Source organism: Microcaecilia unicolor, chromosome 13, assembly GCF_901765095.1.
Source record: "Microcaecilia unicolor chromosome 13, aMicUni1.1, whole genome shotgun sequence".
Lineage (NCBI taxonomy): Eukaryota > Metazoa > Chordata > Amphibia > Gymnophiona > Siphonopidae > Microcaecilia > Microcaecilia unicolor.
Window position 1 is genome coordinate 30,344,380 of NC_044043.1, and position 502,442 is coordinate 30,846,821.

Genomic DNA, 502,442 nt, shown 5'->3' on the forward strand with positions numbered 1-502,442 from the left:
GGGAGTCAACAAAAGCACATCCCTGCTCCAAATGCTTTCCCTATCTGTTCTTCTTTACCACTCTTTCTGGTTTTCTAGCCTCAGACGTTTTAGCAGCTGTTACGGGAGTAATCACAACTTATTCATTCTTTGCTATTCTGACAGGCTCATGATCCCAGAGTTTCTCTGGTACTGCAGTGTAACAGTGGCTTACACATTTACATAAGTATATAAGTACATAAGTATTGCCATACTGGGACACAGCAAAGGTCCATCAAGCCCAGCATCCTGCTTCCAACAGTGGCCAATCTAGGTTACAAGTACCTGGCAAGATCCCAAAAAACTACAATACATTTTATGCTGCTTGTCCTAGCAATATGCAATGCATTTTCCCCAAGTCCACTTTAATAATGGTCTATGGACTTTTCCTTTAGGAAATCATCCAAACCTTTTTTTAAACCCCACTAAGCTAACTGCTTTTACTACATTCTGTGGCAACGAATTCCAGGAATTGGAGAAGGTGCAGAGAAGGGCGACAAAAATGATAAAAGGGATGGGACGACTACCTTATGAGGAGAGGTTAAGAAGGCTAGGACTCTTTAGCCTCGAGAAAAGGCGGCTGAGGGGTGATATGATAGAGGTCTGCAAACTTTTGAATGGGGTAGAGCGGACAGATGTGAATTGTTTGTTTACGCTTTCTAACAATAATAGAACTAGGGGACACATGATGAAATTAGAATGTGGTAGATTTAAAACAAATTGGAGAAAGTTTTTCTTTACTCAGCGCGTGGTTAGACTCTGGAACTCATTGCCAGAGAAGGTAGTGACGTCAGCTGGCCTTGCTGAGTTTAAAGGGGGTCTGGACAGATTCCTGAAGGAAAAGTCCATTGATTGTTATTAAATTTTGGGATTTTGCCAGGTTCTTGGGGCCTGGATTGGCCGCTGTCAGAGACAGAGTGCTGGGCTTGATGGACCTTTGGTCCTTTCCCAGCGTGGCAGTGCTTATGTGCTTATGTACTTATGAACTTAAGTAAAGAAATATTTTCTCTGATTCATTTTAAATTTACTACTTTGCAGCTTCATTGCGTGCCCCCTAGCACTAGTATTTTTCGAAAGAGTAAACAGTCGATTCAAGTCTACCCATTCCACTCCACTTATTATTTTATAGACCTCTATCGTGTCTCCCCTCAGCCGTCTTTTCTCCAAGCTGAAGAGCCCTAGCCACTACAGCCTTTCCTCATAGGGAAGTTGTTCCATCCCCTTTATCATTTTTGTCGCCCTTCTCTGTACCTTTTCTAATTCCACTATATCTTTCTTGAGATGCAGAGACCAGAATTGAACACAATATTCAAGGTGCGGTTGCACCATGGAGCAATCAATACAAGGGCATTATAACGTCCTCAATCTTGCTATAAATGGGACACTGACATTTGAGGGTATAAGGGAGGTGGGGTGGGGTAGTGTTTATATTGTCATATTGTTTGAATTTTATGAGGAAAAGGATGTGGTATATTGATTAAGGGAAGGTGTGGTAGCGGGTCATGGGAGGGGTGAGGTTTAGTAAGAGGGGTCATGTTTATTGATAAGATATTCTGGTTCCATATTTCTGTACTGTTCATCGGTGGTTTTTGTCTGATATATTCATAGAATCCCTCTTAAATGAATCTTCAGAGTTTAAAAAACCATGTGCTACACACTAATACTATGAAACTCTGATTTTCTTTCAATTATTCTCACTTCAAACACTCAATAATTATTTTATTTCCTTTTTCTTATAGGGGGGAAAGACCTCAGTAGCTCCAATGGCCATAATTTAAGCACATTAAAAAGCCTCATAAAAGACCACCATCATAGTTCAATAAACCCTCCCCCCCCCTTTTTTTTTCTATTCATTACATTTTCCAGTGGATGAGCCATCCTTCCTTTTGTATCATTCTGCATATAAACTCTTTGATGAAGAGGCATTTTGTACCTGAATTTGAATTCTATTGTAAGCTGCTGCTATTATTAGTTAGTGTCTATGCTCACCAGCTGACAGCAACAGAAACCCCCATAATGAATATTATCATGAGGATATATATTCAATCTAGGTAATTATGCTAAATCAGGGGCCCTTTTACTAAGCCGCGTAGGCGCCTATATGCGCCCAATGCATGTCAATTTGGAGTTACCGCCTGGCTACCGCGAGGCCCGGGTGGTAATTTTGTTTTTTTACACGCGTTTGCTACGAGCACCGGAAAATAATTTTTATTTTCCCGTGCACGGCAGAAACTGAGCGGTCGTTGTCATTCTATGCGCATAGACGATTACCACACGGTTACCGTGTGAGACCTTGCCACTAAGTCAATGACTGGCGGTAAGGTCTCAGACCCAAAATAGACGCGTGCCAATTTTTATTTTGCCGTACATTCATTTTCGGCCAAAAGTTAAAAAAAGCGCCTTTTTTACAGCACGCAGAAAAATGGATCTGTGCATGCCCAAAATGCGCGCCTACCACTAGCGCAGCCCATTTTTCGGTGCACCTTAGTAAAAAGACCCCTCAATTTCATTAAAAAATATTTTGGTGCGGATCCAAGATGGCCGCGTATATGTTAACTGCTTAGGACGTACCTTGAGCTTCCCCTTAAACCAAGGCTGTGAGGTTCTCCACGGGCCCTTTGAAAATGGGGAAGTGGAGAGGTAAAGTGCGGGAAGTTCCCTCAGCCACCACCGGACCTAATCCTCAACAACAGCCGACATTGGAGCAATTCAGGTTAACGTCCACCCCCAGGCAGACTTCTTCTCTATGTATCAGAGCTGACGCGGTGGCGTTAGACAGCAGTGTTAATGGGGTTTCTTTAAGCCCCATGCAGAGCGCGGCCCCCCCCCCCCCCCCCCCCCCGCAGCCAGGAGGAAGTAGAGCGGAGAATGGCCCTGTAGCACGGAGCCCATTGGGCATTGCAGAGAACACACGAAAGGAAGCCAGCCCGCTCTGCTGGAAACGCTCGGAACGGTTACAATGGGAGATCAATTACCTTTGCAAACTTTGCCACCACAAACTGTAAGTACATTGAACCAAATTCTCAGTGCTCTGCCCCCTGTCTTTACTATGGGTGTTATGGAGAAACCGGCGGTGGTGACGATGGAGTCACTCTGGGACTTTACTTACTCACTTCATTCCTCTCTTTCAAAAATGATTGAAAAAAATGTGCTTGAAATAAAAGTTATTTCACAGACTCAGACTACCACCCATCAAGCTTCCCAATTAAATCAAATGGGGGCAAAGTTACAATCTTTAGAAACATTGGGTCAGGCCTCAATAAAAGATTGGAACTATATGTTCCGTCATTTGGAATATTTGGAAAATCAAGTAAGAAAATTAAATCTGAGACTAACCAATTTTGCACATTCCCCATTAATATCTTCGATTGAAATGGTGAAGAAATATCTAGGGGAAATTCTGGGAATGCCAAGTGAATCTCTTCCTCCTATTGTGCGAGCACAATATTTACGGTTTAATAAAAAGAGAGATGGAGAAGTTTTGCCAACACAAACAGGAGAGGGTATGAACCTGACAGCGTTCTTAGAATCATCGTTGGAAATAATTACTCAAAAAACCACTGTGGTGGTAACCTTTGCCTTTGAAATGGACAGGAAAGCCGTTCTAAAACTTTCCTTTAGATATTTGGACTCCTTATTTTTTTGGTTCTAAAATTAGTTTATCCTGATCTTTCTAAGGAAACTCAGAAGAGACGCAGGGGCATTCCTGGCTCTTGGAGCTAATTTTGTTTTGAAATTTCCCTGTATCTGTTGCATATTATATCAATCTAAGCAATTTCAGTTTTTTTAACCAAAACAATTAGAGGAATTTTTGTCAGAGAGAAAGTAGTGGTAATAGTTGATTCACAGACGCAGACTGCATAAGATAGGCTTGAGAAGAAGTACTGAGGAGCAGTATACAGTTTTAGTTTTTTTTTTTCCTTTTTCTATTTTCTTTGATTGTTAAATACTTTTTCTCTTTCTTGGATCGTATTACAAAAAATGTTTTTTTTGTAGTTGAAGTAATTTAATATTTTTCCTTTTGAATGTCTAATTAAGACATTAGTTTATCTCAGTGTAAAAACTTTTGCTATATGTATTCATTATCTCTGTTTGAGCTGTAACAATGTAAATGCAATAAAAAAAACATAAAAAAAAAAATAATTTGGTGCTTAGAGAACAAATCTTGGTCCCTCGGCCAAACGGTAGGCTGTATTATAGAAAATCTTTAACATCATGTCTATGTTAGTTGAATGTTCTAATGCATGCCTATTAGGTGTATCATTAGTATTATGCTAACATTGTATTATATCTCTGGTGTTTGAATTCCAGTGCTGCTAAATGTATATAGTGTTTCACGGTAGTTCTATTATTAGGTTTCAATTTATTGTTTTCAAGTTTACCTCATTTAGGGCTTCTTTTACAATGCTGTGCTAGCGATTCCTGCATGGCAAATGAGGGGAAGCCCAAAATTAGCACACACTAACAACTGTGTAGATACCCATAGAAATATTGTATTTATTTATTTATTGCATTTGTACCCCACATTTTCCCACTTCTTTGCAGGCTCAATGTGGCTCACATAGTACCGTCAGGTGTTAGCCACCTCCGATGATGAAACGAATACAGAGTGATGTTGTTACAGAACATTAGAGAATCAAGAGAAGAAGAGTGATATATATTGTTCATTGCAGGTTATGGCTTCGTTGTGTTGCTGAGTTCAGTTACTTAAGTTGGATCAGTAGTGATGCCTTTTCGAACAGATCGGTCTTTAGTGATTTCCGGAAATTGAGGTGATCCTGCGTTGTCTTTATGGCTTTTGGGTAATGCGTTCCATAGTTGCGTGCTTATATAGGAGAAGCTGGATCCGTAAATTGATTTGTACTTGACAGTGGAGTACCAAGAGGGGGAGTGGTGGGGGCGGTCCACCCCGGGTGCACGCCGCTGGGGGGGTGCCGCAGCGCGCGCCTGTCTGCTCCCAGTTCACTACACTCGCTAAATTCTCTCATTCGCTGCAGCTCCCTCCTTCTGCCCCGGAACAGGTTACTTCCTGTTCCGGGGCAGAGGGAGGGAGCTGCAACAAACGAGAGAATTTAGCGAGTGTAGCGAACTGGGAGCAGACAGGCGCGCGCTGCGGCACCCCCCCCCCAGTGGCGTGCATCCGGGGGGGTGTCATTTCGCAGGGGGGGGCATGCTGCACCTGGGGGGCATATCGGTGATCCGCCCCGGGTGCCGTCGAGGCTAGGAACGCCACTGGTACTTGAATCCCTTGCAGCTAGGGTAGTGAAGATTTAGGTATGTTCGTGATGTTCTAATTGTGTTTCTGGTTGGTAGGTCTATGAGATCAGCCATATAACTCGGGGCATCGCCATAGATAATCTTGTGGACCAGGGTGCAGATTTTGAAAGTAATACATTCTTTGATAGGGAGCCAATGCAGTTTTTCTCGTAGGGGTTTGGTGCTGTCGAATCGGGATTTACCAAATATAAGTCTGGCTGCTGTGTTTTGAGCAGTCTGTAGTTTCTTGTGCGTTCATTTTTAGCGCACGTTAAAAACGCGTGTCTTTCTAAACAGGGCCCTTATTTTATTTATGTTTATTCATGGTAATTTTACTATTGTTTTGCTGTTAACAAAATTGTAAGTTTTATGTTAAAACTGGACCTGCTGTACACTGCCGTGGGTGAATTTCTTCATAAAGGTGGTTAATAAATCCCAATAAATAAAATAAATCGGTGCCCATAACAATTTTATCAATTACTTGGCTCCCTTATTTCTATCATTGCACAAAAGGCTGTAAGTGGCACAAGTCTAGTACTCTTCAGCTTAGAGGAGATCTCTAAAATACTGCTTGGAATGGAATGAGTACACATGAATCACTTGTTTACTCTTTCCAAAAATACAAGGACTAGGGGGCATGCAATGAAGCTACTAAGTGGTAAATTTAAAACAAATTGGAGAAAATATTTCTTCACTCAACATGTAACTAAACTCAGCATTCATTGCCAGAGAATGTGGTAATAGCAATTAGCTGAGCAGGGTTTAAAAGAAAAGTCCATAAGCCATTATTAAGATGGATTTGGGAAAATCCACTGCTTATTTCTAGGATGATGTCATCGGAAGCCTCCTTATTTCTAGGATAAGCAGCATAAAATCTGTTTTACTGTTCTGAGATCTTGCCATTTACATGTGACCTGGACTGGCCATTGTTGGAAACATGATACTAGGGTTGATGGGCCTTCAGTCTGTCCCAGTATTTACTTAATACATTTATACCCCACATTTTCCCGCCAGTTGCAGGCTCATTGTGGCTTACACAAATCTATAGGAAGGCTACAGTACAGAAAAGCACAATTAAACGGTGTAAAAGTAAGATAGTAAACATCATTTAAACAACAATATGAAGAAGATAATAAAGATAATTAGTGTCCATGAATCTTGTTAAACTAGGAGTTAATCAAAATTATGTTGAACCTGGAGAATAAGCCTTCTTGAACAGGACGGACTTCAATAATTTTCTGAAATTTAAGTAGTTCTGGGTAGATTTTACTGATTTGGGTAAAGCATTCCACAGTTGTGTGCCTATGAATGTGAAGTTGGGGGCATACGTAGATTTGTACTTAAGGCCACCACAATCTGGGTAGTGTAAATTTAAGTAGGATCGTGAGAGACTGGATCTATTTCTGGGTGGTAAGTCAACCAATTCAAGCATGTATTCTGGAACTTCCCCATAAATGATTCTGCGAATTAAGGTGCAGACCTTAAAGGCAACTCATTCTCTAATGGGAAGCCAGTGCAGTTTTTCGCGAAGAGGCTTGGCAGATTCGAATTTAGATTTTCCAAAGATCGGTCTTGCCGCAGTGTTCTGAGCAGTTTGAAGTTTCTTGAGTAGATGTTCTTTGCAACCTGCATAGATACCGTTACAGTAGTCCATCCGGCTTAATACCATAGATTGTATCAAATTGCGGAAAACATCACGGCGAAAATAAAGTTTTATTCGTTTGAGTCTCCACATTGAATAAAACATTTTCTTTGTGGTGTGATTTATTTGGGTTTCCGGTGTTAAGTGCCGATCAATTGTGAGCCCTAGAAGTTTTAACTGTCTGAAATAGGTAAAGAAAGGTTAGGAGTATTTAAAGTAGTAGGATTATATTTGTTACGATGAGACGATAAGATGAGGCAGTGAATCTTTTCAGTATTCAGTTTCAGGTGGAATGAGTTAGCCCATTCGTCTATTTTATTCAGACCTAGCTTAATAAGATTAGTAATTAGTATGGCAACGCTTGTACTTATAAGAACATAAGAATAGCCATACTGGGTCACACCATTGGTCCATCTAGTCTAGCACCCCCTTTTGATTTGGACATAACGAACTGCATAGAAAAATGTCTTAAAATGGGTTTAAAAAATAGGAATTTGGACGTTTTGGCAAATAAAATGTCCAAATGCTGCTGTGTGTTGCTTTTTGGGCTTTTTTTCTGTTTATTTTATTTTTGTTACACTTGTACCCCGCGCTTTCCCACTCATGGCAGGCTCAATGCGGCTTACATGGGGCAATGGAGGGTTAAGTGACTTGCCCAGAGTCACAAGGAGCTGCCTGTGCCTGAAGTGGGAATCAAACTCAGTTCCCCAGGACCAAAGTCCACCACCCTAACCACTAGGCAACTTCTCCAAATGAGCCCCATAATTACTTAGCTAGAATATATATCCTTGAGATTCTTTGGGTATCTGGATTGCAAGTAAAAGATACAAAATTATGATAGATTTTTTACTTTTTTTTTTCTTTTGATATTTGAATGTTATCATAACCTCTTACTCTGTTAATGGTGATGCCATTGCAATATAATGTAAGCCACATTGAGCCTGCAAATAGGTGGGAAAATGTGGGATATAAATGCAGCAAAATAAATAAATAACCAAATATAAATTTTTATACTAAAGAAGAACCCCAGGCAGCTTGAAATGTTCACACATTTCCTTATTTGGTTTGAATTAATTTTATTGATTATTCTTGTTTCAATGTGTTATTGAATGTTATCTCCTGACACATCTGAACCTTTCTCTTTTAACAGACTGGTTTACTTAGTAAGGTTTTGGGGGTGTTTTGAAAGTGTTTTATGTACATGGTCAATAAAGAAATCAGGTGTTTTGTCTGTAAGGGATATTTGTTATTGTCACGTATACTCCGCAGGTAACTGGGTTTGTGAGCCCTTGGGCCACCGCCGAGGAGCTGCAGCAGCAGGAGAATCACCCAGACACAGGACAAGGCAGACCAGAACTGGAACACAGTGGATCAGGGCAAGGCTTCACCTACACTTAGCCACCCTTCACTCAGAGTTAAGCTCCAGGCTGCAGGCGGCCGGCAGGACTTACCGGACAGGACAGGAAGGCCGGACTGCAGGACACAGCAGCAGGCAGACAGACAGCAGTAAACACTAGAAACACGCTGGGTTCCAGCGAAACAGCAGGCAAACAAATAGCCCAGAAACAAGCCGGGTCAGGCAGGTGGTAAGCAGAAGAATAGTCCAGTAACAATCCGGGTCTAGGCAGGCGGCAGGCAGAAGAATAGTCCAGTAACAATCCGGGTCTAGGCAGGCGGCAGGCAGAAGAAAAGTCCAGTAGCCAAGCAGAGTCAAAGTCACAAAAGAGTAAAAGCACAAAGGCAGTGCAACAACTCACACCAAAGGAACACCTCTGAAGAACACTGTTGCAAGGCAACTAGGAACCTTCCCAGGTGGTTAATAAAGGCAGCCCACGAGGGAGTTCACCAGGTACGGGTACTGCTTAGTTCCAAAAAACTCCCAAAACAATCTGGCGGGCTGGAAGATCCGGACCGGACCAGCATATCTTCTGGCACATGGGAAACGGTAAACCATCAATTCACCGCATTCCCCAGGTCTAACCATCGGGGACCGCGGTGACTGTGAGCCAGGAACCTGGGCACAACCGTGACAGTTATGGAGAAATACTTAAACTTTATTTTGTCTTCTACACAGAAATGCCTAAGGCACAAAAAGGTGCCCTAAACTGACCAGATGGCCACTGGAGGGGGAATCGGGCATTACCCCGTTTTACTCCCCCAGTGATCACTGACCCCCCTCCCACCCCCTCAAAGAAGTGAATAAAAATAGTACTTACCAGTCTCTATGACAGCTTCAGATGTTATAGCCAGTATTATTAGAGCAGGAAGCAGGTCTCTGGAGTAACGGGTGCAGTTCACTGTAGAGAAGGGGACCCAGGCCCATATCTCACTCTACCTGTCACACTTGTGGTGGGAAGTGTGAACCCTACAAAACTCACCAAACAACCTATTGTACCCACATATAGATGACCCCCTTCACCCATAAGGGCTATTGTACCTGTGAACAATTGGGTACAGTAGGTTTTTGGTGTGTTTTGGGCTCAGCAGATAAGAGGGTAACAGTGAGATTTGTACCTGGGATCTTTTATATAAAGTCCACAGCAGTGCCTCCTAGGGTGCCCCATTGCTTTCCTGGGATGTCTGTGTGGCCAGTCTACTAACTCCTCCTACATCCCAATGGCTTGATTTTGTGCGTTTTGCACTTGGACATTTTTTTTTTTAATGGACCAAAAAGATAAACATATAGAGCACAAAACCATCTAGACATTTTGCTGTTTCGAAAATGGCTATATTCCCTCTTCGGATTTGGGGCGTTTAGTGCAAAACGTCCCTCCGTATTATTCAGCACACAAGACGGAGGTTAGATTGAATACTGTGTTAGCTTGGTCAGGGAAACCTCGTTTGCCTACGGCTTTATTTTACTTGCAGTCTGTGTTCTTTTATTTCCTTGCAAATGCTCTGCCAGCAAGGCTTTTAGTTAGGAAGGACGATACTCCTTGTGGGAAATCACAGCTACGTACACTCTCTCACTTTTCATAGCAGAAGTCAAAATATATTTCCATAGCTTGACCTGCTAATTTCATGGATCTTCACAGAGGGATAACGCAGAGCTCCTAAATCTCGCACTTTGCCGCTGTCACTTCCTGAATCTGTCCTGCAGATCCCTTATATTTTTCAAGACAACAAAGTTATGATGCGAAGTTACTCGATTTGATATGGAACAGATGTGTTCGAGCAGCACACTAGAGCAATGGTAGATTTATACTTCTTACGTTTTGTATCTAGTAAGCTTTGAACACTGCCCCCATTTATTCATTGCTGGTTTGTTGCATGTTCCACAGAAAATACTGGGAAACGCTGGTCATGGGACCTGGCTTTGGTTCAATCCCGGCAGACTCACCATGTAGGGTTCTATAGAGTGTAGATACTGTGAATCTGTGCAATGTATGTTTTACTGATTAATACAAGGATTGTTTAGATTTGACAAGTCACTCGGTCCAAATATGTATGTATGTATAACAAAAAAAGGGAGAATAAATGTACCTTGAATAGGGTTCCACTCCATAAAGTGCAGGATCTTTTTCCCATTGCTGTTCTTTCCTATCCAAGGGAAGTTGGAAAGAATTATACAAAAGTAGTCAAGAATGTCTGCTTGTCTGTCTGTCTGGGGGCAAAATAAGTCTCCAAAAATTTAATAGAATGGGATAAAACTTGCCACGAGGGAAAAACTGGTGAAAAAGACCAGTTTGAAAATGGGCCCAATCAGACTGGAGGCTTCAGAGATATAAGCCCCCTCCCCCCAAATGATGCATTTGTTTGGGAGAAGGAACAATAGTTTCTGTAACAAAGAAAAGTTAATGGAATGGGATAAAATTTGGCAAGTGGAGGAAAAAAAAAGTAAAGAGACACACTGAGTTCAAAAATGGGCCACATTGGCACAAGGGATTCCAGAGAAATGAGACCCTGAAATATGGCCCAATGCATTTCTGTGGGAAAAGGCGTTCCAGCTTCTGTAGCAAAGACAAACAGAGTGAAATGTATCAGTTAGAGAACAGGGCAAAATGCAGAGCAGGAAGTAGGGAATGACAGAAAGACTTCCAGTGGGCTGTTCGATGTCAGCACAATCTTGATTAAACAAGCACCAATGTAATAATAATAACAATATTAGAGCATAAAAAGGGGGGGGGGGGGAAGGGGAGGGAGTTACGGGGAAGGGAGGGGCGAGAAAAAGTTACCAAAGTTGTCAGTTGATAGTAATTGCAGTAATTGGATTGTTGTAGCATGGACTGTTTGTGAAGTTTGATCCATGCAAGTATGTAATGCTATAACATGTGAAAAAATTAATAAAAACCGTTTAAATATAAAAAACAAGCACCAATGTAGGACCCGACACAGGACGGTGTTTCGGCGGATAAGACCACCTGCTTCAGGGGTCAAGAGCACTGTAGGATGCAAACACCATATAAGTGGTGCAAGTCACTGAACTAACTGTAGCACATCCAGCTGTACTGTGCAGAGTCTAAAATCAACAGAGCAAATCATTGAAAAAACAGTAACTCCCAGCATGCAGTTGAGAACAAATAGAAACTGCTGCCTGCTCGCTGAGAATTACTGTTACATAGTAACATAGTAGATGATGGCAGAAAAAGACCTGCACGGTCCATCCAGTCTGCCCAACTAGACAAACATATGTGTATACCTTACTGTTTTTTTCAATGATTTGTACCGTTGATTTTAGATTTTTGCACCACACAGCTGGATGTGCTATGGTTAGTTCAGTGTCTTGCACCATTTATATAGTGTTTGCATTCTACCGTGCTCTTGACCCCTGAGGCAGGCGGACTTATCTGGCGAAATACGGTCCCGTTTCAGGTCCTTCATTGATGCTTGTTTAATAAAGATTGTATTGACATCAAAATGCCCTCTTGAAGTCATTTAGGGGCCCTTTTACTAAGCCGGATAAGGCTCTATGCGTGGCCGATGTGCGCCAAAATGGGGTTACTGTTTGGCTACTGCGTGGTTCTTGTAATTTCATTTTTGGCGCACATCTGATATGAGCAGCTGAAAAATAATTTTTATTTTCGGCTGTGCGTAACAGACCTGCGCCAAGTGGCATTTGGTGCGCATAGGTCATTACCACCCGGTTACCGCATGAGACTTTACCGCTAGGTCAATGGCTGGTGGTAATTTTGATTTAGCCGCACGTCCATATTTGAAAAAACAAGTTTCAGGTCAAAGTGGCTTATAGTTAACAGTTAGGAGAAGTTATAGTGTTGTTTTACAATATAGTTACAGGTACACTAGTAAAAAAAAGGCCCGTTTCTGACACAAATGAAACGGGCGCTAGCAAGGTTTTCTTCGGCTCCCCTGCAGCCACCCATGTCCAGCGACCCTCCTCTCCCCGTGCAGCCACCCATGTCCAGTGAACCTCCTCTCTCCCCTGCCCCCCTCCTGCCACCCATGTCCAGTGACCCTCCTCTCTCCCCTGCCCCCCTGCAGCCACCCATGTCCAGCAACCCTCCTCTCTCCCCTGTCCCCCCTGCAGCCACCCATGTCCAGCAACCCTCCTCTCTCCCCTGTCCCCCCTGCAGCCACCCATGTCCAGCGGCCCTCCTCTGGACATGGATCAGCTGTGAGGCATGGTTTCCCCCCCCCCCCCCCCCCCGGGTTCTGAAGTTGACATCATAATGGTATGGTGATGTCAGCCTGATCTACGGAGCCTAGCAGACCAATTCGGAAGGAGCCACGGTCCCAGGCAGCAAGACAGAACGTTGGAGGTGAGAATTATTATATAGGATTTGTGTCATATGGTTAGCCTTTATTGAAAAGATAATTTTTTAGTTTTTTTGAACTGAAGATAGTTTGTATTGCTTCTTGTGGCCTTGGGAATTGAGTTCCACCATTTAGAACCCAGATAACTGAAACCAGCCGTGTAGATGGATTTGTAGGTTATGTTTCTATATTTGGGTAAATGGAATAGTAAGTAACCTCTTGTTTCTGGTCTTGAATTCTTGGTGATAGTTCTATCAAGTCTACCATGTAATCAGGAGACATACCAAACTGTATTTTGAAAATAAGAGTAGCAGTTTTAAAGAACAATCTGACCATGATTACCTATTACCTTTAGCTGTTATCATAGGATGAACTTTCCTCTTGTAACCTAACCTAATCTGTCCCTTTGCCCCAACTATGTATTTCTCCTATCCGGAACTGGTAGATCACCACTTGCGGAATTATGTAAGCCACATTGAGCCTGCAAATAGGTGGGAAAATGTGGGATACAAATGTTATAAATAAATAAATAAATAAATGATTTGGAGCCAGTGTAACAGTGCAAACAGTGGGGTTGCGCTTTCATATTTTGACTTTTTGAATATCAGTTGTGCTGCTGTGTTTTGCACGGTCTGCAATGATGTTAATATGTTTTCTTTGCATCCTACATATGCTGCATTACAATAGTCCAGTTGGGACAATATAATCGATTGCACTATTAGACAAAAAGTTTGTCTAGGGAAGACGTCTCTAATCCTTCTCAGTTTCCATAGAGTTCTGAAACTCTTTGATGTGACTGCTGAAACTTGGGTTTTGAGGGTTAGTTATTTGCGAAAAATTATTCCAAGTATTTTTAGTTGTGATTTGATTGGGTATGTTTTTCGCTCGATTGTGAATTTTTGGTCAGAAATGGGATTGTGCGTGCTAGATAAAACTAGGAATTTGCTTTTGTCTCTGTTTAGTTCAAGTTTGAAAATTGTGGACCAATTTTCCATGAGGTCCAGTCCTTTTTTAACCTTGTCTGCTATCTCTGTGATACTGTTTTTGAACGGTATATAGATAGTGACATCATCCGTATATATAAATGGATTAAAGCCCATTTTTTTCCAGTTTTTTGCCGAGTGGGATCATCATAATATTAAATAATATTGGTGATCCTTGTGGTACCCCACATTCTGGGGTCCAGGAGGCTGAAAACTGGTTGGACATCTTTACTAAGTTTGATCTAGTTCTTTAAAAAAACATTAAACCAAGCTGCCACTGCACCACTAATTCCCATGTTGTCAGTAGGGTCATTATTTATTTATTTATTAGTGTTGTGTGGTCTACTACATCGAAGGCACTCGACATATCAAATTGTAGTAGTAGAATTTTCTGACCTTGGTTAATCAATCTTCTGAATTTTGTTATCAGATTAGTTATGACTGTTTCAGTGCTGTGTAGTGGTCTGAAACCTGATTGAGAATTATGAAGGATTGAGAAGTGCGTCAGATATTCCATTACATATAAGTACATAAGTATCGCCATGCTGGGACAGACCAATGGTCCATCGAGCCCAGCACCCTGTCACCGACAGCGGCCAAAAGAACAAGCAATTTGTCCCGCCCATCCTAGAAATACTGTATTATTCCCTCGTCCGTTCAATAACATTCTATGGCTTTTTCCTCCAGGAAGCCGTCCAACCCTTTTATTTATTTTTGTTACATTTGTACCCCGCGCTTTCCCACTCATGGCAGGCTCAATGCGGCTTACATGGGGCAATGGAGGGTTAAGTGACTTGCCCAGAGTCACAAGGAGCTGCCTGTGCCTGAAGTGGGAATCGAACTCAGTTCCCCAGGACCAGAGTCCACCACCCTAACCACTAGGCCACTCCTCCATTCTGCTAAGTTAACCGCCTTAACCAGGGGTGTGCTGGTAAATTTTTAACAACAGGCTGTTTCTCCGGACATAGCCAACTCTGCAGTTGGAAGGGCCAGGGATGGCCGGGTGGGGGTGGGGTGGGGGGGAGCAACACTTGCCTCTCTCTCCTCCCTCCCTTCGTGCGGGCATGCTAGACATACCTTTGCTGGCAACCAATAAATGGATTGCCACCACTCCCAAAGTCTTGCTCTGAGCAGCATGCTGAAACTTCTCACACATGCTGGAGAAGTCCCAGCCTGCTGCCCAGAGCTGGAAACAAGGAGCGGGAAGCAGCAGTAGTCTATTTACTTGGCTGGCAGGGCTCAGAATCCCCACCAGCAAAGTAAAAGAGAATTCAGAAGGGGTCCCAAGCCCACATTTTGGGAGCCAGTTGTTAAAGTAGCCATGGAGGGCCCTACTTTAACAACCGGCTCCCAAAATTCTTAAAAACTTAACAACCGGCTCTTGCGAGCCTGTGAGAGCCTGCTCCAGCACACCACTGGCCTTAACCACCTTTTCCGGCAGCGAATTCCAGAGTTTAACTATGCGTTGAGTGAAGAAAAAGTTCCTCCGATTCGTTTTAAATTTACCACACTGCAGCTTCCTCGCATGCCCCCTTGTCCTACTATTTTTGGAAAGCGTAAACAGATGCTCCACATCAACCCGTTCCATTCCACTCATTATCTTATAGACCTCTATCATATCTCCCCTAGGCTACTAAGCTCTCCATCGTTTTGGTCAGTAATGGTATTGAGGCCACTGGTCTGTAGTTTGTGAGTTTGCTGATCTTGTTTGTGGTGTTTTGGGGGGGGGGGGGGGTTTAGAGCGAGTATGATATTGCCCTTGTCAGTTGGGAAGTTACCGTGCAAAAACATGTATTCTGTGTGTTCAGTGATGCATTCAATGAACCAATCTGGTGGATTTTTCATCATGTAATTTGGGCATCTGTCTAGTAGGCAGTTAGCATGTGCATATTTTGTTAACAGTTCTTTGACTGAGCTGGTTGTAGGTATTTTAAATGAGGACCAGGTTCTGCCTCCCTTGATGTGCTCATCGTTGGTATCGCACTCGTGTAGAAAATCTGTGAGGGATGTTTGTGTTATAGCAAGATTTGATCGTATGTTTGTTATCTTTTGCTCAAAGTATTTTGCGAGCTCATTCGCTGTTGGTGGTGTTTATTTGATGTTAGTAAGTCTTTGGTGTTTAGTAAACTATTCATGAGTTCATATACTTTTTTTTGTATTTATTTGTTCTGGGCTCGCATATGCTCTGCAGTATTCTGCTTTGGCTCTCTTTATCTTATGTTTATATGTTCTTAAAGCTTTTCTCCATGTAATTTTGTTCAAGTCTGCTTTGTTTTTAGACCAGTTTCTTTCTAATTTCCTGCATAATTTTTTCATCTCTAGCAGCCCTTCATTACACCAGGAACGTGGTTGTTTTTTTTACATGTTGTTTTCATTTTGGGTGGTGCTATTTTGTTCAGTGTGTTTTTGCTTAATTCATCCCACTTTCTCATGAAGTGGATGATATTTGGTGATAAGTCTGTTTGTTTAGTGCTGATAACAAAAGTTGTGATTGTTCACTTTTCCTCATTGTGTCATTCCCTACTTCTTGCTCTGCATTTTGGACACACCGTAGAGATCATTTTCCTGCATTTGGTGTTACATTTAAGAGAACAGGGCAGGGCAGTTTAAAAGGTGAAATTCCCTGTTCTTCCAAACTTCTGAACTGCTCCACCCCCTGAAATCTTACTCCTCCTCCTGCCCAACTGCTCTACTCTCAAACTACCTCCCTATCCCATCTGCCACACCGTCCTGCACAACTGCTGTGGAGGAGTGGCTTAATGGTTAGTGCAGTGGATTGCAGACCAGGGGAACCAGGTTCAATTCCCTCTGTAGCTCTATGTGACCCTGGGCAAGTCAGCCCACCATCGCCCCAATCTACAATAGATTATGAGCCCATTAGGGATAGTGCTAAGTACCCGTAATAGAAATTGTAAACCACATAGATGGGCATAATCGAACGGGGCCGGCCATCTATAAGGCCGGCCCCGTAAAGCGGCATACTTGACCATATTATGAAGACAAGATGGCCGGCCATCTTTCGTTTCGATAATACGGTCGGGGCCGGTCAAATCTCAACATTTAGGCCAGCCTTAGAGATTGCATTAGAGATGGCCGCCATTGGTTTTTGCCGATAATGGAAACTAATGGCGGCCATCTTAAACCCAGCCAAATCCAAGCCATTTGGTCGTGGGAGAAGCCAGCATTTATAGTGCAGTGGTCCCCCTCACATGCCAGGACACCAACCGGGCACCCTAGGGAGCATTGCAGTGAACTTCGCAAATTGATCCTAGGTGCATAGCTCCCTTACCTTGTGTGCTGAGCCCCCCAAAACCACTACCCACAACTGTACAACACTACCATAGCCCTTAAAGGGTAACGGGGGCACCTACATGTGGGTACAGTGGGTTTCGGAGGGCTCCCATTTACCACCACAAGTGTAACAGGTAGGGGGGGATGGGCTCCCAAAATTCTTAAAAACTTAACAACCGGCTCTTGCGAGCCTGTGAGAGCCTGCTCCAGCACACCACTGGCCTTAACCACCTTTTCCGGCAGCGAATTCCAGAGTTTAACTATGCCGCCTGCCTGAAGTGCACTGCAGTACCCACTAACAACTGCTCCAGGGACCTGCATAGTGCTGTGATACATCTGAGCGTGACATTTGAGGCTGGCACAATTTGTTTTTTGGGGTGGGAGGGGGTTGGTGACCACTGTGGGATTAAGGGGAGGTGATCCCCGATTCTCTCCGGTGGTCATCTGGTCAGCTGGGGCACTTTTTTGAGGCTTGGTCCTAAAAATAAATGGACCAAGTAAAGCCGGCCAAGTGCTCGTCAAAGCCAGCCTTCTTGTTTCCATTATCAGCCGAAGCCAGCCATCTCTTAACCATGCCCCCGTCACGCCTTCGGTACCCTGCCGACACGCCCCCTTGAACTTTGGCCGGCCCTGCGATGTAAAGCAGTTGAAGCAGGCCAAAATCGGCTTTCGATTATACCGATTTGGCCGGGTTTGTGTCGGAAGATGGCCGGCCTTCTCCTTCGAAAATAAGCAGGATACCCACCTTAGGCATGGAACGCAGCAAGTTAATCATATGCAAATTTTAAACTGGAAATCAAAAGAAATCCTCTCTTCAAAACTTCCACTGCCAGCTCCAAGCTTGCATTATTTTTCCAGCGGTAAGAGCAGGTTTGTTTATTCGCTGTTCTTTGAGCATTGGGAAGGCATAGCAAACGACATCATTAGCATATGTATGACTACATTTAAATACAATTTGCAGCCATCTCTGCCACGTATGTTGTTTCCTGCGCTAAAGCTCTCTGAGCATTCCACGTGGATTTATATGAACGCTATTCTTGCACTAACTGGTCTTACCGCCAGCGGTAGGTTTTGAGAATTGGCTTGCAGGAGAGGTGAAATTGGGGCACTGGTGAGATAATGGAGGGGGGATGGTAGAAGTGGTTCACAAACATATTTGCCTAGAGCCCATCATAGTCTTAATCCAGCCCTGACCCTTGGCAAACCTTGGACATACTTTTTGTCCACATGTTTAAGGGGGGCTCTGTAAGATCAAGAGATTAGGACGGTTAACTGTCTGGCTTTTTTTTAGAAGTCAGCAGAATTGTATATCAGTGTCCAGAAGGTAGAAGAATGAGTAATACGTTTGGACATTTTCCTGAGTTAAAACCTTTATCTTCAGTTCTCCCTGCCTCTCTACCCACCTCAGTGTGAGTGATCCTGCTGTGCCTGGATTCTATAGGTTTTTAAAAAAAATTTTACTTGTATTTATCAATGCAGCAGCTGTAGAGAAAAACAAATATCTCAAGAAAATACAAACTTGCCAAAGAAAAAAAACCTAACATGTGAATACTAATAGCAAAACAAAGAACAGCATGTGAGCCTTCAAGTGGGACTCTTATGCAGAAGGTCAATCAAACAAGTCATTCTCCCCCCCCCCCCCCAAAGAGTCTATTGTAACTAGCAGCAGAGACTGAGTAGTAAAATCAGTGGGGGGGGGGGGGGGGGGGGGGGAGGGGGGGAGAGCAGTGTACTAGGATCCAACCAATGGGAAGGCAGTGAGGGGTGGCGCACTGGAAGGTGGCTAAGGGAGGAGGTGATCTGGAGCAGATTTCTGTTTTGTAGAAGTGAAGGAAGTTTCTGCATCTGGTGGACAACAGAGAAGAAAGAAGGAACCCCATCCAAAAACGCCACCCAACACATTTCTAACAGAGAAGCAATAGCTGCAGTATACATACGCTGATTCACTATAACATTGTGATTAAAAAAATTGCATTTTTCAAATTGCCTTCCCCTCTCATCTCCTCTCCTAATCACAGATACACAGAAAGCACACATACATACACCCCTCCCCCTACATGCATTTATATGCTGAAGAGCTGGAAAGAATACCATGAGCCATGCTATGTATGCTTTGCCCACTTGTCTTTCTTGGAAGAACTCTTCATTCCTTTGAATCCTGCTACTGACAGTTTTGGCAACTGACTGCTAAAAGGTACAGTACAGTATTCATCTCTCATATTGTTGCAGAAAGCCCCAGGGTGCTGTGGAACTGGCAGGAAGCAGTCACCGTCTGTTCAATTGATTCCTGATGGCTCCTAAACTGTCAGGTGCCAGTGCTGGCAGGTTTCCGTTCATCTGTGTTGGAGAAGATCCTTTATGAGCTGTGCAAACCTCTTCCATATGCCTTACGCTAAAGGCATGTGAGAATCAGTCTGGTCAAGATTACTGCGAGTTCAAAAGCATGACAAATCCTTTCCCGGATAGCTTGTTTCGTGTGTAAACTGTACATCCGCTTGCCAGTTTAGGATCTATATTCTATCCACATCCTGGGCTTGCTGCACGCATAACTGAGGTTTAGAAAAATAATCCTGGTAACCTGGGTTCAATTCCCACTGCAGCTCCTTGTGACCTCAGGCAATTAGTTAACCCTCCATTGCCCCAGGTACAAAAAAAACAATTTAGATTGTGAGCCCTCTAGGGCAGTGGCATAGCTGTAGGTGGGCCTGGGTGGGATGTGGCCCATCCAAAATTGTGTCTCTCTCTTGCTGTGGCTGGTGGGAATCCTCAAACCCCACCATCTAAAGATTTCCTCCTCGTCAGGCAGTCAGTGCTTTTCCAAACGGTAGCTGGCACTGCACACCGGCCCCTCTGCACATTCTGAGCTTTCACCAGGCGGAAGCACTGAGCATGTACGCACTACTGCCCGCTGCCAGCGCTGACTCTCCCCCGCTGCCGGTTTGCACTTCAAAATGGCCACCGAGACTTCAGCAGAAGTCTCGCAAGGCCGCCTCTGGAAGTTTTGGTGGCCATTTTTAAAGCGCGAATTGGCAGTGGGGGAGAGTCAGCTGGCAGCGGGCAGGCAAGACTGCCTGCCCCGAAGAATTAGAAAGACAAGGAGTCGGTGAGGGACCGGATCCGGAGGGAGGGAGGAGAGCCAGAGCCGGCTCACAATTTTTAACAACCGGCTTGCAAGTCGATAGAAAGTTTAACAACCGGCTCTTGCGAGTTGGTGCGAGCCGGCTCCATCACACCACTGGCTAGGGTCCACCTTGGCGGTCAGTAACCAAGAAAAAGATCTAGGTGTCATTGCACATAATATGCTGAAATCTTCTGCTCAGTGTGCAGCAGTGGCAAAAAAATCAAACAGGATGCTAGGAATTATTAGGAAAGGGATGGTAAATAAGAATTTTTAAGTGTGTACTAGTTGTGATCTACAATAGACAAATGTGTGGTGAAACTATAGGGCTCATTTTCAAAACAAAAAAAAAAAAATCCAAAAAAGATAAGGTGTCAGAAGTACATTTTTCTCTCAAAATGTCCGAGTAGCAATTTTTGACACCCTGATCTTAGATGTTTTGCTCCACAGTTCAGGTTTCAAGGCGGCATGTTGGGTTTCATGTTTTGGGTGAGACATGAGCAGCACCAAAAGATAGATATTTTTCTGCAATAATGGAACAAAATGAAGACGTCTAGGTCCAAAATTAAGATATTTTTGGCTAGACCTGTTTCTATCATAACTTAAGTGACCAAAAGGTACTCTAAATGACCACTGGATGGATTAAGGCATAATCCCCTGTACTCCTCCAGTGGTCAGTAAACCCCTCCTACCCCCCAAATATATGAAAGGAACAATACATACCAGCCTCTATGAAAGCTTGAGGTTATGGCCAGTCCTATTAGAATAGCAAGTAGGTCCCTGGAGTAGCCTAGTGGTCGGTGCAGTGCACTGTAGAGAAAGGGACCCAGGGACTTGTGGTGAAAAGTGTGAGCCCTCCAAAACCCATCAAACACCTACTGTACTTACATATAGGTGATACTTGCAGGCATAAGGGAAATTATTGTAGTGTAGAGTTGGGTACAGTAGGTGTTTGGTGGATTTTTTAGGGTTCACCATACCATATAAAGGGGTAATGGTGAGATGTGGACCTGGAATCTTTTATGTGAAGTCCACTGCAGTGCCTTCTAGGGTGCCCCACTGCTCTGCTGTGATGTTCGTGTGGCCAGTCTACTAAGAATGCTGCCCCCCCCCCCCCATACATTCCAATGGCTTGTTTGTGTGCATTTTTCCTTTGGGTGTTTTTTTCTTTTCCCCAAAAATAGTCCTAAAAGATAGATGCACTGAGCACAAAAACATCTAACAAATGGCCGATTTCGAAACAAAAAGTTGGCCGTTTTCCTGGCTTGAAAATGGCCATGTTCGCTACTGGATTTTTGCAAAACATTCAAAATTGGATTTAGGCGTCACATCAAAAATGCCCCTCTATATAACATAAGTACCTGTAAATAAATACATACTACTCATATCAGTACTTGGATTTGTTTTCTATTACTTTTGTGTAAACAGCAACTGACACTATTATTATAATCACAGATCTGCTCTAGGTTTGAAAGTGGCGAAAGAATAGATATCCATTGCATTATTTATAACCTACATAAAAGACTCTAGCTTTTTATAGTGTTGAAATCTGTATTCTCATGGCGTCTCCAGCAGGTTCAGAAACTCATATATTCATCTGAGCATCAAACAAAGCCTGCATATCTTTGGAAACTTCCAGTAGGTTCCCAGATTTCAGCAGTGGGCTGGCCATCACAGTATGGGCAGTGAGACACACAGTGTGAGGCCACCACAATTTAACTGAAAGCAAAGAGCCTGATATTTAAAATAAGTTGAGCTCCTAAATTAGGTTTCTAAGGGCCAGTGACGATCCTAGGTCAGCTACCACCCGGGGTGGATCGCCAATGCACCCCCCCCCCCGGGTACAGCACGACCCCCCCCCCCCCCCCCCAGCGCATCAACCCCCTCCCCCCCGGGTGCATCTTTAGCTGTGGGGAGCAGCCACGTGGCTCTCGGCTCCGCTGGCTCCCTCTGCCCCGGAACAGGAAGTAACCTGTTCCGAGGCAGAGGGAGCAGGGAACCAGCGGAGCCGACAGGCACGCGGCACCTCCCCCAGTAGCGTGCACCCGGGGCGGACCGCCCGCCCTTGGTACGCCGCTGCTAAGGGCTTCTTTTACAAAGTCACGCTAGCGATTCCTGTGCCACAAATGAGAGGAAGCCCATGGGAATTGGATGGGCTTCCTCTCATTTGCTGTGCCAGGAATTGCTACTGTGGCTTTATTTCTTTATTTAGATTTTGCTCACACCTTTTTCAGTAGTAGCTCAAGGTGAGTTACAGTCAGGTACTCTGGATATTTCTCTGTCCCAGGAGGGCTCACAATCTAAGTTTGTGCCTGAGGCAATGGAGGGTTAAGTGACTTGCCCAAGATCACAAGGAGCAGCAGTGGGATTTGAACCAGCCACCTCTGGATTGCAAGACCATTGTTACTCTAACCACTAGGCCACTCCTCCACTCCACTTTGTAATAGAAGCCCTAAATTAGCTGCTAATGTTAGCGCTCTATTTTCAGTCAAACAGGTTCCTTTCTGCTGAAAATTCTACTAAATTTAGGTCTGCCATCATAGAAGCCAGCTCTGTGGGTGACCACCCCAATATTGAGCAAGCTCCTTCATTGTATCCAGGAAGGGGTAATTTAATTTGTGTGGCACCCCCAATCATAATTTAGGTGTGCAATGCTGAAAATCAATGCTAAGCTCCTTGACTTGTTGCTACCCCCTTTTAGAATACTACATTCAGGAGTTTTAGGGACTTTTACTAAAGGATTAGGGCGCAGCAACAGGCTTGCCGTGTGTTGGTCTGGAACTACTGCAGGAGCCTGGCAGTATCTCCCACCTCCAGCATGCACCATTTCCAGTGCAACAAATAATTTTCTATTTTTGTAGCATCGGTGCTTACCCGGCTGTAATCAGGCAGTGCCATGCGCTGCCCAGTTACCACCAGGTTAGCACAGGAGCTCATACTGCCATGTCAATGGGTGGCAGTAAGTAGTCCCCCTCCCCCCCCCCAAAATGGCCGCATAGCAAGAGGTTCATTTACCGCACGGCCATTTCTTTTTCAGAAAAAAGACAGCCTTTTACCCACTGAGGTGAAAGGGGGCCTCAGCGTGTATATACTATGTAAGTTAGGATCCCTTTTACAAAGTGGCGGCAAGCACTAACACGTGTTTACTACATGCTAAAAAGGTACTACCATGGGATGTACTGAGGCATCCCACGGTAGTTCTGGAATCAGCACCGGGCAGTGCCTGAGGGGCCAGGACTCTAGGGGGCCTAAAGGCTCTCTCACCTGCTGCTGCACACTACATTCCCCTGTGCCTCAGTGGGCCCTCCATGGTCCCACCTTGAAGGGCCCTGATGGTCCACTGGCCTCTATGGTGGCAGGAAAGAACAACACTCTTTCCTGCCCGCTGCTGCTATTCTGCCCGGCGCCTCCATGTTTTAAAAATGGCTGCCGAGACTGTTGAGAATCATGAGACTACAGTGGGAAGTCTCGGCACCCATTTTGAAAACATGGCGCCACCGGGCAGAATAACAATAGTGGGCGGGAAAGAGTGAGGTCCTTTCCTGCCCCTGAAGAAGCCACATTACCACCAGGGCCTTTCAAGGTAGGACTGGGAAGGGCCCACTGAGGCTAAGGGGACTGTAGTGTCCAGGAGGGAGGCAGGAGTTGCAGTGGTAGGTGGGGGCTGTAGTGTGTGGGAGGGGGCAGTGGTGGCAGTGCGGCAGACAACAGCCAAGGGGGCCCAAAGACCTTTACTGCCCAGGGTCCCAAGTCATTGTCAGTCTGCCCCTGGTCACAAAGAGTGGCAGTACGATTGGAACCCTGGTTACCATGTTCTCAGCCCATTGCTCCTCTAACCAGTAGGTTAGAAATTGTTCAGAAATCATCCCCTGCTAATAATATTTCAACTGCGTTACAAGTTGTAACTTAAAATGCTCTTAACTACAGGTTTGAACTAATCAACTAAAACAACTTTGTATCTTAACATTTATTTTATTTATTAGGATTTATTTGCTGCCTTTTTGAAGGAATTCACTCAAGGTGAATAGAATAGATCAAACATGAGCAATAGGCAATTACAGCAGTAAAAAATATTCAAATGATAATACAAAGTATGGCATAGTATATTACTTACAATGTCAACATAATATGTAATAGAACATTATAACTGACAGTGAAGTGTAAAGCAAAGATGTAACATATGGTTAGGTAAGAAAGTAGGAAGAGTTAGAGAGTAAGGTGACTGATTTAAAGAAAGTTACACATGAGGTCTCAGCTAGGGTAGGAGTGGATAACATAACATAACATCTGAATTCAAACAGGAAGGAATAGGGGGGTTCCTCAATCAATAATATAACTTAGTCAGGGACAGCAGTCTGCCATACCGAAAGCACTTTGGTTTTATGAAAATTAAGAGCCAATTTATTTAGAGATATCCATAGCTTAACATCAGCTGTACATTGTGATAAAATACCATCTGATAAGTCGCTAACTGGAACAAGAAGATATTACATAAGTACATAAGTATTGCCATACTGGGAAAGACCAAAGGTCCATCGAGCCCAGCATCCTGTTTCCAACAGTGGCCAATCCAGGTCACAAACACCTGGCAAGATCCCAAAAAAGTACAAAACATTTTATACTGCTTATCCCAGAAATAGTGGATTTTCCCCAAGTCCATTTAATAATGGTCTATAGACTTTTCCTTTAGGAAGCCATCCAACCCTTTTTTAAACTCCGCTAAGCTAACCGCCTTTACCACATTCCCTGGCAACGAATTCCAGAGTTTAATTACACATTGAGTGAAGAAAAATCTTCTCCGTTTCGTTTTAAATTTACTACATGGTAGCTTCACCGTATGCCCCCTAGTTCTAGTATTTTTGGAAAGCGTAAACAGACACTTCACATCTACCCGTTCAATTCCACTCATTATTTTATAGACCTCTATCATATCTCCCCTCAGCCGCCTTTTCTCCAAGCTGAAGAGCCCTAGCCGCTTTAGCCTTTCCTCATAGGGAAGTCGTCCCATCCCCTTTATCATTTTCGTCACCCTTCTCTGCACCTTTTCTAATTCCACTATATCTTTTTTGAGATGCGGCAATTTTCATTTTGCCGCACGTCCATTTTTGCCAAAAATGTTAAAAAGGCATTTTTTGTAGGTGAGCTGAAAAATAATTCTGCGTGTGGCCAAAACACGTGCCTACACTACCGCAGGCCATTTTTCAACACACCTTAGTAAAAGGACCCCTTAACTCTCCAATACCCCAGGTACAAAAAATTAGATTGTCAGCCCTCTAGGGACAGAGAAAGTACCTGCATATAATGTGTACAGCACTGTGTATGTCTAGTAGCGCTATTGAAATGATTAGTACTAGTTTGTTGTGTACTCAATCTTTTCTCCATACTACATATTCAATATTATTTTTACAAGCCCACCAGTCTTCAAAATAATTTCTAATTAATGCTGAAGAAGTTCACTTATTACATTTTTGTAAATAACATCAACCATTTTCACTACAGTTTGTATACTGTGATTCACATTTATTTTTTGTGGGAAGGAATTCATATCTATTTGTTATATAACCAGGGAAACGTATGCCATGAAGGGGAAGCAAGTGAATACATAAATATGGAAACAAATGAGAAACAGATTCGGGGCTAGATCCAGACAGAAATTCCACTTAATTGGATGAGTTATACGAGTAGAAATGCCAACCCAGACAGTGGAAATGACTGATTTGGCATTTCAGCACATGTAAAAAGGGCTGCTGTTGGAGGGGGGGGGATGCAAACAGGGCAACTGCCCTGAGCCCCCATGCCACAGGGGGCCCCAAGCCTGCTCAGAGCTGAAGAAGGTACAGTCTTGCTGACAGTCTTTGGGACCCCCTTCCAAATTCCTGTCATGGGCCCCCGGCATGTCTAACATCGGCCCTATATGTAAAGCACTGCAAAACAGCTTGTGACCTGATTTTTGTATGGTTGGCAGAGTCAGAAAACAGAGCCTGTCTTGCTTCTAGTGTACCACACCTCATGCTGTTTGCCTCAGAGCTGTGGCTTCAGAAGTACTGCATGCATGGTCCTCTTAAGATTACAGTGACAAAACACAGATGCAAAAAGCAACAGCAACCTCAGTGCACCAGTTTGAATTAAATTAACGTTTTCTCGATGGTGAACTTTACAACTAAATTGAACGGATGAGTTTGACAGCAAATTAACTAAAATGTGCTACTACCTGATTAAGCTAAAAAAGAGAGTGAAATAATTAAGATGTGTTATTTGACTGTTAAGCTTAGTTATTAGTAACCAGGGGGTCTTTTTACTAGGGGCGTAGCCAGACTTCGGCGGGAGGGGGGTCCAGAGCCCGAGGTGAGGGGCACATTTTAGCTCCCCTCCCCTGGTGCCACCGACCCTCCCACCCCTGCCATATGTGCAGGACGTCAGAAACAAAAGGAAGCCTTTTGCGAGAAGAAGAGGACCTCGGCTGGCGGGGGTTGGGGTCCCCCGCCAGCAAAGGTAGGCAACGGCGGGTTGGCGGCGGGAGGGAGGTCGAGAGGGTCGGCGGCGGGGGGGGGGGGGGGCAAAGTTGGCAGTGGCGGGGTCGGCAATGGCGGGGGTGGGGGGTCGGCGGCACTAGGGGAGGGGGGCTAAAATGTGATGTCATAATGCCTCATTCCACCAATGCCTAAGAGTCATCCTCATCACTGATGTCACACAGTTCTCTAGGGTTCCACTTTTGGAGGAGGGGTTAGGATGGGACCAGGGGTGTAGCTACGTGGGGCCACGGGGGCATGGGCCCCCACAGATTACACCCTGGCCCCCTCTACATTTGACCCCCCTGCCGTCGCCCGCCCCCGCATCAGGTACCTTGTTTGCTGGCGGGGGTCCCCAAACCCCGCCAACCGAAGAGTCTTCTTCAGCGCCGGTTGACTCCCGCGCCTTTGTTGTGGGATCATCTGTTTCTGACGCCTTACGTCCTGCACGGAGCTACATGCACGGTGCAGGACATAAGGCGTCAGAAACAGATGATCCCACAACAAAGGCGCCGGAGTCGACCGGCGCTGAAGACGACTCTTCAGCTGGTGGGGTTTGGGGACCCCCGCCAGCAAACAAGGTACCTGATGCGGCGGTGGTGGGGCGGGGAGCAGGCGGGTGGCGGCGGGGGGGGGGGGGGGTTGCAGTTGCGGCAGCGGGTCCAAAGTGGCGGGGGGGTCTGTGGTGGGGGGAGGCAGCTAAACAGTGCCCCCCCCCCCACCTTGGGCTCTGGCCCCCCCTCCCGCTGAGGTCTGGCTACGCCCCTGGATGGGACAGTGGGGGTTGTGGGAGTATGGGGAAACGTATGGGGCAGTATAATACAGGGTGGACTTGGGGGGGGGGGAAGCCATAAGTGTTCCAAGCCTCCATCCCCTTCTGTGGGTGGGCATTTTTTTGTTACATCCGACATAAATTGCAGATAATCAAGGATGCTGTTTCATTCTGTGATGATGATGTTTGCTGTATATTTGCTGTTGTTCATATTATCGATTGTTTGGATTGAATATTGTATCCTCGCCATTTTGTATCAATTTCTCTAATAAAATATATTTACAATGACTTGATTGCCTTATACTTGAGTCACTTTTATTACATATAGCAGTGATTTTGATTTCTAGAGACATTTTTTCTTATTTTATTTTATTAAGAGAGGGAAGTTATCAACATGGGCTACCATTAAGACGTGTTACTTTACTGTTAAGCCTAGTTATTAGCAACTAGGTCTCATTGCATAAAATGATAAAAGAGCATAAGTTATTGGTAAAATAATACGTTAACAGTAACCCATGTTCATAACCATGATTCTTAATACACAAATGGCAGGAAAAACTTTATACAGATAAGTTAGCCATATAAAGTTATGCCAACATTCACATAAAAATCCACATAAAGCTATAAAAATAAATTATCTAAATAACTTTATATTTTGGCTAGCTGAATATTTACCTCCTAATGCCAAGAAGTGAAGCACTTTCTGTTTGTAGATGCTGGTGCTCTGGAGCTGAACCTGAGTGCTGAAGTGCATCAGGAGATGGTTGTGGGTTTCAATCAGTCTTTATGTTGTTTGTCAGTATTATGAGCTGGTTCTTTATATCTATTTTATTGCGAAACTCTTCAGACAGCAGACGGGCTGCTGCTCAGAGATGCCACATAAAATGTTAGGCATAAATAAAATGAAAGGTAAATCAGTGGTTTTCAAACCATCCCTAATGAATACACATTAGTTTGGGGTGATCTATAAAGGATTGATTATGAATTGCGTGCCGAGACCTGTTGAAAGTTTGTTGATGCGATTCTACCAAAAAGCCTTGGATTGATATATCTTTTGGGGATGGTATCACTTTGCAGTTGCAATCGGCATGCAGAGCACTGATTCGTGAAGTTAAAAAAAAATGTTTGGTGATGAACTTATTAGTGAGTCAGCACCTGATTTCACTGCTAAGAGGATATAACATACGGCAGGGATGTAGCCAGACAGCCAATTTTGGGTGGGCCTGAGTCCAAGGTGGGTGGTAGCCCCCGTCTGCTCTGATTTGCTCCGCTCTCTGCTCTTTTTCCCTCCCTCCACCTGCAAGCCCAAAATATTAAATACCTGAGCAAGAAGGGATCTAAAAAAAACCCCGCCAGCTGAAGATGTCCTCCTGCTCAGGCAGTCAGCGCTTTTCCTAACAGCAGCCAGCAGCACTTTCCTTGAGCTGATGCCACGGCCAGCAGGCTGTGCATGCATGAAAACTAAGCATGTGCAAAGGAGCTGATGTTGGTGTCAGTTCGAGGCAAGTTCTGCCAGTTGTGGTTGAAAGAGCACCGGCTGCCTGAAGAGGAAGAAATCTTCAGCTGGTGGGGTTTGAGGATCTCTGCCAACCATAGGAAGGGTGCCAAAATTTTGGGTGGGCCTGAGTCCAAATAGGGTGGGCCCTGGCCCACCCAGGCCCACCCATGGCTACGCCACTGATACGGAGTGCTGAGTTGTGAAATTAAAGACTGTTCTGAATGAACTAATCAGTGGATCAAGTATTCATTGGTTGAACAGGATATGGACTACTAATATTAATGGGCTTGGGTTGGAAGATAGCTATTGATTGTATTAGTTAGTGATCTCTATGTGGGAAATAGTATGAATGTGAATGAATGAGGATGAATGTAGGTATTTTATTATCAGATGTGGAAATGTGATTGATATAAAGTATACAATAAATAAAGAGTATTGCATATAACTGTGTGTAACTTATATATTTATAATGAATACATATAACATAGTAACATAGTAGATGACGGCAGAAAAAGACCTGCACGGTCCATCCAGTCTGCCCAACAAGATAAACTCATATGTGTTACTTCTTGTGTATACCTTACCTTGATTTGTATCTGCCATTTTCAGGACACAGACCGTATAAGTCTGCCCAGCACTATCCCTGCCTCCCAACCACCGGCTCTGGCACTGACCGTATAAGTCTGCCCAGCACTATCCTCGCCTGCCAACCACCAGCCCCGCCTCCCACCACTGGCTCTGCCACCCAATCTCAGCTAAGCTTCTGAGGATCCATTCCCTCGGATATATTTGCATGCATTGCCTCCAATGTATGCAAATATGTCATGCATATTCATTAAGGATATCCTGAAGATCAGACTGGCTGGAGGGGGCTGCAGATGAACATGACAGCACTGATACATACCATAGTTTAATAGCAAAGAAAATGATTGTTAAGTGAGAGAATTCCATCAGCAAAACAATGCCTGTGGGATAGCATTCTTTTGACCATTAGCACTGTAATAATTTGAAAAGCTATGGAGTAATGCATGCAATTTCTACCCAGCCAGGTACTTTTTGTTTTATGGAACAAAAAGACATACCACAGATGTTGTTTACTGCACTGAACACAAAATCTGAGTGCTTTTTTTCCTTGAAAGAGCAGAAAGTCATTGTCGTGTCACAAAAAAAATAAAAAAGCGCCTGTAAAACAAATCTTACAAATAAAGGTTTTAAAACACTCAAAATGTATTTGCTGTAGGAAGAAAAAAAGATAGGGGATATAATAGAAACATTCTAATGTTTGACAGGCTTAAAAAACAGCAGGAAGGTGAAATGTCCCATTGGAAAATTAATTCCAGGGACAAGAGGTCATGATATGAAGTTTAAGGGAGAAGGGCTCAGAGAAAATACTTCTTTACTGAGACAGTATCAAGTTTATGTGATATACCGCTCATCAAAACAGGTTGGCTTACTGGTTAACAGCATAAGATAAGATAAATTAAAACATACAATCCATTCAGAAAACATCCTTCCATATAAATAGAATTGTTGCTCTGGGGGGTGTCCTTTGAGGGGGGAGAGGGGTAAGTTCTGAGGGAGAGGGATGGTTTAAAAACACCATCCTGGAGGTTCAGGACAAATATATTCCACGTATTAGAAAAAAGGGAAAAAAGACTAAACGTCAGCCGGCGTGGCTAAACAGTAAGATAAAGGAAATCATTAGAGCCAAAAAACAATCCTTCAGAAAGTGGAGAAGAGAACCAACTGAAAGTAACAGGATAGATCATAAGGAATGCCAAGCCAAATGCAAAGCGGAGATAAGGAGGGCAAAAAAGGACTTTGAGAAGAAATTAGCGTTGGAAGCAAAAATACATAGTAAAAATTTTTTTAGATACATTAAAAGCAGGAAACCGGCCAAAGAGTCGGTTGGGCCGCTGGACGAAAATGGTGTTAAAGGGGCGATCAAGGAGGACAAAGCCGTAGCGGAGAAATTAAATGAATTCTTTGCTTCGGTCTTCACCGAGGAGGATTTGGGGGGGACACCGGTGCCGGAAAGAATATTTGAAGCGGGGGAGTCGGAGAAACTAAACAAATTCTCTGTAACCTTGGAGGAAGTAATGGGTCAGTTCAGCAAGCTGAAGAGTAGTAAATCACCGGGACCTGATGGTATTCATCCCAGAGTATTAATAGAACTAAAAAATGAACTTGCGGAGCTACTGTTAGAAATATGCAATCTGTCCCTAAAATCGAGTGTAGTACCGGAAGACTGGAGGGTAGCCAATGTTACTCCGATTTTTAAGAAGGGTTCCAGAGGAGATCCGGGAAATTATAGACCGGTGAGTCTGACGTCGGTGCCGGGCAAGATGGTGGAGGCTATTATTAAGAATAAAATTGCAGAGCATATACAAAAACATGGACTGATGAGACAAAGTCAGCACGGATTTAGTGAAGGGAAGTCTTGCCTCACCAATCTAATGCATTTTTTTGAGGGGGTAAGCAAACATGTGGACAATGGGGAGCCGGTTGATATTGTATATCTGGATTTTCAGAAGGCGTTTGACAAAGTGCCGCACGAAAGACTCCTGAAGAAATTGCAGAGTCATGGAATCGGAGGTAGGGTATATTATGGATTAAGAACTGGTTGAAAGATAGGAAGCAGAGAGTAGGATTGCGTGGCCAGTATTCTCAGTGGAGGAGGGTAGTTAGTGGGGTCCCGCAGGGGTCTGTGCTGGGTCCGTTGCTTTTTAATGTATTTATAAATGACCTAGAGATGGGAATAACTAGTGAGGTAATTAAATTCGCCGATGACACAAAATTATTCAGGGTCGTCAAGTCGCAGGAGGAATGTGAACGATTACAGGAGGACCTTGCGAGACTGGGAGAATGGGCGTGCAAGTGGCAGATGAAGTTCAATGTTGACAAGTGCAAAGTGATGCATGTGGGTAAGAGGAACCCGAATTATAGCTACGTCTTGCAAGGTTCCGCGTTAGGAGTTACGGATCAAGAAAGGGATCTGGGTGTCGTCGTCGATGATACGCTGAAACCTTCTGCTCAGTGTGCTGCTGCGGCTAGGAAAGCGAATAGAATGTTGGGTGTTATTAGGAAGGGTATGGAGTCCAGGTGTGCGGATGTTATAATGCTGTTGTATCGCTCCATGGTGCGACCGCACCTGGAGTATTGTGTTCAGTACTGGTCTCCGTATCTCAAAAAAGATATAGTAGAATTGGAAAAGGTACAGCGAAGGGCGACAAAAATGATAGTGGGGATGGGACGACTTTCCTACGAAGAGAGGCTGAGAAGGCTAGGGCTTTTCAGCTTGGAGAAGAGACGGCTGAGGGGAGATATGATAGAAGTGTATAAAATAATGAGTGGAATGGATCGGGTGGATGTGAAGCGACTGTTCACGCTATCCAAAAATACTAGGACTAGAGGGCATGAGTTGAAGCTACAGTGTGGTAAATTTAAAACGAATCGGAGAAAATTTTTCTTCACCCAACGTGTAATTAGACTCTGGAATTCGTTGCCGGAGAACGTGGTACGGGCGGTTAGCTTGACGGAGTTTAAAAAGGGGTTAGATAGATTCCTAAAGGACAAGTCCATAGACCGCTATTAAATGGACTTGGAAAAATTCCGCATTTTTAGGTATAACTTGTCTGGAATGTTTTTACGTTTGGGGAGCGTGCCAGGTGCCCTTGACCTGGATTGGCCACTGTCGGTGACAGGATGCTGGGCTAGATGGACCTTTGGTCTTTCCCAGTATGGCACTACTTATGTACTTATGTACTTATGTACTTATGGTTGAGGAATGTTTTTAAGGGGACTGCACCACTGTGGAGTTTTGACTGCCAGTAGGCCATCACACTTAAGGACCTTTTTAGTGCAGGATACACCGGGCAGAAGCCGGGCGCTGCCATTTTGGAAGAGGGCAGCCCAAGACAGGAGGCAGTCCTCCTACTTTATACATCAAGATAGGAGGAAAAGACTTGGGGGGGGGGGGGGGGGGAGAAGGGAATCCTGCTAGACCACCAAGGAGCAGAGGAGTAGCAGAGGAGTAGCCTAGTGGTTAGTGCAGCAGACTTTGATCCTGGGGAACTGGGTTCAATTCCCACTGCAGCTCCTTGTGACTGTGGGCAAGTCACTTAACCCTCCATTGCCCCTGGTACAAAATAAGTAGTTGCAAAATACCACAGAAAGGCAGTATATCAAGTCCCATTTCCCTTTCCCTATTAGTGGCCACCAGGGGGTTTGGTCCAGGACCCACCAGGTTAGGGGGGGATGTCCTTATGAGGCATGGTCGGGGGGTTTGGAGGGGGTCCACTGGACCACCAGGGATTTTCTAGAAGGGGAGGGAGTCCACTGGACCACCATGGAGTTTTTTGAGTTGCATGGAGGGGGTTCGAAAGGGGGTCCACTGGACTCCAGTAGACCCCCTCTCGAGCACTCCTCCCCAAACATAACTCAAAAAACTCCATGGTGGTTGCATTTCATAGCTTACCGGTCATATACAGCGACTGATGCACAAAGGGGACAGCATGCATGGAAATGTAACAGCGACCTTTGTGCAACTCCCATTAAATTCCCATGCATCTCATTTGCATGCCATCCCCTTTGTGCATCAGTTGCTGTTTGTGACTTAAGCTCACCAATGGCTGCTGTACTTAATGGCGACCTCTGTGCGTCAGGTCCTGAATCTATTCTTTGGAATCCTACCAGGTACTGGATTGGTCACTGTCAGAAAAACATGCTAGGCTTGATGGCACTTTGGTTTGACCAAATATGACAGCTCTTCTGCTCTACAAAAAATCATTCTATGGCTCATCTATGCACTTCCCTATATACCTTTCCTCTTAAACCTCACTCACCATGCAAGCTGCTGTTTAGAAAACTTAGTTAGACATTTTCTTCTCACAGGCCTTTTCTTAAAATTCAGCCTCTTAATGTATATCATATTTGGTCCTTGGGACTTTACTTTGGATTTAGCAGGATTCAAAAGGTACTAAGATTCCGTTCTGCTTACCTTATCCCAAGGGATAAACAATGTCCCCCCCAACACACATCAGGTTAATCATAATTTATGAACTTATCCTCCAGGAACTTGTCCAGACCTTTTCTAAATTCAGTTAAATCCAAACTTTAGTTCCAAGAACCAAATATAACATACAATAAGAGACAGGATTAAGAAAAAAAAATGCCTGGCAAAAGAAAAATGTCTTTAGTTTTCTAAAGCTCAAATGGGCCTCAGGAGCAAGCTATTCCAGATATGAGAAGCATCACAATAAAACGTGTATTTCCTAGTGCAATTTAACTGCATCTTTTTATGATGAGGCTCCTGTAAGGGGGCCTCTAAAGGATATTTAGAGATATAAGGTATAAGTCAATTTAGGGTCTTTTTACTAAGGTGCAGTAAAAAGTGGTCTTAGTGCACCCTTGCGCAGGATTTTCCTGTGTGCTAAGGCCATTTTTACCAGTCTTTTTCTATTTTTGTATGTCAATGGTCATGCGCTAATCTTGCCATTAGCGTATGGCCATTAAAAAAAATTAGCAGAAAGAGTGGTGAATTCGTGGAATGCCCTTCCAGTGGAAGTAGTGGAGATGAAAACTGCATCTGAATTTAAGAAAGCTTGGGACAAGTACATAGGATCTCTAGGAGAGTGATAGAGAAGGTAGATGGCATGGATGGTGTGACAAAATGCCTAGAGCCCATCTGGTGGGTTAACCCTGTGGCCACCTAAAGGGTCTATCTCAGCACTGCTCAGGTCCGCCACCACCTGTGCACGTGCTCTACACTGAGATACCCTTCCACCCACCTGCTGGGTACCACTTGCCTCTGGGCGAGTCTCCCACTCTCAGGTCATTCCCCAGTGATTTCTAGGTTACTGGGGCCACACTCTCAGGGGTCCCACAGTTCCCAGAAAGCACCCACAGTTCCCAGAAAGCACCCACAGACCAAAACACAAACCACCAGGATTCTTAGTTCATGTCAGAGTAGAACAGTGAACCATATAAACAGGTGGAAAAGAACAAGTAATAACAGATAACTGAATATGGATCAAATACAGGGCTTTTTTTGTGGGGGGACTAAGTACCAACACCTTTTCCATTGTCTGCTAAAATTGACCCATGGTCCCCAAGTTTTAATGAAAAAGTCAGGCTCTACACATCAATTCTGCCTTGCCATAGATTCTGTGACTGGTTGCAGGGGGCCTGGCTATTGTGGGGTGGGGCACTCAGTGATCACCCCACCCCTGAAGGGTGGCTTGGCATTTGAGTACCGGCACCTTTTTTACTACAAAAAACACACTGATCAAATATAAAACTATCTGAACATTTATCTACTACCTGAATAGTACCTGGGGAGCTCAGGAACAAGATATAGCTGCTCACAGGTTGTGAAGTCTAACTGTTCACAGGGTCTCAGGAAAAGAGAATCTTCTCTTTCAACTCGCTTATCTGAAACTAAAAAAAAAATTACTTCACAGCTTAAGTTAACAGTTTTTTGGCAGGAAGAAGAAACTGAGGGGCCTTTTTACTAAGATGCATAGGTGTCTATGCGCATACAATGCGCATTAAATTAGAACTACCGCCAGGCTACCGTGTGCCCCGGGCAGTAATTCTAATTTTGACGCACGTCCAAAATACACGGCAGAAAATCATTTCTAATTCTTACTGCGTGGTGCTAACCGGGCAGTAATCAGCAGTGTGCGCACACTGACGATTACTGCCTGGTTAATGCTTGAGACCTTACCGCTTAGTCAATGGGTGGCGGTAGGGTCTCAGGCCCAAAATGGACGCATGCTGATTTTTATTTTGCCGCAAGTCCATTTTCAGCAAAAAAAAAAAAAAAAAAAGGCCTTTTTTGCAGGTGCGCTGAAAAATGGCCCTGCGCGCATCCAATAAAATGCCTACACCAGCACAGGCCATTTTTCGGTACACTTTAGTAAAAGGGCCCCTGACAGTTCTGTAACAACTTTACAAACAATAGACAGTCACCACCTGCTGGCCAAGCAAAGGAAATGCACATCATAAACAACAGCTTAAATAATATACAAGCAGGAAAATTCCGTTTCGCCACAGATGGGCAGACTGGATAGACCATATGGTCTTTACCTACCTACCTTTTTCTTTGTGCACTTACCATCACCCATTTTGAAAGTGGTAAGGACTCACACGCTATTCCTGTGCTAACCAGTTAGCACACAATAATATAGCTGAACTAACACGGGAACACCTGCTCTTTGCGCCCAGAACGTCCAATCAAAAAAAGAAATTAAAAATACTTTTGTCACCACAGGATACTCGAGCACATCCTGTGGTACACCATTTTTAGTTGTATTAGGCCCCTACATTAAATATGTGGCACCAAAGCTATATAAGGTTCTAGAAGTCAGGCAATTTTAAACTTTACCAGTAAAGTACAGGCAACTGATGTAGGTTTACAAGGACCAGGGACATGGTCTCCCTGTAGCTACAAGTTGATGATAATGCTGTCACTGTGGCCATTTAAGTGGACTATGTGATCATTCATAAGCAGTTGGAATAAGTATTGTTAAAATGACCGTAACCCAGATGTTCCAAATTATATTAAGCTATACCAGGAAGGATACAGGGACTCTGGGGACCATCTGCTTGGGATTCTTCAAAGACATTTTGAGGATCTGATTTTATTTAACTCTTAGTTTTTAACTTCTGTGTTGTAATATAAAAGAACTTCACAGGTCTTATATTTCACTTGAGAAGCTTCCTATCATGTTGCATTCTGGATGTTTTAGAGGCCGGAGTATTTGAAAAGAAATATCACTGATCTTTTTAATTTTAAAGACTCTCTTTCTATTGTCACTGACTTAGAGAAAGCTTTTGGGAAACAGGAGCCAACCATTCCCCTTTAGCTACAAGTTTATGTTAAAAGGGTTTTTGTCAAAAAGAACAAAAAAAAAAAACTCCCAAAAGGAATTCATGTTTTGGTTTGCAGTCAGTAAGTAGTTGTTTTATAAAACATAGATGAACCTAGGTAATTGATATAATTGTACGCCTCTGTCTGTGAGACATCAGAGGTTATTATTAGTTGGTGTCACCTGCTTCAGTTAGGTTAAAATGCAGTCAACACCCTTTGAAAGTGGTACACACTGTTCAAATAAGGCACCAAGTAGAGGAGTCACAGCTGTGTCCTCCTTTTTCATTTGTGTGGAAACCAAAATAGGATCAATATTTCATCAACTACAAGAAAGCTTTCAGAGGTAAGAGGGCATCTAAGCCAGCAGCTCATCAAGGAGAAACCAGATCTATCTTATTGTAAAATGTTCTGGATTGACCCCTGTGGTGGTTCCTCAACATCTATTACCTGAGGGTAAATCCGGGAGATGGACTCTATCTACATAAGCAATGAACGACGCTCCAGAAGAAAAACTTGTTCATTAAGGATGATAAAGACTCATCACAGCTGTGTTTCGGCTGACTAGGCCTGCATCAGGAGTCTCTTGTGTTCACTAAGATCATCCACTTAGAATATTTGTCATCGTTGGTATGATAAAGCAACAAGTCAGTGCTCTCTGTGCGACAAAGTTGAGTAAGAGCTATTGCGAACAGTGACTTCATGAGTAAGCCCGCAATTGAAGGCTGTGTCGAGTCTTTATCATCCTTAATGAACAAATTTTTCTTCTGGAGCATTGTCCATTGCTTTTGAGTCATCTTCACTGTTTTTGGTCTACTCTATCTACATAATAAATAATGGCAGATAAAGACCACCTAGTCTGCACAGCAAAGCGGCTACAGTTGAACCTGCCACTTCATGCAGGTTACATTGTTCTATGCTTTTGTTTAAAATGTGAAGGTCATTTACATTTTGCTTTCATTCCATCCTCTTGCTATATAGGGATCTTCTGTGTTTATCTTATATATTTTTGCATTCTGTCACTGGTTTTGCTTCCACCAAAAGGGCATTCCAAGTATCCACCATCCTTTCTGTGAAAAAAAAGTATTTCCTGACACTACTCTTGATTATCTGTTTGCAACTTCAATTCATGTCTTCTAGTTCTACTGCTTACCTGTCTCTGAAAAAGACTAGTTGGCATATTAATATCTTTCAAACATTTAAACATCTTTATCTTATCTCACCTGTCACTACTTTCCTCTAGGGAATACATTTTTAGGTCTTGAAATCTACATCTTTTGGCACAAACCCTATACTATTTTTGTCACCTTCCTATAAACAGCTTCAGGATTTTTTTAATGTCCTTGGTGAGTTACGGCCTCCAAAACTGAACATAATACTCGAAGTGGGGCCACACCAATGACTTGTACAGGGGCATTAATACCTCCTCTCTTCTGCTGGTTATGGCTCTCTCTAGCAAGTCAAACACAGCGCGGGTGATAAATGATTGAACAGCAGATGATGTCCAAAATATTGTAGCGTTATTACAACATCTGAGACTCAACACGAGTCGTGTTTTGGCCACAAGAGGCCTTTTTCAGGAGTCTTCTATTGGATGTATAGGATGTTTAGCTAGCCTCTATAAAATATATGTGATGTCTAATACCTTGTTGCTCGCGATTTCCCCATTAGAAACAAGGTATACATCCAATAGCAAGCTCCTGAGAAAAGCCTCTTGTGGCCAAAACAAAACTCGTGTTGCGTCTCAGATGTTGTAATAAAGCTATAATATTTTGGACATCGTCTGCTGTCCAATCATTTGTCACCCTTGCTGTGTTTGACTTGCTTGTGTGACTGCAAGGGTTGCTATTCTTCTGTTCTTTGACATATGTCTCTCTCTATGCAGCCAGCATCCTTCTAGCTTTGGTCACCACCTTCCCAAGGTCGTTCTCCTAGTCCATGCATATCAGTGTCTTGTCCCCTATTGGATATACACTGTAGCTTCTTTGGATTTTCTTTGCATCACTCTGCACTTCTTCACATTAAACTTAACTGCCAAACATCAGACCATTCTTCTAATTTTTGTACAGCACTTTTCATGTTATCTACTCACTCTGGAATATCTATTCTGTTGCAAATCCTTCATGCCATCTGCCAAAAGGCAACCCTTTACTTCTAACCCCTCAGCAATGTTGCTAACAAAAATATTGAATAGAATTGGCCCCAAACTGATCCCTGAGGCATTCCAGAACTCACCTTTCTTTTCTCCGAGTGAATTGCATTTACCACCACTCTCTGTCATCTATCAGTCAAACCATTTCTAATCCAGTTCACCACCTTGGGTCCTATCTTCAGTTTGCTCAGTTTATTGATAAGCCCTCTAAGAGAACCTGTATCAAAAGCTTTGCTGAAATCTAAGTAGACTACATCCAGTGTGTGTCCTTGATCCAATTCTCTGATCACCCAGTCAAAGAAATCGATCAAATTTGTTTGGTACAATTTCCTTTTGGTAAAACCATGTTGCCTTGGACTTTGCAACCCATTGGATTCTAGAACGTTCACAATCCTTTCCTTGAGCAGTGCCTCCATTACTTTTCCAGGCTACCTGACCTGTAGTCTCCCGCTTCTTCCGTGTCATCATTTTTGTAAAAAGAGACCACCTCTCCCATCTCCAAGTATCTATTAACCAAATCTTTATGAAGACTCATCAGAACCTCTCTGAGCTCTTGCAATACTCTGGGATGTATCTCATCCAATCCCATGGCTTTGTCCACTTTCAGTTTTTTAATCTTTCTTCCATGAACAGTGCAATATCTACTCCATTCCAATATGTACCTTTGCCAGCTGTGGTCCTTCTCCAAGATCATCTTCCATGAACACAGAAACATTTGTTTAGCATATCTGCTTTTTTTTCTCATTATTCTCCACATAGCAATTCTCAGAATCTTTCAGTCTTAGAATTCCATTTTTAGCTTTCCTCCTTTCTCCAACATACCTCAAAAATATCTTGTCACCTAGCCAGTTTTTTTATGCCTGTGCTTTTGCCAACCATATTTTTTCTTTGAGTTGTACCTGGCATTCTTTTACTCTCCTCTTCTTGTTTTCTGTATTTCATGAATACTACCTTTTTTATTTTTATTTTTTTGTCAGCAGCTTATTTGGAAAACCATATTGGTTTCCTTTTCCTCTTGCTTTTATTTGCTTTTCTTACTAAATACCTGTTGCCATTTTTATAGCTCATTTCAGCTATAAAAATGGCAACAAGTTGTTGGTCCACTGTCTTTCTACTTCTCTTCTGTCCTCCCATTCTGTTAGTTCTTTCCTCAGGTAATGTCCCAAAGTATAATTCAAAAACTGTAAATAGCAATTAAAGGTTTCTTTGGAAAAAAAAACACCACCATTTATCTCAAAGTTGCAAAAATCCAAAAGGATATTGTCAAGTAGATACTCTGCACTATTGACTGTTACAAGACATAAATTTCTGTAACTTTGAGATGTCATGTTTTACTAAACAAAACTTTCAGTTGTAATGTATTAGTTTCTGAATTATACTGTGGAACATTATAAACTGAATTATATTTACATTTTGATATATAAAAAATTGCCAAGAGGTTTGGACTGATGATGAGACTGAGACTGAAGCTATGTATGAGCTGATGTTTACAGAGCTTTTGAGCTTCAGAAATTTGATGGTCCATATTTTTCATGTTTATGTTGTGTTTGACAATATCCAAAAAGCAAACTTAAAATTTTAAAAAGATAAAAATTAAAAATAACTAAAAAAAAATTAAAAATACAGAAAAAAGTTTCCCCAACACTTCTGTGCAAGACAGAGGAATTCTGTGACTGGACACATGCATATTCCAGAAAAGCAGCACTTACATATGTAAGTGCACTACTTGTTATTTTATAAGGGCACATGTAACTGCTATAGCACATAAACTTGGGTGACGCAAGTGCTCCCAGCACAGTATTGGGGTACCTAACAATAGGTGCCGAGTTATAAAATTGCCCCACAGTGCCAAATTAAAAGTGCTACTTAAATTATCCAATCATCTGTACTCAAGAATACAATGGGAAAACCTTTCATATGATCATATACAGCAACCCTTAATGAAGGGGTTCTTAAGAGACCTGCATTCTCTGGCACATGGAAAATTTGGCTCTGCTGGTTTGTTTCCATCCATAACTTGTACTGTAAAGAATGGCTAATTGGGGAGTAGCCTAGTGGTTAGTGCAGCAGATTTTGATCCTGGGGAACTGGGTTCAATTCCCACTGCAGCTCCTTGTGACTCTGGGCAAGTCACTTAACCCTCCCCATTGCCCCAGGTACAAATCAGTACCTGTACATACTATTTAAACCGCTTTGAATGTAATTACAGAAAGGCAGTATATCAAGTCCCATTTCCCTTCCCTAATTCTATTCAAGCTGCCATCAATGCAGTAAAAGGCAGGAGGCTGATGCCTCACTGCAGCCAAGAGATGTTTACCCTTGCATTCCACCGCTGCTGGAGACTGTATTGTTTTCCCATGTTAAATGTTCTAAACTTCTCATCATTCAGTTTTCTGTTATATCTGATTTCCTGTATGGCAGAAATGGCAACACTGCAGCCAAAATACCGGGTAGAAGGCTGTTTTCTAAATATAACATAACATTCCTTTCCTCTGGCCATAAACTACTGTCCCCTCAAGGCCACAGGCCTTATCTCAGATAAAGCATCAGCTGCCAATTCTGCCAGGGATTACTACTCCGGAACTACACACGCATGGGACCTATTGCTAGGTGTACCATCTTTCTTTGATTTCCATTTTATAAACAATGGAATTACTGTCATCAACCTCAAAAAATCAGAGCCTTCTGCCAGCTGCTCAGCAGAATTCCAATACCATGAGCCAAGAGAATGTGAAAGAGAGAGCCAACTTGGACCAAAGCTTTGGTCTTGTGATAATACTATTATTTAATAACCATTATAATAAACGTTTGGTAAATATTTTAAAACTATTATTTTACATCGATCAGAATCAATGTTTCCGTGTGTAAAAAAAAAAAAAAGCATCGAAGACCTGTGATTTGAGCACCCAAAGGAATAGAGAGAGAAAACAGGAAAACCCATCAGATGAAAGGATTAATTCTGACTGCTTATTACTGTTGCAATTGTAACTCATAAGCAATATGAATACCCCACCCCTTACAAATAAACAGTGAAAATAAAATTCTCTGAGGATAAGAAGGTCTTTGCATTCTCACAGCTGGGTGTCATCCAACAGAGCCCAGTGCAGACAATGACTAGCAATATTAAGAGAACTTTTTAGCAGTACCCCACCACGCATGCGCTGGTGCCATCCCACCTGACACACGAGCACGGGTCCCTCAGTCTTTGCTTTTTCCGCGGAACAGGGAGAACACAGCTTTGTGCTCTCAAGTGCATATTTTTTGTCTTATGCCTTCCCTTATGGGTTTTCAGTCCTCTCTGATCATTTTTTCCCTTAATTTACCCTTTCTTCAGTTACCCTTTTAATTTCTTTTAGTTTTTTGGCCCTTACTTTTTCATGTTGCTAGGCCCTTTAAGGCTGAAGCCCCAACTTTGATTTTAAACACTGCTCCTTTTTTCCAGTTCAAAACTGAGGGGTTTAATTTGGCCAAAAACCTTTTTTCGATGTCCAAGAAGACCCACCCAGTGGCTTCAAAAGGTGTGTCCACTGTAATCAGGCAATTTTGATGACGAGCCCACACAACTGATGCTTCGGGTGCCTTGGACTATTATGAGCCTAATTCTTGTTCTGTTTGCAAATGTAGCTGGGATACAGAGGGCGCAGCAGGTTCAACAGAAGCAGCTTTTTGGCTCCTCGAAGGCTGACATTAGCACCGGAAGCATCGACCTCAAAGGCTGCCAAGACTTCAGAATCCAATGGGAGTCCTCTGGCACTGAGGAAGTCTCCACCTTGCTGGACATTGGGCACTGAGAGGAAGCCCTGAAACCAGTCAGCACTGAACCACACATCGAGGGCATGTATAGGTTTGACATCATCCTCATCAGCACTGAAGGACCACGATGCTTTGTATCGGGGGAAGACCAAGAAGCATAAGCACTGGTCCTCTTCGATGCACGACACTGGGATCCCCATGCCATCAACATCACTAGTCTTGCAAGTGATGGAGGAATGCCATATGGTTTAGATTATTTAGAAGTTTAACGTTTGGGTTAGAAAGGTCAGTGAGAAATTAAACACTCTTTGTCCCTTTTTTTGAGTTAAATGTTAGGTCATAGGTATTAGTTTACCACATATGTATACCATTATGAACAAGGCATGTTGCAGATATACTGTAGTTTTAAAAGGATTAGTTTAAAATGCTAGTTAGAAGGAAACAGGTTAGATATAGATATTCTAGATATTCTAGATACCATGATAAATATTTAGAATATGTCTTATAAGGAATTTGATTTCTGCTTATTTTAGAATGTGTTTTATTCTGTGTAATTAATAAGTTTTGTTTCTATGTAGAATATCTGTTCAACTCAGTGTTACTTTATAAGTAAGACTGCAGTTGAAAAGGTCATCATCTGGTTTGAATTATCCACAGTCCTAGCTAGTTCAATGTATGAAGCTAATAGGTGAAAGAGGTCAGGGAAAGTCTTGATTAATTATAGGTAAATGTAGGAATGGTCCTGAAAGTAATAACAAATCATATATGTATGCCATTAAGCAAGACTGGCCCTTGACCCCTTAATGAATGCCAGAGTCCAGTTAGCAGTTTAAGCTATGACTGGGATTATGTGAATAATAATAAAATGCAAGAGTTCTGGTGCCATATTGTCTAGTGTGAGGGGCCCCAGGTCATAGGTCAGTTTAGGAAATATCAAACCTATGTAACTGATATTTTGGAAATATATGTATAGAGATGATTGGTTCAGACAGGGTAATTAATCTATTCTTTACCATCTGGAAAGTAAGGGGGGCTAGGAGGGGGTTAGAACTGTATATAACTGGGAGCAGAGGCAGCTTACGTGGGTACAGACAGAAGAAGGAGAGAGAGGACAGACAAGAGATGCAGGATCCAGAGAGAGCTGAAGAAGAGACTTAGTGCTGATGTCCTACTTTGTTTGCTGGCAAATAAAGAAGATTTCTCTCTCATTCTGGTGTGTGCTGTTTGACTTCTGAAGTACCAGAGATTCTGCTAACAATAGTGGTAATTCCTGCAACAATTCTTGGTGGCAGCGGTGGGATCCTGAACCCTGCATCAATTTCTGGCACCCAACTGCCTGAGGAACATTAGCCGGGTATGTATTCTGTATTGTAATCCTAGCTAGGAAACTGTAAACCAGCCCCTCAAAAATTGAGGGAAGGGGAGTCTGATCAACTCTCAGCGAAGGCCTTAGTAGCTTCTAGTCTAGTGGGGACTAGCAGCAAAACCGTCAGCGCTTATCTGTATTTGAGAAATCTGAAATTGTTGGGTGGGATTTTCTGTACTGAATGTGTGAGATGCATGAATGATTAAATGAGTGTGGACTTCTTATAGCTGCGTTTCCAGTTAACGCGAGTTCAATTGGCCAGCGACGGAAGGAAGCGATTGTTGTCTGTTTACCTTGTGTCTCGGGAGTGTGGACCCCTTACCACACTTTCAAACATTCCTTCCCTTTTTGTGTGTTGTAACTGTAAGCATTATGGGAGGGACATCGTCTAGAAAAATTGATACTCCCCTAGATTGTATGCTTAAGAATTTCAAGAAAGGATTTTTAATTAATGATTATGGACAGACTTTAAGCTTAAGTACTCTAAGAACCTTGTGTGAAGTTGAGTGGCCATCTATGGGAGTGGGGTGGCCCCCTAGTGGCAGCTTAGATATTGAAGTAATCCGGAAGGTCTACAGCATAGTTGTAGGAGAACCAGAATATTCTGAACAACTCCCCTATATAGATTCCTGGGACAGCCTTGTGACTGACCCTCCCTCTTGGTTGAAAACTTATATGGGATCCCCAGTAAAATTCATGTTGGGCCACGTTCAAAGAAAGATTAGAAAATCTAAACTGGAAGAGGGAAAGAGCCCCAGGAAGCCTACCACCCAATCAGTGGCTTCCGCCCCTACCCTGTCCGAGAAACCCATACTCTCTGATGACCCCTCAGATTTTGAGCCACCACCTTATGGTCCATTGTTGGGGTTCCGTGCCACCCCCAGAGATCCACGCCGTCCAGCCCAAGCCTCTCCAGCACAGGCTTCTCCGGATAGTTCCTCCCCTTCTGTGCAAACCCCGCCACATCCTAGGTTGGACTTTTCATCCAGCCTCTACCCTCCTGTGCCACATTCTCCCGTTAACCTCCAAAGACCCGCTTTGGGCTGCACTCCCTGACTGCTCAACTCCCGACAGCCCAGCCTCTCCCTCTAGTACCCCTCCCCACTCATCAGGGGCCCAGCATCCCTTTCAATGGACTGAATCACCTGTGATCACCTCTCAGTCTATGAGTACCCCTCCTCATCCCTCAGGGGTTCAACACACCTCCCCTGAATGGGTTAGACCCGTTGCAATCACTTTTGAGCATGATAGGGGGGTAGCTCCTAGCTCTACCTCAGGTTCCATTCCCACCTCCTCGAGAGCTCTGCCCCTCCGCCAGGTAACCACCACTCGACCGGATCCTAATAATCAGGGTAAGGTTATACAGGCACAGGCCTACCAGTATGTACCCTTCACAACCACCGATCTCCTGAATTGGAAGACGCATTACCCCTCTTATACTGAAAAGCCTCAGGCAGTGGTGGACCTAGTGGCTAGCATTATGGCCACCCATAACCCAACCTGGACTGATTGTCAACAACTTCTCCTGACCCTCTTCACAACTGAGGAGAGGCGGAAGATTTTACAAAATGCTGAGGCTATCACGCGAGCGCGTGTTCCCGAGGGGATACAGGACCCAGAGGAATGGGTTAGAACTCGGTTCCCTCGCGCAGCTCCAGCTTGGGATCCAAATAACGTGCAGCACTATGAACTGTTGTCTGGCTATTGCCGGGACTTGCTGGAAGGTATGAGGAAAGGCATAAAGAGGCCCATTAATCTGGCAAAGGTCTCTGAAATTCTCCAAGGGGCAACTGAATCCCCTGGGGCCTTTTTAGAGCGACTAATTGAAGCCTACAGAACATACACCCCATTTGACCCTGAGGCACTAGAAAACCAGAGAATGGTGAATAGTGCATTGGTGGCCCAGAGTATGCCAGATATCCGGAAGAAGCTGCAGCGTCAGGAGGGATTCGCAGGGATGAATACCACTCAGTTAATTGAGATCGCAACAAAGGTTTTCGTTAATAGAGATCAGGAGATGCGCCGAGAGGCTGACCGGAAGATGCAGAAGAAGGCCGACCTTTTGGCGGCAGCCATTACTAACTCCACCCTTAACCGAGGTCGACCTCTAGCTAATGGGAAGCCAAAGTGGGACCCCGGACCGCCAGCCAGGCCTCGAGATTCCTTCAATCAATCCCGGCCACGAGGGGAGAATCCCAGACCAAGATTGGAGAAGGATCAGTGCGCCTACTGTAAGGAAAGAGGGCACTGGAAAGATGAATGCCCCCAGAGGCGCCAGGGACTGAGAAGGGGACCAGGAGATCGAGGAAGCCGAGGCCGAGTTCGAGAGGGAAGGTATGAGCCTCCTGAATCTGACATCATTGGGATAGCCGAGATGGCAGAATGGGATGAATAGGACAGACCGGGTTCCTACAAACTGGGCTCCCAGGAACCCATGGTCAAGTTAACTATAGGGAGCCGCTCAATTCCATTCATGATTGATACAGGAGCTGAACATTCTGTTGTGACGGAGCGATTAGCGCCTGTGTCTGGAAAAACTGTCCGAGTGGTGGGAGCCACGGGGGTGCAGAACCGGAGGCCCTTCCTGACGACCCGTAGATGCCAATTAGGCTCACACACAGTCACTCATGAATTTCTGTATATGCCAGACTGTCCAATCCCTTTGTTAGGCCGGGACCTGCTGTCCAAGCTTAGGGCCCAAATTTCCTTTGATTCTGATGGCCAGACTTCAGTCTCCTTTCGGCCCCCGACATCCAGCCCTAAGGGTATATTGAGTTTCTGCTGCCCCCTAGAAGAAGAATGGCGGCTGCATCAGTCGCATGGCCAAGTTGACCTACCCCTGGCCGACAGTTTTCAGGTCAGTGGGGTATGGGCAGAAGATAATCCCCCAGGGTTGGCCCGAAATATTCCTCCTGTCCATGTAGACTTACTTCCGGGTGCCCGGCCAATCCATCTTCGCCAATACCCAATTCCCCGAAAGGCTCTGGAAGGGATTCAAGCGCATCTGAATCGTCTGTTATCCCATGGAATTATTCGTCCTTGCCAGTCTCCATGGAATACGCCACTGTTGCCAGTCCAGAAGCCAGGGACTGAGGACTACCGGCCAGTCCAAGACTTACGAGTGGTCAACAAATCCACTATTTCATTACACCCTGTAGTGCCTAATCCATATGTCCTACTGGGATTGATACCTTCTGGAGCTACCCATTTCACAACACTGGACCTAAAAGATGCCTTCTTTTGTATTCGGGTGGCCCCCGCCAGTCAACTGCTTTTTGCCTTTCAATGGGAAAACCCAGTAACAGGACGGAAGCTTCAGTATACATGGACCCGCCTGCCACAGGGGTTCAAGAATTCCCCCACCATTTTTGGGACTGCCCTAGGACAAGACCTTAAGATTTTTAAATCTGAGCCTTCCAGGCGAGTCTTACTCCAGAATGTAGATGACCTCCTGATTGCAGCAGTGACCCAGGAAGAGTGTTTCGAGGCTACCAGAGAATTGCTGGAGTTACTCTTGGATGCAGGTTATAAGGTCTCACGCTCAAAGGCCCAACTTTGTCAGTCAGAAGTGAAGTATCTGGGCTTCTGCATTTCCCAGGGAAGTCGGAGACTGGATGTCAGTAGGAAGCAAGCAGTTGCTGCAATTCTCCAACCCAAGTCCAGAAGGGAAGTTAGGGAATTTCTGGGAGCAGCCGGATTCTGCAGAATTTGGATTCCAAATTTTGCATTGATGGCGAAACCCCTTTACCAGGCCACAAAGGGGGGTGAAAAGGAACCATTTGAATGGGGACCTACTGCTCAACAATCCTTCATTGCCATAAAGAAAGCCCTACTCCAAGCCCCTGCGTTAGGCCTTCCTGATGTGGAGAAACCTTTCTCACTGTATGTCCACGAGCGACAGGGGGTTGCTCTGGGTGTGCTGACCCAGATGATGGGATCCTGGCAGAGGCCTGTTGCATACCTGTCTAAACAGCTGGATGGAGTGGCTAAAGGATGGCCAGCCTGCATGAGGGCCATTGCAGCAACAGCCTTACTGGTCCAGGAAGCTGATAAGTTGACCTTGGGGCAAGAACTGGTTGTTAAAGTCCCCCATGCAGTTCTCACCCTCATGGAGTACAAGGGCAACCACTGGTTTACAAATAGCCGCATGGTTAAGTACCAAGCCAGTTTATGTGAGAATCCACGGATACACCTGGAAACAGTGGCTACATTCAATCCCGCCACTCTTTTGCCAGCATCTGAGGGACCACCGGATCATGACTGTATCCAAACCATGGATGAAGTGTACTCCAGTCGACCAGATCTTAAAGATGTTCCTTGGAGGGATCCAGATGTAATTTATTTCACAGATGGAAGCAGTTACGTGGAGAACTCCAAGCGATTGGCAGGCTATGCTGTGGTGACAGAGGACAAGGTGATAGAAGCAAGAGCCCTGCCCCAAGGAACTTCAGCCCAGAAAGCAGAACTTGTGGCCCTCATACGAGCTCTGGAGCTAGCAGCAGGACTGGTGACCAACATTTATACTGATTCCAAGTATGCCTTCACAACCCTACATGCTCATGGAGCTTTGTATAAGGAAAAGGGACTCATAAATGCCGCAGGCCAACCTGTTAAGTATGGACCTGAAATACTGCAGTTGCTAGAGGCTGTTTGGGCCCCTAAGAAGGTAGCTGTCATTCACTGCCGGGGACACCAAAGGATAGATACTCCAGTGGCCCGAGGGAATCGCCATGCTGATCGGGTGGCCAAGGAAGCTGCTCGAGGACCCCCAGCAAGTACTGTGACCCCCCTGTTCCAAATTCGACTGCAAGAATGGACGCCTATGTACACCCAAATGGAAGAGAAATGGGCTCAAGAGGAAGGTGCAGTAAGGAGACCTGATGGCTGGTTACATCTCCCTGATACCAGAGTTCTGGTGCCACGCCACCTAGCTTGGCCTGTAGTGTCTCAAGCTCATGACCTGTCACACTTAGGGAAAACAGCACTAGCCCGCCTACTCAGTCGAGTAGTGGTCTTGGAAGGATTGGATAGTCTGGTTGCCACTGCCTCTGCCTGATGTACTCTCTGTGCCCAGAATAATGCTCGTCAGGGACCCCGTATTCCACCAGGAGTTCAGTCCAGAGGACTAACACCCTTTGAGTCCCTAGTCATAGACTTCACAGAAATGCCCAGGAGCGGTAGGCTCCGATACCTCTTGGTCATGGTCTGCACTTTCTCTGGGTGGGTGGAAGCATACCCTACAGTCACTGAGAAAGCCACAGAAGTAGCTCGAGCCCTCCTTAGGGATGTCATCCCCAGGTATGGACTGCCCCTTGCTATAGGCTCAGATAATGGTCCTGCCTTTGTTGAAGCCACACTTCAGGCCCTGTCCCGCGCATTGCGCATTACCTGGAAATTGCATTGTGCCTACCGTCCCCAGAGTTCAGGGCAGGTTGAGCGGGCAAACAGAACCTTGAAAAATAGCCTAGCAAAGATTTGTCAGGAAAACCAACTGAAATGGCCACAGGCACTGCCACTAGCCCTCTTCCGCCTCCGATGCACCCCAACTAAAGGAACAGCCCTCTCTCCCTTTGAAATTGTGTATGGGAAGCCCCCAGCCATTTTGCAGGGAATTAAGGGAGACATAGGGACTTTAGGGTCTGCCCAGGTGCAGGAGCAGGTAGCCCTCTTGGGCAGGATAATTTCTGAGCTTCAGTCGTATGTGAGAGAAATAAACCCTGTCCCCTTCCAGGCTCAGGTACATTCCTTCCTGCCAGGGGATAGAGTTTGGGTGAAAGACTGGAGGCTCCAGCCTCTGGGGCCCCGATGGAAAGGACCTTTTACTGTTTTGCTTTCTACCCCTACAGCTGTGAAGGTCGCAGGGATAACTCCATGGGTCCATTGGTCTCGAATCAAGTCTGCTGACCAGACTGAGCCCAGCACGGATCAGACGGAGCCTAAACAGTGGAGAGCAGAAAGTGATCCAGCGGAGCCATTGAAGTTGCGCTTGACCCGAACCAAAGAATCTACTAGCTGAAAAGAAGGGTCAACTGCATACTGCAGGAGCTGCTGAACTTCGGCTTCATACTGAGACTCTTTCTTGCCTGATTCTGGCTTTCTTGGAATTTGAGAGCTTGATCCTTGTCAGTTGAGGGTCTATCCCAACTGGTATAAGAACTCAAAGACTGAGAACATTATATTAGAGTAATCTGTGACTAGCACAGACTGTTGGAATATTATTGCTTAATTAGTTTGCTGTATTTGTTTTAGATTAGGAAGAAAGAAAATGTTAGTAGTTTGGGTGCTTTTGTTGTTTTCTACTCCTTGCCTCCTTGTTCCTAATACCCCAACTCGCTCCAACCTTTGGCTACATTCTGTCCAGGAACTAATTAGCCAGGCAAAGATTACTTCCCCTTGTATTGTGTGTTCCCGATTTTCTCCTTATACTACAGATGTCCCAGCTGTTCCTGTCCCTGTGCCGCTTACAGCTCTTATACCTCCCTACTTTTCGAGTTCAGGCCCTTGGAGCCAGGATTATACTTGGTGGTCCTTTTATAATGCTACTTCCCCCTCTGAATCTTCTCTAAGGCCAGTCTTTACGTCTCCCTATCCAGCTTCTGGAGTGTTTTGTTTAACAAGAAACATCTCAACTGTTCTTCCCATTCCCTGTAACTATACTAATGTTCTCCCAGAGAAGGGGGAATCTGTGTGGGTAGTCTCTCCAGGTACTCCTATGTGCCCTACTACCGTACCTGTAGATTATGACCCAGGTGATTATCTGGCTCCTAACCGTACTACTGAGAAGACTATAGTGTCCCGGCTTATTTTCTACTTTCATAAGTCCACGGGGTATGAAAGGTTTATAACAATTGAGCAGCTTGTCACAATTGGGGATTGGCACCTATGGTGTGCAAAGTCTCCATTTCATCTTCGTTCCCCCTGGGATAGGGGCTCGCATTATGGGCATCCTAAGCACCTTGTCCATCCTGTGCCAACATTTATTGGGAACTTTCCTCACCCTCTCCTTGGTCATTACTGGCTCTGTGATAATGTCCTCCACATGATTCTTCCCCCCACGTATGAGTTTTGTGTATTGGTAACCTTGAATTATTTTCCTAAAGTTATTCCTCTTCTCAGGCCATCATCCCCGCACCGCTCTAAGCGAGAGGCCTTGTCCTTACCCTCTTCCGTTGCCACAGAGGATGAGGCGATTGAATTAGCCCTCCAGTATATCAACTCTACTTATCCTCTGACTAAAAAGAGACTTGTGGCCCTTTCTGCTACGGCCTGGATTCCAATTGGGGACCCGGTAGCGGGTATCACTGAACTAGGCATGGCTACCCGGAGACTTCAGTCCCTACTCCATGTTTTAGCTCATGAGCTGAACGTGGTAGTCAATGCATTGCCGGATCAAATTAATGAATTAAGTATAGTTTCTCGGTATAACCGTATGGGCCTTGACTACCTCTTTGCAGCCCAGGGTGGCCTCTGCACAGTGCTAAATTCTTCAGAGTGCTGTACTATTGTCATAAATAGGACGCATGTAGTTAGGCATGCCATGGATAAAGTCCTACAGTTGGCTAGCCTTAATGTGGAGGATTACCGAGGAGGATTAGACCTTACCTCCTGGTGGTGGTCATTGACCTCATGGATACGTCCCTTGTTCATTTCCCTAATAGTCTTAGTTTTAGCAGGGTTGTTGTTTTGTTTCCTGGCCTCATGTGCTTCGGCAGTATGCCGTCGGACCTTAACGAGTAGGGTAATGGTGATTCACAAGTCTATTCCTAGAAGTTATGCCCCAGGAGGAGGTATGGAGTTGGGACCACTATAGTTTCCAGAGTTTGAGTTGTGAGACTTATCTCTGCATAAGCTGATTTTAGTCTCAAAGGGGGGAATGAGACAGCATGGGCAGAGAAATAATTTGGTATTTTAGTCTTGCAAGTGATGGAGGAATGCCATATGGTTTAGATTATTTAGAAGTTTAACGTTTGGGTTAGAAAGGTCAGTGAGAAATTAAACACTCTTTGTCCCTTTTTTTGAGTTAAATGTTAGGTCATAGGTATTAGTTTACCACATATGTATACCATTATGAACAAGGCATGTTGCAGATATACTGTAGTTTTAAAAGGATTAGTTTAAAATGCTAGTTAGAAGGAAACAGGTTAGATATAGATATTCTAGATATTCTAGATACCATTATAAATATTTAGAATATGTCTTATAAGGAATTTGATTTCTGCTTATTTTAGAATGTGTTTTATTCTGTGTAATTAATAAGTTTTGTTTCTATGTAGAATATCTGTTCAACTCAGTGTTACTTTATAAGTAAGACTGCAGTTGAAAAGGTCATCATCTGGTTTGAATTATCCACAGTCCTAGCTAGTTCAATGTATGAAGCTAATAGGTGAAAGAGGTCAGGGAAAGTCTTGATTAATTATAGGTAAATGTAGGAATGGTCCTGAAAGTAATAACAAATCATATATGTATGCCATTAAGCAAGACTGGCCCTTGACCCCTTAATGAATGCCAGAGTCCAGTTAGCAGTTTAAGCTATGACTGGGATTATGTGAATAATAATAAAATGCAAGAGTTCTGGTGCCATATTGTCTAATGTGAGGGGCCCCAGGTCATAGGTCAGTTTAGGAAATATCAAACCTATGTAACTGATATTTTGGAAATATATGTATAGAGATGATTGGTTCAGACAGGGTAATTAATCTATTCTTTACCATCTGGAAAGTAAGGGGGGCTAGGAGGGGGTTAGAACTGTATATAACTGGGAGCAGAGGCAGCTTACGTGGGTACAGACAGAAGAAGGAGAGAGAGGACAGACAAGAGATGCAGGATCCAGAGAGAGCTGAAGAAGAGACTTAGTGCTGATGTCCTACTTTGTTTGCTGGCAAATAAAGAAGATTTCTCTCTCATTCTGGTGTGTGCTGTTTGACTTCTGAAGTACCACAGATTCTGCTAACAATAGTGGTAATTCCTGCAACACCTCGACACCTGCACCTCACAGGGTGTTGACCTTGATGCATACAGTACCGTTCTCAATGTTGGGGGATGAAGCTTCTCCTGAGTCAGAGAGTAGGGCTGTACCTCAATGCTTTTGGGGGCATGGACATAGATCCACTTAGTTGAGGGAGGCTCAGACTCATTCAGTACAACCTGAATATGGTGGAGTTTGCATGGGACCACTCATGGGATTCAGAGGAGGACCCACATAACTTCATGGAGGAATTATGTTATGGGATATCTTCTGATCCCTCATCACTTGAAGACAGATGCACTTAAATCTTTCCTAAAAAGAGAAAACAAGGGTTTTAAACTGCTCTGCAAATATTGTGATTTGACTGTGTGTGACCCGATTGTTTTCAAACTGCTTTATTGATATCTACAAATCTGGATAACTAGATTTCAGATTTCAAAACTGCCAGATAGTATTAAAACTCTCTTTCCTTGACTATAATTGTACTGAACTCTCTCCCATCCCCCATCCTCATCCCACCTGGCTTTCTGCAGACAATCTAAAACGATTAGGAGGGGCTAGTTTCTGTTCAGAGCTGGGCAGCTTCAAGGGCCTCACTTGTCTCCTGCCTCAAGGAAACTCACTCAGATAAGACTTTTGTGCTGGCTTTCTTCCTGGAATTTCCTACTCTAAAACTGTGCTTTTGGACATTTCTGGTGCATTTTGTAACCTTGTCTTCCCCTTATCCTAACCAGCTGTGTAGATAAGTGGCTTAATACAATTCTAGAAATAGGTTTTACAACGAACACATTCCACACGTTTTAGATAGAACCTCAGTCCACGTGGGTGTTGTCTACAGACCCCCGACACAACTGGAGGAACTAGATAGGGATCTGATCGCGGATATTCAAAAGTTAGGAAAGAAGAGGGAGGTGCTGTTGCTGGGAGATTTCAATCTGCTGGATGTAGATTGGAAGGTTCCGTCGGCGGAATCGGAGAGAAGTAGACAGATCGTGGATGCTTTCCAAAGTGTTTTGCTCAGACAAATGGTGACGGAACCCACGAGGGAGGAGCGACGCTGGATCTGGTGCTCACAAATGGGGATAGCGTGTCAAATGTCCAAGTGGGTGCCCACCTGGGCGGCAGTGACCATCAAACGGTTTGGTTTGATATGACTGCTGTAGTGGAGGGCAGCCACTCAAAACTCAAAGTCCTGGATTTCAAGCGTGCTGACTTTACTAAAATGGGGGAATACCTGAGGAAGGAGCTGATGGGCTGGGAGGAAGTACAAGAAGTGGAAGGACAGTGGTCCAGGCTGAAAGAAGCTATAAATAGGGCCACGAACCTTTATGTAAGGAAAGTAAATAAAAGCAAGAGAAAAAGGAAACCGATATGGTTCTCCAAACAAGTGGCTGAGAAAATAAAGGCTAAAGAGTTGGCGTTCCAGAAATACACAAAAACTCAAGAACAGGAACACGGGAAGGAATACCGGAGGAAACTGAAAGAAGCCAAGAGAGAGATATGTCTGGCGAAAGCGCAAGCATAAGGACTAATGGCTAGAAATGTAAGGACGGGTGACAAAAATTTCTTCAGGTATATTAGTGAAAGGAGAATGACTAAAAAGGGAATTGTGAGACTAAAAGATACTGCGAACCGCTATGTAGATAGTGATGAAGAAAAAGCAAATTTGCTAAATAGATACTTTTGTTCTGTTTTCACAGAAGAAAATCCTGGAGCAGGACCGCGATGGACTGGAAAAAGTACAAATGAAAATGGAGTGGATACAGCATCATTTACAGAAGAGAGTGTGTATGAACAACTTGTAAAGCTAAAGGTGGACAAAGCCATGGGACCGGACGGGATCCACCCCAGGATATTAGGGGAGCTCAGAGAGGTTCTGGCGGGTCCTCTTAAAGATTTGTTTAATAAATCCTTGGAGATGGGAGATGTTCCGAGGGATTGGAGAATGGTGGAGGTGGTCCCTCTTCACAAAAGTGGTGATAGGGAAGTAGCTGGAAACTACAGGCCGGTAAGCCTCCCTTCGGTTATTGGAAAAGTAATGGAAGCGATGCTGAAGGAAAGGATAGTGAATTTCCTGGAAGACAATAAGTTGCAAGATCCGAGACAACATGGTTTTACCAAAGGGAAATCGTGCCAAACAAATCTCATTGAGTTTTTTGATTGGGTGACAGGAGAATTGAATCAGGGACGAGCTATGGACGTAATCTACTTAGATTTCAGCAAAGCTTTTGACACAGTTCCCCACAGGAGGCTTTTAAATAAACTGGATGGGCTGAAGATAGGACCTAAAGTGGTGAACTGGATTAGGAACTGGTTGACGGACAGACGCCAGAGGGTGGTGGTGAATGGAGTTAGCTCGGAGGAGGGAAAGGTGAGTAGTGGAGTGCCTCAAGGATCGGTGCTGGGGCCGATTCTGTTCAATATATTTGTGAGTGACCTTGCCGAAGGGTTAGAAGGTAAAGCTTGCCTATTTGCAGATGATACTAAGATCTGTAACAGAGTGGACACCCCGGAGGGAGTGGAAAACATGAGAAAAGATCTGAAGAAACTAGAACAATGGTCTAAGGTTTGGCAATTAAAATTCAATGCGAAGAAATGCAAAGTGATGCACTTAGGGAATAGAAATCCACGGGAGACGTATGTGTTAGGTGGCGAGAGTCTGATAGGTTCGGACGGGGAGAGGGACCTTGGGGTGATAATATCTGAGGATTTGAAGGCGACGAAACAGTGTGACAAGGCGGTGGCTGTATCTAGAAGGTTGTTGGGCTGTATAGAGAGAGGTGTGACCAGCAGAAGGGAGTGTTGATGCCCCTGTATAAGTCGTTGGTGAGGCCCCATCTAGAGTATTGTGTTCAGTTTTGGAGGCCGTATCTTGCTAAGGATGTAAAAAGAATTGAAGCGGTGCAAAGAAAAGCTACGAGAATGGTATGGGATTTGCGTAACAAGACGTATGAGGAGAGACTTGCTGACCTGAACATGTATACCCTGGAGGAAAGGAGAAACAGGGGTGATATGATACAGACGTTCAAATATTTGAAAGGTATTAATCCGCAAACGAACCTTTTCCGGAGATACGAAGGCGGTAGAACGAGAGGACATGAAATGAGATTGAAGGGGGGCAGACTCAAGAAAAATGTCAGGAAGTATTTCTTCACGGAGAGAGTGGTGGATGCTTGGAATGCCCTCCCGCGGGAGGTGGTGGAGAGGAAAACGGTAACGGAATTCAAACATGTGTGGGATAAACATAAAGGAATCCTGTTCAGAAGGAAAGGATCCTCAGGAGCTTAACCGAGATTGGATAGCAGAGCCGGTAGTGGGAGGCGGGGCTGGAGGTTGGGAGGTGGGGATAGTGCGGGGCAGACTTATACGGTCTGTGCCAGAGCCAGTGGTGGGAGGCGGGACTGGAGGTTGGGAGGCAGGGATAGCGCTGGGCACACTTATACGGTCTGTGCCAGAGCCGGTGGTGGGAGGCAGGGATAGTGCTGGGCAGACTTATACGGTCTGTGCCCTGAAAAGCACAGGTACAAATCAAAGTAGGGTATACACATGAGTTGTCTTGTTGGGCAGAATGGATGGACCGGGCAGGTATTTTTCTGCCATCATCTACTATGTTACTATGTTATATCTCCACCTGAGGGTCTCTCTTTCACTGGTTTTATCAGGGAGATGGTTTCTGCCATCCTATTTAAGTTGGAAATGGAGGAAGAACCCAGAGTGGAGATGTTGACTGTCCTGGGACTACGAGTCTCCTCCTAAGGAAGGGGTCACTGTACCATTGCACCCTATCCTTAAAGATGCACCAATGAAGAACTGGGAATCTTCCCTCTCAGTGCAGGTTGTAGCTAAGAGGGTGGATTACACAGTAGCGTATGCAATAGGCTTCCGGATTCAAGAGGGCTCAACTGCCCCATCATTCTCTGGCGGTCGAATCCGTTCTCAAATGAGCTAGGAGTTCCAGGACTCATGCCTTGGAACCCCTAGGTAGGAAAGCTAGAACACTAGGCTTGTTTGGGAGGAAATCTTTTTCCACATCCAGTTTTACCAGCTCTACACGAGCCTCTACTTGCAATCTTTAATCCGCAGTACACTAAGTCTTGCGGATATTCTCCCACAGGAGAAGGCCGCAGAGTTTTGCCAGTTGTCCAATAAGCAGCTGGAGTGCAGAAAATATCTGGCTGTGGCGCCTATGACTCTTGACATAGCGTTGACGTCTGCCATTGGTGTGGGAATGTGCAGACTCTCATGGCTGCATGTCTCAGACCTGGAACCAGAGGCGCAGGAGAGATTGGTGGATGTTCCCTGCTGAGGTGACAACTTGTTTGGAGATAAGGTGGAAGAGGTCACCAACCTCCATAAAGAAACATATGGACACCATCCAAACTCTGTCTCAGCACCAGGCTTTGTTGGATGACATCACCCAGCTGTGAGTATACTTGGCATGCTGTCCTTGGAGAACACCTGCTACAGGTGAGTAACTTTGCTTTCTCATGTAATACACTTGTGTACTTTTTTAAATTTGAAATATTTATTAAACATTTTCAAACAAATACATTAATCGACAGAGAAACATCTGATACAGTTGCTTCAATAATTAACTTCCCTCCCTACTCCCTCTCTCCCAGAGAACATTTGTGTATTTTAGAGGCAGTAACTGGACATTTTTGTTGGGGGTAAACATGTTACATATGGAAAATCATGGTCCAAATATTGCCCTTCCCCTCCCTCCCCCCCCCTCCTTTCCAGATAAAAACAGGGTAACTGCTCAGAGCACTTGTAAGTTCACGCCTTCTTCAGTGTACCTGTAATGAACCTGTGTTGTACACATCAGAAGGATTTTCAAGAGAAGAAAAGCATCCATGGGACTGTAAGCCCTGCTGCCAGATTCAAAATGGCCTCCCTTATGCAGAATGATGCTCTCTCTCTCTTCACCCCCCAACACAGCTATTTCTGACTTTTTATTTTGATTAGTTATTTTTCGACCAAGTAGCACTTCTTCTCTTCTGCCTCTGTGGTTCAGTGATCAGCAGTTGGAACTTTAGGGAGCTTCGCAGTATAACCATTGATCCCATAACATCAGATTGGCCAGAGTTTGACATTGTTTCCAAAGCTAGTCTTAAGTCTCAGAAAAATGAAGACACGTATACAGTGATTCCTGCATGCCTCTTTTAATAGAGACTCTCACAGAGCTTTTTCTTTCTATAATCTTTACTTGAATAAAGTCACTAGGTTCTCATGTACTTTTAAGGATACCACTGTATCACATCTGAAATGTGCTGCACTTTACCAGAATCAGGGTATAAAGTAAAAGTCCTTGCAGAGCTTTTAGCCACCTCTAGCTAAATTAACATCAAGTATTAAAGCATCCACAAGTTTATTCTTTGTCCTAAATTTGGACTTAAAACACAGTAAATCATACAGTATCACAGTACTATTCAATCTTCTTTTCCATTCTCTATAATATCCAAATGCATTCCAGACTTTTTTCTTTACCTTGAACTTCTGACTGAATATAACCAGACGTAAACAAACTCGATCCACAGCAAAAGTTTGTGCAAGTTGATCAAAAAGTCCATTCTGAACAGCTTGGCTTATATGAAGCTTGAAAACATATAATGACAGTAACACCCACTTCTCTACCTGGATATAAAACATAAACACACACACACAATGTCACTGAAAATACTAGTTGCCAACTTCTGGAATCTGGGGAGAGATGGCACATGCAATTTTTAATGCAGTGTACTACTGGTTCCCTTCTTCTTCGACAGCCATGTCAGCTGCCTCCTGCTGCTCTTCCTCTGGGTCTCCTGGCAGAGTGCTTGTGATGGTCTCGATCAGTTCTTCAATCTGCTCTTCTGTTAGTCTTTCTTCGCTCTCTTCTACAATCTGTGAAGGATAAGGAAATGGTCATGACAGTAAAAACACCCTGCGGAAGCCCTGGACTGTACCAAGGAAAGGAATGGCTCTTACTACAGCACTCAGCACTTTTATTTCCATAAACCTTTACTCAGTATCTCTGCAGAGGTTACATTACTAGAAGCAGTAGGCAGAAATGGATCATAAAGCTTTAGCATGGTACAGAAGTTACAGTGTGAGTTTAATTCCCAAGATTTCCACTTGGAAGAAGGAGAGGGAGATAAGGCAACGGAAGCTTCATGGAATATGGCATCAATGTGGCACTTTCTAAAGATGGCTAGTTTGTGAATTTGTGCCTCACTGTATTCTCTAGACATTAAATAATACTTATATGGTCTTGAAAATCTATATACAGTGAGGTGAGTATTTAGTTAATGGATATATTCAAAAAGGTAACTGGTGAAGTCTGGCTGTTTGAAAATCTCTAATTTTGGGACACACTTTTTTGATCAACTAATTGAACATTACAAATACCAATTACAATTTATATTCTGCTACAAATTGAATTTGGCTCAGTGCAGATAACAGTATAAGTAGCCATGTTCTAGTAACATACAAATTTAAAAACTAAACCAAATTATAAACAAATCATATTAAACATTTCTGAAATAAAAAAAGCTATTACTAATTTTCTTAAAGGGAGAGCATTCCAGCATTTTGCTGCTTGGTATGCAAAACCAGCAGTATGAATTGTTTTAAATTTTACTTGCTGAATATCAGCGCTAGCTAGAAAATGTTACCCACCCCCGACACACCTCTCATGAGATGTCCAGCTAAAATTTAACCTATGAGATCCATGGGAAATTCAAACAGGATGATTTGTCCTGTTAATGCTTGAAGTTAACCCAATAAATCATCTGCATATTGATCCCAGCAAACATTAGTTCTTATGACTTGTGCTTTTAAATGTAAACAAATTGTAAATTTGGTTGTTTATTTTCCAGCTTTTTCGGGATTCCTGGAGTATACTACAAATTGTTGCTTATCAGAATTTTAATGAAGGGATGCTAGTACGGGGACTTCTATGGTCTGTATCCCATATATGGCAAGATGGATCAAGATAGGCTGGAGTGGACTGTGACGGCAACTCCAGTAGTTGGGACACAAGGACAATGCCAAGTGGACTTCTACGGTCTGTGTCCCAAAAATGGCAAAGAAAGCTCAGGATCAAGTATACGCATTTTATACTACATTCATTGTTGAAATTATGAGTGTGACTGCTGAGCAGGCTGGATGGACCTTTTCCAGTCCATTCTAACACAGGCCTGTCCAAGTTCAGCCCTCAAGGGCTGCAAGCAAACCACGTTTTCAAGGTATCCCTAATGAAGATGCATGAGAGAGATCTACATACAAATGCATGTAGTGGGCATGTAAATCTTTCTCATGCATATTCGTTAAGGATATCTTGAAAACTTGATCTGCTTGCAGTCCTCGAGATTGAATTTGGCTTGTTAGATTGTGAAACATGCCGTGTAGAATGCAATTTAATATGTTCTAAAATAAACATGTTTAGCTATTGCTCTGACCCAAAAAGATTTTTTGAAAATAGGCACGTGATAACTTTTGATTTGTGAAATTTGGCACAGAAAGGAACAAGCTGAGAAAATACTGAGTAATTTCAGTTTTTTTTCTCCACCAGGGCCATTTTCTGGGTGTATTACAAATTAAAACCTAAGAACAGAAGCCCTATATTATTGTTGAGGCTGGGCTGAAAAAAGGCATCACAATCTGCTAGGATTCTAGATAAAAACAGGAAAGTAAGAAAGTGCTGAGGGGTAGTACCAGAGGATAAACAGAAACTAACATTGTGTTCAGTATGTGGGCAGAGACATGACTAAATCAGACAGGAGGGAAAGTTTAAGGTTACAAAGCAAAGCTTAGCAATATCTGCAACTCACACTGAGCCAATTAGTGCAGGCAAATAAAGACCCAGAGAACAAAGGAACTTGCATTTCAACATTTCAAAACCACATGAAGCCAGTTATAATGTTTTGCTTCATAAAACACAGTCATTCCTGGTTTCAGAATCTTTTGTTGTGAAGGTCTCTATCAATATATACAGACTGCATGGGTTGGGGTGGGAGAGAGAGAAGAAAGACGTTAACACAAAGTTGTTGATTTTTTAAAATTATTTTTATTGCTTTGTTTAAATTCTTGAAAACAGCTCATTGTTTTCACTAGAATTATGAAGCACAAAACTAAAATCAGTGGGTGGCATTTCACTTCTGTGAATAAAACATACCCCCCCCCCCCCATCATCCATTCACTTTGAATGGGCTGTGTTCATGTTGCCACACGGCTTAGTAAACAGGGAGGACAGTCTTCCAATAGGGAATTTGTGCAGCTGGATTCCTAGTTCCCCTATCTTTTCTTTCTCCCAGTAATTATTATTTCCTATGCCTCTGCATATGTTGGAAATCAAAAGGACTGTACTATTTTTAAGACTGAAATCCACCCCCATCCTGCGACTGTCACTGAAATGCTTTGATGTTTCACTTATATATACTGCCATCTACCAACATTTGCTTATTTCCAATCTGACGAAGAAGGGCAACCTTCGAAAGCTAATCAAGAAATGTATTAAGCTATGTCCAATAAAAAAGGTATCATCTTATTTTCTTATCCATGTTTCATTTCTATTGATTACCGAAAAAAAAACCTCACTCCCCAATCCCATTTTTCTACAGTACGTTCTGCAATGTTTTTCTGGACTAGCAGCCCCCTCCTTCTCTCTCTGAATTTCCAGCTGAACTGGAACCAGCCTCTCTTGGGCCACAGCACCATGAACCTTCACGTGAAACTACCTGCAGCATTTATCCCTTTTATTTTATTTTTTTAATTCTCCTTCCAGCTCAGCCCTATCATTGTAGTGACAGTCTTCAAGCTGTTGAGTCCCTCCAAAATGCAGTAGCATGCAGCCTGAGTCTAGCCCTGGGTATCAGCTACAAATGCTTCCTCCACAGCAGCCCTTGATAGCATGAGAAACAAAGCCCTGCTTGAGGAATCATGGCAAGATCCCTCTGCATGGCATGGCACTGCAAAGCACTGCTGAGCCACTGGGGCAGCCCTGTAATAGACTTTTTTAGCATATGCAATCAGCTCAGCTGAGCTATGCAAAAGCAACATCAGGTTCAATACTCAGTGCTGCCACCTAGCTTTAAAACTTGCTCAGTGACAGTCCTTGGACAGGCAGATTATTATTTGAATTAATCCAGAGCTGCAAAAAATGTTATTTTTACTATCCCCATTTGTATAGCACTCGCAGATATATGCAATGCTGTACAGACACAACACAATATTCAGGCCTGCTCTTACAAGCCGATTAAGACAGACTGATAAGTCATACAAGAAAAACAAATGAGACTCACAAGTTAATATATGTCACTGGTACCATCTGATTCCCATTAAATTTAAAACGAATCAAATAAAATTTTCTTCACTCAATGTGTAATTAAACTTTGGAATTTGTTGCCAGAGAATGTGGTAAAGGCAGTTAGCTTAGCGCTCCTGTTTCATAACATCTTCATCTGGAGCTAAACCTTTATAGTGCCCTGCAATTTAAACGACTTACATCAGTTTCTGGCTGTGTTTATTTCTTTTTATCCTATGTATATCATCTCATGTACTCACAATTACCTTATTCCTCCGCTAGAACCGTTCTGTCTCCCAGCAAGAGAATATCTCAAAAAATGGCGCCGATCAGCTGATTTTATTATGTCAGACGCAGGGGCGTAGCCAGACACCCAAGTTTGGGTGGGCCAGGACCCAAAGTGGGTGGGCAGAACTCCACCTTGTCCTACAAGTGATTTGGTTTCTCCCTCTCTCGCCTGCATGCCATATGGTCTTTCAAACATCCCCTCTCCCCCGTATACCTTTTAAATAGCAGATTTTCACCGGCAGCAAACAGTTGTTGGGAATTTTTGGTTGGTGGGGCTTGGGGTCCCTGCCAGCCACATTATAGGTGTGCTGCCACTTGGTGGGCCTGAACCTAAAGTGGGTGGGCCTGGGCCCACCCCAGCCCACCCTTGGCTACGCCACTGGTCAGACGCCCTGCTAGCTCTTCGTTGTCTTAACCAATCAAATTGCTGTAACCTCCCCCTCTCCACTCTCACTTATACCTTGTTCTACCAGTATTATAAAAATACTTTCCACTCTATTTTATTATTTAGTCCTATTGGGTTTAAAGCTTCTAATCTATATATCCAACGTTGTTCTTTCTGCAACAGTCACCTCCCGAATGGAATTGGGGACATGTTACGAAACAGGAGCGCACTGTAGAGCAAACCAGTGAGAAAGCCCAGAAGAAAAGATAAGTGCTAAACCAAATGACATTATAAAGGTGGAATATGTATAAAAAATGTAAAAAGAATTACTAACCTAGACTAATGAGGATTCCCGCTGTTATAATAGTGGTAAAATCCAACGGTACAGTGGAGAGGTGAAGTCTATTTAGCAAGCAAACAATAGGCACACCGGAGATCTGAAGTCAAGGTTCAAGTATCTATATATATAAAACTCACCCTCAACGTTCTATTTGCACTGACGTCACTGAAGCCAGGTTCGTAAGTTCGAAGCTCTGAAGCCACACAAAATCACAGTCTGTGGGGCCCTGCCCTCGCGTCAAACGTTATGACGTTGAGGGCAGAGCACATTCTCAGCTCCAACATTGTACTGCACTGTAGCTCTCGCACGGAGGCTGCAGGGGGGCCGGCGACACACGGAGACACAAAGGGACGGAGGGGAGCCTTGTTAGCGCCCGTTTCATTGCGATTTGAAACGGGCCTTCGTTACTAGTATATTAAGAAGACTGTGTTGAAACAATTAATGTGCCACAGAAATAAGGAAAATCATGAGAAATTCTCTCTTCTAAACCCCCTCAATGCGACCTCAGAGCTGGCGGTAAGTTTCCAGCAATAGGGCAGGGTTTTTGTGCGCCGTTTCTCTCAGCATTGGGAAAGAATAACTCATAACTTCATTTACATCTGTTTGGCTATATTTAAATGCAATTTGCACCAATCTTCGGTGTGCACATTGTTTCTTGCGATACAGCCTTCTGAGCATGCTGCACACACTAACGCTGGCGCTAGTCTGGGGCTAATCACCTCTAGCGCCATTGTTAGGTTTTGAGCATTGGCGCATTTGTTACACTTAATTCAGTGTATGTATACTAAAACTGTCAGAACTGCTTCTCTCGTAGAAATTTACTGGGGCATATTTTAGAGAAGGTTGGTTTTTCTGCATTCCACCATATGCACAAACCTCTACAGTAGAGAAACTTCCTCCAAATTACCTCCTCCCTTCCTGTGACTAGCGCAGCCGTCCAGTGCTCCACCCCCACTGCCTTCATCCTACCCACAGTCTCTGCTGCTGATTACAAGGGTCACAGGTAGAGAATGACATGGGGATGGAGACCGGCAATAACAGGAAATTGTGAAAACAGGAAACTGCATCAGAAGGCGGGTCAGGCAGAAGGAAGGCGCCAGAGCAGGCTGTGAGGATGCTGTTGATGCGCCATATGATAGTGGAAGAGCAGTGAGGAGGGAAGGAGATAAAGTGCTGGACCACGGAGGGGGGAGGGGAAGGGAGAGAGGTATATAAAATATGTCCACAATAAACAACAAAGAAAATGAAAAAAGGACTAAGAATATTTACATTCCCTGTGTGGGGTCTATAAGTGTTTGTGTGTGTTATATCTGTTCTGTGATTTATTTGTTGCATTTGTATCCCATATTTTCCCACCTATTTGCAGGCTCAATGTGGCTTACATAGCACCGTGATGGCGATCGCCATATCCGGTGTGAGAAATACAGAGTGGTATTGTGTTAGAGTTCATGAGTGACAGAGTAAATTAGGAACACAGGGAGGAAGAGTTAAGTTTTGTCCAGTTCTGGTATAGGTTTCGTTGTGTTGCAGGGTTCAGGCGTTTTAAGTTGGATCGTTATGGTATGCCTTTTTGAACAAGTTGGTTTTTCGTGATTTCCGGACGTTTGTTAGGTCATGCATTGTTTTCATGACGTTTGGTAGTGCATTCCATAGTTGTGTGCTTATGTAGGCGAAGCTGGATGCATAGGTTGATTTATATTTTAGACCTTCACAGCTTGGGTAGTGGAGATTTAGGTATGTGCGTGATGACCTTTTCGTGTTTTTGGTTGGTAAGTCTATGAGGTCTGTCATGTATACCGGGGCCTCACCGGTATACATGATTTGTGTCTTTTGGAGATGTTGCTGGGGGATGGGGGGGAGGGATATTTGCAAGGTGACCAGTTTTAGTGTATGGGGCAGTTTGGAGCATGTAAGGTTAGTTTTGGGGGGCTGGTTTTGGTGGTGGTGGAGGCATTTTATGGGATGGGCAATTTGGAGGTGGGGGCAGTTGCAGGGGATCTTTTAAGGTGCAGGGACAATATGCAGGGTTGGGGTGGTAGTTTTTGGAGATGAGGCAGTTTGGAGATGTGGTAGTTCTGGGCTGTAGGTGTGGAGTTGGGAACAGTTTGGGAATTTGAAAGAGCAGAGAATTCCACCTTTTAAACTGTTTTGTCCTGGCCTCTAACTGCTACATTTCACTCTAAGCTTCCATGCTACAGAAGCTGGAAACTCCTTTTCCCACAGAAATGTATTGGGTGATTTATTTCTCTGGAAACCCTAGTCTGATTTGGCTCATTTTCTAACTCAGTGTATCTTTTTTCCTGTTTTTTTTCCTCGTGCCATTTTTCATCCCATTTTATTAATGTTTCTGTGCTACAGAAGCTGGAACTTCTCCCACAGAAATGCACTTGGTCTACTGGGGGGGGGGGGGGGGGGGGGGAGCTTATTTCTCTGGAACTTCCAGTCCAATTTGGCCCATTTTCAAACTTGTGTCTTTTTAGTGTTTTTTTTTCTTTGATGCCCTCTATCAGTAATAAGAATGGCTTCCCCAATCACAGAAGCGACTGGTAGAAATCCCGATTAAGGTGGTTTCTTAAAAGAGGAGGGAAATATTATTCCAACACCTATTCCTAAAAACCCTACCCTTCTGTCACGTCTGTGGCCGTGATCCCTCTCAGACTCACCTTATTTCCGGCGGTCAGCTTCTGAGCTGGCTCCTGTCTGTTCTTCCTGAGTTAATTCTGTCTCTGTGTGCTGGCTGCACTGGATTGTCTGTGTGCTGTTTCCTGTTCCAGACTTCAGCCCAGTCCAGTCTGGATCTTCTGGCCTGCCAGACTTGCTTGGCTTGTATGAGCCTGCACAGCACCCGTAGTTGCCTTGTGATTGCTGCAGCTGAATCTCAGCTGCTGCTGGGCTTATTAGCCATTGGAAACTCTCTGCTTTGCCTTTGCATCGCCTAAGGCCCTGGTTTGTTGGTGCTTGTTGCACTTCTGCCTAGTCCAGTTTATAGTATGTATTCTTGCCTGATTCTAGTTTAGTCTTTGTGTAGCTTGGTGTTCTGTACTGCTTGTTTCCCAGTATTGTTTCTTGTTTGTATGTCTTTGTCTAGTTCTAGGTTGTCTGTGTTTCTTGTTCAGTGGCTGCCTGGCAGCTTTCAGTTCTGTCTCTTATCTACCAGTGTTTGTTCCCTGTTTCAGTGGCTGCTTGCAGCTTTCAGTTCTGCCTCTTGTCTGTCTGAGAGTCCTAGTCTAGTATTCTGCCTAGCCTCCCTGTGTGTTCTAGTCCCTGTGTGTATCCTGCTGGTATCCAGTTCTGGCCCTGTCCGGTAAGCCCTGCCGGCCACCTGCACTCAGGAGCTCAACTCCTGAGGAATGGTGGTCAAGTGCAGGTGAAGTCTACCTGGCCCTGTCAGAGTTCTGCCTTATCCCTGTGTGGGGTGGTTTTGCCTGCCACTGCTGCTCCTCGGCAGTGGCCCAAGGGCTCACAAACCTAGTTCCTGCTTTTGGAAAACGTGACACCTTCCCAGCTCAGATGTAACAAATTACAGCCCAATCGTTTCTATATCGATACTAACCAAAGTAACAGAGGGAATAGTGACTGCTCAACTAGTCAAGTTTCTAGACCAGCATGATATTCTCCATTACTCTCAGTCTGGATTCAGGAGCGGATATATTATCAAAACTGTCTTGACATCACTGATATCCAATATCAGAAGACAGGTTAGTCTGGGTAGACAACTCCTGATGCTCCAGTTTGATATGTCGAATGCCTTTGATTTGGTGGACCATGATATCTTCTTAAATTTAATGTGTGGGCTTGGCATAGCTGGAACAGTATTCAATTGGTTTAGAGGTTTTATTATCAATAGGGAAATAGCAGGTAAAAATGAAGGGTGAGATCTCATGGGAATGGTCACCATAGTGCCCCGCAGGGCTCTTCACCGTCTCCAACCTTATTTAACATTCTGATGGCCCCTTTTGGAGCATAGGTTGGAGGCTTTGGTGTTACATCCGTTCATTTATGCAGATGATATAACTACTTTCATCCCTTTAGCTGGAGAAATTTCACGCATAACCAAGATCAAAGAGGTGCTGGATTGTTTGCAATCTTGGGCAAAGTCTACCAAATTGAAAATGAATACAGAAAAGACCAAGCTTTTGCTTATTACTCATCCTAGAAACCCGAATCTAACTGATAACTTTGTAATTGACGGAACTACCTATAAGTTAGAGTCACAATTGAAAATACCGGGGGTAATCTTAGTATTCTCTCCTTTGAATCTCATTCATGTTCATATGTTATCGATCAAGGCATTTCGGCTCCTTTGGAAGCTAAGACGTATACGGCCATATTTTAATTTGATGTATTTCATCTGTTAGTACAGATCAATTAGTTGTAATGTCATTTATATGGGATGCTCTGCAGCCAACTGCAGGTGATTTCAAGTAGTGCAAAAATACAGCAGCTCGTATGATCTTTAAGGCTTCTAGATTTGAAAGTGCCAGACTGCTCCTAGTAAATCTTCACTGGCTACCTATCGAGGCCTGCTCAATCTTTTAGCTATGCTGTCTGGGTTTTCTTTTTTTTTTTTTAACTTTAAAGTTTTTATTGAGAGTTTAACAAGTATTACACCTCAAAATACTGAACACGTTACAGTCCTAATATGACAATTTTACATTCCTAATATGACAATTAGCCTTCAACTTTAGACAATTACATATATCAGTACATAATTCACTTTCCTGTCTGCCCACTCTCCATTTTTGTCCCCCCCCCCAACCTTCCCTCCCCCTATCTTGAATCCAATGATCCCCCCTTCCCCCTCCCTCTCAATCCAACTCCCTTCCCCTCCCTTAAACTTATTAACTCAACCTTTATATTATACCTGGTATGTTGCCCAAATGTATCCACTCCTCAGCATCCAATTTTAAACGCCCCAATCTGCGATCTGTTAATTTCTCCATCTCAGCCACAATTTTAATTTTTGCTGCTCACTGCTGTCTGGTCGGCCCCATTTTTGATTTCCAATGAAAAGCTATGAGTAGCTTCGCTGCCGCCAGACTTATGCGTTTGTCTGGGTTTTCTTATCTTGTATGGTTTAGCTCCATCCTATATGTTACCACTGATTCTGTTATTAGGCAAAAATTCTATATCTAGTCAAGACGTTATTTGTGTTTACAATTTCCTTCGCCCCAAGTAAAGTATAAATCTGAATTAGAGGCGTCTATCACCTATCAAGCAGCCAAATGGTGAAACAAACTACCAAAATATATGTTATCAACATGACTATGTGCTCTTTTGGAAAGTTCTGAAAACTTGGTTGTTTCAGAAACTGGTATCGTTTGGACAATAGTATATGATGTTTTATATTAATGATCAAAGCTTAATTGGTTTGCTATATTATCTTAGGGTTTTATTGAATGTATAGTGATTTTAATTGGCCTTTTAATAATGTACTTTCTTGTAATATAAGCCGCATTGATTCATTTATGGTTACTCGTGGCATAGGAATATTGAATGTAATGTAATGTCAAATTTCATCTCATTCTGTTAAAAGTTCAGAGAGCTATTTTGCTCCTAGACAGATGAACATTCTTTACTCTCTTTGTATAATTCATTCCAACTTCCACTGGGTTGGAAAGAATAAAAGCATTCAGCACAAAAGAGAGATTCTTAGGTCAATATTCAAAGGGTTTAACCAGGCAGGAGAGGCTTCTACCCAGTTAAACCCCCGCTGAGCTGGCCAGCCACTGATATTCAGGCACAAATGCTACTGAATATATGCTCTTGGTCAATGGGAAACCAGCTAGGTTAGGGCTGGGCCGGCGGGAGCGCTACTTAGCTGGCTGGCAGCAATTTTTGGTCCACTATCCGGCTAAGTAAGCAGACTAAGTAAGCAGATAAATTTAGGACACCAAAAAGGGTGTTCTAACTTTATCTATTGAGTTAACCGGGCACCAGTTTGAATATCAGCCCATGCTCAGTTAACATCTGGGTTTATTTATTTATTTAGATTTGCTCACACCTTTTTCAGTAGTAGCTCAAGGTGAGTTACATTCAGGTACACTGAATATTTCTCTGTCCCAGGAGGGCTCACAATCTAAGTTTGTACCTGAGGCAATGGAGGGTTAAGTGACTTGCCCAAGATCACAAGGAGCAACAGCGGGATTTGAACCAGCCACCTCTGGATTGCAAGACCAATGCTCTAACCACTAGGCCACTCCTCCACTAGCAACATTCCATGTAGAAGCCTGCCCTTGCAGATCAGCAATGAGGCCTTGCAGGCTTCTGTTTCTGTGAGTCTGACGTCCTGTGAGCCCTCCTGGGACAGAGAAATATTCAGGCCACTCCTCCAGTAATCTGGATATTAAATGCCGAGGCCAGACATGCCCTGGCACTGAACATCCAGGGTTAACTTGGCCCGCAGCCACTTACTGCCAAGGGCTGAATATTGAGCCCTCTGAAACAGTATTGTGCCCCTCTCTCCCCCCTTTTTAAGAAACAAAGAGGCAATAATGACTTCCCTAAGGCAAACCATATAATGACCTTCCCATGATAGATCAAAGAATATAAACCTAAGTGGGTAACATGGATTTTAGTTCTCATCCTAACACACAGAGTAAATTAAGACCTCAAACCCCTGGCAAAAGCCCCAGAAACTTCAGTCCATCCAGCAATTTGACTGACTGCCTTTTGACATGGCATCACTGCCAGAGAAACCACTTAAAAACTGAGCCCACTGGCACCAATACTGTGATAAGCTTATGTCCCCATCGCATGGAATAATAATTCTAAGCAGCTGAAATCTAGTCTCTGCAAAAATAATACACAGTACTTCCAGTGTCCTTGATGGTAATGGGTATATTAAATGTGCTACTCTAACAGAAACCCTGTGTTTCTTCAGCCTTAGAAGCAGATGGATTCCATCAAAATTTGACATACACCATTAAGCCACTCAATATCTTGCAGGCTGTATGAGGAATCTGTCCAACATCTCAACTGAGTTGTGTATTTGGAACAGCTATGATGCCTTATTATTTTGTTTAGACTGAGCTTTTTAAGACGTAGGCAAGATTTAGCATGACCTCCTGTGAGTGGCGTTGCCAGGCCTTTGCTAAAGCAAAGAAACAGAATCTGTTTGTCAAAACCATTGTAGTGCTGCTTCTATTGCGACTCTTCCAGCGGTACCCCATAACTGTTATCTAAAGATAAATACTATGGAAGCAGGCAGAAAATAACCAACAAAGGGCTTGCTATCATAGTTCAGTGTTTCCCAAGTCAGTCCTGGAGTACCCCCCATGACTGTTAGGTTTTCAGGATATCCACAATGAATATGCATACACTGTCTCCATTATATGCAAATATCTTTCATGCAAATTCATTGTGGATATCCTGAAAACCTGACTGGCAAGGGGGTACTCCAGGACCAACTTGGGAAACACTGTCATAGACCATGGGCATTCAACAGCTTTACATAAGAACATAAGAATAGCCATACTGGGTTAGACCAATGGTCCATCTAGCCAAGTATCCTGTTTCCAACAGTGGCCAATCCAGGTCACAAGTACATGGTACAAACCCAAATAGTAGCAACTTTCCATGCTACCAATCCTAGGGCAAGCAGTGGCTTCTCACATGTCCATCTCAATAGCAGACTATGGACTTTTCCTCCAGGAACTTGTCCAACCCTTTTTTAAACCCAGATATGCTAACTGCTGTTACTACATCCTCCGGCAAAGAGTTCCAGAGCTTAACTATTCATTGAGTGAAAAAATATTTCCTCCTGTTTGTTTTAGAAGTATCTCCATGCAACTTCATTAAGTGTCCCCTAGACTTAGTACTTTTTGAAAGAGGAAATAAAATCGATTCACTTCTACTCATTCTACACCACTCAGAATTCTGTAGACCCGAATCACATCTCCTCTCAACCGTCTCTTTTCCAAGCTGAAGAGCCCTAACCTCTTTAGCCTTTCCTCGTAAGAGAGGTATTCCATCCCCTTTATAATTTTGGTTACTCTTCATTGAACCTTTTCTTATTCTACTATATCATTTTTGAGATACGGTGACCAGAACTGAACGCAATACTCAAGGTGAGGTCACACCATGGAGCGATACAGAGGAATTATAGTATTCTCAATCTCATTTACCATCCCTTTCCTAGTATCCTGTTTGCTTTTTTTGGCTGCCGCCACATACTGGCCAGAAGATTTTCAGCATATTGTCTACACCACCACCTAGATCTTTTTCTTGGGTGCTGACCACCAAGGTAGACCCTAGCATCAGGTAACTATTTCGGATTATTCTTTCCAATGTGCATCACTTTGCATTTGTCCACATTAAATTTCATCTGACACTTGGATACCTAGTCTTCCAATTTCTTAAGGTCTTCCTGTAATTTTTCACAGTCAGCATGTGTTTTAACAACCTTGAATAGCTTTGTGTTCAATGCAAATTTAATCACCTCACTAGTCATTCCGATTTCCAGATCATTTATAAATGTTAAATAGCAACAGTCCCAGTACAGAACCCTGTGGCACACTACTTTTCAACCTCCTCCATTGAGAGAAATGGCCATTTAACCGTACCCCTCTGCTTTCTATTCAATAACCAGTTCCCAATCCACAACAGAACGTTGTCTTCTCTCCTATGACTCTAATTTTCTCAGGAGTCTCTCATGAGGAACTTTGTCAAAAACTTTCTGAAAATCTAAACACACTACTTCAACTGGCTCACTTTTATTACTCAAGCATTCAAAGAAATGAAGCAAATTGGTGAGACAAGACTTCCCTTGGCTGAAACGATGCTGACTCTGTCCCATTAAACCATGTTTATTTATGTGTTCTGTAATTTTATTCTTTATAATAGTTTCTACTATTTTACCCAGCACCAATGTCAGGCTTACCGGTCTGTAATTTCCTGGATTACCCCTGGAACCTTTTTTAAAAAATCAGCGTCACACTGGCCACCCTCCAATCTTTAGGTACTATGGATGACTTTAATGACAGGTTACAGATTACTAACAGCAGATCAGCAATTTCATGGTTGAGTTCTTTCAGTAACTTTGGATGAATGCCATCCAGTGAGGGTGATTTACTACTCTCTAATTTGTCTATTTGCCTCTGTATGTCTTCCTGACTCACCGAGATTTCTATCAGTTCCTCCGCATCAACACCCTTGAAAACCATTTCTGGTACAAGTAGATCTCTTACATCTTCTTCTGTAAAGACTGAAACAAAGAATTCATTCAGTTTCTCCCCTAAGCCTTATCCTCTCCAAGTGCCCCTTTTGCTCCTTCGTGATCTAATGGTCCCATGGATTCCCTCACAGGCTTTCTGCTTCTGGTGTACCTAAAAATGTTGTTACTGTGAGTTTCTACTTCTGCGGCAAGTTTCTCGTCATATTCTCTTTTAGCTTTTGCATCTAGCTTGACAGTGCTTACGTTGCTTCTTATTTTCTTCATTTGGGTTCTTTCTCCATTGTTTCAAGGACATACATTTGACTCTAATAGCCTCTTTCACTTCACCTTTTAACTATGCTGGCTGTCATTTTCTCTTCTTTCCACCTTTGTAAATACATGGAATGCATCTGGTCTGGGCTTCCAAGATGGTATTTTTAAACAACATCTATATCAGATTTAATATCCTACCTTTTGCAGCTGATCCTTTTAGCTTCTTTTTAACCATTTTCCTCATTTTATCATAGCCACCCTTTTGAAAATTAAATACTGCTACAGTAGATGTCCTTTGTGGCTTCATTACAGCTAGTAGCTCAAACTTGATCATGTTATGATCACTGTTTCCCAGTGGACCCAACACCGTTACCTCTGGTACTATGCTCTGCACTCCACCAAGGACTTGATCTAAAATGGCTGCTCCTCTTGTTGGTTCCTGGACCAGTTGCTCAAAGAAGTTCAGATCCAGCTCACATCAACAGTGGTCAAAACGGGTCATCTTCATGTGCATGCCACGATGATACACAATGAGAGTCTATTCTATAATGCCATCTATGTGCTCAGATTCTATTATAAAATACTAGGTAAAAGAGACCTGTTTCGAACAGAAAGGAAACGGGTGCTAGCAAGGGTCCAGGGCCCCCTCCTTCCGTCCTACCCCTGTCCAGGCGCCGTCATTGGGGAACAAGACGCCTGGGCTGCTGTAGCCACACGGCACGCACCTCCCGCACACGCAGGCTGGGCTGTTTTGCTATTTTCTTTGGCGCTCCGCGTCACAGCTGGCCTCACACTGGCTCAGCCCCGACTCATCTGGATTCGCCGCTCCTATCATCGCGGCTCCTCCCCTCTTCCCTCTGCTAGCCAATCTGGTGTCTCCTTTCCCTCGTCTCCTCCCTCTGGCCCTGATGCATCCGAATTCGCCACTCCTGTCTTCACAGCTCCTCTCCTCTCCCCTCTGCTGGCCAATCTGGTGTCTCTTTTCCTTTATAGCCTCCCCATGTCCTGCATCAGTGTGTGTGTGTGTTTCCCTGGCAACTTGTATAGTTGCCTCGAGTTCCCTCGAGGGCGGGGCGATTACGAACCCTACGAACACTACACGGCTTCACTGCCAGCTGCCACAGAGTCAGCTTCAGAACATTGGAGGTGCGAATTATTATATTAGACTAGCATAAACCAGTATCAACTACTGCCTTACCATGTATGCACCTGCACTAGCCATAGACCCCGTGTAACTATAGGTGCCCTACATGCATGATACAATATATAACAGGGGTACTGTTGTCCAGAAAAAACAGGAGGAGAACATATGTCAATAACATTCAAAAAATGTTTCAGTTGTATATGATACTGTCCGTGGTAACAAGAGGAAGCTAACACTCAGGTATGAAACCAAGATATTAATGGTTATAAGGGGAATTCTCAGAGTTGTAACTCACCCATGCAGGGATATCCACAATGTAAGATATTACCCTAGAGAGAGGGTAAGTGTCTCAATCACTGAATATCCCCTGAAAATATATTTTAAATTTCAAGCACACCTTAGTGCCCATATAATAACTATACCTCGTGAATACAGCAAAATACATATACTAAATTCAATCTTTCACATTCACTTGCAACTGACATATTCACCACCCAGTTTTCAAAAAGCAGATTTCTATACTATATATTTTCATGCCATGTATGTGCTATGTACTACATACTTTCCTAAACATCTTCTAATAAAATAGCAGCACTTATCTCAGGGCTGTCAAGGAACACACACAACTTACAATATACTGTAAGTCGCATACACGTGGGGGCCCCGCCCATGCTCCACCCACGTGCAAGCTCCCCTTGCATTTACATGTTATGCCACTCAAGAATACAGAATAGCCCTTAAGTGCCCTGCTAGCACTTTTGCAGGTTACTGTACACTTCTGTAAATTCATGTACACAAGGGGCACGCAAACGCAGGCGCCAGTTAAACAGCTGACCTTCATGAGTTCTTTGATGACTTCTGTAAAAAACATTAAAGGCTTCTGTTCAGCTCCCAGTAGAAAAAGCTACAATTATATTGATGGGTACCCCCCAGATGAGAAGTTAGGATTCAAGGATAATGGAGATGTATTCTCTGTACTAGCAATGACTGCCACAGGACAAGGTTGAGCCACAATAGAATGTTGAAGCTCGAGGAATACAAAAGGGAATTTTTTTTGTTTTAATTTCAAAAGAGCTATGAAGGAAGATACAACATACAAGCTGACAGTATAGCTATGAAATATGAACCCTTCATTAGGCATAAAATGTCAACGCCGGTCTATTACAAATGTCAGTGCTATAGACAACCTCCTTCTATTTAAGTATTTTGGTAATAATACAAAGAAAAGAAAAAGAAAATGAAGACAACCCCCCCCCCCAAACTAAAACAAATTGGAGGTAGATTGTCCTTATCTGAACATGGTCATTTTTACATCTGGAATATGATTGTACTTGAAAGAAAGAGGACTAACATGAGGGAATATTGTCTCTGGCACTGTCCATCTGTAAAACAATCTGCAACATTATGAAGAACAAGACCATATGAAAACATAATGAAGAAAATGGTGAACGCAGGTATTAAATAATACCCTGAATCCAGCTGCAGGGAAGGAAGCCTAAACGGCCATGCACTGGCTAGATTCAGTGTCCATGTGTTCCAGGTCCTGGAGGGCAATCATTTAGTGCTCAATCACACTGCCATGGGTGATCGCTTTATAAAGGCGGCTAATAAATAAATAGGTAGGGCGGTTTGCACCTACTGTACACCGCCCGTGGGTGAATCTCTTCATAACGGCGGTTAATAAATCCCAATAAAATAAATAAACATTCAATGGCTGAGCCAAATTAGGAGGGAGAACACAAGAAAAGTCATGCTGAGTATGATTGAAATCCATTGAGCCCTGCATCCTGTCTCTGAAACCAGCTTATTCAGATTGGCTGTCAGGGATGCTTAAATACTAGGGTAAACATTGTGGGTAGGTACAAATGCTGTTATTTCCACATTAAGTGGTCTGAAGTCCAAAAGAACATCAAGAAACTGCCAGACCAAAAAATAGTGCTCAAACAGCTTTATGAACACTGTCGCACTTGCTTCCTGTTCACCCAGTGTTTCCATGGAACATACAGGACTACAAATCCCAGACTGGTTTGGGGACATCACAAGAAAGACTAATGTTCGTGCTATGAAAACAATAACGCAGAAATCTGGTGGTCATATTGGTCCAGCAGAAAACACCAGACTAGTGCACACTGTAATGCCTGCTTTGGTCCATGAGCTGATGGCTGTATACAGATACAAATCAAACATGATTTGCCTCCCCTTATGAATCTGTGTTACAGCATCAGTCGGGCTTATTCTCTCAACATGAATAAGCAACAGGGGGCTCAATCATTCATTTCTGCACAAGTGCACCGAAAATGACAAGTGAATTCTTCCACTGAAACCTAATGAGCCATCCAAATTTAAGAAATAAAACATCAAGCCATACTGTTCTAGTGAGAGGCAAAAGCAGCTCTGCCTTCAAATTCTAATACAAAATGGGAATAACAAAAGATATGGACAAAGGGGTAGGCAGGTGATTGGTGGTGTCTTCTTGTTTTCCACAGGGCATCAGCAATCCTTGACTAAGTGGGGGGGGGGGGGGCACAGAGGAACTTGAAGACTGGGCTGCCTTCCTTTTGCTAAAATTCAGGTGGATACAAGAAGCTCATTCAGTGCCCTTTTTGAGGATTTCATAGTCATCTTTTTAAACCTGAAGCCCCAATGATAGAAGCAATTACACATGAACATTATTCTGAACTAAAGGACCAGCTCCCTTAAGTTGAGGGCATGAAAATATAGCGGACTGGAAATATTTAGTTACATGGGCTCCATTCAGCCCAAAGGCGGTAGTGTAGGGACTCCTGCCTTACTTATTTTACCCTGTCTGCTTATTTTTCCTGCTCTTATTATTCTTCCCTGATTCTTTCCCATTTGGACTATCGTAATTCAGGGGTACTGCTTTATTCTTCAAAGTCTCCAGTTGGTTCAAAATACAGCTGCTAGACAAATCTGCAATGTCTGTAGACATGATACAGCTTCACTGGCTTCCAATCTCATATAGGATATAGTTTACGGTGTTGGTACTTGCACAGAACCCCTCCCCCCCCCTCCCCCGGCTTCTATTGGACTCATTTTTGAAAGAGAAGGGCGCCCATCTTTCGACACAAATCGGGAGATAGGTGTCCTTCTCCCAGGGTCGCCCAAATCAGTATAATCGAAAGCCGATTTTGGGCACCCTCAACTGCTTTCCGTCGCGGGGACGACCAAAGTTCCCAGGGGCATGTCGGAAACATAGCGAAGGCGGGACTGGGGCATGCTTAACGCATGGACGTCCTCGGCTGATAATGGAAAAAAGAAGGGCGTCCCTGATGAACACTTGGCCAACTTTACTTGGTTCTTTTTTTCTTTACGACCAAGCCACAAAAATGTGCCCTAAATGACCAGATAACCACCAGAGGGAATTGGGGATGACCTCCCCCTACTCCCGCAGTGGTCACCAACCTCCCACCACCCTTAAAAAAATGTTTTAATATTTTTCCAGCCTCTATGCCAGCCTCAAATATCATACCCAGCTCCATGACAGCAGTATGCAGGTTTCTGGAGCAGTTTTAGTGGGTACTGCAGTGCACTTCAGGAGGTGGACCCAGGCCCCATCCCCCCTACCTGTTAAACTTGTGGTGGTAAATGTGAGCCCTTCAAAACCCACTGTACCCACATGTAGGTGCCCCCCTTCATCCCTAAGGGCTATGGTAGTGGTGTACAGTTGTGGGGAGTGGGTTTTGGGGGACTCAGTACACAAGGTAAGGGAGCTATGAACCTGGGAGCTTTTTCTGAAGTCCACTGCAGTGCCCCCTAGGGTGCCCGGTTGGTGTCCTGGCATGTCAGAGGGACCAGTGCACTACGAATGCTGGCTCCTCCCACGACCAAAGGGCTTGGATTTAGTTGTTTCTGGGATGGGCATCCTCGGTTTCCATTATCGCCGAAAATCGGGGACGACCATCTCTAGGGACGACCTAAATGTGGAGATTTGGCCATCCCCGACCGTATTATCGAAACAAAAGATGGCTGCCCATCTTGTTTCCATAATACAGGTTTCCCCGCCCCTTCGCGGGGACGTCCTGCGAGGACGCCCTCAGGCAAACTTGGGCGCCCCGTTCAATTATGCCCCTCCACATATGCCACCCAAAATTGGGCGCCGATCCAAGATGTGTGCCCAACTAAATTGGCCGAGCCAATCAATACCAATAATTGGGTGCTAATTGGCACCTATTTGGATTTGTGTACAAATCTTGCTATGCGCTACAACACTGTGCACCCAAATTCCATAGTGTGCAACTCAAAAGGGGGTGTGGCCATGGGCAGTACACGGGTGGGTCAGAAGTGTTCCTAAAACTTGTGCAGTGTTATAGAATACTGGTGACGTGGCCCAAATTGAGTGCTGGGAATTACACCTGGTTTCAGTAGGCTACGTCCTGGTGCCCAAATCTGGATGCTGAAATTGGCACTCAGTTCTTTTCTATAATGGATGCTCATCTTTGAGTGCCCATTATAGAATAGCATTGAGCAACAATTTCTGAGCATCATTTACTGAATCTAGCCCAAAGCATACTATCTTGGCTTACCATTTTACCTCTCGTCTTTGACTGCCCCATATCAACCTAGATCACTCTGTTCTGCTCATGCAGGTCACCTTCTAGTGCCATCGTTTTCTACACTTCATTAAAACACATCTCGATCCATTGGCTTTCAGTGGTTTAGCCCTGACCTTGTGGAATCTACTCCCATCGAGTATTCAATTAGAATCATCTTTGAAGAGATTTAAAGCAGTCCTTAAAACCTGGCTTTTTCTGACTCTCTTTTACTACCTTTCCTCTAATTGTTCTGGCTGTTGCCTTGAACTGATAGTTCTTTCCCTCTTTTGTTATGGTTATGTATTGTTGATCTATGCATACCTTCACCCACGTCTTGTGCTCAAATGGCTATGCATGTGTTTGTTTGTTATTTGTTTTATTAATTTTTATACTTATTGTACCCCATCCTTGATGGTTTCCCAAATGCATGGGCTATAAATCTAGCAAATAAAATAAATATATAAAGTAGCAAGCGTATTTTATGTTGCTAATATAAGTCATGTTATTAAGGAGGAAAAGACTTCAGGTGTTCGGCTCTTTCTTGTGAATTTTTTTTCACAGAACTGCCGCGAGAACGCCTTCACCGGTCTTAAAAACCTGCAATTGTAAATTTGTACTGTTTTGTTTCTTTATACGATATATTGCGCTGTAAACAATTTTGTTACTATATGTCTTCTTCAATTGTAAGTGATATGCTAGAAATTACTTTTTTTTTGTATAAACTTTTCAACTGAAAGGACATTAAATGTTATGCAGGAGAAGGTATCTAGGCACTTATCTTAACTGGAAAGATTTCTCAGCGGTTATTCACAAGAAAGAGCTGAACACCTGAGGTCTTTTCCTCCTTAATTTATTTATTTCGATTTTGCTCACACCTTTTTCAGTAGTAGCTCAAGGTGAGTTACATTCAGGTACTCTGGATATTTCTCTGTCCCAGGAGGGCTCACAATCTAAGCTTGTACCTAAGGTAATGGAGGGCTAAGTGACTTGCCCAAGATCACAAGGAGCAGCAGTGGGATTTGAACCAGCCACCTCTGGATTGCAAGACCGGTGCTCTAACCACTATTAGCAACATAAAACATGTGTGCTACTTTATATATTTAGAATAGTCTACTCAGCAAGGTACCTGCCACAATGTAAATAAATTAAATAAAAATAAAACAGAAGCACTTCATGTTCTGTTCAATATCAGCATCTACTTCTGACACTAAAATATCCCACAGTCTATTCCCCACCATCTGAGGATCTCAGGATCTGAACTTACAATCTGCAGCCTCCACACCAGGAGTCTCTGCTACAAAAGCAGCTCCCTTCAGCTGAATTTTTAAGAGGTTTCCTAATTTAATCAGGTTATTCATTTCTCTATCCTGTCAAAGGATCAGAAGCAAATGCACTTCCCAAGAAGATACCAGAACATATTTTAATTATTATTTAAATAAAACAAACACACACTGAATGTATGTGTATGCACGGAGGGGGGTGTCTATAAAATCCCGAGTGGAGTGTACGGGTAAATGCAAATTGATTATTTTTTCAACAAGTACAAAGCCTAGATGGCACGCCATGAAGGTACTAAGTAGTACATTTAAAACAAATTGGAGAAAAAAAATGAAGTTACTCACTTGTAGCAGATGTTCTCTGAGGACAGCAGGACACATATTCTCACATGTGGAATGATGTAATCCATGGAGCCCCAGTATGGACACTGCCTAGAATTCTGTTTATTCCAGAAGCTTTTGGCAGGCCCAACCAAGTATGCATGCATGCTGTCTCGCCTGCCCAACTCACTCACGCAGGACCTGTAGTTGGATAAAAGCATACAGAATGCAACTTCTAGGGGAGGTGGGAGGATTTGTGAGAATATATGTCCTGCTGTCTTTGGAGAACACCTGCTACAGGTGAATAACTTCACTTTCTCTGAGGACAAGCAAGGCATTATCTTCTCATATATAGGAATCCCTAGCTACCAGGCTTACTGAAAACAACAAACAGTCAATAGGGATTTGCAATGGCAAGGCCAACCAGAACAAAGAAAAATAACAGTTCAGGTGGTTATGGTGCAGCCTGGAACAGAATAAACATGGGCCTAGGATTCTAGATTTCAAACAAATTCTGTAGAACTGTCTGACCAAACCAGCTGTTGCATCAGGAGTTCTGCTCGAGGCAATAGTGAAAAGTGAATGAGTGGACTGAAGACCACATTGCAGCCCTTCAAATCTCCACAGTAGAGGCTCATTTCAAGTAGGCTACTGATGCCGCCATGGCGCTGACATTGTGAGCCATGACATAACCCTCCAGAATCAGCCCAGCCTGGGTATAAGTGAAGGAGATGCAATCTGCTAGCCAACTAGATAACATGTGTGTTTACCAATAGCTGCCCCCCCCCCCCCATCCTTTTGAATCGAAAGAAACCAAAAGCTGGGTGGACTGTCTATGGGCTTTGGTCTGCTCCAGACAGAAGGTGAAGGCTTGCTTGCAGTTCAAGGTGTGCAGTGCACTTTCACCAGGATGGGCATGAAGTTTTGAGAAAGGACAATTGACTGATTAAGATGAAGCTCCGACACCACTTTAGGAAGGAACTTAGGATGTGTGCAGAGAACTACTCTGTCACGATGAAACTTTGTGTAAGGTGGATTGGCAACTAGGGTCTGAAGATCACTGATCCTGCAAGCTGAGGTGACCACTACCAAAAATAAGACCTTTCAGGTCAGGTACTTCAGATGGCAAGAGTCAAGGGGATCAAAAGGAGCTTTCATCAGCTGGGTAAGGACCACGTTGAGGACCCCATGACACAGTGGGAGGTTTGATGGGGGGTTTTATCAGAAGCAAACCTTGCATAAAGTGAACTAGAGGCTTTACAGAGATGGGCTTACCCTCTATATGGTGATGGTAAGCGCTAATAGCACTAAGGTGAGCCCTTATGGAGTCGGTCTTTAAACTTCATAAAGCAGGTTTTGGGTAGGACGAGAGAAAGGATATAGAGCCTTGTCCTCACACCAAATGGCAAACTTCTTCCATTTGAAAGTGTAACACTTCTTAGTGGAATCTTTCCTGAAAGCCAGCAGGACCCTGGAAATACCCTCAGGTAGTTGAAGGGATGCAAATTCTAAGCTCTCAACATTCAAGCCATGAGAGCCAAGGATAGGAGGTTGGGATGCAGAAGAGACCTGAGTGATGAGGATCGTAAAAATACAATCTTCAAGGTTCTATGGTGGATAACTCCAGAAGAAGGAGGAATTATATCTGTCTCTGTCAGTAAGGCGCAATGAGAATCCATGGGGCCCTGGTCCTGACTGAGTTTCAGCAGACTTTCTGACCACAGATGAAGGATACGCATATGGAAGGCCCTTCCCCCAATCCAGGAGAAAGGCATCTGACACTTGCTTGCCGTGTGACCTGAGTCTGGAAAAGAACTGAGGGACCTTGTTGTTTAGATATGGCAAAGAGAGGGGAACGGGGCGAAGAGGGATATGAAGGCAGGCCAAGGGATCCCTCTTCTGAGGGCTCCTATGGCTCTACTTTAAGACCCCCAGGAGCAGTCCGTATCAGACTCAGCAAGTGGTCTTCATTCAACCCCTGAAACTGCACCTGCCTCGGACCTCTGAGCACATGGTCAGGCTCTGGTTCAGAGCACCGAGGTACGGGTCCTCTCCTGTACTCCAGGATCGCTTCCTCCCTCGATGGGCTGGAGAGGACCACTGGATCAGTTGATTCCAGCTCCGATGCCCAAAAGGCACCAGCACTGACGAATGCCTAACAGGCAGGGTATAGGTCTCCAAGATGAGCTGGGACAGCACTGTGGCTGACACCAATGCCTCAACATCACGTCAAGCCAAAATACAATCCAGTTCTTCTTGTAACATGATTTGGATCCGCTCCTCGGGAACAGGCATCGGTGAAAGCATGGACAGTGCCGGTACTGAGACAGCCTGAGAAGATGTTGAAGCCAAATCTGAGGGGGAGGCTGGCGCATCTGCACCACTTCCACGAAGGGGGACTGCCCTCTCGGCGTTGATGCTTTTCGGGTACTGGGGATGTCGGTGTCTTGGAGCTCCTAGCATTGTGCAAGGAGGACCAATATTGGTGCTTCTTCACCTCTGCTTGATACACATCATCAGGATCCCTGCAGAATTCTCGCAGGTCCTTGGTGTCAGGTTCAAAAATGCTCATCTGGAGCAGGTACTACTGATGCCCAACATCAAGGCAGGGGGAGACCTCCTCGATGTCAATGCTTCCCCAGTGTCTGGTGCAGCTCCTGATGTCACCGATGCCGATGAACTGGATTTCAGCGCGACAAAAATGTTCTTGTAACATAGTAGATGACGGCAGAAAAAGACCTGCACGGTCCATCCAGTCTGCCCAACAAGATGAACTCACATGTGCTACTTTTTGTGTATACCTTACCTTGATTTGTACCTGCCCTTTTCCGGGCACAGACCGTATACGTCTGCCCAGCACTATCCCCGCCTCCCAACCACCAGCCCCGCCTCCCACCACCGGTTCTGGCACAGACCGTATAAGTCTGCCCAGCACCATCTCCGCCTCCCGCCACCGGCTCTGCCACCCAATCTCGGCTAAGCTACTTAGGATCCATTCCTTCTGAACAGGATTCCTTTATGTTTATCCCACACATGTTTGAATTCCGTTACCGTTTCGTTTCCACCACCTCCCGCGGGAGGGCATTCCAAGCATCCACTACTCTCTCCGTGAAAAAATACTTCCCGACATTTTTCTTGAGTCTGCCCCCCTTCAATTTCATTTCATGTCCTCTCATTCTACTGCCTTCGCATCTCCGGAAAAGGTTCATTTGCAGATTAATACCTTTCAAATATTTGAACGTCTGTATCATATCGCCCCTGTTTCTCCTTTCCTCCAGAGTATACATGTTCAGGTCCGCAAGTCTCTCCTCATACGTCTTGTAACGCAAATCCCATACCATTCTCGTAGCTTTTCTTTGCACCGCTTCAATTCTTTTTACATCCTTAACAAGATACGGCCTCCAAAACTGAACACAATACTCCAGGTGGGGCCTCACCAATGACTTATCCTCTTTCTTCTGCTGGTCACACCTCTCTCTATACAGCCTAACAACCTTCTAGCTACGGCCACTGCCTTGTCACACTGTTTCGTCGCCTTCAAATCCTCAGATACTATCACCCCAAGATCCCTCTCCCCATCCGTGCCTATCAGACTTTCCCCGCCTAACACATACGTCTCCCGTGGATTTCTACTCCCTAAGTGCATCACTTTGCATTTCTTTGCATTGAATTTTAATTGCCAAACCTTAGACCATTCTTCTAGCTTCCGTAGGTCCTTCTACTCTTCTGTGTTCTTTTCTGCATTTGGGAACAGAGTTTACAGTGAGAGAACTTATGGTCAGGGCCAAGGCACAGTAAGCACAGCCAAAGCGAAATCAAATTGCTCAATTTTTTAGAAGGGGTTATTCTTTCTATTTAATTAATTAATTTTTTAATTTTTAAAAAGACCTAAGTAGGCTGTGAGCCACTGAAAAAGAAATAAAATTTTAACAGTGTCAAAAATACTAAAAATGAAAGGGGGAAGAAGTGAAAACAATAAAATCAAAATTGGTACCAGGCTACTTACAGGAAAAGGGGCAAGGCGGCTAAGCAAAAAAATCTGAAGAAAAACGCGCAACAGTACAATATGTCTTCTTTGCTCTGCAGATGAAAAGAAACTGTGGGTCCCATGTGAATCAGGCAGACAGGAAGGCACATGTGTACGTGCGGTCAGACATGCCAAAAGCTTTTGAAATAAACAAATGCTGGGCAGCCTCAGATGACATCACCCCTCATGTCAGAAGATAATGTCCTGCTTTGTCCTTGGATAATATTTTTTTTCACTCCGTGGAACTTGTTACCAGAGGATGTGGTAAAGTAATTAGCATAGCTGGATTTCAAAACAATTTATACAAATTCATTGAAGTATCCATAAACCATTAAGGTAGAACTGGGAAAGCCTGGGGTCAGTAGAATGGAATCTTGCTATTGTTTGGGATCCTGACAAGTACTGGTAACTTGAATTGGCCACTGCTGGAAATATGTCGGGCTAAATACTCCTTTGGTCTGACCCAGTATAGCAATTCTTTTGTTCTTAACTTACACTTTCAATACTTGCACAGCTTATTTTAAGAACATAAGCACTGCCATACTGGGACAGACCGAAGGTTCATCAAGCCCAGTATCGTTTCCAACAGTGGCCAATGAAGGTCAGAAGCCTTACTTCTGGCTGTTTTAGCCAATCATCTCCCCCCCCCCCCCCCCCTTATTCCTTTATTGAGAATTTTCTCCCTGTACACTTGTTGATCTCTAAGGGTGGGGGGTGAGATGGGATGCAGGAGATCTTTTTCTTATTTTCTGATTGCTTTTGGAGCGTGGATGTTTTGCTGTATCGATCTTTTTCACTGTTCATTGTCTACTTTTGATAAATAAAGAAATTTTAAATAAAAACAAACAAAAACTGAAGATGCAGAACACTACCCCTCTCCCATGATATTCAAAGCTATTTAACTGTCCAGACGTGGCCGCTGACTGGTTAAATGGCATATTGACGCCTAACCGCGGATATTCAGCGGGAGATAACCGGTTATTTCCTAGAAAATATGTGTGATTAACCAGCTATATTGTGCGACATAGCCGATTAGGTGTGGATATTCAGCACTTGACCGGCTATGTTCAGCGGTTAAAATAGGCTGCATAAACAGCAGGCCTATCTTTAACCACTAAAACGTTAACCCACTAGGGCTGAATATTGGCTTAAAACCAGTTACCTTTTTAACGGTTAATAAAACCCAGACATTCAATGCTGGTCACTGGAAATGGCCCAGCATTGAATATCTAGGTTTAACAACAGTGGCAGACAACAAAAGCGCTGCCCGCCACCAGCTGAATATCGGGCCCTAGTTATTATTTTATATAATGCACTCTGAAAGTGCCCACTGTGGGCAAGTAGCATCCCGTAATTTTTTCCTTAAATTACAAGAGCCAGAGTTCTTTTCTGGAAAAAAAAAAAATGTCTACTTTAGCATTTTTTGTTTAATTTCCACCCCTTTATCGATATTGGTGTAATGCATATTGTCCTACCAGCCTCAATTGTTGCAATAACCATTCATATTTTAACTTACCAACTGTATTTCCACTGCAGTCTTCGGCCTGTGATTTAGCAGCTGAAGCTTTTCTGCTCTGTTAAAAAGATAAATAAATAAAATAAAAAGTTGGGGTCCTCACCATATTAAGAGAGGTGTGGTAATGCCTGGTTCAAAGTCACCACACAGAATGACTGTCAAAGTGATGTTACGTGTCTCTTTTAATGCTATCACATCATGTATGACACACCTCCACAGAAACCAGCGCTCTGCTGGTGATGTCATCCAACACAGCAAGGAAAACTTCCCTGGAAGCCTTACAGGGCAGACCAGATGTTTACTTTTAATTCCTCGCAAAGACAAGATAGTTGAGGTTAGAAAGCTTAATGTGCCACACATCTTGTTCCCATCATATATCTGCTCTTGATCCCTCAGCTATATGGTAAGATGTATTGTAAAAAATCTTTAGCATCACATCTATGTTAGTTGAATGTTCTAATGCTTATTAGGTGCATCATTAGTATTATGCTAGCATTGTATTGTATCTCAGGTATTTGAATTTCAGTGCTGTTAAATGTGTATATTTTTGATACTGTTTCATGACAGTTCTATTATTAGGTTTCAATTTACTGTTTTCACGTTTATCTCATTTATTGTATTTGTTTATTCTTGGTTATTTTACTATTGTTACTGTTAACAAACTTGTACACCGCCTTGTGTGAATCTCTTCATAAAGGTGGTTAACAAATCCCAATAAATAAATAATATACACTACCCGTAGTCTCCAGCTAGTTCAAAGCACAGCAGCGAAACTGATTTATGGTGATAAACAGTTAGACCACGTCACACATCTCTTGCATGCCCAACACTGGCTCCTTGTTACTTACCACACCCATTATAAAATCCTTCTTTTGGCCTACATAGCTTACCATACTGGTCTGCCGCCTTATCTTTCTTAACTGCTAGTTCCTTATGTACCAGATTGCGCCCTACATTCATCCAATGCCAGCCTAATGATTGTTTTTCTCTCATGTACCACTTTACGTTTAGCCTTTTTTCAATTCTCTGGCTTGCTGCTGCTCTGCTCCTTGTCTATGGAATCAGCTTTTCCCTGCTCGTCTTGAAGAACTTTTAAGGTGGCACTAAAAGCATGGGTTTTTACCAGGGCCTTCACTTGATGTGTTGGTCTACTCTGTTTACTCTGCTTTGCCCTCCTTATAGTTGGGCCGGGTTTTCCCCTCTTGGCCTGATGTGTCCCATCACTTCACCAGTCTACTGGATATTGTTTCCTACTCATCCCCCTCCCTCTCGTATTCTGTGCATCTGTTTCCCTAAGTACATAAGTATTACCATACTGGGAAAGACCAAAGGTCCATCAAGTCCAGCATCCTGTTTCCAACAGTGGCCAATCCAGATCACAAATACCTGGCAAGATTCCAAAAAAGTACTAAACATTTTATATTGCTTATCCCAGAAATAGTGGATTTTCCCCAAGTCCATTTAATAACGGTCTATGGACTTTTCCTTTAGGAAGCTGTCCAAACCTTTTTTAAACTCCGCTAAGCTGACCGCCTTTACCACATTCTCTGGTAACGAATTCCAGAGTTTAATTACACGTTGAGTGAAGAACATTTTCTCCGATTCGTTTTAAATTTACTACATTGTAGCTTCATCGCATGCCCCCTAGTCCTAGTATTTTTGGAAAGCATAAACAGAGGCTTCACATCTACCCGTTCAACTCCACTCATTATTGTATAGACCTCTATCATATCTCCCCTCAGCTGCCTTTTCTCCAAGCTGAAAAGCCCTAGCCACTTTAGCTTCTCCTCATAGGGAAGTTGTCCAAGTTGCACCTGTTGCAAGAACATTGCTAGGTTTGTTCATTGCTTTGATGCTCGTGCCATATGCAATATACCAAGGGGCTCATTTTCAAAACAAAGTCCAAAAAAACATCATAAATTGGCAGGAGGACATTTTTCTCTCTAAAATGTCCAAGTTGCAATTTTCAACACCCTGATTTTAGACATTTTACTCCACCGTTCATCCGAATTTCAAGGAGCGGCCCCAAAAGATAGAGGTTTTTCTGAAATAATGAAACAAAATGAAAACGTCTAGCACCAAAATTGACCTTTTTGACTAGACTTGTTTCAATCATGAGTAAGTGGCCTAAATGACCAAATGATCACTGGAGGGATTAAGGCATAACCCCCCTCCCTTACTCCCCAAGTGGTCAAGCCCCTTAAGCTGTGACAGTACATACCAAGCTGTATGACAGCTTCACATATGAAGACCATTCTTATTAAAGCAGCAAGCAGGTCCCAGGAGTAGCCTAGTGATCAGTGCAGTGAACTTTAGAGAAGGGGACCCAGGCCCATAGCTCACTCAAAATGGTACACTTGTGGTGGAACATGTGAGCCTTCCAAAAAGCACTAAATATTTACCATACCTACATATAGGTGACACCTGCAAGCTTGAAAACTATTGCAGTGGTATGCAGTCAGGTACAGCTGGTATTTTTTTCTGCTCCTGGAGGGCTCACCATACACTATAAGGGGTTATGGTGAGATGTGTACCTGGGACCTTTTATGTGAAGTCCATTGCTGTGCCCCCTAGGCTGCCCCACTGTCTGTTTGGCCATTCTACTAAGAATGACGGCCTTCTCAATGGCTAGTTTTTGGGCGTTTTTCTCTTGGATGTTTTATTTTCCAAAATGGAGTGGAGGAGTGGCCTAGTGGTTAGGCTGGTGGACTCTGGTCCTGGGGACTACAATACAATCAAATCGTTCTGTAAAAGAACATACAGAAAACATATCTTTAACTTAGCCCACATTGAGGGAACCAAGAAAGTAAATGCACTGAAGACAGATATAAATGATAAGAAAACAGTTGAAAAGACAGAAAAGGGAGTAAGAAACCCCTCTCCTATAATTAACAGACCAAAATTGGCCCTAACAAGCTGGGGCATCAAGGAAGAGTAACACCTTTTCCTTTAAGAACAAATCTTAACTGAATTGAATCATAGAAAATATACCGAACATTTTGATATACCACCAAACATTTAAAAGGAAATCTAAGTTGAAAGGAAGCTCCTATAGAGGTAACAGGAAATTTTATCGAAAATGCCCCTCCAAATGTCTTAAATCCTACTATATAAATGAAGACTGACCGACGTGCCGCACATTATTATTTATGGCATTTGTATCCCACATTATCCCACCTCTTTGCAGGCTCAATGAGCATGCGCAAAACGTCACAAATCACTTCCGTTCCGAGTTCCGACGTTGGCCGGCGAGCACCGGGCGGGCGGGGATCGTCCGACAGCAGCTCCGAGCCGCACTCCGTCTCCGACAGGTACAATGAGCTGCTGCCGCCTCCGCCGCCGCTGTGACCCGGGCGCTTTCCTCTGCCACCGTCCCCGGGGCGGCTTTCCTGGGTGGGGGCTCGGCTGCACCCGGCGTTGCTCCGACCGCTTTCTTGCCCGTTTTAATGGGCTCAATGGCTTGTAAACAAATAAATAAATAAATAAAAAGCCTGGCCTGATAGTTCATTCGCTAGTGCTGCCTTGCAGAAGATCTGAGTTCAAGTCCCAGGTCAGCTGGGAATGCTGCATCCGCTTCCCCAAGGCAGAAGTGAATCACAGTCATTGTGCAACAGCTTCTAGTGACTGCGTTTAGGATGGAGGAGTGGCCTAGTGGTTAGGGTGGTGGACTTTGGTCCTAGGGAACTGAGGAACTGAGTTTGATTCCCACTGCATGCAAAGGCAGCTCCTTGTGACTCTGGGCAAGTCACTTAACCCTCCATTGCCCCATGTAAGCCGCATTGAGCCTGCCATGAGTGGGAAAGCGCGGGGTACAAATGTAACAAAAATAAAATCTGTGGTTGCAGTGTTCAGGAAGCAGCCTCGGTGCATGATGACTGCCTGAGGACTTTCCATGCACAGGAGATAAGCAAGTTTAGAGGCAATATGAAACTACAGAAAAAACACTCATGGTGTGTTCTGATTGAGATGAAAGCTAAAAAACAAAAAGGTCAGGAGAAAACTGCAAAGCCAAAAAAGAAAAAAAAAAAAAGTTCAGCACAATATCACCTCTTCTCAAGTTTTATAGTACCACAGAGTCTCATGTATATTCATTGGGGGATTTCCTGAAAATCTGACTGGCTAGTTGTGTCCCGAGGACTGGGTTGAGAACCCCTTCTCTAGATGGTGGTTGTTTACAATTTAAATTTGCTATATCAGACAGACATTCTCTCAGCAAGATAAGACTTTATTTTCATTTTTTTTTTGGCCCAGCAGTATCCTACAACTCTTTTGGGTTTTCAATTCAACTCGAACAAGCTTGTATCGAGCTATGTTTATGTTTATTAAGGTACTTAATATAATACTGTCTAACGGGTTAGCGCACAAGGAGGTTTACATACTAAATAAAAGTAGTATCCCATACATTTTTCCTTAAATTACACAGAATCAGAGCTTTGAAGAAAGGAACACCAATAAGGACAGGATAGAACGAGGTATAAGTAGGCAAAAGAACAAGGAACAGATTCAGAGCCCCTCAAAGAGCAGCTGATCCTGTAAGTAGCAAGACCAAAAGTTTTTTTGGAAGAGGTGAGTCTTTAGATTTGCTCCGAGTTTTAAATGAGATGGTTCTGAACTATGATGTACATTTGTGATATGCATAGTGAGCTGTTTTTCATATTTCAAAATTCAATAAAAACTTATTGTAAAAAAAAATGGTTCTGAACATAATGGTATTGGAAGGACAGGGCTATGGCACAACACACTTTCATTTATAATTAGCTTTTGCCATAATTGCTCACCTAGCCCAGATGTTACGTGACAGTCCTTGGACAGAGGACGCAGTTTCCAGCTCCATCCCTCAGGGGTTAAGAACACTACCTCCACAGCATTCCCCAGCCCTGAAGGAAACAGAAGCCAGGCCCAGGGACTACAATCTGGGTTTTCTACTTCAAAGTGTTGAATAATTCATTAATGCCAAAGACGCATGCTAGCAGAGTCTACCCCAGCCAAAAAACAGTTCTATGCCTTTATGGAAAGCTTGTTTAAAACTGAGGGATGCTAAACAGGCAATCTTTAGAACACAGAACAAAACTTGTATCCCAAAAAACTGCTTTTATTATGGCTTAGGGTTGAAGACCTCCTACAGTAACAAGCATTAAGTCACTCCAAATATCCTCTGGTGACTTTGGATGCTTCATGAAGGAAGAAGAAATACCACACTCTCTTTCAGAATTCACTAGGCCATAATCACGTGCTTAAAGTCGCTATGCCCACATTAGCCCTCTCCTTAAGTCACTTCACTGGCTCCCTATCCGTTTCCGTATTCAATTCAAACTTCTCCTATTGACCTTATAAGTGCATTCACTCTGCCGCTCCCCAATACCTCTCCACCCTTGTCTCCCCCTATGACCCCCTCGAGTGCTCCATTCTGTTGATAAATCTCTCTTGTCCGTCCCTTTCTCCTCTACTGCTAATTCAAGACTCCGTTCCTTTTATCTCGCTGCACCTCACGCCTGGAATAGACTTCCCGAGCCTTTACGTCTAGCCCCATCTTTGGCCATTTTCAAGTCCAAACTCAAAACCCACCTCTTTACCACTGCTTTTGACTCCTAACTTACTTGCCCTGTCCTTTATCCTCACCTCTTTATTCCCTTACCCTTAATTGTTCTGTACTCTAGATTGAAAGCTCTTTGAGCAGGGATTCTCTTTGTGTATGGTGTACAGTGCTGCGTATGCCTTGTAGCGCTATAGAAATGATAAATAGTAGATCTGGACATAAGTCACAGGCCTTTTTTCGCCAGATGCCATTCCAGACACTGACTGCTTCTTAAATCTGTTGGCTAAGCAGTCTCTAATGTCCGAAGAGAAGTCAACTCTCTTCACCCTTTGATAGAGACTAAGATCAAAGTTTTAGACCTTCTCATAGTACTGAAACTGTTCTCACCATCCTCCTAGCTAAATTTCGATGAGAACTTAGCTTTGGTAATAAAATATTAATACTCTAATTTGATATGTCCAGTGCTTTTGACACTGTTGATCATAATATCCTTCTAAACACCCTTGACCATTACGTAATCAGTGGAGCTGTGTTAAAATGGTTCTCAGGCTTCGTAAGGTCTAGATCTTACCAAGTGAAACAATCAGGTACAATTTCATCAGCATGGTCCCCTATTTGTGGAGTGCCCCAGGGCTCCCCATTGTCCCCCATCCTATTTAACATCATGTTGATTCTATTAAGCAATTTACTGGAGAAAAATAGTCTCCCAACATTCATTTATGCAGACGATGTTACCATCTATATTCCATTCACTAAAGAAATAAATTAAATTACTCATATCATCAGATTAGGTATCTCTCTAATGGAATATTGGGCATCCAATTTCAAATTAAAACTCAACAACAGTAAAACTAAACTCTTAATAGTTACCAACCCTCATCACACTATAAATCTTTGTGCATGTTAAACATTAGAGATGCCCATAGAAATATATGGGCATCTCTAGCGTGTGCCTATTTTTAGCGTGACCTAAAAACGCTAGCGCGCCTTTGCAAAAGGACTCCATAGTTACTTATAGGAACCAGTAGATCTCCAAGTCAGAGGAAAGGAAATTTGGGATTTTTGTTTTGTTGTAAAATATAGGATGGATTCAGAAAGAGACACACATAGGGAAGAGAGCAAATTAGAACTTGTGAAACAATCCAAAACAGAAATTTGAAAATATATACAATCAATATATCTTAGCTTCAGGCTTGCACTGTTTTACAGGATTTCTACCTCTCCAGGAAGCAGCCCCTCCCTTAAAGGCAGACTCTTACTCAACATATTTTTTCATGGAATTCCAATAGAGACAGAAACAGTAACCAAATTAAATTAAGACTGGGAGAAGCACAGAGATTTGAAGGGAAAACCAGAAAGAGTCAACTGAGGTGTACAGCTTTTATACCAGGAATGAAACTGGGCAGACCAGGTAAAAGCCTGGCTGTTCTTCCAAGCCTTTAATACACATGGCAACTGACTATCCAGCATCTGGATTAACTTCCCACACACCTTGTAAGAAGACCAGTTCCACATACCTTATAGTGAACTGTACATATAATTTCCCTTCAATTTAGCCATCCATCTGTTCATCTCAACAACGTTGACCTACCCAGCTTTCAATGTGCCTATGGGGCTCATTTTCAAAGCACTTAGCCTTACAAAGTTCCATAGATTACAATGTAAATTTGTAAGCCTAAGTGCTTTGAAAATATGCCTCTATATGTCTCAACTGCAGTTGCCTCTTCGGCTGCCTATTAAGATATTTCATTCTGACACTGGAAGCATCATAGTCACAATGCGTTTATTCAGTGCATCATTTGTACAGTGCTGACATTGTATTTATATCTGTGTTATTCAAATGCTCCTCTATACTGCCTATTATTTGTACCCTGACATCATATTTCTATTCTCTGATTGTTCAACTGTGCAGTTTTAATGCATATATTTCTTACAATTTATCATGTTGTTCCTATTACTAGGATTCAATTTGTCTGTCTCCAAAGTTTAACTTGTTTATTGTAATTATGTTTTATATTAGGTTATTATATTACTATTGTTATACTATTATCAAAACTGTAAGTTTATGTCAAGTTATACCTGCTGGGTGAATCTGATCATAAAGGAGGTTAATAAATCCTGATCCTAACTGTTATATTCCTTATCTATCCTCACATTTTTGTCTTACGTCTTTTTCAGTCACCAACAGCATGATATCATTCTAACTGTACTGCTTCTTGCATTCCCTTTAGTCTGCTTGATGACTTAAAAGAGAAACATGAAATTTCTTTTGCCCTTCAGTATAATGAACTGAATATTAAAGCTTACTCTATGACTTTGGGATGATTTTCATTTAAGAGCAGTAGCCAAGCACTTAGCGGGAGATGCAGTACAACTGTGTATTTGGTAGATTTAAGCTGCTGATCTCTGCCACGTAACGATACATCTTCCCTACTCCCCCCCCCCCCCTTTCAATTTTCTAAATGGCTAAAGGCCTTGGATAGTGCTTAGACAGATGTTTTGAATTACAATAAACATCCAAGATGCATCTGTAATTAAATCACTTAATTTAGGAGTAAGACAAGAGAACATTTCAAAGGCAATATGGCCAGCTGAAAGCTCTTGTGTTTTGGCTTTTACCACATACATCAACTGCATTCTGATTTTTAATTCCAAGAGTAATTTCCTGCTCCCCACCAAGTGCGCTCTCTCTGTCTTTCTGCTGAAGGGAAATAATGTTTAAAGTAGAATTGATATGGAGAGCGTATAGAAGGGAGCATTAACTTCTCTGCTCTCAGGGTTTCTGAAGTAGACAGAGCATCTCTTGATTCATGGGGTGGGGGGGGGGGGGGGTGTGCAGGGCTCTTCAATCCAGTGCATCACTACAGTGTCCCCTCTGCCAGCAATGTGATTTATTAGACTGGTGCTGCCTCTTCTGTGAAGAACTGTCTGTCTTCATTTCCTGCCTTTGCTGGGCTTAGTTCAGGGATATTGAGGTGTCAAAACTTTCTATTCAGTCCGTTTCAGATCCTGCATGTGAACAGCAGCAGACAAGAAAGGGGTGTCTGTGTATGAGTAGGAGTGGGGTACAGTACTTATTTCTATCATATGACTTTGGTTTTCAGAGATATTTGACACGACTGTGATTGTTTTGGAAACTAAGCAAAGTTTCAGGCTCTCTTTAAATGTCACAGGAGAGCCCAATTTGACGTCTGACCCCCTCCACTCCTAATTAAAACCAGTAAGAGAAGCATGTAGAGGAATCAGGGCAAGAGGAAACTAGCAAAGATTGGTGGAAGAGATCAGCCATAGGCAATGCCACTAAACTGCATGCCAATAATACAAAACAATAAAGATATGTGAACAAGCTGTAAAGTACATGTTAAAAGTATGACGGGCATGTGGACTTCTGGTGGAGCCATGAGCCTGGGTGGACACTGCTTAGCGCTGCTCCTCTTCCTCCCTTCTTAAAGTCTGCTTACATCTCTGCAATTTTGGTGTTTTGATGACAGTATTGGTTCACTATTTCCCACTTACCCTTTTGGCACTTTTTAAGAGCCCCCCCCCCTTGCCCGTGAAAGCGCTGCAGAAAGATCGTACTTTGGGCTGACCCTCAGAGACCAAGATGGTGACAAATTCTGATCTACCTAGTCCCTCCGTGAGCTCCGAGTGAACAGTGGAGATCATCTCCGAGGTCAAGGCAGCTGCAAACAAAATGTTGGATAGCCTGGGCCCGAAAGGTGGATGATAAGCAGAGGCAGACTAGTGAGGTGGAGGACAAACTACATAGTGCCAAGACTAAACAATGAGCCCTGGAAAAGCAGGTGCTCACTTTATTTAAGAAAAATGGAAGATCCGGAAATAGGTCTCAGCGCAACAATTTGCGCTTGCTTGGAGTTCCGGAGTGTATAGCAGAAGGAGAACTACAATTCCTGGAAAGTTGGATATCGCGTACGTAGCAGACTGGGACACAACAAGGCCCGTTTAGACTCTGAGTGGCCTCACCACGTGGGTACTAGAGGTCCGGAGAGATCGAGGCCTCAAGTAGTGATCATGAAGGTCCTTAATTTTGCTCATAAGGTGGAGGTCTTGCAAGCGCTGAGGGTGGGCAAATCCCTGCTTTTGGGTAACGTTCGGATTCTTTGTTTTCAGGACTATTCAGTTGTGGTGGTGGTACACCGCAGAGAATTTAGCCCAGTCTCCTCACCTTTGTTTAAACCTCAGATTAAATTTGCCCTGCTTTATCCAGCCCGCCTATGGGTGGTCCATGAGGGTCGCACTATATTCTACAACTCTCTGAAGGAGGCTCAGTCTTTTTTGGACACTGTGGTCAATAGGGATTTGGACCAGCCGAACCCTGAGGATGCGGATTGTTTACAAGAGACCCATCTCACTGATCTTGAACATCAAAAAATTAAAGCGAGGTTGAGTGGGGGAGGTGGTGCACTCATCAGGAACTTCCCCTAGTGCTGGGGTAGCTATATTGATTAGTAAACTTGTCTCTACCCAAACCCTTAGAGATGCAGACGGAAGATTTGTGTTGCTCCATATGACCATCCAGAATAACACAGTAACATAGTAGGTGACGGCAGAAAAAGACCTGTACTGTCCATCCAGTCTGCTCAAGATAAAATCATATGCGCTACTTTATATGTATACCTGACCTTGATTTGTAACCACCTTTTTCAGGGCACAGACTGTAGAAGTCTGCCCAGCACTAGCCCCGCCTCACAACCACCGGTGCTGCCACCCAATCTCTGCTATATAGCTTTGATGCGTCCAAAATATTTGGCAGCATTCCCAGATCTCCCATTAAGGTGCATTCTGTTTTGAATGAAATCTACTAAAAATAATGTAAGTTGGAAACCCATGTCTTAGGGCTTTAAAAAAAAAAAAGAAAAAGAAAAGGGGGGGGGGGGGGGGGGTTGGTTAAATCTATTACTGGCAAACCTCCTAAAGATGTCGCAAGTCAGAAGACATAGGACCAATAAGGTTTAATGACAGGAGATGCATGACATCAAAAAAGCCAAAGCAGCTCCCATCTTAGTACTACATACACATCATCAAATCATGGCACATATTTTTCCTCTAATTGGAGTGTACTGACACGGTTATATACAGTGGGGGAAATAAGTATTTGATCCCTTGCTGATTTTGTAAGTTTGCCCACTGACAAAGACATGAGCAGCCCATAATTGAAGGGTAGGTTATTGGTAACAGTGAGAGATAGCACATCACAAATTAAATCCGGAAAATCACATTGTGGAAAGTATATGAATTTATTTGCATTCTGCAGAGGGAAATAAGTATTTGATCCCTCTGGCAAACAAGACCTAATACTTGGTGGCAAAACCCTTGTTGGCAAGCACAGCGGTCAGACGTCTTCTGTAGTTGATGATGAGGTTTGCACACATGTCAGGAGGAATTTTGGTCCACTCCTCTTTGCAGATCATCTCTAAATCATTAAGAGTTCTGGGCTGTCGCTTGGCAACTCGCAGCTTCAGCTCCCTCCATAAGTTTTCAATGGGATTAAGGTCTGGTGACTGGCTAGGCCACTCCATGACCCTAATGTGCTTCTTCCTGAGCCACTCCTTTGTTGCCTTGGCTTATATTTTGGGTCATTGTCGTGCTGGAAGACCCAGCCACGACCCATTTTTAAGGCCCTGGCGGAGGGAAGGAGGTTGTCACTCAGAATTGTACGGTACATGGCCCCATCCATTCTCCCATTGATGCGGTGAAGTAGTCCTGTGCCCTTAGCAGAGAAACACCCCCAAAACATAACATTTCCGCCTCCATGCTTGACAGTGGGGACGGTGTTCTTTGGGTCATAGGCAGCATTTCTCTTCCTCCAAACACGGCGAGTTGAGTTCATGCCAAAGAGCTCAATTTTTGTCTCATCTGACCACAGCACCTTCTCCCAATCACTCTCGGCATCATCCAGGTGTTCACTGGCAAACTTCAGACGGGCCGTCACATGTGCCTTCCGGAGCAGGGGGACCTTGCGGGCACTGCAGGATTGCAATCCGTTATGTCGTAATGTGTTACCAATGGTTTTCGTGGTGACAGTGGTCCCAGCTGCCTTGAGATCATTGACAAGTTCCCCCCTTGTAGTTGTAGGCTGATTTCTAACCTTCCTCATGATCAAGGATACCCCACGAGGTGAGATTTTGCGTGGAGCCCCAGATCTTTGTCGATTGACAGTCATTTTGTACTTCTTCCATTTTCTTACTATGGCACCAACAGTTGTCTCCTTCTCGCCCAGCGTCTTACTGATGGTTTTGTAGCCCATTCCAGCCTTGTGCAGGTGTATGATCTTGTCCCTGACATCCTTAGACAGCTCCTTGCTCTTGGCCATTTTGTAGAGGTTAGAGTCTGACTGATTCACTGAGTCTGTGGACAGGTGTCTTTCATACAGGTGACCATTGCCGACAGCTGTCTGTCATGCAGGTAACGAGTTGATTTGGAGCATCTACCTGGTCTGTAGGGGCCAGATCTCTTACTGGTTGGTGGGGGATCAAATACTTATTTCCCTCTGCAGAATGCAAATAAATTCATATACTTTCCACAATGTGATTTTCCGGATTTAATTTGTGATGTGCTATCTCTCACTGTTACCAATAACCTACCCTTCAATTATGGGCTGCTCATGTCTTTGTCAGTGGGCAAACTTACAAAATCAGCAAGGGATCAAATACTTATTTCCCCCACTGTATGTGAAACCATTCCAGTGTAATGTTTTAAAAATCAGCACAAAGGTCTTAAATGAAACTCAAGCTGATGTCAGAAGCCAATGGAGACCTTAAAAAGGTAGAATGGATAGGATGAAAAGGCGCAAGAGCAGAAATGACGTGCCACATAATTTTGACAACACTGTGCACAATGCATAGATTTCAGTGGAAACCCCAGGAAAAGCCAATAATTTAGCCTAAAGAAAACCAGTGCTTGGGTCACCTCAAGAGAGACAACCATCTGATGGAGATATTGAAAAAAGGAATTAAATACTTGTACTCATATTTGACTACATTTATGCTGTGTCAGCAGGACCTTGCACAAATTTGGCAGACTCACACACAGGTTGCAGGTAAAAGTCAAACATACTTTATATACACCAAAAAGGCTGTAGTCAACTCTGTTACTTCACAGACTTAGTCCTTTTAAGTAGAGTCTCTCTTTTTCTCTCACTAGAGTCCCGGTCAATACTCTTCATAAGGGCTGGCTCCTAACCAGGCCCAAACTCTCTGAAAACTAAGAAGGCCACCTCAGTTCCCTTCTGGACATCAAATTTATACACTTTAGGAATACTCTGCAAAGTTCTTGCCTATCTTTGACAGTCTGTTGTCCATGTACCATTAACTCCTGGAGGCTGATTTGACTGCTTATAGTTTCTCACCCCAGAGAAACACTTGGCTCTGGCTACTTCTCTTCCTTGGCATTCCCCTCAGGTACTGTAGCCTCAGTTGCCACTCCCTTAGAGACCTCGACTTGGGGCCTCTCTGATCTGCTCTATCTCAGGAGCTTGTTCTCTTCAATGTGTATGCCCCCAAAGTCTTTAGTCTGGATTTTTACCAGCAACATATAAAGCTTGGTAGCCCTTATTTGCATCTCCCGTTCATGGTGGTGGGTGATTTTAATGCTTTGTTAGACCCCTCTCTGGATAAGTCAGGGGAGACTACTTTAAGTACATAAGTACATAAGTAATGCCCTACTGGGAAAAGACCAAGGGTCCATCGAGCCCAGCATCCTGTCCACGACAGCGGCCAATCCAGGCCAAGGGCACCTGGCAAGCTTCCCAAACGTACAAACATTCTATACATGTTATTCCTGGAATTTTGGAGTTTTCCAAGTCCGTTTAGTAGCGGTTTATGGACTTGTCCTTTAGGAAACCATCCAACTCCTTTTTAAACTCTGCTAAGCTAACCGCCTTCACCACTTTCTCCGGCAACGAATTCCAGAGTTTAATTACACGTTGGGTGAAGAAAAATTTTCTCCGATTTGTTTTAAATTTACTACACTGTAGTTTCATCGCATGCCCCCTAGTCCTAGTATTTTTGGAAAGCGTGAACAGACGCTTCACATCCACCTGTTCCACTCCACTCATTATTTTATATACCTCTATCATGTCTCCCCTCAGCCGTCTCTTCTCCAAGCTGTATAGCCCTAGCCTCCTTAGTCTTTCTTCATAGGGAAGTCGTCCCATCCCCGCTATCATTTTAGTCGCCCTTCGCTGCACCTTTTCCAATTCTACTATATCTTTCTTGAGATGCGGCGACCAGAATTGAACACAATACTCAAGGTGCGGTCGCACCATGGAGCGATACAACGGCATTATAACATCCTCACACCTGTTTTCCATACCTTTCCTGATAATACCCAACATTCTATTCGCTTTCTTAGCCGCAGCAGCACATTGAGCAGAAGGTTTCATTGTGTTATCGACGACGACACCCAGATCCCTTTCTTGGTCCGTAACTCCTAACGTGGAACCTTGCATGACGTAGCTATAATTGATTTATGGGCGATTAGGGGACTTAAAGAGTTTGTACTGTGTTGGATTTAGTTAATCCATAGTGCATTTTGTATCCCTTGGATAAGGATTTCACCAATGTAGCCCATGCACATCCGGTCACGTCATGTTTGTAACCTCTACTACCTTCTCTTCTATTCAGGAGGCGACTATTGGTCTTCCAACTTTATTAGATCATGCTACGATATAGCTGGATGTGCGTGGGAGCATGGGTGACCGGGGGGGGGGGGGGGGGGGATTCTTGGCGGTTTCCAACTTATCTTTATGGTCATTTTCAATATAAGCGTTTTATAGTTCAGAAATGGAAACAATATGTGGAGGATAATGCCCAGCATATCTTGGATTCCATATTAATTTTGAGAAGCCGCGAAAACAGTGCTAAGGGGGGGAAACAATTGCATATGTAGTTGCCAAACGTTAAGTGCTATGCCAGGGAACTGTTGTATTTGGAGAAGCAGGTGGATAGATGTAAGAGGCTTTGAATTTCTTTTCCTACTCCTGTTAATAGAGATAACTTGCAGGCGGTTTGGGTGGCTTTGGTACATAAGACAATGGTGAAATTACAATTATATTATCAAAACAGGTTGAATAGATATGGAAATCATACTGGAAGGCTTTTAGAGCACTTGGTACATTCCTGGATGGGGTCTAGGTTTTCTAGAGGCATCATCCATGGGGTCACACTGTAACTGATAGCGCTCAACTGGACTCTATATTTGCTACGTATTTTGAAAGGTTTTTATCAGCAACAGAGTGTAGATTCTGAAGCTCTACATGCATATTTTTCTTCCTTGGTCCTTCCCCAGGTTCAGTATCCAGCCCTGGAGTTGTTGCATGCACTTACCTCAGCGCAGGAGATTCTTTTGGCTATTAAACAGGTCCCATTGGCAAAGGCATCTGGCCCTGATGGCATAAGTGCCTTATTTTATAAACTGCTGCAGAACATGTCCCCTTGCCTTTAGATGCCTATTATGATGAGATTTGTCAAAATCATTCCTTTCTAGTACATGCCAATTGTTCTGTTATAATGGTACTGCTCAAACCTGGCTGGGATCCTTTACAGTTGAATTCATACCGTCCAATATCGTTACTTAATTTTGAATTGAAGCTTGTGGCCAAGATTTTGGGAACCAGATTGGCTGGCTTGTTGCCAGACTTGATTCATGGAAATCAGGTGGGTTTTGTGCGCAACAGGCAGGCTGTTTGGCGGTGGCCTTGGGTCATTGTGCCACTAGAAAATAAAAATTCCTGCATTACTGATCAGTTTGTACGCCCAAAACGTCTTTGACTGTGTCAACTGGGATTGTTTGTTTTTTTTAGTATTGGAAAAATATGGGATTGGGGGGGGGGGGGGGGGACACTTTGCAGATGATAACAATTTTATACACTAGTCCACTGTCAGCAGTTTTTCTAAACAACACTTTATCTAATTTCTTTCTATTGGCTAGGAGTATGCAGCAGGGGTGCCCTCTATCCTGTTTGTCCTTGCCTTGGAGCTCCTGTTAATAGCGATCCGGGCAGATTTGGAGGTTCAGGGTTTGCAGGTGGGTCAGGAATGTATAAAACGTATGATGATATGCTTTTTGTTCTGACTCAGCCAAGGTAGTCGTTGCTCCACCCTCCATTTAGGGAAATCTCACAGGTGGGTTTCTGGGTTGGTGCTCAATTTGAATAAATCTGAAACACTGCCATTGGGAGGTTATTCCTATGATGATTGGTCTTCAACATTTGCTCTTAAGCAGATAGATAACAAAATAAAATATTTGGGGGTATATATTACTAAGAATGTTGGCGATGTGTATACTGAAAATGGTGGAGGGGCATAATCGAATGCGAACGCCCATCTCCATGGGCGTCTATCTCCGAGAACGGGTACGTGAAGGGGCGGGACAGATCGTATTTTCGGAAAAAAATGGGCGTCCATCTTTTGTTTCGATAATACGGTTTGTGCCGGGCAAATGCATCAGATTTGTGCGGACTTGAGCTGGGTGGTTTCGTTTTTCAGCGATAATGGAAACTGAAGGCGCCCAGCTCAAAAACGAACAAATCCAAGGCATTGGGTCTTGGGAGGGGCCAGGATTCGTAGTGCACTGGTCCCCCTCACATGCCAGGACACCAACCGGGCACCCTAGGGGGCACTTGTAACAATTAAAAAAAAAAGTAAAATACCTCCCAAGTCCATAGCTCCCTTCCCTTGGGTGCTGAGCCCCCCAAATCCCCCTAAAACCCACTGCCCACAACTCTACACCATTACCATAGCCCTTATGGCTGAAGGGGGGCAGTTTGGAGCGCTCCCATTTACCACCACAAGTGTAACAGGTAGGAGGGGATGAGCCTGGGTCCACCTGGCCGACATCCACTGCACCCACTAACAACTGCTCCAGGACTTGCATACTGCTGTGATGGAGCTGGGTATGACATTTGAGGCTGGCATACAGGCTGGAAAAAAAGTTTTTAAAGTTTGGGGGGGGGGGGGGGTTGGTGGGAGGGGGTTAGTAACCACTGGGGGAGTCAGGGGTGGTCATCCCCGATTCCCTCCGGTGGTCATCTGGTCATTTAGGGCACTTTTTTGGGACTTGTTCGTGAAAAAAAAGGGTAAAAAAAAAGTGACCCAAATTCGCGCTAAAAATGCCTTTCTTTTTTCGACTATTGACCGAGGGCGCCCATCTCTCTTCGGCCGATAAACACACCCCAGTCCCACCTTCACCACGACTCCGACACGCCCCCGTCAACTCTACCCATTTCTGCGACAGATTGCAGTTGAAAACGCCCAAAATCGGCTTTCGATTATACCGATTTGGGCGCCCACGGGAGAAAGACGCCCATCTCCCGATTTGGGTCGAAATATGGGCGTCTTTCTCTTTCGAAAATAAGGTTGATAGTGTGCTACTCAAGAAATCATTTGATGTTTTACAATTTTAATCATCATTACCTTTGACTTTACAGGGTCAGACTGCACTCTATAAAATGGTCCTTTTTCTACGATGGCTATGTTTTATAAACTTTTCCTATGTATTTGACAAATAGAAACATAGAAACATGACAGCAGATAAAGGCCATATGACCCACCCAGTCTGCCCATCCTCTGTAACCCTCAATTCTTCCTGTTCCTAAGCAATCCCACATGCTTATCCCATGCCTTTTTAAATTCTGGAACAGTCCTAGACTCCACCACCTCCACCACCCTTTCTGTGAAATAATACTTCCTTAGGTTACTCCTAAGCCTATTCCCTCTTAGCTTTGTCATATGCCCCCTCATTCCAGAGCTCTCCTTCATTTGAAAAAGGCTCTCTTCCTGTACATAAATGCCCTTGAGATATTTAAACGTTTCTATCATGTCTCCTCTCTCCCTCCTCTCTTCCATCATATACATGTTGAGGTTCATAAGCCTGTCCCTATAGTTTTTGCATTCAAGACCGCTTACTAATTTCGTAGCCACCCTCTGGACCGACTCCATCCTGTTTATATCTTTCCATAGGTGCGGTCTCCAGAACTGCACGCAGTACTCCAAATGAGGCCTCACCAGAGACTTATACAACGGCACTATCACCTCCTTTTTCCTGCTGGTCTTGCCTCTCTTTATGCACCCAAGCATCCTTCTGGCTTTGGCCGTCGCTTTTTCTACCTGTTTGAAAGCTTTAAGGTTATCAGACACAATCACCCCCAAGTCCCGCTCTTCCTTCACACACTGAAGCACTACACCCCCTATACTGTACCGTTCCCTTGTATTTTTGCGACCCAAGTGCATGACCCTGCATTTTTTGGGATTAAACAGAAGTACCAGTGCACTACAAATGCTGGCCCCTCCCATGGCCAAGTGCCTTGGATTTGAGATGGCCGGTTCCAGTTTCCATTATCGCTGAAAAACAAAGTCGGTCATCTCAAACCCAGCAATCTATGGCATTTGGCCGGCCCCAACCGTATTATCGAAACAAAAGATGGCCAGCCATCTTTTTCGATAATACAGTTCCGGACAGCTCTTTGCGGCGCCGCCAAAATACATGGCTGGCCATCTATTTGGCTGGCGCCGTTCGATTATGCCCCTCCACGTTTCATGGCTTTTGGTGATGTCATTAAGTTTCTGGTATAAGTTTCCTTTTGCTGGGGCAAACACATAGGATTCTGGAAATCCAGAGAAAGTCGGGGAGAAACCCAACAAAAAAACCTTCAACTTTGGGGCTCCAGTTGTTTCAGAGCACCTTAGCTCAACTGAATATACCCCAATTCTGCACTGAGAGATGGGGAAGCTGAGACTCTTCCTTGAACTTGGGTTCTGTCCAGTCACATCTGACTTTTGAAATTCCTTTTGGAGAAGTAGGCAGCAAGTGTTAGAGTTACCCTAAAATAAGGCACTCACTCTTGGACATGCCTGGCTTCAAACGATGTGCATATATGAAGGTATATAGCTCAACAGACATCACCAAATTCCTGTTTTCTTGCAGCTCAGCAATCATTTCTGATCAATAGTGGGAACTCTTCAAAGCCCGACAATAAATTTATATTGGGTTCTTCTCTAATTTTCAAAGGTTCACTGCAGGATGTTTTTTTGGCATACCCACACCTTCTGGGTAATGATACACTTCACATCCATAAACAATCATCTTCTTTAAACAGCTGCAGCAGATGTGAACGAGTGGTAAAACATCTATGCAGACAGACATTCTAAAAGCAACATCTGTTTATAAACTGTGTGCAACTGGAAGACAAGGACATAAGAATATAAGAATCGCTATACTGGGTCAGAACAAAGGTTCATCTAACCCAGTATCCTGGGTTGTTGTTTTTTTTAAATAGTGGCTACTCTAGGTCACAAGTATTTGGCAAAATCCCCAAAAGTAGCAAAATTTCATGCTACTTACACCCAGAGATAATCAGTTCTTTCCTCTGGTCTACCTTAACAGATTTACAGTCTTCACATCCAGGAATTTGTTCCAGAGCTTAATTATACTACTACTACTACTTAACATTTCTAGAGCGCTACTAGGGTTACGCAGCGCTGTACAATTTAACAAAGAGAGACAGTCCCTGCTCAAAGAGCTTACAATCTAATAGACAAGTGAACGGTCGGTCCGATAGGGGCAGTCAAATTGGGGCAGTCTGGATTCACTGAACGGTAAGGGTTAGGTGCCGAACGCAGCATTGAAGAGGTGGGCTTTAAGCAAAGGGAGGGGGCTTGGCGTAAGGGCTCAGGAAGGTTGTTCCAAGCATAGGGTGAGGCGAGGCAGAATGAGCGGAGCCTGGAGTTGGCGGTGGTGGAGAAGGGTACTGAGATTTGTTCTCCTATGCTGATATCACCTTATCATTTGCAGTGGCACAAAATATCCAAGAAACTATAGAATTGATGTCTAGAGTGTTCAATAGAATTTCTCAGTAGATGCTTATGAATGACTTGAAAATTAACCCTAGTAAAACGAATACCTTATGAGTGGCAAGAAAGGATACAGTGATACCATGTTCTTCAATAAGGTTAGCATCTGCTGAGATTCCTTTTCAAACTAGTATTAAAATTCTAGGAGTAATTTTAGACTCTACTCTGAGTATGGAGACACATATAAATGAAATAGTTCAGAAAGCTTTTTTTTTTTAAACTTGAGCAGTTTGGAAAGCTTTAAAAATGACTTGTAATCATTTCCTGCACCACAGTTTTATTTTTGTTACATTTGTACCCTGCGCTTTCCCACTCATGGCAGGCTCAATGCGGCTTACATGGGGCAATGGAGGGTTAAGTGACTTGCCCAGAGTCACAAGGAGCTGCCTGTGCCTGAAGTGGGAATCAAACTCAGTTCCCCAGGACCAAAGTCCACCACCCTAACCACTAGGCCACTCCTCCACTGTTGCTACTATTTGAGATTCTACATGGAATGTTGCTATTCCATGTAGAAGTCGGCCCTTGCAGATCACCAATGTGGCCGCGCAGGCTTCTGCTTCTGAGTCTGACGTCCTGCACGTATGTGCAGGACGTCAGACTCACAGAAACAGAAGCCTGCGCAGCCTTCTACATGGAATGTTGCTAGTGGAATAGCAACATTCCATCTAGAATCTCCAATAGTAGCAACATTCCATGTAGAATCTCCAATAGTAGCAACATTCCATGTAGAATCTCCAATAGTAGCAACATTCCATGTAGAATCTCCAATAGTATCTATTTTATTTTTGTTACATTTGTACCCTGCGCTTTCCCACTCATGGCAGGCTCAATGCGGCTTACATGGGGCAATGGAGGGTTAAGTGACTTGCCCAGAGTCACAAGGAGCTGCCTGTGCCTGAAGTGGGAATCGAACTCAGTTCCTCAGGACCAAAGTCCACCACCCTAACCACTAGGCCACTCCTCCACTCAAATGAGAAATATCCAAAAATGGTTTTATTCTACGAAGTAGCTTAAGCTTTTAAAAACCATTTCTGGATATTTCTCATTTGAGAACTGTGGTGCAGGAAATGATTACAAGCCATTTAAATTGTTGTAACTTTGTTCTATTGGGCCTGACTCTCGAATTCGACATTTACAGCATGTGCAAAACGCGGTGGCTAAACTTATTTTGGGGGGGGGGGGGGGGGGAGTGCAGATGAACATGCCACCCCACGTTTGATTAAAATTACACTGGCTGCTGGTCCAGGAGAAAATTCAATTTAGGTATTAATGTTTGTTTTCAAATTTTTGTATGGATTAACTCCCGACTACCTCCATAATATGGTCTCTCTTTACTCAGCAACTAGAACAATTCGTTCAATTCAGGAAGTGAGGTTGAATATACCCCCAGTTTCAGTGTGTCGAAAGGCTGTTACTAGGCATAGATCTTTAGTATGAAGAGGTCCGGAGCTATGGAACAAATTACCAAAAGATATCCCACATATTACCTGTTATTCTGTATTTAGGAGGGCAATTAAGGCTTGTTTGTCCAATATTTGAAGAACCCTTGCGTATGGCACAAGGAGTATTTGTGTTATATGTAAGTTAATGTAACACAATGGAATGTGTACTATTTTTATTTTTATTGTTTTCCGTGCCTACAGCCTATTTAGGTAAAGCGGAATACATTAGATTAAATATACTACTATGTAACTTCATGGAGTATCCCCTAGTCTTTGTACTTTTTGAAGAAGTAAACAATTCACATTTTCTCATTCCACTCCACAAGATTTTGTAAACATCTATCATATCTCCACTCAGCCACCTTTTCCAAGCTGAAAAGCCCTAATCTCTTTAGCCTTTCCACTCTGTTAATTATTTTAGTCACCTTTCTCTCTACTTTTTGTAATCCCCCTGCGTGAGATGTAGCGACCAGAAATGTACACAACACTCCAGGTACAGTTGCATCATAGGAACATGACAGTAGATAAGGGCCAAATGGCCCATCCAGTCTGCCCATCCTCGGTAACCACTAACTCTTCCTTTCCCTAAGAGATCCCACGCGCCCGTCCCATGCTTCTTAACGTCATACACAGTCCATAACATAACGTAACACAGGCACTTATATACTGCTATAACCATAAAGTTACATTACCAAAGAGGCCTGGACAATAAAAATACCAAAGTAAGAATATGCAATAATAATTAATTCCTTACAACACACTTCTTAAATAACTAGGTCTTAAGATTCCTATGGAAAACCTGGTAAGAATAAGCATTATGATATTCTCTGTTTCATTCTCTATTCCCTTCCTAATAATTACTATCACTCTGTTTGCCTTTTGTTTTTTTGCCACAACACACTGCGCAGAAGATGTCAACGTATTGTCCAATATGATACCTAGATCTTTTCCCTGGGCAGTAACTCTTAATGTGGAAACTAGCATCATGTAGCTATAATCCAGGCTATTCTTCCCACTTATACTTGAAAAGAAAAGAAGGCAAAAAGCAGAGATGGTCAAGGGGATAAGGATGTCACTGGGGCCTACTTAGGTTAATAGTTTATTGATGACTTGACACGGCTGTGTTTCGGCATCTGTCTGCGTCAGAGGTTCCAGCATAAAAATATTAACACATTAAATAAATACATTTAAATCAATAATTCGAAATGGATACATATAAATTATTGCAAAGAGCAAAAAAACATAATCCGTCCGAAAACAAATCGGCGAAATCCGAAACCGACGAAAATCGAGGCAATTATTTCCATATGAATCAATGTAAATCCAATTAATTTGTTCTAGACACTCCAAAATACCAAAAACACATTTTATAGAGAACATAGTGTTTAATACTAAAAATAAGAAATTAATATAAAATGAATGTAAAAGACTAATGTAAAGAATAAATGAACATTTAACATGGAATTGTTTGGCTAGACGCGCGGAGTGATGCTCACACGAGCAGGAGACTGCGTGGGTCACCCTTTGTTCTCGCAAAATTAGCAGCGAAGTCACGTGGGCGCGCCGACGAAATCAGAGGCAACCGACAAAATCCCAGACAAATTTTTCGTGGAAAAAAATCAATGAAAACCGAAACCGAAGATAACCGAAGTCAATGAAAACCGAGGTATTACTGTATATATATATATATATATATATATTTACATACACACACAAGCATAATCTTCAGTATTTAATGCTCCCATCCTGCCCTTGAGCAAGATCTAACCATGAGATGTTCCCCAATTCTAAGAGTGCCACTCTGGGAATGACATCCTGACTGAATAATAAGTATAATTCCTTATCCCTGGGTTCAGCTCATGCCAGACATCCACCACACCCAAACAATCCATGAATCTTTGCAGTTTAGCTGTTTCTTCTCCTCTCTCGCAGTGCCCCCCCCCCCCGAATTATCAAACTCCAAGAACATTGTAATGTTAAAGTCCCCTCCAATTATCAAATCACCCCTTCCCCAACTGTCGAATTTGCTCCTCTAGCTCTCCAAAATATCCTTCCTGTGGGCTGTTTGGGACATACACAGAAGTAATTTGATTGAAGTTCTGGGTCTGATAATCTTTGATCCGTATACATCTTAGTTATTGAAGATTTGTAGTTGACAGTATATTGTGTTTATTATATGTTTTTATGCAGATGCTTTAGCTATCTTTTTTCAATCTAGAGTTCAGAAAATAAGGCAGAATTTTTATATGGGACCAGAGTCATATTTAAATTTCAGTCCAGGTGTTTATAACATGCTAGCTACTTGACTAATTTTTTTCAATACTTGGGAGTACAAATTTGAAATAATATTCAGTACCAAGTTCGGTCTATTCAATTTTATTTATTGTTTAGAAAACAACTGAAAGCTCTTCCATTCTTCGATACTCATCTTGTTTGATATTATATAATGTTTTGTAATTCCATCTAAATGAAATGTTTCTTATCTTGTAAACCGCAATGAATCCTATTGGAGATATGGCAGAAAATATACCATGAATAGAATAGAATATATATTCTGTTAACTGCTGAGAACTTTTTGGATTAAGCTGTATAGAAATTTTTAAATAAATAAATACTTCCATTCCCCAAACCACCTGAGCCATGATGTCATCTGCCCCTCCCTCCTAGGGCCCTCACTACCATCCTCACTCCCAGATGTAAGTCCCCACTGATAACCAATCTCACTCCCCCCCACCTTCTTTTGCCTTTCTCAATTAGCTGCAAGGTAAATGTGAGGACATTTCTAATGTCATAGCAAGCGTTCATGTCTCCTACAAAAAAACACTACCCCTGTATTAAGAGGGTAGGGTTAAATGGCCATTTTTCTCAGTGTAGGAAGGAGAATAATGGCGTGCCACAGGGATCTGTACTGGGACTGGTTCTATTTAATCTAATATAATAAAACGCACCGTGAACGTTCTGAAGACAACGTTCTGTGAAGCCGGAAGCTTGAAGCCCTGAAGCCTGAAGCCTTGAAGCCATCTGACGTCACTCCCAGGCTGAGGCTGAAGGGTTCGTGGATTCGTGGTGTGAAGCCTTCAAGCCAGCCAGCCGTCTCTGCCCCGCCCTCGCGACAAAACAAACAAATCCGGAAGCGAAACGTCAGGGAAGGAGGCGGCGCTCCCGACGTCTAGCCTTCCCTTCGCTGTGTTCCGCCTTCTTTTTAAGGCGGAACACAGCGAAGGGAAGGCTAGACGTCGGGAGCGCCGCCTCCTTCCCTGACGCTTCGTTGCCGGAACCACGGAGGTAAATTGAAAAAGAAGAAAAAAAAAAACAAAACGATGCATGGATGCGAAGGGGGGGGGGGGAGAAGAGGGCGGGCCAGGCTGGGACATGGGAGAGAGAGTAGCATGGATGCGATGGGGGGGGGGGGCATGGAAGGGCGAGAGGGGACTTGCTGGAAAAGGATGAATGGAGGCGGCAGGGGACAGAGGAGCATGGATGGGTATGGATTGGGAGGGCAGGGCACAGGGAGAGAGGGGAATTACTGGAAATGGATGAAGGGAGGGGGCAGGGGACAGAGGAGCATGGATGGGCATGGATTGGGAGGGCAGGACTCAGGGAGAGAGGGAAATTGCTGGATAGGGAAAAATGGAGGGGCCAGGTGACAGATGAGCATGGATGGGCATGGATTGGAAGGGCAGGACTCAGGGAGAGGGGAATTGCTGGATAGGGATGAATGGAGGGGACAGATGGGCATGGATGGATATGGATTGCAGAGCAGGCCTCAGGCAGAGAGGGGAAATGCTGGATAGGGAAAAATGGAGGGGCCAGGTGACAGAGGAGCATGGATGGGCATGGATTGGAAGGGCAGGACTCAGGGAGAGGGGAATTGCTGGATAGGGATGAATGGAGGGGACAGATGGGCATGGATGGATATGGATTGCAGAGCAGGCCTCAGGCAGAGAGGGGAAATGCTGGATAGGGAAAAATGGAGGGGCCAGGTGACAGAGGAGCATGGATTGGAAGGGCAGGACTCAGGGAGAGGGGAATTGCTGGATAGGGATGAATGGAGGGGACAGATGGGCATGGATGGATATGCATTGCAGAGCAGGCCTCAGGCAGAGAGGGGAAATGCTGGATAGGGAAAAATGGAGGGGCCAGGTGACAGAGGAGCATGGATGGGCATGGATTGGAAGGGCAGGACTCAGGGAGAGGGGAATTGCTGGATAGGGATGAATGGAGGGGACAGATGGGCATGGATGGATATGGATTGCAGAGCAGGCCTCAGGCAGAGAGGGGAAATGCTGGATAGGGAAAAATGGAGGGGCCAGGTGACAGAGGAGCATGGATGGGCATGGATTGGAAGGGCAGGACTCAGGGAGAGGGGAATTGCTGGATAGGGATGAATGGAGGGGACAGATGGGCATGGATGGATATGGATTGCAGAGCAGGCCTCAGGCAGAGAGGGGAAATGCTGGATAGGGAAAAATGGAGGGGCCAGGTGACAGAGGAGCGTGGATGGGCATGGATTGGGAGGGCAGGGCTCAGGGACAGAGGGGAATTGCTGGAAAAGGATGAATGGAGGGGGCAGGGGACAGATGGCCACTTTCACTCTGACTCTCAAACACTCACTCTCACATACACTCTCCCAAACATACACACTCAGAGGAAAACCTTGCTAGCGCCCGTTTCATTTGTGTCAGAAACGGGCCTTTTTTACTAGTATATTTATAAATGATCTGGAAATTGGAATGACAAATGAGGTGATTAAATCTGCAGATGACACAAAACTATTCAAAGTTGTTAAAACATGTGGACTGTGAAAAACTACAGGAAGACCTTAGGAAATTGGAAGAGTGGGCATCCAAATGGCAGATGAAATTTAATATGGACAAATGCAAAATGATACACATTGGGAAGAATAATCCAAATCATAGTTACTTGATGCTAGGATTCACCTTAGGAGTTAGCGCCCAAGAAAAAGATTTAAGTGTCATCATAGACAATACTCTGAAATCTTCTGACCAGTATGCAGCAGTCACCAAAAAAAGCAAAGAGGAAGCTAGGAATTATTAGGCAAGGTATTTATTTATTTGTGACATTTATATCCCACATTATCCCAAACAAGTTTGAGTTCAATGTGGCTTACAATAAACAGTATAGTATACATAACAAAGAATAAGAAAGTAATTTGTTGTAAGAATCCAATTTTACAATACAGTATCTTAAACACACTGGGATAGCTATGGATGTTTAACATTTAGATAAATCTATTATGAATGAGAAATTGTACATGAAGAAAAGAGAAAGTTAATGGTAAATAGAGTGAACCAATTCAGGTAATAATTGTTTGAGATATGGTTGTTCTTTGTGAGGGTTTGTTTGAATAGGAACAATTTGAGGATTTTGCAGAATCTAGTATATTTCTGGATATTTCTAATTTTGGGTGGTAAGGAGTTCCACCATTTGGTTCCTAGGTAAGTGAAGTCTGCAAAGTGGACAGTTTTGTAGTTCACTTTTTTGCAATTTGGGAGGTGTAGTCTGAGATAGTTTCTTGTCTCATATTTAGTGTTTCTTTGAGGTAAGTTTATTAATGGTACCATATAGTCTGGAGCTGTGCCATTTAGAATTTGAAAGATAAAAGGTTCATAATTAGAAGGTAATTCTCGCTTTGATGGGAAGCCAGTGTAATTTGATTAATAAAGGGGAGATATATAAAATCTCTCGTTTTGAAAGTATGAACCTGGCTGTAGTGTTTTAAGCTGTTTGGAGTTTTTTCAACAGGTACTCCTTACAGCCAGCATATATGGCATTACAATCGAACTGGGATCATGTCTGAATGTTTCTGATGAGAAATAGGGTCTGATCCTTTTTAGTTTCCAAAGAGACCTAAAAGATTTTGTGATTACTGAGGAAACTTGAGTATTAAATGTTAAATGTTTGTCTATAATTATACCTAGAATTTTCAGATTATTGTCAATGGGGAATGAAGTGTTGTCAATTGAGAAACTGTTGTAGTCGTTTTGGTCAAATATTTATTTAGCTTTAGTTTGGATTCTGAGGCCCAGGTTTTCATCAGATTTAAGCCAAGTTTTGCCTTTTGTAAGATGTCTAACGTTCTTTTTGAAGGTTTTATATATGATAACATATATGAATGTTTTGAATTCTGCTATTCCTATTCTGTTGCCTAGTGGGATGGAAAATAAGATAAAGAATATTATAATGCCTCTGTATCACTCCGTGGTGCAACCTCACTTTGAGTACTGCATTCAATTCTGGTCTCTGTATCTCAAAGAGATATAGCAGAATTAGAAACGTTTCAAAGAAGGGCAACCAAAACGATATGGCCTTCACCAACATTAATCTCATTGTGATCACTTCTATTTGAAAATACAGATCACTTACTTGGTGAGCTTATGGGCTTTCATCGCAGTTAAAAAATCTCTCAGTACCTCTGGATTCTGGTGCTGGCATGGCGTTTTTGACAAATATTTTAAGGTCTGCAAATAAGGAATAAAACAATTTATTACACTTTCAAGAGGACAAAGTCAAAGAAACAAACAAGACAAACTAGCCGGGAAATTTTTATGTCAAGATTGCGAATGTCAGTTTTCAGCTCTGCTACCTCCCTAGTTTGGAAGATTAAAAAAGCAAAAGGTCAATTTTTTTAGTCTCATGTATTAATCCAATGGTCTCTAATGTTTCTCAAACCTCACACTAACACTATTTGCTTTTGTCTCTCCTACAATGTAAACGCACTGAACACTGGAAAGGGGATATTAGCGGTACACAAGAATTGATTTGAATTGAATTGAATCCCAATTACTCTGAAAACATGCTGGAGAAAAGGACAAAACATGTGGATAAAGGTGAGCCGGTTGATATTGTGTATCTGGATTTTCAAAAGGCATTTGACAAAGTACCTCATGAAAGACTCCTGTGGAATCAGTGAGTCATGGGTCAAGACGTAGTGTCCTATTGTGGATTAAAAACTAGTTAAAAGAAAGAAAACAGAGAGTTGGGTTAAATGGTCAATATTCTCAATGGAGAAGGGTAGTGGGATTCATAGCTGGGATCACTTATGAACCTCAATATATATACACTGGAAGAGAGGCTGCAGAGAGGGGATATGATAGACATGTTTAAATAACTTGGTGGCTTTAATGTACAGGAGGTAAGCCTTTTCCAAATGAAGGAAAACTGTGGAATGAGAGGGCATAGGATAAAATTAAGAAGAAACAGGCTTTGGAAAAATCTAAGAAAATACTCTTTCATAGAAAAGGTGGTGGATGCATGGAATGGCCTCCCAGTGGAGGTCGTGAAGACGAGGACTGTGTCACAATTTAAGAAAGTGTGGGACAGGCATGTTGGATCCCTTATGAAAAGGAGGTGTTAGTGGTTACTGTGGATGGGCAGACTGGATGGGCCATTTGGCCTTTATCTGCCGTCATGTTTCTGTTTCAAGGAGGACATATACCCATTTGTAGGGCATGGTCTGGAGGAGCCGACTAAGGAATGCATGTTTGTTTTCATGTTGTTTCCTGTTTCACTCTGTTTACTGTACCAAGTTTGTTTCTTTGGTTATATAATGAAAATTGCATATATATATACACACACACATATATACATATATATATATATATATATACAGTGAACTCCATTTAAGTGCACATCGGATAAGAGCATGCTCTGTTTAACTGCATGCCGTACTTCGGTCCTGTTTTTGGCGCCATCAATTTCTATGGGGGCAAACTTCGGTTTAGCGCACCACTGATAAGTGCAAGATTCGCTTATATGCATGGTTTAAGACCGCTGCTCTGCAGGAAAGACTCTGCATAAGCGCACGCATGGAATATGGAAGTCGATTGGCACGTAACAAAGGGGCGGTAAATTTGAAATCTCGTTGGTTAACTGCCACAGGCAGAATAAGCGAAAGAAAGTTGTTAGAGTGTACACTGGAGTCGTCATTGTGACCGCACAACTGTAAGACTTTAACACTGGCTGAATGAATAGAAGTTCTTAAAAAATTAGAAAACAAAGTCAAACATCTATTGTTAAAGAATATGGTGTCAATCCCAGTCAAATTTCACGTATCTTGAAGCAGAAAGATCAGCTTCTGGAAGACTGGAAAAACAATACAAATCCACAAAGGAAATGAAAACGGGCGGGAAAAGCTGAGGAGGTAGAAGATACTCTTCTTCGGTGGTTTTCTCAAGTCAGGAGCAGACAGTTTCCTGTCAGTGGTCCACTGCTTATGGAGAAAGCTAATTAGCTAGCTGAAAGTCTTGGACTAACTGTATTCAAAGCCACTGTTGGATGGTTGGAAAGATGGAAGGAGAGGAACAACATAAAATTCAAGAAACAGCATGGTGAAAAACAAGACGCTGATGACTTTGGTGCTGAAAATTGGGTTGTTTCAGTTCTTCTTACCATCGTGAACGAGTTTGCACCTCGTGACGTTTTCAATGCTGATGAAAACGGACTCTACTGGTGAGCGATTCCTGATGGAACACTTGCATTCAAACAAGCCGAAACTACAGGAAGTAAAACGTCGAAGGACCGACTGACAATCCTCCTTTGCTGCAATATGGATGGGAGTGAGAAGTTGGAACCACTCGTCACTGGAAAGAGCAAACAGCCCCATTGCTTCAAGAATGTTAAGCGACTTCCTGTGTCATACGAGGCCAACGCAAATTTATGGATGACTGGGGAAATTTGGAAGCAGTGGCTAAAGAAGTTAGACACTAGAATGCGGGCACAAAAGCGTCAGATTTTGTTGCTTTGTGATAATTGTGCTGCACACAGTGATGATGTCAGGCTGTCTAACGTCAAGGTGCAAATCATGAACTCATGGGCGGATGCATTTCAACTAAAACTCAACGCAGAAAAAAAACACACTGCCTCATCCTATCATCCCAATACAACACGAACAAACCCCAAAAATAATTTTTTATTTTTGGACACGCGCCAAGTGGCATTTGACGCGCAATAGGTCATTACTGCTCGGTTACCATGTGAGACTTTACCACTAGGTCAATGGCTGGCTGTAAGGTCGCAGACCGAAAAAAGGACGCGCGGCAATTTTGATTTTGCCGCACATCCATTTTTGACAAAAATTTAAAAAGGCCTTTTTTTACAGGCACACTGAAAAATGGATCGGTGTGCGCCCAAAACCTGCGCCTACACCACTGCATTAGTAAAAGGACCCCAAAGTTTTGTGGGGTGGTTCAGAACTTTTGGCAGGTAGTCTAGGGATTCCTCTCGAAGCGGGTCCCAGACCTGCCTCTGATGAGACCTAAATTGTGTTTATTGGAATGGGGGATTTTGAAACAATGCAAAAGGGACAAAGGTACTTTGTGTTGAATATGTTGTTAGCCACTAGACTATTACAATTCAGTACTGTTCTATAAGTGGTCTCCAGGTGGGAAGATGGGACCAGACTTGGGGGGATATGATAAAGTATAATACGTTAACTTGGATGTTGAGGGGTAGGATTGCAAAATTTGAGGAAATATGGCAGTGGCTGATAGAAGCGGATCTTCCCCACCCATATGGAAACCCTTGTATATGATCTACCAGTGTTCTCACTATATAGGGTTATATATTGCCGGGGTCTTTAAGGATTTTTTTGTTTAGACCTTTTTATTCCTGTGCTTTGTACCCGAACCACCAGAGGGTCAAATATTTATCAGGTAGTAATATTCTATAACTATTGGGAAGGGAGGGAGGGGAGGGGATGCGGTGGGGGAATGGATGTTTTCTGTTTTTGCTTTTTGTATTTTATGTGGTTATTGAGGTTGACTACATGGGATTTATGGTCTGTTCAACAGAGGTTTGAGACTGCTACACCAATTTTTGATTTGTTTTAAGTACTTTCCAATAGTTGTTATAAATGGGGGTTAAATGGCTTATAACAGGCACATGAAGTGTTTTCTTCCCTCACCTTTTTATTTTATTATACTTTGAGACACCCTTAGTTTTTGGTGATAATGAAGGGGAAATGTAATGGTATTGACTGTTAACTTTGATTTGAGGAATGTTTTGTGTTTTTTTATTTATTACATTGTTATAGCTGAAGACGTAACGAGTAGATATACTACAACTCATAGTGGGTTTTCCAGGCCTACACTTGTCTAACTTTTTGCTAGGTCTATTTTTGTTTCTGTTGTAAAATTTGTTTTTTCATATGCACAATAAAAATTGAACGTTAAACCCCCCCATCCCCCCCCCCCCATTTCTGTTGTTGTATTGCATATGAAATACCAGAGGTGCTCACTAGTTCTTGCGTGTAGTCATAAAGCCATCACTTTCCTCTTTAGAGTAAGGGTAAAAATTTAAAAACTGGAAAAACAACAAAAAGCTCCCCAGATGTTTCCAAAACATAATTTGAAAGGCTCTTGGCTCAACAAGCTGCTCTGTACCATATCCTCCCACACATTGCAGTTCATATAAATGGATCAGTGAATCTATGCCATCTACTGCCATCTTCTGGGAATTGTAAAAACTACAATTAGCTATAAAGGCGTAACTTGAACTAGAGAAAATCTCACTATTCTAAATATGCAAGTAATAAAGGGCCCCTTTCACCAAGTGGCGGCAAAAAGGGGCCGGTGTTGGCATTGGTGCGTTCACACGCGTGCTGAGGCCCCCCTTTTTTCCACAGTTGAGAAAAGGGAAGTCTTGCTTTCCTACAGGAGATGGCCGGGCAGCAAGTAAAGCACTTGCCATGCAGCCATTTCGGGGGGGGGGAGCCCTTACCGCCACCCATCAACTGGCTCACCTTTATCATGTTGATTTACCACTTCAAAGAAATTAAGCAAATTGGTAATTTATTTATTTGTAGCATTTATACCCCGCTCTATCCCGCTCGATAGCAGGTTCAGTGCGGCTTACATGGTATGGTACAAAGTAACACAGAGTTAATACAAAGTATGGAACAAAGTATCAGAGATGACAAGACTTCCCTGACTCTGACCCATTAAATCATGTTTGTCTACGTGTTCCATAATTTTATTCTTTATAATAGTTTCCACTCATAGGCGCCCCCGTATAAGAGGCTTGGGGAGGCTAAGCCTCCCCAGCCCAATCGTCGACTTCCGCTTGTGGTGCAGCCCACCCTCCCGCCCCGCGTATTTTCATCTTTTATTTCCGTGGCAGCGACGTCAATGAAGAAAAAGACTACAGGCTCGCCGCCAGCTTCTCCCTTCTCTCTGCTCTCGCGGAAACAGGAAATGCATCACGGGACACTGTGTGCAGAGAGAAGGGAGAAGCTGGCAGCGAGCCTGTAGTCTTTTTCTTCATTGACGTCGCTGCCACGGAGCGTATGGAGGTAAGCTCCGCCCCTTTAGCCTCCCCAAACAGTTGGGCTACCGACCGTCTATGTTTCCACTATTTCTTGACACTGAAGTCAGGTTTACCGGTCTGTAATTTCCCAGATCACCCCTACAATCCTTTTAAAAATCTGCATTACATTGGCCATCCTCCAATCTTTTAATGGCAGGTTACAGATCACTAACAGTTCAGCAATGTCATGTTTGAGTTCTTTCAGTACCCCGGGGTGTATGCCATCCGGAACAGTGATTAACTGGGAAGGTAATATTTTTATGGGAGGAGTTTAAGAAATGATTATCTAGGATATATAGGTCACTTTGGGGATTAGGAGACAGGTGGGTGTCCCATATGAAGAGGCATGGAATTCTTGGCTCTCAAGTCCTTAGATATTGAAGAGTGAAAGGCAGTATATAAATATATGCAAAACTGCTCTTTTCAATAGCCTGTAGACAAACACAATATATAATCATTTGAGGAATGCAAGTTAATCCACTGTAGGTTGTTAAAATGAACAATGATGACGTTGCAGGTGGGAATGTCAGAGGATAATATTATGGTGGGAGGTGCTGCAGTAAATAAGGGACATTGTAGCAGTGGAATTCTCTATGTCCCCCGAGGGTGTGTTTGCTGATGCAGGCAGAAAGGGAAGAGGAGAGATCAGTGGGCTGGATGTTATCAGCAGACAGAATGGTGGTGGCAAAGGCATGGAAGAAGGACGGAGATCTGGGCTTGGCAGAATGATAACTGGAAGTGGTATGTCTGGATAAATGGATTTAGAAAACATGATGGCAGATCAAGGTCAAATGGCCTGTCCAGTCAGCCATCTCCTCCTCTCCCTAAGCGATCCCATATGCCTATCCCATGCTTTCTTGAATTTAGATACAGTCTAACTCCATCACCTCCACCAGGAGGCCGTTCCATGCATCAGCCACCCTTTCCGAAAAAAAGTATTTCTTTAGATTACTCCTGAGCCTATAACCTCTTTAACTTCATCGTATGCCCTCTCATTCCAGAGTTTTCCTCCATTTGAAAAAGGCGCCCATCTTAAGTACATAAGTAATGCCACACTGGGAAAAGACCAAGGGCATCGAGCCCAGCATCCTGTCCACGACAGCGGCCAATCCAGGCCAAGGGCACCTGGCAAGCTTCCCAAACATACAAACATTCTATACATGTTATTCCTGGAATTGTGGATTTTTCCCCAGTCCATTTAGTAGCGGTTTATGGATTTGTCCTTTAGGAAACCGTCCAACCCCTTTTTAAACTCTGCTAAGCTAACCGCCTTCACCACTTTCTCCGGCAACGAATTCCAGAGTTTAATTATACATTGGGTGAAGAAAAATTTTCTACGATTTGTTTTAAATTTACTACGCTGTAGTTTCATCGCATGCCCCTTAGTCCTAGTATTTTTGGAAAGCGTGAACAGACGCTTCACATCCACCTGTTCCACTCCACTTATTATTTTATATACCTCTATCATGTCTCCCCTCAGCCGTCTCTTCTCCAAGCTGAATAGCCCTAGCCTCCTTAATCTTTCTTCATAGGGAAGTCGTCCCATCCCCGCTATCATTTTAGTCGCCCTTCACTGCACCTTTTGTTTAAATATCTGTGGCATTAATGTACATCTCTATCATATCCCTATCTCCTGCCTTTCTTCCAGAGTATACACATTGAGGTCTATAAGTCTGTCCCCATAAGCTTTGAGAGATCACTGACCAATTTTGTAGCTGCCTTCTGGACCGAGTTATTGTTAAAGATATCGGGCCCTTCAATCACTACATTAGTTCCTGAGGACCCATACAGTCGTCTACTAGGAGGAGCTGAAGTTTCCTCATACAAAATGATGAATGTCACACTAGTGCATCCAAATTGCTGTTGATACTATGATTACTTTAAAGTTGTAGCTGGACATACGGGTTATGGTGGGGTCAGGTCTAGAGTAACAGTTTGATGACCAGGGGACTTAATGTAAAGGTGATGATACTTCATATTTAGGAGTCAATGGGAAACGTCAAGAGATGGGATGTTTCTGAAACTGTTAATACTGAGATAATGTGAATGCTTGTACTAATATTCACGTCATGGAAAAGTTAATCTACTATAATAAAACGCAGCCTCAACGTTCTGAGGACACTGACGTCACTGAAGTCACTCACACACCGGTTCGTGGTTTCATGGTGGTGAAGCATCTTCATGCCCCGCCCTCGTGTCACACGTGATGACGTCGAGGGCGGAACATGAAAACAAATTAACGCACGGGGAGCAGTGTTTCCCTACTCCTCCCCTTCCAACAAATCCCAGCCGCCGCTGACGTGCACATGAACCCGCCCCTTTCGCCACATAGCCCCGCCCACGGTACCACACGCTTAACCTCACCAACCTCCCTCCCTCCCTGTCACCTCCCCTCCCCTTACGAGTGTCTCCCTGGTGGTCTAGAGGTACCTGTTCCGTCGGCCCAGGAAAGAAAAAGCCCCCTCTTTCCTCCCGTAGCGGTGGCTTCCTTGCTGCATGGTGTGGGAGTCCGGCTCTCGGCGTTTCAAAATGGCTGCCGAGAGTTCAAGCTGCCTCGCGAGACTTCAACTCTCGGCGGCCATTTTGAAACGCCGAGAGCCGGACTCCCACACCATGCAGCAAGGAAGCCACCGCTACAGGAGGAAAGAGGGGACTCTTTCTTTCCTGGGCCGACGGAACAGGTACCGTAAGGGGAGGGGAAGGGAGTCCCGTGCCCACTAGCGCCCGTTTCATCGGTGCCAGAAACGGGCCATTTTTACTAGTATTAAATAAAGATGAAAACAAAAAGAATAATAAAATAAATGTCATTGTTAATAAAGCAGTTCTTACTCACCTCATACATGATGGTGTTCAGATTCTGCTGCCCGGTGCTGTGCTTGCTTTTCCCGCTGTCCTTACGTTGCTCTTTGAGGTCCATGAGCAGCTGGTACACCTATAAGAGCCCACAGTTACCCGGCAAATTCATTTTCTACCCTCCCTCCCATTTTAGTGAGGGGGAAAAAAGGACCAAAGCAGAGGCTGAAGAGCCCAAGACCATATAAGGTTCACTGACAGACAGGAGACTATGTTCATATTACTGACCACACACTTGGGACATTTTAAACCACTTTATTTCCCAGTTCCTATTGGGCAGGCCAACTTTCAGGTTACAGCACTGGTCTTGAAATCCAGAAGTGGCTGGTTCAAATCCCACTGCTGCTCCTTGTGATCTTGGGCAAGTCACTTAACCCTCCAAATGCCTCAGGCACAAACTTAGATTGTGAGCCCTCCAGGGACAGGGAAGTACCCCAGTGTACCTGATTGTAACTCACCTTGAGCTACTACTACTGAAAAGGTGTGAGTAAAATCTAAATCTAGAAAAATGAGATACATTTGCATACAATGGTGGTAGTGCATGCAAATTAAAAAAAACCTGAGTGGCACTGGGGTGCCCACTTATAGAATTGCTCCCATTATATAACCTGGTGCCTAAAGTCAGGCACCAATTATGCACCTAAATTATAAAATACCTGCGCTTAAGTGCACGCACAAACCGCTTAGGGAGAAATTCTATATATGGCGCCTTAAAAATTGGTGCCGTAAACCCATACGGTTAGCAAGATTCTATAAACTACGCCTAAAGTTAGGCATAGTTTATAAAAAACGCTCACACAACATTCTTGTGACTAAAATTTAGGTGCAGTCATTTAAGCCACCTAAAACCAGGCCTAAATACCTGCGCCTAACTTAGGCGCAGATCGGGTGTATTCTATAATAGTGTTTATAGCTTTTCTTTTTTAAACACCCACAACCCGCCCGTTCCATGCCCATGGCCACATCCCTTTGTGCGCAATAGAATTTACGTGCACCGCGTTATAGAATACGCCTCAAAAGTTATACGCATAAATTCTAATTAAAGCCAATTAGTGGCCAAGTCAACACACACAACTTAAAGCGCCATATACAGAATTTGGAGGTTAGTGAATAAATGTGAGGGGCATACATATGGGCAGGTCTCCCAGTCATGTGCGTCACTTGGTGAACTTAGACCTCCTACTCATTATGTTTGAGCGTAACCTAGGATCAACCTACTACAGTACGATCTCACTGAGAAATCCTAGTCAAAAGAATCTTACAAATTTGTGTCTACGTACTGTTTTGCGAGGGAAAAAGCCTCAACAGACTCCTTAAACAAGCTCCCTGGCTCTTAATTACCCGGAGTTCTTGCTGTCATCATTGGCAAAAAAAACCCCTCTCTGTGCAGACTCATTCACTAATTGTTTTATTCTACTAGAGTATTGCACAGAGAGGGGTTTTTTTTTGCCATTGATGACAGCAAGAACTCTGGGTAATTAAGAGCCAGGGAGCTTGTTTAAGGAGTCTGTTGAGGCTTTTTCCCTCGCAAAACAGTACGTAGACACAAATTTGTAAGATTCTTTTGACTAGGATTTCTCAGTGAGATCGAACTTAGACCCCCAACAGTTACGCTTGCCATAGACACTACGTTACTGTTGGCACCTACATTTAGGCTCACTAATGCCGAATCGCACTAGTTTTCTACACCAGGTACCGGTATAGAATTGACGCTCAGCACTGGGGCACCTAAAACAACCTGCCAATTTACAGAATGACCCCCTATAGTATTTAACTGGAAGTCGGTTTCTATCTACATCTTCTGCACACCACTCTAGGGAACAGTCTACAAATCATACCACAAATGATATGACCGCGATCCCACTTCACAACACAGTCCCACACAAATTTTTAAAAAGGACTGGATAGAAAAGAAAGAGTAACCCAGAAAAGCGGGCACACTGTGTCAGGATTTACCTCATAATTGCTGAGCATAATGGTGCTGGAATCATTCCTGAAAAAACAAACAAACAAAAAAAGCAAAAATTAGAGATAATGCAAAGCAGTAATTAAGCAGTGTAAATTTTCTGCAGAGAGAGGAAATTACATCAGAGGAGGGCGGGACACTGAGAGGAAAGGGAAGGCTGGAGGCGAGCCGAGCCTGCCGCTTTCACTGCCACCGCTGCAACTTCAGGTAAAAGTTTTAAAGGCAGGGCAGCAGGAAGGAAAGGAGGACTGCTGTGGGAGAAGAGGGCGGGCAGGTGGGGGCTGGGGCGAGTCACTGGACATGGATGGGAGGGGAGGGCAGAGGAGAATCACTGGACATAGATGGGTTGAGATGGAAGGGGAGGGCAAGGGGGAAGAGGAGCAATCGCTAGACATGGATGGAAGGGGAGGGCAGAGGAGAATAGCTGGACATGAATGGGAAGGGAGGGAAGAAAGGAGAAATTGCTGGACATGGAGGGCAAGGGAGAGAGGAGAATTGCTGGATATGGATGGAGGAGAAGGCAGGGAAGTGAGAGTTGCTGGACATGGATGGATGGAGGAGAGGGCAGGGGAGAGAGGAGAGTTGCTGAACATGGATCAATGGAGGGGAGGGCAGGAGAAATGCAGGACATGGATGGAGGAGAGGGAAGACACGAAGGAGATGCACATGAAGAGCTGAAGCACAAAGAAACAATCGTGCAGCTATGAGCGAAGACCAAAAGGCCTGTGAAAGGGAACAAGCCACTGCAAGGAAAAGGTCCCGGGTGGCCAATATGACCGATGAGCAAAGAGGAAACAATAGAAAAAGAAACGCCAACTTGAAAAGGCAGAGAATTGAAAACATAATGGCGACTAGACGATAGCCTTGCTAGGGCCAGGTTCATTTTTTGCAAAATGGGCTTTTTTGCTTGTTAAAAATAAAGGACGACCTATGTGTGGTCCATTCTGTAAAATGTCTAAACCTGTTCCACTTGGATAGGCAGTGCCTTAAAAGGTGGAGGACAAAAGGGTTGGGTTTTTTTTATTACTTATTTAATTTATTTAAAAGCTTCTCATATGTAGATATTCAATTTTTATTTCATATTTATATCACTGAAGCACCTTAAAAATTATTGTAAATGGTGTAAACTCTGTATTTTGTGCTCATTTTTCTACACTGTTCTCTACAATACAGATGGCCAAATTTTAGTGAGGATATCCTGTTTCTTGATGGGTTCATCTTAACTGTTGTAATCTGTCTTGCCAAGCCTGGTGTTACAAAGATGGAATATATTGAAATTAAATGGAAGTAAAATTAAATTCTCCTTTCATTGGAGTACATGGAATCACATCTTCATCTGTTGAGTAGAAGTTTACATTTTAGATACACAAATGGCTTATTCTGCTTTTTTAACATATTTCAGGGACAAATGGTTTTATAAGTCAAAATAAATATTTTGTTGATGCAGATCTTTTTGTTTAAACATAACTGGGCTATAAACTCCTAATGCGGTCCACTGGGTTTCTCATATTTTGTTCTTGTGATGACTTATACTGTGTCAAAACTGAAAACTTATCTGTATCTGGTTGATAATACAAAGGAGCTCATTGTGAACACTATCCACCCTAAAATGTTGTTTTGTGGCTGTACATGAGATATACTGAATAAATAAGTATATGTTTTTGTTCCTAGTCATGAAGCCAAAGGTTATATAATTCTTTCAAGAAATCCCGTTAATCCTTTAACTTATTAGTGAAACATAACCACAGAGGCTTGGTTTGGTGGCATTTTCAATATGGTAATACTAGAGCCCAGCTAAGGCATAGGTTATTTTGAGTTAGTCTTCACTGGACTAAACTTGCTTTCCTTGTGCCATCACAATCCAGCTGGATAGGCAATGTCTTAAAAGATGGAGGATAAAGGATTATTTTTAAAAATATTTATATCACACATTATCCAAACTTGGGTTCAATGTGGCCTACATTTGAAAATACAATGAGACAGAATAATAGAATTCAGTTATATCATAGGAGCAAGTAGATGGCTATGTGGGAAACAATTAACAAAGTTGAGATTAGCAAATATAACCAACTGGGCAGTTAAAAGTCTAATAATGCTGCATGTTAAGAAACCATAACTAAGTATAGACACATTATTCAAATATTATCACATGCATACACCAGAACAGGTATCCATACACACAATGCAAAAGCAAACAACTTCTTATACAAAGTACATCCAAAACTTAAGTTTTATTTTCTCATTTCCATCTTGCAAAATTCCACACAACAGATATACAGATCAGCAGGACCCAAAGCAGTCCAAAACAAGGCAGAAACAACACAGTCTATACCTAATTATTCAACCACCCTTAGGATTCACCTTTGGGTTTAAAAAGCAAAACTATGTGCATGTAAGGACTGGATACATTAATTAAAACAAAGTTTAAGCAAACGCCCTTAATATGTAATAGTTGGTAGCAATAATGAAACATTGATGGAATATTCAGTAGCAAGTAGCCTGCGCCAACACATTAACATTCCACTGAACATAATTAACTTTCTATGAACTTGGCAGCTATTCGTGTGCTGAACTGGACAATATTGACACATTTAGAATGACTCTGGACAGATCTTGTGCATAAAGGAAGCCCTCATTATTCAAGCAACCAGGTAAATGAATGGAGGTGGGGCAGGGGGGCCCAGTTTACTTATGTGCCTAGGGCCCACCGAAAGATTAATCCAGCCCTGACAGGACCCCTAACCTAGAGGGGATGGCAGAGTTAAATCCCGCATTGCAGTGTTTTCCAACTTGATTAGACGTGAACGCAGAGTTTTAAATAAGGGTTCAGAAAGAATACAGAGTTAACTCATTCTCCTGCAGTCAGCCTGAGTGTTGCTGTAAGCAAGTAGTGTGAACGTGAAGGGTACAGATTGGACCCTGCACAACAAATGATTGCAACCGGCAACAACATACTCCTCCTACAATTTGACATGTCTAGTGCCTTCGACATGGTAGACCATGGAATCCTATTACACATACTTGAATACTTTGGCATAGGAGGAAATGTCCTAAACTGGTTCAAGGGGTTCCTAACCCAACGTTCATACCAAGTCACATCAAATTCAGCCACGTCTGCCGCATGGACACCTGAATGTGGGGTACCACAAGGATCACCTCTCTTACCAACCATCTTCAACCTAATGATGACCCCTTTGGCAAAACTCCTATCAAACCATAACCTCAACCCATATATCTATGCCGATGATGTAACAATATACATCCCTTTCAAACAAGACATCAAAGAAATATTCAATGAAATCAACCAAAGTCTACGCATCATCAACACCTGGGCAGATGCATTTCGTTTGAAACTAAATGCAGAAAAAAACCCAATGCCTGATACTTACCTCCCAATACAACACGAACGAATTCACTGCAATAAATACACCTAACCTAAGCCTTCCAATCTCAGAAACGTTAAAAACCCTTGGAGTTACTATCGACCGACACCTAACACTCGAAACCCATGCAAACAACACAACCAAAAAGATGTTCTACTGCATGTGGAAACTGAAAAGAATAAGACCATTCTTCCCAAGATCCGTCTTCCGCAGCCTAGTACAATCCCTCGTACTCAGCCACCTGGATTACTGCAACTCACTGTACGCCGGATGCAAAGAGCAAATCTTGAGGAAACTTCAAACAGCCCAGAATACAGCAGCCAGACTCATCTTTGGAATACCAAAATATGAAAGTGCAAAACCCTTACGAGAGAAGTTACACTGGCTTCCACTCAAGGAACGAATCACGTTCAAAGTATGCACATTAGTCCACAAAATTATTCACGGCGAAGCCCCAGCCTACATGTCTGAGTTAATCGACTTACCACCCAGAAACGCTAAGAGATCATCCCGAACCTTCCTCAACCTCCACTTCCCTAACTGCAAGGGCCTGAAATACAAGACCCTGCACGCATCAACCTTTACCTACATGAGCACGCAGTACTGGAATGAACTACCGCGGAACCTGAAAACGATCTACGAACAAACCAACTTCCGTAAATCACTAAAGACACATCTTTTTGATAAAATCTACGGAAAAAACCACAACACATAAAGCTCACACTCACTGTTCAGTTATACATCAATACATCTACTTATGAATTCTTAACCCTAATCTCACTACACCCAAACATTTACTCACAGAAAAATGTATACCATTTGCTTCATATAACGCCCCTTAATTTCCTGTTGTCTCCTTCCAATGCCTCAATGTTCTTTCAATTGATTTACTCCTTAACGAATTTGATTTTGACTCGTTTAACTCTTCACAATGTAATCCATAACATGAATTGTAACAAATTGTATTTCCATTATTCATAATGTATTGTAAGCCACACTGAACCCGCAAAAAGGTGGGAAAATGTGGGATACAAATGCAATAAATAAATAATAAATAAATAAATCCAACTCTCCTCTTTAAGCTCCTCCTCCCCCAAAGCTCTCTCCTACGTCCACCACCACACTGCCTGCTGCTTCACGGAAATTGGTGACCCCGTGTTTATAAAGGTTAGGAACACTTCGCTGCTGAAATAACAGAAACATTTAATGAATGTGCCATCTCATACTATGTAGCTGGTACCGATTTTGTAACCGACCGGTTTTGATGCATTTGTAATTTATATGTCTATTTCTGCTGTCCAACCCAATTGGTGCAACGTTTTATATTAATTACCCCGCTTTAAGTAGGGCCATCGTTAACGCTGAACACCCGGGGCGCCTGTCGCCATGCGCTCTACAGGAGTATTGCGGTAGATAGAAGGACGAAGAAAAAAAAAAACAAGAAAAGCAACACGAGACGAGAGACCGGTTAGTTTCTTCCGCAGGCGGCGCACATCCGCCTGTGTAACTCGCGAGAGAATGGGGAGAATGAAATCCGTAGGACCGTAAGCAAGGTAGATTGAAACGGGAGACGGCATGACGTCAAACCGTTGAAGCCGGCTCAACCCCTCCTCCTCCGCGCAGCCGTCATCCTCGTACACCGAAAACAAAGTAAACAAACTAGTATTTTCTTTTATTATTTGATCTGTCATATTTTCAAACATACCGGCTTGTGCAGCATACGGATGTACACAGAGGAAGTATCGGTTTCATCGCTTAGAGTACGAATTTATTTCGAAATCGTAATCAATGTGTCATTTGGAGGGGCTGGTTATAGGGACTTCCTGAATTCGTGCAGAGATTTTTTTTTCACCTGTTAAAGGGCCACCAAAACAGACATTGTGTTATGAGAATCAGGTGCACAACATTGAATTTCTATTGATATGTGCAAAGGTTTTTGGTTTTTTTTTACACTTTATTAGGTTGAAACCTGGGAGTATTTAACATCTTTTTCTTTTCCTTGTACGTACATCAAAAGAAGAAGATGGTATGTGGAAACTTTGCTCCTTTTGTTTTGTGGAATGCAGTAGTATGGTACATTATAATGCACTTAATTTTTTTTATTACTACTATTTCATAGATAGGTATTGGAGGGACGAGCTTACTTCACACAGAAGTTGTGTTCAAAGTCATATATGCGCCACAATTGTCTAGTTCTGTTGTATATATTTATTTCTTCTTTAAGTCTGTGTGGTTGTAGAAGGCTTTGTTTAAAATCTTTGGCTCCTGGCTGTGTGTTTGTATATAAATGAGTGTGATTTTTTTTATTATGAAGGCAAATAATACACCACCAAAATACAGTAGCCAGGAGGAGCACACTATTAGCTACCAAGTTCATACAAAATTAATTATGTTCAGTGGAAAATCTGTTGGCTGTCTGTTATGTGAATATTCCATCACGGTTTCATTATTGTTACCAAGTATTACATATTTTGGGCATTTGCTTTTAAACTTTGTTTTAATTTGTTTATCCAGACTTTATATGCATATGATATTGTTTGTTAAACCCAAAGGTGGTTAATTTGGAGTAAACTTTTATGCTGTAGAAGTTGTTGTTTTACTTTTGCAGTGTGTGTGCATGTGATAATGTTTGAATAACTGTCTATACTTATGGCTATGGTTTCTGAACATGCAGTATCATTGAAGGACAGACTTTTGAATGCTCAGTTGGATATATATGCTAATCTGATCTTTATTCAATGTTTAAGATGTATCTATCGACTTGTTCCCATGATGCTACTGAATTCAATTATTCTGTCTTGAACCCAGTTTGCTTGGGATAACATGGGATATAAATGTAAAAAAAAAAATCCTTTTATTTTCCTCCTGTTAAGGCACTGCTCATCTAACTGGATGGTGATGACACAAGGAAAGCAAGTTTGGTCCAGTGAAGATTCAAAATAACCTGTTCCTTAGCTGGGCTCTAGTATTACCATATTGAAAAATAAGTTAAACAATTAACTGGCTTTCTTTAAAAGGATTATATAACATTTGGATGCATGACTGATTAGGAACAAAAACACACACTTTTATACATGCAATATCACAATTCCTCATGTACAACCACAAGACAACCTTTTAGGGTAGATAGTGTTCACAATGAGCTCCTTTTATTATTGACCAGATAGAAGAGATTAGAGTTTTCAGTTTTGGCACTGTATAAGTCTGCGCATGTACCGGCGTTTCCCAGCCGGTTAAGAGCAGGCGAGGCTGATTCATCACAGTCCATTGGTTCCCCTGAGGACGCTTAGGGCGAAACGTGTATACATGTCGGGACCTGCCGATATGCCATCATAACATCAAGGACTATGAATACCTCAGAAAACTAGAAATACACGTTAAAGAGGTTCACGAATTTGGGGGTTACCCAGCAGGAGCGAAGTCATCAATTCAAGCAGTGAGTTAAGTATCCCGCGATGTGGCATAATTGTTATAACCAGTGATTGAGTGGAAGGTGTTTTAACAGAATTGAACAGTAGAAAAACACCATGGAAGGCGGTAGGGTGCTATGATGTTAAAAAGGGTAAAACCCTAATATCTAGATGACCAGCCGATGCAAGAGGGTATACCCTAACACTGAGCACATTTAGCATAAAAAAAATAAAAAATTGACTATATACACTTGCACAATTTATATTTGAATTTTCTGAATGTTTGAATAGACGTTTGGGGGTTTAAACTGAGCATTTAAAATACCGAAAACCTGACCAATATAGACACCCCAGTGGAGAACGTACTATACAGTATAAGTCTGCACAGCAAAATATAAGAAAACCAATGGACTGCATTAGGGGCTTATAGCCCATTTAGGGGCCCTTTTACTAAGCGGTGGTAAACCCAACGTGGGCTTACTGCTTGCCATTCTAGAACTACCGCCAGCCCAATGCAGGTGCCAGCAGTAGTTCCACCCAGCATGTGGCATTTCTGGCGCCAGCTGAAATATTTGAAAAATATTTTCACGGGGGGGGGGGGGGGGGGGTTAGTGTGGGAGCCCTTACTGCCACCTCAGTTCAATGTTACCACATGACCATGACATTTTTCAGCCTTTTTACCCACTTTGGTAAAAAGGGCCTCAGCGCACGGCAGAAACAGCCCCCGACACTAGCATAGGGCCCTTTTTACTGCAGCTTAGTAGAAGTGCTCCTTAGTAGTGTTTCAAGTTCAAATAAGAGATCTGCATGAAACCAAATCTTTTTATTATTTTGACACATAAAACTGTCCCTGAAACATGCTCAAAACAAAGTAATCCATTTATGTATCTAAAATGTAAACTTCTACAGAAGAGATGAGGTGAAGATGTGATTCCATGTGCCCCAATGAAAGGAGAGTTTAATTTTAATTCCATTTAATTTCAATATATTCTATCTTTATAACACTAGGCTTCACGACAGATTACAACAACAGTTAACATGAACCCATCAGGAAACAGGATATCCTCACTGCGAGTTGGCCGTGTATTACTGTATTATATAGAACAGTGTAGAAAAATCAGCACAAAATACAGAGTTTATTACTACTGTTTCTACAAGCTACAATCATTTTAATGTGGTTTTAGTGATATTCAATTTTATTTAATGATATTTATATCTAGATATGGGGAGCTGTCAAAATAAAAAGCTGAAATAAAAAAATACATAAACTCCCTTATCCTCCACTTTTTAAGGCACTGCCTATCCAACTTCAACATCTTTAGACGTTTTACAGACGGACCACGCATAAGCAGTCTGTTATTTTTTAATAAGCTTTTGTTATTGTTTTCAATAGCGTTTGCCATTGTTTTGGGTGAACTAAAACAGTAGCATGCTCTGCCTTACCTGCTTTGGCCCTCATAATGGGCTAGATAGGCTCTTGCCATCTCCTGTTCTCAATCTAACCTTCTTGGTGTATTTGTGCGAGCAGGTAACATGCTCCGATGCAGGGTGGGTAGTGATACTGCGAGGTAGTTGGGAGGGAGAGCTGAGTTTAAAGCCTCCCTGGCTATTTATGCTAGTTGAGGGAGGGGGACGGTGTTCTTATATTAAGCAAATGGGAGGTGAGTGGTTTAGAAGGAAAAAGCAAGAAGCAGGTACAGTGATATTAAATACCCTAAGTCTTCACTCTGTTTGCCAACAGGTCAGATTTCCAGGATACCCTTAATGAATATGTATGAAAGAGATCTGCATGCCTACTACCATTGAATGCAAATATCTCATGCATGTAAATTAGACATTTCTCAGAAAACGTACCTGTTGGCAACCAAGGTCAAGACCCTAGGGAAATCTTTAAACTTGGCTCAGGCCCTGCTCCCTCCTGAGGCTCTTACCTAACCCTTCCCCTGTCTGTTAAGCCCCTGCAATTGGCATCGAGAAGAGTGCTTAATACCAGGCCAGCCTCACAATATGAGCCACAAGGTTATCGGATCTTGCAGTTCATACTGAGATTGACCCTGAAGAGAAATCCATGCTGTTAAGTGTCCTCCTTCCTGCTGGCCATGGATAAACATGAGAGAGGAAGGGGCCTTTTGGAGAATGGGAACTGGAGGGAGGGAATGTAAAATACCTGCCTGCTGCCATTTGTGGACCCTAGAATCGTAACTCTCTAGGGGACTCTTTTAAAGACCCCCAAGGTGTCTTCCTAGTTTGCCATAATGGAGGTGCTTGCCCAAATATTAGGCAAGACTAGGCAGTCACCTAGGACAGCAGTTTCCTGGGGGCAGCAAGTTTGGTCATTACACTTTAATACTAATTATGCATTTTTATTGGATTGTTGTGAGATGATCATGCTTGTCAAATTTAATTATCAAACTCTTGGAAGGGGAAAAGGCCAGAAATTTAACTGAAGGGAGTTCAAGGCTGAAAGTTCACATACGGTCCTTGATATTTTTGCCTAATGGCTGGCCCAGTCCCGGAGGGTATGGGGTTCATTAGTGGAGGGAGGAGGGACAGTGAGTGTGGAGTAGGAAGGAAGATCAAGTAGTAGGTGAGGTAGAAGGGTTCAAAGGTCAGATGGTGTGGTATACTGACAGACTCAAACATTCCCCCCTCCAGTCCACCGAACACTCGCACACATCCCCTATGCCTCGCTGCCTTGTTTCTACTTATACAGCCATCCATCCAATGAGGATCTGCAAGATATACACATGAAGTTGTAAATTGCTCTTGAAGTTGCCACAGAAATTTTAACAAAGAATTCTTTGTTGTGTATGTTTCCATTTGTGTAATGTAAAGAATTTTGATTATGTTGATTCTAATTTAAATTTTCTCCTAATGAAGGATATGCTACTCTTGTGCTGTGCATCAGAGCTGCATGCACCCCTGAACTTGCTATGGTTTTTTTTTTTTTTTGGGGGGGGGGGCACTTCTGGTACTGCCACCAACACCATAAATGTAGCCCGCCCCCCACACCTTAAATATTGTTGCTGCTGCTATTGAATTTGTTGTCCTCCTGAACTGATCTGTCAACTGAAGAGCTGTTGACTCCCAGACAGGGAATGGGAATTGAATGGACTTCTTTGCATTTAGAGCTGCTTTAAGGAGACCAAAGAGAGAGATATGCCAAGAGCTACAGGAAGTAGAAAAAGGGACAAAGGGTATTTTTTTGTCCTTCTTGAGGTGGAAAGTGTTATGTTTGGGCTGCCAAGTCTCTGTTATTTGTGTATGTGGTGTGGTGAGGGCTGGGGGGGAGGGGAGAAGGCCCTTATGATAAGGCAGCTGGCTCCCCATTGTCATCCTTGTTGGGATGAGGTGTTATGTTGGGGGCATGAGCTCCCTGGTTGTCTTTGTGGGGTGATGGGAGGCTTCTACCTTTTAGGTGGGTACCAGAAATCAGCCTGTAGCTTATTTCTTGATCTTTGGATTATTGTGATTTTTTGAAGTATGCTATTGGAACAGTGGTTGCTAACTCAGTCCTTGGGACACATCTACCTAGTCAGGTTTTCAGGATACCCACAATTGATATGCATGAGAAAGATCTGCATACAATGGAGGTAGTACATGTAAATTTATCACATGCATGTTCATTGTGGATATCCTGAAAATCTGATTGGCTACATGTGTCCTGAGGAATGAGGTGAGAATTCCTGGACTAGAAGGATGATGGGGAGGGGCTTCTAGTAATGGCTGTTCTGCTGGGAGGGGCTAGATTACAGAATTAAAATTAAAAGTGGAGGGATCCATAAGATTCCAATTTATGTTGTTTTCCCAGTAGGTGGTGTATCTATGGTGTGTTTGTAGCATCTGTTGTATGTTTGCAGTGTTTACTTTTCATTTATTTATTTATTTGTTGCATTTGTATCCCACATTTTCCCACCTATTTGCAGACTCAATGTGGCTTACATAGTACCGTGAAGGCATTCGCCAGCTCCAGTATAGAAACAAATACAGGTTGATGTTATAGTCTTAATAAGGTTTATAGATCTAGACAACAGTTAGGAATAGTAGGGAGAGCTGTATAGTATACATTATAAGGTTTGTTTAAGTTGTGCTACAGAGATTTAAGCCCTTAAGTTGGGTCCGTAGGGTATGCCTTTTCGAACAGGTGGGTCTTTAATGCTTTCCGGAAATTGAGGTGGTCATACGTTGTTTTCATAGCTTTTGGTAGTGCGTTCCACAATTGTGTACTTATGAAGGAGAAGCTGGATGCATAAAGTGATTTATATTTGAGTCCTTTGCAACTTGGGTAATGGAGGTTTAAGTAAGTTCTTGTAGGTCTGACTGCATTTCTGGTTGGGAGATCTATGAGGTCAGTCATGTATCCTGGGGCTTCGCCGTAGATAATTTTATGGACCAGGGTTGCAGATTTTGAAAGCTATGCGCTCTCTGATTGGGAGCCAGTGCAGCTTTTTCTGGAGGGGTTTGGTGCTTTTGAATCGCATTTTACCAAATATTAAGTCTGGCTGCGTGTTTTGAGCGGTCTGAAGTTTCTTTAAGAGTTGCTCTTTGCATCCCGCATAAATTCTGTTACAATAGTCTACATGGCTTAGTACCATTGATTGTGTCAGGTTGCAGAAAGTTTCCCTCGGGGAAAAATGGTTTCAAGCGTTTGTTTCCACATTGAGTGGAACATTTTCTTGGTTGTACAGTTCACTTGGCTCTCGAGTGTCAGGTTACGGTCTATTATGACCCCACTAGCAAAATCCTTAGCCACCCAAGGCCCCGAGAATTTTCAGGCTGTCAGCGATAGGGAGTGTGTACTCTGGGGTGTTTGTTTGTGGGTTTGTACGTGTTGTGTTGGGATGAGAGGATGAGGCAGTGTGTTTTTTCTGTGTTGAGTTTTAGTTGGAATGCATTTGCCCATGAGTTCACAGTATTCAACCTAAGCATGATTTCTTTGGTGATTTCTGTCAGGTCATTTTTTGAAAGGGATGTATATAGTGACGTCGTCTGCATAGATGAATGGGTTGAGGCCTTGGGTGGCTAAGGATTTTGCTAGTGGGGTCATCATAAGGTTGAAGAGGATTGGCGATAGTGGTGATCTTTGTGGTACTCTGCAGTCTGCTTTCCATGGAGGTGATATGTTTGAGTTTGATTTCACTTGGTATGTTCTGGTGGTTAGGAAGCCTTCGATCCAGCTGCGCATGTTTCCAGTGATCCCAAAGTAGTCTAGGAATCTTAATAATGTATTATGGCTTACCATGTCGAATTCGCTAGACATGTCGAATTGGAGGAAAAGTATGCTTTTACCTGTTACTATTTCCTGCTTGAATTTGGCTAGGAGGGTGGTAAGTGCTGTTTCGGTGCTATGGAGGGGGCGAAATCCAGATTGTGATTCATGCAATATTGAGAATTGGTTTATGTAGTCTGTGAGTTGAATGGTTACCATACTTTCCATCAGTTTGACTGCTAGTGGAATGGATGCTACTGGTCGGTAGTTGGTGAGTTCTTTTATATTTTTCTTGGTATCCTTTGGTATAGGGGTGAGTAGGATGTTACCATTTTCTTTAGGGAAGAGACCTTGTTGTAGCATGACGTTTAGATGGGATGTGAGGTCTGTTATGAAGCGGTTAGGGGCGGATTTTAATAGGTAGCTGGGACAGGTGTCCAGTTTGCAGTGAATCTTGGAGAACCTGCGGATCACATGGGTAATTGTTTCAACTGAAAGGGGGGTGAAGTTGGACCATGTTCAGTCTGCTGGATGTTCTCCTGGGGTTGGGTCCAAGCCATTGATGAAGTGTTCGATATCAGTGGTGTTTTGGGGGAGTGAGGTGCGTAATTTTACGATTTTTTAAATTTAAGTATTTGGCAAGTTTATCTGCAGTTGGGATGTCTGCATTGGTTGTAGTGACTGAGGTAGTGTCTAGCAGTTTGTGTACGAGTCGGTATAGTTTTTTTGAGTCTTTGTAATCTGGTCCTATTTTAGTTTTAAAAAATGACCTTTTGGTCTGCCTTACTGCGTATTTGTATTTTCTTTGCATTTGTTTCCATGCGTTGAGTGTGTGATCGTGTATTTTTGTCCATGCTCGTTCGAGCTTCCTGGTTTGTGTTTTTAGCTTTTTCAGTTCATCGTTGAACCATGGTATTGAGGTATGTCTTCGTGCTATTCTAGTTTGTAGGGGTACTATCTCGTCTAGTATGCTTCTGCATCTTTTGTCCCATTCAGAGAGGTAATATGTGGAGTCTGTCTGTGCTGTCCATTGGTTGTTGATCTGTTGCCAGAATGTTTTCGAGTCTATTTGGCCTCTTGTGTGGTAGGTAGTTTGTTCTTGTATGCGGTTTGAGACCTTTTTCCGCCATTTTAGAGAGAGGTTTAGTTTGTAGTGTATATTCTTCTTAGGGCCAATATAATAGTGCATATAGGGTTTCTAGAACATTTTTCTTGTAGTGACATTATAGGCAACTATGATTATTTTCCTTTGCTTTTTCAAACTACTCTATATATGCATTATTTTAGAAAACACTCATATGGTCATGTTTTGTTTGACTATTAACATGAGTGTTTTCTAAAATAATGCATATATAGAGTAGTTTGAAAAAGCAAAGGATACAAGATTACAAAATACAGAAATGAAAAATAATGGCAGAGTTCTAGTAACATTTTTTTTCGTCCCCACCTGCTGTCCTTGATGGCTGGTGTTTGTACTGTTCATGCTTCCTGATTGCAGCAGAGCTGGTTTGCTTTCTGAGCACCTTGTTCGGATTTTTAAACTTGCCTTTGGAGTACGTTGCCTATGGTCAGGATGTACTTGACTTTTTGTCATTTATGAGGACTATTTTATGTTCTTCCTTTATTTACAGACTTTATTGCGCACTCAACCACATGAGCCAGCTTTTCTGAATGATAGGGGGTGCTAAACGCAATAACAATTGCCCATCCCTGGACAGTGGACACAGTCAGGGAGTTTGCTCAATATCGGGGGTGCTCAAGCACCCACACATTTGATGCACATTGGGAAGACTAAATAGTTACCTGATGCTAGGGACCACCCAAGAGTCAGCACTCAAGAAAAAGATTTAGGTGTCATCGTGGACAATACGCTGAAATCTTCTGCCCAGTGTGTGGTGGCGGCGGCCAAAAAAGGCAACAGGATGCTAGGAATTATTAGGAAAGGGATGGTGACTAAGACCAAGAATATATATAATTCCTCTTTATTGCTCTATGGTGTGACCTCACCTTGTATATTGCATTCGGTTCTGGTTGCCATATCTCAAATAAAAGATATAGCAGAAATAGAAAAGGTTCAAAGAAGAGTGACCAAAATGATAAAAGGGGATGGAACTCCTCTCATATGAGGAAAGGCTAAAGAGGTTAGGGCTCTCCAGCTAGGAAAAGAGATGGCTGAGGGGGGATATGATTGAGGTCTATAAAATCCTCCTGGGTAGGTGAATCAATTTTTTACTCTTTCAAAAAGTACAAAGCCTAGGGGACATTCAATGAAATTACATGGAAATACTTTTAAAACAAATAGGAGAAAATATTTTTTCATGCAAAAATTAGTTAAGCTCTGGAACTCGCTGCTGGAGGATGTGGTAATGGCGGTTGACATATCTGGGTTTAAAAAAGGTTTGGACAGGTTCCTGAAAGAAAAGTCCATAGTCCACTATTGAGATAGACATGGGGGAAGCCATTGCTTGCCCTGGGTTTGGTAGCATGGAATGTTGCTGCTATTTGGGTTTCTCCAGGTATTTATAATCTGGATTGGACACTGTTGAAGGCAGGATACTGTTCGTGATGGACCGTTGGTCTGATACAGTATGGCTATTCTTATGTTCTTATGCTCACCCACCCCTATGCTCTTTCTCTGCTGATGCTTTTCCTTTGTGGATTTGTTCCTTGGAATTGCTCTGTGTTGGCACAGCAGACTTATTCAAAAATTCACAGCTAATGCTTTCTGTATGCTGTATTGTGTTTTATATTTATGGGTGTTTTGGCTGGAAATAGCACAGAATGGCTTCGTAGCAATTTTGCTAGGTATTCATGGAATACACCAGCCCTGAGGAGGGGTCACTTGCACTTTTTGAAGAAGCTGGTTATGTGCAGGCACTGAGCAGTGGCAATTTGAATTCCAAAATCTCTTCCTCTGCTCCTATCCAGTGCCACTAACAGGTGCCTTGTGGCATACTCTTGACAGGAAGAATGCAGGGCACATGGGTTTGCGGAGATCAGTCAATTATTTGCGTATTCAGACCCTTTAATATGGAAGTTGGTCTTTATAGAGCAACGCAAGAAAAAAACCCAAAGAATAGTCAAGTTTTTTTACAAAGAAGGCAAACAGATTAGAAAAGATACCAAGCTGCAATTGTCTTTACAGAACATACAAGGCCAGGCTGCCATGCTATGCCTTTCTCCATAGACTGAAAAAGATATGAGCCCACAGATTTTTATAACAGGAAAATTGTATATGCTGGAGACTATATGCAATCTTGCAGTCTTACAACATGCATGGAAATGGGCAACTGGAAGCAGCGAGTTCCCTGTGCTGCAGACATTGACTCTGGACCTTGATTTCCCCAGATGTTGCAATGGGAGAGGAAAAGGCACTGACCCTGAAATTAAACACCGGGAGCCTCCATGATTGGCCAGTGGGAAGGAGGCAGGGCTGAAGGGACAGGGCTGGCTGGCTTCAAAAGCCCTATCTGGGGAGTGCTGGGGCAGACAGAGGGAAGGCAGCTGTGTCAGGTGGGTAATTTATTTATTTTTTTTCTTTTAAAGAAAAAATAAAATAGATACTAGGTGGAGGCTGCTGATGGTCTGCACCTTCATTCCTGCTTGGAGGGGGAACAGGCGACATGTTCAAAAAGATTGCAGGTTGCAAACCTGATATTACCTGCAAAAAAAAAAAAAACATTCCACTCTGTATGGTAGAAAAGAGTGAGGTTCTTTTTTGTTCAAGAACTTTCCTACGTACAGGTTATTTTGGCAGGTTATTTGTCTTCCATGTGAAGGCTGGGCTACTGAAGAGATTTGACGAGATCTGGTTGAAAGGAAGAAAAGATTGGCCCAAAATGATTCTGGTAGCAAATTTAGTTGTTTTAGACCTGGAGGGCATGATAGAGGACGAGGAAAGCAGGGAGTAGCCTGGAGCAGTGATAGAAAATGATTTGATATTTGGTGATGTGAGCAAATTTAGAAAGAAAAACTGAATACAAAGAATCGTTTCACTACCCTTGCTCCTGTTTGTATGGCATGGAGGAGTAGCTTAATGGTTAGAGCAGTGGACTGAGAACCCGGGGAGCCCAGTACAAACTCGGATTGTAACTTTCCAGGTACAGAAAAATACCTACGGTATCTGAATATGTACACCGGCGTTTCCAAAGTCGATCCTGGAGGACTCCCTTGCCAGTTAGGTTTTCAGGATATCCACAATAAATATGCACGAGATTGATTTGCATCCACTGCCTCCATTTATATATAAATCTTTTTCATGCATATTCATTGTGGATATCCTGAAAATGTGACTACCAAAGGAGTACGCCAGGATCGACTTTGGAAACACTGGTATACACCACTTTTTGAAAGCTTTTTATTTTTTTAAATTTTTTGTTACATTTGTACCCCGCGCTTTCCCACTCATGGCAGGCTCTATGCGGTGGGCAATGGAGGGTTAAGTGACTTCCCAGAGTCACAAGGAGCTGCCTGTGCCGGGAATCGAACTCAGTTCCTCAGTTCCCCAGGACCAAAGTCCACCACCCTAACCACTAGGCCACGCCTCCAATTTTGAATTTGCATGTGATTTATATAAGGGGCCCTTTTATTAAAGGGTTGATGGGAGGCAACAGTCTTGCCACTCACCAATCTGGCACTACCGCCGGGCTACTGCAGGAGCCTGGAAGTAGTTCCCACCTCCAGCGCGTGCCATTTCCAGCGCTACAAAAAAGTTCCTATTTTTGTAGCACTGATGCTTAACCTGGTGGTAATCCTGCCTGGTCACTGCCAGATTACCATGGGAGCCCATACTGCCACCTCAGTGGGTGGTGGTAAGTGCTCCTCCCCTCTGCTCAGTGTGCGGTGGCGGCTAAGAAAGCAAATAGAATATTAGGTATTATAAGGAAAGGAATAGAAAACATAAGGATGTTATAATGCCTGCACCTCGAATATTGTGAGCAATTCTGGATACCACATCTCAAAAAAGATATAAAGGGGATGGGACGATTTCTCTATGAGGAAAGGCCAAAGCGGCTTGGAGAAAAGAGAGCTGAAGGGAGATACTATAAAGATCTATAAAATAATGAGTGGAGTGGAACGGGTAGACGTGAATTGCTTGTTTACTGTTTCCAAAAATACTAGGACTAGGGGGCATGCAATGAAGCTACAAAGTAGTAAATTTAAAACGAACCAGAGAAAATATTTCTTTACTGGAATTCTTTGCCAGAGAATATAGTAAAAGCAGTTGGCTTAGCGGGGTTTTAAAACGTTTTGGATAGCTTCTTAAAAGAAAAATCCATAAGCCATTATTAAAATGGACTTGGGGAAAATCCGATGCTTATTTCTAGGGTAAGCAGCATAAAATGTACTGTTTTGGGATCTTGACAGGTACTTGTATACGGATTGGCCACTGTTGGAAACGGGATGCTGGGCTTGATGGAGTCTGTCCCAGTATGGCAATACTTATGTTCTTATAAATGGCCACACGGCAAGTGTTTCACTTACTGAACGGCCATTTTGTTTTCCTGAAAAAAGACAGCCTTTTACCTGCTGCGGTAAAAAGGGGCCTGAGCGTGTAACAAAAACACACGCTGACGCTAGCGCAGGCCCCCTCTTACTACAGCTTAGTAAAAGGAACCCAACTAAGGGACACTTTTACTAACGTTTGGTGTGCTAATTTTCACTTATGTGAGCTAAATGCCGTGTGTCCTATTTTATACCTATATGCCATGTGGTACTTGGTACATGCTATGCTTTAGTAAAAGGGCCCCTAAATATTTAAGTTTCCAAGATGGCAAGTAATGAAGTTTTAGAAAAGAAGGGTTCTTTATTTATTTATTTATTATTACATTTGTACCCAGCGCTTTCCCACTTAAAACAGTTTCAATGCGGCTTACATAATAATATGGATTACAGAGTATTGATAGAGAAAATATAAGTTAATTATATCAGAGTAAATAAGAGAGATAGGTAGGTAGAGATGGGGAAGGGTGAAAGGAGTAGGAGAGGTATGAGTATTGGAGAAGGGGTTGAGGAGGCGGGAGGGGATGGGACACGGGAAAATTTGGTGGGAGATGTAGTCTGAGTCATTGTCTTCTGGATATGTGTTGGGTAGATGGGTACATGGGATTAGATTGGGTCATTTGGGTAGGCTTGCTTGAACAGATGGGTTTTTTAGTGATTTCTGGAAGGGTAGATAGTCGTTGATTGACTATGAAAATTTTGGTATCATCCGCAAGAAGGCAAACTGAAAAACCTGAATATGTGCAACCTAGGGGGAGAGGCGGGACAGGGGAAATATGATACAGACATTTAAATACTTGAAAGGTATTAATATAGAAACACATATTTTCCAGTGAAGGGAAATTGCTAAAACTAGAGGACATGAATTGAGGTTGCGGGATGGTAGACTTAGGAGTAATGTCAGAAAATTCTTTTTCACGGAGAGGGTGGGTGATGCCTGGAATACCCTCCCGAGGCAGGTGGTGGAGGAAAAAACGGTGACGGAATTCAACAAGGCATGGGATGAACACAGAGGCTCTCTAATTAGAAAATGAATGGTATAAAAAAACAAAACTTAAAAGGTTGCATATGTGTTTGCATATCAAATGGTTCTTAGATGGCGATTCTGGCTGTATCAACTAAGGCCAGTGCTGTGCTGGCTTGTAGGGTCTGAGTTCCGCATATAGTAATCTGGTGTTAGGATGGACTGGAGAGAGCTTCGACAGAGACTCCAGTATTCAAATTGTTGATGTTGGTTCACCATGCTTTGTTTCATGACACTACTGTGTATTTGAAGAATGTTATTCAGTGTTACGTTCCACAGAGACAGTTGTGGTCAATGAATGCTGGAAATGTAATTGTACGTGCTATGAATCAGTTTTGTTAGGAAAAGTTCTCTTTTTCGATTGCTGGGCCTTCTGAATGGAATCGATTGCCAGCTGGACTGAAGCATGAGACTCATTTGGGTAAATTGAAGGCACACTTGGGGGATTGTTTACTAAAGATTAGCTCGAGTTATCTGCAGCAGGACCCATTGAAATAAAATGGGCTCTGCTGCAGATAACTTGAGCTAATCTTTAGTAAACAGGGGAGTTGATGTGTTAGCTTTTTCTGTTTGTGCTGGTCAAGTATAAGGCCGATACTCTGGACATTTTGACTGCCTGCTTATGAGGTTAGTTTTTTTTAACTTTTTTGGTTTTTATGCTTTATGTATTTTTATGTGTGTACTGTATATTGTACTTGGAACGTGAGGACAATGCCTGGCAGACTTTTACAGATTGTGTCCCACATGACAGATTTAGATAGGCTGGAGTGGGCGTTGACATCAACTCCAGCAGGTAGAACATAAGGACAGATCCAGGCGGACTTCTACGGTCTATGTCCCAAAAAACACCAAAGAAAGACCATGATCAAATCGTTCATGGTTTGATTTTTAATCTTGAATTGATAATGAATGTGACTGTTGAGCAGACTGGATGGGGACCATTCAGGTCTTTATCTGCCGTGACTTACTATGTTTCTATGTAAGGGTTTATCAAATATGCCTTCAATACCAAAGGGATTTTCTTACTAAGTTGCAGTAAAATTAGGCCTTAGCATACCTTGCACAAGTCTTTTACATATACTAAGGTCACTTTTACCACAGCCATGAAAACCCCAATTTTCAGTTCTTTCCATTAATGGCCATGTGCTTATGTTCCCATTGGTGAACAGCCATTGTAAAAAAATTACTGCAGAGCTTTGTAGTTGGTAAGGGCTCATGTGTTATCTGTGCACTAATCAGTTAGCACATGGTAACGTAGATGCCCAAATTGGTTAGCACAGGAATGCCCACTTTCTGTCCCTGACATGCTTCCTAAAAAAAAAAAATCCGGGGTCCTTTTACTAAGATGTGCCAATGATTAGTGCTTGTTAAATGATAAAGACGCCCATAGGAATATAATGGGCATCTGTTCTGACCTGGTTTTACAGCCTGCTTTACTAACAGACTACTCAGTAATTACTGTGGATTCTTTTGGATTCGTATTAGGTAAATGAGACTTTTATTAGAGGTTCTAAACTACACAATGATTAAGATATATAGACACACTGATTAAACTATTTAACTGAAAAGAAATAATAATACATATAATCATTACATCACTGGTCCCTACATCCAAGTAATGCTAGGAGTTTCTTGACCAGGAAAAGAAGCATTATACATGCATCATATCTATACCTACATCACTGGTCCTTACATCATCCAGTCTCATCAGCTGGGGGGGGGCCCTGTTCACAGCGAAATGTGACCAGGAAATGTGGTTCTCTGTGCAGTATGTACATTACTCACAGACAAGCTCCCAATTTCACTGACAGAAACTCCCTTTTTTATTAGGCTTAGAACTCAATGTTTAGAGCTAAGGAAAATTACAGAATGCTTGAGAATTTCTCTGTTTAGGTAAACAAGCCATACTGTTGGAATGTGGTCACATACAGTATTTCTCAGTCCAGGTTCCCAGTCTGAACTCGAAACACACTCCACCTCCCTCTTCACATACCAAATTAATTAGAGCTGTGTCTTAACTTCTTTACACAAACAGAATTCAAAAATACAGACCCCGAGTGCACTTGTCGGTCAAGGTGGAGTTGAAAAACAATCTTTAAAATTCACTTCTATTACAGTATCTTATCATTTAGCACATGCTAATCATTAGCACGTGCTAAATCCGTTAGCACACCTTAGTAAAAGGACCACTTGGTGTGTGGTTAGTGCATGCAAGTTCAAAGCCTTCTGCATGACACTGTAGTGCATCTCACGGTAATCCATTTTTTTGCTGCATTAGGGCCCCTTTTACCAAGCTGTGGCAAAAGGGGGCCTGTGCTGGCATTGGCGTGTTTTTTTTTTTAATTCGCACCGAGGCCCCCTTTTTACCACAGCAGGTAAAAGGTAGGTCTTTCTTTCTTTCTTTCTTTCTTTCTTTCTTTTTTTTAAAGAAATGGTCATGTGGCAAGTGAAGCACTTGCCACGCAGTTATTTTGGGGGAGGGGTACTTCCTTTTTAGTGAGCGGTAAGCCTGTGGTGGGCTTACTGCCGCTTTCCAAAAGGCCCTAGGTGTGCAGTATCACCTTACACAACTTAGGACCCTGTTTACAAAGGCACGCTAGCATTATTAGCATGTGCTAACTCTGTAGACGCCCATAGGAATATGGGTATCTACACGGTTAGCGTGCGCTAAAAATGATAGTGTACCTTTGTAAACAGGGCCTTAGTAAAAGGGCCCAAAATTATAGTGTTGTGCAAAACGTAGTGTTGGGTTTCATGTAGCTAAAATTGAAACTTTTTTGTTTTGTTTCTAGGTGACAAAGGCTGAGCCTTAATTAAAGGCTGACCCAAAAATGGCATCTGAGGTTTGTACCATTCATTTTACTAATCCTGCTTTGAAAATGATATACTGAAATCTAACAGTATAACCTGACATGTGGCATTGTAATATGCACATAATTGTGCCAAGGGTTGAATTTCAATTAGTGAAAATTGTTTTGTTGAGGATTGGATTGTACAAATCCTTTTTTTTTTTTTTTTCTTTCATAATGTGAAGCATTATTTTTGCAGCCTAAGGAGGCACTGGAGGAAAAAAAAATACCTTTCCTCAATGACCAGGGCCATTTTCTTCAGCTCTACTTCCAGCCATTCCTTAGTGAAAAAATGCATTTCCTCAAAGACCAGTCTAGATGTACTGCCAAAATGTAAATTAGACAAAAAAAAGAACGACCAGGGCTGGCTCAACCATTAAGTGACCTCCTTTTTCTTTTTTTAACGTGTCTCCACTTTTCAGCCCCCTCTGACGAGGTTCCACACTGGTCCCAAATCTTCCACAAGCCACCCCTGATAAAGACATCTGTAGGGCCTGAATTACTAAGACTTTACCTGTGAGAAAAGAAAAGCTTAGTAAACCAAGCCCTTAGAAGCAGAAACATGGTAGGAAAACTGCAGAAGAAATGAGGTGCCGCTATTTTTCCCCCTCCCAATTGAAACATAAGGCTTTTATCTATATTTTCTACACACTGAAAGGCCAATGCAGAAAAGTATTACAAGAGTAATTGTATAGTTGCTGTGGATTGTTTGCCCACATTATGTTCTGAGCAATGCAGAGAAGAGTTGAACATGGGTCTTAATTCATTCAAAAGACATAGCTGCATAGTCTGTAAATGCATGTTAATGAGACCATTAAGTGCTCCACTGCAATGCATGGAAAGTAGCAGTAAGTTTTGATGCAAGCGCCGCTACAGTATCCACCATTAGCCAATCAAAATTTGCCACAATGGAATGTGCAGATTAAGAATATATCATTTTAATACAGAGATTTGATTGAATTATCTTTATTTTTTTTTTTGTTCACAACTCTGAATCTGGAGTACATTGCTACAGAAAATTGCTTTGAAGGCATCAACATCTATGGTTTGGAAAGTTTCTTTCTGGCATCTTTGTTATATCCAGTAAAACGTGTCACAGCCCTACTGTGATTTCCGGGTCGGTATGGTCCGCAAGTGCCAGGCACTGGTAGGTGTGTTCTGTACAATGCTCCCAGAAGTGCTGTGGAGTCCGCACAGGCACACTTCCAATGTCTTCCCAACCTCGGCAGTCACGTCATATACAGGGATTGACATCTCAGTGGGGCATTTAATCGCCCCGAACTGGGGCTTCAGGGCCTTTGCATCGTTGGCTGCCTGTGTTCCTTAGACGTTGCATTGCTAAGGAAGTTCCTTATTCACTGTCTTGCCCATTGTGGGTTCCTGAGACACTGCCAGCTTCTGTGTACCAGCCTTGTCCCTGAGATGTTGAGGCACTGCCTTGTTGCTGTCAGGCTTCCATCCAGCTTGTTCATGAGATGCTGAGGCACTGCCTTGTTCCTGCCAAGCCTATCCAGCCTTTCTCCAGAGATGCTATGGCCTTGTCTTGCTCTTGCCAAGTTCCCCTGCCCTACCGGAGATTCGTCTACTGTAGTTCCATTACTATGGATGAAGGATTCACCATCTGGACCGAACCCTCTCTTCAAGTCACTTCATGGTCTCCCTATCTGTTTCCGCATACAGTTCAAACTCCTCTTATTGTCTTACAAGTGCATTCACTCTGCAGCTCCTCAGTTCCTCTCCACTCTTCTCCCTCCCTACACTTCTCTTCAGGAATGCTGTTCATCGAGTGAATCAATTATCTGTACCTTTCTTCGCCACTGCCAACTCCAGACTTCGTTCCTTTTATCTCACTGCTCCATATGCTTGAAACAGACGTCCTGAGTCAGTAAGTCAACTCCATCTCTGGCTATATTCAAATCTAGGCTAAAAGCGCACCTTTTTCAGGCTGCCTTTTAACTCCTAACTCCTAGTCACCTGTTCGGTGCCGGGGGGAGAGGGGGAATAGAAAAAGATGGGGCAATGCTGGATGGGAGAAAAGAGAGAGAGAGACATGGGCAATGCAGAATGGTGAAGAGGAAAAAGAGAGAAAGAGGGGGAAATGCTGGATGGCGGGGTAGGTGGAGAGAGACTAGGGAGGAGATGCAGGGAGGGAGAGAGAAACACGAGAAGAAATGCTGAACGGGGAGCGAGACACAAATAGAGGAGCTGCTGGATGGTGATGGTGGGAGACACACAGAGGAGCTGCTGGTCAAGAGAGAGAGAAGGTGGATGGCAGCAGGGTGGGGGAGAGGAAAGATATTAGTGAAAGACTGGGGAATAAGAGGAAGGTGAATGGGAAGGCCAGGGTAAAGGGGAGAGATGAAAAACTGTAGGTAGTTGCAGTAACAAGAGGGAGATACTGGATAGTATGAATGAATAAAATCTAAAGGCAGGCAGTGTGAGACCAATGTGGGACAAATGCTTCAGCTGGTGGGGTTTGGGGACCCCCACCAGCCAAGGTATGATGATGCAGTGAGGGGGAGGTGGTCCTCCCACTTTGGGCTTAGCCCACCACCACCACCAGCGCCGTCGAGGTCTGGCTACACCACTGGTCTACACATCTCAGGAATGCGCCCATAATTTGGCATGTGAATCTAGTCATCATATATAGAATCTGGGGTTAAGTGCCTTTTTTGGCACCCAGTTAACCCAGAAACATTTACTGCCTCCTAAATAGGATTCGTTATGTGCATCTGCATTACCTCCAGAGTACTGCTTACTAATGGAATTTTTAACATGGGACCTATATGGAGAAATCTTGGGAATGCCCCCAATGGTTGCTGCATTAAAAGTTCCCTTGGCCTGCTGGTAAAATCCTGCATTAAGTGCAGGAACAGTTCTTTTAAATATAGCATATGTAAAAAGGATGTACCTATGTTAAATTTAAAATCTCTTGACATATTTGTAAACAGATATAACTTCCCTTCCTGACCATCCCAAAGTCTTACCCTATTACTTCACGCTTTACATGTTAATGCTATATACATATGAAGATGCCTGTGAGGCATATTTTCAAAGCACTTACTTACAAAGTTATAGTAATCTATGTAACTTTTTGTAAGTCTCTGGGCTTTGAAAATGAGCCCTCTTGTCACCTGTGATCTCTTAAGTAACTGTTGTTGCTCTTATTGCTTTTATCGAGGATACAGTTTGGCTTGAGGGAGGAGGTTCTTTTTCAATCTTAATTTTTTCCTGACCATTTCCATTAGACATACCTTTTTTAAAACAAGAAATTCCATACAGAGGAAATAGCGCCTTCGCTGTGTCATACACATATGAATGTACATATGGATAGAAAAAAATCCTCCCTTTGTCCCTTACCCTCTGTTCATTGGGATCCTCTCAGACTCCTGATGGGTCTTGAAACTTTTGGTGTAGAAAGGACACTGAACCCACAAATTTTGGAGGGACATACACAAAGTGTGTTTTTAGGCCCCTTGTACCCCTTCCAAATTAGCATGTACTAGCCATCAACAATTTGGGGGGATAAAAGAAACCAGGGCTACATGCATATGAGAAAGTCAATTCTTTTTATTTACTTACCAAGGTACAGATATAATTAATAGTTTCTGAATGGGAGAACGGGCTCTGCTATACAGAGGTATTATCCGAACCCGTCTCTCCAAAGTAATGGTCTGGTTCAGCTGCTTATATATTTTTATATTAAACAATGCTTCACATTACTTTAGCACTTATCTTCCTCAGAGATCATTCTGTTCTCTGTTCTCACCATCTATTCCCTTAAATTGCTAATCCACATTCTCCTGTTGTTTGTTTATACTAGTTTCTTACCCTTACAGGCAAGCAGGCTTGGGAATCATAATAGATCAAAAATTCCAGAGTCATGCAGGCTCATCAATCTCTGGCCTTTTGACCCATTCCATGGCATGACTGTGCTCATAATTCTACAAGTGATCTCATAATGTTTCAGAAAGAGCAGACTAATAATGGCAGTACTGAAACCTACAACACGGCTTAAATCCTGTAAAATGCCGAGGCATTGAGAGTAAAATCTGAAGCTTAATTCCTGTTGTTGACCTGGATCTCTCTGAGGCTGAGGAGAGGGTGGTTTTGCAATGGCATACCTCATTATGTAAACTTAGGGGAAGAGCCACCTGACTTGTTTACCTAGATTTCCCATGACATGTGAACAAATAACTCGTGCTGGCGACAGGGGGGATGAGGGATTGATGTAACCTTAATTGGAAATTGGTTGGCTAAGCAAGTTCAGAATCACTTAACCTTTTGCAAACAACTGTTTGCATAAAAGGATGGAAAATTTTGAAACTGTTTTAAGAGGGATCAGTGCTAGCACAAGTGCATGTAGCAGTTAACTATTAAAAAGAAAAAAAAGATGGTGAAAGTGACAGCATGATCTTGGAATAAAGGGCAGAGAAGGGTTGGGGTGATCAGTGGGCATGCTTTAATTAATTACTAGTGTACATTATTGCGAACAATGGGGGCATCAGAGATGGGATAGTTTCCTTCATGTCAAGTGAAAGTCTCCGTTTGAAACCACAATGTGTGACTGGGAGATGGGCATCTAAATGGCAGATGACTTTTAACGTGAGCAAGTGCAAAGTGATGCATGTGGGAAAGAGGAACCTGAACTATAGCTACATAATGCAAGGTTCCACATTAGGAATCACCAATCAGGAAAGGAATCTAGGTGTCATCGTTGGTGATACGTTGAAACCTTCTGCTCAGTGTGTGGCAGCAGCTAAGAAAGCAAATAGAATGTTAGGTATTATTAGGAAAGAAATGGAAAATAAAAATGAGAGTGTTTTAATGCCTTTGTATCACTCCATGGTGCGTCTGCACCTCGAATAGTGTGTGCAATTCTGGTCACCAAATGTCAAAAAAGATATAGTGGAATTAGAAAAGGTACAGAGCAGGGCAATAAAAATGATAACGGGGATGGGACAGCTTCCCTATGAGGAAAGGCTAAAGCAGCCAGGGCTCTTCAGCTTGGAGAAAAGATAGCTGAGGTCTGATATGGCAAGAGGTCTATAAAATAATGAGTGGAGTGGAACGGGTAGATGTGAATTGTTGTACCCCTCGCGCTCCGCTTGTAGAAACTTGATCAGATCTCCCAGAACAATGCCCACCCGACAGATACTGCCTATACCGAATGCTGTTAAAATACATGCCTATTGCCCTTGACAAAGCAAACAATAGCGAAACAGGCTCCTGTCGGGTGGGCATTGTTCTGGGAGATCTGATCAAGTTTCTACAAGCGGAGCGCGAGGGGTACAACAATTGTTGGAATGAAAGCAACACAGTAACCCGCAGCTTCTATGAGACAATTGAGATAAGTCAACTATATACTTGTCCTTCCCATATTGCTTTGTTTGACTACAACGGGATAACAAGTTTTTTTTTAAGGAAAAGACACAAAACCCTGTGAGTGCACTTGAGAGCAAAAATCATATTAAATAAGAGTGATAGTCACAACAAGATAGTAAAGCACATACACTTAGAGTCAAGTATAAGGAATTTCACAGAAAGCAACTCTCATGCACCATAGGTGGTAGGGGGCAGTCTATGATTACATTTTGTCACAAAACATATAGGCTCTACAAAAGCCAGACACATACAAGTGTCCATGTGACTGTATGAGACGCTTCCTGTATGCACTTACATTTATACACTCTTGATATATCCCTGTTGCGTCAATAAGCTCTCCTTTTCTATATTTGTGTATGCTACAACCATATTGAGGTAGAGCTCAGCCATTTTCTTTTTCTTTTTTTGTATTTCTAGGATAAGCAGCATAAAATGTATTGTACTGTTTTGGAATCTTGCCAGGTACTTGTAACATGGATTGATCACTGTTGGAAACAAGATGCTGGGCTTGATGGACCTTCGGTCTGTCCCAGTATGTCAATACTTATGTTCTTATGAATCATGCTCCTTGCATCACAGATCACGCATTGGTGGCTAAAACATTGTCATAATAGATTAATAGTTTAAAAGACTTGATGTACCACCTTTCAACAATTATCAGTGATTTACAATAACAATATAAAATAGATGGAAAAGAACGCCAATTAAAATAGGAAATAACTCATTCAAACAAGACCAAACACTTCACATATAACCAGCCTGTACAGAGTGCAGAACAATCCTGAGCATATTACAATTCTAATGCAAAGGCTTTTGGAAGAAATAGGTCTTCAATCTCCCCTTAAATCATGAAAATGATTTCTTCCCCCCCCCCCCTTCTCTCCCATTGCCTGGAATAAGTTCAGCTTTGGTGAAATAACATAAAATCTAGTAAGTGCAAAGCTCTGATCATGCTGATGTGCTTATATCGGTGTTTCTGAACTTTTCAAGCCCAAGACATGCCTACCTTAACACAGTGGCGTAGCTACGTGGGGCCACGGGGGCCTGGGCCCCCATAGATTTGGTCCTGGATCCCCCTGCCGACAACCCTCTTGACACCCCCCCTCCCGCTGCCAACCCACCGTTGCCTACCTTTGCTGGCGGGGGACCCCAACCCCCGCCAGCCGAGGTCCTCTTCTTCCGGCACAAGGCTTCGTATTGTTTCTGAGTCTGACGTCAATTATATCTCCCCTTATCCATCTCTTTTCCAGGCTGAAGAGCCCTAAACTCTTTAGGTTTCCCTCGTATGAGAGGAACTCCATCCCCTTTATCATTTTGATTGCTCTTCTTTGAACCTTTTCTAATGCCACTATATCTTTTTTTTTTTTTTGAGATACGGCGAGGTAAGGGAGTCATGGATTTGACATGTACCGCCTTTCTGTGGTACAGCCAAAGTTTACATTGAGGCATTTCTTGATGTTTGAAAATAAAAAAAAATTAAGTTAAATTGAAGACATAATGCTGATAATCTGTAACTTATCATGAAAATCCAGCACTGTATCCGAAGACTGATGGGTAGCAGGTGTGATTCAGGAAACTAGAAATCATAGAGCCTGACATCTGCGCCAGACAAAACGGTAAAAGCTTTGCTTAGAGCAAAAGCAGTAAATATACGAATAGGGATGCTTTAATAGGGACGAGCCAACATGGATTGCAAAAGAGGTTGTGCCTGATCAATATTAGGCATTTGGCAAGTTTTTAGGCACACACTTACCTCTCTACTCTGAATTATATAAATGACACCCTTTGTAGAACAGCGCTGAGCGCCAAATTTTTTTTCCCTGGCGCTGTTTACTGATTATGGCCCTCAGTACATACATGGGCTCATGTTTTAGGTTGTCTTTATTTAGATGCTTGTAATTCTGTTACTTTATATTATTATGTTTACATTGCTGTTTGAAATTGTTTGTTTCTATGTACTTCACCTTGACGGTTAGTAAGCAGGTGAGTGATATACAGAAGTTTTGAACGTGCAAATAAATTTGGGAGTAAAGGTGAACCAGTCACTATAGTACTTTTGGATTTTCAGAAGCTATTTGACAAAGGGGGCCTTTTACTAAGTGGCGTTAAGCACGTAACACACAGTTTACCACATGATAACTGCTAGTACAGAACCGCATTAAGGGGCTTTGCAGAGTGTTTTTGCAGTTAACAGAACGGTAAACTGCGTGTAAGTTCTGTCATGGGTGGAGAATGGGTATGGAAAGTTTTTTTTGTTTGTTTGTTTGTTTTTGTGGTTACTGCACTGCAAATTCCACACACTAAGGAGGGACTTCTATAAGTAGCCCTCAAAAAAAAAAAAAAAAAGCGCTATTCCATAGAGGATGTGTGATACCTTTATAGAATAGTGCATAGGGCCAGATTCTATATATGGTGCCTAAAATAAATAAATAAAATAAATTCGCATGGAACTAAGCGTATTCTATAAAATGTAGGCGCGGTATATAGAATATGCTTCACAATGTAGCACATAAATCTACGCGCATTCATTTATGCTAATAAAAATCTGGTGTAAAACTGTGCATGTAGATTTAGGCGCACTGACCCATACTCTGTGTAATTGCGTGTGAACATTTTGGAACACCCACGAAACGCCCATAAACATTCCCCTTTTACTTTGAACTATGTGCTTTGCAATTTAGGCGCAGTTCTTTATAGAATACGCATTTCTGCGCATAAATTGTAATTAATTAGTACTCATTATCACTTGCTAAGTGCTGTTAAAAACGCTGATTACCTTGCTCTGTCAATTAAGATACACGCGTATCTCCGCGCAGAATCTAGGAGCCATATATAGAATCCGGGGGATAGCGCTGATATCTGCGACTAATTTTGGACGCCAGACTTACCTGGTGTAAATGCTGGTGCCCAGGTTAGGCGTGCTTACCCGGTATTCTATAACTACAGGTGTAACTTTACGGAATGCTCCGCTTATGCCCAAATTTGGGCATTTATATATAGGATCCAGTGGCATCCAACTAATGCAAGACCATTTACTGCCACCTAAACAGGAGATGCTAAATGCTTCTACACTAATGAAGTTTTAAAATGGGACTTGGAAAGAAAAATGCTGAGAACACCATTAATGGTTGCTGCATTATATTTGCAGCTACTACGTGCTAAAGTCTCTTGTTAAGCCACGGTGCAGTTTAGTAAAAAGGCTCAAAAGTCTTTATGAGAGACTGTCAAGGAAACTAAAAACTGTGCACTGAAAACTAACTACAAGCTAGGAGACAGACAGCAAAATTCAATGGCCAGTTTTCTAAATACAGGGAGGTAAACAGTGGAATGCCTCCGTGTTCTGTGCTGAGTCCAATGTTTAACATTTCGTTAATCATCTAAAGAAAGTAGCAAAGAGTGGGGGGATCGGATTTGCAAGACACAAAATTAGTCAAAGCGACCAAGGCACAAGATTATGAAAAAGACCTTGTGAAATTGGGGAAACTGGGGCTTCTCAATTTCGGATGAAGTTTAATGTAGATAGGTACGCCTGGGGGGGGGGGGGGGGGGAGGAGGGGTCATCTTTTAAATTCTGCATTGGACTTGTTAGATATTTGGTAAGTGCTGCATTCCATGGAGCTCGCTTATACCCATGTGTCTCATCTCGTTCTCTTTGAGTGACTAGATTATATCTCAAACATTTGGGAGGGTAGATCAAGCGGACAAACACTGTGGCATTTCTGATCATGCCATGGTGATGATGAATTACTATATAGCTAGACATGATAGGTCCCATTATGGCGTGTGCCATGAGGTCTTATAGATGATGTAGACTTTCATAAATTTCTTTTTTTTTTTTTTTTCTTTTCATTTTTTATTTATAACCATTTAAATTTTTACAACAGATAAAACAACTTGCTGGAAATACAGAGAAAGTAATGTGTAGGAATAATTTCAGTCAGGTAATTCTATTCTCTTCTTTAGACCACTAAATAGGGAGAGTGAAACAAGATAAGGAGATCAATTAAACAGTAAACAGAAAAAAAAAACCGTGGTATTAACCTGATTATCCCCAGATATTACTCATCTAATTCATTATTCCACATTGATCATCTGGTTGGCTTCTTCAAGGCCAATACTGTGTATAGTCAAATCATTTCATTGTAAAACATACTTATTGTCCAATATTAGTTAGAAATAATAGATCTGATTCTTTCTCTTTTAAAAACCAGAAGTTATTTAACAATACATATACTTAAGTCTCTAATTCAGATCCCACTGATTAAAGTAATCCCAGTTTTCACAGGCGTCACTCCTTTTAAAGTACTAATTTGAAGAAATATTTCTGAGGAAAACTTTAGGAGTCATACCCGGAAATCTGGGGGAAAACAATAATCTCGATATTAATCATCTATAATAATATTCATTTTATTATTCAAAATTTCTGGTCTATTATCATAACCACTTCTTGCTCATGTACAATCATTTGTTATATCAATTTTTTACTCTCAAAGGATTCAGTTAAATTGTCCATGTAGCTCTCTAATAAAATTATATCTGAAACAAAATTATTTACTGCCACCGTTATGTCCCAAAGCACCTTCCAGATGGTATTCAATGTGACCTCCACGGGAGCCAAAAACTCCAAGTTGATTTCTCATAGGTGTTTAGGAGTGGTTCTGCCAATTCGGGTTCTGCTGTAAACGTCCTCCTAACTCACTCCTCCACTCCTTTGGACATGGTGGTTGAATAATTTGGGAGCAATGGAGTTGTTTTTTCCAGGTCCAAGAGCGTCGACGCTCCTTCGCCGGCGCTAATCAAAGGACTCGCCAACCCTTTTATCTGTGGGCAGTTCGTTGCGCAGTGGTCCCGCACTTGCTGCTCAGAGGATAAAACGCTGGCCATCAACGGCTGACCACCGGTTGTCCCCTCCTCTCAGTTAAGGTAACTGCAATTGCAGAGAGGAAATTTATGTAAAGAAGACGAGTTGTTTGATTTCTATTGTAAAGAAGATGAAACTTCAGAGGGCAGCTGGGTCGTTGGGCATACGAACTTCAGGGCACCATCTTACTATTCTCCCAGTTTGGGACACTCTTTGTCTGGTTATCTCCTCAGAGGCCTGTCTGATATGGGTAACCCTTCAGCATAGCCCTCTAAGTCATTGAAACACACAAGCCCCTCCGGGACTTTTCTGGGGAACTGGAAAAGTGGTTCTCCCAGGGGAAATTATTTCCTACCTGAAGTATTGCCAGATTCTATTATTGCAAGCTCAATTGCAACAGGTGCAGAAGAATTTAGCAAAAATTTAACTAAAGAGAATAAGACTCGGTATTTTGCTCTGCAACGCACTTTAAATGAACTGTTGCATCAATGTACTGTTACAGAGGAACTGTCATAGATTTTTTTCAGAATGGTAATAAGATGGGTACTTGCTTGGCTAGATTGGTGTATATGATGAGTGGTCCCCGATTTTATTCCTGTTTTGAAAGGTGCTTGAGGAAATTTACTTAAGGGTAATTTCACAAAACACTTTATACGGCGTCTTCAACAGGGCCTCAGTTTTTTTTACACCTTTTTTTGATCATTTGCGCACACCAACTTTCTCCTCCTAGAAGGAGGACCTGGACTTCTTAAACACTCCCTTGAATCTGTGAGAGATTCAATATGCGATAAGCATAAGATCCCAGGGTCTGATGGCCTCCCCTTGGAACTTTACAAAATGTTGGGACATCGGGTGGTGCCTATCCTACTAGCTGTATATGATGAAACCTTCGCGTGAGATGTCTTCCCGCCTACAATGCAAATGGATACAGTTCTCCCAATCTTGAAACTGACTAAGGACCCCTTGTATACTAGTTCTTACCGACCAGTTTCTTTATTGAATACTGATGTTAAATTATATGTTAAAGTATTGGTAAATCATTTGTCTACAATCGTATCTAATTTGGCACCAAGTCTGTTTTGTTAAGGGCCTTAATGCAGTTGCCAATGTGCGTAGAGTGCTGCTTGCTACAGAGTTGGCAAAATTACAGGATCTCGAGGCAGTGTTGGTGAGTTTCGATATAGAGAGAGCCTTTGACACTGTCTTGTGGAATTATTTGTAGGAAGTATTGACACGCTTTGGCTTTCTGGGCAATATTTATAACAGAATTCAATTGCATTATCAGCAGCCAGTGGCCCAGGTCCTTGTTAATGGTATTTTATCCCCCTCCTGTCCAGTGGAGCATGGCACCAGACAGGGGTGCCCCCTTTCTCCGACATTATTTATTCTTTGTATGGAACCATTGGCTTTAAAAATGCTACAAGAAGAGGGTATAAGAGGTATACTGGTGGGAGCCCAAGACATGAAATTAGCTCTCTTTGCTGATGATTTATTGGCGATGATTACAAGCTCGCTAAGATCCTTGCCATTGACTCTCACCTTGTTGGACCAACTTGGGTATCTTTCGGGTCTCTGGTTCAGTGCTGAGAAGTCAGAAGTATGAGTTTGGGGGAGGGACTGGAGGGTAGGTGTTTGGGGATCTTTCCATTATGATGGGTGGGCCCCAAATTTCATTAGGGGCTCCAGATCCCAAGAGACCTATCCCTTCTCTGTCTTAATATAACCCCATTATTTCAGGTGACAACGGATCTGTGTCAAAAGTGGATCAATTTGCCTATATCCTTATGAGGTAGGGTTCAGCTAGTAAAGATGATTCTCCTGCCTAAGTTGCTATATCTTTTTCAACATCTTCCATTACTGTTAGAATACAAGAATGTTAATACCTGAATTAGACATGTTAGTCGATTTTTGTGGTGTGGGTGGAAATCGAGGATAGCTTTTAAATATTTACAGTTAGGGAGGGGAGACAGTGGTCTTGGACTCTCAGATTTGCGAGCCTCTGCCTTTGCTAGTCAACTACTCTTCATTCATGACTGGCTATATGAATTTGTGCTTTGGGAGTCGCTTGGAACCTTCTTACCTGATTCATGCAGGGGTGCACAAGCTTTCCTCAAAGCTTGGCAATTGTGTTCTCCTCCATCCAATTCGACTAGCATGGAGTGCTTTTAGAAAGTGTTATGGGCTTCATCCCCATTGCTCTCGATACCTTCCTGTTGTGGATAATGGGGATTTTGAGCCTGGAATCACTGACAGGATCTATGAAAGGTGGGCACTTAAGAGTATTAACTAAAGTTTTTGATATTCTGGAAAATGATGAACCCACCTTGTTGTCTGATGAAGAGCTGCAAGAAACCTATGATATTAGCTCTGTTCTTTGATATCAATATGTGCAGTTGTGCCTTTATGTACATAGTCTGGTAATTGTTAATAGGAAGGATTTCGAGGAAAACCCCTTTGATGAATGTTGGCCCTTGCCTGCGGTGACAAAGGGTCTTGTGGGTTGTTACTCTAGGAGTTTTTTAAAAGGTTTTGGGGACCAATTCATATGAGGAGATAGTGAACAGATGGTCCTGCGATTTTGGAGATTATTCCCTTGATCAGCTTTTATTGAGTTTGAAGCTCCACCCCCGTTGGATAGAAAGTGCTAAATTTAGGGAATGCCATTATAAGTTTTTACTATGTATGTATAGCCATCCTCATAGAGCAAAAAAAAAGTGTTATCCAATCACTAGGGCTTCTTTGAAATGTTCTGCTCCAAATGCATCTTATAACAATTGTGTATGGGAATGTCCTCAAATACAGACTCTCTGGCTGGCTCTCTGGGCCCACTTGAGTACTGTGTGTGGCGGTAGCTGGCCAGCGCTCCCCCATATATCTCTCCTGGATTTGCTCGGAGCTGGCATTACGGTTTGCAGACCATTGAAGAGAAATGGTGAGGCAGCATGCATTTGGATGCTAGCAGGCACCCATTCCCACCAACACAGCAGCCCCCCACAGGAACCCCGACCCCCACTGCAACAGGGGGCTGGAGGTCCAGCGGACCTCCGATCTCCACAACCCACCCTCCGAAACAGGTGGCTGGAGATCCAGTGGGTCTCCAGCCCCTCCCTAACCCCCCCCAGCATCCCTCCGATGTCCCTGGTGGGCCACGGGTCAATCCCCCCCCACCTGGTGGTCTAGCGGCCCTTCCCCACTCCCCTTTCCGTTGGAGGAAGGAGGTGACATCCCTCCTTCCATCAGCACTGCCTGGAAAATGGCGACGCCCTGCCCAGTGCATCTTGGGATGTGCTGGGCGGGGCTTCACACCATATAAAGGAGAAACTCTGTACCAGCTGCTCCATAAAGCAGTCCTTGATTTCGTCAAGGAATTTTACCTCCCTGGCATACCCTGATGTTACATTTACCCAGTCAATATTGAGGTAATTGAAAGCACCCGTTATTATTGTGTTCCCCAGTTTGTTAGCCTCACTAATTTCTGATACATTTCTATATCTGTCCATCTTGGCCAGGTGGACGGTAGTACACTCCTATCACTATCCTTTTCCCCTTTACACGTGGAATTTCAATCCATAGGGATTCCAAGATGCGTTTTGTTTCCTGCAGAATTTTTAATCTATTTGATTCAAGGCCCTCCTTAACATACCTCTTTACCAATTCAGTCCACCCTGTCACTACGATATAATTTATACTCTGGTATGACAGTGTCCCACTTGTTATCCTCCTTTCACCAGGTCTCAGAAATGCCTGTTGTATCTAATTTTTCATTTAGCTCAATAAAGTCTAACTCGCCCATCTTTTTTCTTAGGCTTCTGGCATTTGCATATAGACATTTCAAACCATGTTTGTTGTTCCTATTTACATCTTGCTCAGAAGTTGATAGTGATAATTTGCAGTCTTTTGTCTGCTTTTTATTTAAAGACACCTGGTCTACTATGGTCTCTATTGCAACCTCGCTATCAGGATATCCTATTCCCTGTTTTGGTGATCTTTGAAAGATACTTTGTTCTGAACCATGCGCTTTTGAACAACTGTCGGCCTTCCCCAGTTTCTAGTTTAAAAGCTACTCTATATATCTCCTTTTTAAATGCCGATGCCAGCAGCCTGGTCCCATCCTGGTTAAAGTGAAGCCCATCATTCTGGAATAGGCTCCCCCTTCCCCAGAATGTTGCCCGGTTCCTTTCAAATCTAAAACCCTCCTCCCTGCACCATCGCCTCATCCACGCATTGAGACTCTAACTGAATCATGTGAACTAGGTGTAACAGTGGCAGGAAGCCCAAGATGTAATGTATTGTAATCCAGTCCTCCGAATACGAAGGCTTGCAACACAGTTTTAAAGGAGATGGAGATCTCTTATTTCAACCATCTCAAAAGTTTGAAGCTTATAGAAGGAGGTTTTAGCCACCTGCTTAACCTGTTCTTTACCACTCAAGACCAAATGCAGTCTAAATCCCAGATTATGCACAAGAGTTATGTGTCACAAAAAGAAGTTCATACTCGACAGGAATTATCAGATCCCAGGTCACACACAATAGAGCTAACCTGGATCAAAAACCTATCATTCCTCTTCCAGCGAGAGGAATATCTCGTGCAAAGAAGCTGATACTCAACAGGTTATCAGAATCTGCACATTGTTAGAGATGAAAAGAAAATCCCTGCTCTGTTAAATAATCAGCTAACAGGCACAAATAGATGTAAAGTAACTTAGCAGACAGGGAGGAATCCTGTAGCACCCCTGAAGTAAGGGTTTGCTCCATAATTCTTCAGACTCACAAACCACCTTTAGGAGATGCCCAAAGAATTAAACCACTTCAAAACAGTTCCAGACATATCCATCTCGAACAACCACTGCACCAGTAGTACATTTAACTCCTGTCATCTCGGGGTCCTGTGGCCCCAACTTGTGCATTCACAAGTTAGCGGCACCTTTCCTATGACTGATTTTGTTAATTTTTTTGTGATAATGTTTATCTTGTTGTAGTTTAATAGTACAAACAATATTGCACAAATATTATTTACGAAGTGAAAAAATATTTCCTCCTATTTGTTTTAAAAGTATTACATGGGAATATTTTTAAAACAAATAAGAGGAAATATCTTTTCACTCAACGAATAGTTAAGCTCCGAAACTCTTTGTTGGAGGATGTGGTAACAGCGGTTAGCGTATCTGGGTTTAAAAAAGGTTTGGACAAATTCCTGGAGGAAAAGTCCATTGTCTGCTATTGAGATAGACATGGGAAGCGACTGCTTGCCTTGAGATTTGTGGTATGGAGTGTTGTCACAATTTGGGTTTCTGCCAGGGACTTGTGATCTGGCTTGGCCCCTGTTTGGAAAACAGGATACTGGGCTAGATGGACCATTAGTCTGACCCAGTATTTGGCTACTCTTTTATGTTCTAAGCACGGTGAGGGGAACTTTTATTACTGACTATCTTGGGGTCCGATGGACCCAGGCATTTAAACTTGAGCTTGAACAGCTTGCAGACCTCACCCCTAACACAGTAAATACTTCACATGCTTACGATGACTTATCAGTAACAATGGCAGGTGGCTCATGGAATAAGTACTGACTCAACATATTGAACGAAGCATTCGACCAAATGCTGGCCCATAGTGCTGCCCTACAACATCGACTTTTCTGCTGTCAATGTGCTGATCATTTGGCTCAACATCAACAGAGAATGGGAAGTCGAAAGCTGCATCAGTGTCAACGTTTTCTTCTTACTCTGAGAAAACAGTTTATTCTGTCAGCTTTATCAGCACAACCAACAAGAAACCTGTCATTACCACTGCAGTAGCACAACTCAGAGGTAACTTGACTGCTCAGAACAAACTCTGAGTATAAACAAAGAACAATGTCACATATGTCTGAGAAGTGACTGGAAGACAAGAACTCTATGCAACCACTTAAATGAATAAAACCTTTCTTCCCGAGAGATATTTTTCGAAACCTAATACAATCAATGGTCCTAAGCCATGCCAATTACTGCAACGGAATCTACACGGAATGCAAAGAACAACTTGCAAAAAAACTCCAGACCGCCCAAAACACAGCAGCCAGGCTGATATTTGGTAAAACACGATTCGAAAGTGTTAAACCCCTCCTAGAAAAGCTGCACTGGCTCCCAATCAAAGAAAAAAAATCATCTTCAAAATCTGCACTTTGATCCACAAAATTATCTACGGCATAGTCCCAGGATATATAACAGACCTCATAGATCTACCAACAAGAAATGGAACAGAATCATCATGATCATACCTAAACCTATATTACCCAAATTGCAAAGGACTTAAATACAAAACAACTTACACATCCTGCTTCTCCTACATAAGCGCACAAGTATGGAATGGACTCCCAAAAGCTGTGAAAACAATCCATGACCATCTAAACTTCAGGAAATCACTAAAAACCAACCTCTTCAAAAAGGCTTACCCCACCCATCCACCGTAAATCACCACACCCAGCAACACAGCATAACCAAGGATCATACTGGACAATATACAATCTACATTCCCTTCAACCCTCATGGTACCTAATACACACCTACCTCATTAGACCACAATATAAGCTTCTATTTGTTATCTACCGACTTGGCGAATGCCATTACGGTACTATGTAAGCTATATTGAGCCTGCAAATAGGTGGGAAAATGTGGGCTACAAATGCAACAAATAAAGTAATCTATCTGCACTTTCTCTCAGTGATTGTCTGTCTGCAAAAGCTTCATTTCGGACTAATGAACAGTTTCACATATAGAACTGAATACACTTTTATAGTCCATGCTATTGAAATATATTTGATCACACTTTAACTCTGATTGTGTACACTAAAATATAATATTAGTTTTCAATTTTTTTTGGTATTCGTGTGTTTTTATTTCATTCATTTAGAGTTACATTAGCTGTCTCGGTAAAGCTGCAACTTTGATTGGGGTTCAGTGGACCCCAGCACACTCAGTCTGTGCAAGATTTTAAGACGATAAGAGGGTTAAGAGTTGCAGCACAAAAAACTGATTGGAGAATACAGTACAGGCCAGGGAAGGGGCGAGAGAGTACTAGGGAAAGTAATGGTTTTCCAGTAATTCAGTTCGTTTTGTTTTTTTGGTTTTGTCTTTTTTGTATCAGGTGTGATTTATTGGTATTAGTTAAAATCTAAAATCAGAAGCCCTAATTATAATGCCCCATATTGATCCATGATGCAGCTCTACATGGAGTATTGTGTGTAGGTATGGTTGTCAAATCTGAAAAAAGATATAAACAAAAATTCTTTTTCTCAATAAAAACAAGTTTTAAAAAATCTGAAAAAAAGATATCGCAGAACTATAAAAGGGGAAATTTAGCTCCTTGCCACTTCCAAATTGATTACATATTCTTTCAATGAGACATGAGACCACCAAGCTTGTGGGTGGATCATGGAAGCTAATCCATGGTACAGGCTGTTGTATTACTCTGGTAGTGATGAGCTCTGTTTATCATGGTGTTGCCATTTTCCTGTTAACAGATTTTTCTCTTGCTTTCTTCTCTTCCTGTTGCTTAGGGAAACAAACTGTGGGGCGGAAGGTTTGTAGGTGATATAGACCCCATCATGGACAAGTTCAACTCCTCCATTGTGACAGATCAGCACATGTGGGCAGCTGACATTGAAGGAAGCAGAGCCTACGCCAAGGCTCTTGAAAAGGCCGGCCTGATCACCAGAGCTGAAATGGAGCAGATAGTCACAGGACTAGGCAAGGTATTGCTGTTCTGTTCCCTGATACAAAGCATTCAGGAAGACATGAGCTTGAGGGTGAAATAGACGAAACAGCAAAGTCGAGTAATACAAATAGCCGTCCAAATAAGGCCCAAATAAGACTCCGAGGATGGAAACGGAAGTCAATCTTTATTGAAGCTTCAGACTAAATCAGGACTCGACACGGAGCCGTGTTTCGGCATGAAATGCCTGCTTCAGAAGTCTGAAGAACCTTTCACTTACTCCTCTGTATATTGCTTCTAATAAAACACTGATGATGTCAAAGAATTGCATATGAACAAAACATTCAAAGGGCTAATCATCAAAAAGACCTATTCTTGAAACGTGTGGAACCACCAACTCCCAGGATCTGGCTTTCTTTCCACAGAACAATTTTCTCTGACAGCTTGTTCTCTAGGGAGCAAGCTGTCCAAGAAAATTGTTCTGTGCAAAGAAAGCTGGTTCTTTGACACCTTCAGTGCTTTATTAGGAGTGATACATAGAGGAGTAAGTGAAAAATTCCTGAGACTCCGGAAGAAGGCATTTCATGCTGAAATATGGCTCGGTGTCGAGTCCTGATTTAGTTTGATGCTTCAATAAATATTGACCTCTGTTTCCATCCTTGGAGTCTTTTGGGACCTTATTTGGAAGGCTATTCATATTACCCTACTTTGCTGTTTCATCTGTTGGACTCATGTAGGGGTGCATCCTCTTTTGTTGGAATTTGAAGGTGAAATTGCATGCATGTGCTTCAGAATTTGCGATGATAGCCAGATTCATGGATTAGGGCACCATGTTGTGAGCTAAGCACAGTAGCTTGAAGTATGGGTTTCCTATCGGGTAGGGCTGGGGGGGGGAATGTTTTGGACCTAGGGAGAACTCATCATAACATACAGGTTAAGACCCCCCCTTTTTTGCTGGTATAAAGGCAGCTCTGAAAGGGTGCCCCCCCCCCTCAATTTCCCTGTCAAAATTAGAGAAAGGAGAATGTGAAGCCTGATAAGTGTTGCTAGGGAATAGATAAAGTACAAAAGTTGCAATTTTTTTATTTTTGTTCCTTTTAATATGGTTTTCTGTTTCTAATGGGTGAATGGTGCCCCAGTGAAACCAGGACCTGGAAATGCTTTTGTAGCATGTACAATGTTAGCTATTCCACAGATGCTATTCAAGAGAGTCCTGGATCTGTGTATAAAGATGCCTTAGACAACTTGCAGCTAAGAATATTAGAAATATGACAGCAGATAGAGGCCAAATGGCCCCTCGAGTCTGCCCATCCACACCATCCACTATCTCCTCTCCTTAAGAGATCCCAACGTTCTTGTCCCATGCTGTCTTCAATTCAGATAGTCTTTGTCTCCACCACCTCAACTGGGAAGCCGTTCCATGTGTCCACCACCCTTTCTATAAAGTATTTCCTTTTTACTCCTGAGCTTAAAACCTTTTCACATTCCAGAGGTTTTTCTTTTTTCTCAGTTGAAAGAGACTTGCCTCCTGTGCATTAATGCCATGGAAATATTTAAACATTTCTTTCATATCTCCCCTCTCTCCTGCCTTTCTTCCAGAGTATACACGTTGAGATCTTAAGTCTGTTCCCATATGCTTTATGATGGAGACCACTGACCAATTTCATAGCCACCCTCTGGACTGACTCTATCCTGTTTTATATCTTTTTGAAGGTGTGGTCTCCAGAATTGCACTCAGTATTCTAAATGGGGCCTCACCAGGGACTTAGGGCACTATCATCTCTTATTATATTCTGTCTTAGAGCTGCTGCCTGTGGTCTGTATGCCATAAATGCCGTTTGGTTCTAGACAGCTGAGCTGTGTCCTTTATTCCTACAGATCTCAGAGGAATGGTCCAAAGGAAGCTTTGTGATTGCTAAAGGTGATGAGGATATTCACACAGCCAATGAACGCAGGCTGAAGGTATGGAGCCCATTCTAAACCTTTCAGATGGGAATTATTTGTAACCGTGTTAGGTGAAGTGTGAAATACATGGTTTTTTGTGACATGCTTTTAGTCTGATGCATAGAAGTGGAGTGGAGGAATAGCCTAATGGTTAGAGCAGAGGGCTGAGAACCAGTTAAGCCTGGTTCAAGTCCCATCAGCTCCTTGGGACCTTGTGCAAGTCACTTAACCTTCCATTGCTTCAGGTCAAAACTCAAGAGTATTTTATTTATTTATTTGTAGCATTTGTATCTCACATTTTCCCACCAGTTTGCAGGCTCAATGTGGCTTACATTTGCCGTAATGGCGGTTGCTATTTCCGGGTAACAGAATTACAAATGGTTTTACGTTAAGGTGCATACATACATGGTAACATACATGGAACATAGCATATATGGAACAGATCATGGTATATATATGTATACCATGTGCATACATATATGGTAAAAGAGAATACATTTTGGTAATGCATGAAGGTTCCTGAGTAGTAAATTGGATTGTAACATATATTAGGTTATCGACTGTAGAGAGACCCTATTCGATATAAGGTTTAAGGTGGTAGTGTTTGATCATTGATAGCAAAGAGGTTAATCAGTCATGTGATAAGATTTCGGGTATGTATAGATCGTGTATGGTGGTTATTTGGACTTTAAGATGGTTGTTTATGGTATGCCTTCTTGAAAAGATCTGTTTTCAGTAGCCTTTGGAAGATGGTTAGGTCTTGCGTTGTTTTTATGGCCTTCGGTAGTGCGTTCCACATCTGCGTGCAGATGTATGAGAAACTGGTCGCGTATGTGGATTTATATTTTAGTCCTTTACAGTTAGGGTAGTGAAGATTGAGGAATGTGCGTGATGATCTTTTTGCGTTCCTAGTAGGCAGGTCTATGAGGTCTGACATATAGGTCGGGGCTTCCCCGTATATGATTTTGTGGACCAGGGTGCAAACTTTGAATGCAATTTGTTCTTTTAATAGGAGCCAGTGTAGGTTTTCTCTTAGGGGTTTGGCGTTTTCGTATTTCGCTTTCCGAAATATGAGTCTGGCTGCTGTGTTTTGAGCGGTTTGAAGCTTCTTAATGATTTGTTCTTTGCATCCGGCATAGATGGCATTGCAGTAGTCTAGATGACTTAGCACCATTGATTGTACTAGGCTGTGGAATACATCCCTTGGGAAGAAAGGTTTGATTCTTTAAGTTTCCACATTGAGTAGAACATTTTCTTTACTGTATTTTTCGCATGGTCTTCGAGTGTGAGATTTCGGTCAATTGTGACTCCCAGAATTTGCAGGCTGTCTGAGACCGGAAGGGTGTAGTCTGGGGTGTTTATGGTATTGGGTTTGTGCATGTTGTTTTGTGAGGATAGGATGAGACATTGTGTTTTTTCTGCGTTTAGCGTTAGTTGGAATGCGTCTGCCCATGAGTTCATTATCTGTAGGCTGTGTGTGATTTCATTTATGTCTTGTTTGAACGGGATGTATATCGTGACATCATCTGCATAGATGTACGGATTGAGTCCTTGGTTGGATAGCGATTTGGCTAAAGGTGCCATCATTAAGTTAAAAAGGGTTGGTGAGAGTGGGGATCCTTGTGGTACTCCGCATTCAGGTTTCCATGGTGTTGACGCTTTTGAGTTAGAAATCACTTGATACGATCTTGCTGTTAGGAAGCCTTTAAACCATCTTAGTACGTTTCCTCCAATCCCAAAGTAGTCTAGGATGTTCGTGAGTATTTGGTGGCTGACCATGTCGAACACGCTGGACATATCGAATTGTAGGAGTAGCACATTGTTTCCAGTTGCAATTAGTTGTTTGAATTTGGTTATGAGCGTGATTAGCACTGTTTCAGTGCTATGGTTGGATCGAAATCCTGACTGTGATTTGTGTAGTATTGAGAATTTGTTTAGGTAGTTGGTGAGTTGTTTGGTTACCATACTTTCCATTAGTTTTACTATCAGGGGAATGGATGCTACTGGTCAATAGTTGGATGTGTCATTTAGTTTTTTTCTTTAAGTCTTTGGTAAATTTTAAGTCTTTAAGTATGAGTCCTCCAGGATCAGAAAAATACCTACTGTACCTGACCATACAATGTTTCAATAGCTTTTGGGCTTGCAGATGGTATATAAGGAAAAAAAAATTTTTTTTAATTTTTTTTGTAGCAACGTTTTGGAGCCAACTCAAACATTATACACCCTATGCTCTTAAACATTGGTATTTCAAATGTCTTTATTGACAAAGAAAAAACTAGATATGTAATTGTTCCTTTTATACTTCAATTTATAGATTGAAAACAGAGATATGATTTTCCATGTAAAGACAGCACTCCCTAAGGCAGGCTGAGTATGTGGGATAGAGTTGTTTTGTAGCTGGAAAATGGAGGCCCAAATGAGCAGAGTTTCATTTGTCATATTTGATGCATGCACAATTTTAAGCATTTGTCATGCAAAGACTTTCACACATATCACAGAAGCCAGACAAAGGGATATGTGGTCTTATAAGTACGCTTAGGCTCAGACTCAGTTGAACTCAAATCCAGAAGTTCTTGAAATGTAGAATGTCTACTGCTGCACTGTAAGTAAGTCACTTTGATTAACTACAATTAAATATTTCTTTAGCAAAGGTAGCAACCATTTTTATTTTTTCTGTCTTTTTTTTTTTTTTGTCTCCGCAAATATGGTAACCCTAAATTCACTAACTATTAAGACTTGATTTAACACTTTTTGGGTAAACAGGAAAGGGGATGATATAGGATGTAATGTAAAACATTATGATAAATGATATTTCAGTAGAGAGGGAGGGATGGGGGAAGCTTGTCGAGCAATTATCAAGTTCATTAGTATGTTCCACTTGTCAGAAAATGAAAGAGAATGTACTGCATGTATGCATGTATTGCACCTTGATAACAAAATGGAACAGAAGGTTGAGTTAACTTTTAATTAATTAATTAACATAAAGACAACTCTCCAAGTCAGCCTCCACCCCCTACAACCAATCCCAGTCCATTTAGGTATAGTAGAGCACCCGAAACAAGAATACTACCTTTCAACAATCACGTCAACCTAATTGTATATTAGTAACATATCACTAACTCTTTCCTTTTACACACCCCCACCTAAAATATCCCCATAAAACTTAGCATGTTAAATGGGCATTTACAATAAGCACAATTCCTTCCATATGCTCTCTTTCTCTAGGCCTAGGTTGAGTGGTTCTTTTGCTGCTTCAAAGGTGCATTGACACTATCAACTGGAAGGTTGTTGTGGTTTTATTTTGCTATTGAAATGTGTCCACTAATTCAGGAAAAAGTTAGTTAGCTTAGAAAGTCTTACTTCAAGATGAAGCAGCTTCGTCTTTTTGCGCTCCTATTGTTTGAGGGATCATTTCAGAATTAATGTACAACTTTCGATCTTAATGTTGCTGGATTACAGCAATTCTCTTTATTTAGGTATAATTGTTAAATTGTCCTATAAGATTCAGTTGATCCAAAATTCAGCTGCCAGACTTATTTTTAGTAAGTCCCATGTGACTCCCTTATTAGGTGAGCTGCGTTGGTTACCAGTACAGGCCAGGATTCACTTCAAGGTGTTATGTCTAGTTTTTAAAATTCTGGAAGGAAATTATGATGGGGGTCTGTCTCACTCATTGAACATTTTACGCTCTATTGCGATTACTAGGAGTAGGAATCAATTGCTTGTAGCTGTTCTACGATTAGGTCTATTAGATTCAAGGCTCTATTTTCTCATTCTTTTTTTATTTTTGGCAGTTATTCTTTTCAAAAAGCCTTGAAAACTTTTGTGTTTAAATTTAGTTTAATTTTAGACTTTTTATGACCTATATATATTTGTTATAGATATATGTATATACTGGTGATAAAGATCTACTTGGGCTCAGCTGTATGTACATACACAAATATTAGGAGGCGGAACATCGTATGTGCAATGATGGTTCCACTGTGACACCACCACATATTCCTCTTGGGGATATAATGGGTGTAAACGGTATGGTCTGAGCACATTTAAAACACTTTATAATATTTTATAACACTTTAAAGTGCATATATAAAAAAGATAAATTATTTTGAACCCAAGTTTATTATAGTGAGTTTATGGTTTAACTTGGTTTTGTTGGATTTGTTCTTCTTGATTTTTTGTAAGATACAAATCAAGGTCAGGTATACATATAAAGTATCACATATGAGTTTATCTTGTTGGGCAGACTGGATGGACTGTACAGGTCTTTTTCTGCCGTCATCTACTATGTATATGTATGACTCTAAATGAGGTCTCGGCAGTGATCCATACAGAGGTACTACTGCCTCCTTTTTTCCTACTGGCCATTCCTCTCTTAGCTGCAAAATTCTAGACCATTCTTCAAGTTTTGCTTGATCCCTCCTCAAGTTATCCCTACATCCAGGGTGTCTACCCTACTGCAGATTTTGGTATTGTCCACAAAAAGGAAAACCCTACTAGATGGCCCTTCTGTAATGTTATATCACTATCATGTATTCCATTACCATGCAACCCAAAATCCTTCTGTAACACCAAATGTCTGTTCTCTTCTCATTTCCACTATCCATGATGTATTGTAAGCCACATTGAGCCTGCAAAGAGGTGGGGAAATGTGGGATACAAATGCAGTAAATAAAATAATAAAATATTACATGCAAAAATGTCAAAAAGAGCCAGATTAAGAACTGATCCCTGCAGCATACCAATAGTAATGTTCTTTTCCTCAGAGTTCATTTACCACCAGCGGGTAGCCAGGAATTTTCGATGGGGTGTGTTTGCATTTCTCTCCATTCTCCCTTCCGCCAAATTTCTCTACTTCCTGGCCTGGCCCTGCAAAGATCTGGCAATTCCCTTCTTCCCTTCCCCCCCCCCCCCCCCCCCCCCCACTCCTTCCCACCCACCATACCTTAACATTACTTCCAGTCTTTGCTTGGGCAGCGGCAGAGGTGTTCATAGGCTGCCTGCTGCCTGCACCGTGGCTTTCTCTGAACTATCCTGCCTTGCAGAAAACAAGAAGTTGTGTCAGAAGGGGCAGGACAGGATGGTTGTGAAAGAAAGCCCTGGAATAGTTCTCCCTCTAGAGGATCCAGGAGCTCCCTACTTCTAGACACACCATAACAGAGAGGATCCAATCAACATCCAACATATTGCAATCGTCTGTTAGTAGTACTTCCCCTTTCATAGCTATATCATGAATGTCTTCAATTAAATCTTATCCATTTCTTCTGCCTTTTGAAGGAGGTCTGATTATCCTGGGAAAGAAAGGATTATGAAGAAAAAGTATGTTGATTTGAAACCCCTAATTCTGCTATTTGCTTCACTACTACCACCACCACCACGTCCCTTCTCGAAAGCCACTTCTTCCTCCAGATGTGATCTTTTCTAGGCTGGAGCTCGTCTGGTTTCGCACTCTACTGCTGTGTAGAATTCCATCATGTACTGTTTTGTAATCTTCATTATTTTTCAAATAGTTTTATCTTTCTGCTGTTAGGCACACATGTACTGCATGAATAAATATTGACTCTTTATCTTTTTTTTTCCCCCCTTTATCTTCAGGAGTTGATTGGTGAGGCAGCTGGGAAGCTACACACGGGCCGAAGCAGGAATGACCAAGTATGTTGACTGCTATTGTATATGGAGTCTATCGTATCCTTCCTCTGTCTGTGTGCGCTACATTTTGGTTCTGTAGTTATTCCTGATCGTGAGCCATTCTCTTGCTCTTTTTAATACCTAGTGGGTGATTGATCTCAAAGCAGGACCCGTTCTGGAAGTACTGTGGTAGAATGCCGTAGGGGGGCTGAAACTTTCAAATGGAAATAGTCTGGCTAATTTTTTGTTGTTTTCTTTCCTGCTACTGTCACACTGCTGAGTATTTCTAAAGTGCCCAAGAATTTGCCAAAAGCATTCGCTCATAGTAGATGACAACAGATAAGAACCAATTGGCCCGCTTGGTTTGCCCAGTTGTTCCTACCTACATTGCTGCAGCGAAGGATATAGTCCAACTATTGGGCGTGTAATCTTGACTGCCTGTAGCATATCTCTCCCTGCCCAGGTCGCTTAGGGTTATTGCCACTTACCAGAGTGTTCTACTATTCTGGGTAGTTGCATAAACCAGATTCCATACTTAGGACCCATAGGAATATAATGGGTGTCTCTAACGTTAGCACGCCTACAGTGTGGCTTAGTAAACAGGGCCCTTAATCAGAAGGGTAATTGTGCAGAAGAATAAAACCAAAACTCATATGCAAAAAAATATCCTTGCGCAGTCCTGGATATACAGCACTGGAACATTTGGTGTATATAATGCTTTTGAGAATTTTTATTTATTGAATGTACTACCCAAGGATTTATTTTGCATATGTTTTTTGATTTTACTCTGGGGGGGGGGGTAATATTCAGCCTATGGCGGTCAGCATTTTTTAAAACTGACAGCTGCAGGCACCAGCACTGAATATCTGGGGCTAATTTTAACAGGGGAGGCCGCTGTGGATCTTGGCTGATATTCAACCGGGGCCCGCATAAGGCAGTTATGAGGACCCCACCTGAATATTGGCCGGGATCCACATAACTATTTAAAAAGATCCATGGAGCCCTGAGATCCCCCTGCCCTGCTTCATTTCCCCAAACCCCTCTCAATCTTGATAGCCCCCCCCCCCCCCGGTTGCCTACCTTATCACCCTGGTAGTCCAGTTGGGGAAATGGGGGCAAGAGTGAAGCCCACTTGCTGCTCCCTGTAGAAAGTGGCTGCTTCAATCTTCCACCTCTCTTTTTTTTTTTTATTGGTTTGCTCATAGGGAAACTGTATTTCCTTTAATTATTTTCTTCTATACTTAATCCAACATTTAGGTCCCCTTCCTATATCTTTTATTCAAACTTGCAACTCACTTCTTACCACTGTCTTTGAGATTTATCCCACATGTACTTAGCTTATATTTACCTACCGTATTTTTCAGACTATAAGACGCACTTTTTTCCCCCCAAATTTGGGAGGAAAATGGGGGGTGCGTCTTATAGTCCGAAGGTAGAGATTTGGCTGGCCGGCTGGCAGGCCGCCCGCCCGCCCTCCCTCCGAGTTCGGGATCGCCCTCCCCCCGGCCCTGTCACCACTTCTCCCTACTCACGCGAACTTCCCTGGTGGTCTAGTGATGTCGGGGTAGGAAAGAGCTCCCTCTTTCCTGCCCAGTGCGCTGCTCTCCATCCTCCTGTATGCAGCCTGACGGTCTCGGCGAGATTCAAAATGGCCGCCGAGAATTGAAGTCTCGGCAGCCATTTTGAATCTTGCCGAGACCGTCAGGCTGCATACAGGAGGATGGAGAGCAGCGCGCTGGGCAGGAAAGAGGGAGCTCTTTCCTGCCCCGACGTCACTAGACCACCAGGGAAGATCGCGTGAGTAGGGAGAAGTGGTGACAGGGCCGGGGGGAGGGCGATCCTGAACTCGGAGGGAGGGATTCGGACAAGACGCACCGGAGCACCTAGGTTTTAGAGGAGGGAAAAAGCAAATTTTTTTCCTATTTCCCTCCTCTAAAACCTAGGTGCGTCTTATGGTCCGAAAAATAAGGTATATCTTTCCCCCTTTTTTTTTGTTTTACTTTATCTTATCTTTGTTTTTTTGTTTACTTCCTTTTCTTTCTCTTGTAAAACAGAGTGTCACTTTAGGGGTAGTTTTTATAAACTTTTTTTTTTTTTTTTTTGCACGTAAACCTGTTTTACCTGTGGAAAAGAGCTTTTATAAACTAACCCTGGCAATAGGTGCAGAGAATGTTCACACCAACTTTGGGGGAGGAGTTTGAGCCGAGCATAGGCGGAGTCCTAAAGTACGTGTCTAGATTTACCCATGATTGTTTTCGGTTTTTTAGAAACGCACAGACCACTGTGTTCTTATTGGTAATCCCAATGTAGGTGCCTGCTTGAACTCCCTACCTGGGCAACCTGTTATAAAATTACTCTCCATATGTCCCTGAGATCTGGTTTCATAGGTCTGTTGTGTCATTGGTTCTGGGGAGTTTGCACCTTCCTGTGGGCTGAAGGGTTCCTTTTAATTTGCTGACTGAAACTTTGCTTTAGGTTGTAACAGATATGAGGCTCTGGCTGCGAGATTCCTGCTCTACTCTGGCCACTCACCTCCTGGAGTTGATCAGAACGATGGTAAACCGGGCAGCAGTGTAAGTGCTTTCTTGATGGTAGTCGGTCTTTTTCCATATGGTGACAGGTGTTGTGTATTGATTTGCATGTTTAAGGCATCTTTACCCCCCCCCCCCCCCCCATTTTAATAACTAAGGGGCTGATACTCAGGAGAGATAATTGGGTTGGGGACAATCCTACCCAGTTATCTCCTGCTGACTGACTGGGTGATCCCCAGATTTTCAGCAGCACATAACTGGATAGTGCTACTGAAAATCTAGAGAGACCACTGCATCACTATCCGATTAGTGCAAGAGTGGTCCGGGGCAGACCCAGAAGTTACCTGGGCACCCTCTGAATTTAGTAGCACAGCCCGAATAACTACCTAACTAATTTAAGACAGCAAAAAGGCTGGAGCACCATTTATAAGAACTTAAGAGTAGCCATACTGGGTCAGAACAATGGTCCATCTAGCCCAGTATCATGTTTTCCAAACAGTGGCCAAGCCAGATCACAAGTACCTGGCAGAAACCCAAATCATGGCAACATTCCATGTAGAACCCCCAAAGAATAACAAGATTCTGGAATTCTAGAGTGACAAGATTCCATGTAGAAACTCAAGAGTAGTAACATTCCATACTACCAATCCCAGGGCAAGCAGTTGCTTCCAATGTCTGTCTCAATAGCAGACTGTGGACTTTTCCTCCAGGAATTTGTCCAAACCTTTTTTTAAACCCTCCATGCTGATTTTTTTTTCTGGTGCCAAACTCTCGGCACCATTTATAGAACGCCTTCCTTTTATGTTTTTTTTGTTTCGTAATGGTTTGTACTGATGAAACATCCTATTGCCAAATTTCCTGCCAGTGATCTTTTTTTCATCTGATCAGCTTTATCTTCCATTAGAAACAGGTCCCATTTCCTGTACACCTTTGTTCCCATTTTCAAAGAAAAAGCACATGCTGGCGCTTACTATGAAACTTTTCATGGGTATAACGTACTCGTGGATATCTTCAACTTCAGAAAGTGTATGGCATAGACTTGAAAATATAATGTACACGTATTATTTTCTAGTCCCAACCTGCCCAAAGGAACACTGGAAGGAGATCCTCCACTGCTAATTCCAGGCTTCGTTCCTTTTCCCTCGCGGCACCTAATGCCTGGAATGGACTTCCTGAGCCTGTACGCCTAGCTCCATCTCTACCTGTTTTCAAATCTATGCTGAAAACCCACCTTTTCACCACTGCTTTTGGCTCCTAACCACTACTCAATTCCCCTATCCTTCTCACCCAGTACTTTCCTCGCCCTCAATTGTCTTGTCTGTCTGTATTTTTAGATTGTAAGCTCTATGGAGCAGGGACTGTCTCTCTGTGTCAGGTGTTCAGCGCTGCGTGCGTCTGGTAGCGCTATACAAATGTTGTTAATAATAATAATAATTACTACTAGCGCTACTAGACATCCACATGTTATATGCAGGTACTTTCTATGCCCCTAGTGGGCTGACAATCTGAGGGCGTCTTTTACTAAGGCGCGCTAAAATTGTGGGCACGCTAAACATTAGAGATGCCCATAGGAATGCATTGGTGTCTCTAACATTTAGCGTGCCCACAATTTAGCACGCTCTAAAAACGTGAGCGTGCCTTAGTAAAAGACCCTCTTGAAGTTTTTGTACCTGAGGCAATGGAGAGTTAAGTGACTTGCCCAAGGTCACAAGGAACTGCAGTGGGAATCAAACCCAGGTTGCCAGACTCAAAGTCCGCTGCACTAACCATTAGGCTACTCCTCCATTCCAAAAATGTACACTACCAACCCTCCTTTACTTGCTGTTAGGGGAAACCGTGTAACAGCAATCCCCTACCTTCTCTCCACCCTTTCAACCAATTTAACAAGAGACAAACAAAGCTCTGCTGGTTCCACTAAGTACATAAATGTTGCCATACTGGGACAGACTGAAGGTTCCATCAAGGCCATCATCCTGTTTCCAATAGTGGCCAATCTAGGTTACAAGTACCTGGCAAGATCCCAAAACAGTACAATACATCCTAGAAATAAGCAGTGGATTTTCTCCAAGTCCATCTTAATAATGGCTTATGGACTTTTCTTTCAGGAAGCTAGTCAAACGTTTTAAAAACCCTGCTAAGCTAACTGCTTTTACCATATTCTCTGGTAACGAGTTCCAGAGTTCAATTGCATGTAGAGTGAAGAAATATTTTCTCCGATTTGTTTTAAATTTACTACTTTGTAGCTTCATTGTGTGCCCCCTTGTCCTAGTATTTTTGGAAAGAGTAAACAAGCAATTCACATCAACCCGTTCCACTCCACTCATTATTTTATAGACCTCTATCATATCTCAGAGCTGAGTATCCTACACTACAGCATATGTTGTTACAGCCAAGCAGTGGGGCCAGCTTGGGATGCCATGCTTCAGAGAGATTTCAGGCACTCATTGCAGCTGTTTCTTGTAACAGAGTTGCAGAAAAGAACACAGCACCACTGAGGAAATAAAATGAATTCTTTGCCCTTGGCTTTAGAGACTGATTCATTGTTTATGATATCTGTTTTTAGTTGAATCTAATTTCCTTGCCTGTTGTGGATGTCTCTTGTAATAAGGCCTGGCGTGGAGGCTTCTTGATTTTTATTTTGCATCTATCCCAGCAACTGAGTAATGAGCGGGAAGCTGAAATGTAATTAGGAAGATCACAATTACTTTTTGTTCAATGTCATTTCAGCTCTTTAATTCATTTTTTTTTTATTTTATTTTGAAGGTATTCATAAAGAACATCATCAGAATAGAACATCAACAGTCACCATCCAACCCACCCCCCCCCCCCCCCCAATAATACTGTTTAATTAATTATATGTTGAAACAATTTTTTTTTTACCTGATGGTTTCTTCCTTCTCCTTTTATAGTTTGTAAACCCCCATGGGTTCTCTCGTATGCAGGGAGCCCTCTAGTGGCTCCTGTCTAGCCTCACACACCCTCAGTTGGGACTCACTAACACTAGGTGTCTGTGAAAGGTTCAGAGACCAGTCTCCTCTAACTGCTTATATACTCGGTCTCAATGTTTGGGGCTCCTTCTTCACTCAGGGTGACTTCCCTATTTATCACCATCATTGGAGACCCCTCCCCTGTTATAGCCTCTGGTACCTGGGCACCCTTCTGGGTCTCTGGTGGTGCCCCTTGATCCCTTCCTTGAGACTATCACCTGGGTTCTCCAGCTTCTGCAAGTATGCAAATTAGACACAGCCTGTAGATGCAAATTCACTTCATTAGCACTCTGCTGTAGTTTTGTGGGAACAACTTCTTTCCAGTTATTATTCACTTGCAAGTTCATTCACTGAGCCCATTTACTCAGCCTCCTCCCATGGACAGGATGTTCTTCACTCTCTTTAACTACACAGTCCTGTCCTCCACCCCAATGGCTGTTAGTTACTTTCCAACAATACACAGTTGCATCAATAACTTGTCCATAGCCTGATAAGTACCTTCATGGCTTTTAGAGTCTCCAATCTCCCAGGGAATCTCCTCCATTAGGCTTCAGGCTTCCAAGTCCCCATGTCGTCTTCCCTACCTCTTCTGGGAGGAAGCTATTTATGGGGTGGCCAGCAAACCTCCCCACCTCTTTAGACCTTGCCCCCCTGGTTCCAGAAAGATCTGAGTCTAGAACTCTCTCTCAATACCTTTCCCTCCCCTGCTCTGACAGCTACCCCCCCCCCCCCCCCCCGGTGGCTACTTTGGGGAAAAACCCGATCCTATGACCTGAGCACCCTCTAGCTGTCTCTTCGGGGAATTACCCTGATTTCACCTTGGAGCTCCCTCTACTGGCACCTTCAGGTCATTACCCAGCTATCTCCTTGGAGCTCCCTCTAGGGACCATATCATGCCTTTTCCTGATTTCCTGTAGGAGAGCACCCTCTGATGGCCACCTCAGGGTAGGGCCATCACTGTGTTTATCACAAGTTCTTTAGCTCAACTGGAACCAGAGCTGGGTTCTGGCACCAAAGGTTTTCATTTACATAGTAACATAGTAAATGACAGCACTAACACTAGGTGTCTGTGAAAGGTTCAGAGACCAGTCTCCTCTAACTGCTTATATACTCGGTCTCAATGTTTGGGGCTCCTTCTTCACTCAGGGTGACTTCCCTATTTATCACCATCATTGGAGACCCCTGTACGGTCCATCCAGTCTGCCCAACAAGATAAACTCATTTTACATGATATGTGTTACTTTATATGTATACCAGAGTTTGATTCTCAGGGCACAGACCGTAGAAGTCTGCCCAGCACTGTTCCTGTACTAAAAATTCTAAAGCTAACATTGAAGCCCCTTAAAATTTACACTCCAGCCCATCCCTATCTATTCAGTCACGATCAGGGCATAGACTGTAGAAGTCTAGGGATTCTTTTATATCAGGGGTGTAGCCAGACCTTGAGGTGGGAGGGGCCTAGAGCCAGTGCTGTAGTGAGGGCAGCTGACACTCGGGGCGGGTCGCCGCTGCGCACCCCCCCCCCCCCCCCAGAGCGTGTACTTACATGGGAAAGCAGCGAGGGACGGGCAGGAGGACCGAACCGCCCCGCGTGAATGTCGCTGGGAGCTGCGTCTGCTCCGCTGGGTCACTGCCCCGTCACTCCCCCCCCCCCTCCCCTCTGCTGCCTTGCTGCCCCCTTTTCTCTAAACCATGAGTGTATCAATTCGATTTACCTGGCAACCTATATCTACTCAGCTAAACCTTTTACACCTAGGCATGCTCGTCAGGGACGTCCTTCTTTTGTTTGGTCATTTTTTGAGTGAAGGACATCCTTGGCATGCGCAGAGCAGCCAGCATAACGCTTGGCTGCTCTGCGCATGCTCAGCTGGCCAACTGGCTTGGAAGAAAATCGCATGCAAATGAGCTGGCAGCGACTAGCTCATTTTCATGCGATTTCCTTGATGCATGCCCGTTTCTTACCGATTCGCTAAGGAATTGGTAAGGGAAGGGCTCTTCCGTGGAGTTTAGTGCATCTAGCCCTGAGGCCTTTCTTTTCTATCTCCACAGAGAATTAAAGACACTAGAAATCACCACAGAAACCCGAGGTTCAAATAATTAGGTGTTGGTCGATAGTTATTCCCAAGATTTTCATGGTGGTAGAAAGGATAGGACACAGACAAGCTCATTTTCAAAGCACTTAGCCTCCCAAAGTTCCATAGAAACCTATGGAACTTAGCCTCCCAAAGTGTTTTGAAAATATGCCTCATTATCATGTTTTGTGTTAAACATGTGCAAAACATACCCCACTTTACTAAAATGGCCCCTACCTGTATTTTTTTCCTAATATGCATTTAAAACAAATTGCTCATAGAAGTGTCATCTTTAGGCACTACAGTGATGGTAAGTTACTGCTTTTTAATAATAAAATATATGAGTGGAGGAGTGGCCTAGTGATTAGAGTGGTGGACTTTGGTCCTGGGGAACTGGGTTCGATTCCCACTGCAGGCACAGGCAGCTCCTTGTGACTCTGGGCAAGTCACTTAACCCTCCATTGCCCCAGGTACAAATAAGTACCTGTATACAATATGTAAGCCGCATTGAGCCTGCCATGAGTGGGAAAGCGCGGGGTACAAATGTAACAACATGGAATGTTGCTACTATTTGAGATTCTACATGGAATGTTAATGTTGCTATTCCACTAGCAACATTCCATGTAGAAGCCTGCCCTAGCAGCCGCGCAGGCTTCTGTTTCTGTGAGTCTGACGTCCTGCACGTGGGACAGGCTTCTACATGGAATGTTGCTAGTGGAGGAGTGGCCTAGTGGTTAGAGTGGTGGACTTTGGTCCTGGGGAACTGGGTTCAATTCCCACTGCAGGCACAGGCAGCTCCTTGTGACTCTGGGCAAGTCACTTAACCCTCCGTTGCCCCAGGTACAAATAAGTACCTAAGCCGCATTGAGCCTGCCATGAGTGGGAAAGCGCGGGGTACAAATTAAAAAAAAAAATTATATCTTATTCCTATGGAATATTATTGTTAGATGATACTATTAATGGTTTGAATCGAAAGTTTCTTATTTAAAAAATTCCAAGTAAAAGTATATACATTGCTCTGTTACTGGCCACCTTTGTATCTCTTTTTTTTTTTTTCCCCCTTCTTTGGTTATATCAGTTTTCACTTATCCTCTTTATGTTAGTGTTTGCTTAAGGTATATCTTTAATACCATCACTACTAATCTCCCCCCCCCCCCCCCCCCCATTTACAAAGTCACGCTAGCGGCTGCTGACACAGCCCATTCACTTTGAGGGTTTGGCTTTTTTTAATTGTGATTCTTTTTTTGCAAAAACTGCTTTTGCAACAGATAATTGAAGCTGGTTTAGAATTGGAAATCCAAAATAAAGGTTATATGCCTTCTATTTCCAACCCGTTTTCTTGTCCGGCTTCCCTTGTCTCCTGTAGGGAAATTGATGTTATTTTTCCTGGATACACACATCTACAGAGAGCTCAGCCCATCAGATGGAGTCACTGGATTCTCAGGTAATAATCCACCTGTAGAAAGAAGGAAGGTCTATTTCAAGGATGAGTAAAGCATTTAGTATAGGGACAGAAAGGTTCATTTGATTATGTATATATAAAACTTGTCAGTGGAAGGCTTTAGAACTTCAGAGATACAGATGTGGAATCGTAGAAATATTGTAGAAATTTGATTACTTGATGCATTCTGTAGGTATTGTCTTTTTTTGTGTCTTGTATTTTTACCAATGAAACATTTGAAACAAGTGGGAAAAGCATGTAGAACATGTCTCATGAAATTCTTTCAAACCCTCTACTTTGTGTGTGTGTGTACACGTTCACATGTGTATGTTTGTTTCTGCATTGCCTGTGTGTGTCTTCTTTCTGTATGTTGTCTGCAGGGGATAGTTTTGTGGATGTGTTCAGTTTGTGGGATAGTGAGGCAGTTATGGGAGGAGGGAGGTTTAGGTGGTGGGGCAATTCTAGAGATAGTTTTGGGGGTGGGACAGTTGCAGGAAGTAGTTTTTGGAGCTGAGAGAGGCAGTTTGCCAGGTGATGGGGCAGCTACAGAAGATTAGTTTTTTTGGGTAGGGATAGTTTGTGGGTGTAGATTTTGTGGGTGGGACAGTTTACAGGGTAATAGGGAGCTGTTGCGAAGGAATAGTGGAGCAGTTCTTGGGGGTGGGGGCTGTTTTGGGGTTGGGAGAGTAGAGAACAGGGAGAGACTATTTAAAAGAAGGAATTTCTTAATTGCTGTGTTTCACTGTATGCAAGCATCTATGTTACAGAAGCTGAAACTCTCCTGTAGTAATGCATTGGGCCAGTTTGGGGGGGGGGGGGGGTTGGAGGAAAGAGTAGAATAATTTTTCCCACATGCCACATTTCATCTTATTCCATTAATTTTCCATGAGTTATTTTGCCACCAGAGATGCGGACAGATTTTCAACTGCTTTTGTGTAATTCTTTCCAACTTCTGTTGGGTTGGAAAGACTAAAAAGAGGCAGAGAAACTTAAAATAAAAAATATCTCCCCAAAAAGTTACTCTGAATATTGGCAGTGTATTATACTCAGTTCATATAATTAATGTTCTGTCATGTAATAAACAGTGGGGTGATGTCGGGTGCCACCCTCATGTGATTTTGGATTATAAACATGGAGCTAGCTCCTCACTTAAATTTTTTTTATACGTAAGCTAATAAAACAGCAATCAAACTGTCAGAGTAATAAATGTGCTTATCAAAAATGGTCTATCCCTGAAAATACAGGGTCTCATCTGTTTAAGGATAAGATGCAATTTGCTTTGTGTTTCAAGAAGGTGTCAGCTACAGGGAGATAATATATTTGAACGTACCAGTAGCGTTTTCCCTATGTCCAACTGCTTCTACAAATGATGCACAGCACTTTAAAAATATCCACCAGGTATGCTAGCAACCATCAAGTATGTTTTTCATTTCCCATGTGAATAAACTCAAATGAATTGCTCCTATTATCCACTCACCAGAGTAATGTATGATCCTTAAATCAACTGTATCATTCAGTTTCGTGGTTTGTACTAGAGAGCTCAACCGACTGGAGAGTAAAAATCTAAAATTGTTCTTGAAAATGTTAGCAGGGCATTCCAGTTACTCCCTCTCCATACCTGCTGCACATATTCTAGAACAGAGATCTATAAACAAGTGTGTCAATGCATACAGTGGTCTAGACTGCTCCAACTTGACATTTCGCCCATTAGATTGTAAGCTCATTTCGAGCAGGGACTGTCCTTTTTGTTAAACTGTACAGCGCTGCGTAACCCTAGTAGCGCTCTAGAAATGTTAAGTAGTAGTAGTAGTCTATCAATGCTAGTTCCTTGGTATTTGAGTTAACAGAGTATCAGTGTAATTTAATCTTAACTGAATTCTTGGGTACTTATTATAAGAACATAAGAGTAGCCATATACTAGGTCAGACCAATGGTCCGTCTAGCCCAGTATCCTGTTTTCCAAACAGTGGCCAAGCCAGGTCACAAGTACCTGGCAGAAACCCAAATCATGGCAACACTCCATACCACAAATCCCAGGGCAAGCAGTTGCTTCCCATGTCTATCTCAATAGCAGACTATGGACTTTTCCTCTAGGAATTTGTCCAAACCTTTTTTTTTTAGCCCAGATACGCTATCCGCTGTCACCACATCCTCTAGCAAAGAGTTCCAGAGCTTAACTATTCATTGAGTGAAAAAAATATTTCCATGTAACTTCCTCAAGTGTCCTCTAGTCTTTGTACTTTTGGAACGAGTAAAAAATTATAGAAGCACCATTCATGTTTTGGAAGTCGAAAAAAAATTATTTTTGTGGTCATAATGTCCAGATTGACAGGGCTACTGAGGAAACAGTTTCTTGGCTTAAAATCATGTGTGCTAGCCTTAGGAACATCTTTCTTTCTCCAATTTCCCTGTTGCTGCTTGATTTCATACCAAGGTAAAATAAAATATGTTTTTTTATGATCCTCCTCAATTGGAGACTTTTGTCCTAGATAGAGAAGTTGCAGCTGGTGAGAAAATTTTGGTTTATAGTTTTGGATCTGGTTGTGTGGTGACTTTATCCTGTTTGCCTTAAATAATTGTTTCCTTAGGTAATGTTTCTTTGATCGCCCCATTGATGTGAACTGGTTTCTATTTCTTGTTTGTATTGATGCAAACGAAAATGAGACTTTTGAAAAAAAAAAAGCACTTAGTGGTGGGGGGGGGGGGGGAGTTATTGACATGAGCTACTGTTAAGAGGGGTTATTTTACTGTTAACCCTAGTTATTAGTAACTAGGTCTCATTGCATAAAATGGGAACCGTGCTAAATTTGTATGTTAATAGTAAAATAACACGTTTTAATGGTAGTCCACATTGATAACTTCTCCCTAAGTTCTGATTTTACAAAGTTGGGAACGTCCAAATGCAAGGGGGTGTGATCTGGGCATGTTCTGAGTGGGACTAACTGTGGCCAGAAAAATAGACATTTTATTCCCCATTTCAGAAAGTAAATTAACATCTCTGTAGAAAAAGATGGATGTCGGAAGTTAGACCTGCCACCCAGGAGGGCCAGTTTTCAGAAGAGTGGTACTATTGAGTAACCCTGTGCTGGAGGGATCATCCCTAATGGTTGGTGCCCCCCCCCCCCCCAAAAAAAAAAGTGAAACTGGAAAGGGATATTTGCCATCCAGTTGATATTTTAGATCTCTAATTTTCTAAAATGGATATTTATGCTGCATGTCACCGGGACATGAACATTCATTTCACAGTGTATTTTAAGACAGGCTCTATTTTAAAGATTGTGCTAAAATACCAGTGGAACTTCAGATGTCTAAATTCCGATTTGAACGTCCTTTCCAAAATGCTGCTGTTAGTTTATCCAACATAGCCCTTGGATGAGGGCATACAATGACATAATCTGGGCCTGATAGGGCTGCTCTTTTGCTATCCACCACCTGCCTTAAACTTGGGTATTCAATGCCGGGCTGTTTCCAGGCTATTTATGTAGCCTATTTTAACCGCTGAACATAGCCAGTTAAGCGCTGAATATCTGTGCCTAACAGGCCGTGTCTCACGGGTGATAACCAGTTATCTCCTTCTGAATATCCGCGATTAGGAGCCAATTATGATATTTACCCGGTCAGCGGCCGTGTCTGGCTGGTTAAATAGCTTTGTCTGTGTTCCCTCTTCACAGGTCAAAAAAATATCTGCTATTTTAACTCGGCACTTTCAGTTATGGACCATTTTTGATAAGTACATTTTTTTATTCCTTTTGATTGTTTGATTGCTGTTTTGTTTGCCTATGTATATAAAATAAATTAGAAAAATCACATAAACACCCTATTGTTTTATTATTATGACTAGCCGTTAAGCCCGTTAAAACGGGCGACATTTGTGTTTTGCAAAATGTAATAATTCTCACCTCCATCCATCCATGTGCAGCAAACCTCCTCTGTCCCCTGCCCTCCCCCCATGTCCAGCTACCCTCCTTGCCGCCGCTCCCTCCCCCTCCTTATTAGGCCCCCTGCACTGACAGCGCCTCTCACCTCCGTGTGAAAGCGCTGCAGGTAGCAGCAGATCGCTCTGCTGCTGCCTGCAGCGCTTTCACACGGAGGTGAGAGGCGCTGTCAGGTCAGTGCAGGGGGCCCGGCACAGAGGGGGCGGGAGCGGCGGCGGGGATGGGGGGGTAGGGTGGAGATTGGTGCGTGCAATGTTCGTTTCCAGGCTTCAGCGGCAGTGTCCGACAGTCCGATTCTGTTTCCCTCTCTGTTCCGCCCTCTGATGTCATCACGTCTTGACGCGAGGGCGGGACAGAGAGGGAAGTCTCTGCTGCACATTTGCAGGTGAGTCGGTCACTTGCCATTTATATGTTTGATGATAGGCTTTGAATCGAGAGCAGTACATTGCCAAAGTTTTTTTTGTTTGTTTTTAAGCCAGCTAGCTGCACTAGCCATTAAAACTCTTTACAATCTCTTAATCATCCATGTGTTTTCCAGCCATGCTGTTGCACTATGTAGAGACTTTGAGAGGTTGGGAGAAAATCGGAAAAGGACCAATGTCTTGCCATTGGGAAGGTAAAATATGTTGCAGAATATTTTGTCTACACTTTATTTTTTTTTTTCTAATACTTGGAGAAAAGTGCAAACATTTAGGGGTGTAATTATGAGCATGGGCTACCGTTAAGATATTTTATCACTAACATGATATTTTAGCACAAGTCCCATTTTATACAATGAGACCTAGTTGTTAATAATCCAAGTAAACAGTTAAATAACACATCTTAACCATTGATAACCACATTGATAACTTCCTCTCCCCGTAGCTAGCTAGGGGGTCCTTTTTACTAAGGTGCGATGAAAAATGGCCTGCAATAGTGTAGGCACGTGTTTTGGGCATGCACAGATCCATTTTTCAGCGCGTCTGTAAAAAAAAAAAAAAAAAGGCCTTTAAAAAAAATGTTTGCCAAAAATGGACGTGCAGCAAAATCAAAATTGGCACATGTCCATTTTGGGTCTGAGACCTTACCGCCACCCATTCACTTAGCGGTAAGGTCTCACGTGTTAACTAGGCGGTAATCGTCAACGTGCGTATAATGATGATTACCTCCCATTTCTGCTGCACGCCGGAAAAAAATTATTTTCCGGTGCACGCAGCAGACGCACGTAAAAAATGAAATTACTGCCCAGGCCACGTGGTAGCTGGGCGGTAACTCCAAATTGACGCGCATTGGGTTTGCGTAGGCGCCTACACGGCTTAGTAAAAGGGCCCTCAGATTTTCCTCTTAGAAAATGTTCAACCTCGGAACGTGCAGGCTGCCAGAGCATACATATTTCCAGCTCAACTTGAAAGGAATGGTCCACAAGGCCTTGTTGACGTTGGGTGCTATAAAACAGTATGCATGCATCTTGATTTTCATATGTTCCACTGCTATTCCCCTGCCTGCAGAAATAGCTGGTACAAAGCACATAGCCACTTTTCGTATTCTTGAAACAAGTTTTTACCTACCAAACTGGTTTTCACTTTGAAAATTTGCTACAAGGTGCACGCATACTTTGCAACAGTCTGGGCTATGTGACGTTGCCCTCTAGATAAATTGTTGGTTACTAGTCTACCCGTAGACTGAAGTGCCCCACACATCTGTCTTCAAAATGTTTTTATATACATCCAATCCAAATACAATTTATCTCAACGGTGTACAATTACAATTCCATTTTATGGAATTCACGCCCAGAAGAGCAAAAACAATTCCAACTTCAACAGAGCCTACAAAAGTCACCCTCAATGAAACAAATCATTCCTTAAACTACCCAAGTACACCTAAAACACCTAAAACACCTCTCACCTAACACCTTTCCATCTGAATTCCTCTTTCACCTCAGCTTATGATTGACTGACTGTTTTTTTCAAATCATGTAACGACGTAAGCCACATTGAGCCTGCAAAGAGGTGGGAAAATGTGGGGTACAAATACAATAAATAGGAAATGGGGCTGGGTAGACCTTTTGTAGGATGGGTGAAAGGGCTATATGAACACCCAGTGGCAAGAATAAAGGTGAATGGGGGATGGTCTGGTATATTTAACATTCAAAGAGGAACAAGACAGGGGTGTCCCCTATCCCCGTTATTGTTTGCCATCTCTATTGAGCCTTTAGCTCAACGAATCCGGGGGCTTCAAGACGTAAAAGGGGTTCGGATGGGGGGGGCAGGAACACAAATTAGCCTTATTTGCAGATGATCTATTATTTTATATAGCTTCCCCAGGGAATACCCTGCCGGTGCTTATTACAGAGTTAAATATGTTTGGAAGAATGTCCGGGTTTAAAGTGAATTTTGATAAATCGGAACTTGTGGGGATAACAGTAACAGAGCAGGAGGTGGAACAAATGAAGAGATCCATGTTCCGTTGGACCGACAGAAGTTTCCGTTACCTAGGTATACATATCCCACATGATCTTACTACACTATACCAGTTGAATTATGTACCGCTTATAGCGGCAATCAGGAGAGATCTAATCCAATGGAAGAAGGGATGGTTATCGTGGTGGGGCCGCATAGCGGCTGTAAAAATGAATATACTACCAAGGTTACTCTTCCTCTTTCAGACTCTCCCAATTGCTGTCCCTAAGGGGGAGTTACAGAAAATACAAACAGAGCTGGGGGAATTTGTATGGGGAGGTCACCCAGCTCGATTATCAAAGAAAATAATGTGGAAGAGGGAGACGGGGGGCGGAGACAAGATGGCGGCCTAAGCGTTTGAGGACTAGCCACGGTGAATTTGCTGAGAGCCTTGTTTTTTCTTCTTACCTATCTTCTCACTGAATAATGCCTCATACTAAAAGGAAGGGGATAGTAAAGAGCCAGACGCCAACGGCTCGAACTTCCTCCCCACTTCAGCAAACACTGGACCGGTTCACAACGCCCCTCCCTGCTAAGGCGAGCGACGCCGATCTGGGGGCCGTTGGAGGAGCTCCGGCCCCCTCGAATTTAGAAATATCACTTTCGCCGCCAGATAATCGACCTCTGCATCCAGCGATTACGGGGCAGGGAGAGGAGGAAGAGTCTGCTACGGAAGTCGTTTCAGACCAAACCTCGATTGGCGCTAACCCTCCCCTGTACGTCGAGGCAACAACTTTGGAGGGGAATCCTCCAGCGGAGATAAGCCTACAGGCGATATGGAGAATGCTGCAGGCTTTAAACCAGACACTTAAAATCTGCCCGAGATACTTCTCAACTAGTAAGTAAAATTGACTCTTTGACCAACTCTTTAGAAAAAACTAAACAAGAAGCGACGTTACAAACTGAGGTATTCCAGCAGGAAGTAAAATCATTAAAAGCAGTGACTGAATCCCTAGTAACGGACAAAATGGTGATACATAGAAAAATTGAACAATTCGAAAATTTCAATAGAAGACTCAATCTTAGAATATTAAATTTTCCTTGGACTCAGGAATTGAGTCCTACTGAGCTCTTTAAGAAGTATTTAAAAGAAATTCTACTGTACCCGGACTCAGCTATTCCTCCCTTAAATAGAGCATACTATTTACCAAGTCCTCTACCAGCTGAGCCGGGAGATAGTGGTAAGAAAAATAATTTGGATAAACCTTTGGATCTTCAGGCACAGTTGGATATCTCATTAATTTTGGAGACATCTATATCTGACATTGAGCAACGTAGAACTCTTTTAATATCGTTTGTCTTTGAACAGGACTTGAACGCTGTACTGAAGTTATACTTTAAAAATGCCTTGAAAATGTTTTGTGGTCAGAGAGTGTGGATATACCCGGATGTCTGTAAAACAACTCAAGACAGGAGAAAGAAATTTTTATTGTATAGAGAAGAGACCCGAGCTCTGGGGGCAACATACTTATTGGCTTACCCATGTAAGTGTCTGATTAAATACTTAGGCGTAAAATATACCTTTTTTGAACCGGAACATCTTAAAGCATTCTTGGAGATGAAAAAACTAGTTAATAAACCTGTAGAGTAATCGATATCATTCAAGTATTAAACTAAGGGGGATAGAAGGCCAGGCCATATATGCATTTTCCTTTTTTTTTCCTGTTTAAGATCTCCTATTATCTAAATCACTTCCCCCTCAAGGCAGAATTGTGGTCTAATTAATTGTATAGCTTGCTCTTCTCCTTATTGTAAGTAATGCTGTAATTACCTTTGTTTTTGACCAAGTTGTACAGTGTATTACATATTGCATGTTCCACATGTAAAAAATTTAAATGATAAATAAAAAAAAAAAAGAAAATAATGTGGAAGACGATAGAGCAGGGAGGAAGAGGCATGCCAAATATTACCTGGTACTATTGGGCGGCGCAACTCAGGCAAATTGGGGTCTGGAGTAGTGTGGATCTATCTCTCGTAACGAGATTTGAACAGATTTTTGTCCAGGAGGGAAATCTAGATGCTTTGTTGTGGGGGTCTGCCCCAGACAACATGTATAGATCCCTGACCCTGAACCCCTTTATTTCCCACTTACTTACAATATGAGGGAAACTTAAGAAGAACTTGAGGAGGTCACAGACCCATTCCACCTATGCCTGGTTAACTCAAGAACCGGGATTCCCTGGTGGGCGGGAGAATAACACATTCACAACATGGTTTGATAAAGGGCTGATAAGATTTTGTGAACTCATAGTGGAGGGGAATCTTAAGAGCTTTGAAATGCTACAACAAGAATATAATCTTCCACAGACCGACTTATATGCGTACCTACAAGTAAAGAATTACATGAGCAAAGAAAAGTGGTTCAAAGATAGAGAGTTGGAGAGTGAGAAGTTCGAAAATTTATGGGGAGCAATAGGAGAGGGTGGGAAAGGAATCTCTAATCTATATGAACACATTAGGGGCTCTGGGATGGTAAAGCTTTCTTATATGAGGGCTTGGGAACAAGATCTTAAAACGGAATTTAATGAGGGGCAATTGAGGAAAATTTGCAAAGAGGTTAAAAAGGCATCAGTGTGTGTCCTAATTAAAGAAAATGCCTATAAGGTCCTGAGTCGCTGGTACTATACTCCAGACCGAATAAAGGCTATGTAACCTAATGCCTCGGATACCTGTTGGAGGTGTGAGGAGGGGAAAGGAACATATTTTCATATATGGTGGGAATGCCCGAAGATACAGGAATTTTGGGAGGTAGTTACAGGTTACATATCACTAGCGGTGGGAATCCAGTTTTCTTGTGAACCCAAATGGTGTTTACTAGGTTATGGAAATAAGGGTGGGAAGAAATGGCAAAGTAGAATTATACGAATGGGCCTGGCGGCAGCAAAAACAGTTATAGCATTGAAATGGAAGCAGAAGTTGGGCCCAACAGGGCAAGATTGGAAGGGTAAACTTCAGCTATTGATGGGACTGGAAAAATTAACGGACAGACGCAGGGGTCATTATAATCCGAATGCTGAAGAGTGGCTACACTTAGCAGAGGTTTGGAGAGATGATTAAGGGAAAAATAAACCTGGGATATAAGATGCAGATGAGGAGGGGTGGAGGTGGGGGGAGGAAGGGGACGGGGGGGAGGGGGTGGAAGGGAAGCTGGCGGGAGGGAGATTGAGAGTTCATGGAGGGAGGGAGGGGGGGGGGGGAAATTTTGGATGTGATATTGCTTGAATGTTGATGTTTTGAACTTTTCAAGGAGTATTTGTCTCCAGATGCTGTTGTTCCGATTTGTTAATAAAAAATTTACAAATTAAAAAAAAAAATACAATAAATAATAAATAAATAAACTTTGTTGACTTTTCATAAGAGCCTTAAGTCCTGTTTGTTTTTACAAGCTTTTGATGGATAATGTTTTGCAGTGTTAGCTTGTTGATTTTAATGTTCTGTTTTGTTATTTTTTTTATGTTATGATGTTCTGTGATGATGTTTTATTGTAACCCACATATACTGTGATATCCAAAACCTCTTTAAATTTTGTGAATAAATAACCAACAGACTTACACACACAAAGGGCTTCTTTTAGAAAACAGTGATTCCAATTAGTGGTGCGCTGAATGCAAAGAAGCCCATTCAATTCTCAAAAACTTTTTTGCATTCAGCGCATGCTAATCGGTAGTGCCCACCTTGCGAAAGGAGCCCATAATCTGGTGGAAGAATGTACTTCCATGGTCTCCCACTGTAAATTATTAAATTCTGGACAGAGCAGCTGATATTCTGTAACTATTTTTCCTCCCTCTTTGTCATTGTGCAATTAATTTTTTTTTCTTTTTTTTTCACATTTCCTTTTCACTGGCAGTGGTGCTCTAGCTGGTAACCCGCTAGGTGTGGACCGAGACTTTCTGTGCAAAGGTAAAGATATGGCCAGTTGCGTTTATCTGAGTTACCCAAAGCAGTAGAAACGGAGGGGCCCTTTTACTAAGCCACGTAGGTGCCTATGCGCTTCCAACGTGCACCTGTTTGGAACTACCGCGTGCGTGGCCCAGGCAGTAATTCCATTTGTTACACGCATCCAATGCGCACGCTGGAAAATTTATTTTTTATTTTCTGGTGCGCGGCGCTAACTGGGTGGTAATCGGCAGTGTATACGTGCTGATCATTATCGCCCAGTTAACGCACGAGACCTTACTGCTAAGTCAATGGGTGGCTGTAAGGTCCCGGACCCAAAACGGGCGCGCACCAATTTTTATTTTGCCGCACGTCCATTTTCGGCCGGAAAAAAAAAGGCCTTTTTTTTACAGGCCCGCTGAAAATGGATCTGTGTGTATCCAATACACGCACCTACACTAGCACAGGCCATCTTTCAGCGCACCTTAGTAAAAGGACCCCTGAATAAGCTGCAGTTACCCTGGCAGAAATGACCAAGTCCGGCAGCACTTAGATACTATTTATTTATTTGTCCACTTGTATCCCACATTTTCTCAGTTTATGCGGCTCAATGTGGCTAACAAAGTTACAATAAAATACAAAATACAACAGCAAAAAAAAAAAAATGAGATCCAGTAAAAGAGTTTGCAAATTAAGTACAGAGTAGCAAAGATAAGAGAAGCTGACAGAGGGGAAAGAGCGAATAAGCTAACAAAGCGGGAAAAGAATAAGGGGGTTAAACTGCATTGTTGACTTCGGGGTAGGCTTTGTTAAACAAATAAGTTTTTAGCAGTTTTTTTTAAAGTTTGATGATCCGACGACTCTTTCAGGGGTCTCGGCAAAGCATTCCAGGTTCGCGGGCTGATGAACAAGAAGGAAGAAGCGTAGATTGTCTTATATTTTAGATGCCTGCATGAAGGATAGTGCAGATGAAGAAAAGTTTGAGATGACACCAAGGAATTTCTCGACGGCAGATTGATCAAATCACACATGTACAAAGGTGCTTCACCATAAATGACCTTATGAGTTAAGGCACAGATCTTGAAATCAATACAGTCCTTAATGGGAAGACAGTGAAGTTTCACACGAAGAGGCTGCGCACTGTCAAAGCGAGACTTACCAAAAAAACAGTCTGGCTGTGGTATTTTGAACCGTCTGGAGCTTCCTCAGAATAGAGTGTGCACAACCAGCAAAAATGTGACTTAGGACCAAAGAATGAATCAGGGTTCGAAAAATATCCTTAGGCAGGAGCTGTTTGACGCGTTTAAGCTTCCACAAAGAGAAGAACATTTTCTTCGTAATTTGCTTAACGTGACAATCAAGCGACTATTGCAATTCAAAGTACTGTTGGCCCTTATCTATGTGCAGGGTGGGAGGGTGGGGCGATCAGGGTCACGGGGAGGGAGGGAGCAGCAGGAAAACAAGTGCCGCAACCGAGACGCAAACTGGGCACTGGCCAATATTCAGACTGCTGCCTGGTTAGCCTTATGGATAACGTTAGGAGAACCTTTTTACTTACTGAGGGGCTTTAGTTGCTTACCCAGAGGCCCTTTTACTAAGCCACGTAAGCGTCTACGCACGCCCAACGCGCACCAAAATGGAGTTACTGCCCGGCTACCGTGTGGCTCTTGCGGTAATTTCATTTTTGGCATGCGTCCAATATGCGCATCCAAAAAATAATTTTTATTTTCTGGCGTGCATCTGCTACGTGCGCTAAGTGGCATTTCACACGCGTAGGTCATTTCCGCCCGGTTACCACGTGAGACTTTACCGCTAGGTCAATGGCTGGACCCAACATGGACGCACGCCAATTTTGATTTTGCCGCACGTCCTTTTTTGGCAAAAATGTTAAATGTTTTTGCGGGTGCGCTGAAAAATAGATCTGCGTGGCCAAAACACGTACCTAAGCTACCGCAGGCCATTTTTCAGCGTACCTTAGTAAAAGGACCTCCTAACCAGTAGCGATCTGAATATGGTCACTAACCAGTTAGGTCCCAGTTCTGGCCACAGACCACCCCAGCACTAACTGGACAGTGCAGGGGTGGCCTGTGGTGATATTCAGCAGGACGGCCTGGTTGCATCGCATTGATTATTGGGCAAACGTTCTTTAGTTAATCTATTTAGCCTCGCTTCTTTGGACCAGAGCCTCTTCACTTACAGAAAATTCTTTCTGAACAAAACTGCTATGTGCTGGGACATGAGGGCATAACTGGCAAAGAGCAGCAGAAGTGTTTGGCAGAAAGGGACAATGAAGACTTAAAATGCAAACAGACACAAGCCTAAGCATAACTGGAGGATGAAGAAATTGGCATTATGAGGGTAAATTTTATAAAGCATTTTCTGCATGCGAAGCCTGTTTTACCTATAGAAAATAGTTATTATAAACCTATATGGTTGTATGTATTAGTGGCTTAGCTACGGGGAGGGGGGGGCAAGGGGGCCTGGGCCCACCAAATTGGTTCTGGGGCCCCGGTTTGGCTGGTGGGGGTTCCCAACCCCCGTCAGCTAAAGCATTTCTCCCGTGCTCTCTCACATTGCCTGGCGCCCTGTTCTATTTTCGCTTGCTGTGCACGCTCGTTTTAATGAAACTGCTCCGTATATGTTCTGGAGTCATGTGTATTTCTAAGAATACAAAAAATGTGGCACTGAGTTATGGAGTAATGCCTCTTGCAGAATGGAGTGAGCGTCAATATGGACGCTGTTACTTTTCCCTACGAGTGTGTCTTGATCTGTGGTCTGAACACATAAAATGCATATGAAAGGAAACCCATCACATATACTGTTAGCAGTGTTTCTCAGTGTGACATTTTGGTACTATATCCCTTTGCTACAAATAATGCAAATACAGTAATTTATTTATTTTATGGCATTTGTATCCCACATTATCCCACCTCTTTGCAGGCTCAATGTGACTTACAATTCGTCATGGATACTGGAAATAGCAGTGAATATACATTTGGTTTACAGAGGGTTTTGTGTTACATGGTGGTGAAATACATGAAGGTGTTAAAGCAGAAAGACATTATAAGACAGTCTGGAAGTTTTAAAGATTATACAGTTACACATGTTGATCTTTGTGATATATCTTGTCGAAGAGAGAGGTTTTCAAAAGTTTGCGGAAATTGGTCAATTCAAACGATGGTTTGTTGCGAGTTCCAATTTCTAAGCATCGTTTCATACACATAGGCCATGAGGATCTCCCGAATAAATCTCCTCTTCAAATTCAGGTTCTCTTTTCCTCACTCTTCACCCATATTTTCTTTTATATTCCCAATCCAGAGCTTAATTTTGACGCCATCAGCCTGAACAGTTTGGACGCAACAAGTGAGCGGGACTTTGTGGGTATGTACAAGTGTTCTTATTTCCAGCCCTGTATGATTTTAGTAGTAATGTTCTTAGGAAAGATCGTGAGGAATGTTTGATATGCAGTGCTTTGAAGATCCAAGAAAGTGCAAGGTTTATGCAAAGAGATGTTTACATCTTTTGGTATCAGGTCTGGATCCTCAGCACTTACAATGTGGCGTAAGTTCACCTTACATCACAAAATCAGAGTAAGAGCTGTGCCCTGCAGAGGCATTTCGCATTTGTACTGGTAGCACTCTGACTGTCATCACTCTGGGATGTGGCGTGAGCAGGTTATTTTTCTCCTCCCGGACACAGAGTTTTCTGAGAATTTTTATGTATCTTTTAAGCTCAGCAGTGTTAGGCCTTTCTTTCTGTACCAATATATCCTAGTGCACAGTCACCAAAAACTATCGGGTCAATATTCAGCTGGTGACGGTGAGCATTTTGTAAATGCTGTCTGCGGCTGGCAGATTTAGGTCCCGGTATTCAATGCTAGGCCATGTCCAACCACCGGCATTGAATATTCGGGCTGACCAGACTGCGTCTTACCACTGGGACTTAAGCAGGTCCCAGCCAATGTTTAGTAAGGAACTACATAACACATTCATGCAGATCCTGGCTGAATATCAGTCCAGGACCGGCATAAGGAGATGTATTATGGCCTGCCCCCCTTCTTCCTTCCCTCCCCATCCAGCTCTGTTGGCCTACCATTCCAGTTCCTGATGGTCAAGTGGTCTTTGGGGCAGAGTGATACCCAGTCACTATTATCCATGCTAGCTCCATGGTCAAAATGACTACCATGACCTCTAGTGGCAGTCTTGCAGTATTATTGTACTACTGTGAAACTGTTTCTAGAAGCTGCGGCAGCCATTTTGATCATGGAGCTGATCATGGATCATTGCTGCTGCTCAAAACCCTTTTGACTACCAGGGACTAGAATGGCAGGCTTGGGGGGGAGGGGAGACTACAAGCAGCTTCAAGCCAGTGCCTGGAATTAAAGTGGCTTCTAATCAATAATACGTGCTGGTTAGCTACGCGGGTACCGGCACCAAATATTGGTTGGCACCTGCATAACTCCTGGCTCCACCTTAACTTATTTCCCTCCACTACCACCACCGGTAATGCCCTCCTGCCCACTTTCAACATTGCCAGTTAGTTCCAATATTCAGAAGCACTGCCCGGTTAAGCACCACTGAATATCTGCAGACAGTTGGCCTCAGGGGCGTAGGCACGGGTGGGCCTGCGTGGGCCCAGGCCCACCCACTTAAGCCCAAGGCCCACCCAGGAATGGTGCACCCGAGTCGATCTAAGAGGCCCCGCGCGGCATTCCTCCTTCCCTCCCTCGCCCGACCGTCAGCCCTCCTCTGCTCCTCCTCCGTTCCGTTCCCCCCCCCCCCACGCAAATGTTTAACCTGGCCTTTTTGTTTCAGTAGCAGCGAGCGACGTGAAGGCACTGCAACGCTCGCCAGCTTCAAGTTCTCCCTTTCCTCTTCACGCAGTGTCCGTCCCGCCTTTACGATGACGTATTTCCTGTTTCCGCGAAGGCGGGACAAATACTGTGTGAACAGGAAAGGGAGAACTTGAAGCTGGCGAGCGTTGCAGTGCCTTCACGTCGCTCGCTGCTACTGAAAGAAAAAGGACAGGTTCAACACACTCGTGTGCGCGGGAGGCGGGGGGACAGAGAGGACTTGGAGGGCTTTTGGGGAGCTGAGGGAGGGCAGGGAGACTCGCTGGCCATGGGTGGGAGGGGAGGGGGGAACAGAGAGGACTCGGAGGGCTTTTGGAGAGCTGAGGGAGGGCAGGGAGACTCGCTGGCCATGGGTGGGAGGGGAGGGGGGAACGGAGAGGACTCGGAGGGCTTTTGGGGAGCTGAGGGAGGGCAGGGAGACTCGCTGGACATGGAGAGGAGGGCGGGGGGGAGAGAACAGATCGCTGTAGGGAAGGGGACAGAGGAAATTGCTGGACATCAGGACATGGATGGATGGATGGAGGGGAGAGAGGATATTGCTGGACATAGATGAGGAGAGGGGAGGGCAGGGGGAGAAAACATAAGGACACAGGAGGATGGTGGACATGGTGAGTGAAAAAATATCAAATAGAAAGAAGACACTGCATAAAACAGAAGACACTGGGACCAACGCAAATAGAAAAACTAAATGATCAGACAGCAAAGGTAGAAAACATTTTTTAATTCAGAATTTATTAATTGGAATATGTCAGCTTTTGGAAATATGCATCTGTGATATTTTGCATGTAAGTTTCAGTTTTTCTAGTCTTGCTGCATGCTGAGTCTGACTTCTTGAGGTAACTTTCCAGTTCAGAAATTTGCCTTCATATCTGTTGTGTCATGTGTTTTTCATGTGTGATCAAGGTGCAGTATTCTGCTAGCGTGTAGTATTTGCAGCCTTTTTTGTTTTGTTTTGTTTTTGTTTCACTGGGTTGTGTACTGGTGTTTTAGAGCCTGGTGTAATTATAGTGCTGCCTTTCCACGCATAAGGTTGTAGCTCGTCCTGCCCTTGGAATTAGTGCTGTTATGGTTTGGTAAGGTTATAAGTGTGTTTTTGCACAAGTTTGTGTATAGTGTTTTGCAGTGGAGAATTTGTGTATTGGCCTTACTGAGGTGGCACCAAAACATCAGAAAGGGTGTAGAGCCTAAATCATGACACACTACCTCTTGAAGGATCTATATATGGTCGTTAATAAAAGGAGCTCATTGTGAACACTATCTACCCTAAAAAGGTGTTTTGTGGCTCTACATGAGAATTGTGATATCCCTTGTTTCATATTGTTGACGGTCTGCATTTTCCGTATCGGTATATTGTTGTATTAGGGTCAGCCCAGTGTAATATTTATGGTACAGTAAGGTTCTGAGTGTGTTTTTGCACAAATTTGTGCATAGTGTTTTGCAGTTGAGCGATTGTCGCTTTGATTGATGCTTTGAGCAACCACTTTATTCTTTGACATATGATACATATCTAATATCTAAATTTAATTAAAGGTATTAATTGTCAATGGGGTGGAGCTAGGGAGAGGTGCCAGACTGGAGGCGGGGAAGGGAGAAAAGTGCTGGACCGATTGGTATTAATTGCCTTTGGAGAAAGTCTTCAGCTAACAGAGCTTGAGGATCCTCATTAGCTAAAGTATTTATATTTTGAGGTGGAGGTATGGCGGAGCAGAGATAATTTTGTGCCCACCCACTTTAGGCTCAGGCCCACCCAAAATTGGGTGTCTGGCTACGCCACTGGTTGGCCTAGTGTGATTTAAGCGGGCAGTAGCCTCTCCTGCCCACTTAAGTTGTTTTGATTTATCAGGCCTTGTATTTTTTGGTGTTGGTCACCACTTTTGTGGAACACTGTCTCCCAGTAGAGATTCATAGTGAAGCTCAATACCTTTGTCTTAAAAAATTGATGAAAGTTTGGTTTCTTCATAATAGCTTTTGATTAATGAAATATTTTATTTGGTAACTGTGTGATAAGATGTACTTTTAATTATAATCTGCTTTGGGGCTTGTAAGCTATAGGTAGACTTTTTTATGTTTTAGTAAATAACAAATTCCATATACCAAGATCTGGAAGGGTTCACCTATGTTTTTTGCAGGGAAATTTAAGTGGGTAACCCAATTTTAAAAAGGCAGGAAGGAAGAAGAGAGAGAGGAAAAGGCACTAGATACCAAAACTCTTTCATCTGGATTAATGGTAATGGAAGGATCTCAGACAGCAGAAACGGAGCATCTCTTTGGATGGAAGCCTGCTAATATTTAGTGTGAAAACTGAGATGTGTTTCATGGCTATTTTTAATCTTTTTCCTTCTTGTCATTAAAGCGGAGTTCCTTTTCTGGGCTTCCCTGTGCTTGATTCATCTAAGCAAAATGTCTGAAGACCTGATTATCTACAGCACAAAAGAGTTTAGCTTTGTAACGCTCTCTGATGCCTACAGGTAACCCCGGTTCTTCATACTACTACTATCATTTCTATAGCGCTACCTGGCGTATGCAGCACTGTATACTAAACACGTATGAGATGGTCCTTGCTCGTCAGAGCTTACAATATAATCAAGACAGACAGGATAAATAAGGGGGCTAGAGAATATACTTATGATGAGACATGGGTACTGAACAGGTGACTAGGCAGGGGCATAGCTATGGGTGGGCCTGAGTGGGCCCAGGCCCACCCAATCTGAGCTCAGGCCCACCCAATCAGCCGGCAGCGTAAAAATTTTTTAGTTGGGACCGGGTCCCCTGATCCGGAAGTTGTTGTAGGTAGGTCATTGTAGCGGTTGTGCTGCAGCTGCATGCTGGTGCCGCAACTCCAGTCTGTCACTCACTCCGTTGCTACCCATTCAGTTTTTTGCTGCTTTGCCTTGCTCTCCGCCTCCCCCCAGTACGCACCATGGCACCGCAGTTGAGCTGCATGGGGAAATCTGCTGTGCCTTCTGCCGTCAGTGTCGCTGTCACGGTTCCTCCATTCTGTGCCCTGCAATGCAGCACTCCTCCATGGCCCCACAAACAGCACACACACGACACGGAGCACATAGCACAGTGAGAGAGACGGAGAGCTACTAAACTGCAGTAAAAATGTGCTATTTCACCACAGTTTAGTGACTAGCGATGTCAGTTTTGCTCCATTTTACTGCAGCTTAGTCATTATTGTGCCATGCATGTAGATTAGTAATCAGTACTACAAATTAGTGACTGGCAAGATCAATTTAATTTTGCATTGTTGCAAGCAGATGTATTGCAGAGTCTTGGATGCAGCAACAAAAGATAGTGGACCTTGTCGAGCTCATTGTCTTTTAAAAGGCTGGTGCAAATTAAAACCCCCAACTCGACAGATGGGAACGGGATTTGGGTCAACCATTCCATGCTGAGTGCAATTCAGATGCCCTTTGGCTGATTCCTAGACTGGTCCAAAGCAGGTGCGTAGCCAGACTTCGGCGGGAGGGGGGTCCAGAGCCCGAGGTGAGGGGGCACATTTTAGCCCCCCCACCACCCCCATTGCCGACTTTGCCCCCTCCCGCCGCTGACCCTCTCGACCATCCCCCCCTCCCGCCGCCAACCCGTCGTCGCCTACCTTTGCTGGCGGGGGACCCCAACCCCCGCCAGCCAAGGTCCTCTTCTCGCAAAAGGCTTCCTTCTGTTTCTGCAGGACGTCAGAAACAGAAGGAAGCCTTTTGCGAGAAGAAGAGGACCTTGGCTGGCGGGGGTTGGGGTCCCCCGCCAGCAAAGGCAGGTGACGGCGGGAGGGGGGGTCGGGCAGATCGTCGGCAGGGGGTTCAGGGCCAAATCTACGGGGGCCCAGGCCCCCCAAGCCCCACGTAGCTACGCCCCTGGTCCATAGTGCAGAATTGCAGGAATGTCATTTTTGAACAGTATATAGAGTTCTCAAAAACAAGCATATCATGTGGGAAGTGTGGACACCCCCGCTGTCTAAAATGTGCAAGGGATGACAACTCATTCCTTCATGGCCTGTGGAAATGCAGACAAATTAAATCTTTTTGGGAAGCTTTGTTCGCTTTTTCTCAAGTCAGTCCTTGGATGCCGCATTGAAGGAGCCTTATTAAGGGGCCCTTTTACTAAACCGCATAAGTGTCTATGCACTCCCAATGCGCGCCAAAATAGAGTTTCATTTTTGGCGCGTTTCTGAAAAATAACATTTTCGGACGCACGTATCAGACGCACATCAAGTGGTACTTGATGCATGTAGGTCATTACTGCCTGGTTACCATGTGGGTCTTTACTGCTAGGTCAATGGCTGGTGGTAAGGTCTCAGACCCAAAATGGACGCGCAGCAATTTTCGGCAAAAATTTTTAAAAGGCCTTTTTTTACAAGCGTGCTGAAAAAATGGACTGGTGGTCACCCAAAACCTGCGCATACACTACCTCAAGCCATTTTTCAGCACACCTTAGTAAAAGGGACCCCTTAGTTCAGTCACAACATTGAGAGGGAGACCACTAGATGCAAAATTATTCTTGGGGAAGTCATCTATCCTAGGGAAGAAATGCATTCTCAGTCGTTGGTTGTTGCCACGCCACCTCCCTCCCCCCGTCTATATGGTATTGGAGGAATAAGCTTCGTGAATTAATGTTATGGGAATCTCAAGTGGCTCTTATGTCTTCAAAAGGTCAAAAGCGATTTCTGGAGGTTTGGGGAGCATATTTACAGAAGATATCTCCTAAAGCTCGTAGTCAAGTTTTTGAATAAATTTTCAGTTTTGAATAAATTTTCACTGGCAAGCTAGGGCATTTTTTTTTTAATAATCTGTAGGTTCTCAGGTGGGGTGAGGGGTTTTGTAGGGTGAGATGGAGTCTTTGACTTGGGTGTAGTCAGGGATCATAAGAGTCAAGGCCCCAAACAAATGTTTTGTTACTTTTAAGATGTTCTTTATCAGAATTTTGTATTGTACAGAAGTTCGGAGGGAGGGGGTGGATATGGACACTGTTTTCTTATATTATGTTTTAATTTCAATAAAAAGATGTAAAAATAAAATGAAACCCCTGACTCCCTGGCACCTACTAGGGATCTCCCTGGTGGCAAGTGTGTGTGGGGGAAGGGGGAACAGGAACGATTTCTGGTTGCTTCTGCCCTCTCAGCACCTGTGTTCAAAATGGTGGCTAAAGCCCCCTATTGGTAGTTGGGATCAAACTGCCAAATAGTAATAATAAGTGAATAAGGTATAGTGGTAGAGGGCTGCAGATAAGGGGGTTTAAACTAGAGAGCTGCATGAGGATTGTGGGATTCCCGCAGGGATGGAAGAAGTTGCCACGGGATTCTCACGAGGATGGAAGACATTACCTCTCATGGGAGTGTAGCCAAAATCTCTGGTGACTCTAGAATGAGGCTTGGAATACACCAAGAGAGGCAATTGGCGTACCAGAATGAAGCTTGGAATGTATGGACAGAGGCAACTAGAACATCAGATTGAGGCTTGGAACATTCATTGGCTGAATAGTGAACACCATCCAAAAAATCCACAGGAAGCTATTGGGGTTGGGAGGAAACAGGGGGCTGCAAGCAAGTAAATAATAGTATTGACTCCTGCAGGTACGAGTGGGAATGGAGGAGATTAATTGTGGGGATGGAATGGTTCTTAGAAGTCACAGCTGGCTATGGGTTAGATTCCATTGGGGATGGGTGAAATTTCTATCCCCTTGCAACTCTCCAGTTTAAACTGGAAAATTATGAAAGACGGAGAAAAGTATGTACAGTAGGGATGGCATGAGAGTATGTGAATCGGTGCTGTTAAAGTTGGTCTTGGGAAGTAACACAATTGTACATTTGATGTTGTTTGGTCTTGCATATTTAATAAAGGAAATGAAGTTGTGAGGAAGCAAACAGATCTCGTAGGTGCTCAGCTAAGAAGCTGCCCCTTGGCCTGGAGATTACAGGTCTAAATCCTAAAATGCCAAGGAATATATTAGTTTACAGATTGCAGAATGCGATTATTGTGGTCATATTCTTTCTGAGGATTCCTTTTTCTGTATTTCTCTTTAGCACCGGTAGCAGCTTAATGCCACAGAAGAAGAATCCAGACAGCTTGGAGCTAATTCGCAGCAAGGCTGGTCATGTTTTTGGCAGGGTATGTGACGGTAAACCTCCACAGAAAAGAATAGGATGCCATCTGCAATACCAGAGACCCCGGGGAGTGCCAACCTGGGACAGAATACTCACGGTGGCTGGGGAGTGGGGGAATGTGATACTCCTACTTGTGTTTAAATTAGAAGTGTGTACATTTAAAAGCAAATTAGAGAGGGGTGGCGTAATTTGAGTAATTTACTCCGTCCACATTTTTGTAACTGGGGTTTAAATGAAGCGGAGTAGAGAGATGAAGAAACTGCATTCTGTAACAGGCTGGCTAATTTGTGTAGGTATATGCATGAGGTGCACCAGCTGTCTGAGGGACATCTTTTCCCTTTTGAAAATTACCCCATTAAAAGTCCTTCTACAAAAATATGCCTGTTCTTCATAAGTACATAAGTATTGCCATAGTGGGAAAGACCAAAGGTCCATCGAGCCCAGCATCCTGTTTCCAACAGTGGCCAATCCAGGTCACAAATACCTGGCAAGATCCCAAAAATGTACAAAACATTTTATACTGCTTATCCCAGAAATAGTGGATTTTCCCCAAGTCCATTTAATAACAGTCTATGGACTTTTCCTTTAGGAAGCTGTCCAAACCTTTTTTTAAACTCTGCTAAGCTAACCGCCTTTACCACATTCTCTGGCAATGAATTCCAGAGTTTAATTACACGTTGAGTGAAGAAAATGTTTCTCCGATTCGTTTTAAATTTACTACATTGTAGCTTCATCGCATGCCCCCTAGTCCTAGTATTTTTGGAAAGCATGAACAGACGCTTCACGTCGCATGCGCAAATTTCATAGGGGTCCTTTTACTAAGCTGTGACAAAAGGGGGCCTGCACTGGCGTTAGCGAGTGTTTTTGATGCGCACTGAGGCCCCCTTTCACTGCAGCGGGTAAAAGGCTTTTTTCTGTTTTTTAAAGAAATGGCCGTGTGGCAAGTGAAGCACTTGCCGTGCGGCCATGGGGGGGGGGGGGGAGCACTTACCGCCACCCATTGAGATGACGATAAGGGCTTGTGTGCTAACCGGGCAACACGCGGCACTGCTTGATTACTGCCAGGTAAACACCTGCACGTGTTGGGGGTGGGAATTACTGCCAGGCTGCTGTGGTAGCCTGGCAGTTCTTCCTTTTTAGCGAGTGGTAAGCCCACATTGGGCTTACCGGCGCTTACTAAAAGACCCACAGAGTTTTATAAATGTATGTGTAAGTCAAAATTCTGCCCAAACCCCGGGAACTCCCCCACTTAATGTTATAAAACAGATCTGTTCATAAAACGTTTTTTAACCTATGGAAGTGCTTTTTAAAATTTATTCTCTCTGTGGGCTATAATCTGTCTGTTTATAGAGCAAAGGCAGCATCGACACAGAATAAGCTTTCGAGACAGCAAGAAATTCTAATTAGATGTTGGTTCAAAAAAATTTGTGAAAACGTATGCAAGGGCGGGAAGTGTGTAGGCTTTGAAAACCCCTGTACATCATCCTCTTTGGATAATTCTTACTTTGGGCCAGTAAAAACTGTAACAGCCCATAGAGAAACCAGTTTCTCCAGAGCAAAAAAAACTAGTAGATCTCAACAGTACGTACCTCGGGAACTGAGAATTCACCATATGGTTGGGGTGGGGGACCCCCTTCAGGCAGGGGCTTACCTGCAGCTGCGTTCTCTAAATGTCTGATCGAAAAAAAAAGAAAAATTTATTGTGATGAAGGGAGAGGATCTGATCATCCAGGTTAAAGTAGATGGGAGTCTTCTACTGCTTCGCCAATGGTAGAGTGTTTGATTTGGTGCCAAAAGTCTGAAGGTTCAGATCTAGGTCTGTAGGTTGAAAGCACTATATGGTGCTTTGGAGTCCACAGCAGGTGGCAACAATTTCAGAATCCCCTTTAGCGGAAAAGGAGACCGTTTCCTTGCCAAAGCCCAGAAGTCAAGGTATTTCTAGGGAGATGAAGCAAAGCAGGAAAGTTCCCCCGGTGGCACTCCATGACTGTGTAGATCAAAACACCAACAGGAAATGATAGTGAACTGGAAGAGGAGGGCTACAGAGCCACACGTGACCCACATTGATGACAAAGTAAGGTCGGCTACAGCTAAAGGAGATAGAATCCCAGCATGCAGTGCAGAGTGGTTGATGACTGCATGGAAAAGGGTCACTAGCTTTTCTGTTGGGGGTGAGGGAATTTAGATGCCTCTTTTTCTCAGGGTCATGCTACTGAGTGTCTGCTTTCTTCAATATTTCCTTTTGTCACTCTCCATCACCTGCTTTCTTCTTCAGTGCTCAGGACTTCTTATGACCTTAAAGGGACTTCCAAGTACTTACAACAAGGACTTGCAGGTAAATTAATCGTTTAAATTTACATTTCTCTTGTAGCATCTATTAGAGACTTCATAAGCTATGTAGATCTTAACCATGCAGAAGACTAGTTTGAGCTCTCTCCCTTCCCTGCATAGCTTGAAAACCCAAGGGCCCAATACTCAAAAGAGTTTAACTTGGCAGGACAGGCTCCCACCTAGTTAAACTCCACTGATGGAGCTGGCAGCAAATATCCAGTGGAACTTAACCGGTTAGTGCCGCTGAAATGTCCACTAACTGGCCATGCCGTAGCCAGATAAGTTATGGGTGTCCTGGGGACAGTTAGGGCACAATATTAACTTAGGTGGTTAGCAGTGATTTTCAGTCCACTAACTGGCTAAGTAACTGCATAAGGTTAGGACAGTAAAACAGGTGTCCTAATTTTGGGGCCCTTTTTACAAAGGTGCATAAGGACCTACGCGCATCCAACATGCACCAAATCGGCGTGGCGCTTACCTGGCGGTAAAAGGCAGTGGGTATACGATACATGCCTACCGCCCAAGTGGCGCATGAGACCTTACCACTAAGTCGATGTTTTGCCAGTGCGAGGGTCGGAGAGGGAGGAGAGGAGAGCGAGCAACAGGGCAGCTCATGGTTCCTCCAGGCCGCCACAGTACAGTCTGGGCGCTTGTGCCCTTACCCCTGCCCAGGAAGGGGCAGTAGGAAATTAATTTTGTTTTGCCCTGGGGGGGGGGGTAGATTATTCCAGATGTATTTTCTGAAACTGCATACGAGTGAATCAATAGTATATCTTGGATATTTCAAGCTCCTGTTTTTTGTGCAGAATTAAATATGTACACGTTCATCTCTGGACACCTGAGGCAGGTGCCAAAACTCAACTGCTGTGTTGAGTCTTTTTGAAGAATCTTCAATCAACATCACTTATTTGGACTGATACGTTTCCCCTGTGGATATTGGGAAGTGCCAATTTTTCACCCAAATCCATTAGTGCACCCAGGGCCGTGCCTAGGGTCTCTGGTGCCCCCCTGCAGCCTATCAGTTGGCGGCGGCGGCACCCCCCCCCCCCCCCCCGTGAAAATGATCGCTCACCACTTGCCACACTGACAGGAATTGTCAGCAATATTCTTAAAAAGAAATTGCTATACATTGCAAAATAAGATAGCAGATGTAAATTCTCAAAGTGGACATATTCCAAACACTAAAATGAAAATAAAATGATTTTTTTTCTACCTTTGTTGTCTGGTGACTTTCTTTTTCTGATCATGCTGGCCCAGTATCTGATTCTGCTGCTATCTGTCCTCTTAACTCCGTTTCCAGGGCTTCCTTTCCATTTATTTCTTTCCTTTCCTCCTTTCTTCTTCATTTCTGGTCCTCAGCTTCTGCCTATTTTCTTCATCCATGTGCAGTTTTTCTCCTCTCTTCCTTTTCCCTCATTTCATCTCCTTCATCTCTCTTCCCTCCCCTCTATGTCCAGCAATTTCTCCTCTCTCCCTGAGCCCTGCCCTCCCAATCCATGCCCATCCATGCTCCTCTGTCCCCTACCCCCTCCATTCATCCCTTTCCAGCAATTCCCCTCTCTCCCTGAGCCCTGCCCCCTCCATTCATCCTTTTCCAGCAATTCCCCTCTCTCCCTTCCATGACCCCCCCTTGCATCCATGCTCCTCTCTCTCCCATGTCCCAGCCTGGCCCGCCCTCTTCTCCCCCCCCCCTTTGCATCCATGCCCCCCCCTTCGCATCCATGCTGTCGTTTCTCCCCTGCCCTCCCGCTCCCATTGTTCAACTGCCCACCATCTTCTCTCCCCCCAACATCCCTTTTCTTTTTTTTTTCTTTTTAAATTTACCTCCGTGGCGGTTCCGGCAGTGCAGTGTCAGGGAAGGAGGCGGCGCTCCCGACGTCTAGCCTTCCCTTCGCTGTGTTCTGCCTTCTTCTGATGTCATCCTTGACGTCAGAAGAAGGCGGAACACAACAAAGGGAAGGCTAGAGACGTCTGGAGCGCTGCCTCCTTCCCTGACGCTGCGCTGCCGGAACCGCCACCATGGAGGTAAATTTAAAAAGAAAAAAAAAGAAAAGGGATGTTGGGGGAGGGCGAGCGAGGTGAGCATGGTGCGGCGGCGCCCCCCAGAGGGAAGCGCCCCCTGCCATGCTTACCTCGCTTACCGGGTTAGCACGGCCCTGAGTGCACCTTAGTAAAAGGACCCTATAGTCACTAAGGGGGTCTATTAACAAAGGCGTGGTAGTGTTTTTTGCGTGCGCTAATCGCTAGAGATGTCCTTAGGTATTTATGGGCATCTCTATTGTTTAGTGCACACTTATTTTTTGCGAGTGCTTAAAAACGCTAGTATGCCTTTGTAAAAGGCCCACTAAGGGAAGAATTCTATAACAAGGCGCACAAATTTGATGTCTAGATGCAGCTAACCCCCCCCCCCTAGATTGTGTATTTGGCGCCGATTTGAAGATGTGCACCCAACTAAATTGGCTCACAATTCAATTAGTGCCGATAATTAGGTGCTAATCGGCACTAATTTGGAATGGGAGCACATCTTGCTGTGTGCTATTCTATAACCATTTGCGCATAACTTAACGGGGGCGTGGCCATGAGAGGAACGTGGGCGTGTCAGGGGCATTCCTAAAATTTGCACGCAATGTTGTAGAATACCAGGGATGTGGACCTAAATTATGCTGATATTGATTGTATTGTACTGTTTGTTTCTTGTTAGTCTTATTGAATCCGAACTTGGTATAATGTGGGATATAAATGGCTCAAATAAATAAATAAAATACATGGATGAACAAATGATAGATATTTCCGCTTATCAATGTACTCATTTCTTTACATAAAATCTAATTTTTAAGGCTTTCAAACAATTCATTTCTCTCTAGGAAGATAAGGAGGCCATGTTTGATGTCTATGATACTGTATGTGCTGTGCTGCAGGTGGCTAGTGGAGTTATTTCTACTTTAAAGGTGAGACTAGTTTTATTATCTGACTATACAAAATGAAGACCAGGCCTTCAGGTTGTAGAAATCGCCAGCCCTGGTGAGTGTGCTGCTCTCGTTCCACTTAAAATTGAAAGCAGGGTTTTCACAGATGGCTTTCACGGCGGTCAGCTCAATAAATAAACCCAAAACTTTTACTACAAGATGGATGGGTCTGATTTTTCTTTTTTTTTTTTTTTGTATACAGCTGTCAGGTCAGACAACATTGTACAAAATGATTCATTTGATTACAAGGTTTTTGACTTAACCCCTCAGCTCAAGTTGTAATCTCTATACGTAACTTGCTCAAAGCTATGTGGTACATGAAGAGAACGGGAATCAGACCAGGGTTAAAGCTCTGACCTCTGCATTACTCTCTGCTTGTCAAGATCAGCGCCAAACAGTAGCTTTCCCTATAGGCATAGTTTGGTGGGGGGGGGGGGTGAGGGGGGCATTACCCCCTTCCCCCCCCCCCCCCCCCCAAATGAGCTTCCCTATCTGGGTAGGGATAAGGGCACAGGCCTCTGACACTGACTTCCTCCTGGGCTGCTACTGCAGCAGCCTAGAGGAACCATGAGTTGCCCTGTCTTGCTAATGCTTGCTCACTCTACTCTGAGTCTGACCCTCACGCTCACGGCGGCAAAACAAAAAGGAAACCATGCACGAGGCTATAGCTCTGCGCATGCCATTGACCACTTCGTTCCTCCTCCCTTCAAAGTTACATCATGAAGGGAGGGAGGAAGAAGGAAGCCGGTAGCAGCACGTGCAGGGCTATGGCCCCGTGCGCGGTTTCATTTCATTTTTTTTGTTTTCCTGCCATGAGAGCGAGGGTCGGAGAGGGAGGAGAGGAGAGTGAACAACAAGGCAGCTCATGTTTCCTCCAGGCCACCGTAGTAGCGGCCCGAGAGGAAGTAATGTCTGGGCGCCTGTGCCTTTACCCCTGCCCAGGAAGGGACAGTAGGAAATTCATTTTGTTTTACCACGGGGGGGGGGGGGGGGGGGGCTGTAAGGGAAAGGGAGTGAGCAAGGCAGGGAAGCTCGCCTCCAGGCAGTTGCGGAAGGCTTTAATTACTCAGGAGTGGGCAGAAAGAGAAGGGGAGAGAGGTGGGACAATGATGGAGTGAGTGAAGCAGAGATGGAGTACTATGCTGCATGATGGGGGAAGGCAAAAAGACAATAGTATTAGGGAGAGACGGGCCATGCTGAATGAAGGGAGGGTAGTAATGCTTGGTGCTGGGGGATGATAGACAGAAGGTTGTTGGTGGGGGACAGGAGAAACAGAGGGGTGATGTTGGATGGTGGGGGCATAAGAGGGAGAGACAGAGGAGATCCTGGATGCCAGGGCAAGGCGGGTTGGGAGGGAGGGAGCATGATAGGACATTCTGGATGGCAAACAGGGAAGGGGGAGGGAGAGGAGATTCTGGATGGAATGTTGAGACACTGAATGAAGGGGGAAAGGATAGTGAATAGAAGAAGAGAGAAAGGGGGAGACAGTGTATGGAAAGGGGAGATGCTGGATGGAAGGAGGAAAGGAGAAGTACTAAATGGAAGCGGAGGGAGGGGAGACTGGAAGAGAGAGAGGGGAGATGCTGGATGGAAGGAGGAAAGGAGAGGTACTGAATGGAAGCGGAGGGAGGGGAGACTGGAAGAGAGAGAGGGGAGATGCTGGAGGAAAGGAGCGGTACTAAATGGAAGCGGAGGGAGGGGAGATGCTGGTTAGAATAGGGGGAGAGAGAGGGGAAGGAAGGAGACATGGGATGGAATAGGATGGTAGGAGGAGGGGACAGAGTTAGTGTAAGTCTGGGGAATGAGAGAGCCAGGTTGAGGGAAAGAGATGTGAACCTGTAGATGCAGTAAAAAGAGGGACATTGAAGACTGGCTAGTAATAATGAAACCTGGACAGATAGGCAGAAAAATAAATGGAAGAAACTGAAAGGAAAGATCAATGCTGGGTTTAATGATGGAAGTAAAAAAAGACAGGAGGAGAGAGGAAAATGACAAATGGAAAAGGAAACCCTGGATTGTCACCATGATGACTGAATTTATAGACAGAGGGGATGAAGGAGTATAAATGGAGCGGAGTTAAAAATAAATAAAAATCTTTGGTAGCGGCACAGGAAGGATGATGGTGGTGTTGCCCCAGCTGTTAAGTTTCTGATTTGAGGTGAAAGCCCAAATATACTGGAAGTAAGTTCCAGACACTAAATGTTTAAATATTATTCCAAATGTTATAATCTTTCTGACTTAAAATCCTTATTTCTACAGATTAATAAGGATGCAATGGAAAGCGCCTTAAGCCCTGACATGCTTGCTACGGATATAGCCTACTACTTGGTTAGAAAAGGAGTAAGTATTAGAATAGCTTTAATTTAATTAATTTATTTATTTATAACATCTATAACCCACACCATCCTCAGCTCTGGGTGGGAAACAACAAAAATAATAACAAAGGAGTGGGAAATAGACCAGGCCAACCAGAGACAAATGAGGAGACTTCAGTAGATTGTAGATAGTTTATCGGTGAAGACTCGACACAGTACCATGTTTCGGCTGGTAGCCTGCATCAGGAGTAGCAACGTCGAATGGTCAATAAACATAGACGCAAGAGGATGGGACAATGTGGTCTTTAAAAAGACCTTTTGAATGGAAAATACATGGGTTCTAAAATGAGCTGAGCTGAGCCATGTCATTTATTTTAGAACCCATGTATTTTCCACTCAAAGGTCTTTTTAAAGACCACATTGTCCCATCCTCTTGCATCTGTTTATTGACCATTCAATGTTGCTACTCCTAATGCAGGGTACCAGCCAAAACATGGTACTGTGTCGAGTCTTCACCGATAAACTATCTACTGAAGTCTCCTCATTTGTCTCTGGTTATCCTGGTCTATTTCCCATGCCTTTGTTATTGCTGTTGTTTCATTGTGGGATCTCGACGTTCTTCTGCCTCGGCAGACTCTCACCGAATCTTGGGAAACAACAAATCCATAAGGAATAAAAACATACAAAAACTATTATGATACATTAAAACACTAAAATCCAACATTAAGTTAAACATCAAAGGGTAAATAATTCAACCGGCAGCGGTGTTATGGCTGGATATTCAATGCCATCCATGTCTGATCACTATCGGCCAGCTATCCCTAATCAAAAGTGCAGTATTCAGCACTTGACTACCTAAGTGAAATTGGACAAAGACAGGACTGAGTTCTATGCGGTCTGACTTTTTTTGTCCAGTTAACTTAGATGGCTAAGTGCCGAATATCGGCATTTAACTACATAAGTGCCGACTCCACCCCCGGACCACCCACAAAATCCCTATTAACACAGTAACAAGATGACGGCAGCTAAAGACCTGCACGTTCATCCATTCTGCCCTACAGGACGCTTATTCCACGCATTCTTGAATTCTGTTACCGTTTCTGTCTCCGCACAGCTGCGGCTTTAGTGGTTCTGATATTCAGTGGCACTAACTGGTTAAGTACCAGCAAATATCAGCGAATAAACCTCTCCTGGCTAGTTAAATCGCTTTGTCTCGATCCCCAAGGTTTTTGTATGTTTTGTTTTGGGGTTTTTTTTTTTGTCAAGTTACTCCTGAATCCAGTTCAAAGATGAACAGTTTTATTTCTGATGTAGCAGGGACTGTCTCTTCCTGTTCAAATGTACAGTGCTGCGTACGTCTTGTAGCACTATAGAAATAAGTAGTAGTAGCAGCACTGAAAGCAGGTAATTGCATGGGCTGGACAAGAAGGGTGACTGACCCAGCCCCAAGTCAGGAAGAATGGGGTGTCATGTCCCCCCTTTTCAGTCGCTGAATCTGTGAGCTTGTGAGCCCAGAAAGGAGGTGCTGAAAGCAACCCTTACAGTGTTCCATGTTTTTAGAAGAATTTTAGATACATTTTTGGTTTGAACATCAGCTGTGAGAAGTTTAATTTCTCTACTTTTCTACCTTTTTGAAAGCAACCCTTACCCAGGATGTGCTTTTTTTTTTTTTTTATCCAGCCACTGTCTTGACCAAAAGGACAGTGTCTGATTTTTAGGAGAGGAGAATGAGGCACAAGGTAAGGCCAGATTAAGAACTGACCAAATGGAGTAGATGCTTCATTGCACTGAAGTAAGATTTTATTTCTATAAGATGACTTTTTTTTTTTTTATACAATTTCTTTTGGGGGGAGGGAGGAGAGGAAAGAGTCCATTTCTCACTTCTCAGAATTGCTCCAGGGCCTCCTTCCGCTTTTAATCTGGCCTTGGCACAGTCGCAGATAAAACACATTGTGACAGCAGAAGTAGATAATGCCAGCTTGCAAGTTCTGAACCTGTTCACTGTGTGGCACGATGGGCCAGTATAATCGACAACAGCAGGGCAGGCTCCATTGCAGCAGGAGATGGACTCCCACCCAATGCATGTCTGTGCCCTATTTTACTTCCTCTTTCTTAATCAGCTGTTAAATCCATTGGAAACTGCATTGGGAGCTGGGAGTGTCTAAGCATCTGATGATCTCCAACTAAGCTGCCCAGATCTCGAGGAATTCTTTGTTTTACAGTTGACTGCAGGTCCCCTTTTCTGTAGCAAAACCTGGGGACCTGAGAGACTGATGATCAGAAGCCCCATGCTCTTCTAAGCAGCACTCTAAAAATAGTACTGGAACACCCCTATGATCAAAGCTAATAGCATACAAATTTATGCACGCTATTAGCTCTGATCATAAGGGTACTTCTGTGGGAGGATTGTGCCTGGACATGTTCCCAAGGCACAATCCTCCCGCAGAAGTTGTTTGACAGGTCTGGGATTTTCTCCCAGACCTGTCAAACCTAATCCTGCCTCCCTACCCCCCCCCCCCCCCCCCAAACACTATAGAACCCTGGTGGTCCAGTGAGACAGCTACTCCCCCCTCCAACATTAAAAAATGGCCTAGCCCTCCCTCCCTTCCTTCGTCCCTCCTGGCATCCCCCCCCCCCAGCAGCCTACCTTGTCCATAGCTGAAGGAGGGAGGGACTAGCAGTTCCTCCCTCCTCTTTGGGCACTTCCTCAAAATGTCAGTGCCCTGCTGTGCCCAGTTCATCCTAGGATGCGCTGGGCTGAGCTTAACCCTCATAGGGAAGTTCCACTTGGGTTAATGTGGGATAGAAATGCCATAATATATAAATAAGATAGTGTTTGCTGTGGATGAACACTAACTATTCTACCTTGGTCCCACTTCCATCATTCAGTTATGTTTGCAAAGAAAACTTTGCTCTCTGCTATCAGTAAAATCAGTGTGGCTGGGGCCTACTTAAATGCTTAAGCCTAGGAGATATTTTTATTGAGGAAGTTGCCTCTGCGCTGTAAAGAGGGCGGGTGGGCCCGATTTGTTTAGCAGTGACCAAATACTTGGTGGCATGACGTTGGTGACAAGAAGCCCTGCCTGCTGTATCAGCAGTACTTTGGGGAATGGAAGCAGTGTATCGAATAAATGAGCTTACAGCCTATAACAAACATGAAGCGGACAGATTTCATAAAAGATGGTACATTTATAGACATTGGAAAGAGCTTTTTCTCCAGGTGACTAGCAAAGTTGTAAGCAAGGGAAAGTTGGAAGGGAGTTACTGGCATAGGTGGCAAGGAGACTGAAGAAACCAGTCTATCTTGTAACTGAACTGTGAGGAAGTTGAGTAACATGAAGGGGGGCGGAGGAGGGATTTATTTGTAAAATTAAGAACTTCATACTATTAGAGGGTTTCTACAGTTCTCTATTCTGAGAATGCTGTTTTAATGAGAACGCAGCTGAGTGGACTCAACACCTTCAAAGAGTTATGTGGTCAACACTTGATATCATCCGCATAAGTATTTTTTTATTATTGTTTTTATATTCATTCATTCATTCATTCTTACATGTATGTAGACCGGTGGGCAGTAAAATTCAGATACTTGGCGTAGGAGTGGCAGAACAGTTGTCACTTTATACATATGTTCAACAGCAGCATTTAAACAGCTGGTGCCACTGAATGTACAAGGCACCACCTGTGGCCCCTGAAAATCGGGCCCTATATATATATACTAGTAAAAAAGCCCCGTTTCTGATGCAAATGAAACAGGGGCTAGCAATGTTTTCTTCTGTGTGCATGTGGGAGTGTGTGTGTCCCTGCCCTCTGCCCTCTCTCCCCTCCCCCCTCTGAGTCCTTCAGTAAAAAAGCCCCGTTTCTGATGCAAATGAAACGGGGCTAGCAATGTTTTCTTCTGTGTGCATGTGGGAGTGTGTGTGTCCCTGCCCTCTGCCCTCTCTCCCCTCCCCCCTCTGAGTCCTTCAGTAAAAAAGCCCCGTTTCTGATGCAAATGAAACGGGGCTAGCAATGTTTTCTTCTGTGTGCATGTGGGAGTGTGTGTGTCCCTGCCCTCTCTCCCCTCCCCCCTCTGAGTCCTTCACTGTTACAGAGCCAGCGATTTGATTTCCTGCTCTGCTGTTTTCCTTCACTGACTGTGTTACAGAGAGGGCGGGACAGACACTCATAGGGAAACCGGATATCTCACCCCCTTCACACTTCCGGCTGGAGGCTTCATAGAACGTTGGTTTTGCCTTTTATATATATATATATGTTTCACAGGAAATAAATGTGAATTAAATTTAATTGCAGCAACAAGAGGAATTGATCCTTGACACCATGCTGTAGGGATATAAGGGCAGAGCACTGGCATAAAGCCTATAGCCTGTATTCCCACCACTCTGGGGATTGCTTCTGCTGATCTTGTCCCCTGTTCTCTTCCCTTCAGATGCCTTTCAGACAAGCTCATGGAATTTCAGGGAAGGTTGTGCACCTGGCAGAAACCAAGGGTGTGTCAGTAAACCTGCTCTCACTGAATGACCTGAAGAGCGTTAGGTGTGTATTTACAGGTTGTGGTCTCGATTTCACATGAAGCCAATAGCAACATTCATTAGTTAAAATCAAGGGTGTGCTGGTAAATTGTTAACAGTGGGCTCTCTCTCACCAGCAAAGTAAAAGAGAATTCAGGAGGGACCCAAGCCCACATTTTGGGATCCATTTGTTAAAGTAGCCATGGAGAACCGGCTCCCAAAATTCTTAAAAACTTAACAAACGGCTCTTGAGAGCCTGTGAGAGCCTGCTCCAGCACACTACTGGTTAAAATTGTCATTTTATTGTTTATTGAGACTTGATGTATCGCCAAATCAGTACAGGTCAAGGCAGGTTACACTAAAAGAACGTAAAACAAAAAGGAACAACAAAACTTAGCATAACATAGAAGATGACAGCCCCCCCCCCCCCCCCCCATAGGACAAACAGACATCTTCATCTGCCAGGTATCCCATTACTCTCACAGGTTACTTGTATACCACCAGTTTCATATAGTCACATTTTGGGTACGGCTGGTACTCGCCACTAGACACAGAAACCATAAGTTTACAATTCATGGCTCCTAAAAGAAAGCTGGGGCATAAAAGTCAGATGAGAAAAACAAGTCTCATTTTTGGCACTGGTGGAGCAGTGAAAGAGAGTGAAGGGAGATATAGAAAGATTTCTTTACGCAAAAGGTAGTGGATGCATGGAACAGCCTGCCAGTGGCAATAAGGACAGAGTATCTGAATTCAAGAAAAGCACGAGACAAGTACAGAGGATATTTGAGAGGGAGGAAGGAATTGTAGAGCTCAGGGGCGTAGCCAGACTTTGGCTGGGGGGGGGGGTTCCAGAGCCCAAGGTGGGGGGCACATTTTACCCCCCCCCCTGCTGCCGCCACCACCACCAACTTTGACAACCCCTGCCGCTGTCCCTCTCGACCCCCACCCCTCCCGCCGACGACCTTCCCCTTCCGCGAAGCCTCAGCTGGCGGGGATTGGGGTCCCCTGCCAGCAAAGGTAGCCCACGACGACGGCGGCAGGGGAAGGTCGGCGGCGGGAGGGGGGGTCAAGAGGGTCATCGGCAGGGGGGTCCTGGGCCAAATCTACGGGGCCCCAGGCAGCTATGCCACTGGTAGAGCTTAGTAGTTGATGTCGATGGGAAGACTGGATAGACCACTACTTTCTATATTTTGACGGTGATATGTAGAAAATGTATATACAAGTACAATGAATCCCTTCTATGAAGAGCTTATATTCAGACTGGGGACCGGTGGCAGCAGGAGCTAAAATGACTTGTAGGTAGAAGTGGGCTCTTGTTGGCTATGTTCTTTTTGTATCACCTAATGTTGTGTTTGCTGGTCTTTCCTAGCTCCCTGTTTACCAGTGACGTATTGCAGGTGTGGAATTACTTGAACAGCGTGGAGCAGTACACTGCCGCTGGTGGCACAGCTCGAAGCAGCGTGATGGCACAGATTGACCAGCTGAGATCCTGGATGGAGAAGCAGAAGGCATGAGAGCCAGGAACAGTCTCTCTCTGGGATTGGGTTTTCTCAAATAGTCCCTCCGCAATGAAATTCATCATTTTTCTTTTGAGAGAGAAAGAGAGCCTCCAAAGGGTTAGAAAAATTTGGCACTGAAAGCAAACAATGTGAAATTTTGTTTCACAAAAACACCCCTTTCACATGAAACTCCCAAAGCCACAGCAGACAATGCCCATTGGACTTCGCAAAATTATTCTGAACTCCTTACAGATTTGTCACTGGGGAAACTGGGTTAGGTAAGAAGAGAATTTGACTAGGACTTTGATGTGGGAATGGGGAAGGGGTTTCACATCATATACCTGAAAAAAAGGTGTGTGGAACTTCATACTGGTTTATAGAGAGTGTGTACGTCCACCTGCTTTCTAAGCACCATGACATAAGAAGATATCAGCCATCTTAAAAGAGCATCATCAGTCCTGGCTAGCAGCAGGTTATGCAAACTGGATAGTAGTCCAGAAGAGGTAATTCCTGTAGTAACCACCCTCTCATTTTTATCTGTAAGTACACTGACGTTTAAAATAAATTGAACTACTGTGTGCTATATAATGCCCTGCATGTCGTATATTACTGATACCTGTGCTCATTTTGGCCCAGATGCTCAAAACTGTACAGTGCCGGAAAATACCGCCATTACAGCGCGGCAAAAGAACTTCCAAATGCTCAGCGCTAATGGCATGCAAATTTTATGTGCACTGTTAGCGCTGAGCAATGAAGTAAGGAAGGGGGGGGGGGGGGGTTGTGCCCAGCACATACGCATTGGCCTCCCTCCCCTCCCCCCCCTCATGAATTTCATATGCAGAACTAGTTCGAGCCTGGAAACGTGACTGATGGCCAAAAGAAGAGTCATATGAGCAAGAGGTTCCCAGGGTTTTTCAAGGGCCTGGCATCAGTCTTTAGACCTGGACAACTGGTCCAATGACACATTTCCAAGGTGAAACAGAGGTTCCCGAGGCATTGTGCAGGCAAACCACATTTCCATGCAAGGAATCAATCAAAGAAAAACAGCATAAGTTTTGACCTTCCAAAATATTGGCAGGCCTGTGTTCGAATTCTAGCAAATGGCCTAGACACCCTCAGCTCTGTGCTGGCATAGGGTTTTCGGTGGCAAGAACGGCCTTGTTTGGTGCTCTTACTGCTGAGCATTGCCAAGGAATAAAGGATTAGCCCATGCATGCTTGTTACACTATCCCTTGGTGTGCTCACTGTTCCCCATGGTGGGGGCTTTTAAACATGATATGCCAGCAAACGCAGGTGCTATTCCGGTGCTAATGGTCTCTAGTACCCGTGTTTTGCTTCTGGGCATCAGGGCCATAGTAACTAGCTTTACTTTCAAATTCTTTAAACTGTGCACCTAAAGGCTGAAGCACTGGCAGACATTACTGCTCGTCTCCAACAACGGGGCTTGACGATTGGACCTATCTTTAAGAACCTACACAGAAGTGTGAATGGAATATACCTTCCCTTGCTGTAAGCCCAGCTTTCTAACTCTTACTGCCTTAACTGTCAAAGCTGTGAGCCAATGTGGCTTTTGAAGACCTTCAGTCACATGGGTTGATCAACAGAAACGGTATAACCTAGCCAAGTTCTTCACAGCAGTTTCGCACCAGTTACAGTGTTAAGTGGCTTTCTGGTGTCAAAAGGAAAAGATCACTGATGGAAAGAGCTCCAAATTCTGCTTCGGGAAATTGAGTTCATTCAGAAAAACATGGGCATCCAACATACAGTTCATAGATCAACTGTAGCCCACCTCTGACCTTTTAGTAAAAGCAAATATTTCATTAGCATGCACTCAACTTGTAATTTGAATTTGTAACTGTAATGTGAGAATAACTGGACAAAGTAATTATAGATTTGTAATTAAACGTTTGGAAGAGTGTATCATTTTAATTAAATCACACTGACACTGAAAAGAGATTTCTGCCTAAATCTATGAAAAGATAAAAACAGTATTCATGGTATAGATGAAGTGAATAATGATAACAATCTTAGATGAAGGTGACATAATTCAGATTGTTCAATTATACACCATAAACAGAGCAAAACTGTCAGTCGACTTTCCAACAGTTTCCAGTCATTCTCCCCAAAGTAATGTTAAAAGGAAAAAGATCTCAGGATATCTTAGGGCCCTCTTACTAAAGGGTTGCTGTGTGGCAACCCGGAACTGCTGTCAGCCCAACGCAGGTGCCAGCAGTAGTACAACCCCCATCACTGGCGCTAAACTATTGAGAAAACATTTCCATAGGGGGTTACCATACTGGGTCAGACCAATGGTCCATCAAGCCAGTATCCTGTTTTCCAAACAGTGGCCAAGCCAGGTCACAAGTACCTGGCAGAAACCCAAATCGTGGTAACACTCCATACTACAAATCCTAGGGCAAGCAGTTGCATCCCATGTCTGTCTCAATAGCAGACTATGGGCTTTTCTTCCAGGAATTTGTCCAAACCTTTTATTAAACCCAGATATACTAACTGCTGTTACCACATCCTCCGGCAAAAAGTGCCAGAACTTAACTAGTTGTTGAGTGAAAAAATATTTCCTCCTATTCGTTTTAAACATATTTCCATGTAACTTCCTCTAAAACTGTCCCCTAAAAGGGACTCTGATGGGACTTGAACCCACAACCTTTGAATCTCTTCAACCAACTAGAAGGCCAACACGCTATCCATTGCACCACAGAGCCAGATTAGTTCAGGAGCCCTTACCACCACCTCAGTGGGTGGTGGTAAGTGCTCCATCCAAAATGGCCGTGCACTGCCATTTCCTTTTTTTACTTTATTTATGATTTTGAAAATACATTACAAGTCAACACTTGTTAAAGCAATACAGATATAGTATTCAAAGAAGAAACCTAAGTAAACAATTTGGTAACTGTTTAACTCTTCCTGAGGGCCCAATAAGAAGGGGGGAGTAAATTGAATTTACAAGGAGAGCATAAGAAGAAAAGTTATTAATAAAGAAAAGGCCCTAAAGTAAATAATCTGCAGCCATTTGTATGATCCAATCTCACTGGAGACCTTCTTAGTATCTAGGACGGTACGCAAGTGTTGAAGATCCAAAAATAACATATTTCACTCCTAAAAAATAGTGTATAATACATTTACATGGATAAGCGAATAAGAACAAGGCTCTTAAAGAGTGTACGTCAGCTCTCATAGCCAGAAACAGTTTTCTCCTAGCCTGTGTAGTTTTTAGAAACATCAGGACAGAACCACACCTTTTGGCCACAAAATAAACTTTGTGAATTTGTAAAAAAAAAAAAAAACCAGCCACATCACTGAATTCAAGTCTTGCTTGAATACAGAAGAAACTAGGAGTGTCGTTCGATCCATTACGTCAGACAAAGAATCTTCCAGAACAGCTGCCAAGTTTTGCAAATCTTCCGTTCTGAGTTGAGTCTGACCTTCTACAGTTGGCTTTTCCCCGTATATATATATATTTTTTTTTTTGAGATACCGGCAGATTGTACACTTTGTTTAAAGGAGGACTAGCTATGGCCGTTTCATTTTTGGTTATTTTCACCCAGTGTGGTCAGAGGGGCTCTGGCAGACGGCAAAAATGGCTGCCACCGCAAGTACAAGGCTCCTTTGACTACCACAGCTTAGTAAAAGGGCCCCTTAGACAGATACACATTTCTTTTACTATATTTTCCATAAACAGTCTAAAAAAACTTCCTTGCAACTATATTTTACACAAGACATGACTACATCTCCTGCCACATTTTCCCCTGCCTATCCCTTGCTCTATCCCCTTTCGCCTCACCGACCCCTCCCCTAATGTTCACCTACTCTTGTTCTCACCTCTCCTACTCCCTTCACTCTTGCCCATCCCTTTCCGCCTCATCTACCCCTCCAATTGCTCACTTACCCTTGCTCATCCTTCTACTACTCCCTTCATCCTTGCATCTCTACATTCTTATCTCTTTTATTACTCCGATAACACCCAACTTATTTCTCTTCATCAATACTTTGTAATCCCAATTACTATGTAAGCCGCATTGAACCTGCTTTGAGTGGGAAAGCCCGGGCTACAAATGTAATAAATAAATAAATGCCAATATTTTAAGACATGTTTTAATTCAATCATTTTAAAAGTAATCAGTGGCGTACCAAGTGGGGGCGGTCCGCCCCGGGTGCACGCCGCTGGGGGGGTGCCACGCGCCGGTCAGCGTCGTTGGTTTCCATGCTCCCTCTGCCCCGGAACAGGAACCTGTTCCGGGGCAGAGGGAGCATGGAAACCAATGACGCTGACCGGCGCACGCCCCCCCCCCCTGCAGCGTGCACCCGGGGGGTTCTTTCGCCGGGGGGGTGGGTCACGCTGCACGGAGGGGGGCGCTGCACCCGGGGGGGGGCAACGCCACTGAAAGTAATCTAGAGTGTGCATAGAAATATGAACTGACAGTGGCATCGAGTTATTCAGCAATAAACTGTTACTTAAAATTTTTTTTCTAAAGCTGTTTTTGCTCATATAACTTTACTTTTGAGAGCACTGGAAAATTGTTGAAGTTTACGGTGGAAGAGCTCTTGACATGTAATCCAGATTGCCACACTTAGCAGTGCTTGAATCTTGGAAAGACAAAAAAAAAAAAGTCATTTTCAGTCGTAGAAATATTAAAAAAAAAAATTAACAGTCACCGCTTATATTCAACATCAGCCTTTGAACAAGCACTGCCACTGAAGCAATTAACAGTAAAAGAGGCCTGAAGCCAGGAAAACTGAAAGGCCAAACCTGAGCAGCGAGAAAGAGACCAGACAAAAGCAACAAGATTGAAGCGGACAAAACACAGTAGGTCAGAAATGAGAGGGGTAAGCTAGGGGGCTAAAAGGATAAACATACAAGAAACTCAGGCGTCCTTTTACAAACGTGGCCTGTGGTGGTGTGGGCGCGTGTTTTGGACACACACTAGACCATTATTCCACCATGTCTGGGGGAAAAAGGGGATTATTTTAATGGGCTGGAAAATGGACGTGCAGCAAAATGAAAACCAGCGTGCATCCATTTTCAGCCTGAGACCCATGGGCGTAGTTTGACTGTTTCATTTGGGGGGGGGGGGGGGGCAAAGGATGGGGCGGAGCATATTAGCATATTCATTTGCATATGTACATATTCAAATGAATATGCTAAAATGGAGGACGGAAGGGAAAAAACCTGGCTTTTTATTCTGTAAGAAACAAGGACCCCATTTTAGTAGTAGGGCTGCATACAGTTTCATTCTTTCATGCACATCAGGTCTATAATAAGTAGCATGAAGACAACATATAGAGACCAATGTGTAAACAGCAAACATATTAGCAAAAAAATAAAAGTGTAAAGGTCCAGCAACTCTCCATTCTCCAGCAAATTTCCTCTCTCCCCTGTCCCCTCCATCAATCCCAGTTGTCCAACAATTCTCCTCTTTCCCCTGCCCATCCTGTTTCTTTCCATCCCATTCTATCCAGCGTCTCCCTCCCACCTCTCTCCCCCTTCGCAGCATCTACCAAGAATGACAACATGGATGCAGCAGCTCACAGGTTTGCTTGCTGTGTTTTGAGTGAACGGCGACAGCTGCGCGGGGGAGTGGAAATCGAAATTAACCAAATGGCTCCTTACTTACAGTGGACGATAGGCTGGCTCACTCCACTCTCGAAGTTGCAGTGGCGAAAGGGTGGGCGTAAAAGCAGCAGTAAGCAGCCATGCTCAACTCTGTCCTTCGCTTCCTGCCCTCTCTGCATCCCGCCTTCCTCTGATGTCATTTCCTTTCGGGCAGGCGCGATGCTGAGAGAGGGCAGGAAGCGAAGGACGGAGTCGAGCGTGGCTGCTTGCTGCTTCCTTTACGCCCGCCCGTTCGCCGCTGCGGGCGATTAAGTCGTCATTTGGGGGGGCATTGTCCCCCCGGCCCCCCCAGTCTACGCCCATGCTGAGACCTTACCGCCAGCCATTGACTTACGAGGTAAGGTCTCATTCGCTACCCAGGTGGTAAGCATGCAGTGCATACCAACTGCTGTTTACCAACCGGGTAGATGCCCCATGGTAGAAAATAGAAAATATTTTCTACCGCATGTTTTCAGCACGCGCCAAATTCGGAATTACCACCTGGGGCATGTGGTAGCCGGATGGTAATTCTGATTTGGAGCGCGCTGGATCCGAGTAGGTCCTTACGCTCCTTTGTAAAAGGGCAGACTTGTCCCAGTGGCCAGTTCCAGGACTGAGAAAATGTGATTGATATGCTTTGCGACCAATCCTTGGAAAGACTAGGCGATTGCCTGGATCAGCTGCAGACAAAACAATTGATCTTGACAACCACACAATTTAAAGAACTATCAATGTGTTCTTTTACCTGCAGGAAGGGTGGGCCTTCTGCGGTAGGAGTGGCCTAGTGGTTAGGCTGGTGGACTTTGGTCCTGGGGAACTAAGGAACTGAGTTCAATTCCCACTTCAGGCACAGGCAGCTCCTTGTGACTCTGGGCAAGTCACTTAACCCTCCATTGCCCCAGGTACAAATAAAGTACCTGTATACAATATGTAAGCCGCATTGAGCCTGCCATGAGTGGGAAAGCGCGGGGTAGAAGTGTAACAAAAATAATAAAAAAATCTCAAGTCCAAATAAATAAATAAATACCTTGGTAAATGACTTTTAGAAATTTGCCTTCATTATTTGAGCATGTCTAATATATACAATCAAACAAATACACACAAAATTGGTATTCAGAAGCATGATGGGGGGGGGGGGGGGGGGGGGGATAAGGCTGAAGATTCACCTAGAGTACCAAAACGCCTGCTTCAGGAGTCTCATGAAGTTCATTGTTCACAGATAGGCAAATTTTCTGTGATCACATACAACTTTAAATGAATACAGTAGATCCAAAGGCCATGGGACTGCATAAAACTTCTGTCAGCTAAATGTGGACTTTGGATCTACTTTATTCATTTAGGGGTCCTTTTACTAAGGTGCACTGAAAAATGGCCTGCGGTAGTGTAGGCGGGGGTTTTGGGTGCGCGCAGAATCATTTTTCAGCACGCCTGTAATAAAGGCCTTTTGAAACTTTTGCCGAAAATGGATGTGTGGCAAAATCAAAATGGTCACGCATCCATTTTGGGTCTGAGACCTTACCACCAGCCATTGACCTAACGGTAAAGACTCACGCAGTAACCTGGCAGTAATGACCTATGCACACCAAATGTCACTTGGCACACAGCCAATACATGCGGCCGAAAATAATTATTTTTTGGACACGCATATCGGACGTGCACCAAAAATGAAATTACCACAAGAGCCACGCAGTAGCCATGCAGTACTCCAGACGCTTATGCGGCTTAGTAAAAGGGCCCCTTAAAAGTTTTATGTGATCACAGAAAATTTGCCTATCTCTGAACAATGAACTCAGCGAGAATCCTGAAGCAGGCGTTTTGACGCCAAAACACTGCAGCTGTGTCAAGTCTTTTCAGTTGTTCCAATAAAAATCACCTTTTTGAACTATCGTCTCTCTCGGTTTATTGGAAGAGCCAATCTACCCTACGCCTTGGTTTCTCTCTTGCTGATGTACGTAGGGATTGATCGTTCCTCCACTTTGTGTGGAAGCGAAGCAAAGAAGGGACCTGATCGTGTCTTTTAGCATTGCATAAGAAACAGCAGCATTCTGTAAAGTGTGTAACCGTTTCAACTGGCGATTAGTCATACCTGCATAGACTGAATTGCATTAATCCAGATGGGAAATTAAAGATGCCTGAATGAGAGTGTGCATAGCAGAGAAACGTAAAAACTGTGAAGAGAGTGGAGATGATGAAGTGTCAAGAATCCTAGTTGTATCATGCGGGAGATTTGCGGTTCGAAAGTGAGATGCGAATCAAATAGTATCCTTAAATAATGAAAGGATTGAACAGGTTTGATATCTGTACCAAACAAATGTGGGACCAGAGATGGTTGTGGATGGCATCCAGCAAGTAATTGTCTTTTCTGGGTTTAGCACCAGTTTGTGTGAATGTAACCACAAACGAGGGGCGTAGCCAGACTTCGGCGGGAGGGGGGTCCAGAGCCCTAGGTGAGAGGGAACATTTTAGCCCCCCTGCCACTGCTGACCTCCCCTGGAGCTGCCACCCCTCCCCTGTCCCTTTCGACCCCCCCTCCCACCGCCATCACCAATCCTCCCCCGCCACCGCCAGGTACCTTTGCTGGTGGGGGTCCCCAATCCCCGCCAGCCAAAGTCCCCTTCAGCGCCGGTCTCTTGAGTCCGGCACGTTTGCTGATCTGGATTCTGTTTCTGTCCTGCTCATAGAAACGGTGACCAGTGCTGAAGAGGACTTCAGCTGGCGGGGGTTGGGGACCCCTGCCAGCAAAGGTACCTGACGGTGGTGGGAGGGGGGTTCAAATGTTGTGGGGGAGGGGGATGAAAGCAGGGGATCCAGGGCTTATTCTGCAGGGGCCCATGTCCCATAGCCCCACCTAGCTACACCCCTGCCACAACCTAATGAATGTCCTAATATTGGACCACACAATCTGGTGATCACCCACTATAACATTAGAAACACTTGATCCATTCATAAGTACCAAGTGCAGAATAAACCTCTCCCATGTGGGGCCCGTTACTGTTTGCTTGAACAGTTCTCCCTACAGAGAATCCAGGGTCTTCCTACTTCTAGATGACACAACAAAGATGTCCAAATCAACATCCAACATATAGAAATCGCCCATTAGTAGGTATTTTCCCTTTCATAGCTATATTGTGAATGTCTGTAATTAAATCTTTGGCCACTTCTGCAGGTGAAGGAGGTTTGTATTAGAGAATGACATGGAGACAAAGTTTGTGTCCGCCCCATCCCCACGAGCACTGTGCCCATCCCTGTGAGCGCTGTCGGATCCCATCTGCACAAACCTCAAACAGTTATGATTTTATATTTTATTTATTTTATTACATTTGTACCCCATGCTTTCCCACTCATGGCAGGCTCAATGCGGCTTACATATTATATACAGGTACTTATTTGTACCTGGGGCAATGGAGGGTTAAGTAACAAAGAGGCATATTTTCAAAGCACTTAGCCTTCCAAAGTTCCATAGGTTTCTATGGAACTTTGGAAGGCTAACAAGCTCATTTTCAAAGCACTTAGCCTCCCAAAGTTCCATAGAAACCTATGGAACTTAGCCTCCCAAAGTGCTTTGAAAATATGCCTCTAAGTGCTTTGAAAATATGCCTCATAGTAACATAGTAGATGACGGCAGAAGAAGACCTGCACAGTCCATCCAGTCTGCCCAACAAGACAAACTCATATGTGCTACTTTCTGTGTATATCTTACCTTGATTTGTAACTGTCATTTTCAGGGCACAGACCGTATAAGTCTGTCCAGCACTATCCCTGCCTCCCCCCAACCACCAGCCCTGCCTCCCATGACCAGCTCGTGACTTGTCCAGAGTCACAAGGAGCTGCCTGTGCCTGCAGTGGGAATCGAACCCAGTTCCCCAGGACCAAAGTCCACCACACTAACCACTAGGCCACTCCTCCACTAGCAACATTCCATGTAGAAGTCGGCCCTTGCAGATCACCAATGTGGCCGCGCAGGCTTCTGCTTCTGTGAGTCTGACGTCTTGCACATACGTGCAGGATGTCAGACTCACAGAAACAGAAGCCTGCGCAGCCTTCTACATGGAATGTTGCTAGTTGAATAGCAACATTCCATGTAGAATCTCCAATAGTAGCAACATTCCGTGTAGAATCTCCAATAGTATCTATTTTATTTTTGTTACATTTGTACCCTGAGCTTTCCCACTCATGGCAGGCTCAATGCGGCTTACATGGGGCAATGGAGGGTTAAGTGACTTGCCCAGAGTCAGAAGGAGCTGCCTGTGCCTGAAGTGGGAATCGAACCCAGTTCCCCAGGACCAAAGTCCACCACACTAACCACTAGGCCACTCCTCCATATTTGTCATTTTATTAAAGTATAAAATTAAACAATATTCCTTACAACTGTCATTTTATAAAGCACAAACAATACAGAGCAAGGATCAACCAAACCTCCCATCTCCCCACACAAATATCCCCTCCACTATCGGGAAAACTGAACAAGACAAATTACTACAGAATGCTATATAGAAAATTCATGCTAACGGAATACCTCTCACACACATAGAACACAAATGTCAAATACATAATAGCTGACCAAAAATGATAAACATATTTTAAACCAAAACCCCAATAAGCCACACCAAAGAAATAGAAAGAGATGCATTTCCTCCTATACTGTGCAAAATATAAAGATCACACATGCCAGGGATGATGTTAGGGGAGTGCAACTTGGGCAACTGCCTTCTGGCCAGAGAGAGCCCTAAGCCTGCTGGAAGCTGAAGAAGGCATGGCCTGGTAGTGGGCTTTGGGGTCCCCTCCCAAATTTCTGGCCTGGGCCCTAGCCACGTCTAACACCAGCTCTGGCAGGATACACATTTCAAATCTAACATATTCAAATCACAAAATAGAAAATATTTTTTTCTTTTGTTGTCTGGTCATTTTATTTTTTTCAAATCATATTGGTCCCAGGCACTGGATTCTGTTTCCTTCTGTCTTCTCAACTTACTTGCCAGTATTTCCTGCCTATTTGACATGTCTTCTTTCTCCATGCTCACCATCCATCTTCCATCTCTGTGTACCTATCTTTCCCTATATTCAACATCTACATTCTCTGTATCCTCTATACTTCCCTGTCCTTCATCTTCCTGATGTCCATCTCCTGGAATTCATAATCACCACTCTATACCCCTGTTTCCAGCATCACTCCTCTGTGTCCTTATGCCTCCCAAGTCCAGTATCTCTCTTCTGTGTTCCTATTCTCCCCCATGTCTAGCATCTTCCCTTTATGTCCATATACTATCTGGATGTAACATCTCACTTTTCTGTCCCTGTCCCTATGCTCCCCTTCATGCCCATCATCTCCCTTCTGTTTCTGTATGCCTCCCTGTGTTCAGCTTCTCCCTTCTCTTTCTCCCCCATACCAATTTGTCTCTCTCCCTCCTTCCCTCTGCTGTGTTTTCAGTATTTCACTCCCTCTTCCTTCATCCCCTTGGATCGGTATTTCTCTTTCCCGTTCTCTTTTCTGTCACCCCCCCCCCCCCCCGCAGGTCCAGCACCTTTCTCCGTTCTCTCCAGCAGTCCCTCCATGGGTCCAGCACTTCGCTCCCTTCCATTCCTCACTCTAGAACTTCTCTCCCATCTCTTCAGCACCCCCCATGGGACTCCAGCACCTCTCTCCCTTCCTTCCCTCTAGCCCCCCCATGGGACTCCAGCACCTCTCTCCCTCCCTCCCTCCTTTCCTTCCCTCCAGCCCCCCCCCCCCCCCTATGGGACTCCAGCATTTCTCTCTCTTCCCTTCAACTCCAGCCTCCCACAGGTTCAGCACCTCTGTCCCCTTCAGCTCCAGCCCCCTCCCTCCTGTGGGTCAAGTACCTCTGTCACCTTTAGATCCAGCCCTTTCTTCCCTTCAGTGCTGCCTCTAAAGCTCCATCCCTCCCTTCCTCCAGCAATGCCCCCCATGGGTCCAGCACCTCTGTCCCCTTCAACTCTATCTCTCCAGTGCTGCTGCTGCCTCCTTCCTCCCCCCCCCCCCCCCCCCCCACCAACGGTCCAGCATTTTGTTTTTATTGTAAAGAAGATCCCCCACAGGCCTGCTCCAGGGCCTTCCCTCCTGTGCCAGCTTCTGCTCTCTGAAGTAATCCAGCTGAGAAGGGGAGGCCCCGGAGCAGGCCAGTGGGGGATCTTCTTCGTAGTTCCATCGATAGAGAGACATGTGGGAAGGGAGGAAGTTAGGAAGAGACGCTGGACCCACAAGGCAGTAAAATGTTTTGTTCCTGCAGTCATTCTTTTTTTGTTACCACGGATTTACCAAAGGTCCCCATCCCCATCTCATTCTCTAGTCTGTATATCTCACCAATGTAAAAAGATGTTCCATTCACTCTTTCCACAGTAATGAGTCACCAGCGGCCTTGCAATCTGTTTGAACCTAGAGATAACGGAGAGCTTAGTGACTTGCCTAAGATCACAAGAAGCAGCAATGGGATTTTAATCAGGCTTCACTGCTTCTCAGCCCACTACTCTATTATTATTTCTATTGACATTTTGAGATTTAACCCGTATGGGCTGACTGAATTCAGAGTGAAAGTTCAGTGGTGCTCTTTGTGATTAAGAAAATACTCCCAAGTTACCAGCCTCCCACCCCAACTCAATAGAATCAAGAATACTTCAATGTAAATCTTCAACTGAATGATTTTCATCCAGCCAGTGTTGAACCAATGGCGCTGTTGTTACCTGAAGAATTATCCTTGATTTATGCTCATTCAAGTGATTCTCATGCTGGCACTATTTCACCAGTTAGTAGAACTTTCTGATGCCACATCCAGAGTGATCACTACGAATTCTTATCTTTAACTGCAGATCTTGTTACTTCTTGTTTTTACAGAAAGCAGACTGTTTGTCCCATTACATCACGGCATTGTCAACCATGCGGTTAGCTAGACATATATTCTGCTTAAAAGCTAATTTCTAACGTATTTTCTTAATGCATAAAATTAACTCTTTCCATTTCTACACTCCCAAATCTGGACTCTCATCAATTCAATGATTTTCCCTTTTCAAAAGTCGTCTTCCTAGTGGCATAGCCAAGGGTGGGCCTGGGTGCATAGGAGTGGGTGCTTGAGCACCCCCAATATTGAGAAAATTAATTGCATGTGTCCAGGGAGGGGTTATTTCCACTAGGCTAAGCACCTCCGATAATTTTGAAAAGTTGGCTCCTATGCCTGGGTGGGCCCATCAGTGCTTTGTTGGTGTGGCTGGCAGACATCCACAAACCCCACTAGCCGAAGACCTCCTCCTGGCAGAAGGAACACTTACACCCTGTGCAGCTGTGACTCTGGGCAAGTCACTTAACCCTCTATTGCCCCATGTAAGCCACATTGAGCCTGCCATGAGTGGGAAAGCGCAGGGTACAAATGTAACAAAAAAAAAAAAGATTAATTTTTGGGCCCATCTTCCTCCGGCTTCAGCCCATCCAAAATCAGCTGTCTGGCTAGCCACTGCTTCGTACCAAGATGCAAGTCACCCAAATAACTCACTGCCATACCAAACACTCCGCTAGGTTTTGCTTCCCCTGTATTTTTGTTTGTTTATTTATATTACCCTTTATTTCTGTACTTCTTCATAGGGGATCTCTTAAAGTTTTTGTGTCCTCTAAGCACAAAAGTTGGATGTGAGAAGAAATGTTAATTATTTGAAGAGCTGGGGGTAAAGCAACTTCTATTGGGATTTCCTTCTTATTGAATTTTTTTCCACGAACAGCTATAACATACAACTCTGATAAAATGTTTAACATTCCCCAACATAATTTAACTATATATTTAGTGGTGATCCATTTTCCCCAATAAGCTTCCCAACCCCCTTCAGTCCTGGGATTTCTGCTCTCATTCTTTCCCCAAGACTGACAGTCACTGTGGAGCACAGGTAAAGGTTGGTAGGTTGGGGGAGAGAGTCCTTTTGCACCAAACCTGGAAATTGTGCTTTGCATTGTCCTTTCTCTACCTTGTAATTGTATTCTACTGTTAGTACTGTTACTTTGTAACAAACAAAAACACACACACACACAAAAGAAAGACTCCCATTTGAGTTTTACCACTTTATATCTAACTTCAGTAACATATAGAAAATGTTTCCTGAACTCGACTGATTGGCAGAGGCGTTGACCACCGAAATTCTTCCTTTACCTACGAATGACGGCTACACTCAGCCAATCAAACGCAAGGCGTCAGGAGAACGGCGCGGTTGATTCTTTACAGTAAGATGGAGGCGGGGCTTCTCGCTCACATGATCTCGTGCTGAAAGCAGCCAGCCTGCCCGTCGCTGGGTTGGGTACAGTGTGCCCACAGGACAGGATGCTGACAGCCCTGGTGCATGTCCTTTGGGCTCTTTCCTGCCTGCTCCTCTGCTGTGCCCCAACCCAGGCTGTGCAGGGGGGCATGCTGTACCCCAGGGAGACCCCCACCCGGGAACGTAAGGAGCTAAACGGCATCTGGAGTTTCAGGGCTGATGCCTCGGCGTGCAGGAACGAAGGGTTCCAGAAACAGTGGTACAAGAGACCCCTCAGAGAGGTAACCGTGTCCTTCTTTGGGGAGGGATTTGGGGGTATTAGTACTTTAGGAGCCTACGCCACTCTTAGCAAGGGAAACTCACCTCGAGGTACGTTTAACAAATCTGCGTTTTTGTTTGTGGGTTTGTTGTGGTGGTGGTGGTGGTGGTGGTGGTGGTGGTGGTGGTCGGGGGGGGGGGGGGCACATTTATACTTCGCACGGTGAATGCTGAAATAAGAACTGAGGTCATTTCTGTGATCATGTTTGTAAAATTCTCAACCAGCTGATTTGTGGAGCTGTAAGCTGAAATGCTGCCAATGCTCTACTTTTGCATTGAAGTATGAAGGGTCCTATTTACCATTTCCTAAGCCACTGAAGCCCCGATTATAGAGGAATCATCAGGTTAATGATTTGCTTGGGGATATGGACTTCAGACTAAAAACTGAGTAAGTAGTCAGATGGTTGAGGGGATAATTTTATAAAGATTATTATATCTTAATAAAATTGTGTAGAGGTACACGCACCTACAAGATTGTGCATAGGTGTTCTCAGGGGTATTTTTAGGCAGAGGCAGAGTTGTATCATTTTACAAAATATGTACATATGTTGCAAGTAGGGGTAATTCTACTTTCGCCCTCCTTCAGTTTTCAACCTCTCCACCTACCTCAGTCTCACTGCTTCTCATCCTTTGAAGTTCACTCCATCCGTCTATTCCACCCGCTGCCACTCAAAGTTGCAGTCATTTACCGCCCCCCTAATAAGGCCCTCCCTTCCTTCCTTACTGACTTCGATGCCTGGCTCTCCGTTTTTCTTGAGCCCTCATCCCCATCCCTCATTCTTGGTGACTTCAACATACACATTGATAACCCATCCGACTCATATGTTTCTCAGTTCCTCACTCTTACCTCCTCCTTCAACCTCCAACTGAGCTCCTCCACCCCTACTCACAAATCTGGCCACTGTCTTGATCTCGTCCTCTCTTCTACTTGCTCACCCTCCAATTTCCGCGCATCAGCTTTTCTTCTCTCTGACCATCACCTAATCACATTCACACTTCAGCACCCTCCCCCTCAATCTTGCCCAACACTAAATACTACTTCCAGAAATCTCCAGGCTGTTGACCCCCTCACCTTATCCTCTAGTATCTCTGATCTCCTCCCTTCCATCATGTCCTCCAAATCTGTTGACAAAGCTGTCTCCACTTACAATGCCACTCTCTCCTCTGCTCTAGACACCCTTGCACCGTCCATCTCCCATCCCACAAAGCGTACCAATCCCCAGCCCTGGCTGACCCCTTGCACCCGATACCTTCGCTCCTTCGCCCGTTCGGCTGAACGCCTCTGGAGGAAATCTCGCACCCATACTGATTTCATTCACTTCAAATTCATGCTGTCCTCCTTCCAATCCTATTCCTCGCCAAACAGGACTATTACACCCAAATGACTAATTCCCTCAGCTCTAAACCTCGCCATCTCTTCGCCACCCTCAACTCCCTCCTCAAAGTGCCCTCTGCTCCCACCCCCCCTCACTCTCTCCTCAATCTCTGGCCGACTACTTCCGTGACAAGGTCCAGAAGATTAACCTCGAATTTACCACCAAACCTTCTCCTCCTCTTCATCCTACAACCCACTCTCTCAACCAACCAACCCAGGCCTCCTTCTCCTCTTTTCCTGATATCACCGAAGACGAAAACCACCTATCTCCTCTCCTCCTCGAAATCCACCACCTGTACCTCAGACCCCATCCCCACCAACCTACTTAGCACCATCGCTCCTACTATCACCCCCACCGTCATATCCTCAACCTCTCTCTCTCCACTGCAACTGTACCGGACACCTTCAAGCATGCTGTGGTCACACTACTCCTCAAAAAACCATCACTTGACCCTACCTGTCCTTCCAACTACCATCCCATTTCCCTCCTACCCTTCCTCTCCAAGATACTTGAACGCGCCGTTCACAGCCGCTGCATTGATTTTTCTCTCCTCTCATGCCATCCTCGATCCGCTTCAATCCGGCTTTCGCCCCCTACACTCAACAGAAACGGCACTATCTAAAGTCTGCAATGACCTGTTCCTCGCCAAATCTAAAGGTCACTACGCCATCCTCATCCTCCTCTACCTATCTGCCACTTTTGACACTGTCAATCACAACCTACTTCTTGACACACTGTCCTCCTTTGGGTTCCAGGGCTCTGTCCTCTCCTGGTTCTCCTCTTATCTCTCCCATCGTACCTTCAGAGTACACTCTCATGGTTTGTCCTCCTCTCCTATCCTGCTCTCTGTTGGAGTTCCTCAGGGATCTGTCCTTGGGCCCCTCCTTTTTTCAATCTACACCTCTTCCTTAGGCTCCCTGATCTCATCTCATGGTTTCCACTGTCATCTTTATGCTGACGACACCCAGCTGTATCTCTCCACACCAGACATCACTGCGGAAACCCAGGCCAAAGTATCAGCCTGCTTATCCAACATTGCTGCCTGGATGTCCAACCGCCACCTGAAACTGAACATGGCCAAGACTGAACTTATTGTTTTCCCACCCAAACCCACTTCTCCTCTCCCTTCACTCTCTATTTCAGTTGATAACACCCTCATCATCCCCGTCTCATCTGCCCGCAACCTCGGTGTAATCTTCGACTCCTCCCTCTCCTTCTCTGCGCATATCCAGCAGATAGCCAAGACCTGTCGCTTCTTCCTCTACAACATTAGGAAAATTCGCCCCTTCCTCTCTGAGCACACCACCTGAACTCTCATCCACTCTCTCATTACCTCTTGCCTTGACTTCTGCAACCTACTCCTCACTGGCCTCCCACTTAGCCACCTATCCCCCCTTCAGTCCATCCAGAACTCTGCCGCATGTCTTATCTTCCGCCTTGGCCAATATACTCATATCACCCCTCTCCTCAAGTCACTTCACTGGCTTCCGATCAGATACCACATACAGTTCAAGCCTCTCCTACTAACCTACAAATGCACTCGATCTGCAGCCCCTCCTTACCTCTCTACCCTCATCTCCCCTTATGTCCCTACCCGTAACCTCCGCTCTCAAGACAAATCCCTCCTTTCAGTACCCTTCTCCACCACCGCCAACTCTAGGCTCCGCCCTTTCTGCCTCGCCTCACCCCATGCTTGAAACAAACTCCCTGAGCCCATACGCCAGGCCCCCTCCCTACCCATCTTCAAATCATTGCTCAAAGCCCACCTCTTCAATGTCGCTTTCGGCACCTAATCACAACACCTCTACTCAGGAAATCTAGACTACCCCAACTTGACATTTCGTCCTTTAGATTGTAAGCTCTTCTGAGCAGGGACCGTCCTTAGTTATTAATTTGTACAGCGCTGCGTAACCCTAGTAGCGCTCTAGAAATGTTAAGTAGTAGTAATAGGGGTATTTTTAGGCAGAGGCAGAGTTGTATCATTTTACAAAATATTTACATATGTTGCAAGTAGGGGTAATTCTGCAAAGAAGGCGATAAAATTTACATGGCAAATGCGTGCATAAATGGCCACCAGCATACACATGCATATGTGTACACATACCACGCATAAATGCCAGAAACTTAGCTATGCACCTTATCTTCCATGGTGTATAATATCTCCTGCATCGAGGTGCAAATATTTGCACCAGCTGTATAACTGGCATAAATCAGTGGTGTACCTAGGTGGGGATTGGGGCCCCTCAAATTTCCTCTGGGCCCCTGGTTTTGCTGGCAGGGGGTCCTCAATCCCTGCCAGCTGAAGCGTTGTCCAGCACCGGTCTCCAGCACCATCACATTGCCTGCCCTCTTTCTTCCCCTCACGTCCGGCACTCTCCTTTTAATGAAACTGAGAAGAATGCTCAATTTCACTAAAAGGAGTGTGCAGGACGTGAGAGGAAGACAGAGCAGGGCAGGCAACGTGGCAGCTCCGGAGACTGGCACTGGACAACACTTCTACTGGCAGTGGTTGTGGACCCCCACCAGCCAAGGTATTTGCTGCGGCAGGGGGTGGGGACGGCAGACCAAATTGTTCCCCATCCCGGGCTCTGGCCCCCTTCCCCCGTGAGGTCTGGCTACGCCCCTGGCGTAAATGTTCGTGCCTAACCACACGCACCGAGCGTTACACTAGTGTTCTGTAAAGGAAAGAAGGTGTCTACTTTCCTGTGTAGGATGGGCTCCAGTTTACAGAACTGCCCTGACAGAGTACACGCACACAATTACACCAGCTCTGGAACGGCTATAAATGTAGCTCTTGAAAGTTAGTCACAATTTATCAAGTTAATGCAGTGAAATCTTGTTTGTTGAGCTTAATGTCTGGATTTAAGTGTAATTTGCCTACTTGCTAGTCTGAAAGGGGTCAGGCTAACGACTTCTTTTGTGACCCTAGATAAAATATTTACATTGGCTGAAGTTAATATTTTGCAGATGTCACAGATAAGAAAAATTTAATTTGACACCTGCAATTGGCATTTTGCTGGTTCTTCGAAAACAATTTGTTATATGTTTATTTTCAGACTTGTGTAAAAAATGCCTGTCAAAGATTACAGAGAGCAGAAAGGAACCGTATATACTCCAATATAAACAGATTTTTTGGCCCAAAAAAAGGCATTTAAAATTTAAGCTCAGTTTATATTCGAGACCGACCTACTTCCCATCCCCGTGATGTCCGACATTTCTATCATTCCCTACCTCCCAGTTGTGTCCCTCCTCCTCCACCTCTGCCATGACTGCCACCAGCTCCCCCCAGAACTGGCAGACTTCTCACTGACTCCCTCCCCCTCCCACTGAACAGGATGGCTAGCTCCTCCCTCCCCCCCACACACACACCAGATCTGCTGGTAGATCCTTCCCAGACCTATCCTACCTATGTGGTGGTCTGTAGGCGCATTGGGGCAAGAGCAATCCCCACTCACTCCTGCCCATGCTATGGTTGCCATGACTTCTAGTGGCAGCCATTTTTACCACAGAGATGGCATGGGCAGGAGTGAGTGGGGATTGCTTTTGCACCACTAGACCACCAGAGAAGTATGGTAGGCCTGGTGGGGGGGGGGGGGGGGGCTACTGGAGGGGCCGGAAAGGGGGTTCATCCAGGGGGAGAGAGGAACTAAGTGTGAGCCATGTCTGTTTGGGGGAGGGAGGGAGTCAGTGAGAAGTCTCAGTTCAGGGGGGCTGGTAGAGAAGGAGGGAGGGAGATAGTGGTAGGAATGCCGGACATCATAGGGGTGGGAGGGAGGTGAATACTAGACACCATAGTGGAGAGAAGGAAGGATGGAAGGGGAGGAATGCAGGAATATAAAATCTCTGTTTATATTTGAGTTAACATTTTTCTTCTAAAGAAAGGGGGGGGGGGAGTGTTATCTCGGTTTATATTCAAGGGTATAGGGTGTATACCCCCATAAATTCACTTTTTTGTTTCCCCCTGTCCCCACCTGTTCCAGGAACACCCCTTTCCTCTGCTACAGGGAGATGAATATATTGACACTCACCTTAAGGGTTAAACATGTGCATAGGATTATCTGTAGCTGTTATGGTGAATGGTAAAAGTGGCACAGAACCCTTTTCTGCATTACACACTGAATAATGTGAGTGCTAGACCAACTACAGCCAGTGTAAATCAAACGTTTGCAAGCATGGTAGGCTTTGAGCATCGGAGCCTTAGAGTCTTTGTTTTTGGGAGTTGCTGGAGGGGTGGGGTACTAAGGGAAGAGGCTGACAGTGAACAGTTCTGCTGAGAATGGATAATGTGGGGTGGAAGAGGAGTGGCCTAGCAGGCTTTGATCCTGGCAAACTGGGTTCAGTTCCCACTGCAGTTCCTTGTAACCCTGGACAAGTCACATAATCCTCCATTGCCCCAGGTACAAAAAAAACTTAGATTGTGAGCCCCCTAGGGACAGAGAAAGTACCTGTATATAACGTGTACAGCGCTGCGTACGTCTAGTAGCGCTGTAGAAATGATTGGTAGTAGTATTAGTAGTAGTTATCTGCTTAAACATATGCAGAACTCATAGAAAGATCACCCATGTTGCAAAACAGCAAGCAAATGAAGTCCCACTGTTGTGTTTTTGAGCAAAGGGATGTTCTCGCCATTCTCCTTTGTAGTTTGAACTTCTTCTCTATTGACCGTAGTTTAATTTTATTTTGTTTAAATGGATTATGAACTAGGCACACATGAGTTTCTTGCCTGAATAGGGTTTAACTGGAGGGCTTTTAACCGTTCATCTGAGAGTAATTAAATTGAACAGGAAAGTCCCAGCCAGGTACTGCGTATCTGGGGAATTCTAGATGATTATTTTACAGCTTGCTGAAAGCAACCCTGGACCAGACAGGAACTCTTAAAGCTGCAAGTGGCCTGCTTCGATGGAGACTCTCGCAGGGAGCAGCCATCTTGGATTACAGCAAGCAGGGAGCAGCCATCTTGGATTACAGCAAGCAGGGAGCAGCCATCTTGGATTACAGCAAGCGTGCACATTGCTATTGACAAGGAATCGTCTAGGTTAGAGCAGCAGGCTGAAAACAGGAGAAGCCGGGGTTCAAATCCCCCTGATGTTTCTTGGGACTTTGGGCAAGGCAATTAATGCTCCATTGCCTCCGGTACAAATTGCAGGCTAGATCGACTGATGTGTGTTAATGTGGTAATTAATGTGCATTAGTGCAATATAATTTTATTTATTTTTTATTCATTTTTGAGATTTATAACCCAACATTTGTGGAGCCATCATGACAGTGTATATAATTTATTTATTTAATACATGTATACCCCACATTTTCCCCACATAGTTGGAGGCTCAATGTGACTTATACAAATATAATATAAAGTAGGAGCATAAAGTAACAGAAGTCTAAAGCAACAGCGAAATAGGAGGGGAGGTGATAAAAGGATAAAAACAGTTGCATTTGGCTCCGAAAGGTAGGCTTTCATAAATAAGATGGTTTTCAATGATTTCCTGAAAGTAAGATGGTTGTGGATACTACTACTACTACTACTACTAACTAGCATTTCTAAAGCGCTACTAGGGTTACGCAGCGCTGTACAATTTAAACATAGAAGGACAGTCCCTGCTCAAAGAGCTTACAATCTAAAAGACAAGAAAACAATCTAAAGACAAGTGAACAATTTCAGAGTGATACATTTCAGAGTTTTGGGCAGGGCGTTCCATAATCGCGTACTTATGTAAGAGAAGCTGGAAGCATAAGTTGATTTGTATCCAAGCCCATTGCAGACAGGATAGTGAAGGTTTAAATAACTTCGGGATTGACTGGTACTGTTTCTGGATGGTAGATTTATTAGATTTATTTTTTATAATGGTAACATATCTATACAAAAGTGCTAAGCAACAAGTGGAATTAATGCTTTTGTAAACAATTGGACAAAACAAGGCCCCAGGGGCAGGACACAACTAGACAACAGAAAAGAGGGTAGGGACTGCATAGCACAACATAAAAACCTTTGGAGGTGTATCAGCAGACCACAAAAGGAAAGAGGAAACGCTACGCGATAAGACTCGGTTGAACAGTCCATAAGTCAGAATAGGAATGTTTCCCTACTGTATGAGGAAAGAATTCAGATAGTCAAGGTTGAAATAAGCACGAGAAAAGCCAGTTTTAAAGAGCAGCTCTACGTAATGAGAGGGTTCTGAGCGTAAGTCTTCTTGAAATGCATTCCAAAGAGATGGGGCTATACAACTTGTGACAAGGAACTGTTGGCTTGTCATGGAGTCAGTAAATTGTATGGCTCTTGTTGCCACACTCACAGCAGGGAAACCAGAATGCAGGGCTTGTCTTTAAAGTGTGGGAATTGGGAGATCACGTGGGACATGAGCTGAACAGCAGCGAGTGGCTGGAGCTCCGAGACCCATGCCCGGAATTTAGTGATTCTCGCGGACACAGACCCAATATTGACAGGGACAACAACCCCTCATATGGACAGATACCTGAGGAACGCACCTGGGACGATGGTGCAAAGATCCACAAAGAAAGAAAAGCCGGAGAAAATGAAGACGGACAGCTCCGATCAATCCAAAATAGCGGAGGCTGACGCGACGCAACCCGGAGGATTTTCTGAAGCACAGCTCCTGCAACTCACCGCAGCAGTGGTAAGGGTTTGGGACCCAAAATGGGCGGAGGTGGATCAGAAGTTGGAGACCCTGGCCATGCAGTCGGATGGTATAGGGACGAGAGTGGGTGATCTTGAGACCCGAGTATCGTCCCTGGAGGACGACAGCAGAGGTTACAGCCCTGAAATAGCGAACCTTACAAAACAGCTAAAAGAGAGCGGTGAAAAATTGGAAGAGTTAGAGAATCGTTCCAGAAGGAACAATATTAGGATTGTCGGACTGGCAGAGAGTGTTCCGGAACGAAACTTAACGTGCTGGCTCGAAAACTGGCTTGCAAAGGAGCTGGCGCTCACAGACACCATAGGCCCAATAGTGATCGAAAGGGCACACAGAGTTGGGCGGAAAACGGAAGGTAATGCACGCCCAAGAGTGGTGGTGGCCAGAATCTTCAACTACCGGCACAAGATGGAGATTTTGCAAGGCTTCAGAATGCGCTGAGACTCCTTAAAACATGAGGGGAACAGTCTTAATTTTCCAAGATTTTTCAGCGGAGGTACAACAGCAAAGGCGCCAATTTCACCCGCTATGTGCAACCTTGGCGAAGAAAGATATACGATTTTCTTTGAGGTTTCCAGCAACATTAAGAATTTTAATCGGAGGCCAATGGAAATCATTCAAGGAAACATCTGCGGCAACAGTAGCAGTGCGAGAAGCTGAATTAATTAATGCTGAGTGAAGCAGACAACCAACTTGGAGACGCGAGACAAACAGTAAGTGCACTAAAACAGGAGGATAGAAGGGCATGGACTCAGGGGCTTAAGTGATCTCCACATTCCATCTTCGAGAATCAGAGGATGGAGCCTGGGTGTTTAAGGGGGAGGAAGGGAAGGGAGGGAAACGGGGGGGTTAGGAACACGCCTTCACACATCACAACAAAAAAGAAATAGACAGGAGAGAAGGGAACACGAGAAATCACATATAAAGGACTATCAGGGTAAGCAACATGCCAGTTAAAATAATAACATGGAACATGGGGGGGGGGGGGGGTAAGCTCCCCAATTAAATGGGCAAAAATACTGACTGCCTTGAAAAGGCATCAAGCAGACATTGCCTGCATTCAGGAGACCCACCTCAATGACATAGAACACAAAAAACTAAAAAGGATGTGGGTGGGAGAGGTCTTTTCAGTGCCTGCACAAGGGAAAAAAGGAGGGATAGCGATACTTTTTCGCAAAGGATTAACATACAGAGCGTCATTGCTGGCCACTGGGAGAGATGGGAGATACATTACATTAAAAGTGTGGATGCCAGGTTTGGAACTCAGACTAGTGGCCCTCTACGGCCCAAACACGAACCCAGCTTCTTAAGGACATTGATAAGTAAGTGTGTCACAGAAGGAAAGGAGAAGCTGATAGTGGTAGGAGATTTTAATTTGGTACTTGATCCCCAGATAGACTGCTCAAACAGCGTCTCACCACACTACTCTGGGAGAAGGGCTAAAGAGATGGCATTGTTTGCCAGAGAACTTAACCTAGTTGACGTGTGGAGAACGTTTCACCCCCTAGATCGGAAATACACGCACCGATCGAGAGCTCATGGCTCACAATCCCGCCTAGACTACATATTGGTAGAACGCACGGTCTTTTCGCAGATGGTAAAAGCAGACATAGGCCCCGAGGAAATTTCGGATCATGCTTTTGTGTGGGTAGACATAGAAACACAAACAGACAAGGAAAGGGGTAGAGGATGGAGATTTCCAGCCTATCTATACTCAGACCCATAGTTTGCAAAGTATCTTGCGATCAGATGGGAAGAGTACACACGGAACAACATCTCACATGCACAAACACAGCCTATTCTATTTTGGATGGCCTCAAAGGCGGTCCTTAGAGGGGACATTATTGCATATAGTAGCAAACATAACAAACGCAGAATAGCGGGAATCTTGGCACTGGAGGAAAAACTAAAAAAAGCACAGAAGGTACATGCACAAAGGCCGTCAAGAGTCACCTTGGACACTTTAAAGTCAACACAAATAGCACTCAACTCGTTACTACATGAGAAGGAAAGTAGGTCCGCACCGTTCTATAAGTACAGACTGCATAACATAGTAACATAGTAGATGACGGCAGAAAAAGACCTGCACGGTCCATCCAGTCTGCCCAAGAAGATAAATTCATATGTGCTACTTTTTTATTTGTACTGTCCTCTTCAGTGCACAGACCGTATAAGTCTGACCAGCCCTATCCCCGCCTCCCAACCCCGCCTCCCAACCACCAGCTCTGGCACAGACCGTATAAGTCTGCCCAGCACTATCCCCGCCTCCCAACTACCAGCTCTGCCACCCATAAGTTTGGCAACAGAGCAGGGCGCTTATTGGCAAACATAATTAAAAACCAGGGAGGCCCTAGAGCAGTGACTACCTTAAGAGATAAAGCAGATAGAATGACTAATGATTATAAGCAGATTGGTCAAATTTTTACAGATTATTTTGCTACGCTATATAAGGGTCAAAGGAGTGTTCAGGGTGAGGAACTCACTGGTTACCTACATGTGGGAGGTGGCCCTGTCCCAGAAGTATTACGATATTCATGGATAGTGCCGTCAGCCAAAGCCACATGGAACTGGATATGTCGGCTACATAAGTTTTCAGCTAGAGTGACACCATTTAGGTCCATATGTGGAAATAGGAGTTTTGCACCTGGAAACATGTACGCGGTCTTCCACAGATGGAAAAATAAAGGGGTGATATATCTCCTGCAGGTGCTTAATCGTGAGGGCAAGATGAAATCGTTTTTGGAGTTGCAGAAAGAGTTTGGTCTCGTAGCAGCAGACGAATTTCACTACAGGCAGCTCAAACACTACGTGGACACCTTACCATGGGAATGGTTGGCAGAGGACGTTCAGGAAGAACTGGCATCAGCATTTTCCATGGAGGCGCAACAAAAGGTCCCACTCACATATCACCATCGTCATATTCGAGATACTGCAGCGGAACTGGTCTACATAGGACTGGCTGAACAATGGAATAAGGACCTGCCAATCAGGATACAAGCCTCGCAATTGCAAGCGCATATCCTCTCTATTAGACAATTAACCAAAGTAGCGAGTCACTGGGAATTACAATATAAGTTTGCACTGCGGCTATATATAGCCCCTCGAAGAGCCTTTTATATGGGAGTGTCCCCGTGGGGCTCATGTCCAAAATGTGGAGGAGAAGGAGCGACGCTGGGACACATGTTTTGGAGTTGTCAAAGCGTGGGGAAATTCTGGAGAGCCATCACAACTTATGTTTCGCAGATAGGGAACACGACATGGATATGTGAAGCAGCCCTATTATTTGGTCAACCACGGTTGGTCACACCCAGCCCCAGGGGGCTCAGAGACTTTGTACTTAAAGCTACCATCATAGCTTAGCACGTCATTCTGACAGAGTGGATCTCAGCTAAACCACCCACGAGACAACAATGAAGAGTCAAGATGTTGCACTTAATGAGACTAGAGCGGCAAGGGAATCGCAATCTAGACTCAATGACAGGGAAGAAATTTCAGCAATACTGGGCTCCCTTTTGGTCAACACTCATCCCAGCAGCCCGGAGTCACCTTTTGAACTTTTAAGGACAGTTTGTGGGATAAATGTTAAACAAGATGACTAATTAAGACTAAAGATGTTGATGATGTGAAGGAATAGAGGGAAGTTGGCTTAGCTTATAAAGGGGGGGGGGGAGGAAGGGAGGGAAGTGGAAGGAAAAGTAAAAGGCAATATCGTTGAAACAATATTAACATGACAGAAAGGAAAAGTGGTTGAGAAAACGTTTGTACACATTATTGTTCTTTTCCCCAGACACGGAATGAAGTGTCTAAGGTGTTGTTATTTTGAGATGTTTGCCTTTCAAATAAAAAAGATTGAAACATAAAGTGTGGGAATTACAGTTCCAGAAACCAATGGGGGAGAAGGCTTGAGGAAAGCTCAGCTGTGGCAATTAAGAGGCTTGGGTCTAGCTGGCAGGGACATCCCAGCTGCTCTAAAGTAGGAACCTCCTGGCTGATTGAGGGAGATACATTGAAAAGAAGGCTTTTAGAGCTAGATGCAGTAAAGTTAACGAGCCAGCAACGTGGTTTTTAAACTGGTTCGAGCCAGTTTAACGCGCAAGTAGTAAACCAGGACATGTACAAAAGGGCATTGTCCTGTCACGGTAGCAGCTAACGAAAACAGAATGCAGATGAGCAAATTAGTATTATAATGAGATGCACTGCCGTTTTCCGATCCCCTTACTGTGGCAAACCTAACGGGAGGTCTGCACCTCTCGTTGGGGCTGCTGTGAGGGAATCGGAAGGGGTGGGGGGGGGGGAAGAGAGAGAGAGAGAGAAACCCTGCAGGTAGGGTGAGAGAAGGCAATTAAAAGGGAAGCGAATGGGGCGAGGACAGGAGGATGAAGAGAGACAGCGAGCACTCGCGGGACTCTGCTCTCTACTCTCCGCTCTTGAAAGAAAGAAAGAATCAGCCATAAATGATCATTTTATTAGATGATGGAAAATGTTAAGAAAATATACATTTCACCCTTAATTCTCTGTTTTCTAGTTCATAAATCTGAGGTTCGGGAAAGGGGGGATACAGCTTTTATATCGGCTATTTTCGTTCTGCACATCAAGTTTTAAATCCACATGAAAACTTGGATTAAAGAGTGAAGGAAGGTGTGGAAAGAAAACTGTTAGGGCAAGACGTGCTTGGCTGCTGCGCATGCTCGACTGGCCGACTGGCTTGGAAGAAAATCACATGCAAATGTGCTAGCAGCGAGCAGCTCATTTGCATGTGATTTCCTTGATGCATGCCCGTTTCTTACCAATTCGCTAAGGAATCGGTAAGGGAAGGGCTTTAACGTTTTTGTTAGTGCATCTACCCCTTAGTCTTTGACAGAAAGAGAAGAGGGAGGAACAGACTCCTAGAGAGGAGAGCAGGAGTACAGGCTATAGAATCCCTGGACTGAGGACCCAAAATATCCTGCCAAGCTAAGTATAGTTGTCCTGCTCTAAGGGTTGATTGCCTAGATTTGGAAGGTGGGGTGGGGGGGTGGGGGAAACCTTCATATGAGGCAAGCCTGGTTGTATAACTGCTGGGATAGGTTAAACCCAGCAGGAGATTTAGTTAGCTGGCGGGGGTGGGGTAGGTTTAAGACCCAGCAGTGCTTGATGCTAGCTGTGTGGGGGGAAGGTGATGAGTGCAAACTTGGGGGGGGGGGGGGGAGGGAATAGAAGTGCCCCAGGAATAGAGAAGGGATTACAGCATGTCACTGACTTTCCATGGGGACAGCCTAGCCAGGTTCGACTCTCTCAAGGCAAGTCACCTCTGTCAGAATGGCCAGTGATGGTGGTGGTAAACTGAAGGCAGTAGAATGTAGAAAGTATCCAGTCTGAGCTTACTGAATGGAGGTATAACCAGGTGATGCGTACTGAAGAGTGTAAGCTTTTGGATGGTTGTTATGGGGTAAGAAGGGAAGACAAATAGAGGGGTAAACCATTATAATATGCTTTATGGGTAAGAAGACTTTGTACTGTTTTCTGCTGGAAATTGGGAGTCAATGTTGTTGGATGAGAAAAAGGATCACGGGATCGTACATCTGCACTTTTTAAATCAATTTGACAACAACTATATGACCTAAACATACATAAATTGCTCACTGACACTAAACAGACCTTAAGGGCCTGGAGTGCACTCCCCGTGTCCCTATTGGGTAGGATTGCACTATTTAATATGGTCATTGCCCCGAGATGGACATACATATTCCAAACGTTACCCCTGTACTTGAAAAAGGGAGATGAACGAATACTACACCATCATTTACAACAATTCCTCTGGAATGGAAAAAAAGCAAGATTACCAATTAATATCTTGTATATACCAGTGGAATACGGGGGGCTGGGGCTATTGAGCATACGCTTTCTGAGTATAGCTAGCGGAATGAGACATATAAATGATTGGTTTAGGCATATAAGTGACTATACTAACACATCCCTGGAGTTGGGCCTAATACCTGGGATACATTTTAGTAATTATTTACATAGCACAGGGGCACCCATGCCATATTCATTGAAACACTCCGGGATTTTGATAACTGCAAAAGCAGTTTGGGAGTGGGTGTGTCGCTTGCACCAGTTTTCCCCAAAGGTGACACCATATTTACCTATATGTGATAACTTGTTATTTACACCTGGACAGATGTACTCTGTATTTCGTAGATGGAAAAAGAAAGGAATAGTGTATCTTCTTCAAGTGGTGACTAGAGAGGGCCGCATTAGACCATTTTGTGAATTACAGAGGACATATGACTTACCTACCAGTGACAATTTCTTTTATGGACAGTTGCGACACTAAGTATCATCTCTACCATGGACTTCGCTAACAGAGGACGTACAGGAAGAACTCTCTTCAGCATACTCTATGGAGTCACAGCAGAAAGTGCCTATGACATATCATCATAGACATATACGGGACACAGCTCTGGAGCTGGACTACCATAAATTGGCAAGCTCCTGGACTCTGGATTTACAAATTACAATAACTGCACAAATGCTGCAAGCTCACATATTGCAGATCAGAAGAACTACAGATTTTACCACGCACTGGGAGTTGCAGTACAAGATGGCCCTTCGCTTACACATCCCACCGAGACAAGCATTCCATATGGGATTGTCACCTTGGGGTGAATGCCCAAAGTGTGGGACCCCTGGTGCAACGGTGGGCCATATGTTTTGGCATTGTGTGAATATCCAGAAATTCTGGAAACAGATTGTAACAATGGTGACCAACATGTGGGGACAAAAATGGCATTATGAAGTTAATTTGCTCTTTGGTCAACCAAAACTAGGGACGAAACCTAAGCGAGGTTACACTGCTTTTGCACTGAGAGCAATACTTGTTGGTAAGCAAACGATATTATTAGAATGGATGTCATACCACTCTCCGACGTTACAACAATGGCGGACACGTATGATACATATGTTACGTATGGAATGTATAGCTACAAAAGACCTTGACTCGGAGATGGGCGTTAAATTTCAACAACGATGGAGTCCGTTCTGGAGTACAATGACACCGGCAGCACGAAGTCATATATTGAACCCCTGACGGCAATGTTTTGGATACCAATAGGAAGGACACTGTAAGAGGAAGGGAGTAGGGTGGAAATGGGGGAAGGGGGAGGGTGGGGTTTGAGGAGGGAAGATAGGATACCTATGATATGATACTACCTGCCAAGTTGATCACTAGAATATAAATGTACTAGATATAGGTACGGGGGGGGGGGGGGGGAAGAAAAACAAAAAAATACTCACATATTAGCACATGGAAATTGTGGAAAATGGTTGTACTTGGAGACAAATGTTAACTGTATTATTTTCACAGAATGTTTAATAATAAAATATGATTTAAACATAAATCAATTTGACAGCTGAAAGCATTTCAGAAAGTACACCAGTAAGAAGTGAGCTAAAATAGTCTATTTGGCTTAGCACAGGTGCGTGCATTAGTGCCTTCAGGGTGCTACCATCCAATAAAGGCTGAAGGGATCATGTCTTCCACATAGCAAAAAAAATAAATAAATAAAAAAGGATTTCTGAACCACTCATGTGATATATGGCTCAAAAGACAACAATTGAACTGTACACCAAGGGAGAGTAATGTATTCGTCATTGGTGTAGGAATATTATATAGGAGTGGCTGACAAAAGAGTGGGGCTTTTTTTCTGGAAAGGGACAAAGCTTTGGATTTAGAGTGATTTAGGATCAGTTTATTCTTAGATAATCAAGAAGATAGGTTGATTTCTGAGGTGAGTTGAAAGGAACTACGACTTACTAGCAAAATTGCAGGAAGACCTTGGAAGACTGGGCATCCAAATGGCAGATGAAATTTAATGTGAACAAACACAAAGTGATGCACATTGGGAAGAACAGTTCAAATCATAGTTACCTGATGCTAGTGTCCACCTTGGGGGTCAGCACCCAAGGAAAAGATCTAGATGCTCTTGTAGACAGTGTGCTGATATCTTCTGTTCAGTGTGTGGCATGGCCAAAAAAGCAAACAGGATGCAGCGCTGCCGAGAGACAAGGCCGCCCCCATCCCTCTCCCCACCGCTGCAGTCCACGGTCTCACCTGCCTGCACAGCTCCAGGCCCCCTTCTTTCAAAGCGGCAGTCGCAGATCGCCTCTCTTCTGGCCTTCCCTCCCTGTGTCCCGCCCTCGTCTGATGTAACTTCCGGTTTCCGCGAGGGCGAGACACAGGGAGGGAAGGCCAGAAGAGAGGCGATCTGCGACTGCCGCTTTGAATGAAGGGGGCCCGGAGCCGTGGAGGCAGGCAGGTGAGACCGCGGACTGCAGTGCCGGCGGCCTGACCCCGGCACCAGGCCCCCCTTGGAGGCCCAGGGAATTTTGCCCCCCTGCCCCCCCCTCTCGGTGGCCCTGACAGGATACTAGGAATTATTAGGAATGGGATGGTAAATAAGACCAAGAATACTATAATGCCTCTGTATCGCTCCATGGTGCAACCTCACCTTGAGTATTGCATTCAGTTCTGGTCGCTGTATTTCAAAAAAGATATAGTTGAATTAGAAAAGGTTCAAAGGAGAGCGACCAAAATGATAAAGGGGATGGAACTCTTCTCATATGAGTTAACAATAGCAGTGGACTTGCAGGAATGTCAGTTTAGAGCGCTCCACCACGCATATCTTACCCAGACCCAATTGTTTCATTTGGGTGGTATTGGAATCTTAGCGGACATTGGGTAGCTACGACGGTATTTGGAGAATAAAACCTTTGCAGGACGGACTTCTACTGTCTGCCCTGAGAAAGGCAGGGACAAATCACACTCGGATATGCATATAAAGTAACACATACCATGTAAAATGAGTTTATCTTGTTGGGCAGACTGGAAAACTCTTTTTATTGGAAAAAACTAAAAACAAATAACATACAAATCAAAACCAAGCCCCTAGCTATACACGGTCCTCCTATCTATGTACACCCCCTCCCCCTCCTCAATAGTACAGTGGAAACTGTTTATTAGAAAGACCAAAGAAAAAAACCGGACATGCAAATCAAACCCCAGGCTCCTAGCTAGACATGGTCTGCCTATCTATGTACACCCCCTCCTCAATAATACAATGGATCAACCCCCCCCCCGACCCCCCACAACCCCTTCAGACAACTGGCACACAATCCCCTGGGAAGCATGTCCCCTCATGGCGGCTTAAGCCTCACGTGTCTCCACCACCTCGAAGCCACCCCCACCCCTTTTTCCACCCTTTCCCACTTCGCCGCTTCCTGCACCGCCCTTACCACATCCCAGCTGACTACCTCCGCCGGCCGGACCTCCTGGTACAGGGACACCCTGCAGCGCGCCATCCAGAGGCAGTACCGCAATATCACCGAAATCAGAAAGCGTGTTACCGGATCCCCGCGTCCCTCTCCACCCTCTGGGCCATACACCCAGTCCGCATAGCTGTAGTTGCGGAAACTGGGGATCTGCAGCAACGAGGAAACCCGGTCAGAGACCTGGACTGTAAATGGGCACCTCACCAGGAAATGCTCCATCGTCTCTTCAGTTCCAGCACATTCCTCCCGTGGGCACCCTCTATCCCGCACATTGCGATATTTCAAATTTCCTCGGACGTACAGTCTACCGTGAAAGGACAGCCACGCCAGGTCTTTATACTTCACCGGGATGCGGTTCGAAGCAATCAACCGTAACCCCTGCTGCATCCGTGGGGCCGGCGCGTCCCTCAGCGCCAGAGGAGCTGAGAACACCTGCGCCCGTACTCTGTCCATCCAGACCCCCCGTTGTCCTGCCTTCACCTCCCCCACCGTCAGCCCCCACACCCTCACCAATTTCACTAGGGTCTTGCAATAACTCACCCCCCCCGGAGCCCCCCTTCGCAGTGCCACTACCCTCCCCCCCTCCCGCCATAGGTCCCAATATCTCGGCCACCACTGCAGGACACTCCTAGCCCACCCCGGTGGCTCCCGCCCTACCGCCCTCCCCAGATTGAACTGCAGGAACAAAGCGCTGAAAAACAGGACTGGGTTTATCATGCCCACCCCCCCCTCCCTCCTAGGCAGATAGGTAACATTCCGTTTTACCGGATTCGTCCTGTTGCCCCAGAGCAGCCGGAAGAACACCCCATACAAGGCCGTGTACCGGCTCTCCGGCAGCAGGCAGATGTAACTGACGAACAGAAACAAAGGAACTAAGTGTGCCTTGATGAGCTGTACCCGCTCCCCCATGGTCATTTTCCACCCCTTCCATCTATCCACCCTCCCCTTCACTTCTTGGAGACACCTATCCCAGTTGTAGAGCCTATAATCCCCCTTCTCGAAGTATATTCCCAAGACCCGTATACGTTCCACAGCTGTAGGAAACCTACCTCCCAACTCAAATTGCAGCCCCTGATCCCCAACCCACAGGCTATTGGACTTTTGAAAATTGACCTGCGACGCTGTTGCCTGCGAGTATTCCTGGATCAGGTTCTGCAATCTACCTCCCTCCCTCTGGTCCGCTACCCACACTGTAACGTCATCTGCATACGCCACGACCCTTAACTGGTTATTGTCCCCCACCTCCACCCCTTCCAGCCCCTCCGCCCCCCCCTTCTCCAGCCGTCTTATAAAAGGGTCGATGGCGTATGCATACAACAGCGGGCTGAGTGGGCACCCCTGTCGGACCCCTGCCCCTACCTCAAACCCCTGCCCTCTCCACCCGTTAACCAGGGGAAAACACCCCGCATGCCGATAGAGTAGCTGTAATTGCTCTATCCAACCCTTCGGAAACCCATAGCGCTCCAGAATGCTCCATAGGACACCCCACTGCACTCTATCAAACGCTTTTTCCTGGTCGAGTGTTACCAACAGCCTACCATGCCCTCCCACTCTACTGCGTTCTACCCCCTCCCGCACCCACGCTGCAGCTTCCAAGACCCCTCTCCCTTTAACCCCACATGCTTGCGAGGCTGCTAGCAAATCCCCAGACACCTGCCTCATTCTCTGGAATAGCATTCGCGCAAAGATTTTTCGATCCGTATTAAGCAGTGCTATAGGCCGCCAGTTGGCCAGCATCGCCGGGTCCTTCCCCTTACTTAGTAGGATAAGAGCCGCCTCTGTCAAGGAACTAGGCAAGGAACCCTCCAACTGGGCTGCCCCCCATACCCTCACCAGGATCGGCACCAGCTGCTCCTTAAAGGCCTGGTAGAACTCAGTTGTTAGCCCATCCGGCCCCGGCGAGGTCTTCCTGTGGAGCGCCCCGATGGCTTCCTCCACCTCCTGTTCTGTCCACGGGTTCAAGAGGGCCTGAAGCTGGGGTCCCCTGTGACCTATCCCCGGGGTTCCTTCCACATAACACTCCATCTGCTCCATATCAATCTGCTGGGCTGAAAGGAACGCCGCAAAGTGGTCCCTCACTGCCCCCAGAATCCCCTCCTTGGTGTCCTGCAGGACCCCCTGTGCATCCCGCACCCCCTCCATCACCCTGCGCGCCCTCCGCTCCCGGCAGCATGCGAAGGGGTCCGGGCTACACATTTTCCCGAAGTCCCGCTCATACACCAAGGAGGTGTAGCGGTTGTACTGTACCTGCTCCAGGAGTGCTTGGAGATCATGTATTTCTTCCTCCCTCCCCCCTTGTGAAATCAATGTGTCCCTCTTTTTCTTTATTGCCATGCCCAACTTTGTCCTTTCCCTCCCCTCCCTTCTCGCCTGTCTGAGAAAGAATCCCCGCGTTCGTCTTTTCACTGTATCCCACCACTCCCCCAATGACTGAAATGCCCCCTGCACTGACACCTGATCTTCCAAAAACCGGCGGTACTCCTCCCGCACCTGCTCGCTACCTAACCACTTTAAATTTAGTCGCCATAACCCCCTCCCTGGCCTCTGCGCTGCCGCCCCCCCCCCACCTGAAGGAGGACCATGTGGTGGTCTGAAAAGTCCACGTCCACGGTTCGTGGACCCCCCAGACAAACCCCCTTCTTTACCAGGAATCTATCGATTCTACTTTTACACTGCCCTCGAAAGAACGTGAACCCCTCCTGTTCCTCACAGAAGGCCACATGCGCGTCTACCAGCTCCGCCTCCCGCATGATCCCTGCCAGCCTCACCCCGTCATAGCCCACCTGTACCGATCGTCCCCCACTATCCTTTTTCCGCAATATGGTGTTAAAATCTCCCCCCCAGACTACTTGGCGCGAAGTGTATAGGTAGGGCTTGATCTTCCCAAAGAGGAGCACCCTTTCCTTCTTGCTTTGGGGCCCGTACACATTCACCACCCTCAGTGCTCTATCCTCCCAAATCGCATCCACAACAAGACATCTCCCCACCCCCAGCTCCACCACTCGCTGAATATTCACCCGGTGGGACTTAAATAAGATCCCCACCCCACCATACCTCTCCCCCGCCAACCCCCACACCGAGGGACCCCACTTCCAGGCCCGCCTTGCCCGCCTGATCACCTCAATGGACCGCAGCCGAGTCTCCTGGAGCAGGAAGCAATCTGCTTGGACCCTCGCGAACCAGTCATACGCTAAACCCTGCTTCTTCGGAGAGGCGATGCTGGCCACATTCAGCGTGGCAAATGTCAACACTAAGCCTGCCATCCTCATTGCGAGTCACGGGTCTGCTCACTCCCAACTTCTTTCCTTATCTCCTGGGATACCCCCTTCTTACCCTGAAGCAGGTCCTCTGCTATGCGGTCTACATCATCCCCTGCCAGATCCCCCTCCCCCCCCCCCGCAGCCGTCCTGTCTGCACCTTACCCCCCCCTCCCCCTTTCTTCCTTCCTTTCTTCTTTGCTCTATCCGGACCCACCCCCTGATCCCTCCCTCTCCCCTCTTCACCCCCGCCCCCTACCTCCTCCTCCGAGGTCCTCCACCTCCCCCAAGTCCTCCAAGTCCTCCAGATCCTCCTCTAGCTCCACTCTGTCCCCCCAAGCCTGCACTTGGGCCTTCACCACCTGCCCGGCCCCCTCAGCTTTCCTCTTACTCCCCTTTCCCCTCCCTCCCTCCCTTCCCTCTTCCTCCTCCCTCACCCCTCCCCCTCCCCCCAGAGCCTTCCCGCCCTTCTTCCTACCACCAGTACCCTCCTCCAGTGCTTCCTCATATTTCCGTTTGCCCTCTCCAATCCCCCCTGCCGCCCCCTCTTCCTCCATTAACTCCACCTCTTCTCCTTCCCCCTGTTCTTCCTCCTCCCTCCCAACCTCCCTATCCTCCTCCTCCTCCTCCAACACCTGAAATCTGTTCCTCCCCCTCTTCCCCTGCAGCAACCCCTCCCTGCCCACCCCTACTTTCCCCCCCCTCCGAAACTTCCCTTTCCTCTGTGGCACTTGTACCCACTCCCCCTCTCCCCCCTGCTCCACTCCTGACCCAGCCCCCTGCCGCCCCCCCTCCTGCATCCCCTCCTTCTCCCCCCCTTGCCCCTCCCTGCCTATCACCCCCTGCCCTATCCCCTCCTCCATTACCCCCCCTCCCCGTCCCTTCCCCCACATATCCCACTCGTTATGGGCCGCCCTAGGGCAGTTCCGATATGCATGGCCTAACCCGCCGCAGAGGTTGCACCTGATCGCGGTGCAGTCCTCTGTGGCATGCTGATCCCCGCATCTTCCACACTTTACCACTGGGCATGACATGCTGAAGTGCCTAAACGAACCACATCTGAAGCACTGCCGCGGCTGCCCCTTGTAAAAGCACAGTATCCTGTCACGACCGATAAAGGCAGCCGAAGGAATGTGCTGGACCACATGGCTCTCCTGTCTCAATTTGACCAGGGCTCCCCAACCTCCTGCCCAAACCCTGCTTGGATCCGGTAACTTTGTAAGTGGGGATCTCAGCTCCGCGTACCTCTGTAGCCAGTAGGCTAAATCTGCCCCAGAGATAGACTCATTTCTCACGAGCAGGGTGATCTGCACCAGGTCCGGCTTGCTGACTGGAATGGCCCTGAGGTCCCGCCACTCCCCCTTTCCCCTCACCCCCTCGTACCTTTCCCAGAATATTTCCATCCCCCTCTGGGTCATGAAGCTCAAGTCATATTCTGGGATGTTGATGGGGTGTATACACGCGTAAAAGTCCTCGGGTATAAACCCCATCCCCATCACCAGCCTCAAGACCCGATCCCTGGAGGGCATTGCCCCCTCCCCTATCCATTTGAGCTGTACCACATTTCGCCGCTTAGGCAGCTGTCCACCCCCTGTCCCCGCTCCCCCCCAACCCCTCCCTGGGCCCTCAAAACCACCCGATCTCCCCCCCTCCCTCCTTCCCCCTCCCTGGACTACTGCCGCAAAGGACTTGGACCCCAGCCCCCACCGCCCCCCCTCCACACTTGTTCCAGCCCTTCCCTCTGCCTCCCCCCCCTTCTGTCCCTCTGCCCCTCCCCTCATCCCTCTCCCTTCCTCAATATCCACCGCCCCCTCCCCCTCCCGTTGTCCCCCGTCCCCTTCCCTCTCAGACAAACATCCAGCAACGTCCATAGTCAGTTCTGCGGCTTGGGCTGCCTCCAACTGATTGTCCTGCCCATCACCACTTCCTGGAACGTCCCTGCTCGTCCCTGCCACTGCAGGCTCCAGCCTCTGGGCTAATCGCCTCCTCTCCTCTGTCTCCTGGCGATACTCTGGCACCTGCCCAGTCAGGTCTGCAGCTGGCGATACCAGACTCCCTGCTCGCTCTGCCCCCGAACTCCCTCCAACCTCCGGCACCAGGGGCGAAGCCTCCGGAACTCCGCCGCTCCCCTTGGCTCCTCGCTCCCAGCCGTCCTGCTGGCAGGTCTGCTCCACCACCCGCTGCACATCTGTTAGACTTGCCATGTCCACTTCTGTAGTCAACGAAAGTCTCTCAACAATCGGGTTACTTCCCTCTTGCTTCTGGTGCAGTCCCTCCTGCGTTCTCCCAATGGCTGGCGCTTCCCGGGGGCATGGCTTGTCTGTTCCTGATTCCGCCACAGGCTGGCTGTTAGCACCCCCCGATTTCACCTCTTGTAATGGACAGCTGGTCAAATGAGCTCCCAGCTGCTGCCCGCTCCTATTCCTCTCTCTCCGACCCCTCTCCTGTAAACCGCCAGCTACTCCATGCTCAGGGAAGACATCCCCTGCTCCCGGACTTCGTGGGCGGGGCTTCTCCAGATGCCATGCTGCTTCGGTTTCCACTTCAGTCATTGCAGACCCGGCCAAAAATACCGGAGTCTGCCTCTGCTGACCCTTTTCCAACAGGGCCTCCTTCACGGCAACTGTCTCTGCTGTTTGCACAACTGCAGGTAAGCCCTCTGAGACTTCGACCACCACCTCTGTAGAAAACAGGCTGCTACCTGCGTCTCCCTCTGCTGCCTCCATTATCTGGAGTTTTGAAAAGTTACTGAGTTCTGTCCTCCCCTCCACAGGTAGGATCTCTACTCCAGCCCCCACCTCAGAGCCATGTCCTGCCGCTGCCTCCTTATCCTCTGGCTGCTGGGTAAGTGCTCTAGACTGTGTTGCCAACTGTCTCATGTATTTTAAAGTGGGGTCACCTCTGAACCCAGACAACTCTTTTGAGTCTAATGCTGCTGAAGACACTGAAGCTTGCTGCAACTGTAGTGTTCCTGAACCCCCAGACTGTGGTATTGAAGCCATCCTTTCTCGGTTAACATAGAGCTCCCTCAAAGGATTCACAGAGCCCTTTTTTAAACAGTTCAACAAGTGTTCTTTTTTCCCCAACAACTTTGATATCCGGGCTTCCTCTTTAACATACATTTGTCTGTGCTCCGCTGGGGCAAATTTACACATAGTTCTTGCCATTTTCAGACGTTTTCCTAGCTCCACTACTTCTTTTTCCACCAGCTTAATTCGTCTTACAATATTTACCACACTACTTGCTGGATCATCAGGGTCATAGCTCACTTCAAGGAACTCCTCATCTGACGATCCACTCTCCTCACTCTCACTCTCAGCTGCCTCCAGCAAAGGCTTCTGGCAAACTTCCATCGCCTCTTCCTTCTCCCTTCCTTGGAAGCGCCCTTCTGGGGCCTGTACTATCTTCCTCCCCCCTCCACTGTCTTCTCGCTTACCTTCCGCAAGCTGGGCCATGGAGGGGGAAATGCTCTGGTGGCCTCCACTGGGCTGCTTCTCCCTTCGGTCCACTGGACTCCTTTCCCTTCTCCCGGTAGTCAAACCAGGGAGAGAGCCACTCCTTTCGGCCTTCTGGTCCCGGGCCCCAGGAGGCCCCATAGCCTGGGACTTTCCTGAGGCCTTCTCCCCAGGGACCCTCCTCATCTTTGGGGAGGGAGCTAGGTCTCACTCCCTTTCCACTGGAAGTCAGCAGAGCTCTCTAAAACACCTCCTTCCTCCTCAGCAGACTGGATGGACCGTTCAGGTCTTTATCTGCTGTCATTTACAATGTTACTATGTTATGACACTTTTCTTCGTAGGAAATGTTCTCAACAGCCTAATTTTTATTTGTGCTTTTTGGGATTGCTCTGTGATATGTCATTTTTGGAAACAGGTAATTTATTACTTTAGAACACCTTTTGGAATTGGTTATTCCACTATGATCCGCAGGCTTTTTTGCTGGCTAAATATGAAGCGTTCCCACTGCAGAGTGGGGTCGCCATATGCTTACACATAAGGCAGCCTTACTAGATAAGAAATTAGTTTTGAAAATATGGGCCATGGCTAAATCGCCTTCCTTTTGGGTTTGGCATAATATGCTCCACCACACTATGTTGCTAGAAAAACAGAGGGTGGGTCTGTCATTTAAACGAAAGAAGTAATCCTTGTTAGTTTGGGATCCTTATATTTCGTCATTATTACCTAGGGCTCGAAGTTTCATTTTGAATATGCTGTAACTGCTGAACCTGGATATCTGCTTGCTTTTTTTGTTTTGTTTTGTTACATTTGTACCCTGCGCTTTCCCACTCATGGCAGGCTCAATGCGGCTTACATGGGGCAATGGAGGGTTAAGTGACTTGCCCAGAGTCACAAGGAGCTGCCTGTGCCTGATGTGGGAATCAAACTCAGTTCCTCAGTTCCCCAGGACCAAAGTCCACCACCCTAACCACTAGGCCACTCCTTTGGGAGATTGGTTATCTTTTTTTTCTTCCATGAGAGGGGATAGTTGAAGGAGAGGTGGGGGGTGGACTGGCTGTCTGAGGCAAGGTGATTTACTGTTTTGGAGAGGGGGCATAAGAACCAAGGTCCATCTCTTCTGTATGTTATCTCACTTGGTGCTATGTTCATTTACTTACGCTATCTATTATTCATGTTGTGTATGTTTTCATTTACACCGTTGCAATATCCATGTTCTCTTGGCTGGGTGGGGGAAGGGTGTTAGGGAAGGAGATGAACCTGTAAAAATTATACAACTGGACTGTTTCGTGGCTTGATTGTATCTTTATTTGTTCAATAAAAACTGTTTAACATAGAAGACTGGGATGATGATTCAGAAATTTTGTAAATGAGCATGTTGATGCCCACAGAGTACTAACATTCTCCCAAATAATTCTGTTTCAGACGGGGCCTGTGATCGACATGCCTGTTCCCGCCAGCTACAATGATATCACTCAAGATTATGATCTAAGGAATTTCATTGGTTGGGTTTGGTATGAGAAGGAAGTCTGGCTCCCCCGTCATTGGATTTCCAGAGACACGGGTATCAGAGTGGTGCTCCGGGTTGGCAGTGCCCACTATTTTGCTATGGTGGTAAGCAGACCTCTTGAATCTTTCTGGTTGCAACTTGAGGCATGAGAATTTCTCCCCTCAAGACTCCTGGAACCTATAGCAATTTCCTTCCTTTTTATTGAGAATCCCTTTCCATGAGATGACAGTCGGGAGGCTCAGACACATGCTCACATCGTCCAGATTATCTTTTTAGTTTCGCTTTATGGCGCAGACAGTTGAGGTTCAGATTGATAGTGCAGTAAAGCCTTGTGAACCAGACCCAATATTTCCCTACATAATAAGAATTGCATTCTCTAAAAGGTAGGGCTTTTGTTACAGAAAATCTCTTGTTCCCTTGTCACTTCAGCTGGGAAGGGAATGAGAGATTCTTTTTGTCACTCCATGTACCCTGCCAGAATGCCTTGCATTCCCACAGCAATTCTCCAGCAGGATCAGCAAGAGGTCAGAGGGTGGCTTCCAAGCTTCTGAGGAAGAAGCTTAATCAGCTGTATATTGTGCTGACTGTGCACTTTAACTTCAGAATAATAAGCTTCTTCCAATTGTTGAAGTGTCAGAGAGATGGTGGATGCCTGTCAAAATGCTCTGCTCAGACAAATGGTAGCAGAACCCACGAGGGAAGGGGTGATGCTTGATCTGGTTCTCACAAACGGAGACAGTGTTTCTAATGTCCGGGTGGGTGCCTACCTAGGCAATAGTGATCATCGCACAAGTGATTTAACATAAGAGCTGAAATGGACCGTGGTCACACAAGACTCAAAGTACCTGAAGAAAGAGCTGACAGGATGGGTAGACATAGGAGAAGTGGTAGGGCAGTGGTCCAAGCTAAACACAGCTGTTAATAAGGCACCATTAAAAAGGAAACCTGTATGGGTCAACAACCAAGTAGCTGATAACATAAAGGCAAAAGAGGTTGTGTTCAAGAAATACAGAGGAGCACTGAAAAGATTACCAGGTAAAACACAAAGAAGCAAATATGGTTAGCAGAAGCACAGGCAGAAGGGAAAATGGCTAAAGAAATTGAAAGGTGACGAAAGTTTTTTCAGATACGTTGGAGAAAGGGAGAGGGCTAAAAATGGAATTGTAAGACTGAAAGCTGCCCGCTTCCGTTACGTAGAGCAGAGGTTTTCAACCCAGTCCTCAGGGCACACCTAGACAGTTGGAGTTTTCAGGATATCCCTATTGAATTCAAATTAGGACATCCAACAGCGATAATTGAACAGGAAGAAACGTCCAAGTCTAAAAGGACTTTGTTATTTAGATCTGTTTCAATCATGTACAGGGTACAAAAAGGTTCTCTAAGTAAGTCTAAGGGACAGTAACCACTGGAGGGACTAAGACATGACCCTTTCTTAATCCCCCAGTGGTTACTGTCCCCCTCCCTCACACCTGAGAGCAGGGGCATATCTGTGTGGGGCCACGGGGGCCTGGGCCCCCGTAGATTTGGCCCTGGACCCCCCTGCTGACGACCCTCCCCACCCCCCCTCCCGCTGCCAATCCGCCGTCGCCATCGCCTATCTTTGCTGATGGGGGACCCCAACCCCCGCCAGCCGAGGTCCTTCCGTTGCAAAGCTGGCGGGGGACCCCAAACCCTGCAAGCCGAGGTCCTCTCTTCTTCCATTGCAAAGCTGGTGGGGGACCCCAACCCTCACCAGCCAAGGTCCTCTCTTCTGTTGCAGCAAAGCTTCCTGTTCTGAGTCTGACGTCCTGCACAACGTCAGACTCAGAATTTGAAACTGAAGGAAGCTTTGCTGCAACGGAAGAGAGGACTTCGGCTGGCAGGGGTTGGGGTCCCCCGCCATCTTTGCAACGGAAGGACCTCGGCTGGCGGGGGTTGGGGTCCCCTGCCAGCAAAGGTAGGCGACTGCGGCGGGGGAGGGTTGGCGGCGGGAGGAGGGGTGGAGAGGGTCATCGGCAGCGGGGTCAAAGTTGGCGGGGGGGGGGGGCTAAAATATGCCCCTCACTCTGGCTCTGGCCCCCTCTCCCGCCGAAGTTCAGATATGCCTCTGCCTGAGAGTAACACCAGAAAAGGAAACTAGGCTTTATGACAACATCAGGTGTTAGGGGTATTCTGAACACAGCAGCAAGCAGGTCTGAAGGGTAGCCTAGTGGTCAGTGCAGTGGACCTTAAACTAGGAGACCCAAGTTCAAATCCCACATCAATTCTTAATGTTCCTTTAATTTGTGAGCCCTCCAGAAAAAAAAACACATACCTACTGTTACCTAAATATTAAAGACACCCGCAAGCCGAGGGCTATTGAGGTGGTTCACATTCAGACACAGTAGGTACTTCCCTGTCTCTGGAGTGATCACCATTAAAAGTAAAGAGTTGCAGTGGATTAAAGTCTACTGCACTGACCACTAGGCTGCCTCTCTGCTCTGCAGGGATATGTGTGTAGCCATTTTTGTACAAATGCTGCCAGACAGACGTCCTTGTCCCTGTTTCTTTTTTTTTTTTGGCATTCATAATTTGGATATTTTATTTTGCAAAATGGTTGTTCATTTTGAACATTTTCACATATTTTCAAACAAGAAACCCCAGTGTTTTTCCTGTTCAAAAATGGCTGTGAGATGGACCTTTTTTGGGCATTATGAGGACATCTCAATTCTGACTTGAACATTCTTTTCAAAAATGCCCCTCTATGCCATTTGAATATGCTATTTGAATATGTATTTTTCTGTTAAGATGTATTTTCAAAGCACTTAGATTTACAAAGTTCCATATTAACCTATGGAACTTGATAAGTCTAACTACTTTGAAAATGAGCCCCATTGTCTCTTGCCTATGCTCAGATTGATCTTGTTGTACACCACCTTGGATACATTTCTTCAAAAAGGTGGTAAATAAATCCTAATAAATAAAACAAATTCGTAGGTTTGAATTATGTTATTTTTTTTAACCTCCCCAGTTAACTGTGGGGTCCTTTTTACGAAGCTGTGGTAAAAAGTGGCCTTAGAGCATGCTGTTGCTTGGGTTTTTTTCCCATGCGCTAAGGCCATTATTACTGCAGCCATAAAATGGCCAGTTCTCTATTTTTTTGTATCAATAGTCAAATACTAAATGTTGCTATTAGTGTGCGACCATTAAAAAAGAAATTACTGCCAGAGCACTTCCCACCACCCATCTTGTAGGCAGTAAGGGCTCATGTACCATGTGTGTGGTAATGCAGATGCGCTGTTCATTGAAGGAATGCCCATTTTCTGCCCCCCTGATGTGCCCCTCCAAAAAAAAAAATATCTACTTTAATAATTTGCACCTCCAACGTTCTGAAGCTGACTCCATGGCAGACTGCAGTGAAGGGTTTGTAAGGGTTTGTAACTCTGTAACCATCTCTCTCTGTCCCGCCCTCGCGTCAAAACGTGATGACGTAGAGGGCGGAACAGTGAGAGGGAAGGGAACGCTGCAGCATTGCTAGGCAAAGGAACGTGACGTCACCAGCATGAGGGCAGAGCTTTCAATAATGTGGCCGCTTCGACGGAGGTAATCAGGGGAGCGATGAGAATCGCTGGGTGGCTGGAGGGGGGGGCAGCGGAGGAGAATCACTGGGTGGCTGGAGGGGGAGCAGGGGAGAGAGGAGAATCGCTAGGTGGCTGGAGGGGGGGCAGGGGAGAGAGGAGAATCGCTGGGTGGCTGGAGGGGGGGCAGGGGAGAGAGGAGAATCACACACACTCTCTCACAGACACACTCGCACCCAGTCTCACTCTCTCTCTCTCACACAGTCAATCTCACACACACTCTCTCAAACATACACACTCCGAGGAAAACCTTGCTGGTGCCCGTTTCATTTGATTGAGAAACGGGCCTTTTTTTACTAGTGTATATATATTTTTAACAGGCACTAATTTGAGAGTGTGTCCTGCTGGTTGACGTCGTAAACTGTATTAGCAGTGTGTTAGCATCTAACACAGCATAATGAGAGGGGCACCTATGTTTCTAGTGAATAAAGTTACTGGGAGTTTGGCTTTGGGACCTTAGGGGATTGTAGCTGATCCATTAGTAAAGGGTCAGTAAATATCTGGGTAATTGTTTGGAATGGGTTTTCATTGGTCCTTTTTATATTTTAATTTATCTTATTATTTTGTTATAAATTTTCCTTTGTAGTGTGGTATGGTCTTTATTGATAATTGTGGACCAGTAAGAGAGTTTCCTTTGTATATTGCCTAATAGGATTTTGCTGATTTATTTTTCTGCAAGCTCTCCTTTTTCTTTTGCATGTTATGTACTTGTGATATTATGTTAATTCTCCGAGGACAAGCAGGCTGCTTGTTCTCACGACTGGGTGACGTCCGCGGCAGCCCCCACCAACCGGAAAAAAGCCTCGCGGGACGGTCGGCACGCAGGGCACGCCCACCGCGCATGCGCGGCCGTCCTCTCGCCCGTGCGCGACCGCTCCCGCCAGTTCCTTTTTTTTTCCGCGCCTGGAGAGAGTCGTGCCTGTGCCGCTCTCTCTGTTTCAGCCCCGGAAAAACCGTCGCGTTTACGCGAATTTCTTTTATTTCTTCTTTTTTATTGAATTGCCGCGCGCTCCACTTTTTCTTTCTTAAAATTAAAAAAAAAAAAAAAAAAAAGGAGCACGCGCTCCCATTTTCCCTCGCTTCCAGCGGGGACGTTGCGTTGCGGCCTGGTGGCCGCACGGTCGTTTTTCTTTTTCGAGGTGTGATTTCCGCCACCATCGACGACTTTAATTTCGCTGACGCGATTTTTCCGTCGATGTCCTCGAAGGTCCCGAATGGATTTAAAAAGTGTGGTCGGTGCGGCCGGCCCATCTCGCAGACCGACACCCACGCTTGGTGCCTCCAGTGCCTCGGGCCGGAGCACAATTTCAAGTCGTGTCCCCTGTGTCTCGGTCCCCGGAAACGGACTCAGGTTGCGAGGCAAGTTCAACGGGACCGTATTTTTGGAACTTGCGCCGGCCCCTCGACGTCGACCTCGACGGCATCGGTATCGACGCCCGGTCCTTCGGTACCGGTATCGATGCCCGAGACATCGGCACCGATGGCATCGACCCCAGGAGAACAGGTCCCGTCGGCCCGCCGGTCCGCCGGTGAGGGTAGAGGTGAGAGGCCGCGTGGGCAGTTGGCCCCGGTCACTCCCTCAGCCCATGGCCCACGGGACCGAACCCTGTCTGACCCGGCTCCTCGAGACCGAGGGGGATCGTCATCCTCCTCCTCCATGCCTCCCGGCGCCGGTGACGGGCATCGGAAGAAGGATAAGAAGCGCCGTCACCGGTCGCCCTCGATGCACATCGGAGAGGAGTCGACGCCGAAGCGTCTCCATCGAGAGGAGAGATCCCCATCAGTGATAGAGGTGCCGACACAACAGGGTCCCGGCACCTCGGTGTCGTCTCCTGGCTCCCACCAGATTCTGGCACCGACACCCCTACCGGCCCCAACGCCTTTCCCGGCAGCGGGCCTGGACGAGTGCCTCAGAGCCATCCTTCCGGGGATCCTGGAAGGGCTGATGCGCCAGGCTGTGCCGGCGCCGGGGGTGCTTGCGCCCTCGGCGCCGATGACTGTGGCGCCGGCGAGCTCTAGCCCGGCGCCGGGGCAGTCGACACCGCCGCCGCTTGCGGTGCCGGTCTCGACCGCCATGCAGGTGGAGTCCCCGTCGACGTCGATGGAGGGAGCTCCGTCCCCGCCGACGCGGGAGCCCACCGCTCGACGACACAGAGACCCTGGTGCCTCGACGTCGAGCCGGGCCCGGTTCAGGACTCAGCTACATGAGCTTATGTCCGATACCGAGGATGAGGACTCGTGGGGGGAAGAGGAGGACCCTAGATATTTCTCTTCAGAAGAGTCTACGGGCCTTCCCTCGGACCCCACGCCTTCACCGGAGAGGAAGCTCTCACCTCCGGAGAGTCTCTCCTTTGCCTCCTTTGTGCGGGATATGTCTATCAGCATTCCCTTTCCCGTGGTCTCTGTGGAAGAGCCGAGGGCCGAGATGCTCGAGGTCCTCGACTATCCATCACCACCTAGAGAGTCCTCCACGGTACCGCTGCACAATGTCCTCAAGGAGACACTGCTTCGGAACTGGGTGCGACCATTAACTAACCCCACCATTCCCAAGAAAGCAGAGTCCCAGTACAGGATCCACTCTGACCCAGAGTTAATGCGGCCACAATTGCCCCATGACTCAGCGGTCGTGGATTCTGCTCTCAAGAGGGCACGGAGTTCGAGGGATACCGCCTCGGCGCCCCCGGGGCGGGAGTCTCGCACTCTGGACTCGTTTGGGAGGAAGGCCTACCAATCCTCCATGCTCGTGACCCGCATCCAATCATACCTGCTCTATATGAGCATTCACATGCGGACCTATGTGCAACAACTGGCGGACCTGGTCGAGAAGCTCCCGCCGGAGCAGTCCAGGCCTTATCAGGAGGTGGTCAGGCAGCTGAAGGCGTGCAGAAAGTTCCTGTCCAGGGGTATCTATGACACCTGTGACGTGGCATCTCGTGCTGCGGCCCAAGGTATAGTGATGCGCAGGCTCTCATGGCTGCGTGCCTCTGACCTGGACAACCGCACCCAGCAGAGACTGGCCGACGTCCCTTGCCGGGGGGATAACATTTTTGGTGAGAAGGTCGAGCAGATGGTGGACCAACTGCATCAGCGGGAAACCGCTCTCGACAAGCTCTCCCACCGGGCGCCTTCAGCATCCACCTCCACAGGTGGACGTTTTACCCGGGCCCGGCAGGCTGCACCCTATTCTTTAGCGAAGCGTAGGTACAACCAGCCGGCCCGAAGGCCTCGTCAGGCACAGGGACAGCCCCAGCGCGCTCGTTCTCGTCAACAGCGTGCGCCTAAGCAGCCCCCTGCGCCTCCACAGCAAAAGCCGGGGACGGGCTTTTGACTGGATCCACGGGAACATAGCCGCCCTACAAGTGTCCGTACCGGACGATCTGCCGGTCGGAGGGAGGTTAAAATTTTTTTCACCAAAGGTGGCCTCTCATAACCTCCGACCAGTGGGTTCTCCAAATAGTGCGGTGCGGATACGCCCTGAATTTGGCCTCCCTGCCTCCAAATTGTCCTCCGGGAGCTCAGTCTTTCAGCTCCCATCACAAGCAGGTACTTGCAGAGGAACTCTCCGCCCTTCTCAGCGCCAATGCGGTCGAGCCCGTACCACCCGGGCAGGAAGGGCAGGGATTCTATTCCAGGTACTTCCTTGTGGAAAAGAAAACGGGGGATGCGTCCCATCCTAGACCTGAGAGGCCTGAACAAATTCCTTTTCAAAGAAAAGTTCAGGATGCTTTCCTTGGGCACCCTTCTGCCTATGATTCAGAAAAACGATTGGCTATGTTCCCTGGATTTAAAGGACGCATATACTCACGTCCCGATACTGCCAGCTCACAGACAGTATCTCAGATTCCGCCTGGGCGCACGGCACTTTCAGTATTGTGTGCTGCCCTTTGGGCTCGCCTCTGCCCCACGAGTGTTTACCAAGTGCCTCGTGGTGGTAGCGGCCTACCTACGCAAGCTGGGAGTGCACGTGTTCCCATATCTCGACGATTGGCTGGTCAAGAACACCTCGGAGGCAGGAGCCCTCCGGTCCATGCAGTGCACTATTCAACTTCTGGAGCTGCTGGGGTTTGTGATAAATTACCCAAAGTCCCATCTCCAGCCAACCCAGTCTCTGGAATTCATAGGAGCGCTGCTGAATACCCAGACGGCTCAGGCCTACCTTCCCGAAGCGAGGGCCACCAATCTCCTGGCCCTGGCTTCGCAGACCAGAGCGTCTCAGCAGATCACAGCTCGGCAGATGTTGAGACTCCTGGGTCATATGGCCTCCACAGTTCATGTGACTCCCATGGCTCGTCTTCACATGAGATCTGCTCAATGGACCCTAGCTTCCCAGTGGTTCCAAGCCACCGGGAATCTAGAAGATGTCATCCGCCTCTCCACCAGTTGCCGCACTTCACTGCTCTGGTGGACCATCCGGACCAATTTGACCCTGGGACGTCCATTCCAAATTCCGCAGCCCACGAAAGTGCTGACGACGGATGCATCTCGCCTGGGGTGGGGAGCTCATGTCGATGGGCTTCACACCCAGGGTCTGTGGTCCCTCCAGGAAAAGGATCTGCAGATCAACCTCCTGGAGCTCCGAGCGATCTGGAACGCACTGAAGGCTTTCAGAGATCGGCTGTCCTACCAAATTATCCAAATTCGGACAGACAATCAGGTTGCAATGTTTTACGTCAACAAGCAGGGGGGCACCGGATCTCGCCCCCTGTGTCAGGAAGCCGTCGGGATGTGGCGTTGGGCGTGCCGGTTCGGCATGCTTCTCCAAGCCACATACCTGGCAGGCGTAAACAACAGTCTGGCCGACAGACTGAGCAGAGTCATGCAACCGCACGAGTGGTCGCTCCATTCCAGAGTGGTACGCAAGATCTTCCGAGAGTGGGGCACCCCCTCGGTGGATCTTTTCGCCTCTCAGACCAACCACAAGCTGCCTCTGTTCTGTTCCAGACTTCAGACACACGGCAGGCTAGCGTCAGATGCCTTTCTCCTTCATTGGGGGACCGGCCTCCTGTATGCTTATCCTCCCATACCTTTGGTGGGGAAGACCTTACTGAAGCTCAAGCAAGACCGCGGCACCATGATTCTGATAACGCCCTTTTGGCCCCGTCAGATCTGGTTCCCTCTTCTTCTGGAGTTGTCCTCAGAAGAACCGTGGAGATTGGAGTGTTTTCCGACTCTCATTTCGCAGAACGACGGAGCGTTGCTGCACCCCAACCTTCAATCCCTGGCTCTCACGGCCTGGATGTTGAGGGCATAGACTTCGCTACGTTGGGTCTGTCTGAGGGTGTCTCCCGGGTCTTGCTTGCCTCTAGGAAGGATTCCACTAAGAAGAGTTACTTTTTCAAGTGGAGGAGGTTTGTCGTTTGGTGTGAGAGCAAGGCACTAGAACCTCGTTCTTGCCCTGCACAGAACCTGCTTGAATACCTTCTGCACTTATCAGAGTCTGGCCTCAAGACCAACTCAGTAAGGAATCACCTTAGTGCGATTAGTGCTTACCATTATCGTGTGGAAGGTAAAGCCATCTCTGGAGAGCCTTTAGTCGTTCGATTCATGAGAGGCTTGCTTTTGTCAAAGCCCCCTATCAAGCCTCCTACAGTGTCATGGGATCTCAATGTCGTTCTCACCCAGCTGATGAAACCTCCTTTTGAGCCACTGAATTCATGCCATCTGAAGTACTTGACCTGGAAGGTCATTTTCTTGGTGGCAGTTACTTCAGCTCGTAGGGTCAGTGAGCTTCAAGCCCTGGTAGCTCATGCTCCGTATACCAAATTTCATCACAACAGAGTAGTGCTCCGCACCCACCCAAAGTTCCTGCCGAAGGTGGTGTCGGAGTTCCATCTTAACCAGTCAATTGTCTTGCCAACATTCTTCCCCAGGCCGCATACCCGCCCTGCTGAACGTCAGTTGCACACATTGGACTGCAAGAGAGCATTGGCCTTCTACTTGGAGCGGACACAGCCCCACAGACAGTCCGCCCAATTGTTTATTTCTTTCGACCCTAACAGGCTAGGGGTCGCTGTCGGGAAACGCACCATCTCCAATTGGCTAGCAGATTGCATTTCCTTCACTTACGCCCAGGCTGGGCTGACTCTTGAGGGTCATGTCACGGCTCATAGTGTCAGAGCCATGGCAGCGTCGGTGGCCCACTTGAAGTCAGCCACTATTGAAGAGATCTGCAAGGCTGCGACGTGGTCATCTGTCCACACATTCACATCACATTACTGCCTCCAGCAGGATACCCGATGCGACAGTCGGTTCGGGCAGTCGGTGCTGCAGAATCTGTTTGGGGTGTAAATCCAACTCCACCCTCCAGGACCCGAATTTATTCTGGTCAGGCTGCACTCTCAGTTAGTTGTTCTTCGTAGGTCAATTTTCTGTTGTACCCTCGCCGTTGCGAGGTTCGATTGACCTGGGTTCTTGTTTTGAGTGAGCCTGAGAGCTAGGGATACCCCAGTCGTGAGAACAAGCAGCCTGCTTGTCCTCGGAGAAAGTGAATGATACATACCTGTAGCAGGTGTTCTCCGAGGACAGCAGGCTGATTGTTCTCACCTACCCTACCTCCTCCCCTTTGGAGTTGTGTGTTTCATCTTTTGCTAGTCATTCAACTGGCGGGAGCGGTCGCGCACGGGCGGGAGGACGGCCGCGCATGCGCGGTGGGCGTGCCCTGCGTGCCGACCGTCCCGCGAGGCTTTTTTCCGGTTGGTGGGGGCTGCCGCGGACGTCACCCAGTCGTGAGAACAATCAGCCTGCTGTCCTCGGAGAACACCTGCTACAGGTATGTATCATTCACTTTACTAGTAAAAAAGGCCCGTTTCCGAAACCAATGAAACGGACGCTAGCATGTGGTTTTGTGTGTGTGTGTGTGTGTGTGTGTGTGTATGTGTCACAGAGTTATTTTGTGTGTGTGTGAGGGTGGGGTGTGTGTGCAGGTTGTTGATGTGTGTCTTTTTTTTTTGTTTGTTTTTTTGCTTGGGGGGTTGGGGGATGTGCTGTGCTATGCTGGCAAAGTGGGATGGATTGGTGTGTGGCTTTGAGGGGGTGTGTCTGTTGTATTGTGTGTGTGTGTGGTTTTGTCTGTCAAGGAGGTTTGTGGAGGGGGGTCTTTCTGTTGGTGAAATGTAAATGTGGTTGTAGGGGGGTCAGCCTTTGCTGAGTGGTGGATTGTTTTTTCTGTTTTTTTTTTTTTGTGTGTTGTGCTGAGGCAGCAGTGTTTCTTTAGATGGGCGGAAGGTAGAGGAGCACGTTCTTGGTCTGTCGTTATTTTTTGGCCGTTTCAGGGCTGCTGTAGGGGAACACTGGAAGAGAAATGTGCTGTGAGAAGCAGCGCCGTCTTTTTTCCGTTGGGCTGGGGTTCTGGGCATCCTGGAGGTGGGAGACGGCTTGCCTGAGGACGGGGATGGTTGTTTTAAGTTGGCGGAAGGGAGAGGAGCACGGTCTCGGGCCATCGGGTGGTGATCCGGTATGTTCGGTCCATTTCAGGCCGGCTGCAGGGGAATGCTGGAATATGCGCTGCGGGAAGCTGCACCGTCATTTTCCTGGTGCTCAGGGAATCCCCGAGGTGGGAGACGGCTTGCCTGAGGCTGGGGATGGTTGGGCACGGCCGCTTTGGCAAAAGGGGAAGAGGAAGGGGGTGGGGAGTTACCTGTAGCTGCGTGAGAAAACGGGTATTCTTTGTTTTGTATTATTAGTTTGCATTTCTGTTGTAGAAAGAGTGGATGCCTTTTGAATGATGGAGGTGGTGCGTTGGTGTGCGGTTGTTTCGTTAGTTTGGCAGCCAGTCTCCAGCGATTCCTAGGCAGGGAAGGAGTAGGGAAACACGCTCCGCGAGTTTCCCTACTCCTCCCCCTTCCTTGGTCGCTGTTTGCTGTTGGTTGGGTCGCGGGTAATCCTTCCAGCTGGGCCGCAGCTAGTCCTGTTCATCCACGTCCCAGATGGTGACGGGCACGTTGTTTTCCGGCGCCTCTGACTCCATGTCAAGCGATCCCAAATATAGTCTTTGCTATGGGCCCTCTGGCACTCTTCAGTACTGGCATTAGGCATTTAAAAATTTATTCCCCCCTCCCCCCCGGTCTATTTTTGCACATACCCACAGCAGGAATATTCTTCTCTCATTCCAGCGCTGGTTCTGTGCTCTCCGTGCTGCACAGATAATGAGCCATTCTGCTGGGGAATGCTCCTCCCTTATTGTCACGTAGTTTCCTCTGATTGGTCTGTCTTACGTTGCCTAGTGTTGCCTGGGAACGGTGTTGTGATGGTCCTTTGTGTTTCAGAATGTTGAGGGTGTTTTTTCTGATTGGTCCGTCATGCGAGGGCGGGGCAGAGAGACATGGTCAGTGTTGTGGCTTCACCACCATGAATCCATGAACCCTTCAGGGAGTGACTGAGTGACTTCAGAACGTTGTCTTCAGAACGTTGAGGGTGAGTTTTATTATAGTAGATATCTTTATTTGTTTAAAAACAAACAGTGCTACAACATCACAAATTTGAATTGGCTATGGCAGAAAAATTGGGTATCTCAAAAAAGATCTAGTGGAATTAGAAAAGGTGCAGAGAAGGGCGACGAAAATGATAAAGGGGATGGGAAGACTTCCCTATGAGGAAAGGCTAAAGCGGCTGGGGCTCTTCAGCTTGGAGAAAAGGCGGCTGAGGGGAGATGTGATAGAGGTCTATAAAATAATGAGTGGAGTGGAACAGGTAGATGTGAAGCTTCTGTTCACACTTTCCAAAAATACTAGGACTAGGGGGCATGCGATGAAGCTACAATGTAGTAAATTTAAAACGAATCGGAGAAAATGTTTCTTCACTCAACGTGTAATTAAACTCTGGAATTCGTTGCCAGAGAATGTGGTAAAGGCGGTTAGCTTAGCGGAGTTTTAAAAAGGGTTCGACGGCTTCCTAAAGGAAAAGTCCATAGACCATTATTAAATGGACCTGGGGGGGGGGTCACGTGACGCTATGAGGAAGGGTGGTCGCAACTGAGCGACGCTCTGAACCTTATCCTAAACCTCCGAGAATCGCACTGAATTTCGGCCCCGAAAAAACGTGCATAACGAACCTGGAGCAGCAGCAGCACGCAGGGGTAATAGCCTCCACAAAGAAAACGGCTCCGATGGCGACAAAATCGACGCAGAAGGACAAACTCAGAGGCAAATCGGTAGAATCCAAGATGGCGGCGTCCCCGGACCCCGCGGGATCAGTTTCATCGGCCTGGGTGGCGGAGATCACCACAGAAATGTCGATGGTTCTGGAAGAGATGTTGGAGAGACGTCTAACGCCAATAAGTACCAAGCTGGAACAGCTGCAAACGCGGATGGAGGATCTGACACGCGAGTGTGTGGCCTTCCAAACGAGGACGAGTGAGGTGGAAGACAGAATGACGGAGGTGGAGGAGACACAAAAGACGATGCACAAGAAAATGGAGTCGGTGGAGCAAAAGCTGGAGGACCTGGAGAACAGATCCAGACGGAACAACCTGAGGTTGGTGGGGTTCCCTGAAAGCGTGAGAGACCAGGATTTAACAGCGGAGGTTGAACGCTGGCTTGCAAAAACTGTTGCATTTCCGGCTGAGATGGGCCCAGTAAGGGTGGAAAGAGCCCATAGAATGGGACCCCTCAAGACTCATATGGACAAACCCCGAGTGGTTATAATGCGGATTCTCAACTTTGCCCACAAGCAATTTATATTGAAACATTCCCGTGTGGACAAACAGCTGTCATATGACAATAAGCGGATCCTGTGCTTCCAGGACTATTCAGCAGGAGTGGCGGGGCGCAGACAGGCTTTCTCGCCAATATGTACAAAACTCTTTGAGTGGAAAATCAGATTCGCTTTAATATATCCTGCTAACTTAAAGATTACCCATAAGGGAAAAGATTACTCTTTTGAAACAGTGGCGGAGGCGCAGAGGTTTGTCTCACAGATGGAGGAGGAGCAGGCAACTGGATCGGGCTGAGAGATGATACTTGGAGAGAGCGAGTGAAGCCAGGAATCTCTATTGGAGTGGAGGTTTGGCTGCAAAAGGCAGCAACCAGAGAATATTAGAGACAAGTAAACATGGGGACTTTGCATGGGCGTTAGGGGTTGGAGAGATGGAGGTTGGAACATAGACATAAGTTACCCCTCTCTATCCCTTGTTACTTTGGGGGAGGGGTGGGAACTGTGCAGGAAGTTCAAAGTTTAGAGGATATAACTTGAAGGGGTTTTGTTAATAACAGTTGGAAGTTCAGTTAAATTTAAAAGAGAAGATGTTGTTAAGTTGGATAAAGGAGGGGAAGGATGAGGGGGCGTCCAGACGTGACTGTTTCCATGTCGGGAACAGAGATCAAGGGGGGGCAGGGCTGGGAAGGGGGGGAGGGGAAGGGGGGGAGGATAGAGGAAGGGGAAGATAATAGTAAAGATATGTGTGACAGGCTGTCAACGATAATAACAGATAGGGGTGACCAGATTCTTTTTGATAGACAAAGAAATGTAAATGTAGAATTCAAACCAGAGAGGTGCTGGCTGGGAGGCCTCTCTGGGGGTGAAGTTTATGGAAATGAGACTGCTGTTATCTTGGACGGGTGGGCTCATGGTAAAGCTGGTATCTTGGAATGTCGGGGGCATTAGTTCCCCGATAAAAAGATCTAAAATATTACAACAGCTGCAGAGATATAAAGTTGATGTGGCGCTGCTGCAAGAGACGCATCTTACACAAGCAGAACACGCGAAACTTAAAACATGGTGGGTAGGAGATTGCATAGCGGCAGCGGCTATAGGAAAGAAAGGGGGGGGGGGGGTGGCGGTGCTGGTCCGTAGAGGGGTAGCGGCCGCCATTCGACCCATATTCATAGACCCGGGAGGTAGGTTTGTGCTAATTGAATTAGAGATGCAGGGTCAAAAAATTACACTGTGTAATATCTATGCACCCAATCAATATGATAAAAAGTTTTATGCTAGTGTGATTAATCAACTACTCAACTGTACAGGGGCCCATTTGGTGGTGGGGGGTGATTTTAACACGGTTTGGGATCCACAGCTAGATAGTTCACAGGGGATGCGTAGAGATATGGGGGCATCTGACAGGGGATTGCGCCGTATGGGGAGCTTGCTAGACCTGGTTGATGTATGGCGAGTTCTCCATCCTACGGAAAGAGATTACTACTACTACTACTACTACTACTACTAACTAGCATTTCTAAAGCGCTACTAGGGTTACGCAGCGCTGTACAATTTAGACATAGAAGGACGGTCCCTGCTCAAAGAGCTCACAATCTAAAAGACAAGAGAACAATCTAAAGACAAGTGAACAATCTAGAGGACGAGTGAACAGTTAATCTGATAGAGTGGATAGATAGGGGCATTCTGTCTATCTAGAGCGGTTAGGCGCCGAAGGCAGCATAGAAGAGGTGAGTTTTAAGCAGAGATTTGAAGATGGGTAGGGAGGGGGCATGGCGTATGGGTAAAGGAAGATTGTTCCAGGCATAGGGTGAAGCAAGGCAGAATGAGCGGAGCCTGGAGTTGGCAGTGGTGGAGAAGGGTACTGAGAGAAGGGCTTTGTCCTGTGAGCGGAGGTTACGGGCGGGAACATAGGGGGAGATGAGGGTGGAGAGGTAGTGAGGAGCCGCAGACTGAGTGCACTTGTAGGTAAGGAGGAGGAGCTTGAATTGTATGCGATATCTGATTGGAAGCCAATGAAGTGATTTGAGGAGAGGGGTGATATGAGTATATCGGTTTTGGCGGAATATAAGACGTGCAGCAGCGTACTGAACTGATTGAAGGGGGAATAGATGGCTGAGTGGGAGGCCGGTGAGGAGTAAGTTGCAGTAATCAAGGCGAGAGGTAATGAGAGCGTGGACGAGAGTTCTGGTGGTGTGCTCAGAGAGGAAAGGGCGAATTTTGCTGATGTTGAAGAGGAAGAAGCGACAGGTCTTGGCAGTCTGTTGGATATGCGCAGAGAAGGAGAGGGAGGAGTCAAAGATGACTCCGAGGTTGCGGGCAGATGGGACGGGGAGGATGAGGGTGTTATCAACAGAGATAGAGAGTGGAGGAAGAGGAGAAGTGGGTTTGGGAGGAAAGACGAGGAGCTCGGTCTTGGACATGTTCAGCTTCAGGTGGCGGTTGGACATCCATGCCGCGATGTCGGATAAACAGGCCGATACCTTGGCCTGGGTCACCGCGGTGATGTCAGGTGTGGAGAGGTATAGCTGAGTGTCATCGGCATAAAGATGATACTGGAAACCATGAGACGAGATCAGCGAGCCCAGGGAAGAGGTGTAGATTGAGAAGAGAAGGGGTCCAAGGACAGATCCCTGGGGAACTCCAACACATAGTGGGATGGGAGTGGAGGAAGATCCATGGGAGTGTACCCTGAAAGTGCGGTGGGAGAGATAAGAGGAGAACCAGGAGAGGACAGGGCCTTGGAATCCAAAAGAGGATAACGTGGCAAGAAGTAAATCATGGTTGACAGTGTCAAACGCGGCGGAAAGATCGAGGAGGATGAGGATGGAGTAATGACCTCTGGATTTGGCCAGGAGCAGGTCATTGCAAACTTTAGAGAGTGCTGTTTCTGTCGAGTGCAGAGGGCGAAAACCGGATTGAAGTGGATCGAGGATGTCATGAGAGGAGAGAAAATCAAGGCAGCGGCTGTGAACGGCGCGCTCAAGTAATTTGGAAAGGAAGGGTAAAAGAGAGATGGGGCGGTAGTTAGAGGGGCAGGTAGGGTCAAGTGAAGGTTTTTTTAGGAGAGGTGTGACAACAGCGTGTTTGAAGGTGTCAGGGACAGTTGCCGTGGAGAGAGAGAGGTTGAGGATGCGACAGATGGCGGGGGTGACAGTATGGGAGATAGTGTTGAGTAGGTTGGTGGGGAAGGGATCAGAGGAACAGGTGGTGCATTTCGAGGAGGAAAGAAGGCGGGAAGTTTCATCCTCGGTGATCTCAGGAAAGGAGGAGAAGGAGACCTGGGTAGGTTGGTTGAGGGAGAGGGTTAAAGGGTGAAGGGGAGGTGGAGGTTTGGTCGTGAACTCAAGGTTGATCTTTTGCACTTTGTCGCGGAAGTAGTCGGCCAGTGATTGAGGAGAGAGAGAAGGGGGAGTAGGAGCGGGGGGCACTTTTAGGAGGGAGTTAAGGGTGGTGAAGAGACGACGAGGGTTGGAGCTGAGAGAATTGGTCAATTGGGTGTAGTAGTCCTGTTTTGCACGGAATAGGGAGGAGTGGAGGGAGGATAGCATGAATTTGTAGTGGAGGAAGTCTGAAAGGGTACGAGATTTCCTCCAGAGGCGCTCAGCGGATCGGGTGCAGGAGCGAAGGTAACGGATGCAAGGAGTCAGCCAGGGCTGGGGATTGGTGCGCTTTGTGGGACGGGAGATGGATGGCGCGAGGGTGTCCAAAGCAGAGGAGAGAGCGGTATTGTAAGCGGAGACCGCTGTGTCGACAGTTACGAGGGACGTGATGGAGGGGAGGAGATTAGAGATAGTAGATGATAGGGTGGAGGGGTCAATAGCCTGGAGGTTCCTGGAGGTGGTGGTTAAAGTTGGACGGGGTGGAGGGGGGGGGGAGTGAAGAAGTGTGAATGTGATCAGGTGATGGTCGGAGAGAGGAAGAGCTGAGACGTGGAAATTGGAGGGTGAGCCGGAGGAGGAGAGGACGAGGTCAAGATTACACTCATTTATCAAGAGCCCATTCCATACAAGCGAGGATTGACTATGTGCTAGTGTCTACAGGATTGTTTAGCAAAGTTCTTAAAGCAGAGATAGGGTCCTATACAATATCGGATCATGCTTGGGTATTCATGGAATGGTCCACGAGTTCTCAGAGGGGGGGCAGAGGCTGTTGGAGGTTCCCGATGGAGTTATATAGGGACACACGTTTTAAGGAGAAAATTGTGGGTTGCTGGCGGGATTATGCAAATTTAAATGGGGGACATGTAAGTGACCCAATTCTATACTGGGACGCTGCGAAGGCGGTACTTAGAGGAGAAATTATCAGTTACTCACATTTTGTAAGGATGGCTCGTAATAGAGAAATTTTGAGACTGAGTGCGCAAATTTGCAAAGCCCGTAAAAAGTTTGGTCAGACACATAGTACGGCTCATAGAACGCGCCTAATGGAATTGCAAGTGGCATTAAATGAGCTTTTACATCAGAGGGCAGCTAAATCCCAAGCCTATTATAAATACCAATTATATTTACATGGTAACAAGATGGGCCGCTTATTGGCTCGCTTGGCAAAGCCTAGAGGGGGAGGAGGAAGGGTGCTTCAGTTGAAGGATAATCAGGGGAAGGTAGTACGGAAAGATGAGGATATATGTGGGGTCTTCCAAGAGTTCTATAGTAGGCTATATGAGAAGCCGCAAGACCAAGGGCTGCCAGGACATCTTTATCTAGAAAATCTTAACCTGCCAAATTTGAGGCAGATTGACACAGAAAAGTTGAATAGGCCAATACAGGAAGAGGAGGTGGCATTGGTGATAACAAGAGGTTCACTTGGAAAAGCCCCGGGACCGGATGGGCTCAGAATGGAATTTTATAAGACACTAGGAGAGGAAGTCATACCGACGTTGACTAGATATTTAAATAGAGTGGTGGAAGAGGAGAAAATGCTGCATACGTTATCCTCGGCACAAATTGTAGTCCTGCCAAAGCCGGGCAAGGATCCATCTAAGCCAGAGTCCTACCGCCCCATTTCCTTGTTAAATGTGGAAGCAAAAATATTGGCCAAGATAATGGCCAATCGGGTGGCAGGAATGTTACCTACCTTGCTACATGAGGCGCAGGTGGGATTTGTGGAGGGGAGGACAGTAGCAAAAAACCTAAGGAGAATACTGATGGCGCTAGAGACTCGAAAGAGGAATGGGATCCCGTCAATGCTTGTCAGCTTCGATGCTGAAAAGGCATTTGACAAGGTACGATGGGACTTTATGTTTACTACCCTAAAAGCATATGGGTTTGGGGGGCGCTTTATGTCGGCAGTCAAAGCCTTATATCATGCACCTCAGGCCACAGTTCTGGTAAATGGCTTAGAATAAGAATGTTTTCCTATACTTCAAGGAACAAGGCAGGGATGCCCACTATCGCCCTTGCTATTTGTCTTAACTCTAGATCCTTTTATTAGGGATGTGGCAGATAATGTTTCAGTGAGAGGTGTACGGGTGGGAGATAGAGATTTTAAAATTGCAGCATTCGCAGATGATCTGCTGGTGTTGTTGACTGACCCGAGGGAATCATTTATAGCCTTAATGGAAATCATACGGGAATATGGCGAATTTGCGGGCTTACGTATAAATTTAGCTAAGTCAGAGGCGTTGGCCTCCTCAGAGGAGGTGAGACAGATGTGGGGGGGAACATTTCCGTTAGTTTGGGCAGACGGCTCATTTAGATATTTGGGCATCAAATTGACATTGGAATTGGAGAAATTATATGAGCTTAATATTAAAGAATTGATGAGAGAAACCAAGAAACATCTGGTAAACTGGGGAAATCTTCCATTATCATTGAGAGGACGGATAAATTTAGTGCAGATGATGATATTTCCCAAGTGGCTCTATGTGTTGCGGACATTACCGTTTCGTCTGACCCGGAAAGATCTGAAAAGGCTCTATGGAATTTTCGGCAAGTTCTGTTGGGCAGCAAAGAAACCAAAGATAAGGTTTTCCTATTTGCTAGGGAATTGGAATCAGGGGGGCCTGGGAATCCCCGACCTACATGTGTATAACCAAGCTTGCTTGCTACGTCATTTGGGGGACTGGGTTTGTAGGACCAACATATATACCCCGACTGATATGGAAAGGGAGTATTTTGCCCCATATGATTTCCTCTCTTTGTTGCATATGACCCAGAAACAACTTCCGCGACAATTTAGAGGATGTGTAATACTCACATCAATGAGGGAGGTATGGAAAGGGTTGGCGAGGAAGTTGGGGGGGAGCTATACAGTGTCTGACCAACTGGCAGTAAGGGGGAATCCGACTTTCCAGTCAGGCACAGATAATCCAGTATTCATAAAATGGGAAAGAGAGGGTATTAGGAAACTGGAACACCTCCTGGGGAGAGAGGGAGATCTAATAGGTTATGAAGAATTGCCGAGAAGAGTAGGAGTTTCTTGGGGGAATAAGTTCGCGTATGTCCAAATTAAACACTATATATCTGCTTTAGATCAACCTATGCTGAGACAGGGTTTGGGGCAAAAGGTAAGGGATTTTTTTCAAGAGATAGAAGCAACAGGCCTGTCAGTGTCGGCACTTCATAAAGCATTGACCCGTCGGGGACCTCCTGCAAAGAATTACGAAGTTATAAAAGGTAGATGGGAACAGGAGGCAGGGAGAACCCTGGTGGGCTGGGAAGGGGGAACCATGCTGAAAGGAATAGCAACCCTTACGTCAGATGAAAGGTTACGTGAGTGTGGCTATAGAACAATCATGCGGGCATATATGTCAGGGCAACAGTTGTCACATATAGGCTCCCCGCAAGGAGCGAGTTGCATTAAGTGTAGTCAAACCCCGCATACATTGTTCCATGCGTTTTGGGCATGTCCAGGGGTAAGGGCTTTCTGGACACAGGTTGAGAGATTCCTGTCCCGGATGCTAGGTTCATCAGTAAAGGGAACTTGGGATCACTATGTATTGGACACAAAAGGGGCCTTCAGGACACATTCAGTGGGGGCACGTACCTTATGCCGTAAGCTTAGCTTGGTGGCGCGGAAGACTGTGCTGCAGTGTTGGACGGCCCCGGAGTCGCCGGCTTACTGGCATTGGAGAAATCAGGTACACCTTTTAGCCACGTGGGAAGCACGGGAGGCTAGGGGCTCCCCGAAGAGATATGCACATTTTAAACAGATATGGGGCCCTTATTTGGAGGTATTAAGCCCTAGAGGACGTAGTATACTACTTAATTGGCACAATGCGACACCCTGAAGGTTAAAGAGAATTCTGATCACACATATTCTGTAGTCAAACAATAGCAGGGGGGGGGGGGAGGGAGGGGGAAGGGATCTCTCAGGGCTATCAGAATACAAGCCAAGAGGGAGATCGGGGAGAGAGGGGTGAAGGAGTAAACAAATGAATGGTATCATTGGAAAGAAGAGGGGGGGAGGGAGGGGTGGGGGGAGGAGGGTGGAAATGGGGGGGGAAATAATGTTGGATACTGATAATGATCACAGACGACAATTGGCTTTGTAGGTTCATATATGCAAGCTTTTATTTCTGTATCGGTTGGTCAATAAAATGTTGAAACACAAAGCAAGGGTATAGAGGGGATGGGGGGGGGGGGGAAATTACAGCAAAAGTTTGATGACATTTCAATCAAAAGGTTTTGTTAAAGAAAACAGAGATTTGTATTAAGTACAGGTTTATTGACCTTTATATGTTGTAAACTGTGACATCAATAAAAAAGTTAAAACATAAATGGACCTGGGGAAAATCCACGATTTCTGGGATAAGCAGTATAAAATGTTTTGTACATTTTTGGGATCTTGCCGGGTATTTGTGACCTGGATTGGCCACTGTTGGAAACAGGATGCTGGGCTCGATGGACCTTTGGTCGTTCCCAGCATGGCAATACTTATGTACTACAATCCAAAAACATTTAGGGCCCTGTTTACTAAGCCGCGCTGTAGGAGCGCAAAACGTTTTAGCACACACTAATGATAGACACACCCGTAGGAATATAATTGGCGTCTCTGTCATCAGCGAGCACTAAAACGTTAGTGCGCCTACAGCGCAGCTTAGTAAACAGGGCCCTAAATGTGGTCTCCTGTTGATACGTATTTGACCAACACTGATTCCTCTAACAGAGTGTTTAAATGATATTTTCCTTTAAGGACTGCTTTCTTTTGTCTTTTTCATCCTGCATTGTTTAGACTTCTGACATGTTTTTTTTTGTCATTTATATGACTGTTATTGTTTCACTTGTTTAGATATTATTATACTAACATACTTTGCACATTTATTAATATGTCCTATATCCTTTTCAAGCAAAATTTTAAAAAATTCTCATGGAAAAACAAAACATTAATATAAATAACAGTGCAGCCCCGTAGGGCCCAAGCCACTATCTCCCAAGCCTCATACTGACTATTGCTGCCTTATGCCAAAAACAAAAGAGGGGCAAAATAACTTACACACAAAACAAAACATGAATGAAATGTTTCCGCAGCAAGATGTGTTTCAATGAAATTGTAAGCAGTGAGCCCAGCTTTCTGGGAACTCGTGTACCAGAAGTGTTCTCATGCTGCCTCTTCCTAATTGTGATTCTGATCCTGTAGTGGGTAAATGGAGTCGAAGTCGCCATGCATGAAGGGGGCCACCTCCCATTTGAAGCAGACATCACCAAAGTTGCTCAAAGCGGTGGAGAAGAGCCCTGCCGTATCACGATTGCAGTAAATAACACCTTGACCTTAAACACCTTACCTCCCGGATCCATCCAGTATATAAACGACCCCACGAGGTAAGTCACTCTTATTTATAAGTGAACTTGCAGACAGGGGCGGCTCTACCATTAGGCCACCTGAGACGGGGGCCTCAGGCGGTACTCTTCCGAGGCGGTATCACCTCCCATCCTTACTTCCGTAACTTCTTTCCACCAATTTATCTTGTCTTTTCTTGTTTTTGCAAAGGTGGCGGCAGCGATTCCTGGAGGCTGCCCCACCGCCGGTCCTGGCCCCTTCTGATTACTGTGGCCCATCTCCGAGGAAACAGGAAGTTACATCAGAGAGGTGGGCCACAGTAGGAACAAGGGGCCGGGACTGGTGGCAGGGCAGCCTCTGGGAATCGCTGCTGCTACCCAGTGACGATCCTAGGTCGGCTGCCACCCAGGGCGGTTCGCCGCTGCGCCGCCCCCCCCCCACGGGTGCAGCGGCGTCTGTCCCCCCCAGGGTGCAGCATGACCCCCCCCCCCCCCAGGTGCATTCTTAGCTGCTGGGAGCAGCCGTGTGGCTTTCGGCTCCGCCGGCTCCCTGCTCCCTCTGCCCCGGAACGGGAAGTAACCTGTTCCAGGGCAGAGGGAGCAGGGAACTAGCGGAGCCGACAGGCATGTGGCTGCTCTCTGCACCCCTCCTGCAGCGTGCACCTGGGGCGGACCGCCCCCACCGCCCTGTCCTCGGTACGCCACTGCTGCTACCTTTGGAAAAATAAGAAAGAAAAGATAAATTGGTGGAAGAGGGCTGGGGAAGGAAGGGGGGGATTGCAGGCGGCAGCAGCTCATTCTTTGCCCCGGGGAGTGGGGGGCAGCGGCTCATTCCTCACCTCATGCGGCAGATTGTCTTGGGCTGTCCCTGCTTGCAGAACTGCTATCAAAGTGCTTGCAGTCTTTTCCCTTGCTACAGCTGCCTCTTCAGATCTTCAGTAACTGTCCTTTCAATTTGAAATGTGCTGGCCTAGTAACGATCGTCGCATAAGAGACACTGGATTTGATGAGTCTCTCTTAAATATATTTTTTTGTGTTTGTAATTCAATTGAAAAATAAAAGATTTTTGGGCTTTAGGACACCTGCTCTAAAATGATCCTCTTTCTTTTATACGTAGGTATCCTAAAGGGTATTTTATTCAGAATATCAACTTTGACTTTTTTAATTATGCTGGAATTCACCGTCCTGTGGTTCTGTACACAACTCCTTCCACCTATGTGGATGACATCACTGTGAGGAGTGACGTGATGGAAGATGTTGGTAGGTGGTCCTCAAACAGTCTTTTGAGCAAGAGGAATAATATATTGTGATTTATAACAAACTTTTGTTATCCATATTTGTTATCTTTAATAAGATAAATAACCAGGTCATTCTTGATTTCTGAACTTTCCTTAACTGTCCTGATGTGTAGGCCCTTCTTACCTTCATCTTTCCTGCGTTTGCTGTGAGTCTCTTAACATGTACCCTCAGCCCTTGCTGATCTTGACAGCGGTCCTTGCTCTGGCAATATGATTGTACCAAAATCAGCTCAGGACAGGACCAGAAGATTTTGGCAGGGGCATAGGCGCCCCGTATAAGAGGCCTCCCCAGGCCAATCGTGGACTTAGAAGCGGTCCTCCCTCCCCCCCCCCCCCCCCCCCCCGCTCTCACCCATCCGCGTGGACGTGGTCACTCCGGCCTGAGGTGTTCTCCCTCCAACGCCAGTGATTCAGCCTGAGGCGTTCTCCCTCTGATGCCGGCGATTCACATAGCCAGCCTTAATCTGCCTGCGTCGGAGCCTGTCCCTCAGATGCGTCCCACCTCTGCGTAAGACAGGAAGTGATTAGAGGAGGCGGCACACATCTGAGGGAGAAGCTCCGACACAGGCTGATTAAGGCTGGCTATATGAATCACCGGCATCAGAGGAAGAACGCCTGAAGCACTCGTGCAACCCAAAAGAGATGGATGCTGGGCACAGTCAGGGGAATGGTATAGTGATTATTTGATTTTTGAGTTCTTGAAATAGTGGATGTTTTGTGCTGTGGAATGATGGGTATAAAATGAATGTCGGGGGGGGGGGGGGCAGGATACTGTTGCATGTTATGGGGGAGATTTTTCAGGGCAGGCAGATAAATGCTGCTATGCTGGGAGGAGAGGGCAAATGTTTTCATTCTGGTCTGTTTAAATCTGGGCTTCCTCGTCTAGTCCTTCAGACACTGACCTATCCAGTCTTCTGGTTATCCACACTGAGTACACATGAGTGCTCACTGTGTGGCTACCACATTGGTAATCTTCTCTTCTCCGTCTATAGCAGCCCCTACCCCTCCCTTCAGTCGTCTTATCATCTTGCACCCCTCTCCCAGAGATGATCCAGACAGGAACACAGTCACTTTCCATCTTAATACATATATATTTTTAAAAGTGAGTGAAACCATTCCTATTTTTTTTCTGATTTCTGTCAAGCACTTCATGTCCTTTTGTCGGGGAGCTGAGGGAGAATCGCTGGACATGGAGGAGATGGGAGGGCAGGGGGAAGAGAGCAGATCGCTGGACATGGAGGGGAGGGGGAGAGAAGAGATCACTGGGGAGGGCAGGGGAAGAGAGCAGATCGCTGGATATGAAGGGGAGGGGAGGGCAGGGGGAGAGAAGAGATCACTGAGGAGGGTAGAGGGAGAGAACAGATGGCTGGACATGGAGAGAAGGGGAGGGCAGGGGGCGAGAAGAGATCGCTGGAGAGGAGGGGACGCAGAGGGAGAGAACAGATTGCTGGAGTGTGGACATGGAGAGAAGGTGAGGGCAGGGGGAGAGAAGAGATCGCTGGAGAGGAGGGGACAGCAGGGGGAGAGAAGAGATCGCTGGGGAGGGCAGAGGGAGAGAACAGATCGCTGGACATGGAGAGAAGGAGAGGGCAGGGAGAGAGAACAGATCGCTGGAGAGGAGGGGACGCAGAGGGAGAGAACAGATTGCTGGAGTGTGGACATGGAGAGAAGGTGAGGGCAGGGGGAGAGAAGAGATCGCTGGAGAGGAGGGGACAGCAGGGGGAGAGAAGAGATCGCTGGGGAGGGCAGAGGGAGAGAGCAGATCGCTGGACATGGAGAGAAGGAGAGGGCAGGGAGAGAGAACAGATCGCTGGAGAGGAGGGGACGCAGAGGGAGAGAACAGATTGCTGGAGTGTGGACATGGAGAGAAGGTGAGGGCAGGGGGAGAGAAGAGATCGCTGGAGAGGAGGGGACAGCAGGGGGAGAGAAGAGATTGCTGGGGAGGGCAGAGGGAGAGAACAGATCGCTGGACATGGAGAGAAGGAGAGGGCGGGAGAGAGAACAGATCGCTGGACATGGAGAGAAGGGGAGGGCAGGGGGAGAGAAAAGAGATTGCTGGAGGGGAGGGCAGGGGAGAGAGGAGAATTGCTGGACATGGATGGATGGAGGGGAGGGCAGGGGAGAGAGGAGAACTGCTGGACATGGATGGATGGAGGGAGGGGAGGGAAGTCAGGAAGGAGATGCACATGGAGGGGAGGGAAGAGAGGAGAAATGCTGAACATGGATGCAATGGAGGGTAGGGAAGAGAGGAGAAATGTTGGACAAGGATGGAGGGAAGGAAAGACAAAGGAAGGAGATGCACACGGATGGAGTGGAAGGGAGTGAGGAGAAATGCTGGATATGGATGGAGGGGAAATTGCTGAATTTAAGGGCTGGATTGGAACACTTTGAGGGCAGATGTTGAAACTGGAGAAAGGATAGGGACGGGGCTACAGATGGTAGACAAAACGCATAAGGACACAGAAGGATGGTGGACATGGTGAGAGAAAAAATATCAAATGGAAAGAAGACACTGCATATCACTGGGACCAAAGCTAATAGAAAAACTAAATGCTCAGACAGCAAAGGTAGAAAACATTTTTTTATTCAGAATTTATTAATTTGAATATGTCAGCTTTTGGAAATGTGCATCTGTGATATTTTGTATGCAAATTTCAATTTTTCTAGTATTGCTGCATGCTGAGTCTGACTTCTTGAGGTAACTTTCCAGTTCAGTATTTTGCCTTCATATCTGTTGTGTCATGTTTTTTTCATGCATGATCAAGATGCAGTATTCTGCTAGCGTGTAGTATTTGCAGCCTTTTTTTTGTTTTTGTTTCACTAGGTTGTGTATTGGTGTTTTAGAGCCCGGTGTAATTATAATGCTGCCTTTCCACGCATAAGGTTGTAGCTCATCCTGTCCTTGGAATTAGTGCTGTTATGGTTTGGTAAGGTTATGAGTGTGTTTTTGCACAAGTTTGTGTATAGTGTTTTGCAGTGGAGAGATTGTGTGTTGGCCTTACTGAGGTGGCACCAAAACATCAGAAAGGGTGTAGAGCCTAAATCATGACACACTACCTGTTGAAGGATCTACGTATGGTCGTTAATAAAAGGAGCTCATTGTCAACACTATCCACCCTAAAAGGGTGTTTTGTGGCTCTACATGAGAATTGTGATATTATGATCGCTTGTTTCAAATTGTTGATGGTCTGCATTTTCTATATGGGTGGTATACTGGTGTATTAGGTTCTGCCCAGTGTAATATTTATGGTACAGTAAGGTTCTGAGTGTGTTTTTGCACAAAGTTGTGCATAGTGTTTTGCAGTTGAGCGATTGTCGCTTTGATTGATGCTTTGAGCAACCACTTTATTCTTTGACATATGATACATATCTAATATCTAAATGTAATAAAAGGTATTAATTGTGACTTTTATTTTTACTTATTTTTTTTGTGTTGTCAGACAATTATGGATGTAAGCTCTGCCCCTGGCCCCACCCCTAACCCCACCCCCTTTAGCCTCCCCAAACAGTTGGGCCACCGACCGCCTATGGGCAGGGGGCTAGTTCTGGAGGATTCAAGGGGTTGCCAACTATGATTCTGAAAAGCCACCAACAAGCCTGGTGTCACAATGGCTAAGAAATCCATATTAATTAAATCTTGGACCAAAAATCAGACTTGTTGGTGACTCTTCAGCCCTCAAGTTGGTTGCTCCCATTCCATCACACTGAAGTTCAAGCATCTTTCCATTGTCAGTGTTAACAATTAAAAGAAAACTAGAATGACAATCCCCTTATATTTTTCCAATTACTTTCCTTCTTCCTCCCCATTTTTATGTACCGCAGATGGTGCCGGCATTTGGGGGGGGAGGGGGGGCTCTATACTCTTATAACTCCCCATGCTGCTCCAAATAACAGTTCTCCATTTTCCCCCACCCTGTACCTCAGAACCCCTCCCCCTTTATGGATATGCGCCATTTCCCCATTCCTCACTGTACTGTTTAGCCCTACAAACCTTCCTTACCCCTTTTTGTCCTTGTTATATCCTTTGCATAGTGTTCAAAATGAAACTTCATGCTCTGTGGGGATAAAGAGTAAACATACTCTCCCACATGATAGAAACAGTTTCCTACATTTTGGGGAGGCCCTTTCCTCTTGTTCCAGTATCATTAAGTTACATAGTTTATTCCTCCAAAACCGAAAGAGATGGGGGATCTTCTTGAGTCTACTGATGGAGTATGTATTTTCCCCCACCACATGTAGTTTCCCAATTTTTTTTAACACCAGTATTATTCTGTGGTGGTGGGGACTTATGTCCTTACCAGAAAGAGAGAAATTGAAGTGCTGGAAAGGGCTCCCTAGAAACTCTTGTTAAATTATTCTCTGGAACCCATGGAAACATTTTTCAGGCAGAGCCATAAGATGGTTTAAGCCCTGTTGGAGAAGAACCTGGCAGAACATCACTGCCACTGGGGGGGTCACTGAAGAAGGACAGCAGCTCGGGCAATCATTTATAGCTCTGAACATGGGTAGATAGGTCCAGTGAAAGCTGGAGAAGAGGGAGTTTGCTGACTGGCTTTTGTTGATTAAAGGAACGGGAACAGCTTACTTGCCACAAATTAACCTTTTGCACCAAGTAGGAGGCCGGTGAGAAGGAAACAAAAGAGGAGGCTGTATCATACTTTCATTTTCTGTAGATCTGGTAACAGAGAAGACCACAGGTGGCCAAGAGTGAATGTGAAACCTGATGTGGGGTGGCCTGAGGTGAGATGCGGAAGGGACAGAAGTAGAGGCTGAGGTGGACGGAGATGGGGAGCCAGAATTACCTCCACTGTTGTACAGTGGATCCTGCCACTGGTACCTTGTTTCTTTTGTTTTCCTTCCCACGTATCCCACATTTCAGAGTCATCCTAGGTCAGCCAATCGGGTTGATCCAGGCCTGGTTTTGCTCCATGCCTTTATAGCTCTCATTTAAGTAGAGAAATCAATGGGGGAAAAAACTCAGAATTACAATTCTGTGTGTGGCATGAGGCAAACCAGAACTGGATTTTCATGTTAGGATTTATCATACTGTCTGTGTAAGAGATGGGACAGCTGGACTGGCTTGGACAGACGCAGCTGTAAAACTCATCCGCCTTCAGTTCATGCTCTTACTTTTACCTTTAATTTAGGTATCTTGAACTACCAGGTGTCGGTAGCTGGCTCCAAGAACTATTCTGTGGCTGTGACTTTGCTTGACAGAGAAGGCAACGTTGTGGCTACTGGATCGGAAACAAGCGGATACTTAAAAGTCCACAACCCAATGCTGTGGTGGCCTTTCCTCATGCATGAAAACGCAGGATATCTGTACTCTCTGCAGGTAAAGGTATCTGTTTTTGTGTTTGCTGAGCTGTATTAAGGCACCCTCTGTTGGAGTTCATTCTATCTATCCTCTAGAAACCATTAGAATTTTCCAGTTTTTGGCTTTGGAGGAGTCCAGTGTGGCAACCAGGACATCTGACAATCTTTGAACCTCCATCTTCTCCTTGGGAACAAACTACAGAAAAGAATGAGGATGGGGAAATTTTGCACGTTTATTTGGACCTGCCAGTGGGACTATGTAAAAAAAAATTGAAATTCTGCTCCTGAAGGCCTCTCAGAATGAATTCTTTTATTTAGCCTTCATTATCATCCTTTCATCTTACAAGTATAAAAAACAGGGCAATACATTTATCTTTTCCTGTTCCTTTTCCTTATTTATAACTAACAGGCATAGTTATCAATGTGGGCTATTGTTAAGATGTGACATTTTAACACGGGTCCCATTTTATGCAATGAGACCTAGTTATTAATAACTTGGGCTAACAGTAAAATAACACATCTTAATGGTAGCCCACGTTGATAACTTCCCCCCTAAGAGATTCCTTTGGTCTGTCCAGTGGCTGTGTTGGGTTCTGCCATATAGAAGGACTTGCATTTAACTCCCAGTTTAGACCTGTGCTTCCTGGGGTGTTAGGACTGGGGGAAGCTGGGAAGGCAATACTCAGGTCAGGTGAGGGGGGAAGCCTCAGCCATTGCTCAGTGTTGACACCTAGTGTTCAGAGTCAGGGCATACACATAATGGGTTCTAGGAAACCATGGTCTCTGGCTGAGGACTGCCACTGGAATATTTAAGCATAAAGGGATAAGCATAAAGGAATCCTGTGCCAAAGGAATGGATCCTCAGGAGCTTAGTCAAGATCGGGAGGCGGGGCTAGTGGTTGGGAGGCGGGGATAGTGCTGGACAGACTTGTACGGTCTGTGCCAGAGCCGGTGGTTGGGAAGCAGGGCTGGTGGTTGGGAGGTGAGGATAGTGCTGGGCAGACTTATACGGTCTGTGCCAGAGCCGGTGGTTGGGAGGAGGGGCAGGTGGTTGGGAGGCGGGGATAGTGCTGGGCAGACTTATACGGTCTGTGCCCTGAAGAGCACAGGTACAAATCAAAGTAGGGTATACACAAAAAGCAGCAAATATGAGTTATCTTGTTGGGCAGACTGGATGGACCGTGCAGGTCTTTTTCTGCCGTCATCTACTATGTTACTATGTTACTATTTAGACTAGGTGGAGATATTGTAGCATAGGGACGTTTGCAAATGAAGGCTAATGGTGCCATTGCCAAATAGAGGCTGACTGTGATTGAGCTGGAAACCAAAGGGTCAAGAGGAAAGCTCCAGGCAGATGTACAGTAAGAAAGCAAGTGTGTAATATTTTTAAACTCGTGTTTAATTATTCAGAGTACTGTTATTCCATGCTTCGATTACTGTAATGGTCTACTTCTGGGCTTGAGTGGGAATATTTTAATAGCCTTGCAGGTCGCTCAAAATGCTGCAGCCAGAGTCTTTTTTGGCTATTCCCGATATATCAATGGTGCTCCTATTTTAAAAACATTTCATTGATTCCACCCCCCCCCCCCCACTATTAAACAGAGGATTGCTTTTAAAAACTTTATTGTTAGTATTCAAAGTTCAAAATAATCTGGTTTCTCCTGTTCTATCCTCTTCCTTTCAAGTGTACCAGCCTACAAGCTTTGAGATCTTCTAACACTAACCTTTTGAAAATGCCACCTTCAAGCGAGATGTTTATCGCAGGTCTTCTTTTTAAGTTGAGGGGCCAAAACTGTGGAACGAGTTACCTATGTACTTAAGGTCTTTGAAGGCCTTAGATCAATTGAAGAGGGAGCTTAAAACCTTGTTATTCTTAGAAGCATTTGGCGACCAGCAAGCCTCTGTTTAGGTATGAGTCATATCTGCTCCAGTAAACTAGTGAGTAATGTGTAATTAATGTTAATTTCTTTACTTGAGTCCTTAGTGTATATGTGATGGTTATGTTTTTGTTATGATTTGTCATCACTTTGAATGTACTTATTGTAAACCACCAAGAGCTCTATGGATTGTGCAGGTTATAAATGCTTTAAATACATAAGTAAATGTCATGTCCAAGCAAGTAGAATAGACTCTCTGAGCTTAGGCTTTCAATAATTTGTAATCTACTAATAGTAGGATTGTTTTGGGGTTTTTAAAATGTATTTTAATGATACTTGACATACCGCCACTAGTAATAATACATCAAGGCGTCCCCGACCTTATTATCGAAACGAAAGATGGAACTCCAACTTGTTTCGATAATACGGGTTTCCCTGCCCCTCCATCGGGACATTTTGAGAGGACGTCCTCAAAACTTGAGCGTCCCTTTCGATTATGCCCCTCATTGTATACATACTGATAGGGGAAACCACTGTTCTCTTTTAAGTAAAGCCATTACATGATTAAATTTGTGAGCTCTAATTTGATAGCTACAGATTGGACCAATTGAAGTTGCTTAAGCGCGGAAAGTGGGAATCTGGAATATAATGCATTACAATAATCGATGCAAGTGATCACTAAGGAAAGAATAAGTAATAATACATCAAGGCGGTTTACAATCAATAACATATTAAAAAGAAGAAAACAAAGAGAGAAAAAAAAATCTATTCTGAGAGTATGTAAAAATAGCCAGGTTTTGAGAAGTGTTTTAAATAGTGTACGAAAAAGTTCTGACTTTGTTCTTTTTATGAATGTGCGTCGCTCAGATTTGTTCTGCAACAAGAACAATTTTATTACATTTTAATAAACAGAACCATAAACATCTAATATCAAGTGGAAGGTTATTCCAAAGGTTTGGGGGCTGCATAACTGAAGGCTGTTTCATGGGTGACTTCTAAACGGATCTGTGTTGGCGAAGGTAAAAGGTTTTGAGAGGAAAGTAGTGTATGAGATGGCGTATATGGTATAAGAGATGTCGATAAATAAGCGGGTGCAGATGCAGCCAGTCCTTTATGTACTAATGTTAAAGGTTTACATTCAGGCTCATTTTCGAAAGAGAAGGACGTCCATCGTTCGACACAAATTGGAAGATGGGTGTCCTTCTCACAGGGGCATCCAAATCGGTATAATCGAGAGATGATTTTGGACATCCCCAACTGCTTTCCATCGCAAGGACGGCCAAAGTTCAAGGGGGCGTATCGGAGGCATAGCAAAGGTGGGACTTGGGCGTGCCTAACACATGGATGTCCTTGACCCATAATGGGGAAAAAAGGGCGTCCCTGATGAGCACTTGGACAACTTTACCTGGTCCTGTTTTTCTTACGACCAAGGCACAAAAAGGTGGCCGAAATGACCAGATGACCACTGGTGAAGATCGGGGATGACCTCCCCTTACTCCCCCAGTGGTCACTAACCCCCTCCCACTCAAAAAAAAAAAACATCTTTAAAAATATTTTTTGCCAGCCTCTATTCCAGCCTCAGATGTCATACTCGGGTCCATCACAGCAGTTTGCAGGTCCCTGGAGCAGTTTTAGTGGGTGCAGTGCACTTCAGGCAGGCGGACCCAGGCCCATCCCCCTCCCTACCTGTTACGTTTGTGGAGGAAACAGCAAGCCCTCCAAAACCCACCAGAAACCCACTGTACTCACATCTAGGTGCCCCCTTCACCCGTAAGGGCTATGGTAGTCGTGTACAGTTGTGGTTAGTGGGGCTCAGCACACAAGGTAAGGGAGCTATGGAGCATTTTATGAAGTCCACTGCAGTGCCCCCTAGGGTGCCCGGTTGGCGTCCTGGCATGTCGGGGGGACCAGTGCACTAGAAATGCTGGCTCCTCCCACGACCAAAGGGCTAGCATTTGGTCGTTTCTGAGAGAGACATCCTTGGTTTCCATTATCGCCGAAAACCAGTGCTTTTTTTGTGCCAGTACGCAACGGTACAGCGTACCGGCACCTTTTTTTTTTTTTGCCCCACCCCCCCCCCCCCCCCCGCGACACTCCGGGCGAGTCCTGCACTTTTTTTTTTAAAGACTGAGAACGCGCGAACGATGCAGCCGGCAGCGATTGAAAGAGGCTGTCTGCGTCGGAGCTTCCCTCACCCTCTGCGAGTCCCGCCTTCGTTGTTACAACTTCCTGTTTCTGCATAGGCGGGACTCGCAGAGGGTGAGGGAAGCTCCGACGCAGACACCAGACATCCTCTTTCAATCGCTGCCGGCTGCATCGTTCACGCGTTCTGAGTCTTTAAAAAAAAAAAAAGTAAGGTCAGGACTCGCCGGGAATGTCGCCGGGGGGGGGGGGGGGGGGAGGGGGCAAAAAAAGGTCCAAGAATTGCTGGACATGGGAGAGGACAGGGAACGGAGAATTGATGGTGGACATTGCTGGGAGGGGAGGGGAGGGAACGGAGAATTGATGGACATGGCTGGGAGGGGAGGGAACAGAGAATTGATGGACATTGCTGGGAGGGGAGGGGAGGGCAGGGAAGAGAGAATCATTGGACATGGATGGCAGGGGGCAGAGAAGAATCGCTGGACATGGGAGGGGAGGGCAGGGCAGGGGAGAGAGGAGACATGCTGGACATGGATGGAGGGGAGGTAAGATAGGAAGGAGATGCACATGGATGAGATGGCAGGGGAGGAAGGAGAAATGCTGGAAATGGATGGAGAGGAGAGCAGGAGATAGAGGAGAATTGCTGGACATGGATGGATGGAGGGGTTGGCTGGGAGAGAGGTGAAATGCTGTACATGGAAGAATAAAGGAGGAAAGTAAAGAAATAAATGGAAAGGAAGCCCTGGAAACGGAGTTAAGAGAACAGATAGAGAGCAGCAGAATCAGACACTTGGACCAGTATGGATAGAAAACAGTCACCAGACAACAAAGGTAGAAAAATCATTTTATTTTCATTTTAGTGTTTGGAATTTGTCCAATTTGAGAATTTACATCTGCTGTCTTATTTTGCACTGGGTATACTGGAGCTGTAACATCTTACAGAAATGATTTATAATGAAAAAAAATCACAAGTTGTTTTTCTACTATACCAGTATATTTTCAATGATGTCTGTTTATATGTGCCATGGCTGGTAAAAGGGGTGTGGCAAATGTGGGTGTGGCTATCATAGGGGTGGAGCCATATGTGGTGACTCCGCCCATAATGAGTACCGGCACCTTTTTTTCTACAAAAAAAGCACTGGGGACAACCATCTCTAAGGACGACCTAAATTTCAAAATTTGGGCGTCCCCGACCTTATTATCGAAACGAAAGATGGAACTCCAACTTGTTTCGATAATACGGGTTTCCCTGCCCCTCCATTGGGACGTTTTGCGAGGACGTCCTCAACAAAACTTGAACGTCCCTTTCAATTATGCCCCTCATTGTATACATACTGATAGGGGAAACCACTGTTCTCTTTTAAGTAAAGGCATTACATGATTAAATTTGTGAGCTCTAATTTGATAGCTACAGATTGGACCAATTGAAGTTGCTTAAGCACGGAAAGTGGGAATCTGGAATATAATGCATTACAATAATCGATGCAAGTGATCACTAAGGAAAGAATAAGTGAACACAGGCAGGATGGGTATAGGTAGTATTTAACCGATCTAATTCGCTGCAATACATAAAAAGAAGCTTTAACAATTTGCAGTTTAAATGTCAGTTTATGATCAAATATTACACCCATAATCCTTATTTTCTCAGAGAAGGGTAGACAGGGGTGAAGATATTTGACAATATGGGTTGTGAAAATGAATAGCCTCATATTTACCCCCCCCCCCCCCCCCCCAGTTTACTAAGCCATGCTAGTGGCTGCCGCGTGACAATGCCAACATAGCCCATTCAAGCTGTCTATGCTGGTTATTCCAGGAATAAACAGTGGATTTTCTGAAATCCACCTTAATGGCTTATGGACTTTTCTTCCAGGAACTTGTCTAAACCTTTTTAAAACCCTGCTAAGCTAATTTCTTTTACCACATACTCTGGCAGTGAATTCCAGAACTTAATTACATGCTGAGTGAAGAAATATTTTTTTCTGATTTATTGTAGTAACCTAGGGCCCTGTTTACTAGTGCGCTAGTGTTTTTAGCACATGCTAAAAATTATTGTGCGCTAATGCTAGAGACACCCAAAGGAATATATGGGCGTCTCTAGCATTAGCGCATGCTAATTTTTAGTAAACAGGGCCCCTAGTAACCACCTAGTCCTTATACTTTTGGAGAGTAAACAAGCGATTCACTTCTACCACTCCACTCAGTATTTGACCATTGAGGTGTTTTTGTTATGGTTTATGCTTTGTAATGTTTTAGTTTTGTTTTCGTTGCTTGTTTGTTTTTATTCTGTTTATGATATTTATGATGCGTTTTGATTTTATGTATGCTTAATTTATTTGATGAATCCCTTATTTTATGTACAATCAACTAGCCGTTGAGCCCGTAAAAATGGGCTGGTATTGGGGTTTTCCTTCCCCTCCCCTCCCCGCGAGGTCGCCACCGTTCCCCCCCCCCTCGGAGTCGCCGCCACTGCCGCCACCCCTCCACCCGGCCTGGGCCCTCTCTTCCCTTCTGAACTTACACATCCATTTGCCGAACGCAGCAAAGCACATCAGCTGAGCTGCCGTGGGCCCTTCCTTCTCTGCCTGTGGCCCCGCCCTCCTGTGACGTAATGTCAGCGAGAGCGGGACACAGGCAGAGAAGGAAGGGGCAGCGGAGCTGATGTGCGTTTCTGCGTTCGGCGAATGGATGTGTAAGTTCAGAAGGGAAGAGAGGGCCCGGGCCGGGTGGAGGGGTGGCGGTGGCGACTCCGAGTTGGGGGGGGAGCGGTAGCAACCTCAGCGGCGCAGTTTCCCTCTCTGTCCCCCCCCCCCCCCCCCCCCCCCGTCATCACGTATTGATGCGGGGGGCGGGACAGAGAGGGAAGTCTCTACTGCGCATTTGTGAGTGAGTTGGTCACTCGCCGTTTATATGTTTGATTGTTCTCTACCCAGATGTTACATTGAGTAGATGTTTTTTTTTTTTTTAATAAATGTTATGATGGGTATCCACTTTAACATTTGTTTCTTCTGACAACGAAGGTTAAAGTGTCAGCACAGACTGGCTCTCTCTCTTCTGAGGATGTGTACACCTTGCCTGTTGGAATCCGAACTGTTCAGGTCTCGGGGACTCAGTTCCTTATAAATGGAAAGCCTTTCTACTTTCATGGAGTCAACAAACATGAGGACGCAGATGTAAGTGGGGCAGGGAGGTATGATGTGGGTATGGGTGTACACACCGCTTCCTGGCCATGAATGAAGTGAGAAGGATAAGAGGAAAAAGCACAGCAAACAAGGAAAAGCAGGGAGTGACCATAGCTGCAGAGCAGTACAGAAAGACCAAGGTCACCATATAGTTTGCATTCACAAAAAAAAAAAAAATCCTTCAGGGGCAGGGTCTCCAAATAGCACCCTTTAAAGCAATATTGCTTTTCGGTCACAGTATTGTGCTCTGTTCAGTACCTGTCTTCCTGCTGTTTCTTAGAGTGACCTGTTAAATAATGCTTTATTTTAAATTGATGTTTTGTAGGCTTTCCTGTGTATCTGTCCTCTTTCTCTTCCCTTTTTCTTTTCACTTCTGTAGGTATTGTAAACCACTTAGATATGTTTGCATTTATTTGCAGTATATTGAATCCAAATTAAATGTAAACGGTCTCTGAGTCAAGTCATGTACTCTTGGGAAAGACGTGGAGCAGTAGCTTGGGTGGGCCTGTAGGTGGACTTGGTGGGCATTTCCTCTCTGCTTTCTACTCCACCACCCCCCAGTAGTAAAAATAAATACCTTAGCTGGCAGGGATCCGCAGGTCCCGCCAGCTGAAGAGTCCTCTCTGGAGTCTGCCCAAGCAGTTACCTTCCTACAGCAGTCAGCAGCACTTTTCCAACCGCTGACACCAGCACTACCCCCCCACCTTGCACATGCTCAGTTTAACCAGCACCATCCCCCAATTGACGGGATGCACAGGAGTGCAGCCGTTAGCAGCTGGAAACGTGCTGCTGACTGCCCCAGGGATGAGACTGCTTGGGGGACCAGGGAGGAGAATTCAACTGGCGGGGCCCGGGGATCCCTGCTAGCTACACTAACGATATGCAGTGCTACTACATGGGCCTGAAACGAAATTGGGTGGGTCTCTGCACACTTATCGCTAAGCCACTGATGTGAAGGCAGTATTCATCAAGGAAGTTGGAAAAAGAATAGGAGACAGCAGGAGCGTGCTTGGCCCATTCTGTGGGCTGAAGCCAGTAGGCGGAGCTTGCAGCCATATTGAGTCACCCAAAACAATAGCAAATGCTTATTAGAAATAACGGACTGCCTATGCGTGGTCCATCTGTAAAACGTCTAAAGGTGTTCAGATTGTGAGCCCACCAGGGACAGTCCCAATACCTGTAAAATGAACCACTTAGGTCTAAGTGGTATATAAATACCTAAAATTAATGAAATAAAAGGATTTTGTTCTTAATTGTTTTATTTATCTGACATTTATATCCCACATTATCCCAAATAAACTCAGCTGATGGGTTGTTGTTACAGCCTCCGAGTTGCCGAATTTTGCCAAAAAATAACTGCAGATGATCTTGGCTTACTTTAAAGGCACATATGAATCTCATTTGATATTCAGGTTTACCAATAATCAGGAAGTCATAGAGCATCAGCAAACTGTCAATGCAAACTAAAAACCTCTGAAATCCAGTTTTACAAACTGAGTCTAATATAGACTTGCTGTGTCTGGACTCCTTCAAAGACATTATATAAGACTGTACAGTTTGTAAAATGGACTTCCTATCAGCTTTGAATGTAGTTGCAAAAACCTCAGGCGATATATCAAGTCCCATTTCCCTTCCCTTTCCCTATGTTTGCTGCTTGCAGTGGAGCCTTGGAACCTTGACATTTCAAATTTTACGATGTCAGCACATCAAAAAGGCAATTAAACATGCAAATAAATTTAACAGGACTCGCCTATATACAAACACACAGCCAGCAGACAAGATTAAAAAAAAAGAAAAGAAATGCCATTTACATCCAAATAGATTTTGAGAAGAAATAAATATATACAACAGAACTGGAAAATGTTGGCACATTTAGACTGACTCTGGACAGAACTTCTGCATGAAGGTAATACCTGTTTTAAATAGTAGTAATAAAAAATAATATACCACTGCATTCCACAAAACAAAAGGAGCATGTTCCTACATACCATATTTTCTTTTGATCTATGCACAGGAAAAAGATTTTGAATGCTTCCAGATTTCAACCTAATTAAGGTTTAAAAAAAAAAGCAAAACCTTTGTACTTAAAAATAAAACTGTGAATGTTGAGCACCTGATTCTCATAACATGATGTCAGTTTTGGTGGCCCTTTACTTGGTGAAAAAAATCTCAGCACCAATACAATGCCTGCTAGGGTGTCCCTATAACCAGCCCCTCCAAATGATACAATAATTACAATTTAGAACTAATTACTACTCTAACCGATGAAAGGTTATTCTGTTTTGATAGTTCCTTTGTGTAGATACGTATGTTGCACAAGCCGGCATGTTTCTAAATATAACTGAGATAAAATAACAATGAACCACAATATTGTGGATGCAGCAGCTGATAGTTTGTTTGCTTTGTTTTGGGTGTATCAATATGGCGGCTGCACAGGGGACACATCCTCAACCTTGTGACGTAAGGCCAACTCCTTCCTCCACCGTCCTTAGTATTCATCGTGCATAAGAAGGAGGGAGATTGTCATTGCTCAAGGGTGACACCTAGTGGAGCTCTTCTGCATGGGCTACAATGACTAGACTAGGGATAATGGAAGAAGAGGGAGTGACATAGGCAACAGAATGGGGTGGATGACTGAGGCTGTAGACCCCACTGACTTTTTTATCCACACAACATCAACAACTAGGAAGCTTGGGGAAAGAGCAAGGCTTCTCCAACCGTAATTGTGTTCTACTGTCCTTGGGGAGGAGGATATAAAAGAGGGTAAAATTCCCAGATAAATGTGAATAAAGGATCATGGTACCAGAATGGCTGCCCTAGTTTTGAGCAAGCTGGAACAAACTGCCAGGTCAATAGTTAAAAAAAAAACCCAAAACCAAACCATTTGTAGCCAGCCACCAGGGAATATTGTATTTTCCAATTCTTCAAACCCAATCAGCTAATCATTTTGCAGCCTTTATGACAACCGCTTTCTTCTCATTTATATGATGGAGGAACCTTAAATCTTTTGGATGTATTTAGTTAGTATCTTTGTTCCAGTTCAAAGGTCCCCCCCCCCCCCCCCGGGTCCTAAAGCCTCAAAGATTTCTGCACTGTCGACAGATGAATATTTGGAGATGTTTAATTCACAGCATGTTTTTTCAAAGTATTATTGGGCCACTTATGATGGGAGAGGGACGTTGCCTCTGTCCTGTTGAGTTAGTCACCTGCGTAAGTTTTTACGCACTTCCAAATTTTGCAGAACCTTGACTCACATGGGCCTATGTGTTTCTAGTGTGTGAGCTATTCTTAGCTATCTTTTCATGTGACATATTTCATGATGGCATTATTATTATTTTTTCTCATAGATCCGAGGGAAAGGCCTGGACTGGCCGTTGGTTGTGAAGGATTTTAATCTGTTGCACTGGCTAGGTGCCAATTCCTTTCGAACTAGTCATTATCCGTATGCAGAGGAGATTATGGACATGTGTGATAAATATGGCATCGTTGTGATCAATGAGTGCCCGGGAGTAGGTATGAAAGAACGGTAAGAAGTTCTTCAGTTCACACGCCCAACTCCAGTGTCCTGGTTTGCAGACAAAAAGCTTGTAAGATGCTGTGGTGGATTCCCCTGTGTTGCTTCTTTTGAATTAAGTGTTGCCTTGTCATCTTATTGTCTCCCCACCTCAAGTGAAAAAAGGTTCTTGCTGAAATCTTGGCACTGAAGATGAACCAAAGATTGAGGGCCCCACTGGCACATGTGGATTGCACTCATTCTCCTGTGTTTTATCAATGCAGCCAGTGGTCAAGTGTTTAACTGGTAGCACACGCCTCTGGGTTGAGACCTATGAGGTTTCTAAAGCTCTGCCTTGTCGCACTGTACCAGTGGCGTAGGAAGGGGGGGGGGCGGAGGGCCGTCCGCTCCGGATGCACACGCTGGGGGGGGGGGTGTCGGCGCCGCTGGTTACCTGCTCTCTCTGCCCCGGAACAGGTTACTTCCTGTTCCGGGGCAGAGAAAGCAGGGAACCAACGGAGCCGACGCAGCTCCCAGAGACGACGTGCACTCGGCGGGGCGGAGCACCAGCGGTAAAGATGCACTCCGGGGGGGGTTGCGTGCGCCGAAGGGGGGGGTGCACCGTGCTGCACCCGGGGGGGGGGGGGGTGCGCAGCGGTGACCCGCCCTGGGTGTCAGCCGGCCTCGCTACACCGCTGCACTGTACGTGCATCGTGCAGAACACACATGAGCCAGAATCATTTTTCAGCTGATTTTGATATCTTCTAGTTCAGACACTTATATTTTTATTTTAACTTTTATAAGTATCATAACCCAAAATACAGTAAAACAAATTTCATGCAGGTACAAGCTTCCGCTCTAAAAAGCTTACATTCTAACTGGGTCCCCCAAAGCAATGGGAGACGAAGTGACTCGCATGAAGTCAGTGCAGGTGCCAGTGGGAAAAGCCTGATTTGAATCCTGGTCTCCAGTCCATTACTCAAACAACTATTCCTGCCTTGAAAAATAAGGGTCAAATAAAATCCCTTTAACTTAAGACAGAGTGCAGATGGTTGTAGGAAAGAGTTTCTGAGCAGATCCTCTGTTTCTGTTTTGTCTGTAGTGAAAATTTTGGAAACAAGTCCCTGATGCATCATTTGGTGGTAATGGAAGAACTGGTTCGACGCGATAAGAACAGGCCAGCAGTGGTGATGTGGTCTGTCGCCAATGAGCCTGCCTCTGCTCTGGCTGCAGCAGACTATTATTTCAAGTAAGGGGAAAGGGAAAATGGGACTTGATATACTGCCTTTCTGAGGTTTTTTTTGCAACTACATTCAAAGTGGTTTACATAGGGGCAATGAAGGGTTAAGTGACTTGTCCAGAGTCACAAGGAGCTGCAGTGGGAATTGAACTCAGTTCCCCAGGATTAAAGTCCACTGCACTAACCAGTTGGCTACTCCTCCACTAGCAACATTTCATGTAGAAGCCTGCCCTTGCAGATCAGCAATGCGGTACATGCAGGATGTCAGACTCACAGAAACAGAAGCCTGCACAGCCGCGTTGCTGATCTGCAAGGGCAGGCTTCTACATGAAATGTTGCTAGTGGAATAGCAACATTCCATGTAGAATCTCCAATAGTAGCAACAGAATCTCCAATAGTAGCAACAGAATCTCCAATAGTAGCAACATTCCATGTAGAATCTCAAATAGGGAAAGGGAAATGGGACTTGATATACCACCTTTCTGAGGTTTTTTTGCAGCTACATTCAAAGCGGTTTACATATATTCAGGTACTTATTTTGTACCAGGGGCAATGAAGGGTTAAGTGACTTACCCACAGTCACAAGGAGCTGCAGTGGGAATTCAACCCAGTTCCCCAGGATCAAAGTCCACTGCACTAACCACTAGGCTACTCCTCCACTAGCAACGTTCCATGTAGAAGCCTGCCCTTGCAGATCAGCAATGCGGCACATGCAGGATGTCAGACTCACAGAAACAGAAGCCTGCGCAGCCGCGTTGCTGATCCGCAAGGTCATGTTTCTACATGGAATGTTGCTAGTGGAATAGCAACATTCCATGTAGAATCTCAAATAGTAGAAAGGGAAAACGGGACTTGATATATTGCCTTTCTGAGGTTTTTGCAACTACATTCAAAGCAGTTTACATATATTCAGGTACTTATTTTGTACCAGGGGCAAGTGACTTGCCCAGAGTCACAAGGAGCTGCAGTGGGAATCAAACTCAGTTCCCCAGGATCAAAGTCCACTGCGCTAACCACTAGTCTGCTCCTCCACTCCTGCCCTGCTGCTCCACAGCATGAAGCTTTTGAGAGGATAGCAATGTTCAGAGGATATCGTGATAACAGGCAAAGACCAGGCCTCAGGAGTTCCTCCTGGTTAAAAAAAATTAGCTTTGTCCCATTATTAGACCGATGCTTTCTGAGCTTTGAGGCCTTGTTTATTTAAATTTTGATGTTTTGTAGCCCCCCCCCCCCCCCCAATAGTCTTTGTTGGCCATTTTGTTAGCAAACTGCATGTTTCATGTACTAATGTTGCTGTTAGCGCGGGACCATTTAAAAAAATATTAACATGGGCACACTTACCAACACCTATTTTGTAGGCAGTAAGGGCTCCTGAATTATCCATGCACTAACCAGTTAGGGGCCCGTTGACCAAGCTGCAGTAGAAAGGGCCCTGCACTAGCAGCGACGGCCATGTTTGCCACACACCAGGGCCCTTTTTTCCGCAGTAGGTAAAAAGCCCCCAAAAAGAAATGACTGTGCGGTAAGTCTGCACTTGCCACGTGGCCATTTTGGGGGGAGCACTTACCGCCACCCATTGAGGGTCAATCAAACTGTAGTACCGTTCAATAAAATCTTCTAGACCGTACAGCATCATCGTCTCATTGTGGCTATTTAGACACCTCTTGTTTCGTATGAATTGTAATATGGCCCGTTATTTCTGTGATGTTTGGCCTAAGGGGTCTTTTTACTAAGCTACAGTAAGCGCATGCTTACCGTGGGAGGTCCTGTGGTAAGTCTGAGATTAGTGCACGCAAAACGTGTGCTACAAATATTCATTTTTATGGCAGAGGGAGCAGAGAGTGGGTGTTACCAGCACTGATTAGTTAGCGCACCAGTCCTTACTACATAGTAAATGACGGCAGATAAAGACCTGTACGGTCCATCCAGTCTGCCCAAGATAAACTCATTTTACATGGTATGTGATACTTTATATGTATACCCGAATTTGATTTGTCCTTGCCTTTCTCAGGGCACAGACCTGTTGTACTAAGTTCTGAAGCTAACGTCAAAGCCCCTTAAAATTTACACTCCAGCCCATCCCTATCTATTCAGTCACAATCAAGGGCGTAGACCGTAGAAGTCTGCCCAGCTCCTGTTTTGTTGCCCAATTACCGGCGTCGCCACCCAATCTCCGCTAAGATTGCACAGAACCATTTCTTCTAAACAGGATTCCTTTGTGTTTATCCCACACATGTTGGAATTCCATTACCGTTTTCATCTTGTACTGCCTACAAATAGGTATTGTAGCCATTTTATTGCTGTGGTAGAAATTGGCCTAAGGGTTCACTAAGACCGCTTTCCCCAGCACCTTTGTAAAAGGACTCCTAAATGACTGTATATTTGCTAAATGAAAGGGAAAAGAAATCTAAATACCAGAACTTGGAGCTATTTCCAAGCCATGGGTTGACTTGTGACTGTGGTTTCTGCATCCTGTCCATAGTTAAAATGCTTTCCCTATCCAGGTATTGAGCAGAGCACTGAAATACTTCAGCGACTGGGTTGGAACCAGTTTGCTGTTCACAAGGTTGATGATCTAGCCCAAGTCCTACTGAAAGCCAATCATCTGGGCTGTCGCCAAATTTGGGGGACATTCTAGGGACAGAGCATAAATAGGACCCCATAAAAGTCAGTCCTGTCTTTAAGCAGTGCCCCATAGCCAATTATGTGCTGAATATCACACTTAAAAAAAAAAAAAAAAAGTGGAGGAAGCCAAGCAAAATGTCCAGGATGACCAAAGTGTATTCTCCAGAATAAATGCTGATAGAATAACCCAACATGGGTCGTGTTTCAACAAACACAGTCTTCGTCAGAGGTATCTCTGAAAACAGCAAGCAATGCGTTGTATTAATGTGATCGCAACACCAGGCTTATTGGGGTGCAGTATGACAAAGTGCTCCTCAGGAACGTTCCTCTGCTGGAAAAAAAGTCTAGTGTTGTGATGACATGAATACAACAATGCTTTGCTTGCTGTTTTGAGAGATACCCCTGACAAAGACTGTGTTTGTCGAAATGTGGCCTATGTTGGGTTATTCTATCAGTATTTATTCTGGAGAATAAACTTTGGTCATCCTGGACATTTTGCTTGGCTTCCTCCACTTTTTTTTTTTTTTGTTTGAGTTGTGTAACTGTGTGGCCTTCATCAGTGCTCTCTGGTGTTCTGAATATTGTACTTAACCAGCTATGATGTAGCCAGTTCCGTAAACCCGGAAATTCAATGCCGGAGCCCAGACATGGCTTGTCATTGAATTTCTAGGTATAAGAACAGTGGTGGTCAGCAAAATGCTGAGTTGCACTGGATGAATATTGACCCCCGTAAATTTTTGTTTTGGGGTTGGTTTTTTTTTTGCACAATTTTAACAAGCTTGTGTGTGTGAATATGAAATCAGCTTCTTTAATATTTTGCTGTTTTCCTCTAAACCAAGTTTGGGCCCTGTACCTCTGGCCCTCTCACCATTTCCTACCTGTGCTTATTTGTTTTTTGTTTTTTTTTCTTGCCATTTGTGAACAGGACGGTGACAGCTCACACTCGAGTCCTTGACCCCACCAGACCACTCACTTTTGTGACAAATACTAATTATGCGCAAGACAAGGGTGTAAGTTTTTACTTTCTGTTTCAGTTTATTTTTACGAACTAACATTGCTTTAGCTATACACCTAGAGGAAAGACAGTATTATTATTATTTATTGCATTTGTACCCCACATTATCCCACCTTTTTGCAGGCTCAATGTGGCTTACAGAATGTTAATATGATATAGTCATTACATGAAATTAGATACAGTCGATAATAAGCCGAGTCCCTTTTTCTGCAAACATTCCTACTGAAAATTAGTTTTTCTCTTTTCTTTACAATGATTTTATAACATACACACACATGTAGCAGTCCCAGCTGACATATGGATAATAGTGTACTGGGCCCAGTGTCAGTGCTTTGAAGAATGTTCCAAAGTCGGGTCTTTCGCTCCCCAGGTTGGCTGGGCATTCTGTGAAGACATCATTCACAGAACTTTGGGGGGGGGGGGGTGGAAAGAGTGGAAGAAGCCATATTCCTTGCTCAATGGTGCCACTTGGTGACTGGATTTAGTGCCCGTGATTGCAGGGTTCTGGAAGGTGCTCTGGGGCCTGGCTCTCAGCCAAAGATTGTTTCTGAAATAAGAACACTGAAGGGGTACACACAGGCAATCAGGCACAGGCCTAGGGCCTAATTATTTAGGAGGGGGCCTCTCAGGATTACAAAGCAGATTTCTGCTGAATTAAGTCAACTGCTGCCAGAAGAAGATAGTGAGTGGGGGGTTGTCAGAGTCACCACTGCCTTCAGAGGGCTCTTTATTGTCCCTCTCTCCTCCCTCATATGTTGTCCTCAAGTCAGCGGGAGAAGTTGGCAAGCAGTGCTTCTTACCTGCTGCTGGTTTACCGCTACAGTAGCTTGTTAATGGGAGTTTTAAAACATATTTATATTATAACTGGGAGGGGGGAGGATCCTTCCCTAGGTAAAAGGTAGAATATAAAGTAGAGAAACAAAAATTCATGAGTATTTGTGAATGGAGGTTCCTGGTGCCTCATCCCAGCCCTGGTTGTGACTGAAGTGGAGGTCCAAAGGAGAAGGAGAAAAGTGCCAGGTCAAAAAAAACAAAGCCTTAAGGATAGCGGGGCCCATTATCAGAAACCAGTTTGTGCTATCCAGAAGCTGGACTATCTCTGGAACTTTAGTAACCAAACTGAAAACATGAATGTATATGAGCAAAAATTCTTGATACAGTGAAATGATATTAAACCCACAGACAGCACTTCCCTCTGGAGCCTGCTCTGTTTACACCCCCGAGTGTAGCCACTAGGTCTCACTGTTGAGCCAAACTGGGACTGTCCACACAGGGCAATGTGAAAGGCAGTTCACTAATCTCTTCACCTATTCAGACACCATGTTTTTAAAACAAGCTTTGGATTTCAAACCCAAGACCTTGTTAGCTACAAAAGAAACATCTGGAAGGTTCAAGAATATGACTGATTGTGTATTTTTTGATGCATGGACTTCTTCTTGCTCCTTCATACTTCCAGTTCAGTCAGAACCAAGGCTGGCATCTGGAGCTATGAGCCTTGGAGTTTGTTCTCCTTGGCCACAAGCTGTGGCTCTCTCTGGCACCCAACCAATGTGTCCCATAAATCCCCAGCTGACCTGGAAGGCAGAATCCTGATCTGGGATTTAAATCCATTGCAAAGCACTTTGCCACTGAGCCACAGGCCAATCTGCAAAGCTTTTCTGAGAAACAAAACAAAATTTCTTCAGCACTAACCCTAATTAGGATCTTTAAAAAGGAGAAAATTATTCAACAGCAGTCATCAGCATTCTCAGTTCTGATTCAAAAAGAATGAACATTTAGAAGATGACACGGGGACCAAAGTTTGTCTCCGCCCACGCACAGGGTGGCTGTGATGCATTAACTATCCCATGCATCAAGCAGAAGGACCCGGTAGAATAGTACTGTAATAGTTGTAAGGCATGGCAGGCCACCCATAGAAATTTTTTTTTTGTGTGAATAAATTTTATGGGAGAAGCTTTTGTACTAGATTGGGAGTTTGTACAGTTTGGCAGGTGGTCATGTAAACTGTATGTTTGCTCTTTGCTGGTAAGGGAATTTGGAAGGTTCTTCCTTGCCACTGGCGTTATGACATTTTCAGCATCTAACTTGCCCTTGGGGAAATTCACCCAGCATATATTATTATTGATGCTATTTTAATAAAATATTATTACCAAAAATTGCATTTCACTATAAAGGCTAACCTAAATATTAGTATAACCTCAGTAATTTCTTTTATAAAAACTTTTTAGTGCAAGGGCCTGTATCATAGCTTATGGGTAACCAGAGAACTGTACTCTCAGGTCCTAGAGAGATTCTCTGCACTTCTGTGTGTAGAAGGATTATATACCAGCAGCACTGATGAGTAGAGCTACACACCTGTCATATATCATAATGGACATGGACTAGCTGAAATATTCTTTTACTCTTTTTTTTTTTTTTTACCTCACAGGTTCTTTAACAGTCTTGTGTTACTGGCTCTGTACTTGATCAAACCTTTTCCACTTAAATCAATTCTACATAAATCTTAGAACTGACTTGCAAAGTCTGTTCAGGCATCTATAGAATTTAACAAGAAGGTATGGGGTTTTTATATTATAAAATACAAAATCCTTCGTAAATTTGGCAAAGCAGTAATTGACCTTTACACTTTTTAAGTGGCAATTTAATGAACAACTATCGAAAGCATACCAGCTTCTCGAAGTGCAAAACTTTGCTTGGGTATCTGCAGAATGATCACGTCTTAGCATCCTGGATGCATTTTGGGAGAGATGAGTTTAATCTCTGTAGAGCCAAAGCTTAACATATAAACAGCTAAGGTGAATATTATTTTTCTCCTCTTTTGCTGGATACCCCAGCCCTCCTCCGTGTACTTTGAGGAAACACAAAAACAGGAAGCCCAGAAACGTACATTTTCCTGTAGTGATTCACAGGCCAACTCGATGCCCTGCCCTTCCTTCTGCTCTGTCTTGCTCTCTCTGTACTTCAACTTCCTGTTTTGTTGCCAAACAGGAAGTTGCAGTACAGAGGGCGGGACACAGCAGGAGGAAGAACATGGAGCTGGCCTGTGACTGTGAATCGCTGCCAGCTGCAGGAAAATGTAAGTGACGGCCATGGGGAAGTGGATAGGAATGGAGGAAAGTATTTGTTACTATGGGAACAAGGCTTTTTACCATTCCCACAGGGTGGGAAAAAGCTTTGTTCCCACATCCACAGTGATTCTAGTCAGGGTGTGGTCCTTACTGCGGTTTACAGCTGTATATCTACGGTAACGGTAACCATATAATTCTCTATCAAATTAGAAACATCATGCATTATAAAAGTGGATGTGCTGTTGTCATACTGAGCTTTCTCCCTCCCAGGCACCATACATGGATGTGATCTGTGTGAACAGCTACTTCTCCTGGTACCATGACCCAGGTCATCTGGAGGTCATTCAGCTGCAACTTAATACAGAGTTGGAGAACTGGTATGAAAAGTACCAGAAGCCCATAATCCAGAGTGAATATGGAGCTGATACCATCTCCGGATTTCATAGTGTAAGTGGAACATCTCAGGTCTTTGAACACAAATATGTGTTTATCATATGTTTATGTCACCAGATAGCTCTAGGTAACTGGGGACAAGCCGAGCCAGTTCAAGTATTAGCCCCATTGCCTCTGAGGGGCAAATTGACTCATTGATATGAATGGGCAGACTGGATAGTTGTATGGTCTTTGTCATCATTTTCTCTGTTTCTATGATGATCTTGTCCTCAAGGCTGGAGAGGGTAGAATGTATTTCTTACCAAACGTCTAGGATCCAATAATAATAATCTTCAACTCACAGCAACCAAGAAACAAGAAATCCAAAACAAATTCAAGTGTCTAAAACATTACACTTGTGGAAGAGTAATTTTACAGGGGCATTTTTGTACTTATATATCCATGCAAAATTTTTCAAAAATGAATACTTGCACATGGCATTAGCATAGGCATCTTTTGGGATGGAACAATGGGCAGAGTCAAGATGTATGCACATACTTTATAAAATATGTACATTTATTTACACCAGCTCTCAGAATATACGTGGGTTCATTTTTCCTGCATAGGCTTATTTATACAATCTAATTTAGGAGACCTTACAGTTCTAGTGTGGGGACTTAATATAAAATCTCAATTTATTATGTCCCAATCACTCATAGTTAGAATATGTGTTGTACAACAATGCTTCATTCACAATCAGCCTTCAATATTTCCAAAACTACAGTCCTGCTATCATTTGTATAGCAATTTTTAACGGGGATCATCAGAGTATCTCGCAGCATACACCTTATGGGAACAGCGTCCCTTTATATTGTTGGTGCTGCGCAAATCATCATAGATCTACCCATCTTTATATTCTTTATCTGAATTGCTTTTTTTTTTTTTAATTTTTGAAAATGTTTTTGTCTTCTTAGTTATATCATAAATAAGCATCCTCCTTAGAACTTTAAGCACTTATGCTCTACAATCCATGGCAAGATCAAAAAAGAGGTGCACATGTATCAGCACTTAACTTTGGCAGCGATTTTTCACCAGGAACAAACTTCCGCGGAGGTCCTGATAGCAGGACTGTAGTTTTGGAAATGTTGAAGGCTGATTGTGAATGAAGCATTGTTGTACAACACATATTCTAACTATGAGTGTTTGGGACATAATAAATTTAGACTTATTTATAGGCTTCCATATGCCTTTTATAAATTAGGCTGCAAATAGATGCCTTCTTGCCAACTCAATCTAGGCAATATTTTACAAAATTACTCTCAAAAGCACTAACCCAAAAAGCTTTAAAGTGCGCTTCCTGGCTGCCTGGTGCAGCCTTTTCTATTTAGCACCTGGGTACTGTTTCAAAGTTTGCATAGTACACACCTTCGATATTTGATTGAGTTTCCACAGTGGCTACGAAGCAGACTGAGCATTAAAGGAAGCTTGCTTTTAAGCGATGAATAGCTGATAATAATACAACACTAGAGAGGCTTTTGAGGTCCGCAGCAGCAGCAGCGATGTAGAAAGAAAGTGGATCCAGATAAATAGTCCAAACAACAAGTTTATTTAAACACAACCCACCGTGATCCACGTTTTGCTCTACTAACGGCTGCTTCAGGGGTCTAAAGCTAAAAACACATATCTAAACACTAAATAAAAAAATAAGAACAACCATTGAACGATGGGCATGCATGTGCGATATCAAAATAGATAAAAAGAGAGGGCACTACAATACCCAAAGTGCGTTGCCAAATCAAGAATGGTTGCACATTCTCTTTCAAAATTATAGTGCATCTGTATATCTTAAGTTGAAAGTACCTTCTAAGTTGGGATGACTAACTTTCCAAATTCCCAAATCCACAAACTCATTGGTTCTTTTTCTTTTTTTATTTAGTTAGATACGTCTTTAATGTTTGTATTTCACATTTTACTGTGTCTGTTTATGTGCATATGTAAGTGCACACAATAACTATCCTGGAATCCTTACACTTTATATGTTTTAAACATGTTTATGTTGGACTTTTATGATTAAATTATGTTTTGATTATTGTTTTTAGCTTTAATCCCCTGAGGCAGCCCTTAATAGGGTGTTGGATTGTGTTTAAATGTGTTTGGAGCAGGGGCGTATCTGAGGTTCGGCGGTAGGGGGGGCAGGGGCTAGAGTGAGGGGGCACATTATAACGCCCCCCACCGCCATTAACCCTCCCTCCACCGCCATTAACCCTCCCCTGCCTACCGCCAACCCTTTCCCCGCCTACCGCGGTCACCTACCCACGAGGTCCGCTCCTGCCGGTTTTTTAAAATATTACTTCAGCTGGCGGGGGACCCCAACCCCCGCCAGCCCAGCCGAGGTCTTTAACTTCTTCATCCTCGTGCTATTCCTGCAATGCATCCTTCCAGTTGGACGGAGTTTGATGTTGCAGCACGTTGACGTCCTGCACGTACTACGTGCTGCGACGTCAAACTCCGTCCAACTGGAAGGATGCATTGCAGGAATAGCACGAGGATGAAGAAGTTAAAGACCTCGGCTGGGCTGGCGGGGGTTGGGGTCCCCCGCCCGCTGAAGTAATATTTTAAAAAAACGGCAGGAGCGGACCTCGGGGGTAGGTGACCGCGGTAGGCGGGGAAAGGGTTGGTGGAAGGCTGGGGGAGGGTTAACGGCGGTAGGGGGGTCCAGGGCGAAATCTGCAGGGGCCCAGGCCCCTGTGGCCCCATGCAGATACGCCCCTGGTTTGGAGACTATCTGGATCCGCTTTCTTTTTACATAGCTGGTAATAATTGCAGCCATGCCTTGACTCTAAGTGGAAGTGTCATGCAGAAGAAAGGTAGGTAAGGGCTTACACTGTCAAACCATAGTGACCAGTTTCCCACCTTCTCCTTACCTTTGACTACACTCTCATTCCTTAGTGCTCCATACCACACCATTACTACCAGCTTTGTCTGCTTCTGGTTTCAGGATCCTCCCATCATGTTCTCCGAGGAGTACCAAGAAGCTGTGCTGAAGAATTATCATTCCGTCTTTGATCAGAAAAGGAAACATTATATGATTGGAGAACTGATCTGGAATTTTGCTGATTTCATGACCCAACAGTGTAAGTAACGTAGACCAAACAAAAAACAAAACAAAACAACACACTGTTGGTATTGCTTAGGGAGATTCTATGATGCTGATCAGCCCTCATTTCCCCAGCAGCATACAATGCATCTGTTCTGAAATGCAACTGGGCGTCTGCCGCAGTATGCACAGAAACAGCCTTAGTGGTTAGCCGTAGACCCCTCTAGTGTGTTTTTGTGCAGACAGAATGGTTGGTGTGTCCACTTGTTCATGGAGGAGAGAAAAGAGAATGAAATGGTTACAGCAGGGGCATAGCCAGACCTTGGCAGAAGGGGGGGGGGGCACAGCCCAAGCTAGGGGGGGCACATTTTAGCCCACCTCCCCCAGCCACCGACTCCCACCTTTTCTGGTGGGGGTCCCCAACCCTCGCCAGCCAAAGTGTTCTTCAGCACCGGTCTCCGGCACATTTGCTGATCTGTGCTGTGAGTCCTGACATCCTGCACATCCGTGCAGGACGTCAGGACTCACAGCACAGATCAGCAAATGCGCCAGAAACCTGTGCTGAAGAACACTTCGGCTGATGGGGGCTGGGAACCCCCGCCAGCAAAGGTAGCTGACAGCGGCGGCGGGGAAGGGTTGGCAGCGGGAGGGGGGTCGAGAGGGTTGTCGGCAGGAGGAGTCAAAGTTGGTGGGGGGGGGGGGTCAAAATGGCGGGGGGGGGGGTCAGTGGTGCCAGGGGGGGGCTAAAATGTGCCACCTCTCCTCGGGCTTTGTGCCCCCCCTCCCGCCGGTCTGGCTACGCCAGTGGTCTGTTTTAACTGCTAATGTTACCTGATCTGATGCTGAATATCCACACCTAACTGGATAAGTTGTATGACAGTTTAGCGGTAGGCATTAACTGCGAATATTCACCAGGAGATAACCGGTGATCTCACGCTGTATATTCACGGCTAGCTGTGAAACTGCTATTTAACCAGTCAGTGGCGATTTCTAACCAGTTAAATAGCACTGAATATTTGGGGAGAGGGGGTTTGTGATTCCTTTGCTAACACTGTATTTAGATTTTTAACATCTCAGACTAGGGCCAGTTTAGCCAGTAGGCAGGCCAGGAAGTTGCCTAGCAAAACAATAGATCCTAACAGCCATGAATTCGCAAAGAACCATCAGTGCATTCTTTTAGCCAGAGAGAGGGTGGGCAGTTTTTCAAGTAGCCCATTTATCCAGGTATAAATACAGGATACAGACTTTAATATTTCTAAATGTATTGTCCAATTAAGTTTTTTGTTTTTTTAAACAGGATCTTTCTAGGCGAGGTAGTATGGTGATGATCGCAGTTGTTGAGTTTGTCAAAACTTTGAGCTGGCAGCCAGGGGGCCAGAAAGTTAATTGTAAAGGAGTACAAAGCTAAAGGCTTGTGAAGAGCATTTAATATCTTTATACTTGACCTGGTACAGAGATGTTTGTGATAAATGTTCCCAACTGATGTTGCCTTAGGCCCTGATGCTCACAGCTTACCATGCTTGCAACATTTGATTTCGAGTCTAATGCACAAAAGGATTGGTTCTAGGTTGCTTTTACTGTTCCATTACAATGAGTTCATTAGTATTAAAAAGAGCCTTCTCTGCTATGCACAGAAAGAAGCACCTATATTTAACATTCAAAATGTTCTGGCAGGTCTGGAGCATGAGGGCGACTTCTCAGTGGAGCAGTCTGCCTGCATTTTTTAATAGTATCTGCACATTTATGTGAAATGCGCTGTGTGCATGTTCCCACCTATAATAGTGTTAAAAAGTTGTGGTATGAAAAAAAAACCCCCTCCAGGTGACATCACTGGATGGATGCCTACGATGTGGTTGTCACTTTTTTTTTTGTCCTGGGCATGGATAGGACATTGACGCTTTCCGTAAAACTGTTCTGTGCATGTGCTGGGTGCTTTCCCTACTGAGCCACTTGCAGAATTTGTGTGCATCCCATTTCATTGGAGCATCAATCGCTGCTTCAAAATTGGCAATTTCAACCACGGATATAGACACTTGGTATTTAACGGTGCCTTTTGAGCAGCTGGGGCCTTAGAGGGGAAATTGACGGAGAAGCTGTAGTTCACAGCTGTCCAGTCCTAGAGGTGTTTTCTAGGAAACATTATGAGCTTGAAAATATTGGGGGAAATACAAGAGCAGCTGGTAAAACTAAAAGAAGTAATCATAAGGGCAACAAACCTGAGGAATTTAGTGAAAAGTAAGAGGGAAAGGAGGCTGCTGTGTTTTTCAGAAATGGTAAGGGCAAAAACGTTTTGCATTCATCAATAGGAGCTCACAGAAAAAAAGGAAGACAGGCAACAATAACTACAGAAGATAAGAGGACAAAGGCATAAACAGAATAGCTAGTGCAGTAAACCAGGGGGAGAAGCCTTTTTTCGGGTATGTTAGGGGGACGTGCAAAAGCGCAGTTGTTAGACTACAAGGGGAGGGAAGGATTATGTAGAGGTGGACAAGGAGAAAGAATTGCTAAACAATTTGTTCAGTGTTTGAGGATGAACATGGATTAGGGCCACAAAGGATAAATGGCAATACGTGGCCTAGTGGTTAGAGCACTGGTCTTGCAATCCAGAGGCGGCCGGTTCAAATCCCATTGCTGTTCCTTGTGATCTTGGGCAAGTCACTTAACCCTCCATTGCCTCAGGTACAAACTTAGATTGTGAACCCTCCTCGGACAGAGAAATATCCAGTGTACCTGAATGTTACTCACCTTGAGCTACTACTGAAAAAGGTGTGAGCAAAATCTAAATAAATATTTGAGATTCTACACGGAATATTGCTGTTGCTACTATTGGAGATTCTGGAATGTTGCTACTAGTTGAAATTCTACATGAAATGAATGTTGCTATTCCACTAGCAACATCCCATGTAGAAGCCTGCCCTTGCAGATCAGCAACGTGGACGCGCAGGCTTCTGTTTCTGTGAGTCTGACGTCCTGCACGTTGTATGTGCAGCAGAACGGCAGACTCAGAAGAAACCAAACGCAGGAAGAAGACTTCGGCTGGTGGGGGTTGGGGTCTCCCACCAGCAAAGGTACAGACGACGTTGGGGGGGGGGGGGGGTTGAGAGGGGCATCGGCAGGGGGGTCCAGGCCCCCGTGGCCCCATAGCAGCTACGCCCCTGGGTCCCACAGGGCTGGAGCTGGGCAGTTGTGGGCCTGCTTCACAAAAAGAGAAGTAGAGAGGAGGTTGGTAACTTAATCGGGCCTTGGTGGTGGGTAAATTAAGTCGCTGCTACAGCAAGAGAGTGCAGTTTCTGAAATCCCTGGGATTATAGAATTTGAGGGCAGCATGGTTTTACCAGAGGTATATATCTTGTCAGACAAATGAATCAGTTTCTTTGACTGGGTGACCAGCGAGTTGAATCAGGGAGAACACTAGACACAGTGTACTCAGAATTCAGAAGGCCTGTGACAAGGTTCTATATGCATGACTTTTATAAACAAATTAACGTAGGCCAGTAGCACAGTCGGTCAAGAAATTGACCGACTGTGTAGAAACTGATTGGGTGCATGCAGTGGGGAAGAGGGAAACACAGTTCAGTCTGAGGGCAACACAGTGATCAGATCTAGCAAGGCTGTCCAGAAATATGTGTCAAAATTTGCAGCAAGATAATGTAAATTGGTTTTGTTTTATTCCACACTTGATATAGTTTACATATACCATTTCTGCAGGTATTTTTCTATCCCAAATGGGCTCACAATCTAAGGTTATTTGTTCCTGGAGCAATGGAGGGTTATGGGGGTCTTTTATTAAGCTGCAGTAGCGTTTTCAGCTCGCAGTAAACGCCAAGATGCTCATTATATTCTTATGGGTGTCTCACTGTTTACCGTCAGTTGATTTCTACCACGAGCTAAAAACGCTATTGCGGCTTAGTAAAAGACCCCCTAAATGACTTGCCCAGGGTCACAAGGAGCTGCAGTAAGAATTGAACCCAGTTCCCAAGCATCTCAACCTATTGCACTAAGCGTTAGGCTACTCCTCCACTCCAATCTAATGTGAAAATTTATTTGAAGGGATGAACAAACGTGGATAAAAGTGAGCCGGCTGATACAGTGTGTTTAGATTTTTAGAAGGCATTTGCTGAAGTACTTCATGAACAACTCCTGAGGAAATTAGAGAGTCATGGTTTAGGAGGAAGCGTCCTATTGTGGATTAAGAGTAGGGTTAAATGGTCAGTCTTCTCAATGGAGAAGGATAAATAGTGGGGTATCGCAGGGTCTGTGCTAGGACCGCTGCTTTTCAGCATATTTCAAAATGATCTAGAAACTAGAACAAGTAAAGTGATTGAATTTATCGATGACACAAAGTTATTCAAAGCTGTTAAATCACAAGAGGATTGTGAAAAATTGCAAGAGACTGGGCATCCAAATGGCAGATGACATTTAATGTGTACAAGTGCAAAGTGATGTATGTAAGAAAGCGAAATCCAGTTATAGCTACATGATGCAAGGTTCCACATTAAAAGTCACCAGTCAGGAACAGGATCTAGGTGTCATCGTTGATGATAGATTAAAACCCTAGATTAAAACTAAGGTTTGCATTGGTGGCTAAGAAAGCAAGTAGAATGTTAGGAATGATTATGAACTGAATGGAGACCAAAACAGATTATTATACCCCCTTTGTATCGTTCCATGGTGGGACCACACCTTGAATATTGTGAGTAGTATTGGTCATATCCCCAAAAACTATAGCAGTATTAGAAAAGGTACAGAGAAGTGAGATGCAAATGAGAAAGAGGATGGGATGACTTTCCTATGAGGAAACAATCTGGAGTCAAACTGTTGTATTCCCTCATTGATTACTCTTATTTGAATTTTTAATTCTTGTTTTTATAAGGGGAAGTCTCATATAGAGTCACTGGGTAATTTTTTATACTCACTCACTGGTGAGACCCTTTATGTGACAATTTGTAATAATTGACGTAACCCCCTACCTCCCTACATCTGCAAACAATCAATTTGCTTTTTGTATCTAAATTATTTTTTCTTTTTTAGTGGTACAGATTTATCTGTTACTGTCCTTGGCAATTTTTGCCACTTTCCTTGCAGATATATCTCAAATTGTAACAGTACTGAGTGATGGCAGGCTTGTGGTAGTCACTTATCTGGGCTCATCATTGTGGAGTCTTAACACCCCGACAGGTGCCTGTTTCGCTGTTCCAGCTTTCTCAAGGGGAATGCCTACACGTTGGGTGTGTTAGAAAAAAAAAAATGCCTGCCGATCCTTATATTAACCATTTTGCCCCAGCAAACATGTTCATGACCTGTGCATACCTCCACTGTGCTGCCTTCTTCCTTCGACTGCCACGCCAAACTCATCTTGACGGCGTCTCATTTACGATGACTGGACTGGAAGTGGTTTGATGTCATAATGTATACCTCATCTCCTGGTTAGCTTCACATAAAACATCCCCAATGGACATAGCTGTTCAATCCCTTGGGTTCCACAGTATCTAAATGGAAAATCTAAAATGTTTCTTGCTGTAACAATTTTTTGTTTAGATCACCACCCCTCACTGACGGGACTACATGATCTATCACCATGCATCTCAGGTCGGATATCGTGTGCCAGGGGCGTAGCCAGACCTCGCCGGGAGGGGGGGAGCAGAGCCCGAGGTGGGGGGGCACTGTTTAGCTGCCTCCCTCCGCCGCCGACCCCCCTCCCGCCACCAACTGTCCCTCGCCGCCGCATGAGGTACGTTGTTTGCTGGTGGGGGTCCCCAAACCCCGCCAGCCGAAGAGTCTACTTCAGCGCCGGAGTTAATAGACTCTGGCACCTTCATTCAACGAAGTTCATGTGAAGATCAGCTGGTTTTGACGCCTTACGTCCTGCACGGGGCTAAATGCACGGTGCAGGACGTAAGGCATCAAAACCAGCTGATCTTCTTCACATGAACTTCGTTGAATGAAGGCGGTGGCGGGAGGGGGGGGTTCCAAGAGGGTCGCGGCAGGGGTCCAGGCCCCACATAGCTACGCCACTGCCGTGTGCTGGTGCTGTATACAGTGCTGCACTAATAGTGCCCCGATGTTTTGAGTCAAGATTATTGAACGATGTTCTGTCATCCTGGCATGGAGTGTTCTGCTTGACTTGCCGATAAAGACTTTATTGCATGGACATCTGATGTAATATATAACATTCAAAGTGTGGCAGGTAGTCCGATGTCTTAAATGGCATACTCGTCCATTATGTGAAAAGCTACTTGCCTCCAATGTTATTTCACAAGTTTTACAGTTGGTTTTGTTACATTTATGATGACTGGGTGTCACCGCCGTTACTGCATTGTCCTCTGTTGGTAGCTGAGCAGGGCTTAATAGTTTTTAAATTTCTTGCCCTAGAAAAAGCTGTTCTAAATGAGACGCCGCCAAGGTGAGTTTGGCGTGGCAGTCGAAGGAAGAAGGCGGCACAGTGGAGGTATGCACAGGCCATGAACATGTTTGCTGGGGCAAAATGGTTAATATAAGGATCGACAGGCATTTTTCTTTTTCTAACAGACCCGACGTTTAGGCATTCCCCTTGAGAAAGCTGGAACAGCGAAACAGGCACCTGTCGGGGTGTTAAGACTCCACAACGATGAGTCCAGATAAGTGACTACCACAAGCCTGCCATCACTCAGTACTGTTACAATTTGAGATATATCTGCAAGGACAGTAACAGATAAATCTGTACCACTAAAAAAGAAAAAATAATTTAGATACAAAAAGCAAATTGATTGTTTGCAGATGTAGGGGGTTACGTCAATGATTACAAATTGTCACATAAAGGGTCTCACCAGTGAGTGAGTAAAAGATTACCCAGTGACTCTATATGAGACTTCCCCTTATAAAAACAAGAATTAAAAATGCAAATAAGAGTAATCAATGTGTGAATACAACAGTTTGACTCCAGATTGTTTTATCTACCATTGAGTTATATACACTAATAGTGATAAGTAGATTTAAGTCGCACGGGTTTGTCAGTTTCTTATGAGGAAAGGCTGAAGCAACTTGGAGAAGAGATGGCTGAGGGGGGGATATGATAGAGGTCTATAAAATACTGAGTCGAGTGTAGTGAGTAGATCTGAAAGGCTTGTTTACTTTATCCAAAATACAAGGAACGGGGCACACAATGACGCTACTAACTAGTAAATTTAAAACAAATCGGAGAAAATATTTCTTCACTCAATGTGAATTAAACTCTGGAATTTTTGTTGACAGAATGTGGTAAAAGCAGTTAGCTTAGCAGGGTTTAAGAAAGGTTTGGATGAGTTCCTGAAAGAAGAGTCCATAAGCCATTATTAAGATGGACTAAGCATGTTTTTGGGATAAGCAGCATAAACCTTTTAGTCTGTTGGAATCTTTCCAGAGACTTGGATTGGCTACTGTTGGAAATAGATACTGGGCTCGATGGACCATTAGTCTGTTCCAGCATGGCAATGCTTATGTTCTTATGAAATCCCCAATGTAGGAGACACCACCAGCGAAAAGCAGTCACCTACAGTCACATTGATGTTAATTTCAGTCTGTGGGGTAGAAACAACACCCTGCTGTTCCCTGTGGTACCATTCTGAAGTTTGGAGTCCCTTCCTATGCACAGCTTGGGCTGCTGCTCTGTAGTCTCCCTCACTGGAGCAATACATGCTCCATATCCACCCTAAACTTGGCAGCTTCACTTGAAGAGCAACCCAGAAGCACTGGTGTTTGCTACTCCTTAGGACTCAGCAATATCTCCCACTGATGAGGTCTTCCAGAACTTTCTAGCTCAGATCTCTTTATGTATTCTAAAACCTTCCCTTTCTTGTAAATACTCCCTAGTTTATTATGAGGTATGTTTTGGATTGCCTCATTTAAGATTCAGTTTCTTCGCTGACTATGGGAGATTAGCTTCTAGGATATATTTGTTTAGTTAAATCAGTTTTTGCTTCCACCCTCAGAATATTGGCAGTGCCACTGTCTACCACACAACCCCAAAGCATAAATGCCTCACCTTGTTTTCCCCAATATAGCATTTGGCAATTGTGAACAGCCAGCTCAATTTTATTAGGCTAAAGCACTTTGATACAGAAGGAAACCTCAATAAGCCCGAAACCTTTTAACAACTCTCTCATTTCATTACATTTATAGACTGCCTATCCTTTACTGAGTAAATTGCTTAGCTGTGTTATATACATACACATGTAAAACATATGAACAATTTACAGAATTATATCACATAAAAAACCAACTTGAAAATTTCTCATTTTAAAGCCTCATGATGTGGCTTCCCTTGCCTTTACAACTGTGGAACTGAAAAAAATTATTTTTCTAATTATCTTCGTTGCAGGCCACAGTGATGAAGTTAGTATTTCTCATACATCGGGTCATTTGCATCGGTGGGTTCTGGCCAGTTTTCAGGCAGTTCCAGGAGGCAATGTTCTTGTCTTTTGAATTCAGCAGTTCTGTGTTACTTCCATTTCTTAACAGTATTTCTAGCAGTTGAAATTGCTAGCTGGAAACATTGGAGATTTGTTTAATAGCTTTTTCCCTTCATTCTCAGATGCTCAAACTGCTGCTTAGAGAAGCCTACTGTTCTGTTTAGTTTCCTCAATCACAAACTGAGGGGCCAATGAAGTAAACTACCGCGAGCTCAGCCACATGGTTACTGCAGGATATAAGTGCACATGTGCAAGAATTTGTAGCTTTGATTTCCCTATTGCATTCCATAAGAAAAGTGGGACTGCAAGTCCCAGCATGTACTGGAGTGGACCCAGGACTGGATTGACCCTGTCCTCTGGATCCAGTTAGTAGCCTTACTTAGTGCTGGACTCGCCTCCAAATCGGCTCTTGGTGAGTCTTAGTCACTTAGGGGGTAATTCTATGACTTGGTGCCTCCATTTAGGTGCTCCAACACCATGTGGTAGGAGCCTATCCTGTAGCAGCACATGGGCACCCAGATTGCATTACAGAATTTAGAATTTTCCGTTTATATCAAAAAGATATAAACAGGCCGGAGTTGGCTACTAAAATGGTCAGTGGTCTTTGCTATAAAGCTTATGGGGACAGACTTAAAAGATCTCAATATGTATACTTTGGAAAAAAGGGGAAATATGATAGAGACATTTAAATACCTATGTGGCATAAATGCAAGGAGGAGTCTCTTACAATTGAAAGGAAGCTCTGGAATGAGGAGGCTTAGGATGAAGGTGAAAGGGGCGAATGTGTGGAACAGCCTCCCTGGTGGACACGAAAACAGTGAATTTAAGAGAGCTTGGGACAAGTATATAAGATCTCTAAGGAGTGCTGGGCAGGCTGGATAGGCCATATGGTCTTTATCTACCTACATTTTTCTATGTTTCTACCATCAGGTGAATGCAGAATAGAGTTGATTATACGAGTTAATGCACATTAGAAACAGCCGTATACTCCATTCTTGCTAGTGTTGCTTTCTTGTATAGTTGAAGACTTTCCTTTTGTATTGAGATAGTGTAGTTATTTTCTTGTGCTTTTTGCTTGTAATTTTACATTGCCAACCGCCTTGGCCTGCAAGTTAGTGAAGGCAGTATAGCAAGTATACAGAAATAAATAAAATGTATGTATGGTAATGAGCACATTTAAGAATTCTGCACGATGCCAAAAAGAAAACGGTGGCTTCTGAGGTGTGCAAAACGTGAGAAAATTTTCACGCAGTCCAGGGCAGCATAGAAGGGTTACTGGAGAGGACTTCATGCCAGTTTTGAGATTATTTTTTTTTCTTCTGTAACCAGAAGAAAACACTTGCAAGTTTCAAAGGACGGAACAAGTGAAAGTTGGCACCTGTTCTTCTGCACCTAAATGAGCTTTGCAAAAATTTGCTGCTCATATTTATGCACAGAAAACAGATACCGATACTACTGGTTGCACTTTAGGTTTTGTTCACACATGGAAGTAGAGAAAGTACTGGCATTTTCCATAGAGCAACAGCTCCATCTATCGGTGATTTCACTGGGAAAAGTCAGTTTCTCTACCTCCATTTGCTAATAAGCAGGAAATACAACCCATTAGTCATGATGATATAGCCTGGGTGCTAAGGAATTTAAGTTTTATGCCAAACTGTACCTGTTGTACAATGCATTGGGTGACTCTGCACAGAAAGGCAGTTACTAAAACCCCAATACATAAATTAATATATATATTTCCCTGTCCCCTTAGGGCTCACAATAAAGTTGTACTTGAAGCAATGGAAGGTTAAGTGAATTGACCAAGGTCACAAGGTGCAGCAGTCGGATAAAGAACTCTGGTCTCCCTGCTCTAACCACTACCCACCACACAATTGTCTGGACATGAATGGATCCTCAGAAGCTTAGCCGAAATTGGGTGGCGGAGCCGGTGGGGGGAAGAGGGGTTGGAGGTTGGGAGGCAGAGTGGTGGGCAGACTTATACGGTCTGTGCCAGATCCGGTGGTGGGAGGTGGGGAATAGTGCTGGGCAGACTTATACGGTCTGTGCCAGAGCTGGTGGTGGGAGGCGGGGCTGGTGGTTGGGAGGAGGGGATAGTGCTGGGCAGAATTATATGATCTGTGCCCTGAAAAAGACAGGTAGAAATCAAGGTAAGGTATACACATGAGTTCATCTTGTTGGGCAGACTGGATGGACCGTGCAGGTCTTTTTCTGCCATCATCTACTATGTTACTATGTAGGATTTTCAAAGAAACAACTGGCATAGAATCCAAATCTGCATAATATGAAGACCGCAGCTGGGTTATTTCATGGACCAGGGCCGCCGAGAGACTGAGCTGGGCCAGGGGAAAAGTCGCCGCAGCCCCCAGTCTCCACATGCCTACCCTCTTGCTCTCTTGACAGCCCCCTGCTGTCTGCCACCAGGCCCCCTGCATTAAAAAAAAAAAAAAAAATCTCTAACGCAGCAGCACCTCGCGTCTGTGTCAGGGTGACAAATCGCCTCGGGCCTTCCCTCACTGTGCTCCACCCTCACACAGATGCGAGGCGCTGCTCACTGGCGCTATGCTGCCAATTTAGAGATTTTTTTTTTTTTTTTTAATGCTGCGGGCCTGGTGGCAGACAGAAGGGAGCTGAGGGTAGGCAGATGGAGACTGTGGACTATGGTGCCAGCAGCCGGGGAGCAGGATAAGGGCCCCCTGCCCCCCCCTCTCGGTAGCCCTGTCATGGACCAGTATAGTTATAGCCCATTGAAGTGATACCCATATATATTTATATTTTTTTTTTTTCAGAGCCTGGGGGTGCTGCTAGTCTGACATGAATCATGTTTCACAGAAAAGCTGTTTAAAGGATTCACCCACTGAAAGCTATGATAGTTTTATATGACTTGGGAAGATTATAGGGGTATATATATATATCTTGTGTATATACTGCACAACTCCTAATTGTAACATTTCCTTGTATCTTACCCTATTTCTTGCAGCCATTACTCGTGTCAGTGGGAACAAGAAAGGGATTTTCACACGCCAGCGGCAACCAAAATCTGCTGCATTTCTCCTCAGAGCGCGATACTGGAAGCTGGAGAATGAAACTGGCTGTCTACCTCCTCCTCCATTGAACTCAAAATGGTTCTAGTGTACAGGACAATCACTTACACAAGTCAACAGCAATTTCAGTTTTAAATAAAAACTTCTGTGAATGATCATGGGAGAAAATTAAATTTTTGAGCTTTTCAGTTTTGGAGGCTATATCTTGCTAAAGATGTAAAAAGACTGGAAGCGGTGCAAAGAAAGGAGAAACAGGAGCGACATGATAGAGACGTTCAAATATTTGAAAGGTATCAATCCACAAACAAACCTTTTCTGGAGAAAGGAAGGTGGTAGAACTAGAGGACATGAATTGAGGTTGAAGGGGGGCAGACTCACGAGTAATGTCAGGAAGTATTTTTTCACGGAAAGGGTGGTGGATACATGGAATGCCCTCCCGCGGAAGGTGGTGATGAAAACGGTAATGGAATTCAAACATGCGTGGGATAAACACAAAAGAATCCTGTTTAGAAGGAATGGATCTACAGAACCTTAGCAGAGATTGGGTGGCAACGCAGCTAATTAGGAAACAAAACCAGTGCTGGGCAGACTTTTATGGCCTATGCCCTGATCATAACTGAATAGCTAGGGATGGGCTGGAGTGTAAATTTTAAGGGGCTTCAATGTTAGCTTCAGAACGTTTAGTACAAGAACAGTGCTGGGCAGCCTTCTACAATGTGCCGAGAATGGCAAGGACAAATCAAACTCGGGTATAAAGTATCACATACCATGTAAAATGAGTTATCTTGTTGGGCAGACTGGATGGACCATTCAGGTCTATTTTCAAGCAGCACTACAACACAGCAGCCTCCATCACCACAGCTGAACTGGGCTACTGGGGTGTTTTGCTGTTAAATGCGTCTTATAAAAAAAGAGAAAGCATGGTTTTTAGTAAAACCTGTTTTCTCCTTAAACTTGGAGGTTTGCACTCGCTAGGGAGTACACATCACTCCTGCTTAGCATGCAGGCACCTATTTACACCTTTTGCAAAGCCGATGTAAATTTGTGCATGGGCATTTGTATGGTGCTCGAGCTGTTTCTTTGAATCAGTTGGACTTTGGATGGCTCATAGTTTCCTCCCATAAAATTACCCTGAAAATCATATATAGGGAACATTCAGAAAAGGGATATACTGTTCACTTTGCCCTTCTCCAACCTTATAATCCATGGCCCCAATAACTCATCTTTTTTTCCTGCCTCTTGCACTTGTAAAGTTCATAACTCCTCAACCTTGGACAAGTTATTTCATCCTCGGTTGCCTTGGGTAGAAATGTAGGGCAACTGAAATGTACTACTGCATTAATAAGTGTTATTAATAAATAGGTCCTTCTGAATAAGAGACTTGCAGTAGCATATTTTGGAAAATCTAGCCCTTACATTTTAAGTTCTCTATGGATAGGCAAACTTCCTTTAGCTAAATGTAGCTTACACAAAGCTACTAATAAAAATGTCAGCTAAATCTTAACGCTTGAGCTAAGTATTTATCTCCCAAGGCAGATCCAATCTGGAAGAAGGGGGATAGTAGATCATGTAGCCCATATTAAATTTCATCTCACACATGCTCCAATTAAAAATAAGGCTGGCAACTGATGGATGTAGATATTTCATGTGCACCATGGAAATTATTTACTGTACCGTTGAATACTTTCATACTGTGTGTTATACGTTTTTGAACAATGAATGAACAAAGTATCATATGAAGAGACTGCAGTTAAGTTCAAAATATGGTAGCCCAATTGATTTTAAAGGTGAAAGGAAGTGGTATCATGTTACATTACTCTTGATAAAACTTCACTGGCTTCCTGTGATCTTTGCACTAGGGGATGATGCAGGGTTGGGGATTGTTTTGAGAAAAGGAGTTTCTGGGAGAAGAGGGAGGATGGTGGCAATAGGAAAAGGAGGTTAATGCTGGGAATAGATAACAGCCATACTGAGTCTGACCAGTGGTTCCATCTAGCCCAGTTTCCAACTGTGGCCAATCCAGGTCACAAGTACCTGTTGAAAATCCAAATAGTAGCAACAATCCATGCTACCAATACCAGGGCAAGCAGTAAAGTCCTCATGTCCATCTCAATAGCAGACCAACTGCTACAGCAGGATTTGAGAACTCCAGTCAGTAGATTCCAAGGTCGCAGTGAAAACCATTAGACTACACTACCAGACTGAGAAAGGATAGGACTGGTTTATAAAAACAGGAATGGGGTGGAATGGTTAAATAGAGAATATGATAGAAACACCCCTCGCCCACTTTAAAAATGAGAGGTCACTCCACAAAACTGATGACCAGCAAATTGAAAACAAAACCATAGAAAAATACTGGGAATGAAACAGGACAGATGTAGCAGGAGATAGAGATAGAGGAACAGAGGGATGGATGCTGGGGCAAGTAGGAAAGACACAGTAAAGACTGGAAGAGGTGGGCTGGGAAAATGGAGGTTAGGGATGGATGAGTGTAAACTATCACATAACAATGGGGGGAAAAACTTAAGGATGGGAAAACAATGAAATCATACATTATAAATCCCATATATTTCTGTTTTAGCAATAATCACATCCTGATTCATTCTGTGCTATTGAGTGAACAAGGTAAAATTATGTATCATACCTGATAATTTTCTTTCCATTAATCATAGCTGATCAATCCATAGACTGGTGGGTTGTGTCCATCTACCAGCAGGTGGAGATAGAGAGCAAACTTTTGCCTCCCTATATGTGGTCATGTGCTGCCGGAAACTCCTCAGTATGTCGATATCAAAGCTCCATCCGCAGGACTCAGCACTTAGAGAATTACACCCACGAAGGGACACTCTGCCCAGCTCACCACCACCGAAACGGGGGAGGGGAATTAACCCAGCTCATCCCCACACAAGTGGGGGAGGGGAATCCGTCCAGCTCATCCCCGCGGAGCGGGGGAGGGACACCACCCCGCCGATGCGGGGGGATCTGGCTTATCCTGCAACCGCAACCGCGGGAGGAGCTGACTGACCCGAACACCGCCGAAGCGGGAGGGGTACAAAGCTGCCCTACAGCCGCACGAAGCGGGAGGGAGTGCCGGCAGAATTTTAAGTCTCAATCCAGCCCCGTAAAACGGAGGGGAGAGGAATGCAGCAGCTCACTGTAACACAAACTCGTCTCAACTCTTGAAGAATCCAAGTGAAAAAACTTGAACACGAAGTCCTCCTGAACAGGAACTGAAGACTAAACTTGAACCTGAAATGCAAACAGAATATAACCAATACAGATATCTGGGAGGGACTATGGATTGATCAGCTATGATTAATGGAAAGAAAATTATCAGGTATGATACATAATCTTACCTTCCATATCATCATGCTGATCAATCCATAGACTGGTGGGATGTACCGAAGCAGTACTCACCCAGGGCGGGACATTGAAATCCCTGACCGCAACACTGAAGCTCCAAACCGGGCCTCCGCCCGTGCAGCCACAGTCAAGCGGTAATGCTTGGAGAATGTATGGGCCGATGCCCAAGTTGCCGCCTTGCATATCTCTTCCAAGGAGACGGACCCGGCCTCTGCCATCGAGGCCGCCTGAGCTCTAGTGGAGTGAGCCTTCAGCTGGATAGGCGGCACCTTCCCTGCGGCCACATAAGCCGCTGCAATGGCTTCCTTGACCCATCTTGCCACTGTAGGCTTAGCAGCCTGCAGACCCTTACGAGGACCTGCAAACAGGACAAACAGATGATCCGATTTCCGGAAATCATTGGTCACTTCCAAGTATCTGATGATGACTCGTCTCACATCCAGATATTTAAGAGCAGAGTATTCCTCTGGGTAGTCCTCCCTACGAAAGGAAGGGAGACAGAGCTGCTGATTCACATGGAAGCGAGAAACAATCTTGGGCAGGAAGGAAGGCACTGTGCGAATAGACACTCCTGCCTCAGTGAACTGCAGAAAAGGCTCTCGACATGAGAGTGCCTGGAGCTCGGAAACTCTTCTGGCTGAAGTGATAGCCACCAAAAAGACTGCTTTCAACGTCAGGTCTTTCAGAGATGCCCTCGACAAGGGTTCAAAAGGCGGCTTCTGTAATGCTCTTAGCACCAGGTTGAGATTCCACGCAGGCACCACTGAGTGCAGAGGAGGGCGCAGGTGATTAACTCCCTTGAGAAAACGCACCACATCTGGCTGCGAAGCCAGGGAAGCACCCTTCAGACGGCCCCTGAAGCAAGCCAGGGCCGCTACCTGGACTTTAAGGGAACTGAGCGACAGGCCTTTCTCCAGACCTTCTTGCAGGAATGCCAACACTGAAGAAATTGGAGCAGTGAATGGAGAAACTGAGCCTGCTTCACACCACGCTGCAAAGGTACGCCAAACCCTGGCGTAAGCAGTAGAAGTAGAGCGCTTCCTCGCTCTCAGCATAGTGGCGATAACCTTGTCTGAGAAGCCCTTCTTCCTCAGACGCTGCCGCTCAATAGCCAGGCCGTAAGACCAAAGGGGGAGGGATCCTCCATCACCACGGGACCCTGATGCAACAGGCCCTGCTCCACTGGCAGCCGCAGAGGATGGTCCACTGAGAGCCTGATCAAGTCCGCATACCAGGGACATCTGGGCCAGTCTGGACCCACCAGGATTATCCAGCCTGGATGCTTTGCCACCCGGTCTAGCACCCTGCCCAACATGGGCCAGGGCGGGAACACATAGAGAAGCTCTTGTGTCGGCCACTGTTGGAGAAGAGCATCTACTCCCAGGGATCGAGGGTCCCGTCCTCTGCTGAAAAAGCGCGGCACTTGGCAATTGGCCGATGACGCCATCAGATCTAGGCTCGGCTGGCCCCAGCGCTTCGTGATGCCCAAGAACGCCTGAGCAGATAGCTGCCACTCTCCGGGCTCCAAGGTATGGCGACTGAGAAAGTCCGCCTTGACATTCATGACTCCGGCAATGTGGGCCGCTGACAGCTGTTCCAGGTTCGCTTCCACCCACTGGCATAGATTCATGGCCTCCTTGGCTAGAGGGGCGCTCTTGGTACCTCCCTGGCGGTTGACATAGGCCACAGCCGTGGCATTGTCCGACAGGACCCGTACTGGCTTCAACGCCAGTACCGGGATGAACTCCAACAGCGCCAACTGAATGGCTCTGAGTTCCAGGAGGTTGATAGACCACTTTGCCTCTGCAGGAGACCAGAGCCCCTGCGCTGTCCTTCCCAAGCAGTGGGCTCCCCAGCCCGTCAAAGAGGCGTCTGTCGTGACGACAATCCACTCCGGGGTCACCAGAGGCATTCCTGCAGACAACTTGTCTGTCTGCGTCCACCAGCTCAGCGCCTTGCACACTGCTGGGTCCAAGGGAAGGCGCACAGCATAATCCTCCGACATCGGAGTCCAGCGCTGCAGCAGAGATTGTTGTAGTGGTCTCATATGAGCCCTGGCCCAGGGCACTACTTCCATCGTGGCCGTCATAGAGCCCAACAGCTGCACATAGTCCCAAGCCCGAAGAGGAGAGGCTACTAGGAACTGGTCCACCTGAGCCTGAAGCTTGACAATCCGATTGTCTGGCAGGAACACTCTGCCCACTTGGGTGTCGAATCGAACTCCCAGATACTCCAGGGACTGAGTCGGGCGCAGCTGGCTTTTCTCCCAGTTGATGATCCACCCCAGGGAGCTCAAAAGAGCAACCACCCGGTTCACAGCTTTGCCGCACTCTGCATAAGAGGGGGCTCGGATCAACCAGTCGTCCAGATAAGGATGGACTTGTACTCCTTCCTTCCTCAGGAAGGCCGCGATGACCACCATTACTTTGGAGAAGGTCCGCGGAGCAGTAGCCAACCCGAACGGGAGGGCTCTGAACTGGAAGTGTCGGCCCAGTACTGCAAAACGCAGAAAGCGTTGATGAGGCCAGATGGGAATATGCAAGTACGCTTCCTTGATGTCCAAGGATGCCAGGAACTCTCCTGCCTTCACTGCCGCTATAACAGAGCGGAGGGTCTCCATGCGAAAGTGCCGAACTTTCAAGGCCCGATTGACCCCTTTGAGGTCGAGGATAGGCCGTATAGAACCTCCTTTCTTTGGTACCACAAAGTAAATGGAGTAACGTCCCTTGCCAAGCTGATTTTCTGGCACCGGAACGACCGCCCCCAGGCGGATCAGATTGTCCAAGGTCTGCTGCACTGCCACAGCTTTGACCGGAGACTTGCAGGGAGAGAGTACAAACCCGTCTTTTAAGGGTCGGCAGAACTCTAGCTTGTAGCCGTCTCTGATGACTTCCAGCACCCAAGCGTCTGAAATTATTGTGGTCCACTCGCCCAGAAATGAGGACAGCCGTCCTCCAATCTGCACTGGGGCGTGGACCAAGGCCCCGTCATTGGGTACGAGACCCTGGGGGAGGACCGGAGGGAGCACCTCCGGGACGGCGGTCTCTGCGAAAGGAATGCTGCTTGGGGGAGAAGTTCCTCTTGAAGGAAGAGGGGGCAGAGGAGCCCGACCTGCCCGGGCGGTACCGACGGGCTTCCTGAAACCGTCCTCTGGAGGTACCAGGGCGAGTACTAGCCCGAGCCCTGACCTCTGGTAACTTCTTGCCCTTAGACGTGCCGAGATCGGTCACGATTTTGTCCAGCTCGACCCCAAAGAGCAACTTGCCTTTAAATGGCAATCTAGCCAGGCGGGATTTAGAGGCGTGGTCAGCAGACCAATGCTTCAGCCAATGCCACCGCCGCGCAGAGATTGTCTGAGCCATGCCTTTAGCTGAGGCCCTCAAGACATCATACAGCAAGTCTGCCAAATAGGCTAAGCCCGATTCCAGGGCCGGCCAATCAGCCCTCAAGGAATGATCCGAGGGGGAAGCCCGCTGCACCATAGTCAGGCACGCCCTGGCCACATAGGAGCCGCAAACTGAGGCCTGCAAACTTAAAGCAGCCGCCTCAAAGGACGACCTTACGGCCGCCTCCAATCTTCTGTCTTGGGCGTCCTTTAGGGCCGTGCCACCTTCCACCGGCAACGCCGTTTTCTTAGTCACCGCAGTGATTAAAGAATCCACGGTAGGCCACAGATAGGCCTCACGTTCACTTTCAGGCAAAGGATAGAGGCGGGACATAGGCTCGCTTCCGGGACATCCCATTGAGCCGAAATTAAGGTATGCATGGCATCATGCACGTGGAAGGTTCTAGGCGGGCGTTTCGTCCCCAGCATAATGGCAGAGCCAACAGGGGCTGAGGGAGAGACGTCCTCCGGAGAGGAAATCTTCAAAATGCCCATGGCCTGCACTAACAGGTTGGGCAAATCCTCTGAGCTAAAGAGCCGCGCTGCAGAGGGGTCATCCGCTCCATCCGAGCGGGGATCCGTCTCCTCCAAGGAATCCGCAAAGGACCATTGGGAGAACTCAGATACGCTGCCCTCATCTACATCGGAGGAGACAAAGTCCTCCAAGGCCTGGGAATCAACCCGAGGGCGTTTACCTCCGGGGGCCTCAACCTCTTTACCAGACGAGGGAGCAGGGGCAGCGTTGTGCGTAAGGAAGGCCTGATGCAGCAGCAAAATAAACTCGGGGGAGAAACCCCCCAGACTGTGCACTTCCGCAGCCTGGGCTACAGCCCTAGACGCACCCTCAACCGGCGCTCGCAATAGCGGGGGAGAGACATGCTGCGCATCCAAGATGGCGTCCGGCGCGACACTCCGCGAAGGAGCCACGCGGGAAGAACGGCGCTTAACTTTAGTCGCCTTTGTGCCGTCGCCCAAATTAAGGGCGTTCATGGCATTAATGTCTCCTACCTCAAGGGCGGCCCAAGAAGAAGCCGTCCGAGCCGCGTGGCCGGTCAAGATGGCGGAGGCGAGCAGCGGGGGATGGGCGTTTATGGCGGGAAAAACCGCCACACCGGAGGAAGGACCGGGACACTCATCGGTCACGAAACTGTCACCCAACAAGGGCGAATCAGACTTTAAGACCCCCGCATCCCCTCTAGAAGCGCCCAAGCGATCCGGGGAGCGACTCTTTGCGCCCTCGCCCTCCGACGCCATATGCCACGTGGAGATCAATCGGGGAATCCCCTGCCCGCTATAAAAAGGTAAAAATTACCTGCTTTCCGCTCCGAGCTGTAACGACCTGGTGTCCCAGTGAGTAGCTGCAATAAACGTCGAAATAAACGCCTTTAAGGACGTTCAAATTTTTTTTTTTTTTTTTACGGAGCCAGCGGGAGGGGGGAGAAAAGGAGGGACCTGGCGCCACCAGGTTTGCACTTGCTCAAGAAGAGCCCTCAACCCAAGGCACTCAACAAAACCTAAAAATTAGGCTTGGAGGCCTAGCCAGAGCTGCTGCTGTGTGTGACCACCACCTGCTGAGATAGAGAACATACTAAGGAGGAGTTTCCGGCAGCACATGACCACATATAGGGAGGCAAAAGTTTGCTCTCTATCTCCACCTGCTGGTAGATGGACACAACCCACCAGTCTATGGATTGATCAGTATGATGATATGGAATTTATTTTTATATGCTCATAGATTCTCTTAAGGACCATCATGGACCAATCAAAGGTCTTATATTGGCCACAAGCCACTAATCATCACATGTTTTTCTTTATACATGCCATAATGTTCAACCTTATAAATGAACTAACGATCATAAAACACCAGTTAGCTTTTGTGGTCTTGGGACTATAAGACCTAAAGTCGGTCTGTGATAGTCCTTGAGAGAATCTATGAGCACATAATTTTTTTTCACTCAATAGCACAGAGTGAATCAGAATGCAATTATTACTAAAACAGAAATATATGGGATTTAAACTGTATGAGGGATGGATGAGAGGCAGGGCAATGGCTTGTTAGGCTAAGGAGAGAAAGAGGCAAAGGGCTGTGAAGAGGGTGAAGATACAAAGGAAGAGGGGACAAGTCTTTGAAGGAGGTGAGAAAAGGTGGAAATAGAGAAGAGACTATATAAGGGAGTAAGACATGAGTGAAGGGGAAGAAATGGGGGCAATTTCTCCAAGTGGGTTAGTTTTGCATATACCATGACAAGGATGAACCTCACTCCTAAGCCAGGGTTGGTGGAGTATGATCTCAACCTCTCAAATTTACTGCTGCCACAGCACTCGCATTTTGCCAATAGGGGTGTGAGAGGGATGAGGGGCGGAGGTATTTGAGGCTGGCTGGGGATGAGTACAAAGAATAGAAATGGGGAACTAGAAGGTGCCTAAACAGCAGGAATGAAACATGGGGGAAATAGGAAGACTAGAGAACGCAAATGAAGCAAACATGGGGGGGGGGGGGGGGGGAGAGAGAGGAATAAGATCTAGCTAAAAGATAAAAAGGCAGAGAAGAGAAATGGGCGGGGGGGGGGGGGGGGGGGGGGGGCTGTAACCAAAGGATCAGTGTCAGAGAGATGAAGGGATGAAAATACAGAAATGAGATCCAAGAAAAGGACTTCAGTAACTCATCTTGTTTTTGCTTTACACCAACCCAACTGAAAAAATTAAAATGATTAGACAAAGGTTCAAAATATTTGTTTTCAATTTTTAGAGAATGAAAATGTTAACTTTGAAAGTGTGCATTACTTATATTTTTGCAGCTCATTCCTCCAAATTGACTGCAAGGCAGGGGGCGGGGCAGAAAGCACAAAAAAAAAAGTTTGCTCAGGGTGCCACAGCCTCTTAGGTCGGCCATGTTTAGGGTATTGGGGTCATGCATTTGCCTCTCTGTGGTACAATGGGTTTACATATTATGTTCAGGTAAATTCTCTGTCCCTAGTGGCCTCACAACCTAAGGCAGGGTGTTAGTTATTTTATGGTGTTAGATGCATGAGAGGAAAGGTGGTGGTGGTGGGGGGTATCATTCCTTAAATTTTGGCTTTTGTTTTCATAGAGTGGAGGAGTGGCCTAGTGGTTAGGGTGGTGGACTTTGGTCCTGGGGAACTGGGTTCAATCCCCACTGCAGGCACAGGCAGCTCCTTGTGACTCTGGGCAAGTCACTTAACCCTCCATTGCCCCATGTAAGCCGCATTGAGCCTGCCATGAGTGGGAAAGCGCAGGGTACAAATGTAACAAAAATAAAATAGATACTATTAGAGATTCTACATGGAATGTTGCTATTCCACTAGCAACATTCCATGTAGAAGGCTGCGCAGGCTTCTGCTTCTGTGAGTCTGACGTCCTGCACGTGATCTGCAAGGGCCGACTTGTACATGGAATGTTGCTAGTGGAATAGCAACATTCCATGTAGAATCTCAAATAATAGCAACAGTGGAGGAGTGGCCTGGTGGTTAGGGTGGTGGACTCTGGTCCTGAGGAACTGAGTTCAATTCCCACTTCAGGCACAGGCAGCTCCTTGTGACTCTGGGCAAGTCACTTAACCCTCCATTGCCCCATGTAAGCCACATTGAGCCTGCCATGAGTGGGAAAGCACAGGGTACAAATGTAATAAAAATAATAGTGTAATTTGCTCAGATGTCTGCATGATGGGCAGTAGGTCATAGTTAATAAGGAAAGGACCCATGTTTTCTGGAAAGCTCAAGTACAACAGCACCTGCTACCAGTGCCGTAGAAGATACTAAACCCTGCAGTGATTTCCCATTTACTCCAGGAGCAATGCTGCCACAGGAACCCCTTACAGCACTTTCCCGGCTTTACCGCCTTTTTGAAGGTATTCACTCAAGGCAGTGTACAGCAAGAATAATTCAAACATAAGCAAGACAATTACTATTAACATCCAAAGAACAGTCTATCTTTAAATAAAAATAATCTAATATAATAAAACGCACCCTCAACGTTCTGAGGACAACGTTCTGAAGCCATCTGACGTCACTCCCAGGCTGAAGGGTTCGTGGATTCGTGGTGTGAAGCCTTCAAGCCAGCCAGCCGTCTCTGCCCCGCCCTCGCCTCAAACCAAACAAATCCGGAAGCGAAGCGTCAGGAAAGGAGGTGGCGCGCCCGACGTCTAGCCTTCCCTTCGCTGTGTTCCGCCGCGGAACACAGCGAAGGGAAAGCTAGACGTCGGGAGCGCCGCCTCCTTCCCTGACGCTTCGCTGCACGAACCGCCACGGGGGTAAAGTTAAAAATAAGAACAAAAAAAAAAAAAGGGATGCATGGATGTGAAGGGGGGGGGGCATGGATGTGAAGGGGGGGGGCATGGATGCGAAGGGGGGGGAGAAGAGGGCGGGCCAGGCTGGGACATGGGAGAGAGAGGAGCATGGATGCGAGGGGGGGTCATGGAAGGGAGAGAGGGGACTTGCTGGAAAAGGCTGAATGGAGGCGGCAGGGACAGAGGAGCATGGATGGGCATGGATTGGGAGGGCAGGGCTCAGGGAGAGAGGGGAATTACTGGAAATGGATGAATGGAGGGGGCAGGGGACAGAGGAGCATGGATGGGCATGGATTGGGAGGGCAGGACTCAGGGAGAGAGGGAAATTGCTGGATAGGGATGAATAGAGGGGACAGATGGGCATGGATGGATATGGATTGCAGGGCAGGCCTCAGGGAGAGAGGGCAATTGCTGGATAGGGAAAAATGGAGGGGCCAGGTGACAGATGAGCATGGATGGGCATGGATTGGAAGGGCAGGACTCAGGGAGAGGGGAATTGCTGGATAGGGATGAATGGAGGGGACAGATGGGCATGGATGGATATGGATTGCAGGGCAGGCCTCAGGCAGAGAGGGGAAATGCTGGATAGGGATGAATGGAGGGGGCAGGTGACAGAGAAACATGGATGGCCATGGATTGTGAAGGCAGGGCTCAGGGAGAGAGGGGAATTGCTGGAAAAGGATGAATGGAGGGGGCAGGGGACAGATGGCCATGGATTGGGAGGGCACGGCTCACACTCTCTCTCTCATATACAATGTCTTTCTGACTCTCACTCTCACACACTCTGTCTCACACTGTATCACATTCACTCTCTATGTGCCACACAGTCACTCACACACTCGCTTGGTCTCATACACTCACTCTCACAGAGAATCTGTGTCTCACACACACTGTCTCTCGCCCACACACACACACTCTCTCTCTCTCACACTGTGTCTCACATACACACTTGCACACACTCTCATTCTCACACACACACTCTCTCACAAACACACTCACACCCAGACTCACTCTCTCTCTCACACACTCACACTTTCACTCTGACTCTCAAACAGTCACTCTCACATACACTCTCCCAAACATACACACTCCGAGGAAAACCTTGCTAGCGCCCGTTTCATTTGTGTCAGAAACGGGCCTTTTTTACTAGTTAACTATAAGTTGTATAATTAAAAATGGGAAAATAAGAGCAATGGATCTCAACCCAGTCCCTGAGACACACCCAGCCAGTCAGGTTTTCAGGATCCCCACAATGAATGTACATGAGATACATTTGCATACAATGGAGGCAGTGCGTGCAAATTTCTCTCATGCATATTCATTATGGATATCTGAACTTGACTGGCTGGATATATCGTGGACTGATACAGGAGGATAAAAACAAGGAGAGCTGTCAATAAGCCAGATAAGAGAAACTCAGACATGGTCATATATTAAGAAACATAAGCGACAGTAGCAAGATAAGGGGGAACTGGCTATTTTCTATGGGTACTGAAAAAAAATGTAAAAACAAAAAAAAACTGGAAGCACTGTTTTCCCTAAGACAATTAAACAACATTTAGTATTATATCTATGAATGTTATTGGTGGCCATACAACACTTTTCTTTGTTTCAGCTATTTCCTTTCAAGGGCATTTATAAAGCCCAAGTCTACTTCTGAGATAGAAGATAGATTTCATCAGCCAAAGAGGACTTTTTACAATTTTATGTATACAATTAGCATAATATGAAAATCTTGAGAAAAGATTGAAAATAACAAAGCATCTTTGGCACAGTATGGCAGGTGCATGCATGCAGCCTAAAGAGTGGAGATAACAACTGCAACCTGACTTTTGAATTAGCATCAGGGCCAAGCCAAAGGGCCTCATCTTCTCAGAAGAGGTTACTACACTACCTTCACACAGATGTAGAATAAGAACTGGGAAGGTTTAATTTTTTTTTTTTTTTTTTAAGGGGGAGGAAGGTTGGCGTTTCTGCTTCTGAGGTTAAAAAAAAAAAAGGTTTCTTGTGCTGAAATTGGCTCTTTGTATGCTGTTAAATGTACACACCTAGGATTGTTTTAATAAAGACTTCCTTTAAATTAAAAAAAAGGGGGATAAAGGCTACTTCCAGTGTAATCACAAAGCACCAGCTGCAGGTAGGCATATCAAAGGCTGCTGATTTTAACTTGTCAGCTATGAATAATACCCTCAAAGCAAGTGAGATTAAAGCAGACTGGGCCCTGAATGCACACATTAAAAAAAGAGAAGGCTGTGGAAAGTTCTAGACTAACTGCCTCAGAATACTTCTGGTAAAAACTTTAGGCCTTCATGCTCTCTACTTATTTGCCCTCTCTCAAATGACTACTTTTTCCTATGGGGACCCATGTTTATATACAGGTTTCAATGGGGAGGGGGGAGGGAGGTCTCCTGGGATGGAGATTTGTCTTCTCTTCAGGACTCATCCAAGTAAATAGGCTGATACCGCCAACTGCTTATAGATTTGAAATACAAGGCCAACCTGTGGGGATTTATCATCATCGTGTCATGAAGGGTTGTAACAAGCTACCATTTACAAAAAAAAAAAAAAAGGTTCTGAAGACAGTAAATACAAAAATAAACTGCCAGGTCAAGGCACAATCAGTAGACTACAGCACTGTTCAAAATAAAATGAGAACCAACCTGGGAGCTTGCAGTTATAATAAACTATATTTGACAGTTCACAGGATTTAAAAATAAAATTTTCCAGTGACAACTTAAAATCTGAACATTTTTTATGCATGGTAGAAAGTATCAATCATCCAAACCTGGCAGTTTCGAGCATTTTACACAGTGTCACACTTCTTAGTCCCCTGCACTATTAAGTGTCATAGTAGTATATGCTTATTTGTGCCTCGTTTTCAGCACACACACTCCATGACAGAGAAAAAAAACACTGCTTATTCCACTAGAGATTAATAGGGAAACACCTAACCAAGTCATAATATTGCTACAAGACATGGAAGATTGGATTCCAACAGAGACTTGATTTATCAGCTTGAGTGGAGCAGAGCAAACATTAACCTGGTAATGGCAGCACACACATTTCAACAGGTGTTTTGCTTTCATGGTAGTTCAATTAACAAAAGTTAAAAATGCATTCCTGGTATTTACAGTAAATATAATCACAAAACAAAGTTTGGTAAAAGCAAGTAAAAATAGCTCTATAAGATATTTTGTGTTGATTTGTAAAACTAGAACACTCAGAAAAATCTCAAGTCACCCATACTTTTCACCCACGTAATTTATTTCATTAATGAGCTAAAGCATCCTGGGGATACTGCATCTCACACTCACTAACTGGTACATACAGAAGCCAACTTGTCATTCTTCTAAAACTCAAGTGAGTGTGATACCAAACAAAATACATAGTTGTGATCAGTCTGAGTCCAGGAAGGCCTTTGATTTGCATCTGTGCAAGCTCCAGAGTCTGAACACCAATCCCCGAGAATTGTAGCAAAAGGTCCATAAGCATTTCTACATTTATTTTTATATAAAAAAAAAGTTATGTGCAACAAATAAACATTCTTACATATTTACAATTTGTGTCTCTCTTCTAAATCTTTCAAGTTTATAATACCTTTGCATGTTAGGGAACGGAAACATTTGCTCAACCATTTACTTCAGAGATGAAAGCAGCAGTAATAAACATTTCTCGATGGAACATATTATACAATTCAACAGACACTTAATATCTAGGCCATGCTTAATAGAGTTTCACAGTAACAGAACACATTACCTCCTCTGGACTAGATCTGTCTATTACATGTTGAAACTATATTGGCTGAGTTGAGTCAAGTTTTATTGGATAATTTAAGAATCACATTTAGCTTATACACAAATATAAACCACAAGTGCTGCCTGAAACTATAAAGTTTTGGGGGAATCAAATTGCCAATGTTACATTAAATGCAGTGTCAGTGTCATAATGGATCTTGATAATGCACATCAGGCCAAACAGGTCAAGAATATCACCAAAATGTGGGCACTAACGGTAGGGACTCGGCCACCAGTACATACAAAGGGGCCATGCAATAGATAATTTGAAGTCATAACAATAGGAAACGCAAATGAAGACGGTATGAACTTGATCCTGTTTCGTTTGTTATTAAAAAAAAAATAAAAACCCTGAATACTGTACCCAACCTTTGAATGGGTATAGACAAAATTCAATGATTCCCTTGGAAACAAACATAAAACTTGCACGTGTCCTGGTTCTGAATTAACTCCAGTAACACTTTAGGGAGAAACTATAAATGAGTTGGTAAGTAATTTTAACCTTAATTCCTGTCAATTCTGTGGGGGCATGTCTTGAGGAGGGCAACCAAAATTAGCCACTTGGTTTGGACAGGCTGCATTTTCAATCACATAAGGCATCAGGGGGGCCCTTTTACTAAGGTGTACTAAGCCTGATGTGGGCCTACCACACGGTAAAAGGGCTGTACTGCGGACGTGCTGAGGCATCCCACACTAGTTTGGGCAGCAGCGTGTGCTACTCCCAGGAGAAAAAAAAATATTTTGAATTTTTTGCCGTAGGAAGTGTGTCTGGAGGCGGAGAGTAGGGGTGCCTGTGCTAATCAGATAGCGTGGACAGATTACCGTATGCTACCCAATTAGCACCAGAGTCCTTACTGCCTCCTAAAAGCCAACCACCACACCCATTTTTCAGCTGCAATAGAAAGCGTCTGGATAGTGCGGCAAGTCCATGCTCTAACTGCAATGCCGGCCACTTTCTAGAGCAGCATGATAAGAGGACCTCCATATGTGGTAAAAAGTTTAGTTTCAAATCAGATCCCACTCCAAAGGCATTTCCAGCTTTTCTCCGTTACGAACATAGTTTATTCATAGATTTTTTTTTTTAATACATGGGTCTCCTGTTTTCTTTCTGTGTAACACTTTTGGTCTAAAGATCTCCTTAGATATTGATCTAACTCATAGCAAACTGTCAGTCCTAATTAGAGATTTGGTACATAGAAATCACCACTACCCCTCAAACACACAAAAAAAGTAATTCTGCAATGTTATTCTTTATTTCCATGTGTAAGGATGCTCTAGTAATCTTAAAGGTTCCTGAAATGCTTTTAAAAGAGCTACCAAACATCTAGCCAAAAGACTACATAAGACAATTATAGAGCACTAAATATGAACATGAAATACTTCTGAAATAAAACAAAACAACACCTTTGGTTGCTTAAATGTATGAAATTTTTTTTGCTAAAGTTACTATTAATGTGCAAAGTCTCAAGGTACTCATACAAGCGAGACAGGTGTAATGAGACATCTATATGGAGAAAGCATTAGCTCCGACATTTCTCCCATTTCTTTGTAAGGAATAGACACACTACTAAGAGTTCTTAAAACAAATCTGAGCTTTCTAATCCTGCTTCTCCGAAACAAAGTAGCAGATGTTAAAATCCATTTGAAGGGTTTAATGAATAAGCACGTTATGTCACATCTGGCTTCCCACTTGCCTTATTGTATATATTCTGTTTAGAGCATCTATTGACTTTAAAAAAAAACATGTACCAGCAACATTAAAAAAAAAAAAAAAAAGAGGTACAGTAATAGTTCTTCAGGGGGCAGAAGAGAATTCTCCCCACTGTGAATGAATAGCTGCAGTATCATCCCAGTATTTCACAAGGAGTTCCTTTCCCTAATAGACAAGTACATAGCAGCCCAGAGAAGAGAGCAGAATCTCTAATGCAACAGTTAATAAAGTGTCTGAATGATTTATCATAAAATTAAACAGCTGCACACCAAAATGAAGATGTCCATTTAGAACGCTGTAAAACAGCACTTGCAAACTGAATGATAAAAATAATCACAACTGCAGTAAAATTCAACCTACTCCCTTTTTGCCCAAATTGGCTGTTTCATAAGCACAAATACCACAGATTATGCCTCACACCCAATCATGGCTTCCACCATTTTCACAGCAAATACAATTAAATAGTTTTGTTTCCAATGCACAGTCATCATACACACACCTGTGGCCAATGCCCATGTAATGGGTGGCTTTTACAATCTGACTGTAGTTTTATATCCATTTATATTGAGCTGCAATGCAATAACCTGATTTACTAAATTGTATTAAAAAAAACACCCACACCCACATCAGGTACTAGGAACCCAATAAAAGCCTGCCTTGCCTCTAACCCCCCCGCTCCCAAGACTGGTTGGCATTTTTTTTTGGGGGGGGGGGGGGAGATAGTGAGAAATGCATTCCTACTGCCCAACAATTAATGCTTTTGTTTTGCACTGTACTCACCAAGATTTGGGAGGTTTAAAAATACATTTAACATAAGAGCACTATGCAAAGTTAGTCTACACACATCCGGACTCCATGTTTCTTTGAAAACTAGGATGAGAAGCACCAAAACAGGAGGAGCCTCTACGACGAATCCACACAGCACAAAAGGAGTAAAGGCTGACCACAGACGAAACCAACTCGGGAGATGGTGGTGTTGAGAAAACGCTTTATTGGTCAATCAAGGGACTCGACACGGTCCGTGTTTCGACGCACTAAGGCGTCTGCCTCAGAGGTCACAATTGAAATTCCCAGAGTACACACACTAAATAGACTTGCTAGCAAAAGTGCACTCTGTACAATTCAAATCAAGTTTTCTCCGTATACAGACACAAAGGAGAGATCAAAGAGCATATCGGCAAGGAAATGCACTGTTGAGAAAAAAATGATGTATTTCCTTGCAGGTAGGCTGTTTGATTGTTCTCTCATTTGTTGTCTATATATGGAGAAAACTTGATTTAAATTGTACAGAGTGCACTTTTGCTAGCAAGTCTATTGAGTGTGTGTACTCTGGGAATTTCAATTGTGACCTCTAAGGCAGATGCCTTAGTGTGTCGAAACACGGACCGTGTCGGATCCCTTGATTGACCAATAAAGCATTTTCTCAACACCACCATCTCCCGAGTTGGTTGCGTCTGTGGTCAGCCTTTACTCCTTTTGTGCTCTTTGGAAACTACAGCATACGCTGATGCTTATATAGACACTAAGGATCAAATTCAGTAAATGATGCTTAAATTTAGGCGCTGGATAAATCCACACTAAGTGTTATTCTATAAAAGGTGCAGTGCACTTTACTGAATAGTGCTTAGGTGCGAATTCCTGCACCCAACTTGGGCACAAGAACTTACGCCTGCTGCAACTGGTGTAAATCCAGTCATTCAAGTTAGGTGCATAAACCCAGTATTTTATAACACTGCCTAAATTTGGGGAATGCCCCCGACCCTCCCATGGTTGTAAGATGAAAAAGCATGCAGTGTTACAGAACAGCATCCAGACAGATGTGTGCTCAAATTCAGATCAGTGCCAATTAATGTCACTGATTGGCAAATTAATGAGCTAATGAAATATCCAACATCTGCCCTGCACACTCAACTGAGCGAAATATATAGAATCCGGGGGTGTTTACACATCTACTCAGCTAAAAAATATATTAACTCCTCGGTAATTATAAATCTCAGGCAGCACGTGTGTTCATCTCTCTCTGCTACAACACAAGGAATGCGTAGCAAAACCAAGTCCCCTGAATAGTCTTATTAAAGTTAGTGGTGTTTCCCCCAAAAATTCCAGGCAAGAGAGGTACCTGGAGGGATCCAACTGAAAGACAGAACAGTGGTTTCTCACATTCAAATTTCAAGACATTTACTTCAGACCTACACATATCAAGACAAGCTTTAACTGTACTCTGTTTTTTGATCAATGGGGCGAAATGCCGGATAAAAAAAGTGGTTTGTGGACCAAAAATGAACTTGCAGGTTACCTACAGGATAACCAAAAATACTGACATGAATCACTTTAAACATTTACATTAGATTTCAAATTTATTGAACAACAATTTGCCTTTTATTCACATATACATTAAGTCTCACTTACATTCTCAACATTTTGTAGTGCAGAAATCCACTATTTACAAAATCAGAACACACACATGTAGGTTAATAAAAAGCAGTTTTTCCCAACCAACTGTATGTAAATAGTTTCACCATTGTTAGTCAAAAATAAAACTTTTAAATTTAACAAATAAATCTGGGAGAGGGAGTTTATACAAAATATCCTAGTCTTCATAACACAGATTTAACTCTGAAATTTACTTACAGAGCTGAATTTGTTGCTGACTCAACACATGCAGACAAGGACAATGCATTCAAGCATCACTTATGCAGTTGCAAAACAATTGCTAAACATGGTATTTCAGCTGAAATAGATTATAATACTGTGCCTGGTATAATGCTATTTGCTTTGTTACAACACAATCTTGTGATGCCTTGGAGGGGACATCAGCAAGTGCCAAGAGGTAAACACTAGGCCGTGACATATCACTGCACCCAATAACTCGTTTGATTGACAGCGTCATAATGGAATGTACAACGAAAAAATCAGGTTTCCATATATCCGAGGGAAAAACAAATCTGACAATTCCAACTTAAGGTACTGGAGACTCTCAAAAGCTCTGTTCTCTGGAATTACTACAGTGTCACCATAACACAACCCTTATACAACATGGATTGTTTAGTATTGTGTGCTTAGAAGATTGTTACCCCTCCCCCCCCCCCCCAACTTTTTTGGACGCAATCCAGTCCAATTATTTTTTTTCTCCCAAGTAAAAAAAAGACCCCTGCCATCATAAGACCACACAATGGGGCATTCTAATTCCTTAAAGCAGCTCACTAGCAATGTTGCACATAACCACGTAAAGGAATTGGGTTTGATTCTCTGGTCACATCTTCTATTCCTCAAGCTGGCTGGAGCTGGGGATGGCACATACATGAGTAGTGTTCATAGGCCCTGGCAGGAGGGAATCCCAGTGATTAACACCCAGTGACCAGATTTTAGAGCACTTGATTGTAGTATTTCAGCAAAGCCCTTGTGCATTACCCCTGATCAGAGTGTCACCACAATGGTTAAGTTAGGCTGGGGTGGCAGAAGAGAGTATAAAATAACCCAGTTAACCGCAAGTGAAGGCTCAGGGCATGGCTCCGATTGAGCTAAACGCCCAAAGGAGGAAGAGCAGATTAACAGTTCAAAAGAATCCCCAGGCAATATATTTAAATTACTTCACCAGAGTATTTCAGAGTTTAAGGGGGAAACAAAGCAAACTCTAAAGACAAAAGATGTACATCTACACACAGGTTTAACAAAGCGGTAACAGAGATCATGGAGAGAGTAAAGTGAAGATCTGGTGCAGAGCACATAAAATCCTATGTCATCTGTTTAAAAAAAAAAGAAAAAAAAGCTGAGTATATTGTGAGCCCCTTCCAGCAGCAAAATGTAAACAGAGCAGCTGACATGGAATATTAAGGCTTCTGTTACCCAGCAGTGTCAGTCCTTCCAGGTTTAATGATTAAACTAGCCATATCTGAAAAGATATGTAGCCCTTAGCTGTATCTATGGTGGAGGAAGAAACTTGTGTGCTTAAGTTCTCACTAAAAGCAGAGGTGGCATTTTTAAAACACACCTTATTGTTGGGTCAGTGCAAACTTCAGTGTCTTGTAAAAACTTTTTAATATCTCACCACTTTCAAAAAAGTAAAATAAAAAATGAAGCCAAGCTAAACAAGGAGCAATTTAGAGGAAATAACTTTAATCTTCATTGTCTCCCCCTTTCTCCACACACATCTCTGGCCTGGCTGCAGTGTTTTGTTTTTAGCTATGCGACACTGCAGCCTTACTAACCCTTCTGGTTCTTTACAGAATGGATATCCCAGAATTTTGCTTCTCTCTCAAACAGGGTCAGTCTAGAGTTCTTCAAATTAGTAGTCTTGCACATTAGTCCTCAACAGTTACAAACCGGTTCAGTTTTCAAGATGTTGCAATGACTGTTCATGAGATTTATTTGCATACAGAAATTCTAATTCATGGATTAGAGTTTCATATCTATTATCGAACTGGCTAAAAGCAAGCGAACTATTCTGGTCCAGAAAACAATTTTTGTAGAATAGAGGTCTGCGTGTGCAAAATGTTATAGTGGAATATCTGCAGTGCCTGTCAATATATTGGTACTTACAACGTAAAACAGCAGCAGGCAGAATTATCACTGTTAGACTATATCTAAGGACATTTTGTTGAATCACAGCCAGAATAAACCAGGCACCCCCACCAACAACTTTCTTCAAAGCTGCACTTTGCTTTCTTGAAATCATAGCTGGGAAACTATTATTCTCTTATTAATGCCAACACAACCCTCCCTTCTTGCCTAAGAAAATAAACATTGAAAGAACGCAAAGTTGCACAGGAAAAAAAAATTGGTGTTACGTTGTCAATCAAAGAGAACTCAAAATGCCAGTCCAGATCCTTTCACAGAACCACCACCACATCTGCAAAACACAAAACTGGGACACATTCTGCCCTGCAAGGTTCCAAATAATTGGTTCACTAAAAAAAAAAAAAAAAAGGTGGGAGACAGAAGGCACTTACAATATATTCTGACTAGGGATTCTGAACTGCGGAACTGGCCAATTAAGCCCTGCTTTTAAGGACTACACTTTAAGCCCTCTCCCCAAACGTAATCCCTCATTCTGCAATGAAATTGCTCTTGTAGGAAAAGAAGTGTGTTGCTGTGTTTTGTCTTTAGGAACAACATTTTTTTAAATTTACATACAGTGCACATCTGCGACCAAGCACACAAGACCCTTTTCATAGAGACATACATTTTTGTTAAAGTCAGACACATTGTACAATATAGGAAACGCTTGACACCAGATCCATTAAATCTAGGACACCAGGAGGTATTTAAGTATCTGCTGTTCTATTCTGCAGCATTCAAAATGATTGCAGCTCACTTTAAGAAGTAATACTTTTTGACTGCTAAAGCCAATTTCAAATGTTAACAACCCAAATTCATCCCAGCAGCAGCCTCCTTTTCTCTTTGTGTTAATGCCCCAAAGATCTTTCACTGAATCACAATAATTTTCTTCCTACTTTGATGACTGTTTCAGCGTTCAGCATCCCAGCAAGTTAATACAGTTCCAATAAGCGATGAGTTCTTGTTCCTTAAAGTCAGGGCAGGTCTCCAAATCTGATCTCTGAGGGCCATAAAACCAAACAGTTTATCAGGATGTTCCCAGTGAAAATGTATGAGATCTATTTGCAAACAATGGAGGCCATGCATGCAAACAGAAGTGATGCATACTCACTGGGGACATCCTGAAAACCAGGCTGCTTTGAGGCCCTTGATGTCTGAATCTGGGGATCTTTGCTTTAGACTGTATCCACTCGGAACTCCTGAAGCTGGCCACACCGTGTTGTCAGCACTAGATATGTTACTGCCTAGTTAATGTTCAAAACTGGTATTTCAAATGAAAACATTTGCCACACTGAAATACTTTAGAAGTACTAATAAGTAAATAGTAAACATTACCACCAGTCCTTCAAAGTTTATTTTCGCTTTCTGGTTGTTCACATCCATTTACTAGCAACCCTGCACTTGCAGGATGCGGCCATATTAACAAGATCACGTGTGTTAGAATCAATTTCCCTGCATTGACGTGAAAGACACATGTTTTACAGATTGATCAGATAATATTATTCAGTTATGTATGTCATCTGTCAAATGTGGCTGCATCCTGACAATATGAATTATATTGAAATACTCATCATGGGTATTTAGATCTAAAATACAATGGTTACATGTCCTCTACAAGAGAACATAATTTACAAATTTTATTTTTAATGGAATGTTGAATGTTCCCCTCCAGGTAAAATTCAGCCATCTAGTTCTCTAAGCAATGGCTAGAAATTACTGTGAGAGAACAGGACCACTTAATGAGCTATGTAAGAAAGCTTGAGAACTTCCCATTGGACTGAGTAAAGCCCCTTACAAAGGGTGCAATAACATTATTTTAAAACATCTCTTGAGGACGTGCAGTGTTGTATTTTAACATTACACTACCAACAAGCAACATTCTCACTTCATCACCAGTTCCTACATGTTACTTCTGCAAGACAGTCTCCAGTATTAACCTTTTTCATTTAAATTATTTTACGGGTGGGGGGGGGGGGGGGGAGGGAATTCTCTGTTAAATCCATGTTATTTTTTTCTTTGTTACTTATCTGCTAAAATTATTCAACACATACCGGAAACATGGCAATGTTCAATTTATCAACTAGTCTAAAATTATTGAAATCATGATCACATTTCTCTCCCTGTGTCCAACATGCCCAAATCTGAAACCTTTAAAACAAGCCACTGCCCCTAGAATGACTGCCCACTTCAGAAATTATGAACAGAACATCAGAGACTGGAAATCATGTTTCTAGGAAACATTTTGAACAGTAAAGTTAAAGCTTGTCATTGATCGGCTAGCAGAGTTTTCCTTGCTTGGATGCAGTATTGAAACCAAAGGGCAACAGGACATACAAAGGGAACTTTTCAGTGGAAAGCAATTAAACCAAAACTTACTGATTCATCAGTTTAAGATTGTTCTTTATATTAGAAATCTCCCCCCAAACAATAGAAATTTACTGTGAAATAAACTCAAATGGGAGCAGGGTCTTTAGGCTGGGAGTCAAGTTCAAAAGGTGATTTATTCCTGCTTGGGCCGAAGCTGCTGTTTCCACGCCTCGTTCAAGTAAACTAATCGCTTGTAGTTGATGATAAAGAGAATGAAGTTCAGCAAATAGGTGGCAACACAAATAATACAAAAGTTCTTCACCACAAAGTAGAGGATATAGGTCAGGTACAAGGACCCGATTACAGACAGTATAGATGACGTCATGAGCACCAATGCTGCCACAGCACTAACTGTCATACCTGCAACAGATGAAAGGACAGTTACAACCATGTAAAATTCTGCAGTTCATGCAAAGAGATAGTACCACTGATTCAGCAAGTGTGATAAGACAGTAGGTCTTGCCACCTTTCATGTGTGCGCATTTGTCAGCCTCTACTTTTGCTGTTTTGCTTCACCTTTCATGTGTGCCAGTTCTCTATGCTTCCTCTGATTCATCCAGTCTAGTGCTTAGTTTATGAGTGAATCTCATTTGTTATTTGCTTTTCATTATGGATCCTATTTGCTGAATTATGGACATACTGGTTAACATAACTTATGACATGATCTTTGATGTCTTGGACCTGATTGGGATTACTGTGTATTAGAGATACTTTTTGTCTTGGGAGAATCAGAGCCAACTGGGTTTTCAAGTACTGTTCTACTACTAATTTCTATAGCGCTACTAGATGATTGCAACGCTTGTACACATTATATGCAGATACTTTCTCTTTCTCTGTCCGTAGAGGGCTTACAATCTAACATGTGCTCCATTAGATAGGGGGTGATTACACAGTTCTGTGGGGCAAAAAGAAAGGACTTGCCTTGCAGTGATGTGGACAGCGTGCAGACAATGCTCTGCCTCTGTAGAACATGTCTCCTGCATTCTGCTGATGCAGAATGTGTCTCCCATGTTCCATTCTGGGACTGTGCAGAAGACAGACATGGATGGTTGCGAGAAGAGGCAGCACCAGGTGTGTGTTTGTATCGGGGACTGTCAGGACCCATGGGACAATTCAAGCAGGTGGTGGGAAAAGTGCTGGTAGTCAGTGTCATCTGTAACACCAACAAAAATCTCTGGAACAACAAAGGTACTTACCTGTAGCAGATGTTCTCCGAGGACAGCAGGCTTTATATTCTCACAAGTGGGTGACACCGACCCATGTTGCCCGGTCCGGGACTTATAATAAGTATAAGTAGAACTTTGTGGAGTATGAGACACACTCCACTGCTCATGCGTGTCTTCCCACCCACCTCAGTTTAATACTACAGCAAAAATAAATAAATAAATAAAGGAGACAACTCCAAGGAAAAGTGGGAGGGACTGAGAGAATATAAAGCCTACTGTCCTCGGAGAACACCTGCTACAGGTAATTACCTTCACTTTCTCCGAGGATAAGCAGGCTTATTCTCACAAGTGGTGAATCCCTAGCATCCAGGCTCACCAAGAAAACAACAAACAGACAATTGGGCCTCGCAACGGCGAGGACATAACACAAATTAACTTGAAACTATATACAATCTGAATGAGAGTGCAGCCTGGAACAGAATAAAACAGGCCGGGGGGGGGGGGGGGGGGGGAGTTGGATTCTAGACCCCAAACAGATTCTGCGACACTGTTTACCCGAACAGACTGTCGCATCGGGCATCCTGCTTAAGGCAATAGTGTGATGTGAATGTGTGGACTGAAGACCATGTTGCAGCCTTGCAAATTTCTTCAATGGAGGCTGACCTCAAGTGTTTTCTTCTGCACAAGGAAGTACCTGGAATAGAATCCCCCCTTCCAACCCTGGTGGAACAGGCTCGACCGCATGGGCTGAGAATTCCTATGCAAGTACCTGCCTGTGCTGACAGCTGAACGAATGAGTACATATCTGAGATGGACTAATGAAGAACCCACCAGGCCACCTTTCATGGAAATGCTTCAGCCTCCCCCTGACCAGCAAGTCGTCCGGGACTGTGGCTATGCTCTGCTGAAGCCAGTCAAAAGCTTGTCCCTTGTTTTGACTGGGGAGCAGCAGGGGCCTTAGGTGCATGCTGTTGACATGAACAAAATGGCTGGGGCTGAACCTGAACAGGCTGGTGAGCTGAGCGGTTGTATCTACGCCTCTGATAGTAATAGACACTCTTCCTTGGTTTGCAAAAAGTCCTCCTAGCTGAGGAGGTAGATGCAGAAGGCACCTGGTGGGAAAGAGAAGAGATGGTATCAGTATGTTTTTTGATTTGTTCAGCGACCTCAACCTTCTCTCCAAAGAGGTTAACCCCCCCACCCCCCGACATGGTGCCAACCTCTGCTGAACAGAATGTTCTAGGTCAGAAACACGCAGCCATGAGAGTCTGCGCATTGCTATATTCTGAGCAGAGATCCTGGATACCACATCAAAAGTGTCTTAAGTGCCCCTGGCCAAGAACTTTCGACACGCCTTCTGCTGCTTGACCAACTGGCGAAGTGACACAGCCTGCTCCGGAGGGAGTGTCTCAGCCAGGTCTGACAACTTGCACACTGAGTTTCGCAAGTGTATGCTTGTGAAGAGCTGGTATGATTGTATCTGAGAGATGAGCACTGAAACCTGGTACATCTTCCTCCCAAAGGAATCTAGGGTTCTAGCTTTTCTACCTGGGAGCGGCCGAGGCATAGCCCCTAGAATGCCTGACTCTTGAGAGGGGATTCCACCATCATGGAATTCTGAGGCAAGTAAGGCTTATCAAAACCAAGTGCGCTGTGGATCCGATACTGGGTATCAATCTTCTTGGGCATGACTGGGACTGACAGAGGGGACTCCTAGTTCCTGATGAGAACTTCCTGGAGTATCTCGTGGAGAGGGACAGTCACAGCCTCCCTAGGAGGAGATGTGTAGTCTAGGACCTCAAGTATCTTGGCCCTGGGCTCGTCCTCCACTTCTAAAGGAAAGGGAATAGCATCAGCCATTTCCTTAACAAAAGAAGGGAAAGACAGGTTCTCTGGAGAAGACTTTCTCCTTTCAGGTGGAGGGAAGGGTTCAGAGGAAAATCCAAAGGACTCATCCGAGGAAAAGTACTTTGGATCCTCCTTTGAATCCTATGAGCGCTCCTCTTCGGTGTCAGACAATACCTACTGATGGGAGTCAAACCTGCCTCGACGTGGAGGAACCATGTCCTCGAGAGCGGTGTTGAGAAGTCGGTTCCTGTCTTGACTCCAGCGAAGCTTCCTCCGACGTTGAGGGAGTGCCAGCTCAGGTGGCAGTTGACACCGGAGCCACATGTGGCATTGGTGCCTGAGGCCGCACCGGTAAGCAGGGTAGGCACAAGCACCCCCAATGCCGATACACACCCTTGCATTAATCCACCCAGCAGCTCAGGGAGCAAGGCCTGGATGCGCTCATCGAGGGCTGACAACAGGAAAAGCTGGGGCGCAGGTTGCAGAGCTGCTGGGGTCGATGTGGGAGCTGGATCTTGGCTGTCGGGAGGCCGGCGCATCAGCACCTCCTGTATGGAGGGGGAGAGGTCCTCCCGGCGTTGACGCATCTCAGGTACTGAATCCTCAGGCACCAATCGTCGAAAGCGACTGATAACGATGCTTCTTGGCCTTCGCCTGAAGCGTGTTACCGAGGCTCTTCAGTGCCAATGAGGATGACGTCAAATCCACACGTTGCCTCGGGGTTGGGTGTGATGATGGATGGTCCCAGGGACCCTGCACAGCAGGAGGCGTCCAGGCAGGTGGAGACCCACTTGATGCTTCACTGCTACCACTGTATAAAGGTCTAGCAGCAGCCATGCTTACCGATGCTCCCGGTGCAACATTTGATGTTGAGGCCAAGGAACCGGACTTGGCTCCAAAAATCTTCTCTCGTTAAGCCTCTCTGGAAATCTTGGACTTCTTCATTCGAAGACAGAGAACACAGTTAGTGGGACTATGGTTGGGCCCAAGACACTGAAGACACCAAGAATGGGTGTCCTTCCCAGAGATTGTCTGATTGCACAGGATACAGCACTTAAAGCCAGTGGGAACTTTCGCGGACATGGAAGGAAAAATTTCCCCAGCTAAATTAAATGAAGCAATGGTGCCTGAAAAAGGGGCAAGGCACAGCAAAAAACAAAGGGAAAATTCCCGGCCGAAGTCAAGGCCTAAAAGCAGCTGAATGACAATGACAAAGAAAGGAAACAAACCAGGCAAAATAAACTAAAAATATACGGGAAAGATGAAAAAAGGGGGTTCCACAACTGGGAACACAGTTTTAGAAGGAAAATAAAACACTGAAAGGCACAAAAAAAAAAACTCTTTAGGACCGAGCATTGCGAGGAGTCAGGAAAAAAAAAAGCCCTCTCCACCATGGTAGAAAAAGAACTGAGAACATGTTCTCGCAGCGGGCGGAAAGGCACTTGCACATCCACGGTGGAGCATGTCTCGCGCTTCACAAAGCTCTACTTATAAGTCCCAGACCAGGAGATGCGGGTCGGCGTCACCCACTTGTGAGAATAAATAAGCCTGCTTGTCCCCAGAGAACAGTACTTACAAACTATCCTGAAAACCCAGCTGATTGTGCTGCCCCCAAGACAGTTGTTGGAATCCCTATTTTATGGGATTTAGCAATCACATGTTTAATAAAGAGATTAAACTACTAGCGCTGAATGGTTGTCCTCAATTGACAGTGAAGATTCTGTGTCACAAGTCTGTGGTATGAGAAGAAACTTGGAGAACAGACTGTAAAGGGAAGTCATGGAGAGAAAAGGACTGATGCTAGCCCTGAGAAGAGAGGATATTTACCTTTCCTGCTTGGATGGGTGGATGAGACAGAGGATGATGCTGTTGCTTGGGTAGGAATGTGGGAAACAATCAAGGACGATGCTGGACAGTGGACAAAGAAGGGGGATCAGCAGGAATATTGGTGCTGATCAGAGGGTGGGAGGCGATATGGCGGCTCACTAACCTGTTCATGCGGGTGTGTGGGGAGGGCGGTGCGGTGGAGGTGTGGAGGGGGAGGTCTTATGTTGAGGCTGCTAAGCCCTCTTTATCCCCAAGTGTACATCAGGAAACACTAGGTACAAAAGATAGAAAAATAAACATGTTATTTCTCCTGTGTTGCACTGCATGCAGAGTCTGGTTTCTTGGGGTTTCCAATTTTTGCCTGCATAATTCTATTTCTAACATGTATTCTGTATTTGGTGTGTGTAATCCATGTTCTGCCTGCAAGATGAGGCAAAGTATTCTGCTAGTGTGTAGTTTCTGTGTAAGGATTTGTAGCATTCTGACATGTTCTATGGACAGTTGCCAGGGTGTGGTGTGGGGTCCTGAGCACTACCATTCCTCCTGTCCTACCTGTAAATACACACACCTTTGAAAGAATTTTTAAAAATGCACACACTAGGCCTATTCATTGTGGATATCCTGAAGATTCAACTGGCTGTGGAGCCAGCAGGATAACTTTGGGAAGCCTTAACTTACTGTTACTTCCATTCTGGCTTCACTGAAGACAAGCCAGCCTTAGGAAACACTGAGTATATGCTCTGGCATTCGGTGCCACACCTCACTCAAAATGCATTTTGAAAAGGCGGCTTTATATTCAGAAGGTGTGGACATTTTTATGTTATCTTTCCTGTTTCTGGTTTCCATGTGCTATTCTAATGCTTGCTCGGCACTCTCAGTGCCATGAAAGGTTGGAAGAACCTAGAAGTGGGAAGTTAAAACAATGAGAGAGTTTTATGTAGTTCATGAAGAAAACCGCATGGAAGGGAAGGCTGGGGAATAGAAATATACTTCTTTATGTCACAAATCTAATTAACAGTCCTAAACAAAAGTAAGTTTTCTTCTGAGCCCTTAACATACAATCCACATGTTTGAGAGAGAGAGCGCGAGAGAGAGAGAGAAGGGGGAGGGGTTGGCAATATTTTCTTTATTAAAGATCCAACAATGCTTGAATACAGCACAAAGTGTCAATGCAATACAAGAAACAGATGCAGCAATATCATAAAGGATAACACTGTGCCTTCAAACATTATCTCAAAACTCCCCTAATCCGCCAAATATCCATCCCAGTCCTAATCTTCCCCTCCTCCAGCAGCTCAAGGCACCCAATGGTATTGGGGTGCAGTAGCAGAAAATAAACACTGCTCAAGTCCTACCTTAAAGTCTCCCTATCTAATAAAGCAAAAATTAGGTACCAGCATGTCCTGCTGTATTTCTCCAGCATTCATAAAGTTCCCATATCTTCTGAAAATCAGGCCAATGAGGTCTACGCAGCACCAAAGTTTAGACACAAGATAGATATACTCCATCTTTACAATAACTCTAGTGATTTGCTAAACCATGGTTTTCTTAAGCAGCACGATAACCCCTGGCTCTGACTGCGACAAATATTCATATGAATCCTATATGGTTTGTACTCTATATTTACATATTTGTGTTCTATGTTGTCTATATATTACTGTAAACCACAGAGAATATTGATATTTCATGGTATGATAAAAATAAATAAATATGCTAGGCTCTAGTGCCAGAGCAAACACAGGCTGGCGCTTTATCCAGCATAGCTCATTATCCTGATCGCTTATCAAATTTCACACTGCTGAGCCTGCAGGAAAAACCATGTGCCAACATCTTTTTAGCAATCTGTTTATAATGCAGAAGCAGGCAGCATGCGGGGTTAAAGTCTATCAATGGCTTAGGGGCAGATTTGTACATTTGTTACTTACACATCATCAGAATGTTGCAATAAGCATTAAGAAACCAAAAAAAAAAAAAAAAAAAATCCACGCTCTCCCTCCCATCATTTAAAAGTTTTACATACTTAGTGCAATCAAGTACATCAGTAGTTCCCAAACCTGGTCGTGGAGGCACCCCAGCCAGTCAGGTTTTCAGGATATCCACAATGAATATTCATGAGAGAGATTTGAATGCAGTGGAAGCAGTGCATGCAAATCTTTCTCATGAATATTCACTGTGGATACCCTGAAAACCTGACTGGCTGGGGTGCCTCCAGGACCAGGTTTGGGAACCACTGAATTACACTGTCTTCTTTATTTTTCTTTTGTCATCTTGATAGTACTTTTGCTTTTTATCTTCAATTCAGTCAGAACCAGTGCTAGAATTCTAGTACCACGAGTTTTCATTCCCAACTACCCAGGGAATTTCTCATTTATTTCAATAGCACCTCCTACTGTTCCTGGTCTGGCCACTGAAGCAATTGTCCAGAGGCAGGAAGTTATGCACCAAAGCTCCTTTCATAACCCTATCATGGGCTCTAAATCCAGTTAGTAGGTATCCCTCCTCAGTGATGACCATAAACTTCTCCTCCACCCCCTCCCCAAGAAAACTGCCTCCACAGTATCCTCAAACCCAGTAAGCCTGCAGTGCACTCCCAAAGAGCCACCAGGCTAGCTCTACAATGTTATCTCTTGTTCATCAGAAAAAACAACCAAACCTTGTATTTAATCTTAAATTAGGATCCAATAGCAAGACTAAATACCTTTGAAGATGGTAAGATGCTCATAAAATGAAAGAACAGTGTAAATACAGCATTGTGCCAAAAATTTCTGGCCAAGAACCAACTGACCCAGAGTGACCATTCAATGACTGTAGTTCAGTCCAGTGGAAAAATACACAGTCCCCTGGAATGGAGGTTGCAGAAGGCTGAACTCTCCTGCTGGCATCAAACAATATAGCTATGTCCTCAATGTGTTTTCCAGACATTTAAGGCAGAGAGCAATGAGCCTGGGTCATATATACAAGACCAAGCTGACCTGCATATCTCTAACTATCTCCAGAAGCAGGACAGTAGCAAAGATATTCCCCACTACTCTTCAAACTAATACAGATTCTTTTTTTTCCAGGAGGGCCAGTTGTTTAGTCAGAAGCTTCTTTGAAGCAGCTGTTCTATTGTCACTGTAAGAAAGCTTCACTGGGTCAAAACATTAACAAGGCCAGGATGAACATGGGTTTCTCCTGTGCATAAAGTGTGCCCCATGACTTCCACACCAACTTACCCTCTTAACCAAAATGTGAAAACATGATGCACAGTTCCATTGCACAAAGTCAACTCCTTTCTGTTTTAGCCAAGAAAAAACAAAAGCTAAAGTCAGTAACATAGGCAGCCGAGACCTCTAGTGCCTGCCAAGGACTTCATGATGACAAATAAAAACAGGACTCAGGGTATTTTATGAATGTGGCAACAGCTTGGCTGCAGGTTATTTATTTACATACAACAAAAACTTGCACTGAGTATACCCAAGCCAACCAAAGCTTTCCAGCTTTAAAATGCCAGCACAGTCCGCCGCCATTAGCAAGACTGACACAAACAGTAACCAGAGCTCCCCGCCGCGCAGAAAGGGGGCTCAACCGTAAGCGCAGCTGTCCCAGCTGCCTAGCTTATCTCCATCAGGCTTGGGTACACCTACCCTAAACTGCAACATAATACCTGTGTGCTCTATCCAACAATTAGGGAGGGAGGAAGGGGTGCAGGCTTATGCTCAAATGCCATGCAAAGATGGCATTAGGACTCTTCCCAGGGATTATAACCCCCTGGCTTCACTCCTCTTCTCACAGTGGGGTGCCGATGCGCGGCGGGAAAATTTTCCTACCGCCCAGCACCCACCCCACTGCATCCCTTGCACAGGCTTGTCGGGGCACAGTGGTCCCGTGCACCTGAGGGGCACTATGCCTTGTTTCTTTCTAATTACAGGTTGCATAACCAATTTCCTTCCCGATTTTGTCATCTCACTTGTGTAATTCTTCCACATCGCAGAAAGTCATTTCTGTCACAATATAAGAATCACCAAAATCTATGACAATAACATTATTCCCCCAGCCCTACGTACGTGGTTCTTTTCCCTGGTTTTCTGTTTTGCTTTCTTCAGTGGCTGCTGTTGTAGTAGGGTACACTGCTGACAGATAGATGCTTTTCACTGGCGTTCTAACACTGCCGACAATGCTCTTACTGTTGCCCTAACATATCACAATTTACTGAATCACAAACCTGCTGTCTTTAAAGCCAAAAAAGGCTCAGATAGGTACATGCCTAATAACACAGAAATTCTTCATCGACATGGCACAAGGGCTAAGTTGTCTGCTCCTTTTAGCTATTCTGTATTTGAACATTAGAGTTTCTGGAATGTTGGTGAAGCTGTATGTGTTGATTCTCCCAAGTTGTCATTGATATGGCATGTGTATCTTGATTGGGGAAATGGATACTCTTTACTGTCCTACCAGAATTCTAGCTTACTTTGAGGCATATTTTCAAAGACTTACAAGGTTCCTTAGTGACCTATGGAACTTTGTTACCATAAATGCTTTGAAAACGAGTCCCATAGAGGCATATTTTCAAAGCACTTAGCCTTCCAAAGTTCCATAGAAACCTATGGAACTTTGGAAGGCTAAGTGCTTTGAAAATATGCCTCATTGTGAACTATAGGGATGAACATCCTAATGACCCAACTTAACTTTTTAAGTCCACCCACATGATTCCTGCCCCAACGATTATTATACCTTCGACCATGTCTCACAATCTCCTTATGCTCATTCCTCAATCTCTTCCTCTCCATCCTTCCTACTCCTTACCCCTCCCAATCTCTTCTCCTTTTACTCATCCTATCTTTGTGTACCTCTCCATGCTCAATTTACATATCCTCAAAACCCCACTACTACTATGTTTACCACAACTTGTAACATTCTCCTTCAAGACTTTGTAATTCTATTTACTATGTAAGCCGCATTGAACCTGCTAAGTGTGGGAAAGCGTGGGGTACAAATGTAATTAATAATAATAATTAATAACAGAGAGAAAATTTTCATATCAATTACTATTACATTCATTTTCAGATCCTGAAAATCTTCATTCATTTCCATTACTAGGGGAAGCAATTATATAGGCTCTTCTATCCATTTGTAATGAACCTTGCTTAAAACTTTCTGGCAGACATTTTGAATGCAGAACCAACCTGGGCAGGAGTGACGGGATTGCTCTGCCTTGACTAGGACACTAGACCACCAGGGCTTCTAAGGTAGGTATGAAGAGGGCCTACTGGAGATGGTGGGGGGGGGGGGGGGTGTTGATTTATGGCCATGGGGAAAGTGGAGGTATGCCTGCCCCGGTTTTGGTTTCAGTTGAAACTGTGCAAATGAATTTCAGCCACAGGTTCAATTTTGGCCAAAACCAAAAAACTCAGTTTTGGTTGGCACAGAAGGCAAGTGAGCATGCATTGCTTCAGTGGAGTTGGGCACTCAGCCCTCATCCCAGTCACATGGAAACCAAGCAGAAGGCGGTCTGTCTTTAGAAAACCAACCTCTCTACAATGGTTGGTGCTAGTCATGATCAATGTGGCCTCATGATATCCCCTACTTGAGAATGCCTCTTTACTGGGAATGCTGGTTGGTAGGCAGGAAAGGGAATTCTGGGTAACCTTGGTTGAGTTTGGCCAGACTGCAGACTTGCTCAGTATGCAAACGAGTCTGTGGTCATGACCTCAATGGGCTTGTTAAAGCATTAAAGTCGCTGACATTCATGCAGGGGTCTTCAGTTACAGCCAAGTGAAACAGGATCTCTTCAGTTTACCAGTGTAGCTATGCCCTGTGTCATTTGACCTGATTAACCATCAACTTTTACTCTTGCACTTAGCTTCTCTTGGAGTTTCAGAACAGTCTTAAAACGGTTTCTTTTCTGGAACAACATACTTTCCAGGTTATGCAGGCCTCTTCTTGTCATACTCTTTCTTGTGGCATACCCCACAGCACTGTTCTTTTCCCTCTCCTGTTTAATCTCTTCATTAGCCCACTGGCATTGTTAATTCAGTCTCATTGTATTAGCTCTTACTCTTAAGCTGATGATTTCCTTCTTATACATTTCAACAGCAGTGATGTACTGACTTAGAGCCACTTCAGAAACGTCTTCATGAAGTTGCATCATGGCTACAAGAACATCGGCAGATACCAAATCCAGATAAACTGTTGCCTTTTGGATCTCTGGCTCAACACCCACTCCTTCTCTTATTCCTGTCCCTTCATTTAGGTATTCAGGAGTCATATCTTGGATTCAGCGCTCTCATTCTTCCCTCAATTTTCTTCTCTATTTAGAGGTTTCTTTTTTTTTTTTTGTATAAATTAAGAGCAGTCCGTAATTACGTGGACGCAAATTCTCTTTCTTCTTTATTTTATGCTTATATCAACTCACGGTATGATTATTGTATATGTAGGTATCACCAAAACTAATCTAAAATGTTTATAGACTTCAAAACACCGCAGCCAGGATTTTATGCCAGGCAAAGCGAAGTAAGCATGTCACACCCCTTCTTAAGCAGTTATATTGGCTTCCAGCAGATTTCAGGATTAAGTTTAAAAGTATTAACTCTTATATATAAAACATATTATAGTAACAAAACTGATTATTTACCATCATTGATTTACACACCACTTCGTACCCTTCACTCTCTCACAGACTTGAACTGCCCCATCCATCCAAAGTAAAGTAGGAGTCTACTAGATCTAGCGCTTTTTATTTTTTAGCCCCTCCTTTGTGGAATTCCTTGCCATGGCATCTTAGAGTAGAAAAATGTTATGCCTCTTTTCGGGCTGCGCTGAAAACGGTTTCCCCCCCCCCCCCCCCCCCCCAAATGGCATTTCATAAGTAAAACAATTGGGCCTTCAATCAGGATTCACTGGTTTGGGGAGCAGTGGGTGACAAGTGTGAACGGTTTTTACAGTTACTTGCTGAATGTTTGTTCTGATCTATCAAATGTATGGCATTCCTTTTCTAGTATTTTATATTAAGTATATTATTTTGTAAACCACTTTGACTCGTGTACGAAAGAGGCAGTATATCAAGCCAATAAATGACAAAACCATTCTGTAGTGCCCAGATGGACTGGCAAATAAAATGTGGGAAAGGAAAGGGTAGCTGGCAGGATGTTGTTCATACTAATACTTCTGCTTGCTGGGGCGTCTAGACTTACCCTTGCTGTATTCCCATTGTATATCTGCCTCTGGCACCCTCTTCTCTCTACTTTACTCATCTCCAGTAAATCAAATGTTGGACCAGATGGCGATATTCACCCATGAGTCACACAGGGTGGCTAGCACGTAAGCATCCTCCTCAGTGAGTGGTTACACCTTTTCTGCATGTCCTGCAACAAGAAGTCCACCAGCACTAACATTTTTATGTCAATCCTTTTCAGTGCCATAAACCCTCTCTTTGCCTCCAGGTGGCCCTTCTTGAACTCATTTCCTCTATGGCATCCTTGAAGAGTTTCAGTACTTTTGTACCCAAGTCAAGTATGTCCAGTCCTGACACCCAAGGGGTTTTCAATACTGATCTTGGTATCCAATAACATCTAATGGAGGGCTGCCCATTGCTCCACTAACCTCTCAAGCAACAGACAATTGGAATTGCACCTGGTGCCAACACCCTAAATGAGCTACTGAAATGCTTCTCACTAGCCAGTTGGGTTTTCAGGGTTACCACAATGAATATATAAGGGGAAGGGAAAGGGAAATGGGACTTGATATACTGCCTTTCTTAGGTTTTTGCAACTACATTCAAAGCAGTTTACATATATTCAGGTACTTATTTTGTACCAGGGGCAATGGAGGGTTAAGTGACTTGCCCAGAGTCACAAGGAGCTGCAGTGGAAATCGAACTCAGTTCCCTAGGATCAAAGTCCACTGCACTAACCACTAGGCTGCTACTCTGCTCACAAAGAAACAGATTTGCATATAATGGTCTCCAATATATGCAAATTTATCTCAAATATTCATTGTGGTAATCTTGAAAACCTGACCAACTAGGTGTGCCTCCAGGAAAGGGCTAAGAAGGACTAAGCTAGTGCACAGTTGCCCCTGCAACAGTCACACTCCAGTGAAAAACACATCACTACTTTTCTGCACTTATCATTAGTTTCGGGATAGGGCTGCTGCTTCCCTTAGTTCTCTGGCCTGGGATATTACCAGGTGCATCAAAAGCAAAAAGCATTAGATCCCATCAAAGATCCACCACTCCTTCACCATCTTAAACATTTCTTTGCCATTGTCTGCTACAAAGAGGCTAGGACACATACTCGCCTTCCTTCATCCTAGGTGCCAGCCCTCCATGATTACCCTTATTTCTAAAATATAGGCTAAGGGAAGGCTATTTGGTCTATTTGACACCACTGTACAGTAAGAGAGCAGCAGAGGAGTGTAGTATCCCAACTGGTCCAGACATCACTGGTAAAATGAATGCTACTACCCTCTGCCTTGGCCAGCTGTGCCCACAATTGGGTATGGCATTGATTATACAGGATGAGAATCACCCACATAAATCACTCCCCTCAAACTATGGCCTCAATATCCTCAAATCTGGATAAGACTGCAGACTGGCTATCTGCAAACCAGATGAAAGTTAATCCTTCTAAATCAAATGCAAATATTTCCTCCAACCACCACCCCCCCCCCCCCCCTCCTCCCCACCACCACACGCACTTCTCTCTTAGCATACATGGTGTTAATATTCCCCCTTAGAGACTCAATCAAAATTCTGGAGGTTATATTTGATAATACTAATAACATTAGAGATCTATTTACAAAAGGAAAGTGTAAGTGCTTTTCCACCTTGAGGCAGATATGTTCCATTTACCCAATGCTTGAGCCGTCTTTCCTTAAGCCTTCCTCCTGGCCCTTGCTGACTCTAAAATAGATTATTGTAATTCCTTAGATCACAGCTTGCAAATTTCTCAGATTACAGCTGGAGCAAAATACAACCATCAAACTAGTATTCGATAAGTAAAAATATGACCCCATCCCCCCTCTGTATTTCTGAATGTTGGCTTCTGGTAGTATATCGAATCCCTGTCAACTACTTGACCATCGTCCATCAGTTTCTACATTCCTATTTCCCTTTATTTCTCTCCAGTCTTCTCATCCCACAAAATCCATTCTTCACTCCTCTCAACAGCATCTTCTCATCCTCATACCTGGCTTGACTACATCAGAAATTCTTGCTTCCATCAGGACTGAACTTTCATAATCTTAAAAGGTACCTTTATTCTTTTTTTTTTTTTTTTTAAAGCACCACTCGGGCCTTTCTGCAAGCTAAATCCAATACGTTTCAGTTGAGTTTACTCTGTTAGTTGGCTGGAGCATGAAACTTTATTTTCACCTCTTCCCTTTGCCCCTTTATTTGTTATTACAATTTCTATTGTTTGTTGTCTTTTTTCATCCTAACGTGGTCAATCTTGTTTGTACCACCCCATAAGTTATCATAATTTTGTAAGCCACTTAGACAATTTGTTTTGATTTGCAGTATATCAAAAATAAATTGAACATGAACTTAAAAGTGGTCTTGAAGGGAACTGGGAGACTAAGAGGTACAGCAGCCACTTAAAACTCATGTCCTTAACTACCTACAGGGACTGGTCATCCAGGGTAATCATTCTTCCAATGCACCGTGTCACCATCATTAATGTTACTGTGGAATCTGGTATATAAACGGTTAATGTTAGTCTAGAATATTTAAGGAAAATATTCTACATTTGATGGTAGAATAATGCAGAGAATGACTTGTTCTCTCAGCCACAGAAACAAAAGGGGTTCGCAGTTTCCACAAAAATTCAACAAAAGAAGGAAGTGGAAAACACAACTTGTTCTCTCAGCCTTCACCTATTAACCTCTGATTTGTCTAGGCACTACAGGCAATAGCTAAGAGATAAGCTGTCTATAAAAATGTTTACTGCATCTCAAAAAAAATATATAGTGGAATTAGAAAAGGTACAGAGTGATTTTTATGGAAATCACAATGTATATGAGAAACAAGATTTTTATTCATTGAGTTTATAATATACTTGCAAAGTGGCTAATTGAGATTGCTTTGGGCTTATCTGGCTGAGAGCAAGATAACCGATTTTTGTGGGTCAAAGATCTGCCAGGATGAGCAAGATGGGTCTCATTCTGACCAGTTCTCATAAGGGAAGGGAAGGGAAAGGGAAATGGGACTTGATATACCGCCTTTCTGAGGTTTTTGCAACTACAATCAAAGCGGTTTACATATATTCAGGTACTTATTTTGTACCAGGGGCAATGGAGGGTTAAAGTGACTTGCCCAGTCACAAGGAGCTGCAGTGGGAATCGAACTCAGTTCTCCAGGATTTATTTATTTATTTATTTATGTATTGCATTTGTATCCCACATTTTCCCACCTATTTGCGGGCTCAGTGTGGCTTACAATAAGACATGCATAATCGAAATACATTTGTTACAACTAGGTTATGGATTACATTGAACAGAGTTGTGCGAGACATTCGAATATCATTGGGAGTATAACAATGGGACATCAACATAGAAACATTAGAAGGAGACAATGGGAAAAAAGGGCATTGTTAGACACCAAGACATATGGTGTACATAGTTCCGTGAATAAATGTATGATTGACTGGATAACGGGATGAGGGATCAGAAGTGGATGTGTATTGCATTGGTGAACAGTGAGTGTGGTCTCTATGTGTTTTGGCTCTTTCCGTAAGTTTGTTCAAACAGGTGAGTCTTCAGTAGTTTACGGAAGGAGGCTTGTTCGTTAATCATTCTTAGGTTGCGCGGTAATGTATTCCAAGACTTCGTGCTCATGTAGGAAAAGGTTGACGCGTGTAGCGTCTTGTATTTCAGGCCCTTGCAAGTTGGGTAGTGAAGGTTGAGGTGAGTTCAGGATGATCTTTTAGCGTTTCTGGGTGGTAGGTCTATTAAATCAGACATGTACGCTGGGGCTTCACCGTAAATGATCTTATGGACTAATGTGCAAACTTTAAAAGTAACGCGGTCCTTGAGTGGAAGCCAATGTAGTTTCTCTTGTAGTGGTTTTGCCCTTTCATATTTAGGTTTTCCGAAAATGAGCCTGGATGCTGTGTTCTGGCCTGTTTGAAGTTTCCTCAGTATTTGCTCTTTGCAGCCTGCGTATAATGATCAAAGTCCACTGCACTAACCACTAGGAGAGAATTGGAAAGAACCCTGAGGACTGCTGGAAGATTTCCTGAATGGAGAGAGAGACCATTTGCCCAGGATTCTTGAGATCCACTTAAGAGTATAATCTTATTTTTGTGCTTTCCATATAAAAGATAAATGCAATGTGGTATTATTTTAGTATATATTCCTCTGCATTCATATGTTGAAGGGATATGTTTCTTTTAATGGATCCACGGAATCTTAGCAGAGATTGGGTGGCAACACCGGTAATTGGAAAGCAAAACCAGTGCTGGGCAGACTTCAATGATCTCTTTGACGTTAGCTTCAGAACTTTTAGTACAAGAACAGTGCTGGGCAGACTTCTATGGTCTGTGCCCTGAGAACGGCAAGGACAAATCAAACTTGGGTATACATATAAAGTATCGCATACCATGTAAAATGAGTTTACCTTGTTGGGCAGACTGGATGGACCGTACAGGTCTTTATCTACTGTCATTTACTGTTACTATGTTAGTTGCAGACAGTCTGTGTAAATCTGGTATGAGTGAGAACTAGAGAGAACCCTTTTGTGTACTAAACATTTTTTTAAAGTTGATCTGGAGAGAGAAGAGTCATTCCTTTTTAACATTCTTTCTACTGCTTCACAGCAGGGTTTGGCTGGATAGAGAGGAGAAATAAGCTTTTTTTTTTTTTTTTCCTTTGCTCTCCTTTCAAAAGCATGCGATTGGCATAAATAAAATAGAATTAGAGATGTTTTGAAGATGGATAGTAAGCAGAATGTGTATTTAGAAACATTCTGTTGTAAAATGTATAGACAGCTTTTCATGTATTGCATTTCGCTATAACAGCTGATGACACTATAGCTATAAAATGCATTTTCCCTTTGAGCTGTGAAAAATCCATTTGGCCATTAATGTCCTGCAGGGAACTTCCTCAGACAGTGCCCTTGTACCCGTTATGGTTTTTCTTACTCAAGTCTCATAGGATTATTAGGCTGTCCCTGTTTCTGGTGATTTAATTAAAACAGAATGTTTCTTTTAAAGAATGACTTTTTGGCTCCGCCAGAGGAGGGGAATATACATATATTCGAAGGGCGCCTTTGTTGTGTTATACATCATAATGTAATTATGTTAATGTGGTTATCTGTGCTGTGTGTTTGTATATTTGTGGGTAGTTAGGATTAATGCTCCTGTGTATGCTAATCATGATCTGTATAATGTTATTCTATTAATGTTTCATTAGCAGATCTTCTTGCATTTTGTGTTATTGGCAGCAGAGAGGAGTTAACATATTAATGTCCTCCTGTATTAGATTACTACTGAGTAAAGTTTGCATGCCTTTTAGTCTGTTGCAAATTGTTACTTATATGTGAACTTGTACTATTTGAATAAAAATTTGACTGTGGTAAATTTAAATAAAGAAAATAAATACATGATTGCTTTTGACAATAACACCCTTGCAAAGACAGAACATCTTTATGTTGTTTAAAAAATATATATACCAAACCTCGCCCCACTTGCTAGTCTGCTTGGCTGCCACGGGCTTTGGTTTTAGAAACAGCCAGGGGTAACTATGGGCTGGAGATATGGGTTGTATTTTTTTAAGACATAGTTAACAGTGTTCTGTTAACTGAGGCTCCTAGTGCTAAATTTGTTGTTTTAATTTGTGCCTGTGAAATTGTTACTGATAGTTCTGTTACAGGATATATCGCTATATCTTAATGCATATGGAGTTAACACAGGAATTTGGGAAAATAGGGGTTTCTTAACATCTTCAGGGAAACCAATTCGTATTGCCCCTATGTTTTTGCCTTGTTTAAATTTACTATTGTTAAATTTGAGGGCCATTCTAAAGCCCATACTGAAGTATCTCGGGGAAACTCTTTTGCTAAGGGTGGCTGCTTTAGAAAAACATCATACTCTGCCTAGTGATGCCGTCTCCTTGCCTCCTTTACAAATTGTTATCCAAGCATAAGTGGAGGTGACACAAATTGAACTTGAATCTTGAAGACATGTTGGATGCACTTTGCATTCTGAGGGGTTTTAGAAAACTCACACTGGCCATGTGATTTTTCCTAAAATGCCTGCATGTGGCTTTCATGTACTAGAGCCGATACATGACAGCAGAGGAGGGATGTGATTCATATTTAAGGTACAGTACGATCCCAAATCTCCAAATTCAGAAAAATTGCAGAGGTCTATGTGCTATTTTTTGTCTTGTCTATATGAAACAGTATTGCTAACTTTGTAAAGGCCAGCCAAAGATACAACCTTGCCTGCCCCATTAGGATTTGTACTTTTTTTTTCTAATCAACATAAAGAGAATGTTTTACACCGTACCCATTTCACAGATTCCTGACTGGCTGAAATCAATTTACATCATGAACTATTTCATTATATTTCCTAGTCTTTTCTGTATGAGCTGAATGCAGTTGTAGAAAGAAATCTCTGTTATGAGATTCTATGGTAACCAGCTGGAATGATAAGCCCTGAATGTCTTTTTGCAGGTAGTAAATAATTTTGTTTTGCTAATGTTGTTACAGAAAGGAGATGCTTATTAGATTTATGTAAAGATGCTCCATGATAGAAGTAAATGTATATCATGGGCTGACATTCAGGGCTGTGTCACTGCTCACAATGTAAGAGCTATGGCAACTTCAGTAGCCCATTTCCACTCTGCCTCCATTGAAGAGATTTGCAAGGCAGCAGTGTGGTCTTCTAGCCACATCTTCACTGCTGTCTTGAGTAGCATTCTAGGCAGGATTGCAGGTTTGGACAAGTAGTCCTGCAGAATCTTTTTACTACTTAAGTCAATTCTGCCTTCCACCCCTTTTTTCCCCCCACTAGGTTCACTGGCTAGTTAGTTATAAAATTCATCCTTATTGTGAGCTTGGTAGCTAGTGAGTCCCATATATGAGAATATTATGCCTGCTTGTCTTCAGAGAAAGTAGTTTCTTACCTGTAGTAGGTTTTCTCAGAGGACAGCAGGTATATATTCTCACATCCTTCCCATCTCCCTTTGGAGTTGTATTCTTACCTTTAGTACTGTTCTGTTGGTTGGCCAGAAAGGCATCCAGGCATGTGCAGTTAGGGCACTGTCTAAAAGATTTAAAGTGACAGTGAACTTGGCAGTGTCCACACCAGGCTCTGTTAATTGTTCTGGCTCTCTCCTGCCTTTTATAAAAATAAATAAAAGCAAGCAAGCACCTCACGACCTCATTACCACTGTGGTGTGAGGCTCAAACTTGCCTCTGGAAGCAGATTCCCAAATGGGGGTGAGTATGGGGGTCTGTGCCAGAGCCGGTGGTGGGAGGCGGGGCTGGTGGTTAGGGGGCGGGGATAGTGCTGGGCAGACTTATACGGTCTGTGCCCTGAAAAAGACAGGTACAAATCAAGGTAAGGTATACACAAAATGTGGCACATGTGAGTTATCTTGTTGGGCAGACTGGATGGACCGTGCAGGTCTTTTTCTGCTGTCATCTACTATGTTACTATGTACCCCAGGTAAATGAGATTCCAGAGAAACAGCCCTCCAGGAACAGGGTATCTTGTTAAGTGTTTAGATTATGAAGTTGTTAAGATCTATTATGTGCCTTGACAAACTGTTTTGTGCTTCTCCAGAAAAAGGAACGTGCCTCTCTAGGTGACTGCTTAGATTGCCCTAATTTGTTTAAATTGCCCCCTCTTTCACCATATAGGTTGTTAAATTTCCCACTTAGGACCATTATCTGAGTGAATTTGATAGCGCTTTCCCCTAACTTAGGGTGAGTTGTTTTCTTAAACGTTTCAGGAACATGATGAATGCTTGTAAATAACATGTATACAATTTAGGTGACAATTATAGAAAGGTGGAATGTTAAATTTCATTCCCCTTTCCGTGTCCTTTATGAGACTTGTTTTGTATAAATGGGGAAACTGTGCACTTAACTGATTACTTGGTGCCCTATTACTACTTGTTATGCAAGATAGTTTATTTATGAACATATTTCCTTTGTGTTAGGAATTTAAAAAGGGCAATATAGCTTTTGAATAGCAACAAGTGTAGATTATTGGAATATTTCTGAGATAAGACAGTTTTACAAAGTTTAAAGTTATGTTTTGAATTGTATGGAGTAAAGGATACAGAGATGTTCAAGTAAATGAGAAGGTATATGAAATGAGACAATGAAGTTGTTACCTGCCACTGTGCAAGTTGTGTGAACTATTAGACAGTAAATATTGTGAATGGTCACATGACTGCAGGTGGTGACTGCTATTCTAATAAGCAGCATGTAAAAAAGCAAACTGCAGGTTAATGGAAGATATGGGTAAAGGGTGGAAGTATCTTACTACAGTTGTTCATGCGAATTGAATATAATTATGAAAGAGGATTATATAAAGATATGGTAATAAAATCACTGAGCTAAGGAGATATTAGTTCTTACCTGCTAATTTGCTTTCCTTTACTCCCTCCAGACCAGCCCAGGATCTGACTGATGGGTTATGCACTCTTTCCAACAGGTGGAGACTGAGAACTCCTAGTGAGCCAATAATAGCCCTGGCCAGCTAGTCCTAGATTCAGTATTAACTTCAAGCAGGAGAAGAAAGAAAGGAAGGAGCACATTCTGTACAACCGGGAACTTGACCCTTTTGCTAAATTCTAACAGCGTTGCTGCACATTCGTTCGTTCATTTGATAATTCACGCTTGGCTCTGCCGTCATAGAATCATAGAACCAAAAACCTGAAGATAATCCCGTACACAGGGAACAGTTTTGCTCAGGAACTCCTGAATCTGAGATTGTAACTTGAGAATCCTGCCCTGAGGAAGAAATACTCGACCTTGTGCTGTATCGAAGGACACTCCCAAGTACTTGAGGGTCTGAGATGGCACCAGTGAACCTTGAGGGAGTTGACCACCCAACCAAGGGACTGAAGAAACTGGATCATCTAGTCCATGACGTGCAAACTCTCCTGATATGACTTTGTTCGGATTAGCCAGTCTTCCAAATAGAGATGAACCAAAATACTGTCCTTTCTGAGAGCTGCCACCACTACCACCATGACCTTGGTGAATTCGCGAGGAGCTGTAGCTAGTTTGAACGGAAACTCTTGAAACAGAAAATGCTTGCCTACAACCGCAAAGCTAAGAATCCGTTGATGCAAGTGCCTCTGTCAAATCTAGCCAGGCCAAAACCTCTCCTGATCTGATGGCCATTATTACCGAGCGAAGAGTTTCCATATGAAAACTGGTGATCTTGAGGGTCCGACTGACCACCTTGAGATCCAAATTTGGGTGGAAGGAGCCTTCTTTCTTTGGAACTACAAAGTAACTGGAATAACGGCCTTGCCTGACTTCTGAAGAGGGGACCAAACAAATAGCCTGCAGCTCGATAAGCCTTGTTAATGTGTCCCAGACCACGCTCGCCTTGTGGTGAGATCGGCAGGGAGACCAGGCATCTGGAAGATAACACGCAAATTCTAAGGCATACCCATTGCGTATGACCTCTAACATCCACTGATCGAAGGTAATCTGGGCCCACCTCCAACAGAACTGAGTTAAACGAGCTCCCACAGGTTGGACCCCGAACACTGTCATTGGACAGGACGGGCTGGTGAGTGGAAAGAGGCCCTGGGTTCCCTACCACCTCTGTGAGTTCCCTAAAATAACTGAATTTTCTGAAAAAAACCTGTACCTCTTGACTTTGAGCTCCTGTACCTGTCCAAAACCGACAGAAATCTCATCCCCGACTGCGGTCGAAAAGCAAGCCACAACCCGATGCTCTAGGCCGGTCCTCTGGAAGGCGAGGAATCTTAGTATCACCCGGACTGTGGACTAACTTTTCCAACTCATCTCCAAACAAAAAAGAACCCCAGAAAGGGAATTTCAGCTTAGATTTAGAAGTTGCATCTGCGGATCAGCCTCTTAAACAAAGAGATTGTCACGCTGCTACACCTAAGGCCATGGACTTAGAAAATGCCCTCAGCAAATCGTACAAAGCATCTGTTAAAGACACATTATCCAAAGCTCTATCCAAGACCCTTTCGTCCCACTGGAAGCAAGTCTTAGCCACCAAGGAACCATAGACGACCGCCTGAACTGCTAAGGGAGAGACATCAAAACTACTCTTTAATAGAGCCTCCATCCAGTGATCCTGAACATCTCGAAGGCTGTGCCTCCATCCACAGGGACCATATTGCACTTTGTCACAGCCGAGACTATTACATCTACCACAGGCATTTTAAGAAGGGACTTGCCCACATCCGGAACTGGATAAAGTCTCACCATAGACTAAACCAGATGAAAAGGAGAATCCAGCACATCCCATTGGGCCTGAATGATGTCCCTAATATCCTGGTGCATAGGGAAGGTTTTAAACTAGAAGATCCATCTTACAGCCCTCTATTGCCGTGGACTACTCTTCCTCAAAATGTAACATAGTTGTCACCAAAGAGATGAGCTCCTGCAAGTCCTCCTTGTGAAAAATTCTAACAACCAAAGGATCTTCCCCTGGGAGTAAAGATTTCGCACCCGGGTTTGCTGGACCAGGGTCCTCCAAAAACTACCCCTCTCCTAAGGCATCTGCCTCCTCTAGAGAGGGTAGTTCCAGATCTGGATCATAGGTTTGATTCTCCTCCAGATCCCAGGATCCCCTAATTCTCTTTGCAGATGCCACCTGCCTACCTAAGGGAGCAAAAGCGGGACTCGATTTTTTTTTAAATAAAAAAGCTGGTACATCTGAAGAACAAACTCAGGGGGGAAACCTCCCTCCGGTAGCTGACTGCTCTGGCAGCACCACAGCCAACTGGTCCACTGAAGAGAGCAGCAAGGAAGCGGGATGCTCCTCTGACCCAGCAGGAGAAGACAAAATGGTGACGTTTCCCGCCAAGATGAGAGTGTGCAGTTTTTCTACGGAGGAGTGGCCTAGTGGTTAGGGTGGTGGACTTTGGTCCTGGGGAACTGAGGAACTGAGTTCGATTCCCACTTCAGGCACAGGCAGCTCCTTGGGACTCTGGGCAAGTCACTTAACCCTCCATTGCCCCATGTAAGCCGCATTGAGCCTGCCATGAGTGGGAAAGCGCGGGGTACAAATGTAACAAAAATAAAAATAGAGTCAGAAGACTGTGACCAGTGTGGGAGAAACTGCGCGAGAGGGCCCAGCTGCCGTTGAGACCTCCAGAGCTGTGCAGTACTTACATGACCCGTTCGCTCCCAGTCTTCATCACTGACAGAGCATCTGTGGAGTTTCTCTGCCATGGCATGTTTTTTTTTGTTTGCTTTTTCTTTTTAAACTAACAAGACCTCACTGCTGACAACCCCAGGCTCTAAGAAACCAAAACCGCTGCCAATACCGGCGGAGACAGAGCTGCCCTCCTCGTTTGCTCCTTTGTTTTTGTTTTGTTTTTTTTAATAACAAAACGCGGCTGCCTCTCCCTGGGCTCAAACACTCTTCCACTGAAGAGGCTGAGGCACACTCCCACATATAGAGTAGTGCCTAGTGTTGCAGGGAGGAATCGGGAGAAATTGGGGGGAGGAATTCAGAACCCCAGAGTGTAACACCCCTGAGACTTAAGAAGACCCCCACGGGCCTCAGCCTCTCAATATAAGAAACACCGGTGCACAGAAATAAATCACAAAAGAGCAAAGCCCTCATTAAATATCCCTTAAAAAAAATTTTTTTTAATAAAGCAGAAAGAGAGGAGACTACAGGGCTCACCCCTTTCCACCTGCTGGAGACTGAGAATACTGAATCTAGGGCTAGCTAGCCAGATTGGCTCACTAGAGTCAGAGTTTTCAGTCTCCATTTGCTGGAAGATGTGCATAACCCATCAGTCAGATCCTGGGCCGGTCCGGAGGGATGCTAAGGAATGGAATTTTTGTTAAGGAATTGGGCTGATATTAAATAGATTGTAAAGCTTGATGGAAGCTGACACTAACTGACCTGAGGCCTAACCACATATATGAGGCCCTCATTACAACAACATTTATTATTTTGAGCCATGTTGCAGGTTCAAAGAACTTTCATTTAATATTAGTTGAAGCCTTCCAGAGGAAGAATTACTTCTCCCATGTAAAAGACTAACTGTGAAAGAGGCCAGCACTAGTCTCTACTGCAACTGTGTAAAGAAGGATGATTTACAACACCAGGACCAAGAGTGGCCGCTGCTGACTAATCTGTCACCAGGACTGTCTGCTTATAACTGCAACAAAGTTTTTTTTAAGAGAGACTGAACAGAAAGCTTTATAGCTATGTATATTTTGAAACTAAGGACTTTCTAGCTTTCTATTTCTATTGTATTAGCAATAGGAATGTATTCCTTTCTTCAGTATTAAAGTATAGTCCTGTATGTAATTCTAGAATTAATACTAAGCTTGTGAAATTTAAGCCAGACAAAGGAAACATGTTTTTAAGAGATGTATTTATCAGGAAACTTAATGTATCCATTCTGCCTTGATACTCATGACCATTTTTATCTTTACTCACTTTGGGAGTCAGAGTTCTATCCCGAATAAGTGAAGGGTTTTGTTTATTATCTGTGGAGTAGCAAGTTCATGACAGAATGGAATCTATATGTAATTGTATGTTTTTTTTTAAGAATACGAGTTAAATGTTTGAATAGGAAAGTAGGTAATAGACTTTTATTGTTCATAGTGCTCTTTATAAAGATCACATGAAGAGGAGGAAATTGTGGAATCTGGTAAATACATGGTTAATGTTAGTCTAGAATACTTGAGGAAAATATTCTACATTTGATGATAGAAAGGGGAAAGGAAAATGGGACTTGATATACCGCCTTTCTGTGGTATTTTGAAACTACATTCAAAGCGGTTTACATATATACAGGTACTTATTTTGTACTTGGGGCAATGGAGGGTTAAGTGACTTGCCCACAGTCACAAGGAGCTGCAGTGGGAATCGAACCCAGTTCCCCAGGATCAAAGTCTGCTGCAATAACCACTAGGCTACTCCTCCACTTAGACTGACTTGTTCTCTCAGCCTTCACCTATTAACCTCTGATTTGTCCAGGCACTATAGGCAAATCAGATAAGCTATCTATAGGAATGTTTACTCTTCCCTAGATAGAAAATCTCAGGACCATAAATCTGTTTTTTGTCTAAACCCCCCCCCCCCCCCCCCCCATGTTTGTATTTGTCAATCCTTGAATGGAATGGATTCATTACCAAATCTGTGGGTTAGCCTATAAAAATGTATTCATTTTGAATCAGGAGAATCTACCAGGACAGAAATGGTCCCGTTGGGTTTTCCTCCTTGTTAGCAGGTTATTTTATGCAATTCTAAAAGAAATGACTAATTCACGTTGACCAGTTATAGATGTGGATTTATTTATAGAACGTCTAATTCAACATTACCTGCCTCCTACCCAAGGACAGTGATGGCATAGACCACCCCCATCTCCTCCATGGTGACTCGCTTACACGGGCACTGGGGCTGCTCACCTAGCTGGGGGAAGAGGCTTGTGAAGACAGACTTGCCCTTTTCTTTAGCTTTCCTGCTGCTGCTGCTGCTGCTGCTACATGCGACACAGAATGGAGTCTCCATGTTATCAGTGCCCTCCTCTGAAACCAGCTGAAACCGGTATTTGTGCAAATGACGTAGTATGGTACTGCTCAAAAAATGGCCCTTTAGCTTTCCTTCTACTGATGTTTTTATGACAATACATATGTTCTGCAAAACAGTGCTCTTCAGGCACTTTAGAATGCGTCACACCTCTGATTTTTTAATGGAATTCCGTCTCTGTATCCTTGGGTAGGAGCTGCTGCTACCACTCAGGCTACATCAAAAGATGAAAAGTCAGGTATATCCCTTACTCTCTGTAGTACCTGCTCTTCCTAGGGGATGCTACTGACCTTGACAATCAGCCAATTAGTCATAAACATCTAGAAACAACCAGTATAACCCTGCTCTCCCTTGTCTTTCAGTCCTATCTTATTTCTCTGCCAATCCTCTCTTTTCAGTTTATTCAGAGAAGAGTTTTGCTATGTATGGAGTCTCTACTCTGCTGCAGCAGCGTGTGCCACTTTTCAAACACAGAAATTCATTCAGTCCGACTCCTTTCTAACTGTACCTGAACTCTGATGTGCTATTTGTTTTTTTTTTTTTTGGGGGGGGGTCATCCTTACTCTTTCTTTCTTTCTTTTTTACTCTCAAGCCTACAGCTTCCTAAAATACCACCATTATCCTCACAACCTGAAGGAAACAAACACAGTGAAGTTTCAGTTTCTTAATGATATCAGCCTTGGAATTTGGAAAGAATGAGGCAGGGATATGCTTGCTTGGCTGCTTGTTAAAGAGTTTTATGTTCCACAGTGGATCTGCTATGTCTAGCCAAGCTAACAAATTCTCCTGAGCCATAGACCATTATGGTGCAGAAAACAAATAGAAACATGAGAAAAATGTAAGCAGATAAAGACCATATGTCCTATCTAGTCTGCCCACCCATGTCATCTACCCATGTCATCTACTTCCCTTGGCGATCCTATGTAAAGGCCATTCCACAAATTCACCACCCTTTCCATGAAGAATTATTTCCTCAGGTTACTTCTGAGTCTGTCCCCTTTCACCTTCATCCTATGCCCCCTCGTTCCAAAGCTTCCTTTCCATTGAAAGAGACTCGCCTCCTGTGCATTTATGCCGTGTAGGTATTTAAATGTCTATCATATCTCCCCTCTCCTGCCTTTCTTTAAAAAATATATACACACTGAAAGTCTGTCCCCATAAGCTTTATGACAAAGACCACTGACCATTTTAGTAGCTGCCCTCTGGACCAACTCCATCCTGTTTATATGGAAATGAAATTATTTTTTGCTCATTCTGAACCTGCATCGATTCAATTCATTTCAAAGATAGCACCTGAAAATGCCCTCAATCATCATGTTTTTACCATTCATTTTCAAATGAATGCACATCCCTACTGAGCTTAAATCTGCAAAATTTTCCACTGGCACTTCACCAGACAGGTCATCTGCTGGCATTATAGTAACAAATAGCATTACCTCATAAATAGTTCTGAATGTGCTCAAAGATAAATTTACCTAACTATATTTGCTTGCCTGTCCCTAACGGACCAATCTCAATAGCCTAACCTGGATGTAGGAAGCTGAAAACCAGAACCTACCAAGTTTTCAGACATCAGATTCGAGCATCAAGAAATGGCACCATTATCACCCAACCTTGCTGACTGCAATAAACTAATATATTTATCTTTACATGTATATAGTGACAATGCAGCAGTGAAAAGCTAAAGAATAAGAGACATCCAAAATGAGTAAGTTACTTACCAAGCAACATTTGTAGTATATAAAATATAAGTCCGAAGACACTGTTTGGCTGATTCATTGCACTGTCCTTCCCAAAGATGGAACCCAACAGACCAAATCCTCGACCCCATCTGTAAAAGAGAAAAAAAAATAAAAATGTGAGAAACCTTGTTTTTCGTAGTAAGAATTTCATCCCCCAGCCAGCTAAGTCTTCACACTCCTTTCAGACACAAACTAAAGTTTGTATCAGAACTCTATCTGTGGAATTCATATCGGTAAGCCCAGCAACTCACTGTCACCACCAACATATTTCCAAGATCAGACATTTTTGTTAGAACTAAATACTGCAGAAGGAAAGCACTTCAGATCCAGTAACAAAACAACCAATACATTGTTTTCCTGGTCCTAGCTCAAATTGAAACAAATATTCTGTGAGAAATGATTTAACATAAAAAAAAAACTCCTCTAAGTTCAAGTGCTGTAGCAGAAAGACAATGCGAGTCTGGCTAGCTCCTGAGCCCTGGTTCCATTATATAACCATTTTTTTTAATGCCTTTGGTGCTCCTACATTACAAAGACTGGTTGCCATACGTGCATGGACAAAGTTATACAACATGGGAGTGGCGAGATGTCGTCTAAAGCGGGGAAGAAGCCCCGAGAGAGTTTACGCCAGTCTGAAGGTAAGATGGCGACCCTACTCCCAGCACCAATATCGGCGATCACGGAGATAGCTTTGGCAGATATTATAAGTGCAGTCACCGGTGAATTAGGACCCCAATTTGAGACACTATCAGGACAAATTTTGCACTTGGAAATTTTACTTACTGAAACACAGTTGCATACCACAGAATTAGAGGCAAGAGTGTCAGCCCTTGAAGACACAAGACACGTGTAGTCGGCAGATCTGGAAGCTCTGAAATCTCATTTACAACAACATTCAGCCAAATTAGATGAAAAATCGTTTAAGATGGGGTAACTTGCGGTTTAGGTTTCCCTGATATCATAGCAGACTCCCAACTCCTTACTGTTTTGGAGGAATGGTTGGCAGCTGAATTCCCGATGAGGGAAAGCATCAGGCCTATTGGGTTGGAGTGGGCACATTGCATTGGCCAGAGAGGTTCTAGAGATTTGAGGTCAAGTGGTGATCATGAAATTGCATAATTATGCGCGCAAAGCTGAAATCCTGCGACAATATAAAACAAAATCAGATTCCTTGCAATATGACAGAGCTCCTATCAAGATTTTTCAAGACTATTCGCCTATGCTTACAGAGAAACGGAAGCAGTACTACCCGATTGTGAAGAATTGGCGGTCAAACATGTTCGCTTTTTATTCTTATACCCAATGTTACTAAAAGTGTTTCATGATGGGCATTGGAAGGTTCTAGACAATTGTGGCTGCCCAAATACTTTGCCTTCGACCGGGGTCGATGCTACCTTAGTATGACTTATTACTTAGGCACCTGGTGCACTGCACTCTTGCTTACTTTAAAGTATAATGTTTATTGTTAGCATTCTTTCTTTTTAGGGGACCGGGGCTCAGGGGGGCATCATGAACGGGCCCGGTCGACGTTCCTGTTTTAACAGGGATGTGTGGCATATATATTGTTTCTGGGGGAGGAGAGAGATGGGAGGGGGAGAAGGGGATAGTCATTGCTCCTACAGATTGTGAACAGATTCTTTACTGTAATACCTTGGTCTCGTGTATGGCTGTGATTGTACTTGGGGACTGTGGGACATACTGAGCACTGGTGGTGTGTGGGTGTCTATACCTTCCCAGGTGGATGCTGGGACACCTGGGGTGGGGGTTAATATCATGGATGCTTGCTCACATACAGTGGTGGTAGTTTGGAGTGGGTGATGATCTCTAATTTTGCTCTTTTGGAATGTTTCGGGGATATCCTCCCCGATTAACAGAGCTAAAATTCTGACCCTTCTGCAGGACCACCATATAGATCAAATTACGTGTTTGCAAGAAACCAGGCTCACTGATGCTGAGCATCTTACTGTGGGTTGGGGAGGTTTATTTTTCTTTTTTTTTTTACTTTAAAGTTTTTATTGAGAGCTTAACAAGCATAACACCTCAAAATACTGAACACGTATTACATTCCTCGTTGAACAATATACCTCCAAAGTCAACATTTACATGTATAAGTGCATAGTTCTCTTTTTTCAACCTACCCACTCTCCATTTTTATCCCCCCCACCTCCCTACCTTGATCTGTACCTTCCCCTCCCCCCTCCCTCCCATTCCCACCCAAACTAATTCCCTTCCCTTCCCCTGAACATAATAACTTAAACTTTACATTTCACCCAGTATGTTATCCAAATGTACCCACTCTTCAGCATCTAATTTTAATCGCCCCAGTCTGCGATCTGTTAATTTCTCCATCTCGGCCACTATTTTAATTTTTGCTGCCCATTGCTGTCTGGTCGGTCCCAATTTCGATTTCCAATGAAAGGCTATAAGGGTCTTCGCTGCTGCCAGACTTATGCGGTTTACTCGTCTATGCCATTTCAAACCCCTTCTATTCCCTCCCCCCAGAAGGCACCATTTAGGATCACAGGGGAAATCAACCTTCAGTGCTTTAGTGAGAGAGCTTGCAACATCTGACCAAAAAGTTTGCAGAACAGTACATGACCACCATATATGCCAATACGTTCCCACTGCTTTTCCACAACGCCAACACTGATCATTGGCGTCAGGATACATCTTTTTCACACGGTCAGGTGTGTAGTACCATCTGCTTAATACTTTGTATGCATTTTCTTTAATCAATACACATATTGACGCCTTATTCACCTCCCTGCATATAGATTTCCATTCAGTCACACTCAGCTCACTCCCTAAATCTCGCTCCCACTCCTTCATATATGGAAATTTAATGAATTCCTCCCCCCCGGAGATGGCGATAAAACAGAGTTATACCTTTCCCCCTTTTGCTCACAAAACTCCATGTGTCTTCAAAGGTCTCCGCCTTCTCCATTGCAGGACTACCCCATCCCTGCTTACCGACAAAGTGTTTAACCTGCAAGTAGGCAAACATATCTGTCTGTGTTAGTCCTTATGTTTCCTGTAGTTCCTCAAAGGGTCTAATTTCCCCTGAATCTAATAAATCACTAAATTTGACCAATCCCCTGCGTGCCCACCCTGCAAATCCCCTACCCTGTCTTCCCGCCTGAAAGCTGGGCTCCTGAGTAATTAATGCATTGGTGGATAATATTCTCGTTCCTCTTAATTTATCCCTTTGTGACCCCCATGTCTTTAACAAATGAATGATGAATGGATTCCCCGTTATAAGTTTATAAGTTTTAGTGGGTATGGAAGCCCATAACACTCCCTTTAAAGAATATCCCTTCACAAAATGCTGTTCCAACCTTGTCAATGCTGTCTCGTCACCCCTATTCCACTCAGTCATAAATTTTAATTGGGCCGCCTCGTAATACCACTGTAAATTGGGAATACCTCTACCCCCTAGGTCCACTGCTCTCCACATGATCTTCCTGGAAAGTCTGGCCCCCTTCCCTCCCCAAATGAACCTGAATATTTCAGATTGTAATCTACATATCTCTCCCTTCGGGACTAAGATTGGCAAGGTCTGAAAGAAGAATAATAGCCGAGGGAGCAGATTCATTTTTATTGCTGCTATCCTGCCCCACCATGACAGCCAGCCATGCTTCCATTTACTTAGATCTCTCCGTATTTCTCTAAACAGCGGGATATAATTCAATAAGTATAATTGAGACAAATCCCTCGGAATCTGAATTCCAAAATACCGAAAATGCCCTGTCGCTTTTTTAAATGAGTAAGACTCCAGCAATCTATTTACCTCGCTGTCTGAGAGAGTTATCCCCATCAATTCGGATTTATCGTAATTAACTCTAAAGCCAGACATCCCCCCGTATCTTTCCAATTCCCGTTTAATAATAGGTAATGTCAATAGTGGATACCCAACATAAAACAAGACGTCATCTGCAAATAACGCTATTTTATGCTCTGCACCCCCCATCCTCACCCCTTTAATATCTGCTAGATTTTGTACCCGCTGTGCCAGGGGTTCAATGGAGATCGCAAACAATAATGGGGAGAGAGGGCAACCTTGCCGTGTCCCCCTCTGAATCATGAACTGTCCTGTGTAACCCCCATTCACTTTTATTCTGGCTACCGGTGATTCATAGAGGCACTGTAACCATCTCACAAATCTCTCCCCAAATCCCATTTCGCTCAACACCTCCCATAAATAGTTCCACTCCACCCTGTCGAATGCCTTCTCGGCATCCGTTGTCAAAAAAGCCAGCGGCTCTTTACTTTGTTGAGTCCCCCACAGGATATGTAATGATCTCCTTATATTATCTACCACCTGTCTCTTGGGCACGAAACCAGATTGGTCTTCATTTATCAAACACGGCAGCACTATCCCCAGCCTATTGGCCATTATTTTGGCTAGAATCTTTATATCCACGTTTATCAGGGATATCGGTCTGTATGAGCCGCACACTCCTGGATCACGCCCCGGCTTTAACAGAACCGATATCCCCGCCTCGTGCATACTTGGTGGGAAAGATCCGCCTGTCAAACCACCGTTGCCCACTCTGCACAGAACAGGCACCAGTTCCTTGGAAAAAACCTTATAAAATTTTGCCGTGTACCCGTCTAGTCCCGGAGCCTTCCCCCCTTTTAAATTTTTAATTACTTCAAACACTTCTTTATGATTTATGGGTTGCTCTAACATCTCCCTTTGTGATCCTGATAACTGCTGGAGTCCCAACTCCTGCAAATATTGTTGTATTTCCCCTCTTGAAACCTCCGCCCCTCTCGCATACAAAGTCGTGTAGTATTGCACAAATTGGTCACATATTGCCCTATCACTGTACAAAGGGTTCCCTCCCCGTCCCTTAATCATTGATATTGTACTTTTAACCTGACGTTGCTTAAGGCAGCGGGCTAGCATAGTACCCGATTTATTACTAAATTCAAAGAATTTCTGTTGCATAAGATGTCTTCGAAATTCCATTTTTCCCACCTGCATTTTTTGTAATTCGACCCTACATTCCATTAAACTTTGTAAAACCTCTAGATTCCTTCCCTCCTGATGTTCCGCCTCTAGTTGTGCTAATCGTTCTCTAATCTCCAATTCCCTAGATTCATGCTCCCGCTTCCGGATTGCTCCATTTTTGATGAGGCGTCCCCTTATAACCACTTTAAGGGCATCCCATAAGCTCCCATCAGACACCTCCCCCGTATCATTAAATTCCATATATTCTTTTATAGCCCCCCTGATCTCTGTACAGATCTTATCATCCCCTATTAATGATTCATTCAACCTCCAAAAGGTAGATTTCCTTTCTTGCCCTAATTCCGAGAACGTGACCCAAACCGGGGCATGATCAGAAGCATGAATGCTCTCTACTTCTGTTTCTCCTATCCTTTCCCATAGGGAGCGGCTAACCCAAAGCATATCAATTCTTGTGTAGGTCTGTTGTGCGTGTGAGTAGAATGAAAATGTTCGTTGCCTAGGATGTTGCAGCCTCCAGGCATCAAGGAGATCTAATTCCTTGACTAAAGCCTTTAGCTTACTTCTATGTGGTTGGAGATTATCTCCTTCTCCCTTGGAATGGTCCAGCCCTGCCCAGGTCATATTAAAATCCCCTCCCATAATTACCCTGCCTGCTGCGAACTGTGTTAATTCTTCTCGAAGAGATTCAAAAAATTGGCCCTGCCCTGTGTTGGGAGCATATAGATTTATAATTGTTACAGTCTGATTATATAGTTTCCCTTTTATCGCCAAGCATCTCCCCTGTGTCTCTGTGTACATATCTTCCATGTGAAATGATACCCCTTCCCTAATATATGTAGCCAGACCCCCCATCTTGCCTCCCCGTGGGTCTGCCAATGCATAATAGTTTCCAAAATTCTTATGTTGCAGCAACCTTTGATCTTTCTTTTGTATGTGTGTTTCCTGGAGCATAATAACATCCCACTTTAAACGCCTGAGTTCATTAAAAATAATACTTCTTTTCCCTGGGTTGTTTAAACCATTAACATTCCACGTACCCATCCTAACCCCCTCCCCCCTCCCCCCTTCCCTTTCTTCAACCGGCCTCCCTCCCGTCCTGCCAGTTAGGTCTTGAAGGAAGTGTGTCAACTACCGGGTGCCACTGTGTTCCCTCTTATCTCATTCAATCTCACCCATTCAAACATCCACCCTTCATGTGCTCACCCCTTCCACAACATTTCCTGTAATTGAGTCCTAACAGTCCCTTAGCCACTTCAACATCTCATTCCCCCCCCCCCCCATTTTTTCCATTACAGTCAATTCTGATCTTCTTGTGCTGGGCTAACTGTGTTGGGTAATGATGTTCATCTCCTGCCTCTTCCAACTGTCATCCATCCCGATTTCGACCTGGTCCCGGAGCCTGAAGTCTCTCCTTTCGGCCTCTGTCCCTCTGCCGGCAGGTCTTTACACCCCAAGTCCAGCAGGGCTTTCCACGCTCCCTCCGTGGTCTGGCATTTTTTGGATTGATTGCCCATTGTGAATTACAGACCAAATGGGTACAGCCATCTGTACCTTAAACCCTTCTGCTGCAGATAGGTTGTAACCGTCTTAAAGTCTCTTCTTCTTATCAAAGTCGCCTGCGCCAAATCTTGAAAAACTTTAACGCTACAGTTCTTCCATGCTATGTCCCCCATGTCTCTTGCTTTTTTCCAAATCAATTCCTTTACTTGAAACTCATGAAAACAGACTATGATGTCTCTAGGTGCATCTCCTCTCCGAGGGCCAAGACTTCTGTGCGCCCTATCCAGCTGCACAGTCTCCAATCTATGCTCTGATTGGGAATTCTCCCCCGAATTTGAGATGAATGCACACAATTCCTGAATTACTTTCATACAGTCTCTAAATTGATCCTCCTCAGGGATCCCTTTGAATCTTAAATTACCTCTCCGCGATCTGTTCTCAAGATCTTCCATCTTTAGTTCTAGCTCCAGTCTGACTCGTTTTTCCTCTTTGAGGGTAGCTTGCACAGTTTGTAGCTCCTCTCCCATTGCCTCTATGTTTTCCTCATTTAGGGCCACTCTGTTTCCAATCTCTTGAATTTCTACTCGCAATTCAGCAACTGCCGCTTGAATTTCTTTTTTTGAGGTTACAACCTCCGTCTTCAGTTCCTGGAACCATTTTGCAACGTCCCTCTTAGTGAGCTCCATTTCGCTCTCCGAGCGCTCTTCGTGCTCCAGCTCCGAGTCCGAGACATCCGCCGCCATTTTGGCTCCGCACTTCCCCGCTGTTTTTTCTAGCGCCGCTTCCGCCTCTGTTTTTTCCGCTCTGAAATGGTATTTCTCCAGCTTCTTTCGGGTCGTCATGCTGCCGGACCTTCGCTGCCTCTTCGGCAATGCGACTTTCCTAAATTTCTCAGGTGAGATCTTATTTAGTATCGAAGCACCTCCAGAGCTTCTCTTTCATGCGGCCATCTCCCAGTGATGACGTCACTTCTCGGAGGTTTATTTTTCATCTGCTTACCAGAAGAAGGGCGGGGTGGTTGTTCTTGTGTGAAAAAAATCTGTAAAGATACACAGGGACGCTATTTGTTATTGCAAATACCATCTGGTGGGCAGATATTTCACTTGCTTATGGTTTATGCTCCAAATGTTTATGACCACTCCTTTTTTCTTGACTTGCCAGAGTGGGCAGTTTGGATTTATTTCATCCTTTAATATTGGTGGGAGATGAGCTAGACCATTCAGGTGCCCGTGCAGCCCCAGAAGAGTGCAGCGAGATACAGGGGATTAGCTTTCTGTGCTCCTCTCTAGATTTGATTGATCCCCAATGACTTTTTCATCTGTCTGAAAGGGATTATATTCACTTTTCCTGTGCCCATGATACATGGTTTGGTAATAACTATATTTTGGTCTTGAGATCTCTGTTTTATGCAGTTGGCGGGGCAGAGATTGGTCCTCAGGAAATGTCAGATCATGCAATCGTGACAATGACTTTGGTTCTGGGCTCTCTGACGTCCTCTCCAGATAACTGGCGCTTCCCTGCTTATTTATATGAAGACCCAGAGTTCTAGACCTATCTCTCTGAGAAATGGCAAGCGTACGAGACCTTTAACTCCCAGCATGTTGATAAACCACCACTTTTTTGGTCAACGGCTAAGGTAGTAGCATGTAAAAAACGGATAGCTTAGGGTATACTACATTTTGAGCATAAACTACGGCAAAGAAGACATATGTTCAGGTGCCCACACAGGCCCTCTCATGAGGCCTTTATGACCATGCAAATTGCTCTTAATTTAATGATTCATGAGTGGACAAAAGACGTCACTTTTCAGGAAATTTTAAGTATTTCAAATTTGGAAATAGGCTATGGAAATTATTAGCTCAAATTACAACAGCTCACTATGGCTCTCAGTATATTCCGGTAATACACTCCCCACGGACCAAGTTCTCACTAAGAATGCATATATAGCTAATAGATTTTTTTCATTATTTTAAGGCATTTTATACAGCTACTGATGACCATTCAGGACCTCAATTACAGGAATATCTGGAGGACTTGTGCCTCCCTAGATTGTCTCCTTAACAAAAAGAGGGTCTTCTTCTCCCATTGCAGGCTAAACAAATACAATTCTATACTGGGCATTTGAAGCATCATTCTGCACCAGAGCCAGATGGCTTGTCATCGGAATTCTATACTAGCGCCTCAGATTATTGCTCCTTTGCATGCCTATTATATTGGGGCGTTTAGAAGAAGCCATTTTCCACCCTACGCTAATTAAGCACAGATTTCCTTAATCCCTAAATCTGGTAAACTGAGCACACACTGTGAATCCTATAGGCCCATCTTGCTACTGAATGTAGATATAAAAATTCTAGCCCAAGTATTGGCTACTAGGTTATCACATTTATTGCCTACTTTAGCAGGGCATCGTTTCAAGCCGTCATTCAATAGTTAATGTGCGTAAGGTGCTGCTGGCAATGTCATGCGCAGAGATGGGAGATCACAAGTATGTTAGTTTGACTAGACACTGAAAAAGTGTTTGAACAAGTTCAATGGTAATACATGTTTGAAGTGCTGAAGTATGTAGGTACTTCTGGATGGTTTTATGAAGCTGTGCAGTTGCTATAGGCATTGACAATACTACTACTACTTGACATTTCTAAAGCGCTACTAAGGTTACGCAGCGCTGTACAATTTAACATAGAAGGACAGTCCCTGCTCAAAGGAGCTTACAATCGCGGCAGTTCTGGTTAATGGAAGACAAACAAGTAGATTTCCTATTGAGCTAGGCACCCAACAGGGTTGCCCCTTATCCCCCTTATTTGTATTGTATTTGGAAACCTATTAGTTACATTGCAGATGGATCCAGATATCAGGGGTCTTCTAATAGGCAAGGATAATCTTAAAGTTCTAGCATATGCAGATGACTTGTTGTTAACCTTGTCAGACCCTGCTAATTCCCTACCCAGAGTGCACAGTGTGATCTCTGAATTTTCTCTGTTTTTTCTTTAAAATTTAACAAAATCTTTGGCCCTTACTTTACAGGCGGAGGTACGTCGCTTGCGGGTGGGTCCTTTCCCATTACAATGGGCCCCAAATTCTCTGACAAATGGTAAAATTAGGTTTCATACCTGATAATTTTCTTTCCATTAATCATAGCTGATCAATCCATAGACTGGTGGGTTGTGTCCATCTACCAGCAGGTGGAGATAGAGAGCAAACTTTTGCCTCCCTATATGTGGTCATGTGCTGCCGGAAACTCCTCAGTATGTCGATATCAAAGCTCCATCCGCAGGACTCAGCACTTAGAGAATTACACCCACAAAGGGACACTCTGCCCAGCTCACCACCGCCGAAACGGGGGAGGGGAATTAACCCAGCTCATCCCCACACAAGTGGGGGAGGGGAATCCGTCCAGCTCATCCCCGCGGAGCGGGGGAGGGACACCACACCCGCCGATGCGGGGGGATCTGGCTTATCCTGCAACCGCAACCGCGGGAGGAGCTGACTGACCCTAACACCGCCGAAGCGGGAAGGGTACAAAGCTGCCCTACAGCCGCACGAAGCGGGAGGGAGTGCCGGCAGAATTTAAATCTCAATCCAGCCCCGTAAAACGGAGGGGAGAGGAATGCAGCAGCTCACTGTAACACAAACTCGTCTCAACTCTTGAAGAATCCAAGTGAAAAAACTTGAACACGAAGTCTTTCTGAAGTAACTGAAGACTAAACTTGAACCTGAAATGCAACCAGAATAAAAAACAGTACAGATATCTGGGAGGGGCTATGGATTGATCAGCTATGATTAATGGAAAGAAAATTATCAGGTATGAAACCTAATTTTACCTTCCATTTCATCATGAGGATCAATCCATAGACTGGTGGGATGTACCGAAGCAGTACTCACCCAGGGCGGGACATAGCAATCCCTGATCGCAACACTGAAGCTCCAAACCGGGCCTCCGCCCGAGCAGCCACAGTCAAGCGGTAATGTCTGGAGAAGGTATGGGCCGACGCCCAAGTTGCCGCCTTGCAAATCTCTTCCAAGGAGACGGACCCGGCCTCTGCCATCGAGGCCGCCTGAGCTCTAGTGGAGTGAGCCTTCAGCTGGATAGGCGGCACCTTCCCCGCGGCCACATAAGCCGCTGCAATGGCTTCCTTGACCCATCTTGCCACTGTAGCTTAGTAGCCTGCAGACCCTTACGAGGACCTGCAAACAGGACAAACAGATGATCCGATTTCCGGAAATCATTGGTCACTTCCAAGTATCTGATGATGACCCGTCTCACATCCAGATATTTGAGAGCAGAATACTCTTCTGGGTAGTCCTCCCTACGAAAGGAAGGGAGACAGAGCTGCTGACTCACATGGAAGCGAGAAACAATCTTGGGTAGGAAGGAAGGCACTGTGCGAATAGTCACTCCTGCCTCAGTGAACTGCAGAAAAGGCTCTCGACAAGAGAGCGCCTGGAGCTCGGAAACTCTTCTGGCTGAAGTGATAGCCACCAAAAAGACTGCTTTCAACGTCAGGTCTTTCAGAGATGCCCTCGACAAGCGTTCAAAAGGCGGCTTTTGCAAGGCTCTTAGCACCAGGTTGAGATTCCACGCAGGCACCACTGAGTGCAGAGGAGGGCGCAGGTGATTAACTCCCTTGAGGAACCGCACCACATCTGGCTGCGAAGCCAGGGAAGCACCCTTCAGGCGGCCCCTGAAGCAAGCCAGGGCCGCTACCTGGACTTTCAGGGAACTGAGCGACAGGCCTTTCTCCAGACCTTCTTGCAGGAACGCCAGCACTGAAGAAATTGGAGCAGTAAATGGAGAAAGTGAACCTGCTTCACACCACGCTGCAAAGGTACGCCAAACCCTGGCGTAAGCAGTAGAAGTAGAGCGCTTCCTCGCTCTCAGCAGAGTGGCGATGACCTTGTCTGAGAAGCCTTTCTTCCTCAGACTCTGCCGCTCAATAGCCAGGCCATAAGACCAAAGGGGGAGGGATCCTCCATCACCACGGGACCCTGATGTAACAGGCCCTGCTCCACTGGCAGTCGCAGAGGTTCGTCCACTGAGAGCCTGATCAAGTCCGCATACCAGGGACGTCTGGGCCAATCCGGACCCACCAGGATTATCCAGCCCGGATGCTTTGCCACCCGGTCTAGCACCCTGCCCAACATGGGCCAGGGCGGGAACACATAGAGAAGCTCTTGTGTCGGCCACTGTTGGAGAAGAGCATCTACTCCCAGGGATCGAGGGTCCCGTCCTCTGCTGAAAAAGCGCAGCACTTGGCAATTGGCCGATGACGCCATCAGATCTAGGCTCGGCTGGCCCCAGCGCCTCGTGATGCCCAAGAACGCCTGAGCAGATAGCTGCCACTCTCCGGGCTCCAAGGTATGGCGACTGAGAAAGTCCGCCTTGACATTCAAGACTCCGGCAATGTGGGCCGCTGACAGCTGTTCCAGGTTCGCTTCCGCCCACTGGCATAGATTCATGGCCTCCTTGGCTAGAGGGGCGCTCTTGGTACCTCCCTGGCGGTTGACATAGGCCACAGCCGTGGCATTGTCCGACAGGACCCGTACTGGCTTCAACGCCAATACCTGGATGAACTCCAAAAGCGCCAACCGAATGGCTCTGAGTTCCAGGAGGTTGATAGACCACTTTGCCTCTGCAGGAGACCAGAGCCCCTGCGCTGTCCTTCCCAAGCAGTGGGCTCCCCAGCCCGACAAAGAGGCGTCCGTCGTGACGACAATCCACTCCGGGGTCACCAGAGGCATTCCTGCAGACAACTTGTCTGTCTGCGTCCACCAGCTCAGCGCCTTGCGCACTGCTGGGTCCAAGGGAAGGCGCACAGCATAATCCTCCGACATCGGAGTCCAGCGCTGCAGCAGAGAGTGTTGTAGTGGTCTCATATGAGCCCTGGCCCAGGGCACTACTTCCATCGTGGCCGTCATAGAGCCCAACAGCTGCACATAGTCCCAAGCCCGAAGGGGAGAGGCTACTAGGAACTGGTCCACCTGAGCCTGAAGCTTGACAATCCGATTGTCTGGCAGGAACACTTTGCCCACTTGGGTGTCGAATCGAACTCCCAGATACTCCAGGGACTGAGTTGGGCACAGCTGGCTTTTCTCCCAGTTGATGATCCACCCCAGGGAGCTCAAAAGAGCAACCACCCGGTTCACAGCTTTGCCGCACTCTGCATAAGAGGGGGCTCGGATCAACCAGTCGTCCAGATAAGGATGGACTTGTACTCCTTCCTTCCTCAGGAAGGCCGCGATGACCACCATTACTTTGGAGAAGGTCCGCGGAGCAGTAGCCAACCCAAACGGGAGGGCTCTGAACTGGAAGTGTCGGCCCAGTACTGCAAAACGCAGAAAGCGTTGATGAGGAGGCCAGATGGGAATATGCAAGTACGCTTCCTTGATGTCCAAGGATGCCAGGTACTCCCCTGCCTTCACTGCCGCTATAACAGAGCGGAGAGTCTCCATGCGAAAGTGCCGAACTTTCAAGGCCCGATTGACCCCTTTGAGGTCGAGGATAGGCCGTACAGAACCTCCTTTCTTTGGCACCACAAAGTAAATGGAGTAACGTCCCTTGCCAAGCTGATTTTTTGGCACCGGAACGACCGCACCCAGGCGGATCAGATTGTTCAAGGTCTGATGCACTGCCACAGCTTTGACCGGAGACTTGCAGGGAGAGAGAACGAACCCGTCTCTTAAGGGTCGGCAGAACTCTAGCTTGTAGCCGTCTCTGATGACTTCCAGCACCCAAGCGTCTGAAGTTATTGTGGTCCACTCGCCCAGAAACGAGGACAGCCGTCCTCCAATCTGCACTGGGGCGTGGACCAAGGCCCCGTCATTGGGTACGAGACCCTGGGGGAGGACCGGAGGGAGCACCTCCGGGACGGCGGTCTCTGCGAAAGGAATGCTGCTTGGGGGAGAAGTTCCTCTTGAAAGAAGAGGAGGCAGAATAGCCCGACCTGCCCGGGCGGTACCGACGGGCTTCCTGAAACCGTCCTCTGGAGGTACCGGGGCGAGTACTAGCCCGAGCCCTGACCTCTGGTAACTTCTTGCCCTTAGACGTGCCGAGATCGGTCACGATTTTGTCCAGCTCGACCCCAAAGAGCAGCTTGCCTTTAAAAGGCAACTTAGCCAGGCGGGACTTAGAGGCGTGGTCCGCAGACCAATGTTTCAGCCAAAGCCAGCGCCGCGCAGAGACTGTCTGAGCCATGCCCTTAGCTGAGGCTCTCAAGACATCATACAGCAAGTCTGCCAAATAGGCTAAGCCCGATTCCAGGGCCGGCCAATCAGCCCTCAAGGAAAGATCCGAGGGGGAAGCCCGCTGCACCATAGTCAGGCATGCCCTGGCCACATAGGAGCCGCAAATTGAGGCCTGCAAATTTAAAGCAGCCGCCTCAAAGGACGACCTTAAAGCCGCCTCCAATCTTCTGTCTTGGGCGTCCTTTAGGGCCGTGCCACCTTCCACTGGCAACGCCGTTTTCTTAGTCACCGCAGTGATTAAAGAATCACGGTAGGCCACAGAAAGGCCTCACGTTCACCTTCAGGCAAAGGATATAGGCGGGACATAGCCCTAGCCACTTTAAGGCTCGCTTCCGGGACATCCCATTGAGCCGAAATTAAGGTGTGCATGGCATCATGCACGTGGAAGGTTCTGGGCGGGCGTTTCGTCCCCAGCATAATGGCAGAGCCAACAGGGGCTGAGGGAGAGACGTCCTCCGGAGAGGAAATCTTCAAAATGCCCATGGCCTGCACTAACAGGTTGGGCAACTCCTCTGAGCTAAAGAGCCGCGCTGCAGAGGGGTCATCCGCTCCATCCGAGCGGGGATCCGTCTCCTCCAAGGAGTCCGCAAAGGACCGTTGGGAGAACTCAGATACGCTGCCCTCATCTACATCGGAGGAGACAAAGTCCTCCACGGCCTGGGAATCAACCCGAGGGCGTTTACTTCTGTGAACCTCAACCTCTTTACCAGACGAGGGAGTAGGGGCAGCGTTTTGCATAAGGAAGGCCTGATGCAGCAGCAAAATAAACTCGGTGGAGAAACCCCCCAGACTGTGCACTTCCGCAGCCTGGGCAACAGCCCTAGACGCACCCTCAACCGGCGCTCGCAAGAGCGGGGGAGAAACATGCTGCGCATCCAAAATGGCGTCCGGCGCGACACTCCGCGAAGGAGCCGCGCGGGAAGAGCGGCGCTTAACTTTAGCCGCTTTGGTGCCGTCGCCCAAATTAAGGGCGTTCATGGCATTAATGTCTCCAACCTCAAGGGCGGCCCAAGAAGAAGCCGTCCGAGCCGCGTGGCCGGCCAAGATGGCGGAGGCGAGGAGCGGGGGATGGGCGTTTATGGCGGGAAAAGCCGCCACGCCGAATGAAGGACCGGGACATTCATCGGCCACAAAACTGTCACCCAACAAGGGCGAATCAGGCTTTAAGACCCCCGCATCCCCTCTAGAAGCGCTCAAGCGATCCGGGGAGCGACTCCTTACGCCCTCGCCCTCCGACGCCATAAGCCACGTGGAGATAAATCGGGGATCCCCTGCCCGCTATAAAAAGGTAAAAATTACCTGCTTTCCGCTCCGAGCTGTAACGACCTGGTGTCCCAGTGAGTAGCTGCAATGAACGTTTAAATAAACGTCGAAATAAACGCCTTTAAAGACGTTCAAAAATGTTTGTTTTTTTTTTTTTTTTACGGAGCCAGCGGGAGGGGGGAGAAAAGGAGGGACCTGGCACCACCAGGTTTGCACTTGCTCAAAAGAGCCCTCAACCCCAGGCACTCAACAAAACCTAAAAATTAGGCTTGGAGGCCTAGCCAGAGCTGCTGCTGTGTGTGACCACCACCTGCTCAGATAGAGAACATACTGAGGAGTTTCCGGCAGCACATGACCACATATAGGGAGGCAAAAGTTTGCTCTCTATCTCCACCTGCTGGTAGATGGACACAACCCACCAGTCTATGGATTGATCAGCATGATGAAATGGAACTTGGCATTATTATTCCTCAAGATGCGTACATAAGTACATAAGTACATAAGTAGTGCCATACTGGGAAAGACCAAAGGTCCATCTAGCCCAGCATCCTGTCACCGACAGTGGCCAATCCAGGTCAAGGGCACCTGGCACGCTCCCCAAACGTAAAAACATTCCAGACAAGTTATACCTAAAAATGCGGAATTTTTCCAAGTCCATTTAATAGCGGTCTATGGACTTGTCCTTTAGGAATCTATCTAACCCCTTTTTAAACTCCGTCAAGCTAACCGCCCGTACCACGTTCTCCGGCAACGAATTCCAGAGTCTAATTACACGTTGGGTGAAGAAAAATTTTCTCCGATTCGTTTTAAATTTACCACACTGTAGCTTCAACTCATGCCCTCTAGTCCTAGTATTTTTGGATAGCGTGAACAGTCGCTTCACATCCACCCGATCCATTCCACTCATTATTTTATACACTTCTATCATATCTCCCCTCAGCCGTCTCTTCTCCAAGCTGAAAAGCCCTAGCCTTCTCAGCCTCTCTTCATAGGAAAGTCGTCCCATCCCCACTATCATTTTCGTCGCCCTTCGCTGTACCTTTTCCAATTCTACTATATCTTTTTTGAGATACGGAGACCAGTACTGAACACAATACTCCAGGTGCGGTCGCACCATGGAGCGATACAACGGCATTATAACATCCACACACCTGGACTCCATACCCTTCCTAATAACACCCAACATTCTATTCGCTTTCCTAGCCGCAGCAGCACGTCTTTATTCTTTGAATTTTAATCCTTTAGTAGCATATATATCTCAAATTGCAATTGTGGCAAACTCTGCCTGTGTCTCTCTCTGGCCAGATTGCACTATATAACATGCTTTTAAAACCATGCTGTTTGTATGTTTTGCAGATGTTGCCAGTCTCGCTTTCCTATTCGCACGGTAAAATTCTTGATAGTTTACTGCAGAGGCTTTTATGGAGTGGGAAATGGCCATGTTTACCTATGGCGACAATATATAGACCGCAAGAAAAGGGTGGTGTAGGCCTTTTAAATTTGTGCTTATTTACCTTAGCTAGTTACGAGACTGGGAGACTGGGCGGCTAAATGGCAGATGACGTTTAATGTGAGCAAGTGCAAGGTGATGCATGTGGGAAAAAAGAACCCGAATTATAGCTACGTCATGCAAGGTTCCACGTTAGGAGTTACGGACCAAGAAAGGGATCTGGGTGTCGTCGTCGATAACACACTGAAACCTTCTGCTCAGTGTGCTGCTACGGCTAGGAAAGCGAATAGAATGTTGGGTATTATTAGGAAAGGTATGGAAAACAGGTGTGAGGATGTTATAATGCCGTTGTATCGCTCCATGGTGCGACCGCACCTTGAGTATTGTGTTCAATTCTGGTCGCCGCATCTCAAGAAAGATATAGTAGAATTGGAAAAGGTGCAGCGAAGGGCGACTAAAATGATAGTGGGGATGGGACGACTTCCCTATGAAGAAAGACTAAGGAGGCTAGGGCTATTCAGCTTGGAGAAGAGACAGCTGAGGGGAGACATGATAGAGGTATATAAAATAATGAGTGGAGTGGAACAGGTGGATGTGAAGCGTCTGTTCACGCTTTCCAAAAATACTAGGACTAGGGGGCAGGCGATTAAACTACAGTGTAGTAAATTTAAAACAAATAGGAGAAAATTTTTCTTCACCCAACGTGTAATTAAACTCTGGAATTCATTGTCGGAAAATATGGTGAAGGCGGTTAGCTTAGCAGAGTTTAAAAAGGGGTTGGACGATTTCCTAAAGGACAAGTCCATAAACCACTACTAAACGGACTTGGAAAACTCCAAAATTCCAGGAATAACATGTATAGAATGTTTGTACGTTTGGGAAGCTTGCCAGGTGCCCTTGGCCTGGATTGGCCGCTGTCGTGGAAAAGATGCTGGGCTCGATGGACCCTTGGTCTTTTCCCAGTATGGCATTACTTATGTACTTAGTGAATGTGGCACATCGCGGATTGGTTCAGAGGCACATCCCATTTCTCTGTGCGAGATGCAGGAAGGGAAAATTAGGTTCTTACCTTGGTAATTTTCTTTCCTTTAGTCATAGCAGATGAAGCCATTACGTGTGGGTTGTGTCCATCAACCAGCAGGCGGAGATAGAGAGCACTCAACTTTTCACAGTGCCTCATAGCCAGCCAGCTCCACTGCCTCTTCAGTATTTGAAGCTTCCAAAGCAGTATGGCAAACCGCAATGGGAACAACATGAACTTTCCTCACAGCGAACGATGGCCCCTTAACAAGGGCATGAACTCAAAAGGAGGGAATGAACACATCCTCCTGGAGGGAATAAACTCGTCCTCCTTATTGTATAACTGGAGGGGATACATGCAACCTCCTGGAGGGAATAAACCCATCCTCCAAAACATAAACTGGAGGGAATGGACTCATCCTCCTAAAAGTGAACATGAATCCTGAAGACTGTTTTCCAACTTTCTCCCAAGGCAGGAACTTCAGGAAACAAGAACAGAACCTGAAACAGATTCACAGCATACAGACAATCATACAGGGAGGGCTCATGGCTTCATCTGCTATGACTAAAGGAAAGAAAATTACCAAGGTAAGAACCTAATTGTCCCTTCCTTGTCATCAAGCAGATAAAGCCATTACGTATGGGATGTAACAAAGCAATCCCTATATAGGGTGGGAACAGGTCACACCACGCGCTAGCACTTGTGCTCCAAAACACGCATCCCTCCTAGCAGCCACATCCAGCCTGTAATGTCGGGCAAAAGAGAGCTTAGAAGCCCATGTTGCTGCACTGCATATCTCTTGAAGAGAGAGTGCTCCAGTTTCAGCCCAAGAGGAAGAAATCGCTCTGGTAGAATGTGCCTTAAAGGCTACAGGCGGAGACCGGCAGGCAAGCAGATAAGCTGAAAAGATAGTTTCTTTGAGCCAGCGGACAATAGTGGCTTTAGACGTTGGCGACCCTCTGCGAGGACCTGATAGCAAAACAAACAGATGATCATAGATCCTGAAAGAGATAGAAACTCGCAGATACTGCAGCAGAGTCCTGCGCACATCCAACAGGTGCAACTGCCCAAAAGATTCTGGAAACTCCTCCTTATCAAAGGAGGGCAAGAAAATAGGCTGGTTTAGGTGAAACGCTGAAACCACCTTAGGCATGAAGGAAGGCACGGTCCGAACCGTGACCCCGGACTCTGAAAATTGCAGAAATGGGTCTCTACAGGACAGCGCCTGGAGCTCTGACACCCGTCTCGCCGAAGTAATGGCCACAAGAAAAACAGCCTTTAGTGTCAAATCTTTCTCCGATGCTCGCCAAAGCGACTCAAAAGGAGAAGCCTGCAGGGCCTTCAAAACTAGCCCCAGGTTCCAAGCTGGACAGGGTGCTCGCACGGAAGGCCGGAGCTGAAGCACCCCACTAGGAAACCGTGGATGAGCAGCTAAAGACACACCTTCAACCTTACCACGAAGGGAGGCCAACGCTGCCACTTGCACCCGCAGGGAATTATAGGCCAAGCCTATTTGTACACCATCCTGCAAAAAGTCCAGAATCGGCGAGACAGGAGCCCGCATGGGTGTGATCGCTTCTGAAGCACACCAAGACTCAAACTGGCGCCAAATCCTGGCATAAGCCACGGAAGTGGAACGCTTGCGGGCCTGCAGGAGAGTGGAAATGACTGTGTTTGATTAGCCTTTGTCCCTCCAACTGCGCCCTCTCAATCGCCATGCCATAAGACCAAAGCGGCAGGTGTCCTCCATGGCTACCGGACCCTGTGACAACAGGTTCGGTACCAGAGGTAAAGGAAGGTGAGCCTCCACTAGCATCTGTCGGAGGTCCGCATACCAAGCCCTCCTGGGCCAATCCGAGGCAATGAGGACCACTTCTCCTGGGTGCAGCCGACTCCGCAGGAGCACTCGCCCTATCAAGGGCCATGGAGGGAACACATATAGTAGGCCCGGAGGCCAGGGCTGAGTCAAGGCATCCAACCCTGCCGAGCGAGGATCTCTCTGTCTGCTGAAGAAGCACGGGACTTTGGCATTTGAACTTGTCGCCATAAGATCCATCACGGGCTTGCCCCATTTGGCACATATCTGCAGGAATACTTCGTCTGCTAGTTCCCATTCTGCTGGATCGATCTGATGCCTGCTTAGATAATCGGCTTGCACGTTGCTCTGACCTGCAATGTGAGCTGCCGACAGAAACTGAAGATGCAGCTCGGCCCAGTGGCAAATCTGTTCATCCTGCACGGCCAGTGCTCTGCACAGAGTGCCGCCTTGTCGATTTATGTAAGCCACTGCTGTCGTGTTTTCCGACATCACTCTGACAGCCAATCCTTCCAGGGTCACTTGAAAGGCCAGAAGCGCCTGAAACACCGCTTTCAACTCCAGGCGGTTGATGGACCCACTCCGACTCCTCGGGTGTCCATAGACCCTGGGCATGCTTCTCCTTGCAATGTGCGCCCCAGCCCTTCAGGCTGGCATCTGTTCCCACTAGGCACCAATCGGGGAGCGCCAGCGGCATTCCTCGCCGCAGCATGCTGTCTGAGAGCCACCACTCCATGCTGAGTCGGGCCGCAGGGAGCCAAGAAAGTCTGCATTGATAATCCTGAGAAACTGGAGATCATCTTTGAAGTAGGAAATACTGTAGAGGTCTGAGGTGTGCTCTCACCCAGGGCACCACTTCCAATGTGGCTGTCATCGATCCCAGCAGCTGGACAACGTCCCAAGCTCGCGGGCAGGGCATCCTCAGGAGCAGACGGACCTGATTCTGAAGCTTGCACCGCCTTAGCTCGGGTAGGTATACATAGCCCGAGTCTGTGTCGAACCTGGTCCCCAAATATTCTAGAGATTGCGAGGAGGTCAGGTGACTTTTGGCCATATTGACGACCCAGCCTAGAGATTGAAGTACTGAGACCACTCTGGCTGTAGCTTGATAGCTCTCTGTTACAGAGTCTGCTCTGTTGAGCCAGTCGTCTAGGTACGGGTGAACCCTGATACCTTCTCGCCTGAGCAAAGCAGCTACTACCACCATTACCTTCGAAAAGGTTCGGGGAGCTGTGGCGAAGCCAAAAGGCAAGGCCCGGAACTGGAAATGTTTTCCCAACACCGCAAACCTCAGAAACTTCTGGTGCGGGGGCCAAATTGGTATGTGCAAGTAAGCTTCTTTCAGGTCTAGAGACATGAGAAACTCTCCTGGCTGTACCGCCGCAATGACGGAGCGCAGGGATTCCATGTGGAAATGCCGCACTCTCAGGGACTTGTTTAATTCTTTTAAGTCCAGAATAGGGCGAAAAGACCCTCCTTTTCGCGGCACCACAAAGTAGATGGAGTATCGGCCGTAGCCGTGTTCGGCGGGAGGTACCGGGGACATGGCCCCTAACTGAATCAGACCTTGCAAAGTCTCCTCTACCGCCGCCCGTTTGGCGGCAGAACCGCATCGGGACTCCATAAACACGTCTCTTACTGGGGCGTTGAATTCTATTCTGTAGCCATCTCTGATCAGGTCCAGAACCCACTGATCTGAGGAAATATTGGCCCACTCCTCGGCAAAGACGTCCTCTGATGACAAGAAGCGAGGAGGGGGCCGGCGCATCATCATTGAGAAGGTCGCCCCTGAACTCCAGGCCTAGAGCCGGTGGCTACGGAACGCTTGTCCGAGCGAAAGGAGTTCCTCTGGTGAAAAACGGGCACGAGAAGTGAACCCAGCAGAATGCCCCGGGCGGTACCTTCTAGCTTCACAGAAGCGAGGTCTATAAGAGGAGTGGACCGCCTGGCCCTTGGAGGAAGGCCTCGGCCCATCTTCGGGCAAACACTGGGGTTTAGGATCTCCCAGGCCTTTAACAATTTTTTTTTCCAACTCCTCACCAAATAGGAGAAGGCCTTGAAAGGGCAACTTCACCAACCTTTGCTTAGAGGCCATGTCCGCTGCCCAATGTCTTAGCCAAATAAGACGGCGAGCCGCCACTGCTACTGCCATTTGTTTAGCCGAAGCTCTGACAATATCATAAAGGGCATCAGCCAAAAAGGACAAGGCCGACTCCAGCCGCGGAGCACATCCGAGAAGGGCTCCGTTCCATCTCCGGGCTGTTCCACTGCCTGTTGCAACCACGCCAGGCAGGCTCTAGCAGCATAACAACTGCATGCAGAAGCCCGAACAGTAAGACCTGCAATTTCAAAGGACCGTTTAAGTGCTGCTTCCAGCCTACGGTCTTGTATATCCTTCAGGACAACTCCTCCTTCCATAGGGAGGGTAGTTCTCTTTGTCACCGCAGTGACTAGGGCATCTACTTTAGGCATTACAAAGCGAGCCAAATGCTCCTCACGCAGAGGGTATAATTGCCCCATAGCCCTGGAAACTTTCAAAGGTCCCTCGGGGTCAGCCCACTGAGCGGAAATAAGCTCTTGGATGGAGTCATGCAAAGGAAAGGCTCGAGCAGGCTTTTTGGTACTAGCCATCCTAGGATTCACAGAGGAGGCCGTGCCACTGTCAGGCTCTTCAATAGAAAGGACCTGTAGGGCATCTGAAATAAGCGCTGGCAGCTCATCACGGTGGAAAATCCTCACTGCGGAGGGATCATCCAGATCCTGTGGTAATTCTGCACCTGACTGGCTCCTCAGACCACGAAAGCCTGCCAGAACTCTCCGAATCCTCGCAGCCCGACCCACGGGGGGGGGGGGGGGGGGGGGGGGGGGGGGGGGAGGGGAGAGAAAGGAGGTGCACCACAATCTGAAGGGGAATTAGCCCTTCTACGCTTTTCTTTATGCCAATTATCAGGGAAAATAGCCTCAGCGGGCAGTCCCAGGCCACAATCCACCGGGGGGGGGGGGGGGGGACAATAGAAGGGGCCTCAGACGACCCTTGAGGGAGAGCTCTTTTCAGAATGTATGCTTTATGCAATAACACAAGATCAGAAAAACTCGCCCTGGGCACCCAGATCCCGTCCGGGGCTAGCCGCTCCCTGAATAGCCTCAATTCGAGGTCCCGTCCCCCCCGGGCTCAGGGCTCTCCGTCTCCACGGAGGCCGCACCATGCAGAGAATTCAAAATGGTGTCCGCTGCCAGCTCTGAGCGGGAAGAATCATCGCTCGCCATGCTCGGGCCGGCTCTTACACCTGTACAGCATGATTTACAGAGCCCCGCTGCTGATTTGCGCTTGCCACACCGGGAACAGCGCTTTACATTCTCTGCAGCCATCCCCAAAAACGGCGGGAAAATTCAAAATGGTGGTTTCGCGCCAAAAACGCCCCGATCGCGGGCCCACCCCGGAGGAGTTAGAAAACACTCTTACCTCACCAGACCGAGTATCACAGCTCCGGTCCCATGGAAGAATCAAAGGAAAACCTCTGTTCCATTTTTTTTTTTTTTTTAATGCTGTGAGGAAAGCAGAGGTAATAAGATCTCCGGAGGCTCAGATGAGTGGGAAAGGCAGGGAAAGGCGAACCAATGTGCCTGCATCCACTGAGTGGGAAAGGACAGGGAAAAGCAAGCTAATATGTCCACATCCACGGGGGCATGGGTAAGGCAGGGAAAGGGCTAACCTATGTGCCTTCAAAGTGAAGCTGCTATAGCCTCTAACACCCCGGGCTAACAACTGGCAAGCCAGGAGCCACCCCCAGGCAGATTTCTGATGGAGCTCGAAGAAGCTGCAGCCACCCTGCTTGGGGAGATAGAGAATACTGAAGAGGCAGTGGAGCTGGCTGGCCATGAGGCACTGTGAAAAGTTGAGTGCTCTCTATCTCCCCCTGCTGGTTGATGGACACAACCCATACGTAATGGCTTCATCTGCTTGATGACAAGGAATTGAGTTGTGTAACCCATGGTACTTCAGTTACCTTCTGCATGCTAACTCACTGAATGTGAGATCTCATGCCACTCGGAATTTGTTTTTAGCTCCTCTACGGACTGTTTGGAAAATGGTAGGGAAGATGCTTGCCCGTAATTGCAGGGTTACTCCCTTTTTGCCTCTGACAGATAATGAAGCCTTCCTTTCAGGATTCTCTGGTAGGGCTTTTGCTTCTTGGGTTACACAGGGTGCACAATACCTCTCACATGTGATCACTGAGGCTGGCAGAATTAGACCTTTGGATGATCTACAACAAATATATCATTTATGGACCCAAGCTCATTTCTAATATCATTAGCTGCGGCATTATGTGGCCTCTTTGCTAGCTGAGGTACTTTCTTTCTCTGCTCATGAGGCCTCCACCGAGATCTGCTGGTTAGACACACAGTTAACAGTACCACTGAAATGTTTTCATAAGCAGCTGCGGGAACTGATACCTGAAATTAATTATGCAGCTCAATGGAACGCTGATCTGGGGACATCTTTCTGAAGAACAATTTAAAAGATGTGTGCTAAATAGAGGGGTGGTTACACAGGATGTAGCACATAGTGAGTTGCAATATAAATTTCTTTTGAGATTACATATTTCTCCTCGCACAGCCTTTTTGGCTACGTTTCAACGTGATGTATGTCTAAAGTATCAACAAGATTGGGCTACGTTTGGTCACATGTTTTGTAGCTGTCCGCTGATAATGATTTTTTGGGACTCTATATCAACACGTATATCACCTGTGGAGACACTGTTGGATTCTATTAGCTAATATGTTGTTTGATTCTGTGCGTCTGGTGAGGCCAGTGCCAACGGACTACCTGGGAAGCACTCTATCCTATTAGGGAAGAAATGTATATTACAAAAGTGGTTGGAGAAAGACTCCCCCTACAGCAGGTCAATGGTGCTCATTAATGTTACAACTTGTTGCCATGGAAAGATAAATTTTTTACCGCATTGGACTTGACACTTGGACAATAATTTCAATCACATTGGGAGCCTTTTAGGACCTCCCTCACACCACTAGCCAGTCGTCATTTGCTTAATTAGAGATTGTGTATGAAGTAATCTGGCCATGGACTCGATGTTGAGGAGCAGGAGGGGTGGGGGAGTTTGAGGGACGGGGGTTGTAGGGAACTTGGTTTTCTGTTAAAAATGATTCAATGATTCTGTAGGGTCTTTGTTGCTTTTAATGTACTGTTCTGTTTAAATCAAAAGATGATATAAAACAACCTCTCAAAAAATTCAATTTTTTTTTCTAATATAATGGGATAGAAACAAGCAGCTCTACAGTTTCCCACACAGCCAATTTAATGCAGCCAAGTTAGAGGAATAACTTCTTTTAAAACATTTAAACACTGAGCTTGCTCACTGGCAATGTTGTCATGCAGGTGCTCTCTGGGTCTCCATACATTGGGGTTGGCTAGGGTGAGAGTATTGGTCATGGCTTTAGGGCAATATCTACTGACCAGATTCAGGACCCAAAACTGCAAGATTCTGAAAGGAGATCTAGTACACAGTCCCTAGGACTGTCACTGCAAGGACTAGAGTAGGTATGTTGTAGAAGATACATGAACTAGATAGGCTAGACTCAGGAGGGGCATTGACTGTTTCCCTAGATTTAACATTGTCCTTCAATATTACCAGTCACATTATACTATTTCAGTGACTGTGGTAGTTTGGTTTTCCTCTTTTTGTGAAACAGGTGGTGTGAAGTGAGCACAGAACAGATGTCACCTACCTCTGGTATTCCACAAAGATCTCCATTGTTCCTGGTACTATTTAATATCTGTTTTGTACCACCAGGGTTGCATCTCTTTAGCCACGCTTTAAACAGATACTATTTCATTTAGCAATTCCTGACTTGAATCCAGGGGGTATGCAGAAGATCTGATTCAGGTATGTTTTCTTCCAAAGTTCAGAAACTAAGGAGCTGGACCATTAAAAATGATTCCTCCCCTTCTCTGAAGCTTACTAGGAAGATATTTCAGTCTTTTTTTTTATTACAACTTTTATACAGACTGTCTCTCCCTATGTGGGATCTGTATACAACGTACTCCAGAGGGAATTCTGCACAAAAAAAATTGAAAATTCTGTACTTTATTTGTAGTTTTCTTGTGAAGAATTCCCCCATTATAAGGACTGGATTTGCCCCCTAGGCATGAAATTCTCCTATCATCACAGCAAAGGTTTTCAATGCACCTTTCTACAGATCTCCACCCTATTCCCATAGCTCACACACACCCCTCATTCACCTTTTCCAGACCCCCCCCCCCTTACTAACTCCATCCATATGTATTCCAGCTCTCCTCCCTGCATATACACATGCCACCTTTTCCCCACAGACATCCACATACCTCATCCATATTTTTTCACAGCCCCCCTTCCCCCATGCTCCAGGCCTCTCACTCCCATCCATCTTTATTGCAGCCACCTCCCTGCACACACACACAACCCACATTTTTCCAGCCCCCATGCCTTATTTTTTTCCACAGTCCCCCTTCCTCATGCTCCATACCCCACACACCATCTTTCCAGTCCCCCAACTCACAGCATTTACCTTCTCCAGCCCCCCCACTCATTCCATAATTCAGCCCCCTCCCTGCCTACACACACAAGCCACCTTTTTTCCAGCTCCCCACATACCTCATCCACCTTTTTTCATAGCCTCCCTTACTCATGCTCCAGGCCCCTCACACACTCCCATCCATCCTAATTGCAGTCCCCTCCCTGCACACACACCTTTTTCCAGCCCCCCCATGCCTCATCTATTTTTTTACAGCCTTCCCCCCGCCATCCTCACTGGTTTCAGCGTGGCATGAGGAGGAGAGCTACCCAGCAGCATACCTAACTGCTTCTTGTTCCTCTGAGCCATGTGGGCCTCCATATAGCCGAAGGGCAGGAACCACCAGGGACCAAAGTGATAGAGGAGCAGGAAGCAGTCCAATGTGCAGGTGGTTCGCTCTTCGTCTTGCTACAATGGAGGGTGAGTGAACAGGGAGGGGAGGGAGGTGACTGGAAAGCCATCTGTGCTGTGCTATAAGGCAAAAAAGCAGGCTGCACAGAATTCTGCGCAGTCTGCGGAAGTAGGGAATTCTGTGCAAATTTTGTGTTGCACAGTAGCGCAGAATTCCCCCAACAGTAACAATGGTTCAAGCTCTTGTTTAGTCAGGACACTGTTACATTAATGCAGTTCATACAGGATTGCAACAAGCATCCATGCAAGATTATAGCACAATCAGAACTCAGCAGCCCATACTGGCTGCACATATCATGTCTCTCTATATTTGCAGGCCTTCACTGTTGCCTGTGGCGTTTTGGGTTAAAGTTTAAAAACAATGATGCTTCAGATTATTCATAGTGGGTTGCCCCTCTTATTTGAAGGCTTTAAGGAAAGCCTATGTGCCACTGCACTTACTGCATTTGACAAGCAGACAACTTCTGGTGGTGCCATTCTGTTCAGAGGTGAAACTTGCTTTATTTTGAAGTCAAGTTTTTTTAGTAGATGTGCCCGTTGTGACATGCCTTGCAGTGGAAGAGAATAATTCCCTGTTTGGAAGATGTTAGAAGCCCTTCTATTCGACAAGGTATTTAAGTGATGAATCTGGTTTCTAGTATGGTTCTTTTTTGTGGTGTTGGTTTTCCTCCTTTGGGCTTTTTTATTTATTTTTTTAATTTACTGTACTCTGAGTGTGGGGAGGTTTTCCCAGCCTGGCAGACTGTAAATGATTGATAAATACATGCATACATTCAAGCCACAGTCCTGACCAAGCTAGAAGTTTATGTTTAATATGTTTATTGTCATCACACACATTCTTAGTATGCAATTCTACAATACAAACTAATGCGCGCATCAACTTTTTCTTATATGAGTGCACAACTCTGGAACGAACTGCCAAGCAATCTGAAAGCGGTTTACAAACTGACCAATTTCCGGAAACTGCTAAAGACCCATCTCTTCGACAAGACCTATCACAAAGATCAAGACATCTGAATTTCTCACATATACCCTGAATGTAATATACTACCTTCTGTTTTTTCTTTTTCCTACCATTATGTATCACATTACCATGCAACCCAATTCCTTTTGTAACACCAAATGTCTACTCTCCTCTCATTTCCACTATCCATGACTTATTGTAAGCCACATTGAGCCTGCAAAGAGGTGGGAAAATGTGGGATACAAATGCAATAAATAAATAAATAAATATATACATACATACAATTCCAACAGAAAACACACATGCGGAAGTATCAAGAATCAGTGGAGTAATGACATTCTTTTCAAAATTACCCCTACCCCCCAGAGAAGAATTCCCCCCCCCCCCCCCCCAGAGAAGAATTCAGATAATCGCACTGAACAAGAAACTGAAAATAGTGCTTAAACTATATATTCAAAGAATTAAGAAAAGGTGAACAAATTAACTTGAAGTCTACGAGTATAGAGTCCAAAGAGTAACAAAATGTTTTCAGGCTTTTACACTACCCTCCTCCATAGTAAGATGCTCCATGGTAAGGTGGTCATACAAAAAAATTCTTCCACTGCATCAAAGTAGGACGGGTGAGAGAAACCCACTGCAACAAAATACAACGCTTAGATATAAAGGCAGCCTTATGCAAAAAGAAGCCCAAGTAACAGGTATTCTCAGTAACCCCAGTGATGTCATCCAAAACACACATTTGTGATGTGGCCATCCAGTGTTATCAAAAGACTGTACTGAGAAAAAAAAAAAAGTCCAGAACTTTGTCCAAAGGAAATGAATAAGTGGACAATCCCATATAGTATGGCAATAGGTAGCATCCAGATGGCCACACTTAATACAGGCTCCCACTATAGACGTACCCATCTTTTCAGCCCGGGAAGGGTGTATATACATACGTAACAAAAACTTATAATGCAGTTCCTGCAACTGTATACTACCCGCCAACGTCCTCAATTTTGTCCCTATTTCTAGGGCCTTATATGCCAGCGATGAAAAAACAACCCTACTTTTTTAAGGAGTTTGAAACATGCTCTTTCTAATGAAAATAATTAAAAAGAGTTTCCAGAAGGTCTTTTTTTGTAAAAGTGAGCTAAAAATACCCTATTTTTGGCGTTTTTGCAAAAATCATCAACTTTACACTCAATTTGTGAACTAATGGAAAATATTAGGAGAATTAAATTTTATATTCGACAACCTTGTGTTGATAAGTTGTTGTGTGCAAAGTTTCACATTTATCACATCTTTAATTCCAGAGATATAAAAAGCCAAACTTTACAATTTTTTCGTGCCGCAAATTTTTCGGACCAAGTTTGCTCCAAGTTTTCTTCATGGAAATCGCTCATGAAGATTTTTTTATTATTTTGTTTAATAGAGCACAAAAAGTTGTACAAGATGGCCAAGTTTTGTTTCTCTCAACAAAATATTGCCGGAAATACAGTGTCTCAAAGTTGCTGAAATCTCGGAGTCATACCATAGAAGGCTGCAGTATGGGGTCAAACAGATTACTATATCTCAGGAAGAATTGCATTGGCGAACGTAAAACTTTACCAATGTTCATTGGGGACATGAATGAATGTTCACAGAAAATTTCATTGAAATCCGTGATGGTCGAGCAGGGCACTTCTCTGAAATCAGACCACTTGACATGGAATGACACAGTTACAAAATTTAGATTTGTAGAAGTCTAGTACATAATACAGAAGTACAATAAACGCTTAGGTTGATATATTAGCATATTGTTTAAGTTAAATGACAGGCCCTTCTTGAGCCCAGACTGCAGAAAGTCTAAAATGTCCAGGATCTCAGTCTTCCATGGAAAAAATGTGCTTTTCCCTGCACCAGCCATCAAAAATTCTCCAGGACCTGATATATGCCAAGGAAGCATCTTAAGGCTTTCAGCATGCTCTTGATTACTGAAATTATGAATCTCAACTTCCTTATCCTTGCCCTTTCAAGAACCAGGCTGTAAGCAAAGCCAAGGCAGTTCTACTACTTCTAACTTCTCCAAACTTGATCCAGGGCAGACGGTAGAGCACAAAATCCAAGAAACTCAAAATGAAGTTGGAAATCAAGGCTGTCAGACTGGCCCCTCTTAAGGTTGTGCTTGGTGGTGCTTCAACCAATCCAAGGCAACCAGGATTATGCTATATTACCCAGCCTTTTAAGGGCCAGTGAGGAAATATGCACAGCAATTTGTGAGGCCCTAAAATTATATGGGCATCTCTTCCCTCAATACTTTTATCTATGTTGGTAAAGCCTCTACTGTCTTTCTGCCCATATCATCATGAGGTAACTTCTGGTCGCTCCTTGTTTACTGATGTATGCTAGGACTGCCACACTGTCTGAGTGGATCTGTGCTGCTTTACCTTTGAAAAGGCTTTGGAACCTAAAGAGGGCCAACTCTGACAGACTCGCTTTCCAGCTTGTTTATCAGTTCCTTGGATTTTCTGCTCTACCATCTGCCCTGGAACACCTGTTTTAGATAAAGCACATCCTATCTTTGGGGTGCCATATCAGTGGTCAAAATGCTCCATGGAAGGAGGAGATCCAAGCTGACCCTTCTCTCCATGATTTTGCTGGTCTAGAAATGCCAGCCACAGAATAAGATCTCTTGCTTGTGCTCCAACAACTTCAGAATACTCACCTGATCAATAAGATGAGAAAGTTCTTCCTTCATGAAGAGTCTAACCACTGAGAAATAATCTTCCTCCTCCTTCCAGGTATTGTAGGAGTCCAATTCCTCATTGTAAGGTAGGGGTAAGACCCTTGCCACTATAACTAGAGCATTACGGAGGTAGTCTATGCTATGCTAGTGAAACTGTCTCTCTAGATCAGAGAGTGCACTAAGGGGCCGATGCTCAAAAACTAGTGCCAGCGAGTAAAAGAAATTAGCAAAGGGCTCACATGCACGCAAATGCTCAGAGGCCTCAAGAACTGGTGCTAACGTGTACGCCAAAGATGGCCACAATTCCATGCAAATGTATTTAAATGTTTGCTAATGAGGTCAGTAACTATTCCTTCCTGGTACTCAGACAGCAGTGTTGCAGTGCCCAGAAGCAAACAATGGTCTGTAACGCCAAAACTTTCACAAGCCGAAGGAAATCTGATGTGCAGATGGTAAGAAAAACATAAGCGTGGGTCAAATCAAAACTGAAAGTGAAAGCACGCATTGGTGCCTGTTCTTCTGTGCCTATAAATATGAACCTTTTCAAAAATTTCAGTGCAAAATTTTTTTGAAAAGTTTGTGTTTATAGACACAGAACAACAGCACCAATGTGTGCTTACACCCCCGGTTTTGTCTGGACATGCACACAAGAGCCATGCTTACTACAAAAGTTTTGTGCAAATGCACCAGGCTCTTTCCTCATGTGCTTTGAGCATTAGTTAGCTGGTTTTTCATACACTATGGGGTTTGTGCTGTGGGCTTCAGCTCAGGAACTTTGAGCACCTGCCTCCAAGACTTGGAAATGTTTACACATGTCCAGGCAAGCCAACTAAAAAAGAAACCTGCGACTCTTAACATTGCAAATTGGAAGATAAAAGACAAATGTGGACAAAGTAAATGACTGTCAGGTTGACCTCCTAGACTACTCGAAGCCACAGTTCCAGGAAAAGCATCTAGAATGATAGCAAAAGACATTTCTTTTTGGTTTTTCAAGCCATGACATACAATGCACAGCCAATCACATATCATGAAATAATCTAATCATCAGAGATGGTGCTCATTCCAAAATAATACAGAAGGCCTACAACCTGCTAATCTTATAATTTGAGCTTTTCGTGTCAACATCACATCGACCAGCCAGTGCTGGAAAACCTACAGCCATTCCTGAGGAAAAAGAGACTCACCTAGCTGTCTAGGTGGTATGAGTCAAACTCTGTAGACACTTTACTTTGGGTAATTAATTGAGGGCATGCAATTTTGTCAGGGTGTGTGTGTTCATTCTAATATCTGACAGTGGTCATCTTAACATTTATAGCGCTGTAATTCTAATTTTATTCTGCTCCAGTACAAGCATTCAAATGTTACTTATTTGCTAATTATTTCTGTCTTTATTCTTGAAAATAATTTTACCTTTATGTAAATAAATCTGTTCTATTATTACTACTTTTTTTTTTTAGTTGTTTATCAGTAAAAGAAGTTAGAACACAGGATTGCTCATTAGGAGGTGTGAACATTAGGATATACTTTCCAGAGTGCATAACATAATTCCAACTTGCACACCTCTGTCCTACCACTAGCTGGTAAACATTGTTTACTCCAAGGAGGTTTAATTGAGAAGAGACGTATCATGTGACAAGGCTGAAAATGTAGCAGCCATCTTGATACACTCAAAAAAAGCACACTATTGGGTTCACACAAAGCCACACCAGGTGGTCTTCATTTCTAATAAGCATTTGCTATTGTTTTGGGTGACTCAATATGGAGGCAAGCTCTGCCTACTGATTTCAGGTCAGATAATGAGTCAAGCATGCTCCCACCATCTCTTGTCAATTAAACCTCTTGGTTTACTGCTACAGTCTGCCTCTAGCTCCTCCTCAGCAGAGAATCAGCGAGGAGTTGGAGGAAATAGGGATGAATGTTGAGCCTCTCCCTAGACCTCTTGTAAAGCTGATGACACCTCATACTCTGACCCCAGCACTGGTAAAAGCCTGACACTGAATGCATATCAGAAATCAGGAGGAAAAAAAAAAAGGCTTGCCCTCTGCCAGGACCACATAATTGGAAAACAGATGGGCGGGCCAGAGGTGGAGCAGAAGATCCTTGCAAACCGCTGTCCTACTGGGTCCAGACTTGATGGGGAAGGAGTTGGGGTGAAAACAGTTCACCCCAAAGCCAGGCCAGCGACAAATCACCAGGATGAACCAATTCCTGAAAATCATATCTTAAAACAGAAGGAGCCCATCAATTGGAATATCTGCTGGATCTTGGACATGATCTCCAAATATCATCCAACTGTACCCTGGTCATTGTGACTTTCCTTTTTAGGTGCTAATCACGGATGTTCAGAGAATACATGCCACTCTCTGGCTCTTGTTTTCTTGGAAAGCAACTCTACTTCACTATTAAGTGAATGTTAAAAACAAACAAAAAAAAAAGTGCACATTCTATATACAGCTACGTGTGCCCTAACAGTAACCATTGCACTGATGTCAACCACCAATAAAACCCGACATGAGCCATACAAAGTATTTCAATTGAAACAGTAATTTAAAATTTAAAGGACACACCAGATGAGCAAAAAAAAATGAATATAAATTTGAATGTGGCGATTGGCTGAAGGTACTTTAGACTACCGTCTCAGAATCCAGTTCTTTATATAAAAAATTGTATTGGGGGATATATACTGAATTTGTAATAGAGAGATTCCTTCTTACGTTAGAAATATTTGCAAGTACATTTAGGGGTATGTTTACTAAGGTGTGTTAGCATTTTTAACGCGACTGTAAATTTAAGGAGCGTTAAATGCTAACGCGCTTATACATTTCTATGCATTAAACCAACTAATTATATGTACTCTAAAGATATCACATTATATTATTATTTTAATATTTATTGAATACCATATCCTCATTCAAACACATCAAATCTCACATGTCTCTTCATTCAAATCTTAAACAACAAATCATCTAAACTCAATTATATAAAATTATCCCAGGATATAGTTAGTCCCAGATGGTCCACTATAAGTGCCGTACAACGGTCACTCCACTTAGTCCTCCTTATTTGTATCCCAGGTACATAATCCACTGTCCAGTCAGTAAAAGTTCAAAAGATGAAAAACACAATGTTCAAAGATGACAAAATTGATGTGCAAAAAATAAAGAAACAGATGTTCCACTGTTATCTCGATCTCAAACACCATCAGATATGAAATCTTCACAGCTTATTTATTATTATTTATTTATTTTACTGTGCTTATATCCCACAATTTCCCACCTCTGGCAGGCTCAATGTGGCTTACAACAATTGAATAACAGACAGACAGGGTAGAATAAACGGAAAGGGGTAAGCAGGACAGTAAGTTAGAGAAAAACAGATGGGTCAGTCCAGGATAGCAGTGTCAGTCCATACTGGTGGCTTCCTGAGATTAACGAGGGCGAACAGGATATTTGGGGTAGGCTTGCTCAAATAAGCAACTAACTTTACATCTCTAGTCATATTTTAGCAGATAGATTAATCACTGGGTTAAAGGTTTCTGACCCCTGCATAAACGAGCTACTAAAGGGGCCGCTGTAGATGTTTGTACAGTATTACTAGGCTGTGATGTCTGTATATCCACATTCCCTTGCTCTCTCTCATCTCTAACAGGATTGTTTACCTCCTCCCTCGTTTATGGAGAGGTCGGGAACCTTGAACCCAGTGATTAATCTATCTGCTAAAAGTTTGACTAGAGATCATATTTCAGTATTAGCGCTAGGGTTATCATTCATTCCAACAGTATTTTATGATGCATTTACTGTACAATTACAAATGCAAAAATTTTTCAGAAAACTAAGGTTACGTGCTTATTTTGGTATTCAGGCCAATGAGATGAATACTGATGAAGTAGCAAGCGATCAGCGGACTAATACTCCTGTAACGTTTTTACAACGGTATAAAGTGCCTTCAACTTGGATACCCCCGGCGATTATAGATGCAGCAGTTGAGACTTATCAGAAATTGGTGTTAAGGGATTTGGAAGAAATGGAAAGACCTCAGATGTTTGTTCGTAATAATTTAACTAGGGTACAGAGCGAGGCATTGCAGGATTTAAAACAGGACACTTCTATTGTGATCTCCCGAGCCGACAAAGGCGGTGCTGGTAATTCAGGATCTAATAATGTATAAACAGGAAGCATATCGACAGTTATTACACATTTTATAGAAACCTGGCAGGGGATCCTACCAGGGAATACATTGATGAAGTTCGTGAAATGTTAAAACTAGCCCTTGATCATAATGTGATCACTGTAAAAGAACATAAATATTTGCTACGTATGAAACCTAGTGTTCCTTGTATTTATTTCTCCCCTAAAATACATAAATCACTGGATCAGCCTCCGGGGCATCCCATAGTGTTGGGGATAGGGTCTCTATTTGAGCCTCTATCCCAATATTTAGATCACTATTTACATCTAGAGGTTGGGAAAATTCGTTCATATGTGAGAGACTCTGGTGACTTATTAGCATTTCTAAATTCTGTGCAAATACCCTCAGGACAACAGATCTATTTAATGACACTGGATGTTACAGCGCTCTACACGAGCATTCCACAGAAAGCTTGTCTGGATATAATTGAAGGTACATTATTATGGTTAAATCTACCTTGTGAGAAAACTCAATTGCTATTCAAGATGGCTAAGCTGGTAATTGAAAGAAATTATTTTCAATTTTTAGATCACTTTTCCTGCAAATTAGAGGGGTCGCCATGGGGGCCATGGTTGCCCCCACAGCGGCATGCCTTTTTATGGCAGAATATGAGGATTAATTTGTGTATCCCTCTGATTACTTTCATAATAGTATCATAGCCTGGAAGAGGTATATTAATGTTTTCATCATATGGTCAGGATCTGAGAATGAAGCGGCCAGGTTCGTGAGTCACTTAAACAACTGTGATGTTAATATTCAATTTATAAGCAGTCACTGGGTCTGACAGTTCAATTTCTAGATATAGATATTACATATACTAACGATCAGTTTATAATTGGAGTCTATCGTAAGCCTATAGATAGAAACACCCTACCTCATTTTGAAAGTCATCATCCTCGGAAGTTAAAGGAGAGTATACCTATTGGCCAATTCTTAAGAATTAAGAGGTTAAGTTCTAATCAAGAAAAATATATTCAACAAGCAAAGTTGTTAGCTAATAGGTTTCAAAATCGTGGGTATCCACAACACACAATCAGGAAAGCATATAAACGTGCTAAATATGCACAACAATGTTGGTTAAATACATCGAAAAGTATAGAGAAAGATCAAGGTGAACACATTAATTGCATACTTCCATTCTATAAACAGACGGGGCTAATTCAAAATATAATAATGAAACATTGGTCTGTGTTGTCTCTACATCCGGCATTAAGAAATAAGCCAAGATTCTCGTGCACTCGAGATAGGAATGTTGGTGAGATACTGTCTAGAAAAAGATTATTAACTCAGCGGGAGCATGGGATACCGGGTGGACATATACAGTGCAATGCTTGTGTTTACTGTAAACATGCTTTGTGTACTGATCGTGTGTGGGTTCAATCTATTGGCAAATATTATACCTTAAGGACTAGAACTGAATGTAATACCCACAATGTGATATATGGTATATGCTGCCCATGCCAATTATGGTAGATTGGTGAAACTACACGCAAGATTAAAATGTGTGTAGGACAACATCTTAGCAATATTAGGCTTAAGACAATTGAGACTCCGCTTGTTAGTCATTGGTTACATTTAAACCATTCGGTTACTGACTTGAAGTTTGTAGTATTGTTTCCATTATAGGGTGAAGTGGGCAATCCCGAATTCTGTATGTCCTAGCGGGGCAGAAATATGCCCTATGAAGCACTGTTATGATTTTTTAATCTGTGGATGAATGGAGTCATCAACAATTTCAGGATTCAGTCTAGCTCTCCTGTCTTTCACAGTCCTTCCTGCAATAGAAAACGTCTTCTTAGAAGACGTGCTGGCAGCAGGAATGTACAGGATCCCCAATGCAAATTTTGCTAGTTGTGGTCAGCATGTTTGCTTGTTATTCCAAAAAAATCAAAATATCATCTGTAACGCTCAAACAGTCCAATTCATTAACAGACTTCAAAGTAGAAAATGACACAGGGACAAAGTTTGTCCCCGCCCCATAAGGATCTGTCCCCCATCCCCACCCTGTTCCTGTGGGCTCTGTCCCCGTCCCGTGTCATTCTCTACCTTAGAGGCCAGAGTTCTAGTTGCTTGTTTTTAATTACGTTTTATATGGGGATGTTTCTGAATATATTCAGAATAATTTTACATCTTTGCCCAGGAGTAGGAAAACTATTAACAACTCTTTCAGTTTCCCTTCTGTTAAAGGTTTTAAGAGATTGAAAATTCATGAGGTGTTATTTAGCATATCAAGCCTCTAAATTTTGGCAAGAATTTTCAATATGTTTTTCTCTATTTAATACCTATTTCTTATTTAAGATGAATCTTTTTTTTTTTTTTTAACTTATTTTTCAGAAGTTTGTTACTGGTTAAATAATTAGAGATTTTTGATTGTTAACTCATTTTATTTTAGTAATTCCTGGGAAGTTGTCCTGGTCTCTTGATTATGTTCTAACTCTTTGGTTATAGCAGTATATAAATACCACTTATGGTTGTTGTAGGTATCCTGAAAAGCTGCCTGGCTAGGTGTGCTCCAAAGACCGGGTTGAGAATCCCTGGCCTACAGCGATGGTTCTCAACCTAGTCAGGTTTTCAGGATATGCACAATAAATATGCATGAGATAGATCTGCATATCAAGAAAGAAGTACATGCAAATCTCTCAAGCATATTTATTGTGGATATCATGAAAATCTGTCTGGGTGTGCCCCGAGGACTGGGTTGAGAGGCACTGGTTTAGAGCCAGCCATGATCACAGTTAAAAAGATAAAACTGACAAATGAGGAAGTGCATGAAATCCATAGAAATAGTAAAAGAAAATACTGTCAGGCTGACAGCTCTGCAGAACTCCAACTGGTAGAGTTAATCCATCGCTGTAGCCCAGTGAAGACTCTACATAGGTAGAGCCGGAAAAAGGTATTTTAATGTCACCCTAAAGAAGCCTAGCAGGTTTTTCGCAATCCACAGAAACTTTTTTTTGCTAAGCTTGTCAGAAAATATTCAGTATTTGACAGAATACCCTCTTCCCAATACATTTGCTCCTATAAAACTCATTTACACTAAGAATTTTAATAGATTAGTAAAACATGATTTCCTTCTGCTAAATCCATGCTGGCTTTTCTCTACAAAACTCGCTTCCACTCAAAAAAACTCTTCTACAGAATCTCAAAACTTCTTTAAGCAAAACACTATAGATTGTAACATATATTGCTAATGAATCCACTTGCAATATAAAATTTTTTTAAAAAGGAGGAAAAGACCTCAAAGCACTCACCAGGCCATTACATCATCATCATTGGCCAAAAACCTCCTCACATATATTTTTGTTATTTTTTCTTCTTTCAATGCTCAAAACATCCTGCTCACTCAATCAGCAAACAATAAATAGTGCAAATAAAAATCTTAAATTAAGCTACTTAGCTCCTGGTAACACAACTCCCAACAGGGATCTGTTTCGTCCTCCGGTTTTTTCAAGGGAGAACTCAGAAGCATTCTAAAAATAAACATATTCCAGGTTACATAGTACAGGACTTCTACCAGCAATCACAAACTGATGGTCAAATAATATCCAGTCTGCTTTGACTTACTTGTCTTCTTCAGCATATATTTGCAGCACACCATTTCAAAGATGGCGCCTCCAAATAAATAGGACACCCAGGAAAAACACACCAATTAGCTAACATCAACTGCTAGTACGGAAAGAGTCTCTGAACAAAATTCACTTACAAAAAGTCTGCCCATTCAACTGCTGAATTTAAACCATTTGGTTCAAGGGACTGTAGACGGTGAATCCATCGTTGCTCACACTGTCTAAGCAGGCAATCATGGTTTCCACCACGCTTTGGTACTGGAACTTGTTGCACTACAAAGCAACAAAACTCTTGAAACGTGTGATTTAAATGTTTGCTGTGGGAAACCAATGGCGTTCCCACTTTATTTCTAGATAAGCAAGATTTATGCTCTATAACTCGAACATATAACTTCCTCATGGTCTTCCCTACATAAAATTTATTGCAGGGACATCTCATGATATAAACCGCACAAGCTGACAAGCAGTTAGTGTTGAATCTTAACTGATATCGCTTCTGATCAACTGGATTCATAAACTCTACACACTCCACAGTTGTGTCACAAATGCCACACTTGACACATTTAAAATGGCCCCCACTAGGCGTAACAGAGCATACTGTGGCTGGTAAAGTAGCAGGGATCAAACATTCTTTGAGATTACGCCCTCTGGAGAATGCAATCCCTACCCGATGCTTCTGAAAAATTGAGTGTGCCTGCATAATGTCCCAATTCTTTTTTATGAAGCATGGCGGAGACCATTATCGCCTGCTTAGACAGTGTGAGCAACGATGGATTAAACGTCTACAGTCCCTTGAACCAAACGGTTTAAATTCAGCAGTTGAAGGGGCAGCATTTTTGTAAGTGAATTTTGTTCAGAGACGCTTTCCGTACTATCAGCTGATGTTAGCTGATTGGTCCGTTCTTTCTGGGTATCCTATTTATTTGGAGGCACCATCTTTGAAATGGTGTGCTGCAAATATATGCTGAAGACGACGACAAGTCAAAGCAGACTGGATATTACTTGATCATCAGTTTGTGATTGCTGGTAGAAGTCCTGTACAATGTAACCCAGAATATGTTTATTTTTAGAATGCTTCCTAGTTCTCCTTTGCTTGAAAAAGCCAAAGGGCAAAATAGGTCCCTGTTGGGAGTTGTGTTACCAGGAGCTATGCAGCTCGATCAACTCATAAGAAGCTAAGTAGCTTAATATAAGATTTGTATTTGCACTGGCTGATTGAGTGAGCAGGATGTTTTGAGCATAAAAAGAAGAAAAATAACAAATATATGTAAGGAAGTTTTTGGCCAATGATGATGTAATGGTCCAGTGAGTGCTGTGAAGACGGAAATGACAATGTTCATTTGAGCATCCGGGTACTTTAAGGACTTTTCCTCCGTTTTTGTATTTTTATATTGCAAGTGGACTCATTAGAAATATATGCAGCCGATAATAACCTATGAATACAATGAATACATTGACTACATGTGTCAGCTAACAAACCTTATTGTATAACCTTAACATGAAATAGTTGGCTTCATTGAGCCGGAATGTGATGTTCAAATGTTACATGTCTTTTCTTCTAATAATAAAGATATTAAAAAAAAAAAAAAAAAAAAGAAATATGTGTTATAATCTACAGTGTTTTCTCTATGAAGCCACATTTAGCCATATGCTCAGTAATTTTCTTAATAGCAGCTTCCTCCACTTTGCCTGGACTGTAGTTTTCTGGATGCCACGCTAAAGCAAGGCAGTTTGAACCATATGCTTAGCCAGATTTATTCTATGAATGTTTTCATCTACTGTAAATGATCAGTATGGCAGTAATCTTAAATATTTCAGCTCAGCTGACTCGAGTTAACCACGTTGAGGAGCTTTGGGGATGGGCACATGTTGCTATAGCATAAAAGGAGAAAGCAGCTTGTTAGAAAAGCCACTTTGTTTGTGTTTTGGGGGGGGGGGGGTCATCTTTGGAAGGCACAGCACTCATCCTCCTCTGCCCCTCTTGTCAAAGAGCCTTTCAGAGAGCAGCAGCTGGGGCGTACCACTTTGTGATATATTCAGCAAGGTGTCAGACTGCAGTCAGGGAAGAACTGGTGCGTACCAATCTCTCTTTATAAGTCTATTTATCCAATTGGTGGGATATGATGTTGTACACTTGCAGAGAAATAGGGCATTCATATTTGTGCTAAGCTGAAGCTTCTCTTTCGACACGAGTCTTGGAGTTTTGACAATGGGAAAGCTGAAACTTTGAGGTCTGATACATCATAGGGAACAAGGTGGTCTAGCAGCAAATTTTTTTTAAAGCTGTGGGCACATTTAATGCCTTGTTTTCACAAGTAAGAAATTTTTCTTGCATTCTTCATTGGGGATATTTTTGAATCACTGAACTTCTGTTGCCTTGTATACTGTTTTTCTAATGTGATGACTAACAGCAGCAGTTCCCTCACATGTTATCTTAAAGTTCTGCACATATAAGGGCAGTACTAAATTATATTTTCTATGCTTTGTCATTGGCAAAACATGCAAATTCTACTCTCTAGGTGTGCAATTAAAGATCATTTAAAAATCTCCTGCAGCTCAGACACTTGCAAGTGTTAAGATACTTGGTTTGGTCACTAAATGACACTTGAAGACCCTTAGTATAACGGTCAGATATATGTGTCTGGATTTTAAGAGGCATTATTTAGATCCAAAGGAGGGTTGCTTCACGAAGTTTAACCTATTAAGTGAATCCAATAAAAGTATCACTATATATTTTGTTGCTGTTTGTTGACCTCTATTTCTGTGCAAAAGGCATCCGATAACATCTCTCATGAGAGGCTCCTCAGGAAATTAAAGAGTCATGAGACAGGAGGCAATATCCTAGCTCTGGTGAAAAGGAAAAAAAAACCCAAAACCAAAGACCAGGACTAAATGGTCCCAATAGATTGTTTTAATCAAACTTGTGGCGTGCAGAAGCTACATTCTATGAGAAAGGAACTTGCAGTGAGTTTTTTCAAGCACAAGTACTGGTCAGCTTATAGTGTTAGTAGGAAAATCTACTATAATAATTTGCTCCTCCAACGTTCCAATGTGTCTCACTGGGATCGTAACCATCTCCTGACGTCAGGAGATGGTTACGAATGCAGTGAAACACATTGGATCGTTGGAGGAGCAGCTTCAGCCCTTCCTCCACATGCACCACCATCTCCATATGATAATCTTGCTACTTTACATATCTTGCTATACACAAAACCAATTCCCGCTGTATTCTTCTCCTATCTGTCTGCAACTCACTAGATTAAAACACGAGCTCAGTAAAGTAAAACAGGAACTAGATGCACTTAAAGCAGCATCTAGGACCGCACAATATCATACTGCACAGAATCATATCAAATTATCACCACTACCACAAAGGATAAAACCACCTAAAAATAGATGGATCACTGTAGGCTCAGGCAGACTTCATTATGTGACAAGAAAACATCAGACCTCACAAGTGTTATCACTACAAAATTCTTTTACTCCATTACAGCACTGTGATGTTCTTGAAAACAGAACGGAAGCCAAAGAAAAATAATAAAAGTGGAACAAAAAGATATGAAGGTACCCAAACAGAAAAGAAACCCCCAAATCACTATTGTTGAAACGCATACCAGGAAATGTAGATGGAAAGTGATGACCACAAATGCTCGCAGTCTAAGCAATAAAGTTCATGACCTTCAGGCCCTGATGCTGGAGGCAGACTTGGATGTTGTTGCAATCACAGAGACGTGGCTAAATGGTTCCCATGAATGGGATGCAAACATACTAGGCTATAATCTATTTAGGAAGGATAGAGAGGGTCGTAAAGGTGGCGGAGTAGCTCTGTATGTGAGGAATGATATCACTGCGACTGAAATGGCAGGGACCTGGGGAAAGGAAGAAGCGATATGGATCACCTTAAAAAGAGATTATAGAACCTCTGTCCACGTGGGTGTTGTCTACAGACCTCCAACACAATTGGAGGAATTAGATAAAAACCTGATCACAGATATTCAAAAGTTGGGAAGCAAGAGAGAGGTGCTGTTGCTGGGAGATTTCAATCTGCCGGATGTAGATTGGAAGGTTCCCTCTGCGGAATCGGAAAGAAGTAGAGGGCTCGTGGATGCTTTCCAAAGTGTTTTGCTCAGACAAATGGTGATGGAACCCACGAGGGAGGGAGCGACACTGGATCTGGTGCTCACAAATGGGGATAGCGTGTCAAATATCCGAGTGGGTGCCCACCTGGGCAGCAGTGACCATCAAACGGTTTGGTTTGATAAGACAGCTAAAGTGGAGAACGGCCACTCAAAACTCAAAGTCCTGGATTTCAAGCGTGCTGACTTTAGTAAAATGGGGGAATACCCGAGGAAGGAGATGATGGGCTGGGAGGAAATACGAGAAGTGAAAGGACAGTGGTCCAGGCTGAAAGAAGCTATAAATAGGGCCACGAACCTTTATGTAAGGAAAGTAAACAAAAGCAAGAGAAAAAGGAAACCGATATGGTTCTCCAAGCAAGTGGTTGAGAAAATAAAGACTAAAGAGTTGGCGTTCCAGAAATACAGAAAAACTCAAGAAAAGGAACACATGGAGGATTACCGGATGAACATGAAAGAAACCAAGAGAGAGATACGACTGGCAAAAGCGCAAGCGGAAGAACAAATGGCTAGAAATGTAAGGAGGGGTGACAAAAATTTCTTCAGGTATATTAGTGAAAGGAGAATGACTAAAAAGGGAATTGTGAGACTAAAAGATACTGCGAACCGCTATGTGGAAAATGATGAAGAAAAAGCAAATTTGCTAAATAGATACTTTTGTTCTGTTTTCACAGAGGAAAATCCCGGAGAAGGACCGCGATGGACTGGAAATAATACAATTGAGAATGAAGTGGATACAGCACCGTTCACGGAAGAAAGTGTGTATCAACAACTTGAAAAGCTAAAGGTGGACAAAGTCATGGGACCGGACGGGATCCACCTCAGGATATTGAGGGAGCTCAGAGAGGTTTTGGCGGGTCCTCTTAAAGATTTGTTTAATATATCTTTGCAGACGGGAAAGGTTCCGAGGGATTGGAGAACGGCGGAGGTGGTCCCTCTTCACAAAAGTGGTGATAGGGAAGAAGCTGGAAACTACAGGCCGGTAAGCCTCACTTCAGTTATTGGAAAAGTAATGGAAGCGATGCTGAAGGAAAGGATACTGAATTTTCTGTAAGCCAATAAGTTGCAAGATCCGAGACAACATGGTTTTACCAAAGGGAAATCGTGCCAAACGAATCTCATTGAGTTCTTTGATTGGGTGACAGGAGAATTGAATCAGGGACGAGCTATGGACGTAATCTACTTAGATTTCAGCAAAGCTTTTGACACGGTTCCCCACAGGAGGCTCTTAAATAAACTGGAGGGGCTGAAGATAGGACCTGAAGTGGTGAACTGGATTAGGAACTGGTTGACGGACAGACGCCAGAGAGTGGTGGTGAATGGAATTCGCTCGGAGGAAGGAAAGGTGAGTAGTGGAGTGCCTCAGGGATCGGTGCTGGGGCCGATTCTGTTCAATATATTTGTGAGTGACATTGCCGAAGGGTTAGACGGAAAGTTTGCCTATTTGCGGATGATACTAAGATCTGTAACAGAGTGGACACCACGGAGGGAGTGGAAAACATGAAAAAGGATCTGAGGAAGCTAGAAGAATGGTCTAAGGTTTGGCAATTAAGCGAAGAAATGCAAAGTGATGCACTTAGGGAATAGAAATCCACGGGAGACGTATGTGGTAGGCGGGGAGAGTCTGATAGGTACGGGCGGAGAAATGGATCTTGGGGTGATAGTATCTGAGGATTTGAAGGCGACGAAACAGTGTGACAAGGCGGTGGCCGTAGCTAGAAGGTTGTTAGGCTGTATAGAGAGAGGTGTGACCAGTAGAAGAAAGGGGGTGTTGATGCCCCTGTATAAGTCGTTGGTGAGGCCCCACCTGGAGTATTGTGTTCAGTTTTGGAGGCCGTATCTTGTTAAGGATGTAACAAGAATTGAAGCAGTGCAAAGAAAAGCTACGAGAATGGTATGGGATTTGCGTTACAAGACGTATGAGGAGAGACTTGCTGAACTAAACATGTATACTCTGGAGGAAATGAGAAACAGGGGTGATATGATACAGACGTTCAAATATTTGAAAGGTATTAATCCGCAAACGAACCTTTTCCGGAGATGGGAAGGTGGTAGAACGAGAGGACATGAAATGAGATTGAAGGGGGGCAGACTCAAGAAAAATGTCAGGAAGTATTTTTTCACGGAGAGAGTAGTGGATGCTTGGAATGCCCTCCCGCGGGAGGTGGTGGAAATGAAAACGGTAACGGAATTCAAACATGCGTGGGATAAGCATAAAGGAATCCTGTGCCGAAGGAATGGATCCTCAGGAGCTTAGTCAAGATCGGGAGGCGGGGCTAGTGGTTGGGAGGCAGGGATAGTGCTGGACAGACTTGTACGGTCTGTGCCAGAGCCGGTGGTGGGCAGCGGGACTGGTGGTTGGGAGGCGGGGATAGTGCTGGACAGACTTGTACGGTCTGTGCCAGAGCCGGTGGTTGGGAGGCAGGGCTGATGGTTGGGAGGTGAGGATAGTGCTGGGCAGACTTATACGGTCTGTGCCCTGAAGAGCACAGGTACAAATCAAAGTAGGGTATACACAAAAAGCAGCAAATATGAGTTATCTTGTTGGGCAGACTGGATGGACCGTGCAGGTCTTTTTCTGCCGTCATCTACTATGTTACTATGTTATTCTATGCTTTGCCGCTGCGCTGTCCTGTCAGACAGCAATGAACTCAGTGAGCGGCGCGCACAGTGAATAGGGAGGGAGGCGACTGCTGCAGTCGCAGGGGTTGCCAGGAAATGTAGTTCTCACGTTTCCTCAGCATCCTTTGCTTAGGGGTTCCAAGGCCCACGGCAGCACCGCCGCTAGACTACAATCTCTAGGATGTAGTTGGAGACGCCTGGTGTTCTGCCTTTCAGATTCCCTGTCCACCCTTATGCCCTGACAACAGCACTAAGTGAGGAATTTGGGTCCGCACTCAACCTAATGTTTGCTTTGTGCCAGTGCGAGAGGATCGGGTTTCCGGAGGGATGGTTCCTGTAAGGACTCACGGCGCGTGACAGTTGAAGCTGCTTGAGCCGTCAGACAGGCACGACGGGTTGTGAGATGTTACTGCAATGGGGTAACAGATATAGGAGAGGGTGCGGTGTTCCTGTTCTCTTCGGTATGGACGTGCCAGCGCTGGCCAAGAAGCTGGGTAATAGCGGTTGCTTTGGAAAAGCTGAATTATGCTTGAAACGTGTAGCCAGAATGGTCCTAGGTTTTTGTTGTTGTTTTTTAGCTTTGTATATTAATTACGCTGTTAAAAGTACCCACAGCTTAGGAGATAACTTTTCAAAATGATTAAGAGTATTAAACTCAACACCAATTATTCCTCCCTAGATATAATAAAGGAGTTTACTTGAAATTAGAGTTGATGAAGCACCCACAGAACCTGTCACTTATGATCTTCTGCGTGGGGGGAGGGGGGAGTGGTGGCGACCTCAGGGGTGGTGGACGGGGGAGCGGCAGCGACCTGGGGGAAAACCTTGCTAGCGCCCGTTTCATTGTGTTTAGAAACTGGCCTTTTTTAGTAGTATTACAATGAAATGAAGTTTCTATATTAGAAAATTATTTGAGAAATGTATTGCTCGATTATAATTTTTCAGAGCATATGGTTCACATTCAGTGACATCAACGTGCTTTTTTTATTCTGGATAATGCATCAGGATAGAAGAATGTTTGCAGTGTCTGGATTTCTTTACCTATTTTAGTTAGAATCTATATCATGCTTGTCCTTAAATCAGTTTCATAACTAAATACAAAACTGGAAACATCTCAATGCTACTTTCTCTTGTTACTTGTGCACAATTTGGGTAAGTATAAAAAGCTGGAAATCATGACTCAGTGGATATTTAACTACATCTGCACTGACCTGGGAACCTAGCTGTCAGACTGTGCTTGCAGCTCCTGGGACTGGAGGGTCCTAATCTCCTGAGGGCTTAGCAGAGAACTGCCGACTGAATCCCCAGTGGGCCTTACTGGTTTATATTCACACAACCAATCTTTAATTTTCGGTTTCGGCTCCGCATGTTCCACAGATGCTCTTCATTAGGATCTGCTGGGTACCTCCAATGACCAGAGACAGGATATTGGGTTCAGCAGACCACTGATCTGACCCAGCATACCTCTTGGTATGGTCATATGAAGTACCATTTTAAAGAACTGTGTGAAGCTACAGAAACAAATCTGAGGTTTCAGCAAAAGCAGGCATAAAACCACTGATCCATGCTGAAATTTCCTAAAGCACTACCCCTCCTCATTCAGAGACCGACTAAAAGACGAAGGAAACATCCAATGTTTCTACAGATTCTGGCAAAGATATTCAAAAGCATTTATAAAACACAAAATTTTTCTTTTGGTAGTTTCTGCCCTAAGCAATAACTTTTGCACTCACACACCCTCTCTGATTAACATACCTAAGCTCCAAGATGGTGCCAGGAAACACTCCATATCTTACCCAGGTGGAATTCATGGAATTCCACTAACACACTGCTGTAAGATAAACAAGCACAGGACAAAGAATGAATTGTTCAACACAGTAACTTACATGATATCTTTCAAGTTCTTACGTCTTCAAATAACCTGTTATACTGTCCTTCCTCACAACAACAAAAAAACAAGTAGTCATGAGGCACCATACAAATAAGGGGCTTTTTTGGGGCATGCTCTGGCCATTTTTCACCTGAACAGAGAGAATGGGGTAGAGGCTGCATTCTCCATCGAAACAGCTGCTCACAGCCTGTTGTAAAGTACAAAGTTATGATGGATGCTGCTCTCCAGGAGCAAAAGAAAAAAGCAACTAAGAGCGAGCTACAATTGTGTACACAAAACAACAATAAATCAGCACCAGTAGGAAAAGAAAAATCAAGGTAACATAGCTCCAGTGTTCAAAGCAGTACAATTACTAAGTAGCATACTAAGAAAATTAAGATGGTTAGGTGAAGAGGGTCAAGTAATGACTGCTGGATGTCCTGGGAGAAAGCTCTAAACCACTGTCCCAAAATATAGCTGAAACTGCCAGTTAACTGAAAAAGAAGCAAACCGAGAGTGGTAGTATTTTACATATAACTCTCTCCAAAAGGAACAATGGTGGCTTGAGTGAAGTGGGAGAGAATATGGCCAACAAGGCACAGAGAACCCTGTGGAATAAAAGCAGGTGGATTGAAAGTAAAATGATGGTAAAATCACCGCCACAGATGTTCACTCCAGGAACTAACCATCAACCCAGTTTGTGAACTAACCCTCAACCTCACCACAGTTTTGGAAAATAAAAACAAGATTCAAGCCTCAACTGATATTAAGGAGAGTTTAGGTCTTACCTGAATTTTCCTTCCATTAGTCCTTCCCACTATTTCAGAACTTGTGGGATAGTTGTGTCCATCAACCAGCAGATGGAGACAGAGAACTGAAAACTGAGCCGAGACATCTCTCTTGGCATCCAATCCAGCTCCTCAGTATTTAGACAAGCAGAAAGAATAATAACTCAGAACACCCCCCCCCCCCCGCAACCTTAAAACAACTAGCTAACCTAACACTAACCAGATGAGCAAATGTGTGGACCTCTCATCTCTAGGCAACTTGTAGAGAACAAGAGATATATGCAGGAAGCACCATGTAAGGTGGCAGTCATTTTACCCATTACTTCACACTAGCTAAACAACATCTCAGAAACCTTGAGCAGACCTCTGGAATAGTAGGAAGGACTAATGGAAAGAAAGCCCTAATTTCTCCTTCCGTTATTTAGCTTCCCACTATTTCTCAACCTGTAGGATGTATAAAAGCAAATCTCTAGAGTGGGTGGGTCTCTGGTGCCACTGCCCCAAGGACCAAAGCCCCCAAACTGGCTTCTGAGCACCACAAAGTCCAATCCGTAGTGCTTGGCAAGGTATGAAGCATTGAACACATCACCGTCTTGAAAATATCCACCGGAGACAGTAAGGTGGTCTCCACCCAGGATTTCACTGAATGCCTTTAGAATGCCTGAGGAGCCTGCTCCCCCCCTCAAGCACATAAGCCGACACAATAGCCTTTTTCAGCCATCTAGCAATTGTGGGCTTGTAAGCTATGAGAAGCAGCCTCTGTTTACCAAAAAGCACAGTCATAACTTCCAGATATCTGAGGACCATGTACATTGAGAATCTTCAAGGAAGAACCTGAGACTATTCGTCTTCTCTGTGAAAGGACAGAAGCGCCACAGTTTGCTGTCATCTGTAGCCCCTCGAAGTTCCAAGACCCTTACTAGGAAGTCCTGCTGGGCGCCTGAACCCAGGGGCTCAACCACTGGGGAACGGTGGCTGCTGCAGCTGAAGCGCTGGGCTTGTAGACAGTTGAACTTCTAGACCAACACAAGGGCTCACTGACTGCGACAGGTTAAGATCTCCTATGAAGCTAAGCTCAGAATAGACTGAAAGTGAGGGAAATTGAGTTGTGGCTTGGGGGGGGAGGGGAGGAGGAGAGATTTGTCCCAAGCAAAAGAGCTTAAAACTATAATGAAATGGAGAAATGAGTTCTGTGTACTGGGACCGGTGCTATTTAAAATATTTATAAATGATCTGGAAAACAGAATGATGAGTGAGGTAATTAAATTTGCAGATGACACAAAACTATTCAAAGTCGTCAAAACATGTACAGCTTGTGAAAAATTGCAGGAAGTCCTTAGAAAACTGAAAGACTGGGCAACCAAATGAAAGATGAAATATAATGTGGATAAATACAAAGTGATGCACATTGGGAAGAGTAATCTGAATCACAGTTACCTGATGCTAGGGTCCACCTTAGGAGTCAGCATTCAAAAAAAATATCTAGGTGTCATTGTGACAATATGCTGAAATCTTCACAGTGTGTGGTGGTGGACAAAAAAGCAAACTATGCTAGGAATTATTAAGAATGGGATGCAAAATAAGAATATTATAATGCCTCTAGACATGTAGATAGAGCACCTCCCCCGCAGCCGCAGCGCACTAGTTGGCTGCTGACGATGCCCTCGCTGTTGCAGCTAGGAACTGCTACTGAGTTGGTACGGCAGGAGGCATTGTTACATCCAGCGAACGACTTTGGGGTATCAGCTTCACAGGACCCCCTCAAAGGCTGCTGTGAGTTTACTTCCAGATCTGCGGGTGAACCCTTGGCAATGGGCAGTTAGCAAGAAGATATTTCTTTAGCAATTCAGCAGGTACCGACTTCACAAGTTCCTTCATTTTTATTTGAGAAACCATTTGCAGTAACACTGGACAATTTGTGGGCCCTAATAGCTAACCTGGGTAAGGCTTTGTGCCCCCAGGTTCAGAAATTGCAGTAAGAAATTTGTTCCTATAAACTTAAACTGAAAACTGTTTAATCTGAGGTTAAACATTTTAGTGGAATGTGTAAGAAAGCAGGAAAAAGATTTGGTCTCTGTTCAGATTATTCAAACTACAATGATAAGGGACATATCGAATTTGAGAAGAAAATACATTTACGCAATAATTTGCCTAGGGTTCTTTTACTCTCCCCTAGGGAAATGCTTAGAAGATACATTAAAGTAGTATGGGGTGTGTCTGAGGAATTTATTCCTCCTTTTACTCAGATTTACTACCTCCCAGTTAAACCATTGGATTATCATCAGAGTGTGGAACAGAATAATGTACCTTTAAATATAACGGCTGTTTTAGTCTTCGGATACTGAAGCAGCTATGTCTTCAACTTTGTTGGTCACTGTTGCCTTAGTACCAGGATAAGAATTGGTTACCTAGGAAATAATTTAAAAATAAGGAGAAGACTTTTGGGGGGATTTAAAATTCAAGTTTTTCCAGATGTATCAAGGCATAAAAGACGCCAGTTTCCACTGCTTAAACTCGGTGTACTTCAGGCAGGCGCTACCTTTTTACTTGTGTTATCCTTGTAAATGTGTAGTTCAATACCAATCTGTTAAATATGGATTCTTTGAACCTTCCCTTCTCACCAATTTACTTACAGCTAAAAGGACAGTGGGAGTTAATATCAGTCTTAGCTTTATATTTTGATTTAGACATTCTGTATCATGTCAGTTTTTATTTCTTGAAATAAGTTTCTTTTTCTTGTACAATAGTTCCACTCATAACCGAATTGAATTATATGTGCCTCCGCAAGAAACTGAAAATTCTTCTATTCGACAGAGTTTAACCCTCACGTACCACACGTAGTCACCTTCAACTCTTCTCTCCTCCCACCTATCTCCCTCTCTTCCTTCTCGTCCAATGCAGATTTCTGCCCTTTAAACCGCCTTGAACCTCACACTGGAATTTGTGCAGAATATAAGCAACAGATTAGATTGGATTCATACTATGTGGACTTGATTGTAACTATGTGTTCCTTATGATGTACAGTGAAACCTCGGTTTTCGTTGACTTCGGCTATCATCGGTTTCGGTTTTCGTTGATTTTTTCAGTGAAAAATTTGTCTCGGATTTCGTCGCCGTGCCCACGTGACCTCGCTGCTAATTTTGCGAATACAAAGGGCGACCCACGCGTTCTCCTGCTCATTGTGGCGTTGTTTCTCATTGTGTGACCATCACCCCACGCATCTAACGCAAGGCACGCAAGATAAAATCACATGTGCTCAAATCTCATTTTTCCTGTTAAGTGTTTCCCTTGCTAATAAGTTAACCCTTTCCCTTTAGCTCCATCATGGGACTATATTTATTCTCTATAAAATGTGTTTTTGGTATGTATTTTGGAGTGTCTAGAACAAATTAATTGGATTTACATTGATTCATATGGAAATAATTGCCTCGGTTTTCGTCTGTTTCGGTTTTCATTGATTGTTTTCGGACGGATTATCAACGAAAACCGAGGTATCACTGTATTAGTAATGTTTTTTTCTTTTTTTTTTTTATTATGGTTGATAATGATCCTTCTCTGTACAAGTATTTACTTGGTTGTACGATTTAAAATGAAGAATTAAAAAAAAAATTATGCCTCTGTATCACTCCACCTTGAGACTGCATTCAATTCTGGTTGCCATATCTCAAAAAAGATATAGCGGAATTAGAAAAGGTTCAAAGAGGAGTGACCAAAATGATAAAGGGGATGGAACTCCTCCCATATGAGGAAAGGCTAAAGAGGTTAGGGCTCTTCCGCTTGGACAAGAGACGGCTGAGGGGGAATATGATTGAGGTCTATAAAATCCTGTTGGTGTATAGACGTGAATCAATTTTTCATTTTTTTCAAAAAAGTATAAAGACTGGGGAACACTCAATGAAAATTACATGGAAATACTTTTAAAACAAATAAGAGGAAATATTTTTTCACTTAAAGAATAGTTAAGCTCTGGAACTTGCTGCCAGAAGATGTGGCAATACCGGTTAATGTATCTGGGTTAAAAAAAAGGTTTGGACAAGTTCCTGGAGGAAAAAGTCCATAGTCTGTTATTGAGAGGGACATGGGGGAAGCCACTGCTTGTCCCGGAATTGGCAGCATGGAATGTTGTTTTAATTGGGTTTCTGCCATGTACTAGTGACCTGGACTGGCCACTGTGCTAGATGGACCATTGGTCTGACCCAGTATAGCTATTCTTATGTTATGACTCACCCACACCATCACCTTCCAGGGGTCTCTAGGAGGAAAATCTATAAGGAATGTAAGATTTCTGATCTTTTCTACCTGAAACCTCTACCAATTGACCTCCACACCCAAGATGCCCTAGGGATCCTGGCCCCCAGGGTCTAGCCCCACCAAGACTAATGTCCTAGGGTGGGCATCTGTCTCCTAACCATGGCCTGCCACACACACTGCACCAAAGCCTTCATCCAATCTGACTTTGCCCCCCCCCCACCCCCCCCGAAACCCAAGACCAAGGTAGTGGAGGAACATTTTCTAAACAAAATATTAATCAGCAAATCTAACAACCTCAGGAAGAATATTCCAAGTTGATGCTGCAACCCTTATACTGGTGATAGAGGTAGAAATACTGAACTATCTGCTAGTATGTGGGGGGGGGGGGGGCTCAACCTGATGGTTTACGGTTTAATCATTTTGATATACCATTCCTCCTTCAAGGAATAACAAGAGGTTCACAATATAAAAACTAGAAACCATGAAAGGAACACCAATTTCAAACAGGAAAGTGGGTAAAAGGTATGGTTAGAAAGATAAAAGCAAGAAAAACAAAAGCATTTGCAGACAATAGTGGATCCCCAATGCACCAGCACCACTACACTGTATGTTGAAGGCCCTTAGAACAGGTAGGTTTTAAGGAGAGGTCTAGTGGGATGGTTCCGCTCTCAATATGCAGGGAAAAAATTCCACAGTAAGAGCACAGTTTAAAAACAAAAAAATTGGGTCCTAGTAGTTTCGTAATGATCTAGACTGGACTGATCTAGCAGAACAATAATGAACTGGCCATTTACACCTACTCTCTGCTTCCTATCTCTATCATAAGTATCTCATGAAGGACTTGTCATATGCTTTCTAAAAAAACAACTACACTATCAGGTAGCTCTCTAATTCACACCTCCAAAAAAAATGTAACAGACTGGTGAGGAAAGATTTCCCTTGGCTAAATCCACGTTGCCTCTGTCTCATTAAACCATGACTATGTTTTCAGTTTATTTTGGTCTTTATAATAGTTTCTACCATTCTGCATTAACATCAGGTTTACTGATCTGTATTTTCCCAGGTCACCACTGAAATCCTTTGTTGGCCACCCTCCAATCTTCAGGTACCGCAGTTTTAATGTTAGGGTAATATGATAATGTAAGCAAGTGCTGGAGCCCTGGTTTAAAAAGGCAGCCAAAATGTGCGTGTGTAGTTCAGGTTCAAAACACAAAATAGGTCCCGTCAGCTTGTTGGTCAGCTTAAGTTCAAACTAAGCAGCACAGGGTTAAATATTCAAAGGAGGTCTGTCTCCGTAACAGACCAATAAGACAGTTCAAAAGGTACATGAGAATTTTCTTGGCCCTAACTTGCAGAATATAAAAGGGACAGTCCCTGTATCCGTCATTGAGGCTCTCTCTGAGCCTGATGTCTTAAACCCAGACTTAACACTTCCTGCTGCTGGCTAGGTTTCCCTGCTCTGGTCTTGTTAAGATAGCCCTATGGGGGAATTTATTTTGAGGAGGACTAGGAATCTCATACACTAACAGATTACTAATAGCAGAAATGAAATTATATTTTTTATTTCTTTCAATACTCTGGGATGTATACCATATAATCCAGGTGATTTGCTCCTCTTTAGTTTGGTAATTTGGCCTACTACATTTTGATACAGTTTCTCAAAATCATCACCACTAAATACCTTTCCAGGCATGGATAGCTATATATTTTCCTCCCTTAATATCAGTCCTGGCATCCTGTTCGGCTAAGGCTGGAATTAAACATAGCAGCTGACACTAAGCTGACAAAAGCAATGCCATCATCTTGATGTTGCTGCTCTAGAGTTTGATCAACATGTAAAATTAACCATGTAATTGCAAAAGAATGCTGTATCTAGTATGCACACTGAGGGTAATTTGTCATCTCTGTGTGAAGAGCAAAAAGGCACTTATTTGCAGCATAGTTTATAAAGGCATATAACTATCTTTAAAATATGGGAAGAAATCCTACAGAAATTGTGGGTAAGAAACTCATGTACATATGAACATATGTACAGTGCATAGAAACATAAAAGTACATATGAATTGTGATTCCACCCAAGAACACATCTATACTAAAGCTGCATACAAATGTAAGCACATACCTTCGTTTATTTGCTATTGCGTGCGGGTTGTGACATATCACATATCAAAGACTGGTTCAGAGATACGTCACATTTCTTGGTGATGGAATGTAGAAGTCGGCTTGGGAGAACCCTTGCACTTTAGAAGCTGGTTGCATGCTCCGACTTCCACAGCACCACCTAATTACTCTCATTCTCTTTTTTAAGCTGCTTGCCTTGGACTTGTGAGTTACCCCTTTGTTGGCCCTTTATGGAAACGCATTTCCTCCAGGCCTAGTAGATGCAGCCTTCTTACGTTGAGCTTGATGTGAGCTCGATGTGGGGTGAAATATTTGTTTCAGGTGGTGACTGAAGCCGGGGAGATTAAGCCATTTGCAGACCTCCAGGCGGCCTATGATTTGCAGGGGCGGCACTATTTTCATATTGACAATTGCATCACTATATATCAAACCTACCGTCCAGTGCTCTTTCAGCATCCTCTCATCAGAAGCTGCTTGAAGCCTTTTGGATAGATGCTCAACAATTGGTACCACTCAAATGTTATCATTAAGATCTTCAAGATAAATTACCTGAGCTCGATTTATACAAAATATGCACAGAGGTGGGCAGCAGACCTGGGCATTAAGCTCTCCACGGAGCAATTAAAGTGCTGCCTCCTAGGTTGTGGGTGATTGACATGAGATGTGCTTCATGGAGAGCTGCAATATCAGTTTCTGTTGTGACTTTATGTATCCCCTTCATTGTGCTTTCCTGGCTACGCTGCAAGCAGATGCTACATGTCCTAAATGTGTTCAAGCCCCTGCTACTTTAGGTCATATGTTTTGGCTTGTTTGGATGTACAAAAATTCTGGCATGAGGTAGCACTCCATGTTTCTACTTTGTGGCGTTGGACATGGGAACCTGCGCCAATTATGTTTGACCAAATTGCTTGTTTCCACCCTGCCTCACAGGGATTTTTGGCTTTTGTACAACATGCATTATTGCTGGGTAAGAAATGTATATTGCCAAATTGGTTATTCAGAGACTTGCCCACTCTTGCACAATGGAGATCAATGATGATTTTGCAAGCACCCTTGGAGAGATAAGAGTTTCCAAAGTTGAATTCAGTGACTGGAAAGAGGTTAAGTCAAGTGTGAGAACCCTTTTGGTCCTAACTTACACCTTTAGCCCAGTCGCCTTCTTAATGCCTAGTTTGTTATCTTGGAGCCAAGGGTGGGAGGGTGGATGGGATACTGTTGACGTTGTTCCTTTACTAGGTTCATTTCTCATGATATTGGCCACCTGTATTTATTTGTTAGGGTATGATACATACCTGTAGCAGTTGTTCTCCGAGGACAGCAGGCTGATTGTTCTCACGACTGGGTTGACGTCCGCGGCAGCCCCCACCAACCGGAAAAAGCTTCGCGGGACGGTCGGCACGCAGGGCACGCCCACCGCGCATGCGCGGCCGTCTTCCCGCCCGTGCGCGACCGCTCCCGCCAGTTGAATGACAAGCAATAAAGTATAAAACACAACTCCAAAGGGGAGGAGGGAGGGTAGGTGAGAACAATCAGCCTGCTGTCCTCGGAGAACAACTGCTACAGGTATGTATCATACCCTTTCTCCGAGGACAAGCAGGCTGCTTGTTCTCACGACTGGGGTATCCCTAGCTCTCAGGCTCACTCAAAACAAGAACCCAGGTCAATGGAACCTCGCAACGGCGAGGAAACAACAGAAATTGACCTACGAAGAACAACTAACTGAGAGTGCAGCCTGACCAGAATAAATTCGGGTCCTGGAGGGTGGAGTTGGATTACACCCCAAACAGATTCTGCAGCACCGACTGCCCGAACCGACTATCGCGTCGGGTATCCTGCTGGAGGCAGTAATGAGATGTGAATGTGTGGACAGATGACCACGTCGCAGCCTTGCAGATCTCTTCAATAGTGGCTGACTTCAAGTGGGCCACCGACGCTGCCATGGCTCTGACACTATGAGCCGTGACATGACCCTCAAGAGTCAGCCCAGCCTGGGCGTAAGTGAAGGAAATGCAATCTGCTAGCCAATTAGAGATGGTGCGTTTCCCGACAGCGACCCCTAGCCTGTTAGGGTCGAAAGAAATAAACAATTGGGCGGACTGTCTGTTGGGCTGTGTCCGCTCCAAGTAGAAGGCCAATGCTCTCTTGCAGTCCAATGTGTGCAACTGACGTTCAGCAGGGCGGGTATGCGGCCTGGGGAAGAATGTTGGCAAGACAATTGACTGGTTAAGATGGAACTCCGACACCACCTTCGGCAGGAACTTTGGGTGAGTGCGGAGCACTACTCTGTTGTGATGAAATTTAGTATATGGAGCATGAGCTACTAGGGCTTGAAGCTCACTGACCCTACGAGCTGAAGTAACTGCCACCAAGAAAATGACCTTCCAGGTCAAGTACTTCAGATGGCAGGTATTCAGTGGCTCAAAAGGAGGTTTCATCAGCTGGGTGAGGACGACGTTGAGATCCCATGACACAGTAGGAGGCTTGATAGGGGGCTTTGACAAAAGCAAGCCTCTCATGAATCGAACGACTAAAGGCTCTCCAGAGATGGCTTTACCTTCCACACGATAATGGTAAGCACTAATCGCACTAAGGTGATTCCTTACTGAGTTGGTCTTGAGGCCAGACTCTGATAAGTGCAGAAGGTATTCAAGCAGGTTCTGTGCAGGGCAAGAACGAGGTTCTAGGGCCATGCTCTCACACCACACGACAAACCTCCTCCACTTGAAAAAGTAACTCTTTTTAGTGGAATCCTTCCTAGAGGCAAGCAAGACCCGGGAGACACCCTCAGACAGACCCAACGCAGTGAAGTCTACGCCCTCAACATCCAGGCCGTGAGAGCCAGAGACTGAAGGTTGGGGTGCAGCAACGCTCCGTCGTTCTGCGAAATGAGAGTCGGAAAACACTCCAATCTCCACGGTTCTTCGGAGGACAACTCCAGAAGAAGAGGGAACCAGATCTGACGGGGCCAAAAGGGCGCTATCAGAATCATGGTGCCGCGGTCCTGCTTGAGCTTCAGTAAGGTCTTCCCCACCAAAGGTATGGGAGGATAAGCATACAGGAGGCCGGTCCCCCAATGGAGGAGAAAGGCATCCGACGCTAGCCTGCCGTGTGCCTGAAGTCTGGAACAGAACAGAGGCAGCTTGTGGTTGGTCTGAGAGGCGAAAAGGTCCACCGAGGGGGTGCCCCACGCTCGGAAGATCTTGCGTACCACTCTGGCATGGAGCGACCACTCGTGCGGTTGCATGACTCTGCTCAGTCTGTCGGCCAGACTGTTGTTTACGCCTGCCAGGTATGTGGCTTGGAGGAGCATGCCGAACCGACACGCCCAACGCCACATCCCGACGGCCTCCTGGCACAGGGGGCGAGATCCGGTGCCCCCCTGCTTGTTGACGTAATACATTGCAACCTGATTGTCTGTCCGAATTTGGATAATTTGACAGGACAGCCGATCTCTGAAAGCCTTCAGTGCGTTCCAGATCGCTCGGAGCTCCAGGAGGTTGATCTGCAGATCCTTTTCCTGGAGGGACCACAGACCCTGAGTGTGGAGCCCATCGACATGGGCTCCCCACCCCAGGCGAGATGCATCCGTCGTCAGCACTTTCGTGGGCTGCGGAATTTGGAATGGACGTCCCAGGGTCAAATTGGTCCGTATGGTCCACCAGAGCAGTGAAGTGCGACAACTGGTGGAGAGGCGGATGACATCTTCTAGATTCCCGGTGGCTTGGAACCACTGGGAAGCTAGGGTCCATTGAGCAGATCTCATGTGAAAACGAGCCATGGGAGTCACATGAACTGTGGAGGCCATATGACCCAGAAGTCTCAACATCTGCCGAGCTGTGATCTGCTGAGACGCTCTGGTCTGCGAAGCCAGGGCCAAGAGATTGGTGGCCCTCGCTTCGGGAAGGTAGGCCTGAGCTGTCTGGGAATTCAGCAGCGCTCCTATGAATTCCAGAGATTGAGTTGGCTGGAGATGGGACTTTGGGTAATTTATCACAAACCCCAGCAGCTCCAGAAGTTGAATAGTGCACTGCATGGACCGGAGGGCTCCTGCCTCCGAGGTGTTCTTGACCAGCCAATCGTCGAGATATGGGAACACGTGCACTCCCAGCTTGCGTAGGTAGGCCGCTACCACCACGAGGCACTTTGTAAACACTCGTGGGGCAGAGGCGAGCCCAAAGGGCAGCACACAATACTGAAAGTGCCGTGCGCCCAGGCGGAATCTGAGATACTGTCTGTGAGCTGGCAGTATCGGGATGTGAGTGTATGCGTCCTTTAAATCCAGGGAACATAGCCAATCGTTTTTCTGAATCATTGGCAGAAGGGTGCCCAAGGAAAGCATCCTGAACTTTTCTTTGACCAGGAATTTGTTCAGGCCTCTCAGGTCTAGGATGGGACGCATCCCCCCTGTTTTCTTTTCCACAAGGAAGTACCTGGAATAGAATCCCTGCCCTTCCTGCCCGGGTGGTACGGGCTCGACCGCATTGGCGCTGAGAAGGGCGGAGAGTTCCTCTGCAAGTACCTGCTTGTGATGGGAGCTGAAAGACTGAGCTCCTGGAGGACAATTTGTTGCACATTGGTCCGCATGTGGATGCTCATATAGAGCAGGTAAGATTGGATGCGGGTCACGAGCATGGAGGACTGGTAGGCCTTCCTCCCAAATGAGTCCAGAGTGCGAGACTCCCGCCCCGGGGGCGCCGAGGCGGTATCCCTCGAACTCCGTGCCCTCTTGAGAGCAGAATCCACGACCGCTGAGTCATGGGGCAACTGGGGCCGCATGAGCTCTGGGTCAGAGTGGATCCTGTACTGGGACTCTGCTTTCTTGGGAATGGTGGGATTAGTTAATGGTCGCACCCAGTTCCGGAGCAGCGTCTCCTTCAGGACATTGTGCAGCGGTACCGTGGAGGACTCTCTAGGTGGTGATGGATAGTCGAGGACCTCGAGCATCTCGGCCCTCGGCTCTTCCACAGAGACCACGGGAAAGGGAATGCTTATAGACATATCCCGCACAAAGGAGGCAAAGGAGAGACTCTCAGGAGGTGAGAGCTTCCTCTCCGGTGACGGCGTGGGGTCCGAGGGAAGGCCCGTAGACTCCTCTGAGGAGAAATATCTCGGGTCCTCCTCTTCCCCCCACGAGTCCTCATCCTCGGTATCGGACATTAGCTCATGTAGCTGAGTCCGGTACCGGGCCCGGCTCGACGTCGAGGCACCGAGGCCTCGGTGTCGTCGAGCGGTGGACTCCCGCGCCGGCGGGGACGGAGCTCCCTCCATCGACGTCGACGGGGACTCCACCTGCGTGGCTGTCGAGACCGGCACCGCAAGCGGCGGCGGTGTCGACTGCCCCGGCGCCGGGCTAGAGCTCGCCGGCGCCACAGTCATCGGCGCCGAGGGCGCAAGCACCCCCGGCGCCGGCACAGCCTGGCGCATCAGCCCTTCCAGGAGCCCCGGAAGGATGGCTCTGAGGCACTCGTCCAGGCCCGCTGCCGAGAAAGGCGGTGGGGCCGGTAAGGGTGTCGGTGCCAGAAGCTGCTGGGGGCCAGGAGACGGCACCGAGGTGCCGGAACCCCGACGCGTCGGTACCTCCACCACCGACGGAGATCTCTCCTCTCTGTGATGACGCTTCGGCGTCGACTCCTCTTCAGGCACCGAGGGCTCCCGGTGACGGCGCTTCTTGTCCTTCTTCCGGTGCACGTCACCGGTGCCGGAGGGCATGGAGGAGGAGGAGGTCGATCCCCCTCGGTCTCGAGGTACCGGGTCCGACAGGGTTCGGTCCCGTGGCTCACGAGTTGAGGGAGTGACCGGGGCCGACTGCCCACGCGGTCTCTCTACCCCACTCTCGCCGGCGGACCGGCGGGCCGACGGGACCTGTTCTCCTGGGGTCGCTGCCATCGGTGCCGATGTCTCGGGCATCGATACCGGTACCGAAGAACCGGCCTTCGATACCGATGCCGTCGAGGTCGACGTCGAGGGGCCGGCGCAAGTTCCAAAAAGACGGTCCCGCAGAACTTGCCTCGCAACCTGAGTCCGTTTCCGGAGACCGAGACACAAAGCACACGACTTGAGATTGTGCTCCGGCCCGAGGCACTGGAGGCACCAAGCGTGGGTGTCGGTCTGCGAGATCGGCCGGCCGCAGCGACCACACTTTTTAAATCCACTCGGGACCTTCGAGGACATCGACGGAAAAATCGCGTCGGCGAAGTCAAAGTCGGCAATGGTGGCTAAAATCACACCACGAAAATTGAAACCGACCGAGCGGCCACTAGGCCGCAACGAGGCGTCCCCGCTAGAAAGCGAGGGAAAAGGGAGGAGCGCGTGCTCCACACGCGCAAAATTCTTTTTTTTTTTTTTTTTTTTTGGATAACAAAACGAAACGAAAGAAGAAGAGGCCGAAAAGGCCAAGAGCGACGACCCGCGTAAACGCGGTCGAAAATTCCGGCGGCTGAAACGAGAGAGTTGCAAAAACACGACTCTCTCAGTCGCGGAAAAAAAATAACTGGCGGGAGCGGTCGCGCACGGGCGGGAAGACGGCCGCGCATGCGCGGTGGGCGTGCCCTGCGTGCCGACCGTCCCGCGAAGCTTTTTCCGGTTGGTGGGGGCTGCCGCGGACGTCAACCCAGTCGTGAGAACAAGCAGCCTGCTTGTCCTCGGAGAATGTTGCATTTCTATCCCACATTTTCCCACCTATTTGCAGGCTCAATGTGGCTTACATAGTACCGTGATGGCGATCGCCAATTCCGTTAAGAGAAATACAGAGTGGTCTTGTGTTAAAGTTCATAAGTGACATGTCATGCTTGGTCTGAATGTTGTATTTTTGTACAACCAATAAAAATGATTTTTTTTTAATGCAAGAACATGGTTTAATGGAACAGAGTCAACAGATTCAGCCAAGGGAACCTTTGCCTTTCAACAATCTGCTTCATTTCTTTGAAGGCATGAATAAAACATGTAGATAAAAGTGAGCCAGTTGACAAAGTCCTTCATGACAGACTCCTGATAAAACTAAAAAGCCATAGAATAAGAGGTAATGTTCTATTGTGGATTGAGAACTGACTAATAGATAGAAATAGAGGGTAGGGTTAAATGGCCATTTCTCTCAATGGAGGAAAATGAATAGTGGAGTGTTTGCAGAGCTCAATTCTGGAACCAGTGCTATTTCAAAGTTGTTAAACTGCATCCAGACTGTGAAAAATTACAGACCACCTTAGCAAACTGGAAGACAGGGCAACCCAATGGCAGATGAAATTTAATGTGGACAAGTTCAAAGTGATACTAGCTAGGTTCCACTTTAGAAATTGCCAAACAAACAAACAAACAAAAAATCAGGGTGTCATGGGCAATACGTTGAAGACTTCTCCTCAGTGTGCGGCGGTGGTCAAAAAACAAACAGAATGCTAGGAATTATTAGGAAAGAAATAGAAAACAAGACAAAGATTATAATGTCTCCATATTGCTCCATGGTGTGACCTCACCTAGGGCGTCTTTTACTAAGGCGCGTTCACATTTTTGGCTCACGCTAAACGTTAAAGATACCCATAGACCCTCCTAGAGTATCGCATAAAATTCTGGTCATTATATGTCAAAAAAGATATAGCGGAATTAGAAAAGGTTCAAAGAAGGGCAACCAAAATGGCTCTGGATGTGAATTTTGTGTTAAAAGTTTCTTGCCAATATGTTTTGTTATTTGAGGGTAAAAGTTATTTCTTTATAGATCCTCAATAGAAATCAAACAAAATAGAACATGGAAAAGAAAATAAGATACCTTTTTTATTGACATAACTTAATACATTTCTTGATTAGCTTTCGAAGGTTGCCCTTCTTCGTCAGATCGGAAACCTAGATCCTAAATCACTCTTGGACTTTATTGTGGCAAAAGAAGAACTGAGGGCCAAGGTTTAATACCACTGTTTGAAGGCTGGTTGGGGGGAATTTAGTGGAGGATGTGTTCTTAGTTTGATTTTTATTTAATTTAAATTTCCTGTTTCATGGCTTTCTTATTTCCTTTTATTGTGGACAAATTGTAAGACTGAACTTTCCTGTTTTTCTTTTGTTTTGTTATTGCTTCTTCCTAGAAGTGTGAAAAATGCAGGTTTTGTTTTCTGTGATTGTTAATTGAAAATTTAATAAATAAAAAAAACAAAATAAAAAAGGAAAGGTTTAAGAGATTAGGGTTCTTCGGCTTGCAGAAGAGATGGCTGAGGGTGGATATGATAGAAGTCTACAAAATCCTGAGTACAGTACAATGGGTAAACTCAAATGAAATGTTTACTCTGTACAAAGACTAGGGACACTCTGAACTTACATGGTAATACTTTTAAAGCAAAAGAAAACATTTTTTCACTCAATGAATAGTTACACTAACTGCTGTTACCACATCCTCCAACAATGAATTCCAGAGCTTACATGGGATTTAAAAAGGTTTGGACAAGTTCCTGGTTGAAAAGCCTGTTATTATGATAAGACTAGGATGGCCAGTAATCCCTGATCAGTAGCATGAAATCTTACTACTCTTTGGGATTCTGCCAGGTACTTGTGACCAGGATTGAACACTGTTGGAAGAAAGATACTGGGCTAGATGGACATCGGTCTGAACCAGTATGGCTATTTTTATGTTTTTACAAGTGGGGTAAAGAACATATGTACAAGCATATGTTACTTACTGGTATAACCAACACGTGTTCTCCAGGATTGCTATCCCATTTATTAATTTGTTGCATTTGTATCCCACATTTTCCCACCTATTTGCAGGCTCAATGTGGCTTACATAGTATCGTGATGGCGAACGCCAATTCCGGTATCAGAAATATGCCCCTCTATGTATTTCTGATACCGAGAACGGGTCCGTGAAGGGGCGGACCGAACCGTAGTTTCGGAAAAAATAGACGTCCATGTTTTTGTGAAACGGCATATGTTTGTGGTGGGAGGGGGTTTGTGACCACTGGGGGAGTCAGGGGAGGTCATCCCCGACTCCCTCCAGTGGTCATCTTGTCATTTAGGGCACTTTTTGGGGCCCTATTCATGGAAAAACAGGGTCCAGGAATAGTGCCCTAAATTCTCGCTAAAAACGCATATTTTTTTTCCATTATCGGCGAAAGGCGCCTATCTCTGATCGGCCGATAACCACGCCCCAGTTCCGCCTTCACCACGCCTTTGACACGCCCCCATCAACTTTGTCCGCATCCGCGACGGAGTGCAGTTGAAAACGTCCAAATTCGGCTTTCGATTATACCGTTTTATTCGTTTTTGTGAGATAAACGTCTATCTCCCAATTTGGGTCGCAATATAGGCGTTTTTCTTTTTCAATTATAAGCTGGATAGTGGTAATCGCGTTAAAGTTCAAGAGTAACAGAGTGTCTTAGGTAGTTGAGGAGGAAGAATTAAGAACCAAAACAGTTTTACAGGGCACTAGGAAAGGACATTAGAATGACAGAAACACTGGATGGATATAAACAATCTGGAGAAATGTATTCAACGATACCGTATAGCACAATTATGAAGCAGAATAGATACCCCGCATATGGGAGAATCTGAATAAAGCAAACATCAAACCAAAGAAATGATCTGAAGTAACAACAAATGAATTGGAAAGCAGGTTAAAAATAGTCCCAGGCTGAAAGAGCCTCAACTCACCATGAAAATGCAACAGACCACACTGATTTTGAAGTATGATGGACAGTTTGTCATTCCTAACAAAGATCTAGAGAGGAATACTCCAGGGAGACTCTCTGTTGCTACTTTTTTGTATATCATTTAATCTACTGAATACTCTTATTAACTTGGTCTATATATTTAGCTCCATCTACATGTACCACTAGCAGTAACAAGCTATAGCATTTACCTTATAGAATAGTGAATAGTGCAATTTTTGGCTGAAAACAAAACTCTTTCCACCCCCACACTGTGATCACCCCTACCCCCCCCCCCCCAAACCTGATACTAGTAGTCCCTCCCTGGTCTAGTGGTCTCTTTGGGGACAGCAATGAACCCTGTGCACTGCTCTAATGGAAATAGCTGCCGAGACCACCACAGTTGCTCTCGCTTATTTCTTAACAAATTTCAGACCATTCAGAATGCTGCTGTCAAATTGCTTCACCATGCTCAAAAATATGACCAACAGGGGCATTTTCGAAAAAGAAAGGCGCCCATCTTCCGACACAAATCAGGAGATAGGCATCCTTCTCTCACGTTCGCCCAAATCGGCACAATCAAAAGCCAATTTTGGGCGTCCTCAACTGCAGTCCATCGCGAGGACGACCAAAGTTCACGGGGGCATGTCAGAAGCGTAGCAAAGGCGAGAGTGGGGCGTGCTTAAGAGATAGGTGTCCTCGGCCGATAATGGAAGAAAGAAGGGCGTCCCTGACGAGCATTTGGTCAACTTTACTTGGTCCATTTTGTTTCACGACCAAGCCTCAAAAAGGTGCCTAAACTGACCAGATGACCACCGGAGGGAATCGGGAATGACCTCCCCTTACTCCCCCAGTGGGTCACCAACTCCCTCCCATCCTAAAAAAAAATGTTATTTTTTATTTTTTGCCAGCCTCAAATGTCATACCCAGCTCCATGACAGCAGTATGCAGGTCCCTGGAGCAGTTTTAGTGGATGCAGTGCACTTCAGGCAGGCGAACCCAGGCCCATCCCCCCTACCTGTTAAACTTGTGCTGGTAAATGTGAGCCCTTCAAAACCATAGCAATCTATGATGGGAAAACACATGAAGCATCTTTATGGTCAACTTGAATTCTGTGCACAATGTGGCCTGTGCTCTCCTTGAATATTCCCTTATGTCCCAAGGCATCAAGTGCCTCTGCACTGTGCAGAAAATATCTCTTCTCTAATTCATCAGATGCTTTAGATATTGCTTTTTCTTTCCAAGGCCCCCCTGAAAAAGAAAAAGAGCCCGTCACCATCAGATACTTATGCTCCCCACAACAACAAAATGCAAGGAGCCACTCCTTCCCTTTGCCTGATGGAACAACAAAGATTGACAGTTCAATGGCCTAATTAACATGAAATGGCAAAACTATCTTAAAAAAAAAAAAGAAGGGATGGTGCACAGGGAGAACCTCTCTCTCGAGATCAGAGACAGCTCTATAGAATAAGGCTTGAAGTCTCAGTATCCTCTTTGCTGAGGCAATGGGCACAAGAAACACTGCCTACTGTGGAAGAGTCCTGAGAGAAGCCTGTGAGAGTGGCTCAAAGGTTCTTGTAACAAGGCCCTAAGGACCGCATTCAGGTCCTGCACATCAATGACCTGATGAGCAGCACACCCTTCAAGAATATTACATTTTTTTCCAAATATTGGTCCCCTATTAAAAAGAGCACTGTACATTTGATCCTGAAGAACTCTTTCTAGCCCCACCTGCAGAAAGCCAAGAACATGTCACCTTGGGAAAAAACAGATGAAGTCTTGATTCCAGTAAAATGTCTCAAAAATTCTCCAGAGCCTAATGTAGGTCAGTGAAGTAGAGACCTTTCTGGCTTTCAGCACAGAATTTATACCGTAGCTGAAAATCTCTCTCCTTCAGACCAGGTGATAAGTGAATAAGCAGCAGGATCTTTAAAAATGGCCTCTGTCATAGCAGACCCCTCTTTTTGGACAAGGGAAGAAGCTCTACCACCAGCCTCCTAAGATCCTTGTACCACTGTCACCTGGGCCAAGATCATCATGTCTCCATTAAATGCCTTGGAGCTGGCATCTGCTGCCCAATACTTGAGCCAAAGATCTCTGCACCCAGACATCACCATCACTATGTACTTGGCTGATGTCCAGATATGATCATAGAAGGCATCTGCCTAGAATGCCACTGCTGATTCCGAAATAGGCCCCTGGCCAAAACCTTCAACCTGAGTTTGCTGAATTCATCTCAGCAGGACCTGGACTATACAGCCTCCACATATCTGCAGGGAACCCTTGCTTCCTCAAATATCCATCTGAGGACGCTCTCTACATTTTCTCCCTCGAGAATCCTTAAGAGCTACTTTCCTCTTTCAGAATGGCAGTGTGGCAAATTACTGCCTGTGCCAGTGCATCTAGTCCAAGATCTAGAGCATTCCACCTTGTACAGCAGATGCTGCAAATAGGTGGGAAGATGTGGGGTATAAATGTAACAAATAAATAAATAATGCTTCAGTGAAGTCCTAGCTCCAATCAGCTTTGCATCTGGGTGAGCCCAAGCATCTTAGATCATCTTTCTGATCACCAGGTGAAGTATTGACACCCAGAAATACTAGTCAAGATAGGATCGCCCAAAATGCAAGTCACAGGCCCTAGTTATTCTGCAATTCTTAGCACCTTCACCACTGGTCAATAAGGCTAGCCAAATCTTCTTTCCTGAAGAGACAAACCATGGAGGGCCCACCCTTTTCTTCCTCTCCTACCCACAGACTGACTCATCATCATTTTTCAAAAGCTGAATCTTCCTAGGAGTACAGATTAAGGAAACAAAAGGCTGAAGACTGCTCCATGGGTTTCTCTATCCTAGCTCTGTTAAACCCCAGGCCACCTGATATCCGTTTGCTGCTGTCCACAAAAACAATATGCCAAGTATATCTTCATAAGCAGCTCTGGAAAGAAAACCCCGAAACTGGGGTTTGTTTACTTACAGTTTGGCATCTTTTGCCGTGTAGAAGTGCCAGCCACACAGCACAAGGACTTTCCACCAGGCAGCCCTCTTTACTCCATGAGGCCACGGAGGCGACAATGCCTCTGGTGTTCCCTGGGGCCTGCAAACAGACTAACAAGTGCCAGTTGCCATCTTCCATCATTTTCTGTACTACTTTTCCCTGGTTCAAAAAAATAAATAAATAAAACCATCACCACAATCTATCACTCCCAGGCAGGCAGCTCCAATCCAAGAACCTACTGCCTGTCCCTCAAGTAACCCCCGAGGTGTACCAAAAGGGGCGGGGGAGGGGGATGTTAATAGCCGCGAGTGAATTACAGAGGAAAATCCCCTAAAGCAGGAGAGAAAGAAAATAGTAGAGACTGCATACAGGGAGTTTGAATGTGCTATCAAACCCCCTTCCCCCCAACCCCATGGTCTATCATGGCAATTCTGCAGAGGCCAGCACATTACACAGAAAACAACAAATTTGAAGCCTTTCCTGCACTATTGCAGGAAACCAGGAACCCTGATTCAATATAGAACAGACATTACATCATCAGGTGAAAGCAAAAATGTGTGTGCTTGATGCAATACAGAGAAAATGAGAAGTGAAGTTTAATGCAATTATAAATCAACCATAAGATATCAAACTTTAATTTTTAAAACAGTAAAGTAGTAAATTATCAAAACAAAAAGTTTAGCATTCAAAATGATCTTATAGCAGGATACTAAAATAGGTGTCCATCTCATTTCATGTAAACAATTGGGCATACACCACATTCACTTTCAGTTGTGACATACATAGTAACATAGTAGATGACGGCAGAAAAAGACCTGCATGGTCCATCCAGTCTGCCCAACAAGATAAACTCATATGTGCTACTTTTTGTGTATACCCTACCTTGATTTGTACCTGTCCTCTTCAGGGCACAGACCGTGTAAGTCTGCCCAGCACTATCCCCGCCTTCATATGACACATTCATATAGCGAATGCTACATACCTGTAGAAGGTATTCTCCGAGGACAGCAGGCTGATTGTTCTCACTGATGGGTGACGTCCACGGCAGCCCCTCCAATCGGAATCTTCACTAGCAAAGGCCTTTGCTAGTCCTTGCGCGCCAATGCGCACCGCGCATGCGCGGCCGTCTTCCCGCCCGAAACCGGCTTGTGCCGGCCAGTCTCATATGTAGCAAAACAAAGACAAGGGAAGACACAACTCCAAAGGGGAGGCAGGCGGGTTTGTGAGAACAATCAGCCTGCTGTCCTCGGAGAATACCTTCTACAGGTATGTAGCATTCGCTTTCTCCGAGGACAAGCAGGCTGCTTGTTCTCACTGATGGGGTATCCCTAGCCCCCAGGCTCACTCAAAACAACAACCATGGTCAATTGGGCCTCGCAACGGCGAGGACATAACTGAGATTGACCTAAAAAATTTACCAACTAACTGAGAGTGCAGCCTGGAACAGAACAAACAGGGCCCTCGGGGGGTGGAGTTGGATCCTAAAGCCCAAACAGGTTCTGAAGAACTGACTGCCCGAACCGACTGTCGCATCGGGTATCCTGCTGTAGGCAGTAATGAGATGTGAATATGTGGACAGATGACCACGTCGCAGCTTTGCAGATCTCTTCAATGGTGGCTGACTTCAAGTGGGCTACCGACGCTGCCATGGCTCTAACATTATGAGCCGTGACATGACCCTCAAGAGCCAGCCCAGCCTGGGCGTAAGTGAAGGAAATGCAATCTGCTAGCCAATTGGATATGGTGCGTTTCCCCACAGCCACTCCCCTCCTATTGGGATCAAAAGAAACAAACAATTGGGCGGACTGTCTGTTGGGCTGTGTCCGCTCCAGGTAGAAGGCCAATGCTCTCTTGCAGTCCAATGTGTGCAGCTGACGTTCAGCAGGGCAGGAATGAGGACGGGGAAAGAATGTTGGCAAGACAATTGACTGGTTCAGATGGAACTCCGACACGACCTTTGGCAAGAACTTAGGGTGAGTGCGGAGGACTACTCTGTTATGATGAAATTTGGTGTAAGGGGCCTGGGCTACCAGGCCTGAAGCTCACTGACTCTACGAGCTGAAGTAACTGCCACCAAGAAAATGACCTTCCAGGTCAAGTACTTCAGATGGCAGGAGTTCAGTGGCTCAAAAGGAGGTTTCATCAGCTGGGTGAGAACGACATTGAGATCCCATGACACTGTAGGAGGCTTGACAGGGGGCTTTGACAAAAGCAAACCTCTCATGAAGCGAACAACTAAAGGCTGTCCTGAGATTGGCTTACCTTCCACACGGTAATGGTATGCACTGATTGCACTAAGGTGAACCCTTACAGAGTTGGTCTTGAGACCAGACTCAGACAGGTGCAGAAGGTATTCAAGCAGGGTCTGTGTAGGACAAGAGCGAGGATCTAGGGCCTTGCTGTCACACCAGACGGCAAACCTCCTCCACAGAAAGAAGTAACTCCTCTTGGTGGAATCTTTCCTGGAAGCAAGCAAGATACGGGAGACACCCTCTGACAGACCCAAAGAGGCAAAGTCTACGCTCTCAACATCCAGGCCGTGAGAGCCAGGGACCGGAGGCTGGGATGCAGAAGCGCCCCTTCTTCCTGCGTGATGAGGGTCGGAAAACACTCCAATCTCCACGGTTCTTCGGAGGACAACTCCAGAAGAAGAGGGAACCAGATCTGACGCGGCCAAAAAGGAGCAATCAGAATCAGGGTGCCTCAGTCTTGCTTGAGTTTCAACAAAGTCTTCCCCACCAGAGGTATGGGAGGATAAGCATACAGCAGACCCTCCCCCCAATCCAGGAGGAAGGCATCCGATGCCAGTCTGCCGTGGGCCTGAAGCCTGGAACAGAACTGAGGGACTTTGTGGTTGGCTCGAGATGTGAAGAGGTCTACCAAGGGGGTGCCCCACACCTGGAAGATCTGTCGCACTACACGGGAATTGAGCGACCACTCGTGAGGTTGCATAATCCTGCTCAACCTGTCGGCCAGGCTGTTGTTTACGCCTGCCAGATATGTGGCTTGGAGCACCATGCCGTGACGGCGAGCCCAGAGCCACATGCTGACGGCTTCCTGACACAGGGGGCGAGATCCGGTGCCCCCCTGCTTGTTGACGTAGTACATGGCAACCTGGTTGTCTGTCTGAATTTGGATAATTTGATGGGACAGCCGATCTCTGAAAGCCTTCAGAGCGCTCCAGATCGCTCGTAACTCCAGAAGATTGATCTGCAGATCGCGTTCCTGGAGGGACCAGCTTCCTTGGGTGTGAAGCCCATCGACATGAGCTCCCCACCCCAGGAGAGACGCATCCGTGGTCAGCACTTTTTGTGGCTGAGGAATTTGGAAAGGACGTCCCAGAGTCAAATTGGACCAAATCGTCCACCAATACAGGGATTCGAGAAAACTCGTGGACAGGTGGATTACGTCTTCTAGATCCCCAGCAGCCTGGAACCACTGGGAAGCTAGGGTCCATTGAGCAGATCTCATTTGAAGGCGGGCCATGGGAGTCACATGGACTGTGGAGGCCATGTGGCCTAGCAATCTCAACATCTGCCGAGCTGTGATCTGCTGGGACGCTCGCACCCGCGAGACGAGGGACAACAAGTTGTTGGCTCTCGTCTCTGGGAGATAGGCGCGAGCCATCCGAGAATCCAGCAGAGCTCCTATGAATTCGAGTCTCTGCACTGGGAGAAGATGGGACTTTGGATAATTTATCACAAACCCCAGTAGCTCCAGGAGGCGAACAGTCATCTGCATGGACTGCAGGGCTCCTGCCTCGGATGTGTTCTTCACCAGCCAATCGTCGAGATATGGGAACACGTGCACCCCCAGCCTGCGAAGTGCCGCTGCTACTACAGCCAAGCACTTTGTGAACACCCTGGGCGCAGAGGCGAGCCCAAACGGTAGCACACAGTACTGGAAGTGACGTGTGCCCAGCTGAAATCGCAGATACTGTCTGTGAGCTGGCAGTATCGGGATGTGTGTGTAGGCATCCTTCAAGTCCAGAGAGCATAGCCAATCGTTCTCCTGAATCATGGGAAGGAGGGTGCCTAGGGAAAGCATCCTGAACTTTTCTTTGACCAGATATTTGTTCAGGGCCCTTAGGTCTAGGATGGGACACATCCCCCCTGTTTTCTTTTCCACAAGGAAGTACCTGGAATAGAATCCCAGCCCTTCTTGCCCGGATGGCACGGGCTCGACCGCATTGGTGCTGAGAAGGGCGGAGAGTTCCTCTGCAAGTACCTGCTTGTGCTGGAAGCTGTAAGACTGAGCTCCCGGTGGACAATTTGGAGGTTTTGAGGCCAAATTGAGGGTGTATCCTTGCCGGACTATTTGGAGAACCCACTGATCGGAGGTTATGAGAGGCCACCTTTGGTGAAAAGCTTTCAACCTCCCTCCGACTGGCAGGTCGCCCGGCACTGACACTTGGATGTCGGCTATGCTCTGCTGGAGCCAGTCAAAAGCCCGTCCCTTGCTTTTGCTGGGGAGCCGAGGGGCCTTGCTGAGGCGCACGCTGCTGACGAGAGCGAGCGCGCTGGGGCTTAGCCTGGGCCGCAGGCTGTCGAGAAGGAGGATTGTATCTACGCTTGCCAGAAGAGTAGGGAACAGTCTTCCTTCCCCCAAAAAATCTTCTACCTGTAGAGGTAGAGGCTGAAGGCTGCCGGCGGGAGAACTTGTCGAATGCGGTGTCCCGCTGGTGGAGCTGCTCTACCACCTGTTCGACTTTCTCTCCAAAAATGTTATCCGCACGGCAAGGCGAGTCCGCAATCCGCTGCTGGATTCTATTCTCCAGGTCGGAGGCACGCAGCCATGAGAGCCTGCGCATCACCACACCTTGAGCAGCGGCCCTGGACGCAACATCAAAGGTGTCATACACCCCTCTGGCCAGGAATTTTCTGCACGCCTTCAGCTGCCTGACCACCTCCTGAAATGGCTTGGCTTGCTCAGGGGGGAGCGCATCAACCAAGCCCGCCAACTGCCGCACATTGTTCCGCATGTGTATGCTCGTGTAGAGCTGGTAAGACTGAATTTTGGCCACGAGCATAGAAGAATGGTAGGCCTTCCTCCCAAAGGAGTCTAAGGTTCTAGAGTCCTTGCCCAGGGGCGTCGAAGCATGCTCCCTAGAACTCTTAGCCTTCTTTAGGGCCAGATCCACAACTCCAGAATCATGAGGCAACTGAGTGCGCATCAGATCTGGGTCCCCATGGATCCGGTACTGGGACTCGATCTTCTTGGGGATGTGGGGATTAGTTAAAGGCTTGGTCCAGTTCGCAAGCAATGTCTTTTTTAGGACATGGTGCAAGGGAACAGTGGACGCTTCCTTAGGTGGAGAAGGATAGTCCAGGAGCTCAAACATTTCAGCCCTGGGCTCGTCCTCCACAACCACCGGGAAGGGGATGGCCGTAGACATCTCCCGGACAAAGGAAGCAAAAGACAGACTCTCAGGAGGGGAAAGCTGTCTTTCAGGAGAGGGAGTGGGATCGGAAGGAAGACCCTCAGACTCCTCGTCAGAGAAATATCTGGGGTCTTCTTCCTCTTCCCACGAGGCCTCACCCTCGGTGTCAGACACAAGTTCACGGACCTGTGTCTGCAACCGTGCCCGACTCGACTCCGTGGAGCCACGTCCACGATGGGGGCGTCGAGAGGTAGACTCCCTCGCCCGCATCGGCGAAGCTCCCTCCGCCGACGTAGTCGGGGAGCCTTCCTGGGAGGCGACGGCAGCCGGTACCGCACGCGGCACCGACGCCGGAGACCTCACCTCGGGCGATGGGCCAGCCGGCGCCACGCTCGACGGTACCGGTGGCGCAAGCACCGCCGGTACCGGAGGGGTAGGGCGCAGCAGCTCTCCCAGAATCTCTGGGAGAACGGCCCGGAGGCTCTCGTTCAGAGCGGCTGCAGAGAAAGGCATGGAGGTCGATGCAGGCGTCGACGTCAGAATCTGTTCCGGGCGTGGAGGCTGTTCCGGGCTGTCCAGAGTGGAGCGCATCGACACCTCCTGAACAGAGGGTGAGCGGTCCTCTCGGTGCCGATGCCTGCTGGGTGCCGACTCCCTCGGCGACCCAGAGCTCTCGGTACCGACATGGGAAGGGGACCGGTGACGATGCTTCTTCGACTTCTTGGGACGAAGCATGTCACCGGAGCTTCCCGGTACCGACGAGGACGACGTAGAATCCAGCCGTCGCTTCCTCGGGGCCGAGATCGAAGAAGGTCGGTCTCGGGGGGGCTGTACTGCAGGAGCCCTCAGGGTAGGGGGAGACCCACCCGAAGGCTCACCGCCACCAGCAGGGGAATGGACAGCCCTCACCTGCACTCCAGACGAAGCACCACCGTCCGACGACATCAGCAGACGAGGTCCCGGTACCACCGACGTCGATGCAGCTGTCCGATGTCTCGGCGCCGATGCAGAGGGCCGATGCCTCGATGCACTCGATGTACTGGCTGCCGAGGTTGAAGGTCTGGACGCTGAAGACGTCGATGCACTCGATACCCCCGGTGCCGATGCCGACGAAGAGCCCGAGAACAAAATGTTCCACTGTGCTAACCTCGCTACCTGAGTCCGCCTTTGCAAAAGGGAACACAGACTACAGGCCTGAGGGCGGTGCCGAGCCCCCAGCGAAATCGAAAGACGAAATGGCGAAATTTGGCACAGAAAAAAGGGAAATTTCGACCGGGGCCTAAGTAAGGCCTACCCCGACGACGAAAGAAAACTTAACGGGGCGAAAAAACTCGAAGAAGAGGGAGGAAAAACCAAAAGTGGTTAATCCAAATAATTTCTGGATTTCTCACAGAAAGCAGTCGAAAAACGACACGCGAGGCCGACTTTTCGGGGCACGAACGGTAAAGCACAACCGTACCGAGCGCGGAAAAAAGAAGACTGGCCGGCACAAGCCGGTTTCGGGCGGGAAGACGGCCGCGCATGCGCGGTGCGCATTGGCGCGCAAGGACTAGCAAAGGCCTTTGCTAGTGAAGATTCCGATTGGAGGGGCTGCCGTGGACGTCACCCATCAGTGAGAACAAGCAGCCTGCTTGTCCTCGGAGAAGAACATTTATATAGAAAAGAAAACTCAAAATTTTAGATTGGGGCCAAAATTATCCTTTCAGGGTTTTATAACATGCCAGCTGTTTCGATAAGACATTGATTCACCCTGTCACAGATAGTCAGTTTAGGAGAGGGAGAGATTTTTAGGCAGGGCAGTTAACTCGGATCTCAGCACAAGAGATACACTGGAACCCAGAGCAGAAACTAACACTGACTGCTGTCAGATTCAAGGTAGAAGGTCAAATGACATCAGAATAAATGAAGAACTCTGTCTTTCTCAGCAGAGTGGGTACTAAGTTCATTTTGTATGTTATCTGCTGTACAAGTGGAAGTTTTGCTAGATAGAATTGTCCAGGACACACTCATTCCAGAAGGCTTCTTCCGTACCTAAACCTTTTATTGTCCTTTGCACCTTGTCTCAGAAATTACATTACTGCTGCTATTATTATGTCATACACTGCTTTGCTATTTAGCTATGAACGGAGGTTAAGAAAACCTTGCAATAAAATGAACAAAGTATTTTTCTACATCTACCTTATCCCTTAGGGACCGTCTCTTACACGTTCAAGTGTACAGCAATGCATACGTCTAGTAGCGCTATAGAAATGAGTAGTATTTTCAATGCTCACAAAGAACTAACCACAAAAAGCAAGAAGAAAACAACAACACCCTATGGATAAAGTCCAAAACACAATAACAAAGTAGGGATAACCAACAGCCTTTTAACAGAGTCCAAGAAAGGGTCCAGAGGTAAAATCTGAAGTGCTTATTATATCCACGACTGTAAAAAGACACAATGCAGCAACTGACAAGCGTTTCGACAGAGTCATATTTCGGCATACAGAACGCCAGCCTCTGGACTCATTTAATCTCAGAGGTTTCACATAGCTCCAACAATGATGATAATGTCTTGAAAGCTGCAATGGTAAAGTGTGAATGAGTTCTCTAAATAGCCTTAAAAATACAACTGATAAAGAATATAGGAGGTCTTCTAAAAGGATAGTAGCAAGTCAACTTTGACCTGAAAAAGTTATTTTCTGTTCCTTGGCTGTTGGAGAGGTAGCACTGCTATCGACCTGAATTAGGTGTTAATTAAGATGTGAGAAAGTAGAATATTTGCAAAAGTTACCAAGATCAATCTGATCATTGAGTTGGCTTCAAAGGGACTGTTTGAAGCAGTCTCCTTAAAATCAAAACTATATAGAGAGGAAAGGTCCCATTTAACTCTTTCTGAGAAGCTCTGAGAGAAGAGGACATTTCTCTGGGTGAGTGAACATTATTTTGCTCTGCATTTTGGCAACTTAAAGACTGGGGTTTAAAAGAGGAATTGCAGGTTACTGATAAATATAGAATTTAAAAAAAAAAGCAAAATTTACTAGTCTCCATAGTTTTAAAACCTCAACTTTGAAACAGCATTAACAAATAACAAATAGCACATAGAAGGCAGCAGGGTCTAGCTCAGTCTTAATTTGAATTGCATAGACTCAAAACACATCTTGGAATCCCTATGGATTGAAATTTCTTGTGCAAAGGGGAAAAGGATAGCAATAGGAGTGTACTACCGTCCACTTGGCCAGGATGAACAGACAGCTGTAGAAATGTTAACAGAAATTAGGGAGGCTAACAAACTGGGGAACACAATAATGGGCGATTTCAATTACCCCAATATTGACTGGGTAAATGTAACATCAGGGACTGATAGAGAGGTAAAATTCCTTGACGAAATCAAGGACTGCTTTATGGAACAGCTGGTTCAGGAGCCAACAAGAGGGGGAACAATTCTAGACCTAGTCCTTAGTGGAGAGCCTGATCAGGAGGTAACGGTGCTTGGGCCACTTGATAAATGTGATCATAACATGATCAGATTTGATATAAGTTCTGGAGTAAATATGCACAGAAAATCCAATACGTTAGCATTTAAACTTTCAAAAAGGAGACTATGATAAAATGAGAAGAACGGTGGGAAAACCCAAGCCCCAAAACTTATAGGAGTAGCTGCAAAGGTCAAAGATTATACCAGGCGTGGATGATGTTCAAAAATACCATCCTGGAAACCCAGGCCAAATATATTCCATGTATTAAAAAAGGAGGAAGAACAAACAAAAGCCAGTATGGTTAAAAAGTGAGGTGAGGGAAGAGCTAAAAGAAAATCCTTCAGAATATAGAAGAAGAATCTAATGGAAAATAACAGGAAACAGCACAAGGAATGACAAGTCAAATGCAAAGCGCCCATAAAGAGAGACTTTGAAAAGAAGATTGCGTTGGAGGCAAAAACACACGGTAAAATTTTCTTTAGCTATATTAAAAGCAAGAAGCCTGCAAATGAATCGGTTGGATCGCTAGATGACGGAAGGGTAAAAGGGGCAGCCAGGGAAGACAGGACCATAGCGAACAGATTAATTCTTTGATTCGGTCTTCACCAAGGAAGATGTGGAATTGATACCAGTGCCAGAAATGGTATTCAATGCTGTTGAATTAGAGAAACTAAATTAAATCTCTGAAAACCTAGAAGATGTAATTGGGCAATTTAAAAAAACTGAAGAGTAGCAAATCACCCGGACTGGATGGTATACATCCCAGAGTAGTGATAGAACTATTGTTAGTAATATGTAATTTACCTTTAAAATCAAGCAAGGTACCAGAAAACTGGAGGGTGGCCAACGTAACGCTCATTTTTAAAAAGGGTTGCAGAGGTGATCCAGGAAATTACAGACTGGTGAGCCTGACATCGGTGCCAGGCAAAATGGTAGAGACTATAAGGAAGAAAATTACAGCGCACACACATAAGCATGGATTAATGAGACAAAGCCAACATGGATTTAGTGAAGGGCAGTGGCGTACCAAGGGGGGGGGCGGTGGGGGCGGTCCGTCCCGGGTGCACGCCGCTGGGGGGGTGCCGTGGCGCGCGCCTGTCGCCCTGTCTCCGAGTTCACATGTGTACACTGCTCCCTCTGCCCCAGAACAGGTTACTCCCTGTTCTGGGGCAGAGGGAGCAGTGAACACATGCGAACTCGGAGCCGACAGGGCGATAGGCGCGCCGCGGCACCCCCCCAGCAGCGTGCACCTGGGGGGGGTGTCATTTCGCTGGGCTGGGGGGAGGGCGCATCGGCAATCCGCCCCGGGTGTCATCCAGCGTCGGAACGCCACTGGTGAAGGGAAACCTCGCCTCACCAATCTACTATGTTTCTATGAAGGGGTGAACAAACATGTGGATAAAGGTGAGCCAGTCGATATTGTGTATCAGGATTTTCAAAAGGCATTTGACTAAGTACCTCCTGAAAATTCCAAAGGATTTTGGAGAATCATGGGATATGAGATAATGTTCTATTGTGGATTAAAAACTGGTTAAAAGATAGAAAACAGACAGTAGGGTTAAATGGTCAGTATTCTCAATGGAGAAGGGTAGATAGTGTGGTTCTGCAGAGGTCTATACCAGGACTGCTGCTTTTTAACATATTTAGATATGGGAATAACTAGTGAAGTAATTAAATTTGCTGATGAAACAAAGTTATTCAAAGTTGTTAAATCGCAAGAGGATTGTGAAAATTTGGTACAGAAATCGATGGTAAATTAGCAACTACAGTTTACTGCAAAGAGATAGAGAGAAACAATTATCAAATACAACAGTTTTCATCCTTGACTTTTAAGATCAGCAATTCCCATTGGTCAATTCCTCAGGATTAGTTGTATTCTGATTTGGAATTTTAAAACAGGCTGAAATCCTATACCACTGCTTTTGCCAAAGAGGAATTTGTCTGGTTCTACTGGAAGAAGGGTAGCTGAAAAGAAGACCAGCGAGACCTGAAGTGGTCCACAACCCTGTGAACTGACCATCTGAAGAAAGTACCTGTTGGTTCAGCTCTACCGGCCAGAGAGACTGTAATCCTGCATGCTGCAGAGAGCCTGTGCTGTTTCCTAAGACGGGGACTCGCTGTGGAAAACAGCTGGAGTCTAAAGGGAAAAACCTGTGTCCACTTCATCTGAGAGACCACCTAGAGTCGGCTCGGTGAGGATTACAGAGATTTATTTCCTATAGTCGGGGATTAGCTAGTGGGTTCTTACCTCAGCAAAGGCGGGTTAGTCAGAACTTTGTGATCAGGAAGATGTGCTGCTAACTGTATTACTTCATGACCTAGTCAGTATTACTAATCAGGATTGTGTAATAACCTAGTAACCAGTGATATCAGTGTTTTAGTTAGACAATACATTCTACAGTTGCTTATCAGCATAAGGGAGCTACAATTGTACAGCTGAGCTGTAGTGTAGGGTGTATTATTCTATTTTCTTACCTATATAATAAATTAACATATTTCACAGCAGTGACTTTACTTTTATTCCAGTTCTCTCTAACAGAAGAAAAGTTCTGGTGTAGGCCCAGAACAGCCAGGTTCCTTTATAATATATAACCCCTGGACAGAGCTAGGAAGTTGGTTTAGCCAGACTCCTGTAAACGGAACCTGGGACTTACTCATTGGGTAGCTTTGCCCAGAAGAGTTATTCATCCTATAAATGGAGTGGAGTGGAGGAGTGGCCTAGTGGTTAGGGTGATGGACTTTGGTCCTGGGGAACTGAGGAACTGAGTTCGATTCCCACTTCAGGCACAGGCAGCTCCTTGTGACTCTGGGCAAGTCACTTAACTCTCCATTGCCCCATGTAAGCCGCATTGAGCCTGCCATGAGTGGGAGGGCGCGGGGTACAAATGTAACAACAAAAAAAAAAACATCATCTATAAGGCTTAAGAGCCCTTTATGGTAATCCAGATTTGCTGTTACAAGATCAATTGAGGACTCCTTTGAATAAACAACATTTGTATGCTACCATATTCTACTTTGGCTCCTGCCACTGCTTGAATTATTCGTGAGCAGCAGCATGTTTTGCAACTCCATGAATTTTCTGGGGAAGGACCTTGTGTTGCTTTTACTAGAGGAAATAATTTGTCTGACCATTTGGTGCATTCTAAATATTTTTATATTATAATTCTGCATTTCCAGTTGCCCACAGTTCTTGTAGCCATTGCAGTATGGTTCTCACATGCTCTGAAGGGAAACATTTTATTACTGGCAAAAGTAACCACTTCAACGTAGTGCGAACCATATGCCCTTGAACAACTATTGACTTTCATCCAGGTTCTAGTTTAAAAACTGCTCTCTCTTTCTCCTTTTTAAATGTTGATGCCAGCAGCCTGGTTCCACCCTGATTAAGCTGGAGCCCATCATTCCAGAATAGGTCTCTTTCTTCCATAGAATGCTGCCCAGTTCCTAACAAATCAATCTGCACCATTGTCTCATCTATGAATTGAGACTCCAGAGTTCTGCCTATCATGTGTGTCCTGAATATGGACTGGGCAGCGTTCTGAAAAAGCTACTCTGGAGGTTCTAGATTTCAGCTTTCTACTTAAAAGCCTAAATTTGGGTCCCAGAACCTCCCTCCTACACTTTCCTATGTCACTTGTACCCACATATACCAAGACAGCCAGCTTCTCCATAGCACTGTCTAGAATCTTGTCTATGTGGCATATGAGATGTCTGCTATCTTTGCACCAGGCAGGCAAGTTACCACACTATCCTCATGTCCACCAGACACCCAGGTATCTGTATGACTAATTGTTGAATCAATGTTGCAACAGCCATCTTAACCTCTCCTTCATGAGCACATGCCACATCACAAGCAGTCTCACTACCCTATGGCCTGAAATTAGTACATACAGATGTACAGTATCAAGCAAATTATGTACTTTTTTTTTTTAAGTTTAAAAATGTAAAATGTAAAATAGTGAAGGCCTCATTTGCTACTGAAGTGTTTATTTCTTCTTGTTCTGTCAGTGGAAACAACATTGTACTGTTTTCTGCATTTTGAGGTTAAAAGATTTACTGGTCATCAGGACAAGTACAAGGACCAGAAAAAAAAAGTTAGTCTTGCAGGAAATATTAATGACTTACATATAAAATGACTGTTTTTCATACTTCCCTAGTTCCAAGTTATGAGGACAGGCAGCGAGGAGTTTCTCGATTGGTGGTGGATCCCTGCTGTCATGGGAGTTTTACTTTTCCTGGAACATGCAAAAGTCTCAAAGTACAATGGCCGCAGATCAGGGGATCACAGCCCAGTTTGACAACAAATATTGAAACACACATTGTTTTGTATTTTCATCTATAGGCAGATAGCTGCACAGGAGGTCTCCAGCAAGAGTTTCTATTTCAAAACTTTGCTACAATACTATGCTCAATTATGGACCCCCAAGTTGAAAAGTACATGAAGAGACTGGGAAAAGTTCAGAAGAGAACAAGTGATTAGAGGCATACATACTAATCCACAGGGAAGGATTTGTTTTAGTCTGAACTACATTGATGGAAGTCTTCAAGTACAGAGCAGTGGAGTTACCGTGCTAAGCTTCCCAGGCTGCTGTAGGGGTTATTGTACAGATGACATCTATGGTATACAAATAGGTGTGTGTAGATAGAGAGTTCTAGCAATATGTCTAGGCAAAAGATACACATACTATCCCAGCCCCTAAGGCTCACTACCCCTCTTATTTACTGATAAAAATACTTACCATCAGGATATCCATAACAATAATGGTTTATTTAGTACAGCAAGATAAATGAAACAGGAAAACATAATAGCCAGACCAGGTCAGACCAATGGTCCATCTAGCCCAGTAAGCTGCTTCCAATAGTGGCCAGTCCAGGTCACAAATACCTGGCAGAAACCCAAATAGTAGCAATATTCCATGCTACCGAACTCAGGGCAAGCAGTGGCTTCTCCATGTCTATCTCAGTAACAGACTATGGACTTTTCCTCCAGGAACTTGTCCAAACCTCTTTTTAAATATAGATATGTTAACAGCTGTTACCACATCCTCTGGCAACGAGTTCCAGAGCTTCCAGTTTCTTGGTATAATACAAACTCCCTATCAGAAAATGGCCTCACTAATCGATCCCTTGATACTCAAGTGATTACAGAACCAAACCATATGACCTGGGGGTGTCAGTGCTGTGGCCAGGAATGTCTCTGGATCTCAGGCAGGAAACAAAAAGCTGGAGCCAGTGGGAGTGAGATCTTGATTCTCCTTGATGGTGTCTAAAGCACTTGACCTCTGCACAGCCATTTAATTTTCTCTGTTATCAATCACAACCAACAAAACATGATAAAACAGGAAACGGCAATAGACTGAATTGAAGTGACTGGTATAAGGTAAACAATGTCCAGTTTTGGATCTCTGGTCAGTATCCTTAGCTGATGCAATCAGTCTAGCTGGTCACTGGGTCCTTGGGATGACACAACCGGAGTGTAACAGTCCTTCGATACAGAAACTCCATTTTGATGGAACTACTACTACTACTACTACTTAACATTTCTAGAGCGCTACTAGGGTTACGCAGCGCTGTACAATTTAACAAAGAGAGACAGTCCCTGCTCAAAGAGCTTACAATCTAATAGACAAGTGAACGGTCGGTCTTTGGTTCATCACTGGAGAGGCTAAATTCTGTGATACACATAAAAATGCTTGCAGGACTATGCTCCACACTGCCAACTAACTGCCAACTGCATGTAGTCTCCTTTCACCCATAACAGTGTTCTTCAGTAATTTTTAAGTCAGGGCCACTTTGGATTCTAAGGAGCTGAAGGACAGCCACCAAATATCTTCTCGTGCAGAGCTGTGACACTTCTGACCACTGCATGTCAATTACATCCACCGCCACCAGCACCTTCAAACTTTTCATTGGAGGTGGGCGTTTCCAAACATTCTCTTGATCTGTCGAGAAATGCCCTGTCCTTTAAGTCTGTATCTTACCCCATTCACTTCCCCCTTTCTAGCCTGAGCTTCAGTAGAGAGGCAGAGAGTAGCAAAAGAAAAACAACAAAGACAATGGGGGTCACCATTGGCCCCTGGGCCTTGCACTGAAGAACATGAACCTATATGGATGTGGCACTAGCACATGTATGTCAGCGTAAGTGAGAAGCAAGCCAGGAGTCAGTGGAGTCACTGAACAGCACAGGGCTCAGCAGATGTGCATGCAGACAGACCAACCCATGTCTTAGCGTATTATATATGAGAGAGAAATAGTTTAAAAAGTTCTCCTTCCAATAATACTTTAGCTAGACACAAATTAAAATCCAGAGAACAACACTCCTCCTTTCTGCTTCCAAAACTCAGCTAAATGCTAATTCTGGTAAGAAGAGGACCTATATAGTAACCAAATGGAAGCTGGTCAGATGAGCTCCAGGACTTCGTTATGCCATTTCTTTCCACTGGAACTCTATGCCAGGCCTTTGAGGTATGTTTATTTAGGTTGTTTAGTAAAAGTCTTTAAAAGCTTGGCCTCTTACTACCCATTTTTGCTCAAGGGGTTGAGGGATACTGGATATATTATTTTGATTTAAGAAATACCTGGGGTGTTTAGACTAGTAAATAGAAATAAAAACAAAACAAAAAAAGGAAGAAAAGTACATTTTTTTTTACTAGCTTTCAAAGGCCAGAACCTTCTTTGTAAGTTCAGGACAGTATGAGCAACAGATGACAATATCAGTGGAACAAAAAAGCTTTCTAAGGGGAACGTGGTGAGGAAGGGGATGAGAAACAAGACGAGGTGGATGGGTGATCAGAGGGTGACAATGCAGTCTAATGTTATGGTTTATAATGTACTTTCATACAATAAATCTTTAGCTTTTCTTTAAATTTTATCCTTGATGTGTTGTTACTATACTAGTGTGTGCCATTTTGATAGCATATAAAAGCTCTTTTTTAAATACAAGTACAATCACTCTGAAATTTACCTCAAAAACAATGTTGATCAAGTTGCATGAAGAAAATATCTGCCTAAGATTCCAACACAGCAAATTCTCTCTAGCCCCTTTGTGCTGTGTATTAAGCACATATGCAAACAATTCTATAGAAAAATGAACTTTGACCACACAAGAGATGAATATGACAGATAAGCAGGTTATCAGAAATGGCTAGTTGCAGGCCATCAAAGATTTTTCAAAGGTTGCAATAATGGCTTTATAAATAGTATATCCATACTTCATCATGTAGACTTCTCCCTAACCGTAGTCGGTCCCAAATCATTTGAGTTGTTTGTGGGGAAAGATCAGACTAGTGCAAGAATCTGAGTGATTAGTGATTAAAGACAGTAAGAAAAAAGTGAACAAACAGGGAGGGGAATAAGAATATCATTTGAATATGAAACAAATCACCTTGAAGATACTTCATTAAGTCCTCTATTGCAAATTATGGGTTAATTCTGTTATCCTCTCTTTAATGAGCCATTCAAATCCCTCACCTTAGAGAATGGATGCTGCAATAAGCATGTACACAAAACCAATAACCAGCGTGTCATTTAAAAATGGACTATCATTGTTCTAGAACAGTGCTTCTCAACCCAGTCCTTGGAGCACACCTAGCCAGTCAAGTTTTCAGGACAGATCTGCATATCAAGGAAGCAGTACATGCAAATCTATTTCATGCATATTCATTGTGGAGATCCTGAAAACCTGACTGGCTGGGTGTGCACTGAGGACTGGATTGAAAACCATTGTTCTAGAGTGTGTTCCAGAGTACAGTCAAAAGCCATTGAAATTTACATAACATAACACAGTAACGTAGTAGATGACGGCAGAAAAAGACCTGCACGGTCCATCCAGTCTGCTCAAGAAATGTGCCACTTTTTTGTGCATACCTTAACTTGATTTGTACCTGTCTTTTTCAGGGCACAGACCGTACAAGTCTGCCCAGCACTATCCCCACCTTCCACCATCGGCTCTGGCACAGACCATATAAGTCTGCCCAGCACTATCCCCGCCTCCCAACCACCAGCCCCGCCTCCCACTGTGCCACTTTTTTGTGTATACCTTACCTTGATTTGTACCTGTCTTTTTCAGGGCACAGACCGTACAAGTCTGCCCAGCACTATCCCCGCCTCCCACCATCGGCTCTGGCACAGACCGTATAAGTCTGCCCAGCACTATCCCCGCCTCCCAACCACCAGCCCTGCCTCCCACTACCGGCTCTGTTATCCAATCTCGGCTAAGATCCTGAGGATCCATTTCTTCTGAACAGGATTCCTTTATGTTTATCCCACGCATGTTTGAATTCCGTTACCGTTTTCATCTCCACCACCACCTCCTGCGGGAGGGCATTCCAAGCATCCACCACTCTCTGACATTTTTCTTGAGTCTGCCCCCCTTCAATATGTTGCACATATTTTTTTGGATTTGGCTCATGGCAACATCTGACTGTGGATCATGACCTTTGTAGGCAAATATGTAAGTGGCCAATTCTCACAGAATTTTATCATTTGCTAAGACAGATAAGAGATAGAAGGTAGAAGCAAGGAGGAAAAATCCACCAAGATTCACTTAAGAACATTTATGAATATCTTATCTCTAAACCAGAGAAACAATAACGGATAATATTACCTCAGTTACTGTTGAGTAAGTGGTCATGAAAATACACTATTTGCAGACTCATACAATCCAGGGCAGAATAGGAAAAAGAACAAAGTCCTACCCAGAAGTGCTCCTGCCTTCCAGACTCCAAATCTAACCAGCTATCTAACTAGCTAAGTCTAGAAAAGGTTACAATTCCTACCAACGGCTCTTTCTTCATAGGGAGGGTGATGAAGAAAGTCACATGGTACAGCTGAGTGCACGGCTTCTACTGCAAGATTAGTGATTAAGTATTCTGTGGCAATGTAGATACAAATTCAAAGTGCACAGAGCTTGCACGCTAATCAAGGAATGACTACCAGACACATGCGCACAAAGGTTCTACAGTAAGGACAGCTTCATTGTGTGCATATCCAAAGAAAACAACTGCTGGCATACATGCGCATGTTATTCTGCACATATCAGCCTCACAAAAATATTTTACACAAAATTTTCACAGGGCCAATATTGATGTGCTGAAGCTTTTCGTTTCTTCGACCATGCGCAGTGAAGCCGCTATTATCTCCACCCACAGCTGTTACTTCCATTCTGCCTTTTCAAATTGCAGGTACTTGATATGGAAGCAGAAAAAAAAAATCTCGATTAAATCTATGCTGCCTCAGACCTGGTGATGAATTTCTTGCATTGTGTACACATTAAAATCCTCCATTTACATCTGTGTATTGCGGCAGACTAATTGCCTCATTACCATACATTTTAATATACTGTGTACTCATCAGTACCGCACAAGGTAACTCTTGTGCTGAACCCTTTTCTGCACTCTACGCCCATTAACATGTGCATACACCTCTCAGTAACTTTCTGTATTGGCTCCAGGCAGGGTCTGTTATCAATGCCCGTGCTGGATTCTACTAAGCAAGGCAATGTGTGCTAACCAATAGCAAAGACAGAATAAAGTATTGCTAGAACTGCTCTGAAGGGGGAGCAAAACAATTGACAAGAGATCATTTAATTCCCAAAGTCATCCACTTGGAAAGAAAGCAAGAGTTGCTAATTAATAGCAGAGGTGCCTAACATATTTATTCCAGATGAACACTTCCGCATTCACCACAGACGCGAGATACAAGAAGAAAATGCAGAACTTGTATTCATTACAGCCACATTCAATTCAAATTATTAAAAAAAAAAAAAAAAGACTAAACCCACCATGATGTGTTCCTATTAGATATTAAAACTTTGAGACTCACTTTTGGCAACTGAATATACTGATCAACTAATTCCTAAAGTCTCATATTTTCAATAGAATATTATTCTTTTAGGGATTGTGACTTTGCAATCTAGGCATCTTTAGCTTATGAGTGCAAATGCTGGCTGTCACAAGGCCACATAAAAATCACCTCAACAGCATGTTTTGCAGTCTGCTAAACAACTCTTTCCCTTTTTAGTTTCTCTCATACCCCTCCTTCTGTTTTGCTAGAAATGCTCTCAAGAAACTAGTAAGATCACATCACTTAATAAATCGGTAACACCCAAGCCTACTGTTTTCATACCCACACAAATCCCTCTATACCAGTGGTTCTCAACCTCTCTTCTATTGTGACACGCCTAACAGATAATGTTCATGACACACTGAATGCTACAATTAGCAACTGAACAAAGAAAAAATCCTATATATCACTTCACTGCTGCTAACAATGATGCAAGAGACAAAGATGCAACAGTAGTGACTGCTGGGATAAAGGAGAAGGGTGAGCCACAAGCCTGCAACATTTCCAGTTTGGGCTGATGACAAGAGTAGGGACTAGTTAAAGAAATTAAGTATGGGACTAGTTAAAGAGATTAAGTATTTGACTTCCTGGTTCTCAGCTCTCCCCAACTCACCACACAAGTTAATAAAAGCACAAGAGTCCTGTCAAATTTTTAGCAACACACCTCCCAGCTCTTGGTGACACACCAGTTGAGAACTACTGCTTTATATCAATGGTTCCCAGCCCAGTCTTTAGGATACATCCTAGCCAGTCAGATTTTCAGGATAACCACAATGAACCTGCATGAGAAAGATTTCACTACAACAGAGATAATATACACAAGAGATCTGCATGCACTAATGTGGATTCCTGAATCTGACTGGCTAGAGTGACTGTCCCCCCCCCCCCCCATTTTATTTAATTGTAAACCAGTTAGACCATTTGTATAGGCGGAATATCAAAGAGAACATAAATGAGAACCCCTGCTTTATACAGAAGGGCAGATGATGCCCCATTAGGACATGTCAATGACCTTCTGAAAGGTCTGTTTTCCCTTTCATGAAACACAGAGAAAAAAAAAACATATAAGCATAATAGGAGACAAATTTCACCTCATTTCCTCTCTCTTTATTGACATGAACAGGACTCGCCAAACCTGATTAGAAACATGACAGCAGATAAAGGCCAAATGGCCCATCTTCTGTAACCCCTAACTCTTCCTTTTCCTAAGCGATCCCACGTGCTTATCCCATGCCTTTTTAAATTCTGACAGTCGTCAACTCCACAACCTCCACCAGGAGGCCACTCCACGCTTCCACCACCCTTTCTATGAAATAATATTTCCTTACATTACTCCTAAACCTATTCCCTCTTAACTTCATCGTATGCCCCCTTGTTCCAGAGTTTTTCCTTCTTTGTTGAATATATTGCCATCATAGAAACACTACCTCATAGTCTTGAAATCGGTCTCTCAGTCAGTCTAGTATTGAAATCTGGGTGCACACACAACAGCAACAACCAAATCTGTCTCCCATGGGTTTGTTTGCTAAAAAAACAAGGGTGTAAAAGGTCTTTTCCAAGGGTCTGCCACAGCAGGCATCCTTAAGAGATTGTGCTCAAATACCTTGTTAGACTAATTATTTTGAAGCATAGCAATAAAAAGATGACATTATTTTTGAGAGGTACTATGTGACAAACTTCAGTTACACACAAGCAAACAGTTTCTCTAGTGGAAAAGCTCCCAACTTTTAGAACTTACTGTGAGAAGTTCCAAGTCATTGCTCACTCATAAAAAAAACACAGATTGATATACAATCTAAACCTTTGGTATTTACCTTCAGAAATTAAGAGAAGGTAATGCAGAACAACTTATAAAATGGAAATATTGTTATGCCAACCTAGGTAGGTTAATAAAGATGTTTTGGATTTAGCGCACATCTTTACTTCAAGGTGAGTTATATTCAGGTACTTACAGTCTAAGGGGCCCTTTTACTAAGGTGTGGTAGGCCTAATGTGGACCTACCACATGATAAAAGGGAACTACTGCAGGATCCGTGGCAGTTTGGCCATCAGCGTGCGCTACTCCTGCAGTAAAAAAATATTGTCTGTGGGCTGACAATAAGCACGTCTGCGCTAATCAAGTACTGTAAGCACATTACTGCCTGCTACCCAATTTGTATAGGAGTCCTTACTGTCTCCTAAATAGGTGGTGGTAAGGGCTCCCAGTGGTAAGTGCCATGCACTGAGGAAATTAGCACATGGGCATTAAAGAAAGAGAATGGCTTCACTAAACGTATCCAAAGCACGCAAGAAACCCACACACTGACAGAAACGCCGACCACTTTTTAACGCGGCTTAGTAGAAGGACCCCCTAAGTTTGGTTGTAGTAGACAACTAAAGAAAGTTGAACCAATGGATGTTAAAACTATTTCTAGGCTTATAAATATATATAGAACTGGTGTGTATATTGTTAAGACTTGTGCTTTTTTGTATTTAGGCATTTCTTGTGCAATCACTGTGCTAATAAGTAATAATTTTAACTGATTTTGTATGGAGTCGCATTAATTCCCTCCAGATTAATTTTAATTCCTAGTGATAACTAGTCATCTTTTTGTTATCTGCCGTGAACTTCAAGGTATCAATATAAGTGAGATACTAAAGGAAAACTGGATCATTTGAACTTGGCAGCTAGTGCTGGAAAAAAAACTCTAAAACAAAATGAATGAAGATCTGAAACAGCATTATAATGCTCATCCAGGTTGTTTACTTTAACTTGGAACTCTTTTTTTTTTTTTTTTGTTCTATCTCCACATTTATATTGGGAACAGTTGCCAGTGTGCAGGTTGATCTTCTTCCCACTGCAGTATCACATCTTTGGTTTTATGCTTGTCTTCCAAATTAAACACAAGTGACTTTAAGCCTATTAAACAGGGACACGGCTAGTTGATAATCAGGTATGAATATCAATGAAAATAATTCTTTTAGGAAGTAATTTTAAATTCTTACATTACACAATATTGCAAAGCCAAATATACCAATATGTAGAAAATACAGATCATGTTAGGCCAATGAAACTTGGCAGAGCTAGAAGTTTATTCTATTAAAGAAAGCATCATACTTTCCATACACCAGAAGCAATGTACATTAACATATGACAGATCCAACATATGTCTAGCAGGGTAAATGCTGTTTTAATAATATTCATTAAGGCACACACTTAAGGAATTTTTTCCTCATATTCAGCCGCATATACTACTCCCACGTTTGTACAACCTACAAGTATTTGAAGTATTCACACACAGTATAAAACACTCCTTCTGAGTCATCGATACTGAAATCCAGCTGTCCAGCAATTTACGAAAGTCCCGTCTCCAGAACAAAAAAAAAAAAGATGAGAAATACATGTGCCAATGCCCCTAAAGGCAAAAGTCCTATGATGTGGATGAGGGCGGGGGTCGTAGTTGCATTCGCCTTCGTTAACATGAGTAACAGCAGATATTCACTGGTAGCCCATCACCAATGGCAGGCTCAAATAAAGAGAGCTGACATACAGCAGTCTCTTCACATTATACTGGGTCATTTGAAGCTACCACAACCTGCAGAGAACCCAGTTTTCTACTGGACCAGCACAACAAATGCACTACAGGCACCCCCCCCCCCCCCTAGACACCCCTAATTAACATGGAGCCGCTACCCCAGTTGTGTCCCTCTCCTCGGGGCTGGGAGGGGCGTGGCCAGACATAGACCGGCCTTCCACTCCCACCCACCCAATTCAGCGCCCCCCTCAGCCGCTCCCCTGCAAGCTCGTTCACTCTCCCTCTCACCTGGAGGCAAACACCGCCGAGCACCTCACGCCATCGGCCAGGTCGCAGGCGGCCTGGTACTGTGGGTTCCGTTCCTTCTCGTGCTCCACATGGTAAGCATAGAGGGACAGCAGGATACCCAGGACGCATACCAAGTAGCGGGCGGCCCGCTCCCACCGCGGCACCGACACTCGCAGGACGGGCGCCGCCATCTTCCTCCTGGCCTCACAGCCTGTGGCACACGCAGCCACGTACCATTGGCTCGCGGAACCGCGCGCGCAGGCGGATAGAACACACACGCGCGCGATCCTACTGAGAGGGCGTGTCTGATGATGTCACAGGGATGGGTGTAACTCCTTTCTGGAAAGGGAGCGCTTGTCTCTCTCTTCCCTTCCTTTCCTTTAATTAGATAATTTTGTATGTTCTAGTTCTGATATTTTTAGCAATTATTCTTTTAAGTCATCGCATCTTATTTTTCTTATTATGTTTCTGTATTTATACGTTCACTTTGTACTCCATCCATTCCGAACATGCATTTGGAGCTGTCAAGTTACCCCGTACAAAGAGGGAGACATTTTTTTTACTTATCCTGCTTTTTAACTTAAACATCCCCGGGCTATGGTAGCTGTCGTCCCAGATACTACCCATTTGAAACCAGTTAGGGTTGCCAGAAATCTGGGTAAATTGGCAGGTCTGTTGACTAGGGGAAATAGGTTAAATTAGAAAGGAAATACGAATATGTAGTTTTCCCACCTTGAAATAGGTATGCACTATTTTTGGCCCCCACCTGCTGGCTTGCAGTAATCTTTTTCTTTTCTTTTTTTTTTTTTTTTGCAATATTTTTCCTCCAGTGCTTAGTCTCTCCCTACTGGAGAAACCAGGAACACAAAAGATGCCCTGACTCCTATAAACTCCCATTCACTGACTCACAGACAGCATGCTGATTGTCACTACTAGGCATACATAACAAAAGCAGATGTGTTGGGGGGGGGGCAGCTGCCCTGTTTCTGTGACTTCATCTACTGATAACATAACCCCACTCGGGTCCTAACCCACAGTCTATATAAAATTAACAGGTCTAAAGTACCTCACATCTCTGAAAGATGGTGGAAACTTTATAACTCATTTACACTGTGTGTCTGTGCACTTAGTAACAGTATTGGTGATGCATCAATTATAATTATAAAAGTCATTATTAGTGTCCTCTGAAATAAGTTACTCACAGAGCATCGCTAAGCATCATCTTCACAACTGATAGAAAAGTCAAAGATGGCATTATGGCACACTAACTATCTACTAACCCCAAGGAACTATCCTGTAGAGCAGATTCCATGAAGACAAGTTTTTAAGACAGTGTTAGGAGGTTGGATGGGCTCCTTAATGCATCAAAAGTAATACACCAAGGAGTGGTCAGCCAAGTTTGTAGCCAGCAATGGAGAGAGTAACATACTGTACTGTTCTTTTCCTTGTTTATTCCCTTAATGATACTTTGACTTTGTCCTAACCTAACTCCTCACAATGTAACCCATAATCGAGTTGTAACAAATTGTATTTCCATCAATACAATATATTGTAAGCCACACTGAACCCGCAAATAGGTGGGAAAATGTGGGATACAAATGCAATAAATAAATGACAGGAAATATAAATAGATTACTACTACTACTACTATTTAGCATTTTTATAGCGCTACAAGGTGTACGCAGCGCTGCACAAACATAGAAGAAAGACAGTCCCTACTCAAAGAGCTTACAATCTAATAGACAAAAATAAAGTAATCAAATCAATTAATGGGTACAGGAAGGAAGAGAGGAGGGTCGATGGAGGCGAGTGGTTACAAGTGGTTACGAGTCAAAAGCAATGTTAAAGAGGTGGGCTTTCAGTCTAGATTTAAAGGTGGCCAAGGATGGGGCAAGATGTAGGGGCTCAGGAAGTTTATTCCAGGCGTAGGGTGCAGCGAGACAGAAGGCGCGAAGTCTGGAGTTGGCAGTAGTGTAGAAGGGAACAGATAAGAAGGATTTATCCATAGAGCGGCGTGCACGGGAAGGGGTGTAGGGAAAGACAAGTGTGGAGAGATACTGGGGAGCAGCAGAGTGAGTACATTTATAGGTTAGTAGAAGAAGTTTGAACAGGATGCGAAAACGGATAGGGAGACAGTGAAGCGACTTGAGGAGAGGGGTAGTATGAGTAAAGCGACCCTGGCGGAAGACGAGACGGGCAGCAGAGTTTTTAACCGATTGGAGAGGGGAGAGGTGACTAAGTGGGAGGCCAGCAAGAAGCAGATTGCAGTAGTCTAAACAAGAGGTGACAAGGGTGTGGGTGAGGGTTTTGGTAGAGTGCTCGGAAAGAAAGAGGCGGATTTTACGGATGTTGTAAAGAAAGAAATTACAGGTCTTGGCGATCTGATGGATATGATCAGAGAAGGAGAGAGAAGAGTCAAAGATGACCCCAAGGTTTCGAGCTGAGGAGACAGGGAGAATGAGAGAGCCATCAACAGAAATAGAAAATGGGGGAAGCGGGGAGGTGGGTTTGGGGGGAAAAATGAGAAGCTCGGTTTTGGTCATGTTTAATTTCAGGTGGCATTGAGACATCCAGACAGCAATGTCACACAAGCACACTGAAACTTTGGTTTGGATGCAAGGTGAGATATCAGGGGTAGACAGGTAGATTTGGGAGTCATCAGCATAGAGATGGTAGGAAAAGCCATGGGATGAGATTAATGAACCAAGGGAAGAAGAAAAGAGGAGGGGACCAATAACAGAAACCTGAGGTACGCCGACAGGCAGAGGGATAGAAGTAGAAGAGGCAGCGGCGGTGAACAGCACGCTCAAGTAATTTGGAGAGAAAAGGGAGGAGGGAGATGGGTCGGTAATTAGAGGGACAAGTAGGGTCGAGTGAAGGCTTCTTAAGGAGAGGTGTGACCACAGCATGTTTAAAGGCAGTAGGGACAGTTGCAGTGGAAAGTGAGAGGTTGAGAATGTGACAGATAAAAGGAATAAGAGCAGGTGAGATGGCATTAAGAAGGTGGGTGAGAATGGGATCAGAGGAACAGGTGGTACATTTTGAGGAAAGGAGAAATGTAGTTTCCTCTATAGTAACTTCAGGAAAGGAGGAAAAGGAATGTGGGGAAGGAGAGAGAGGGGAACGGACTAGTGGAGGGAGAGGTGGCGAGGTAGAGAATTCAAGGTTTATCTTTTGAACCTTGTCGTGAAAGAATTCAGCAAGGGTTTGAGGAGATAATGAAGGGGGGAGTTGGTGGAGAGGGCACCTTGAGGAGAGAGTTCAATGTGGTGAAGATAAGTCGAGGGTTAGAGCCAAGAGAGTTGGTCAGTTGGATATAATAATCCTGTTTGGCGCGTAAAAGAGCAGAATGGAAGGAGGTCAGCATGAACTTAAAGTGTAAGAAATCAGCAAGGGCCCGAGATTTCCGCCAGAGGCGTTCGGCGGAGCGGGTACAGGAATGTAGGTAGATCCATCCAGTATGCCCAATAATTCCTAAGGATATAACCAATGTGACTGCCCATAAGTTATCTGTCCTTACCCTTTGTTGTACACTACGTTCCTTGATTCAAAGCATACTAAATCCCCCTTTAGTTCACACCCAACATCCTTTTACTTGTATTTCAACCTCAAGGCTCCACAATAATCCAATCAACCAGCACAGTTATTCCCCAGCCCCCAGCTAGCCTTTTCAGATAGCACCTCATACTATCAACCCCTACAAATATTCAGCTAGGATAAAAGGACAGATTATAAGTTTGTATTGGGACCCATTTACATGAAAAATAAAATATACACATCATTTCTTTTATGTAGTGTTCTGGTAGCCCTATTAGTCTTGCAGAAAATTTTGTTTTCTGTAGGACCAATGTAAAAATTACTTAGTGGTGACAAATCGCATGAGTCTTCAAGATCACATAGCTAAATCGTCAAGATGTTATTTGTGGAAGAATGTTTGGGAATTATACAGTGGCTGAGGGGGGATATGATTGAGGTCTACAAAATCTTGAGTGGTGTAGAACAGGTAAAAGTGAATTGATATTTCACTCTTTCAAAAAGTAAAAAGACCAGGGGATACTCAATGAAATTACATTGAAATACTTTTAAAACAAATAGATGGAAATATTTTTTCACTCAAAGAATAGTTAAGCTCTGGAACTCGCTGCCAGAGGATGTGGTAACAGTAACATAGTAAATGATGACATATAAAGACCTGAGTGGCCCATCCAGTTTGCACAACAGTCACTTTCATTCTCAATTCTAGATTAAATCAACAATGAACGCAATATTATATACTTGATCGTGGTCTTTCTTTGTTGTTTCTGGGACATAAACCATAGAAGTCTGCCCAGCTCTGTCTTTATGTTCAAACTACTTGAGTTGTCAAAGCCTATCTGAATCTGTCTTGTCATTTGTGGGATACAGACCGTAAAAGTCTGCCTGGCACCATCTTCATGTTCCAAATCACTGGAGTTTGCGTCAAAGCTCTCTACAGCCCATCCTAAACCGGATTGCTATATGCGGGACTCAGACCAAACAAGCCAGTCCAGCACGGGCATTAGCTGAAACAGCCAGAGTTGCCATCTAAGCACCACTTGACATGCAAACACAAATGCAACCCTTTAAGTCTTTTTTTTTATACCATTCATTTTCTAGTTAGAGATCCTCTGTCTTCATCCACGCCATTTTTAATTCTGCCAAATTTTTTTTCAAACTCCCTTGGGAGAACATTCCAAGCATAAATCACCCTCTCCATGAAAAATAATTTTCTGACATTACTCCTAAGTCTACCACCCCGTGACCTCAATTCGTGTCCTCTAGTTTTACCATTTTCCCTTCTCTGGAAAATATTTGTTTCTATATTAATACCTTTCAAGTATTTAAACATCTGTATCGTATCTCTCCTGTCCCTTCTTTCCTCTAAGGTATACATATTCAAGTCTTCCAGTCTCTTCTCATATGTCTTTTGGCACAAGCCCCATACCATTTTTGTCACCTTCCTCCTCTTACATCTTTAGCAAAATACAGCCTCCAAAACTGAACATAATACTTCAGGTGGGGCCTTACCAACGACTTGCACAGGGGCATCAGCACCACCTTTCTTCTGCTTGTTACACCTCTCTCTATACAGCCTAGCATCCTTCTGGCTACAGCCTTGTCACACTATTTTGTCACCTTCAGATCCTCAGATACTATCGTCCAAGGTCCCTCTCCTTGTCTGTGCATATCAGCCTTTCACTGCCTAACACATATGTCTCCCTTGGATTTCTGTGTATCACTCTTCACTTCTTTGCATTGAATTTTAATTGCCAAACATTAGACCATTCTTCTAACTTTTGCATATCCTTTTTCATCTTTTCCACTCCCTCTGGGGTGTCCACTCTGTTACAGATCTTGTTATCATCCGTAAAAAGGCCAACCTTAACTCCTAAACCTTCTGTAATGTTGCTCACAAATATATTGAACAGAATTGGCCCCAGCACCGATCCTCGAGGCACTCCACTACTCACTTTTCCTTCCTTCAAATGAATTCCATTAACCACCACCTTCTGGCATCTGTCTGTCAACCATTTCCTAATCCAGTTCACCACTTTGGGTCCTAACTTCAGCCTGTCAAGTTTATTCGAGTCTCCTATGACATTTAACGCACATCCTCAATCCAATTCTCTGGTCACCCAGTCAAAGAATTCAATCAGATTAATTTGGCATGATTTACCTTTGGTAAAACTATTTTATCTTGTAACCTATTGGATTCCAGAAAATTCAGTATCCTTTTCTTCAGCATCGCTTCCATTTAGGGGTGGACAATTAATGCATTAATAGTGCGATTAACACATTCATTTTTAATGCACCAAATTCATTTTAATGCCGCAACATTTAAAAAATGCTCCCCCCCCCCCCGCCCCTGCGTTTACCTTTATAGCTGAGCTCTGGACTTTTCTCCTTCCTCACTGCCTCAAAGTCTTTGTCTTCCCCTGCATGGCCAGGCTCTGCAGATACTTGAGCCAAGTCGTGCAAGATGTTGGGGAAGTCTCATGGAACTTAAAATTACAAGACTCCCCAACTTCCTGCATGGTGCGTCTCAATTATCTGCAGAGCCCAGACAATTACAATTTTTGATCGTTGACCACCCCTACTTCCATTACTTTTCCAATAATTGACATTAAATACTTTTGAATATTGGCCGGTATGTTTCTAACATGGAGCTCATTTACCCCCTTACTACAGGAATTATCTGGATAGCAACAATGTTCAGGCTGACATCTAGATAATTTATCCAGATAACTTAGGACAGCCTGATTGACTTATTGTACAGTTTCTGTCAGCTCCACACAATTGTCTGTTGGCTACTTCCTCAATCAGGCTCCCTAAAATAGATTTTTTTTTTTTTTTTTTGCCTCAGGAGAAGGAAGTATTTTATACACACACAAAAAAGAACCCCCACCATGATCACCACCAATTTGTCCTTGAGGTGATCCACTGACCTTCACTGAACTCCACTGATAGCATAGTCCTGTTCCCAAACGTTTTCCATTTGCGACACCCCCCCTCCCAGCCACATGGGTCTCCACATCCCCCCTGGTCACATGGTCTTCACAGCCCCCTGCCACATAGGTCTCCACACACCCCCACCACATAGATCTCCCTTTCCTTTTCCCTGCAGCTCCCTCCTCTCACACCAGCACACCTTCCCTAAATCCAGCATTGCTCCTACCTTCCAGCAGGTCCAGGATCGCTGACGCTTCCTTCTCCTGCTGTCACTACAGTTCTTGCAGCTTACATTTTCGGGCTGTCCGCGATTCACTCTAGCGCCTTCCAAGTCTGCCGTGTCTGGGCTTCTCTGATGCAACTTCCTGTTGTGAGGGCCGGACGTGGCAGAGGGAAGTCCCCGCAGAGATCACTGCGGTGCACCAGGGTGCAGTGGCGCACAGTTTGGGATCTGCTGGCATAGTCCATCATGACAAGATTGTATTGATGACTGGTAACACTTCAGTCTAAAGAGCCTATAATATTTACCACCATCTGGTCCATTGACTGCTTGACCACAGGGTTTTCTCTGGGAGGCATTGGAGTATTCTGACACTCTGGAAGGGCTGGCAATATGCCCTCACCTCTTGGTAGCCCTTTCTTATATGAGAATCATTCCATCCTCTTAATAATTTTGGTGTCCCTTCTTTGTATCTTTTCCAGTTCCACTACACCTATTTTTTAAATGTGGTGACCAGAATTGCACACAATACTCAAGATGCAGTCTCACCATGGAGTGATACAGAAGCATTATGCTAGAGAATAAAACAGAGACTATTCCTTTCTTAATAATTCCTAACTTTCTGTTTGCTTTTTTGTCTGCCACTACGTACTGAGCAGAAGATTTAAATGTATTGTCCACAATGACACCTACATAACTTATTTTCCTTGGTGGTGACTCCTAATGTGGAACCTAGAATCATGTAGCTATACATCGGGTTATTCTTTCCAATGTGCATCACTTTTCATGTGTCCATATTAAATTTCATCTGCTATTTGGATGTTTTCTTGCAGTCTCCCAAGGTCCTCCTGAAATTTCTTGCAGTCTGAATGCGTTTTAACAGCTTTGAATAGTTTTGTGTCATCTGCAAATCCAATCACGCGGGAGGGGTTTGTGCTGTGCAAATGAAAGAAGACTAACCTACTTACACTACAGCAGAACGCTCCCTCTGTAACCTTTACAAATCAATGGAGGACTAAAAAAAAATACTGGGCTTGCTCCCCGACCACGGCATAATAGGATCAAAACCTATCATTAACAGATATCACATGGTCAGAAGCACCTTGGACTGATCATTACAAACTGAACCTATCCTTAAATTGGCGAAAGAAGGTCTCAAATCGTACATTAGAACAGACAACTTATACTATGAGAGGGCAAATAGACCCACAAACATTCTGGCAACAGATATATGATAACGAATGGACAACACGAACTGACTCCATACACTACCTCAACCACTGGGAGGCTAGATGCAGAAGCGTACTAAACAAAATAGCACCCTTAAGAATCAAGAATATCAAAAAGACAAAACTCGGTACCATGGTTCAATGATGAACTAAAAAAAATCAAAACACAATCCAGGAAACTTGAACGAGCATGGAAAAAAAATGAAAATACATTCAATGCATGGAAACAAATACACAGAAAATACAAATATGCAATTAGACAAACCAAAAGGTCCTACTATAAGACTAAACTTGGACCGGATAACACAGATCTTAAGAAACTATTTCAACTTGTAATTAAGTTACTGGACACCACCCCGGTCACTACATCCAACACAGACTTCCCATCCGCAGACGAACTGGCTGCCTACTTTAAGGACAAAATAACAAAACTATGCAAACAACACTGACATCGAAAACTTCTTCGATGATCTAGACTTAATCCCAGGTGGATACCCAGCCGACCATATCTGGTCTGCATTCAATCTACTCACCATTGAATCAGTTACACAAGCGACTCACAGATTCGCCGACACCCACTGCAAACTGGACACATGTCCCAGTCATCTACTCAAATTTGCCCCAAGCCGATTCATAGAAGACTTCACACTCCACCTAAATTTCATGCTACAACAAGGTCTCTTCCCTGAGGAATATGGTAACATTTTACTTACCCCAATACCAAAAGACACTAAGAAAAAGTAGTTAGGGTGGTGGACTTTGGTCCTGGGGAACTGAGGAACTGAGTTCGATTCCCGCTTCAGGCACAGGCAGCTCCTTGTGACTCTGGGCAAGTCACTTAACCCTCCATTGCCCCAGGTACAAATAAGTACCTGTATACAATATGTAAGCCGCATTGAGCCTGCCATGAGTGGGAAAGCGCGGGGTACAAATGTAACAAAAATAAAATAAAAAAAATAAAAAACTACCACCCAGTTGCATCCATCCCTCTAGTAGTAAAACTGATGGAGAGTTTGGTTACCAAACAACTTATGGAATACCTGGACAAGCACTCAATACTACATGACTCACAATCAGGATTCCGCTCCCACCATAGTACTGAAACTGTCCTAGTCACTCTCCTGGCCAAATTCAAACAGGAAATAGCCATAGGTAAAAGCATACGCCTCCTTCAATTCGACATGTCGAGCGCATTCGACATGGTTAACCATAATATACTATTAAGACTCCTCAACCACTTTGGGATTATTGGAAACGTACACAATGGGATCAAGGGCTTTTTAACCACAGAACATACGAAGTAAAATCAAATTCAAACATATCACCACCGTGGAAAGCAGTCCTTATCCAAACGAGGCCTTAACCTATTCATCTATGCAGATGATGTCACAATCTACATTCCCTTCAGACATGACTTGATTGAAATAACCATTGAAATAAACGATGGCCTGAACATTATGAACTCCTGGGCAAACTCATTCCAACTGAAACTGAACACTGAAAAAACTCACTGCCTTATCCTATCATCTCAACATAACAACTTCAAACCCGCAGCCTTACACACGCCAGGACACACACTCCCTATTTCAGATAGCCTAAAAATACTTGGAGTAACTATCGACCGCAATCTCACTCTCAAGAGCCAAGTAAAAACCGTAATAAAGAAAATGTTTTACTCAATGTGGAAACTCAAACGAATAAAACCTTTCTTCCCAAGGGATACCTTTCATAAACTAATACAATCAATGGTCCTAAGCCATGCAGATTACTGCAATGGAATCTATGCATGATGCAAAGAACAACTCACAAAAAAACTCCAGACCACCCAAAATACAGCAGCCAGACTGATATATGGTAAAACACGATTTGAAAGCGCCAAACCCCTTTGAGAAAAGCTGCACTGGCTCCTAATCAAAGAACGAGTTATCTTCAAAATCTGCACTTTAGTCCACAAAATCATTCACGGCATAGTCCCAGGATACATGACGGACCTCATTGATCTACCAACCAGAAACAGACTCGGATTAGTACGATCATACCTAAACCTACATTACCCAAACTATAAAGGGCTAAAATACAAAACAACTCACGCATCTAACTTTTCCTACATAAGCGCACAACTATGGAATGGACTCCCGTTTGTAGTGAAAACAATACATGATGACCACCTAAACTTCAGGAAATCATTGAAAACCCACCTCTTCAAAAAAGCTTATCCCACCGATCCAACATAAATCCCCACACCCAGCAACACAACATAATCAAAGATCATACTGGGCAATTGACTTCCTCGACCCCATGACGCCTGATATACTTTTATCTCATGTGACCACAACACAATCTTGTATTTGTTACCAACCATAATGGCATACGCCTTTACGATATTTTGTAAGCCACATTGAGCCTGCAAATAGGTGGGGAAATGTGGGGTATAAATGTAACAAATAAATAAATAAACTTCTCAGAAAGAAAGTTCAGTGGGGCCTTTCCTCTTTATATAGTTTTGAATCTAAGGGGCCTTTTTTAAACAGGCTCTTTGAAGCTGACTCAGCAACCTATGCAAGTATTCTACTTCCCCACACCTTAGCACTTAATTGAGGTCGCTAGACTTGCTACCTCTCCAGCAGCCAAAGAACAGAAAATAACTGCCTGTTTAATCTCTTTATGTCATCTCTTCCCTCAATACACCTGGGTCTTAGTGAACTACTATTATCCTACACGGATGACATCCTGCTTCTGTTACCAGTGACAGCATCAAACAAAGATAGAACTCAGTCTGTAGTGAATGGCATAATTGCTTTTAGCACCTGGGCTCTGACCAATCAACTGAAATTGAATGCGCAAAAAAACAAGGTCCTGTAGTTCTGAAATCAGGGAGCTGAGGTCCCATCATCAATATCTTTGTCCAATGGTCAAAGCTTTACAGTCGAGTCTGAAACCAGAGCACTAGGGTCTTGCTTGATTCTTCACTCACCTTCTCATCCCATATTAACCAGCTATGGAAGAAAACAATATTCAAAATGAAACAGCTACGTGTAGTCCCCTGATGGCGAACCTATGACACGCGTGTCAGTACTGACACGCGTAGCCATTTTCGATGACACGTGGCCGCATACAGAGAAGCAGCGGCATTCCTTGCTGACACCCGGGCGGATCACCAATGCGCCCCCCCCCAAGGTGCAGCGCGACCTCCCCCCCCCCCCCGGCGAAATCACCCCCTCCCCGGTGCATGTTTACCAGTGTGCGCTCCTATTGGCTCCCTCCGAGTTCTCCGCTCATTCCCTCCCTGCTGCTCCCTCTGCCCCGGCTCCTGCACGGCCGTTTGACCTCACTTCCGGCCGGAGGAGCAGAGAGCAGTGGAATGCCGTGGGGGACGCATCTCTGAGGGCCCTGTGATCGCCATTACCAGCAACCACATAACCACAGCAACCATCATCCAATCTACTGTTCTGGGGTGTCGTGGATTTCTAATTGACCATCATTACTGAGATAGGTGAGGGGGAGGCTGGGAGAGGCAAGGGCATGTGCTATGGGTGCCGTTTCCCGCCATTAGAAATAGCGGCAGCCATCTTAATTTACATAAGGTGGTCAGTTAGGCTAGTTAACCCCTAATTGCCTGCAGGGCTAACAGGCTATCTATAATTCTATCTTCTGTCACTGCCCCCCTGATGGAGAACCCAAAAAATAAAAAACCAAAGTTAAGTAAAGGAAGTGGTAGTAGCAGTAGCCAACCCTTTCAAGAGACATGGACCGAGATGTATGGCATTATAGAAAAAAATGGCAGATCATTTTGCGTTCTATGTACTGAAACGGTAGTAAGCAGAACGTGGAATATAAATAGACATTTTGAAACTAATCATTCCCAGCTCTTGAAAAAAAGTGAGGATGAAAGGAAGGAATACATTTCCAGGCAGCTACACTTTTATAAGAGCCAATCTAATTCCATCCTTACATTTGTAAAAGGTTCTACAAATTTAACATCTGCAAGTTTGAGCATTGCTCACTCTATAGCTCAGCATGGAAAAGCACTCAGTGAGGGAGGATTTATTAAAGAAACTCTCCTAAGATGTGCACCAGTTCTATTTCGCGATATACAGAATAAAGATGCAATTATTAAGAGAATATCTGAGTTACCAGGAAATTTGGAGTGCCTGGATCCGATTACCAGACACTTTTAGCACCCTGAAAAATATAGCAATGGCTTTACTCACAATTTTTCCCTCTACGTACTTTTGTGAAACCTTATTCTCAGCGTTAAATAATATCAAAACCAACAAAAGAAACAGATTGAAAGATGAAGTTAGTAGCGCTTGCTTGGGCTTGAAGTGTACAAAATACCAACCTTCAATTGAAGATTTAGCCAATGAAATTCAGCAACAAAAATGTCACTAATAGGCAGATTAGTTAAAGAATTCCCCCTCCCCCTCACTTATCTTAGTTCACGGCACCCCACACAAGTTAAATAATATCAAGACCAACAAAAAAAACCGATTGACAGATGAACAAAGAAGTCACTAAGCAGGTAAGTTAAATAATTAGTTTTTGGTTTATTAAATACGGTTATATATTACAATTATACATTTTTGTTATTTAAACTATAAGTATCGTGAAATTATGGTTTTTTTTCTCGAAGTGACACACCACCCGAGTTATGCTCGGTTTTTTGGCGAATTTTGACACACCAAGCTCAAAAGGTTGCCCATCACTGGTCTAGTCAGATCATTCTTCAACCAAAAAGCCTTTGCACTACTAGTCCAAATGTTTGTCCTACCTCACTTGGACTACTGTAACATTCTATTTCTTGGTATTAAGTGTCAATATCAGAAGAAAAAAAAACTGCAAATCATACAAAATACAGCTGCTAGACTAACATACAGATTGAATAGATATACTAGTTTATATCTGCTTGTTTAGTTTTTCAAATCTTACAGGGTTTCACTTCTGAACTGCTGACTAAGACCGCTTTGCTACATTTGTTCCAGTCTAACAGACTGAATGAACAATTGATGCCAGCATCACCGTTTCAAAAGACAATTCGAAATCAGAAGATTTTCAGTTCTCTATTCCCTATACTTGGAGTTAAAATATGGAACTCTCTACCTATTGCCATCAGAACAGAAAACAGCTACTTAGCTTCAGGAAGAGGCTAAAAGCCTTTCTGTTCCCAAAGACTGCTTCATAACAATCCATTGACTTCTACCTCCTAGTATCATCCATTATCCTTCCCTATAATGTTTTTGGTCTCATGCATTACACCAGTGGTCGGCAAACTCATTAGTCGACAGAGCCAAATATCAACAGTACAACGATTGAAATTTATTTTGAGAGCCAAATTTTTTAAACTTAAACTATATAGGTAGGTACATTGTTATTAACTTAATTAGGGTACTCCTAAGCTGGCCTTTGCTAAAAACTCAGTCCTGGCCAGCATTGTGCAGTAGGACTAAACTCACTCAGTTGTCTTGGCTATTTCAAAGTGCAAGGAACTTGTGCAAACAGTATCTACCATTCACTACTTTTAATAGAAATAACCATTAAAACCAACCATTCAAGGAAACTGTATAACTCCACCCCTACTCCACGCAGCATGAGTTTGAGGTGCACTGCTACCCAGCCCCGCCCCACCTGCCCACCACTCTCAGCTCCCCAACAGCCCTCCTCTCTCCATTCCTGCCAGCCGTGGCCACCCAGGGTTTAAACCTTACCTTTTTATTTTAAGTCGCAGCGACCAACGGCTCACTTCCAGGCTCCAGCTTTTCCTTTCCTGCTCAGTGACTCCCGCCCGCCCTCGCGGAAACAGGAAATACCTCATCAGGAAGGCAGGGCATTGAGCGGGAAGTGAAAGGGTGGAAGAGGTGAGCCATCGGCCCGTCGCTGCCACCGGCAGGAACGGAAAAAGGATGGAGGGCTGTCGGGGAGCTGAGGGCGGGTGCCTATGGACTGACTGTGAGCGCCGGACAGTGGCGGGGAGCGGACTCATGGGAAGGGCCACAGTCAAGGGGTCAAAGAGCCGCATGTGGCTTGCGAGCCGCGGTTTGCCGACCACTACATTACACCAACGGTCTCACACTAATATTATCGGCTTTTGTCTCACCTAAAATGCAAATCGCATTGAACCCTGGAAAGGGGATATTAGCAGTGTACTAGAATGGAATGGATTTGATTTGATTTATGCATATTCATTCTGGATATCATGAAAACCTGGTCTGCCTGGGGCTCTCAAGGACCGGAATTTAACAAAACACAAACATTATACATTAAAACATACAATAAAACAAAAACCATGTAAAATCAAAACATATATTCATCATCAATAAATGTTTGTTCATACTATTTCCTCAAAGTACCCATCAAAATACCCAGCATTGTCTAAATCCCAAAATATACTTGAACAAATAAAAATGTCTTCAACTGTTTCTTAAAAGTACCAAGATCCTTTAACAAACACAATCTCAGTGGCAGTTCATTCCACATAATAGGTCCTACATAAGACATTGCCACATTAGCAGTAACAGAATAATGCAACGGACTCAATAAAGCTCCAACCAGCTGTTGTGAAGTAGCCGATTGCAACAATTGATTAGGTTCATAAGGTTGCAAAACCTGAGAAAAATAAGCAGGAACAAAACCACGCAATGTTTTGAAAACCAACAATAATAATTTTAAATGCACTCTATAAGCAACTGGAAGCTAATGAAGAGCCTTCACCCAAGTAGTAACAGGATCAAAAAGATGCAATCTAAAAATCATACATACTGCAGCATGTTGAACAACCTGAAGAACATGGACCTGGTTCACCTTTATCCATATATTTATTCACACCTTCAAAATAATGTAGCAAATTGATGAGGAAAGACTTCCCTGGGTTGAATCCATGTTGCCTTTGTCCCATTAAACCATGTTTGACTATTGGGCTAATTTTTGAAAGAGAAAAACATAAAAAATGGCATAAAGCAGCATTTGGAAGTTTTTCTTACAAAAAAACACAAGGGGGCGTGTCGGGGGCACATTAAGGAAAGGATGCCCTTGGCCTGGATTGGCCGCTGTCGTGGACAGGATGCTGGGCTCGATGGACCTTTGGTCTTTTCCCAGTGTGGCATTACTTGTGTACTTATTGTGACAAGGCTACATCCCCGATGTATAGAGTGAAGCAGCAGAACCATGAACTACATATCCCAGAATGCATTTCCAGTCCTAGCAGTGAGATCCCAGGGGATAGGCAAGCTGGCCATATACCGTCTCTGACCACAAGAGGGAGGGTGAATGAAGGAGCCAGTTTCCGGAACCAGCAATCAGTATATCATGGTGCCCACCTGTAATAGGGAGGGATGGGCTGAGAAGCAGGAGGAGGATTGGATGGAAGAGGGAATTAATTAGCCTGAGCAGGGGAAGGAGGCAGAATGAAATGGGAGCTTGAGAGCTGAGGAGGGCAGCCCCTGAAGGTTTGGAAACCTACATGGTTTTGGAATTTATTTTGGTTTAAACCCTGCTTAAGTGGCGAAGCCTGTTTTCTTTTGTGAAACCTGATTATTTTGAGAACCTCTGAAGTTGGAAGGCTTGTTTATGAAGGAGGGCTGTCTGGTGGGAAGAGGGGTTCAGTTCAGGAGGAGAGGAGCAGTGCAGGCTGAAATACCTTGGGTGGAGGAAGTCCCAAAAGTATTGCACCTCCTGGAAGTAAAGGCTGCTTGGTGATTAACTGTCGTGAGGGGAAATCCTGCTTGTGGGACAAGTACTATTTTTTTGTTACTGGCTGGGACAAAAAAAGCAGGGATTTCCAAAGGGCTCTTGCATTCCCCTCAGGGAAGGGGGCAAAGTCTTGGTGTAATTGGCTGATGTACTAAGCAAGGCAGAACAGCCCTGCCTGAGAGGCAAGTCTCTACTCTGGAGTGAAGTTTTGTTTATGAATCTGGAAAATAAAGGAATGTTTTTGAAGTATTTCCTGGTGGCAGTTTTGTGAAGTTCTGGCTATTCATGGGAGGCAGCTTCCTCCCCCATACTGGAGCAGCGGGCCCGTTTACATTATGTACTTATGGATCTGGGTGTTCCTAAGACTTGGATGTTTTTCAACCATAATGGAACAAAAAAAAAAACTGTCCAGGACTAAAACTAAGACGTTTTGAGTTAGACTTGTTTTTATAATGAATAAGGCACAAATGGGTGCCCTAAATGACCAGATGACCACTGGAGAGAATCATGGGTGACCTCCCCAATATCCCCCCAGAGGTCACTGACTCCCTCCCATCCCCTGAAAATGTGAATAAAAATATAACTTACCAGCCTCTATGATAGTCTCTGATGTTAGAGGCAGGTCTATTAGAGCAGAATGCAGGTCCCTGGAGTAATGTAGTGGTCAGTGCAGTGCACTATGGAGTGGGGGATTCAGGTCCCTATCTCCCTCTACATGTCAAATATGTGGTGGAAACTGTAAGCCCTCCAAAACTCACCAGAAACCCACTGTACCCACATATAGGTGCCTCCTTCACCCATAAGGGATGTTCTAGTGGTCTACAGTTGTGGGCAGTGGGTTTGGGGGGGCTCAGCAGGCATGATAAGGGAGCAACAGTGAGAGGTGTAGCTGGGAGCATGTTTTTAAAGTCTACTGCAGAGCCCCCTAGGGTGCCCCATTTATCTCCTGGAATGTTTGGGGGACCAGTCTACTAGACCCCTCCTACATCCCAATGGCTTAATTTTCTATGTTTTTCACTTGGACGTTTTATAATGGACAAAAAAAAACAAAACGTCCAAAGCACAAAAACATGTTAGAAACAGTATTTTCGAAAACAAAAGATATGTTTTTCTTTTTCAAAAATTACCTTCTTTTCTATTCGAATTTTGGATGTTTTTTGCAAAACGTCCAAAATCGGACTTAGACGTCATATCGAAAATGCAGACTGCCTCAGTATTATCCCAGGATTCTGCATAGCGTAACTTAAGTTGCGAACGCAAATCCAGTCATATTTTGGATTTCTGTGCACAACTTAATTAGCTAACTATCCAATCAGCACCAATAACTGCCAATTAACAAGCAAATAACACTAATTGTCATTAATTAGAATTTACACGCAGAACTGTCTAAGCATATTCTATAATGTGATGCATGTAAATTCTAAGTCACATAGTTGAAAAGTGGGCATGGCCACAAGCATGGAATGGGCGAGTTGTGGGTGTTTCTAAAAGTTTTGCGCATGGTTATAGAATACACCCGGTCGACGTATAATCTAGGTCTCGGCATTTACACCAAGTTTTACTTGGTGTAACTGCCTGCATCTAAATTTAGTCACATGGACAGGCCCTTGGCATATTCTATAAACCATGCTTAAATTTAGGCTTATTTTATAAAATACATCCAAATGAAGGCATACTTTATAGAATATACTTAGGTGTATTTCATTTTGGTACCAATTTTTTAGGCGTGATATATACAATCTAGTCCTATTCGCATAGTATTAGAACAGAGTGAAGGCGGAGCTGGAAGTTACCCACTTAGCAGTGATATTCGCTCTGCTAACGAAAAATTATCCGGATAAAGTTAGGTCAGCAAAAAGGCTGTCTTAACTTTACCCAGCTAGTCATCCAGATAGCACAGAAATGGGCAAGCACAGTCCTCGAGGACCACAGCCCAGTCAGGTTTTCAAGATTTCCACAGTGAATATGCACAAGATTGATTTGCATGTATTACTTCCATTGTACACAAATAGATCTCATGCACGTTCATTGCGGAAATTGCAACAAACCCAACTGTGTTGTCTCTCTCGAGGGCCATGGTTGCCGATCCCTGGGATAGCGGCACTGAGCATTGCTGAAACCAGATATTCAGTGCTGGCCACTCTTTGGGTACTAGAGCTGAATATGTGGATTTTTATAGCCATGCTAGCAGGTGTTTAAAAAATGTCAACCACCATGGCTGAATGGCAACCCCCTCGTAAATTCAAGGACATGTGCAGAAAATACAGGCAAAACAAGGTAATTAATCAACAAAATGTACAGATGAGCTACAGTAAGTCAGAAGGACTTTGCCTTGGGGGAGTTTATTTCCCATGTGGAAGTGAAGGAAACAGATGTGAGATGTGGGAGGGGCCGAGGATAACAGACAGCTGCTTCCTTACCATGCAGGATAAGCAGCTTAGTCATAGCATGACTTAACTCAGCTTCAGTAGAGACATTTTAGTCCAGTCCTGGATTTGTTTGCAACCTATTATGGGACATGCAACACTGATTTGTGTAGGTAGAATCAAAGACTACAACTACCACACTGCATCAGGATGAATTACTACAATAAAACCTCCGCAAGCCTATTATCTTTCACAGGAAAGGTCTGGAAGATTTATAATATTGTATAGTGGTACTACAGGAGTCCATTTTATTTTTTTTGATAAGTTATTATGTACAGTCAGACTTCACAGTCCCCACAACAAATTTGCCTGCAGACCCAAAACTCTACAAGCTTCACATGAACAGACTCCCTAGTCTTTCAGGTACTTATAGATTTTCTGTAATAAATGCAGTTGTAATCAAGAATCTTACTTAAATATGAGCCCATATATAGACCCCACAAATACAAAAAAGTGTCACATTATCTCTGTCAGGATTACAGTATATAAAACTCAGAGGCAGATGCACTAAAGCTAAATGAGCCTTTAATGACTCTCCAACGAGGAAAATTTGATCCGTTGCATGCATCAAAGGGCTTTTACCGAGGAAGCCAGCAGCTAACGAAAACGGAATGGAGATGAGCAATTAGTGTGAAAACCCCATTGAAACGACATGCACTAACCTTTTCCGATTGCCTTTACGCAGGAAAAAGGCAGGAAATCTAATGAGAGGTCTGGACCTCTCGTTAGGACAGCTCTGTGCCAGGAAAAATCATTAAGTGAAAAAATAAACAAACTTTGAGCCAATCCCAGCGCATTAGCAGAGCTAAAAGCGCTGTGATTGGTCCAAAGGACGTCAGAAAACACATAAAAAAATAAAAAAAGGATCGGGAGGGGGCAAGGGCGCTCATCAGGAGCGTCCTGTACGGACGGCCTTGCCCCCCCCCCCCCCGCTGCTCCCCACTTTCCGCCGCTCCCCCCACCCCGAAAAAGCAAAATTCTAGCAGCCCCTGCCCCCCTCCCTTCCTCACTACTCTGTCTCACCTCAGCTCTGCCTCCCGACATCCTCCGCCCTGTGCCCCGCCCCCTTTTGGGGTCGTCGCCGCCATTCCCCTCCTCCATCGGGCCCCCCTCCCTCTTACCGGGCCCATGCAGCGCCTCTCTCCTCTGTCCGAAGGCGCTGCACGGGCAAGAAGAAAGCTGATGCCTGCCTTCGCCCAGCTTCGGTCACGCGTCTTTCTCCTGCTGCGCCCGCCCCTGTCTGACGTCAGTAACCTACGTAGGTTACCGACGTCAGACAGGGGCGGACCCAGGAGGAGAGAGACGCGCGACCGAAGCTGGGCGAAGGCAGGCATCAGCTTTCTTCTTGCCCGTGCAGCGCCTTCGGACAGAGGAGAGAGGTGCTGCACGGGCCCGGTAAGAGGGAGGGGGGCCCGATAGAGGAGGGGAATGGCGGCGACGACCCCAAAAGGGGGCGGGGCACAGGGCGGAGGATGTCGGGAGGCGGAGCTGAGGTGAGACAGAGTAGTGAGGAAGGGAGGGGGGCAGGGGCTGCTAGAATTTTGCTTTTTCGGGGTGGGGGGAGCGGCGGAAAGTGGGGAGCAGCGGGGGGGGGGGCAAGGCCGTCCGTACAGGACACTCCTGATGAGTGCCCTTGCCCCCTCCCGACCCATTTTTTTTATTTTTGTTTTGATTTGGGAGCCATGTGCTTGTGATTTGACTGTGTTTTGACTGTTTGTGGCATGCGCAGAGCAGCTAACGTAACGCTTGGCTGCTCTGCGCATGATTTGGGGGCCAATTAACAATGTGTATTGTGATTCTTTGATACATTGTACGTTTCAATACCGATCTCAGCATGTGTGACTTTTTTTTTTGGTGCATTTTTCGTTATTTTAAAATCGTTAGGGACTTTAACGATTTAGATTTTTTTACGTTTGGTTGCTGCATCTGCCTCTCAGTGAACTCACTATTTGTTCCTGGCTATATGTTGAACCTAATAAATTTACCACCCAGAAACAGCACCAGTCAATCCCGAACTTACTTAAACCTGCACTATCCAGACTGCAATGGACTTAGATACAAATCTACTTATGCTTCCAGCTTTTCTTACATCAGTGCACAACTATGGAACGCCCTGCCTAAAACTGTGAAATCTATTCACAACCATCTTATCTTCAGGAAGTCATTGAAAACCATCTTATTTATAAAAGCCTGTCCTTTGGATACAAATTAACGTCATACTATATGCGACTGTATTACCCTGTTATCACCACCCCTCCTTATTTCACTGTTGCTTTCTCCTTCTGTTACTTTATGCTCCTACTTTATATTGTATTTGTGTAAGCCACAATGAGCCTCCAGCTATGTGGGGAAAATGTGGGGTATAAATGTGTTAAATAAATAAATTTGTCTCACCCTGATATTCTCTGTTTATTTCCTTCTGCGCAGATGAATCACCAGTTCTCTATTTTGTTTTCTGAAAGAGAATCAATATAATCTTCAGGATCTTCAAAGGTTTTATACTTATTTACAAAGACTTTTATCCTCACTAGATAGAACAGTCTGAACTTTGCTTTCAGTTTTCTAAATTGATCTCTCATTGCCAGAACTGTCTTCCTGTTCTTTTACTGACTATATTTGGATCTGTGATTCTCACTTTTATTTTTGTTACATTTGTACCCTGCACTTTCCCACTCATGGCAAGCTCAATGTGGCTTACATGGGGCAATGGAGGGTTAAGTGACTTGCCCAGAGTCACAAGGAGCTGCCTGTGCCTGAAGTGGGAATTGAACCCAGTTCCCCAGGACCAAAGTCCACCACCCTAACCACTAGGCCACTCCTCCACTCTTTTCTTTTTTTTCTCACAATACAAGTGTCTCCACCTAAGTATCTGAAAACAAATCACCATTAATGTTGAGTATTTTTTGTTGACCATGTTATGGGAAGGGGAATATCACAGGAAAAGGAGTATCATTGTGACCCTGGACTGTAAGGAATAGGGTCATCCTTTTCCAGTCTCCCTCCCCCCATGGTAAAGCAATTGCTGCGATCTGTGAAAGGCAAAGTAGGGGCAGAGGAACATTTTTTTGGTTGGACAAACCAATCTCCAGTCCTCCACCCTCACTAAGCTCTTTAGTTGCTGATGATGCTGTGTTGGGCAAAATATTGGTGAGGCCATGACCTCTATGGCCCATCACATTTCACTGTCTCTCCTTACCTGACCACAGAACTAATGCGGAATGGTACAGGCCTTTGCATACTCAGAAAGTATGGGTCAACCTTAAAGCATGAAAATACAGAAACAAGCTGAGTAGAAGTTGCTATGAGATAAGACATGACGTTCAATATATACTTCTCAAATTATGAGCCCCAAGAAAGAACTAGTGAGCCAATCCTGAACAGAGTGGAATGAATAATAGTGAATTGACTGTTTTATCTTTCAGAAAGTACAAAAACTAGGGGACACTCTATAAAGTTACATAGTAGTACATTTAAAACAAATAAAATATTTTTTTCCACTCAGGGGCCCTTTTACTAAGCTGCGGTAAAAAGGGCATTGCGCTAGCGGCAGGGGCCATTTTTGTCATGCGCTGAGGCCCTTTTTACCACAGTGGGTAAACAGGCTGAAAAATCATATGGCCATGTGGTGAGATTGCTCTTACCGCATGGCCATGCGGGGGGAGTGGGGGAGCACTTATCAAGGGCAACTCTTATGTTCTTGTAAAGTTGTTTCTTGAAAGACAAAGCATAGCAGATAAACTGGGGATGCATCAAAGAGGCAGAAGCTATTAAATATCTCAGAAAATCTATGTACTATGGCACTCATGTTCTGAACTTGCAATATGGCTACAAACAGTAAATCTAATAGCTATCAAGAGATAACTTTGTACAGCTGATGAACTGGTGACTGTAGTGCCACACAATGTACAAACTTAAACACTGCAGTTTCCCCATTATGGAAGAAGATACTAATGTAACAATCTCAATGTATCTAAGCTCTCATTTTGCCTATGGTGACAAAAATATGCATGTCCTAAATACCCATGGATGACCAAGCCCATCCAGAAAACAACCAAGCAGCTATTTAAAATAGTAAACATAAGTACATAAGTACAGCCATACTGGGAAAGACCAAAGGTCCATCTAGCCCAGCATCCTGTCACCGACAGTGGCCAATCCAGGTCAAGGGCACCTGGCACGCTCCCCAAACGTAAAAACATTCCAGACAAGTTATACCTAAAAATGCGGAATTTTTCCAAGTCCATTTAATAGCGGTCTATGGACTTGTCCTTTAGGAATCTATCTAACCCCTTTTTAAACTCCGTCAAGCTAACCGCCCGTACCACGTTCTCCGGCAACGAATTCCAGAGTCTAATTACACGTTGGGTGAAGAAAAATTTTCTCCGATTCGTTTTAAATTTACCACACTGTAGCTTCAACTCATGCCCTCTAGTCCTATTATTTTTGGATAGCGTGAACAGTCGCTTCACATCCACCCGATCCATTCCACTCATTATTTTATACACTTCTATCATATCTCCCCTCAGCCGTCTCTTCTCCAAGCTGAAAAGCCCTAGCCTTCTCAGCCTCTCTTCATAGGAAAGTCGTCCCATCCCCACTATCATTTTCGTCGCCCTTCGCTGTACCTTTTCCAATTCTACTATATCTTTTTTGAGATACGGAGACCAGTACTGAACACAATACTCCAGGTGCAGTCGCACCATGGAGCGATACAACGGCATTATAACATCCGCACACCTGGACTCCATACCCTTCCTAATAACACCCAACATTCTATTTGCTTTCCTAGCCGCAGCAGCACACTGAGCAGAAGGTTTCAGCGTATCATCGACGACGACACCCAGATCCCTTTCTTGATCCGTAACTCCTAACGCGGAACCTTGCAAGACGTAGCTATAATTCGGGTTCCTCTTACCCACATGCATCACTTTGCACTTGTCAACATTGAACTTCATCTGCCACTTGCACGCCCATTCTCCCAGTCTCGCAAGGTCCTCCTGTAATCGTTCACATTCCTCCTGCGACTTGACGACCCTGAATAATTTTGTGTCATCGGCGAATTTAATTACCTCACTAGTTATTCCCATCTCTAGGTCATTTATAAATACATTAAAAAGCAACGGACCCAGCACAGACCCCTGCGGGACCCCACTAACTACCCTCCTCCACTGAGAATACTGGCCACGCAATCCTACTCTCTGCTTCCTATCTTTCAACCAGCCTACTGCAAACCCCACAACAGAACCAACCTTCCCAGTCATAACTAACCGGCAATGATTTTGCCACTTACTTTGCCAACAAAATAAAAGGTCTCCACCAGGACCTACAGACAGTCCCATCAAAGCTCCTACCAGCTAATGAAGAGAACACTCCCTCTTCCTATGCACAGCCGTCTGAGACTCATTCAACCAGGTCACAGAGGAAGCTCTTGAAAATATCCTGAAAGATCTAATGCCTACAACCTGCCCTCTTGATCCCTGCCCAGCAAAGATTGTACAATGAGCGAGCACAGGCCTCACAAGCAAAAACCTGTTTGCTCTAAACAGCGTTTGGCAGTGGAAGGAGTATGTGCTGTTCCTGGGGGTGGTAATTACAACTTTTCATATTTTTTGTGTGGTGTGTTGCAAGGGGGCCTTCATTGTTGGGGAATATGGAGTTTGTGATACAGAACTGGAGGTGCAGGGTTTGTATTGAGATTCTGTACAATCCTGTAGAGAATTTAGACTTTACTCTTAAACAGATGAATTTGTTGAATGATGCTATGAACTATAATGGCAGTTTTACTGGGTATCTGCATAGAAGGCCCTGGTGTCTTGTATTAATAACTTAAATATGAGGCGAACACTAGGCATGATGTGTGGAAATGTTATTTTGGCTTGCCTTGCTTCATAAGTAGCCCCCACAGTTGCCAACCCAAACATTTGTCTAGAGATGCCACTGGGGAATTTGGAAGTCCAATGGATTGTACTGGAAAGAGAAGATGGCACTTCCATTCACACTGGTGAACAATTAGCCTAATAGTTATTGCAGTAGGCTAAGAACCACAGGCATTAGGTTGAATTCCCACAATTATGAGTCTTGGTGACCCTCAGCAAGTTGCTTAACCTTCCATTGCCCAAGGTACAAAAACTTAGTCCAACAAAAAGGTATAATCTTTAATTTTATTTGTATTAATTACCTTTAATTAACATAACCACTACACCATTTTATCCAGGATTACCACTAAATTAATATGCATGAGGTTTACATACAATTGATTTTTATTACATTTGTACCCTGTGCTTTCCCACTCATGGCAGGCTCAATGCAGCTTACATGGGGCAATGAAGGGTTAAGTGACTTGCCCAGAGTCACAAGGAGCTGCCTGTGCCTGAAGTGGGAATTGAACTCAGTTCATCAGGACCAAAGTCCACCACCCTAACCACTAGGCCACTCCTCCACTCAATATATGCAAATGTATCTCATAGATATTCTTTGCTGTCATCCTGAAAACCCCACTGGCTACAAGTGCCTCCAGGAGAGAGAAAGAACTGCCCTAGGACTAGGGCAGGGATAGGCAACTCTGGTCCTCAAGAGCCGCAGGCAGGTCAGGTTTTCAGGATATCCACAATGAATATGCAGGAGATAGATTTGCAAGCACTGCCTCCATGGTATGCAAATCTATCTCCTGCATATTCATTGTGGATATCCTGAAAACCTGACCTGCCTGCGGCTCTCGAGGCCCGGAGTTGCCTACCCCTGGACTAGGTGACTGCCTCATTCTTTCCTAATTATTAAGCAGCTTCTGCCAGCCTTCTATGCAAATAGTTCTCATACATATTCACACTGTGCAAGACAAGTGCTGAAAACTGAGCGGATTGCAGCCTTTGACGATCGAGTTTGGGACCTCTGCTCCAAAGTATCAGACCTTCTTGTATGTTATACAGTGTTTCCAATGTGCTTTTTGTCCTCCAGTGACGTCACAAAGCCAGTGACCACGCCCGGGGACAGGGGCGGAGGCGGGGCACGTGCTACGGGGACGGGAGATGTCTTCTTGTTTACAGGCGGCGACAGAGGCCCGGGGGTGGGAGGGGCAAGAGGCAGGAGCAGAAGGGAGGGAACCAGCGATCCGGCATTGCTAAGGGAGAAAAGAATTAAAATAATAAAAAAGTATTCCGAAGCAAGCAAAGAGCCAAAGCCGGTCATCATGTCACATGAGGTGGAGACGCTGGTGGATTTCGAGGCAGAGCACTACGATGAGTACGAGTACTACAATCTAAAGGAGTACGGCTGTGGCGCCGGGGGCAAGGGCCGGACTAAGAAGGAGATCGAGCTAAACACAAACCGCCACGTCCCAGCCGGACACGAGCGCAAGATCGAGCTGAAGCTGCACAACAGCGAGCTGAAGCGCCGGAGGTCCCGCAGCACATCGTCCTAGGGCCTACGGTGAGGGGCGATCGTCCACCCGGGCTCTTTGTCATTGCCTGCTTTCTATATTAACTAGCTCCAAGCCACTGTGGGGGTGGGGAGAGCTCCCCTGCAGTAATTCTAGCAGGCAAGGCTCCTGTTGCTGCACAAGGGCACGAGCAAATGTAGGAAATAAGATCGCTCCATGCATGCCTTAATCTTGCGGCCCCTGGTCTTATTCTGGGAGAAACATATATTCGTGTTGATTTCTAGCATCTTGCAATCTTTTTCCCAGTCTGAAATGGGTAGCAGGATGTTCAAATTCCAGGATTGCCCTGCTTCCCCTATGGATTATGTTGGTTCAGAGCCAACTTTTTTTCATGCACCAAAAATGCAAGGCGAACAAGATATGGCAGGAAGAAGTGAGTTTGTCTTTTAGGTTTACAGAAGGCCAAGCTTGGGATTTTGATGTACTTTCTATCAAAGGAGAGGGAAAGGGGGGGGGGGGGGGGGGTAAAGGGAGCTCTCCATTCGCCAGATCCTGTTAAAGTTGAAAGTTCAGACTCGTCTCTTGGGAAGAGTAATACAGGGAGCAGCTGGCAAACGCCTTCATTGTTGATCTCCAGTTGCTTCTGGAGGTGTATCGCTGACATTGCAAAACTTTGCAGAAGCGAAAGAGAGATTTGCACAATAATTACTAGCATGTCAAAATTAAACATGATGGCGTAGTTGTATAAAACTTTTCCAGTTCTGAAGCCAGTTATATACACACAGTTCATAAAATTGTGCGGCCATATATACAGGTAAAAAAAAAACACAGATTCACCGAAAGTGAGCTCCCCCTTTTGCACGATCTGCATGTAAGGCATTCCTGGGGGGACACGTTTGATTGGAGCTGTAATGTATGTATGTGCTTTATCAATTACACGTACAGTTTACACCTTATTTGGAACAGGTGTACATTAAGATTTGTGCTATATTGGAGCCAGTTCTGGGTGCCTATGTTGCTTGAGACAATAGGTTTACAACAATAGTCCTAGCTTTATAAGTATTAGAAGGGGCAGGGCACACAGACAGGGGTACATTTAACCATTTGGCTGTCCCCTCTCCCCAAATTTGCAACAAGCGAGTAGACTTCTGCCCCCCCCCCCCCCCCCCCCCGTGACCAGCAGCTGGCCTAAATTGCAAGGTCACCTCTTTATTCTGGTGCAGGGGCAGCTGCCTCCTAGGGCATTACCTATTGGTAAGTCCATCCCAGCACACTGGAGCCTAGGACAGAGGCTAAAGAGTAGGCCCAGCCAGTGCCAGGCACCTTGCAGCTTGCTTTAGCCTAGGGCTGGCTTAACCATTGGACCACATGAGGCACTGGCTCAGGTTGCCAGTGATGAAGGGTACCAAAATCCCTAGCTTCTGACATCACCTCTTTAACAAGGCATACCACAAAGATCAACAAATGTGAACTTCTACAAATATACTCAGAATTGTCCTACAGCATTTGCTTGTCACTCTACTATCTTATTTCATCATTATCATGTTAAACAAGATCCTTTTGTAATACTAAATGTATATTCTCTTATACATTTCCAACATTCATGATGTATTGTAAGCCACATTGAACCTGCAAAAAGGTGGGAAAATGTGGGATACAAATGCAATAAATAAAATAATTGTTAAACCTATTCTTCCCTTTCCTCAGGGGTCTAGCATCTCTCGCTTTCTGTCCTTCCTTCACTCCTCACCCCCCGGCCCCGCATACCCCTCCTCACGGGACCGGTGTCACTTTCTCTCCCTACCCCCACCAATCCTGTAACCTAAGCACGAGTTACCAGCAGCCTCAGAATGCCTTTGGCAGGCCCTGAGTCGTCTGTCTGAGTCTTTCATCTGCCATGTTCTGCCTCCTTTGATGCAATGTCCTGTGGGTGGGACGCAGCAGAGGAAAGACCCAGGGCCTGGCATAGGTGAAAGGATGGAGGGGTGGAAAAGAAGAAAGGAGATAGAACGACACCAAACCTGTGGGGTATGGCGGGGAGGGGGGTGAGAGAGGCTGAACCATGGCAGCAGTGGGGGGGGGGGGGGGGGCTGCTGCCATAAGCTGACTCTGGGCACCACAGTCCTTTGAACCAGCCCTGCCTCGTTGACATTCAGCTTTTCCAGGGCAGGCCCCTCTGAGTAAAGTTTTATTGGAAAAACAGTCATTCAACCTTGTACATACTGGCTTTGCTTATTCCGCAATTCAGACTGCAGCTAGGTACAGGGTAGATGGCACCTGTTTTATTTATACAGAGATTGCCCTGCTTTTGGTACACAGTATTGGGTCATTTCAAAAGCCATGTGATTGATTGATTTGATTAGGATTTATTAACCGCCTTTATGAAGAGATTCACCCAAGGCAGTGTACAGCAGGTACAGTTTACCATAAAACTTACAATTTTGTTAACAACATAATAGTAAAATACCCGAGAATAAACATAAGTACAATAAATGAGGTAAACTTGAAAACAGTGAATTGATACCTAATGATAGAACTACCGTGAAATAGTATTAAAAAAATGAACACATTTAACAGCACTGAAATGTTTGTTTTTTTTAATTAAGTCTAGATAATTTTCCTCCAAAATATTTCAATTACATTATTTCATAGAAAAATTGTGCATAGATAAGGGGTAACTTAACAGGGCATCTATGTCAAAGTTGGAAAAAAAGATGTTTTATAAAGGTTAATTTAAATGTATACAGACATCAAAAACCAAAATGGAATATTATTGAGAATTTCACACCAAAAAAGCCAGTCCAGAAAACAAGGGGTTAGAATGGTTTTCCTCATGTTAGAGCTGCATCCAAACGGAGTAAAATAAAATAAAAAGGACCTCGGAGCCACAAGCCAACTCAAAGAAAATATTCACTTTTATATAGACACTCAGAACCAGCTCCAGTGGCCACAAATCAATTTGACTAGAGGCTGACAAGTTTTGGTTTTGCCACCAAAACCAGCCTGAAATCCATATTCAGCCTTGTTTTGGCCTTCACCAAACATCCTGGTGTGTATCCCGTCTGGAAATCTAGAAGAATAATGGATGCCTTATAAAGGGCTTTGCTTAGACAAATGGTATTGGAACCTACCAGGAAAGGGCTGACATAGGATTTAGTACTGAAAGCTAAAACTCAATAGAGATAAAAACCCAAATGTCTCATTCTGTCGCCCCAATACAATAATGTGCCCCCCTCAGCAATTAACACATAGGGTTCATCCCTCACAATCTCAGACCACTTGAAAATCTTAGGCATAACAACTGACCACAACCTAACGCTAGAAAGCCAAGCTAAGAACATGACCAAGAAAATGTTCCACACTGTGGAAGCTCAAACATATAAAACCTTACTTTCCCAGGGATTCATTCCACGACGTGATCCAAACCATGGTGCTAACACATGTAGACTACTGCAATAGTATTTACGTAGGCTGCAAAGATCAAATCATAAGAAAACTACAGACAGCACAAAACATGGCTGCCAGACTCATCTTTGGAAAAACACGCTTCAAAAGCGCGAAACCCCTCCTAAGAAGCTTACATTGGGTTCCTATTAACGCTCACATAACATTCAAAATATGCACCATAGTCCACAGAATCATCTATAGACTCACACCAGATTACATGACGGAACTTATCAATCTACCATTAAAAAACGTGACGAGAACAGCAAGAACCTACCTAACCCTTCACTACCCCAATTGCAAAGGTATAAAATACAAATCTTCACATGCCACCAGCCTCTCCTTTATAGGCACACAACTTTGGAACTCACTACCCAAAGACCTGAAACTCACAGAAAACTACCTACAATTCAGAAAAAAAACTGAAAACACATCTTTTCAAGAAGTCTTTTCCCCCCTGGATCTGCCTAATCCTTCACCACCATACATCACAAAAAGTTCAGAAATGGAAAACAATAATATCAACCTCTCTCACAATATGCTAATATATCAACCTAAGCGTTTATTGTACTTCTGTATTATGTACTAGATGTCTACAAATGTAAATTTTGTAACCGCCTTTTTAGCAATATGTAAGCCACATTGAACCTGCCATATGGTGGGAAAATGTGGGATACAAATGCAATAAGTAAATATGTTTTGTGCTGTTTGGTAGCTCCCTCCACCCACCTACCTATAAGTCCTCTTGGCCCTTACCTTACACTTGCTGGAGGTCTAGTGGTGTAATCAGGCAGGAACAATACCCAGTCACTCTTGCCTATGCTGGTTCTGCTGTCAAAATTGCTGCTGCGACCTCCAGCAGCAGTCTCTAGAGGTCACGGTAGCCATTTTGACAGCAGAGACAGCATGGGCAGGAGCACCTGGGGATCACTTGTGCCCTAACTACACTGCTAGACTACCAGCGAGTGTAAAGTAGGGCGGGGGGTACGTACAGGTGAGTGGGAGGAAGGCACCCTGGGGGGCGCTCCAGTTTTCGTTTTGGCTGAAACCGAGCAATGAATTTTGGTCACAGATTCAGTTTCAGCCAATCCAGAAAAGGCTGTTTCAGTCACCCTCTAAAATATATATCTGTGACAAAGGTGTATATTTGTGCATATACCCATGTATTTTATAAAATACTTTACATATAAATATAGAAACACAATTACAAATATGTAAGCATAAGAGTATCCTTTCTGGAGGAAAACGCCTCGAGAAGCACCTCCCCATATTTATAGCAGAATGAGGGCTAGGACCATCATCATTGGCGGCTAAAAACCTCCTTATTTTTAATATTTTTCAATTTCTAAATAAATACAGAGCACTGCCGTACAGTCATAGAAGATTACTTAACTTAGGCAGGCGAACAGCCTTCTTCAACCAAGACCGTGATCAGACCGTGGTCAACAGGTCCCATTTTGCGTTAGCTGCTTCAGAACCAACAGTCTTCAATAGATCAAGTCACCGGTCTTCAATGCTAAGTCCGTTCATTTTGCCAACGGTTGCATGTATAGACTTGTGAGGAAACCAGTTCCCTTATAATACCTACTAGCCGTTAAGCCAGTTAAAACGGATGAGATTTCCAGCTACCCTCCTCGCTGCCGCTCCCTCCCCCCTCCGTGCCGGGCCCCCTGCACTGACCTGACAGCGCCTGTCACCTCCGTGTGAAAGCACTGCAGGCAGCAGCAGATCGCTCTGCTGCTGCCTGCAGCGCTTCCACACGGAGTTGAGAGGTGCTGTCAGGTCAGTGCAGGGGGCCCGATAGCTGCACCCCAAGTCTACCCAAACTACGCTCTGGGAACCCCTACTCATAGATTATGTCAAAAATTAAGGACTAGATTCTACATATGGCCACTGATAATGCAAAAACAAAAAGGCGTATTCTCTATCGTATGCCTAAATTTTATAGAATAGGCTTAAATTTCTGCATGGTATATAGAATATGCCAAGCTCCTCTCCACACGACCAAATTTAGTCGCGGCCATATATGGCATGTTTTACTCGTCGAAAATCCTGATGCCTAAATTTGGCGCAGGGTGGGTATATGCTATAACTGCGCATAGATTTTAGAAACGCCCCGCCAATGACTACGCCCCCTTTTCAACTATGCGACTTAGAATTTATGCACACCATGTTACAGAATATGCTTAGCGAGTTGTGCATGTAAATTGTAATGCCAATTAGTGCTGATAATTGCTTAACAGCGCTGATTAGCTAGTTGAACAATTAAGTTACGCACATAGTTATAGAATTTGCTTCGCTTTCCACATGGAAATTAAGGTGCGATATATAGAATCCTGGGATAAGTGCACAGAAAGAGGGCACCATTTTGTGTGTCTGTATCTCTATATAATTTACAAGAGCCCTTCTCTGCTTGTAAAACATGTTTTACATACGGAAAATGCTTTTAAATTACCCAATAGATCCAAAAATGGGAAAAAGTATATGTACGTCTGGCTCATAGGAGCATTCTCAATATGGTTAAATTTCCACTGGTTTCAGACTTCTGCTAACTCAACCTCTCTGCATGCGTTATAAGTACCTGTATATACTATGAATGTAGTTGCGGAAAAAAAAACACACAGAGGAAGGTGGTATATCAAGGCCCGTACCCTTTCCCTTTAGGTTAAACTGTAAGTTAAAAACAAAAACCTTAGCCAGTCCTGGGTATAAGCTATAGCACTGAGGTTTGAGTCTTTTGTCTGAAGGGGTGATCCTGGCTGGTGGTTGCAGAGGGGGCCCCCTGCTGGCAGACATATGGCACTAAGATTCATTATTGCTTGGCCAGCAGGGGAATTTCAATTGCCGGGGTATGTCAACTGTGAGTGAACTGGGCAAAAAAAAAAAAAAGACTTTGTTTCGGAATCCCCACTGCCTTTGCTTTCTTGTAGTGCTTTTGTCTGGCACGTTGCTGTGTAAACGCTTATCTGTTTTACTTGTTTAGTTATACATTGAAAAATGTGAAATAAGGATGTTGCAGCATAGAATATGAAACTCTGCATTATGGGCTAGATTCAGTTAATGGTGCTGGAAAATGGGCATGGGAAAAGATCAGCGCTAGGCTGCATGCCCTTTATAGACTCGAGCGATCTCATGCCTGACTTTGAGTGCCAGACTTATGCCTGCTGAAATGATGGTGCACAAGTTAGGCGCGCTCAGGTGGTATTTTGTCATTTTTGGAACGCTCCTTGCTACGTCCATTTTTTTCAGATACACACCATGGGATTTAGGCACCGTGCATTATAGCAATGCATGCAGCTAGATGTGCACACAAATCCTGATCGATGCCAATTAAACCGCAATAATTGGTTGCCAGTACTCAATTATTGCTAAAGGCTTGTTAATCAATTAACTTGTGCACACATCTTGCACGCACAGCCAAATGTAAGTGCACAAATTAGGGTGCCATATATAGAAGCCAGGGGGTATATTTCTTCATTAATAGTTTTTGCTGAGTGGCAGTATAAGTGCTGTATAAACATTAAAATATCATGTTCCTGGGTTTTTGGGGTTCTGCTGCTTTTGTCCATTGTACTGTTGATCTATGAATTAGACTTTTACTAAATGATTCCCTCCCCCCCCCCCCCCCCCCCGATATAGTACAGTTCATTCTTGAAATCATTTCACATGTTTTTAGATTTCGCAAAAAAAAAAAAAGTCTTATGTGAATAATGGGACCAATGTGATTTGTTTCTTACAGGATGGATGATGGTGGGGCTCGTTTTAAACATGCTACTTGATGTCCTCTGCCGGTGTATCGTTATGTTTTAGTAAATGCACCATGGGCTGTAGAAAAGTACACAACCAAGTTCTTCTCGGACATCCTGGTCCAGCGATTAAATTCAAAACACTAAGTTACATGTTGCCTCAGTAAGACCAAAGTGTGCCTGTACTTGGTAGACGTGCTGACGTCAATTAAACAGTAATAGATTCAAAGTTTTTCATCAAATTAAAAGGATTTGTTTTCCTTTAGGTTGGTTTTCTTGCTGTAATTCCTCACTGGCTTTGAAGTCTGTTCTCTCTGTGTATTTGCATTGTAATGTAAACAGTGCCTTTAATATAAAATGGTTAGTTGTACTTGAAAAAAGCAGAGTAATGTTCATAGGTTTTGTATTCTATTCAGTGATACCTTCACACTTAGAAAATAAACGAAAGTCTTACATCTGGTCTTTACCAACCTACATGTATGACCTTTGGTTTAATGAAGACACACAATTGATCTTTACCATATCATGCCTGGGACAAGCAGTGTATGAGTTTATGTTCAAGTTTTATTTAGCAGTTTACAGTCCATTTAAATCAGATGAGCTATATCTGTTAAATAGCCTTTTTGAAAACAGTCTTGAGCAGACAGTTTTAAAAGACATGCCTGAAACAAAGAAATTGATTTTCAGAAAGCCACAGCACTGAGATCCAGGCATATTAACTACTCCATCTGTAAAGCTTCCTGTGCTACGGCATAGCTTAATCTGAAAAATATCTTGCAATAAATTGGGAGCGGTATTGAATACCCCTGCAGTGTGCTCAGTACTGTAGCAGTAGCCCAGCTATCACAAGATGGATTAAAAAAAATTCAGTTTGAAGTTAAAGCAAGCACAATGCTTGAGTTCTCTCACAGTCCATTGAGGTTTATGATTTAAGCTGTGAAATGTTTCTCTGTAACCACTTCTGGCGTCATGCCACAAAAGCAGGTGTTGTCAACCTAGTTCTCGGGAACCACACAGCCAGTTAGGTTTTCAGGATCTCCACCATGAATAAGCATGAAATAGATTTATATACAGTGCATGCAGATCTATCTCATGCTTGTTTATTGTGGATATCCTGAAACCTGACTGGCTGGATGTTTCCAGAGGACTAGATTGAGAATAGAGAGTTGCACAGGGACAGACATTTCACCCGTCCCAGCACGTCCCCACTGGAATCTCCTCCATTCTTGTCTGTCCCCACATGTAATCTCCATTCCCTCTCATCCCCTGTACAAAACAAACCTGACATGGTAAAATAACCCATCTTAACAGTAGCCCATGGTGATAACTTCTCTTTTCAGTGCTTACATAGTAACATAGTAAATGATGACAGATAAAGACCTGTACAGTCCATCCAGTCTGCCCAACAAGATAAACTAATTTACATGGTATGTGATACTTTATATGTATACCTGAGTTTGATTTGTCCTTGCCTTTCTCAGGGTACAGACCCTAGAAGTCTACCTAGCACTGTTCTTGTACTAAGTTCTGAAGCTAACGTCGAAGCCCCTTAAAATTTACACTCCAGCCCATCCCACTATCGACCATATCCATAATTTTTTTCAGTGCTATTATAATTGCTAAGCTAGCTTAGCAACACAAGGATAGGATAGGTAGGCTGGCCTGCATCTAAATTTCTGCAGGAACCCCGCAGGACCTTCATCCATCCTTGTGGGAGACCCGTGGACCAGGAGGGGTTTCCTGCGGGATTCCTGCTAACCCTGTTCCTGTGCAGCTCTCCAATTGAGAACGCCTGCTCTAAAGAAAGTAGGGTAGAGACATGTGCTTCTTATGAGAATCTGATGCAGGCATTACATCAGTACACATTGGGGGTAATTTCATAACGGGCTGCTTATGTGATTAGTCCAAAAGGTGTTGATTTCATAAAGGCACCAAAAATCCCAGTACCCACATTCAAATGCTTTGTACTCAAATCTGTCATTTTTCTTGTTTTCAGAGCAGACTATCAGAACTGTATAGCCCTTAAAGTTAATTCTTTTCAAGCAGTGGGCTGAATTTCTTGAGCCATTTTTTATATTTTCTTATTTTTAAAATTAATTCTCTTGTGTCCTTACTTCTTAAACATGTATCTTTAAAACACTGTATAAAAAACTCCTTACTCTAATTTTTCTCTGAAGTTTGGATATAAGTTGAAAATGCTGATGAGTTTTTAATACAGTTTTTTTGAAGATACATGCTTAAGAAGAATGGACTAAAGGAGGACCGAAATCGGGATTCTCAGTTTCAACCGAAACTGCAACAGAAATTTGCTGTTTGGTTTCGGTTGAAACTGAACCTGAAAACTGCACCTCCTAACCCCCCCCCCCCCCCCCCCCCACCACCAGCAAACAGCGGATCCTCCAGGGCTACCAGCACTACCCCCTACCTTCCCCTGCAGAGACCGGCTACTGCTTCTGCCAGGGAGGGGCCAGTACTGGTGCTGCTGGGAGGGGGCTGTCGCCATTGCTCCATCCCTGCAGAGACTTGGCTGAGCTGGGCCAGCCCCCCCCCCCCCCCCCCCCCCCCCAGAGGAGAGTGAGTGTCACCAAGCCAGCCCCGCCAACCCGAAGGCCCTCTCTGGGCCTACCTTTAACTTCCTTTGTGGCCTCTTTGGGGCAAGAGGTATCCCAATCGCTCCTGCCTCCGCCGGTTCCTGCATCAAAATAGCTGCCAAGAATTCCCACAGCAGCTTCTGCTGGGGAAGGAGGGAATGTTTTGGTTTCAGGCGAAAATGCAAGTGCATTTGTGGCAGAAATCCAGACTTGGATATTGGCCCAGTTTCTGTGCCAAAACCAAAATTCAGTCGACCTCTAGTATGGACACTTAGGGGCGCTTTCACAAAGCTGTGGCAAAAAGTGGCCTCAGCACACCCTTATGTGGGTCTTTCCCACGTGCTAAGATAATTTCTACTGCAGCCAGAAAATGGCTAACTTTATGTTTTCCAATTTTTTTTTTTTAATATTTATTCATTTATCCATTTTATTGCAAGAAACATCTTGCTTAAGAAAGTATCCAAAGATAAGGCAGTTATATAACTACTAAGGAAAATTAAGAAAATATATATAAAAAAAACCCAATATACATTTTCAAGGTAACCAATACTCAAGTCCATAAATTCGAAATCCAAGGTTAGGAAGTCTAAGGGAGTATAACAAAAGGAAATATATAACGGATAGTGCAAACCTTGCTAAGTGGAGTTATCTTGTAATTTAATGCTTATCCACTTTTACTGAGGCAATAAGTGCCGATACGTGAGCTGGTTCTGTGAAAACATATTTCTTCTCCCTAAGCCTTATTATGCACTTGCAGGGGTATCTTAAAAAAAAGGTTCCCCCCAAGTGCAAAACTTCAGGCCTAAGGAGCAAGAATTGTTTCCTCTGTTTTCTAGTCTCTTGGAGACATCAGGAAATAATAATATTTTAAAGCCCAAAAAAGGCTTATCTTTATTTCGGAAAAATAAACGAAAGATCCAATTCTTATCCGGTAATAATGCAACTGTCGTCACTAACGTGGCGGCAGTTGCTAATTCAGAGTCAGAAGTCTGAAGCAAAAGAGAGACATCAATCGGGTTATCAAGTTGGTTCAAATCTTTTCCAGGAATATAATATGCCATAGTTAATGGTGGTAAATTCGACTCAGGTATCATCAAAATTTCACGCATATAGCGTTTCAGCATCTCAAGGGGAGCAACATTCTGTAGTCTAGGAAAATTAACAAATCTCAGGTTATAACTTTTAGTATAATTGTCAAAAATTTCAGTTTTCAGTCTGAGGTTTGTCAAATCTTTCGTCATAGTAGGTTGTATTGTTTCAATCTTCACAATTCTTTGATCCATTTTATCCACTTTATCATTTAACTCTTTAAGCTGCTCATCTTTTTTTTGTAAATCAATTTCCAAGGATTTTACTTTTGGCAATACTTCATTAGTCTGTTTTAGGAAGGTTTGTCCCAAATTAGAAACTAAGTCCCATAATGCATCTAATGTCACTTCTTTCGGTTTAGTTACTAACTCTTTAGGTAATTCAAACCTTTCAGAAAACCGCTCACGAGTCTCACCCAGTCCCTCAGGTCCTCCTCCCTCGATCCACGGCGATTCCATGGGCAAACTGCCCTCCGTTCCAACCTGAGATGTAAATGAAGCTTCCAATCGGCGTTCCTCTGGGCCCCTACCACCTTCCGGGGTGGACCCCGTCGATTCAGTAAGGAAAGAACTTGCGCCGATCGGCTGGGGAGGAGGGGTGGGCGCAGCGGGGCTCAAGGTGACTTCATAGCTAGGAGAAGCCGAAATCTCCAAATTGCTGGCGTTCCCCACTGGCTGCATTCCGCCATCTGAAGTATCTCCCTGTGGCCTCAAAAAACGATCCATCGGACCAGGTAAGGAGGGGGTAACGGGGAATCTCTGCTCGTTGTTCTCCCTCTTCGTTTAGGCATTTTAGTAGAGCACGGAAAACGAGGCTCACAGCAACTTAGCTAGGTGCAGCCATCTTGGATCTCTATGTTTTCCAATTTAATGGCCATGTGCTAACTTGTGCTGTGGCCATAATAAGTAACGTACATCTCTTACTCCCAACAAGGACCTAATGAAAGAGGCATAAACAGTTGTGTGGAAAAGTGTAGGTACGCCTGGTCAAACTGTATGTGTCACGAACCCTAAGTGAACAGAAGCTGACACAACCTCTACATGGTACAAAGTTAAATGTGACATCTTTCTGCAAATTTTAATGCACAATTACTATTTATTTGCAGTTTTCTGCAGTTTTAAAATAACATAACAGTGAATATGGCAAATATAAAAATCTGGACACACTTTCAGTCAATTAGGATTGTAGTGCTTCCTCTAGCAAAAATAATATTTCCCTTGCAGAACTCTTGTAGCTCAGAAATATTCTCAGGTCTCATTGCATGATTCAGAATACCCCACAAATTTTTAATAGTACGCAAGTCAGGGACTGCGATGGTCATTCCAAAACCTTCATCCCCTTTTCCTGTAACAAATATTTTGAGATGTATTTGGAATTGGTGACTTGGTGAAATACGTAAAATCTTCTGCTTCATTTTCTTCACCGACTCTGGGACATTAGCGTCTAGGATAGATTGATATTCAGTTCCACCTCCTAACCTTTGCAGCAGGTCGTTTGCAATAAGCTGAGTTCTGTTTTGCAGATCTGACCAGTTAGACCAGTTTTAGGGTGGTTCTATCAGAGATCTTTCTTGGTCTTACATTGACTTCCACAATTCCATGTAGCTTCCATTTCTTTAACAATGTTTTTTACATAGCAGGAAAAACTTAGATTTTCCCTGGGTGTGAGCGTGACTTGGCAAGGAAGCATAGAACCCGCAGAAAACACATCAGAGGGCAATGTAAGGTCAAAAAGAAAAACTTTATTAGTATGTACAAGGGAAATAATCAAGCTTATTTTCTCACAGGTTCAATACTGTTCATGGAAGTCTCTCAAATACAATCTCATTTCCATTAGTCTGCCTCTGACGTGGCTACTCTCTTCCATATACAGTGTCTTCATTACTCAGCAACCAAGGGATTCTGAGCATACTGTGGCAGTTTTTTCTCATTTGATCACTCAACCTTGGAATTCCTTCAAGCATAAGCTTCACAGTTCTCATTCTGCATACAAGGTGTCACGTTCTCAAAGCAGAACTGGGTTGTTAGCCCTTGGGCCACCGTCGAGGAGCGGCAGTGGCAGGCAAAACCACCCCACACCAGGGGCAAGGCAGAACTCTGACAACAGTTAGGCTTCACCTGTACCTGGCCACTTTCCACCAGGAGTTGAGCTCCCAGCTTCAGGTGGCCGACAGGACTTTGCAGGACAGGGCAGGACTGGATAACAGCAAGGCAGCACAGGGACTGAGTGTCAGAGGGGGAAGGAAGGAACATGGGCAGCAAGGCAGGAAATTGGGCTAGACAAACTACACAAGGCAGGGACAGGACAAGATTAGGGACAGAAACTGGAAGCTGCAAGCAGCCACTGAAACAGGGAACAAAACACTGACTAACAAGACACAGAACTAAAAGCTGCAGAGCAGCCAGCAGGATACAAACAGACAAGAACTAAACACAAAACTAAAGCCCAGAGACAAGACTAGCAAACTAACAACAACCTAATCTAACTACACACTGACTGGCTAGAACAGACAAGAATCAAGGCAAAGATTCAAAACTAGGCAGCAGAGCAACAAGCACTAACATACCAGGGCCTTAGACGCAAGGTAAAGGCAGAGAGGTTCCAAATGGCTAATAAGCCCAGCAGGCAGCTGAGACTCAGGTGCAACAATCACCAAGCAACTAAGGGTCGGGCAGCCTGGAAGATCCGGACTGGACTGAGCTGAAATCTGGAACGGGTGACAGCACACCGACAATCTAATACAGCCAGCACACAGAGACAGTACTAACTCACAAAGAACAGACAGAAGCCAGCTCAGAAGCTGACCACAGGAAATAAGGTGAGTCTGAGAGGGGTCACGGCCACAGACGTGACACAAGGTCTGAGCTAGAGACACCCTTCTCCCCCCACCAAAACTCCGCCAGGAATTATAGCCTAAGCCATATCACCTTGTAAAGATCCTTTCCCTCAGTATCTCCCTTGCTCTATACTAACTCAGGGCATTTAACTCCATCCCAGGGATTCTCAACCCAGTCCTCTGGACACACCTAGGCAGTCAGGTTTTTAAGATACCCTCAATGAATATGCATGAGCTAGATTTGCATACAATGGAGGTAAGGCAGGCATGCAGTCTTTCTCATGCATATTCATTGTGGGTATCCTGAAAATCTGACTGGCTAGGTGTGTCCCGAGGATGGAGTTGAGAACATTTATTTATTTATTTGTAGCATTTATACCCCGCTCTTTCCCGCTTGATGGCAGGTTCAGTGCGGCTTACAATATATGGGTACAAAGTATCACAGAGATAACACAATGTATGGGTACAAAGTATCACAGAAGTAACAATGTATGGGTAAAAATATCATAGAGATAACACAATTGTATTAGAGAAGGACAAGAGGAAGAGATGTGTGGGGAAGGATTGAGGTATGGTTAATGTTGTGGATTAGGTTCGTAAATTAAGTTGGGTTGTTTGGATAGGCTTGTTTGAAGAGGTAAGTTTTCAGCAGCTTTCGGAAGGGTAGATGTTCGTTGGTTGTTCGGATGTATCTTGGTATGACGTTCCAGAGTTGGCTGCCTATAACAGAGAAGTTGGATGCGTAATAGGTTTTGTATTTGAGACGTTTGCAATTGGGAAGGTGAAGATTGAGATATGTTCGAGAAGATTTGGACCCGTTTCTGGCTAGGAGGTCGATCAGATTGGTCATGTAACTTGGAGATTCTCCGTGGATGATCTTGTGGATTAGTGTGTGGGCTTTTAAGTTTATTCGTTCTTTGATAGGGAGCCAGTGGAGTTTTTCACGGAGTGGTGTTGCGCTTTCAAATCGTGATTTACCAAAAATGAGTCTGGCTGCCGTGTTTTGGGCGGTTTGGAGTTTTTTCAGGATTTGGGCTTTGCAACCAATGAAGATGCTGTTGCAGTAGTCAGCGTGGGTGAGTACTGTGGATTGTACCAGATTACGGAAAGTTTTGGGGGGGAGAAATGGTTTTACTCTTTTCAGTACCCACATCATGTTGAACATCTTCTTCGTCATGGCTTTTGCATGAGTTTCAAGAGTTAGGTGGTTGTCTAACGTTACTCCTAGGATTTTTAGGTTGTCGGATATTGGGATTGTAACGTCAGGGGTGATCAGGGTGGTTGGGAGTAGATTGGAGTGTCTTGATGAGAGGATTAAGCATTGAGTTCTTTATTCAATTTCATTTTGAAGGCATTTGCCCAGGCGGCTAAGATGTTCATGCCAGTGATTATTTTTTCAGAGATTTCTGCAAGGTTGGATTGGAAAGGGATGAATATGGTGACGTCATCTGCATAGATGAAGGGGTTTAGACCAGCTTTGGATAGGGATTTAGCCAGAGGAATCATCATAAGATTGAAGAGGATCACGGATAGTGGCGATCCTTGGGGGACTCCGCATTGTGAGGACCACACATCCTGACCTGAACCCCACCCTCACCCGCCGCCTCAGCCTTGAGATAGTTGTTTAGTACCACCTGCTGTAAGGAGGATTTAACAGCATCATCAGTGCGGGAGTGGTCTTGGAGACACCTGTCGCTAAACAGAGTAACAATAAATGATGGCAGATAAAGACCTGAACGGTCCATCCAGTCTGCCCAACCAGAGTAGGCTAGTGGTCATGCAGTGGACACTCAGTCCTTCACACTCCACTTTGTAAGAGTGAATTATCTTCATTTTCAAATGCTTAGCTGCTTAAAGGAGAAAGCATATGGCCGATGAAAGTAGAACAGAAATCAGGTTAGAAGGGTCAGAATATTTGTAGGACCAAGGAACTGTCTTCACCTGACTAACAGAAGGCTTAAGGAGTTACTACACTTGCTAGGCTTTATTAACAATGGAATTTATGTGGGATGCAAAGAACAAATTATAAAGAAACTTCAGACTGCCCAGAACACAGCAGCCAGGCTTATATTTGGAAAAACACGTTATGATAGCACCAAACCCCTCCAAGAAAAACTGCACTGGCTCCCAATCAAAGAACGCATTGCTTTTAAGGTCTGCACCATGGTTCTTAAAATTATATATGGTGAAGCCACGGGATACATGACGCCTCATAGACCTACCAACCAGAAACAGAACAAGATCAGCACGAACTTACTAAATCTCCACTACCCAAGTACTAAAGGACTCAAATATAAATCAACCTATGCATCCAGCTTTTCTTAAGCGCACAACTATGGAACGCTCTGCCAAAGATAATAAAAACAACGAATGACCACCTAAGTTTCCAGAAAGAACTAAAAACAAACCTGTTCAAAAAGGCATACCCCACTGACCCAACATAAAAACCTAAGTTCCTGCGACATTGCAAACCCAAAGACTGTAATGGACATACCTTAACCCTCATCCCCCCTCCCTAACTTCCCCAATGTATCTACCAAACATTAACCTTCTCTTACCACAATAACACCTGTATTTGTTCATACTGCAACTGGCGAACGCTGTTGCGGTACCATGTAAGCCACATTGAGCCTGCAAATAGGTGGGAAAATGTGGGATACAAATAAAATAAAGGAGTAATTAATCAACTGGAAGGGTGTACAAAAATTTGGACCTACCAAGTTCATTCTTTTATTATTTTCAATTTGTCAAAAACCAGCAAGTAAATAAGGGAGAGGGGCTGTGACTTGATATACTGCCTTTCTGAAGTTACAATTGAAAGGGTTTATGTATTATACACAGGTACTTATCTTGTACCTGGGGCAATGGAGGGTTAAATGACTTGTCCAGAGTCACTGGCAGCTGCAGTGAGAATTGAACCCAGTTCAGCAGGATCAAAGCCCACTGCAATAACAACTAGGCTACTCCTCTAATTAGGCACCATATAGAACAGAGCTTTCCAAACTGTGGAGTGCTCTATAGGATGTTATTTTTCTGCACCTCCTGAGGGTTGCATACTTTCTGTGGCCATGTGAATTGGAGTCATAACTGCAGAAAGATCGGTGAGTACTTATGTAGAGGATGGATCAGCGTCTGTTCATGTGGCGGGGCACTTTCGATATGATGTCTCAGTCCAATTGTAGACGTTTTGGTGAAAACGTCTAAACTTCTTATCCTGAACATATCAACTGGTGAAATGGAAGAACGTCTGTGTTTTTGTTTTAAAAATCATTAATTTCCAGACGTTTTTGTGCTCATTATGTATTTTTTTTAGATACCATTGAACAAAAAGAAGTCCTAGAGAAAAACACACAGATAGAAGCCATAGGGATGGCTTTGTGGCACCATTCCTAGTAAAATGTCCACATAGACATCCAAGCAGAGCAGAGGGGCAGCCTAGTGGACTTCACATAAAGGGACCCAGGTACAAATCCCACCTTAATACCCTTTGAATTATGAGCCCTCCAGGAACACCTAAAAACCTACTGTACCTACTACAAAAGCCCTCAGGTCAGCAAGCGTCTCCTATCTGTAGGTACAGTTGGTATTTTGTGGGTTTTGGAAGGCTCACAATTTCCACCACAAGTGTACTAGTTGGATATGGATATGGACCTGGGTCTCTCTACAGTCCACTGAACTGACTACCCATTTAACCCATTTAACTGGGTTAAATGGGCAGTATTCACAATGGAGAAGGGTAGTTAGTGGGGTTCCTCAGGGGTCTGTGCTAGGATTGCTGCTTTTTAATATATTTATAAATGATTTAGAGATAGGAGTAACTAGCAAGGTAATTAAATTTGCTGATGACACAAAGTTATTCAAAGTCGTTAACGCGCAACAGGATTGTGAAAAATTACAAGAGGACCTTAAGAGACTGGGAGACTGGGCGGCTAAATGGCAGATGACGTTTAATGTGAGCAAGTGCAAGGTGATGCATGTGGGGAAAAAGAACCCGAATTATAGCTATGTCATGCAAGGTTCCACGTTAGGAGGTACGGACCAAGAAAGGGATCTGGGTGTCGTCATCGATAATACACTGAAACCTGCTCAGTGTGCTGCTGCGGCTAGGAAAACGAATAGAATGTTGGGTATTATTAGGAAAGGTATGTAAAACAGGTGTAAGGATGTTATAATGCCGTTGTATTGTGTTCAATTCTGGTCGCCGCATCTCAAGAAAGGTATAGTAGAATTGGAAAAGGTGCAGCGAAGGGCGACTAAAATGATAACGGGGATGGGACGACTTCCCTATGAAGAAAGACTAAGGAGGCTAGGGCTTTTCAGCTTGGAGAAGAGATGGCTGAGGAGAGACATGATAGAGGTATATAAAATAATGAGTGGAATGGAACAGGTGGATGTGAAGCGTCTGTTTACGCTTTCCAAAAATACTAGGACTAGGGGGCAGGCAATGAAACTACAGTGTAGTACATTTAAAACAAATCGGAGAAAATATTTCTTCACCCAACGCATAATTAAACTCTGGAGTTTGTTGCCGGAGAACGTGGTGAAGGCGGTTAGCTTAGCAGAGTTTAAAAAGGGGTTAGACGGTTTCCTAAAGGACAAGTCCATAAACCACTACTAAATGGACTTGAGAAAAATCCACAATTCCAGGAAAAACGTATAGAATTTTTGTACGTTTGGGAAGCTTGCCAGGTGCCCTTGGCTTGGATTGGCAGCTGTCGTGGACAGGATGCTGGGCTCGATGGACCCTTGGTCTTTCTCAGTGTGTCATTACTTATGTACTTATGTACTAGCCTACTCCTGGGACCAGCCTTGCTGCTCTAATAGGAATGGCCATAATATCAGAAGCTGTCACAAAGCCTGTTCTGTACTGTCACTGTCACATCTTTGGGGATGGGAGAGGGTCATGCCTTAATCTCTCCAGTGGTCAGCTGGTTAGTTAGGGCCCCTTTTTGTGACTTGTTCTTGATCAAAACAGGTCCAGATAAAAACGTCTTAAGTTTTTGCCTTAGACATTTTTATCTTGTTCCATTATCCCAGGAAAACGTCCAAATTCTGGGCCCGCCCCCTTGTGGTTTACACAAACTGTAGAGAAATCCATCTCAAATCCGAGTTTTGAAAATTGCAACTTGGATGTTTTCCCACGAAAAACATCCATCTAGTGCTCTGTGCTGTTTTTGAGATGTTTTTGCCTCTTAAAAATAAGCGCCTTAGAGTTTAATAGGAACATACAATTTCTCCAGGGGTGCCTAACCTTTGACAACTATATATGACTTCTATTTTCCAGCACTCTCAAAGCCTATGGTAGGCCTTCACCAAAAATGTTGATCCCACTAAGGTCAATTAAATGGAAGTTATTGTATCTAAAGATGGATGGATGAAGTCACTACACAAGTGTTTCTCAGATCTCGGAAAAATAAAATATTCTTCAGTTTCCTTTTCTATGACACAAAGTCTAAAAAATAAAGCGTAGTTTAAAAAAAAGCCCAGACATGTTTCTGCAGTAGCTATCTTGTCCTGTTGGTTTCTGTTCCGCGATGAGTGATTTGTCCTCGGTTTTAATAAAACATTAATGGGCACATCAGTAAAGAACAGTTACATCTGGCCTTCTCATCATTTTAGATGACATTTTAACTATTCTTATGTTGTGCTTTGGAAACAAGGTGTAATAGTGAAATGTGGGGCTGTACATAAATCCCATGCACACTGAAAACCTGTTACCATTCAGCTTACTGGGAAAAGAGTTGGTATGAAGAAGAGAAAGGGCCTGTGTTCAAAATGGCTTCCATTTTCCACTTGATCATGCTACTATGCCTTAGGATTCCAACTGGCTAGTTTCACGGGGGAAGACTCAACAGCTCCAGAAAATATTTCTCCCCAGAAAGGGTGGTGGGCAGATGGAATGGCCTCCAATGGAGAATATGGAGCCAAAAACTGTAATGGAATTCAAGAGACTCTGGGATATGTACAGAGGATTCCAAGCTGCATAGAAGTGAGAGGAAAGCCAAAGATCACCTGGGTCTACGGCACTGGAACAGGAAACAAAATTGTACAGAGTAGATGGGCCTACTCTGCCCTATCATCCTTGTCACAAAACACCTAGCCACTCGCCTGGGGCTAACCCTGTGGACACTTAGAGGGTCTGTCCCCAACACAGCTCAGGTCTGCTTGCATCTGGGCATGTGCTCTACACTAGCACCCTCCTCCCACCAACTGGGTCCTAACCGCCTCTGGGTGAGTCTCCTGCTCTCAAGTTATCTCAAGGACACATCCTAGATAGTAGCACAAACTTGATCACGTTATGATCATGGTTTCCTAGGGGACCCAACACTGCCACCTCTCGCACTATACCCTGCATGCCACCAAGAACAAGATCCAAGATGGCTCCCTCTCTTGTCGGTTCCAGGACCACTTGCTCCAAGAAGCAGTCGTTTATTACATCTATGGAAAAAGAAGCCAGCAGATCAATATAACATCAGAAAGATTTTATTGAAGATACCGCATGTAAACAAATTGCCCGACACAGGCCGTGTTTCGCCCACCAAGGGCTGCGTCAGGGGCTACAATAAACAAACAGATTGAATTATAATAAGTATGTATACGATTCCCAACATATATATATGTTGGGAATCGTATACATACTTGTATATATATACAATTTTTAAATACATATAATGCATTTTTTTGTGATGGGATGATTTATTTATTTATTTATTTGTATTAAGTGGTCCTTTCTATGTATACCACATACTTATTTATTCATGTTTAGATTTTATATACATGTATGTATAACATTTTATTATCATTTTATAGCTTATACATTATTTATTTGCTCATGAATATATGAGAAACTATGGTGGTATGTTTTTTTATATGTTAAGTATGTTGTTTTTATATTTTAAATTTGATGTTTTATTTATTATAATTCAATCTGTTTGTTTATTGTAGCCCCTGACGCAGCCCTTGGTGGGCGAAACACGGCCTGTGTCGGGCTATTTGTTTACATGCGGTATCTTCAATAAAATCTTTCTGATGTTATATTGATCTGCTGGCTTCTTTTTCCATATTGGATTTTGCAGATCGCTTGCCTTGTTGTTTATTACATCTAGAAATTTAATTTCCCTCAAGGTTTCTGTCAGGTACTTGTGATCTGGGTTGGCTACTGTTGGAAACAGGATACTGGGCTAGATGAACCATTGATCTGACCAGCGGCATAGCCAGACCTCGCCGGGAGGGGGGGGGCAGAGCCCTAGGTGGGGGGGCACTGTTTAGCTGCCCCCCCAAGCTGCTGCCGCCACATTGGACCCCCTGCCGGCCTGCCGATGACCCCCTTGAACCCCCCCTCCCGCCACCAACCCTCCCCCGCCGCCGTATCAGATACCTTGTTTGCTGGCAAGGGTCCCCGAACCCCGCCAGCCGAAGAGAGTCTTCTTCAGTGCCAGAATAGCGCCTTCTTTCAACTAAGTTCCTGGTGCGATCAGCTGTTTCTGACGCCTTACATCCTGCACCCTGCATGTAGCCCCGTGCAGGACGTAAGGCATCAGAAACAGCTGATCGCACCAGGAACTTCGTTGAACGAAGGTGCTAATCCGGCGCTGAAGAAGACTCTCTTCGGCTGGCGGGGTTCGGGGACCCCCGCCAGCAAACAAGGTATCTGATGCAGCGGTGGGGCGGGCAGCAACGGCGGGGGAGGGTTGGTGGCGAGAGGGAGGTTGAAGGGGATTGTCGGCAGGGGGGCCAGGGCCAGGGCCAAATCTACAGGGGCCCAGGCCCCCTCAGGCTCCACATAGCTACGCCACTGGATCTGACCCAGTATGGCTACTCTTATTTTCTTATTTTATATCTGGGGCAATGGAGGGTTAAGTGACTTGCCCAGAGTCACAAGGAGGTGTAGCGGGAACTGAATCCAGTTCCCCTGGTTTTCAGGCCACTGCACTAACCAGCCTGTTGGTTTGTGCAGTGGCCTTCATTCATGCATCTGGTACCTGTAGCTGAATGGTCCCTGCTGCTCTCCTGCTGCATTAGAGTGCAATCTACTTGCATATGTATTTTACAAAATTCTCCTGTAAATCACAATTCTGCCCAGACTCTTAAGGTAACATGCAACTCTACACCTAACTACACTGTATATACTTTTATATGTGAGGTAACTGTCCTGCCCTTGCGTAAAGACAAAATGACATCAGAGGAGGACGGAACAGAGCGAAGGGAACGCTGGAGGCGAGCTGATGTCAGAATGTTACGAACGGATGGGAGGGCAGGGCACAGGACAATCGCTGGACATGGATGGGAGGACAGAATCACGGGACATCAAGGGGAGGGCAGGGCAGAGGAGAATCGATGGACATGGATGGGATGGGAGGAGAGGAGAGAATTGCGGGACACGGATGGGGAGGCAGGGCAGAGGAGAATTGCTGGACATGGAAGGGATGGGAGGCGGGAGAATCACAGGACATGGATGGGAGGGCAGGGCACTGGACAATCGCTGGACATGGAGGGGAGGACAGAATCACGGGACATCGAGGGGAGGGCCGGGCAGAGGAGAATCGATGGATGGGATGGGAGGAGAGGAAAGTACCGCGGGATACAGATGGGAGGGAGGAGAATCGCAGCTTGAAATCGATCTACGAAAGAACGAACTTCCGCATGTTACTGAAGACCCATCTCTTTGATAGAGCATACCAAAAAGATCAACCCATGTGAATATGCACAACTCGCCTAATTTCAGAACTGTTTCTTAATATCTGCTTGTATACTATTACTTTGTTTTTTATCATCATGCTGACCAAGATCATGCAATACTAAATGTTTATTTTACTAACATTCTTCCACTACTCATGATGTATTGTAAGCCACTTTGAGCCTGCAAAGAGGTGGGATAAGGTGGGATACAAATGCAACAAATAATAATAAT

General features: G+C 44.4%; 4 protein-coding genes and 3 long non-coding RNA genes across 12 annotated transcripts; 4 read left to right on the forward strand and 3 right to left on the reverse strand.

Annotated features, from left to right (window-relative positions):
* Positions 1 to 58,390: 58,390 nt before the first annotated feature.
* On the reverse strand, positions 58,391 to 127,573 carry CRCP (CGRP receptor component). 3 transcript variants are annotated; one of them, XM_030222382.1, is made up of 6 exons: positions 127,551 to 127,573; positions 122,453 to 122,489; positions 120,477 to 120,575; positions 112,706 to 112,800; positions 85,470 to 85,527; positions 58,391 to 58,791 (listed from the first exon to the last, which is right to left on the reverse strand). In XM_030222382.1, the coding sequence occupies exons 2-6, from the start codon at positions 122,468 to 122,470 to the stop codon at positions 58,648 to 58,650; spliced, it is 414 nt and encodes a 137-aa protein (XP_030078242.1). In that variant the 5' UTR covers positions 122,471 to 122,489; positions 127,551 to 127,573; the 3' UTR covers positions 58,391 to 58,647. The 3 variants fall into 3 exon arrangements, with proteins under 3 accessions (XP_030078242.1, XP_030078241.1, XP_030078240.1); XM_030222381.1 differs by lacking the exon at positions 127,551 to 127,573 and adding an exon at positions 127,179 to 127,378; XM_030222380.1 differs by lacking the exon at positions 127,551 to 127,573 and adding an exon at positions 126,648 to 126,688.
* ASL (argininosuccinate lyase) lies at positions 126,972 to 215,117 on the forward strand. 2 transcript variants are annotated; one of them, XM_030222379.1, is made up of 17 exons: positions 126,972 to 127,012; positions 143,783 to 143,833; positions 161,620 to 161,814; positions 163,653 to 163,736; positions 169,314 to 169,370; positions 171,822 to 171,919; positions 178,303 to 178,380; positions 182,851 to 182,928; positions 188,598 to 188,650; positions 191,945 to 192,007; positions 195,832 to 195,946; positions 199,501 to 199,585; positions 201,857 to 201,916; positions 204,777 to 204,860; positions 207,138 to 207,218; positions 211,620 to 211,726; positions 213,071 to 215,117. In XM_030222379.1, the coding sequence occupies exons 2-17, from the start codon at positions 143,822 to 143,824 to the stop codon at positions 213,213 to 213,215; spliced, it is 1,395 nt and encodes a 464-aa protein (XP_030078239.1). In that variant the 5' UTR covers positions 126,972 to 127,012; positions 143,783 to 143,821; the 3' UTR covers positions 213,216 to 215,117. The 2 variants fall into 2 exon arrangements, with proteins under 2 accessions (XP_030078239.1, XP_030078238.1); XM_030222378.1 differs by lacking the exon at positions 126,972 to 127,012 and adding an exon at positions 137,927 to 137,977.
* On the reverse strand, positions 213,233 to 236,912 carry LOC115482525. Its single transcript, XR_003944102.1, has 3 exons — positions 236,900 to 236,912; positions 228,267 to 228,281; positions 213,233 to 213,308 (listed from the first exon to the last, which is right to left on the reverse strand). It is a non-coding gene; the product is annotated as an uncharacterized LOC115482525 (long non-coding RNA).
* On the forward strand, positions 227,047 to 315,277 carry GUSB (glucuronidase beta). Of its 3 annotated transcripts, XR_003944101.1 has the most exons (13): positions 227,047 to 227,339; positions 252,849 to 253,037; positions 274,758 to 274,939; positions 276,015 to 276,157; positions 281,343 to 281,530; positions 288,548 to 288,700; positions 292,057 to 292,235; positions 293,305 to 293,451; positions 296,993 to 297,077; positions 300,421 to 300,597; positions 303,521 to 303,656; positions 309,992 to 310,067; positions 315,026 to 315,107. XR_003944101.1 is itself a non-coding variant. In XM_030222376.1 (12 exons), exons 1-12 carry the CDS (start codon positions 227,124 to 227,126, stop codon positions 315,175 to 315,177), a joined length of 1,947 nt encoding a protein of 648 aa, XP_030078236.1. In that variant the 5' UTR covers positions 227,048 to 227,123; the 3' UTR covers positions 315,178 to 315,277. The 3 variants fall into 3 exon arrangements, 2 of the variants coding, with proteins under 2 accessions (XP_030078236.1, XP_030078237.1); XM_030222376.1 differs by lacking the exon at positions 309,992 to 310,067 and having other exon boundaries at positions 227,048 to 227,339; positions 315,026 to 315,277; XM_030222377.1 differs by lacking the exons at positions 288,548 to 288,700; positions 309,992 to 310,067 and having other exon boundaries at positions 227,048 to 227,339; positions 315,026 to 315,277.
* Positions 315,278 to 327,405: 12,128 nt separating this feature from the next.
* On the forward strand, positions 327,406 to 331,667 carry LOC115456682. The gene is made up of 2 exons (XR_003939905.1): positions 327,406 to 331,391; positions 331,428 to 331,667. It is a non-coding gene; the product is annotated as an uncharacterized LOC115456682 (long non-coding RNA).
* A 3,741-nt stretch (positions 331,668 to 335,408) lies between these two features.
* Positions 335,409 to 454,665, reverse strand: VKORC1L1 (vitamin K epoxide reductase complex subunit 1 like 1). The gene is made up of 3 exons (XM_030185919.1): positions 454,422 to 454,665; positions 365,837 to 365,946; positions 335,409 to 338,932 (listed from the first exon to the last, which is right to left on the reverse strand). The coding sequence occupies exons 1-3, from the start codon at positions 454,610 to 454,612 to the stop codon at positions 338,706 to 338,708; spliced, it is 528 nt and encodes a 175-aa protein (XP_030041779.1). The 5' UTR covers positions 454,613 to 454,665; the 3' UTR covers positions 335,409 to 338,705.
* Positions 365,870 to 387,353, forward strand: LOC115456685. The gene is made up of 3 exons (XR_003939906.1): positions 365,870 to 365,948; positions 381,203 to 381,212; positions 387,343 to 387,353. It is a non-coding gene; the product is annotated as an uncharacterized LOC115456685 (long non-coding RNA).
* Positions 454,666 to 502,442: the final 47,777 nt, after the last annotated feature.

Coding starts and splice junctions, on each gene's coding strand:
- CRCP (XM_030222380.1), bottom strand. CDS start 126,673: ATGAAGCAAATGGTATACATTTTTCT. Junction 122,490..126,647: donor CAAATGGTATACATTTTTCT/GTGAGTAAATGT, acceptor TTGTTTTTTCAG/GAATGATTCCAGCACCATTA. Junction 112,801..120,476: donor TGAACACCATCATGTATGAG/GTGAGTAAGAAC, acceptor CCTTATTTGCAG/ACCTTAAAATATTTGTCAAA.
- ASL (XM_030222379.1), top strand. Junction 169,371..171,821: donor GCCGAAGCAGGAATGACCAA/GTATGTTGACTG, acceptor ACTTTGCTTTAG/GTTGTAACAGATATGAGGCT. Junction 204,861..207,137: donor GAGTTATTTCTACTTTAAAG/GTGAGACTAGTT, acceptor TTATTTCTACAG/ATTAATAAGGATGCAATGGA.
- VKORC1L1 (XM_030185919.1), bottom strand. CDS start 454,612: ATGGCGGCGCCCGTCCTGCGAGTGTCGGTGCCGCGGTGGGAGCGGGCC. Junction 365,947..454,421: donor TCGGCGGTGTTTGCCTCCAG/GTGAGAGGGAGA, acceptor TCTCTTTTACAG/ATGGGGTCGAGGATTTGGTC. Junction 338,933..365,836: donor TATACTACAAATGTTGCTTG/GTAAGTAACTTA, acceptor CATCTGTTGCAG/GTATGACAGTTAGTGCTGTG.
- GUSB (XM_030222376.1), top strand. CDS start 227,124: ATGCTGACAGCCCTGGTGCATGTCCTTTGGGCTCTTTCCTGCCTGCTC. Junction 274,940..276,014: donor TATATAAACGACCCCACGAG/GTAAGTCACTCT, acceptor TTTTATACGTAG/GTATCCTAAAGGGTATTTTA. Junction 288,701..292,056: donor ACAAACATGAGGACGCAGAT/GTAAGTGGGGCA, acceptor TTTTTCTCATAG/ATCCGAGGGAAAGGCCTGGA.